Below are 449501 nucleotides of genomic sequence, written 5' to 3'. Positions count from 1 at the left end.
AGGGATTCCTCTCACCCCTCCGGAGCTTTGGAGAGTGTGGACAGTTCACCTTTCTAGACCCTGGAGAGCCTGGCCTGTGCTGGGAGATGCCTGGGTAGCAGACTGGCCCGGTAGTCAGTCTGGACAGGGAGGTAATAAGGGTGAGTTTTCCTCCAGCCTCCTGAAGTCCGTGGCCCAGGGGTGTGGTACACTTGGCAGGCCTCCCTTAGCCCCAGGCCAGATGCTGTCCCACCCTAGCGGGAGAGGAAAGCAACTGTGTGTGACCATCAGGTGGTGGCTCAGGTGTAGGGAAATGGACTGGCAGGAGGCTGGATTCCCAGTCCAACAGAAAGACCCTCAGAGCCTAGCATTGCCACCAGCCCTTGAAGCACCCAACGGGGTCCCCTGGCCCAGCCTGCACGGCCTCGAAAACAGAACTCACTGCTCCCCAGGGCAACCTGTTCTATACCCAGCCAAAGGGACCCTCCCACCAGCTGGTGCTTTACGGGTGAGTAAACCAAGGCTCAGAGCTCAAGAGGGCCTTGCCTAACCACACAAGAATAAGGTAGCAAAGCAGGGAGAGGCCCCTGATCTTCAACTTGAAAAGCCCAGAGGCATTGTGTCTGCCCCCACATTGCCGTCAGTGAGATCTGTCTCAGCTCTGCCCTCTGGAATCCCATCTCGCCTGCCAGCTCCCTCCACCCCAGGATGGGGATCAGAAAACTTCATTCACACACTGACCCCAGGACTCAGACTGTCCAGATGAAACTAGCCCAGTGCCTCCATTTTACAGATAAGGAAACTAAGGCCAAAAAGGGGACAAATGTCTAGTATGTCAAAAGACATACTAGAGAGACAGGAGGGTAGAACAGGAGTTCAACATACATGACTCCCAATCCTGTGCCCTGACCACGAAATTCCCAAGTCCCTGAGGCAGGCCTGAACCCAAGAAACAGAATTCAAGATGGTGGCCTTGATCACAGGACACGTGACTGCCTCCCCGCCACATCCCAGTCCCAGCAATGACAGAGAAGATATGTTTGTCTGTAAGGTGGGTTCCTGGGAGGGATCCTGGACCAGAAAAAGGGCATTAGGTAAAAACTTAGAGAATCTGAATAAAGTATGAGCTTCAGTCAATTACAATGTACCAATAGTGATTCACTAATTACAACAAATGCACCATACTATTACAAGATCTTAAAATGAAGGATGTTGGGTGTGGAAGCTATGTGAACTCTTAATGCTATCTTCCCAGTATTTCTACAGATCATAAAGTTTATTTTTAAAATGAAGTTCATTGTGGGCGCCTGGGTGGCTCAGTGGGTTAAGCCTCTGCCTTCAGCTCAGGTCATGATCCCAGGACTCTGGGATCCAGCCCAGCATCAGGCTCTCTACTCAGCGGGGAGCCTGCTTCCCCCTCTCTCTCTGCCTGCCTCTCTGCCTACTTGTGACCTCTCTCTGTGTGTCAAATAAATTAATTAATTTAAAAAAAAAAAAACTTTTAAAGGGACGCCTGGGTGGCTCAGTTGGTTGGAGGACTGCCTTCGGCTCAGGTCATGATCCTGGAGTCCCGGGATCGAGTCCCGCATCGGGCTCCCAGCTCCACGGGGAGTCTGCTTCTCTCTCTGCCCTTCTCCTCACTCATGCTCTCTCTCACTGCCTCTCTCTCAAATAAATAAAAATAAAATCTTTAAAAAAAAAAAAAACTTTAAAAAAACTGAAGTTCATTGTTCAAAAATCTTTATCATACACTGTATGTATAGCCACTCCTCTGATTCCCTCCAACACACAGAACCTTCCCTGCCCCCATTTCTCCTGGGAGGAGCAGCGGCGTGGTGAGAGGGAGGCAATGAGCACACCTTGGGGGGGTAGGTTCACTGACTCTCAGAAGGGACCCTGACTGTAAGCCTACGTGTCTTCCACTGCTTGGGAGGAGCATGGGGTACCTACACCCAGAAGTCTTAACTGTAGTATTTGCCATCCCAGCAGGAAGCCCTCTCCTGCCCCAGGTTTGCACATTCCCAGGAACGGGCCAGAATGCATTCGGTACAGCCTCCCCCCACTCCTGTTCTGAACCCAGGGAAGCTAACAGCCCGTGACTCACAGCTCACGGTCAGCCCACACAGGAGGGAGTCACATCCCCGGGGGGGGGGGGGCAGGGGACAACCACCCCAAGAAAGAGAAGAATGTCCCACCTGGGGAAACAGAGCTATGGGAAAAGCAGAACTGGGCTGAGAAATGAGAATGACATCTCCACTTCAGGAGATGCACAAAGCCGTCGAGTCAATAGATAAATAAACCAGAGAGGGGCAGGTGTAAGTGGCTTGTTTAAAAGCAAAAAACTTCCTTAGAAGAAAACACAGGCAGGAAGCTCTTGGCAGTATTGACAGTATGGGGGGGAGCAGTCTCCCCAGGCAAGGGCAGTAAAAGCTTAAAAAAACCAAATGGGATTGTATCAAACAAAAAAATCTTCTGCTCCAGTGAGAAAAACATAAGCAAAATGAGAAGGTAACCTAGTTAGTGGAAGCAGATATTTGCAAGTAACACGTCGGATAAGGGGTTTGTAGACAAAATATATAAAGAATTTATACGGGGGCGCCTGGGTGGCTCAGTTGGTTGGACGACTGCCTTCGGCTCAGGGCGTGATCCTGGAGTCCCGGGATCGAGTCCCACATCGGGCTCCCAGCTCCATGGGGAGTCTGCTTCTCTCTCTGACCTTCTCCTCGCTCATGTTCTCTCTCACTGTCTCTCTCTCTCAAATAAATAAATAAAATCTTTAAAAAAAAAAAAAAAAAAAAGAATTTATACAACTTAATATTTAAAAAGAGGCAGAGGACCTAAATAGACATTTTCCCAAAGAAGACAGGCTTGTGGCCAACAGGACACAAAAAGATGCATCATCAAGGAAATGCAAATCAAAACCACCATGAGAGATCACCTGGCACCTGTCACAGACGGCGGGACCCAAAGACTGAAAGTAAAAAGTCTTGGCGAGGGTGTGGACAGAAGGGAACCCTCCTGCATTGCTGGCGAGCAGGTGAACTGCTGCAGCCACCGTGGAAAACAGTATGGAGGTTCCTCAAAAAGTTAAAAATAGAGCTACCCTATGATCTAGTATTCCCACTTGTGGGATTTATCTAAAGAAAAGAAGATACTTTTCTTTTCTTTTTTTTTTTTGGAGAAAAAGAAAGACCACACAGGGGGTGATGGTTGGAGGAGGAGGGAGGGAGAGAATTTCAAGCAGACACCCCGCTCAGCACGAGCCATACACGGGGCTCGATCTCACAACCCTGGGGTCATGACCAGAGCCAAAACCAAGAGTCAGACACTTAACCAACTAACCACCCAGGCACCCAAGAAAACACCAATTTGAAGAGATACATGCATCCCACTCTGCAGCATTATTTGTAATAGCCAAGATCTGGAAATAGCCTAAGTGTCCACGGACGGATGATGGACAGAGACGTGGGACACACACACAGTGGATATCAGCCTTAAGAATGAGATCTTGCCGGGGCGCCTGCGTGGCTCAGTAGGTTAAAGCCTCTGCCTTCGGCTCAGGTCATGATCCCAGGGGCCTAGGATTAAGCCCTGCATCTCTGCTGTCTGCTCAGCAGGGAGCCTGCTTCCCTTCCCTCTCTGCCTACTTGTGATCTCTGTCTGTCAAATAAATAAATAAAATCTTAAAAAAAAATAAAAATAAAACGTTTAAAAAGAAAAAAAAAGAATGAGATCTTGCCATCTGCAACAACATGGACGGACCCAGGGGGTATTATGCTGAGTGAAGTTAAGTCAGAAAGAGAAAGAGACATATGGAAGATTTTGTTTCCAAGAGGAATCTAAGAAACAAAACAGAAACAGACTCACAGATACAAGAAAGAAACCGTCAGTTGTTGGAGGGAGGGAGACTGGAGGGCAGCAAAAGAGCGCGGGGGTTAACAGGTCCCCACCGGCTGGGCCGCACAGAAGCTGTGGGCACGTCCTAGAGCACGGGGATAGAGTCAGTAATACTGTCCTCACGGTGTGTGGTGACAGACGGTAACTGGACCTATCGTGGGGACTGTTATGTTTCAAAATATTGAATCACAGGGCACCTGGGTGGCTTAGGCAGTTAAGCCTCTGCCTTCGGCTCAGGTCATGATCGCAGGGTCCTGGGATCCAGCCCCACATCAGGCTCCCTGCTCAGTGGGGCGCCTGCTTCTCCCTCTTTGCTGCTGCCCCTCTCCTGTGCACTCTCTCTCTCTCAAATAAATAAAATCTTTAAAATTTTTTTAGGGCGCCTGGGTGGCTCAGTGGGTTAAGCCGCTGCCTTCGGCTCAGGTCATGATCTCAGGGTCCTGGGATCGAGTCCCACATGGGCTCTCTGCTCAGCAGGGAGCCTGCTTCCCTCTCTCTCTCTGCCTGCCTCTCCATCTACCTGTGATTTCTCTCTGTCAAATAAATAAATAAAATCTTTAAAAAAAAAAAAAAAATTTTTTTAAAGTTAAAAAAAAAAATCAGGGCGCCTGGGTGGCTCAGTGGGTTAAGCCGCTGCCTTCGGCTCAGGTCATGATCTCAGGGTCCTGGGATCGAGTCCCGCATCGGGCTCTCTGCTCAGCAGGGAGCCTGCTTCCTCCTCCTCTCTCTCTGCCTCTCTGCCTGCCTCTCTGCCTACTTGTGATCTCTCTCTGTCAAATAAATAAATAAAATCTTTAAAAAAAAAAAAAATCAAATCCCTACAATGTAAACCTCAAACTAGCAGGATGTTGTGTGTGGATCACGCTTCAGTTAAAAAAAAACAATGCTCTATTGACATGGAAAGCCATGAAAGTCGAGAGACTTAAGGACAGGTACAGGACCCCAGAATCTGTCTGGCGAGAGTTCTAGAAGGGTAGAGAAAGTGGAGGGGGGGGCGGCATCTGTGCTTCTATAGCCTTATCTTCTTTACAGAAGTCATCTCTCTCTGGGATTATAATTATATGGAAGCACGGTTATTCCCATCTGAAATAAATCTGTGTAGCGTGCACTTACGTTCTTGCTTCTGTCTGTTCCCTCCTACAGAGCTGCTTGTTCTCGAGGGTCTGCCCCTGGAGTTTCTAAGGCCCAGAACGGGGACGGCCTCTATAGCAATGTACTCAGTGAAAGAACAAATGAATCCTGTCGAACAAGGAATCGATGGGGACTCCCCAGATCGGAAGCCCTGAGCCTTCAGCCTGAAGACGCTTCAGGGTGTCCCCAAGACTGAAACTCGTTCAATCACTTTGGGTCACTTGCAGCGACACCCCCAAAGCATCACCTCCCCCTGCCTCACCGCACAGGACGCCCTGGCTGCGCACGGGCCCAGACGTCTACCAAAGACGTGCATAGGAATATTCATAACAGCATCCGTGGTAGAAGCCCCATCCTGGAGACAGCCCCAACCTCCCACCACAGCGGAGCGGACGGGCAGACTCCCCATGGTCAGTCCACGCGTGGACTGGTGGGCAGCAGTGAAACAGAAATGCTCTAGACGCACCAACACTGGGGACTATCCGCGCCTTCTGGCTCTCTCTAGCCTTTTTTTTCTTTTTTTTTAAGTAATCTCTCCACCCACCGCGGGGCTGTAACTCACGACTCCGACCCCGAGATCAGGAGTCACGCGCTCCACCAACAGGGTTGGCCACACTCCGGATTCTCTGTATTTCTTATGCTTTGACGTCCCAGAGCTAACCAGTTCCTCGCGCTGGTAAACGCCCGGCCTGGGGGCCTTCCCAGGGCAAACTCAGCAGCCCGGAGCCCCCGCACCACACCACCTTCTCCAAGGGCTCACACTCCGGGCCCGTGTTCCCGGCCCTCGTCGCCACAGAGCCAGGTTCCAGACAACTCGACAGACAACTGGAACAAAATTACTCAGACTGGCCAGTCCTAAACCTGTTTACCTTGCCTCTCCACTCCCGGGGAAACCGTGTGAAAGGTTCCTGCCCAGGCTTTCCCCTGGCCCCTCGGCTAATCCCCACCCCCCCTCTTCACCTTGGCTCTGGCCTCCAGGATGAGCCCCACCTGGGAACCTAACAGACTCCCTTGCCAGCCCCAGTGGTTTCCAAATCTGATGGCCTCAAGACACCTGAATAATAATAAAATCAACATTATAAAACAAGCAGGCAGGGGAGCAGGGAGGGCCGGCTCAGGCTGGGCAGGTATGTCCCTAGGCCATAGGTGGGGATGCTGAGGGGGGGCTGCACCTACTGCCTGCACCAGGCTTGAGCTGAAGCCTGGCCCGTGGCCACCCCTCAGGTGCCACCCCAGCTGGCACACGTGCCTGGTGTGGCCGTGGACTCCCACCCGGAACTCGGAAGCCGGGTCCTCCCTAGGTTCTGCTCAAGCTGTTACCTGCCTGGATCACAGGATGACCTTGCAGGGCACCCCCCTTTTCTTAGGGGTCTAGGTGAGTTTCTGAGAGGCCCCTCCGAAGGGACTGAGGTATGTCTTACGTCCCTCCCAGGGCCAAGGCTGGTTCTGAGCCGGGGCACTGACAAGTGGTGGACAAAGCAAACTGCCGTGCTCCCTCCTTTTCAGCCTCCCCAGGGAGGGGGAGCACTCCTCCAAGATAACCTGCGAAACTTCGGACCACATACTGAGTCCGTGCAAGGACACCCCGCTCAGGGGCCGGGGCACCCCACAGGTCCCTCCCTGTGCTGTTTGTCTGCTAAAGGCCCCACTCCTCCCCAACTTGGTGGGATAGGAGGGATCACAGCCATAGGGAATCTGGAGGGAGGGAGGAGAGAGAGGACGAAGGGGGAGGAGGAGGAGGAGGAGGGAGAAGAAGGAATCACCCCAGCTCATGGCTGCTGCCTAGAGGTAGGCCACTGAGTCCCCGTTCCCCATACCGGATACCGCTAAAACTCAGCAGAATCTTGCTCTTACAGATTTGGCTAATGTGCTCCACTCAGCGCCCGTTTCAGGCCCCTCAGCCCGGCCGCCTTCCCCCTGCAGGACACACATCTTGTCCAGGCTACCGTGGGCCTCAGCAGCTTTGCCTTCACACCATCCGGGCTGACAAGACCTGACGGCATCCACCATCCTCCAGGAGCGCAGCTGTGACCTCCCGGGGACCACCGCTTCCTTCAGCGAGCGTCCCTGGACCTGCTGCTTCGGGTCCGTCATCTGTCCGTTCTCTCCGGCTTCTGACAACAACGTGTCCCTCTTCTAGAATTTCTGTTTCAGTCAGACGCAGGCAGCTCCTCAGAGTCAGCTCCCGGGCAGTGGGCCCCGCTCACGAAAGGCTCGAAGATCCGGCCAGACTCGGCCAACGGGCCCTCCCTGCGGGCCTCAGAGACTCCTTCACCGCAGAGACCTGGGCGACCTCCCCTCCGGTTCCCGGGGGCTCTCTGGACCACCTTGGATGGCCCTTAGTTGTCCAAAGGCTTCTGATGGAAGGCTTCTGTGGAAACTGCCTCTCTCAGGGCGCCTGGGTGGCTCAGTGGGTTAAAGCCTCTGCCTTCAGCTCAGGTCATGATCTCAGGGTCCTGGGATCGAGCCCGGAATCAGGCTCTCTGCTCAGCAGGGAGCCTGCTTCCCTCTCTCTCTCTGCCTGCCTCTCTGCCTACTTGTGATCTCTCTCTGTCAAATAAATAAATAAAATATTAAAAAAAAAAAAAAAAAGAAACTGCCTCTCTCGGCCTCATGCTAAACACCATTAAAACCAGAATCTCTCCATATTGGGCTTTCCTGGAAATACGAGCACTGACAGCCTGGAGCCCGGGACCCTCCCAGTGCAGCTGCCCCCTTAGCTGGGGTCAGGGGCTCAGAAAGGCTGATGAGGCCTCTTACAACAGGAAGGAGCCAGACCTGAGCCCCCTGGCACATCCCACTGGGCCTCCCCTGTCCTCAGTCCCTGGCCAGATGCCATGTGCTCCACCCAGGGGGGAGGTCATCCCTCCCCCAGGTACCTTGGCTAACCAGCAGCGCCCCTCACAGAATGACCATCAGCCAGAGCCTGTGGACTGTGTGGCTTGACTGCCAACCGCACTCGTTGGAACCCTGCTGCTTTCCACCCCTCAGGACGTCCCAGACGAAGGTCAGCACCCAATGGTCAACACAACTGGCCAGACTTCAGGCAGCCATGTTGGCACTGGCGCCTCGGCCTGCAACCACCCCCCTCTGCACGTTGATAATACACACTGTTGGATCCTTGAGGGTAAAGGATGCAGAATCTCTTGCCCCACAGATACCCCAAATCACAACTGTCTCCTCATACCTGGAGGCCAAAAGCAAGGCCTGGCCAGCCCACTCCTATACCGTCTGGAGTTACAAATGGGACTGGCAACGATCAGGTACACATGTTACTTCTCAGAACCCACAGTGCTAGGCTCTTGGAAAAGGCACTCGGTAGAACTTTTCTGTCCCTGAGAGGGGCCAGAGAGGCTGAGCTCAGGGACATAATGGTTTCCTCAAACATCTTTTCAAATTCCGATCCGGCAAAGGGACCCCAAACAGGGCCTCCTTCTTGCCCCAGGGCTTAATCTCGCTTAATTCAAGGTCCTTGGCCAACTCAAAACTCAACGTCAAATTTCAAAATGTCCTACACTCCCTTTCCTACATTTAAAGGGGGATTTGTCTCCCCTCCATGGTCATAAAGACAATATATAACATATATGGGCCTCTAATACTGTCTCCCCCATCTTTATAAATTTCTAATCTTGCCCCCATCCCACAAGGGCTGGCGGCCAGAGCCAGGGCACCTAGTTTCCTAGACCCCATTAACCATAGGCTGTCCTGCGGGCCAGACGGCTGCTCATCTGACATAGGGCCCATCTGAGCTTAAACTTCACACACACACACACACACGGAATAAACACAAAACCTGTCAAGTGTAATCAAACACCATCCTGTTGGTTACTGGTCTCCATACTCTCAGCCTGGGATTTTTCCCTGGTTTGTAATCCAAGGCCCAAACCCTCTAGGTGAGCCATTGCCCCAACCAGGCATCAAGTTTGCTTAGTACAAGCCTTACAACCCAAAGACCACACCACTTTTCTATCCCCAAACAAACCAGCTGAAGCATGCAACACCACGTTGACTCACACAAACTTCACTAAACCAGGAGATCCTACTCCGACAGCATCACTGCTGGACCTGCCAGCTTGACTCCCCGCTAAAATCCACCACGATAAGATTAGTGAAATCAAAAAAAAAACAATAACAAAACAAACAACTATATATGTGCACACTTTTAACACTCTACAACCCCACTGAGATACTGTTAGACGTGGGAATTTCAGATTGATTGCCTTGGACAGTGCCACAGAAACCAAGAAACAGGTATGAGCCAGCCCAGAAGCCCTGATACTTCTGTGTCACTCCTTACTATTCTTCCGTTCTTTCTTTTTAAAGATTTTATTTATTTATTTGACAGAGAGAGACAGCAAGAGAGGGAACACAGCAGGGGGAGTGGGGGAGGGAGAAACAGGCTCCCCACGGAGCAGGGAGCCCCATGCAGGGCTCGATCCCAGGACCCTGGCATCATGACTTGAGCCCAAGGCAGACACTTAACAACTGAGCCACCCAGGCACCCCTATTCTTTCTAATGATACAATTTTTTTCTATGCTGTCCAGGAAAACTTGTGCCCTACGCTCTAGAAGTCCCCTTATCATCACCACAAAGATTCAACATAATGTCAATGCACCAGAAGGCCAACAGTATTCCTGCCTTTTTCTTTTCTGGTATTTTCCTGTTTGGCTATCTTGTTGACCCCAGGGAGACCACCCCTCCTGGGGCCAGTTCCTAGAGATAGTTATGACCAGCTTGGAAGGGTGTCTTCACATGCAGATTTAGCCACGTGGAGCTGAAGCACCACGCAGGCCGTAGTAACAAAGGACTAGATTTGTAGACTTTACTCTGGGACAGGGTCCTGGGATCTCTCCTGTAAGGGGCTCCCTTCTCAGCAGGGAGTCTGCTTCTCCCTGTCCCTCTGCTGCTCCTCCTGCTTGTGTGTGCGCCCTCACTCTCTTTCTCTCTCTCAAATGAAATCTGGAAGAAGGAAGGAAGGAAGGAAGAAAACGAACACACAAATCAATGTAAGAACAGAAAGCTAAGATACTGACCCACACACATGTACTCAACTGATGCTTGACGACAGTGCAAAGAGAGTTCAGTGGAGACAGGACAGTCTCCTCAGAAAATGGTGTTACCACCACTGGATGTCCATATGCAAAAGAATAAATTAACCTAGACCAGACCTTACATAAGAATATACTCAAAACTGGGGCACCTGGATGGCTCTGTCTGTGGAGCGCCGCACGCTTGATCTCAAAGCTGTAGGCCCGAGCCCTACGGTGGGTGTAGAGATTACTTACAAATAAAACCTTAGGAAAAAATTTTACTCAAAATGGATCACAGACCTAAATGTAAAATGCAAAATGACAAAACTTCTTGAGGAAAACATAGGAGAAAAACCTACCTGACCTTGGTTTGGTGATGAGCTTTTAAAGACAACACCAATGGTATAACCCATGAAAGAGAAAAAAATGTGTAATTTCAACTTCATTAAATGTATAACTTTGGTTCTGTGAAAGACAATGTTACAAGAACACGAAGAGAAGGGGCATCTGGGTGGCTCCGTTGATTAAGCGACCGCCTGCGGCTCGGGTCATGATCCTAGAGTCCCAGGATCCAGTCCCGCATTGGACTCCCTTCTCGATTGGGATTCTGCTTCTCCCTCTGACCTTTCTCCATTCATGCCCGCCCTCTCTCTCATTCTCTCTCTCTCTCAAATAAATAAATAAAATTAAAAAAAAAAAAAAGAACATGAAGAGAAGCCACAGATGGGGAGAACATAAGAAGATACTCGCAGGGCGCCTGGGTGGCTCAGTGGGTTAAGCCGCTGCCTTCGGCTCAGGTCATGATCTCGGAGTCCTGGGATTGAGTCCCGCATCGGGCTCTCTGCTCAGCAGGGAGCCTGCTTCCTCCTCTCTCTCTCTGCCTGCCTCTCTGCCTACTTGTGATTTCTCTCTGTCAAATAAATAAATAAAATCTTTAAAAAAAAAAAAAAAAAAAAGAAGATACTCGCAAAACACAAGTCTGATGAAGGACTTGAGTCCAAAATATATAAACAGATATTAGAAGTCAACAGTAGATAACAGGGACGCCTGGGTGGCTCAGTTGGTTGAGCAGCTGCCTTTGGCTCAGGTCGTGATCCCAGTGTCCTGGGATCGAGTCCCACATCGGGCTCCTTGCTCAGCAGGGAGCCTGCTTCTCCCTCTGCCTCTGCCTGCCATTGTCTGCCTGTGCTTGCTCTCCCCCCCCCGAATAAATAAATAAAATCTTAAAAAAAAAAAAAAAAGTCAACAGTAGATAACAAATAACTCAACTGACAAATGCGCAAATGACCTGGACAGCTCCCTGCAGGAGGCACAGATGATGACGGACACATCTGCAGGAGACACAGATGATGACAGATGGTGACGATGGGCACAGGAGAAGATGCTCAGCGTCATTTGTCACCAGGGAAATTCAAATGAGAGCAATAATGAGCCACTACTACAGACCTACAGGAATGGATAAAATCCACAACACCGACTCCAGATGCCACCAAGGATGTGGAGCCACGGGAACTCCCATTCATTGCTGGTAGGAATGCAGAATGGCATGGCCACTTTGGAATACAATGTGTCAGCCTTTTTTTTTTTTTTTTTAGCTTTTATTTATTTATTTGGGAGAAACAGAGGGAGCGTGAGGGAGGGGCAGAGGGAAAGGGAGAAGGAGTCCCAAGCAGACTCCCCACTGAGCATGGAGCCAGATGTGGGACTCCATCTCCTGACCCTCAGATCACAGCCGGAGCTGAAACCAGGAGGCGGACGCTTCCTTACTTGACTGTGCCACCCAGGGGCCCCTGAGGGTGGCAGCTTCTTACAAAATTAAACAAGGTCTTACCATATGATCCAGCTGTTGCACCCTTCGGTGTTGATCTAACTGATGTGAAAACTCACCCCCATACAAAACCTGCATGTATGTGAACGCTGACAGCAGCTTTATTTCTGGTTACCTAAATAGGTGAAGGGATAAACACACTGTGGTGTGTCCCCCCCCCCCAAGGGAATATCAATCAGAGATCAAAGGAAATGAGGGAGGCGCACCTGCGGGCTCAGTGGGAGGAGCCTGTGACTCTTGATCTCGGGCCCCATATTGAGTGTAGGGATTACTTAGAAAAAAATAAACATTAGGGGCGCCTGGGTGGCTCAGCGGTTTAGGGCCTCTGCCTTCCACTCAGGTCATGATCCCAGGGTCCTGGGATCGAGCCCCGCATCAGGCTCTCTGCTCAGTGCAGAGCCTGCTTCTCTCTCTCTCTGCCTGCCTCTCTGCCTACTTGTGATCTCTGTCTGTCAAATAAATAAATAAAATCTTAAAAAAAGAAAAAAGAAAAAAATAAACATTAAAAAAAAAGGAAATGAGGGGGCCTGGGTGGCTCAGTGGTTAAGCCGCTGCCTTCAGCTCGGGTCGTGATCTCAGGGTCCTGGGATCCAGCTCCGCATTGGGCTCTCTGCTCGGCAGGGAGCCTGCTTCCTCCTCTCTCTCTGCCTGCCTCTCTGCCTGCTTGTGATCTCTCTCTGTCAAATAAATAAATAAAATCTTTAAAAAAAAAAAAAAGGAAATGAGCTAACAAATTACTAAGGGGCGTGGAGGAATCATAAAAGCATACTGCTAGGTGAAAGCAGCCTGTGTGAAAATACTATGTACTGTATGATGCCAATTCAATAACATTCTGGAAAAGGTAAAACTATCGAGACTATAAACAGACCAGTAGTTGCCGGGGATGCTGGGGTGCTGAGGGTTGAACAGGGGCAGCACAGGGGAATTTTTCGGGAGGTGAAATCATGATATAGTAGACCATAACAGTGGATAAAAGACACGAGTGTTTGTCAAAATTCATACACCCTGATATTACAGAGCAGACCTCCATGTACACACAATTTTAAAAAACCATTTAGGAGGGCGCCTGGGTGGCTCAGTGGGTTAAGCCGCTGCCTTCGGCTCAGGTCATGATCCCGGGGTCCTGGGATCGAGTCCCACATGGGGCTCTCTGCTCGGCGGGGGCCCTGCTTCCCTCTCTCTCTCTCTGCCTGCCTCTCTATCTACTTGTGATCTCTGTCTGTCAAATAAACAAAATCTTTAAAAAAAAAAAAAACCATTTAGGAGTCAGGAATCCCAGGAAAGAACACAGAATACAATAGGAGAACCTAATCAATGGGAAAATACCTGAACCAGCTTCGCTGAAGGACTGGGGAGAATCAGACGCTGCCCTGAGTCACTCGGGAAATGAGGAGACACAGGACTGTACCCTACCGAGCTGATGAAGTGGCTTCCCATGTGAACACCAGCTAACAATTCTAGAACCACTAAACATGTACTAGAATTGAACAATTAAGTTCTAAAAAAGGGGGTGAGTGGATGGTGAGAGCCAGGTTTCTCCAGGTTGGAGCAGATTACAGATAAGCAAGGGGAAGAGGCTAGAATGTTCCACGTGGTAACTGATCAGAGATGGAGACACCAATATAAAATTAGGTTCGGCTTAACGTAGATACAGATGGTTACTTGTAGAAATAATTACAGATGCGTATACACAGGGGTTAGAATACATACATGTACTCCCTTGCTTTGTCAGCAAACAGCGCCCAGAGGCAAGGACATCCCAGTACCTTTGATCCCATGTGATTTTGATTTTATTTTTTTTAAGATTTTATTTATTTGACACAGGAGAGAGATCACAAATAGGCAGAGAGGCAGGCAGAAGGGGAGGGGGAAGCAGGCTCCCCGCTGAGCAGAGAACCTGATGCGGGGCTCGATCCCAGGACCCTGAGATCATGACCTGAGGCGAAGGCAGAGGCTTAACCCACTGAGACACCCAGGGGCCCATGATCTTGATTTTTAATACCCTTCTCCAGCAAGAGGAACCAGGGCTCCTTGGAGAAATGGCAGATTCTAGGACCAGAGCAAGGAACGTGTAAGATGAGCATCTTGCAACAGCAGAAAGTAAGGAAGTACTCAGTGCACACACACACACACACACACACGCTCACGTGCCATACACACTCTTCACACACATGCCACATACACACCCAATGATGGAGCACATCAAAGGGACACAGAAGTCAACTGAAAGAGCTCCCAGTGGCCAAAGCTAGAACCATTTGAGCAACAAAATAATAAGACAGCATTAGATTATAGCCCAAAGTATTAAACAAATCTCATGAGTCCATACTGGTATCCATAAATAATTGCATAGGGGTTGGGACGCCTGGGTGGCTCAGTTGGTTAAGCGGCTGCCTTCGGCTCAGGTCATGATCCCAGCGTCCTGGGATCGAGTCCCACATTGGGCTCCTTGCTCGGCGGGGAGCCTGCTTCTCCCTCTGCCTCTGCCTGCCATTCTGTCTGCCTGTGCTCGCTCGCTCTCCCTGTCTCTCTCTGACAAATAAATAAAAATCTTAAAAAAAAAATAATAATTGCATAGGGGCACCTGGGGAGCCTTCTTCAATAAATCTTTAAAAATAAATAAATAGGGGCGCCTGGGTGGCTCAGTGGGTTAAGCCGCTGCCTTCGGCTCAGGTCATGATCTCAGGGTCCTGGGATTGAGTCCCGCATCAGGCTCTCTGCTCAGCGGGGAGCCTGCTTCCTCCTCTCTCTCTGCCTGCCTCTCTGCCTACTTGTAATCTCTCTCTGTCAAATAAATAAATAAAATCTTTAAATAAATAAATAAATAAACGCGTAACCAAATGGAGAAGCAAGATCTTCCACGCAGAGGAATTCCAACTGATTCAGGCCAATACCCCACCTTCAAGGAGGCGGAGCCGACCTCCCCGCTCCTGAGGCATGGGCTGCACAGAGACTTCCTTCCAAAGTGTGGAAGCCGCTCAACATACCTCCACCAGGGGGCCAAGGTCAACAGGAACAGATAAGCAAGGGGAAGAGGCTAGAATGTTCCATGCTGTAACTGATCAGAGGTGGAGACACCAATATAAAATGTGTCAGGTTGACAGGACATACCCTTGCAGTGATGAAATCAATCGTCTGATGAGGAGGGCACCTCGCCTCTGTGGTCTTCCTCTGTCAAACCCACAACTCCAGTCCAACCCTGAGGAAGACATCAAGGCAAATTCCAGGTCAGGACCATGACACAAAATACCAGGCCCGCACTACTGAAAACTGTTAAGATCATCAGAAGGAAGGAGAGGCTGAGAACGTGTCACAGCCAAGAGGTGCCTAAGAACACATGACGACTGAAGGCAATGCGGCGTCCTGGCCGAGATCTTGGAACAGAAAAAGGACATTAAGAAAAACTGAGGATTTCTGAATGTCGTACGGGTTCTAGTTGGTAACAGCATATAAAGATTTGCTCATTAGTTGTGACAAATCTATTATACTAATGTGAGAGGTTAAGTAAAAAAGTCAGGCAAGGGCGCCTGGGTGGCTCAGTGGGTTAAGCCGCTGCCTTCGGCTCAGGTCGTGATCTCAGGGTCCTGGGATCGAGTCCCGCATCGGGCTCTCTGCTCAGCAGGGAGCTTGCTTCCTCCTCTCTCTCTCTGCCTGCCTCTCTGCCTACTTGTAATCTCTCTCTGTCAAATAAATAAATAAAATCTTTAAAAAAAAAAAAAAAAAAAAGGCAGGCAAGCTGCCTGCCTGACTCGGCGGGTAGAGCACAGGGCTCTTGATCTCTGGGCTGGGAGTTCAAGCCCTATGTTGGACATGGAAATTACTTTAAAGCTTTTTTTAAATGAATTAAAAACGGGGGGAGCGGCCGGGTGGTTCAGTTGTTAAGCCTCTGCCTTTGGCTTAGGTCATGATCCCAGGATCCTGGGATCGAGCCCCACATCCAGCTGTCTGCATGGCAGGAAGCCTGCTTCTCCCTTTCCTATTCCCCCTGCTTGTGTTCCCTCTTTCCCTGTGTCTCTCTCTGTGTCAAATAAATAAACAAAATCCTTACAAATTAATGAATTATTAATTAAAAGGAAAACAAATGGAGTATACAGAGTTTTCTGTACTGTCTTCCCATTAACTGTGTAAATCTGAAACTGTTCTAAAATTTAGAAGTTTACTTAAAAAAAACAACACCCAGGGATGCCTGGGTGGCTCAGTGGGTTAAAGCCTCTGCCTTCGGCTCAGGTCATGATCCCAGAGTCCTGGGATCAAGCCCTGAATCCAGCTGTCTGCTCAGCAGGGAGCCTGCTTCCTCCTCTCTCTCTGCCTGCCTCTCTGCCTGCTTGTGATTTCCATCTGTTAAATAAATAAAAATCTTTATTAAAAAACAAAAACAACAAACAGACATACGCATACCGCTCTATGTTTTCGTTTACGAGAAGAATAGTTAAATTAGTCCGTGGTATTAGAGGACTGAACAGTGGTTTCTTCCAGGGATGAAGGGGAGTAGGGGGGAGTGGAGTGAGGCTTGGAGTGAGGCTCAAAGTGAGTAGTCTGCATCTGGCCCCAAGTGGTGATTACCCCGGTGTAGACAAAGGTAAGACTTCACTGAGCTGTATTGTTAAGATGTATCCATTTTACATGTTGGACTTTAATTCAAAAGTGCACACAAAGGGTGCCTGGGTGGCTCAGTTGGTTAAGTGTCTGCCTTTGGCTCAGGTCGTGATTCCAGGGTCCTGGGACAGAGCCCCATGCCTGCCTCCCTGTTCAGCGGAGAGCCTGCCTCTCCCTCTCCCTCTGCCCCCCACCCCCGCTCATCCTCTCTTGCTCTCTCGTTGCTCGCTGTGTCTCAAGTAAATAAATAAAACTCTTTAAGAAAAAAGGGGAACAGGGGCACCTGGGTGGCTCAGTGGGTTAAAGCCTCTGCCTTTGGCTCAGGTCTTGATCTCAGGGTCCTGGGATCGAGCCCCGCATCCGGCTCTCTGCTCCTCGGAGAGCCTGCTTCCTCCTCTCTCTCTGCCTGCCTGTCTGCCTACTTGTAGTCTCTGTCTGTCAAATAAATAAATAAAATCTTTTTTTTTTTTTTTTAAAGATTTTATTTATTTATTTGACAGAGAGAAATCACAAGTAGGCAGAGAGGCAGGCAGAGAGAGAGAGGAGGAAGCAGGCTCCCTGCTGAGCAGAAAGCCCGATGCGGGACTCGATCTCAGGACCCTGAGATCATGACCTGAGCCGAAGGCAGCGGCTTAACCCACTGAGCCACCCAGGCGCCCCTAAATAAAATCTTTAAAAAGAAAAAAAAAAAGACTCTGCCTTCGGCTCAGGTCATGATCCCAGAGTCCTGGGATCGAGCCCCCCATCGGGCTCTCTGCTCAGCAGGGAGCCTGCTTCCTCCTCTCTCTCTGCCTGCCTCTCTGCCTACTTGTGATCTCTGTCTGTCAAATAAATAAATAAATAATCTTAAAAAAAAAAAAAAGGGAACACTTAAGCTGCTGCCTTTGGCTCAGGTCATGATCCCAGGGTCCTGGGATCAAGTCCTGCGCTGGGGCTCCTTGCTCCGCAGGGAGCCTGCTTCTCTCTTCACCTCTGCCTGCCACTCTGCCTACTTGTGCGTTGTCTCTCTCTGACAAATAAATAAATAAATAAAATCTTTTAAAAAATAATAATACTAGGTTTTGGGGTGCCTGGGTGGCTCAGTGGGTTAAAATCTCTGCCTTCGGCTCAAGTCATGATCCCAGTGTTGTGGGATCCAGCCTGGCTTGGGCTCTCTGCTCAGCAGGGAGCCTGCTTCCTCCGCCCCCCACCCCCCCTTCCCCCCCCCACCCCCCGCCTCTCTGCCTACTTGTGATCTCTGTCAAAAACAACAACAACAAAAACCCTTAAAAAAAAAAAAAATAGGGTGCCTGGATGGCTCAGTGGGTTAAAGCCTCTGCCTTCAGCTCAGGTCATGGTCTCAGGGTCCTGGGATCAGGTCCCACTTCAGGCTCTCTGCTCAGCGGGGAGCCTGCTTCCTCCTCTCTCTCTGCCTGTCTCTCTGCCTACCTGTGATTTCTGTCTGTCAAATAAATAAAAATCTTTTAAAAAAATAAAAATAAAAATAAAAAATAAAATAAAAATTTAAAAAAGGGAACACAGGGGCGCCTGGGTGGCTCAGTGGGTTAAAGCCTCTGCCTTCAGCTCAGGTCATGATCCCGGGGTCCTGGGATCGAGCCCCGCATCGGGCTCTCTGCTCAGCGGGGAGCCTGCTTTCCTCCTTTCTCTCTGCCTGCCTCTCTGCTGCTTGTGATCTCTGTCTGTCAAATAAATAAATAAAATCTTTTAAAAAAAATTTAAGAAAAAAGGGAACACAAAGTAAAATAATACCAACAACCAAAAAGCTGGACATCACCATCTAGAAACACTGTGCAGAAATTTCTGAAAGCCCAACAAAGACAAAAATCCCAAAAGCTTCCAAGAAGAAGCAGAAAAGGGGCACCTGGGTGGCTCAGGGGGTTAAAGCCTCTGCCTTCAGCTCAGGTCATGGTCTCAGGGTCCTGGAATCAGGTCCCACTTCAGGCTCTCTGCTCAGCGGGGAGCCTGCTTCCTCCTTTCTCTCTGCCTGCCTCTCTGCCTACCTGTGATCTCTGTCTGTCCAATAAATAAATAAAATCTTTAAAAAAAAAAAAAAAAAACAAACCCAAGTGTCAGCCTGTGCACAGACTTCACCAGCAACACCGTGGTCAGGAAGGTGGTGGAGCAGGGGGTCGCTGCTGCCCGCTGCCCCCACACCTCTCCCACCACGGACCCCCAGCCTGCCTCCTACGCATGCACACACACGTGCACGCACACACACATGACTTAGTGTACACCCACCCCCTCCCAGTGTGCCCAGATCTTTCATTCCACCCGCCTGCCTCGCTGTCTCCAATCTCTCATGCCCAGTCCAAGGGCCGCCTTCTCCCAGAAGCTTCTTTTTTTTTTTTTTTTTTTTTTAAGATTTTATTTATTTGACAGAAATCACAAGTAGGCAGAGAGGCAGGCAGAGAGAGAGAGGGGAGAAAGCAGGTTCCCTGCGGAGCAGAGAGCCCGACGCGGGGCTCGATCCCAGAACCCTGGGATCATGACCTGAGCTGAAGGCAGAGGCTTTAACCCACTGAGCCACCCAGGCGCCCCTCCCAGAAGCTTCTTGATCTGCGGGCCGGAGCTAAAGGCCCAACTTCCTCTCCCCTCCCCTAGGTACTGGGCACCAGGCCCCCAGTCATCGGCAGGGGTCCTCGGGGAGCACCAGGCTGCGGAGAACAGGAGCGTGTGGGGCTGTAGGAGGTCACCAGCTGCCCGTGAAGCTCACCAGATCACCTGAGGCCATCAGACCCTGGGAGCCAGGCCAGCACAGAGCCAGGGCTCCACTTTGATTAAATCATTTTCAGCCGTGTGGCTTAAGGACAAAATAAAAACCGGTTGGAGAAGTCGGCCCTGTTTTGGGGAGGGGAGTGGGATTTCAACTGCACACCACGTACAAACAAACTTAGTCGGGTATGGACATTTTTTTTTTTTTAATTCATTTATTTGACAGAGATCACAAGCAGGCGGAGAGGCAGGCAGAGAGAGAGGAGGAAGCAGGCTCCCTGCTGAGCAGAGAGCCCCATGCGGGGCTCGATCCCAGGACTCTGAGATCATAACCTGAGCCGAAGGTAGCGGCTTAACCCACTGAGCCACCCAGGCGCCCCGGGTATGGACATTTGGGGCCTATCCTGTGGTATCAGCCCCAGAAATCGGGCCCTTCTCCAGCTCCATGCCAGGGCCAGCCTGGATCAAGGACAGTTCCTGTCCTGCTATAGTCTGGGGACCCTCACTCTCCCCTGCCCCAGAGGAGGAACCGGGCTCAGCTAGAAGCAGAGGCATGAACTCTGGCCCCGGCCTGTCTGGCTGGTGGGCACTCCACCAGAGTATTGACGGCCACAGAGCTGAGGCTTCCAAATCAACGTTCTAGAATGTTCTTGGTCTCCAGGGCTGGATCCCCAGGCCCAGGTGTGACCATGTGGCAGGCACTGGAACAGCCTGGGGTTGGCGCACTGCACACTCATTCCCCTCTTGTCTCCTCCCTTCCACCTGTCCGTGGGTCTCATCAGGATTCACCCTCCAGGGGGCCAGCTCCTGGCTCTGACAGTCCCAGAGATCCAGTCGGAAGCTCAGATCGCATGCGGGTGCTGCTGGCACCGCCTGGTGCTGGAGCCTGGAGCTGGTCCCTGGACAGCGGAGGCTGATGACTCAAAGGCCAGCGGGGCGGCAGGAAGATGCTCAGCTCCCCTCACCCAACACCCCCCACCCAGCACCCACACTCACAGTGGAAGTCACTGTCAGCCACCAGGCCGGCCCCACTGATGGACTCTGCTGGGCTTATGGTCACCCTCCCCACTGGAGGACAGTGGATTTGAAGAGGAAAGCTCTCCAGAGCTTTACAGAGTGGGGGGTAATGGGGAATGCCAGGCGAGTGAGCACGGCCGCATGTTCACGTACGCCAAAGCCCTTGGACATGGACAGCACTCCCCTTAGGCATCTCGGGTCAGCAGGATTGCAGTTGCAGGGGGAAATTCCACCTTGGTGACTGTCACACATCTGGAGGGCCCCAAAGGCCTCAGACAGGTCCCTCGCGGAGGTCCAGGGTCAGCCCCCGCCCAGCTGCTGACCTCCGCAGTCTCCTCGGGTCGGCTCTGCCCTGACGTCCCTGGCATCTTCCTGAATCCCAAGGCGTGGGTGAGTCCCCAAGCCCGCATGCAGGGCACCGCGTCACCACCACCCAGACAGCCCTGGCAATGTGTCATCGGCCACCTTGCACCCTGCGCCTCCAGCCCCGCCTCGCCCGCGGCGGGATGCATGGGTTGGAGACGTGGATAGCCCCGCGGATGGAGGGCGGGGAGCGGAGCCGGAAAACCTGCAAGACTGTGTGTGTAGATTCGTCACCGGACACGTGTCTGCGTGGACACACCCACAGCCCGGAATATTCCGACCAACCTCTTCCTGCAATCCGAGTGTCCCCACGGGTGTGCGTCTGTCTGCGCGCGGGGTGGTGTCTGCCGAGGAGCGTGCGCGGCGACGGAGCAGCTGCTCTACCTGGAAGGGAGCTCCCAAGCCCGAGGCAGCGGTGAGTCCCCGGGGGTGAGGCTGTGGGACCAGGGTTGTTGTTTTGCCGCCCCTGCTCTGTTTCACAAGGGCGGATCTCTTAAAGAATAAAAGATACCTAATGAATGCTTTAGCACTAGCGACCCCTCACCTAATTAATGCTTTAACACTAGCGACCCCTCAGGGCCAGCATCCCTGAGCCTCACCCTCCTCCTGCTCCCCGCCCTGCACCCCTTGCAGGCCCGCGTCTGCGCCAGGGTCCCGACGGCCCCAGGGCCTTTGCGCCGCTGTTACCTAGCGGTTTCGCCCCTGGGAGCACCGCCCTTGAATTCGGAAGTAAGGTGCCTCACCTTTCTGCCACCCGGGCTTTTCTGCGGCCGAGATGTGCCTGCGGCGGGTAGGAACCCCCGGCGCCCATGCCCAGGGGCCCCGATCCCACCTGCCCGCAGGACCACAAAGGCAGAGGACATCTCAGTACTGGGCCAAAGGAGGAGCAAAGAACTTAGGTTTCGGAATTCTCATTTTAACCTCTTTTACACCGGTTCATTGGTCCCCTATCTGGGGCCGGTAGGTAACACCCCCTACCCCTGCCCTGTCTCCACCCTGGAACGTGGTCCGGGCTCTGTGGACCCGTTCAACGGAGGGGAGGATCTCCAGTGGCTAAAGCAGTGCCACGGCCTGGGGGTGGGGACGGGTGATTCCTGAAGGTGCAGGTGGGTCCGTGGGTTCCAGCATCCAAGCACAAGGAAGAGAGAGACTTCCTGACCCACAGAAAAGAGATTTACAGGAGAGGAAAGGCCTGGTGGTGGGAAGGAGCCAGCTTGCTGTGTTCCTGGGTGGGGAAGGGTCATCTGGAAAGGCTTGGGAGGGTCTCTAGCCCTGGGGTGGAGGGGGTGGTGAGAAGCGGTATGGAAGAGATACAGCCACAAGAGAGGACCATTAAAAGTCTTGTAAAACAAATCCATCCACCAGTGAATCCTCCTGGAACATTTCTTCTTGGGTCCCCTGGTCCTAGGGCCAACTTGGCAGAGTCTGGGTCAATGACACTTCCAGCTCTGCAGAGAGCAAAGGCACAGGGAAGACTGCAGCCGAGATCTTGAAAGAGACAGGCACATTTAGCCTGTTGATCACTGATTGAACCAGGGGCTGCCAAGGCTCTTGCCTGCCCCACCAGATATTGGCTCCCCTGGAGAGTGGAATGTAGGAATGGCCTGCTCCAGGAGGTAAGACTAGACAGCATGCCTGGGACTAATCCTCGTGCTGACCTAACTGCCGCATAGGCCAAGGGTCCTGGCTCGTTCAACTCTATCTGCCTACCTGGCCCTGCCTGCTTTTATTTTATTTTTTTTTAATTTATTTATTTGACACACAGAGAGAGAGAAAGATCACAAGTAGGCAGAGAGGCAGGCAGAGGGAGAAGGGAGCCCGATGCGGGGCTAGATCTCAGGACCCTGAGACCATGACCTGAGCCGAAGGCAGAGGCTTAACCCACGGAGCCACCCAGGTGCTCCACCCTGCCTCCTTCTAAACCTCACTCACTCAGCCCCCATTCGTCCGTCTGCCGCGGAGGATTTACTGTGGGCCAGCACAGGGTTCCACTGAGGGTGGAAGAGAGAGCCTAGAGGTGAGGTCCTGCATCTGCCCCAGAAAGAGTCTCCTCATTCATCAGCACACCCCAGAGCAGGGTCTTTGACCAGCCTCATCCAAACCCCTTCTGAGTGCTCTGCTGTCAGTGAAGCCCATGGCCTTCATGCTGGTACACGTTGGCTTGGGCAGTTCCTCTGCCGGGAATGTCCTTATTTGGGGCTGGCACTCACACTTCAAAGGCGGCTTACTTGGTGAGGATTTCCCGGACATCTCTCCTAAGCATGGCTGTCCTTGGCCCGGAAAGGTCATCTTAAATCTGAGTTGTCAGTGCTAATACAGGGCACACAGTAGGAACCTAATAGGTGCAGATCCAGGACAGGCCTCATCCAACACTGCATAAAGACTGTCTGCACTCTGAGCCTTGGTTTCCCAGCTGTGGAGTAGATGCTGGGAAGACCAGCTATGGCCCATCCCTAGGCCATAGGGATGGCCTATGGGAATCCACCCCCTAGGAGCCCCCTGGCCTGCCAGCAGCCCAGAGATTTCTATATGGGGGCTTTGGAGCAAGATGAGGGTATGTTTTCTCCCTTTGAGAACAAACCAGGGGCATCTTGCGTGTCTCATCTCCTGGGTGCTCAGTCTAGACCACAAAGGACAAGAGCAGGAGTCCTCTGGACAGGCAGAGACACCAAGCCTAGGCAAGGAGCTGTCCCTTCCCCCCCGCTGGGCCAGGGAGAAGAGTGGGAGCAGGGCCCAGCATGACCCTAAGGGAGGATCACAGCCACCACCCAAGGTGACCCCAGGATGCTCCAGGGGCATTGATAACCAGCCAAGCCAAACCACAGATACCAGTGACCTGTAAAATGAGCTCCTTAGTGAGCTCCGATGTTCCAATTTCCACCTCCCGTGCCTTTTTCAACAACGGGTTTGGTTCCGGTCACATTCGAGTGTACAAAAAAAGCTGACGGGTCAAATTCCCTCAACCAAGTGTCTTAACTAAGCACTTTCCGTGCTATTATTCTCATTACAACAACATACAGATAAATAACGTATAGTGTAAAAGGCGCTAGATGGGAGAGAGTACATGCGGCATGTGCCATTTAAATAAAGAACCAAAAACCGGAAGAATTAATCTGTAGTGGCAAAAGGCAAAATAGCAGTCGCCCCCAGTAGAGGTTCCTGGGGACCTGAAATGTGCCAGCACTTGACCTGCGCGGAGTCGCAGGGAGGCGTCCCGCAAGGAAACATTCATCTGGTTGCGCACGTTCTGATTTTGTACTTTATATTTTTTAAATTTTTTAACTTTTAAAAAAGTTTTTATTTATTTATTTGACAGAGAGAGAGACAGTGAGAGAGGGAACACAAGCAGGGGCAGTGGGAGAGGGAGAAGCAGCCTTTCCACGGAGCAGAGAGCCCAATGTGGGGCTCGATCCCAGGACCCTGGGATCATGACCTGAGCCAAAGGCAGATGCCTAACGCCTGAGCCCCCCAGGTGCCCCCAGATTCCGTACTTTAATGTAAATACACCGATAAAGCTACAGTAAGAACATACCACGAGGACTAATGTTAGTTCGAGCCTCTTCCATGCTGGCAGGCAGGGCTGCCTCCACTGCTGGGTCTCCAGGGCCGGACACAGCTCTCCCCACCCATCCGTACGTGGGGGACCACTGATCCATATCCCCCTTGTACAACCCTGGAGACTGGCATTCTGGGGAAGCCCGTCCTGTCGGACTCCAAAACCCTCCCCAGAGAGTTCTGTAGCCACCCGAGCTCGGGGAGGGAAGGCAGCGGTGTGAGTCAGAGGATGGAACCTGAGCGTCCAGGGAGCACAGGGCCAGCTCCCCTAGCCAGGATTGAGGAGCTGGAGAAGGAGGAACGGAAGCTTCTGGGAGGCGATGTACAGGCTGGGTCTCAGGGAACGGGTGAAGTTCGGACCAGCAAAACAGCCCGGGGGCGAGGGGCGGGGAGAAGCAGCCAAAACAAAGGCCTGGAGAGAGGCGAGTGCAAGGTGTGGTCGGGATGGCGGTGCTCTGGTCCGGCTGGCACACGGGAGCTAGAGGAGGCTCCGCAGGGAGGGTGTGATTGGCACAGCCACAGGCGGGAGCCGGAGCATGCTGGGTTCTTCTGGGAACTCTGGGGTCCTGAGAAATGTCCAGAATGCTTTAGTAAGATGACATCAAGCCTGACTTGCTTCTGAGCTAGTGTCAGCCGGCTATGCCCAGATTCAGAAAAGAGGAACGTCAGGCAGGATGGATTCGAGGTCAGCTGTCAAGGCGCAGAGCCTTGGGCCACCTGAAATCCAGGCTGACACAGCCCAGCCCCTCCACACCGGTGGCTCCTGCTGAGACACGCATGACTGTGGTCCTTGGCAAAGACACGGGATGCCTCCTCCAAGTGGTGTTAGGGAGGACAAGGATCTCAGGCAACCTAGGCAGGGACGTAGGGACAGAGGGAAGGAAATTGAGATGCCCTTGAATTCCATCTCAAGCATGGCCACTGTTAACCCTCCTCAGGGCATGTGGGATGGGTCAGAATTTTATTTTCCTTCGAGAAGCTGTGAACTACCTCAGTGACATCTTTTTTTTTTTTTTTTTTTAAAGATTTTATTATCTATTTGACAGAGAGAAATCACAAGTAGATGGAGAGGCAGGCAGAGAGAGAGAGAGGGAAGCAGGCTCCCGGCTGAGCAGAGAGCCAGATGCGGGACTCGATCCCAGGACCCTGAGATCATGACCTGAGCCGAAGGCAGCGGCTTAACCCACTGAGCCACCCAGGCGCTCCTACCTCAGTGGCATCTTAAAATCAATGACGTCCTAGACACAAGGATGTCTGTGTATAAATGACGTTTGTTTCCACTTCAATTTATATTGCGATAAGGACAGTGGAAGGAAGGAGAGAGATCTTAATAGTGTCATCATTACTCATAGTTGGGGGCCAACAGAGAATCTTTAGAGAAATAAAGGATGAAGTGTGTTATATATAAAATTATAAAGGTAATCACGACGACACAGCTACAAAATCTCCAAAAGTATCAAAAGAAACATTTGTACCCAAATTAAGCAAATATTTTATAGCCTACAAAAATAGAAAGCATAAAATAAGACGGCTTAATTGAGACTGAGACAGATCTGTCATGGGGATACGTGCAAATGGGTTAACTCACCTGTACAAGGAAATGCCTGGAAGGTGGTTCACGTTCAGCTATAAGCTGGGGGCAAGAGACACTCCCCAAACAAGACGACTCAGAGAATGAAAATAAAAGGGCGGTGCAAGGGGCAGTGCCAACAAACAGAAAGCAGCAGTCAAGTTCAAGGCAAAATATTGGTTGAGGTCAAGAGGAACATTTTGTAACGATGATGAATGCAAGTCACGATGTTGATGGAACGTATCTACTGATTGCCAAGGAGCAGACGTTAGTATGTGTGCTTGCAGGAACACGTACCTGCACTCACACAACGAAAGGGATACAAGGAGGAAGAGTAAAAAGTATTATCAGTAGCAGGAAGTTTTTTTTTTTTAAGATTATTTGAGAGAGAGCAGAAGAGTGATAGAGAGCATGGGCAGGGGTGAGGTGGGGAGGGAGAGAGAGAGAGGCAGCGTCCCCACTGAGCAGGGAACTTGACAGGGGCTCGATCCCAGGACCCCAAGATCATGACCTGAGCCAAAGCAGATGCTTAACCGAATGAGTCACCCAGGTGCCCCTACAGCAAGAAGTACTTTTTGAAGATTTTATTTAGGGGCACCTGGGTGGCTCAGTGCGTTAAGCCTCTGCCTTGGGCTCAGGTCAGGATCTCAGGGTCCTGGGATCGATTCCTGCATGGAGCTCTCTGCTCGGCGGGGAGCCTGCGACCCTCTCTCTCTGCCTGTTGCTCCGCTTACTTGTGATCTCTCTCCCTGCTAAATAAGTAAATAAAATATTTTTTAAAAATAAAGATTTTATTTGAGAGAAAGAGGATGTGTGCTGGTCAAAGGAGCGGGGGCGGTGGCGGGGGACAGAGGGAGAAGGAGAGAGAAAACCTCAAGCAGACTCTTCGCACTGAGCACGGAGGGCACAAGGCAGGGCTCAGTCTCACAACCCTGCAATCATGACCTGAGCGGAAACCAAGAGTTGGATGCCCAACCGACCGAGCCACCCAGGTGCCCCCGTAGTAGGAAATTTTAATACTTCTCTCACAGATAAGTGTTCCAAAAAATCAAGATTAGAGAAGACCTAAAACTTAATTATTGAGCTAGATTTAATTAATTTATATCAGAATCTCTACCCTTAAAACAGACTATTCCTTTGTTACTGGACATCTGAATATTCACAAAGATCGACTATACGTTAAATCTTTTTTTTTTAAGATTTTATTTGTTTATTTGTCAGAGAGAGAGAGAGAGCAAGAGCGCACAAGCAGGCAGAGGCAAAGAGAGAAGCTGACTCCCTGCCGAGCAAGGAGCCCGATGCAGGACTCCATCCCAGGACCTTGGGATCATGACCTGAGGCCAAGGCAGAGGCTTAACTGACTGAGCCACCAGGGCGCCCCTAGAATATATCGTGTTTTTTTTTGTTTGTTTGTTTGTTTGTTTTTTAAAGAAAATGATTTGACATACGGGACGCCATATCTACTGAGTGCCAAGGAGCAGACGTTAGGTAGTATGTGTGCTTGCAGGAACACGTACCTGCACTCACACAACGAAAGGGATACAAGGAGGAAGAGTAAAAAGTGTATCGGTAGCAGGAAGTTTTTTTTTTTCAAGATTATTTGAGAGAGAGCAGGAGAGTGATAGAGAGCACGGGCAGGGGTGAGGGGGGTAGGGAGAGAGAGAGAAGCAGAGTCCCCACTGAGCGGTTTTAAAGCGGTTAAGCCGCTGCCTCCGGCTCAGGTCAAGATCTCAGGGTCCTGGGATCGCCCCCCCCCCCGCCTACTTGTGATCTCTCTCTCTGTCGAATAAATAAATAAAATCTTTAAAAATAAATAAAATCTTTAAAAATAAATAAAATAAATAGTTATAAAAAACAGGAAAGGACTAAAACACGAACAGGAAGGAAAGGATCGCGGGGTGCACTTTCCACTGCGCCACCTCGGGTGCCCTGGAAGCCGCCGCACAGAGCACGACGAAGCAGTACGGTCGGACGGCACGGCCCCTGCTTCGGCAGCCCCCTGCTGCCACCGGGGTGAGTGGCCCCGCAGCGGCGGCCGCTGCCCTCCAGGAGAGTCGCTTTTCCGGGCCCGCTCGGTGCTGTGCGCGTCCCAGCGCGTCCGAACCCCGACGCCGAGCTGCGCGACGTGCCCGTGGCTCGAACCTGCGCGCTAAGGAGCATGTCCCCTCCCCCCACCCCCGACCGTCTTGAGGGCCCGGGCCCCCAGCCGTACCCCATCCGGACCAGCGCAGGCGAGAGTCCGGAGAGGGCCGCGGGTCTCCCGGCCGCCAGCCTCGCACGCCCCGAGGGGCCGCCCGCGTCTCCCTGCAGTCAGCGGAAGGTACGGGACGAGAACCGGCCCCGGCCAGCTTCCGCCCTTCACCTCGCCTTCACAGGCCCCCCGCGAGCCTGGGGTCCCGGCTGGGGAGGGGCCGTTGCCCCGGCCGTGCCCTCTGGGAGAAGCATCCCCAGATGACGATACTCCCAGGCCCGGAGATCTGACGAGCGGGGAGTCTGCCAGACATCGGACACGCGCGGCCTGCAAGGAAGGCTTCCCGGAGGCGGCGGCCTGCAGGTCGGGAGCTCACAGACGGGGAGGGGCGTCCCCGCTGGCCCCCGACCCTCAGAGGCCAGGAGCTGCGGCTCGGCAGGGCGCGGTGGGACGGCGACGAGGTGCCAGACCGCGGCCCGGGGACGCCGGACGCGGGCGGCCTCGGAGAACACACGTCACAGGAAGTTCGTGGGAACTGCTCATTCGGCCACGGGGACGTCCGGGGAACTGCTAACTGCGGACTTGCCTTGGGGCCGGAAATGGTGTGTCCCGGCCGCCTGGCCCGCCCTGTGCCGCCCCCTGCCGGTGCTCCCGTCCGCGCTCGCCGCACAGTCCGGGCCGGGGCCGGGGTGGGCGGGGCTCCGAGACCCGGCGCGGCGATTGGCCGCTCCGCATCAGGTGTCCCCGCCCCGACCAACCAGCGATGGAGGCGGAGCCTCGCCGCCGTGTTGTGGGCGTGGTGGCAGGGCCGAGGGCTCCGCCCAGGGCCGTGGGGTGTCGGGGAAGCGGTCGGTGACAGCTCCCCTCGCGGACCCCAGGGCCTAGTGCCTTGGAGCCGCCGCTGCCGCCTCCCTACCCCACCCAGTGAAGCAGAGCCGATCCGCTTTTTCTCTTAGCCGTAGCTAAGTTTTCAAACCTCGGAGTGGCTTTCTGGGGATAAAGACACAAGCCCTTGTGAGGACCCAGTCCCTTCCGATCTCAGCCCTGTGGCCTCCGGGTCCCTCCGGGTCCCTCCTGTGGCCTCGAATTTCTCGCCAGCTCCTTCGCTCTGGCTACCCTGGCCTTCTGCCCCCACCCCCACTCCCCCTGCTCCCTCCAGCCCCAGGCCTACCCCCGCCCTGAGTCCTCTGCCTAGCCTGTGTTTCCCCCACCGACTCCCCCTTCTCCTGGCTTGCTCTGACTGATCTTTCCAGACCCTGCAGCTGGGGGCTGCTGCAGACCCTGGACATCTTACTTTTTCCCTGCAGGGACCACCCCCGCCCCTTACCCTGGGCTGCTGGCCTGCTTGTTTACACCCCGTGATCTTTCATCTCTCTATCTCCGCGCCCCAAGCTGAAACCCTGGTATATGACAGGCACTTAGCCCTGCATGGATATGAACCAAGGAGAGAGATGATGACTAAGGAAGGAACACCCCTGGGCATCACCTGAGTACCAGGCCCGGTGCCAGGCACATCTCAGGGGTGACTACAGTTCTGTGATAGCCCTGGGAGTGAGGAACTGGGATCCCCTCTTTCTGGGGGGAATACAAAAGGCTGAATGGCTGGCCCAGGGTTCCTCGACAGCACTAGTTAGGGGAAAACTGATGGGTGTCCCCCACCCCCAGGGGAGGGACAGGGTCGGGAAGATTGGATAGGGAAGGGCACCTGGGGAGGTAAATGCTGTGTGCACTCAGCACAGCCACAAGCTTCCTCTACTGTCCAGTGACTGGATGGCCACCTTGAAAGTCCTTCAAAGCCCTGCTGCCCCCCTCAACCCCCTCTTGTCACCTGCTACCCTGACCCCTTCTCCAGCTACACTGACTCGTATTGGCTCCAGACCAAGGCCCCTGGACCTTTGCACATGCGATTTCCTCCTGGGTCCCCCTAGTCCTACCCCTTCACATTGTCACGACCCATGCCTATTTTCCAGACCAGATCTTGCTCAGCACTCCCCCACAACTGTCCTGAGGACAAGCAGATGCTGAGACCCGAATTCAAACCCAACCCTTCTGTCTGACACATGTGTGACTGCCCTCAGTGGGCTTGCAAAACAGGGCAGTCTACTTAGGGCACACTTGGCTAATTTGCTGGCCTTGATCCAGGGCTTTGGTGGACATTGAATCCCCAGGACACAGCCTGCAAGGTCAGACATGCCAAAAGGGCCTTTTGGTTTCCAAGAGACTTGTTGATACAAATCCCTCTCACTTCAGCCTCATCTGAGAGTGAAAATAACCTGCTTCCTCAAAGGCTGGTCCCTCTGTGCAGACAGCTTACCTCCCCCAACCGGCATCAGGCCAGTCCTTCAGGGTCCTGCCCCATCTTGAACCTGAACTCAGGGCAAGCTCAGCTCTGAATCCTGTGTGACACCCAGCAAGTTACTTCGCCCCTCTGAGCCTCCGTCTTCTTCCTCTAGCTTTCATTTCCAATAAAATTTGTAACGGGTGCACGCTTTTAAAGGACCCATAAAACTATAAGGCTTATCCTAGCGAGCGGCAGTCTCCTGCCCCTGCCCAGCACAGCCCGGTCCTCCCTCAGAAGTGGCTGTTTGTGCTCTTGTAGATGTTTTCTCTGGCTCTCATCTTGACACATGGCAGGTTTCTGCTGACCGTTGCCGATTCTCTGCCTTTAGATATGATCCGATGACTGCCTGTAGCTGAAAGACAAGGATTGTTAATCTGCTGTCTCCTTAGATTTGCTGGTTCTGGGAGTTTCATATAAATGGAATCACACATGTGGCTCTTTGTGGCAGGCTTCTTTCCCCGAGTATCATGTTTTCAAGGTTCATCCGTACGGTAGCCCAAGCCACTACTTTGTTCCTTTTTATGGCCAAATAATATTCCATTGTTGTTATCCATTGTTTGATCCGCTTTTTAATTTTTTTATTTATTTATATATATATTTTTTAAAGATTTTATTTATTTATGTGACAGACAGAAATTACAAGCAGGCAGATAGGCAGGCAGAGAGAGAGGAGGAAGCAGGCTCCCCGCTGAGCAGAGAACCCGATGCGGGGCTCGATCCCAGGACTGAGATCATGACCTGAGCCGAAGGCAGCGGCTTAACCCACTGAGCCACCCAGGCGCCCCTGATCTGCTTTTTTTTTTTTTTTTTTAAAGATTTTATTTATTTATTTGACAGACAGAGATCACAAGTAGGCAGAGAGGCAGGCAGAGAGAGAGGAGGAAGCAGGCTCCCCGCTGAGCAGAGAACCCGATGCGGGGCTCGATCCCAGAACCCTGGGATCATGACCTGAGCTGAAGGCAGCGGCTTAACCACTGAGCCACCCAGGCGCCCCCCTGATCCGCTTTTTTAAAAAAATAACTTTTAAGGCACATGGGCGGCTCAGAGGGTTGAGGATCTGAGTCATGGTTTCAGCTCGGATCAGGATCTTGGGGTCGTGGGATCGAGCCCTGTGTTGGGCTCAGTGCAGAGTCGGCTTGGGATTCTCCTTTTGCTTCTCACTCTGCCCCTCCCCCTGCCTGCCCTCCCTCAATCTCTCTCAAATCAACACATCTTTAAAGAAAAATAACTTTTTTTTTAAAGTGTATTCGGAAGGTAAGAGGTCAGTGTGAGGCCCACAGGGAGAGCCTCTTGCTTGCAAGGCGTGACTTTATCATTCATTCATTCACCCGCTCTGTCACTCATTCATAAGTTTATTCAGCAAGCACCAACCGAGCCCCAGGGTCGAGCTGGGCGCTGGACACCTAGAGATGGGGCAGCACACAGGCCCCTGAGCTCAGTGTAGATGCTCTGAGCAGACAGAAGCCTGACAAGGAAGCCCAGGGGTCCCACAAACTCCACCGGGCCCAGCAGCAGGGGATGGGGGCCCAGAGTGTCCTATTCCAAGTCTGGACTTGGAGATCGCTGGGCTCTCTGAAGCAGGAGAGAGCTTCAGGAAGACTCCCTAGGGAAGCCTGAGCAGGGACCCTGACAGGGACACACGGTCTGGGCAGAGTTGGTGTGGTCTGACAGGATGAGAAGGAGGGGATGCGATTTCTGCAAAAGAACAGCGGCCGCGAGCTGACCTTCCCACAGAGCAGACTCCAGGCCCAGGCGGCCCCATGCGGGGTTCTCATATGCATTTTTTAAAAAGATTTATTAGGGCACCTGGCTAGCTCAGATAGTTAAGCATCTGCTGCCTTCAGCTCAGGTCATGATCTCCAGTTCCTGGGAATGAGCCCCACATCCGGCTCCCTGCTCAGCGGGGAGTCTGCTTCTCTCTCTCCCTCTGCCCCTCCCCGTGCTTATGCTTTCTCTGTCTCTCTCTCAAATGAATAAAGTATATATATATATATATTTGAGGCAGGTGGGGCAGAGGGGGGGCGGGAAACAGGCTCCCTGCTAAGCAGAGAGCCCGATGTGGGGCTCGATCTCAGGACCCTGAGATCATGACCTGAGCTGAAGGCAGTGGCTTAACCCACTAAGCCACCCAGGTGTTCCAAGAAAATATTTTTTAAAAAATATTTATTTGAGAAAGACAGTGAGCGAGAGAGAGAATGCGGAGGGAGGAGCAGAGGGAGAGCAGAACTTCAAGCTGACGCCCCACCGAGCACGGAGCGCCCCGCAGGCTTGATCTCATGACCCTGAGATCCTGACCTGAGCCGAAACCGAGAGTCGGATGCTCAACCAACTGAGCCACCCAGGAGCCCCCTCGAATGCCTTTAGAAAGGAGCAAAGGAGCAAAGAGCTCGGGCCTTAGGTAAACTCAGAACACGGGGATAGAGGAAACTGCCCTGTATCCTTGACACCTAACTCCGATCACAAAGTGTGAAAAAGACAAGCGCAGGCCCATCGCATTGACGAACACAGACGCAAAAGTCCTCCACGAGTAACAGACTGGACTTGGCCACACATGAAAGGCTCATATGACACAGGCACGCTGGCCGTGCCCCAGGAGTGCAAGACTGCTTCGGTAACCGGAAAATTCAGCATCGGTGACTAGAGAAAAAAGAAGCCAAAGTCATGCCATCCTCTCCACGGCTGTAGATGAAGTTGGAGATCCAATCACGAGAAGAACCATCAGCAAACTAGGAACGGAAGGGACTTCCTCGCCCTGATAAGGGGCAGTTACAAACCCCCATCACATCACAGGCCATGCTGTGAGCAGGGACACACGACAAAGAGGCCCATTGTCACCACTTTCAGTGCGGGTCGAATGGTACTGGAGGTCCCGGTCAGGGCACTAAGGCATAGGGAAAAAAAGGTAAAAGATTCCAAGGAAGAAACAAAACTGGCATTATTTAGAGACTGTACAAAAGTCAAAGGATTAACAGATAAGTTACTAGAACACAAGAGCTTAGCAAGGTTGCTGGGAATAAAAATTACCATGTAAAAAGAGCCCCCTACGTCTAAAAAACTCTAGGTACAGTTAGAAAACGAAGAACAGCCATTTACAATGGCATCAAACAATAGGCATCATTTTAAAAAATTTTACTTATTTATTTAGAGTGCACACCCACACGAGTGGGGGTGGGGAGTTAGGAGCAGAGGGAGAGGGAGAATCCGAAGCAGACTCCGCACTGGATCTGGAGCCCACCTCGGGGCTCCATTGCAGGACCCTTGGATCATGGCCTGAGCAGAAGGCCACCACCCAGGTGCCCCTCTTCCCTGGGTTTGTAGTTTTCTCCTACATGAAATGGTGGGAATGAGGGGCACCTGGGTGGCTCAGTCGGTTAAGCCTCTGCCTTCTGCTCAGGTCATGATCCCAGGGTTCTGGGATCGAGCCCCACACTGGGCTCCCTGCTCGACAGGAAACCTGCTTCTCCCTCTCTCCGGCTGTCTTTCTCTCTCTCTCTCTCTCTCTCTCTCTGTGTGTGTGTGTGTGTCAAATGAATGAATGAATGAATGAATGAATATCTTTTAAAAAGAACTAAAGAAATGGTGGGAATGATACCCTGACCCTTGGGATGACTGAAAGGCACCTGGCACCCAGCCAACAGCCCCTGGAAGCCTCTAGAGGAAGAAGGAAGGTTGAATCCCCTTCCCTTGCCCCGTGCCTCTGGGGGACGACAGTCTTGAGACTGATGCAGCCGGCGGGGCTCTGACCGGCTGCAGGTGCACTGGGGATGACGTCCCACAGCTTGGAACCCGCACCGTTCTGCTCCCGGCGCTTCACCCCAGCTGCCTGCTTCCTGCACCCCGGTGCGGTTCTGCTAGCTGCGTCAGCTTGCCGAGCACCCCACCTGCCAGCCCCATCCCACATGGGCTCCATCGAGGTCCAGCTATCACTACCCAGCAGAGCCCCCTGGGCCAGCTGCCAGGGCTCGCCAGAACAGGTCCTGTCCACAGCACGGCACCTGCTCGCACACCTGTTAGGTCTGGGCTGGACCCTGCTTCAATGCAACTGTGTGCCCACCCACTGCGGCTCACATCTGTTTGGATCCACAACCATTTCTGGCACTTCCTGTGCCCTGGCTTGGCATGGGGCAATAGACAGTTGGCCCCTGTCCCCAGGCATTCATGAGCTCCTGGGTGGGTTAGTGACCCTGCTTCCAGGTGAAAGCTCTCTTCCTCGAGAACGGCCTCCATAGCCAGAGGACCCCACCCACAGACGCAGGTTAGATGGAGCCTGTGCCTAGTCCTGCTGAGGGGTGCTCCGTGGTCTGCAGTCTCCCCTGGTCCTGGGTCCTCTGATACTGAGCCCTGGACGCTATTGCAAGTTAGAGAGGAAAGCCCACGTGGAAACCAGCAGAAATGGGCCATGTTGTGATTTGGGGCTGGGGGTACTTTTCACAGATACTGTAACATAGTACTTCAACCCAGAGGGGACCGCCCCGAGGACACAGGGAGTTAGCAGCAGAGATAGCTAGAATTCAGGTCGACTGTGGGCCAGGGCCGCCCACCCCGCTGCTTTGCTCTGTGCTTCTGTGAAGCCCTGGGGGGAGCGCCCCCAGAGGCAGGGTGTGCGGCTGCTCCCACGGGGTCCCCTGCACCATCTCCCTCCACATCCAGAAGGTAGGACAGATCCAGCTCCAGAGGCCGGGACCCCAGCCACGTGAGCTCTCACACCAACAGCACAGGCCACTCGGCTCTCTCTCTCCTATGCTTTGTCCCACTTAACTTGCAGTCTTTTTTTTTAAGATTTTATTTATTTATTTGACAGAAAGAGAGAGATAAAGAGAGCACAAGCAGGGGGAGAAGGAGAGGTAGGAGGAGGCTCCCTGCCAAGCAGGATCCTGATGCAGGGCTCAATCCTGGGACCTGGGGATCATGACTGAGCTGAAGGCAGACGCTTAGCCGACTGAGCCACCCACGTCCTATAACTTGTACATCTTTCTTCCGTCCTTTCTTTCTTCTCAAAAGATTTAATTTATTTATTTGACAGACAGAGATCCCAAGTAGGCAGAGAGGCAGGCAGAGAGAGAGGAGGAAGCAGGCTCCCCGCTGAGCAGAGAGCCTGAGACCATGACCTGAGCCGAAGGCAGAGGATTAACCCACTGAGCCACCCAGGCGCCCCACTTGCACAGTCTTTACTACAAACAGTGAGGTCATCCTGAGGCCCGACACAGGACAGATGCCCACAGGGAGGCACTGCCTGGTAGTGGCCCCAGGAAGTCTCCACGCCATCTGCCCCACTTATCTCCCCTGCCGGCCCCGGGGGCTTCCGCGCCTCACCTGGATCCTGAGACGGCGGCTTCACTGCAGTCAGAGCATTACTTGCTTACAACGTTTGAGCTGATGTAGGTTCCAGCCTCGCGTAATGCCGAGTTCTGTCCCTAGGGTCAGTCTAGAAAGCTGCTCTTAGGACAAGAGTCACACACCAGGACCTGGTCTTCCTACCGAGTTGCTTGATTCCAGCACGGGTTTGGGTTGTTGGGGGCATCAGAACCTTGCAAAACCCAACCCACGACTTGGCCTGAGGCTGGGGCCTGGCCAGCTTCAAGCAACCCCCAGCATGTGCAAGGACTCTGGGCAGAATTTAGAGGGGGAAGTTCGCTCTGCCCACTCCCGGACACCGAGGGCCGACCGCGGTGGGAACTGGGAAGGCAGAGGCTCCTGGAGGGGCTGTGCCCTCAGTCCGGGTCCCGAGGGAGGACGGCTGCAGCCAGGGGTGCTGCAGGCGGGCAGGGGGGCCCAGGCAGACTCTGGCTTTTCCTCAGCAGGCCCGGAGCGAGCCCTTTGTGGGGACCCCCAATCAGCAATCCCCGCGCTCACGTGGCTCCCGATCAGATCGGGGGAACCGGCACCCACGCCTGAACACGGGAGGGGAGGGTGCTCCTTTCGGGGCGGCTGTATCAAAGTCCCAGAGGTGGGGAGGCTTCCCAGCGACAGACACCCCATCTTATCATCCTGGAGGCAGCCAGGTGCAGACGGCCTCGGGGCCTCTCCCTTGCAGGACTGAAGGAGCAGAGACGCTCTCTGGGGTCTCACTCCTCAGGACGCTGACCCCACTCGGGAGGGTCCCACCTGCGTGACCAAATCCCCTCCCAGAGGCCTCCTCACACCATCATGTTGGGGACCAGGCTGCAACAGGGGACTCTGGGGCGGGGGTGGGGTGGGCACAGACAATGAGTCCTTGGCGGGCTCTCTGCCGCGGTGGTATTTCCGACGGACAATGGCCAGCACTGGGAATTAGCTTACGGGACCATGGGCTGGGCTGGAAACCTGGGGGCCCGGGAACGGCCCACCTGCCGGAAAGGGCTCAGGTCAGAAGGTGGGGGAGCAGGAGGCCCCCCGCCAGGGCCGCGGAGCCACGCGTGTGCAGCAAGGTGGAGGCGGGCAGGGGTCGGAGAGCCGCCGCTGGGCAGCGCGGCTCGGGGCTCAGAAGGCAGAGGCCTTGACTCGAGGGCACCACGCAGAAGCTCGCCTGGCGAGGCCCAGAAGACACGTCCCGGGAAGCCTGGTGCAGAGAGGAGCATCCGCCTTCCCAGAAAGCAGGGGCCCTCAGTGACCGGAGGGCGGGGAGGGGGCAGAGCCGCTTCCCGCCTTCAGTTCAGCCCTTAACGCGTGTGCTGCGCAGGCCGGCACGCTCCAACGCTTACCCTTACCACCGGCCTCCCAAATCGGGCATCCGATGGAAGGAACCCGACTGTCACCCACAGCCCCAGTTACCAGGGATCCGGAGAGCGGGACTTGACCTTCCTGGACTCTGCCTTCCCAGAGGTGGCACGGGGAAGGGAAGTGGGCAGCGGGCGCGAGGCTGGGAGGAGAGCAGAGGAAAGTGGCCTGGAGACCTGACCCCGCCTGCCCTGGCTGGCGTGGGGTGGGGGGGCACGAGGGGCCGCTGCCCGCTCCCCGTGAGTGCTGTGGGCGGTGAGGGTGAGCGAGAGGCCTGGGGCTCAGCTTTGCACACACAGACCTCAGAGGCTCTGGGACTCCCTCTCAGGCCTGCATTTCTCAGGGTGGTGGTGAGCTTTTCTGCTCAAGATCATTGATCCATGCGGAGAAAAATCAATGAAAGCCCGTTGGCTGAGAGAAATAACCCAGTGGAATTTTTCTAGGGGAATAAAAAGCTCCAAACCATAAGTCATCTCCTGGCTCTATTAATAACCCAGGAAGCCATGGCTGGCACGCGACGGGTGTGGGACGCACACACACGGCCTCTGCATCAGGGAGGGAGGGTCTGTGGGAAGCTGTGCAGGGGAGGCAGACACACGGGGACAGGAAGGGCCAACAGCAGAGGGGGAGAGGGACACAGAGGAGAGCCGGGCGCAGGGAACGGGGACGAGCAGGCGAACAGCCACGCAGGCAGGGACGGGCGAGGGGGGGGTGGTGAGGCTGTTCCTCCTCCTGGAAGTAGGAACCCTGCTCAGCTCACTGTACCTGTGAAAGGTAACACCGTGCTTCTGGAAGCGGCTCCCAGCTCCCAGACTGGTAGGGACGGCCTTGATGCCCTTCTCCCAGCGACCCAGGGCTGGGCCGCCAGCTTTCCTCCAGCCCCGGGCCCTCGCTCCCCAGCTTGCTCGGGTCCCACAGGGCGGCCTGTCTTCAGTGCACAGAGGCAGAGCCTGGAGGAGGTCCTCGCAGACGGCAAGGAGGGCAGGCTGGGTGGGAGAAGGCACGTCGGGGCCGCAGAGGGCCGGCTGGCAGAGGAGCAGGGCCCACCAGAGGTTTCTGAGGGCGGGTCAGCGCACATGGCTGGCTCGGGCTGGTGGGGGTGGGGGCCGCCAGGTGGCCGGAGAGGAGGGCAGAAAAGGCGTTTTCAGAGCAGCCTCACGCCTGGGCACCCGGCTTGGGTATCTCAAGAGGCTGGACTCAATCAGTTCAAGGGCTGTTTTCTGTTTATTTTATTTTATTTTATTTACATATTCGAGAGCGAGAGTGAGAGCCAGCGAGTGCGCATGTTGGGGGGCCCGAAGGAGAGAATCGCAAGCCGACTTCCTGCTGAGCAGGGAGCCTAATGCGGGGCTCCGTCTCAGGACCCCGAGATCATGTCCTGAGCCGTGGTCGAGTCCGAAACTTAACCGACTGAGCCACCCAGACACCCCCGGGTTTTTATGCCCCGAGTGTCGTGCCCCCACCAAGCTAGCCACTCCAGTGGCACCTCTCCACCTGAAGAGTCTCCCCCGAACCCCAGGTACCCCCAGGGGTTGGGACCCCAGGGAGCCCCCGGTCACCGGTGAACTGGCCTGTGGCTGCTCTGTCTTCCATACCGTCTCCTGCGGAAACAGACGGCCAGCCCACCACGGCTCGGAAGTACGAAGAAGGAGTGTGCGGGGCTGGCGGCCAGCCTCTCTGGGAACGGCGTCGGGCTGGTCACCAGTGTGCCCAGCGAGGGACAGGAAGGACCCACGTAGGAAGCAGGGGGAGCGCCTGGACATGGCTAACCCTGTGCGGCCATCTGGCTTTCGAGTGGGGAGAGAGCACCCAGGTACCAAGTCTCCCTTCTGGCAGGGCAATGTTCCTGGGGGCTGAGTGTCCGAAAGATCCGATAGAAAACGAGAAACGATGGGGGGAAGGCGCAAAATCAATATATAGAGGACTTGGGCTTCCCCAAGATTTTCTTCATTTGCTACTTTTCTCTCTCTCTTTTCATTAGCCGCCAGGCCATATGTGGGGCTTGAACTCACGACCCTGAGATGAAGCGTTGCATGCCCTAGGACCGAGTCCAGGCTACTTTTCTGATTACAAAACACGTGCTGATTTGCACACCCGTGTGCATGGCTACACTCTTCACAACAGCCACAACATGGAAGCAGTCCTGGGTGTCCCCGAGACATGGGGGGGGACACACAACATGCGACTACCTCGCCTCAGGCAGGGATTCTGATACCTGCTCCCACAGGCGGAAACCTGGAGGACTAAAACAACTGATAAATCAGTTTATTAAAAAGGTTGATTGAAGGGACCCCTGGGTGGCTCAGTGGGTTAAGCCTCTGCTTTTGGCTCAGGTCATGGTCTCAGGGTCCTGGGATCAAGTCCTGCATCGGGCTCCCTGCTCGGCGGGAGGCCTGCTTCCTCCTCTCTCTCTCTGCCTGCTTCTATGCCTACTAGGGACCTCTGACAAATAAATACATAAAATCTTAAAAAAAAAAATTTATTTATTTATTTATTTGACAGTGAGAAAGATCACAAGTAGGCAGAGAGGAGGAAGCAGGGTCCCTGCTGAGCAGAGAGCCTGAAGCGGGGTTCGATCCCAGGACCCCGAGATCATGTCCTGAGCCGAAGGCAGAGGCTTTAACCCACTGAGCCACCCAAGCGCCCCTATATCAGCAATTCTTGACATTATCAAAACCATTTACAAAATTAAAACCCAACACACGTAAAAATCAATGGTTTTATAATATTCCACATGGACAGACCACCAGATTGCCAAAACACTTAAGCCATGCAGAAGAGAGACTCTCCTCTGATGCACCATCCCCTCTATTCCACTCCCCACCCTGTTCCCAGAGGGAACTACTGACAGTCTGACCTGCTCCAGTGCATCAAGAACAGGTCCGTGCAATAGCTCACATGAGCCTGGTGGTACTGGTGGGTTCCTAGGTCCATGGTCCTGGACTGACGACCCGAATTCCCTTAGTTTTTTCCTCACGGTCCTAAAATGGCTGCCACAGTCCCAGCCATCATGCTTGTTTTTTGGCAGGAAGGAGGAAGAGGGGCTGTCTTCTCCTGAGGCTTTATCTTTTCATTAGGGCAGCAAAGCCATTCCAATATTATACACTCTCCTTAGTGTTTCATTAGCCAGAACTGGGTCACAATCCCTCCAACTCCTTCTCAGAACAGTCAATGGCTGAAGGAAATAAGATGGTCTTGGATGTTCAGCCAAGCAAAATTTTTCTCTCAGCCCCTTCCTAGGGGGATCATATTTCTCCATGCTCCCTGACATGAAAAAATTGGGGCTGTGTAGGGAGGGAGCACTGGGTGAGAAGAGCCATCATCAGCCTGCAACAAAGTGACGCCACAGTTCCCCCCAACACACATGCGTGTGACACACAGTACTAGTCAGCCGTTCCTCCAGGTCATTTCTAGACCTTTCGGCTGTGGCACCCCAGTTTACATGAGGGCCCCAGAGAGCTGGCTCTGCAGCCCGGAACAGTGGCAGAGGGCAGGCCAGATGAACTCGGACACCGTGAGCTCACTCCTGGCCACGGCCACCTGCCTTGCCTGCAGTCTGGAGTGGACGGCTTCTGTTCTCTCAGTGAGTGGGCTTTGCATCTAGAATTCAGTGGTTTGGGGGGGCAAAAAGGAGTGAGCGGTGACCGAGGGAAAGCACTACTTACAGCTGGGAGAGGGTTGCGTGAGCAGTCTAGGAAATACTTCTAGCTGCCGGGGACGCCGACAGCGTGGTCAACCTGCTGACTGCTGGATTAATACATCAATCAATATGGCATTTACTCTCACCGCAAATGGTCTTTTTATGTGGACTCTCTCTTTGTTGTGGTGCTTGTGACAGGACCTGACTTGTAACACCATTCTCTTCAAAAGGGCTGGCCGAGGGGCACTTGTCTGGCTCGGCTGGTGGAGCGTACGACTCTTGATCTCGGGGTCATGAGTTTGAGCCCCACGTAGGGAGTAGAGTTTACTTAAATAAATAAAAACTTTTTAAAAAATAAAAGGCTGGATGAGAGATTGGGTCAGCTTCCGCTGAGCAGGTCAAAATAGATTATCTTCCCAAAGCACGGTCTACTTGAAGAATTTCCTTTTGGAATATGCTTTGAGAAATAATTAGAAATCACACATCACTTTCTTTTTTTCTTTTTCTTTTTCTTTTTTTTTTTAAGATTTTATTTATTTATTTGACAGAGAGAAATCACAAGTAGATGGAGAGGCTGGCAGAGAGAGATAGGGAAGCAGGCTCCCTGCTGAGCAGAGAGCCCGATGCGGGACTCGATCCCAGGACCCTGAGATCATGACCTGAGCCGAATGCAGCGGCTAAACCCACTGAGCCACCCAGGCGCCCCCACACATCACTTTCTTGTAGCTTGGGACAAACGAGAATCTTTCCTTTTTTCATATTATAAACTAATTTCAAGATTGGTGATTGTTCACTGTATTTGAGATGAATTTTCTAGAGTTCTGTGTAATTTCTAGGTACTTATTTGCTTGCCAATGTGGACATTCACATTACACAAAAAATCTTACGGGGGAGTAAGCCAGAATTCGGAGTTCTCAGAGGGTTTGATTCCTTCAAGGTGCAGACAACAGGTTAACCCAGCAAAGAAGCGTTCTTCCGACCTCCTAACACCCACCGCAGTGAATAGTTCTTCACTTAACACTTAGGATGTTCCAGGCCCTGAGCACTTGGAAGCACGGAGAGGTGCGAAGCTGAAGAAACACCCCCTGCCCTCCCGAAGCTTTCATCCCCGGAACCGTCTACAGGTAATGAAGACCTCTCGTCCTGTGGAGCAGCTGGAAATACCACCTGCTATGGGAGTTATTTCTAACTGAGGATCCGGGCATGTCTTGAGGCAGAATCTGAACTGGACAGGGACACTGGTGGACCAAGGAAAGCATTCCTTAATGGAGGGAGAATCAGTAAAGGGGGGAAACCAGCAAGGAGAACTTTGTGAGGCTCCGTGTTGGGGGAGGGCGCAGGAGGGGGCAGGGAAACCGGTACCCAGGAGGCGACTCTTTAGCACCTCAAAAGCAGGTGCTCCGGGCATGATTCCAGCTGAAGATCAATATTCTTATTTTACAGATAAAGAAACTGACCACAGGGACGCCTGGGTGGCGCAGTTGGTTGAACGACTGCCTCCGGCTCAGGGCGTGATCCTGGAGTCCCGGGATCGAGTCCCACATCAGGCTCCCAGCTCCATGGGGAGTCTGCTTCGCTCTCTGACCTTCTCCTCACTCATGCTCTCTCTCACTGTCTCTCTTTCTCAAATAAATAAAAAATAAAAAAAATAAAAAAAATCTTTAAAAAAAAAAAAAAAAAAAAAAGAAACTGACCACAGAGATTAAGAAACTCCTCTAAGATCACTCAGCTAATAAATGGGGAAACAAATATTCAAATCCAGGCCTGTCTTCTGTTATTTTTTTGCTATGCCATGCCACCTTCCAACCCAGCGACGGGTCTGGACTTCATCCCACCTGCAGGAGGAGGACAAGGTAGCAGCATCACCGAGTACTTCTGCTCGGACAGGCCCGCCCTGTGTCCTGCGCTGGGCTGGCCCTGATTCCCTCCAGGAACAAGATGCAAGCCACACACCGTCCCTGTCCTCCAAGAATGTCCAGTTTTGTGGGAAAGCAGAGCTGGTAACAGCCACTTTCATGATAATGTGGGAACAAGGGTAACTGGAAATACCCTTCCAAAGAAAGCTTTCCAGAGAGGTCACCTGAGCAGCTGTGGAAGACGAGTAGAAGTTGGAGGAGGTAGGGAAGGATGTTCTGGAACAGTCTGGAAAGGTACATGAGCTAGCGTGGTGCACATGCCTGCAGGTGGCGTGAAGGCTAGGAAAAGAGGCAGCAGGGTCAGGAATGTCTTGCTAGTCCCGAGGCTCCCGGAGCCCCTGAGAAGCTGAGCAGGGGAGCAATGTGGTCCCGTCTGCAGGTTAGAAGGGGGACTGGTTGGCAAAAATGTAGGTGACAGAGAACCAGAGCCTACTTGAGGACAGCAGGAGTGGGAACGAAGAAAAGTTGGTTTTGAAAAATGCCTAAGTCAACTTGTTAGGATCTGGTGGCTTCACATGGGGGGTGAGGGAAAATCACTGGGGTGCAGGGCTGGTGCAAACGGACAGACAGGGTAGGCAGGCTGGATGTCCGGGGGGCCGTGGGACACCGAGCAGGGCTGTCTGGAACAGTGAGTGCGGTGTGCAACGGCGCGCTGGGGTGCATCCAGGATAGACGCGGAAGCTGTGAACAGTCGGCACGCGGGGGTCGGCACGCGGAACGAGGAGGGGGGCAGGAGGAAGAGAAGTCATGAGCAGAAGCTGGAAACCGAGCAGAGTGGGGAGGACAGCTGCGGTGGGAAGTCCGGGGACACAGCAGCAGCTGGTGTCCGGTGCAAAGACAAGGTGAGGAGCCTTCATCAGTCTGGTCGGCGTTGGGACGGCCGGCAGACTGCCGGGAGACGGGGCCTGGGGCCACTCAGACCAGGTCAAGGCTGGAAAGACAGACGGGCCTGGGAACTGAAAGAGAGGCAATGGCGAGAGGGAGACTTTTCAAAGGGCAGGAGAGATGCAGTCCAACGAGACGAGTCGGGGAGTGCAGGTCAGCGATGGCAGAGGGGCCCAGAGGAGTGGGAGCAGGGAGCGGGGCACAGGTGGGGGACGCGGGCTCAGCCAGCAGCACGCGGGGTCGCAGAACGGAGGGACCTGGCTGGTCAGTCTGTAGGGGAGATGGCTACAAAGGGACAGCTGGCATCTGGACAAACAAATCATGATTCCCCCAATTTTCAAGTAGGAGGCTACGGGGGGGGGGGGGGGGGGGTGGACACAAGCACTTTTTTTTTTTTTTAAAGAAGATTTATTTATTTGACAGAGAACACAAGTAGGCAGAGAGGCAGGCAGAGAAAGAGGAGGAAGTAGGCTCCATGCTGCGCAGAGAGCCCGATTGGGGCACGATCCCAAGACCCTGAGATCATGACCTGAGCCAAAGGCAGAGGCTTTAACCCACTGAGCCACCCAGGCGCCCCACACAAGCATATTTCTTAAGGACTTTGAGGAAAGTAATTTAGAGAAATTGCTGAACAAAATGATGGAGGGAGGTGGGGTCAGGCTAAGCAAGAAGAATTGCCAAGTGACATTAAACAGAACTGGGCCCGGAGACCGTAAGCTACAGCAAGAGCTTCCCTACGTGCGTGGCGTATCCTCCAGCAGGTCCCAGAATTCCAGACATACAGGGACAAAAGTGGGCCGATGCAAGGGTGAAGTTTTATCAGACAGGAGTAGGATGGGATGCTGAGGATGCTGGGGATTAACCACGGATTTCCAGTCTGGGAAGGAGAGGACGGATCAGAAAACTGCAGGTCTAAGGCTGAAGCAGAGACAAGGGAGGGGGGAGTTGGAGAGGGCAGCACGTTGGGGTTTCAGATTCCAGGCGTGGGGCTGCTCTTCGGAGTGACAAGGACTGGGAGACGGCAGCTGAAGGGGGGAAATGAGGAAATGGAATCACAGAGGCCGAAATACAGACCCGAGAGCTGGTGACTTAAGTCAGCTAAGGGCTGACATGGCTCAGGTTCAGGTTCAGGTTCAAGAGGAAGAGTGTAGATTAGGCACCAGGGGGTCTGTAAATGCGGGAGCAGACGAGGAGATGGTAGAGATTGGCTTCTGGAGCGGCTCTGGCCTCACGGCACGTCAGGATAAGTGCTGCCTCTGGAAGGATTTGGTGAAGACGTCAACTAGGAAAAGAAGCAGGCCATCCACGCTTGCGTTCGTGCCGCGAGGTCAACGCCATTTGTGCCGAACAGTGCAAGGACACTCCCAACCCACTGCTCGGGGAGTAAGAGGATGGCAGGGTGTAGACAGGATAGTCCTTCCTGCCTACCCTCGTCCTTTAAATTCCAAGTTCAAAACTGCACGTGACCAAGGGAAGGAAAGAGCCACGCACCAAGGCGTGCCAAGAAGTCAGGCGGTAACTCTGCACGAGAATATGGCTCGCTGGCACACAGAGGAGAGACCACCAGCCTCCCTCTTCCCTGGCCCCACCTCATGCTGCTGCTTCCGTGGCAGCTGCTGAAGCCCCGTAACAACACCCCAGCCAAGTCTCCTTGGGTTTACCCCCTACACCGGGCAAAGCCCCTGTAACAGAAGAAAAGTGAGCAGTGAGACACTGGCGGCTGGACTGCAGTCCAGACCTTTCCAAAGGGAGCTCCGATGTGGAGAAACCGAGTTCTGATTCACTCGGGAAACACAAAAGCAAGCTGTTTATTCTACTTTTAATGGACAGTAACCCACCTAGCTCACAGAGATTAATTACTTACCGCCAATATGGCAAATCTCTTAAAAAAAAATAAAAAAGTCTGGCTAGTATGTGATTTTTTCCTCTACTTTCAGAAACCAAGGGAGCGCTGGGTCCTGTCTACAAACATCACTGGTGCAGCCAGCAGGGCCCGAAAGCAAAACGCAGGCCCCAAGCTCTGGTGAGTAGCAGGAGCTGGCGCGCCCAGGGAGGAGGAGAAAGCACGGCTGGTTCTGAGGAGTCCAGCATCTTCACACCGAGCGGGGCATGTCAGCACGGTTAACGCCCGGAGACGGGAACAGTTAGGCCTGTTTTATAGCTCAGGAGATGGAGGGTTTAGCCGTTACGAGCCTTTGCTGATGTTACACGGGTAAGAAACGGCACCACGGGGACCCAGAGCCAAGCTCTGGTGACTCGTCTGCCCGTCCCACCCACCGGCTTTGCTGTTGGTCTGTCTTGCGAGGCCTGGAATTCCAGAACGATTTCCGCTATGAATCCCCAAGTTCAAGTGTGAATTCTGAATGGGGGACTCATAAAAAACCCCCAGCAAAACAAAGGACATGATGTGAGGAACCACGTGTGAGGGAGAAAACCGCAGCCAACCCCAGCAGCACTTACAGTGGATGAATCTGTTAATTTGAATTTCCAGGGCTACACATGAGTGTTATGGGTTTGCCCCAATATTTACAAATTTATCACCTGATTTATTTCATCTGCTCCTTTTTCACACAGAAATTAACATAAACGACACAGACCGGTGGGCAGCCACGTGCTGGGTCAGGCGCTTTCTGATTCCTTCCATCTGCGAGTCCCTGTCAACCTGCCCCTAACTCAAGAAGGCCTTTATCGGACAGCATCCCCGACCTCTCCCCTTCTTTTTTTTTTTTTTAAATATTTTATTTATTTACTAGACAGAGATCACAGGTAGGCAGAGAGGCAGGCAGAGAGAGGAGGAAGCAGGCTCCTTGCTGAGCAGAAGACAGAGGCTTTAACCCACTGAGCCACCCAGGCGCCCCGCCCCCTTTCACCTAGGACTCACACAACCAGAATCACCGCAAGCATCTGCGAACCATCGTTCACCACCTGTCCCCTCCAGGCTACAGAAGACAAGTGTGTCATTCCACTCAGGCGGCTGTGTCCGCAGGGCACTGGCAAGGGGAACGACCAGCTGGACTCACTGAACTCCCCAGGTCATTCCTTTTTAGAGAGAAAACCCACCACGGAGGCTGGTATCCCCCGCCTCGCAGCACGGTCAAGGTAACCCCCTCGCCCTTGCGAGCTGTCCCACTCCACCACACTGACCCGTCTCAAGCACCCAGACGTGGTGCCTCGGCCGTGAAACAGCATGTGGCTGTGAAAGTTGCTTAGGACTGAAAGAGAAATGCCTCCTCACTCCGCTCAGGGGCCCACGTGGCACGTGCCTGGCTGCGCAGGTGGGAAGGGTAAGCAAGGCAAAGGAGTTGACTTAGCATCTCCCCCAGGGGCCATTGGACCAGCAAGGCGGAGGACAGCTAGTTAATTTTTTACTAAAGACTTCAGCTCTCCTTAGAGTTACAGGTAGTAACCGATCCATTCACTGGCCTCAGAAGGAGAATTTGATGAAGATCTTACAAAAGTAAAGGACACAGCGCCTGGGTGTTTCCATGGGTTGAGCGACTGCCTTCAGCTCAGGTCATGATCCTGGAGTTCTGGGATCGAGTCCCGCATCTGGCTCCCAGCTCCACAGGGAGTCTGCTTCTCCCTCTGACACTCTCCCCTTTCATGCTCTCTCTCTCTCAAATAAATAAGGAATCTTTACCAAAAAAGTAAAGGACATAAAAGGACACATAAATGTCAGCTTAAGAGACAGGTCCTTAGAGTATCTCGTGGGGAGTATCCTTTTTTTTTCTTTTAAAAAAGATTTTATTTATTTATTTGACACACAGAGAGAAATCACAAGTAGGCAGAGAGAGAAGGGGGAAGCAACCTCTCCGCTGAGCAAAGAACCCGATGTGGGACTCGATCCCAGGACCCTGAGACCACAATCTGAACTGAAGGCAGAGGCTTAACCCACTGAGCCACCCAGGGAAATCTGGCCACACAGCCCAGATTTCACAGACCCCACAATCAAGAACTCAGTTTAGATGACTGAGACAGGCACACACCTGTAGTGCTTCGTTTGACCTGTACTGACACAAACTAGGCATCACTAATTTAGATGCACAAACAGGAAATTTCAACCTGATTTTCCCAAATATTTTACTGGTAGCTCACTGTGGACCTAAATTGGAGTAACATTCAACCCCCCCCACCCCACCCCAAAATGCAGATCCTAGCTCTACTTGACCCAGCAATGTGACCTTGTGACCCAGCTGCTTTCCCTGGGGGCAAAATGCAAAAAAAAAAAAAAAAAAGCCCATAGCTCTAACATTCTTCATCCTGCGCCTCAGGCGGAAAGCACGAACTGCCTACTGAAGGGAACCTCGTAAGGACTACACATTAGAACAACCCAGAGCGATTTCACAAAGAAGCTACTCCTCCGTGGTACTTGGCGTTAAGAGCTCGTTACCTGAATCAGTCCCAACCAGGGAGGGATACACACAAAGTGGGATGAGACTGAACAGCCTCCTTATAATCCACAATAAGACACTGTCTGAAAAGGGGAGAAATACCAGCATCTTTTAATTCACATCCTTTATTCTTCTGCTCACTCCTGACCTTCGTCCTCTTCATGAGTGTGTGTCCCTAAACCACCACACACTCTTAAAACTGAATTTGAGCTTTTTTTTTAAAAAAGATTTATTTATTCCACAGCAAGAGAGGGAACATAAGCAGGAGGAATGGGAGAGGGAGAAGCAAGCCTCCCGCTGAGCCAGGAGTCCCAAATGCGACTCAATCCCGGAACCCCGGAATCATAACCTGAGCTGAAGGCAGATGCTTAATCACTGAGCCATCCAGGCGTCCCCTGACTTTGAGCATTTAATGGAGGTTTCGGGAAAGAAACGACTAGGAAATGAGAGAGGCAGAAGACTTCAAGGATTATGGCTAATAGTCTGCATTTTGTCCTGCTTGTCCTGATCAGGTGGCCAAAGGGCACATTCCAGGCAGGGTATCTGCCACCACACCTCCCAGCCATTACTGAGCTCGGACTTCCCCAGCTCCGAGAAAACAGCACAACTTTTAGGATTCTTCCGATATTCTAATTTTTCCCCCCCGCAGTTGCTGACATTCATCTCTGTAGTAGCCTGGAAGCCTTGTGCAAAGTCAGAACCTCTGAGACATTTGAAACGGTCAAGCATGGTGCTTTCAACTTCATTTTTTGATGAACCAAAAAAGGAAACCATCATTCCACGTACAAGGCACTCAGCTGTAGACAGACACAGCCATGGCCTTAGCCCTCATAGCTGGAAGGGTAAAAGCATTCAAATGCTGGTGTAAGAAATGCCAGCTTAATTAAATTATGTTGTTTGTCTAAACGCTTGTGGCCAAAACAAAAAGGGACTCTAGACATTCAGAGGGAACACTCATTGGCTCAATTCATCCCGCCCAAACCGGAGAGTAAAAGCAGGAAATTATCCCTACCAGTCCCATGGCTCTGAAGTGTCAACTTACTTTTTTTTTTTAAAGGTTTTACTTATTTATTTGACAGAGAAAGATCACGAGTAGGCAGGCAGAGAGAGAGGGAAGCAGGCTCCCCGCCGAGCGGAGAGCCTGATGTGGGGCTCGATCCCAGGACCCTGAGATCATGACCTGAGCTGAAGGCAGAGGCTTAACCCACTGAGCCACCGGGGGCCCCTTAACCTGTCTTTTTAATTGATTTTTCACCTTTAGGAGCAAGCGCAAGCAGGCTAGGGCAAACGTAGCACACCGTCTTTGCAAATCCAGTTATTCGATCCTTCACAGCTAAAGAGCTGAAGGCAAGAAAACCTTCCACCACAGAAAACTCTAGGCCTATGCTAACAGGTCACCTGCTCTGTGGCAAGTTTTGCTGCTACAGCTGTTGTTTTAGAGAGAGGGGGAGTGTGAGTAGGGGAGGTGGAGGTAGGGGATGGAGAGAAAGAATCTCAAGCAGGTGAGCCCAGCGAAGAGCCTGACTTGGGGCTCAATCTCAGGACCCGGAGATCACCACTTGAGCCTGAGATCAAGAGTGAGATACGTAACTGACTGAGCCCCCCAAGCACCCCTGCTCCAAAGCAAGTTTTTGTTCTTTTAAAAAAGATTTTATTTATTTATTTGACAGAGATCACAAGTAGGCAGAGAAGCAGGCGGTGGGGGGTGGGGTGGGGGAGCAGATTCTCCACTGAGCGGAGAGCCTGATTCGGGGCTTGATCCCAGGGTTCTGGGATCATAACCTGAGCCAAAGGCAGAGGCTTTAACCCACTGAGCCAGCCAGGAGCCCCTGGGGGAAGTTTTAAAAGCTATTTGTGGAGGGGTGCCTGACTCTCAGTTTTGGCTCAAGTTGTGATCTCTGGGTTGGGGGATGGAGGGTGGAGCCTGCTTGAGTCTCCCTCTCCCTCTGCCCCTCCCCACCCCACACTTGCTCCTTCTCTCTATAATAAATCTTTAAAAGCTATTCATGGAGGGCGCCTGGGTGGCTCAGTGGGTTAAGCCGCTGCCTTCGGCTCGGGTCATGATCTCAGGGTCCTGGGATCGAGTCCCACATCGGGCTCTCTGCTCTGCAGGGAGCCTGCTTCCTCCTCTCTCTCTCTCTGCCTGCCTCTCTGCCTACTTGTAATCTCTGTCAAATAAATAAATAAAATCTTAAAAAAAAAAAAAAAAGCTATTCATGGAGCAGGTGCCTGGACAGCACTTTGGGACATCTTAACACTGTGTCACAGCGGATACCCTTCCCAAGTTTTAAACCCTTTCCAGCTTTCTCCACTTGACGGTGAACATCTACAGGTCTACCGCTTAGAAGCAGGGCCTCCCCCACCATCTGTCTTGCATCCATGTGGATGTATCAAGTACTGACAAAGACATTTTCCCGTCAATTACGGGAGAGTGGGGAAAATGAAATTAAGCCACATAAAAAATTCTCCCACAATTGGTTTTCACTTGTGAAATATTTATGCACAATTTATGAGCTATAAAGCCAGAAATGACTTATTTCAACAGATCTGACTTTGCCAAACTGTGTGGGTGCAACACTCCAAGGGGAATTACTTAGGTTTTGAAACTCAGATTAAAAAAAAAAAAATCTCATTTTTCACTCCTTACACTAAAATTCTCAAGTCTTTAAACGGCATTGAGAAATAAGAACCAAATTGATCAAGTCATTCTTTAGCCAGAACACTTCGCCTTGTCTCTACCGTCATCGGGGACCCCTGCCTGTCGCAGCAAGTGCACCCTAAGATTAGCGACCACAGCGCAGAATCACGGTGGGCTTCACCGCAGGACCCTGGTCCGGGAGCTCCGGGAATTCGCACGGCGTTGATCTGGCCGCAGGAGTGCGACAGAGAGAACGCCTTCCCAGAATCTCAGCTTTCCGAGATTTTCTCAAAAGCCAGGGAGTCTTTACTTTTACTGCTTTAAACCAACTGTCGGGTGAACCAAAAGGCGGAGGGCGGGCAGAGCCACGTCGCGGCGACACCGCCGGCCAGTCGGACGGCGGAGGCTTCCCTCGTTCGCCCGCGCCCGCTAACGCCCAGGCTCTGCGGCGGCGCCGCGCGACGGGAACGCGGCGGGCGAACCGCGGGGCTGTCGAGGACGAGACCAAGGCAGAGCCTGGTGGGCACAAGGAGGAGTGTCCACGAAAGTGAGAAATAGGTGAAGACGGTGGTCAAGGCAGACACTGATTGGCTGGAGCGCGAAGAAAGGGAAGCTCCGAAGGAAATTCTAGAAAGCCACAGGAGCCGAGCCGCGCGGCGAGCGGCGGGGGCCCGCCGGCTCCGAGCGCCCCGGGCAGCGGGCACCCAACGGCCCGGTCTCGGGTTTCCGCGGGTCACAAAAGGATAACGGACATCCTCCCAACGGTGGACCCGGGGGCTCCGCGCGCCGCTTCCGCCCGGCCGCCCCGCCCCGGCCGCCCCGCGCGGCCCACCTGCGCTCGGCCCCCGGCCCGCCGCGGCGCGGGGACGGGCGCTCGCGGCGCGATGCGGGCCCGCGGCCATGCTCCTCGGCGGCCCGCCCGCCTTTGTTCGCCGGGCCCTCCGCACTCACCGCCGCCATCGCCCGCCCGGAGCCCGGCGCCACGAGCAAACGCCGCCCGACGCGAGAAAGGAGGCACAGGCGTTTCTCGTCAAAGCAGACTTTATTGGGCGCCGGGGCCGCCGCGAGCGCGCCGCCCGCTCCCCCGCGCCGCCCCCGGGCCGCTCGCCGACCGGGACCCCGCGCGCGGCCCGCCCGCCCTCCCCTGCAGACTCCCTCCCCGCGGCGCCGGGGGCCGCGCACCGCTCACCGGCTCCCGAGGCGGCGGCTGCAGCGGCGAAGCCCCGCTCCCGAGTGCGGCCCGGGCCCGGGGCGGCGGATTTCGCTGCTGTGGCACCGCGGAGGGAGGGAGGGAGCCGCGCGACTTGCGGCGGCGGCGCGCTGACGTCACACGCTGCGGCCAGCCGGCGCGCGCGGGGGCCGCCCCGTCGACCCCAATCCGGGAGGAGCCCGGGTGAGTGGGCGGGGCTGCGGTGGCGAACGGGCAGATCGATTGGCAGAGGGGGTGGAGCGAGAGGGCCAGCGGGCGAGTGGGAGCGAGGCGGGGCGGGCCGAGGCCAGCGCGGAAGTCTCGCGAGGCCGAGTCTGAGCGGAGTGTGGCGGCGGCGGCGGCGGCGAGATCTGGGCTCGGGGTGAGGAGTTGGTATTTGTGTGGAAGGAGGCGGAGGCGCAGGAGGAAGGGGGAAGCGGAGCGCCGGCCCGGAGGGCGGGAGGAGGCGCGGCCAGAGCGGGCGGCCGAGGCGCGGCGAGGCGGGGCGCCGGGGCAAGCAGCGGCCGAGCGAGCGCGGGGCGCACCGAGGCGAGGAGGCGGGGAAGCCCGCCGCCGCCGCCGCCGCGCCCGCCCCTTCCCCCCGCCGCCCGCCCCCTCTCCCCCCGCCCGCCCGCCCGCCGCCTTCCTCCCTCTGCCTTCCTTCCCCACGGCCGGCCGCCTCCTCGCCCGCCCGCCCGTAGCCCCGGAGCCGAGGCCGCCGCGGCCGTGGCGGCGGAGCCCTCAGCCATGGCCTCGGGCGACACCCTCTACATCGCCACGGACGGCTCGGAGATGCCGGCCGAGATCGTGGAGCTGCACGAGATCGAGGTGGAGACCATCCCGGTGGAGACCATCGAGACCACGGTGGTGGGCGAGGAGGAGGAGGACGACGACGACGACGAGGACGGCGGCGGCGGCGACCACGGCGGCGGGGGCGGCCACGGGCACGCGGGCCACCACCACCACCACCACCACCACCACCCGCCCATGATCGCGCTGCAGCCGCTCGTCACCGACGACCCGACCCAGGTGCACCACCACCAGGAGGTGATCCTGGTGCAGACGCGCGAGGAGGTGGTGGGCGGCGACGACTCGGACGGGCTGCGCGCCGAGGACGGCTTCGAGGACCAGATCCTCATCCCGGTGCCCGCGCCGGCCGGCGGCGACGACGACTACATCGAGCAGACGCTGGTCACCGTGGCGGCGGCCGGCAAGAGCGGCGGCGGCGGCTCGTCGTCGTCGGGCGGCGGCCGCGTCAAGAAGGGCGGCGGCAAGAAGAGCGGCAAGAAGGGCTACCTCGGCGGCGGGGCCGGGGCGGCGGGCGGCGCGGACGCGGGCAACAAGAAGTGGGAGCAGAAGCAGGTGCAGATCAAGACCCTGGAGGGCGAGTTCTCGGTCACCATGTGGTCCTCAGGTGAGCGCCGGCGCGCGCCGGCCCCCGGGATGTTTTTGTTTTGAAGGGAAGCCATGTTTTATGTGTGTGATGGGCGCCGCCATCTTCTTCGCAGGGCAAGTATGGCGGCCCCAAAAGATGGCGGGCCGCGGCGGGGGCGGCGGGCGGCGGGCCGGCGGGCCGAAGATGGCGGCGGGAGGCGCGGCGCCGCCCGCTAGGCCGCAATGGCGTAGTTTCCCCGGGCGGGGCGGCCGCGCGGCGCGGGGCGGGGCCGGGCGGCGCGGCGGGGCGGGGCGCGCTCGGGCCAACGGACGGCCGCCGGCCCGTTGTCCGCCGCCCCCGTCCGGCCGGCTCCACGCGAGGCCCAGGGGCGCGCGGGCAGCGGGGCTGCGCGGACCTCACGCCCGGCCGGGCAGCCCGCCGCCGCCTCCCCCCAGCCCCAGCTCCCCGCCCCCCGCCGTCCTCGGAGTCGAGGGGGGGGGTACCCGGGCCGCGCTCCGCCCCCTTCCCCGGACTCTCAGCTGCTCCCGAGAGGCGCCTTCCGCTCCCACGCCCGGCGCGCAGGCCGGACCCTGCCAGCGGCCGCGCTCCCCGCGCTCCCCGCGCTCGCCGGCTGGGGCGGGACTTGGGCGGCACGTAGGGCTCGCGTGTGCGGGCTCCGCGCCGCCAGGGCCTGTCACCGCGCTGCCGGCGAGGTCCTCGCCTCGGGCCCCCCTCCCCGCCCGCGGCACGGTGGGGAGCGGGTCCGCGAGGTTTTGTAGGTTGTTGCGAACCCTTTACGTTTGGGGGAGTGTCCTTAGGTGTGTGTCTGTGGAGACGGGTCGGTGAGCTGCCCAGCTGGGGACGTTTGTCCCCGAATTAATGCAGCGAGTACTTTAAGTGTCCGCTCGCTTCTCGGTGCGTGGTAGGCGGCCGCTTCCTTTCCCGGGGAAGAGAGATTCTGGAAGGGCGGAGAAAATTGGGCAGAAGGGACTGCCTGCGTGTTGAAGTCTGCTCTTCCTCGCTTCGTGGCCGTAGGACGCTGCGAGTCCGCGTCCTGTTAACTTGATGCACATGTCACCTGGTTCAGCCTCCGGGGCCGTGGAGGGACGTGCGAGCGATCCTGCCGGCGCTTGCGGGGCTTACACTAGTTCCAAGTTGTGGGACCCCCCCCCGCCCCCACCGTAGGGCTGTGGCGGTTGTCGGGATGGAGCCTCACACTGCGATGACCCTGGAGTACGAATGGGAGGCTGACTGCCAGGGGAAGGCTGGGCCGGCGCGGCTGCTGAAGTGAGCCCTCGGGGAGCTACCGTAGTTGCACGGCTCCGGGACTCGGGCCGGCAGGGCAGAGGCTGCTGCTCTGCGTTTCCGAGGGCTCATGGAAGTCGGGGCACTTTGCGTTCAGTGAAGGTGCGTGTTTAGACGAAACCTGCCCGCTTATTTCGTGGTTACCAGGATACCTCCCGGAGAGTTGGTAGCGTGCGCACCCGTGGTGTTGGAACCGAAAATCTTCTCTCTCCATTAATACGCAGAGTAAGAGTCGGGCCAATCCGTTGTTGCTGAGTTTTGTTGAATTCAGGGTCCCATCTGAAATTAGATTTTTTAAAAAAGATTTTATTGGCTTATTTGACAGATCACAAGTAGGCGGGGGGGAGGCGGGGAGCAGGCTCCCTGCCAAGCAGAGATCCTGTCGTGGGACTCGATCCCAGGACCCCGAGATCAAGACCGGAGCTGAAGGCAGAGGCTTAACCCACTGAGCCACCCAGGCGCCCCTGAAATGAGATATTGCTAGAAAGATACCTTAACTATAAAACTAAATTTGCTTTTTCTCATGGTGAGGACGTGTTGGTTTTATAGAAATTTAGAAAACTAGGGTGTTTTAAATTTCCTGTATTCGATCTTATCAAATTGCTTGCCTACTTCATACCCAGAAAACCTGGTAATGGAGAGTTCACTGGATGAGGTGTTGCGTATGGAGTCAGCCAGGCGAGGGGGAAGGTCTGAGGGGCCTGACTAATGGGAGTTAATTTACAATTAAGTCAGCATTTCAAAGTCATTATTTCCCCTGTGCAAGTGGCTTCTTACAGAGTTGCACAGTTTGGGTTTATTTTAATGCTCATTTCTTTGCAGTTAGTTGCCTGGCGCATTACAGAGTACTCGGTGTCTAAAGGTAGTTACAAATATTTGATGGCAATAACATAGTAAGGGCTGATACCTCAGACATGTTTTGTGGTGAACTAGTCCTCTTCCTTGTCCTTGTGGCTTGGGATTATTTACCAAAGAGAAGCCTAATCGTTGGTGATCAACTTTGCATGCCCCAAGATCAAGTTCTGAATATAGTGGAAACTTAGGAACTGAAATGAGGAGGTAATTGATAATAGGTGAAGAAATCAAAGCAGTTTAATTGTTAAGCTGAATTTCTCGGTGTGTGTGTGTGTTGGCTGCGGTAGCCAGTATGCTCAGTGCTCTCACGGACTCCGTTTCATCCGATCCCAGGCTAGAAGGTTTGAACGCCGTTGTGGTTTCACGGCACAGTCCTTTGGATGGGAAAGAGCTGTGAGGTGACCATTTTGCCCAAGTCTAAGCTTAGTTCCCTGAAGTCCTTATTTAAAAAATTGTACACAGGGTATTCTCAGGACTCTAGTTATTGTTAGTTTCTAGGCTAAAAAAACTTAGTGGGAGCCAGCACGTTCGTGGAAACCAAATCTTTGGATTTTATGGGTTTCTTTTGCTTGTGTGCTGTCTTGCTCTAATTGCCCACAGAGTCACAGCGGTCTGTGTGACTGGCATCTCTTTAATGGAATAACGGGAAAGGAATCTAGTGGATCTGCTTTTTTCTTTCCTTTTTTTAACTGATGTAATTCACGTGGGCGCAGTTCAGTGGCTTGTGCTGTATTCACCAGGTTGTGTGGCCGTCACCGCCAGCTAATTCCACAATATTTTCAACATCTCAGAAAGAAACCCCATATCCATGAGCAGGAACTCCCCATTTCCCCTCACCCTCCAGCCCCTGGCCGCCACTAATCTACTTTGTGTTTCTCTGGCTTTGCCCATTCTGGACATTTAAATGGAGTTATAACCATCTGTGGGCTTGTGTCTGTGGCTTAGCCAGTGTGCAAGGTTCAGCCACTTGGTCGAGTGTACTTCATTCCTTTTTAAGGCTGAGTAAGGTTCCGTAGTGTAGGTACTAGAGCAGGACCTGCTTGTTTCTGCGTAGAAGATGAGGGCTCAGTGAGGCTGAGCGTGTTTTGGTGTTTCATCACACCTCAGCTGTGTCTTAAACATGCTTAATACACTGTTTTAAGGCCCTTGTTTATTTTGGGGTCTTTTCCTGGCACATGATGAATGAACATTTCCATGTTGCCTGACGTAGGGCACAGTCTCTTGTATGTTTTTCCCTAGATTGTCATCATATAGGACTGATAACTGTTCTAAAGAGCTAACTATAAACTAAACCGCTTAATCATGGACAAATAGGGACGCTCATGATAAAAGCTGAGTATTTAAAACGTTTAGGGCTTTTTAAATTTTTATTTATTCTTTTTAGAGAGGGAGAGTACCCCCACCTGTGGGAGGGGGCAGGGAGAGAAAGAGAGACTCCCCGCTGAGCACGAAGGGCTTGATCTGGGGCTCCATCTCAAAACCCAGAGATATGACCTGAGCAGAAATCAAGAGTCAGATGCTTAACTGACTCAGCCTCCCAGGTGCCCGTGAAACATTTAGTTTGGAGAGAAACCTAAGAAGGCTGTAAAATCTGAGGCTTCACGTTTTTATTTATTTATAATTTTATTTATTTATTTGACAGAGATCACAAGTAGGCAGAGAGGCAGGCGGGGGTGGGGGTGGGGAGCAGGCTCCCTGCTGAGCAGAGAGCCAGATGCGGGGCTTGATCCCAGGACCTTGAAATCATGACCTGAGCCGAAGGCAGAGGCTTAACCCACTGAGCCGCTCTGGGGCCCCGAGGTTGCAGGTATTTGGAAATTGTGACCTTCACTCAAGGCTGTTGGTATTTTACTTATCTTTTGTTAGACCAGATACAGAAGTGCTTCGTGCTGGATTGAGCAAAACATCTAAGACCAGAAAAGACCATCGATATTAAAATCAGTAAAGCTAAAGAAAGTTGAAAAGTATTTAACCGTTTGTCAGTTCTTTATATTCAGAAAACGCAAATTTGCTAAAAGTTACTAGTCCTGATCATTGGCCACTCCTGTGCGGGTTTTCCACCTCTTCCTCCTTTACCTGTTTATCCTTAGGTAGAGATGCCATGCACATAAACTCCCACGGAGCCAAGCTGTAGAACAACCCCCCCTTCCGCCCCGCCAAGTGATCTTGTCAAGCCTGTGACCTACACAGGGCAGTCTAAGTCAGAGATCCTGATTCCTGACCCAGCAGCTCTGGAAGCCGGCTCGCGGACGTCGGCTCCGTGCTGCCGGACTCCAGGTGCTTCACTGTGTCTTCCCTCCCACCGGCAGCGGCTGACTCCCCCTCCTGGCAAAGGAAAATCCCTATCAGGAAAAGGTCAGGGCTCCTGACCCTTACCTACTGGCTAGCATTTTAGACTTTGGAAGAGAATAAGTAAAATGATAAACTTAAAAATGTGTGCTAGACTCCTGGGTGTTTATTCACCAGAAGAGTCCTGGTTTTTTGTTGTTGCAGTCCGTTTAGTAAGGTGCGCTTAAGGCTGAGACGTGTAGGGTCCCGTAACAGGTTATTAGCAAAAACAGTGACTAGCAGGAACATTTTGTAGGGTTTTCATTCCTTTGTGAACTCCTGTTCCGCCCTTCTCAGGGCACCGTTTTGTGAACGCTGCTCTTCTTCCCAGAGGAGGATATGAAAGCGAAAACTGGTTATAATTTTTCAATCTGAGTATTTACCAGTGGGTTGTATTCTCTAGTATTGTTGGGTAAACATTCAAACCTTGTATTTGTAAAATTTGGCATCTGAAACGCTGCTTAGAGGTTGACAGTAACATTCATTTCGTTACTGTTAGCAGAATATCGGGAAGGCGTGTGGAGGTTTTGGAAGTTAATTGACCATACCATATGCATTTGTACCTTCCTTCGTGGGGAGGACTTCATTACAGTCCATGAGAGGACCATTCCCATTCCCAAGTGCCGCGTTTTAGTGGGTCCCATTCTGTTTAATTTGTGATTAATTGTCAATAACAACAGGCCCAGTGGTTTCTGGTAATCACGTTAGTAACAGCATCAGATTTCCACTTGAGACAGCACTGACCAAAGTATCTTGCCTTGAAGTATCTTAACTTCTGACTTCGGTGTCCTTGTAAAATGACTTCCTTTAGAAAAAGAACTTCTGGGACGCCTGGGTGGCTCAGTGGGTTAAGCAGCTGCCTTCGGCTCAGGTCATGATCCCAGGGTCCTGGGATCGAGTCCTACATCGGGCTCCTTGCTCGGCAGGGAGCCTGCTTCTCCGTCTGCCTGTGCTCGCTCGCTCTCTCTCCCTCTCTCTCTGGCAAATAAATAAATAAAATCTTTAAAACAGCAAAAAAAGGAAAAAGAAAAAGAACTTCTTCCCAAACTCCTGCATGACCATAGGAACCAGTGTAATCACTTTCTTAAAGCAGAACTCTTAAATTTTAATGGGACCTGCTGAATGAGGTTTTAGGAGCTCTTTTTTTTTTTTTTCCCCCTTGAGTAAAATTCTTGGTAATCATTCGATGCCTTTGAGGTTACACAGTGCTCGTAAGATTAACATGAAGACAATGTAAGTGGTTGTGAAGGACTTTTCCTTCTTGTATTAATGGTCTCCCTTAGATACAAGAAGCGTGGAGAAGGGAAGGAGGCTGCCATTGCTCTTCCGTTGGAGCCCAGACCCTGTCTCTTCTAGGAGAGCCCCAGCCTTGAACAGAATCTCCAGTATTTCACAGGAGATCACGCCCGTGAAAACACCCTGAAATGTCTTTCTCTTTTTGCAGTTCTCCACTCAGTCCTCTTTCCTTCTTTTCCTTTTGTCTTCCAGCTCCTAAGCACCCAGAAACTTTGAGGGAGAAGCTGCTGCTGCTCCTTCAGTTGACAGTTGGCTTTTAATTTCTTACTTTGCCGGCAACTCACTTACAGTTTGTGCTAATACATATGATTCCTGTATTAAATAGATGTTACAGATTCTTTTTTTTTTTTTTTCTTTAAGATTTATTTATTTTAGAGAGCATGAGTGGGGGGGCAGAAGGCAGGGGGGGAGAGAATCTGAAGCCGACTCTGTGCTGAGTGTAGAGCCCCACGTGGGGCGAGATCTCATGACCCCAGATCATGACCCGAGCGGACACTAGGAGTCATACAGTTAACAGACTGAGCCACCAAGGTGCCCCAGTTTTTATAGATTCTTAACAAAGACTACATACAGACTTCTGGATTTCATGTCTGGGGAATCTAAGCGTACACTCTCTACCTTCCTGAATTTTCTAAGACTTCATCAGATGGCTTCACTCCTCTGCTTGAAAACCCCTCTAACAGTGTGGATATAGTTAATGTCACTGAACTGTAGATTTTTAAAAGGGTAAATACCGTGTTTTGTGTCTTCACCTCCGCACACAGCCGGCGCATGCCGCATCACGTTCAGTTGAAGTGCAGACACCGTATCACGGGCAGCACATGATCTGGCCCCTGCTTTCCTGCCCTCTTTCCTCCTTCCTCCCTCCACTCCCTTCATGCTCCAGCCTGACGAGCCCTCTTTCCATCCTTGGGCTTGTTTCTCGGCTCTCACCTCTGCCTTCAGTGCAGTGACCCCAGATGTCCCACTCTTGTGCTGCCGTGTTCACATCTCCGCTCTGGGAGGCCTTCCCCCGTCCTCTACTCTCACTCTCGCTCCTGATAAAACTCCTGTTTTATTCTCTTGCTAGCAGTGTCTGAAGCTATATTGCCTTTTTTTTTTTTTCTTTTAACCTGCTTCTTTCTGCTTCCTCTAGGGAGTAAGTTGTGGGCTTGTGACCCTCAGCCTTAGGATGGCACTAGGCATTTAGAAGATTCTCGGTCCGTAACTGGGTGAACGATCAGCACATGGAAATTATGCAGTAAGGCAGAATCGCAGCCTAGTGACCCGAGTACCACCCTCCTGCCGGACCGCATAGGTGGGAAAGAAGTATAAAGGGTGAGGAGAGGGTGTGCAGGAGGTTCCCTTCTTAGGAAAGGCATGGGCTACACAGTCGATCCTAGTTTCAAATCTTAGATCAGCCACTTAACTGCGTTTCTTCAGGTACATGACTTGGCACTTCTGAGGCTTGTTTCTTTTTTTTTTCTTTTCTTTTTTTTTTTTTAAAGATTTTTATTTATTTATTTGAGAGAGAGACAGTGAGAGAGAGCACGAGCGAGGAGAAGGTCAGAGAGCGAAGCAGACTCCCCATGGAGCTGGGAGCCTGATGTGGGACTCGATCCCGGGATTCCGGGATCATGACCTGAGCCGAAGGCAGTCGTCCAACCAACTGAGCCACCCAGGCGTCCCATGAGGCTTGTTTCTTAAGCCAGACACATGAAGTTAGTGTCTTTGAGGTTTTGTCTGCGTTCAGGGATAGGACAGTTACTAGCATGAAGCAGGTACTCAGTAAATGATAATATCTTGTCCTAAGGTCTCTGTTAGTGGGGAAGCATGGAAACAGCCTTTGACTGATTTCTGCCTGTTGCTTAGCAATGACTCTCAAATAGTTAGCGGCACCCCCCGCCCCCCGCCAAGGTTTCCCCAGTGAAGGTTTGGGTGAGGGCAGTGGTGAATTGGTGATGTTGTTTTTGCCGTAAGTCTCCCAGAAAGGTCAGACCGAACCTGATGGCCTAAGATGAAAGGTGTGGGGGAACAAATTCTAGTCAGCCCATATAAGTAAGTAGTTGGTAAATAAATACGGGAGTTTGTGAAAATAGAAGATCGGGATCACAGGAAAAAAGGAAGTGTGAAGGTCAACCCTCTTGAGTTTCCTGGCAGTTGAGATAAAAAAGGAAAGCATACTACTGATAACGGATTCTAGCTAAGATGAGAAAAACTTGTAGGGAAATCAAGCTTTTCTGAGGACTGAATTCTTGGGTAAACTGCTTTTATGTGAAGGGGACCACCGGGTCACAGTGCAGATTCCAGCCGGTGTGGTGTCCAGAATTTCACATGGTATCTTAGAAGAGCCAAAGACTGAAAATGTAACCTAATAAAAGGTGACTCAGAATTTTCCATGTCCTTTACATGCTTCCTCTTCTCCAGCAAAAGTTGAGCATTCTTTCACAACCGTTAAGTGTGGGACCTACTGTTCCCCTTAAGCCCAGGAGGGTGGGGAGAGTGGAACAGAGGGGTCTGGCTCTCTCCTCCCTGTGTTCCTAGACGCCGAGGCTGCCCTTTAAAGCATTCTCGGGCTTCAGCCTTACCGGTAGTCTTCTCTTTTTTAAGAAACGAAGAAACCAAGCAAGTTCACTGACAGAAGTGAAAGACCACTCGAAGGAAGGAGGTCTGGGCTTTGGAGAGCAGAGTGGATGCAGGGGTGGGGGGTGAGAGGTGGGCAGAGGGGAAGAGGTGTCGGTGTATTACCTGATACGGAAGGAACAGGGCAGAGGGCTGCTTTGGTAGGACTGGAGAGGGCAGGTCAGACCACTTTTTTAAACCTCTTCAGCGACTTGTTAGAGTGTCCAGCCTTTCCATTTAGTTTAATCCTCTCCCTCTCTCTCTCTCTTTTAAAATATATTTGAGTCTTTATTCAAAGATTATTTACTTATTTAAAGTACAGCCCTCCTTCCCCATGTGGAGCTCGAACTCATGGCCCCAAGATCCAGACTCGCATGTTTCGCCAGCTGAGCCAGCCAGGTGTCCCATTGCTATATATATATATTTTTAAAGATTTTATTTATTTATTTGTCAGAGAGAGAGAGCACAAGCAGGCAGAGTGTAGGCAGAGGCTGAGAAAGAGAAGCAGGCTCCTTGCTTACAGGGAGCCCCGTGGGGGATTCGATCCCAGGACCCTGGGATCATGATGTGAGCCAAAGGCAGCTGCTTAACTGACTGAGCCACATGCGGGTGCCCCCCCCCCCATCACTATCTTTTTGGTCGAAGTTATTCTGAGTCTCTGCTTTGCCTCTCAAACCAGGCTGAGAATGAGGATGGCTTGGGTAATGGAGACGTGAGCGGAATAGTTGAGAGATGGGGATAGGACGGGCTTGTTTATACAGGAGCCCCCTCCTTAATCTGTGGGAGTGCGTTCCAGGACCCCGGTAAAGGCCTGGCACCACACCCACTTAAAACTTAACTGCTGAGGGACGCCTGAGTGGCTCAGTCAGTTAGGCAGCCGTTATGATCCCAGTGCCCTGGGATCGAGTTCCACATGGGGCCCCCTGCACAGTGGGGATCCTGCTTCTCCGTCTGCCTTCGCCTGCCACTCTGCCTGCCTGTGTGCTCTCTGACAAATAAAGAAAAATTGGAAAAAACAAAACAAAACAAAACGTAACTGCTGAGGGGCACCTGGGTGGCTCAGTGGGTTAAAGCCTCTGTCTTCGGCTCAGGTCATGATCTCTCAGGGTCCTGGGATCAAGCCTGTGGCTGGCTTCTTGCTCATGGGGCGTCTGCTTCTCCCTCTCCCTCTGCTCCTAACCGCCCCCATAAATAAAACCTTAAAATAATTGCTGATTGGGCGCCTGGGTGGCTCAGTGGGTTAAGCCGCTGCCTTCGGCTCGGGTCATGATCTCGGGGTCCTGGGATCGAGTCCCGCATCGGGCTCTCTGCTCGGCAGGGAGCCTGCTTCCTCCTTCTCTCTCTACCTGCCTCTCTGCCTACTTGTAATCTCTCTCTGTCAAATAAATAAATAAAGTCTTTAAAAAAAATTGCTGATTAACTATAATAATAGAACAATTACAAACATTTGCTATAATAAAAGTTAAGTGAATGGTTTTCCTCTTAAACTACCTTAGAGTGCTGCACTCCCCCGGGTGATGGTGGGAAATGGTGAAATGCTTCCGTGAGGACGAGGGAAGGACTCAGGGAGCACGGACTCAGGGAGCACGGGAGGTAGCAGAGGGCGCCTGCGGTTGGCAGAAAGAGGATCCCCTGCCTCCAAACCATTTGAATACAAAATGTGTGCCCCATTTATAGGTGGCACTGGCTGGATTTTGTTTTTCCATATCTTCCAGCTAAGGCCATTTTACTTTGGTCCGGTTGTTGTAGGTGGTCTGCTTTTAGCCAGTGTTAGTGAGTACTGGAATCACCTGATCCAGGTGTGACGAGAAGTTCTTATTAAAATGTTTTCTTAGAACCTGGGGGGCTCAGTCTTTAAGCATCTGCCTTCTGCTCTGGTCATGATCCTGGAGTTCTGGGATGGAGCCCAGCATCGGGCTCCCTGCTGGGCGGGAAGCCTGTTTCTCCCTCTCCCACTCCCTCTGCTTGTGATCCTCTCTTGGTGTGTCTTTGTCAAATAAATAAATAAAATCTTAAAAAAAATAAAAAAAACTAGAAGACGGTGAACATTGTCTTTAATTTCTCTGACCATAAAACAAACATCTTCTGTCATTTCTCAAGCAGCTTTCCTCAAAATATGATTTCTATTTATATAAATAGTTTATTTCCTGACATTGTGTTGTTGAGTAGTTATTGACCCTTTTGATGATTTCTGGTGCTGGTCTTCAAAGAGTTCACTCTGAACTTTCGTGGCATATGCGGTTTATGAAGGAATAAGTAACAGAAGTGGTAATGTGAAGTTGAAATACATATTACGAAAGCACACGGCAATTATCTAGAAAGACCCAACAGAAGTTTTTTTAAGGCAAGAGTATTGGATCATGTTCAGAAGTGTAGGGGGGTGTGTGGTGGTCATCAGAAGCAGATTGTCTTTAATCAGTTTTATTTTGGTTTTACGTACAGACCATGTGGTTATTGTCTGTACTCAGGACTGACGGCCTCAACTGTGCATCACTTTCACTTGGTAAGTCACTGAGTTCAGTACTCATGAGACAAAGCATCTAGATTTTTCTTTGCGGTCTCCCTCAGGGTTGCCGTTACCCAGGTGTTCATTCTGAACCCTCTCCTCTCTCTGTCTATATATTTTTTTCAGTAGATACCATTTATCTCTCTGGCTTTAAATACAGGCCATGTGCCAGTGATGTCTGAATTTCTCTTCAGCCTCAATTTCTTTTGTCCCCACACTTGCATATCCAATTTTAGTATATGTGCTGCCGAAGCGAGCACCACACTTGCATATCCAAGTACCTCCTTGAGGTCTATTTGTCCACAAGGTGTCTCCAGGTCCTCTGCCACACGTGGTCTCTTTGCACCTTACTCTCCTTCTTGGCCCATGACCTCCCCCCAGAAGTGCAACCCAGAAACTTAGAAGGCATAGTTAACATCCTTTTCCTCCCACTTTACCCCCCCTTCTCTCGTTTATTACCCAGACTTGTGTAGTCCTCCTCCAAAATAGGACTCAAATCTGACCTGTTTTATTTTACTTTTTTTTTTTTTTTTAAAGATTTTATTTATTCATTTGACAGAGACAGGCAAAGAGAGAGGAGGAAGCGGGCTCTCCACTGAGCAGAGAGCCTGACTCGGGCCTCGATCCCAGGACCCTGAGATCAAGACCTGAGCTGAAGGCAGAAACCCAGGGGCCCCTCTAACCTGTTTTATTATTTATTTATTTAAGATTTTATTTGTTTATTTGACAGAGATCCCAAGTAGGCAGAGAGGCAGGCAGAGAGAGAGGGGGAAGCAGGTTCCCTGCTGAGCAGAGAGCCCGATGCGGGGCTCGATCCCAGGACCCTGAAATCATGACCCAAGCCGAAGGCAGAGGCTTAACCCACTGAGCCACCCAGGTGCCCCTCTCTAACCTGTTTTAAAGACAGGTTGATGTCTCTTTTGGAAGTAAATCCCATCATTGGGTAATCTCACTGTTCCTGTTTCACTAGAAAAATCTCCACTAGAGTTTTAAATCCTATTTTCTAAGTAAAATTCCATCATATAGGTGAGAGGTCAATAAGCTTTTTTTCTGTAAAGGCCTCAATAGTAATGTTACAGGTTTCATAGGCTATCCTAAAGCACCTAATCGATGCCAGTGTCATTGCAGCAGGAAAGTAGCCAAAGGTAACATGTGAACAAACAAGCATGGCTGTGTTTCAGTAAAGCTGTTTCTAAAAATAGGTGGTATATGTGCACACCATTGTCCATAATAGCATGATTCACAGCAGCCAGAAGGGGGAAGCAGCTCCTGTGTCTGTCAGTGGATGGATGAGTGGATAAACAAAATGTGGTATGTCCATACAAGAATATTATTCAGCGAGGCTCCTGGGTTTCTCAGTGGGTTAAGCCTCTCTGCCTTCAGCTCAGGTCATGATCTCAGGGTCCTGGGATCGAGCCCCACATTGGGCTCTCTGCTCAGCAGGGAGCCTGTTTCACCCTCTCCCTCTCTGCCTGCCTCTCTGCCTACTTGCGATCTCTGTCTGTCAAATAAATAAATAAAATCTTAAAAAAATATATTATTCAGCTGTGAAAAAGAATGAAGTTTTGTACATGCTAGTACATGGGTGGACCTTGAAGATGTGAGGTCAGCCAGACACAGAAGGACAAATACTGTTTGATTTCATTTATAAAAGGTACCTAGAGAGGCGCCTGGGTGGTTCAGTGGGTTAAAGCCTCTGCCTTTGGCTCAGGTCATGATACCAGGGTCCTGGGATTGAGCCCCACACCAGGCTCTCTGCACAGCGGGGAGCCTGCCCACCCCCCCCCCGCTCCTGCCTCTCTGCCTCCTTGTGATCTCTGTCAAATAAATAAATAAAATCCTTTAAAAAAAAAAAAAAAAGGTACCTAGAGTAGGCAAATTTGTAGAAAGAGGAAGTAGAATAGAGGCCACCGGGGGGCGGGGCAAGGTGTGCAGTGGGTACCTGGTATCTGTTGGGGACAAGGAGGCTCGGGTATAGATGGTGGTGATGGGTATACAGCATTGTGAGTGTACCTGATGCCACTGGGTTGGACATTTCACAGATGGTTGAAATGATAACTATTATGTTCATGTCTGCTTAACCAGAATTTGTTTAAACTGTAGAAAGGAGGGGGCACCTGGGCGGCTCGTTACGTTGTGTCTAGCTTTTGATTTCAGCTCAGGCCATGATCTCAGGGTTATGACATCTAGCCCCACATCAGCTCTGTGCTGGGTGTGGAGACTGCTTGAGATTTTCTGTGTGTGTGTGCGTGTGTGTAAATAAAAGATAAAATAATAGAAAGGAAACCATAAGTGGCGGTGGGAAGGCTGTCAGGCTGGGTCGGGCTCACTGTCAGACTTGGGGATCGTAGAACTTGTCAGTCTCTGCTTAGACTCACTCCATACACGTCTTCCAGTTCGTGGGGATGTTGGCGACTGTGCTGGCGTTGGCGTCTGGGTGCTTGGCGTTGTTGAACGTTGGGTCTAAGAACCGAGTCTCAAGCCTCAGGAAGCATTTCCTCTTTTGACTTGTTTGTGTCTCCCCAGAATTCATGAGTTAAAGTCCAGTCTCCAGCGTGAAGGTATTTGACAGTGGGGCCTTTGGAAAGTAATCTGGGTACGAGGGTGGAGCCCTCCTGGTGGGATTAGTGCCCTTTTAGGTAAAAAGAGGCAGAGATGACAACCCAGTCTCCCCGCCATGGAAGGGCGCAGCCAGAAAGCTCTGTTGACAAGCCAGGGTAGCACGCCTTTACCAGGAACTGAATTGGAGGGCAACTTAGTCTGCAAGACCATGAGGGGTAAATTCTTTTCGAAGCCCCTAGCCTGTGGTTTTTTGTTAGAGCAGCCTGAGCTAAGACGGCTTCGCCCACTAGAATAAAAGTTCTTTGAGGACAGAGGCTTGGTTTTGTTTCTGGGGCCTTGGAACAGTGCCAGACGAGGAGGCCCTCGGTTAATAGGCGTTGAACTGTGCAGGGAGTGTGAGCTAGCCTGTGATCCCTTTTTCTTTCTTTTTAAAGGTTTTATTCATTTATTTGACAGAGATGCAGTGAGAGAGGGAGCACAAGCAGGGGGAGTGGGAGAGGGAGAAGCAGTCTCCCCGCAGAGCAGGGAGCCCCATTCGGGGCTCGATCCAGCACCTTGGGATCATGACTAAGCCGAAGGCAGCCGGTGGCCCCCTAGTGTGTGAGTCGGCAATCCCGGAATGTGTCCCAGCTTACTGGAGACGTGGTTCTCATCACAGCTTCCTCGCAGCGCAGGGGCCCTCGGCCTTGCTTCCGTTCTTCTGTCGGAAGTACCCAAAGTCAGGGCGGAAAAACAGCTCCCCTGCCCGCCCGAGCGTTTCTGGAGCACCTGAAAGGCGACGTGGTGGTAGTTGCTCCTCAGGGGGAAGGCTGGAGGGTGAGGGGATGACCACAGCCCGAGAGAAAACCTGGTTACAGTGCAGAGTCCTGGCTTTGTCACTTAGGATCGCTAACCACGTTTCCTGCCCTTCGCGAATGATCTGGCTGTTCCCTTGGGCTGCGTCGTCCGTACGGAGGTTACGGGGATGTAGAGATGGTTCTAGCTTGGAACTGAAGGCCACTGGGCTTGACAGTGAAGGACCCAGGGCCGGCAGAGAGGCTTCCTGTGTTCGCGAGGCCGCTGGCGGACTAGTTATTAGCGCAGAGCGAGCGGCACCGCCTGTCTGGGCCTCCGCTTTCTCCTGTGTGGGGTGGACTTGCGAGTTTGCCCACCTCTCGGGGGCTGTGCGCGGTAGTGAAAACCGCCTGTCGAGTAACCATTCAGTGCGATGCTGCTGCCCTCTGATTCCTGGCAGAGACGTGTAACGTTTTCCAGAATGAGGGGGCAGCCCTGGATGGCTCAGCTGGTGGAGCGGGTAACGCTTGATCTCAGGGTCAGCCCTCCGTTGGGTGTAGGGGATGACTTAAAATTCTTGAAAAATAAGTGAGCGGTGGGAGGAGAGACATTTATAATGTAAAAGTAAAGTATGCCCGGGGGGCTCAGTGGGGTAAGCCCCTGCCTTCAGCTCAGGTCATGGTCTCAGGGTCCTGGGATCGAGCCCCACTCCAGGCTCTCTGCTCAGCAGGGAGCCTGCTTCCCCCTCTCTCTGGCTGCCTCTCTGCCTACTTGTGATCTCTGTCTGTCAAATAAATAAAATCTTTAAAAAAGAAAAAGTATCCTGTTCTTTGTTTTTCATCTGAGTGATTGAACATAGTGACCGCTTGAATCAAACGAACCTACTTGGTGGGGCTGCGTGCTGAGTGTGGAGCCCAACACGGGGCTCAGTCTCACAACCCCGAGACCTGAGCTGAAACTCGAAGTCAGAGGCTTAACTGACTGTGCCACCCAGACACCCCAACATTTTGTCTTTAACTTGCTGTCGTACCCTAATGTCAGAGAACCTGATGATAAGCAGCTAGACATCATATTTTGATAGTGATGTCCCTTGTAGGGTTTGGTTTGGTCTTGTGTTTTGTTTTTGTCTTAAGATTTATTTTAGGGAGAGAGAGCGTGTGCACATGGGGGCAGAGGCGGAGGGGGAGAGAGCTTGTCCAGCAAACTCCGCGCTCACACGGAGTCCCATGCGGAGTTTGATACCCTCAGATCATGGCCTGAGACGAAATCAAGAGTCAGATGCTTAACTGAGTGAGCCACCCGGATGCCCCTTTAGTTTTGTTTGTTGTTGTTGTGGGGTTTTATTGTTTTTTTTAACTCTGATGGAGGGGTGAGAATTGAACAAGCCAATTTTCACTTCACCGTTTGTGAAACATTTTCATGGAGAAGCAGGACATTTCAGTCAGCAGGGAACACTTTGGAGCGTCTTTATTTTCTGCTTTCAGCACAACATAGTTGCAGACCAACCGGTTGGGGCCTCTGGGCACTCATCCCCAGTGTAAGAGGCGAGGCCAGCAAAAATTCAGAACAGCATGATTTAGAGTTTGTCAGTGTCGTTATCAAGACCTAACGTAGGAGTTCAAGGTAAAGGTAAGAAGCTGAGGCCAGAGCAGTCGAGTCAACAAGCCCTGGGCGGAGCACGGCCTGGTTGTGTTGTGGAGGGCTCCTGCCTAGGAGAAATGGAAGGCCAGGCTAGCTGTGTAAACGGGACCCAGGCACAGGGGGCCCAGGAGGCCAAGTTTAATTTACACTTCTGAAGGGTTCGTACAAGGTGGAAATACATCAGTTGCATTTTCTGTATCATTTGATCCTTTATAGCATCATTATGGCAGAGAACAGAATGGGGAAGATAAGTTAAAAAATTACGTTAGGGGGCGCCTGGGTGGCTCAGTGGGTTAAGCCGCTGCCTTCGGCTCAGGTCATGATCTCAGGGTCCTGGGATTGAGTCCCGCATCGGGCTCTCTGCTCAGCAGGAAGCCTGCTTCCTCCTCCTCTCTCTCTCTGCCTGCCTCTCTGCCTATTTGTGATCTCTCTCTGTCAAATAAATAATAAAAAATCTTTTAAAAAAAAAAATTACGTTAGTCGTTGAGGTATGAGATACTAAGAGCTAACTCGATGGCAGTGGGACAAAGGGCGAAGACCTTCTAAAAACCAATAGGAGGGGCGCCTGGGTGGCTCAGAGGGTTAAAGCCTCTGCCTTCGGCTCAGGTCATGGTCTCAGGGTCCTGGGATCGAGCCCCGCATTGGGCTCTCTCCTTGGTGGAGAGCCTGCTTCCTCCTCTCTCTCTTTCTGCCTGCCTCTCTGCCTACTTGTGATCTCTCTCTGTCGAATAAATAAATAAAATCTTTCTAAAAAAATAAAAACCAATAGGATTTGGTGTTTGGGGTGTAGGAGATTAATTATGGGGATCCATATTCCTTTTTTTCAGCCTGTTGGATTTGTGACAATAGTCGTACAAGTAGAGGTGTCCTGCATTCCTTGAACACACGACTGTTGAGGGCCAGTTCTGTGCGGACTGCACAGGCTCTGGGGATACCTGGGGATCGAAACTGACAAGCACTCCTGTCCTCGTGGCACGTGCTGTCTAGTGGGAGGGGCCAACGAAAATCACATTGCTGTGATTGTAACTTGCCTGCGTCCGGGTCATGGGATCAGCATGAAGAGCTGAAAGGGCCGCAGAGCGGGATGGAAAAGGGACGGGAGAGCCGCGAGAGGGAAGGCTGCAGGGCCTGAGCTGGGGCATCAGACTCGAGTCCTCATGGCTGTGTTGCTGGCTAACAAAATGTGTGGGGTGGACAGAAAGCAGAACTCTTGAGGAGTGGTGGGAGGAGAAGAAAGGAAGCCTGACAAGGAGCCAGTTCAAGAAGTGGGAGCAGAACCAGGCAAGTGACCACCGCGTCAGAGCGGGGAACATTCCCGCCAGGCTGAGGAGCACGAGCGCAAAGGTCTGCTGGTTTGGCATCGCAGATATTGGTGACCTTGAAGCAGAACCAGGATTTCAGGAGACCGCGGAGAAAGACTGGGTGGTTAAGAAGTTGGGCTAGCAGCTCTAAATCATCCGCTCCCGAAGCTGCTAATGAAAGCACTTTTCATAGTTTTTAGAATGTATTTGCCCACATACACATTTTTCCTCCACTAAAATAATCGATCTTATGGTGTGTTTCAGATGAAAAAAAAGATATTGACCATGAGACAGTGGTTGAAGAGCAGATCATTGGAGAGAACTCCCCTCCTGATTATTCAGAGTATATGACAGGGAAGAAGCTTCCTCCTGGAGGGATACCTGGCATTGACCTCTCAGACCCCAAACAACTGGCAGAATTCGCTAGGTAAGCCCTCAGAACTTTCCTTTCTTTCTAATTATAGAAAGTACTTGAGAGTCGGCAGCCGTGTTCCTTGTGCGTAAGTTACAGTGGTGGCTAGTAGTCTTGGTCCAGGGAAACTTGGGAAAACAAAAGCAATTCGTTTTGCTTGTGGGGGTAACTCTGCTAGTGATGTGCATGGCCCCATTTTAGATCCTGGCAGACAGTGAGGTGAGGCAAATGCTTCTTAATTCCGTAGCTCCTAATTGCTTGTGAATACATAAAATTGCACAGAGGTTGATTGGAAATATGGGTCCTCACACCAGCTGGACGCCTTGTGAGCTAGAACAAGCTGCGGGGGCCTGGCTTGGAGCCGGGCGGGCAGAGCTGACAGGAAAGGAGTCATCAGATCCTTTTCCAGCGTGTCATCAGTTACGCTCCTGGGGTTTGGTTCACTGAAGCAGGCATGACAGGAAGAGATCAAATATTTATGGTGGGGGCCCCCTGTGACCGCCCAAGGTGGGCAGTCAGGAAGGTCTGGAGGCGTGTTTGCCTGAAGCGGCAGGGCTCCCGCAGAAGCCTCTCTCCCCTTTTGTAGTATTTATTCCCCAGCACCGTTGGGCAGTTTCTACAAGGACGTGAGAACACACTCAGAGACCATTTTAAATAAAAGGTGAAATGAAACTCATCAACCCTGGGGCAGACGGATGAGTTTGTGGCCCGCCCCGAGGTAGCACGGAGCCTGGAATAGCCGGGACATTTAGGCAAGGGCAGGATGAGGAAGAGAGACCTCTTTGTGATCCCACCCCACTAGAAACAGAGCAGGGGCGCCCTTGTCTGTCTTTCTCTTGTGAGCAGAGTGGAGTAGATAAGAGCTGGAGGCCCTGGAGTGTGCCCTGCCAGAGAAAAAACAAGGTGGGTGACCTCCTGCCATTTGGAGCCTCAGTTTCTCCAAGTGTCAGCTGGGTGTCAGAGCCAGGGGTGTTATAATAAAGGGGTTTGTGCCCTTTTCTCCTATCCTGTGAAACTGCGGCCAGAGGGAAACTACACCTGAATTTATTTCTGATTGACCACGGCTGAACAAAAAATGTTAAGGCTTCTGTCCTTTTGTTCGTGACATTGTGTCTCCCAGCTTTTGTTGGCTTTCATATTTTAAGTACGGGTATGCTGTGTAACTCCATCCCCCCCCCAAATAAAAATGGAATCTGTAGATAGAATCAGCGGTGAGGTTTGAGTTTTGGGGCAGATTGAGTCGAATTGCATGCCAGTGTTTAGTATTATCATGTGTTTCTAAAGTTAGTCATCTCTTGTTATCGAGGGTAGAGGCTGCAGTCCCCACGGATAGAGCTATGGAAGGCAGGAGTCAAGGAAAGCCTTGTAGAGGGGATGGCGTCTGACCTGAGCCCTGAAAAACACTGAGGTAGGGGGATTGGGGGGGTTTCCATGGTGGGCCTAATGCTAGTGTGGCGTGAGCGCAGTGGAAAGGGAGATGCTCCACACCCACTCGGCGTACGCTCGGAGAAGAGTAAGTAGGTTTGGCTGGGAATGTGGATGCCTGCCTTTAGGAAGATAGTTGAAGTGTAAGAGATCCCGGAGTTCTCTGAATCCTGGCCCCACATCTGTGGGTGTTTTTAGGGCGCGGTGGACAGCTGCCGGCGGGGGGTGAGCAGTAGAGAGGGCGCTGTGATCGGGGCTTGATGTGGAGGGCATGACATGTCTGCTCTCTCCAGGCTGGGTTGACGCGGGCACAGACCGCGAGTGGGAGAGGTCCTGAAGGCCTGAGCCAGGATTGCAGTGGCCAGACGGAAAGAAGAAATGAGATCAGGGTGTCAGGAGATGGTGGAAGAGATGGAGAACCGCCCCAGCTGTGTGTCTCCAGGAGGGGAATGAGAATGGAAGCTCAGCGCCTTGCGAAGCCTCAGCCGGCATGGGATTGGAAGAGGGGTGCTGGTTTGGGGCTCAGGGTGGGCATTGTTGGGGTTTAGGTGTTAGTCATCCCTCTTGGACTTGGAGGTTTCAGGAGGGAAGTCAGGGCTAACTCCTCTTCCGCACTGTGGCTGCGGCTGAGAGTGACGCGGCCGTCCACGGTGTGGAGAGGGCGGTTTTGGGGAGGAAAGTCTGGGTAAGACCCTGCGATCGGTGGCTGAGGGAACCAGCAGCAGGACCCGGGGCTCGTTTAGACAAGCCGTGGGGGCTTAGGGCCCTAAGTACGTACAGCATCAGAGAAGCCAAGGGCGTGCTCAGGAGGTCTAGGAGAGGGACGGGGCCCGTTTCTCTGAGTTACTGTTGCGGATTGATTCCAGCGTAGGAGCAGAGGGCTGGGGCGGGATTTCGCAGAGAGCAGGAATCTGGGGGTAGTGAGCAGCTGTGACTAGGTGTAGTGACCCTTGGCGTTGTTTACCCTCACTGCTGAGTTGAGGCAGCAGATCTGAAAGCTTGTCCCCAGTTTCCTGAACAGAAGATCTGGGGTTTCAGCCCTGCACTCGGAAGGTGCGTGTCACTGTTGTCAAATAGAAAGAAGCTTCTGCTTGTTTCCCAGGTGGCCTTGCGCCTGCCTCAGGGCTGCCTTCAACCCTACCTGATCTGAATGAGACCTTTCTTGACCCACAGTGGGTCATTAGAAGACGGCGGAGCCAGGTTCTGAGAGCTGTAAGGCAGAGTTTCTGTAAACAGCGTTCTTGATCGAGCAGAGCTGTCAGCAGAGCTGTCAGTCAAATACAGGGCAGGAAAGTGGCCATTGTAGACACCTAAGGATTCGTTTTATGTCGCACTTATCCCGTCTGAGGGGGTTACTGGAGGATATACTTCAGGGAGATGACGACACATCAAAAGGAAGCCTTCCTGAAGAATCTGGCGAACCAGAAAATAGGGGGCAGCTCTGCCGCAGGCTGGACACCCATTCAGTTGAGAACAGACAGTCGGTGAGTTGTGGGGCTTTGTTCAGGAGAAGTCGAGTTCATTCAGCAGCGCGCAGAATGAGTAAGAAGCCGGAAGGTCTTGGTGGTTTGGGAGAAGAGTTTTGTAAAAAGGAAAAGATAATCAGAAACCCCCTGAAGAGAGAGGCAGTGCTAATAAGCCGTGGCCTAAAAGTGAGCGTAAAGTTGATGGTCATTGAAGTTCAGAGAACTTGTTGGCCTGATTCTGCAAGTCTCTCCTTGGTCCTGAAGCTGCTCCGTTGGACTCACAGAGCAGGAAATGTGATCCCAGCACCCAGTTACGGTCCACAGTAGGCGATCTCTTTCCATAATCATCTGAATGTAGTGTGTTGTCTTTTCTGATCATTCTGCAAAGGTTTCCTTTCGTGCACCGAACGGAATGAGATCTCGCTCATCCCGACATACACAAAGGGAAGGGGGAGGGTTGCTCTCCTGCTCATCTCCATTATCCCCCGCCCTCGGGCCCCCAGTCCTAGAACAGATCACGGAAAACTGTCACATCTCTAACTGGACGGTGGCGGTGGTGAGAGAGACTGGAGCCTGGAATGGCCTCTCTTGTTAGGTCTTTGCATTTTGAGAATGTGTAGAACCAGCTGCTGAAGAGGGTTTTCTGGGGTCCCTGGCCGTGGTGACTGGGACTCTGAAAGCTGAAGACAAGAGAGGCACCAAGTTGCGAATTGTGGGGACCCAGACCCCGTCTTCTCTTGTAAAGACACACAGAACCTCCTACTTCCACCTGTACCCCGTGGCTCAGCTGTTGGCTTGGGGTAGCGTGTTGGCTGCTTTTCCCTCTCCTCCGTGTGCTGGGGTGAGGGGCTTCTGCACTGGGCTTGGAACTAACCAAAGAATGGCTCAGATTCGTGCCGCACCGAGCCTAGAGAATCAGTTAGGGGTGAGTAAATCCGTTACGGGGCGGGGCGCAAGTGTAAGAAGTCCTGGTGTTGGGGGTGACTGTCCTTTTGAAATACTTCAGAATGTGGCCAGTAGGTGGGACCTGGCAAGTTCTTGTTCCAGATTAAATGAACAGCCTTTCTGCCTTTTCTGTTACCTGTAGTTAGCCCTTTGGAAACTTCTGGTCTGGCCAGATGAGAATTAGAAGTGGTTAGGTCAGCCACAAGTCGGTTATTTTTGTTGTCATCCGCCACCTGCCCTGAGACTTCTCAGGAGTAGCTTGAGGATGAGCCGGGGTGGCGGGGTGGATGGAAGGAACGTGGCAGGGCTGCGTGCTGCCTCCCTGGGACGTACTTGGTCTAGCAGTAGTCTGGTTTGTCCAGGGGCGCTGCTCCCCTCGGCACCAGGAAGGAAGGGGAATTGGTTGCAGAGGGGAGAGCCGGAGCTGGGTTCCGCTGGGGCTTCTGGCCACCCCCGTCCCCCGGTGCAGGGCCCCTTGGGGCTTCCAGGCTGCTGGGGACAGGCTTATCCTCATTTGAGAATCTTTGCTTCAAAAATGGTCCATCTCGGTGTCTGGGACCTCAAGCTTTAACTTAGAACTCTGATTTCTCCTTGCTGGAAGCAGTGCCAGGAGACTCCTGCAGGCTTCTGGTCCCAGAGTCCAGCCTTTACAGTGCTACGCAACCCCCCCCGCCCCGCCCACAGCGTGCGGAGAGCCAGGGCGCCTCGGAGAGCGTGCGCTCGCTCCCCTTGTTGGCACCTTGCGCCTCCACGCCACTGGTAATCTGCCCGGGGTGCCTTTCTGCTCAGTTTAGACCGTTTTCCTCTAATCTCTCAGCCCTTTAGTTGGAAACAGTGGCTTGGAGCACTGGAACCTTCTGGGTTGTTAAATACGATTGGCCCTTTTTTTTAAAAGGCATGAACTAATTTTTAGCTAGACCCATTTAATCCACAGCTGGGGATAAGAATAGCTGTCATTCCCCGAGAGCTTCACGTACAGGCTGTCTTTGAGTCTTGGCAGCTACAAAGCTGGTAGCATTCCACCTTTTTACAGAGTGAGAAACTGAGGCTGAGAAGTGCAGTGATTTGCTCAAGGTCGTGCATCTGGTAGGAGTTGGCGTCAAGCCCGCCCCCGTGTCCCCGCTGCCATTGGTGGCCTCCTGTGTAAAGTATCCAGGAAAAACTCCGATCTTGGTTATTCAGAATAGTTTGGGTGGGTTTAAGGGATGTTCCAGGTAGCAGTATATTATTTTAGTCTTTTCAAAAATGACGTTTTTAGGATTTCAAATACTTCTTTTTATTTTGTAGGTTATATATCAGTTGGTGCCACGAAGATTTTAATTTTAGTCTTTACTCACCAAAAAAACCCCCGATTTTGAATCTAGTTTTTGGAAAATGACCTTTTCAGTGTTTGTCTTCGAATATCTAAAGGCCCCAACACACACTGCCTCGTTCTCCACTCCGGTGAGGAAGGCCGGTTTGCCAAGGAGCTTGAGAGTAGCTGCAGTTCGACCTTTCACTCCCTTCTGGTGTCCAGGGGTGTTTGCCCAAATGCATTCGAAACCTTCATTCTCCAATCAGTTACATTGCTACGTGCTGGCCCCACACTTTGCAAAGGACATTTTAAGAAAAATCCCACTCTTAATGATAACATTTAAGAAATCGAGTGTTTGGTTAATGGTACTTGGGGACCATGCCCTTTAATTTTGTGTATGTTTGAAAATCTCCGTGATAAAAAGTTTTTTTATTTTTTTTTTTAAGATTTTATTTATTTATTTGACAGAGAGAGATCACAAGTAGGCAGAGAGGCAGGCAGAGAGAGAGGAGGAAGCAGGCTCCCCGCTGAGCAGAGAGCCCGATGCGGGACTCGATCCCAGGACCCTGAGATCATGACCCGAGCCGAAGGCAGCGGCTTAACCCACTGAGCCACCCAGGCGCCCCTCCGTGATAAAAAGTTTTTAAAAATCAAGTTCCTGGGAATAAATTTAAGAAAGTGTGGGGGTGGGGAGTCGGCTGGTCACATCTGTCCCGCTGCAGCAGGTGCCGCACTGACAGGGACCCCGCATTGGAGCCCCAGATGGGTGGGGCAGGAAGTGGTTGTCTTTGCCACTTACCTGTCAACCCAGTGGGCATTTTAAAAAGTTGGTGTATTAATAGAATTTTCAAACAATAAAATTCACCCTCTTTTAGGTGAGTACCACTCTTGTGAATTTGGGCAGACACGATCACGTAGCCATGTCCGCAGCCAAGAGAGACAGAGCATTTCCGTGTAATCATCAAAAGAGGAAATGTTACTCATTGGGAAGACAGAAGCCTGGTTCTTAATAATACCCTTTTTTCTTACTAATACTTGATTGGAGTAGAACCCGTTCATGTGGGTCACTGTTGTTTTCCAAACTCTGCTCTGACCTCCAGGTGGCGCAGTGGCACCAGATTTTTGTCTTAAGTTCCGTGAGCTCAGAGCAGCTCCAGGGTTTACGGGTGTTTAAGATAACAGGCAAGTTCAAAGCCCTGTATGCAATAGGCATTTAGAAAACACTTGCTTACTGATGGCGAAATCCCCCAAGTAGAAGAAAGAGTGAGTGTTTGCCGGGTTGGAAAGGGGGCAGATAGCAAGCTAGAAATACGTATTCTCAGAATTTTGAACAGACTCCCCTTAGCAGTAAGTTCCAGCCACCACATAAACTGGTTCAACAACGCCCCTCCAGGGTTGGAGAGTTTAACTAGATGACTTTGTCAGTTCAGGTTTTATAAAACAAAATCTTCAGGTCATCCTTTTCCCAGCTCAAGAGTGAAGAAGGACTTTGCTGCGCTAGGGCCTTTGCTAACTTAAAGATGACTGCAGAAATCTTTTGTGAGGAGAGAGTGCTGGTAAGTTAGCTCTTACTGGTAAGGCACTGCTGACCTCACGACTCATTGGCGAACTGCAGCCTCACGTAGGACAGTGAGGGGGCAGGCAGTGGGACGGAAGGAACATCTGTCTCGGAGATGTGAATCTGTTTTTCTAGTTTCTCTAGAAACCCTCTACCACACACAGATCTATAGGGAGTATTTGGAGAGAAAGTTTTGACAAAAGACCAAAGGTTGGTTCAGTGGAAATAGCAGGTAGGTAAGCTACCAAGTCAGAAAGCTCCCTGGGCAGTGAGGCCACACAGGGCTTTGCTGCCCAAACGATCAGGACTCCTGTTACACCCCCGTCCCGAAGCAGGGCCAGAAATCTCTGTTGTTTTTAAAAAAAAAAAAAATCTTATTTGAAAAGCAGTACCCTCCCTCCTACCCCCACCATCAGAAGTAGTAGCATGATGAAATTCAGCAGTGGGGAAGGGCATGGGGTGTTCCCACCTGTCCACCCGTCCCTGGGGGCTCCTCCCCAAAACACCAACACCAAGTTCATTTACTATGTTTCTTTCCCGAGATAATGTATATAAATGATCTTCTGTTTACAAGGACTCTTCTGTACCCATTTAAAAAATTATCTCTCAAAGATAACGTCTGTCAGTATGAAACGAACCCTCCCTCTTTTTTTTTTTTTTTAAGCAGTTTTGTAGGATCTGTGTTTAAGACCCTCCCCCATCTGCTGCTTCCTTTTCACAAGGTGTCTTTGTTATCACAGCAGCTGCTTGTGGACACCTTGCTCTGCTCCCACTAAGAGACTCCTCTGTGGTCTGGGCTGGTGGTCTTGTGTTATTTAAAGGGCTTAGAGGAAAGAGCAGATGCGCGAGGCTCACAGACCTCACTTCCGGTCTGCGCTGCCCCAGCCGCTCACTGCGAGACCATGGCCGCGACTCGGGCTTTGTGAGCACCAGCACCCGCGTCTGCGAGCCGGGGCGGGCGCGCCCCTGTCACGGGCACCCAGTTGAGTGTGGTCGGTCGCATCCCTTCCCTCCTGGACACAAACTGTAACCGTAGATGTTTGTATCTGTAAGGAGAACATTTTAGGGACTATATGATTGATGCCAGATGAGTCTACCCACTCCTACAAATCTCTCTTTCTCTCTCTTTTCTTTTTTTTTTTTTTTTTCTTTTTGGTAAGAATGAAGCCAAGAAAAATTAAAGAAGATGATGCTCCAAGAACAATAGCTTGCCCTCATAAAGTAAGTAATGCTAGGGGAAAAGTGTTTGTTAGACGCCGATGAAGATCTAGAGAGCCCATAATCAATCTGCACTGTTATTTCCATCGAATAATTAAATGAGGAACTCTAATCTTTGTTTTTGAAATTCAAGAGGCTATATATGTGATGTAAGTTTTGTTCAGTAAAGGCCACTTAAATTTAAATACTGTAAAATGGGGCTGCTATAGGGCGCCAGTGTTTTTGCTCTTACTGTGTATCGAATACACAATGTATTTATTTCTTCTTTTTGGATGATGAACAAGTCAGTCTTAAGACACTGGGTTTTGTCTCACCCGTGGACCTTTGTGGGGCTCTAAACTCACTATGAAAATTTGGATAGTATTTGGATGCTGCTAAAGTAAGCCTCATAAAACTACATTCCCTTAACGATTTTCTTTATTTGCCCTGTTAACTCCGTGTTACTTACAGGGATGCCAGGGGTGCCTAATTGTTTTCAAATGCGGTGTCTTTCGAAGAAAATGATCACCTAAAAAGTACTTGGAAGTGTTGGTTGGGTCTGTTTCACACTTAATTGGATGGGTATAAAACTAACAGAAAAAGAAGTATCATGAAGGTGGGCAGAAAGTTTTCATGGGATAAAGAATTTTTTGAAAATCAGTAATTGAGGAAGAATGGGTTTCATTTGGCGACGTCCGTCGAGTGACCGACCACCCACAGCTTCTTTGTGTGGTTTTTCGACACGCTTAGTGTAGCGATTTCGAGATATAAAATGAGTTCCTCTGGGGGCCAGCACATAAAGAAGCATTTGAAAACAGTTAGGCCCTAAGTGCCTGTGCTCTTTCTAGCTTCTCCTTGTACTTCCAAATTACAATTTAAAAAAATTCCATTTGCTAAATGGAAACACAGCCTGGGGGTCAAGGTGCCAAAGCCGCAGCTTCCCTCTCCCTCGCGCCTGTGAAACTCTCCTCCTCTTGTGCTGTCCGCTCGTCCCCCACCCGCTCCTCCCTGGACAACAGCTGCAGAGGGAACCGGGAAGGCCGTGCTTGTCCCGAGAGCCCCACACCCGTCCCACCCCTCCCGCTCCAGTGTCCGTGTGCTGCTGCTTTTCCTAGTGTCTCACAAAATCAGTTTCTTCTGTAGTTGCCATTCCTTGGAGACCCTCTTCTTGCTCTGTGAAGGGGAAAGAGGCAAAGAGAGAAGAGGGGACAGTGTGCGACGGAGAGTGACAGCCCGCTCTTGCGGCGCAGAGTCTGGGGCCCACCAAAGGCGGTGGTGGACGGCTGTCATTTCAGCCCCGTGGTTTGCCGGGGCTTCTGGTACTTGGTCTGGGGACAGAGTTGGCTGAGGCAGCTGTGGTGTGGCTGGAAGCCAGGCTGCTGGGTTCTAGCCCCAGCTCGGCTCCTCTGAGCAGTGTGACCTTGGGCAAGTCTACTTAAAGACATCTCTGAGCCTCAGTTTCCTGGTCTGTAACACAAGGGCTTGCATTTAACGGGAAGATCTTTTCCAGCTGTCTGGGTTTTGTCTTAAGTCATTTAATATTTCTACTGTGCCGCTGAGGAATGGAAGTGGGGGCCGGGGTGGGTGGTTTCGTTCTTGGGTCGGTGAAGGCTGTTTTCCGTGGTTGGGGCCTTCGTAACAGTTCGCAGTGCGAACCGCTGAGCTGCTCTCTCTGTCCGAAGGGCTGCACGAAGATGTTCAGGGACAACTCTGCCATGCGGAAGCACCTGCACACCCACGGCCCCCGAGTCCACGTCTGTGCAGAGTGTGGCAAAGCTTTTGTTGAGAGCTCGAAACTAAAACGACACCAACTGGTTCATACTGGAGAGAAGCCCTTTCAGGTAGAGCTGGTCCCTTCCCCTCCCCACACAGCTGGCAGGTGGAGGCGGGGCTGCGGGCGCTGGGCGCTGGGGGGACAGACACCCGGAGACCAGGGTGGGCTCTCAGCGGGGCCTTCGGTGCTCCTTAAGGGAGGAACCGAAGCGGTGTCCCGTTGGAGGGCCCGGAAGGGCTGCCCCGGCGCTTGCCTTCCCGGTGCGCAGCCGCTCTGGTCCTGGAGGGGGGCACGGTGTATCAGGGTGTCAAGGGGGGGTGTACTTCGTATCAGCAGAAAACCTGGATTGCTCAAGAGCAAGCCTGAAACTGCATTTCCAGTGCATTCACTGTGGGATGGAAGCAGTTTGTCTTCCGTGCTTGACGGAAGGCAAGCGCATCACTCATTGATGGGGAGTTCCAAAACGGTACTGGGGGCAGTCAGCGCAGTGGCGTTCCTCTTGTTTTAGAAACCGTCACCGCGGACGGGCGGGCGGGGCGGCTCCCGTTTCGCAGGGCTCTTCCGGCTACTTGACACCAGAAGCCTTCCTGCTCTGCTGTGTTTTACTGTCTGGAGCACCCGCACAGTGCTGAGACCCTAACACGAGCCCGGGAGAGGTTCTTGGTGTTTGTTTTGGCAAGTGCTTCTCTTACCCCGCATTTACACAGTGAGGGCTGCGCCTGGGTGTCGGAGAGATCCCGCGTGCAGTTAGAGCCCCCCACCCGCTGGTCCTGGGATGGGACTGGCGCGCGTCCCGGAAGCCAGGGGCACGAGGTGCGCGGCCAGCCAGGCCGGCTGCTCTCCGGCGCCCGCTGCCCGCCCTCTCGGCCCCGTCCCGGTCGCTGAGTTGGGTTGTCTCTGGTCTCTCCTCGACAGTGCACATTCGAAGGCTGCGGGAAACGCTTTTCACTGGACTTCAATTTGCGCACGCACGTGCGAATCCATACCGGAGACAGGCCCTATGTGTGCCCCTTCGACGGCTGTAATAAGAAGTTTGCTCAGTCAACTAACCTGAAATCTCACATCTTAACACACGCTAAGGCCAAAAACAACCAGTGAGAAGAAGACGGAGAAGACCTTCTCGACCCCGGGGAGCATCTTCCAGGAGTGTGATTGGGAATAAATATGCCTCTCCTTTGTATATTGTTTCTAGGAAAGAATTTTAAAAAATGAATCCTACACACCTAAGGGACATGTTTTGATAAAGTAGTAAAAATTAAAAAAAAAAAACTTTAATAAGATGACATTGCTAAGATGCTCTATCTTGCTCTGTAATCTCGTTTCAAAAACACGGTGTTTTTGTAAAGTGTGGTCCCGACAGGAGGACAGTTCATGAACTTCGCATCAAAAGACAATTCTTTATACAACAGTGCTAAAAATGGGACTTCTTTTCACATTCTTATAAATATGAAGCTCACCTGTTGCTTACAATTTTTTTAATTTTGTATTTTCCAAGTGTGCATATTGTACACTTTTTGGGGATATGCTTAGTAATGCTATGTGTGATTTTTCTGGAGGTTGATAACTTTGCTTGCAGTAGATTTTCTTTAAAAGAATGGGCAGTTACATGCATACTTCAAAAGTATTTTCCTGTAAAAAAAAGTTATATAGGTTTTGTTTGCTATCTTAATTTTGGTTGTATTCTTTGATGTTAACACATTTTGTATAATTGTATCGTATAGCTGTATTGAATCATGTAGTATCAAATATTAGATGTGATTTAATAGTGTTAATCAATTTAAACCCATTTTAGTCACTTTTTTTTTTTCCGAAAAATACTGCCAGATGCTGATGTTCAGTGTAATTTCTTTGCCTGTTCAGTTACAGAAAGTGGTGCTCAGCTGTAGAATGTATTGTACCTTTTACCACCTGATGTGTACACCCCATGTAACAGAAAAGGGCAACAATAAAACAGCAATCCTACAGAAAGAATACGGCAGAAAAAGATCTGTAAGCACAGTCTTATTTCCTTTTGTTGTCCAGCATAATTATAATTCTCGAGCCTCCCAGAAATTGGAAGCTAAATAAAGCAACTCAAGTTTCCTTTATTTTGCACTCAGCGACAGTGACTTGTGATGGCAGCGGTGCATGGAGGTTGCAGGACTTCCTGTGCGTGCTGAATTCTGGGAGAGAGTAGGTGACAGGCACCCCGAGTTAAGGAACTACCTCAGAGTACCCCAAACCGGGCCCCGTTGGTGGTAGGATTTTGATTTTAGCCTCCCCACCCCCCTCCCACCCCCAGCAAGACGGTGACCGGACAGCTACGCCCCGGCCCGTGGGCGTGCGCTCAAGGTAAGCGGTCCCCGGGATGGGCACGAGCAGAGGGGAGACCCGAGGGCACCTGCCGGCGCGGGCTGCCTTCAGGGCGGCCCCAGCAGGTCCTTGGCTGGTCTGGCGGGAAGCGCTTCGGGTTCTCGGCTGTCCTTGGAGAGCCTTGGTTCCTCCGGCCCATGGAGTCTCTCAGGGCAGGCCCAGGTGGCAGTTGCGCGCCGGTGGCTTCCTTTCCGGGCTTCTCCCCGGCCACCGAGCGCAGGCGGGCAGGGTGATTGGATGGTGAATACTGTACTCAGTGAGTACTTTACCTCTCACGTTGTGACCTCCTAAGCGTACGATTATAATTTTTGCATTTTACTTCGAGTCGAGTATCAGACTCGCGAGACTATTTTATAAACTGCCATGATACAGCAAAAATCGCATTTATTCCAAACGCAAACATGCCGTGTGTGCCGCACGCCTGACTCCGCGAGGTCACTGGCGAGCTGGCTGCCGTCTGAGGTCTGTACCAGATGCCCAGGACACCCGTCAGGTCAGAATCGCAGCCCTGTCTCTTACAGCTTCTCCATCGGTCGGTGACCTAGTAACAGTGACTCTGGGGCTCTCCAGAATTTTGAAGTGCCTTCTGAATCCTAAATGACAAATTTAACTTGAGACACTTTTTCTTATTCGTTCAGAATCTGGTATCCCTTGGGTAGTTTGATGGAACTGAGTTAATCAGAAGACCCCCGCTGTTTTCGGGATAAGCCCGGCTTTGCTGTATCTGGCAGTCAGGAGAGAGGTAAGCCGGTGGCGGAGGTCCCCTTCGAAGCTGAGTGCCCCAGTGCCAACATGAGGCTCTCTGAGCAGGCTGGGGCGGAGGCCCGTGGTGTAAGTGCCCCCACGTCCCCTCTCCACCATCAGGGGAGCGGTCTCGGGGCGGTGACTGCATTAGGAGTCCGGCACCACGCCACCCTTGCCGAGCACTGCCACATGGGAGCCTGGGCCCGGCGCTGTTCCCAGGACTCCCGCCCTGGGGCCCACGGCCAGGCCGACTTGGCCGTGGGGAGGTGTCACCAGCAACCCTCACCCCGAGCCACGCTGAGACCTACAGAGAAGCCGGGCTCCCGTGTGAGCAAGGTCCCCTCTTCCTCTGTGCCTTGACCCCTTGGGGGATGCCCTGGTCATCTCTTCCACCCCTTCTGTCTCTGAGGGGAACAGCCGTCGCTCCCCCGGCCCCTTTGTCCGTGTGTCTTTCTCTCACGGTGTGCAGAGTTCATCTCTGACAGGAGTTGAAGTGGGGGTTGAAGGCGGTGGCGTGTCCCAGGTTCCTGGTTGGCGGGGCACTCTCGATTCCCGTTAGTGTAGGAAGCTCCTCGGGGAGCGGCAGTGGAAGAAGAGCCGTTGTCCTCGTTGGCTGTAACCGAAACCCGTCGTGCTTGTGGTTAGAATTTTTAATTTTGCTAAAGATGTAATTTACTGCAGTTTGAAGTGGTCTTCTAACAGTGAGTCCCTTGTCTGGAGAATTAACCTGATTTGTAAGTAATTACTGATAGACATATTTTCTTACATCCGAACTGAAATAAATGCATGTTTCTAGCATATGTAATATAAAAGCTCCAGAGGATAAGTTTACATTTAACAAGATGTTGTTTTCTATTTTTGGATTTCTTATGATTTTCCCCCCTTTTTTGGTAGCGGGGGTTTAGGGGGAAGCATAATATTTGTATAAAGAACTGTCACCCCAGAGTGACATTTATTTTCCAAGGTGACATTGAACTCACGCTGTTGGTTTCATATGGTGTTTGTGTGCTGTGCCTAGATTCGAGGCCTGAGGATTTGAGGAAAATCAAGACTTGCCTCCCCTGTTTGGTTTTCACATGCGGGTTCTTTTAAATGTCACTTTGCTGAATTTGAGTCAGGCGAGGCCCTTTGACAGAATAGTGTCTCGATGCCTGCTGGTGTTGCCAAGCAGAGTTCTGGATGGTTTCTTCACAGGTAGAGTCACTTCCGTTCAGCAAAAACCCAGAGACCCCTCGGGCAGCCCGAGTGGTCGCCGCAGTGCGGATGGGGGGCGGGGGGCTTGCTGCTGCCCCCGCCCCGCCCAGCCCAACCTATAGCTGTCCTCACGCACCTCACAGTGTGTGTCCGTGGCGCCGGAACACCTGGCCGCCCCGAGTTGCTGAGTGGGAGACGATGACCGCCCGCGCCGCAGGTAGAGAGAATTGATGGCTCCTTGTCTGACTCCTTTGTGGCCTGGGATTGGCAGGGCTCAGGAAAGCCGTGTTACGAATCTTGGATTCCTGAAGTTCCTTCTGTTTTCTGGACATCCTGACCACCAGCAAGAGCAAGGACCCCGAGAGGTCAGTATAGCGGGGGAGCGGAAGCTGCTGACAGGCGTCCCCTCCATGCCCCGGCCCACCCAGAGGCTTCCTCCTTGGCTGCGCCGCTGGCCTGCGGTAGCCAGCGGCCCGCCTGTCGTCGGATGGCCTCAGACCCGGGCGCTTGTCTGACGTAGCCTGCGTCGCAGCTCCCGCTGCCATTAGTGGAAGTCCAGCGGGCCGTGGCCGGTGCGTGCCACCCAGACTCCAAGCTCTGCTTCCTTGCAGCTCCAGTCATGCATGCCGTGGCCGGCACTTGGACTTGCCAGAAGGTCCTTCAGAATCCCTCTCCCGTGCGCAGACACAGTTGACTGTCTGGCTAGGTCTCCTGCGCCTGAACTTACTGGCCTTGGCCAGCTTGGTTACTGCTCATGTTGGGTTCAGGTTCCCTGGTTCCGTGAAGTCGGTGTGAGTACAGGCCCATTATAGCAGCGGCATCGGGCTTCTAGAAGGAGGCTGGCCCCTGCACAAGTCGGGTATCCCTGGCTGGAAGGCTACCGGTGTCCCCTCCAGGGCGGAGCCGTCAGCAGGGTGCTGGAGGAGATGTTTAAGCTGGGACCCTGTGGAGATGTGGGAGGGGTGGGTGGCCTCCTGTCGATGCACCTTCTCCATTCCCCTTGTCAACACGGGAAGGGAATGTTGACCGTGAACACGGCTGTTAGTTTAGGGCAGCAGGCAAATCTAGCTTACTGCAGGCCGGTCACCCTGCTTCCCGTTTCTGACCAGCATCCTGGGAGTCTGCCGTGGGCCAGTGTGTGGTGGTGCCACGTTCTTCTGAGTTCCAGTGATTTTCCATCAAGTGGCAAGTTGGATCCAATTGCTTTTCCTCCAAGACACTCAGACGCCATAAGAAACACCATCGGGATGTGGTGGGGAGGGGGCGGCTGCCATGCTGTGTTCTGTTCGCCGCTCTGTCTGTTGGCCACGGTGTCCGCACACAGAGCAGAGGGGAGGGGGCATCAGTACCAAACAGAATAACCTTTTTCTACAACATCCATAACTGTTGTGAGGCTCTATGATCTGAGATGGTGATTGGTCAAGCCATTTTCATAGAACAATTCTGTTTTTATTCACTTTCTGGTAACTTCTGTAGGCCCTGACTCAAGGACTTAGCATTGTGTCTCATGTACATCTTTTCTTAAATGTTCTTTGCCATTTCTGGAATTGTCGTCCTTGGTTTTTCCTTAGCTCATAGGTCATAGATGCAGAAATATTATAGTATTTAAGGCATCAAGCATCAGATGGCTTTGCATCCAGAGAAACACTTACCGATAACTCCGTTTGAAGCACCACGCATGTGTAACATGGCTCTATAAAGTACAATAAACGCATAATGTTGTGAAGCTTTCTAACGCGTGTGGTTCTTGTTTGTCCCTCTGTCCTCCAACCCTCCTGCGGAGCCTGATAACAGCCTGGCGGCAGGCTCCTGCCAGGCCCGATGGCTACCCGGCCCTCCTGGGACAGCCCCTCCCGGCTTCCCTTCTGGTGCAGGAACGGAAACTCACACGCCTCCACTCACACCAGCCGGAAATGCGGCTCCAAGATGGGCTAGCGGGCCAGAGTTTCAATGAGAACATCACCCACTTTTCGGAAGGCACAGCCCAAAGACATGCTCACGCACTGGGGCCCATGATCCCTAGTGTTAGTTCTGGGAGCTCCGGCACCAGAAAGGACTTACTGATGGGGGATAGGCTTAGAAACTGGACGAACTATACCGAGAGCTCGTGAGGATTTGGCCAAAAGGCAGATGAAGAGAGGGGCCTTGCTCTCCTCTTCCCTGGCTGGAGCCCTGGTGTTTGAGGTACCGCACCGGGAGCTTTAGTCTTCCTCTCCATAATTCGTGTGACTTCCCCTTCTTTCTGTTCATGGCAGAAGGGGCTGCTGACAGTGCCGGGGAGGTGGTGGGTTCCGGGCCCACAGAAGGCCTGGAACTGCTGAGTGATTTGAGCTGAGGGGTGGCGGCGGTGAAAAGTCGTGTGGGCAACTTCAGATTTTAGATTGGAAGGAACTGAGGTGGTCGAGGGCTGTGGAGCTGCTTTCTGCGGGCGCCCCCAGGTAACAATGAGGCCAGTGTCCCTCCTTTATGCTCCTGCTGGCTGTGGCCACGTGTAGAGGACCTATGGGGCCCAGGACCGTGTTGAGCATCGAGGACACGGTTGCGTGTACTCCAGACGGAACTGAGGAGGAGTTCTGCAGCACTGCCTGCAGAGGGGCGAGAGCCACGGGCCCCTCTGACCCCTTACAGAGAAGCCCCTGTCATTATTTGAAGAGGAACTATGCCGTCCTCCACCCCCAGCCCTGACCTTGGAAGCTGGCTCCCCGGTCTGCCCATGGCCAGCGCGCCTCAACCCCTTGTTCTGGCCCCAGCTGCTCCTCTCCGGCTTCCTGGGGTCACTGTACCGTGCCAGTCTCCTAGCGGGCTCTTTGACCAGCCCAACCCCAACCCCGCAGAACAAAATCCAGAGCTCTCACCTACTGTGGAAACCGGGCCACAGCCCCGACCCACGGCTCCAGCCTCTCCTACCTCTCCTCCCCTTCCCTTCGCAGTTTTCATTTCCAAGCCTTACCCTGTCCTTGAATTCCTAGGTTCGCTCATTCATTCAGCAATCTGGAGGCCAAATTCTGTGTCAGGTGCTAAGGAACCCGCTTTACACCTGGCGGGGCGGTGGCAGGGCCGGCTCCGAGGACGCTAGCGCCGGGCTGCCAGCGACCTGGCTCGAGCCCCCCCACGCCCATCGCCTGCTGCTACATGTTGCTTGTGTACTAGACCCCGTGACACCAGCCCCAGCGGGGGCTCCTGCCTGTCCTGCGCCTTGCGATTGCCTTCTGGCCTCGGCCCTCCCCTCCTCTCCCTCCCGGGTCACCCGGCCCCGGCCCGCCCCGCCGCGGCGGGTGCGCCTCCACCTCCGGCCGCCGGGGGGCGCTGCTCCCGGCCGCTCTCGCGCCGCGCGGCGTGGGGGTGGGGGGCCAGATGCGCGTGCGCGTGCGCGTGCGCGCGGCCGGGACGGCCGGGACCCCGGGGAAGCCGGTCCTTCTGGGGACGCTCGGAGACTTCCGGGGCCCGCTGGGGTGGGGACGCTTGGGGTCCCCTCCGGCGCGGCCGTCCCTGCCGCCGAGTGTGCCAGGGGCGCGAGCACCGCTGGTGGGAAGGTGCGGGGGAGCGCAGACCCGCGCGCGCATGACCTTGGGTCCCCGGGGCTTCATCTTCCTCCGCCCGGGGCGGGAGGCCGGCTCGCTAGTGAGGCGTGGGAGGGTAGCCGGGGCCGCGAGAGCCCGTCCTGGAGGGGGAGGCTCCTGCCGCCAGCCAGCGGCCGCCGCGAGAGCCATCCCAGGAGGGTCCTGGTGCACCCCCAGACCACCGAGGGGGTGACTCCCCCGGAGATGGGGGGAGATGAGGCAGGGCGAACAGAGGTCCCCCGTGGCCGAGCACGCCCGTCCTGGTGAAGTCAGGACCTGGAGTCGCGGAGGGTGGGAGCGGAGCGGCCGGGCCGGTGGGCTTCAGGGGGGACAGCGGCCGGAAGCCCCCGACCGCCGCACCGCATGGCGGCGTGGGCGGGTCCCCCTCCACGGAGCATTTCCGCTCGCGTCTTACCCTGCCCCTCCACACGCCGCTGTGCCCGTTCAAATGACTGGTCACTGGCCCCCACACTTCGTCCCTGGTGACCTCAACATCCTGCCCCAGGGATGGGCCACCTCCATCTGACCAGGCTTTTCTTGGCCTCATGGTGACCCCACCACAGCCTGCGTTGGCCATCGGGGCTCCCAAACCTTGTCTTCCCGGACACCTGCCCACTGTAGTCTCTGCCCTGGGGTCCTGCTCTCTGCTCCTCCTGCCTCCTCAGGGTCTCACTGCAGCCTCAACCTGGGCTCCCCAAGCCTAATATTGTCCTCCAAGCCCCTTGTTCTGGCTTTACTTCCTCCTACCTTGGCCCCTGCTCCTCTGACTTGCCTGGCAGAACCCCACCGGGCCCTGTACCCCACAGCCTCTGCCCTTATCCATCCACCTGCTCATGCATTCGCTAAACCCCTGTGCCCCAGCAGGTCCCTCCACGTGTGCTCCCTGTCCTGTGTCCCCATCGTAGTGAATGTTCCCACAACATTCCAACCAGAATTCCCGTGGGGCCTGTCCGATGGCCTCCTCCCTTCCCCCGCCAACCCCCTACCATACACTCAGGTATTAGTCCTGCCCACTTTGCTGCCCAAACCTGCTCAGATGTCCCCAGGGAGGCTTTCAGGGTCTGCCCACCAGGCCAAGGAGCCTCCCAACCCTCCCACATGGTGGTGACACAGCCAGGGGGCTCCAGGGACGAGATGCAGCTTGGCACTGCAGAGGTTTCCTGCCAGGCTTCCCATTTGGTGGCACTTTCATGGAAACTATGGAAGCACCGTGGCCTTGCGGGGCGGGGGTGGGGTTGGGGCCTTCCTTGAAGGAAGATTGATCGTCATAGCCTGAGTGATATCAGCTGGCCCCGGAGAGTGTGGCCAGGACAGGGTGGGAGCCAGTGTCCCCACAGGCTAGGCTCTCAGCCACTGCCCCTTTTCTGGTGTGCCTGGGACACGGTGGACACCAGCATCACCAGCCCCAGGGTGGGTGGGTGCCAGGAGGTCAGGGTAGGGGGCCATTGTTGAAAGGACGCGAAGACCAAGGAGCACCCAGGGTCCCAGTGCTGTCCACGTTTCCCGGGGCCGATCCTGGCTCTCGTGACACTCCTGCTGCAGAGGGAAGGACGGCCCAGCAGATGCACTGCCAAGTCTGCAGCAGGGGTGTGGTGAGGGCTGTGCAAACCCCTCCCCCCACCCTAGCTGGTGCTGCAAATGGAAGGCTGCAGTGTGGGGGGGGCGGGGGTGGAGGCTGCCTGAGCTGTCCTCACTCGTAGAACCTGCTAGCTACAGGTGGCTCAGAAGGCCCCACTCTGGGACTAGGGGATCCGGATTTCTGAGTGCCGCTGGATAGCTCCGTGAAAGTGGCCAGTGAGGAGAGGGGGCTGAGCGGGACAATGCCAAGTCCGTCCTTGCACCAGAGGCCCAGAGGGGAATAAAAGGGCAGGCAGTCCCCGTGTGCGCACTCGAGGAGGTGGCCGGCACTTCCTCCCATGGCTGGCCTCCAGCACTGGAGCAGCTGGGGGAAGAGAGTCTGTGTTGACTCAGTTTCCCTCAAACTGCCACGGGGCGGGGGATTTCATCCATCACCGTTTCTTTCTGTGTGCTCCGGCCTGCCTGCGGCTGGAGCCCTCCCTTCCCAGCCATGAGATGCCCTTTGGTTCAGGCACCATCCCCCCCGGCACTCAGGCCTCCTCTTCTCACCACTGTGGCCTCCCGTGGGGTCTCTAAGGCACAAACCAGAGCCTACTACCCCCCCCCCGGGGAACACCAGCAGACTCCTGGCTGTGGCCATGATGCATGGCAGAGACCCCGAGGAAGACCAGACTGGCCCAGGGCTGCCTCTGCCTTCACCGTCCCTGCGGGCATCTCAGCCCTGTTTCCTTGGGTCAGAAGTCACGGGATGTGCCGTGGGGCATTTGTCCCTCTTACAAACCTTTCTCAGAAGCCTCAGCCACTGCTTTCCCTGCCCAGACCTGGGACACGTGGCCTCCTCCAGCCGCAAGGGAGTCTGGAAGGGTATTCTCATCCAGACACGCTGAAGCCCAGAACATTCTGGGTCCCATCAGGAAAGGACACCTAGGAGGCTCCGCACTGCTGTGTGACCTGGCCTGGTGGCCCTCTCCAACCTCATTGCCCCGGCCACGACCCACACCGCCCTTCTCCTCCCCCACCCTCCGCCTGTGGAACTCCACTCCATCTGGTCGCGGGGCTCCAGCCCCACTGTCCCCGCTGTGGCCCCATGGGCTGCGGCCCCACTGAGAGTTCAGATACCTCCAGGAGGACTGTACCGAGCCTGGCGGGGTAAATAAAGTAAGAGCGCTTATCTGGCGAGACCCCATGCAACTATTAACAAAACCGTGGCCAACTAGAACCCACTCATCAGGGAGAAGGTCACTGTTGTGAGTTGAATTGTGTCCCCCAGAAAGGTTGAAGTCCTCAGCCCAGGTACAGGGTCTTTGCAGATGTGCTCAAACTGAGGTCATACTAGAGGAGGCCTGGGCCATGTGCCAGTGACAGTGTCCTGATAACAGCAGGAGACACAGGTGTCCAAGGGGGCAGCCTGGAGCACGATGTCTCCCAGCCAAGGTCCACCGGCCACTACTGGCCATGGGATCCCACACTCTTGGCCTCAGACCGTCAAGAAAATTAACGTCAGGTTGCACCACGGGCATACGGGATTTGGTCATGGCGGCTCTGGGAAACTCCTGAAAGTTCACGGTCAAGGGAAAAGCGCAGAACAGAGCTGTCAGCGCCCACCCCCACCCCGGCCCCGGAACCGACCGACCAGGGAGGTGGGAACCTGTCCCGCCTGCGTCCGTGTATATTTGTAGTTTGTTTTTTTTTAAAACACATTTATATGTTACTTATTCCAAATAAATATAAATTCCAATCGGCAGAAAATAAGATGTCCCAATTCATTAAAAAACCCACAGCTTTCCCGATCTTTCCTGCCTGATTCGCTGGGAATGTTCCGCCACCGGCACCTGGGGCGGGAATGGGGGCCCAGGTTTGGAGCGTTTGCCCCGGCTCTTTCAGAGGAAGAAGTGAGAGAGATGGGGGCGGGGCGATCCCGCAGGTGGAGGAGCTGTTGCCTGGGACTCCAGGGAGGGGACCCTGGGGTCACCAGCCGGCTTCTGCAGACAAGCTCAATGTCACAAGTGGATGCAGGGCATTAGGTTGGGTGGGGTGAGGCAAAGACACAGGAGAGCCGGCGCCCGTCTTGGAGAGCTGGGGGCTCCCCCTCTCCTGCCCTCCCTTAAAGTGGGAGTTGGGAAGGAAAGGAAAGACACCAGGCCCATACCTATGGAGACGCGGGGTACCCAGCACTGCCTCCAGGAAGGTGAGCAGCAGGGAGGGTGGGCACACAGTGAGAGACACCTCTTTGGCAAACGAGGTCTCCTCCAGGAAGCCCTCCAGGACCTCTTAGGCTGGATTAGGTCTAATCTCATACGGAAAAAGATCCACTCACCTCTGAGAGCTCCACTTAGACCTCCCCTCCTGGCCTCAGTGAGTGTCCCTCTGCACCCTGACCATACCTCCGTACCCCAAAAAGCTCACAGCACACACTGTCTGGCCTGCCCAGGTGTAGGATGAGCAGGGCCCAGGCCTCTCATTCCCGGGAAACCACAGACATCTGAGGAGCATGTGCCGAACGGCTGACACTTTGCGCAGCACTTTTGTGAGCTTACTCCCCTCATTCTCATGCCTATGTCAGCCCCATTTTGCAGATGAGGAAACTGAGGGTGTGGACAGACGCTGGCATGTGCCCAGGTCACACACTTCCAGCTGCCATTGGGCCGGAAAGCACAGACCCCCAAGCCGGCCCTTCTGACTCCAGGAAGGGGGTGGGGAATGGACATAAACAAGGCTTCACTCTTAAGAAAACAAAGAATATTTTATTCCTTCAGTGGGTTCTACACAACGACACCACGTGAACAGGGTAGGAGTCTTGTCTTCCTTGACCCTAGTCAGCCTCCTGGGAGACCGTATTCCACTGCCCAACAGGCTGAGCCCCGCTCAGGGCAAAGGAGGCCACAGTCACCTCCAACTTGTGCAAAAGCATCTTCCTCCCTGTGCAAATACACGGCCACGCTGTACCGTGTCCACTAACAGGCCCTTCCCTCGTGGCCTCATGGGAACACCAAGCATGAGGAGAATCGCTGGGAGAGACACCATTTGCTGGGGAGTGGGGGTCCTCCTGTGCCCATGTCCTTGAAGACTCTTCTGCACAGCTTAGGGAACCCCGGCCAGCAGCCAGAGCCCTACACAGTGGCTGACCCATGTCCCCATTTTACAGAAGGGCAGCCTGAGGACGGCAGGGCGCCCAGCCTTCCCCTCCCGCAGCTGGACTTCACCCTGGAGCTTCCCTCCCACTGGCCCCTGCCTGGTCCCCCAGCCCAGCCCCTAGACTACTATGGGGTCACCAGCAGGGGCACTTCCCCCTGTGCCACGTGGAGAAGCTGGAGTGCATCAGCAGAGTGCTGGGTTCTGGGACACCAGGAGATACCCGGAGCTGCCTCTTCGTCCCTAATACAGAGACCGGACAGGTTGCCGAGGAGTGCCCCCAGAGCTCTGCCAGGGGGACGTGAGGTTAGCCGCTGGATGGCCCATCGGTGCGGCATCGAAGACCCCGCGGTGGCAGTGGCCCGGATCCCAGGCAAGGGCTGGAGCGTCGGCGGCGACCCCGGGAGACCCCAAGTGACAGCGCCAGGCTCCGCGCTGACCCGCCGTCCTCTCGGAGCTCGGTGACCGTACAGTGCGGGCAGGAGGCTCCGGGTCTCCGGGCGGAGGCCGCCGCGGACGTCAAGGGCGCGGCCAAGGGCGCCCCCGCACCCCCCATCCCGCCCCCCGCCCAGGCCCGCTGGCGACCCGGGCTTCCGCCTCACAGGCTGGAGGGCTGGGCCAGGCCGGGCCCCGACGGGGCGGCGGGCGCGGCGTCGCCGTCCGGCTGGGCCTCGGGGCCGCGCGCGTACGTGAGCACCACGGTGACGGTGGCGAAGGTGGCGGCGTTGACGGGGAAGGCGCGCAGCAGCGTGGAGGCCAGGCCGCGCGTGAACACGCGCCAGCCCTCGGCGCGGTAGCTCTGGCGCACGCAGTCCACGAAGCCGCCGTAGCGCGGGGCGCCGCGCAGCCCGTCGGCCTGCAGCCGCGACTTGACCACGTCCACGGGGTAGGTGGACAGCCAGGACAGGATGCCCGACGTGCCGCCCGCCAGCAGCAGCTTGGGCACGAGCAGCGCGTCGCCGGGCTCGCAGCCGAGCGCGCGCGTCAGCACGTCGTACGCCAGGAAGTAGACGCCGAAGCTGGGGGTCTCGCGCAGCAGCGTGGAGCCCATGCCCCGGTTCACGCCGCGCAGGCCCTCGCGCCGGTAGATGTGCGCCAGGCAGTGCAGCGAGCCGCGGTAGGGGCGCGCGGGGCCCGCGTCCTGCAGCTGCAGCCGCGTCTTGGCCAGCTCCATGGGGCAGCAGATGACGCACTGGATGGCGCCCGCCGCCGCGCCCGCCAGGAACTGGTGCAGCGGCGTGTCCTGGCCCAGCGCCCGCAGCGTGTTGCCCTGCACGCCGAACACCAGCGCGTTGATGAAGGTGAGGCCCATGAGGGGCGAGCCCAGGCCCTTGTACAGGCCCAGCACCTGCGGGGCGAAGCGGGGGCACACGCGCGCGTCAGGCGCGCTCCTTCTCCGGTTCCGGCTGCCCGGCCCGCTTCCCCCACCCCCGCGACCCCCGCCCACCCCCTCGCGTTCCGGAGGACCGAGCCGAATTCTCCCAGAAGCCATGTCCTCAACAGCAGAGGCCTGGGCACTCGCACCTTCCCCTTTCCCAAGTCCCCATTGTGCCCAACCCCCCCCCTTCTTTTTTCAGATCTGCCCTCTGGGCTGAAAGCATCGAGAAGCTGCTTCCCCACCGCCCACCCCCTGGGCCCAGGCCACTCACACTCTCCTGCTTGATGATTGACTGGAAGCAGTGCAGGGTCCCTCGGTACTGAGGCTTCTCCGGGTTCTGGACCTGAAGCCGCACCTGCAGGGACAGGACGCCGTGAAAGGCAGCAGGCCGAGCCAGAGCTCCTGACCCCTTGCCCCAGCACTGAGGACAGCCCAAGGAGGCTCCCTCTGGGAGGCCCAAGGCTGCATGCTGGAGGCAGGGAGCCAAGGAGCTTTCTGTGGCTTTTGGAAGTCCAGGGTGGGGCTAGGGCCGGGTGTCTGTGCCTCCTGAGGGAGGGTATCAGTGCGCAAATGGCCACAGAGACAGCCAGCTGCAGAGCGGTAGAGGGTCCGTGAGCTCTCAGACAGGCAGAGAGAGCCTCTCGCTGCATCGTGCATCTGCACAATGTGTGGACACTGGGACACAAAGCATTTTCCCAGACCTCCCCACTGTCCTGGTGGCAAACCGTGGCCAATGCCGGGGGGGTTCCCCACCTAATTCCCATCACCCAACTTCCCCTGGGGTCCGACAGTGCCACAGTGGATTTTAAAAGCAGTGAGCCTTGGACTCCGAGGGACTCCTGCTTTCTGCCGGTAGACAGTGTGAGGACAGTGGTCCTGAGTTAAAGCAGCGACAGGAGAGTAGCTCATCGCCTCCCCTGTGACCACGTCACCACCTTCGGGACCTGGGGGTTCATGCCCAGCTGCCCTTGGAGCCCTGTAGTCCAGAACCTCCTACTGTGAAAGTACTCTTTGTTGACAGCTTATCTCTGCGATAGACAGCCCGGCCTCACAGTGGGCCTCAGAATCCAGGTCACGCGGACGGGGGGTGAGCTGGGTTAAGTCCGGTTCCCAGCGGCTGACTCGCGACCACAGCCAGGGCCCCAGCACAAACACCCCTTCGCGGCTGGCAGCACCGGAGGGCCTAACCCGGGAATCACCAGCCGAGGTGGGTGGAATTACCCGCCCTCCCACTTCAAAGATGGGAACACTGAGGCTCAGAGAGGTCTGCACCTCAGCCGGGGTTGCCTGTCATTTCGAGTAATGGGAGTGGGCTCGCTGTGTCGGTCGGGGTCAGAGCAGGGGAGGTGGCGGGCAGGAGCCTTCCCCTGCCAGATGCACTTACAGAAGAATGCTTTTGAAGCACACAAAAGCACCATCTGGGCACACGAGGACCTCTGCAGCTGGCAGCCGCTGCTCTGCGAAGCAGCTGACAAGCAAGCACACCCTGCAGCGGGTCACCCCAGCGCCCCGTCCCACCCTGGCTGCCCGCTCGGCCAGGACCTGGTGGGGGAGGGGTGCATGTTCAGTGGAGAAAAACAAAAGGACTTGAGCAAGGTGTTTGTAACATATTAACACCTTAAGACTTCATAACCTGTTACCCCCTTGAGCTCTGCTGGGGTTGTTTTCGCCATGTGAGGTTTTTCACTTCCCTCCCATGTTCTGGGGTTTCTGGTGGGCCATTTCTCCTGCTCACGCAGCCACTAAACGGGCCACGGGAGCAGAAACCACGACTGCGGGACACGCGGATGGTGGCTCGTGGTCTCCGCAGCTCCCAGCTCTCCACCGGCCGAGACCCCCGACATGAAGACCCTCTGGTCCGGAAGGAGCTGATTTTTCTTCACCAGCCCCACCTGGGTGCCCACCCCAGGACCCGTGCCGGACCCTAGCTCACCTCACGCCCTCCCTGTCCCCTGCCAGTCGAGAGGAGGAGAGGTGTGGCGGGGTGTGGTTCAGGCCCGGGGTCTGGGATCAGCAGGGACAGAGAAGGGTCAGGTTCCCCTGGTCTATACTGACTAGCTCTCCAGGGTGAGGCTTATGCTTGTCTACAGCAAAGTCACACTTTTGCTCCCCGAGCAGAGAGCCCCTAGGAACATAAAATGTCAACATCACACCCAGGTGCAGAGCCCCCAGGGCCCAGCCCCTCCCCTGCCCTGGGATGGCCACTCCCCGGTGAGAGTAGTTTTACACTCAGTGACCCTGCTTAATGTCCTGTCCCAGGCAGAAGGGGGAGGGGGGGACGGGAGGCGGGGGGGGCCTCCTGGGGACCCTGTTCTCTCCGCAGACATGTGCTTCGCGATGAGATGATTCACAGACTCATGCACCTGGCGTGCGTGCACTTTTCTATGTGTCAGATTTCGGTTAAAACAACAGTAGAGCTATTGAAGTAAATCCCACTTTTGCCAAGCACAAGGAATATATATGGGTCTGTGTACATTTCTGTTTTTCAGCAGAAATCACTAATGAGGGGCGCCTGGGTGGTTCACTGGGTTGAGCGTCTGCCTTTGGCTCAGGTCTTGATACCAGGGTCCTCAGATCGAGCCCCGCATCGGGCTCCCTGCTCAGCGGGGAGTCTGGTTCTCCCTCTCCCTCTGTTTACCCCTCCCCCCACTTGTGCTCTCTCTGTGTCAAATAAGTAAATAAATAATCTAAAAAAAAATTCACTAAGGATTGGGGAAGAGGATCTATGAAGGATTCTTTTAATTTTTTTCCTTTTTAGTTTTATGTTTCTGTAATGGTTAAAAATTTCTTCACAACGTATGTTACTTTTGTACTAGAAAGCCAACCAAAGAACTGTGTACAGGCCTGATGATGAAATTCATTTCAAAAAAAGATCACATGCCCATGGCAGGCACAATGGTGGAGGGGGATCCTGGAGGAAGTGTACAGAATGGGAAACAGGCCTTGTCAGTATGAGAAAAGGTGCTCTTCTGGGCGCCTGGGTGGCTCAGTGGGTTAAGCCGCTGCCTTCGGCTCGGGTCATGATCTCAGGGTCCTGGGATCGAGTCCCGCATCGGGCTCTCTGCTCGGCGGGGGCCTGCTTCCCTTCCCCTCTCTCTGCCTGCCTCTCTGCCTGCTGTGATCTCTCTCTGTCAAATAAATAAATAAAATCTTTAAAAAAAAAAAAAAAAAGGTGCTCTTCTACCTGGAAAAGAGCCAGTAAAAATTAAGGCCATTGCGGAGGGCGCCTGCGTGGCTCAGTCCGTTAAGCTTCTGCCTTTGGCTCAGGTTGTGAGCCCAACATCCTGGGATCGAGCCCTGCATCCGGCTCTCTGCTAGCAGGGAGCCTGCTCCCTCGCCTGCTCCCCCTGCTTGTCCTCTCTCTGTCAAATAAGTAAATAAAATCTGAAAAAATAAAAGTAAGGCCATTGGTGACATAGCATTAAGTTAAAGCAAAGGAGCACGTTCCCTGATCAGCCCCGTGAGAGGGGTCACGAGCTGGGTGACAGAGGGGATTCCTGGGGGCAGGTTTTGCCCTATTTGTAAGAACCCTGGTTTATAAAGACAGGTTCCCCAGATGTCATGCTGGTGGACTGCAGTGGCCAAAAGAAGTCACCAGTGGATTTCTTCAAAGACCACCCTCCGTGGGCGAGGTAAGGGTGGGGCAGGGGTGTCCAAGGGACAGGAGCCCTGTGGGGTGGAGAGCCCCCCCCCCCATCAGTGCTCGGGGTATGGCCATGGCCCAGGAGCTCAGAGTAGCCAGGGACTCCAGGACAGAGCCCTCCCCAGCCTGCGGGCTCTGAGGAGGGGGAGTGGGAGCGGGGCTAGCTGAGGGCCGAGTCGTGGCTCAGAGAGGCATGGCCCCTGTAATGTGGGGTTAACGAAGTGAATCCAGAGCCCCTGTCTGGCCGGACACAGAGGCATTTACGACGTGTGACCACGAGCTATAAACACAGCAGAGTGGGGGCCGGTGCCAGGCTGGGCTGCTTTGGCCTGGGGGCAGGCTTCAGGCCCGTAGTGCCCAGGCAGCTGTGCAGACGGGTTCTCGGCAGGCTCTGGAGGGACATGGGCTGCCATGTGGCAAGAAAGCCTGGTCCTTCGGCCTTCTCCCGAAACTGCGGATGATGGGATAGATTTGTGCTCTGCAGAACCAGCATTCCGCGTAAGCCCAGCCTGACCGTGGAGCGCCCGGCATCACAAGGGCTTCCGTGATCTTGCCCAGCGCCTTACTTGGTAGATGAGAAGCCTAGGCCCTGAGATGAAGCAGCTGGCCCAAGGTCACAGGGCAGATGGGCTAGCAGGGGGCCTGGGCCCGCATAAGGCCTCAGGCAGAACATGTGCAGGTCAGAGCCAAAACATCAAGCCAGGCCCTCATGCCCACGCTGAAGGCAACCCCAGCCCTGAGGGCCCGAGTCCTTTCCTTGCCCAAGGACCACCTGACTTCCACTGGAAAAAGAGGGGACAGGAAGTGGCCTGAAACTCCGCTCGGGCTGACATCCTTGCCTTCGCTGTCCCTGTAGGCACTGCCAAGTTCAGTGTTTACAGTGGGTCACGGGGTCTGGCCTGCTGCCCTAATGCTTACAGCTCGCCTTGATTCCCCGGGAGGAAGCCTGTAAGGAAAACTCCAGACCTGGCTTGTTTCAGGACTTAAAACCCCAACCACATGGAGAACATTCTATTTGGGAATTTGCAGCTGGACAACACAGACCTCCTCTGTTTCCACTGCGAGCCTCTGAGAACCCGGATCTGGACAGTTTATGGAGGAGGAGCCGTGGGAGGAGTGCCCACCCTGGGCCACACGCTGGAGCCGTGAACCCCACGCGCGCGCACACCAGCCCCTGGCAACCGATGGCTCAGTTTCGCGCCCGGGGGGATTACTGTTCAGAGAAGATCATGTTCATGGGAAATACTGACAAGTTCCGCTTCTTCTGTCCTTATTTTCTCTCTGAAATGCTCTTTCTTTCAAGATGTCTGGAGGGCTTCTGCAGGGAGGAGGCCCCGCTCTGGGCAAGGGGAAGCCTGTCTTTCGGCCTCTCAGGCTCAGGGCTCACCGTGGACCTCCAAGTTCAGCTCTGAGCTGGGAGGTATAAGGCCAGACCCAGAAGGAAAGCGGACACGCTGCCGTCCACCTGGGTGTCACAGAACCCTAAGTCCACCTTTATTCCAGAACCTATGGGAAGACCTCGCGGGGGTTCCCTGGTCACTGGAAAGGGGCCTCCAGCCGCCCTAGCCCTTCAGGCCTCTGTGTAACGTCTGCGCCTCCACAAAGACCTGAGTGTAAAACCGGGACAAGACACTCACCTTGACCGTGTCAAATGGGTGTCCCACGAGCACACCTGCCACACCTGGAGGGAAAAAGGAGGACCGTCACCCAGATGCCTCAGAGATCTGCAGTGGGGGGGGCTTCCGGCTTGGAGGACCGCATGGGAGCCGCCTGGTGGGAACACAGAACGTTTACAGGCGCCTACTGTACGCAGGCGCCTCTGAGCACCTTTGTCCTCAGGTCTGCGTGAGCAGTGGGGTTAAGACGGTGACATCCCTGAGGACAACCCAGGATCTGTCCAACTCACAGCTGGTGTCTCTCCCTCCCCTGCTGCTCCCTGCACTTGACTGACAACAGCTGTCTCCCCGTGCAAACACCTCCCAGCATGGCGGGGGACCCAGGGGTTTTGGACTTGGGGCCAGAGAATCACGCAGATTTGAATTTTCAGTCTGCCACTCAGCAGCTGGCCAAGCTCACAGGGAACTGGGGCTCTGTGGCTCACTGTCCACCCCCTCACCCTGCAGGGCTGACCCAGGGCCGGGGGAGAGGCATCAAGGTATTACAGACACTGGCTGACCACTCCCTTCCCTGCAGGGGAGTCACCTGCTGCCCAGGGAGTCAGCGCCAGACTTTGTGATCAGGTGATATGCATCAGTCCAAGCCAGGCCCCAAACCCAGCCCCACCTGGAAGGACAAAGGCGCCCTCTCCAAGTTGGCTCCTGCGCCTTTCAGAGTCCCGAGTGCTGTTCTCAGGCAACTGTCCCTGGGAGGCAGGCACCTTGCTTCCCCAGTCACGAGGCTCAGTGCGGTGGCCTGCCCCGTGCACCAACTCCCACACCTTCCTCCCTAGAATTCCCTGTGGGAATGTCTTAAGGTTCCCTTTTTACTGCTGGGGCATTTATAATGAAGGCAGGTGCTATGTGTTGAGCGACAAACGGTAACCTTTCTACCTGGGGTCACTGTTGTTCATTTTGCATGTGTAGTAACTCTCCCTCTCACATATAAAGAAAGGACTATTAGCCCATTTTACAGGTGCGGAACGGGAGGCTGAGAGACTATGTCTATGCTGCACAGCTAATAAGTTGGTGGGGTGAGGATCTGAACCTAGAACTTCTGGGCCCGGGGCCCTCCTCCTCAACCCCTCATCTCTCCTGCCCCCTGTTGGGGCTGGGTATCATGGTGGTGGGCGCCCCGAGGTTAGACGGGATTACTATGCAGCCGCTTTCTAACCTGTGATCACTGTAGGGGGTCCTCTCCATCCCGTTCAATGCTTTGGGCCTTAGAATCCACGGTGTTGGCTACTAACTTTGCCGCTCCTGCTTTCCTTTTGGTTCTGTGCGCCTGGTACAGCTTCACCACGGCTCGTTTCCAACCTGGTCCTACCACTTTGTGTCCATACTCCTGGAAACAAGCTACCGCTCGGCTTTGCTCTCTGCTCCCTTCTGAAGCTGTCTCTGATTTTGCCAAGATGGGACATCTGACCTGACTCATCTTACTTGATGTGAATGAATTCTTTTACTCGTTTTCCTTTTCCACATTTTTGCTCAGGCCAACTGCCATTCGTCCGCCTCCTGCTTGTTAACGTTTAAGTTCAGCTAAAGGTTACTTCTTATTTCTAACACTTAGAATTATTATGTAGACACAGGATAAGAACCGTCACGCCCCCAAGGCTCTCTCTGCCCCCACAGCTCCCCACCCCAGTAGCTTTCCCTTCTATCCCCAACTCTCCCACACCCAGAGACCCCACAGACTCAGAACTGTCCCCTGTCCTCACCTCTACCCCCTCCTGCGGGTCTCTAGTCTGATCAAGTGCCATTTGCTTGCTGCCTTTCTGGGTTATTTTTCTCGGAGGTAACAAATATAGCAATGATAGCCTCTGAATTCCTGCTTCTCTGCAAAATTTATTTTGTTAACACTGTTGGGGAGCCAGGGTCCTGTGCTCTGGTGACGCTCTCAGCCCGAGGCCAACACCCCAGAATCTTCTGGCTCCTGGTGCTGCCGCTGAGAAGCCTGTTGCATTTCTTCTCCTTGTCAGTAACATATGCGATCAACCAGGAAGCCTCTGAGGTTCTATCTGTAGATTTCAGGAACGTCACTGAGATGCCAAGGGTGTGTCGCCTTCTTCTTCTTCTTTTTTTTTTTTAAAGTAACCCTGCCTGGTACCACACCAGCACTTTCACTCTGACGACTCAGGCCTTTTTCTTATCACAGAAAATTTCCACTCTTACGTATTCATCCTTCTCCTTCTGGAATCCCTAACATTCACAGCAAGACGAAAAGGCATCCCCAAGACATCTTGTCCCTTGAGACTTCTATACCTGCGTCTCTGTCTTTTGAGACACACTGTTTCTATCTTTTGCAAGCCACCTTCTTTTTCCTGTCGTGTTGTGAATCTTCTAAATTTGAACAGCCTCGTTCTAGAATTTACTTTCTGGGGCTGTAACTGATGTCCTGGGGTTTTGGAAACCTCACACTTGGCTGGGGTGTGCTGTTTGGCTTTGATTCTCTCTCCAGCTGTGGGCCCCTCTGGTCCTTCATGCCCTGGTCACCCAGGCCTAGTTGTGGGGTCCCCAAGAACCACACACATGAAATGCTGGAGGTCCCCTTCCCGTGAATGGACCCTCCTGCCTCTGGCCCCAGACCCGCTCAGGTTCTAGACCAGCCTTCATCAGCTTCTGGGATGACCCCTCACCCCACCAGGTGGTTGGGAGGCCCCAGCAAGGCCTCCCCAATGGCAGCAACTTGCATTCCTACTTTCCCCAGAGGCTCAGTTCATGGCCCTCAAAGGAGGGGCTTTGGGCCTCACCTGGGACATTCCCATTCACAGGAACCCAGAGGGCCTTGGGGCCTGCCTCCATCCCAGCCTCCCAGTCCCCCAAAGCTTTGTCCTTTTAACCTCACAAGTACCTTGAGAGCCAGGAAGCTGTGCCACAGCAGCTCCCCAACAGGTCACTGGGGCATTACAAGGGGACCCTTTCTTCTGCCTCCAGAGCCAGTGCCCCACTGCCTTACATAAGCTGGACTCTTAGAGGCACCCATCATGGCCCCTCCAGGGTGGGAGAGGGGACCACCCTCCCCAGGCAGGGTTCCCCGCCCCACCATGGAGCTGCTCTCCCCACCTCCTCCTATCCACAGCTGGGGCATGGAGAACTCCACTCAGAGCACAGGGCAGGTGGGTGGGCTGAAGACCGGGGATCGACCCCCGGTGGGGAGTGCAGGCAAGCCTTCAGACTGTCCCACCACGTGAGCACCCAGATGCTGTCAATCAAGGTGCTTGCCCCACCTCCCCGAGGCGAAGCTTAAGTGACCCGACACTCAGCCAATCAGAGGTGATCTACTGTTCTCCCGCCCAGGAATCGGAATCTAGAGGGACCCCAGGCCACCAAAGGGAAGCACCATCATCACCCTGCCCTGGCCTGCAGGCCTGAAGGATCCCAAGGCGAAGGAACTGGGCAGGGGCCTTGAGGGCCCAGGGGTCCGAGGTGGGAGCGCTACCCGCGCATGGTCCCTGGCTAGCCATGCCAGGGACCCAGAAGGCAGGCAGGGGACACAATTAGGTCACTGTCCCACTAGTCCCTCCCCTTCTCAAGACCAGGATTACTTGACGCAGGAGTTCTCCTGGGTCAAATAAAAGCAGGAAAGGAGGGACACCTGGGTGGCTCAGTGGGTTAAGCCTCTGCCCTTGGCTCAGGTCATGATCTCAGGGTTCTGGGATCGAGCCCCACATGGAGCCCCGCATCGGCCTCCCTGCTCAGTGGAGAGCCTGCTTCTCCTTCTCGCTCTGCCTCCTTGTGCTATCTCTCTGTCAAATAAATAAAATATTTAAAAAAGAAAAGAAAGAAAGAAAAAAGCAGATGATCGGGGGTGGGGGGGGGCAATGACCCTCACAAAGAGCGTGGCAGCCACTTCCATCCTGGGGGACTCAGGCTTCCACAAGCACAGTAGGGAGGTGGGGCTTACCAGCAGCCCCTGGCCAGATCCCTGGAAGGCCTTGGGGGCGGGGGCTGCCGCCTGCAGCTGGGTGTGGTACTGGACTCTAATCTACCCCCAACCTTGGAGCTGGGACGAGATTTCCTAGGTGGGCCTGGTAAGGATGGACAGAAGGCATTCCAGGAGGGGCTCTTTAAGAGCAAGAGCCTTGAGTGACTGAACACGTGTGTCTGAGTCCCTGTGCAGGCCTGGCCTTATGATGAGTAGTGCTACCCCAAACCCTGCAGCGTGAGAAATCAGAAGGAATCCTGCCCCTCTGGGGAAAGAATTCACACTCCTGGGTGCCTGGGTGGCTCAGTTGGTAAAGCAACTGCCTTTGGCGCAGGTGATGATCCTGGAGTGCCAGGATCGAGTCCCACATCAGGCTCCCAGCTCCATGGGGAGTCTGCTTCTCCCTCTGACCGTCTCCCCTCTCAACGCTCTCCCTCACTCTCTCTCAAATAAATAAATAAAATCTTAAAAAAAAATAAAAATAAAAAAAGAATTCACACTCCTGAAGAAGTTGGGAAGCCATGGGGCAGCCCACCCTCACTGAGCCATCACTTGGTGGGGGAGCGGTAGAGGAGGGCCTGGGCCCAGCAGGAGCTGCAGGGGCAGGGGCAGGGGCAGCCACAGGAGGCTAACAGGAAAGGCAAAGTGGGGTCACAGTGGGGGGGATAGGGGTGCTGAGAGCTGCATCTGCAGAGGCTGCCCGCCCCCTCCTGTTTCCTGGCCTGGGCTTGGGAGAAATGCACCCATTTATGAAAAGCTCTGGGGTTTTCCCCCTTCAGCAGGCTCCAGCCCAGGGGTTTCCTGAAGCCTGATTGGGTAACAGTCTAGAAGTTCTTAAAATCTCTTCACACAGATCACTTCCCTGGCACGCTCTCTTCTCTGCCAGTCTCCTCCTGCCCAGAGCAGGAAGCTCAGGATCCAGAGGCCATTGCTAGTCCCTCCTTTGCCTCCAGGCAGCCCAGCGCCAAACCCCAGCAGACAGGTGCTGGAGGAGAGAAGCCCGTCAGCGCAGGACCCCGCCGGGGGTGTCGCCCCCGCAACTCTGCCACCTCGGAGCGGAGTACCTGCACTGAAACCTGGCTCGCAATTATCACCAATCGAGTGAATTAGCTCTCCCAGTAAAAGCAGAGAAACCCCAAGGCACAACAGGGAAGCGGCCGCCCCTGTGTCCCGGGTGGCCCACAGCAGAGCCAGGACTGCACAGTGGTTGCCGCTCTCTGGGGGACACAGGCTTGGGGAGGGCCCTAGGAGCCCGGCGCGCGTGAAGAGGCCCCACCCCGGTGACACGCACGCGTGAGCACAGGGGCTAGCCCACGCCGCGTGTCAGGCCCACGCCGCCACCTGGGTGGGGTCGCCCCCCAGCAGCTCAACGAGCGGCGTAGGAAGGCGCGGCGTGCCAAAGCGTGACTCGGCGCCTGGGGGTCCGAACGGCGCCCTTCAGGGCCCTCCAAGGCCAGCCCTCTAGGGGGTCGTCCTGCGGCCCTAGCCCCTCCCAGGCATCTGGGGGGGAAGAGGGTGCAGCCAACCCCAAACTTCTCCGGCCCTGGGAGGGGACCCTGATGCGGGTGGGCGCGGGCTGGGGATGCAGGCGCCGGTGAGGCAGATGCGCAGGAGGCCTCGGGCTAGAAGCGCACCCGGGGCGGTGGGGCATCCTGCTGGGAGTCCCCGCCTTGCAAGCCACCGTGCTGCCCCGGCGCCCCAGACCTCTCGTCTGGACGTGCCTCGAGGGTTTGAACGACGCGTGCCCCCGCGGACTGCGCGCTAGACGCCCTCTGGGCCTGCTGTCAGTTCACGCCCGCGAGAGCCCCGTGACACGAGAGCATTGTCACCCCCATTCTGCAGGCGATGAAACCCCGACCCGAGGGTGGGCCGCCGGGGCCCCGGGCCCGCAGGTGAGCCGGCCTCCCACCCCGCGCCGGAGCCGGCCGCCTCCTTACCCCCAGCGCATCCAGCAAGGAAGTCGAGCGCCATTGCCGGGTCCCCGGTGAGGCCGCCCTTCCTCCTCGTCCTTCTCCTTTGGCCCCTCGCCGGGCGGGTCACCGTCGGGGATCCCCCGGGTACGGGGGATTGGGGCTCGGCCTGGCCGCCGCCTCCTGGCGCGGAGCCCGGGGCCGGCCGGGGTCGGGGGGCGGCGGCGGCGGCTCAGTGCGCGGCTCCTCGGACAGCGCACGACCCTTGCCGACCCGCTAGCTTGCCCTCGCGGCTGTCCGCCCGCAGCCCGTGGTCCCTCACCTCGGGCCGCCCGCCCCGCCCCTCGCGCCTGCCGGCCGGGCCCCGCGGGGTGCAGAGCGCGGCCAATGGGCGGGCGAGGAGCGGACAACACCCCGGGCCCTGCGCGCCGTCGCCGCGCTTCATTGGCTGGGCGTGTCCGGGGCGGGCGGGGTGGGGGGACGTGGCGGGCGGGGAGGCGCACCCGGCGGGGGAGGCGCGCGGGCGGGGGAGGCGCACCGGGCGGGGGAGGCGCACGGGCGCCGCAGACAAAGAATGTGCTTCGTGCGCCCGCCCGCGCCGTTCCGGGCGGGAGAGGCGGCCCGGTGCGCGCGGCGGCGGGACGATAGGGCCGGGCCCGGGAGCGCTGGGCCTGAGCGCGGCCTGTGCGGGGCGGGAACCTCCCGGCGTGCGCGCGACGGGTCAGCTGAGCGGGAGGCGGGGTGTGCTCGCACTGGACTGGGCCCGGCGACCTGGGGCCTGGGGCCACATCCCGACTCTGCCGCCAAACCCCTGGTCCCTGCCCGTGTAATGGGGACGCGGGCGCCGAAGCCTGGATCCTCCCAGGCTCGGACACCACTAGCTGTGATGCCCCGCGGGCGGCGAGTCGCCCCTCCGCCTGCGCTCCCGCCCGGCCCGGTACGCGGGATGTCCGGGTCCGAGCGCGCCAGCCTTCCCGGGCGGCGGGGAGGGAGCTGGGACCGGGAAGGGGGCCGTGGGGCGTCCCTCGAGGGTCCGCACCTGCCCGCGCGCTGCGGGGCCGTGGGAGCCGCGAAGGGTGCAGAGTCGGGCAGGTTCCTGGACCACCCAGAGCCGCGCGGCGGAGAGGGGGCGCCGGAGGCCTCGGGACTGGGCGAGCCAGGCGGCGGGGGAGGCGGGAGTACACGGTGGGGTCAGAGAAGGAGCCGGTCCACGCAGTCCGCCTGGGGAGAGTCCCTGAGATTGGCAGTGGCAAGGACCCCCGCCTGGTCAGAGACCTGTCCTTCCCTCCTTCCCCAGCGCCTCAGGAGGCCTGGACTGTCCGGTTGGGACTGGACTTGACTGGACACTTTCTCCTCCACAATGAGGGTGAGATAACACCTTTTCGGCCTGGGGCCCAACTTCCTTCTTCATGGCCCTGTGGTTGGGACCACACTCCCGGCGGTGTTTCCAGGTCATCGCACCGTTCTTTTACTCTCCCTGTACCGTTTCTGAAATCGCGAGGGGGGTTACAATGGATCTGTACCCAAGGTTTTAAAGATTATGTATTTCTGGTGCTAGGGGGGTATCAGCTAAGCCGTGATCCATGGTGATCCAGAGGCCACCAGGAATCCCACATCACCAGTCACGTGTGGTTTCCTTTTATTCTTTAAACTCTAGATAAGAATATTCATTAAGCAGAGACCCAAACCCAGGTCTGCTGACTCCTAGTCCAGTGCTCGTGATGGCTGGTGGGCCCTGAACTAGGGGTCTGGAGGCCTGGGTTTGAATATCGCCAGCCTCTGACCTCAAGGAGCCAGGAAAGCAATAACATGGGCGCCAGGAGAAGCCCAGACCCAAGACAGGCAGGAGTTGATGGTGGGGATGCTTGGGTGGCTGGAGGCCTCCAAGGCCTGACAGTGAAGCTACACCCAGGTGACTCACCCCTAGGGATACTTGTCCCTTGGTTGCCAGTGCCCCGGGAGGTGGAGCATAAGGCCTGTAGCAGCTACCTCTAGTTTTGGAGGCTTGAGAAGAGAGTCCTGTACCTTAAGAGGCAGTAGGTCAGAACGCTATGATGGGACAGCTGAGAAGGAAGCTAGGACGATCCGACCTGCTTTATATGTGTGTGTGTGTGTGCGCGTGCACGCGCGCAGATTTATTTATTTATTTTAGAGAGAGTACACAGGCAGGGGGAGGGGCAGAAGGAGAGGGAGAGAATCTCAAGCAGGCTCCGACTTCCCCCTGAGTGTGGAGTCCCACGGGGGGGTTCCCTCTCATGACCGGAGCCAAAACCAAGAGCCGGATGCTTACCCAACTGTACCACCCAGGCACCCTGCTTTACATATATATTTTCATCTACATATATTTATATGTTAATATATTTGTATATATAAATATATGCGTATATATACATATATATTTTTTTAAGATTTTATTTGTTTGACAGAGAGAGCACAAGTAGGCAGAGCGGCAAGCAGAGGGAGAGGGAGAAGAAGGCTCTCCACTGAGCAGAGAGCCTGATGTCAGGCTGGATCCCAGGACCCTGGGATCATGACCTGAGCCGAAGGCAGCTGCTTAACCCACTGAGCCACCCAGTCATCCCCCCCCCTTTTTTTTTTTTTTTTAAGAGAATGCACGTGCCTTGCAGTTAATGTCGTGCTTGCGGCAGGTAGTATGAGCCTGGGCTCCCTGGGAGTCATCAGCCTGACCTCCAGGGACTGGTGGCTGTTCAGGAGAGACCAGAAAGGGAAAACAAGGAAGTCACGGCCAAGTAAATGAGTGCGCAATGCCTGTATTTTGAAATCTGTGTTATGACATCAGCAGTCGGGTTTTGTGTCTGTTTCGTTTCCTGAAGGTAAAACTAGAGCACAGAATGTGGTGGTTCAAACCCCTCACCATCCCTAGCTCCCCAGGCCCCACCTCTGTTCTTGGGGAGGCCACCGGGCAGGGCTCTTCTCAGGCCCCAGACTTTAGGGGGCAGGAGGGGCCCAAGGCCAGAGCAGTGGCAGGACAACAAAGGAGGGAGGGAGTGTGACAGGGGACTAGGGATTAAGCCAGGTCACTGAGAAGTGCGTGGTGCAAGTTTTTACTTTGTACGGCTTTTTTTTTTTAAGATTTTACTTATTTATTTGACAGATGGAGATCACAAGTAGGCAGAGAGGCAGGTAGAGAGAGAGGAGGAAGCAGGCTCCCTGCTGAGCAGAGAGCCTGATGTGGAACTTGATCCCAGGACCCCGGGATCATGACCTGAGCCAAAGGCAGAGGCTTTAACCCACTGAGCCACCCAGGTGCCCTACTTTGTACGGCTTTTATAATTTCTTACACAAGATGGGTCCCGTGCGGAAGAATTAGAAACACCAGCAGGAATAGAGGTGAAGAAAACTCACCTCTGTTTCTCGCCTCCCGGGAGTCACTTGGATTCAGTGACCGGAGGCTGTTTTGACCCTGGTGAGGTGGGGTGAGGAGGTCAGGGCTGTCAACTGACTCCCCATTCACTTGGGATAGAACCTAGGTTCAGTGCCTCCAAGCCCAAGGTGACCTGGCCATCATCACCCTGGTGCTGTTGCACAGGCCGCTTCCTCTGCCTAGGAAGCCCTTCCCTTGCCAGGATCGCTTCCAGAACTCAGGTCCCTGTTCACTCCTCACCTCCTCACAAGGGGCTTGGCTGGCCTCCCCTGTCTAGCGCAGACAGCCCTCCGCCCCTCCCCACACAGCTTTCAACTCCTAGGGCGACATTAATTTTCTCCTCTGTTCCACTAGAATGTGAGCTCTACCAGGGCAGGGGCCTTCTCTGTCTTCTTTATTAACCCTAAACAAGGCGGGCACACAGCAGGTACTTAATAAATGTGCAAGCTGACAGAATCCGAGCCGTGGAAGGTGATGGACCCTGGGTGGGGGGGTGAGGCCAGTGGGAGGCCCCGCCGGCAACAGCCTGAACCTTCTCCTGGGACCTGTGTCTGTGAAAAAGAGGTGAGGGGTGCTGGGGGTTTGGGGTAATCGTTTTTTCTAACATGCCTTTTTAGAATTAAAAACTTCAGAAACAAAGTTTCTTCCTGCTAGGCTATAGTCGGCCCTGATAAGGAGGCAGAGAGGCGCAGAGATGGGGACATGCCTCTCCTGGCCCGGGGCGGGGTCTGTGTGTGTGCACACGTGTCCCTGCAGAGCCAGACCTGTGCACCCCTGCCTGTGGGTTTTGACTCCAGAGCGGGAGTCACAGGGGCACCTGGGTGGCTCAGTTGGTAAAGCATCCGACTCCATCCCAGCTCAGGTCTTGATCTCGGGGTTGTGAGTTCAAGACCCACATTGGGTTCCATGCTGAGCTTGGTGCCTACGTTAAAAAAAAAAAAAAAAGGGCAAGGAGTCACATTGCCAGCTCTGTCAGGGCAAGCAGGCAGCTGAGGAGCCAGACCTGGGTGAGGGGAGTGGGACCCTGGCCCGTCCTGCTGTGGGGCCCCAGCCACAGGCTCCCCATTCCAGATCTCCGGGATTGGAGTTTCCCAGGATGCTGGCTAAGACACAGCTTCCCAGACCTAAGGAATCAGACTCCGGGAGCAGCGGGTCTGGGTCTCGGAGCCTGAAGGGCCGGGGACCAGATGGGGACACCCAGCCACTGTTCTCCAAGTCCGCGGGGCCCAGCGTTCTCTCGTTAGGTAGACGTGAAGCGATTGCTGGGATGGAGTCGAGCCCAGAGTCGCTGGCGTGCTGTGTGGGTGTCCAGCATCTTCATGCCATCGGGCGTGTTGCAGCCTTCTGCACGCTTGCCAGTCCGGGTGAGCCCTGGGCCTCTCTGTGCGTGGCACCTTTCCCAGCCCGCTGGGCCTTGGAGAGGTCGAGAGACCGGAGTGAGGGGGACTCCGGCCAGATGAGATGACCAGAAACTCAGGACGGGGACGATATAAAGAGTCTCATAGCACATGCTGCAAGGTTAAAAGCAGAGCATACAGGGGGCCTGCCTGCGGGTGCCCTGAACCCAGAGGGCCCCAGAGGTGATCCACAGTTTGGGCTGGGCCAGCCCGGCGGGACAGAGGAGCCAGGCCCGTGGCGCCCAGCCACGTGTGGCAGACACTGTGTGCCCGCCGCTCATTCAGAGGTCATGAGACTTGTGGGGCCCCTGGAGCCCACGCTCAGGGCTGGCACTGGGGCCCGACGCGAGCCGGCCCAGCTCTGCCCCTCCTGGGGTGCCACACTGTCTGGGGGGTGGAGGAGCAGACCATTGTCCCCAGCCGAAGGGCCGTGTAAACGGGCACCCCAGGGCAGTGTGCCCCCACCAGGGCCCTGGGCTGGGCGGCCAGGTGAGCTGGAGTTGGCACCCCAGGAGGCGGGAGGGGGCGTGACAGTGGGCAGAGCACGACGCGTCCTGAGCCCTGAGGCGTGTTTGGGACAGTCATGGACCCGGCGGGCAGGCCCACGGGGAGCACAGGTTTGGGGGGAAGCTCCAGAGACAGGCAGAGGATGGGCCACTACCCTCAGCTTCCTGGAATCCAGGAGCGCTGGCGTCTTGCAGGAGTCCTGAAGTCGGAGTCCCCCTATTCCAGAACCTTCCGCAGAAAGGCCTTGTGCTACCTCAGCATCCCTCCTCCTCCACGGCTCTCCTCCTGTCATGGTCGCTCAGCCGGGCAGCGTCTTCCTGGGGCAACTGCCCAGGGACAGTCCCTTCCCTTCCCCGGCCAGAATCTCCCCTCTGGCACCTGTTCTGCTGCTTCGGGCTCCGTCCTCTGGAGTTCCTGTCCTCAGCCCCCTTGAGAGCCGGGCCCTCGGCTTCTATGCCGCGTGGCAGGGAGCATGAGGGCTGGTGAGGGGCCAGGTGTGCCTCCAAGGTGTACCCCCCGGGGGGCTTGGGGGTCTCTCTCTCCTCTCGTTCACCCGGTCTGTGTTCTTGAAGATTTTCGTGTGCTCTCAGGGGCCTCCCCCGTGAGCCTGCCCTCAGGGTCCACGCTGGGAATCGCACGGTCCTGCACTCCTGTGGGTCCCTTCCTACTTCATGAGCAGCTCCGAAGTGCCCCTTCCTGGAAGCCTCGGTGAAGCCCCAGCGGAGACAGGCTTCTCTCGGCGGCGGGCTGGCCACGCTCACCTGTTCCCATTCCTGCCTCTCTGGGGCGGCCAGGAGACCCGTCCACTCGTCCTTCCACACACCCCTCCCTGCCCGAAGCTCCGAAGCAGGCTGGGGAGCTGCCGCCCCGAAGGGCGAGGTGGCGTGTTTTCCAGGTCGGCTGAGGAGAAGGGTTTAGTTTGGGCACATTTGTCCGGGAGACGAAGGGCGGGTGCTACTTGGCGGCAGTGACGGGGGAAAACACACTTGTCTCCTGTGTCACCGTCTTGGGCTACCCCGCCCCAGCCCACTCACTCCTGGTCTCCTCCCTCCTCTGCCTCTGTCCTTGGCACTCGCTGCTGTTTTCTGTCTCTGTGCGCTTGCCACCTCGTCTGTTGGTGTCTGTCTCCCCAGAATGTAAGAGCCACGAGGCAGCGACTCCTGTCTTGCTGGGGTCTCAGAGCTGGGCTTTGAATGCCAGCAGCCCGGGCGGGACGCCTGAGTGGCTCAGCTAGTGAGCCGTCGGCCTTCGGGTCCGGTCGTGATCCCAGGCTCCTGGGATCGCGTCTCGCCTCGGGCTCCCTGCTCAGCCCGGAGTCTGCTTGTCCCTCTGCCTGCTGTGTTTGTGCTCTCTCTCTCTCTCTCTCACTCTCTCAGTCTGATAGATAAATAAATAAAATCTTTGAATGCAAACAGCCTGGTTCCCAAGCGATGGTGAGGCTGGGCATCCGCACACAGCTTCTGTGGATTCCATCCTGCCCTTTGCCCTCTGACATGGCGGGCGCCACTGCCAGCCTGTCCCCCCTTCACCCTGCAGTGGCCAGGCAGGCAGGGATGGGGCTGTCCCTCCATCAGCACCCAGCCTGTTCAAGGCCGGCCTGCGTCCACCCGTCAGAACACAAGAAAACAGGCAGACACACAGTCCCTGACCTGCCACCCAGACGAGGCGGTCTGAACCCTGGATCCCTCCACTCTGGTTCTGCCAGCTTTCTGGCCAGCAGGACACTCACTCTGTGTGGCCCTGGGCACGTGCACAGCCTCCTTAAGCCCAAGGGCCCCCGCGGCCACCTCACAGCATTGCCGTATGGCTCATATAGGAGAATGTGCTGAGCCCCCGGGAGGGCCCACTGGGTGACGGCCATGGGGACCAAGCTCATGGGCATCAGGGCCTGGCCCTCGGCATCAGAGAGGGGCTGGGCATTCCAGAGTGTCTGGCGATCACATCTGGCCCCGTCACCTGCATGGCCTTGGACAAATCCCCTTTCTGGGCCTCAGTGGTTCCATCTGTAAAATGGGGACCATCAGCAACCCCACCCCCTTCGGGAGCGCCCTGGCTTTGTGAGAGGCCCAGTCAGCAACATGGCCGCTGGTCCCTAGCAGTGGGTCCTGCAGGGCTTGGGGCCCTCAGGGCTTGGTCAGTGCTGAGTGCTGGGGGCTGAGCAGAGGCAGAGACAGTGGGGCCAGGAGGGAGAACAGGAAACAGATGTGGGCGCACACGGACAGCGTGGGGTCAAGGCAGTGTGAAGGGCATGGAGCAGACACCGGCTGGGACCTGTGTTTGCTCGTGGTGGGGAAAGGGGGGGCTCTTGCGGACTTCCCGGGCTCGCCCCCACTCCCTCCTGCCTGCCGGAGCCTCCTGAGGACGGCTGGTCCTCCTCAGGGCAGCCCCAGCTCCGATGGTGTCTGCTGAGTGAGTAGGATGGAGCTCTGAGGGCTGCTGGGGAGGCCCGAGGACCCCGTGAAGGCCTGAACTTGGGCTTGGAGGGACAGGGGCACCACAGCCTCATCCTCGGACCTCCCTGGAGGTGTCTGCACCTGGCCCTGGGGCCCAGCCCTGCAGGCAGTGTGGACAGTGAGACTTGCCACCTCCTGCGGCCTCTCGAGTATTTCCCTGACCCCTGGATCCCCAGGGCACTGGGACAAGCGTCCTCTGGGGGAGTGTGTGGGAGGGAGTCCAGCTGCCCAGTGCCTGCGTTTGGGCATTGACCCGCAGGGCCTCTGCCTTCAAGGCCACTGGTCAGCAGGCTCCCGTCTCTTGTCCCTCCCCCAGCCCTGGCTATTTAAGGCCAGCCAGCAGCTGGCGAGTTGGTCGAGGCCACCCCGGTGGCGGCAGACCGCTGTCAGGCAGGCAGACGCAGGGCCTCTCCCAGCACAGCGCTGTCAATGGATTTTGTGGCTGGAGCCATCGGAGGTAATGGACATGGAGGGGTTTGGGGGGGCGGGGGACCAGGAGGCGTGGGGAAGTGCTGGGCCTTGGCAGTAGACCCTCCGGTGCCAGTGGCAGTGGGGTGTCAGGGGCTCTGGAAGTGGTTTCGCCCTGGTGTGGGCCGCACGTGCTGGGGGGCGGCACAGGGGGAGGTGAGTCTGCACAGCCCAGCCCTCTCAGCCTGCAGCCCTCAGGCGGGGATGGGGGTGCGCAGAGGGTGGTCTCAGAGGGAGGCAGGGAGGGGTCGGGGCGGGGAAGGCTCACAGCCATCAGTGTGGGGAGGAATGGCCCAGCTGTGGGAAGGAACAGTGGCGGGGGGTGGGGGGGGGTTGGGGGGGTGGGGGGGGTTGGGGGGAGGAAGGGTGGACAGTGAGGACAAACAGGCCTGGATCCGGAAATGCAGGCTGCAGGGGGTGGGCGGGGAGGGGGAGAGGCCCTGCGGGAGCCCTGGCCATACCTGCAGGCTGGTGTGCGCGCTCTCCCCGCCTATTGGCCTCCCAAACTATTTTCCCTTCTGGGGGAATGGCTGGTTACAAAAGACAGATCCAGAGAGATAACAGCCCGTTGGGAAACAGGTGGGGGGCGGTCTTCCCCCACCCCCGACCCTCCATCCTGCAGGCTGGAGCCTATTTTGGGCGAGGCACCCTTGGCCTTGCCCTGTCTTGTGAAACAGCAAGGGTACTGGTCGATACTTCTGGGAATGGTGTGGGATGTCCTCCTCCCTCAGGTGGGGAGGGCGGTGCTGACCCAGGACAGGCTGGAGCCCTGGGTCTCTGGTGACATTTCTGAGGTGTGACTATGTGCCGGGCCTAAGACCAGCTGCCTCCCTGCACGTTAGCCCCTAAGGAGGGGGCTCAGAGAAGGAAGGGGCTTGACTTGGCGAAGATCACAAAGCCAAGAAGGGCTCTCGAAGACCTGGGTCTTGTCCCTGTGGAGGACAGACATGGCACGCGTGGGACAGCAGCAAAACCACGTGATCGGGGCTGTGATCAATATGTTTAATGGCACAGAGGCAGCCCAGATTCAGGGGTCAGGGAGGGCTCCAGAGAGGAGGTGAAGCTGTGGTGGGGCTTTGATGAGTGAGTAGGAGTTCGGTGGGGTCTCTGTGAGAGTCAAGGAGGATAATTCTAGGGGACGCCTGGGTGGCGCAGTTGGTTGGACGACTGCCTTCGGCTCAGGGCGTGATCCTGGAGTCCCGGGATCGAGTCCCACATCAGGCTCCCAGCTCCATGGGGAGTCTGCTTCGCTCTCTGACCTTCTCCTCGCTCATGCTCTCTCTCACTGTCTCTCTCTCTCTCAAATAAATAAATAAAATCTTTAAAAAAAAAAAAAAAAAAGGAGGATAATTCTAATCCAGTCATTCAGTCAGTCCTTTGTTCATTTCCTCACACTCCTTCATTCATTCATGCACACATATTGAGTCTTGGAATGCCTACTAAATAGGGCAGAACCCCCAGTGCCTTGTTCTCAGGTGACCCTCACCACCCTTTACCCCCAGGGTATGTAACCTCAGGGCTCTGTGGGTCTCTGGCTTCCCCATGACAGTGCTGGGGGCTTGGACATTGAGGTTCTGGTGGAAAGAGAAAGGATGGTGGCACCTGGCCCTTTGCAGGGAGAGGACCCTGGTCTAGAAAGCCTCGTGTCCCACTTGAGTGCTCCACGCAGACTTGTGGTTTCAGGCATTCCTTCGCAGAGTCCTGGGTGACCTGGGATTTCCCACCTCCTGGCCTTTGTAGGGTCTGTGCCCTTCTTCTGCATACACAGCCCACAGGTGAAGCACAGACAGACCCTTCAAGGCTTGAGGACAAGAGCTGCCTGGCTTGGAGACAGGGCCCGGCAGGTGTCGAAATGCATCCCTGGCTGTTGGAATGAGGCATCGCCAGGCCAAGACAGGGAAGGAGAAATTGCTGGCGGTGTGGCTGAGCCTCAGTTGCCTTCTCTGCATCCGTGTGCTCAGGGCTGATGAGACACGGTGTGGACGGGGAGCGTGTGTCCAGGCTCGGTGGGAGCTGGTCGGGGCTCACCCTCACCTCCTTCCATGAGACAAGGTCGGGCTGTTCCTGCTCCTCACCCGGTCCCTCTGATTTCCCTCCAGGAGTCTGCGGTGTTGCTGTGGGCTACCCCCTGGACACGGTGAAGGTATGGCAATGGCCGGCCTCCACCGCCCACCCTAAGGCCCCTGGCTGGGGTCAGGCTGCCCTCCCAGTCTTCGGCACCCATCCGTGGCCAGGAGACCTTTCTGGCCGGCTGATCAGACCGGCCGTCCCCACGCTCCTCGGGACCCCGTCAGCCCCTCTTCTCACCTGCGCGTCAGGGTTCTTGTCTCACGCAGGCTCCCGGTCCTTGCTCTGCCCGAGGTGCGCCAACAGGCCTCTGACAATCAAGGCATTGGCTTGTCCCCTCCCCCAGGCCTACTGACCTTGCTGTCGGCCTAAAGCCACCCCTTCCTGAAGTCTGCTTCTCTCGCAGGTCAAGATCCAGACAGAGCCCAGGTACAGCGGCATCTGGCACTGCGTCTGGGACACGTATCGCCAAGAGCGGGTAGGCCGGGGCCCGAGGTAATGGGCAAGAGGACGTCGGGGCCTCGGCCCCATGCCTGCCACACCCAATGAGCCAGCCCTGTCCGAGCTCAGCTGTCACCTTCCAAATGGGAGGGATTGTACCAAGCTGCTGGGTTTCTTTGAGGTTGAGAGCCAAGTGTCCAGCACATAGGAGGTGTCCAGAACGAGGTCCTGCCTTCAAGAGAGGGTCCACGGGTGGCATCTGGGGCCTTGGGGGTCAGGGAGGGACCCCGAGTGTTTGTATTTCTGTCTCCTCCAGGCTGGGCACTCCTTGAACGCCATATGGGGTGGGTGACACTGTTAGTTGTGCCATGTCCAGCTCAGAGCCCAGTCCAGAGGAGGGACTCAGGGATACTTAGCAACATGAACTTGGGGCTCGATGCGGGCCAGGGGTGAACGGATGAGAAAACAGCAGCAGTAAAGCACGCTATTCAACGTCATCAGCATCAAATAGCAGCAGTAAGCACGCTATTCAACGTCATCAGCATCAAATAGCTGTCCTAGGTCCAGCCTGGCCATCTGTCTCTTCAGTCCCTCACATCACCTGGAGAGAGGGGGGTTACGATTGCCTTGGCTGTGAGAGACGGGCCTGAGGTCCCATGGTCAGGGAGGCCAGGGCAGGGCTGAGACACGGCCCACTCGGCCTGGGCCCCCGGCGGTGGCCCTCTTCCTGGCTGGGCCTCTGGCCTGACCAGGGCCCTCGGGTCTGGTCTGTCTGCCCACCAGGTGTGGGGCTTCTACCGAGGCCTCTCGCTGCCCGTGTGCACCGTGTCCCTGGTCTCGTCCGTGTCTTTTGGCACCTACCGCCACTGCCTGGCACGCATCTGCCGCTTTCGCTATGGCAGCCCCGACGCCAAGCCCGCCAAGACTGACGTCACGCTGTCCGGATTTGCCTCTGGCCTGGTCCGCGTGAGTGGGGTGGGGGGCGGGGCCCCTCAGGACTGCGGGGTCCGGCGAGGCTGAGAGAGCCGCCCGGGAGGCCACCCAGCCCCGCAGCGGGGGAAACCCAGGCTTGGGGCAGGGCAGAGACTGGGGGAGGGCTGGGGGTGGTGGGTGGGGGCCCAGCTGATTCTCATTAGCTCGGCGACCTTGGGCGACCTTGGGCGCGCCAGGGAGCCTCTCTGAGCTTTTGTCTCTTCGCCAGTAAGAGGCGTGGTGAAGCTCCAGTAAGGTTCTCCGTGGAGAGCCCCCGGGACGGAGTCAGGTATGAGAACCCACAGAGCGGCAGCCAGTATCGTTAGTAATATGTCGCTTACTCGTGTTATTAATATGTCACTCACTCATGTCATACGGTACCGAGTACTGTAGTCTTCTGACATGACTTCTGCTAATTACATGGTACACGGATGTGCTTCGCCTGTTAACTACGTGATAGATACTCCACGAACCCGAGTCACAGGCATCTGTCCAACACCTCGCGTGTGTCGGGACGCTCCAAGCCAGAAGCGGAGCTTTGAACCCCATGGCACCGTCCCGGTGGGCCAGCCCTGGAGAAGCCCCTGGGGGCGTTGCCGTGGGGGCACGAAGCCAGCGGGGTGCAGGTAGCGTGGCCTGCGCCTCCTTACCCGCCTCCTTCCCCGGCAGGTGTTCCTGACCTCGCCCACAGAGGTGGCCAAGGTCCTCCTGCAGACGCAGACGCAGACGCAGACGCAGACGCAGACGCAGCAGCGGCGCCCTTCGGCCTCGTGGCCCTCGGCTGCGCCCCCGCTGTGCCCCGCGCCCCCTGCCGGTTCCGGGCCCAAGTACCGAGGGCCACTGCACTGTCTGGCCACGGTGGCCCGCGAGGAGGGGCTGCGGGGTCTCTACAAGGGCAGCTCGGCCCTGCTCTTTCGCGACGGCCACTCCTTCGCCACTTACTTCCTATCTTACACCATCCTCTGTGAGCAGCTCACGCCCGCTGGCCACAGCCAGCCAGGTGAGGGGGCCCGGGGCCTGGCAGGTGGGGTGGGGCCCAGCACAGTGGGCCGTGGAGCTGGGGGAGGTGGTGTGGACGCGCTCGGGCCAAACACGGGTGCTGCGGAGCTCCCCCACCGGGGGTGGGAATGTCCGTGCCCTCCACCCCAGGAGTGGGACAGACCTGTCGTGTGGCTTCACGTGTCGGGGGCGTGAGCCCCGAGCTCCATTCCGGGGACTCCCCCCATGTCCCCGGCCAGCTGGTGGGGTGTTGAGGCGGTTGCGGCTCTCTCCCTGCAGATGTGTTGGGCGTGCTGGTGGCCGGGGGCTGTGCTGGGGTCCTGGCCTGGGCCGTGGCCACCCCCATGGACGTGATCAAGTCACGCCTGCAGGCGGACGGGCAGGGCCAGAGGCGCTACCGTGGCCTTCTGCACTGCGTGGTGACCAGTGTGCGCGAGGAGGGGCCTCGGGTCCTCTTCAAGGGGCTGACGCTCAACTGCTGTCGCGCCTTCCCCGTCAACATGGTGGTCTTTGTTGCCTACGAGGCCGTGCTGCGGCTCATCCGGGGCTTGTCAGTGTAGCCAGTCCCGATGCCCCTGGGGCCGACCCGCCGCAGCTTCCTGAGGTCCTGGGGGCTGGAGGAGGCGCGGGAGAGTCTTGGGGTCTGGGCCCACGGAGCTGCCACCCAGGACAGCCTGAGTCTCCCTGGATCCGAGTTGCTGTGCTTGGGGCTACAGGACCACAGGGAGTCTGAGGGGCCCATTTGCCAGCAGCCTGGGGTTGGCATGAGGGTCATATGGCCAGGGAGGAGTGGGCCTCTTGGATGAGGACATCCGTCCCATGGAGTCGCTGGAGCACGTCGTCGGAGTTGCAGCTTCCTGGTCACCCCTCCCAGCAGCCCGTGTCTTCGGAGCATCCCTGTGCCTCCATCCAGTCCTCTGCTGTCCCCTGGCCGCCCTCCCCGCGGGGCCCCCACGCAGCTCTCCTCGGCTGTTTGGTGAGCTCTAGGGCACCTGCCCGAGTGCTCCCCACACCGGGCTGCTCAGAGAGGGCACTGACCGGACGGCCACAGCCAGACCTGCTCCCGCACCCTTGCCCTCTGGGAGATCCCGGAGACTGAGCAGGGAGCTGTTGATAATAAAATGTCTTTGGGTGGGCACCTGGGTGGCTCAGTCGGTTAAGCGACTGCCTTTGGGTCAGGTCATGATGCCAGGGTCCTGGGATCAAACCCCACATCGGGCTCCCTGCTCAGTGGAGAGCCTGCTTCTCTCTCTCTCTCCCTTTGCCTACCTGGGCTCACTCGCTCTCTCTCTCTCTCTCTGTCAAATAAATAAAAACAAACAAAAAAAACGTCTTTGGGCCTGCTCGGTGCTGCTGCTCCGTGGTCTGTGGGGCGGGCGATCTGCTTGTCCTCAGAAGCCCAGCCCTCCGGACCTGTATGGCCAGTGTTCCCACTACACGGACGGGCACACTGAGGCCAGCACTGTGGCTGGCTCCACTCCCTTGGCCTTTGGGGCACTGAGCCCAGCCACGGGAGGCCACTCAGCCTTCAGCATGAGGTTTGCTTTCCTCACTACCCCCACCCCAAACCCACCCCCTTTTGACTGCTCTGCTGCCTGGATAATTGGCTGTGAGCCACCTTTCCACATGGGCCCGGAGGAGAGGTCAGGGAGGGGGTGGCAGGTCCTACATGGGTCATCACAACAATCGGACACCGCAGAGCAAACAGCTCGGAGAGGGAGCTGGGCCTGCCCACCGTGGCAGGGGTGGGGGCGGACTCGAGCCCGCATTTCTGGAATCCTCCTGTCCGCAATGTGGCTCCCGGTCATGGGGGGCTATCAGGGGTCAGGACTCTTGGAAAAGCCGGCCAACACCTGCCTCGATTATCCTCACTCACAGACCCTAGCCTTGACCAGGTCTTTGGACCGAAGGACCTCTTGTGTTCTGGAAACGCTTTCCCGGTTCCCCTTCCGTCCCGGTCCGCTTCTGTCATACTGCCCCAAGCATTTGCTTACACCCAGTGCTCTGGGCCACGAACACCCTTTCCCCAGGCATCACCTCCTTCAGGAAGCTACCACTGGGCTGCTTTTTAGGCTCCCACGGGGTCCTGGCTCCTTGGTCACTCATCTGCCCTCACCCCACACCCTGCTGGACCCATGTCTGACTCGGACTCTGTCCAGCACAGGGCCTGGAGCACTGTAGGTGCTCACCGGGTGTGGAATGAGGAAGTTCGGCCCTGGATTCCAGGAAGTTCCTCCGGCTTCGAGTGAAAGATCCTGGCGTTCTAGCCAGGTGCTGGGAAAAGGGTACCTACCAACTGACAAAAGGTCGATAATTCATCAAAACCCTGACCCCACGGCCGCTTCTGGCAAGAAGACCTCTAGTACCCGTTTGCTCTAGCCTGGGAAGAATTAGTGGCGGTACTCCAGTTCCGCCTGCGCCTGAAATTTCAAGTGGGAGACCAAGGGTGGTGTCCCCAGGGCTCCCACAGCGGACCGGAGAATTGTGGGCCTCTGAGAAGGGCCAAGGCGCACAGAACTCCCTGGGAGAGCTCATCTATCAGATGTCCGAGAGCCTCCTTCCTTGTTCTCGTCCTGGACTGTGAGCTCCCTGCTCCCCACTGTGCCCCATCCCCAGCCCCGGCTCAGCTGCGATCCCAGGCTGGCGGAACTCCTCTGGCAGGAGTCCCCACACCATGGGGGCTTCGACCTGACCTCCTGCCAGCAACTGCTGGCCTGTTGCACCTGTCTGTCCTAACCCAGGGGGTCCCTTTAGAACCTGCTTTTTTAGAAAACTGGCGGTGGGAGGAGCTGTGGCCCTTGCCAGCAATGACAAGATAGAGGTCCTGACCTCTAACCCAGGGCATGGTCTCAAGACCCCAGCATGAGGTATGGTGGGGGTGGGGGTCCCCAGAGGTAAGGTGGCCTGCCCAAGGTCATGTAGCCTGTGCAGGGAGAGGCAGCCCAATGGTAATGTGCTCTCCTACCCTCGTTTTATCCATTCAGTGCATTGTGACACAGGTGCAATCTAGCGACAAGATGTAACTTAGCCTGGAGGGCCGCACCCAGCCAGGTGAGGGAGCTGGGGGCTCTGGCCAGGGGTGGTGTTGAGGCCGGGGAAGGAACCTCGGCGCCCTCATTTGTGCAACAGGCCCTCTGTGCGTGTGGACACAGCAAATAAGAAGCAGGACAGGCCTGCCACAAACGCAGTGGGTGGCCTTGGACAAGCCACACTGCCTCTCTCAAGTGTCCGTTTCCCCACCTGGAAGTGAGTTTGGGCAGGCAGAGGGAGCCCGGGGCGCCATCCCTGTAAGGGCTGAGGCAGACAGGCGGCTCCCGCACCAGCCACACTGCCCAGCCCATGGCCGTGCCCCGGGACATCCCTGCTGGGTGGCTGGAGGCGTCCCATGAGCTGTGACAGCCAGCAGCCGGGCACTTGCCAAGGGCTAGAAGGCAGACAGGCTACCTCCCAGCGGATTCCTGGGAGCCTGCACCTCGGGGCCACGGGGGCTACCAGGCTGTGTCCCCACTTCATGTCCCCTCTGGGTAACCCCGCGGACGCGAGGGCCACCCTTGGAGCAGCTGCCGCACTTGGCGGCAGCCCCGCCCTGGGCCCAAAGCAGGCTTGGTCCCTCCTTGAAGCCCAGACAGACAAGCACAGCGACACAGGCAGGACCGAAGGAAGTTTATTCACGCCAATGAGCGGCATGAGGGAGTGGACCCCGCATCTCCAGAAAGCACAGACCCCTCAAGCCTGGGCCTTCCCTGAGACAGGTCTTCCGCTTTTCCAAACTACACAGGGTGCGCGGTTTACCAAGCCTCCCGGGGACAGGCCGCTCGGGGCCTGGAGGGCGCCGCGCACTTTCTAGCTACGTCCACCTGGCCCGGGGCACTGCTCTGTGCAGAGACTTCCACGCCAGTCAAGTGTCAAAACAAAAGCATCTGCAAAGACAACAGAGCCCTCAGCATCTGGCACGACCAGCACGAAGCGGCCCTTGGCTTTCAGGGCGGAGTGTCAGGGACTGCGTGGTGGACGGAGTGTTAGCACATCGGGCACGACGGAGTGTTAGCGCATCGGGCACGACGGAGTGTTAGCGCATCGGGCACGACGGAGTGTTAGCGCATCGGGCACGACGGAGTGTTAGCGCATCGGGCACGACGGAGTGTTAGCACATCGGGCACGACGGAGTGTTAGCACATCGGGGAAAAGCGCGATTCCTGGCGCGGGCGCATGCACGGGTGGGAGCGTGGTAGGAACTGGAGTCTCGCCCACGAAGACTCAATTTATAACGCCCGGCCGCCGCGGGCCAATATTCAACGTGGAAAGCAGCTTTCAAGCTGGGAGCTCATGTAGCCAAATGTCTCGCAAAGCTTTCAGTCGGCGAGTCTTCTTCTCAATTCCCTTGGGCGCGGCCGGAATTACGCCTGTGCCCACCACCCCGCCGCTCGCAGACTTTTCAAAGCACGCTTGAACGGACGCTAATGCGTTTTGATTCAGGGACGCAGACAGACACCACGCTCCTTCACAGAGCAGGTCTGAGAGTGTGGCGACCAGCAGCTGTCCTCTGGACCGGACAGGCTGGCCTGTGGACACAGAGCCAAAGGTCCCCCATGGGGGTCTGCTCTGTGGGAGAGACTCCAGCGGGACTGTCTGACCATGGAACGTTAGCCGGCACCCAGTGACCCCAAGGGTTTGGCCCACGAGAGACAGAAAGGAGGACGTCATGGGAAAAAAACGGCACGGACACACACACAGGGCTTCCAGATACCATCCAGTAATTACCGTGTGACAGAGCCTATGGGTAGTGCTGATTTGATTGGGCTGGAATTATTGGTAAATTACATGTCTTTATAAGCACATATAAAAGGAGTGTTACTGGAAGTCGTAGGACAGCTTCCGGGGAGTCATGAACTCTTTCACGATCTCGTCTGTGACCTCCTTGCGCCTGGCCTGGTGCTCGGCGATCAAGGGCTGCAGAACCTCTATGAGCGTCTTCTTGAGCTCGCCAGTGAGCATGTCGCCGCTGGTGTAGTCCTGCCCGGAAGGAGACAGACCACAGTGACAGGCGGCTCACGCGCCTGGCCCCCCCGCCTCCTCTGGGCGCCAGCCCAGCCCGCAGCACCCGCGCAGAGCCTGGCACAGGGGTGGGGCCCGGAGGTCCAAAGACGTGCACCTTCCCCGGTGCTTTTCTCCAAATGCTGGGCCCTGCCTGCCGCGCAGCCCCGAGTCGCCGCCCCTGCCCTCCTCTCGGCCAGTTGGAGCTCCACGCGCTCCAGCCGGCCGGCAGCTCCCTCTCGGCCTCCCGCTCCTGTGGCTCCGACACAGCGTCCCCCGTGCTGTGCCGTCTGCTCTGCACTGTTCGCTACAACCAGTTTTAACGTGTTTGCGCGCAGAGTCCTCAGTCAGGATCTCCTCCGTGGGAAGGTTCCGAGGACCGGAAAACCCGAGGAAAGGCTACACGTACTGTTGGGCCTCCTACTTCTCACCCAACTGCTGCCGAGAGGCCACACCAGGACCCTCGCCTCCCCCGGGCGAGCCTCGGGGCCCTGCCCGCACCACAGCCACGCATGGCCCCGCTGACTCGGTGCGGGCGGTGTCGGAACTGAGATTCTGTCCTGTTGGGAGTTCCCTGGTCCGTGGTGTCCCGCCAGGAAGACCGCTGTGGGTGGCAACCACAGCCTGTGCTTTGCTTTGTGAACTGTCACCGGGCTTCCTGGCGCGTGGCCACAAGGGCAGACAGACCTCCTCGCTTTTCACCTCGTCTCAGCTGAGAGTCTGTCGCCAAGGCCGAGCCCCGAGGCTCCGACCACCCTAAGCTCGGCTGCCAGACCCCCCCGTCCCCCACGAGAGAGGCTGGACCCTGCGGCCTGCAGCCTCACCTTCCTGATCTGCTCGAGCTTGTCATCGTCCTCGAGGAAGAAGGTCAGGTACATGAAGGACACGTCCACGTCACAGTTGCCTCCGAACTGCCTGTGCTCCTCGACGGTGTCTCTGCCTCCAGAAAACGCATGCTTGTTGACCTGCGGCGGCAAGAGCACAGCGATGCAGTGGGGCCGGGCCGCTGCGCGTGGAAGCCGGCTGGGAGCCGAGGGTGCAAGTCGGGCCAGGGGCTGCTTCTGCCCCGTCAGGTCTCTGGGCAGGAGGCTGGGGCTCACAGTCGGGAGGAGGAACCCCATGAACTGCTCCTGCCTGCCTGGTGAGCCCGGGTCCGTGCCAATGTGGCCAACTGAAGGGGGGCGGGGAGGTTAGCTCTGGACCCCCACCCCCACGACAGACAGAACAGAGCTGGAATGTGGGTGAAGCATCCTCCAGGGATGGACGGACATAAGGTCCTTCGGGTAAGAGAGACAACCTGGGAACGGGGGCTGCTGCCTTCGGCGGTGCCGGCGGGAGGGCAGGAGCCCCCAGAATGGGGCTCGAAAGGGAAAGCAGAGTCCAGGAGACGCGCAGAGGGCGCTGGGGCCCGCAGGCAGCCCCACCCGAAAGCATGCAGTCCCCAGAGCTGAGTAAAGACTCAGAAACTAGCACAGTGGTTTTGGAATCACTGAAGATCATCTTGGGAAAATCAGGGCCAAGAAGCCAGAGAAGGAAAGCCAAAAAGGGACAAAGTCTCCTCAACCTTCTTCCCATAAGCACATGAGAGACCCACCATGTACAAATGTCACCCTATTTTCTTTCCTGGGGCAAAGGGTGGGTAGAGCTGGCGGTGCCCACGTGGAGAAGCTTACTCCCCCTCCCAGGACCACCCAGCAATTACTGGTGGGCTGCGCCGGGACCCTGGGCAGGCAGCAGGCGGACGCCTGGGCAGAGGCCGTCAGGCGGCAGGGGGTGGCACCTGCTCTTGCCCTGGCACAGGGGAAGCGTGAATGGCTGCATGCTGGGCGCGGGCAGAGTAAGACAATGACCCATTCATTCTTCCCTCTCCTTCACAAAACAAGAGAGCAAGCTGCAGAACAAAATCAATGTAAGCAAACTGCACCATCCATGCAATAACCAAACAAACAAGAGAAAGCACCAGGACGGGGTTCTCCTGAGCTCTGGTACCCTGGGCAGGCCTGCACGAGCCTTTTCCTGTGCTCAGACTCGCAGGCCAAGCCAGGCTGCTGCTGGGCCTCAGGGAAGAGTCTTGCGAACAGAGCTTCCCAGGCTCCCAGGGCTGGTTTAAAGGCTATCCAAGGGGGGCGCCTGGGTGGCTCAGTGGGTTAAGCCTCTGCCTTCAGCTTAGGTCATGATCCCAGGGTCCTTGAGATCAGTACAGCCACTCCCGCTTCACAGATGTCTCACCTGGACACCAAGGTCACTCGCCAATGGCAGTGCAGCGGCAGGGCACAGACAACCTGGGGTTCCTGACTCTAGGCCACGGGAGGGCCCATGCAATGGGGGAGCTGGGGTCCGGTCCTAACCCCCACACTCCCCAGCTGTGTGGAGGTAGGAAACTGCCTGGTCCCTCTGAGTCTTGATGTCCTTGCTTACAAGACGAACATGGCCTCCTGGTGGTTGGTAGGATTCAGTGAGATGACACAGGCGAGCACGTGGCAGTGCCCAGCACGGCTGCTGCTGCTGTTTGCAGGAGGCCTGGGGCAGATGCCCCGCGCCGGCTGGTGTGAGGTGGATTCTGGACTGGAAGTTGGGCATGGGGACAGACCCTGTCCTGCCACACAGGCTGCTCACAACTCTTGTGGCCTCTGCAGCTGTGTGCTTCCTGACCTCACACTTACTGCCCGCCCACCCTCGGGGGCCTTTGCTCATCCCTAAATGAATGGAAAATGTTTTGGACCCAAAAATGACCTCCTTAAAACAACTAAAAAACCAAAGTGCCTTCCCTCCTGGACAGAAAAGGAGCACCCTCCCCCTGCCTCCCGCTCCCGCGTGTGGACTCCAGGATTTGGAAGGTCCAGCCAATAGTGAAAGGGCAAGAACAAGCCCCGAACATAGCAGCTTCTAAGAGAGGGCGGCGGAGTCGGCGGGGCTGTTTCCTGGAAGAGGCTCGGGACAGGATGGGTGTCCTCGCTGTCCGCTAGGACCCGCCTGGGACTCCGCAAGGGTCAGCACCAGTGGAGGGTTGCATCACACACCTCAGATACAGATTTAGTCACTCCTGCTGTAGAGTTCCCACCCACAAACACAAACTAGATTCCAAATAAAATGTCAGTAACTTCATGGGACAGGGAGGGGGTTGTACCTGTACTGGCAGTTTAGGCCCTGCGAGCAGCAGAAGCAGGGCCCCGGGAAACAAAAAAGCTTGAATAGATTCCTAACTCTCATTTCTTTGGTGACCTGACAAATATGTGCTGAGTGCCCGATGCATGCTGGGACGGCCACGACTGTCCTGATGAAGGACCCCCACCCATTCCCAGTCTCTGTGGGAAAAGGTGCCCCTAAGCCCCACCTTGGCCAGGCTGGTCATCCTCTCTGGCCCTCATCCCTCTAAAGGTGCTCCCCACTGTCTCCCCATGAGAAATCAAGCCAGAAAACATAAAGCACCCGGTCCATCTGCTGGACTACGGCTGCTGCTTGGAAATGTACTGGATGGAATACGTTCCATCATTAAAAAAACTGCCATGGGACGTCCGGGTGGCTTTGTCACTTAAGCGTCTGCCTTAGCTCAGGTCATGATCTCAGGGTCGGGATTGAGCCTGCTTCTCCCTCTCTCTCTGTCACTCCTCCCACTCATGCTCTCTCTCGCTCTCTTTCAAATAAATAAAATCCTAAAAAAAGAAAACTGCCAGGACTTTGCTTCCAGAGTAGAGCACTGGTGAGAAAAGCAGAGATGAAAAATCCAAAATTTTGCCTAAATGAAAGGACAGAGTTAAGTTCATCTGGTGTCAGGGCGCAGGGACAGGCCGCCTGGAGTTCGCAGGCAGTGGCTGTAACTGACCGTGGAGCCCAGCGCCGTGGCAGAGGACGCTGGAAGGACAGTCACGTGATGCGTGCGCGTCTTAGGCACGCCTACTCTGTGTACGCGGGCTGCCCCTCCGGCCCGGACGGTGCTCACCTTGGTCTTGATCTGCTTGGCGGTGTCCGTGAGGAAGATGGAGGAGTTGGGGTCGCTGGCGCTCATCTTGGTCTGGGCCCCCTGCAGAGCGGGGAAGAAGGTGGAGTGCAGCAGGGCTGGTTTAGGGTAGCCGATCCTGGGGGCGACGTCTCTTGTCATCCTGAAGTATGGATCCTGTGAGGGGAGAGGGGACTGAGGACAGCTGGCAGAAATGGGCTGGCTGTCAGCCTGTGAGTACGTCCGCGGCCTCCGTGGGAAGCTCCCAGCTCCCAGCCAGCTTACAGGATTGCCCCCCGCCCAGCACCTTTTAAAACCTCCTTTCCCATCAAGGAGTGCAGCACCCCGGACCGATGGACGCCTCGCCCCGCCTGCTGACCTGGTCGATGGCACAGGGGATGAGGCACTGGATGTCCGTCCTGTCTCGGAAGATCTGAGGGAAGGAGTTGCTGAAGGAGGGGGCAGCCTGGATGGCGGGAAAGCTGATCTTCCCTGAAAAGCATAAACAAAGTATTTTTACACACGACATCGACTCCTGTTCTGGTTAATTCACCCAACAAAAGGGATGAACACAAACAGGCGTTCTCCCCTTTAGAGAAGCGACCATCACTCCAGAGAATCTGAAACCACAGAACAGTAGGGAAGAGAGATGATCTCCAGTCCCAGTGTGGGTCGATCTGTTTTCTCGGCTTCCCTCTGCATTTCTGCTGTGACTGCACACTCCACTTTTCCCTCACTTGGGTGGTTGCTACGTGTTTCTGTCCCGTAAACGTGGCAGGGAGTGTTTCGCCCGTCTCTACCCATAGGCACATAGGTTGTTCCTCACCTATAATCGTATAAATTCTGATACCTGGAACCCAAAACTGTTTTCAGTACTTTGGATGTTGCTGTTAACATCACTACTGCTATTTACTCAGACCTGTACAAGGGTCCAGGGGCACCGACCTTCATGCGACCTCTGACGAGCGGTGCTGGCCCAGCCCGTGCCGTCCGTGCAACACGGGCACACTCACGCTGCCACCACCACCAGCGCCCTGCTCACACACAGAGCAGCGGTGGCCATTCCCTGCGTGTGGGTGCTCGGGGCCAACCCCGGCCCTGACTGCTGCTCCCAACTCTGCTAAAAAGTACCATATGGCTCGCACCTTACAGCCACGGACGTCAGGCTCAGACTGCTGACACAGCCGGCCGCAGCTAATACACAGCAGGCGCCTGGGCCAGGATTCGAACCTGGGTGCTTCGCAGCACAGTGTGCAACTAGGCATTCGTCTGTCTCTGGTTTGCCCAGTGCCGCCTTCCCTGAGACATCTTCCCAGGAAATGCTGGCCTTCCAAGGATAAAAACCCTTTCAAAAGCACAGGGTTTATGCCCCAATTGTCAGGAATGTATCTCACTGAAACACCCAAGGGTCTTGCTCATGTGAAAAGACTCCCAGTGAGGCCTCTCCATGGCATTTCTGCACTTGTCCCTGAAGGTCCCCTCACCGCCAGGGCTTCAGGCAGTGCCCCCTCCCAGCGGGGCAAACTCTCCCATGCGGCACCCACACGCACACTCGGGGATGCTGTCCCCGGCTCGCGGCTGCTCGGCCTGGAGCCGTGTCGCAGAAACAAAACACAGGTGTCAGGCCCCACAAAGGATCAGGAGACCCACAAGTCTCAGGGATCAATTCTTAGCTTTGGGAGCTAAGGGTCTAGAAGGAGAAGGCTGATGTGTCTGACAGGCACGTAAGTACATGGAAAGGGACACGAGTATGTGTGCAGGGGGCCGAGCCGTGGAAGGACAGTGAGGGCGGGCAGGGTGGGCACCACAGGGCTTCTGGCCAAGTCCCGCCTCTTACGGGGGAAATGGAGGCTCTGGCCTCTCCTAAAGGCGCCTGCATGGGCTGGGACCCCACCAGCAGGCAGAGGAACTCCAGTCATCCCCACACTTCTCCTCCTTTCTTCTAAGCCTCTTAGTAGGTGACTGAGGGGCCACAGATGGTCTCCGGAAGTGCAGCACCAAGGCCCGGAAATGGGGCTGCAGGCATTGCTCCAACTCCTCCGGTTCCCGGCAAAGACCAGCCCGTGGGGTCGCTGTGGGGAGGCGAGGGGCGAGGGATGCCACCTGACAGGCCCCTGGACCCCGGGGCAGACGCTGATGCTTCACCCTGGGATGCAGGCCACGGCGAGCTCCTTACCGATGGAGTCACTGTCGGTGAAACCAAAAATGCCTTTCACTTGGTTGAAGGTAACGTGCTTCTGAATCTTCACTACGTTCTTGTAGAAGCCCGGGCTCATCCTGCAAAGACAAATGGGATCAAACCGCAGGCTCAGAGGGTGGCTTCCTGCCAAGGCCGAAGCAGTGGATGGTGAAACCTGAGCGTGCATGTGTGGGCCGAGGACACGGACCGGGCAGGAAGGTGCCCAGAAGGCATCTTGAGGCAGAGAGAGCAACCGCAGGCTAAGCGGAGCTGCCAGGGAGGTGTGGAAACCAGTGTGAGACCGACGTCGGATGCCGGGTCGATGAGGCAAGAACGCGCTCGGACTCAGGGACGGACGGGGAGCATTTAAACTCTCCCTGAAAGAAAACCTAAAACCACCCAACAAAGTAAAAACTGTCAACGGTCAGGTATGCTGCAGAGCTTCCAGTCTGGGAGCCCCGAGGGAGTCTTCCCGTGAGACCGACTCTGCTCTGCGTTGTGCTGCTATAGAGGATCTGCAGAGAAACCAATACGTCCAGTTACCACGGCCCTGTCCACCATCGGCAGCCATGCTGTCTGGGCAGGCTGACCCCGTGCCCAGCCACAGGGCTGGGCCACAGTGGCTGGTTCAAGCAACCAGATGCTCTCTCCTGGATGGTGAGGGATGTGGGTATGAGGCCTGGAGCTGTGGCAGCCATTCTGTTGCCAGAAGGACCTAGGCTAAGGATGAAGCAAATACAGGGCAGGGCAGAACCCAGAGGAACTTCTTACACATGCTCAGCAGCTCTACTCTCCACCCAAGCAGGTGTCAGGCCCCACAAAGGAAGGGGAAAAGTGGCTTACTATGTGTTTATAACACTTACTATGTGTTTGCATCCCGTGGCAGGAGCCGTGCTAAGTGCTGGACCCAAGTTAACACCTCTCAACTCCCCCTTTGACGTAGCAGCCTCACCTCCACTTTCCAGGGAAAGGCTGAAGCTCTGAGAGGTTTAGGATCAGGGCACAGACCCAGCGAGTACACGAGCTGGGATCCAAACCCAGGCTTGTCCGGCCACAATGCCTATGCTTCTCTCACATCTCAGTTTTGAAAGGTGAAGACTTTTGCCCCTGGATGGAGACTCCTGAATGCCTTTGGACAGACAGCGGGGTGTGGGGCTGGGGTATCAGAAATCCAGAGGCACTGGCTGCCTGGGGCTGGGTCAGCCACCAGGCAGGGAGGACTGTAAAGGCAAAGGCTTCACACCACGGTCTGTGCGGAGTGGAGCGGAGTCCCACTTGGGAGGGAGAGAGGGACTTTCACTTAGCAGCCTGCTCAGTTTTGGCCCAGGGCACTGGTCGGGGGCGGGGGCGGGGCTGTGTTAGAGAGAGGGAGGACATACCGGGACCCTTGCTATATGCGAGGGTGCTCCCCGCAAGGATGCCTGCTTTGTGGTCCTGCTGACACAGGGGTCCTGGGAGACCGCAGGAGGCCCCCCACTGCTTACACCTGGTGAGGACAAGCAGCCGTCTGCCACCCAGAGGAGAGGGCCATGGCAAACGCTCCGTGCATCCTCAGGGAGAGGCAACGACAATTCTGGCAAATCAGCCAGTGGCCAACCTTCCTCCAGCCGCGGTCACACTGCGCAAGATGGTCCAGCCCCCACGGGAGGGAGAGTCTACAGCACCCCAAAGACAGGACTGCAGCCCTGTGGTGTCTGAGCAGCATTTCTGAGTAAGACAGCCTTGACCTTTCTTGGAAGGGGAGTTCCTTCTTTGCCAGCCAGTGCTCGTGCCGTGCAGGCTGTAGGCTGTGAGTGCATCTAGGAGGGGCATCGGTTCCCTGCGCGCCCGGTGACCTTACACAGGGAACCAGGGACAGGGTTTTAAAGCTGAATGTGATTTGAGATCGTATGTTTGCCAAGCACTCACCAGCTACTGCTCGAAGGCCACATTATGTGTAGTACCTCATCAAGTCCTCCTGACTCTGTTACAGGCACCAGGACCTCCTGACCGCAGGGTGAACCCCCCTTCCTTTGTCCTCACGGCACTCATTATCACCTGGTTGTCACCTGTTAACTGCCTGCTCCTGCGCCACAAGTAGCTAACCGGACACAGTTGCAGGATGATGGCCCTGCCAGCAGTGGTGTCCCTGGCACCAGTGTGGCCTACTGACTGTGTGAATGAGCAGGCTGAGCCGTCCCTCACGGCTCCCGGCAGGAAGGGCTCTCTGGGCCCACACTCAGGGCCAGAGATGTGTGTGGGGACAGGGTGTCTGGAGCCAGCTGGCCTGCTCTGGGCTTCTTGGCCTGCAGGGCCCTCACCACTCCGCTCCTGCCCAAAGACAGGGTGGAGGCTGGCCTGGTTGTAGTTCCAGCTCCTGAACACCAGGAAGGAGCTTTGTTAAATCAAAGCTCTGGATTTTGAGTTAAATTTCAAGATAAAAAAGAAGCTCAACTGTTAAAAACAAAAAACAAAAACCTCTTGAAGGGAGTAAGGTGTTTGAAACAGGATTTAACTTTTAAAACTTCCCTCTTGACCTTAGGTTCAACCTAAGAGCTCTTTCTGGGAAGAGGCAGCACAGACCCTTTGGTTCACGGTTGTCTGGGCTTTCGTCTCCACTCGGAGCTCAGCAAGGGAGAGAAGCTCCTGCCGAGCAAAGAGGATGCACAGGGCGGTCAGCGGAGAGGCAGGCCGGGCAAGTCGCCGCAGGCCCCGCGTTCTCTCAGGACCTGCCGGGCGCATGCTGGGTCGTGGGGCGGCCCCCGCAGGCACCATGCCGGCGGCGCCGCTCCGTCATCTCTGCGGACACAGGGGTTCGGTTCACCCCACCGGGCCCTCGGCTCAGCGAGGCAGGCGCTCCGCTTGGCTCACTGCTGGGTTCCCAGGGCCCCGGAGGACGCCGGCCGCAGAGAGCGCTCCGTCACTGTTGGTCTTACTGACCCGGCGGAACAGGGCCACCCCTGACCCCGAGGATGACAGAAGTGGGAGGGGGTGGGGAGTGACACAACCATCTGTGCTTTACGGGGAGCGCTCGCTGGTGGGGGACCGAGGCTGTGAGGGGCTGCCATGGGAGGCAAGAGGCGGCACCAGAGGACACGGTGACTGGGCAGTTGCCAGCTCGGCCGGGCCCTGAAAAGAGCAGCAGGACCCAGGGTGTGGCTATGCGCGCGAGCAGGCGAATCAAGAATTCTTAAGGAATGAGGGGCGAGAGAGAAAATAAAGCACCATGAAAATGATACCAGCGATCACATCTAGGGTCTCATGTAACCCTACTTCGTGGACCACGCTTGCTGCGACTCATGAGCTCTAAAGAGAGGTGCCAGGGCTCGACCTGGGTCTGTTTCCCTCCTTCAAAGATCATGTTTCCTCAAGGACACAAGGCCTCTATACCCAGAGAGAAGGGATTTTAAAAATCTCACAGGTAAAATGAGAAAGTTAGGAACTCAGGTACTAGTTGGCGGGAAGGCCAGACCTTACGAAGGCAGCTATTCCCGGGGCTATAAGCCACCCTCAGAGGCAGTCCCATAGCGGGACGTTTGGGGGAAATGCTAGCGAGCAAGTTCCTCCCGCTCCGTGCGAACCCCGCCCGACCGAGCTTCTACAGCACCCCAGCACTCCGTCCAGGCCTGGCAGTGAGCCTGCCCGGATACGGCCACACCCCTCCTCAAGGACAAGTGCCTGGGGGCGGAGTGTGGGGGGCACTGCCTCTCAGGTGCTCAGAAAGTACCTGCCGTGCAGAACAACGTATTCTTATTGGGACACTTGACAGAGTCTTGTTTTTCTAACACAGTTCTTGGCAATCATCTGGGATGAAGACCTCAGAAATTTCAATTCAGGGGCGCCTGGGTGGCTCAGTGGGTTAAGCATCTGCCTTTGGCTCAGGTCATGATCCCAGGGTCCTGGGATTGAGTCCCACATTGGGCTCCCTGCTTCTCCCTCTACCTGCGCTCCCCCTGCTCACGCTTGCTATTTCTCTGACAGATAAATAAATAAAATCTTAAAAGTTTCGAGAATTTTCTGGATGCGTATTTTAGCTATGGAGTGGCTGACTTAAAGAACTGGACTGTGAGGGGACCGTGTACCAGCGAATCTCTTCTGTGAGGAAAAAGGGACGCCAAGAAAGAGAAAGACGCTCACTGGCCAACTGACCGTCCTTGGGGAGAAACTACAGTTCTGTCTCAAGCTGGGGATGGAAACCTCAGCTGGTGAACGAGACCAAGAAACCACATGCTAACGTTTCATAAAGGAAGGAAAACATTCCCCAGATCTCAGGACCACTTCAGACGTGTCTGACTCTGCGGTGGCCGTGAGGAGCTGCTTCTGCATCCGCTTCTGTCTCTAGAAGGCAGCCGGGCACTCTCTCCTTACCCCATGTAGTCCAGGTCAGAGAAGATGAAAGTCTTGTTGATGTCAAAGCCACAGGCAATGATGTCCTTGGCGTTCTCCACGGCGTAGCCGTAGGCCTGGTCCAGGGTCAGGTCTTTCCACAGGTACTTCTCGTCATCCGTCATCTGGATGACCAACGGCACGTTGAACACATCCTGCAGCCACCTACGAGACACGTGGGAAGAAGGCTGCCACCTCGTTTCCCTGGTGTGCATCTAAAATCGCGGTTCCTACTGAGAGTGTACACAAAACTTTCCTGTCTACACAGTCACATAGTCTTACGTTGTGGAGCTGGACTACTACATTTACTTAACGCGGAAGGGCCTGCGCTCAGCTCTGTGCCAGCTGCTTTATGCTGGCCACAGTTTTAGGAGGTAGGTATTATCACTCCCCTCCTGCAGACGTGGAAACGAAGGCTCAGGGAAGTGACTGCTACGGTCTTAGGGACAGGGACAGGGACAGGTGGAGACGGGCTGGCTGACTCCAAAGCTGGGCTTGCTCCATGACGCCACACTTTCTAATGTGACAGCGGGACCAGAGTCACCAAGTCACAATAGCACCCGTCCCCTCGCACCTGAACGACACAGACGAGGACTGTCTTGTCATCTAACATGGTCTGTAAGTACCATTCCAGATTCACTAATAAAAGGGACAAAAGGCATACCGTTCAATACTTACTTTGTGAAGATAAACGGGATGAGATGACCTACATGCATTGCTTCAGAAGAGGGGCCCCTGCCCGTGTACAGATAAAATGGCTTCTTATTCTCGTAGGCATCAAGAATCTGGTTCATATCTCTAAAGGAAAGAGGAGAAAAGGAAATGGTGTGACTTTTCTGAGAAACACTAAGGCGCTAATGCTTGGAAAAGACGGAGAAACCACGACACCGTGATTAGTTGCCCTTGCTGCCTGTATTAGAAAAATGGCAGGAAACATGTACTGACATGATGTGTTTCTCCTGTGATTGTTTAAAAAGTGTAAGACACGCAGGTCTGGAATAAAAGCGGGATATGGCTGGGCAGCTAACGGAATCCCTCTGTAAACTTCAAATACCAACGTCCACACACCATCTACTTCACGCCCGTTCCTGGGAATGACACCAAGCCGACACTACACAATCCTTATCAGAACCCCCAAGCCGACACTACATAATCCTTATCAGAACCCCCTAGCCTGGAGACTCCGGAGACCCAGACTGGGAGACTGTGAGTTCCACACACTCCTGACTCAGGGACGGGAGTGAGGAAGACCTCCTGGGAGTGCGGAGAGGCAGGCCCTAGCAGCAAATCTCCTCTGGGCTTCCTCAGCCAGGCTGGGGCCAAGTGTCTGCAACTGGGAGTCGTTCTGGATTCATCTGCTCTTCCCCAGGACTGGGGTCCAGGCAATGCACATGAAGGGTTTCCTTGTTGGGCATCAGAATCACTGGTCACGTTACATCTACCCGGGTCCTACCTTCAGAGATTCTGATTCAGGGGGTCTGGGGTGATGCCTGGGGAATCTGTATTTTTTTTTTTTTTTTTTAAAGATTTTATTTATTTATTTGACAGACAGAGATCACAAGTAGGCAGAGAGGCAGGCAGAGAGAGAGAGGGGAAGCAGGCTCCCTGCTGGGCAGAGAGCCCAATGCGGGGCTCAATCCCAGGACCCTGAGATCATGACCTGAGCTGAAGGCAGAGGCTTTAACCCACTGAGCCACCCAGGCGCCCCAAGGATCTGTATTTTTAAAGAGCTCCCTCAGTGATCCAAGTTTGCCAGGGTGTGAAACCACCGCTCTAGGGTGTAAATGTTCTTTCTCAACAACGTGTCCCAAAATAAAAGAGGACCTTTCCGGGGTTTCTAAAAAGTGACTCCTCCTCACCCCCCTCACCAAGGGTTAATAGTGCTCCTGGGATGATGGTTTGTGTGTGTGTGTGTGTGTGTGTGTGTGTGTGCTTTTTTTTTTTTTAAAACTTCCAGGCACCAGTCATACACTGCTTTCAAATAAGGAAAGAATTTAAAAAACTTAATTTTGGAAGAAAAGAGTCCTTCTCAGGTTTTTACAATTAACCAAATCTAACTTTTATGGGTTTATAGGAGAAGAAACCCCAAATTGAAAATAGCTCACAAGTCCAGCAACCGGTGAATGGATATAAAGAAAAAAACGGGGTGTACCTATTCAGCAGGTCTTCAGCACCTCCTTCTTATACCTACTCGTCAGGTGTAAGAGGGAGGGAAGTACGAACACCTGACGCCACAAGGCAGAACCTTGGAAACATGATGGTTGCCAGTGGTTGTGGTGCAAGGAGGGGGGTTGGAGGAGCGACTGCTCCTGGGGACGGTGTTTCTTCCTGGGGTGGTGAGAATGTTCTGGAATTAACAAGTGGTGGTGACTATTGCATAACCTTATGAATATACTAAAGGCTACTTTAAACGTGAATTGTATACTTTAAAAACGTGGATTAAATCTTAATGAAGGTAAAAAGCTGTGACTGTATTTCGTCCAGAAGAGGGCTGAGCAGGGTCTGGAGTTTTCTGCACACGGAACCCGAAGTGTTCTGGCAGGCTGCCGCGTTCCGTCCTGTGTGTGCTCTCCCGTAACCAAACATGCAGAGCAAGGAGAACAGAACAACCCGGCCATGGACCATAAAATGGGCTAACTGGTGGGGTGGGTGAGGCAGGAACACTTCCAGAACCTGCCCACTTTCTGATAATTATCTGCACAGAATTTACAGTCTCGGGTAGGGATAGTCTCTTCCATGTACACTGTGCTAGTTTCTCTTTTGGTAACAGGGTTTAGGAGCAGGCCAGGACAATAGCAGGAAGGGGCACAGAACTTCAGGAAGCTACTGCTTATCTCGTGGGAAATGCTGAACTTGGATATACTAATCTCTTTTGTCTTTATGACATTTTATGATTTAGAGTGCATAATCTGGCATAATCTCATCTGTGGTGTATGTGACCTCCAACTGTGAAGGGAGCAGTTGATAAATGAATGAAGTAAGGGCCCAACGGTGAAGGGACAGGGCATAAACCCGGAGCCAGTTTTGGGCAGAAGGTGGACCCCAGTCTACAGATGGCGGCTACCATTGTCCCCACAAGAGCAGATGGCTTGAGGGAAAAGCCTCCTAATCACATCTGTAATTTGAAGGAGAGGAGGGCAGAAGCCCCGACCTGTGTGAGAAGAAGATGCCTCTGCGCAGGAAGCGGTGTGGTTTCTGGCCCGTGGCTCGCTCTATCCGGTTTACCAGCTCCTTGTCAATTTTACTGCTTCCGAACCGAACTGGAAAAAGAAAATTGGAACAAAGGAGATATAGCCATGTTAGGTGGTGTGAGGTCTGGCGATCCGGTATTACTGAAGGGGAAAAACTAGCATATTGTGTACAATCTTGATGAACCCAGGCTCTTTAGGCTTTCTGCTCCCAGTCCCTTCTCTCAACCCAAAGTCAAATGACTTTCACGGTAGTAAGGAGCGTTAAGATCACAACCAGACAAACAGGAAACAAATTACAGAATAAAACGCTGTTTTCTGGGTGGCTGGGTGGCTCAGCCGGTTAAAGCCTCTGCCTTCGGCTCAGGTCATGATCTCAGGGTCCTGGGATCGAGTCCCGAATCGGGCTCTCCTGCTCAGCAGGGAGCCTGCTTTCTCCTCTCTCTGCCTGCCTCTCTGCCTACTTGTGATCTGTTTGTCAAATAAACAAACAAACAAACAAATAAATAAATAAAATCTTTAAAACAACAACAAAAAACCCCGTTTTCTCTGGGATTGGATTTCGATGGGAAACATATCCAGTCTGGCTAGCAACTTTTCACACTTCTCCTCCCCCAGTTGCTTATTAAGGTATAATCTGTTGACACTGACACTGTATTTTAGTATCCTTTAATTGTTGCACTGAATTACATCTTCAAACGAATTTTCCCTCATTGACTGTCTATACTTAAATTATGGAAAATGGCTTTTGACTTTGATAAAAACATGTCGGCAATGTTCCCGCACTGGTGATTACCAGTGATCTCAGAGTTAGGACTTCCCTGAGCAGAAAGCCCCGTGAGGAGGTGCTTGCCAGTGGCCACCTGCCCTGTGAGGAGTCGCCCTTCTCAAGGTAACTTGCAGCTTTTCAGCTCTACAACTGGTATCACCGGAAGAGAGACTCTGACTTAGGTAATTCATTCCTGACTTTAATCATTAAGTGAGAGGTGATTTATTTATTTATTTATTTAAAAAATAAATTAAATAAAGAAAATTTGATTAATTAATTTAAAAAATTTTTATTTTTTATTTTCTTACTTATTTGAAAGACAGAGATCACAAGTAGGCAGAGAGGCAGAAAGAGAGAGGAGGAAGCAGGCTCTTTGCTGAGCAGAGAGAGCCCGATGCGGGGCCCGATCCCAGGACCCTGAGATCATCATGACCTGAGCTGAAGGCAGAGGCTTTAACCCACTGAGCCACCCAGGCGCCCTGTGAGAGGTGATTTAAATGACTGCAAAGATGCCATTCTAACAGACCTTTCCTTCAAGTGCTAAATCACTCAAAAAAAAAAAAAAAAAAAAAAAGGGAAAAACCTTCTACTAAGTTCTCTACTATGGATGGTTATTCTGAACTAAGTTTTACATTGTTATTTCAGTTGAAAAGAATCCTTTGGGAATGGACTGCATGACCAAAAAATTTTAGGATCTATTTTTTTCTTGGCACTGAAGCTTGACTGAGCTTCTAATTCAAAATTAAAAACAAAAACACACCAGTGGGATCAACTCGAGGGAATCACTTGTATAAGATGGGGCTTCTCCCAGGACCTACCAATGAGCTTGTCATAGTCAATGCCCTTGGCGCTGCTCGTCTGGACTGTCCACGGGTCCACAAAATCCTCCTCAGTTTCTGCGGATCCCAGGCCACTATTGCTCTCAGGTGCTGAGTTCTCTGGAGGGCAGTCAGCCTTGTAGTCCTCCCCCACTGCCGCTTTGTAGCTCATTTTCAATGATAACAACATCTTCACTGCAGAATCGATTTCATCCTGGACAAGGAAACGAGGATGAAGGCTAGTAATACACCAGAGCTAACGTTCTGCCGAAGGGGACTACTGTCACATGGCAGGCACCATGTAAATGCCCTCACACGTGTTCCCTCCTTAGCCTCACAGCACCCCTCGGAGGCAGGCACCATCGTCACTGTGCTGTTCCAGCTGGAGACGCTGAGACTCAGCGAGGTGAAGGAGCTTGCCAGTGGACACACAGCAAGTCGTGGTCCTAAATGTCTCTCATTTTTGTGCTGTTTTAGTGCTGCGGATCAGTACCGCAAATGCTATGGGACAAACAGACACCGCACTTACTGTTCTTTATGACACACTGAATATACTCAAGATTTCTCAAATGCCACCGATGCCAGAGAATGTGTGTGACAAGCTCCCTGGACTGAGTATAAGGAATTCTACATCGGATCTTGTTTTTATGTTTTACAGCTGAGATGAATATTTGTGGAGGCTTAAATAATGCCACTGAGGACGGTACCGCAACTCTAGACATCAGGGAAACAGAAAAAGGCAAGGAAAAACACAGGCTTTCAAGTCCTAAATTAAGGAGGGATGCAGTGAGAAACAGTTGTATTACTGTATTTTGGAGTCTTATCAAGCTGTCTAAAGTGTTTGCACACTGAGTGTTTAAAAATAAGCATAAGAAAAACAAATGTAAAATTATATCCTTGGGTACTCTGGAAATCTGGTAGAGACCTCCTGCTCCAGAAGCCCACACGAGCCACCCACGAAGGCCGGCCTCTGGAAGAGGAGGCCTAATTAGGCAGATTAGTCATGTTGTGCCCCAAAACTCTGCTCCTGTAACTGGCCTTGCTGGATTAGATCACAAACAAAGAATATACACGGGCCAATTTGCTTGGCAAAGGAAGTACAAACATTCCCATTCAGAGTGTACACATCCTGTTCTATGAAGCGGACGTTCTAAGTGGAGAGACATATCACTGAACTCCATTCAGAGGAAACTGCTGCGTGAGGTACGGCCCCGAGCCACAGAGAACTACTGCCGTGGGGCACTTCTGCAGACACAGATTTGTGTTTCAAACTCTGAAACAACCAGGAATTCGTTATTACAATGAATTAGAATTGTGGACTTCGTAAGTCCGTGGACATATCTCCTAGAAGAGATAGGATATCTGCCCAGGTGGGTTAGGTATGTTTTACTCACCTCATTTCTGCAGTGCCTAAGCTCAGTGCAACAAAATAAATGTTTAGCAAGCATGATTTACTGAATTATCCATGGGAAGAATTCCCCTGCTCTGAAGGACACTTTGGTCAATGCCCTTTTATCACTGGCTGTGTTGACACCGCATACTCTATGTGGTCTAACTCTGCTTGCAACTAGGAAGCTCTCTGAAAGTCAAACACCAGTGTCCCTGCTCAAGAACTGTTTTTAGTCTAGAATGTGACTTAAATGGACAGGCAAGTATGTGACAACGAGGATGGAATTAGAAGGTATTACGCTAAGTGAAATAAGTCAATCAGAGAAAGACAATTATCATATGATCTCCCTGATATGAGGAAGCTGAGAGGCAACATGGGGGTCTTGGGGGGGTAGGAAAGAAATAAATGAAATAAGATGGGATGGGGAGGGAGACAAACCATAAGAGACTCTTAATCTCACAAAAAAACCTCTGGGGGGGGGTGAGGGGTGGGGAGGTAGAGGTGGGTGGGTGGGGAGGGGAGAGGGTGGTTGGGTTATGGACACTGGGGAGGGTATGTGCTATGGTGAGTGCTGTGAAGTGTGTAAACCTGGCGATTCACAGACTGTCCCCCTGGGGCTAATAATACATTATATGTTAACTAAAAAATAAAAAATTACAACAAACAAATAAATAAATAAATGAATGGTCAGGCAAGCTTGCCTTTCTATTTTCTTGTTCTCAATTTAACATGGACCAGAACACGGAAACACAATTTAAAAGCTGATGTCCTGGGGGGAGAAAAAAACAAAAGAAGACTATGTACAACCTGATTTTATCTCAAGTTCCAACAAAGGGAGAACAATCTATGGAGGAGGCCTAGGGCAGAGGACAGGGGCAGTGACTGAAGGGGCGTGAGGACGGCTTCTGGGTGCTGCCATCTTGTTTCCTGATCTGGATGCTGGTTACAAGTATGGTTATTTTGTGAAACTTCAGTAAGCTGATTATGAGCTCTGTACGTTTCTGAATAAATGGTGCACTTCAATTTAAAAAGCTTACCTTGGGCGTCTGGGTGGCTCAGTGGTTTAATCCTCTGCCTTCGGCTCAGGTCATGATCTCAGGGTCCTGGGATCGAGCCCCACATCGGGCTCTCTGCTCAGCAGGGAGCCTGCTTCCCCCTCTCTCTCTGCCTACTTGTGATCTCTCTCTGTCTATCAAATAAATAAATAAAAAATCTTTAAAAAGCTTACCTTGGGCGTCTGGGTGGCTCAGTTGGTTAAGCATCTGCCTTCAGCTCAGGTCATGATCCCAGGGTCCTGGGACTAAGTCCTGCATCAGGCTCCCTGCTTAGCGGGGAGACTGTTTCTCCCTCTACCCCTCCTGCTCGTTATCTCTGCCCAGCCACTGGCCCTCTCTCAAATAAATAAAATCTTAAAAAAAAAAGTTTATGTAAACTAAAAGGACAAGAAAACAGACCTTGCTGTCTTGCCCTCTGTGACCAGCATCATTTCTTCAGTTGCCTAAAGTGCTCATGCCCTTGGCCACTGTCTCCCCCCAGAGCCCTAGACTCTGACCTATGCCCTCAGGAGACACCTCGGTATTTAGTGAGCTGTTACTGAAGCTGGGGATCTTTGCCCTTAGTATACGGAGCAGAAGAGAATGTTGAGGGCCACGGTCAAGACACATGGCAGAGACTGCTGGAGAAGAGCCCACGGTGCCCTCACTGCATTGGTGTTCCCAAAGTGCTCTAGTATTTTGCATAAAGTGAATTTCTAAAATAGCAGGTGCTTCTGTTGTAACACCTTCCAGGATCAAATCTGCTTCTGAATTTTCATCATTTAAGTCTGACTTCATCGTGCAACCTCTGATCTCTCTTGTTGAGATTCAGTGGACTGCGCATGTCAAAGAACATACTTGGAAGAGTAAACTGAACTGTGTTAAACCGAACTGTGTTAAGTATTGCTTGTTTTTTTTTAAATTTTTTCTTTTTCTTTTTTTTTTTTTAAAGATTTTATTTATTTATTTGACAGAGAGAGATCACAGGTAGGCAGAGAGGCAGGTAGAGAGAAGGAGGAGGAAGCAGGCTCCCTGCTGAGCAGAGAGCCCGATGCGGGACTCGATTCCAGGACCCCGAGATCATGACCTGAGCCGAAGGCAGCGGCTTAACCCACTGAGCCACCCAGGCGCCCCTAAGTACTGCTTGTTTAGCAATGATTATAACTGCGGGTCACTAAGAACTGCTAGCTAAGAACTTATTAAATGTTACTCAAACTTAATGTTACATCAACACATATACCACTGCCAAGTTTCCAAATATGGATTTAAAGAGCAAACGGTTAACATGTGGGTCCTTTATGTATTTCGGATTTTTTTTTAAAAAAGATTTTATTTATTCATTTGACAAACAGAGATCACAAGAAGGCAGAGAGGCAGGCAGAGAGATGGTGGGGGGAGCAGGCTCCCTGCTGAGCAGAGAGCCCGATGCAGGGCTTGATCCCAGGACCCTGAGATCATGACCTGAGCCAAAGGCAGAGGCTTTTAACACACTGAACTGCCCAGGCACCCCTATTTATTTCGGATTTTTAAAAAATAACTTAGTCTCACCCACTGAGTCCTCCTAACTGGTTTTCCTAACTGGAGGATTCTTCCTGTGATTAGCTAACCCCTTCCCTGGGACATCACTTTCAATGCTATTTATCTCTTTTAATGTGTGATGGCTTATTTGGGGTCCAAAGAATCAAAGTAAACTGCCAGGGTGGGTGGGAGATGGTTGGCCCCCGCCTGGGGAGGACCCGCAGGGCGGGGGCTTCTGAAAAGGACACACAGGGGTTGGAAGTGACGGACGAGGAAGTAGTGGAAGCAGCCGAGTGACCTGAGAGCCCAGGCAGAGCAGAAAGAAAGGCAGTGCTCATGTGCATTAAAGACGCAGATGGCACGGATCACACTTCTGAAATGTCCTGCAGCAACAGCAGAGAGCTTTCAGAAAAGCACAACCCCATGAGGACAAAGGCAACAAAAAGAGGACCCCAGCAACAAGATTTTGGAAGCCACAGAGTTGCTGGACAACTGGCCATGGACCGGGAACAACAAATGTGAGGATGTCGTGGAAACACTGGAATTACGCTGCTGGGGCATCTGGGGAAGTGAGGGTGAACACCGGCTATGAATTAGGAGCACAGGCGGAGAGTCCTTTTAAGCAGCAGCTGCTTGGCTCTCCACCTCCCACCCCCTCCTATCCCCTCCCACCCCAAGCCAGAGGTCCTGTGCTGGGGAGGTCAAGTTACAAGTGTCTAGACTGGGGGTGTTCTGTACAGCAGGGGCAGGGGCGATGCACCTTAAGCAGGGAGGGTGGAGGAGTGCCACAAAGCCAGCTCCTCTGGCCCGCAGAGAACATCAGGAAAACCATCATCAAGAGCTCAGAGATAAAAGGATACCTCTTGTACCTAAGAAATGCTAATGGGGTGCAACGAGGAAAGGAACATCCAGAGAGCAATGAGCTCACAGAAGTTAAAAATGACACGATAAATGAAAAAGAGTTTACTTTAAAAAAAAAAAAAAAAAAAGGCAACATAAGAGGTTGAGGAAATATATTTGAAAGAAGAAGAAAACAAAATGGAAAGCACAAGTCAAAACATAAAAGCAGAGGACCAGTTTCTGGGGGAAAAAAGTCCATAAATAAGGAAAGAGAAGAGAAGAATCAGAAACAGAATTTCTCAGAATAAGGGTCAGAAGTTTCTAGTTAGAAAGGATGTACTCATCCCAAGAAATTTCAGAATACTGGAACAATGAGACCTTCCTACGAATTTCCAGAGAAAAACCAAGGGAACGGAATCTGGTTTCTCACAGCGACCCTGGGAGCTTGGTGAAGACAGATCCCTGGATTCTGTGGATTCTGTGGGAAAATCCCCTTTGCCCTAGAATTCCATACCCACTCTTGCTTATCAATCAGATACTACATAAAGATACTTTCAGACATGCAAGATGCCCCCACATTATTTCTTTAGCAGGGTTTTTTTTCAGAGACCATTGGAGGACTTGCTCTATTGAGAGAGTACATACCCAAAGGAGTGGCACGCAGGATCGGAAACAGAGACCCAACAGGGAGGTGAGGGAAGGGCCTACAGGGGCAGTGTGGACGGTGAGAGGCAGCAGTCTATCTGAGGCGGAGGAGTCGTGAGAGAGACCTTCTGGAGGTAAGCTGCAGGCTGGCTGACGTGAGCGCCTCGGGAGGAGAGTCACCTAACTGAAGGGGGCCCGGGGAGCTACAACCACTGCACACAGAAACATGGAGCCAACAGGAATGGAGGTAAACAGCAACTCCGGGGCAGGAAAGGAAAAACACTCAAACTCAACTCAATGGGGTCAGCTGTCAGTAGCACCGATGTGATCAGAAGAGCGTCCATGTTGCCGCGGGACATGCACGGGACACCAGAGGGATGGGGAGTGCTGACAGAAGTGTTAACTCCTCCTTTTCTACAGTTAAAGCCCCAAACTTGAATATCAACAAGGAGCAACATAAAGTGTAATTCTGAGAATCAGCAGAAAGGACTGAAAAGTTCGTTTCTGGGAACAGGCAGGGTGGATGACGGCTGGATTTCAGGGTCTTTTCTTTAGACCACATGTATCAATAAAGGAGGAAATGAATTTAAAGTTAGAGCCAAAATACCTCAGTTACTGAGGGAACAGAGCCTTGGGAACAGTCTGTTCCGGGTAACATGACCCCAGACTTGGCCCAGATGCACAGGCAGAGAATTTAATAAAACCACATACCTTTGACGCCTTTCCCGCTTTGAGGGACCTCACGAGCTCCCCCTGGGCAGCTATGCTGTTGAACAGTTCCAGCGGGGAGGCACACCCCTGCTCACCGTTGGGCACGTCGGCCATCTCCGGGACCTAGGCTGGCAGCTGGCTAAGAGGCTGGAAGAGCTGCTCCGTGGTCCAGACAAAACTGTGGGGAAGGGGGGACAAGGGTGTGGGGAGGGAGGGAGAGACTGGTTAATGAGCTGCTGGAGGAGTTTTACCTTTCCTGCGTCTACCCAGTCCTTCGTCTTTCCAAAAATGCTGGAGTTATGATAAAGGACACGGATCAAATAACATTAGTAAAAGTATGAGCAGAAACGCCGGGCCATGAAAAAGGAGAAAAGAGGATGAACAGATGCCAGCGACGAGGACCGCAGGAGTTGCGGGACTCACCAGCTGCAGGACTCCTCTGACTAGGACCAAGTGTGCTTCACCCAATGCCAAGCACCCAGGAAAGACTCTCGAGCTCGGACACGCAGCAAGTACTAAAGTGCTTTGACAAACCCAAGTTCACCCGAGCCAGAAACTTTTGGCGGAACTGCAATTTACTCTTTATCTTAATTGTATTGGGGATGAGTTCCACGCCCTTGCATCCAGAGCCAACAGGTCACTGAGCGAACGGCTTCTTTTGCAGGCCAGATGCTCTGTTCTCAGATTAAGCACGGTCTGGGGTCAAGGACAGTCTTATCTAGGATGAGGGTAGGGCCTTATCTGTTCTGGGCTCCAAATGAGGAAAAGGATGTACAGCTTGTCCATTCTACACGCTGTCTAACTTCACAGCAACCCTCTGAAAAAGGCATACCTGCACCTTTTATTAGTCGTAACTTTTAACCTTGAAAAAGGTGGGACAGAGGGCAGGCCACCTGATGCTGCCTTGGTGCAAAAACTGGCCAAATCATTCCCTTTTGGGTCAGTCACTTCCCCTTTCTGAGGGTCAGCTTCCTCATCTAGAGAGTGGCACAGTCAGGAACCTTTTCAGCTACCTCAAGGGCTGCTGTGAGAAGAAAGGAGGAAAAACTAGAAGGTACCACGCTGTAAACTGTAAAGCAAGATATAGATCCATTATGAGTATTATCTGTTAGGGCTCCAGGGCTTGGCTGAACCCTAGCTCCATTTACAACTTGCTGCTTGGCTCCGAATGAGGAAAGGACAGTGACAATGGGCTGGGCCAGGGCAGCCAACTGCCAGCACCTCCGCAGCTGCTATCTTTCTGAACACCGTATACACATCCATTCACTGAAGGCTCATAGCCATCCTGTGAGAGAGATGTTCTTTCCATTCCACACATGAGCACACTGAGGCACAGAGAGGTTACGAACATCCCCGAGACCACGCAAGTGGAAGGGATGGGCAGCTACAACTCACTCTCCAGGTTATTTAACTGTGAAGAGTCTCAGCCTCTCAACTGTAAAGTGGGGCCAGCGGTAACACTACCTGCAGGATTGCTGTGTGGACGATGTGATGGTGCAGGTAAATAGCCAGCCCAGTATGGCCCTCGCCCCGCAGGAGAGGTGCAATATGTGACTGCTTTGAGTCCTTAATTATTTGAATTTTTTTCTATGAACTCTATGAACCAAAACCCCAAACCTGAGGGGTCTTCTTTCTTCCTTTTTTTAAAGTTAAACCTAGCCCCAATGTGGTGCTCGAACTTGTAACTCCGAGATCAAGAGTCACATGCGCCACCAACTGAGTCAGCCAGGCACCCTTAGGGTAATTTATTTTTATTATTTTGTTAAATGTTTAAGAAGGATGTAAATTTTAACTAGGCTAATCTTTATATAAATCAACTGATAGCCTAATACCGAAACCAGGATGAGACAGTAACCAGTTTCTTTTCCCTCCTGGCTGAGAATCACCTCGTTTCCAAGAAAAGGGAAGCTGGGTGCCCTAACTACCTCAGAGAGCACAGCCCGGTGTCAGGAGGCCTGCAAGAAGGAATGCAGAAGCTCTGACGAGCGCTGGAGAGGAGAAACACGCAGGCCCGTATCAAATTACAATCAAAGGGATGAGAATTCCTGCTTGCCACACCTGATCAAACATCATGTCCAGTTCCTTTTACACACGATCCCAGATTCGTCCCGCCTTCAAAGCTGGATGGCTTAGCATATGCTCTGCGCTAGCAGATGAGAGGTAACGGCTCAGGGAAGTCAGAAGAGCCCCCTGGGATCCCAGCGCCAGAGGAGCTAAGCCAGGATCTGACCCCCAAGCCCCGCTACACCATGTGTTCCCTCAGCATTTCAGTGGCTCCCCCTGCTCGGAACGGGACAGTTTCCTGTCTCTGCCTGTGCACTGCAGGTGATCTAATTCAGGCGTCAGCTCTTCTCTGCGGCCTTTCCTGGCCCCGGCAGCCAAGCTGATGGCTCCGCCGTCACTGATTCCCAACACTCTGGTAGGAACTCGATGCCAGCACTCGCATGGCATCGAGTTATTCATGTCTTCTCCACCAGACAGTGAGAGCAAGCTCTGGGTTTTTTACTCTTTTGTGTGCTTCTAATGCCTGGCGTACAGCACTTTATCAAAACACACTTACAGAATTAATCGATCTCACAAGTCACCCAGTTCAATATTCTCCCTAAAGCTCGGGTCCTCTCATGTTATCTTCACAAGTGCTTGTTCCAGTTTAAGGTAGATTTCCCCCGCATGGACTTGACCCAGACTCATTTTTAGCATCTTGCCACTGTGCTGACCCTGCTAGGATTTGGGAAGGGCCAGGCTGATGGCATGGCGCCTTCTCCAGGTCTCACACCCCAGGACTAGTTTCTTTAGCCTCTGCTAACGTCCACCTCCCATCCTCGTCGCTCTCTTTGGAATTCCCTTGGGTTTATCCCTCTCCTTCCTGAAGTGTGGTATCTGGCATGGAAGGCAACGGGTGACAGCAGTTAAGGTTCTGAAGTCTAAGTAGGACCAGAAGCATTAGCTTAAAATTCCTAAAGAAAGTACCAGGTAGAATCACTGGGTGCACTCTGGACAGATAATCTCCCCCTGCTACGGAGTAAGAGGATCAGTTACATGAATGGGACCTGCACCCAGGGTCCATGTTAATAGGGAAAAATACGTTTTCCCACAGCAGAATTCCATTTGAGAAGCACATATATGAGCTAAATCTGATGAGGGAACAGCAGATAAGGTCTGCTAGCTCTCATGATCATAAGGTAAACACTGCGTGGGAACCACCCACATGATAAATCTTTTGTGCGTGTACGTATGTGTGTCTGATGCAACCTCTTGAAAGACAGGAAAACCGGCGCCCCTGGGTGGCTCAGTCGTTAGGTGTCTGCCTTTGGCTCAGATCATGATTCTGGGGTCCTGGGATTGAGCCCCAGGTCCGCCTCCCTGCTCAGTGGGTGGCCTGCTTCTTCCTCCCCACTCCCCCTCCTTCTGTTACCTCTCTCGATCTATCTCTGTCAAACAAATAAATAAAATCTTAAAAAAAAGAGAAGACTTTATTTATTTATTTGACAGAGACACAGTGAGAAAGGGAACACAAGCAGCGGGAGTGGGAGAGAGAGAAGCAGGTCCCCCACTGAGCAGGGAACCTGATGCGGTGCTTGATCCCAGGACTCCAGGATCATGACCTGAGCCGAAGGCAAACACCTAACAACTATGCCACCCAGGTGTCCCAATAAATAAAATCTTTTTTTTTAAAAGAGAAGGAAAGAGAACAGTCTCTTAGTTCACACGCCCATCCATTTGCCCTCGTTTCGGGTGTCCACTCTCCTTTTTTCTCACCATCTAGTCAACACGCTCCTTTACTTCTTTGGTAACTTTTGGAATGAAAAAAAATCTTTTTAAAAAAGATTATTTATTTATTTGACAGAGAGATCACAAGTAGGCAGAGAGACAGGCAGAGAGAGAGAGGAGGAAGCAGGCTCCCCACTGAGTAGAGAGCCCGATGCGGGACTCGATCCCAGGACCCTGAGATCATGACCTGAGCCGAAGGCAGCGGCTTAACCCACTGAGCCACCCAGGCGCCCTGGAATGCAACTTAACTTGAGGTTTTTAACCCGGAGTTCAGCATGTCTGAAATGACATGGACAGTCTGCATACACACTGGTATGCGCCTGGCTCTAAGTAGAATATCCAGGCTACTTTTTCAGAGGGGTCCGAGGTGCCAAAATTCTATGCATGACTGTCTTAGTGTTTACTGCGTAAAGTGCAAATAGAGCTTTGAATCTGTTTGGACAGTTGTTTTACCTACTTAACAAATAGTAAAATCTAAAACGAAGAAACAAAGGTATAATCTGTGGAGTTATCTACCATCTGCTCTGAAAGAAGTATTGGTCATTAGAGTAAAACCTCACAGTCCCTGGCAGATCCTAGGGCACCTTTAAAGAGAAAGCTAAAAAGCTCTTTAAAGTTAACTCTTGGGCGCCTGGGTGGCTCAGTTGGTTAAGTGACTGCCTTTGGCTCAGGACATGATCCTGGAGTCCTGGGATCGAGTCCTGCATCAGGTTTCCTGCTCAGCAAGGAGTCTGCCTCTCTCTCTGACCCTTCCCCTTCTCATGCTCTCTCTGTCTCTCCCATTCTCTGAAATAAAAAATAAAAAATAAAAAATAATTTAAATAAAAAAATGATCAATTCCTCTTTTTAAAAATCTGGAGTCTTGTGCTCATTTTGAAAGGTTCCCTTGTTCTGGAGGAATGTTCTGGAGGAATGACAGGCACTTGGAAGATACTGGGTGGTTTCGGGACCGGGAACAGAAAGGAGAATCACAGAACTGTTTCACAGAACATGACTGTGACCTGGACCATCCCGAAATCATCTCACCATCAGAATACACTGATCTACGATTCGGGGAAAGGGGGCATCAACTTAGCCAATTCTAGAGTCGCCAGGAAGCGCATCGTTTCCAGATGCCGGGGATACCACCGGGAGGGGGATACCCTCCTTCACACCCAGGCCCCAGAGTGTGCATGTCCGCAGCTTCGGACCACGGCGTCCCCAGGGGACGAGAAAACGACTCTGTCCAGCAAGGCGTCCGCTGACACTCTGAACCTTGGGACAGGCTACGTTCACCTTTCCTTTGTCCAACACCGAGAAGAGAGATCGTCGCGCCCTTCCAATAATAAAAGGCGGCGAAGACGTGAGTTTCTGAAGCCGGGCACAAGACAGCCCTGTGCGTGGCGACGGCAGAGTCACCCGTGAGGGTGCTGGGCGCGTAAGGGGGCCTCGCCCGCGGACACCCTGCGCGGGAGCCGACCCCGAGACGCTGCCAGGGGAACGCCGACGCCCACAGGCCGCTGCTCACGGGGTACCTCCGCTCCCCGGTCAGCCGCGCATCACCCGAACCTCGGTCGGCCGGAGGACACAGCGTGCACGACACCCTGATCCTCGGGGACACGCGCCCTCGCCCCCACACCGAGGTCTTCAGCGCGCTGGGGAAAGCACCGAGGAGCCGCGAGCCCGGCGACGCCGGCGATACGTACCGAGGACCGGGGAGGCACGGCGGGCGGAGGCGGCCACGGGTCCCGCGAGGCGGAGGAGCGGCGGAGCCTGCCCCGAGCAGCCCGCGGTCTTCCTTTATAGTCTTCCCCGACTCTTTCAGTTTCCTTTTCAGAAAAGGATCTTTTTTTCCTGTTTACCCCACTCTTCAGCGACTCGCACGTAGGAATTTCTCACAAACCGCTCAGTTTCTCAGAAACACTTAAGATTCCGGACCAGCCTCCTCGGCGGGACGGTCCAATCAGGGGCGGCGGGGAGGGGGGGCCGGGAGGAGACCGAGGCCTGAGCAGGTCGTTGCATCAGCCGCCCCGAACCCCAGACTGGCCTCCGAGTGACCTCCCCACCCCGTGCCCGTCCCCACCCTCCGCCTTCGAGCGGCCGCGGGAAGGCGACCGGGAACTGGCCGCAGCCGCTCCCCGCCGCAGCCGCGCAGGGCAGAGCCCGAGCTCCGGGTGGCGCGGCCCCAGCGCTCGGTCCCAGCCTGGGCTTTCTCCCGGGGCGGCCCCGTGGCCGAGGGCCGTCACCTCTCGGCTTCCTCCTCCGCGGAACGGGCACGAGAAAGCCTCCTCCCTCGGCCGCGGAGGGGACCGAGGGCGACGCTGCAGGCAAAGCCCCCAGCACGGGGCACGCACTCGTTCAACGTGGGGAGCTCTCGCCTCGGGGCAGGGCAGGAGGGAGGAGGCGAGCGAGGGTCGGGGCCGGCGGGGGTGGGCGACACCGGGGGACAGACACTGGGCGACAGAGGGGACGCGGGCGCTCGGAGGAAGGGAGCGAGGGGCGCCGTGGCAGCCTCCGCGCCCCTCGTGGTGCCGGAACCCGTCGGGCAGCGAGCCGGGCTCTGAGGAGGATACTGCGGGCCCTCGCCTGCAGGCTGCGGCGGCAGAGCCAGGTCATCCGACGCCGCCCCGAACTCCCGCCCCCCCTCATCCCCTCACTTACCGGCCCAGCCGGGCCCTTCAGTGCAGCCGGCTCAGCCACGGGCGGCCGCCTGGGCGTCCGTGGAAACCCCGTCCGGCCGGAACAACTTCCGGCCAGACTGACCCATCATTGGCTGTTCGCGTGGGGGCGGGGCGGAGGCCGCGGAGGATTGGCTGGAGGCTCCGGAACTAGCGGAACGCACCTTGGCTGCGGAGTGCAGGCCGGACGGCCTCCCGCAGGACCGAGCGCTTCCGGTGCGTGTGGTGAGCGGCGGGCCCGTGGGCGGGAGTCGGCTGGGACCGGGCGGTGACCGCGGCCCGAGCGCTCCGCGCCCCTCAGGGAGGGCCTATCAGTGTCCCTCGCCGGTCCTTCTTCACCACTGCCCTTCCGGACGCTCAGAGCTCCGGGCCCTGCCTACCTCCACTCTTGACAGCTCGGCTAACTTCTATTCATCCTTCAAAACCCATCCCTGGTCGCCTCTTTGCTGCCTCCGCAGTCCGTGGCCTGCGGCGCAGGGTCCGTGCTGTGTGTTGACTCTCCGTGCAGGCCAGACCCCCACAAGGCTGGGCACGGCGTAGGCAGTCAGGCCGTGTTTGCCGAGCGAGAATATTCCGTTCTTTTCCTCTGTGCCTCCCGCCCCCCGGGCCGCGTTTCCCCAGCGCTTCCAGCCGCGGGGCACACCGTGGACGGGAAGTCCTGCCCTCCTGGGCCGACCTGCCGGCGACTCGCAGTGCCCCTCCCCCGCCCTGGGGCCCTTTCCCCGGCGCCCCTGCCCCTCCCTCGTGATCCCCGCCCCCACCACGAAAAATTCCCCTCTTTGTCCCGTTTGCCTTAGAAACCCGGAGGGCAGCAAGCACCCCCCCCCCCGGAGTTTCCGTCGTTCCCAGTGGTTCCCGCTCTTGTCCGTTTTGGTCTGTTTTCCTTGAGTCCCCTGCGGCCTCCTCGCTGGCCCCGTTGGGCTAGTTCTGTTGGTTCCTTCCCCGGGGCTTCTCGAAACCACCTCTGCCCCCTTCCCTCCTCCTGAGCTTTGCTCCGTCTCCCCTTTCGGCCCAGGTCCCCGGGAGCGGACACCCCCAAGCCCACCGCCCCCTCTGCTCTGCTGTTTTGCTTCTCTCCCTAGGACTTCTCGCCGCCGGACACCCAGTATTTCCCTGAGTGTGGCCTGTCTGTCCCAGTGGGCCTGGTGCGCCCAGGCCGCTGCTGACCTCGGGCTGGCTGCGGCGTTCCTGGTGCCTGCGGCAGGGCTGGGTGAGTAGCCGGTCAGTGCTGGACAACCAAGTGCACACGGAGCGGGTTGTGTCGGCCGCCTTCGCACCCACCTCCTGCTGTCCTTCAGTCCTTCAGTCCTACTGCTCTCTGTTTTGCCATAGACCCTCCCCCCCCTTTTTTAAAAAAAAGATTTATTTTATTTATTTAGAGAGAGAGAGAAAGAGAGTTTGCACGAGAGGAGGGAGGGTCTCAAGCAGACTCCGTCCTGAGCGCAGAGCCCGACACGACCCTCGATTTTGCAACCCTGAGATCAGGACCTGAGCCGAAATCGAGTCGGATGCTTAACTGACTGAGCCACCCAGGCGTGCCACCGTGGACCTCTTTTTAAGTTCTGGCCCCGGGTCCCTCTTGAGTCAGCCGCTGCAGACAGCTAGGTGGGGGGGAGCCTGGTGGGTTCCCTGTGACCCGGAGGAATGGCATGCTCTGGGCTCTGGGGCTATGTACAGGGGTTGAGGCAGGTGAGATGTCTGGGCAGCACCAGGCTGAGTAACAGAGAACAAAAATGCCAAGTTGTTTGCGGTGCACGGTCCGCGAGTTTATAATTAGTCCTTTACAGAAGTTTTGTTTAGACGATGGCATTGTGTGGGGAAGGTGTTACCTGCCTAGATTAAGCCGCAGGAGAGGGGTGGTGCTGGGATTTCTGGAGGAGGTTGGATGGTGACATAGTGTGTCGGCAGCGGAGGGTTCAGGCGGTGGGGGAAAGTGTGGATGGGGCGAAGTGGCGGGATTGCTGCGGTTGTGAGACCCACTACCTAGGGGAAGAGCTGGGTGATAGGCAGGCCGAGCGCCTTAACAAGGGACCCAGGGGGAGTTTCTGACGGTGCCCGGGACCCCACATGTGGGAGGAGGGGCTCTGTGGTACACTAAGGTCGGGCATGGAGAAGGTAATCAGGACGTGCTTGGGCACCTGAGAACTTGGCGTGGGGCTGTTTGTGCTGCTCCGTCGCGCCCTCTGCTGTCCGGGATGCGCTGGGCAGCCTTGTTTTCCTCCGGACGGTGCTTCCCCCTAAAAGCACAGAATTGAACTCGTCCAGACTGAAGCACTTCTTTCCAGAAACTAGTTGGCAGCAATTTATCGTGTGTGATGGTTCACAATTTCAGGAAGAATTTTTTAGGAAGGGGCAGTTCACTGCTGGGTGAGTGTGTGTTTGGAGTGAAACTGGCAGACTTGGACCTTACCTTTAGAATTGGGGGACCGGTGCCTCAAACACCAAGGTCTTGTGTTATGGGTGTGTCTCCTCTGCTGGCTTATGGTTGAGATGGGATATCTAGGCAGGGGGTAACGGAGGCACTGGAGCCCCAGGCGGGGCGGTGAAGGTGAGGGTGACATGCTTTTCCCATTTGGTGGGTTCTGGACATCTTTCCATTTGAGTATTTTGAGATCTACCCTCAAAGGCCCAAAGTCACCTTCCAAAAGGCATCTTTAAAATCCTGAATCTTTCTGCTAAATCCAGACTCCATTTAGTTAGGCCCTCTTTTTATGTCTTTCAATGACGTTTTAGTTTTCTTCCTGTAGCTCTTGCTCATTTTTGTTTAAATTATTTGCAGATATCCCATAGTCTTCACTAAAAAAATTAAATCTTCTAATTATGGTTGGTGTATAGAAAAACCCTCATTTTTGGGACGCCTGGGTGGCTCAGTTGGTTGGACAACTGCCTTCGGCTCAGGTCATGATCCCGGAGTTCCGGGATCGAGTCCCGCATCGGGTTCCCAGCTCCATGGGGAGTCTGCTTCTCTCTCTGACCTTCTCCTCGCTCATGTTCTCTCTCACTGTCTCGCTCTCAAATAAATAAATAAAATCTTTAAAAAAAAAAAAAGAAAAACCCTCATTTTAAATTTTTATTTATTTTATATATTTTCATTAAAAAATTTTTTAAAAAAGATTTTATGTATTTATTTGACAGAGAGAAATCACAAGTAGATGGAGAGGCAGGCAGAGAGAGAGAGGGAAGCAGGCTCCCTGCTGAGCAGAGAGCCCAATGCGGGACTCGATCCCAGGACCCTGAGATCATGACCTGAGCCGAAGGCAGCGGCTTAACCCACTGAGCCACCCAGGTGCCCCTCATATTTTTTTAAAAGATTTTGTTTATTTATTTCACAGCCAGAGACACAAGTAGGCAGAGAGGCAGGCAGATAGAGAGGGAAGCAGGCTCCCTGCTGAGCAGAGAGCCCAATGTGGGGCTCGATCCCAGGACCCTAAGACCATGGCCTGAGCCGAAGGCAGAGGCTTTAACCCAGTGAGCCACCCAGGTGCCCCCAAAGTCCTCATTTTTATGTTTAATTCTGTAAATTTACATAATTATGTTTAATTATGTAAATATGTTTATTCTTAAATCCAATTGAGGATTTGCTAGGGGGCATGTTTTCTTTTAATTACATGTGGTGGTAAATATTCTTTCATGCATGTATTCTGACACTTAACTTTGTTTGGCCTCAGGTAGTTTGTCCTCAAAGGACAGCAGAAAACTGTCTTCAATGGCTTCCTTGGTGGCTTATGATGACTCGGAGTCAGAGGCTGAGACTGAGCCCGTGGGAAGTTTTAATGCCTCTGGCCAGAAGAAAGACAGCTCTGATGGGCTCCAACCTCCTGGGCAGGATTTTGCATCCAAAGCCTCAGGTGTGACGGAAGGGACAGCACTGCCTGCAAAGCATGGTTCTTGTGAAGACCCAGCTGGCCATCGTCTCCCACTGGTTCGGCTCTGGAGAAGTGACCCAGGATCTTGTCCCAGCCAGCGGTTACAGTGGCCCAGGACGGAGCCTGATGTCACTGTCCCTGCAGATAAGCCTCCTCGACCTTCCCTGTGGACCAGCCACACTCCAGCTGGCCATGTGCCCCTGGCAGCTGCCCGCTTTAGGCCGGTGAAACTCTCCTGGGGGACTTACAGCTCCCCTGAACCATCCTTTTGTGCCCAAACCAAATCTGAAACCCCGGGTAAAAATGGTAGCTCTCTTCAGAGGACCAGGTGTGAGGACTGTATTGTGCCCTACACCCCGAAAAGACTACGGCAGTCACAGGCATTAAGCACAGAAATTGGTAAGAGTAAAGATGTGGCAGCCCAGGGTCCGTCTGCAGGGCGTGCCCCTGCCCCTCTCTCTGTGGCCCCCAGAGTGTCTGAGTTTATTCAGCCGTATTTGGACAGTCCGTATAAAGAAACCACAATTCCCAGGAAAGTGCTCTTCCACCTGAGAAGCCACAGGGGCCCCGTCAACAGCATTCAGTGGTGTCCAGTCTTTGCTAAGAGTCACATGCTTCTCTCGGCTTCCATGGATAAAACCTTCAAGGTAAGGCTTGAGTGATGCCGCCTTTTTTCAGGGACTCTTAGAAGTAAACTGCTGGGGTGTTTTGTTCTTCGCAACAGTGAGGTAGGGGTGCCGAACATCTCTGGGAATCCTGGAATTCTCCCTGTTGTATTCGGGAGTGGGTTCTCAGTGGCCCACCCTGGACTGTCGGTCCATTCTGTGCCTTCCACGCTGATGCTGCCTTGCTTAGGCCTTAGGCCACCACAGAATGCTAGTCCTTAGTCCTCGTGGGGACACTGAGGACATGCGACACACTGGCGCCCTGGGGGATGAGGTCGCTGCGTGAGGGCAGTCAGAGGGGGGAGGAAAGCAGGCTCAGGGCAAGTCCTGGGCCCCTTGTGAGCCGCATGGAGTGTTGAGCATGCCAGTTATGTGCTGGGCTCTGTGTTGGACGCCAGGGGAGCAGAGGTAGACAGATCGGTCCCTGGCTTCGGGGCATGTGGTGTTGTAGGGCCATGGACAAGTGGAGAGGCCTTCACAGCCGTGGGCTCAGGAGTGTGAGGACCAGACTCCCACTGGGACACAAGTGCTCCGTGAACCCACTGGGAGGGACAGCAGCCCAGTCTGGGAGGCTCAGGAGAATGAATGCCTCCAGGAGCAGGGGAAGATTCACTTGGTGGAGGGGGTGAGACGGGGCAGAAGGATGTTCTTGGCCATAAAAGTCTTGGGGGCCTGTTGGCTGGAGGGGTGGGGTGTGCAGGGAAGGGCCCAAGGCTGCGGAAGTAGGCCGGGGCCAGACCGGGAATGGCTACCGATGCCCTGCCGAGGACTTGCGGTTTATACAGAAACTCTTTTGTCGTTGTTGCTTATTTGTTTTGAGAGCTACTGAGGTCGTGCAGACTTGCAGTAGGCCGGCTGCACATACGCAGGGATGGAGCGGAGCGCGTGTGGAGCACCTCCTGTAACCTGTCCCCAGCCCCTCTGGGCTATACTCTGTCCTCCCCCTCACCCTCCTCAGCACCTAGCAGCTCACCTGTATGTGGTACGTGCCGAGTAAATGAGAGCTGAACCAGAGCTTCGTGGAACGAAAATGGCTTTGGAGTCGAAGGGACGTGGCTTCAGATCCAGCTCTGTTGTGCAGCAGCTGGTCAGCTAGCCCCCTGCGAGTCTGGTGTCTCATCTGTAAAGGCCATAATCTTTCCTGCATCATGGGGTCATGTGAGAAAAACACTTACAAAACCCTGGCACAGAGCTAGGGACCCCACGGGTGCTCGGTAAATGCCAGCTTCCTCTAACTCTGTTCCTCAGAGTTCTAGAACCGTCCTGTCCAGGACATCGTATTTGCAAGTTTTTATTTTATATATACATACATATATATATATATATATATATATACACACACACACACATTTTTTAAAAAAATATTTTATTTAATTTTATTTATTTATTTGATAGAGATCACGAACAGGCAGAGACAGCAGAGAGAGAGAGGGGGAAGCGGGCTCCCCGCTGAGCGGAGAGCCCGATGTGGGGCTCGATCCCGGGACCCTGGGATCATGACCCGAGCCGAAAGCAGAGGCTTTTACCCACTGAGCCACTCAGGTGCCCCAAAACTTCTATATTCTTTCCTCCCTTTCTTTTTCGCATGTTTCTTCCTCCCTGTCTCTGGATGCCTGCCTTTTTTAATCTTAAGAAATCAAGTCCCCACTTAACTTCTTTCCTGACATTAATGCTTGCCCTTTGACACTGAACCTTGATACAGTGTCCATGTCTCTTCTGCCCTCCACTCCCCTTGCATCCACAGGGATGAGGTGATAGAGTGACCTTCATTCCAGGGTGAATCAGTGTTCTTGAAAATTCTGGCTGCACATTAACATCATTAACGATGGGTTTGTTGGGGCGCCTGGGTGGCTCACTGGGATAAGCCTCTGCCTTGGGCTCGGGTCGTGATCTCAGGGTCCTGGGATCGAGCCCCGCATCGGGCTCTTTGCTCAGCGGGGAGCCTGCTTCCCCCTTTCTCTCTGCCTGCTTGTGATCTCTCTCTCTCTCTGTCAAATAAATAAAGTCTTAAAAAAAATATTTTATTTATTTATTTGACAGAGAGAGAGATCACAAGTAGGCAGAGTCAGGCAGAGCGAGAGGGGGAAGCAGGCTCCCCGCTGAGCAGAGAGCCCAATGGGGGGCTCGATCCCAGGACCCTAAGACCATGACCTGAGCCGAAGGCAGAGCTTTAATCCACTGAGCCACCCAGGCGCTCCGATGGGTGTTGTTTTTAAGCAGCCACTTTGAGTCCTGAATCCACTAGTCTGTGTTCTCTTCTGGCAAAGCGAATAGAGTTGTGCAGGGACAGTGCTATGTCCTGCCTTTAGTCTGGAGCCTGGGGATCTTACACCCCGGGCTTCGGTGCTGTTCCTGTGGGGGGCAGTGGGGGTGGGACCCACAGGAGGCTTCTGGTGTTCCTGGTGTGGTAACGTGCTTGGTTCAGTCCCGCGGTGCTGGGGCTTCTCAGCGCTCCTTCCCGAGTCTGCGCCGTGGAGGGCCGAGAGGAGACTTGGCCCTTTGGTCAGGAGCATGTCTGGAGGGTTTCCGGTGGGCCCGCGTAGGGTCTGTGTCGTGCCAGGCCGTGTCTGGCTGGCCCTGGAGGTGGGCTGCAGTTAGCGTGATCGAGGCCTTGTGGTCTGGCTCCATCCCCAACAGCTTTGTGACCCTGGCAAGACACTTAACCTCTCACGTTGTTTCCTCCCCAACAGAACAAACTCACAAGACCGGTGGTTGGCACTTCTGAGGTGGGACCAACGCCCAGGTGTGTGTGTCCGAAGCACCCAGTCTAAGGCCAGGCTCGGGTTTTTGTGGACATTGTGTGGTTACAGGTGGGCTGCCTGAGGGGCACAGGCAGCCTCTTTCTAGACCCTGCAGGGAGGGGGCTGTCGGGCAGATGCCGGCAGCATAGGCTGGAGGAGGAGGCAGCCTCGCCTGGGGGTGTCGAAGGACAGGCTGGGTGGCTGTGGGCAGAGATGGGTGGAGGGGCGTAGGGCAGCAGGTACGCCCTCGTGTGTGCCTGCCACCTGCCTGCTGTCTGTGGGGTCTTGTTCCTGCTGGCGAGGGGCAGGCTTGGAGCCCTGTGAGGACTGGCTTGCACCTGGCATCAGTGAGGTGCTCTCTGGGCCCTGCTTGCCTCACTTGCCCGCCAAGTTTAGGTTTCCCCTAGGCAGAGGCATCCCCGCTGTAGTATCGTTTTTAAACAGAGCGTGTCTGAGTGAAGCCGTGTTTGGGTGTTGTGTGTGTTCAGTCGTGTGGTGGGTGTTTGTGGAGTAGATGAGTGTGCTAGGTGCTATGCATTGGGGATGCGTGGATGTCCTCAGGGAGGGGACCCTGGATCAGCCAACCAGCTGTGACACCGTGTGACCAGAAGGGGGCGCAGTTGGCCCAGCTTTGGAAGCTGCTCAGGCACTCTGTGGAGCGACTGCCTAGGAAAGCTTTGCCTGCGGTGATGCACTCAGACTGGGTCCTGGGCCGTTGGCTGTGGAACTGACCTCAGTGGGGCCCGGTGCAGCTGCTGTGCCCGCCCTTCCCGAGGAGGTGGTGTGTGCGCTGCAGGTGATGTGGCCACCGGCCTCTTGCTCAGCCCGGCAGGCTCCAGGGAGCCCTGTCCACTGCCCTGTCTGGCAAGGGTGGCATTGGAGGTGGTCCAGGGACAGGGCGTGGCTGCCTTCATGCCTGCAGGGGTCAGTGCCTCCTGACCTCCTTCTTCCTTTGGGATCCTGAAAAAGCAGGGCTTTAATAAGCCACACATACAAATGGTGGACCAGGATCCTCACTGCTTTCAGATATTTGACAGCTGGGACGCTCGAGAGGCTCCGTCAGTTAAGCGTTTGCCTTTGGCTGAGGTCATGATCCCAGGGTCCTGGGATCAAGTTCCGCACTGAGCTCCCTGCTCAGCGAGGGGCCTGCTTTTCCCTCTGCCTGCCATTCCTCCTGCTTGTGCTCTCTCACTCTGACAAATAAATAAAATAAATCTTTAAGATATGTGACAGTTTCCAGTGACAGAATTGCTTGGCAAATTGATTTTGAGCACCTCTTCAGTGTGAAGAATGTGTGACAGGGGCCGGAGGAGCCGGGATGGGAAAACCGATTGGGGACTAGGTTGGAGCAGGGCTGGGAACCGGGGAGGGAGGTCCTGGCTGAGGCCTCGGTTTTGCTGGGGCCTCAGCTTCATGGATAGCCTGGTGTGCAGCCTGCAGCTCCAGGCAGGATGGTGTTTCTCCTCTGCCCTGGGGTCGTGGGGGAGGGCAGGCGCTGCAGATCTTGGGGGCCTGTGAGGTGGATGGGGGGAGTGGGAGTCATGTGGATGCTGAGTCTGGAGTGAGTATGGGGCTATGGGCGCCGGCAGGAGCCCTGGCTCCCTGTAGCCCAGTCCTGGATGGAGAGCAGACAGTGCAGTGGGGGAAGAGCTAGAAAAGGTGGATATGACAGGGTGCCCCCCCAACTCTGTGCTCCCTTCCTAAGGTGCCTTTCTTCTTGTCTTTTGGTTGAAGCCTGCCAGAGTGCCTTCTTGAGCCCCACTGCATCAGGAAGGAGGGAAAAGCTTGGGGGCTGGGGTCACAGCACTTAGTTTGAATCCTTCCTCTGTGGCTGACTGGCTGTGTGACCTCAGGCAAGTTACTTCTCCAAATCTCAGTGTGTGTGGTCGGTAGAGATGACTGTGCCTGCTTTGCTGGTTTTTTGTGGAGAAGAAACAGTGTTGGATGTGAACTCTGTTGTGGTCCTTGGCGCACAGTAGGCACCTGCTGTGTGTTTATGATTTTGCTCTCCCCAGGAATCTTCTCCCTTCCTTACCCCGAAGTGGCATCTCCTTCTGCCTGTGTAGCCATGAACCGTATCTGCGACACCTTGTAGATTTTGAGCCTCTTGAACATGGAAACTGTGCCAGACCCATTTTTATATTTTTCATAGCACCTGGCACAAAGTTTTGTACATGCTAAGTGATCAGTAAAGATTAAAGAAATTTTTTTGGATTTTATTTCCAGCCTCTGGATTCCAGCCTCTGGGTAAGGATTGTCTCTTAAGTGCATAGATTTTATTTGCCACTAGGGGGCACAGTAAGACTTAATATAAGCTCACTCAAGCTTCTAGAATGTGAAAGAATCCTTGATTCAAGGTGGTATTTACTGAAATATGATTTCTTTTCTGATCAAGAGAAAAACAGCACAATCCATCTGATTAATCTAAAGAGCGTGAAGTGCCAGTTCCTTCATCTCTTTAAAATGTAGCTTTGGAATTCATAAATTTCAATTGGGCACATTACAGTGGAAAGATACTTATTTTAATATGTTCTAAATGCTCTGTGAGCTGTAAAATATGCTTATATTAGTTTTGAAAAATTTACAGCTGGAGAAGTTAAGTAGAATCAAACAATGACTCCTGGCTGCACCGATGCTCCGTTTTCTTTCCTGATGGTCCCTTCCTGCCCCTGTCTGCGGCATGCATCTGTTTCTGACGGTTGTAATCCCAGCACGGATACCCTTTTATCTACTCTTTTCATTTCCCTGTGTCCTCATTTGGCTCAACACGTCTGAATACCCACTGCACATAAAGGTAGAATTCAGACTTTGAAGCCCTTGGAAAAAGTGCAAGTGTGGCCTGCTGCGTTCAGCCAGATGCAGGCCCCTCCCCGCCAGCCCCGTGTGCAGAGCCCTCTGCTAGGCACCACACACATTCTCACAGGCGTCTGACATCTTTTCTGCTTCCAGGGACCACCGTCCGTGCAGCAGAACTCAGAGTTCTGAAACACAGAGCGATTTTAAATAAAATGTTTGAATCAGGTGTTGTTCATTTGTTTTACAAAATTGTTTGCTTTAGGAATTTTTTCAATAATAGGCTTACCTATGATACCTAAAAAAATTTTTTTTTTTCATTTTTGATCATGAATGTAATGAAAGCTTATTGTGAAAATCCCTGAAGATGCACAGAATATAAAGAATGAAGGAGAAAACAGAAATCGTTGATAACCCTAACCCTGAGTCAGTGCCTCACTAACACTGCGGGCCTTTCCTGGTCTGCCCCCCCCCCCCCGTCCCCGTGTGTTCACGGAGCCGGGCTCACTGCAGAGCGGATGCAGTTTTGATTCTCCTCCCTCCACCCCATCTTTGTGCTGTTTGTAAGGAGCATTTTTATGCTTTATTAAAAACTTTCCCCAAATGTATGTTTATGACTGTCTCAAGTTCAAAACTTTGCTTTGTCATTTCTGTGTTGTTTCCTTTCATTACCTGCTTCTCTTTCTGAAATGGCCAGTACTTCAGTGAACAGGGCTATACGTAATCCTTTTCTGTTGCCTTAGTGGAGGTAAGATGGGCTTTGATTTACACCCGGGGCTTGAGCTAAAGCCTTTGTGTCTGGTAAGTGGAACCCAAATAGATTGGCAAAGGTTTGGTGCTATTGTTATGTGAGACCCTTGAGTTCCTATTCCGTATCTGCTGCCTGGTAGCTGTGTGACTTTGGGAAAACCACTTTGTCTCTCTGATTCCCCGGTTTTCTCATTGGTAAAATGGGTATAATGGCTGCCCGTGGGGGTTGTTGCTACATAGAAGAAATGAGAAGATGCTGCGCAGTGCCTAGCATGTGGGAGGGCCCGAAAGACCTGTTCTTGATTCCCCTTTTCTTTTATTGATTAAACAGTTAGAAGAAAGGTGAGTCACCCAGAATCCTCCAACTTAATGTTAACTCTTGTTTTTGTGAATCTTTTTTTAAAAGATTTTATTTATTTATCTGACAGAGAGAGGTCACAAGTAGGCAGAGAGGCAGGCAGAGAGAGAGGGGAAGCAGGTTCCTTGCTGAGCAGAGAGCCCGATGCGGGGCTCAATCCCAGGACCCTAAGATCATGACCTGAGCCGAAGGCAGAGGCTTTAACCCACTGAACCACCCAGGAGCCCCTTTGTGAATCTTTTAATAATCTGTCTACAGATACATGTTTTTCCAAGTGTTCCATGTCAGTACTCCTGAATAGATATTTTTAAAATTTGAAAAGTTTTTGGGTTTCTTTGTACCAAGCTGTTTACCTATTCCCTTTTCAAAAATGGCACATTTATTTGGAAGCATGTACTGGGGGGCTGGGTCTGTGTCTCCAAACTGATCCCGTTTAAAACGTGGTAGAAGAAAACGAATTGGAGAGAGGTTTGCCTGCTCTCAGCACGTTTTGTGTCTGTGCCTCTGGCATCCTGGGGAGGAGCGATTTCGTCCCTGAAGAGGCCCAGGAGAGGGAGTCTGGGGGCGGGGAAGAGGTGCCCACCTAGAGAGGCACCAGGATCCATTGGGTCTGGGGCCCCCTTCCCGCATGCGTTTGAAGGAAAGGATTTTGTTGTGGAGGCTGAAGACCCAGATTGGGGGTCTCATTGTGCTGTTTGCCAGCTCTGTGGCCTCTGACAGTGAGGAGGCTGGAGAGAACTCACCATCCCCGAGCGCTTACCACCTCCTAGGAATGGTTCCAAATGTTCCAGCTCCTCTTTGCGACTGGCCTGTGAGGCAAGGGCTGGTCTTCTTCCCACTTTACACACGAGGAGGCTGGGGCACAGAGGGGTTAAGGGATTTGCCCGTGATCACACAGCTGGTGTACTGGAGAAGCAAGACGGGAGGCTGTCAGGCCGCAGAGCAAGCCGAGCTGAAAGACTCATTCTGTTCTTCTGCCTCTGAGGATCAAGGATGGGAATGCGCATCCCCTCTCCCAAGTTGTGCCCGGGCTCTGTCCCAGCCTCAAAGTCCTGTGGTTCTGCTAAGGGACATAAGGAGAAGAGATGATTTCCGTAGTGGTTTGGATTTGCATTTTTATGTATTACAGGATCCCGTTGATTTATCATTGTTAGCATATCTGGTTATATTAGGGGATCTTAAATGTGCTTTGTAGGAAGTAATATATCTCAGATTCAAAGACAAGGAATTTATGGATTCAAGTGCCAGAGTGAAGGTTTATTTCAGTTTTGAAAGAATTATTCTTGATGGATTTTACAAAATGAGATTGAGAAATGATTTGATGTGTAGAGTGAGGAGTCGAGGAGCATTATGTAGATGATTGGCGATTTATTCCAGGCACGAGGCAAATCTATTGGAAACCAGAGCCACACAGCTGGGGAGGAGGGCGGGGTGGTGGTGGTGGGCGTTGGGTATTTGGGGAGTGAGTGATTAACAGTGCGCCGAGGGCGATTAGGTGGAGGCCAGGAGAGGCTGGCGCGGCGTGTGCCCGTGCGCAGAGATCACCTGGATCCGTCTTCGCTTTACAGAAACCCAGGGAGGGGAAGACACTGGCCTGAGGGCACCCAGTGAAGTCGGTGGTGATGTGGACCTGGAATCTTCTGTAGGAAGTGCTGGGGTGCTTCTCTGGACATGGCTCCTCTCCCTTCCCACCTTTTGTGTATTTTTGTTTCTGGGAAAGTTCATGGTCATCTCAGTTGTCCCAGGGGTGGGAGTAAGGGCGTGAAGCCCAGTGACAGCAGGGTTGCCGAGCTTCTGGGAACTGCTGTGAGATCCTGAGCTGGAACCTTCTCTTTGTGGGAAGTGATTTTTTTTTTTTTTTTTTCTTTGACACTCCTCTCCCGCATATGAAAGCTGCAACGTTTCTGAGGCCAACAAATGAGACATTTCCCACTTTCCCTTTGCTTGCCAGAAGGGCCTTGCAAGCTTTCGCCTTGCAGAAAAAAACCTTAAGTTGAAGGAGGAATAAGAAAAGGAAAATGTGGCAGAGCACAAGCTGTGTTTTCTGCTTTTTGAAAACTTCATTCCGTTGAACTTTAACAGCGTACGCAAGGCAGGCCGTGTGCTTGCTAGATGCTGACTGGGAGAAAACAGTGCTGTGCGAGGGTGCAGCCTCTGTCCTCAGGGAACCAGCCTCATCCAGTCTCATTCCGTGTCATTAAGGGAAGAATAGAGCAATTTGGGAAAATGCTTTTAATGTAATTGAAAAATGCAGATTGCAAAATTGGCACGGTTAAGAGTTGAGGCAGTCTAGTAAATTATTTCTTGCTGCTTTTAAAACTTGGACACAGAAGATTCTTAAAGGCACTCATTTACTGCCCAGTGATGGCTTTGTCCCTCTCCTTTAAAAGAATAAGTTGTTTTAGATTTACCTTAATTTTATCATAAAAGTGCTAAAATTTTGGGAAAAAGACAAAAAAAGGTAGAAGTTAAAAAAAAAAAATAAAACCCATAGGTCTCCACTCAGGCATAACAACTGTGGATGTTTTGTAAGCAGCTTTTCCTTTCCACATTTTTTCCCATAAGCATCAGCTGGTTTTAATTATACTGTAGGTACTTTGTTTTTATAATCAGCATTTACAAATTTTGTGATGGTTATCTTCTCCCCATACTTTTGCCCCTTAAAAGAAGGGCAGAGTCCAACCTTGTCACCTTTTCTCGAAGCTTCTGCTCTCTCTACTTAGGCTTCTTCCCCAGGTGCAGACCCCTGTGTGAGGGGAGTGGGGCAGGGTGCAGGGGTAAGGGCATAGAGGGATGGTCAGAAGTGCATGTGAGGGAGACCAGTTGTGTCAGCCCAGGATTCCTGGAACTCCCACCCCTCACCCCATTCACGAGCGAGCGCTGTGAACCCAGGCTGAAATGGTCGAAGGATCCTGGGGCTGCTTCCAGGATGGCCTTCCGGTCTTCCCTGGCTAGGGGCGAGGCGTTGGGCACCATGTCCCCTCCTGTGGAGCAGGGGCCTCGGGGAGATGGGCCATACCCCTGGGGAGGTTCCCTGTCAAGGGCTTTGCTCTGGGGACTCAGATTAGTTCCTTGCTCTGGGTGTCCCTGGATGGAGCTTCTAATTTCCTTTTCTTTCTAGTTCTCTCTTTGCCTTAATGTTTTGTTTTTCTGGGAAATCTCCTCCACCTTTTCTTTCAATATATATATTTTTTTGATTTTGTATTTCTGCTGCCATATACTTAAACTTTTTTTTTTTAAACTGAGTATAACTTATATTCAGAAAAGTGTTCTATTCTGATCTATCATATTTTTACATTCCAAGAGCTGTTTCTTGTTTTCTGAATGTTCCTTTTTTAAAGAATATGTCATTTTTAAAAAAAATTGCATATTTACAAGGTCTTTTCTTAGCTGTTGGAGTTCTTTGAAAGTTTTCCTATGTTTCGGAAAATGTTCCTGCCCCTTGTCACCTCCTTTTACCCTTGTTTTGGTGTCTGTGTTTCATGTGAGAGGACAGGGACCCTGCCCTGCTGATTTCCATTCAGGGAGGAGGCTGGTGAAAGCTGATCTAACACACAGAGGCTCTGTGTGTGTGTGTGTGAGAGAGAGAGAGAGAGAGAGAGAGGGAGAGAGAGAGAGAGAGAGAGAGAGAGGATGGAGCCTGTCCACAGGGAGGTTGCTGCAGGGTGATGAGGTGGCCGGCTGGCACCTAGGGCAGGACCGCCATCCATGTGAACCTCTCGACGTGTTTTGGGCACCCTGGTCAGTTTCCCAGACAGGACTCTTGATGCCGTGGCTGCTGGCATGCGGGCATCTGAGCCAGGGAGAAGGCAGGGGTCCCTGTGTGGGGCGTGCCGATGTCACTCCGCTGTGTCGTCCTAGCTGCTAGCTTCTCCTCCCAGCACACAGATCTACTCTGTTCTTTCAGCGCCTACAGTGGCCTTCCATTTATGACACACGCCATCCGTTATGTGTAAATGTGACTGTGTCTTCTTCCCCTAGACAGTGGAAGAATTATTAACTTTCCTAAACATTTGCTAATTGAGTGGTGTCTTATTTGAGAACCAAATGAATTCATTCACGTGCCGCTCCTTTAAAACCAGGTCGGCAGCTCACTGATGCTCAGTAAGTGTGGGTTTGTCCATCAGTCTCCTGCCATCTTAGCATTTCTCTTCTGCAGCAATTTACATACTCCCAATACTGACGCGTCATCATATCCCTCCCCCTGCCCACCATGTGTTGTTTGACTTTGCGTTTTGGTACTTTGTTATTATTTTTTACAGGGAAAACCTGACATTTTTTTGGGTCAAGTGTATAGACCTTTCCCTTTGTAATTGTCCTGTGGCCTTAGAGCATGGCGTGTCCTCCCCCATCTCAAGATCTGATAGATAGTCACCTATGTTTGACCTTCATCTAGCAGTGATTAGCTTGAGCCAGTTTCAATTCTCATCATCTCTTCCAGGCTTTCTGTGGGTCTGGGGCCGGCTGTGCCCGCCGTGATGAATGTGCGCTCGGTGCCAGGGATCGATTGGGATATTAAGGAGCGGCCCTGCTTCGTGACGCTCCCCCACACGGATGCTGGCTACTAATGATTTAAAATGACCTTCTTCCCATCCAGCTTATTCCGTAGGGCACGGGTGCGCCATGACCGCCTCAGCCTTTCCTCAAAAATGAAATGTTGTTTTTGACCATAAAAGAAATACATGTATGCTATGGAAAAAACAGGAAGGTATAAAGAAAAAAACTGCCCATTATCTCTGCGCCCAGAGGCAATGACTGTAGACTTTTGGTATATTTCCATCCAGTCTTTGGAAATAAAAGGCACCATAGTCGAGTTCCAACTATCCATGTGATTGTAAACCCCTCCCCCCCCCCCCACTGCGGCAGCCGTGACTCACTGCGGTGGTTTTCAGCGCGCTCTGTGAGCCCCGGGGGTCCTCGAGACCCTTTCACAGGGTCTGGGGGGTGAAAATTGTTTTCATAATAGTACCTAGAAGTTATTTGCCTTTTCCACTCTCCTTTTCTCATGAGCGTACATGGAGTTTTCCAGAGGCAACAGGACGTGTGCTGTTATAATAGATTAAGTACAGAAGCGGCTCTGCGAGCCCAGCTGTCTCTATTAAGCCGGCCGTTAAGGAGCTGGCAAAAATGTAAACAGTGCCTTCTTGCTGATTTTTTTTTTGTCTTGGAAAATAAAATTAGTTTTCATAAGAGATGTTGTTTATGTTGACATGTAATGGGTTTATTATTGGTACTTTTACATAAATTAATACTCTGAAGTGTTCTCAGTTTTAATTTCAAATATGCTAAACGTGGATTGGTAATAACCCACATTAAGCAGTAGCTTTCTGGAGTCCTCAGTAACTTCAGAGAGTGTGAAAGGGTCCCACCAAGAGGCCTGGGGAGCACGGTTTGATTCATATCTGTAATTTCTCTTTAGCAGGATGTACGTGTGGGTAATAGCGGTGTTGTCCTGCGGCTCTGACGGAGGGCACGAGTCAGCCGCTGCTGCGTCGTCACTGCCTCCTGCTGCGTGGTTAGATCTCCAAACGGCGTGACTAAAACATGATCGCGGAGGGTCCCAGCGCCCCTTGGCCTCCCTGCCCCTTCTCGCTGCCCTCCCTTCTGCCTCTTGTGAAGGTGATTGAACATTACAAAATGATGGGAAAAACCTCCCAGTGCCAGCGTATATACACCTCAATTACGGTGATCCTTTCAACAGCCTCCTGTCCGTTTCTGGTCCATATGGGCTTGTGTTTTGCACAGAGTGCGCGTACAGGTTTGCAGCCTGCTCCTCCCACTTAACATTCTCTCCCAGCCTCTCCTGCTGCCGCGCCGCCGGCCGCCTCTGCGTCTTTGCAGGGCTGTCAATTTGTGCCGGGTCCGTGGTGTTCTGTCGGGCTGATTAACTGTAATTTACTTAGCTGTCCTCGGACACTTAGGTGGTTTCTAATTTTTGCTATTGTAGATAATACTGAAGTGGTTGTCTTCATGCATGAAATCCTTTTCTGTCGGATTATTTCTTTCAGATTGATTCCCAGAAGTGGGACTGCTGGGTCAAAGGCTGGTACGTTTTCACGGGTCCGGATGCTTCTCTCCTCAGATTGCTTTCCAGAAGGATTATACCAATTTGCACTGCCACTGCAAAGCCTGCGTAATAACCAACTATTTTGCTTAACTATCATGCCTAGAATTTTTCCTTGTAGCCCCAAGGGGGCAAAGGCCCTTCTCTAAGTGAACGTGATCTATAATTATTTAGACTAACACCACAATTGCTTTCAGAACATTTTTAACCTGCTGAGTTTAGAATTCTAATTCGCATACAAGCCAGCACTAACAGTATCACAAGGAGCAATTCTCTCCCTGCTCACAGTGTGTTTACACAGCCCGACAACTGCAGGGAAAACTGAAGGGCTTTTATAAACACAAGTGGTATCTTTCTGAACTAGTTGAAGTATTATTTTGAAAGGTACAGAAACACAAATTAAAACACATTTTCATTGTAACCTTTGGTTAGAAAAGTTGTTTGTTTTCATCCTGGTCTGTTTCCATGTTCTTTGCTCTCATTCAAGCATGTTCTGAAATATCCTGGCTCCTTGGAGTCTTGCCATGATGCTTCGAGCCCGGTGACAGGGACACGCCAGGGAGCGTGGCGGCTGTCCTCGGGTGCTAGTGGGGCTGTGGTGGGAAGAGGAATGGGCTGTACTCTGGTTTACTCCGGGGCAAAAGCAGGACTACTGGTGGAAATGTGGGGGATGAGGTTGGCATCCTGTGGGGAAGAACTTTCCAGCACTCAGGACTTGTCACCTTGGGGAGTATCCACCTCTTGGAAAGGGGTGAGGATGGAAAGGTTCAGGGCAGGTTGGAGCCCATGTCGCCAGTGGGCTGGGAAGTAGATGCCGGTGGGGTCAGGGACTCTGAGGGCCCTTCGGGAATGCTCTGTGCCTGTGGTCGGGGCCCTGGTGGCTTTGTGCTGGCCTGGAGAGGGTCCTGAGCCCAGCGCTGGAGGCAGGGGCAGAGGCTGGCATGGTGCTGAACATAACTGGGAGCGTGCGTGAGGCACACCAGTCCCGACCCGGCTTCTCTGGGCGTCCACACGATGTGAAAGAAGGGCCTCGCAGGGCTGTCAGGGTCAGACAAGGTCAGATGTGGGAAGCCACTCTGTAAACTCTAAAGCCCTTACAAATGGAAGGGATTATCAAGAACTTCTGGCCAGGGTTTACTCTGTAATTGCCCGCGAAGCCAAGTGCTTAAACACGGGAGGCTTGCCATCCGGTGTACCTCCAGCTACCTTGATTCGTTGAACAAATAACATGGTGTATGCCCAGGGATGCCAGCAGGCCTCTGCAGGAACTTAGGCTCTTCCAGACACGGCTTCCTGTTTTTTGGCTTTGCAGCGTGGTGTTGGCTCCTGGTGGTTGGGATGTGCCACGAGACTTGTGTGGCCAGTGAGTCAGTCAGGCCTTGGTTGGGCTCTCTGTCTGCAGTATGAGCGGTGAAGGGCCTAGGGACCAGGTGCCACAGAGTGCGTGAGAGAGGTGGCCCTTGGGGTCAGTACAGAAGACTTGGTGTCTCCACTTCTTTCTTCATTTGGTCATCCATTGATCCAGCCGTGGATTCAGTGCTTGCTCTGTATACGCTCTGGGCTCCAAGGGACCAGACACACCCTTGCTGGCAAGAAAGCCCACAAGGGGCATGGGGTTCGTCTGTCAGGGTAGGGGCAGAAGATAGGACAGGCTTCTGGGGAAGGGGAAGGTTGAGCTGGGTCTTGCTGGGTCTTGGAAGATGAGGAGATGAGGAGCCAGGTCGGTCGGGAGGAGAGCCCTGGGCTACGACTCTCGTGCTGCGGCGGGGACCCGTGTTGGCATCCGCTGAAGGGAGCCAGGCAGGACCTGTTGCAGGCTTTAGGCCTGGACAGGGCACAGGGCCGGCTGCTGCCCCTGGGGCCTACACTGGGTCAGGCACCACACTAGGGCTTTGCACCTCGTTTACCCAGAGCTAGGGTGCAGGATAGTCACTCGGGCTTGGGAGTCCCACTGTGGGGCTCAGCCCCGGCCTTGTGCTTTCTGTGACTTGGACTAAGTTATATAACTTTTGGGACCTTTGTTTTTCCATCCATAGGCGGGGATAATAATAGCATCAATTGTAGTTTTCTGAGGTTTAAACAAGAAATACCATGGCGAGCTCTTAGGGGAGTACCAGGCATGTAGCAGGTGCTTCATCATGTAAGCTGGCATCGGCAGCTTCCTCAGGCCCATTTTACAGATGAGAGAATTAAGGATCAGAGAGGGACAATGAAGGACATGTGACTCCTAAAGACAGAGCTGGTGTTTGGACTTACCCTTGTCCGCCTCTGCATTCTGGGGTTGTTCTGTGTCGGCTTCCTGCTTGGGAGCTCCAGAAGGTAGTCACATGAGTGTGGACAAGGGCCTTAATCTTTATTTTTGTTTTGTTTTTAAGTTTTTATTTGTCAGAGAGAAAGAGCAAGTGAGCACAAGTACGGGGAGCAGCAGGCAGAGGGAGAGGCAGGCTCCCCACTGAACTGGGAGCCTAATGTGGGACTCGATCTTAGGACCCTGAGATCATGACCTGAGCCCAAGGCAGCCACTTAACTGACTGAGCCACCCAGGCGTCCCATTCTTTTTGAGGCTTAATTAGTTCATCTGCACACTGGGAAGAACTCTGATGTAAAGTTCCATGATGCAGGGAACTTGTTTTCTTGATTGTTGTATCTCCAGTTCCTGGAGGAGCGCTGAGCATGTAGTAGAGGCTTAAGCAGCCCGTGTAAATGAACGAATGGGCCCTGCTCAGTCTGTCATGCTCCTGTGGGCCTCCTGGAACTTCAGGGGGTTGGAGAGCCTCGGGAGTGAGCTTGCCCGCAGGCCTTGGCCCTTCCTCCCACCTCTGGCTCATGCAGGAAGTGTCCTTGGGGGTGATGGGGGTGGCAGTCTTTGGGGCTTTGAGGACGGTAGCTGGGAGGTGACTCAAAGCTGTGGATCCTCCCCATCTATTGAAATGCTTGCGTTTACACTCCAGGTAATGGCTTTGGGCCCGATCCTTGCAGCCTGTGCCTTTGTTTATTATTTATTTATAAATCATAAATCCAGAAAGGATTTTAGGAGGCTTATGGTAAAAGATACGAATATAGTAAAGCTGTTAAAACAGAACAGACCATGAAAAGCCACCCTGAAAAGAGGAGACACATAAATCAAGTTCAGAGCTGACCACTGTTACCCAGCTGGTGCCTTCCATCTTCCTTCAAGGTTCCTGCAGCCGCAGGGCAGGGTGTGGGCACGGGAGCCAGCAGGAGAGGTTTTGGGTGGGGACGTGGGCTCACAGGAGGGTGAAGCTGAGAGGAAGGCAGCTTCTTCTAGGGCCCTGTCTTGGCTGCCCTTTGATGAGATCCAGGGGCCAGAGGGGAGGCCAGGGGGCAGTGGGGTGCAGCAGGGCTCAGGGCGACAGCCAGCTCCAGGAAGCGCCGTGGGGATTAAACGCAGCCAGGTTTGACCCCGGACCTGGCACTTGGAAAGCGCATTCATGAATCTCCCTGTTTGGGCTGGGGGGCCTGTGGTGAATGTCCTCCTGGGCGGAGGGCTCAGTTCCTTCTCTCGGGCCCCCATGTTCAGAGGAGGTGCTGCTAGAGGGCAGGATGGGCGGCTCTGTCCGTACTGATACTGTCTGCACTGAGCGTGGCCGATCGTTATTACTTAAAAACACTTACAAAGTTCGACATGAACAGAACATACTTTTTAATTATTTCCCAGCTTGTCTCTGGCAGTGCTGTTGTCAAGGAAACCAAAACCTTGGGAAAGCTTTTCAGCTTCCCGGTCGGAAGAGGATACTTGTACAGCGCTTATGTCTGTGGAAATGTACCTGTCATTCTGTAATAAGTCTGTTTTTAAAAGGACTGGCTTCCTTCACTTCTTACAGATACAACCTTTTTGACCTTCTAACACAAGATGCAAGATTGTGGTTGGTGTTTTCTATTTTAAAAGAATTACTGGTGCTCTTGATTCGGTTCATTCATTCAGCATCTGACGCAAGAGTTGGGTGCCCGGGGCGGGAGCGGGTTACGGAGATGGATAGGGCGTCTCACCCTTCCTTGAAAGGCTCCGGGACTCTGGGAAAGAGAGACTGGTAGACAGATACTTACAGTGTAGCATCATTCCTGTTCTCAGGGAGTCGAGGATAAAACGCTGTGGGGCACAAAGGACAGCCCCAAGGGGGCAGTGCCAGGGAGAGTCACAAGGAGTCTCAGATGATGGGTAGAAGTAGTTCTGTGGCAACAAGATGGAAGAGCATTCTGGGCCGAGGGAACAGACTATGCCAAGGCTGGAGGGTGTGGAGGACTGTGCTGCCAGCCGCAGACTGCAGGGGTGTAGGGTGAAGGTGCTGGCCTTGGACATGTAAAACAAGGGAGCAGGACTGTCTGGACAAGACTTGGGGGGCGGGAAATCAGGAGGGCAATGGAAGAACAGAATCTGTTTTTAGAAGGACTGGCTCCCTTTGCTTCTCGCAGATAGAACCTTTCTGCCTGCTCATGGAGGGCCATGAGGTTGGGAAGGCAGGTTCCTCAAAGCTGTCCTCATTCTGTTGTACAGGGCCCTTGCTCCTTGATGCACGGGGGCACGTCACGTCTTACAGCTCTGCTCGGGAGGGAAGGGACACTGCTAACGCGTCTTGAATTTAATCATTGGCTTCTGCTGCAGGAGTACCGCATTTAGTGTAACATGTCAGCCAGCATTCCAGTCGAACTTGATGATAGTTAAACCCTATCAAGGGCATTGGTTTTATATGAAAAAGATAAATCATTGTTAGAAAAATAGGAGTCTTGTTTTTGAACAGCCCTTGTTAATTTTTTTTAAACTTTGGAAAATAGATTTATGGAAGCGTTGTGAAATCCAGAGTTTCTATGTACCTATCATGTGCCATCCCCTCCACTTGATGTAATCCTGGTGCATATGTCCAAGCTGAGAGAGGCGTATCAGTATAACTCTGTTAACTGCATGGTAGAGTTTTTCAGGTTTCCCCAGTTTTTCTGCTAATGTCCCTTTTCTGTTTCAGGATCCAACCCAGGACCTGACGTTGCTTTTAGAGCCCTGTTCTTTTTATTGTTACCGGTTTTGGGGAGGGGGTGGGGGCAGGGAGCAGACTGAATCTCACCATTGTTGAATCTCGAGCAAGACCCGTGGAAGGTTTTCACCTTAATGAGGCTGAACACGCTCACCTCTCATGGGCCTGTTGTCCCCGCTAACTGGCTGCTCAGGTACTAACCCGTCTCCGTTTCCTCTCGTTTTTTGCCGTTTTCCTTTTGGATTGAACCTAGCCAGACCTGTGGGCTCGTGTTAACCTTCATTAGGGCTTGGAGTTGGAGCTGTCTTCGGCTTCCCCGTGTTTACCAGACGAGCGCGTCTTGAAGTGGTGACTGGGAGTGAGTGTGACTGACCTTTAGTGAGGGGAGTGAGAACATTCTTTGCACATAGGTGGATGCGCGGCCTTAGACAGAAGTCCCTGCTTTCCTTTTGTCCCTTCCTTGGGTCACACTCCTCCGTGCCTTTCCCCCTCTCCCATCCTCTCTGTCACCATTTCCATCCTGCTTTCTTGGGCCTTCCCCCGTGCCTCCCCTGCTGGCCTTCTCTTCTGTGCTTTTCCCCCTTGCCCTCCCCCCTTCTGTTTCTCTCTCTCCCTCCCAGGCTCCCATGCCCTTCCTCCTTTCCTTTCCCGCAACAGGCCAGTGAAGCTGTTGCCACGGAAACAAGCCCAGCAGAAGCTCTGCTCTGCTTTCTGGATGCTTCTAACGATGATGATGACGCAGATACTGTTGAATTCTAGAATCAGCTAAGCCCTGGCCTGTGGCCTCTGGAGTCCTTTCATTTTCCAAAGGGCAGACCGGTGCCACAGCTTATAATTCTGTTCAGTAGATGGTCATTTTTGATTTGAAAACTTCAGAATTTGAGTAATCATTTCCCCCTTGCTTTGGAAGACTGGTTGCAAGCAGTGTGAAAACCACTCGGCTGGATGTCGTTACACGAGCGGAGGGAAACCGCCCCACGGCAGGCGGTGGCTCTGTAGGCTCCCCGAGTATCTTAAGTTCCACGTGGGAGGTGGGCCTATACATTTGCTGAATTCTTGAGATGGTGACTGCTTTTAAAGGGTGTTGGGGGACAGGGAAAACATAATCGGGGGCCTCAAAAATCTTCTGATACTCAGTTTCACTCAACAAATGTTCTGGGACGAGTTGTGGGTCCAAGCCCGGAGAGGGGAGGCTGTGCTTGAGCCAGAGATCTGGGTGTGCGTGCGGGAGTGTGCGTGCGTGCGTGGGGTGTGCCGGTGCTTTAGGGCGGAGTCCCTGGCACCCCCTGGCACTTCTCCGAGTAATCCAATGAGCTGCGGGACAACGCGGGTGCCCGCACGTTAACTGGGCTTCGGGGTCCCTCGGAGGGCTGTTGGCTTCTGGGCCTTCGTGGAGCTGGTTTGTAGCAGCGGCAGCCTTGTTCCTTCCTGTTTGTTCAGGGTTTGACTGAGGCTCGGCTTGTTGGCATTAGCTGGGATTTGGAGTCGGGCCACTGAGCCAACACCACCTAATAGCCCAGCAGGGAAGAGTCAGTTTGCGGATTATGTTTAAGTTAGTACTTATTCCCAAAGGTAGCTTTGCTTAATAAAAACCTTAAGCCTTTATTACTGTGCTTATGGGTATCCTGGCTCCAGGGTGTAAAAATAAGACTTATAAAATCCAAACGTTATTTGTGGAAACGCCAAAACATTTTCATTAATAGAGAGTGTGATAAAAAGCTACGGCTCTTCCCGTCTGTGCCTAAATGGTCTTGCTGCACTTGGGTCTTTTTATTTTCCTACTCATTCCAAAGCTTATTTAAATATCACCCGTTCAGTAGTGAATTTTAAAGGAAGGAAGCTTTGGTGTGTGAATAACTTTACAACTACCCGCCCGTATTTCTAGTCAGTTGCTGTGACTTAGGTTGATGATGGACCCCACACAGCAGTCACTAATAGATGATAATCTGGAGTGTTTTTGTTATTGTTGTTTTTATTTTAGAAGAAAGGTTTGAAATTAGCATAGTAAATCTCTGTGGGATCTTTGCAAATAAAAGAATATTCACGTTAAAAACAACTTTCAGGAAAGATGTATGGTAATGAATAAAACATCAGTGAGTGAAAATAAGCGTGTTTAATTATTCAAGTAGAAGTAGTAATTTAAACTAATTATTGCTTGCGGATTTCATAATTCAGTTTTTGTCTCGCAATAATATTTCCTCTGGGCCTCCGGGGCGCATCAGCGGCTGCGGGAGCAGGCGGGGCCTCTCCCCCTCCCCCGAGGCCGCAGCCTCTGCTGCACTGAGCTGCTTCTGCTGGGCCTCCTTGGTGGCCGCAGCCCTGCCTGCACCCCTCCTGCACCACCTAATTAAGCATTTCCTTGCTTATCACTTGCTTATCACTCCTGGTTGCTTCAGGAGTCTCAGGCCAGTCCTGTCCACGAGTTTTGAGTGCCCTGGGGGCTAGACCCTCTCTTCCCCACCGGTGTCTTAGGCTCCTTGCCCCTCCCATAGCCCTGGCGGGAGTGACCCTGAGCCCACATCCCCGTGTCCCCACTTCCCTGTGATGCAAGTCCTAGTCTGTCTAGGCTCCTCAGGTTCTGTCTTCTCTGGATGCCCCCTCCACCCCACTCCCTGGCCCCTGCTGGACGACTGCCTCCTTCTCCCCATAGCTTTGTACCAGCAGGTTCTTGTGCTCCTTTAAAATAAAAATGTTTTGTTTTAATTTTTTTTTCTTGATTTTGGCTTTTCATTTTGTTTCTGTTCTAAAAGAAAAACTTCATAGAGAGGAACTGAAAAGTACTGGAGAATTTAAGAAGCAGGGGCGTGATGAATCACCCCTAACTCTAACTTCTGGCAGCTCTCTGTCCTCTTCTCTGTGTGCTGGCGCTGGCCCTTTCCCCCTGGAGCTCTCGGGTGTCATCACAGACTCCTGGGAGGGGCCCCATGTCATCCTCCTAGGTGCCTCTTCCTGGGGTGTGTAGGTGCTGGATAAATGCTGGATAGTACTTTTGCTCAATTGTGCGAGGCTTTTTAAAAACCCAGTTTTGACTGCTCTTCTTATGACTGCCTGTGATGGCATGGTTGGGGGAGAGCTTTCTGTCCCTCTCTTTATTGCACAGATGCTGCCTGGAACAGATCTTGGCAATTCAGGCGAATTACTATTCTACCCCTCAGAAGGTAAAGGGAAAGGCTTCTATCTGTGACTTCTTCCAAGTGCCCTCTGTCAAAAGGTAGTGACATCTGCTCTCCTGACACGTGACAGCCATTATTACCTCCGTATAACCACGCAGCGTCCCGTCGCGTGCCCAGAAGCTTTCCATCCGTCATGTCAGAAAGACAACCTTTATTTAAGATACTTTTCTCCCCTTTCCTTTGTTATTACTTTTTCCTAAAAAAATCACCCTCTGACTTCACCGGCATGATCTGGGCAAGTGAGTGACTCATTCTTTGTGGGATTATTACTGTGGACAGGGACAAGACAGTTGGGCCGCGGGGGATCGAGAGAGCAATGAGCTGGCTGTCAGGGGCCAGGACTCCGTGTTGTGGATCTGCTATCCACCAGCTGAGGCCCTGAGCAAGTGAGGTCGGCTCTGGCTCTGGTGTCTCATTTGGAAAACACAGAGGTTTGACTGTGATCTCCAAGGGCCTTTTATGCAGAGCGGTTTTGTGATCTCCAGACTACCTTTAGCTAAATGAGGTGATGAGTGGGTTACAGGGGTCCCTTCCGTCTTCCTGCAGGGTCGCTCAATGAGTTTTTGGGATTCTGAATCCGTTTTCTCTCCATGTGACCTCCAGGGGACATCATTAAGCAGGTAGAGAAGTTGCTAACATCTGTGGCCACAGTGGAGCAAAGTCATGGGATGAAGTGAAATGCCAGGGGAGGAAACCTAGGCGGCCAGCCTCTGGGGAGACCCACTGGGAGGATACCCTTATGTCGTGAGGTCCTTTCCTCCCCAAGGAATTGACAGCTGAGTTTCACTACATGTGTGTATCTGTCTTGAGTAGCTCAGGGCTTGCATACCAAAAGTGCCCAATAAATGTTTGTTTAGGTGAGTTGAAATTTCCTTTGTAGACCCAATCTGATCCTTCCTGTTTGATTGTAAGTTTCCTCAAGGGGAAGAAACCATTTCTCCTTACTTCATTTGAAAGCTTATTTTTAAGAATAGGAGTATATAAATTTTGGTACAAGATTAAAAAGGGACAAATAGATGTATGGAGAAAAATGGGTCTTCTTCCCCTCCACCCCATGTGCCCCTAGGTCCCCTGCCCTGGCTCTGGAGGATCCGTTTCTTACTCATCTCTGCGTCTTAGGGAGTACCCAGCCCCCACGCAAGAAGTAAACCTGACTTGGGCTCATTTGGATTAGAACAACCTGGCCACCTTTCCAACAAAAGCACTTATGGCCAGGTATTGAGGGAGTGAATTGGATGCAAATCCTCAGGAATTATTGGGATCAGTGGGACTCCTGGAAGGAGCTGGGCAGGCTTGTGCTTGAACTGTGGTTCTCTGTAGGGTGCCTAGGGAATGTCTTCGGCCTTTCCCACCTATTTCTTGTGAAGTTGGGCTGTCGTGCTGAGTCAGCAAGATGGCAGCCCCGAGTGATGCCCGGAGCTCGGCATAGGCACGGGTAACTCTTGCTTCCTTTCCTATGCTTGAAACTGAAGATGGAGAATGAATGTGCATCATTTCAAAATGATAATGTAAAATCAATCTGGAGGTGTGATTCCATTAATAGATTAGTGATTAACTCAACTTTTTAGGAGCCCATTTGTTGCCCAGAGTGAAGCTGGCTGGAATGAAGCAGAATTAGAGTGGCAGGCCTCCTCTTCTAACTGAAGTGCGCATAAAGTGCCTAGCCCTCAGACTTGGACCGGGGTGATTGCTGCGATCAATATTCCAGTTTGCTTGGCCGGCAGCTTCCAGGGGATCAGGAGGGATGATGGACCTAGAGAGACACTGCCAAATGGAGCATTGAGTTAATTCCTGTTGGCTTGGCTTCTGGCCCGCCTGATGAAGGCCCTGAGTGAGAGGGTGCTGTGCCAGCGTGGACTTCATCTGGTATCACAAGAACTCAAGGTGGTCGGCTTCCCAAGACTGAATTTTGTTAACGATGACAGCTCCCATATGCTGAGATCCCACTCTGTGCTCAGCTCAGTGCCCAGCATTGTGTACTCAGTGAGTCCACCAGAGCCCCCTGAGATGTCAGTAGCGTGCCCGTGCTGCGGCCAAGGGGGATCGGGGGACCGAGGAGCACGCCACTAGCAGGAGACCAGGACCGTTTACTTCCAAAGCCTAAGTTCTTTCCACTCCCCCATCATGTCCCAAAAACATGATGGGACTCTCCCAGGGCTTGGAGGCTCCAGCTCAATCAAACCATGTGGGCCGAGGCTCGAAGCAGAGGACAGAGGAAGGAGGTTTGAGGTGCTCATTCTCATATTAGAGGTGTCCCAGCACAGAGACTGGGAGGGACTGGCTTTGGAGGCCACTTGGATTGTTCGGTATCGACGTGTGGGCTTGGGTGAGGAGTGTAAGGCAGGTGTAATTCCTGTTCTGGGGGCCAAGGTGGGATAATTCAGTGATACACTAAGAAAGCAGCCGCCATCTGCTTACCATTCACTATATGCTGGATAGCCCCACTTTCCACAGGTCACTTTTAGGCATTTTCTCTTCATTTTGCAGGTGAAGGGGAGACTGAAGCAGATGGAGTCTCTATTTAGTGTGAAGAGGTGGGAGTTGAGTGGGGAAGGCCATGTGGCAGCAGGGTGGCTGATACCACGTTGGCTTGCCCAGGGTCACACTGCCGTCAGGTGACAGAGCCGGAATCCACCCCCACCAGCTTCACTAATTCCTGTCCCTCTGCACCTCCAGAGCTAGTGCCTGCCATCTGTGTGCGGCCCCTACCCCCACCTTCTCTCTGTGCCCTGGGCTGAGCTCTTTAAGGTCAGGGTTGCAACTTCTGTGCTCTCTGCCTTACACTGAGTGGTGCCGGTAGACACTTGTGTCGTGAGTGCGTGAATGAACGCGTGAATGAATGACACACATGGCGATAGAGAAAGAGGGGCAGGCCCAGGGCAGTTGGACAGATGTGAAACGTGATTTAAAGATGGGGTGGTAGACCTGTGGCCGCTGCCGCCCCCCTTCTGGTGATTCAGAGCTGCTCCCCAGTAGAGGGTTGATGGGCAGGACTGAAGGTGCTGAGTGCGAGCAGCCGGACTCCTTAGCTCCTGGTGTGGCGTCAGCAGGGTGGCGGCGGCAGTTCCAGGGCGCAATGGGTTATGCCCAGAAGTCCTGATGCTGGGCTGAGCTGGCGGTTAACATTGTAACAGTAACAGGAGAGTTTCTGAGAGTTTAGGTAATGATATATACTCAGCACTGAGACATTTCATTTGCATCGTGTCCTATATTCCAGAAAAATTGCTTCTACTTTCTTACTGATGTGCTTACATTTTCGGGGTAATTATCCTCCTTTGACATGAATAACCCCTTGTTTACTCTCAGGTCCACGTGCCTCTCATAGTCCAGGAGGCAGGAAAAGCCTTTAAATCCAAAGCCCTATTCATGTCCCCAGCTCAGGTGCGATAGGGATTGGAAACTCAGTTTGGCTGAGATAAGCCTGACTGGCTTCCTGGGTGGGAGCTCTGGGCTTCTGGATGGGGCCGATGGCGGTGGTGGGCATGGGCGGAGGGATGCCTTTAAACTCCTCCGCTACCTTCTTCAGGTGTCCTTTTGGAAGCTGGTACATTCCCAGGGCAGCAGCTACTGGTGGCTGCGTATTACATGAAAGCTGGAGAAACTCTTCGGATCAGATGTGCCCTAGGAGCTCTGGCTGTGTTCTTTCTGCAGGTTTTGGTGGCAGCTTTCCCCTGAAGCATGAAATTATCAAGAGGCAGAACCACAGTTTCACACTTTAGGGCCTGAATAGGATCCAATGCCCAGTTTTGTTAGATCGAGTCTGGATGCTCCAGGTTGGGTGGGGACTCTTCCCTGAGAATCTAAGGTGCTTGCTGAGTGTCCAGGCAGATAAATTGAGACAGGCCTTGGGAAGGATGCTTGGCTGGTGTTGGGAAGCAAAGAGGAAGAGAGCCACACCGGTGGGGCGCGAGAAGACATTTGAGCTGGCCCTGGGGCAAGGGCCAGTGGGGCTGGGAGAGAGGCAGGGATGGCTGAGGAGGGCCCTGGGGCCTGAGCACAACTGTTTGTTCAGCAGGCACAGTTGGGAGTGCTAAGGTAGAGAGTAAGGGCAATATGGTAATGGCCGGGGTGTGGAGTGCTGTGGCCAGGGCTTTGTGAGCCATGGGGGTGAATCTAGAGCTTCTCCTGTAGGAACTGAGAGCCTTGGAAAGTTCGAGAACGGGTGGTTGTGGAATTGGAGGGAAAGCTCGTGGGGAGGCCTCCCGTGATGCTCTGTGCTATAATCTGGGCCGTTAGGATACAGCGAATAGGGGGAGGGTTTGTTAGCCCTGACTTTAGATAGTTCTGCCCCTATTCCCCCTTCTTTATTACAGACTCTCAAGGTGTAAGTATAAATGCAGTTATAGTTTTGGGGCTTGAAAATGCCTCCATTTATTGAAAACCCACTTTTACCTAGATTGAATTCCAATATTGCTCAGCCCCGTGTGGTAGTTAGGGCTGAAGAGACCTGAATGGGGAAAGAGCCACAGCCCAGGCGCACCCCTCATTCTCTCAGAGCCATTCCTTTTTCTTCCAGTCCCACCCCCACCCTCTGCCTCTCCCCTGCCCGCCCGTCCCCCCCCCCCGCGCCCCAGTCTCTGAAGCCCAAGGTTGGGGGCGGTGTATAAATATTAGGAATATTTACGTAGGCCTGCATGGGATTCAGTGACGCAGCTGAGAGCCACAGAGCGTTTGGTGACTCATCAGACCTTTCCAAACACTTGTGATATTTTGCTGCTCTGAAGGGAGGAAAGTAATTAGCAGTTAGCGCTGGTAGATGACGTGGGAAGGATACGCAAACCTTCCCTGCTGGTCTTTTCTGTGCCTCGGGTATTTGTGTTTTTTTAAAGCTATGTGAATTATTTTCTTTTTAATAATGTTTGTTTTCTTCTGATTATTAAAATAATGTGTGCTCATTGTAGAAAATACATAAATGCATTAAATAGGAAATAAAATGCATGAATTATTTTTCCATTACAGTCTTATTAAGAATGTTTTGCTTCTGCGCAGGAAATTTGGAGCACTAGACTTATTTTATTTGAGGGGCTTGTGAGATGAGTCACATCGATGGCTTGCAGCCTATGTTCTGGGGGCTTCAGGGGCTCCATGGAGATTTTGGGGGGGCTGCCTCTGGGGAGGGTGAGGTAGGGGCCTTGAGACATGGTTCCCCCCTCCCCACCCCCAGCAGTTCTGCATTGTCTGTGTCACGACCTGGCTTCTTCACTTGGCCGCCTTTGAGTGAATGGCTCTGTGGCTTGTCAGGTTGGGGACTCCGTGATCCAGACCCAGCCTGTAATTTTGTAAGTGAGGAGTCTGAGGACACTGGGGGATGTGCCTGGCCTAAGGTGACATGGTGGCTCGGGGCTAGTCTTTGTGCTTTCTGACTCTACGTTCATTGCCTTTTGGAATATGCATCAGTTAGAAATATTAGCAGTTAAATTTGAATGTCATTGTTACGAGCTCTGTCCCCATGCAGAGACCCCCAGGAAGCTGATCAGGGGTCTCTAGAGGGCTTGCTCTTGAAGGAAGTGGAGGCCTACAAGCAGCTGGTGCTCGAAAAGATGAAAAGTAAAAGCCCCATCATCGCTGTTAGGCACACAAAGGAGGAGAAATTGCTCTGGGTGATCCCTGGTTGTATGAATAATGAGAAGAAATTAAGTAAAGGCCGTGTTTCCTGACACTGATGTATTAGAACATGGAGTAACTTTCTACAGGAAATTGGAACAGGAATCCCTTTAAATTGAATTTGAAGCTGTGAATAGTAAGACTACATTGGCCCTGCGTGTCCTAATGCAAGTTAAGTAAGCAGTTTCCTGGATAAGAGTTAAGTACTTGAGGGATACAGGTTAATGCCGAGGCCAACATGGCACAAGTTAATAAATTGCCTCTCCCGTGTATTGTCTGTGAAGACGCAGAAGAGTAATTTGCTTCCCGCAGAGCTGTGCCAGAATTCTCATACTTCTTTTATTAGATTTTTGGCCCGATACATTTGTTCCCTCTCATTGGTTTTGTTGATAATAATTACCCACCCCCCTTCCATCTCCCCATGGATCTCTCTCGATTTTAATTGTTTGCAGTAGCCTCAAAAGTTCACCATTTTAGAAGATAGGTGTTTTAAAATAAGAATGCTCCGGGACAGAGCCCTTCTGAGTTTCCAGAGGGAGATCGTTAAAGCTCCATTTTTAAAGTGATCTTGGGGACTGTAGCCACTGAGATTAGGAAGAAGCAAGAGCTGCTTCCATCAAACATGTAAGTGCTAATCCCTGGCCTCCGGGAACTCTCTGGAAACCCTTCTGGAGTTTGGATATGCTCAAGGGCCTCCCATGGAGGGTGGAGGGTATAGAACACGGGCCTCCCATGCTGCTTCTGTTTGGCTCTTGACCCTGCGGCCCAGGGGAGGAAGGACATTTATGATAGCAGCCACTACTCAGTGAGGACCGTGGGGCGCCAGACACCGTGCCGGAGCTGGCTCTAGTAGCTCACAGACTAGTAGATTAATTCGTTAACAAGCTACTTATTAATTACAAACTGCTATTTATTGGGAAATGGAGACAAATGGCCAGTGGGTAGGGGAGAACCCCTGAAAGATGCCGTGCAGGCAGAGATTGGAGATGGGAGAGGACTCAGGAGTGTGAAGCAGAGGGAACGACCGAAGGACCTTCGTAGGCGGAGGCTGAGAGCACTGGCGTGGTGGGCGGCCGCGCGCCCTCAAATCGTCCTTAGAGAAGATGTTTTCTTTTCTTTCCTTTCCTTCCTTCTTTCTTTTTTTTAAAGATTACATTATTTATTTATTTAAAAGATTATTTATTCATTTGACAGAGATCACAAGTAAGCAGAGAGGCAGGCAGAGAGAGAGAGGAGGAAGCAGGCTCCCCGCTGAGCAGAGAGCCTGATGGTGGGGCTCGATCCCAGGACCCTGAGATCATGACCTGAGCTGAAGGAGAGGCTTAACCCACTGAGCCACCCAGACGCCCAAGATTATATTATTTATTTGCCAGAGGGAAAGGGGAGAGCACAAGCAGGGAGAGCAGCAGGCAGAGAGTGAGGGAGAAGCAGGCTGAGCAGGGAGCCTGAGGCAGGGCTCCATCCCATGACCCCGGGATCATGACCTGAGCCAAAGGCAGACGCTTAACCAACTGAGCCCCCCAGGCATCCTGTGAAGATGTTTTCTTCATAGTTGAATGTGTAAAGAGTTTCTCAGATGACAGCACACTGTCCTAATTCCGGACTACAAAGCGTAAGACCTGTAAGTAGGTCTTTGGATACTTTATCCACCACCTAATTCGTTTGAACGTTTGCCTGCCATGCACGTGGTCTGTGGTAGACCAGTTCATGGCGGCTGGGTTTGTGAGGGGCGTGCTGCTTTGTGCTGGGCTTGAGCCTTAGCTCTGTAACCTCTTGGTGCCTCAGTTTCCCCATCTATAAAGTAGAGAAAATCGTACAGACAGCCTTCGATTTTCTCAATTCACAGTGCCCTTTGTGTCACAGTGACCTCCCCTCCCCCATTTTCCAGGCCCAAAGACACAGCAGTCCTCTGGTCCCGTTGACGAAGGTGTTAGGGCCCGACGGTGCGTAGTATTTGGGTCCTAGCAACTTCACACCTTCTGGGTACACACAGGTTCTCAGATGCTGGAGGCTGGTTGGGCACTGTGACCCTCCTTGCAGGTGATACTTGTTCTTTATCACCGTAACTGCTGAAAGCCCAGCTTTGCAAAGATACGATGCTGTTAAAAGAAATGGAGAGCGATCTAATGTTGGAGTGGTTAAGAACCTCAGCTAGGGGGTGCCTGGGTGGCTCAGTGGGTTAAAGCCTCTGCCTTTGGCTCGGGTCATGATCTCAGAGTCCTGGGATCGTGCCCTGCATCGGGCTCTCTGCTCAGCGGGGAGCCTGCTTCCGTTCCTCTCCCTCTGCCTGTCTCTCTGCCTACTTGTGATCTTTGTCAAATAAATAAATAAAATCTTAAAAAAAAAAAAAAAAGAACCTCAACTAGTAGTCTGCATGGTGTTAACAGATACTGCTGTGTTTTCTTTAAAAAGTTAAAAGTGTCCCTTGGCACCACTGTGAGCTTTCTGGGGTTCCCTCGGGTGTCTTGTGCACAATTTGGGAACTGCAGTGGTATTTGCTTTGTGTGGTTTTGTGAAAGTTGGATGAAATGATCCACAGAAATGCTCAGGGCACTGCGCAGTGTAGGTGCTTAGTCACTGTTGCTGTTCCTCCACCTCCAAGGTTCACTGAGCTGGTGTAGGAATGTGTCCTGTAAGTGGGGAAGACATGAATCTTTTCCTTTTTTTTTTTTTTCCTTAAGATTTCTTTATTTATTTGAGAGAGAGAACAAGCAGGAGCAGGGGGAGGGGCAGAGGTGGAGGGAGAGGAAGAAGCAGATTTCACACGGAGCACTGAGCCCAGTGCAGGGCTTGATCCCGGGAACTGAGATCATGACCTGAGCCAAAGGCAGATGTTGAACTAACTGAGCTACCCGGGTGCCCTTCATTTTTTTTTTTTTCTTTTATAAGATTTTATTTTTTTAAGTAATCTCTGTACCCACTGTGGAGCTTGACCTCTCAACCCCAAGACCAAGAATCACCTACTGCTCCGCCTGAGCCAGCCAGGCACCCCAGGATGTCTTGAGGATCTTGAGGCTGTCTGGGGAGGGGTGTGGTATTGGAAAAGCACAGTATTTTAAAAATCTGTTACAATAGGTGATTTTAAATATGCATGTGAAGCTGTACGTTAATAAATACATAGATATTTGATAATTTTTTTTGTATCTCTACAAGTATACATACTTAAGATGGTCTCTAGCCTTTTTCTTTTGTTTTTAATCTTACCATTGGAAAAATAAGGGAGGTCCCTGTGGTTTGCCTTAGATTTGGAGTATTAGCAAAGGGGAGAGTGGTTTGTGCTGAGGTTGGTGATTTAGATAGAGGTCAGATTGTGAGAGGTCTCTATGAAATACTTGGCTTTAGGATGTTATTCAGAATGAAGAAGAAAAAGCCATTGACAGTTCAGATTTAAAAAAAATGAGTTTTTAAAAATATTTTAAAAGATTTATTTATTTATTTATTTATTTGACAAAGAGAGTGAGAAATGACAAGTAGGCAGAGAGGCAGGCAGAGAGAGAGGGGAAGTAGGTTCCCCGCCGAGCAGAGAGCCTGATGGCGGGGCTCGATCCCAGGACCCTGAGATCATGACCTGAGCTGAAGGCAGAGGCTTTAACCCACTGAGCCCCCCAGGTGCCCCATGAATTAACTTTATCGAGGTAATTTACATACAATAAAATGCACTCATTGTCAGGTACCTTTGGATGAGTTTTGAGAAACCCTGTAATGGTGCGCACACCCTCCCCTGACCCCATCAAGATGGAGGACGCTTTTACCCCCCAGAAAGTTCCTAGTATCCTTTATCAGTCTATCTCTTCCTTCCAACCCCAGCCCCAGGCAACCACTGATCTGCTTTCTGTCACTAGAGATTAATTTTGCCTGTTGTAGAATTTTATATAAAATAGAATTATACAACATGTAATTTTCTGGGTCTGGCTTCTCTCACTTGACATAATGGTTGTGAGATTATCCCTGTTGCCATGAGCCTCAGTCTTCTTCGTTGCTGAGTAGTATTCCGTTGGGTGAAAAGACCAACCACACTTTGTTTATCCATTCAGGGGCTAATGGGCATTTGGTTTGTTTCCAGTTTGGAGATATTAGAAATAGTACTTCAAAAAAATATTTATTTATTTATTTGAAAGAGAGAGAGAGAGAGAGAGAGAGCGCGGGAGCTCCAGCGGGGGAGGGCAGAGGGAGAGAATCTTCCGCAGACTCCCTGCTGAGCACCAGCCCGAGGCAAGGTCTTATCTCAACTCAAGAGGTGCTGACCAGAGCTGAAACCTAGAGTTGGATGCTTACCTGACTGAACCACCGGGCACCCATAGAGGTAGTACTTTTTTGACCACTTCTGTGGGCCTTTGTTTTCATTTCTCTTCGGTTAGTATCTGGGGGTAGAACTGCTGAGCTGTGTGGTAAGTATATGTTCAACTTGATAGGAAAGTTTTGAACGGGGGTGTGATGTTTCTTTATTTGCATCTTTAAAAAAATTTTTTTAAAATTTTAAATTAAAAATTTTTATCTTTAAAAGGTTCCTTTGTCCCTGGAGAAGGGGCTGGGCTGGAAGCAGGGAGAGCTAAGTGAATTGGCTATTAGTAGTGTCAGGCGAGTGAGGCCACTGGCTGGATGGGAATGACAGAGGAGGCATGTCTGGCTCTGAGGGATGGTTTGGGGTAGAGTGGCTGGGCCTTAGTGATGCAGTGCATGATGCTGGGAGTCACAGGTGACTCTAGGTGGTCGGGCAGAACTGGGAAGACCCGGTTACGTTATATCTTGGAGGCTCATTTCTCTTCTGCCCAATGGCACTGGAAAGTAAATGATAGTTTTGTTTTCTAAATAAGAAAAGGGGAGGAGATGCTCCTATGGGAGGCAGGCAGCTAGTGGTGTCCAAGCGGAGGTAGAAGTCATGGCAGCTGCCCGCATGTGATGCCTGCTGGGGGCCGGTACTGGGGTCACTCATATTTCTGCATAGCCTTCTGAGCAAAGCCATGAGCAGTTAATTTCCTCTGGCCTATCTTTTCAAAGATGTTTATATAGCCAGCAGTTTTGGAAGATTAGAGATAGTGTCTGCATTTGGAGTGAATTTACTTGTATTCCAGGAATAAGGACAATGTTTCCCTCCAGGAGAAAGGTTGGTCAGGTTTATTGTAGCCCCTTATCTAAGATGGGGGCTTCGATACCAGGATTCCCATTCTGTAATGCATCTCACTCTGTGCAGGTCACACTTGGCCTTCACCGAGTCACCCTGGGGGAATGGGGACTTGGAACCCCATTCCAACTACATTCTTACTCTGGCTACTACTTTTGGTATAAGTGATAAACTTTTTTTTTTTTTTTTAAAGATTTTATTTATTTATTTGACAGACAGATCACAAGTAGGCAGAGAGGCAGGCAGGAAGAGAGAGGAGGAAGCAGGCTCTCTGCGGAACAGAGAGCCTGATGCAGGGCTCGATCCCAGGACCCTGGGATCATGACCTGAGCCGAAGGCAGAGGCTTTAACCCACTGAGCCACCCAGGCGCCCTGATAAACTGTGTTTTGTCTCTGACTTGGAGTCTCATGTCTTCTGCTGGTATGTATAAAACCGTGACAGACTAACTTGCTAGTTGGCTAGCAGGGTAATCTCAGAGCCTATACAATTTTGTTTTGTTTTGTTTTTTTAGAAAGAGAGAGAGAGAGTATGTGCTCGAGTGAGGGATAGAGAGAGAATCTTAAATAGGCTCCATGCCCAGCAGGGAGCCTGATGCAGGGCTGATCTCATGACCCTGAGATCCTGACCTGAGCCAAAATCAAGAGTCTGACGCTCAAACTGGCTGAGCCACCCAGGTGCCCCGAGCCTCTACAGTGCAGCTGGCTGTGTCACCTCTTCCTCCCTGCCCTGCTGCTGTTCTTTCCTTCTGCATCTCTGTTGATGCTGCTGTCCATATCTTTGTTGAATACCTGTTAGTGGCAGGGAGAGAGTCAGGAGACAGTGGGAATCAGACACATAGGGTTTCAGTCCTCACGGAGCAAATGTTGTTCAGCCTTTGCTGTTCAGTCTGTTGCTAAGTTGTGACTTATCTATTCGCCTGATCTCATCCTCTCCGTCCGCACTGCCTGTTAATCTCTCTGTGGGCTATGTATCTTCATGGTGGCTGCAAGGGCAGGTATCTATCCTAGGGAAGGGCCTGGTCCGCTTCCTGGCAGCAGTAGGTGCCCAGTTGCTGTTGGTATCCATGTTATTGTTAAGTCTGATTGTCGCTCCTTGATGTAAGCCCTTGATTTTGCCCCAGCCCATAGTATGGAATGTGGCCCAGAAAATGTAGGATGTAAGCTAAGCCCTGTTTCACTTTCCCTGGTTGCTGGGTGGATCACCAGCCGCCTTCCGTGGGCCTGAGCTATTCCCGGTTGGTCTAGTTGCTGTTTCCTAAACATGACACATCCCTCCATGCCTTGTCTTTTCCTTCCTTCTTTTTCAGCCGAAGTCCTGTTTATCCCCCAGGACTCAGCTGTACGATCCCCTTCTTTCTGTACTTTCCTTAAGGTTGCTTTTCTCCCTTATTCTAGGCCGACATAAACTGCCGCCTGGCGCACCTGACCTGCCTTTGTGCTCACTGGGAAGTGACTGCTGGGCCATGTGACCCCAGGGAGCAGCACAGCGAGGTCACGGGCTGTGTGAGAGACTCTAATCTAGCAGGCATTTGGGGCTTACACGTATGATGCAGCCTTGGCAGCCATGAGCTGCCTGATGGAAACTGAAGAGAAAATGCCATGGTACCCATCCCAGGGAGAGTCACCCACACCAGCCGTGGTCTGGACCCATGCTGGCCCAGGGGTAAGATCTGGGCCAGTGACTTGAAAATCACATTATTCCCCAAAGCCTGTGACTTGGCAGCATCATTTAACCTTGGGGGAAAGAGGAGGAAAGAGTCTCTGCAGGGCAGTCCAGTGTCACCAGTCCAGGGGGTGAGCCTCAGTGAGCCAAGCCTGACTCCTCCCTGCGCCCCCCTTCTCTGTGGGCCTGGGGGAGCAGGCTGCTTCACACCTGGGCTATTCTATGGGTGTGTTCCATGGCCAGTTCTGCTCATAGCCTCACCCATCTGTCACCGTGGGTGTTTCCGGTGCCAGCCTGCGCTGACGCCGGCTAAGGGAGGAAGCAGCCACACCTCCAGGAGCTTTTGGGCAGAACACTTTGCGCACGCCGGCCCTTTCCATACTTCAGTCTCCCGATCACCCAGGGAGGTCAGGAGAGGGGACCTCAGGCCTGCAGAGCTAGAGGTGGAGCAAGGTTTGCAGCTAAGCCCTTTCCCACGGCTTGGTCCTCCCCTGGCAGGACCCGAGCAGTCAGGCTATTGCCCCATCCACCCCCTCCTTGCTGCGAGGCTGCTGTGAGCCATTTTTCCTCTGCAGGGAAGGAAGAGCTGCCTGAGTGTTACCTCCTCTTGCAGATAGGGGTGCTAGAGCCCAAGTCTTTTCCTGGTTGGCTGCCAGTGAGGCATGGAGAGTGAGTCAGGAGCATGTCTCCTGGACCCTGATGCTGTGTGATGTGTCTGCATGACAGATACAGAGCCATGATCCCAATTTCTCCCCGACTTCTTGCTCGCTGTGGTGACCCTGAACTGTTCCTGGCCACTGCTATCTACCTTCCATCACCTCCATCACGGATGGGCTTGTCATGGTGACTGATTTCCCCCCCCCACTGGGGGGATGCTTAAGCTCTGTTCTTTTAGATTGGCATGAAGGCACTTATTGAGGTCCTTATGTCGTACTTTCTCAGTGCCCCTGATTTTGTACATTGTACACACAGGGACCACCCCTGCTGGCTTTCTGACTTCCATGCATGTATGAAATGGAAGCGTTTGACCCCTGGTTGTGGTAGTCTCAGCCAGGAGGATAAAGGGCAGGTTTTATGGTTCACCCTTGGGCCACATTTAGTGAGTGAAAGTCCCTTCCCCCTCCGGTGGGCCCATGAAGGTGGTTGCCTCTCCTCTGTTTTCTCGGGACTCTGGCCTTCACATGCCATGCTCTAGGAAAGTTCTGTCTTCCTTCTCCTTGGGGGCCTTCTGTCTCTGGCTTCCCGGGCTCGTTTTATTCCCACCTGCCTCTCACTTCCTTCCCCTGCTGTCTGCCCTCTAACGTGATAGCCTTCTCAGGGAGTCTTCAAATGAACAGTTTTTAGAATTGTTGAAAGCTCTGTTGGAAAACAGAAAAGGCTATTTCATGGGAAGATGATGACCTTATTAACTATAATTAGGCAATTCACAGAGGTTTCCAATATAGTCCAGCATCTTGCCTTGTTGAAATGGGGGGGAAATTCTGTGGTAATGTCTTTGGGGATGTAATAGTCTTTAACACATTACCAGTTTAATTTCTTCTAGAAGGTTTGGCAGCCTGGCGTTTTCATTTAGAAAGCCAAGGTATAGTTTTACAGTCATCCACATTAATATAATAATTACAATTTTGAGCAAGTAATTTCAGACACTGACATCAAGAGTTGTGTTAATAGCTGGAGGAAGAGCTCGGGTAAGGAGGCGGCACCTCACATCTCATCTCCCACGAATGGCGCGACACTGCAAACACAGGCAGTTCACGTCCCCAGGCCAGGCATGGAAATGCGCAGAAATTCTTCCTGTGTTCGATCCTCCGAGAACAGACATAGTCGAAGTTAATGGGGAATTTTCTTCTCTGAAGATTTCTCCGGGCTCCTCGCGTCAGGTGCCCCACGTGCTGGGGCTGTGTGAGAAGGCAGCTGGGAGTGGACGGCACCTCGGCACCCAGCTGCGCCTCCCTCGCCCGGCTGTGTGGCCCAGACCTCCGAGGACACCCGGGGGCCTGCAAGCTGCCGCCTCCTGGGCAGGCAGGCCCTTCCAACCTCCACGGTCCCACCCTGCACGCGGCGTCAGGCCCCTTCCTCCCCCAGCTCTGTTGGTGGGCTCAGGCATCCCAGCCCACAGCAGGTAACTTGGGTTTGGTGTTTTACCCTTTCCTCGTGAACATATTTTCTACAGTTCTCTAAGCATTATTCATATATGATTTTGGATCCTGTTTTTGAAACTTAATCTCTATCCCTATTTTTACAGCCTTCAAAATAGTCATTTTCTTTCGTGTGGTTGTACCACAATTTACTAAATTGCATCCCTATTGCTGAACATGGAGCTTTGTTCCAGCAGGTTTTTTATTGTTGTTTTATAGGCAGGACTTCAGTGATCATCTTTATGTACATAATACTTAGCTTCTGTGTACTTATTTTCTTAGACTTGATTCCTAGGGCCACAATTACTAGCCAAGACTAAGAACAACTTTTTTCCTTTTTAAATAAAATTTTTCGTATTATGATATAGTATTTAGCAAATAGAAGAAGGTCAAGAAAGGAAAATCAAGATGGTCAGATTCCTTTTGCCATGTTCACCACCATGTCAGCTAGGAGTGTGTTAGGCTGCAAATACCAGGAGACCCACTGAGCGCTGCGGCTTAGCAAGGTAGGGGCTGACTGTCTCCAGGATTGGTTTCTGGGTGAAGCCATGTCCGTAGGCACCCGAGGTGTTTTCCTCCCCCTGCCCTTCCATTCTGGGCCATGTCATGTCTGTCCCCTTTGTCCTCCTCCTCTTTGTCCCCCGGCAGCTTTACCCTGCCTCTCCACTGCCTCTTCCACTTCTTACACTGGGTGAGCCTTTTTATTTCTGCTTGCTTTTGGTCCTCAGACAGCGTCTCATGCATTTGGGGCCATTATAGTGAGATATTTACTTCTCTTTTTTTGCCTATCTTGACTTTGCAACTGCCTATTTGTGACATACCATTTCAAGGCTGAAATTTTAGTAGTGCTAAGGCAGAGAAAAGAAGAGTGCACTCCAGGACTAGGAAGGAGCTCATCTTTCTTTCTAACGGGATTGTCGTCTTTTATCCTGTGTTTGTAGTCCTGCCAAGCCCCTAGGGTTGGAAAATATCCTTTGCTCTCTCCTTGGTTCTTTTACTCCACGGGAGGGAAAAGACTCTCCCTGGGGCCTCTCCATTCCTTTGAATAGTCTTGCAAGGGAAAGTCTGTCATGTGCCCACCAGGTGTAGGGGGACTGTGAGTGCCGGCATTGCCTTCGGGGAGCTCCCGGAAGAGTGGAGGAGACAAGCAGAAACACCATTACTGTTAGTCACATAAACCAAACCAAGCGGGCATGGAAACGAGTGATTTGTGACTTACTCTAATCCTACAGAAAATAAAAGGTAATAAAAGACTCCCATGGACCCAGCACCAGATTTAACAGTCACTAATGTTCCGCCATATTTGTGTTAGGTCTCTCTGTTTGGTACGGAGTAAAATATCGCAGCTGTAGCTACCGTCCTGCCTCCCTCGCAGCCGGGCAGTGGCTCCTCTGCTGAGGCCGGCGGTGTGCTCCTGAATGCTGGCCGCTGTGTCTGACATGAACAGTATGCAATACTAGCTTTATATTTTAAAGGCTTAGAGAAATGTTACCACATTCAGGATTCTTTTGTAGTTCGTAAACACAAAGCCTGCTTTTGCAGATTTTCCACACACACGCCCACATCTGTTTGGAACATTCATTTGTAGCGGCAGTGCAGTATTCCTCTGTGTGGATAAACTAGAGTTTATTCATTCCTCCATTGGCTGAAGGTTAAGTTGTTCTTCCTCTTTTGTCTCGTCAAACAGCATGGCAGTGAACATGTGTTCCAGGAACCTACTTCCATATGCTAAAGCCCCTCCGGACTTAGTGACTTCAAACGGTGATGTTTGTTTTGCTGATGAACCTGCAGTTTGCGCTGGGCCTAGTGAGAACTCATCGGCATTCTGCTTGGTGTCTTGTGGGCTGGCTCGAGGGCTGCCACAGCTGAAGGTGGTTCTGCCTGTCTGCCGGGTCTCTAGCTGTGTTGTTGGCCGCAGCACTGCCTGTGGCCTCTCCACGTCACCCGGGCTTCTTCTCGACACGGCTGCGAGAGAGGCAGGCCACAGCTGGGTCGTCTTTATGAGCTCAGCTCAGAAGGCAGGCAGCGTCTGTTTGCTGCACACAGTCGCTAGAAGCAGGTCTCTAAGGCTGGCTCCCGTAGGGGACGTAGGACCCATTATAATGGGTGGGTGTCCCAGAGGGTGCATGGCTGTTTTAAAACCAACACCCTTAGATGGGCGTCCTCGTATGCACCTGCGGGAGGTTCGCAGACCCCTCGGGGTGCATGCCCTGGTGTCCGGGTGGCATGTGACCAGGCGGCTGCCCTGGCTCAGGACGATGGCGCCACCGCAGTGCTTAAGAGCTCCATTCCTTCACATTCTCTCCTGCACTTGCCCTTAACAGAGTTTGATTTCGGCCCTTCTGAGGGGTGTGAAATAGGATCTTGTTGTTTTAATTTGCCTGCCCACACGTGAGGCCGAGCCTGCCACTGCCCTCCTGGGATGGTGTTGGATTCCCTTTCCCAGCTGGTCGCCCTTAAGAAGACAGAAACGTCAAAGTGCTGTGTTTTTGGCTTATGATGTCAATTTTTCAAGAGGGAAGTGGTGAGTATCCCACAGAGTTTATTGCAAACTATGATGAAGACCTTGGAGTTACTATTGGTATGACTCACTTATGAAAAAAATATGATTTCAGTGACTGCAGGCTGTCTCTGTAATGTGAGGGATTTTCATTTAATCTCTCACTTCTCTGTAATTTGCCCAATTTAAAAATGCCCCGAAGCTTGCTTTCTCCTTGTCTGGGAGTCCTGTTCTTGCTATGTGTTATCACAATAACAGTAATAAGAAATGGTGCCAATATGTGTCTCTTTTTGAGTTCTTGCTGTCTCCATGGTCATTTAATTACTTCTGGTACTGATTCCTCCCACTCTGGTCTCCTGCTAGAACAGTCTTTGTGGGAAGCTTCCGGGGAGAATGAACTGGCTTGCTGTCGGGGCTCAGTAGGCCCTGGGTTAGGAGGCTCACTGGACCCTTGAGCGGGATTGGGGTCCCCTCTGGGCCTTATGGCACCCCCATTGCTCAGTCACACCTTGTTTAGTGACACCACGAGATCACAGTGGGCAGTCCATCACTGTTAGGTCTGGCAACAGAGCCTCGTACCTGGGAGCATTCAGGAAATATGCACTGAGCCAAATAATTCAGAATGCTTAGTTATAATGATCAGTCTGACCTACTGCCTCTTAAAAACATCTGGAGAAAGGCCACTTCTGCCCAAGAGCTTTAAAATGAATTTCTAAGCTTTCCTTGAAAAGTGAACTTTTGGCTACTTTTTAAATTTAATCAGGTTCTGTCTGAACACTCTGTGCGTGGCTTGCTAGAGAACATTATCTTCTCTGCCGCTCTGCGAAGGGGTGTTCGGCTTCTTATCTGTGTTTAGAACCAGAGCCTCTGCTGCGGAAATGAAGCCTCGTCTGTGCGCCGAGTCCGCTCAGACCCTCTCCAGACGTTCAGAAGCAGCCTTTGCATCCAAAGCAGGGCCCTGGTGAACCAAGTGCGCTGGCCACATCTTCTGGATTGGGTGGGTGTGGTATGTCCTCCCAGTGTTGCTGGTGCCTTGCAGGGGGGCACAGGTCACTCCAGGAGGTGCAGGGGGATCATTCGCCCAGGCCAGGCTCGTGGCTGGTTCTGGGGAGGCTGGTGACCAGTGTTGCGTCACGGGATTGGGGGACAGCCAGTGCTGCTACTGCCCATCTCACCGGGCTCTGCCTGTACCAACCAGAGGGGGTGTACATGATGAATTCATTATCTCTTGTTCTTAGCGGAGGAAGGCTTTGGGGTGTGTTCATTTCCTCTTTTATGGAAAGCTGCTAGGTCGGCCCAGGCTGGTTGGGCAAGGCCTCCTGGCTGGTGGAGTGGGTGCCCCTGAGCCCAGGCACTGTCAAGGCCATACCGCTTACGGGGAGCCGAGTTTCAGAGCCTGTGGAGTTTTCACACCACATTCTAGGTGCCAGCAGAAGTCTAACGGGGGCAGGGTGTTAGCTCCATTGCTGTGACAAGTTTGTTCACGGCCTAACGGTTTGTACCGTGTAAACAGACACCAGCGCCTGCTGTCCTGATCCAACCTCAGGCCTCATTTGCATATTGTACCCTTGGCTCTGGGGGACCTACCCACTGACCCCTGGGCCTTCTTTCTGATGACCCCGATGTGACTCACCTGTGCTTAGCTGAGGGGCCCTAACCACCTCTGGAGTCCCGAAGGTGAGGACTCTTCCCTCGGCTTGGTGTCTGGGCTGGAGCAGCCTGGGCCTTGGGGGCCAGCCTGGCTTCTGGGATCAGCCTTTCCTGGTCAGGGTCTTGGTTTCCTACTCAGTGAGATTCAGGAGTTGGGCTGATCGCAGGGCTCCTTCCGGCAGCAGCCGCCACCCTCACCAGCTAGGGAGCACCTGCTAGGGACCAGACTCTACTGGGCATCTCACAGCCACGCAGAGCAAGAGTTTAATCATTCCGTTGTGCTGATGGAGAAACTGAGGCCTGACAAGCTGACACCTTCCCTGCACACGTGCTGCTTCTGCCTGCCTCTCATGATGAATGGTCCCTTGCCTGTCTGGTGACTTCTCTGTAGCCCACCCCTCCCTGCTGTTACCGCATCGGGTATTATAGCCTGTGGCTTCCCTCTGAAGGGTCTCTTGGGTCTATCTCCTTCAGTCTTCATTGATACCCCCTCAGTCCAGGCCACCACCCTTTCTTACTGCAGTCTGAGAAATGTTCTTCCTTGCCTCTTTGTCTCCCTAGGCAGCCCGGGTCAGCATGTCCCTCACTAGCCTCACAGCCTGCAGGGCCCCGGATCAGGCCTGCCCTCCTCGAGGTGATGTTTGCCTGCTCTTCAGCCCGCTGCCCTCAGTGTACACATCTAAGGGCTCCCGTGGGCCCGAGCTATGACAGGGCGGGGCTGTCACTTGTGCTGACCAGTGCCTAGCGCAGGGGAGGCATGTAGCAGATAGTAGGGAGTAGCCGTTGGGCGAATATACCAATGTTGCTGTAGGGGGTACAGCTAAAAATGACAGAGATGGGGTTTCTTTTTTTAAAGATTTTATTTATTTATTTGAGAGAGAGACAGTGAGAGAGAGCATGAGCAAGGAGAAGGTCAGAGGAAGAAGCAGACTCCCCATGGAGCTGGGAGCCCGATGCGGGACTCGATCCCGGAACTCCAGGATCATGATCCGAGCCAAAAGCAGTCGTCCAACCAACTGAGCCACCCAGGCACCCTGGAGATGGGGATTTGGACTCACAAGTATCAGATTCTAAAACCTCTACTCTTCTTCCCCCTCCCACTGATTACTGATTTTTTTTTTTTTAAGATTTTATTTTATTTTATTTGACAGACAGAGATCACAAGTAGGCAGAGAGGCAGGCAGAGAGAGAGGAAGGGGAAGCAGGCCCCCTGCTGAGCAGAGAGCCTGACACGGGTCTCGATCCCAGGACCCTGAGATCAGGACCTGAGCCGAAGGACCTGAGCGGCTTAACCCACTGAGCCACCCAGGCGCCCTGATTACTGAATTCTTGACAGGGACTCATACCCAGGCCAAAGCCTGACCTGTGTATTTCACAGTAAGTGTCCCTGGCAGCCTGGCTGGCTTGTGCGTGAAGCCCATTAGGCAGTGCTGTCGCGCGTCGCTGGTGGTGGGAAGGGCCCGTGTCCGCATGTGCTCAGCAGGCTGTTATGAAGGCCTTGTCAAGTGTTCGTTTCAAAGGACTTCTCAAACACGACAGGCTTCATTCAGGGGTCTTTGTTCATCTAACACTGTTTCCTGGCTGAAACATGTGGGCTGTTTACCACAGCTTTTGCATGTAGTGAGCTGGGGGCAGAATTAAAGTGATATCAGCTTCATTTTAGACTAGAGTATGTAGCCAGAGAAGTCGTATGAGGGGAGGAGCCCTCACCATGAACCAAGGGACATCCAAGCAGGGTCAGGGCTAGTCTCTTCCAGGGGCTCTGTGCTGACATTTCTGCCCGGAGCTGGATTTGCATAAGCACAAAACGAGGGTACGGTTTTTCTCGGGACAGTGTTGTTGTGTATGTGCCCATAGCTTCGCGTGGGGCAGTTTAAAGAACTAATAGATATGTCCCTTATTTCTCTCTCTATGAGCCGATGCTTGGAATTAATTTTTTCAGCCCACTAACTCTTGTGGTTAAAAGTACAAATTAAGCTTTCCGGGAGAATCCATCACAAAATTATTGAAAAGTCAGTGTGGAAAAGATAATGGGCTCTATATTGGGTTATGTCTATAGGGTTATTGTTTTCTGCAATTACACTTTTCTTTGTTTTTCTTTCGTGCTTTGGGAAATCAACCCGAGAATGGGCTTCCAACTCGGAAGAGTTATTGGCTATTTTTCCCAAATGGGATTGTCCTTCCAGAGAACACTGGGCATCTATTTGACAACAAGTTATAAATTTGTGCTCCAAGTTCTCTGAAGAAAGCATGAATCTTAGACAATGGCGCTGTGGCCCTATATTTCAGGCGGGCGTGTGGAGCTGTCAGAAGTCCATAAAGTCCTCAGGCGCCAGCTTGTACCCAACCAGCATTTGTCAAGTGTTCTGCATGTACTTTGTGCAGGATTAGAAGGTGGATTACAGTGAGCCCTCCCCTGCTTCCTACTCTGCAACTTCCCAGGGCCCCAGAGCCTGTTGGAGTGCCTGGTGTGGTCGAGCGCCAGCACCGTGGAATGAGCACCTGCCCCACCCTGTTTCCTAGCATCTCTCCCATCGAAGGGCAAGAGCCTCCACGGCCCATTTACCAGGACCTGCTAGGTGCCTGGTGTGGCGCCAGGCGGTAGAGCACCCAGAGCGAAAGGTGGACCCCTGCCACAGAGATGCTGCCTGGTGTCTCCCTACTGTCCACGTCCCAGACCCCAGGAGACCCCGCCGGCTCTGCCCGTGGCCTGCTGTGCTTGTTCCTCTGGCAGCAGTCACTGCACTTGTAGGTAGAAGGTCTTAAGCCCCAGTTTAAGAGTACCCAGTGTCTTGCCTGAAACCCTCCAAAGGCTCCCCTCTGTCTCCAGAATAGAGACCAGGTCCCTCACTGTGCCTCTCAGGCCTTCTGAGACCCTCCTCTTCACCACTCGTGCTTTGGCTGAGTAATTCTTTCTTCTCCTCTTCCCAACAACTCGCCGCTCGCACTCCCCAGGCAGGGTCAGGGGCCCCTCCCACTGGCCCTTCCTCTTCTCGCTCACGGCACCTGTCTGTCCTCTTGCAGACTGCGTCCCGTCTGTAAGCTGTGTCGCAGGATGCATGGCTCTGCTGATTGTCGTATGCCCAGCGTGGTCCCAGTGAGCGATGCGCAGTAGGGGCTTTGTAAACATTTGTGGATGACACACAGTGCCCTGGGGAAAGGAGCTGTCTCTGTGGGGCCGGCCTCCCACTGTGGCGCAGGTGACGGCCTTGGCAGCTGTCAGTGTGTTAATGGAGGTTGCCAGTGGCGTGTGGTGAGGGATGTGCGCTGGGGCCCCAGTCATCACTTTCTTTATTAAACTGGGCCTATCACTTGACATCCTTCACCACTGCGGGAAAAATAGCTGGTTTCAATGTACAAGTTCAGGGTGTCTGGGCTGCAGCCGCCTGTGTGAAAAAATGACTCCTGACCAGAGCACGGGGCCGGGTCACACTGGCCAGTAGGCCCACACCCTGCTGTAGGGACAGGGACCCCGAGGTTGGAGAGGAGGGGAGGGGCTGCGGCGCTGGCCTCCTGACCTCTGGTCCTGGCTCCGTCCTCATCTCTGCTGTTGCTCCGGGCGGGGAGCAGGAGGGCCAAGCTGGGGAGAGGCCCAGGGACTGGGACTGGGGCGGGGACGGGGGCGGGTTACCTTGCAGGAGGGCCAGCTGGCGCTTGTGGTGGCTTTGCTGTTCCCTCACTCTGGTGCTCCTTCACCTGCAGCTGGAGACTGCTCCCTTTCCTTTCCCAGCGACGTCTGGCTCCCTGGGGAGTGCTCACTGAGGCCACTTTTCCCTTCCAAGGGAATATCTGTCGTGTGCTCTGACCGAGGCCTGGCCCCGGTGCGGGAGAGCGTGGCGTCCAGAGGTCTGAGTGCGTGGGGCGCCCGGGAGGCGACTTGGGGCTGTGCGGTGGCCACCGGGGGTCCCCAGACACAGGCTAGGTGCAGGTGCCCTCTGCCTCCAGACAGCAGGGATGGCCTGGGAGGTGGGTGGCCCTGTGGGGCAGGGAGATCTGAGCTCAGGTTCCTTCCCCACTGTTCCGTGTGTGTGTGGCGCTGTGGGTCGGCGCAGTGTCCAGGGTCCGGCGGCCTGGGCGCCAGGCCTGGCTCTGCCGCTCACTAGCCGTGTGGGTGGGCCACCATCTCAGCCTCTCTGGGCCTCGGTTGCTCTGTCTACGGATGGGGTGGTACCTGGGCATTGAGTGCTAAGCCCTGAGCTCTCAGGGGCACTGACTGCGGGCCTGGACTGTTAAGCCTCACCAGGCGAGCAGACCCTTCCCTCTTGCGTTTCCTCTGAGGTGCCCTACCTGGAGCTGCCCCTGTGAGGAGCCATCTCACTTCTTGAGTCAAAAGGAAATGCATGTCTTTTTTTATCTGATGCCTCTTTCAAAAGTACAGTACCTTAGTTTTTATTCTACTTTGAATGTAACTTCAATTTAGTTGCACATTCATTTTTAAAATCTCATATGTATTAATTTCATGATATTGGTTTGTTTGTCTTCTTACCTTTCACGAAGCAATATTACTGAGCTTTCTCTGGCGTCTCTGGCGTTGGAGTCATCGTGGTCCCCCGGGCACTGTGAGTCATCTAATGTAGTTTTCCAGAGCGCGTCAGCTTCACTTCCGTCTCAGTCATTTCAGGCCCGCACTTCCTGAGTCAGTGTGTGGTGCGGCCACGGGAGACTTTGTACCTAGTGCGGGTGTTCATTTGTAAAACTTCGGAACATTTTGTTTTTCCGTTTGTGTTTTCTTCCCCCGGCTTTGATCTGGGGCTGCAGAACAGGACCTGTCCCCACCCTCTGCCTTCAGCTGTCTGCTCCATCAGAGGAGGTCCACCCCGCTCCTGGAGCTCACCACAGCTTTTCTTCATGGGGGCAGGGCAGCATGGCAGGGGCCAGCTTACCATGAGGAGAGGGGGCACTTCGGGTGCTCCCCACTCACGGTTGACTGGAGACTCACCTTTTAGCAGCTGAGTGGGACTTGGAGTGAAGGGAAAGAGACGGAGCCATCCCTTCCCGTCTCAGGGGCTCAGGTGGTCCGGGATATATGTCTCTGCCTCCTCTTACAGGAGAATTCACTGTTTATCTCTCAAGATGCCTTGTATAAACAGGATCCCAGTGGCATGGGGAAGGCCTGTGCTGTCGTACCCGTACCGTCTTTGAGCCTCAGAAAATCAGGGATTCGATCCAGTAATATATATGAAATGCTGTATCTCAGTCTGCCTGGGCGTCCATAACAAAACACCACAGACTGTGGCTTACATAACAGAAATTTATTTTCTCATGGTTCTGGGGGCTGGAAGTCCAAGATCAAGGTGCCAGCAGGGGGCAGGAGCAGATGGCGCCCTTCCCACTGTTCCTTCACATGGGTTTTTCTCCTGTGTGGGGACAGGGAGTGAGCGAGCTCTCTGGGGTCTTTTACTGAGGACGCTAATACCAGATCAGGACCCTACCCTGATGACGTCATGTAACTTGGCTTACTTTCTTAGAGGTGCCATCTGAATACAGCCCACACTGTGGGCGAAGCTTCCAGTTTGTGAGTTTTGGGGAGGATACAGTTCAGTCCATAACACATGTAGTACCTCACCGGACACATGCTGGGTACTGCTCAGTGAATGTTCACTGCATTTGAATTTGAAAGATTTTAGGGTCCCGGAATCAGCCCCAGAGGTTCAGGCCAGATCCTAAAGACCAGGAGTCCCCAGGGAGTGTTGTGTATTCTCAGGAAGGCAAGTCCTGAGGTCAGCCTGCTGACTCTGGCCCGTGGCGGGCGGCAGGCTGGAAATGAGGTCACCTTGGCCCTTCCAACCTGAGTCCCTCCATCTCCAGACCTCCCGACCCTTTCTGGGGAAACAGAAGAATCATATATTTACTTGATTTTTGAATAATTACCTCCAAGAAAGCAGGGAGCTTGACTGTTTTATCACCAGCATGGCACTAAATAGGTGTTCTCTCAATGTGTGTTGACTTCAAGCAATGGAGGGTCCCAGTAGTAGGCAGAGAGACTTCCTGCACTGCCAGCCTTGCAGCTTAGGACAGGCAGACTGCTGTTCCCATTGGCATTCGAAGACACTGAGGCACAGAGGGGACTTGTGGCTTGTTCCAGGTGACCCAGTGAGGGAGCTGCTGCCCTGCTGGGCTTGGGGAAGGATGTAGGTTGAGCCTCTGGAGGACCAGGCTGGGTGGGCCTTGTGGATGGGGCTTATTCCTCGTTCCCTGCACCTGGCGCTTATGTCTTTCTGGCTAGTGGGGAGGGGCCCTGGAGGCGCCCACTCCGGAGGTGCCCCCCCCTCCAGCCTCAGCTCGCTTGGACTAACTGTTGGGGAAGGCCTTCTTTCTGGCCTGTCTAGGGTCTCCAGGTGGCAAAGATTTCCTGAGTCAGGAGTCAGTGGAAGGAGATGTTAACCACACTAACAGGTGTAAATCAATGCTATTTTGGCCCAGCTAGTTAACCTGTCACTCTCTCTGGCCCCTGATATTCATTCTCAGGTGCATTCTTATTTTTTTAGTGTGGCTGATTAATGCATGACATTAAGATATTGACATGAATTGATTTGGTTATCTGTATCCTTGGAGCTTCAGTTAATAAAACAACTTTTGATAAGACCAGTGGTTTTAGAACATTTAGACTTAATTATATTTTCTAAAGGATTTTTCTAGAATTGCATAACTGCCTGGAAAACTACTTCAATTCCCTAGTTAACTGAAAGAAATTGGTTTTTCACTTGGTTTTGCTTAATACAAATTAAAAGGAATATACATTTGATAAAAGGAGTTAAAGGATTACTTATTAAAGTCTCCCTCCTTATATATTGGAAAAAAGAATCCCTAAGTGCTGAATTAATTCTGAGGGCGGTGTGCAGAGGATCTAACAGTCGGAGAGCTATTTGACCTGAAGAAACAGGCGTGCATTTCTGTTCAGAACTTCCGCCGGGACTCTCCCTCAGGTCTGAGCCCTGTTCCCGTGTGCGTGACTTCCGCTCCCCAGACGCGCTGCTCTTGCGAATCTCAATTCAGCAGCGTCTGGTGGTGAATTAGGACAGCGCTTGAAAGCGGAGAGCTGGGGAGAATTCTGGGGTTTATTCTCATCTCACTTAGGTTAGGAGCTAAGAAGCCTGCCAAAGATAGCTGTTGAAAATAAAGAAAGAGGTGAAAAGAAAAGGAAACTATTTTGTAGAAACACTAACTGTAAAGAAGATGTAATAAGTCAGGAGTTGTTACCCCACTTGTAAGACTCAATTCCTCTCAGTTACTAGTGGTTTTTAGAAAGCTTTACTGCCACAGTGCCAGTCCTCTCCTCAAACTAGAGCCTGCCACGGTAGACCTTACAAAGAATTCCATCAAATTTACCAGCCAACAAAAAACAGAAGCAGAAACAGAAACCTCACAAAACACTCACCTGAAAAAGACAACTTCTCTCTTTTCTTCTTTTTTAAAAAAGATTTGGGGTACCTGGGTGGCTTAATTGGATAAGCATCTGCTCTTGGCTCAGGTCATCCTCCCGGAGTTCCGGGATTGAGTTCTGCACTGGGCTCCCTGCTCAGTGGGGAGGCTGCTTCTCCCTCTGTCCCTCACCCTTCTCTCATGCTTTTTCTCATTCTCTCTCTCTCTCTCTCAAATAAATGAATAAAATCTTAAATAATAAAAAATAAATTGTTGGGGTGCCTGGGTGGCTCAGTGGGTTAAAGCCTCTGCCTTTGGCTCAGGTCATGATCCCAGGGTCCTGGGATCAAGCCCCGCATCAGGCTCTCTCCTCAGCAGGGGAGCCTGCTTAAAAACAAAACAAAACAAAACAAATAAATTGTTAAAAACATTTTTTGACATAATCTCAGACTTACAGACGAGTTGTGAGAATAGTAGAAAGAATTCCCAGAAAACCTTGTCTCAGATTCCCCAGATGTTAATATTATTTTGTTTTTTTCTCTCTGTATATAAAGATTTGTAGAGGTATGAATATGTAGGTGTGTAGATATTTGCACATTCACATACACACATACATTTTTTCCCTTGAACCATTTAAAAGTTAGTTGCAGACTGATGGCCCTTTACCCCAAATACTTCAGTGTGTATTTTCTAAAAAAAGGATTTATCTCGCATAACCATGGCATAGTGATCAAAATCAGGAAAATAACACTGAGACAACATTATTGTCTAATCTACTCTATGTACCTTATCAAGATTTTTTCCAACAGTGTCAGAATAATGACCTTTATAGCAAAAGAAAACTCAAGATCATGTGTTTCCATTATTATCCTGTCTTCTTTCATTTAGAATAGTAAAATATGACATTCATATATTTGAAGAGTGCAAGCCAGTTATTTTGTAAACTGTCTTTCATTTTGGGTTTGTGTGGTGCTTCCAGATTAGATTCAGATTAGGGACTTCCTGGCAAGGAGATCCCAGGGGTGATGTTGTGTCTTCTTGGTGCATTATATCAGGAGGCACATGCTGTCAATTGTTCCTATTGCTGGAGCTGTTAATTTTGATCTTTGGTCAGGATGACATCTGCCAGGGTTTCTCCAGTATAGTTACTGTTTTACTTTTTGTAATTAAGAAGTATCATGTTGGGAGACACTTGGACACTACCTAAATAACCTGCTTTTCCTCAAACTTTTATTCAGTAATTATAGCTTTCATTGATGATTCCTACCTGTATCAGTTCCTATGATAGAATTTATTTTAATAGAATTTATTTTAATAGAATAGAATTTACTTTAATAAAGAAACTTCTATTGGTCCAGTAGAGCTTGACCAATAGAAGTTTATTTATTAAAAATTTATTAAAATAAATTCTAGTTTGATTTTATAATTTGACCAATAGAAGTTCCTTCCTGAGTCCAGTAGAGCTTTCTCCATCATTCTTTGAACATGTTCTTACTTTTTACAGAGCAGGATGTTCCAGTTCCATCTTGTTCATTTCTGCCCCAGCTCCAAGAGCTCCAGGGAGCTCTGGTTTCTTTTAGTGGAGAAAGGTATTTAGAAACCAAGGTTTGGGTGTTGAGTGTGCTCATTGCTAGTGGGACATCAGTGCTTCTCAGAAGACAGATCTGGGCAGGAGATGTGTGCATACACATACCCATACACACCTCTGTCTGTTTCTTTCTATTAAATCTGCCAGTTCGTATGGATTTTTCATTTTTCCATCTAGTACTGTGGGATTCATTCTGCCTCTTTCCATTTATTTATACTCCCTACTCCGGGAGTGTGAAACTTGGCTCCAGCTTTTACAGTGGACTTACATACTTGCTCAATCCTAGATACCAAAAAGGTGTTTCAGAATTGCTGACCTCTGAATTGCTTTAGTTCTTTTGCCTTTAGCCTGAGAACATATAGACCAAGTGTGTTCATATGTTCCTTGGCCTGGTTTTGTTTTGTTTTATTTTTTTCTCCTTCCTCTTTCTGCGTGACTTTATTATTTGTTTGAAATACAGTTTGGTTCATTTGTTTTTCTTTGAATTCTATTTTAGGGTTTCCCAATCTTGTAGACTTCCTCCCCTTACCCTTTCCCCACTCCCTGCCTCCTTCCCTTCTTCCTTCCGTAGATCCATGCAAACCACTAACGCATCTCCAAAAGTCAAGTCTATACAAAAAGTTCTATTTAGAGAGGTATCCCCTCCACCCCCATCTCATTTCCTTTATCCCAGCTGCCCAGTTCACATCCTTGCTCTGTAGGTAGCTAGTAACATTAGTCTTTAGGTTTTCCTCCCATGTTTCTTTTTGCTCAAAAATGTCTTATTTGCTGTTCTTCATAAGAAGTAGCATATTTTCTAGATCCTCTTCTGCATTTTGCTTCCTCCTTGCTCCCTCAACTTACCAACATGTTCCGTCAGCATGTTTGTCATAGCTGCAGAGTACTCCATTGTATTTCTCTTCTTTATGGTTGTTATTTGGATGCATGACAGAGAAGTGTACTCTGTGTATCTAGATGCTGGTGATAGTATCCACCTTCCCGGACATCATCTCGTTTCCATCTGACGTTAGAAGAGTAGCAGTGTGCTTGGAGGAGGAAACTGAGGCGTGACCACATGTTACGCACATGAAACCTGGATCCTGGGGTTTGAGGTCAGTTTGTGTGGTGCTGGATCCAGTTCAGGATTTTGCATGTCTCTGGGTGCCTGTCCCTGGTCAGAAGACAAGGATCATTCAGAGGATGCTCCTAAAAGCAGGGCTCTCATCCTTGGTGCCGTGTAAACAGATCAAGGAGACAGCACTGGACGTTTCACTTAGATGTTTCTCATCTCATTTTTCTGAAATTTCTGTTTGTGTGTGTACATGTTTTATAATGGCTGTAATATGTTAGAATAGAATTTGGGTACTTAAAATTATATGCTCAAAAAAATCTTTTTTAAATAATAGTGATAATGTGATAAAAAAAACTTTGGAGGCCACTGAACGAATTGCTCTCCTAGCTGTCTTGGAGTGGAAAGAGCATGGTTGGGCCTCAGGTCCGGAGGTGGGGGGCAGGGTTGGCAGGAGGCACACATTGCTTGACTCATTCACTTAGTTCGGCCCTGGGCAGTGGGTTAATTATTGCTTAGACCTCGAGGAGCAGATTCCATTCCAGATGGGGATCCCCGGGGCTTGAAGGGCAGTTGGACTGCTTGGGGGAAGAATGCTGTTTGTGCATCTCCTGGGAGAACCACCCATGTGACACGATGGTCCTAACTGTGGGTGAGTGTCTTCATATGAAGAAGGGCCAGCAGGTCCTCTGGGGCCTGGAGGAGGTCAGAGAGCCGTGGCGGCTGACTGGGCACAAGTCATTAATCTCATTCTTTGTGGGGAGCTGTCACGCCACCAGCCCCTAGGGTGTGTCCTTCGAGTCTTCTCAGGCTAGTGGAGAGGCCCAGACTCAGGCCTTTTCAGGTTAGTCTGAGGCCCAGACTCAGCCATTGCATTCCTTGGCTCTTCTGCTAACCAGCTACGTGTCCTTGGGACGTGTTGGGTCTGAGCCTTGCTGTGTGACTGTCTCTCTCTCATCTCATTTCATTTAATCCTCCCATCAATTAATCAGTGCGGTGTTTCTCATACAGGACCTTGAGGCTCTGAGAGATTAAATGCTTGTGGAAGAGAATACCGCTAGCTGGAGGGTGAGGCAAGGTGGGAATGCAGGGCTGACTGCCGGGTCTGGGCTTGGCTTTTCACCATTGACTGCGTGCTTTTCTTTCTTTTTTTTTTTTTAAAAGATTTTATTTATTTATTTGACAGACAGAGATCACAAGCAGGCAGACAGGCAGGCAGAGAGAGGGAGAGGAGGAAGCAGGCTCCCTGCAGAGCAGAGAGCCTGATGCGGGACTCGATCCCAGAACCCCGAGATCATGACCTGAGCCGAAGGCAGCGGCTTAACCCACTGAGCCACCCAGGCGCCCCGACTGCTTGCTTTTCTTACTTAGAATTCTCGTGTACTTGAAAAAGGGGTTCAGGGACGCCTGGGTGGCTCAGTGGGTTAAAGCCTCTGCTTTCGGCTCAGGTCATGATCCCAGGGTCCTGGTATCGAGCCCGATGCTCTCTGCTGAGCAGGGAGCCTGCTTCCTCCTCTCTCTCTGCCTGCCTCTCTGCCTACTTATGATCTCTGTCTGTCAAATAAATAAATAAAAATCTTTATAAAAAAAAAAGAAAAAGGGGTTCAGTTTGCTTTATGTTACTTTAATGCTTTTTGGATTCCATTTCCTTTATTTATTTTAGAGCAGTATAATTTGCAATGAAATAGTTTTACATTGAGCTCACATGTTTTAATGGTGTTTTAATGGCATCTTAATGATGTCTCCGTGGATATGCAGTCAGATACTTTTGTCATCCTAACTTCCCGTGTAATGGCGCTGCGTGGTAGCATGCCCACTAACTGTGGCCTGAGCTGCCCTTCAGGCTGGTCGAGGAGCCTCTGAGTTCGGGTGTTCAGTGTCTCTTGGGGTGAGAAGGCCTCCATGCTCTGGGGAGAGAAGAGAGTACGTCTCTATGTAGCTCGACTTCACTTTGCCAGGTCATTGGGTTGTCCCTGAGGCTGTTTCCTCCCTAGTGACATCTGACCAGGCATCATCTCTGTGGAAGAGAAAGTCCGAGTGTCCGCCTCCAAGCCACTTGAGATGGGCTGGGCACGCACTCCCTGGAAGCTAGAACACGGGCTCCAGAGGGCCTCGGTTTGCTAGGGTGCCCTGCTTTCAGTGCTTGTCCCTGTGCCATGCCACATGCTGAACCATCTGTTCTGCCTTTTTGTTTTGGAAAACGTGGCACAACAGTTAAGAGTCTTGCCTAGTGGAGCACAGAAGGCCCTTTTAGGGCTGGGGCTGCTCCTTAGCCATTTGGGTCTCTCAGTGCTTGGCACATGGCTGGAGCTGGAGTAGGGACTCAGTGCTTGGCTGTTAAATGAATGAGCGAGTGCATGGTTGTTATGACTCAGGGCCGAAGGTGATGATGAGAAAGGGGGAGGTGAAACTGATCCCAGGCACTTCTGGTTAGAACTAGACTGCTCTGGGAAAGCATCTAGCCGCAAAGAGCTGGCCCCTACCATCACTGCCGCCGTCCGGCCTCAGTCTCTCCTTCCCCTTTAGAGACCCCACAGCTTGGCTATAGCAAGACCTACATTGAGGCACCAGCTAGTACGTTTTGGGGCCGCGCCTCACTGCAGCCGTGGTTTCAGTCCCCAGTACTTGGTGCTGCTGTGCTGGAAGCAAGCTGCGAGAGCTAGGCTCCTGCGCTGGTTTTGGTGCTCACTAGCTGTGTGGCCTTGCGCAAGCTCAACTTCCGGCAGCCTTGGTTTCCTTATCTGTAGATGGGGATCCTGCCTCTCAGCCAGCAGGGGGCGGTTGTGGGAATTTGGGGTAACTTGGGTACTCCCCAGCACCCAGACACGGGGACATTGGTTGCTGTAGTCGTTGTCATTGCTACTACTGTCCTACCCCCATTGTCCCTCACGAGCACTCGCCGTCCCTGTGTTCAGCTGCAGCCCTAGGGTGTTAGCGTGTCCTTCAGAGAGAGAAGAGAGGGGCACAGTCAGCACAAGTGGTGGCACAGCCGAGGCTCGAAGCTGTCCTCCCTTCCTCCTGGCTCTCCCATGCTCCTTTCTCCTGGAGCACCCCTGTTTGCTTAAGGGGGAAAAAAAAAAGGAAAAGAAGATAAGAAAAAAAAAGAAAAGGAAATGGTTTGACTCAGGGAGCACCATCCCCAGGGCCCAGTTGCACACGATTGTCCCATTTCTAAACTTGAGTTAATAAGAGTAAACAAAGCCGTAGGTGGATTTGCACAGAAGAGTGTTATTCTGACGATCATGTAAATATTTATATGTTCTGGTTTTCTCAGTTTGTTACTGGTGTCTAATTTCCTAGTCTCATAAGGAAGTGTAATTTGGAGGAGCTTTGCAGAGACAGGCGTAGTAGTGGAATAATTTGATTTGTTCAGTAAACTTGGATTTGGTTATTCCTTTTCATCAGTTCTTTCAGAACCTTCGAGTTCTTTGTGATTTGACAACAGCCTTCAGCCCAGTGAAGGTACGGCTCTTACATTGCCAGGAATTCAGAAGAGGTTTATGATATTGTCGCTTAATAAGAAAATGCATTCATCGGCAGGATATAAAATTTATGGGCTTCAAATGGATTTGAGTTTGTAGTTTTAGCCCTCTGTGCTCCTGCCATTCTCCAGGCTGTGAGTAAGGTTTTTTAATTAAGTCAAATTGAATTGAATGAGCTTTATTGAGCGCCCACTCCCTGCCAGGCATAGTCTCCTTAACCCTTGCACCGCCTGCGTGGTAGGTCTTGGTGGGGAGGTGAGCCAGTGGAGGCCCAGCCAGGTTATACTCCATGTCCCTGGTCATCCAGCTGGCAAATACGAGAGGTGGTAGTTGAGGTGAGGTCCGGTTCTTAAGCACTTTTCTCCCCAGCTGATTACACTCAGGGCTGTTTAGAGGATGAGACATGTTGGGTGACTTGGTGTATGTCATCTCACTGAATCTTGGTTAATTTTCTCAAACCGTTGTTCCTCCGTGAAGTTCAAGTTCAATTCATTTTCCCTATTTTACATCTAAGGAAATGAAGATTCGGAATGCTACAGTGATGTCCAGGGGTCACACAGCTGGTAGGAGACAGAACTGGGATTTGAACACAGAACCCTCTGGCTCTAAAGCCAGAGTTCCTTCTGGAAACCCTGTGGGGTTCTGCATGTCCTCCAGCACATGACTGACCACCTGCCTGTGAAAATGGCCTGGCCCTGGTAGCAGGGGCGCCTTCCTGTAAATAGAGGCATGGGATGGTGTGCAGGTGGTGTTGGGTTCTGTTTCCTGGGCACTTTCTAACTCTGGGGCTCCTGGGAAGGGGCCTCTCTCCCTTCTACCTTTTTCCCCCACTGGTGCCTGAATGGCTATCAGGGTTGTCCTCCTGGGTTTTTGGTAGGATGGCGAGTAATATGTGTGAGCCACCTGGCTGTGTCTGTGTCTGGCGCCTGGTGGGTCCTGCAGCAAAGAGCCCTGCCCTCTGGGGTTGTTGCTTGTTTACCGGTACCAGCCTTGGCCAGGAAGCGGCCATTGCTTCAGCCCCCGGACTCCTGGGCATCACAGAGCTGATTGCCAGTGGAGACCGGTGACTCATTTGATGGCATTTTGTGTCGCATTGTGCGGTTCATCCTGGCACAGCACACCACACCCACAGCAGGTACTCAAGAGCCATTAGTGTTTATGAAGGTGATAAAATTGCCAAAATGGAGGGAAGCCATCAAAATAAGAGCCTTTGCCTGTCTCGTGAAAGTTAACTTGCAAACCTAATGACTGTCAGGCTGTCGAAAAAGTGTCATCTGGATTTCTCACTGGAGACAGAACTCTCTGGAAGGGCAGTCGGGCAGCCCCTGATGGTTGTGTGGGGGCGGAGGCTTTTTATATGACAGTGAGTTGCAGAAATTCACAGTGGCCTCAGAGGACTGGTGTTCAGCTTAACCCTTCCAACTGCAAAAGCTTTCCAACAAATCCGGGAAGTACTTGTATATTCTTCATACTCCCTGTATTTTCTCTGAAAATAAAGCGATTTTGGATATTTGAGGTTCAGGTAACAAAAAGTCCTCCCACTTGTAAAGCATGTTGTGGTAGAGCAGCACCAGTGTATGCCATCCCCACGTGCTGGGGGGTGACCAGGAGGTCTGTCCCAGCCCGACTGGAGCGGGGGAGGGCAGGGACACTGACTTTTGGTCCATGGCCAGATCTACATATCACGGAAAGGATTCATTGTTTAAAAACAAATGTGGGAAACTGTCACTTGAGAGCCCCTGGGTAGTCATTTTCACATCATTCTCTGATAAAGATAGAATGCTTAATTTAGGCAAATGGAACGATTTCAGAGCATTTGAAGTGGTCCTGGGGTAGAAAGCAGTGTTTTTGCTTTTTCAATTTCAACCTGACTCCATTCCTATCTTTATGTGTTAAGTGTCAGTTGTACCAGGGGAGCATTTTCCTCTTGGATGCGTTCGCACCTGGCAATTTGAATGTGCAGGAATTCCTTGATTGCAAAATAGCTACTCTCAAAATGTAGACAGGCAGCGGCGATCAGAGTCCCCTCTGCCGCGGGCAGCGGGGTGGCGCCAGACACCTGGGTTTGAGTCCCCGTGGTGGCGCACTTAGCCTGTTCTCAGCTGCCGTTTGCTGGCTTCTAGAATGGGGATAGAATGGGACCCCCCAGAGGGTTACAGAGGTGGGGGTCTGACCAGTGTGATGCAGACTGTTAGCTCTGTGGGGTTGTGCTGGGCACTGAGGGACCTTGGGGTGGACAGACGGGTCCTCCTGGGCTGTACCACTCCGCACCCACACCCAGGCAGTCTGTGCCCTCAGGGTATTTACGGCCTCATTCCTTCCTTTGTTCTCCTTTCTTGTTTAGGGAGAGAGAGCAGCAATTCTTCGGTCAGATTATTTGGGAGATCCATATTACTTTTGATTATTTACGAAGGGACAGGCCAGGGGGAGGTAACCAACTCGATTAATTTGTCAGCGAGGCAGCTGGAGGGATGTGTGACAAACAGACCAGGCTGTCATTTGGCCAAAGATTGTCTGAGCTGGGATCATTCCCCCAGGATATCCATGATGACAAATGTAATTGACATTTTTTATTAACCCTGAAATGATTAAAGATGCCGCTGCTGAATTTGTGTCAAAGTGCTCGGTCCCTGGCATTTTGAGCAAGGGTTCTGTGTGCAGCCAATAAACAGCCTTGTGTTTACTTCCTGCTCATCGCTTTAATCAAACAAGGCACACAGAGCCCTGCCTGATTTGGTCTTGAAACCAGGCCAGGGAGCCAAGGCTTCGCTTCCTGGAAGAAGTTTTCAGAACTTTCTGGTACCAGCATCATGGTGGACAATGAGGAGACGCTCTGTTCATTTGCACACTTAGGCATCAGGCATTAGCTGAGCTCCTACTGTGTGCTGGGCCCCGATGTGCAGAGGTGTGGATTGAGGGTCCCCTCCTCAAGGGAGCCATCACTGTGCAATGGGGGATGCCATGGGAATAACCGTGTGACCCGAGTCCTTGGCGACAGGACTAGGGCTGTTTCTTTTTTTTTTTTTTTTTAAAGATTTTATTTATTTATTTGAGAGAGAAAGACAGTGAGAGAGAGCATGAGCGAGGAGAAGGTCAGAGAGCGAAGCAGACTCCCCATGGAGCTGGGAGCCCGATGTGGGACTCGATCCCCGGGAACTCCAGGATCACGCCCTGAGCCGAAGGCAGTCGTCCAACCAACTGCGCCACCCAGGCGTCCCTAGGGCTGTTTCCACTGCTGCAGGGAGGTGGCATCTGATTTGGATATCAGAGGGAGGGGATCTCTCTTGCCTCAGGGACTTTCCAGGCAAAGGCTGGAGTGTTGGCACGGAGGATAGGAGGGTGAAGGGCACCCTATGTGTCACTAGAGTGTCCTGGGGAGCTCAGCTTGGCTCTGTGGATAGGCTGGGGGCTTAATGGAAGACAGTTTTGCTGTTTCTTAGCCTGCCTCTGAAGTTATTGAAGCTCTCTGTTGTGTGTTTCCCCATCTGTGAAATGGGGGCAGACATGACCTCACATCTGTCAGGTCCGTTTTAGGATGGAAGGAAAGCTCTGAACCAGCCTGTGCTTGCCTGGGGGACCTAGTCCGTGCAGTCCTGCAGGGACGCCGCCTGCGGAGGAGGCAGGAGGGCAGATGCACAGCCGCCGCAGCAGCGGTCACCTGTCGAGCTTATCGCGTGCCCTGTGCTGCGCTACGTCAGGTGTTTTGATTCTCGTCTTCTAGCTGAGAGAGCGCTTAAGAGTTTTGCAGTTGCTCTGGGTCACACAGGGCTGGAGAGAGGCTCTGACACAGGGCTGCTGCTTGCCCTCGAGTGCTTCCTTGCAAAAGAGAGAGAGCCATGTAGGCAGTGCAGGGGCTGGGAGTATGGGGGGCTCCTGTAAGGGGAGTGGGTGTATGTGGCAGAGGGGGCTTCGGTGTGGCCTGCCCCGAATGGGGCAAGGAGTTTGACCTTTCCTGACTGCCTGTTCTGTGGCTAGCCCTCTGCTGGGGTACACACACTCATTCGGTCCCTAAGCCAGCATTTATTAAGTGCCCGTGGCAGGCCAGGCATGTGGCCAGACCCTGTGTACCCTGGTGGGTATCTAGAGGGGAAAGAAGGAAAGAAAAAAAAAAATTCTCATGTGTCTAGCAGTGTAGATAAATAAGTGACATTTTGGGGCACCTGGGTGGCTCAGTGGGTTAAAGCCTCTGCCTTTGGCTCAGGTCATGATCCCGGAGTCCTGGGTTGGAGCCCCACATGGGGTTCTCTGCTTAGCAGGGACCCTGCTTCTCTTTCTCTCTCTCTCTGCCTGCCTCTCTGCCTACTTGTGATCTGTCAAATAAATAAAGTCTTAAAAAAAAAAGTGACTGTCAAATAAATAAAGTCTTAAAAAAAAAAGTGACATTTCAATGTTGAAGTTGTGGTATGTGTTACTAAAATTTTATGTTAGGCCCCCCCAAAACTCCAGGCAAACCCCCTCCATTTCGCCACATGGTACAGACTTTGAAGGAGATTTATCACAAGTGACTTGGACCTGTTGCTTGGAAGCCTTTCCCATCAGTTTAATTTCTTCTCCCTTTTAATCCTGTGGCTGGCAGGATGTTGCGAGGGCAGTAATTTAATAAAAGTATGCAGTTTGTAAAGCAGCTGCTATTCTGTGTACTAATAAGCACATTTGCCAACCTTTTCAGGGAAACCTCCAAGCTGTTCTTGGAACTTGGCGATATTGCAGGAAAAAAAAGTTATATTTAATAACATTTCATCCTTTGGGTTCTGCAGCTAATAGAAGCGTAAAAGGAAGCCATGTCTGAAAGCCATTTCTTTCTGTGATTCAGAGAATCAGGACGCGGCAATTACAGTGTGTATGAGATTTATGAAAACATTAATGCCTAACGAGAAGAAAACATCTCAGTAAGTTATTTAATTTGAAGTTGCAGGCCTGGTTGCTGGTTCCTAATTCAGACCTCGTGTTCTGCTTGTCAGGCCCCAGGCGCTGATTCACCAGACGCTCACTCACTGCTCCCCTTTTGCCCAGAGGTGTGTGGGGGGGGCTGGATCTGTAGCGGGTGGGGTGGGGGGGCGGTCAGGGCACCGTGGAGCTGGGTTTGAATCCCATCCGTCCAGCCCCAAGCCTATTTCTCCCCTGTTTCTCACATGTGATATATTCACATGTGCTCCCTGCAAAGGACAACCTTGTTAGGTTTGTAACGTGTGGCAGCTGCATGATCTGCTTGGTAAGAGACACACATTTAAAAAAATTTACGTGCCACATGCTTTTCCTTTATTTCTCTTTCCCCTGAACTGACATAAAAAGGAGAGTCACACACAAGCAGATGTCAAAATGACTGCCGCGCTTTGCCTCATCAACTGGAAAAGCCACCGATTGAATTACTCCCGACACCGTTTCTGTTTCTGGCAGATGCGGAGCGGGAGTGCGGGGTGGGGGCCATATATTTTCCTGTTTTCCGTGATAGCTGAAGCCTTAATTCAAAAACAAATTAAGTCCTTCAGCTGTCACTTGATTGTTCCCTCTGATCTTTGGGGACAAATATCATGGCTCCTGCCTGGTATCTTCTTCTCTTCCCTTTTCCCCGAAGCTTCCCCCCTTACTTTTTCTCTCTGCCCAGAACTCAACATTTCTTTGACAAAAGCATGCATTATTTAGAGCCTGTCGCCTCTTGAAGTTCTTTAATTACAGAATTAAAGCAAAGTAATGACAGTTTAATTTGTTCTTTCATTAATTGGGAACGCTTGGGGCTGATGTGAAACGAGAGCATTTGGAAAGCACGAACAATGTTTGTTGAGTGATTGGAGCACGAGTAATAATAATCTGTTGCTAGCGCGTGGCGCTCTGCATGTTCTCGGTTAGCCTCCCAGCAGCCTTGGGTGGGGGGATTGTACCTTTCCTGTCCTACAGATTCGGGTCTTGAAGCTCAGAGAGGGGATGGAGCCAGGCCCCGACACTAGGTGTCTGGCCCCCAGGTCTCATTTGGTCCTCAGGCCACCGATGGTGGCCTCAGTCCCGCAAGTGGCTGCCCAGAGCATGACAGATAGGATGGCAGAGATGCGCCTGAGAAGCACGTAGTTCTGCCGGGCTGGGAGCTGAAGCTGGAAGACACGTAGGAGGGGCTGGGGCTGCACTGAAGCTAGTGGTCATTTTTCTACTTTGAAAGCAGTGGTTTATCCTTCTGAGAACTGTGGAGACACAGAGAGGCGTGCTTTCAAGCACATCCCATTCCATTTAGCGGTGGGTCAGGAAAGCGGCCACAGCGAACAGCAGGACTGACGTCTCTCTAAAGCCTGTGGTATAAGCCTGGTCTTCTGGGCACTTGGGCTTCCCTCTATCCAGGGCCCGGGCTGGCTCTGTCCTGGCTTAGGACAGGTCTCATCGCTCGCTGAGGCCAAGGCCAGGGCAGATGCCGAAGGCCAAGACAATAGCTGTCATGGCACTTGCCTTTCTTTCTTTTTTTTTTTTTTTTTTAAAGATTTTATTTATTTATTTGTCAGAGAGAGAGAGGGAGAGAGAGCGAGCACAGGCAGACAGAATGGCAGCAGAGGCAGAGGGAGAAGCAGGCTCCCTGCCAAGCAAGGAGCCCGATGTGGGACTCGATCCCAGGACGCTGGGATCATGACCTGAGCCAAAGGCAGCCGCTTAACCAACTGAGCCACCCAGGCGTCCCGGCACTTGCCTTTCTGATACATGTGGCCCAGGCGTCGTCCTCCTCACACTTGGACAGTGGATACATTCGCGCGTGCTCCTGACTCATCGGCTTGGCCAGGGTCCTAAAGGACGGCGCCCAAACCTCTCCTCTTCAGTCTTGCTCTTTAGGGTCTTTTTTTTTTTTTCTCTTCAGGGTCTTAAGCCCTGTGTGTACCATTGCTGGGTTAGTCTGGTGGCCAGCGGTGAAGGATAGGAAAGAGAACCAGTGGTTCATGGTGCCTTCAGTTGTGCTTTCTACTTTGTGAGCTGCCCAATGACTTTGGGAAGTGGTCGTGTTGGCCCCACTTTCTAGCTGTGTAAATGGCAGCTCAGAGACATGGTCCTCCGCTCTGGCCGTGTTGCTCTGAAGGGGCACAGGGGGGTTAGGATTCCGTGTGTCTGATGTGCCCTGTGGAACCCCGGCCCTGACGTCCTACTTGTTGTCACCCAGTGTGTGTCCCCCCCCCCCCCCCGCTTCCTCAGTGTTCCTGTGCCTGGAGTCTCAGAGTCCTACACTACGAGTTGTCACATGAACTCTGAATTTATTATTAATGTATCTCTCTGCAGCAAAGTCTAGATGAATTTAGGATTAGAGGGTTCAGTTACACTTTATTATTGTTTGCCATTAAAAATCATGCAGATAAGCCATGGAATAAAGCAGCTCGTATTGTTTGGGACATCGGATTTACATGTTTACTGGAAGAAAAATGACACTGAGCTCCTTCAAGGTGGTAATAAGATTTTTGCCTCAGAGCCTTGGCTTTGTTGGTCTTTATTTATAATTTATGCCACAACTTCCAAAAGAGATTTTTAACTAGTTTATCATAAAAACTTATACACAGCAAGAGGTCTTTAACACTTTTGTCAAGATGAGAAAGCTTAAAAGCCATAGAGCACCGGGGGTGGGAGTGGTGGAGGAGAGCCGAGCCCAGCCGTTAGACCCAGGGTCTGGGAGGTCAGCCAGAGGTGGCCTAGTTGCCAGAGCTGGAGGGGAGACCTGCTGGGCCTCAGGTTCCTCATTTATGGATTAACAGGAAGCTTCCGCACACGTTTGTTCTGAAGCCCCTTGGTTGCTTCGCTGAGCTTTTGACTTTCCTGTGGGAAGAAGGGCTGGGGTAGGAAGACCGCTCCATCCTGACATGAGTGTCAAGTGTCAAGTGTAGGCCGCCCCAGGAGCTTGTTTCCCCTGCTGTGGGGTTTAGGATCCTGCACTTGGACTCAGCACTGTGTGCCAGGTGAAAACACCGACCTTAAGAGGAAGGACTTTAGGTTAGCAGTCCTGGTAAAGGAAAAGGACACGCAATCCGCATAGATTCCAAGCCTTCAGCTTGTTAAGTTTGGCCTTCCACCCCCACCCCTGCTGACATTGGGACCCTCTGTGCTGCCCCCCACCCCCATACCATCTATTTCAGTCCTGTGGCCCATCCTCTTCCTGTGGAGGTGGGAAGGAGTGGCTTTGAGGTCCAGAGGGGAATTGGGCAGGGCTTTGTACACGCCTGCTCCTGGGGACTTGAGGCGTGTTCATGAGTGACACAGGGACCCAGCAGGTACATTGCCCGTGATCAGCATCAGTAAAAATATGTAAATTGCAAAGTGGGGCACAAGCCCAGTACTGATAATACCTAATCTAAAAATAATAGCTTAAAAGTTAAGCAGCAATTACATTGTTTTTCTGTTAAAAAAAAAAAAATTGGGAAGCCATGTGTCCTATCCAAAAGCTAGTGAACAAGAATGCAGGAGAGACAGACAGACAGATGAACTAATAGACAAATGGGCTTTCCGTGGTCAGTACCGATGTAGCGGATCACACCTGGCTCTTGGAGGAGCTGCTGCTCCCTGATACGGAGGTTCTTGTTGCTGTCAGCACAGCCGCAGATAAAGGGATTTCTGACTGCCCCGGACTCACAGCCAGGCAGCCTCTGTAAATTACAGGCTTTGTGACCACAGAAGTCATTGACTTACGTGCTATAGACTTATCACTGTTACCCCATTATGTAACTCTTTTTTAATCCTTTAGAATCACTTGTTAAACTTTTATAGGTAAAATAATTTTGTGCTCATTGAAAGACTAATTCAAGACCGTTAGAGATTTGTAGCGCCACTTAGTGCGTTCAAGCTATGCTTTGTTGGGGGGTGATAAGTATTCAGCCCCAGGGAACCCCAGGCCTGGCCCGAGCTTGGGTACCGAGGAATTTTGAGTGAACTGGTTGGATAGTTCTTAGCTGGCCCCTTTTAGAAGTAATTACACTTGGGGATTATATCTGAGCCTTGGACTTGAGACCCATAAATCTACTATGATTTTATTTTTGGATACCAACCTGGAGATCACAGAGATTATTTCCAGGGAGTTAACAGTGGTGCTGGGCCGCAGGCAGCAACTTCAGGCTGAGGTGTGGGTGTGTGAACCTCTAGGTGGAGACAGGAGTTAGTTGTTCCTTGTCAAGTTTTAGCCCCGCCCCCATCCCACTTACTGTCGCTTAATTGAGCAGATCAAGGTGGGCCAAGAGAACATTGTGCTTATCTTTCAGGAGGGATTTGGGGTCCTCTGGGTCCAGGGGCTCAGTCTGCTCCCACCCCAGACTTGAGTGCTGTGAGTTTGCTGAGGCCTGCTGGGGGGACAGGCAGGTGGGGCGACGGCAGAAGCCGGGCGGGCAGGATGACATTTCTGTGGCCTAATGATTTTTGAAAACCATTTGCGAGATTGAGGTAATGTATTTCCCAGAGTCAAGTAATTTGCTCCTTCCCACCGTGCTGAATCAGGCTGTTAAATCCTCTTGCTGTGTGCATGTAGCTCTTGGCACCAGGAGAAAATGGTCAAGTTCTGGGCCCCTGCTGTATCTGTGCTCGGCTTTTCTGGAATTGATGAGTAACTGTATTTCTAAAAATGAAGTTTTTAAGAACATTGGAAAATGTTAAGTGAAGAAAGCAGGATGCCTGGTTTGTAATTCGGAAGGATCTCAGGAAAAAACAAAGTATGCACAGAAAAATAGTGCAAAGACACTGCCGGCAGGTTCACAGCGGTGACTTTGAGTGCAAGGATTAGACTGGGTGTCACTCTCTGTTCCTCTCAGTGCCTTACTCCCTACCCTTGGCCCAGGGTGGTGACCCTGGCATGGGGAGAAGCACATGGACTCTGGCCAGGAGTCCCGGGCCTGTGACTTGCTCACTGTGTAACTTTGGGTGGCTTCCTTTGTACCTGGAGCCTCAGGCTCCTCCTCTGTCAAATGGCCTGGGTACACCCCCTGGAAAGGGGTGTGAACATTTCCTCACCTGTTGGTAATGAAGCACCTGGCAGTGTGGGACATGTGGGGATCGAAAGAAATGATAGCTCTTGTGGTACTGATGGGGGTTATAAAAACATTATTACAATGCATAGATTCCTTTCAGAATCAGAACAGTGTAAATAAGATAATGGGGGAAAGGAGTAATGACTAAAAACAGAAAAACCAAGCAGTCCCGCCAGATGCACGACCCCCCTGCCCACTCTTTCCCAGCCACGATGACCACTCTTGACTTACTTTCAGGAGAGAAGAGGTCAGATGGCAACCAGACCCTTCCCACATGGTGCATCCAGCTCACCAGAGCGAAAGCATGGAGCACTGTGGGAACGTCTGCTGGGACCTTACCTTGGCCTGGGGGTTCAGGAGGGCTTCCTGGAAGAAGGAACATCATAGCTGAGACTTGAAGGAAGAGTAGGGGCCCACCTGGCGGGGAGGGAAGAAACTGCTTTAAGTAGGGGGAAGGGCCTGTGTAAAAATGTGCCAAAAGTAGGACACATTTGGGAAAGGTGGCTGGAAGGTGACGCGTGAAGGAGGAAGAGGTGAGAGGTGGGCTGAGCAGGTGAGTGGGGCCTCCTGCATCAGCCGAAGCCTTCCTATTAGCCTGGTCCCATCTACAACCCCACTCTGAGCCCCTGAGTGTGCCTAGCAGAAGCCTGTAGCCAGAGAAGTCCTTAAGACCAGAAGACTCCTAGAGTCTCCTGAGTGCCTCCTTACTGGGTTTCTGGATAGAGTTTTGGAAGCGAGGCGCTGACATTTATTTTTATGCATACTGAGGAGTCTTGATGGAAGTGACCACCCCTATCCCAACCCCATCATGGAGGGCTGGTGGCAACCATGGCTTTGGTCAGCAGCGTGGGCCTGTCGGAGCTCAGTCTGGTGCTGAGTGGAGACAGCCTGGCGCTGGCCTGTGGCGGTTGCCATGGCAGCAGGACCTGAGTGACCTCCCTTTCTGAGAGTGGTCACCTCTCTCAGAAGGCCCTGCCCTGGCCGGCTGTTGGGTGCGGGTGGGAGAGACGGTCTCAACTGGGCCTGTGGCAGAGCTGTCTGGAGGCCGCCCCTGGGACAAGGCTGTGTATGACAGCCAGGACACCAGGGTTCCTCCCCAGCCCCCCCCTCCCCGACTGGGCCTGTGTGAAGAATTAAGCTCGAGGCCGTTAGAACTAAACAAGACTGTGCTCCTGGGAGCCCCCAGTAAGCAGCCGCCAAGAGGAGCCCCCGTCTCCGCGTGTGGAAGAAGCAGACGCGGTGACTTTGAGCCTCAGCTCTCACCTCAGCTCCTCGTCTGGCTCAGGTGGGGCGCACCCCCACGCCCTGCCGCTGCCATCACTTGTGAAGGTGGTGCTCCAGGGAGGAGGAGGAGTCCCAGGTTCTGTTCTCCCTGCGGCAGTCACAGTGGGATCGGGCACACACGCTCCCCCACGGCCCCAGCACCCCACCTCCCAGCACATCTCCTTCCACTTCACAGCCCACTCTGATCCTCCCCCAAGTCCCGGTGACCCTTCCCCAGAATGGATGTCCTGTGTGTCCTCTGTTCTCTGGCCGGCCTGTTGCCCCCTGGGACCCAGCCTGTTTTGTCCCTCTGGACACCCTCTTCACACGTCTCCCCATATTATTCTGGCCTCTTAAAGAGCAGCATGAGTTTTCTAAGAGGGAAAATCTGATTATTCCTTGCTCTCGTGCATTGAACCCTTTAGCCTCCTGCTGTTGTATACAGAGGGAGATAAGCCTGCCCTCTCCTGTCCCTGGAGGCTTCCTCCCGCTGGCCTCACTCCTTCCTCGGAAGCCTGCCCACCTCCCCACTTGAAGGTATATTTCACCTGCTGTTACTGCCTCCAGAGCCCCTTTCTTTCCTTCCATGGTGTTTCTCTCCAGGGGTATCTATTCATGCACTTGCTCAATGTCTGTCTTTTTCACTAGGCTCTCGTGAGCGGCTCTGTTCCCCCGGGTTCTAGCAGTGAGCAACGTTCCTGGCATATACTGGGCCCTGAGTAAGTCTGTTGAATAAACCCAGTGAATGAACGAGAGTGGTGCACCCTTTCTTTCTCTCTCTCTCTCTTTCTTTCTTTCATCTGTGTATGTATTTGGTGCGGGGTAGGGATGGAGGGAGAGGGGAAGAGAATCGTAAGCAGACTCCCCACTGAGCACGGGGCCTGAGGTGGGGCTCCATCTCATGACCTGAGCTGAAACCAAGAGTTGGATGCTCAACGGACTGAGCCCCCCGGGTGCTCCTAGTCCACCGTTTCTAAGCCCCCCCTTACGGGATTTCCGCACCTGTAAAATGGAGGTGACTTCCCTGCTGACTTGTGAGTCCGTGTGAGGATCACATGATTCTGCTAGTTGGGAAGTGCCCTGGGATGTTAAAGTACGATATCACTACTGCTTCTAACCACTTCAGGCCGGCCTCTTTTCCCTCCCGTTTGTGAAGGAGAGAGGACTTAGCATGGAAGAGTGGAGAGCAGGGAGTATTCTCTTAGGTCAGGACGGCAGAGAGGTGACTAAAGGATCATCTGACAGGCAGCCTCGAAAGTTCCCTCTGTGTTTTGCCCAGTCCCCGGCAAGCAAGGCTGGTGAGCAGGGGCATTTGGCTGTGCTGCCAGCTGCGGCCATGCTGAGACATGGGGAGTGGCAGAGCTGGGAGACTGGAGGTGGCAAGTGTGCAGCCTGTTTTCTGAGAGAGAAGAAAGATGGTATAAGAAGCCGTCAGTAACATTAGTGTTGACTCATGGCAAAATTCTGGAAGGATCAGAAGGATTAGTGTGAAAACTTTGGGTTGCAAGCAACAGAACACTCAGTTCCTAGTAGCTGAAGCAAAAAAGTGAATCTGTTGGCTCATAGGTGACAAGGTCAAGGACTGTGCAGCTTCAGGCATGGCTGCACTCGGGTCCAGGTGTCCTTGTGTCTTGGTCTCACCTTCTGTGTCCCTTGGCATGCCCTGGTCCCAGGAACATGTCATGCCTCTGGTGGCCCCCTTTTAGCTTCAGGGCAACTCTTTTGCTACCCCAGTGGAGAGGAAATGCTTCTTCCCTTTTATTGCCCGCTGACGCCCTGGGCTTGTACTTCCCTGCCTCCAGTTGGCCAGGCCTGGGTTACATGTCCTGTGTAGATGTTAGAGGCACTGTGTCATGTGCTCCAGTGATGGAATGGGGTTTGAATGGTTCTCCTCGGAAGGGTGGGTGCTCAGCCCGGAGAAAGGGCAAACAGACATTGGATAGGCAGTAGAATCCAGGGCATTGCGGGATTAAAGATATACATGCTTGTCAAGAGCCAGCAATCATTTACCAAAATCATTCATCCTTCTGTGAGTTCTTAGGCTCATAGGATCTGTGTGTATCGAGGCCGGAGATCAAGTTAATGAATCTTGATTTGGAAAGTTATGTGACACTTAAAGAACCTGGCCTTTAGGACCTTAGAGATTTCTTTTTTTTTTTTTTTTAAGATTTTATTTATTTATTTGACAGAGAGAGAGCGCAAGCATACGAGCAGAGAAGCAGGCAAAGGGAGAGGGAGAAGCAGGGGCTGCATCCCAGGACCCTGGAATTACGACCTGAACTGAAGGTAGCGGTTTAACCAACCGAGCCACCCAGATGCCCTGTGAACTTCAGAGATTTCATCTCATCTTTATTTTACAGAGGAGCAGAAACCAGCCCAAAGTCCCTGTGGTGCCGGAGTCCAGGCTGTGAACGTACAGAGAGAGGGGAGGCAGAGGGAGGTGTTTACCAGGTGAATGACCATGGCTTGTTGAAAAATAGCCCCTGACGGAACGAATTCAGGGTTTATGCTTAGAGTAGGGAAGGTCTCTCATGGCCAAAGGACATTATACTTAGCATTCCTCTGTTCCACAGCTTAATAATAAAGAGACAGTTGTGTTAACGGTGGGAGATGTGCTTGTCCAAGCTGGAGATGACCGTAGCGAGGACAGTCCTCCTCTTATCTATCTGTACGTCTCTCCATCCGTCCGTCATTCATCCGTTCCATCTGTCCTTCCATTTATCTAACAAGTATATATTGAGCTAGACTCTGTTGAAACCCTGAGAATATAGAAGTGAGCAAAAGAGAAAATAGCATCCTTACTCTCACAGAGCTTACATTTTATTGGGAGAAGCACACAAAAAACAACATGTTAGGAAGTAATGCCTGCTTTGAGGAAGCGTAGCGCCAGCTAAGAAGAAGGAGAGCAGGGGAGCGGTGTTGAGATTGCGCGATTTAGGGACTAGGTCTGAGTAGAGACGTGAGTGAGCCCTGTAACTGTCTGGAGAGAGCATTCTAGGTTCAAGGACAGGAGGAGTGCAGGCCCTGCAGCAGAGCGTCTGAAGTGTGCAAGGAGCAGCCAGGTGGCTGCTGTGGCTCCAGTGGAGATGGCGTCGGATTTATTCCGAGAGGGACGGGGACCCTCGGAGCTGGGGGGGTGGTTTTTCAGCGGGGGAGGGGTCTGACCTGACTTCTGACTCCAAGGGCCTCTCGGCCTGCCGTGTGGCAGCAGACTGTGGGGCTGAGTGGAGGCTGAGACCCTAGTTTTGAGGCTCTCGTGGGGGCGGGGGAGAGTATCGGTGTCTCAGATGAGCGTGGCAGCATGGGGCTGAGGAGAAGTGGGTGCATTGGGGATCTGTTGGGACGATGGAGCTGACGGGTGAGGGGGAAGCGCCCAAGGAGGACCATGGTACTCTGGAGCACCCATCGGGGGGCGGGGGTTCAGTGGGGGAGTGAGTGTGAAACAGCTAAGGGCTGTCCGTGGGCAGACGGGGTCAGTCTGGCTTGGCGCTGTGCTCTCCACAGTGCAGGGTTGGGAGCAGCCGGCGGACCGTGGCTTGTGCTGCACGTGGAAGGTGGGAGAGTGTCGGGGTTAAGCCCGCAGGCTGAGCCACGCTGCCTGGGCCCGAGTCCCTGCTCTCCCTCCCCCGGTGTGGCACTGGGGGAGACAACCTCTCTGTGCTTCTGCTCCTTCTTCACCAGATGGCATTTGTAATAATAACCACCCCATGGATTGTGGTAAGGTCTGGGTTAATTCTTGCAAAAGGCCTAAGAGCATGCCTAATGTGCAGTAAGTGCTGGATTCACGCTGACTGTTGCCCGGGGGTGGGAGGTGAGGTGATATTTTTTCTCAGAATGATGTCAGGATTGTGATGCTTTCAAAGGGGGCTCCGGCTCCTCTTGGGAGTCCTGCACTCATCACCGTTGGATGTGCTGCACCATGTGCCGGGGACCTTGCGGACTGCTGAGGGGTCACCCTGCTCTACAGGGAGGGTGGACATGACGACTTCCAGCTCCCCACGCAGTCTTTAGCAACCTCTGTGATGTGTCTTGCTCTCAATCCTTTCTACTCTTAAGAAAATTCTCCTGGCCCTTCTGCAGCTTCTGCTGACATTTAAAACTCCTTCCCTTTGTGCTGACCTTATCGAATGGAGAGAGTAATTTCTCGGAATTCTCTGTATAATGAATGCTCATGTACTTATAGATTCGGATGGAGTTTCTCCTCATTCTTTCCTTTAAGAGACCTTGTATCATTTGGTACAGAAAACATTTTAGGAAGCGCTTAGGAAGGTGGTAGAAAATGAAAAGACTCTTTTGGTTCTCACTATTTCTGCAGGTGTGAGCCCCTTGTAACACATCTCCCAGCCGAGGTACCTACCCTGCTCTTAGGGAATCAAGTGAAACTGGCCCAAACTTCTATGCCATGTATCCTAGGAACCCTCCAGGTTTCTCAGGCTCTCTATAAGCTTTCCTGAAGCTGGCAGGGCTGGGGGGGGTAGTATGGGTGGGGTCCTCTCCTGCAGTCTTTCCTGGCCCCTCGTTCCTGCCTGCAGGTAACAACATCAGTGTATAGATCACTCCTGGCTTTCTTGTCACCTCTGTGACACAGCAGCTCACACACATTGCAGATGCTTCTCCTCACTCTTCTAATATTCCGACCAGAAGGTAGGGTGCAGGGAGATTGTTACTGAAGTACTAGGATAACGGGGTATGTGTGTAGCAGGCATGGGGGTGGAAGTGAGGAGGTGGGGTGATGTGTTACTCTCCAGTATCGCAAAACAGATGCTTAAAACAGCGTATTAGATGTGGCTTCCAGTAATGAAATAGCAGTTCCTATCAGAATAACTGCACAGCTTACAACCATAAACTCTACACCAACAAGAAGCTACTCGGAGGTATTGGAGAGTGACAAAAAGTAGGCAGGCACTGGAAAGGAGCTCTTAGAAGAAGGAAGTGGCCCCTGGTGAGCCTCCTTGCTTTTGTGTTTTCCTGCCTGAAGGTGGGCTCCAGTCCATGCCAGGTAGAGCAGCTAAAAGGTGGATAGAAAACCTATAGTGTTACTGGCTTGAAGAAGCAGAGGACAGACTTTGGGGCAACCACAGAAGCTGAAGAGTAAGGAGGGAAATCTCAGAAAGGAAAGAGTCAAAGAAGAGGAGCCATAAATTTGGTGTATAGGCTCTCCCTTGATCTCTGGATGACTTCTGAACCCAGGCATGGAATAGTTGTCCCAAGGAGCTCATTTGAGACTAGGAAAACTGAATAGAAATTTCTGCTATGCAAACAACAGAGGAGATAGTTTAAATGTGATTAGAGCTAAGTAAGCTGATTGTTTAAAAAAGAAAAAAAAATGTTCTTCAGAGAAACGTAACAATCTAGAGTTTATACAACATAAATTTGGTATATCTAGTATTCCACCCCAAATTTACTCACTATAGGAAGAATCAGGAACTGGGGACACATTGTTAAGAGAAAGGCAATCAGTGGAACTTGTCTGCAAGATAGCCAGATGCTGAAATTAGCAAAGTATTTTAACACAGTTATTATAAAAGTTCTGAAGTACACAAAGAAAAATATATTCACAATGAATAAAAAGATAGGAAATCTCTGTAGAGAAATAGCAACTATAAAGAAAAACAAATGAAAATCCTAGAACTGGAAAATACAGTATCTGAAATAAAGAATCCATCTTTTGGACTCCACTGCAGAATAGAGATAGCAGAGGAAAGAGCCAGTGAACTTGGAGAGAGAACAAATAGATATTATTCAACCTGAAAACAGAGAAAAAGACTAGGGGGAAAAAAAAACCAGACACTCAGGGACCTCTGGACAATAGCCAAAGATAGTTCTATAACATATATATTGTAAACTTTTGTATAATTGAGTTCCAGAAGGAGATGAGAGAGAATGAGGAAGAAAAACTATTTGAAGAATTAATGCCAGAAAAATCCCTAAATTTGATGAAATATGTATATTTACAGATTCAAAAGAAAAAAAAAATTGCAAACCCCAATCAGGCCAAATATAGAGAGAATCACACCATGGCATATCATAGTCAACATCTTTTTAAAGTAGCCAGAGAAAAATCAGTTATCACGTGGAGGAGACTAATAATATGGAAATCACTTACTTCTCATCAGAATCCATGGAGTCCGGAAGCAGTGGAAAGGTGTCTTTAAAGTGCTGATAAAACAACAACAACAACAACAACAACAAAAACAAAAACTGAAAAAACAACAACACCTCAACTCATGATTCTTTATCCTCTTAAGAATGAAGGTGAATTAAAGACATTTTCAGATAAATGACAACTAAATGAGAATTCATTGACAGCAGACAGGCACTACAGAAATGTTAAAGGAAGGTTTTTAGGATAAAGGAATATGATACCAGATGGGAACTCAGATCTTCAGGAAGGAGTGAAGAGCCTGGAAATGGTAAATATGTAGGAAAATATAGAAGACTATTTTTTTCTTCTTAAATTAAAAAAATATATATGACTAAAGCAAAAATGATCTTATTACTTGTGGTGTTTATAACATGTAGATGTGATACATGTGACAATATAAATAATGGGCTTGGATAAAAGACATGGTTTCAAGCTTCTTATATTTTCTGTAAACTGGTACAATATTAACAGTAAAAAGACTTTGAAATATTAAGAATGCATACTATAAGACCTAAAGCAACCAGTAAAAGAAAGAAAAAAAACAACACTGAGGAACAGCCAACAAGCCAATAAGTAAAATGGAATTGTAAAAATAGTTATTTCAAAAGAAGGCAGTAAAGGAAAAAGAGAGGAATAAAACAGAGGTAAAAACAGAAAATAGATATCAAAATGATAGATGTACATCTAATCATATCAACAATCACATTAAATGTAAATGGATTAAATACTACAATTGAAAGAGATTGTCAGAAGGGATACAAAGTAAGACTAAATTATACACTGTCGAAAAGAGGTGTACTTAAAGTAAAAAAGAAATAGGCTAAAAGTAAGTAGATGGAATAAAGAGGTACAATCCAAATAGTAGGCTTAAGAAAACTGGAAGTATTGTTAATAGTAACTAGTAAAATAAACTTCAAGACAAAGGACATTACTAGAGATAAGAGAGAAGACATTTCATAGTGATTCAAGAATCAGGAACTCATCAGGAAGACATAACAACAATGTATGCACTGAATAATAGAGCCTCAAAATACATGAAAAGTTTTTCATAGAATTAAAGGGAGAATAAAAAGAGTCATACTTGTACATGGAGATTTTAACACTCCTCTCTAAGTAGTTGGTTGAGCAACTAGACAGATCAATAAATATGGAAGACAAACTACCTTGACTTAATTGACATTTATAGAACACTATACATAACAAGACAGGATACAGTTCCTTTTTCTTTTAAGATTTTATTTATTTTAATTTGACAGAGAGCACAAGCAGGGGGAGCAGCAGACAGAGGGAGAGGGAAAAGCAGGCTCCCCAAGGAGCAGGGACCCTGATGTGGGACTTGATCCCAGGATTCTGGGATCATGACATTTGCCAAAGGCAGATGCCTAACCCACTGAGGCACCCAGGCTCTGCTTTTCAAATTCAAATAGTACTTTACTAAGATAGGTCATAAACAAAAGATTGAAGGTCATTTAAAAAGATTGAAATGACAGAGAGCCTACTCTCTCTTTATAATGGAATTAAATTAGTAATAAGTAGAGAGCTACTAAACAATAAAAAAAAAACTATAAACATTTGCAGTTAAACCACACATTTCTAAATAACTAATGGGGACTTACACATTCAGCTAAGATGGAGTAATAGGGAGCAGGTTTATGCTCCATCTTAAACGATGTAAGAAATCAGACAAAATGTAAGAAGTGGTGGTTTTTCAGACATGAAACACTAGGCAGTGTAGACAGTGATGCCTGAGAGAGGGGGAAGCATAATGATATGGGCCCTGTGACTGCTCCAGCTGACAGCCTGGTGAGAGTTTCCAGATTGCAGCACAGGAAGGAGAAACCCAGATGGGTCCCAGTGGTCATTCTGACCCGAGGAGTCCAGGAAGTCATGGCCCCCTGAATTCTCAGGACAGAGAAACAGAGATTAGAGATCTGCACCAAGAGAAAGCTCCAGAGATCTGTAGGAGGCTCCTTCAGAGTCATCAGTGGAGTACTTGATCAGCATGTATGTGAAGATGTTCTTGAAGCAGGAGAAGAACCCCTCAAAAATAACAGGATGAACAATCTTCAGAGCTCACGAGGCCAAGAATAGTTCACAGTGCCACAAGCCAAAGTGGGAAATCCTCATAACTCATTAGAGTGTTCTCTCGGTAGTAGGGTAAAATAGCCCTAGACTAAATGGTGCTCTAGTCCCTCCTTTAAGAGCTTCGAAACGATCCTGGCAAGGAGTGAACTGTTTCCAAGTAATTTCACTGTGTCCCAGAGCAAACCGCAGGAATACATAAATATAGGAATACCTAAATGTCAAACATCCACTAAAGTAAAATTCACGGTGTCTGGCATCCAAACACGGATTACAAAGCATGCAAAGAAGTAGAAAAATCGAAACCATGATTAGAAGAAAAATCAATCAATAGAAGCGGACCCACAAATGACACAGATGGTGCAATTAGTCAATAAGAATATTAAGCCAACTATTATAAATATCCTCCATATATGGAAAAAGGTAGAGAAAAGCATGAGCATGTTAAGGAGAGACAAAGAAGATAGAACAAAGATCCAAATTGAACTCTAGAACTGAAAAAAAAAATCTCAGATGAAAAATGCTCTTGATAGGATTAGCAGTAAATCAGAGACAATAAAATATTAGCAAATTTGAAGACAGAATAATAATTACATTTAGAATAAATATATTTTAGAGTAAAAAGCTTGAGGAAAGAAGTGAACAGACTATCAGTAATTTCAAGCTCACCTGATAATCATGAAATTGAAGTCCTCAAAGGAAGAGCAGAAAAAATATTCAAAGCAATAACAGCTGAAAGATCCCCAAATTTGATGAAAATTAGAAACCAGGAACAGAACCAAGAACCTCAGTGAACCCTAAGCACAAGAAACATGAAGAAAAAAGTTCACCAAAGTACTTAATGGAATTTCTTATAACCAATGATAAAGAAAAGCATTTTGAAAACAGGCAGATAGGGAGAAAAAGGCAAATTACATATTGAGGTGTGAAGATAAGGATGACAGCAGACTTCTTCCTGGAAATAATGCCAGAAGATAGTGGAACACGCTACTTTAAAGTACTAAAAGGAAAAAGACCAAACCAAATCACTGTCAGCCTAACATTTAATACCCAGCAAAATATGTGTTTAAAAGAAAGGCAAAACGCTCTTTTAGATTTATAAGCTGAAGTAATTCATCAACAGCAGACTTGCACTATGGGAAATGTTAAATAAATTTCTCAAAGCAGAAGGAAAATGATGCCAGATAGAAATTTACATTTACACAGGGGAATGCTGAGCACCAGAAGTGGTGAATTTGTGGGTAAATGTAAGTAATTTTTGTTCTTATTTAAAAATCACTTTAAATGATGATCATTGAAAGTTAAAACAATAACCAGTAGGGCTTGTGTAAAATGTATGATAATGCGTACAGGCAGATGTAGGGAAATGGTATGTATTATTATTATGGTTCTTATAAAATGAGCACTAATATTACTTGAAGGTGGACTGTGATAAGTTACAGGCGTATGCTCTAAACCTTAAAGCATCTAGTAATAAAACAAAATAAAGATTCATGGTTAGTAATCTAACAATGGCAGATTAAGTGAAACAAAAAATGTTCAATTCAAAAGAAGGCAAAACAGGGAAAGAGGAAAAAGGATAGATGAGATGAATGGAAAACAAATAGCAGAGGGTGCCTGGGTGGCTCAGTTGGTTAAGTACCCCACTCTTGATTTTGGCTTAGGTCATGATCTCAGGTTCATGGGATCTAGCCCCCTATGAGGCTCTTTGCTCAGTGTGGAGTCTGCTTATCCTCCCTCTGCTCCTCCTTGACTCCTACTCTCTTTCTCTCTTTCAAATAAATAAATAAATAAATAACATCTTAAAAACAAGAATAGCAAATTTAAGCCCAAACTGTATTAGTAATAGAAGAAATTATTTAAATACTTATGTATGTATGTATGTATACAGAGAGTATGCATGAGTGGGGTCAAGGGGAGGGGCAGAGAGAGAGAGAGAGAATCCCAAGCAAGCTCCACTCCCAGCACGGAGCCTGACTTGGGGCCTGGCCTCATGACCCTGAGATCATGACCTGAGCCAAAATCGAGAGTTGGATACTTAACTGAGCCACCCAGGCACCCTAGTCTAAATACCCATTTAAAAAAAAGGTGAAGATCTGCGATGATGTGGATGGAACTGGAGGGTATTATGCTTAGTGAAATAAGTCAGTTAGAGAAAGACAATTATTATATGATCTCCCTGATTTGAGGAAGTTGAGAGGCAACGTGGGGGGTTTGGGGGTAGGAAAAGAATAAATGAGACGATGGGATCGGGAGGGAGACAAACCGTAAGAGACTCTAAATCTCACAAAACAAACTAAGGGATGTCGGAGGGAGGGGGATAGGGAGAGGGAGGTGGGGTTATGGACATTGGGGAAGGTATGTGCTATGGTGAATGCTGTGAAGTGTGTAAACCTGGCGATTCACAGACCTGTATCCCTGGGGCTAATAATACATCATATGTTAATAAAAAAATTAAAAATAATAAAAATATTGTTAGATTGTATAAAAAGGCAATTATGCAATGCCTACAAGAAATCCACTTTAAATATTAAGATGTAAGAAGTAAAATGTGAAAGGGTAGGATAAGATATACCACACTAATACTAATTTTAAAAAGTTAGAGTGGCCATATTAATATCCGGCAATAGATTTCAGAGCAAAGAATGTTAGCAGGAATAGAGTTATAATGATAAAGGGGTCAATTCATCAAAGGACATGCAATTAAGTGCATAAATATTTATACACCTAAGCAGAACTGATAGAACTGGATGAAGAAACAGTCAAATCCACAATTATAGTTGTAGGTTTCAACACCCTTTTCTCAATAATCAATAGATCAAGTAGACAGAAAATCAGTAAAGATATAAAATATTTGAATATCACTATCACCCAATTTGGCCTAATTGACATTTATAAAACACTCTATGTAACAACAGCAGGATGTGCATTCTTTTGATGTGTACATGGAATGTTTACCAGGATAGATCAAATTCTAGGTCTCTGTAAAGTAAACAAGTCTCAGTAAATATGAAAGGATTGAAATCATTCAGAATATATTCTCTAATGATCATGGGATTAAATAAAAAATCAATAACAGGTATCTGGAAAATTCCCAAATATTTGGAAACTAAAAACACTTCTAAATAATCCCTGGGTCAAGGAAGACACTGTTAGGGATATTAGAAAATATTTTGAACTAAGTGCAAATGACAGTATAACATACGAAAATTTGTGGAAGGTAGTTAGAATAGCTCTTAGCTGGCAATTTATATTAATAAAAATTGCCTATATTAATAAAAATGCCTATATTAATTAAAAAAAGAAAATTTCAAATCCATGATCTCAGCTTCCACTTTAAGACATGAGGGGAAAAAAAGAGCAAATTCAACCCAGTGTAAGCAAAAGAAAGGAGGTGAAGGTAAGAGCAGAAATAATTGAAATAGAAAAAGGATAAACATAGAAAAATCAGTAAAACCAAAAGTTGATTCTTTGAGATCATTGAAACTGATAAACCTTCAGGCACTCATCAGAAATAAAATAGAAAAGACACATACTAACATAATATGAGAAGTGGCTTAATTACAGATTCTGAAGATATTAAAAGGCTACTATGATAATGTTTTGATCAACTTTATGGCAGTGAATTCTACAACTTAGATGACATGGATAAATCCCTTGAAAGATCCAAACAGGAAAAGCTTACTCCTGAAGAAACTGATAACCCTCAAAGCCCCTTATCTATTAAAGAAATTGAATTCGTAGTTAAAAACCTTCCCACAAAGAAAACTCCAGGCCCAAATGACTTCAGTAGTGAATCTTACCAATCATTTAAGAGAAATAATACCAGTTTTTATGGGTTGAATTATGTTTCTCTTAAAGTTTATATTTTGGGGTCCTAATCCCCAGTGCCTCAGAATATGTCCTTATTTGGAGATAGGGTCTTTACAGAGATAATGAAGTTAAAATGTGGTCATTAGGATGGGCCCTAATCCAGTGTAACTGGTGTCCTAATAAAAAGGGGAGATTTGGAGACAGACAAGCATACAGAGAACACCATGTGAGTGAAGACAGCCATGTACAAATCAAAAGGAAGGGTCTGGAACAGATTCTTCCCTCACAGCCCTCAGAAAGGGCAACCCTGCTAACACCTTGATTTCCGACTTCTAGTTTCCTTAATCATGAGATATGATAAATTTCTGTTGTTTAAGCTGCTCAATTTATGGTACTTTGTTATGGCAGCCCTAGGAAACTACTACACAATTCTATTCAAACTGTTTCAGAAAATCAGAGGGAAGGAAACTCTTTACAGCTCATTCTGTGAGGCCATCATTACCTTATACCTAACAAGAAAAAGACATTGTAAGAGAAGAAAATGATAGATCAATATCTTTCATGAACATAGTTACAGAATTTTAAAATAAAATTTTAGCAGGTAAATCTACCTATAGGTGTGTGTGTGTTTGTGTGTGTACATCCATACTTATTTCTATGTGTTTATAATACCATGTTTATAATACCATGACCAAGATCTGTCTCAGGAATGCAAGGTTTACTTAATATTTGGAAATAATCAATGCATTTCAGTATATTGATGAACTATAAAAGAAGAACCAAATGATCATGTGAAGAGATACAGAAGGAGCATTTGATAATATACAGTATTCATATCTGATAAAAACTTTGTGCAAACTAGAAATAGAAGAAAAATTTCTCAAACTGATAAAAGGCATTTATGAAAACATTAGCTTTCACATTATACTTAACTGTGTAAAAGACTGATGCTTTCCCCATCACATCAAAAACAAAGCCACGGGTGTCCACTCTTTCCATGTCTATTCAGCATTGTACTGGAGATTCTAGCTAGTGCAGTAAGGCAAGAAAAAGAAACAAAGATATTCATATTACAAAGGAGGAAGTGAAACTGTTTTTTATTTGCAGACAACCTAATTGTCTATGTAGAAAATTCTACTGAATCTGCAAAAATAAAAAAAAATTCTAGAACTGAAAAGTTGGTTTAGCAAGATTGCAGAATTCAAGATCAGTATGCAAAAATTAATTGTACTTCTGTGTATTGTAAATGAAGAACCTAAAATAAAAAATAAAAAAATACCATTTACAATATCATCAAAAACATGAAGTAATTAGGGATAAGTTTGACAAAAGATGTGCAGGATTTTTTCATTCAAAAACTACAAACCATTGCTTAGAGAAATTAAGGAAGACCGGAATAAAAGGAAAGACATATCCTATTCATGCACTGGAAGACTCAGTATTGTTAAGACACCTTTCCAAATTGGCCTGTAGATTCAGTGTAATTCTAGCCCTTGACACACCCACTGTAAAGGAATCCGAAAGCTTTTGCAGGCAGATGACTTGGTGAAGGCTTGGGCACTGGTTGCACAGGCTTGCTGAGCTCGTGAGTCTGATCATGGTCTCTAGAACGATATCCTGGGGCAGCAGGGCGTGTCAAGGGGTGGGGAAGAGGCCAGGAGGTGCGGCTGAACTAGAAGGTCTGCAAGGAGCTGTCAGAAAGGGGCCAAATGGGAGGCAAATCTCACCCAGAAGTTTGATAGTCATAATGTCTGGGTGGTAGATGTATGGATGATTCTTACTTTCTTCTTTGTGTTTCTGTGTCCCCACCCCCCTCTAGAGCAGACTTCTAATATAATCAGAGAAACCACAATCTTGTAGTCGATTCCTATGGGATATTGTTTTTTTGTTTTGTTTTGTTTTGTTTTGTTATTTTTGGACATCATATAATTTGAACATTTTACAAGGAGATTGTATTTGTTTTGTAGTAAAAAACAAAAGACAGACAGGTAGGCAGGAAGAACATTGCTGAAGAAACAGGTCTTAAGAGACCGTGGGGAACTCCTGGTGGGGCCAGGTATCGGTACCCGGGACATGGGAACCACAGTAAATACGGGATAGCCAGGCAAATGCACATTTTGCTTGACATGTTCTTCCCGAATCTGACTTCTGTTGGACACAAAATGTCTCTTTCCAGTTAATGCATCAAGTCATCTTAGAACATTTGACAGAAGATTTAACTCCTTAATTCCATGGAGGCAGATTGGGATCTCTAATTACTTAATTGAAAAAAGGTACACACTCCAGGCTGCCCCAGTGTTTGGGAATTAATCTTTAAAACCTGACAGTGAACATTAAATTCAATTAGGGAGAGCGATTAGCAGAGATTCTTCTCTTCCTCCACCCTGGGTAGCTTTGAGAAGTGGCTGACTGGTCTGCATTGATTCTGATGCTATCCTTGTGTATACATCAACCAGGAGAGCCAAGTACGCATTTTCACTTCAGAGGGGAGTTATCGGACCATTTACAGCTTGATGGATTTCCTTAACCACGTCTCCACGGCTGATTCGGAAGGCCCCCTGACCAAGAATTCAGCCTGACCAGTTTGCGGCTTTGGGCCTTGGTGCTTTCTCCTCCTCTTCTCTTCTTCCTTCTCCTCCTCCTTTCTTAACTTTCTCCTCCTCCTTATTTTGCTGGTTCTACCTTCCAAGCGAGGCTGCTTTTGCACTGCCTCCAGCTGGTCCAACCGTGCTCGTCTCTCCCCTGGATTCTTGCAGAAGCTCCACACTGGCTGCCTGTGTCTTCCTTGCTCGGCACGCTCCTTCTGGTAGAGCAGCCGAAGGGGCCCTGTTTCTGCCTGCGGCGTTCTTCCACAGTTTCTGTATAGCTCCTTTCCTCACCCCTTCAGCTCTTTCTTCGAAGCCACCTTCTCTGAGAGGCCCTTCCTGGCCACCATTGCAGCTCCTCCTTCTGACGTGAGAGCTCCTTTCCTGCTCGCTTACGCCCTCGGTCTTTACCACTGCCTGTTTGCTGCATAGATTCTGCTTGTTTAACTTGTCTAGCGTTGTCTCATTGAAGGCAGGGATTTTGTCTTACTTGTTTCCTGCTGAACCATGCCTGGCTGTTGCAGGTACTCGGGAAATGTTTGTTGAATGAATGAAAAAATGAGTTTATTTTTTTATATGTATGTATGCATGTATGTATTTAGAGTTGGGGAGGGGCAGAGGGAGAGAGAGAATCTTAAGTGGGCTCAATGCCCAGCACAGAGCCCACCACGGGGCTCGATCTCACAACCCTGAGATCATGAACTGTGCCGAAATCAAGAGTTAGATGCTTAACTGACTGAGCTACCCAGGGGCCCCTAAAATGGATAGTTTAATAGATGGAAACCTTTGGGAATTTATGCTTCAGAGCATAGTCCTTCTCTGTCTCTGTCTCTGTCTCTCTCAGAAAGACAGCGCAGTGTTCGCAGTGCCCTTCTCTGAGCCCCATCCCTCCGCCACCACTTCCGGGAGTGACTGTCATCTTCACATACGCTGGTACAGTCTCACTGCAGATGTACAAATAAACATCAAAGAATTTTGCATCATATGTGTTTTTAAGGTTGTGGTAAAATGCATATAGCACAGGATTCTCTGTTCTAACCATGTTCAAGTGCACAGTTCAGTGGCATTGAACACATGGACTTTGCTGTGCAACCATTATCACCATCCATCTCTACAACCCCTTTTTGTCTCACAAAACTAAAACTCTGTCCCCCATTACACACTGACTCCCCAATCTCTCCTCCCCCAGCCCCTGTCCCCCTCCCCCTTTCTCCTTTCTATAGCTATGATTTTGACTATTCTAGGAACCTTGTGTAAGTGGAATGATAGTGGTATTTGCCCTTCTGTGTCTGGCTTATGTCACTCAGCACAGTGTCTTTGAGGTTCATCCATGTTGGGGAAGGTGTCAGAACCTCCCTCCTTTTTAAGGCTGAATAGTATATGAACGGTATATGAATAGTGTATGAACAATATATGAATAGTGTATGAATGGACCATGTGTGGCTGATCCATTCATCTGTCGATGGACACTGAGGTTGCTTCCAACTTTTGGGTCCCGTGCATAATTCTGCTGTGGACTTAGGTGTGCAGGTACTCTTTGAGACCCGCTTTCAGTTTGTTGGGAATATACACACACAAGTGGAATTGCTGGATCCTGTCGTGACTCTGTGCATAATTTTTTAAAAGATTTTATTTATTTGAGAGTGCGAGAGAGAGCACAGTGGTGGGGAGAGGCAGAGGGAGAGGGAGAAGCAGGTTTCTGGCTGAGCAGGGAGCCCGAGGATGACGAGGATGATGCGGGGCTCGATCCCAGGACCCCAGGATCCTGACCTGAGCTGAAGGCAGAGGCTTTAACCCACTGAGCCACCCAGGCGCCCCGCCCCCCACCCCCGTGTATAATTTTTTAAGAAACTGTCACACTGTTGTTCACATAGGCTGTACCATTTCATATTCCTTCAACAGTGTGCAGGGCTTCTCGTTTCTCCACATTCTTCCCAACATTTGCTTCTTTCTTTCTTTCTTTCTTTCTCTCTTTTCTCCTTCTCCTCCTTCTTCTTCTTCTTCATGAAGCAGTGTTTCCTGTGTTTTTATAACTCAGATGGTATCTTGCATACATGCAGCTTGTCTTACTGTAATCAGTTTTGTTTTTTATTGTTTAGCCGTGTTAACCCTGTAGGTGTAACTCATTACTTTTACTCTATTTTTTCTGTTAAAGAGTCATACTTGTACATAGTTTTGAAAAAACTACACTCTGCTCTTCTACCACAAACTCCCACTCTACTTTGAAGGCTTCTGGCTGTTTCTTCCATTATTTCTAACTTTTTTTTTTTTAAAGTAGTCTCCATGCCCAATGTGGGGCTGGAACTCACGCTGAGGTAAGAGTTGCTGGTCTACCTACTGAGCTAGCCAGGCACCCCTCTGTCCGTATTTCAGATGTAAATGCTGCTATTTCTTGATTTTTCTGTTTGAGACCCTAGCTCTTAGTTCTCAGAAGACAAAAAGATCTGAGCTCCGTTGCATTCTTCCATGGCTGCTGTTGACTTCTTGTTTTCTTAAGCTCAGACACTTACATACGCCCAGGAAACATGCTTTCTGACTGTGGTCCTTTGCATTTTGAGGACTTTTAAGATACAGCAGGATGAATTTTCCAATCTTGAAAGGGAAGTCTGTCTCTGGGTTGGGTCTGTGGATGTTACATTTTGGGTTATTAAGAAAATGAAGGACATGGAGCTTGGGTGCCCTGATGTAACTGAGAGAGGGTCCGAGAGCACTGCTGTTAAGAACTGCGGGTATGATTCACCGACCTGTACCCCTGGGGCAAATAATACATTATATGGTAATAAAAGTAATTCATAATAATTAAAAAAAAGAACTGTGTGTATGGCAAGCCCCAAAGAGCATGCCCACAAGCCCCACTCATTCCTCACCACAGTCCTTGGGATGAGGCTCTTCTTATCCCCACTTCGTGGAGGAGGAGACAGGCAGACCAAGGTGCTTGACCCGGTCACTGAACCTGCAAGCAGAAGCATCACATGGCAGGCGCTTGGCTCGGATGCTTGTGTTCAGGCTGCATAGCTCCTCCTGCCTCTCCCGTTCGATCCCCCGAGCCAGCTCAGATGGTGGGTGGGAGCATACCCTGCTTCCTGTAGTGGCAGCGCGGGGGGGAGACTAGCCCTGCTGAGTGTGCATGCCAGGCCCAGAGCCCGCCGGGTCAGGCTCTGTGCTAACGGGGTTCCCGGGAGAGCTGGTGAAGGGCTCTCTCATGCGTGCAGTGGCCCTGGCTCTTGGAATGTGTGGTTCTGTGCTTAAGGACTTCAAAAATGTATCTCAGAAATCATTGATTCTACATGGGGCTTTTTGCCATGGGCTTCATCACCATGGAAAGCCAGGGTGAGAATGAGGGACCACACCTTCTCCCCAGAAAAAAGAAGAGTTGGTCCTTTGGGCAGATGCTGGCTCTTTGCCCCCACGTAAGCACAGGTGTGGCAAGGCTGTGTTTTGGATCTTACTCTTAAAGTGGGACCCGTGAAGCTAGGTTGACCTGGTGCAGTGTCCCCTCCAGGATTCACAAAGCCCCGTCTCAGAGGACAGATGTCAGAGATGCGGGTGAGACTGGGCTACAAGAAGGTGAGCAGAGCGTGAAGTTTGGAGCAGCTGCAAAGTGGATGGGAAGGGCTGGGTGGCTGAGTGACAGAGCTCTGACATGCTGTTTTCTTGTGGGCTCCCTTAACTCCAGGAGAGGTTTTGGGAAAAGCTCCCCTTTACCTCGCCAGCCCCAAGCCTTTAGCAAGGAAAAGTCTTAACATCTAGGTATTGTTTTGATGGTAAAATAATAAGAATCTAGTTCCACTATGAGACCCTCTCCTCCTGTGGAGGGGCCACCCTTAGCCCCGGAGATCAGGGCCTGTTCTGACATCGGTTACTGTGTTTACCTTGTAGGTGTGGAACGCTGTGGACTCAGGCCGCTGCTTGCAGACCTACTCCTTGCACAGCGAGGCGGTGCGGGCTGCCCGCTGGTCTCCCTGTGGCCAGCGCATCCTCAGCGGTGGCTTCGACTTCGCCCTGCATCTAACAGACCTTGAAACAGGTGTGTTTCATTGCACTATTACCCTGAGGCCCCCCTTCCTCTTCGGGAAGCTTCTCGGGGTGGTGGGGAGGTCAGCAGGCACAAGCTGCATATGGCTTCAGGGCGGTAGGAGACAGCCCTCAGGAGAGGCCCACAGTTGGCCTGTTTCCAGGGCATTTGCCTGGAACCAAGACTCTCCACGGAGGATTTGAGGTGGGCCTCTGCCAGCCTGCCGAGAGGACAGAGCCCCAAGGTTGTCTCAGCCCCAGGCTGTGGGGCTGGATAAAGAGGTGGCTTTTTAATCAACTTCTGACATGTAATTTGTACCAAAATAGATTTAGCTTTATCACAATGTCCTTTGGTTGAAATCAGTTTAGAATTCCTGTCAATTCATTATCGTTGAAAGGCTGTAAGGAATGATTCCAGCTCATAAGGAAAGTCTGCAAACGAGTTCTGCTTTAATGCCTACACTGAAAAGGCATTTGGGCAAGATGGATTTGTGCTGGGTAAATCCTTAGGGGGTTCTTGACAAGCAGGGCGAGGAGAGAGAAGTCAGCAGAAGGGACTCGACGTTCCTGAGTGCTCCTGTGCAGCAGGCCCTCTCTCTGCACATGCTCCAGCCGCAGCCCCTGAGTGGGGTTCTGTCTGTGCTCTTCTGGTGAGGACAGAGCCAGAAGGTGCCCAGCTGGCTTGAAACCTGCCCCTGACTCACGCTGGCTGGTCTCAGCATCCACGTTGCCTTTGCCTCCCTGGGCTTCTTCTGGTCACTTCACTGCCAGACACTACTGCCAGGGTCGGGAGGGGAGGCCAGCATTCCCACCCATCCCTGGGGTGTCCCCTTCAGTCTCCGGAGAGGCCTCCCACGCCCGGCAGTCTCCCAGGGCCCGGCGAGCAGGAGATGACAGTTCTGGGCTCGTGCACACAGCCCCTCCCCAGCAGCTTGGAGGGGGCAGGGAAGGAGCGCAGTGGATGAACTGGAGTAACTGTGGGCTTTGTTTCCTGCCCCGAGCACCCTCAGCTCCTCTGACCGAGCCCCGTGCACCCCCAGTGGGGTGATGACAAGGCCAATTTCTGTGTCAGCGGCCGGTACCGTGCTACCGGCTTTCTACGTGTCAGTCCTCGCGGCCTGCGGCCCATGGTTCTTTCCCCCATTTCACAAGGGGGAAGCATGAGGCCCACAGCGGCGGGGAGCTGGCTCAGAGCCTCCCCGTGGTGCGTGGCAAGTGGTGTGGAGCCCAGTCTGCAGTTGCGGATCCCGGGCCCTTTCTCCCGGGCCGAGCGTCTGGTGGTTTCTTCTCGACAGAGTGTTTCCCCAGAGGTTTGTGGTCTTACCATGAGCCACAGGGCCGGTGAGGGGGCCATGGCTCGGGGTTTGGGGCTACTTAGTTGGTGACGACTCCAGCAGGTGAGGCTCCCCTCCAGCCATCCATCCGCGGTCTCGTTTAGGCCCCACTCACCCTTAGGGCTGGCACCACCAGACTTCTCTTCTCGAGCACGGGTCTGCCAGGCTCGCCGGGGTGCCTGTGTGCCCAGTAAGCCATGCTCAGCGTTGGAGACGCCACCCAAGAAGCTCTTGTTTGCTGTGGAACACAGAAGTGCAGAGAGAATCCCAGGTTCCCTGCTTCTCAGCGATGGAAGGAGGTATAAGAAGTGCAAAAACATTGGGCCTAGAAGATCAAGAAAAACTTCCCGGTGGAAGTGGAACCTGCCCTGGGGCAGGAGCTGGGGGGACAGAGAATCTAGGTGAAGGGGGTATGGTTGAGGGAGAACGAAGCGGGTTCTCCGTAGACAGGACAATGAGGACAGAATTGTTCCAGGAACACGAACTGCATGGTGTGCATGGAATCGTGGGGTGCAGGGAATCTGGGGCAGCGAGTCTGGAGGAGCAGGAACAGGGGCTTGAGCTGCATGCCGTTCCTGGCCTGTGAAGAACGCATTCTACAGGCACTTTTCCCCACTCCAGGGTCACTGCCCACCCATAGGGACCTGCGCCGCCCACCCACAGAGTAAAGGAGTGATGCTTTTCACATACTGGCGGTGATGCTGGATTAATCAAATACAAGTTCATTTGATAACATCAGTGATTCCTAGTGGTTCTGTGTCCTAATGGATCTTCTCAACCAACAGATGTTAGATAGTGCCATTGTGTGTGTGGGTGTGTGAGTGTGTGTGCATGTGGGGGCTGGTTCTGAAAGTTTAGATGTTGAGAGTTTCCCTGCCTCACAAGTTAGGGACTGCCACAGCAGATGGCGGCAGGGGGCCACTGCTGAGTTGGAGCAGAAGAGAATCATGGCCCTCTGGGCAGTCCTCCCTGATGTCTGGGGCTGGTTGGGTGTGACCCGAGGGTGAAGAGCAGGAGGAGGGAGGAGGCATGCCTCGCCCAGTTGGTGGCAGATCTTCACTGGAGAGAAGCTTGTGTGGCCTCAGGCCCAGCATGCTCCTCCAGCTGCGCTGTGTTGGGTGGTATTAGGGAAGGCACGGCCTCTGTCCTCAGGGCTTTGCCAGAGAAGGAGGACTTTTCCACTCCGCCCGTCTCCCAGGAACGGCACTCCTCCTCCCCGGTTCATCTTTTGAGAGCTCAGTTCTGTTCATTCATAGATACTTACTGAGTACCTGCTGTGGACAGGACCTGGTGGGGGCTGTAGTGGTGAGCTTATTGGACATTTTCTGTCCCTTGGGGGCAAGAGTCTCGGGGTTTGGACCTTACCCTTGGGGAAGCGCTCCAGTCCCTAGATGGGGGACTCCAGTCCCTCTCCTGCCAAGAGGGTTGCTGGTTTCTGTGTCTGTCTCCCTGACGAGTGAGGGTACTCCTTGAAATGGGGCCTGTCCTGGTGGTCTCTGTGTCTCCCATCATCTGGCCAGGGCTGGCTCGGAGCAGCTGCTCAGTGTGTGAGTGGAGGCTGGTGTGTGCCAGGCGGGGAGAGCTGTCAGTGGCTGCCAGGGTGGGCGAGTAGGCTCCCCCCGGCTCTGCATCCCACCTCAGCTCTGCATCCCGACCCAGGTTGTTCTAAGGGTTTTCTTCAGAAGAGGTCGGTGGGCTTGGGCAGCCCCTGTAGCTCTTGGCCTGGTTTGACTCATCTCGTCCTTTCTCATCACCGAGTCTGGTTTTCCTTTTTACTTGATCTGCCTCTTTCCGCCCTTGGTGATTTGGCTTTTTCATTTCAATCTAATTAGAACTCCCTGCCAGGAGAAGGCAATGCAGGGCGTTCTCACCGCAGTGCTTTGGGAATTAGTCACTCGGTGCCCATTGTCGTTAATGGGAATTTGGCGCCAAGGCCATTTATCCTGGTGTCCTCAATCAATACAGTTAAAAATCTGTGGATTCTAAAATGTCAATACCCGGCCTGAAATATGGAGGGCCAGCAACATTTTATCTCGTTAATTTATAGTTCTGACGGGCTGTTGGCTTATAAGACAACCATGAATCAACACCTAAATAAAATCCGCTCACAGATTCATTATTTTTGGTGCTCCCGCTTCAGTCTGTAATCTTCCTAACAAAAAGTCTCCAGTGCATTAGGCGGAGGTGGCCTCAGGGAACCCTGGCCGACTCCATCAGGGCCTGAATGTCGCCTGCCTTATGAGTCAGCTGTCCTGCACATCAAATGAGCCAGTTGCCTCAGAATCCCCCGAAGACCTTGCTCGGTTCAGCTCTGCTGGTGCTGGTGTCTTGCAGGTTCCAGCCCCTTGGGCAATTGCCCCCAGCCTGGCTATTCAGGCCTCAGAGGTACACAGGGCCTCTTACTTTGCATTTGTTGGCTGCAGAGGAGCCAACAAATTCTCCCTGGAGCCCCCAGGGCCCTGGCTGGAGGGGGCACCCTGTCCTTCTTCCTTTGGTCTGGTCAGCTTTCTTGATGTGTGTCCAGCCTGTCCTGGACGTCCGTGCAATGCCGCCTGGTCCCAGGTTCCTGATGCTGGAGGCAGTGCAGTGGGGTAGAAGGAGCATGCGCGGCGGAGCAGATGCGGCCTTCCTCTTAGTTTCCGCCTCTGTGGGAGGGGGCGCTGCCCTTGGCTGGTGGTGGGCTGGTTGAGGGGAATAGCTGAGATGGGGTTTGTGGTTGCTTTACAGAGTGCCTGGCCCAAGGTAACAAAAGATGTCCCTCCAAAAGATGTTGTTTGTCACGCAAGAAAAGATGTCCCTCCCCGCCCTCCATCACTGCCCCCGAACCCCTTCAGATGGTGGGACAGAATGACCTTGTTGCTGCTGAGTGTCCAGAGACTCCGGTCGCTGGGCTTTGGTGGCTCGCCTTCAAAAGCTCCCAGTCCGATGATCCCCCAGCCAGCTAACTGGTGTGGCCCCTGGTCCCCTGTGTGGGTCTAGGGGGCAGGTTGGGAAGAAAACAGGCCTTCCAGGGCTCTCCCAGCTTCTCCTCCATGTTTTGCTTCTCCATGACAACATACTACTCGTGGTAGCTAGCAGCTTCCTCCTGGTGATGCATGGCAGCTGCCCTTCATTTAGGGTGCGCATGCAGACCTCCCACAGCCCAGCCTCCAGAAACCCGGTGCTGGAGAAGGTCTGTGGCCTTCTTTACTCAGATACCCACTGCTAGCAGCCTGGGCTCCCCCAGCCCCTGGTTAGCTCCTCTTGCTCTGGGGGTCCCTGTGTCTTTCAGTGGGAGGCTGTGAGGCATGCAGACGAGCAGCCAGCTGGGACTGGACCCACACATGGCCATTGCTCTTGTTTTCCAAGGAGTGTGTTCTGGTCATCGTGTTTGGGGCCCCCATCACAGAAGCACTCCAGGAAAGGGGAATGTCCCATAGGCAGCGCGCACCGTGGGCCCCGCCGGGGGTGATGCGGCTCCGGTTCCTAGCACTCTGCTCTGCCTGTATCAAGCTGAGATTAATAAAGAGATGTTAGTTAGTCCCTTTGCTTATTATGTATTTATTCTCTACTCCAACCTTGGAAGACAGTGTTTTTATCCCCATTTCACTGACCCGCTAGACACTGAGGCTGGGAATGTTCGGGGACTTGCACAAGGCCTCACAGCCAGCAGGGACAGAGCTGGATCCACCTCTGGCCTGTGGGACTGGCAGAGGCTGCCATGTCTGCTTCCCTGCCGTGGACAGACCGTTTGTTAGGGGAGCCTGCTTGCTCCCCCACCCCCGCCGGCAGCTGGCTTGCCTCCTGTGGAGATAACGTAGGGCCTCCAGGAGAAAGGCGCACTGAGCTGGAGCTCGACTGGGCCGCCTTTCGGAGGCTTCTCTGGCTGCTGACGGCCGCCGCTCCAGTGGGGGAACTGGTAGCTGCGACCATCTGAGGACGCTTGGCATAGGAAGGGCGAGAAGTATCCAAATTCGAACGCTGATGAAGGGGATCAGGAGTTCATGGGGCTTTGAAGAAGATGCCGCAGATGGGACTCCTGTTGTGCTGAGGAGTGCCACCCGCCAGGTCTTGGAGGAGGTGCCTGGGCTTCTCCATTCTTTGGCTTTTGAGCACCATGTGTGTCCCCCCAGTACAGCTCAGAGAGACTCAGTTAGGCATCCTTCAGGTGTCTGTGGAGGCGGGAAGGCACACCCCCAGTGGCGTTGTGAGCCCCTGGCCGGTGGGCACACGTGCAGCTCCTCGTGGTCCTGGCATGTCTCGTGTCGTCTGTCCTTGGGGCCCAGGGCTTTGCCTGGATGGAGACACGGAGTCTCCGAGGGGCTGAGCCCAGTGAGGGCTGAGCTGACCTTGGCCCGGGTGCTGCCCCTCCAGTGCCTTCTCGCCCAGAGCAGCTGCCCACGCTCCCTCCCACTGATGCAGGCGGGCCCCCTGCGGACTCCCTTGCTCTTCCCTCGTCCTCAACCACCTGTTTTTTTCCTAAACTCATTCCTTCACCGACGCCCCGCTCCTGGCTCCTGGCCCGCTTTCAAATGAGCTTGTTCTCAGGCCTGCACCCTCTTCAGCCCCAGACGGCCGCCCCATTCCCATGCACACCCTTTCTCTCTCGCTCTGAAGACTTGTTCTCTCCGGTCTCAGGTTTCTTTTCTCCCCTCCTTCTGTACAGCTTCGGGGTGAAACTGACCCTAGTTCTGGATGTTAAATCCGATGTTCTTGGACTTCGGTGAGACACCCTGCCAGCCCCTATCTCACACTTTGGAAGGTGCCTGCAGGTCCTGCCGCATGTCCGCACACAGCCAAGCCGTCACCCTCTGCGGGGAGAAAAGGCGGGTTTTCCTCAACGGTGCGAGTTCCCTGGCTTCCACCCAGCCCGGGCGGCGCATCGGATTGTCTCTGCGCGCGCTCAGTGGCCGCCCTTCGGGGTCAGGCAGCCTCCGCGGACCGGCCAGGAGCCTGAGCTCCGGTGCTTGTGGGGCCCCAGAAAGCCCGCTTGTGGCAAAACTTTTGTACACACCTTGTTTGCAAGTTGAGAACTTTTTTCTTTCTTTCTTTTTTTTTTATTTTAGAAAACTCAGTCTTGTCCAGGTCCAGATCACGAAGAGCTGTGGCCAGACTCGGTGTAAACGCGGTCTCCCTGCTGCGGCCGCCTGCTCTCGTTGGGCAGCCGTGGCCCGTCAGCGGGCAGGGGCCCGCCGGCTTCCACGCCACTCTCTTGGTTCAGGACCGGCTTCAGCACTTTCTTACCCCAGTTTTGCGGATCAAAGAGCCCCACTGGGCTGAGCGAAGGCCCCCACTGCTCCGCGGGGGACCTGCAGACGCAAGCCTGTCTGCCTCTCACCTGGACCCTTCCCAGGACTCTGCCGAGGCGGCCGCTGCTTCTGATTCACAGAGTTTGATTTGGAAGTTAGTAAGCCCCTTTTCTTGTTAACTTGGAGTCAGGATGGTTAGATTTACAGCTGCCCGAGTACTTCCCAGAGGATGAGTGTAACGATATTGATTTTAGCGAAATGAGTCATATGCCGCCTGCCTGGAACACACGCTCAATCACCACAAGCCGACGGCATCAGCTTTCCCCGTCAGCGTCTCCCCTCCGTGTGCGGGAGTCTGTGGACGTGAACAAAGAGCTGAGGAGAAGGAAAGGTCACAGATCGCTTGCAGTCAGGCGGGGCAGGGTGCAGAGAGCAGGGCTCTGGGTCCAGCGTCCCTCCCAGCAGGGCTGACTTGTGTGGCCTTGTGAGGGCCTACCTCCCTGAGCTTTCATTTCTCCTGCTGTGAAGTGGACGAGTCACACCTACCACAGTGGGTTGCGGCATGGCATGTGCGAGCTGCACGCAAGCCTGGAGGTCGCAGGTGCCATCTCCCTGGAGAGGAGGGCGTGAACTTCCCCTCTCTTTCTTGGGAACCCATATTTGGGTTTCATCTGACCTGGATCAGATGTCTCTTGTGTGCTGGGAGCTAGGCTGGGGGCCAGAGATGCTGAGTGGAAAAGGAGGACCCTTGGGGACCCAGAGCCCTGCATGATGATAGGGTTCCCCAAGGTAGGCATTAGGGTGGACAGGCAGTGTTGCCCCAGGCACGTGGGTGGTCTTCTGGGTCTCAGTCTGAGAAAGGAAGAGGGGAAACTCGGATGAATTCCCCGGCTAGTATTACCAACTGCCTCGTCTTAGCAACACTGGTGGTGGAAGCTTGGGCAGTCATAGTAGGGTCAAGAGAACAAATTGAGTTTCTGCATTGTTTTAAACATATTTTTGCTCTAATGACGATTTATAGTTTATTTGTATCATTATTGATTAAAGGAGGGAAAGACGTGATTTTTCCTAACTCCAAGAGGATCTGAACAGTTCTTCTACTGGTTGAGTTCATTATAACCAGATCAATAAAGCCAGTGTTAGTGGATTAAATATTTTAAAACTCAATTTCCTGTAAGCAGCATACAGTGAACAAATAGAACTTTCTGTAACAAACATGTAAACAAGAGAGATAGTCTCAAGGTTAAAGGTTACGTAGCAACTAGTCATTGTGCTTAAAGTAGCCTCGCTAGAGAGAAGATGACAAACAAGGTACTCGATGTGTGAAAAGGTAGAGTGGGAACAAATCTGATGAGAAAGGACCTTCACCTCCACTGTGGCTGGTGTTCAGGTTGGAGATCGTCTCTGATAAATACCTCCAGCCTTTGTCCATGTCTCTACAACAAAATGTAAAGGCTAGCCCAGGGAATCGTGTTCTCATTGTCTCAAAACAGAAACTCCAGATCATTCCTCTCAAGGTTCCTGCTGTTAAAAACTTATAGCCTTTGGTTTTAGCTTTTAATTTAACCAAGGATGAATTCAGTAATGGGTTTAATTTCTTTCAATCAAAGGCTCCCTTTTGCTGTTTGCTCTCCTCCATGTCCTCTGGAACACTTTGTGTAATATGTAGTGTGTATGTTGCATGTCGCCCTCCAGATAGCCTTATGTATATGAGGCTCTGCAAGGTTCCTCCCCTGGAAGTGACAGGGCTAGGATGGCACCTGGGTCTGTGTGGCTCTCAGCCCCTCCGCTGTACGCCCTCCTGCTCTGAGCACAGTGCTGGACCATGGCGGCTGGGGTCCTGATTTCTGAGCCACAGGCTTGTGCTCAACCTCCTTCCCTTTATCTTTCCCATTACAGATATGGAAGCTTATTAAAGATTTTATTTTTTTATTTGTTTGAGAGAGAGAGCGAGGGAGGGAACATCAACAGGGGGAGTGGGAGAGGGAGAAGCAGGCTTCCCGCTGAGCAGGGATTTCCCCATGCAGGGCTTGATCCCAGGACGCTGGGATCATGACTTAAGCTGAAGGTGGATGCTTAACCAACTGAGCCACTCAGGTGCCCCCAGAATTTTAAAATCTTTTAGTTTGGACCCTTTTAACAAATACAGCAAAGACCCAGTTCTTCCAAACAAAACTAGGAGAAAAGGCATAACCCATAGCTTGTCTTCTAACCAGGAACATTTTAGTACTTAATAGACATAGATTCTCTTCTCAGTCTCTTCAGGAGGTTGAAGAATAACATGCAGAAATACATGTTTTTGTTTTTTTTTAGCAGAAAAGGTCCTCATCTTTTAGCAACTCAGCTTTCGCTTTCCTCCCATCTTTCCCCCATTGTTGGCAAGACTATATCACTGCACTTTTTGAAAAAATTGGCTAATTCACCGCCATTTCTGAAATAAGCATGTATACCATGGTCCAAGATACGAGGAACACTTCCCTCTAGGCAGCTGGTTTGTTTTTCCTTTTGGGCTTAAGGACTGGCAGTGAATCTGAACCAGCAAGAGCCAGCGGCGGACTCGGTTGCCTCTGTCAAGAAGACAGGTATCTGGCCTGCTGGGGCCTTCTTGGTGTGGGGGCCACAGTGGCATTTACGTGTTCCTTTTCCATCTAGGGGACACGATGGTTGTCCCTTCCCTCATCCCACACGTGGATCCCCTAGGTCCTTGTCCGGAGCAAGTGTCCTGAGGCCTGAGCTGCAGGTCTGAGGCCCATCCTGAGAGCCCTGCGCCTGCGTCCCTGAGTCCTGGTCTGGGCGCGTGGAGACTCGGGTGGCAGCTCTTGGCTCCATCCTCCCTGGGGGGGGGGTGGCTGCTAACTGAGCACATGAGGGGTGGTTTCTGACCTCCAACTGTAGCTGGAACGAGTTTCAGGATAGAAGAGGAAGCTCAAGGAGTACCAGGTTTCTAGTTCGATTAATTCCCGGGGAGGGCAGTTCTTGTTTATTTGAGAGAGTTGCTTGTCTGTGGACCTGATGAGAGAGACACATGGGACCCAGACTACTGTGAGTCTGCTTATCTCTCCGATGCCTTTTTGGAAGAATTCTTTGTTAAAAAAACAAAAACAAAAAAAACCAACTCCAACATTATGACAACAATATTAGTGTAATTTAAAAAGTTATCTCATTACCCCTAGAATAGTTCAGTTCACGTTGGTGAAACTCTTCCCAGTCTCTGTCCATACCAATCCCTACTTAATACTTACGTAATTCAAGAATAGATATCAGGCATTGTCCATCTTGCCAAAGAGCACTGTTTGTGATTCCAATTTTAAACAGCTTTTCAACATTCTACCAGGCAGACACCCGCATTTGCCTTAACTGCTCCCCTTGGGTTGGACAGCGATGCTGTTGCTTGTAGTCCTGTCACCATCACAGATGATAACGCAGTGGCCGGCTCTTGACAGCATCGCAGTGACATAGGATGACCATGGAAATCTTTGTGCACTGCGTGTTTCAGCAACAGGGGCTTGTTGAGCTTAAAGAAGTGTAGAATCCTCATTTACAAAACCCCAGTGTTCTCTAATGGCAAGTAACTGCAAACTGTGGGCCCCTGGAAGCTGTTGGAAAAAAATCACAATCATCCATCATGGAAAAGGTGACACTTCAATAAAGAACAAGAGTGACTGCTTTTCAAGAAGTTTGTACTATGGGAAGGATGTTTTGAAAACTGATGTTTCTGTTTCCATCATTTTCTAAGTTTTATTGCTGAAAACTATGTGAACGTGCCCCCTATTAAAAATGCTAAAATCTGCACTCTTAACTTGGGAGCAGTTTTTCTAGTCTGCTTTAATATCCTTTAAGTGAAAATTCTGGTGGATTTTGAATTTGGTTGTTAAAAATATGCAACTGCAGTGATACCTCTCTGATTAGTCGCAGGAACCGTTCTTTGACCCGAGGGGAGCCGGAGCTTCCCTAGTAAAATGTTCACACAGTCCTTTGGATCAGGAGTGGGTAGAAGTAGACATCATCTCCCTTGATGCCAGTGGTGAATGTCTTCCGTCCAGGTCTGTGCATCGCTGGGGGAAGTCTTTGCTGGCTCTGACAGTCCTCAGTGAGTAAACTCAAGCTGTAACTGGGCTACTTTCAAATCACTGAGTCACTGAAAATTCCCTACGTCCAACTGGAAGTGGAGCCAGTTCGGTAGCTCTCACTAAAAATGTTGTAACTCATTTGATTTAATGATTTCAAAGGGCTTTGTTGGTGCACTTAATAAATGGCATGTTAAAATATATTTGAAAATGCTGGTTATTTTGTCCTTGTCTCATCCTTTAAAGTAGTTTATTTTTGGTATTTTATTTATCTATTTATTTATAAAATTCACATATAGTGTATTATTTGCCCCAGGGGTACAGGTTTGTGATTCATCCGGCTTACACATTTCACAGCACTCACCATAGCACATGCCCTCCCCAGTGTCCATCACCCAATCATCCCATCCCTCCCACCCCCCAGCAACCCTTAGTTTGTTTCATGAGTTTAAGAGTCTCTTATGGTTTGTCTCTCTCCTGATCCCACCTTGTTTCATTTTTTAAATTTTTGGTATTTTAATGCTCATAATTTATTGGCATGGTAGCACATTGTGTAACTTACAAACAAACACACTTCTTGAAGCTACGTGCTTAAGGGCTTTTTCTTGATGGGGCATGCTGTCAGAAGAGTGCAGAGACCACGGATCTAGGCAAATTGGATTTATAAAGGCTCCTGCTGTAACTCGAGAGTACCAATCGATGACTTTCATTTCCTTACCTGGTGAGCTGGTAGAGCACTGTGTGGGGGTCCTGAACACAAAGCAGGGCAGCTGGAAGTGCTTTCTGAAATGAATGAGCAAACACGGTTTCTGGGTTCCTAGAAGAGAAAATGATGCTTGAGATCTTGGTGTCACAATGGTCTTCTTCTTGGGCACCAGCTTCTTGTGTCTCTAACTGCCCACTGCCTCTCTAGCGGAGGAGTTTCTGTGAGCTGAGGGCAATCAAGGTTGTCCCTCTTGGGCTGGGGGAGCCCTCACTGACATCCCTGAGGGATGTTACCTTTAAGTTCCTGGTGGGTGTGGTACATAGCAGGTTCCATGCCTGGGATGTGTGGAATGGCCTGGCCTTTGGGGATATGTTCAGAGGCAGAACCGAGACCCTGGTGGTGAGAATGGCTTCCAAGGCCAGTCTGGTTTCTGAATACATTTTCAGCGGTATTGAATTGAACACATAAGAACTATAGCCAGTGCCCTGGGCTCGCTTTGGAGCCCAGCAGACCTGAGCTCAGGGTCAGAGATCCATTCCCCACTTTCCCTGAGCCCAACCTGTTTATATAACTGACCTCTAAAAGATGCTGATGACAAAACAGACATTTTTCACACTGTACATGTGTATGTACGCACATTTGCACATGCACACGAGTGCGTGACAGCAGTTTCACGACAGACAGGTAAAGGGCAAGGACTGTCTTGAATCATGCTGAACCAGGGAGACCGCAGTTGGCCACACCATCTGTCTGTGCTGGCACTCAGGACCCTGTGGTGTCATGTTCTCATTTGTTGCCCAGAGTATCACGACATCCCCTACTTGACACACGCTGTAGCAAACCATTCATGGATTGTTGTAAGGTCGTGATTGTAAGACAGCTGATCCTAAAAAGACCACTTTGGAGCATCCTGCTTATTCGTTTTTAGACTCCTAGGTAAATAATCTCTCTACTAATTGTACAGCTTTGGTAATGTTATGTAATCTCCCCGAGTCTTGGCTTCCTCCAGTTGTGGAGCAGGGGTAGGGCATTGTGTGATTTAGATGAGTTGATGCTCAGTATTTACGGAACACAGGAAAGGTGGCGGCGTTCATGCGTCCGGCCATTAGCTTAGCCCTTGGGGAGTTCAGCTAATCAAGGGTGGGGATGCTGGCTCGATCTTGAGGCCGAAGTTGCTGCTGCCCCTGTTGTACTTCCAGAAAGTCTTGTGGCCCCCTCGGGCCCAGATAGGTGGCATCTGCCCGTAGCTCTGCGTCTGATGGCATCTGAGTTTTAAGATATTCGTTTTGTGATCGAGTCTTTTTTAACTCACTCTTCTCCATTTTGTGTTGTAGGAACCCAGGTCTTCAGTGGTCAGAGTGACTTTAGGATCACTACCTTGAAATTTCATCCGAAAGACCACAGCCTTTTTGTGTGTGGAGGCTTCCACCCTGAAGTCAAAGCTTGGGATATAAGGACCGGCAAGGTGATGCCCATCTCCCTTCCGTGGCCTCTCCAGGGAGAGCTTGCTGCGGCTGTGTGATTGCTTGGGGCGGGCCGGCATCTAGGTGCAGGACCCCGGAGAGGGGCTAATTGCCATTCCTGTTTCATCACTGCTCAGCGTAATAGAAACGTTCTTGAGTTGTTAGAATATTGAAACTTCAGAGGTGCGATTCTATATAACCTGTTACTGAACACATTTACTGAGCATCTATTGTGTGCAAATGTTTCTAGATGGCATAAAATGAATCAGCTTTTGGGTTACTAAAGGGAATAATGTTGGATGCAGGTAACTGGTGTGGAGTTGCAATGTGTGTGTGTGTGTGTGTGTGTGCGCACATGCATGTGTGCGTGTGCGTGAGGGAGAGACAGAGTTTGGGGGGCAGTGAGGGAAGGCAGCCACAGTTCAGAGGAGGAGTACTTTCAGCTTGGTGTGAGGAAGGCTCAGAGACCACGTTCCTTCTGGCGGTAAAAAGCTGGTCATGATCAGTCTGACAGAAGTGATTTCCACTGCACTACACCCACCCTTTGCCAAGCCGCTGCTCTTGTTGCCTTCACCCACTTAAACAATGGCAGCTCTGCCTATCTAGGTGTTCAGGCCAGACCCATCAGAATCGTCCCTGTCTCTGCTCTTCCTCTCACCCCCACATCCAAACCGTCAGCAAATCCTGTGGTGACTCTGGTTTAAGCTGCTGGGATAATTGTAGTAGTTTCCAATGCGGTATCTCTCTTTTCCCCATTCCTTACAGTTTGTTCTCAACAAAGCAGCCAGAGTCAGCTGTCACTGTATATGTCAGATGTGCTCCTGGTCAGAACCTCCAGGCTCTGATTTTGCTCACAGTAAAGGCCTTTGTCCCTGCAATGGCCGATAAGGCCCACATGATCTTCCCTCACATCCTTCTCACCATCTCCAGCCCCACCATCATCCTTGCCTTTCCTAAAACACATCAGTACATTCCTACCTCAGAGCCTTTGTGCCTGCTGTACTTAGAATGCTCTTTTCCTGTTTTTTTTTTTTTCTGTAGAGGCTCTCTCCCTCTGTCCTACACAGTTCGGTTGACCTCTCCAGTAAGGCCTTCTCTGATTTCTTTGACTTCTCTGATCACCCTGATGGTCACCCCCTGGCATTCACTAGTCCCCTTTGCTACCTCACTATTCTCCCTACCCTTTATCACCATCTGTGGATTTTATATCTTTATATATTTGCCTGTCTGCCTTCACTTGAACATAAGCTCTGCCAGAGGAGGGATTTTTGTCTGTTTTGTTTGCTGTTGACTTCTAGCTCCCAGAATGGTGCCTGGCAAATAGTAGGCACTTGACAAGCCTTGGTTGACTGAGTGGAGGGATGAAGGAAGAAGGCACCCATGCAGAGTATATATGTGTAGAAGGTAGGAGTATGAAATGTGTACGGGGACCAGTGACCGACTTGACCTGGCAGGGCCTGGGCTCTGGGCAAGGGGACTGGCCCTGAGGAGAGAGGCTCTCAGTCATGTGAGTCTTGGTTTGGGTTAGCAGTGAGAAGCCAGGGCTGAGGATGAGTTCATGGAGGGGTAATGAGGAAGAGGCATGGCCAGGCTGCCTCTGGGGTTGCCCCATGACTTTAGGATGACTTATTTTCAAGATCTAGGAAGCACTGCCCTGGTCTAAGAGGCACCCAACAGCTTGAGTCATATAGAATAATTTATAAGACCCATGTTAAGCTGAACTTTGGAAGAAGAAGGTACAGACTATAAGAGTATCCGCTGCATTTGGGATTCAGGGGATTCAGGGAGCTTTGGGGTCCCACTCCAAAGAGCTCCGGCCTGCTACAGTACCAAAAGGTTCTGCCTTGAAGGCTTCCCCTCTAGGACTGCCTCCTGCCCCACCTTGGACTTCCCGGATTCGAAGGTTCAGTTGGCTGCTGCAGGAAGATATTTTCCCAACAGGCTGGTAGTAGGGACTGCTGGTGCTTTGAGAACCCAAGAGCAGAAACAGTTTCTCTAAAGAAAATGTAGTTTTGCCTATAGGTATCTTGTGGGAAAATTAAAGCATGGAGAGATGTACTCTTTAAAAAAGTCTCATATTTTTCTTTCATAAAGAAACTTCTTTTTACAAAAATATTTGGAAAAGAGAGAAAAATTACCCATAAAGGAGTGGACACAATGGATTAAAAAAAAAACCACACAATTACTGGAACATTTATATTTGGGCTGCGTGTGTTGGAAACTCTTAGTCATGCTGTTTGAAGAGGGACCTTCAATTACTGAGCCTCTGCTGATGACCACGTCCCTTAAAGGTGTGCTTACTGTTTTTAGCCTCAAAGACCGAACACGTAAGAGATTACTCACCAAAGACGCCATCTGATTTAAGAGTTTGTTAAAAATATTGGATTTTCTCCTAGGGCAGACGCCATCTGACAAGCTCTGAAAAAGCTGGGGGAGAAGCAATTAGAAGCAGATGTTGCTGTGACTGGTATTGGCATGTTTGCGAGTCTCTCCCAAGCTAATAATGTGGGTAAAGGGATCTGTGCAATGTTTGTTTTTATTTCCTCTTTACCAACAATCTGAATGCCTCTCCTCACCGTCTGGGTCACAGGGCTAGTTCCATTTGCATCAGCAGGCTCCGAGACAGCTCTTTCTCCTGCTTCAGTTATGTTTCCTCTGACAGGTGTTGCCCGAGTGTCTCAAGTGGGCACAGCCAGAGGAACAGAGAGGAAAGGCCAAGGGTTTTTGGAGTCCTGGATCCCTAGGGATGGGTTGGGAGTGCCAGGGTACGTGGCGCTGTCCCAGGTGCTGAATTCTGCAGCCCTCTCTAAGGATGAACATCTGGGGCTGAGCAGCTTGACTTTTTGGGACCACCCTCAGAGACAGTGGAGAAAACTGCAGGTGGAGGCAAGAGGGACACAGACCTTAGAGTAAAATAAAAAATCAAAACCAGCTTCCCCTTTTAAATATGACGTGAGGGACTGTTTTATTCTAAGAGTAACCTGTGATCACATAAAAAATGAGAGAAGTAAAGAGAATAGTGGGGCCAGCCAAAGGTAGGCATTAGTAACATTGTAATACCTTTTTTTCTTTGTTCTTTTTCCGTGTGGTGTGTGTGTCTTTTTTAAAACGTTATTTGGTCTTATATTTATATATTTATTTATTTTTAAGATTCTGTTTATTCATTTGAGAGAGAGAGAGAGACAGAACACAGGCAGAGGGAGAGGGAAAAGCCCACTCCCTGCTGAACTGGGAGCCCGATGTGGGGCTCGATCCCAGGACCCTGAGATCATGACCTGAGTGAAAGGCAGATGGCAGCTAACTGACAGACTCACCCGGGCGTCCCTGGTCTTATTTTTATACATGGTTTTATATTTTGCTTTTCACATAACACTGTAATATAAGGGTTTTCCTTGTTATCACAAACTCTTGAAGAATTTTCAGTCCACCCTTTGATGCAGAGCGCTTAGCTGACTCCCTTCTTGCCTTATCCCTGGTGCTCAGAGCCAAGTCTGGCATAAACCAGCACTTGATAAAAGTGGATTGAATGGGTCATGTTCAAACAGTTTAACTTATTAAACCATTTCTCTAAGTTGGACATTGAGGATAATTCTTTTCTTTTCATTGCCACTTAAAATGAATAGATGTGAAGGTGGAGATCAGGGTCAGCAAACTAAAGCCCAGGGCTGAATCTGGCTTGCTGTCTGCTTTTGTAAAGTTTCATTGGAACATAGCCATAAACACTCATTTGTGTATTGTTTGGAGCTGCTTTCACACTACAGTGGCAGAGCTGAGTAGTTACAATAGAGACCACATGGGCTGCAGAACCTGGCTGGGCCCTGCTGTTGGATAGGTCTGGCTGTGACATCTGTCACTCTACTGATTGTTAAGACTCAGCCTCCCGATCTGGCTGACAAGGCGGGAGCCCCTGTGCCTCCCTGTAGTAGAGGCATTCTTTTTCTTTTTTAAGTAGCATATAGTATATTATTGTTTCAGGGGTAGAGGCCTGTGATGCATCAGTCTTACACAATGCGCAGCACTCACCATAGTGCACGCCCTCCCCAGTGTCCATCACCAGCCACCGTATCCCTCCCACCCCCTCCACTCCAGCAACCCTCAGTTTGTTTCCTGAGATTAAGAGTCTCTTATGGTTTCTTTCCCTCTCTGGTTTCATCTTGTTTCACTTTCTCCTTCCTGCCCCATGTACTAGAGACATCCTTACAAAGACCTTGTGCTCAGAGAAGGTCTTTTTCAGAGAACTGTTCTTCAGTCACATTTCTCTCCATCATTATAATCTCCAAACAGACCACCCAGGTCTGTAAGATACACATCTGTGCATCTAGTGCTGTCATATTGATGTTTATTTGCTTCAGCTTAAGTCCTAGAACTCAAATCACTGGGTCAAAGTGAATCAGCATTTTGAAGGCAAGGGGTAGGTTTCCAAGGGCAGAGGTGAAATGTGCTGTGGTGGGCTAGAACCCATCACCAGTGCATGACTGCGGGGCCAGGCTGCCTCTCCGCCGCCGTCTGAGAGAATGGAGCCTGAGTAGTTGGAACAGATAACTTTTAAGCTACTTTCCAATCATATGATTTTATGATCTTAAGCTGAGCCAAATGATGAATGCTGGGATTCTGGACTTCTCAGGGCCAGCCCAATTCATTAGAGCAAATGGGCTGTTTGGCTTCCCTCTCTTCTTTTCTTGGATGTTCTCTCTTTGCCTCGGGTTTGACGATTGGAGCACATCTCTCATCGCGGCAGAGTGCCTTGACTTCATTTCCAGCAGGCCAGCAGGATGTGTTCTGTGTGAGTCGGCTGAGCACGCATGCTTGAGCTGGTGTAATACCACCAGCAGGATCTCTGACTTCTTCCTCCAGCAGTGTGCTTGAACGTGGGTGTGGCCCGGAGTCCAGGAGGCCCGTGGACTGGACTTCGTGTCACTGTAAGGTCCCTCTCTCCAGAAGCCCCTCCAGCTTCCAGTGCTGCTGGCCTGAGCTACAGGAGACCTGGGCTCACGGCCTCCTTGTACCACGCATGCAGCTGGGTGATTGTAGGCAAACCCTGTAGACTACAGTCCCTCTCAGCCATGGTTTCCCTGTTGGTATAGTTGAGGGGCAGGACAAGGCCATCTATAAAGCATGGCTTTGCATACTGCCCGTTTGCCGGCGAGCACCTGGGGCTCTTGTTAGGCTGCAGATTCCGTGTCAGCAGGCTGGCGGTGAGGAGGACTTCTTAGTCTGTTAGGGCTGCTAGAACATAATAACCATGGACTGAGAGGCTTAAAAAACAGACATTTATTTCGGCAGGTTCTGGAGGCTGGGAGCCTGAGATCAGGGTGCCAGCATGGTCAGGTTCTGGTGAGGACTCTCCTCCTGGCTGGCAGAGGGATTCTTTCTTGCTGTGTCCTCACGTAGTGGAGGGGGAGAGCCCCAATCTTTTCATCCCCTTAGAAGGATGCCAGTCGCATCATGGGCGCCACACCTTCAGGACCTCATCTAAAGCTTATCACCTTCCAAAGGCCTCTCCTCCAGATACCATCCCACTGAGGATTAGGACTTCAACATACAGATTTGGAGGGACACATCCAGTTCATTGCACATGAGATCTTATATTTTTAACAAGTTCCCAGCAGATGCAGAGGCAAATGGCCCATGGACTGCACTTTGAGAAGCCAGAGCCCAGAGGGCCTCTGAACACAGAGGTTACTTGCTTCTGTCATGTGAGCTGCCTTGGCTTTCATCCTTGATTGGTCTGCACTGTCTACGACCTGTTTCAGTGTTGGCTCCTTGCCTTCTTACTTGACTGTGGGTTCCTTCAGCTGATAGGTATTTACAGCTGCCCATGGGGGGCCAGGTTGGGTCATGTCAGTGCCCCAGCATCTCTCACAGGGCCTGGACCAGACAGGTGCTCAGGTAGTATCCTGGGTCAGTTGTCCCTCTGGTCATGGTGGACCCCTGAAGCAGTACTCCCCTACCCCTCCAGCTTGAAGGCAGTGGCTACGCCGGGATCTGTACAAATGAAATGGCCCTCCAACAAGTTGGAAGTAGAGGCTAGCAGCAGTCAGCTGCAACTGGTTACTCTGGAAGCAAGGACAGAGGCAGGGACCTTGGGTGACCCTGCATCAGGTGAGGTGTGTCATTGTGGTCCTGACGGGCAGGGGCTGGCCGGCTCTGAGCCCTGGTGCTCCCTGGTGTTTGGTAGATGACAGTAACTGGCCTCCCTTATCTCCAGCCTCACGGGTCCCTGGCTCTGCATGCAGCAGGGACTGAGGGTTGTGGACCCACAGAGATGTCAGACAGGGTCGCAGCTCTCCAGTGCCTGCGGGAAATGCTCAGGATGGTTACTTTGCAGTTACTTCAAAATTCACTTTAAGATGACTGTGTAGTTTGAGCCGAGTTAACATAGGTATTAAATTCATCCTTGTATCATGAATCAAATTTATGAGGAAACTACAGACGCTTCAGAACCATACTGCACAGTTAGTGAATTACCCTTTTTGTAAAATTAAATTACGGAATCCCAACCTCAGCAAATTACCTGTCACTTGAGCAGGATCGAGCCCTGGAAATTAGAAAAGCTCTGGCAAACCTAGGTCATGTGGCTCCTGACCTGGGATCTTGGCTTGTGCCCTGGTTCCTCTTCCCTTCTGTGGGCAGAGCCGGGGTTCTGCGTGGCTCGTGGGAGAGTTGCAGATGCATTCGTAGCCCTGTTTGGGTCTCCAGAACACTGACCCCCACCAGTTCTGGGATAAATTCTCATGACTACGTGGCTCTGACAGGCTCACTTTTGCTGTAGTACTGATTTGACATGAATCATCAATATTTAATGCTTGTTCTACATTTTCTTCTTTCTCTTTCATAAAGCTTGTAAAGGGCCATCTTGACTTCCAGATCTTGTGTTAGTTTCTTGACCTTCTCCTGGAGCTTTGTTCCAGCCCCTCTGCCGGTGTGTGTCTGACATGCAGGTGACAGTGGGGGACGCTGCGGACTCTCCTCCTGACTTCTTGGACACTCACCTTGGTGTCTTACCACAGCCTCGCCCTCGTGTGTGTAGTTTCCCAGCAGAATGGGGAGCTCCCTGAGGACAGCGATCGCGCTTCATTTGCTGCTCTATTCCCCACACCTAGCAAAGTGTCGGCCTGATGGTAGACCCTGGGTGGATGGGGGGTGCTCGTGCATGAATAGCAGCCCTGATCAACACCAAGTCTTATACATCCCATCTAGTGAGCCCATCCAGGAGGCAGAAGCTGAGCCACCATTCAGTAATCTGGTTATTTGGCACTTCTCCCATGGGCATCCTTCCCCCGAGCGGGGATGCTGTGAGCAGGCAGAGCCGCCACCAGCTGCCGACCTGGGCTGATGCAGTGGCCGGAGGCACCGTGGGGGCATCAGTGAACACTGTTGGCTCAGCACCCTCCCTGTCCAGAGGCAGCCAAGGCGTGAGGTTCAGAAGCTCTCCTGGTGATTCTGATGTTGAGGCAGAGCTGTGAACCACAGCCCTGGGAGCCATGGTCTAGGGGCCTGGGTGAGCGTCCCGAGGGGTGTCGTGTAGGGTCTCTGCCCTGCAGCGCGCACTCGGCAGCGGTGCAACAGGCTCGGTACCATCAGTTTTCGTGGCATTGCAGGCAGGTTGCTTATTTGCCCTAATGAGGTTTTGATTACTTTCCATTTATCTCTTTCATCAGCTTTATATTAAAAAGACTTCTTATTTGGACTCATTGTGTTTTCTGCAGTTCTAAGTTTTGCCTCAAACCAAACTTTGTGTGCAGAGCTGAAGAGTTGGGGAAGGGCCTGGAGAACCTGGTGCAGAGAGGAGCATGGCCACTGCACTCCTTGTGACTTTGGTGGCTGCCCATCCTTTCTGGACTGCTGGTGCCCCATCTGTTGAGTCGGGGTGAGGCTGGGGTGCTCTCCGGCCTCTGCCAGCTGTGGGTAGTGATCCCTGCCACCTGCTGGCCCCTGTACGGAGGACCTCTGTGTCCCAGCTCCTCCAGTGCCCAGCAGTCCAGGGCAGCTGTCTCCCCAGTCCACTGACAGGGCACCCAGGTTCAGAAAGGTTCAGTCTAGCATTCAGCTGGCATATGGCCCGCTAATAGTGGGGCAAGACCTTGAGCCAGGTGGCTGGACTTCCACAGTCTGGCAGGGCTTCCTGTTCACAGCGTGAGTGAAACTTGAGTCTTGTGTGTAAGGACAGCACCTGGTCAGCGAGTGCCGTGTGCTTTGTTCACTCGGCCTGGCTGCGTGCAGCTCTGTGCCCATGTCAGGGCTGTGGTGGGTCCTGCCGCCTTGGGCCTGAAAACATAGCCCAGCATGTCGGTGAGTGCAGCCTGCCCCCAGGGTGTAGGTGAGGAAGCTGTTCTGAAGGGGGTAGCACTCGGCGCAGGGGCTGGCAGCCGCTGTGGGGCATGGATCTGAACCCAGGGCTTATTCTCAATTTTCCCTCGCCCTAATTGCACATTTTGTTTATTGATGTCATAAAAATGTTACAGGCCCCCAGCAGACCCCAGGCATGTGGTGTGACAAAACCCAGTTAGTCCTAGCTCCCTAGGAGCAACCGGTGTGGAAGGCGGCACTATGGACACCCCTCTGAAGGCATACGTTTCTTCGATGTGTGATGGATCTTTCCACCTCACCGGCTGCCATCACAGGTGGCTGGGGGGGGGTCTCTGTATGTCTCCTGGGTCCTCCAAAGTTTTGGGTCGAGCTGGGGGATGCTTCCTAGAATCCAGAACTTAGAGACCTGCCACCCAGCCTGCCCTTTCTCTTCAGCTCCACTCTGCTGCCCTTTCTTGGGGCTGCCACACTCCTCCCTAAAACCTGACATGTGAGTGGAGCTTGGTGGGTGGCAACAGGAGACCCATGGGACTCAGGAGGGATGGCCTGAGACTGTTAACACCCCTTTGATGACTTCTGCCCTTAAAAATGCAATAAGATATATCAGAAAATAGAAAGTGTTGATTCTGGACCTGTAATGCCTATATAAATATAATATTTATATAATTCTAACTTATGAGACCGTTATAATGCATTTTGTCACTAAAATAATCTGTTATACTGAGCACCACTTTTTGAGATCTTTGAAATCTTTATATTTTTATTGAAATTGACTCATGATTTGTTTTACTTGAAAACGTTTTTTAGCTTGCTGTAACTATGGCATCCAAAGAAATCATGGGTTTGATGCCCTATCTATTTTTATCTTACTATGCTTTAAATACTTACTACATTTTTGGGTAACAGCTTCATTGAGATGTAGTTCGCGTACCGTACAACCCACTTATTTACAGTATACAGTTCATTAGTTTTTAGTACATTCATGGAGTTCCGCAGCTCTCACCGCAGTCAGTTTCCAATGCTTTCTTCACCTCAGAAAGATGCCCTGTGCCCTTCAGAGGTCACTTCTCATCCCCTGTCCCCTCCGCCTCCTGCTCCCTGCAGCCCTGGCCAGCCACTGCTTTTGCTGTCTCTGTGCATTTGCCCATTCTGGACAGTTTGTGCAAACATAATCCTGCAATGTGTCGTCTTCTGTTTAACATCATGTTTTCAAGATTCCTCCAGGTCATTGCCGAAGCCAGGAGTCCTTTCCTTTTTCCTGGCTGAGTACTATTCCACCACATGCCTCACCACTTTGTGTTCACCCATTCACAGGACGGTGGGCGTTTGTGGTGTTGCCATAGTTGGGCTGTTGTGCGTTGTTGTCCTGGACGTTCATGTTCAAGTTTTTGTGTGTACATATGTTTTCATTTCTCTTGGTCCTACCTAGGACTGAGATCACCAGGTCATAGTGTAGCTTTACTGGTGACCTTCTAAGACTCTGCCAGGCTCTTTCCACAGTAGTTGCACCTTTATTATCCTTCAGGTTCTGTCATTTATTATTAGATTCTGTCTCCTCTTTCATTCCTCACGTTGGCATTTGGGTTTTCTTCTTTTTCCTTTTTTCTTAATCAGTACAAATAGAGATTTATTGATCGTTTTATTGAAGCATTGATTTTCTGTGCTGTTTTTCTCCTTTCAGCTTCATTAATTTCTGCTCTTATTTTTATTTTCTTCTCCTTGCTTTGGGTTTAATATTCTCTGTCCCTAATTTCTTAAGGTGGGAAATTAGATGACTGATAGGAAGTTTTTTTTAATATAATAAGCATTTTAATGCTGCCCATTTCCCTCTAAGCATGCATCCCACAAATCTCGATATGCTATATTTAATTTCTCTTTGATTCAAAATATTTTGTAAGTTCATTTTTACTTCTCTTTGACGTGTGGGGTATTTAGAAGTATAATATTTAGTTTCCAAATGTGTAGAGATTTTCTAGATATTTTTCTGGTATTAATTTCTAGTGTAAGTGTGTTATGATCAGAAAATGTACTTGGCATGAATTCGGCCCTTTAACACTTGTTAAGATTCATTGATGGCCCAGGATACTATCAGTCTGTTTGGTTGAGTGTTCCATGTGCTCCTGGGAAGAATGTGTGTTTTTCTGTTGTTAGGTATGAGGTAGAGAATTCTGTAGATGACAGTGTGTTCATATTAGTTAATGGTCTTGTTCAGTTAGTTCTTCTGTCTTTGCTGATTTGTTGTCTCTGTTGTTTTAGTTATTGAGAGAGGAGAGCTGAGCTCCCCACCAATATTGTGGATTTGTGTCTTTCTGTTTTTCGGTTCTTTTTTTTTTTTTTTTTTTTTTTTTCATTTTGCTCTTTGTATTTTGAAGCTGCCACCGGGGCTCCACTGGGAACATGCTCTCAGGTCAAAGCTGTTAGAGAAAGAGACGGAAAATAGCAGCTTAAGTCTGAGCCGGCCACTTCACGTCCTTACCCCTCTTCTCGTCTCCGTGAGAGTCTTCAGGGAGTTGCTTTTTGTGTTTTACCCAGAGTTTTAGTTGTGATCAGTGGGTGGGCAGGCTGCAGTGGGCTTACTCTCCACCTTGACCCCACGTGGATTTTGAGAGTATTTTTCTCTTGGCCTTGGCTTTCCGCTCTTTTACTGGCTGGATGCCGCCTGTCCTGCAGTCTTCACCATGCATCCTTTCCAGGGGCTGATCCCGAACCCCACTGGTATGGATGCCACCTCCCTCTCTCAGTCTGAGTTCTAGCTGCCTGTCAGTGCCATCTCCCGACCGGCCTGTGAGCCACGTGAAGGCTGGGGGACACGGCTGTCTTGTCCAGCTTGGCACCTCCAGACCTCCTGTGTGTTGGCACAGGGTCAGTGGCTTAGGAAGTATTTCTGGAACAAATTACTGTGAATCTGCAACTTAACTTCACAAAGATTATGACTTTAAGAAGGTTCCTGTAACCCAAACCCATGCCCCAGCAAATAGATCCCTGGGTGCAGGATGGTGTGGAGGGCTGTAGGGTTTTAATAAGCACATGGGTCTTCTTTGTGCCCCATCAGTGGACAGACTGTCCCGGCAGCCACAGCCTTGCCGAACTGCCCTCAAGGAAGACTGCCTGGTGCTTGTTAGCAGGCCTGGCTTGAAGGCTGAGAAAGGAGGTAGCATGTGCAGAGAGGAGGCCGCCGTGTATCCCGTGATTAGGCTGCACCCAGTGGTCCACTCATTATTTCGTGCTCAGAGAGGGAAGACAGGGCACATATCTCTTCTCACCTTCTGAGTGCCCTTTCTACAGCAAGCGCATTTCTCAGTTTTTAATTATAGTCTTTGACTTAAACGTTTTCTTTAAAAAGGTCTGATTATCTATCTCGCCTCATTCATTTATTCATTGAACATTTGCTGAACACCTGCCATGTGTAGGACTTCTTCTTAATTTACAGGATTCAAAGAAGCTACCGGAAATACCTCACACCCAGCTGTTGGCATCTTGATCCACCCAGTTGCTAGACCAAACCAGAAACCTCAGTAGCAGGTTTAGGATTGCTCTCCTCCCACCACCTTGATTCCTATGCTTTCCTCTCCTGGGGCGAACATGTAAGGTTGTGCAGGTTGTTCACTGCACACAGGCTTCTAGCTGAGGAGTGGCTGGGGCTGGAATCCAGCCCATGCTCTGCTGGCCAAGTCATGCCCTGGGTGTGGGGTGGTCTCCACTTAACGGGTGCCTTTTTCTTTTTTTATTTATTTTTATTTATTTTTATTTTTATTATTATTTTTATTTTTTAAAAGATTTTATTTATTTATTTGACAGACAGAGATCACAAGGAGGCAGAGAGACAGGCAGAGAGAGAGGCAGAGAGAGAGGAGGAAGCAGGCTTCCTTGCTGAGCAGAGAGCCTGACGTGGGGCTCGATCCCAGGACCCTGGGATCATGACCGGAGCCAAAGGCAGAGGCTTTAACCCACTGAGCCACCCAGGCGCCCCATGGGTGCCTTTTTCTAATCTGCACCAGGGTGCCACATGAGCCAGGGGTGGTCCTGTCCCTTCCCCTCTGTCTGCTGCCCAACCTGATGAAATCCACTCCCTCTCTGTCCCCCAGCCTCACCCCAGGACTGTTCCTCACTCTGTCTTCTGGGGCCATCAGTGCCACTCCCTGCCCACCCTCTTCTGTCTTCCACTCTGCGGCAGTGTCATCTTCTGGCAGTGCAAATCAGAGTGTATTCCCCTTTTACTTGGAGCTCCTTCTGACCCTGAGTGCCCACAGGGCAGGTCCAAGTCTCCTTTCCAGGCGTGGGCAGCTCTGCACAGCCTGGCCTGTCTCCACTGGTGGCCTTGGTCCCAGCACGGGGCCTGCCTCACGCCCTCCCTGCAGCCACCAGCTCATAGCACTGGTGTGGGCATGGTGCCAGCAGAGGACTTCACACCTTCCCAGACTGTATGACTTGTTTGCTAGGAGTTGGTCTGACACTTAGTAAAAAGAGGAGGTCAGTTATTTTCCAAAGCAGGTGGAGGAGAGGAGTCAGTCTGCAAAGGAGCAGCTGGAGATCTCGGGCCAGATCCCGGGCCGTAAGGTGGGGGAAGGGCCGTCTCAGCTGAGCAAGGGTCCCTGTGCCCCTGCCTGGAGAGCAGAAGGGGGCTCATCCCCTAGACACTTGTTCTGACTGCAAAAGCGACGTGCTCTTTGTAGGCTCCTTGGGAAGCGGAAAACTGACAGGAAGAACCACTCCCTCACTCCCAACCTGGCCGCAACTGCCACCGACAGCTGGCCTCCCTCTTTCTGGGGTTTTTATGTGCATATTTACATTTTCATGTAATTTTCTCCCAGCTTAATATGATAGCATTAGCGTTTTCCATATTGTTAAAAAGTTTTTGGATGATAAAGTTTTTAATAATTGCCCAGTATACTATAATGTATTTAACCGGTCTTCCATAATTGGGTATTTATCATACCAGTGTTTCCTTTATTATAACACAAAGGCAGACTCTCTGTGAAAATCCCTAGGTGCAGAATTGATTAAGGGGTATGCATGGTTTTAGGTCCTGGGTACCACTGCCCCCTCCCTTATAGGAGCAATGATCTGTTTGTCGTGAAGGACGGGCTTGGCGCATGAGTTGGTTTTAGCCTTGGTGTGGCTTATCTGTGCCCACCCCGCCATCCTCAGCAGAGTTGGGGTAGAGGGGTGGATGGGCGAGGGGGTGGGAGAAAGTGGGGTGGCTGAGGGGGCAGGGGGTGCTGGAAGAGGGACGGCCACCTACTTGAGGCAGAAGGAGGTAGGCCTGAGGGCCAGCGCAGCGGGGACTGCTTCTTTCTGGGGCCCCTGTCTTGGCTGCGGACCTGGGCCCAGGGTACAGTGTCCTCTGTGCTCTGGTTCACCTTCCTCAGCTGTTGGCATCAGCCAGTCACCTTGGCCTCAGGCCTTACACGGGCAGCCAGCATGGATCGCAGCCTGATGGCTGTAGCATTCAGGATGTAGAGTCAGGGGGGATAGAAGTATTGGAAATCAGCAGAGGTGTCCTTGAGATGCCAGAGTGGGGGCCTGAGCTCTCCTGGACTACCAGCACTGGGAAGTGGGGCCCCCACCGGGGGCTATGTGTGTGGTTCTGAGGGCAGACCAGGAGGCGCTTCTCAGAGAAGGTGTCTTTCCATATAGGGAGAGATTGCTGGGCCCCAAGTCTCCGATAGCTGTCAGTGTCGCACTCTCCCATGGACCCTCCCTAAGTGGCCCACAGGGACTTTGAACAATAGTAGTGATGCAGAGTGTGTAGCCCTGTAATGACACAGACAGCAGGATGCTTGTCCCTAGATGAGAGTTGCAGACAAGGAGTGGCCTGCCCAGAGTTTCCCTGCCTCTGGGCCCAGTGCTTTCAGCATCCCCCAGGGCTGCCATGCCCTAGCCCCACCCGGGGGATCCCTAGGATCCCACTGCTGTCCTCCGGGAGGACGCCACAGCCCCGTGCTCACAGCTCACCTCTTCTGTGTTCACTGCGGATCCTGATCAGATGGATCAGCTCCTGCTGGTCTCCAAATGTGCTCATGGGTGTGGGGACACAGGAGGTGCCCCGGGAGACGGGGGCGCTCAGTCACCCTCCTCTCCACCTTACTGTGGTTCTGTGCGCTTGCACCCGGGAGACGGTTCTGCCCTTCCCCTCTTCTTCATCCTTTCCTGCCCAGGGACTGGCTGCCTGGGAGGTAGAGCTGGCCTCTTCTGCTCCTTCTTCCAGAGCCTAGTGGTATGAGATCCACTCTGGCTTTGGATGGTGAGAAGCAGGGGCAGGGGTGATGGTCAGAGAGAGGTGTGCTGGGCATGGTGCATTCTCTGTAGCCCAGCCCAGAGCCAGTGCACTGCACAGTGGCCTTTGTTGGTTCCTGTGACTTATTGGAGAGATAGATTACTCACTCCCCTCAACCAGTGCCCTGGTTGGAGTCATCAGGACTGGGCAGGACCTGTTGTTTGGTGTTAGGCGGGGCATTTCTGCAGCCTCCATCTCTCTCTCTTTTTTTTTTTTTTAAGATTTTATTTATTTGTTTGACAGAGAGAAATCACAAGTAGTTGGAGAGGCAGGCAAAGAGAGAGAGAAGGAAGCAGGCTCCCTGCTGAGCAGAGAGCCCGATGTGGGGCTCGATCCCAGGACCCTGAGATCATGACCTGAGCCGAAGGCAGCGGCTTAACCCACTGAGCCACCCAGGCGCCCCTACAGCCTCCATCTCTTGTCCAGAGTAGGCCTGAGCCTGGGTGTACTGCCTCTCCTTGCTGCTTGAGCACAGCGATGCTGAGAAGAGGTGCTCATAGGCCGTGCATAGCACAGGGGCCCAGACTCTGCAGGGCTGGGCTGCCCTTGGCTGGGCTGCCCTGTATTGTTAGAACCCATTTAATTCGTGGCTCCATTGTAAAGTGAGGAAAACCAATTTTTCACTTGAGAGGATCAGTAAGGTGGATACATATGTAATTGTCTTTTTTCTGCTTTTCTTCCCTTCCCTAGTGTTCTGTATCCGTAATTTAAAATTTCACAGTCTCCGATGTGACGGCTTCTCTGTGGGTATGTTCAGATTCATTTCAGATTCGGCAGGCCCTAATTGAGCAGCTACTCTGTGCCCCTGGCTGGGCAACCTGTGATGCGTAGTAGGGAGGGGCCGGGCTGTGGTGTGGATTGGCCTCCTGTTGGTCCCGCCTCTACCAGCTGTGTGAGCCTGGGCAGGCCACTTTGTTTCTCTGCGTCTGGGCATCCTCGGCAGCACGGTGGGACCAGTGACCCCAAAGCTCTGGTTCTGAGGATGGAGTGGAGTCACATGTAAAGCACTTAGTAACGTGCATGGCACACAGGTGTTCACGTAGTGCCGCCTCCGTCCTGGTGTTCTTAGATGATGGTCGTCACGGGGTTGCGCGCCCATGAGATCGTGGAAGTCGTCCTTCTGAGCTGCCTCTCAGGTTGCTGGAAGCTGAGCGGGGATTGTGCCTGTGGCCTTGCCAGGCTGTTTGCCTGACCGTGATGTGGGGCGTCTGCCCTTGTGACTGAGGACGGTCTAAAGCCAGTGTGAGAGCACGGCCCTGGCTGATCAGAGACTCTGAGGTACACTCCCTCGTGTCTTCGATTAACTTTTAAAAGAGAAGTGAGTTAATTATTGCCTAGGAAGTACGGATGCTCCCAGTGTGGGGGAAGACCTGAAAGTGGGGCCTCTGGAGATGTCGCAGTGGGAATCCCAGCCCCAGGGCCCCCGGCAGCTGTCCAAGCATCTGTGAGGCCCAGAAACCTGGCCGGTAGATACCCCTAGAGACAGAGGAAGGTGGCAGCTCAGGACTTGTCCAGGGGTGGTTGGTGGCTTTCCTGGAGAGTGAGACACAGGTGGCTGCTTCTCTCTAGGGATCCCCTTCATGTCCCCCTCTCCCCAGGCCTGAGGCCCCTGGCCTGCCATCCTACACCCTGGTCAGCAATTCAGGCTGAATTGAGGGGTCACACTTAGGAAGGCTGCCCTTGGGGGTATATTATGCTTCTGATTGGACCCAGAAAAGGTGCCTCGGGCAGGACCCCCAGACAGTTCCAGGAGTTTCAGGGAGAGGTCTACTCCTCGACGTGCTGGGCCTCATCCTCGCCCTCCCACACAGCCCCAGACGGATGGTGCCATCCTCCTCTCTGAGTTGTCTGAGGGGCGGTTTCACAGACCTTCCCTCCACTCCCCCCATCCCATCCCTTTGTGGAGAAGGCCCAAGTGGCCCTTGTGAGGCCCCCGTATTTGGTGCTCTTGTTATCTGGGCCTCAGTTTTCCCATCTGTCTGGAAGGGGCTGAGCTTTGTGATGTGGTCTGTGTGGAGCAGGCTCCCCACCCCCAAGCACTAGGGTTTCACTGGAAACGGCTCAACTGAGGCCACATGCGGTGAGTGTCCGCTCCTTTCCTGGGGTCAGGCGCCTGCAGAGCCCAACGTAAGTCACTATTCGTCACTTGCTCACTCCCACCAATGTCCTCTGAGCTGCTCGGTTTAGACTGATTTATCGGGATCCTTCAAACACTTACTGAATACCTGCTGGGTGACCAGTGGCCACGGGATGGAGAATGAGGCTCATCCCTGCCCTGAGCCCTGAAGTCACAGTGGCGGGGAGGACACAGATGCTACTGGGCAGTTAGGATATAGCATGATGAGAGCTGCCCTGGAGGGGTAATGAAAGGCCCACAGAAGGAGCTCATGAGTCTGCTTGGCACTTTGGGGAGGCTTAGTTGGCAGAGGGTTTTAAAGGATGCATAGGAGTTTTCTAGACAGCAAAGTCAGTGTAGGGCATTTTAGAGATAAAGAATACACAAAGGCATGAAGGTACAGAGGCATAAAAGAGCTCAACAGGTCAGGGAATGGTAGGGAGTCAGTGTGGTTGGAATGCACACTGTGTGTGTGTGGTGTGTGTAGGGGGGTTAGGAAACAAGGTTAGCCTGTCAGTGCAGGCAGGGCCTTCAGCCTGGCCATTTTAAGTTGTGGCCCAGACCTGAACACCTGAAGGGAGGTGTTAGAAACAGGGAGCCCTTCCCAGCCGTGTAGACACTTAGTGGTCTTGCTACTCCCACTGAGGAAGCCTTGGAGCCCAGGCAGATCCTCTGAGAGCTTGAGCCAGCTCCTCAGTTACACTAAATGTAGAAGGGAAGGTGTCCTCCCTTAGCGTATGGTTATTAAAGCACGCCATCTTTAAGCCTCATTAAGGCATGTTAAATGCTAATGAATTTAGAGAGGGGCATCTTGGGGCCTCTGTTTCCTTGGAAACGTTTGAGAGCAGGTGCTTTATAATGAGCTGTACCTATTTTAAAAGTGAGCCATGAGGCCTGCTTTGATAGGCTGGATCTCAGATGCTGATGGGTAAGTGTGAACAAAGCCGGTGGAGGCCAGTAGAGACGCTTTGTGCTCTCTGAAATATCATTCTCTGGTGGTTTCTATAGAAACCACTGGCACCTAGGTAGGAGATTTGCCAGGCTCTGTAGTCTCATTACACAACACGTTGCTTCCAGCCTGGGCAACTCAGCCCCAGCCTCTGAAGGCCACTGGGGTCCTGTTGGCAACGTGGAACAGGGTTCTGGACAAAACAGGACAGGTGTGTATTGCTGTTGCTGTAATTCCACTTTAATTGTGTCTGTTCCATACCTACTGCTTGATTTCAGCAGGTCCCCACTTTGCTTACTTCAGGCCTCGCCGACACTAAGAAAAGCTAGTGTTAGCTTAGCTCACTGCTCCCCACAGAGCACTGTAAAGGGAACTTGTATTACTGAAGAATTTAAATATATATCAAAGTGGAGAGGCTCTTGACAAATCTCCGTGCAACCAGCATGCTGTCTCAACAATTACAAATTTACAGCCAAGCTTTTCTCTATAGTCATACCCATTTTCCCAGCAGTCTCCTCCCTCTAGCCCCCAATGCTGGATTATTTTGAAGCATATCCCAGGAACACCCTGTTATTTCATTTGTATATACTTCAGTTTCTTTAGGAGGTAAGGTCTTAAAACAGTGTTACGATAGCATCGTCACATGAATGGTTTAGCAGTAATTCCGTAATATGGTCAGACATCCGACCCGAATTCCGATTTCCCTGATTACTTCATCATTTCAAACACTCAAACAGTTGCTTCTTTTAAATCAGAATCCAGACATTTGGTTGATAAAACTCTGAAGTTTTGTTTAGTATGTTTTCCTTTTCTTTTTCCTGGTAATTTATTCATTGGGGAATCAGTTGGTTGGGTGTTCCTCTTCCTTCCTGCATCCCCTCTAGTGTCATTTACCACATTCCTCGGTTCCCTGTATGTCTTACAAACTGGCGGCTGTTCCCCACACTGTGGTGGACACATAGAACCCCGGTGCCCGCTGCTCTGCTTCTGGGTCTGACTCCGTGGGTCTGGAGTAGGACAGAGAAGGTACATTTCTTTTCTTTTCTTGTTTTATAATTTACCTGTTTATTGGAGAGCACACACATGTGAGCAGGGGGAGGGGTAGAGGGCGAGGGAAAGAGAAAAAATCCTCAAGCAGACTGCCTGATGTCTGACTTGGGGGTAGATGTGAGGCCCTGAGATCATGATCTGAGTCAAAATCAAAAGTCAGCTGTTGAAATGACTGAGCCACCCAGGCGCCCCTGTTTTGCTTTTTCTAAGTATCATTATAAACTCATGGTTCATTATAAACTCAGGGATTTATAACATTTGATACATTTCAGTCAGTAGTGGCTGTTATTCCAATACTCAGATTGCCCTTTATTTGGTGAGTGAACCTCTTTAAAAGTAGGACCCCCTGTCTTTTTGTTTTTAATTTTTCCCCCACCCTTGCCCCCTAAGTCTTGTGTCTTTTTTTGTTTGTTTGTTTTGTTTTAAAACATTTTTTTTTAACATGTAATATATTATTTGCCCAGGGGTACAGGTCTGAATCGTCAGGCTTACACAATTCATAGCACTCACCATAGCCCCTACCCTCCCCAGTGTTCATAATCCAGCCCCCCTCTCCATATGCTCCTCCCCCTGGCAACCCTCTGTTTGTTTCCTGAGATTAAGAGTCTCTTATGGTTTGTCTCCCTCCCGATCCCATCTTGTTTCATTTTTCCCTTCCCTACACCCGAAGCCCCCTACTCTACCTCTCAAATTCCTCGTATCAGGGAGATCATATGAAGATTGTCTTTCTCCGATTGACTTATTTCACTCAGCATAATGCCCTCTAGTTCCATCCACGTGGTTGCAAATGACAAGATCTCATTTCTTTTGATGGCTGCGTAGTATTCCATTGTATATATACACCACATCTTTATCCATTCATCTGTTGATGGACACCTAGGCTCTTTCCATAGTTTGGCTGTTGTGGACATTGCTGCTATAAACATTCAGGTGCACGTGTCCCTTTGGATCACTACGTTTGTATCTTTAGGGTAAGTACCCAGTAGTGTGATTGCTGGGTCGTAGGGTAGTTCTATTTTCAACTTTTTGAGGAACCTCCATGCTGTTTTCCAGAGTGGCTGCACCACTGCCAGAACTTGTACAGGAATTTGGTAAAATGTCAGGATATAGAATCAACAACAAGACAGAAGAAAGAGAAATTAAGGAGTCCATCTCATTTACAGTTGCACCCAAAACCGTAAGATACCTAGGTGTCTTTTTTTTTTTAATGAGCTCGACAGCAGTATCACTTACATGCCGTACCTGCCATGCGTCTACGTGCACGGTGTGACGGCCGCGTCCGTCCGTGGAGCCACCACCCCAGGCAGGATCCAGAATATTTCTATCACCACAAGTTCTCTCCTGCCCTCCCTGTCCTTCATCTCTGAGGCAACCACTGATCCACTTTCTGTCACTAAACAGCAGTCTGCATTTTTCTAGACTTTTATATAATTGGAACCCTATAGCAGGTGTCCTTTGATATCTGGCTTCTCTCAGGTCACGTGTGTTCCGTGCCTGTCCGTATTGTATGTATCAGGATTCCTTGTGATTGCCAAGTCGTGTTCCGTGGGTGGTTATGTGTTTGTGCCTACATTACCTGTTTGTGGACAGTTTGGGTTGTTTCCAGTGTTTGGTTGTCGTAAGTGAAGCTGCTATGAGTATCCATGAGCAAGTCTTTGCGTGGATGTTTCTGTCCATTTCTCTTGGTCAGTAACTGAGAGTGTAATTGCTAAGTGGTATGCCATGTGTATGTGTCACCCTATGATAAACCGGCGCGCTGTTTCTTATTAGCAGTGTGGGGAAGTTTCACTTGCTCCACACTCTCATCAGCCCTTGGCCTTGTCAGTCTTTTCCACTGTAGTCACAGTACCGGGTGCGCAGTGATGTCTGCTTGTGGTTTTAATTTCACATTCTTGATTCGTGGGTTTGAATATTGACTCTCTTCTATGAAGGGTCTATTCAAATCTCTGACCCACGTATGATGATGACGATGGTGGTGGTGGTGAAGGACAGGTAGTCGTTCTAGGAGTTCTTTGTATATTCTTTGGTTGTTTCCATCCCTTCCATGGTTTCCTGTGTTGTATCTAAGAGATTTTTGCCTGCTCTGAGGTTGCGAACATTTTCTCCTATGTTTTCTTCTAAAGGTTTCACACTGTCGGGGCACCTGGCCAGCTCCGTCAGGGGAGCGACTCTTGATCTCAGGGTGGTGAGTTCGAGCTCCATGTTGAACGCAGAGATTACTTAAAAAAAAAATAAAGTATTCCACACTTTTGCTTGTATTTTCAGGTCTGTGATCCTTTTGAGTTAATTGTTGTGTATGGTAAGTTTTCTTCTATATATATATAATTTTTTTAAAGATTTTATTTATTTATTTGACACAGAGAGAGAGATCACAGGTAGGCAGGGAGGCAGGCGGGGTGTGGACGGGGAAGCGGGCTCCCTGCTGAGCAGAGACCCTGAGATCATGACCTGAGCCGAAGGCAGAGACTTAACCCACTGAGCCACCCAGGCGCCCCTCTTCCTATATTTTTGTTGTGTGAAATACTCTGTTGTTTTAGCACCATTTGTTGAAAAGACATTCCTTTTCATTTAGATTGTTTTTGGATCTTTGGTTGATAATCAGCTGACCATGTAAGCATGAGTGTCTTTCTGGGTACTCATTTCTGTTCCGTTGATTGCTTGACCACATTTTCTTGGTTACCATGGCATTGTAGCAGTGTTTGCATTTTGGCAGTGCAAGTCCTCCAACTTTTTCTTTTTCAAAATTGTTCTGGCTATTCTAGGTTCTTTATATTCCCATTTCAATTCTGTAGTCACCTTGTCAGTTGCTTGCAAAAGATGGGGGAAAGCCTGCTGGTATTTTGATTAGGATTGTGTCTAATTTACAGACCAGTTTTGAGAGAATTGACATCTTACCAGTATTGAGTTCTCTCATCCATGAGCGTACCATCTCTCTCTATTCATTTAGCTCTTCTTTAGTTTCCCTGAACCATGTTTTGTAGTTTCCAGTGTTTAGATGTTGGACATACGGTATTACAATTATGCCTTTGTATTTTGTTGTTTGGGATACTATTGTGAATAGAATTTTATTTTAAATTTCATTTTCCAATTGTTTATTGCTAATATATAGAAATACTATTAACTTTCGTAACATTGTGTCCTGTGACTTTACTAAATTTATGTCTTAGTCCTAATAGCTTTTTCATGGATTATTTAGGAATTTTCACATACACAATCACATTGTGAATAATACAGTTTTAGCTTCCTTTCCAGTGGTTATGCATTTATTTCTTTTTCTTACTGTATTTCAATAACTAGCATCTCCAGTACAATATTGAATAAAAGTGGTGAGAGTGAACATCCTTGTCTTGTTCCTACCTTATGGGGAAAGCATTCAGCCTTTCATCATTAAGAATGATATTAGATATGGGTTTGGGGTAAATATCCTGAGTCAGTTGAAGGGCGTTACTTTCAATTCTTAGTTTTCTGAAGGTTTTTTTTTTTTTAAACCATATATTGGTGTTAAACTTTGTCAAATGATTTTACCACATCTGTATTTTTTCCTATATTCAGTTAATATGGTGAATTACATTGATTTTTTTAAAGAAATGTTACATAAACCATGCATTTCTGGAATAAACCTTGCTTGGTCATGATGTATTATTTTTTTAATATATGGATAATTCTAGTTGCTAATAATTTGTTAAGGATTTTATATTTTTGTTCATGAGGATTATTGGCTTATACTTTTTTCTTGTGTTGTGTTCATCTTGTTTTGATGTGAGATTAATATTGGCCTCAAAAAAATGAGTGGAGAAATCTCTCATCACCTACTCCCTGAATGTTTGCGTAGGAGTGGTGTTATTTCCTCCTTAATGTTTGATGGAATTCACCAGTGAGGGCATCGGGACCTAGGGTTTTCTTTGTTGGAAGATTTTTAATTACAAAAAAAATTTAAAGGTATATATAGGGCTGTTCAGGTATTCTGTTTCTTCTTTGGTCACTTTGTAACTTTTTTCTTTCAAGAAATTATTCCATTTCATCTAAGTTGTTAAATGTGTTGGCCTCAAATTGGTCTTAACATTATTTCATTACTATTTTTTAAGATTTTATTTTATCTTATTTTTTTTTTTTTAAAGACAGACAGAGATCACAAGGAGGCAGAGAGGCAGGCAGAGAGAGAGGGGGAAGCAGGCTCCCAAGCAGGGAGCCCGATGCGGGGCTCCATCCCAGGACCCTGAGACCATGACCTGAGCCAAAGGCAGAGGTTTAACCCACTGAGCCACCCAGGTGCCCCTATCTTATCTTATTTTTTAAAAAGATTATATTTATTTATTTGACAGAGAGAACAAGGGAGAGAGAGAGAGCACAAGCAGGGGTAGCAGCAGGCAGAGGGAGAAGCAGGCTGTCCGTTGAGCAGAGAGCCCGATGTATGGGTTGAACCCAAGACCCTGGGATCATGACCTGAGCTGAACAAAGGCCGACGCTTAACTGACTGAACCACCCAGGCGCCCCTTTTTAATATTTTATTTATTTGGGAGGGCCTGGGTAGCTCAATTAGTTAAACATCTGCCTTTGGCTCAGGTCATGGTCCCAGGTCCTGGAATTGAGCCCCATATCAGGCTTCCTGCTCAATGGGGAGCCTGCTTCTCCCTCTCCCTCTGTTTTCACTCTCATGCTCTCTCTCAAATAAATAAAATCTTTAAAAATAAAAGTAATCTTTAGGAATAAAAGATTCTGTTTATTTACTTGAGAGAGAGAGAAAGAGCAAGTGAGAGCTACAAGGCTTCATCCCAGGACCCTGGGATCACGACCTGAGCTGAAGGCACTTAACTGACGGAGCCACCCAGCTACCCTTGTTTCATTACTTTATATTATTATTCTTGTTCATTCATTCATTTACTATTATATTTCATCTGTCTGTTGCTACTATTAATTTATTATTTTTCATTCCCCCAGTTTGAAGAACTTACTTTAGCATTTCTTTTAGTACAGACTTCCTGGTGGCGAATTATCTCAGTTTTTGTTTATCAAAAAAAAAAAAAAAAAAAAATCTTTATCTTGCCTTCATTTTTTCCATGTCAGCCCTTCGTGAAAATACCTTTATGGAAGTATAATTGACTTACTTTAAACTGCATATTTGAAGTCTACAGTTTGGTAAGTTTTGACATATGTATACATCCATGGAACCGTCCGCACAGTCAAATTAAGTGATATATCCATCCTCTGTAAACATTTTTGGGCTCCTTTGTAATTTCTTCTCCTGCCCCTCCATGGATTACACTTGTCTTCAGGTACCACGGATCTATCTGTTTTGTCATTATAAATTAGTTTCCATTTTTTAGGATTTTTTGTGTAAATATAGTCATAGGGTATGTACTCTTTTTTAAAGGTGGCTTTCCCCCCAATTCAGCATAGTTATTTTATTTTGAGGTTGATCCAAGTTATTGTATGTACAAATAATAGTTTATCCCATCATATTGATAGGTGGGTTCCACAGTAAGGATATACCATAGTGTACTTATTTACTGCTGATGGACATTGAGTTGTTTCCAGCTTTTGGTTATTACAAATAAAGTAACTATAAACATTCACGTACAAGCCTTTTTGTGAATACATGTTTTCATTTCTTTGGGTGTTACAGATTACATTGTGCCCCTCTCCCATTCATATGTTAAAGCCCTAACCTCTAGTGTGGCTGTATAGGGCCTTTAAAGAGGTAATTCAAGTTAAATAAGGTCATAAAGGTGAGGCCCTAATCCAAAATAGGACCCATGTATTTAAAAGAAGAGGAAGGGACAACAGAGCTTTCTCTGTGCTGCAGAGAAAAGGCCACATGGGGACACGGCAAGAAGTCAGTCTTTAAGCCAAGGAGAGAGGCCTCAGCAGAAACCAGCCCTGCCGGCACCTTGATCTTAGACTCCCAGCCTTCAGGGTTGTGAGATAATAAATGTCTGTTATTTAAGCCCCAGACTGTGGTACCTCTTTATGGCAGCCCGAGCAGACCAAGATATTGGATAAATATCTAGGATTAGAATGTCTAGGTCATATCCTAGTATATATTTAACTTTTAAAGAAAATTTCAGTTTTCCAGATGGTTGCACTGTTTTACAGTCCCACAAACATTGTGTGAGGGTCCCACAGCTCTGTGTCATAGCCAACACTTGCTATGATAGGCCCTTTAAATTTTGGCCATTCTGAAATAAGTGTAGTGGCATCTCCCTATGGTTTTCATTTGCATTTCCCAAATGACTAATGATGTTGTACATCTTTTCATGAGCTTCTTTGCCATCTGTGTATTTTTTTGATGAATGTCTTAAGTGTCTTGTCCATTTTAAAAAAAAAAAGACTGTTTTTGTGTTACTGAGTTTTGAGAGTTCTATATATATGTTTATCACATGTATGATTTGCAAATACTTCCTCCCAGTACGTGGGTTATATTTTCGTTTTAAATGTATTTTTGGAAGAGAATTTAAAATTTTTGATGAAGTTTAATTTCTCATTGTTTTTCTTTTCTGATCATGCTGTTAGTGTCATGTCTAAGCAAACTTTGCCTCACCTAAGGCCACCAAGATTTGCTTCTGTGTTTAGTAGCAGAGGTTGTATAGTTTTGGGCTTTATATTAATTTGTGGTCCATCTCATATTAATTTCTGTACATCGTACGAGGTAATGGATAGAAATTCCTGGTTTTGCACGTGGATATTCAGTATTCCTGCAACATTTGTTGCAAACAATACCCATACCTTTGTAACTATGGGAAAATTCTTGACTGAATATGTCTAGGTCTATTTTTTGTTTTAGACTATATTTATTTGTTGGAAAGCACAAGCATGCAGAATGGCAGGCAGAGGCAGAGAGAGAAGCAGGCTCCCTGCTGAGCAAAGAGCCTGATACGGGACTTGATCGATCCCAGGACTTTGGGATCATGACCTGAGCCGAAGGCAGCTGCTTAACCAACTGAGCCACTCAGGTGTCCCTGGGTAGGTCTGTTTTTATATCTTCTCTCCCGTTACTTACTTTGTCTTTACACCAATACCCCATCGTTTTCTTTTAATCTTTCTCATTATTTACATCTAATGAGTCTTGAAATCAGGTAGTAGAAGTCTTCCAATTTTTTTCTTGTTCAAAATTGTTTTGACTATTCTAGGTTCTTTGCACTTATATTTCAGTTTTATAACCACGTTGTCAATTTTCTACCCCAAAAGGCCTGCTTGAACTTTGAACGATATTGTATGTAATCTACCAACCAGTTCTGGAGAATTGAATTCTTAACAGTTTCGAGTCTTTCAATCCAGAAGCATAGTATACTTCTCCATTTATTTAAATCTAGTTTGGAGTGCCTGGGTGGCTCAGTCTGTTAAATGTCCAACTGGATTTTGGCTTAGGCCATGATCTCAGGGTCCTGGGATTGAGCCCTACCTAGGGCTCTGCGCTCAGTGGGGAGTCTGTTTCTCTGCTTCTCTCTCCCTCTGCTCCTACCCACCCCCCACATGTCTATGAACACTCTCTCTCTCTCTAAAATGAATAAATCTTTAAAAGAATATATCTAGTTTAATTTCTTTCACCAGTGTCTTGTAGTTTTCACTGTATAGCTCTTCCACATTGTTGTTAGTCTTATCCTTACGTATTTATATTTTTACACTATTTTAAGTTTCTAATTGTATATTGGTGGTATATGGAAATACACCTATTTTTGTGTATTCATCTTGAATTCCATAACTCTAAGTCATTTATTATTTCTAGTTGCTTTTTTGTAGATATTGTATTTTCTGCAAAGATGATCATGTCATCTGTGAATAAAGGCAACTTTAATTCTTTTTTTCCAATCTGGATGCCTTTTCCTCCTCCCTCCGATGCTGCATTCTGTCCCTTCCTTCCAGCTTAGTGCACTGGCTTAAGCCTCCAGACCTGTGTTGAAATGAAGAGGCGAGGTGGACATCCTTACCTTGTTCTTGGTATTAGAGGGGAAGTATTCATTCTTTTTCACGGTTACATACGTTAGCTATGTGTTTTTGTAGCTGCCCCTGTGAATTTCAGGACTTTCCCTTTTATCCCTAGTTTGTTGAGAGTTGTTATTGTGAATGAATGTTGGATTTTGTCAGTTGCTTTTCTGACATCTTTTGAGGGATAGTATGTTTTCCCTACTTACTCAGTTAATGTGGTAGGTTTTGTCAATAGATTTTTCAGTTATTAAAATGACCTTGCATTCTTGGGATAAATGCCACTTGATCATGACTTATTATCCCCTTTGTATCATTTGGGATTCTGTTGGCTAAAATGTGTGAAGAATCTTCACATCCGTGTTCAAAGGGATCTTTGCTCTTTCCTTCTCTGGTAATATCTTTGTCTCCTTTTGGTATCAGGGCAATGCTGGCCTCATAGAATGACTTTGGCATTGTTCCTTTCTCCCCAGTTTGCTGGAAGAGTTTATTTAGAATTGCTATTATTTCTTCTCTATTTTCTGGAAGTGACTAGTGAAGTTGTCTTAGCCTGAAATTTTCTTTTGGAGAAGATTTGAAACCTCAGACAAAATTTATTTAATAAATACAGGATTATTCCAGTGTTCTCTTTCTCTCTGAGCGACTTTGGTAGTTTGTATCCTTCAAGAAGTTTTTTTCTTTCATCAAAGTTATCTAATTTTTTGGCATAAATTGTCTAGAGCCTTGTTAATTTCGTTGACCTTTCCAAAGTACCAGATTTTTGTTTCATTGATTTTTCTTTGTTTCTTTTCCTTTTAAAAACTTAATGATTTCTTTTCTTAATTATTTCCTTCTGCTTAAACCTTGGGTTTAACTTTGTATTCTTCTTTTAGTTTCTTAAATTAGAAGTTGAGACTTTTGTTCTTTTCTAACATAGATCTTCAGTGCCACAGGAGCTCTCCCCCTTGTCCATGACGGGTGTGTTCCAAGACCTCCAGTGGATGCCTGAAACCACAATGGGACTGAACCGTGTATATACGATATACTGTGTTTTTCCCTATACATACATGCTTATGATAAAGTTTAATTTATAAATTAGGCACAGTAATAGATTAGCAATAATAACTAATAATATAGCAATATAATAGTTATGTCAATGTGGTCTCTTTCTCAAAATATCTTACTATATTGTACTTCCCCTTCTTTTTCTTGTGATGATGTGGGATGATAAAATGATAAGGTGAAATGAGTGACTTGGGCATGTGACGGTAGCGTTAGGCTACCACTGACCTCCTGACAGTAGGCCAGAAGGGGGATCATCTCCACCTGGACCACAGCTGACCTCGGTGACTGAAGCTCTGGGAAGCAAAACCGTGGGAAAGGGGGATTGTTACGTTAATTTCCCTCTGGAAGTCACAACTACGTTAATGTTAACGCAACTGTTGATATATTGTGGTTTCAGTTTTATTCAGTTAAAAATACTTTCTAATAGATTTTTATTTTTTTTAAAGATTTTATTTATTTATTTGACAGAGAGAGATTAAAAGTAGGCAGAGAGGCAGACAGAGAGAGAGAGGGGGAAGCAGGCTCCCTGCTGAGCAGAGAGCCCGATATGGGACTCGATCCCAGGACCCTGAGATCATGACCTGAGCTGAAGGCAGATGCTTAACCCACTGAGCCACCCAGGTGCCCCTCTAATAGCTTTTTAAATTTCTTCTTGCTCCCTGGATTATTACAGGAGTGTGCTGTTTAGAATCTGAATACTTGGGAATTTTCTAGATATCTTTTATTGATTTTTAATTCCATTGTGGTACAGAACATACATTGTGTGTTTGAATCCTTTTAAGTTTATTGAGACTTGTTTGACGTTCTAGAATGTGTTCTACGTTGGTAAATGTTCCGTGTGTAATTGAAAATAATGTTTATTCTCCTGTTGAGAGTAGTATGGTAGACGTCTCAATCAGGTTGAGTTGGCAAATTGTGTTACTCAAGTCCTCTGTATCCTTTCTGATATTTCTGACCGTTTGTTCTCTTAGTTAAGAGCAGCTGGTTGAAATATGTGACTAGAAGAGTGAATTTGTCTTATTCCCTTTTTAAGTTCTATTAGTTTTCCTTCATTTATTTTGAGGCTCTGTTAGGTTCATAACCATTGAGGATTGTTATGTTTCCCTGATGAATTGACTCTATAATCATTATGAAAGACTTTCTTTATCCCTGGTGATATTCTTTATTCTGAAATCTCCTCTGTCTGTTATTAACCTAGGGGTTCCTGATTTACTTTGATTACTGTTAGCATGACATATCTTTTCCATGTTTTTACTTTTAATCTATTTCTTTTTAAGATTTTTTTATTTTTATTTTTGTTTATTTGACAGAGGGAGATCACAAGTAGGCAGAGAAGCAGGCAGAGAGAGAGGAGGAAGCAGGCTCCCTGCTGAGCAGAAGCCTGATGCGGGGCTCGATTCCAGGACCCTGAGATCACGACCTGAGCCGAAGGCAGAGGCTTTAGCCCACTGCGCCACCCAGGTGCCCCACTTTTAACCTATTTCTATCTTTGTATTTAAAATGTGTTTCCGGGGGCACCTGGGTGGCTCATTGGGTTAAGCCTCTGCCTTCGGCTCAGGTCATGATCCCAGGCTCCTGGGATCAGGCCCCGCATCAGGCTCTCTCTCGGTGGGGGGGCTGCTTCCCCCCTCTCTCTGCCTGCCTCTCTGCCTACTTGTGATTTCTCTGTCAAATAAAAAATAAATAAATAATCTTTTAAAAAATGTGTTTCAGGGCACCCGGCTGGCATTTGTTGTAGAGAGAGCAGGTCTGCTGATGATACATCTACTTAGCTTTTCTTCATCTGTGAGAGTCTTTATCTCCCCTTCGTTCCCAGAGACGTGCTTTCGTCTGTAGCATCTTGCGCTGGCGCCCACCCTGTCACCACTTCCCTGTGTCCGCAGTCTCCTGGCCGCCCCAGTTTCTGATACCCCTAGTCCTTCAGATTGCTCCCTGTGATGCTTCGTTTCTCTCCCGGTGCTTTCAAGGTTTCTCATTTAGCTTTCCAGCTGTGTTATTGTGATGTGTCGGGGCTTGATTTTCCTTGCTATCCTCTTCGTGGCTTGCGGGCCTCTTGACTCTAAGTTTATGCCTTTTGCCAAATTTGGGTACTCTCAGTCAACAAGCATATATATTCTTCTGCACTGCTGTCTTTCCCCTTTCCTTTAGGAACTCCAGTGACAAAAATACTTAAGTTTTTGGTATTATCCCACAGGTTCCTAAGGGCCTATTAATAATTTTTTTTTCAGATTGTATCATTCCTGTCGATCTGTCTTCAGGTTCACAGAGTCTTTCTTTTGTCACTTCCATTTTGTTATTGAACTTATTCTATGATTTTTTTTTTCCAGTTCTAAATTTTTCTATTTAAAAAAAAATACGTATTTCCTGGGGCACCTGGGTGGCTCTGTCGGTTAAGCATCTGCCTTTGGCTCAGGTCATGATCCCAGGGTTCTGAGATTGAGGCCTGCATCAGGTTCCCTTTTCAGTGGGGAGCCTGTTTCTCCCTCACCTGTTCCTCCTGCTTGTACACTCTCTCTCTTTCTGTCAAATAAATAATAAAATATTGTTTTGGAAAAAGAATGTTTATCTTATGTCATTGGGGATCATTATAGTCACTATTTAAATGTGTCTTGTAATTCCAGTGTCTGGGTCACTTCAGGGCTGACATCTGTCATTTCTCTTTTGTGCTGGTTACTATTTACATTTTCCTGGTTCTTTATATGTCTAGTTACTTCAGAATATATCCTGCATATTTTGAATATTATATGGTAAGATCCTGGGTCCTATTAAAGTCCTATGGAGAATAGTGATTTGTTTGTCTTAGCAGCAACTAACCACATTAGATTCAGACTCCAAGTTCTTTCTTTCATTAGGCCGTGGCTCCATTTTCATTGCAGTGTTCCGACCCTTTGTGGTGCTGGGCCATGAAGGGGTTAGTTTCAGACTTGGGCAGTGGTTATATGATATTTTGCTTCTCCTGTTTTCAGTTGTGCTTCTGTGATTGTGTCTGTGACTGTATTGCTTAGGGATTGTCCTGCGGTGCATGTCGGCTCAGACACAGAGCTAGAGGATTCTCAGCTCTCTCCTCTTTGGAATTTCTCCCACACCGTCTGGCCCCAGGGTGTCCTTCCCTGGTTCTTCTGGCAGAGAGATGGCATTGTCTCAGACTGTTAGCCTTCTGCCTCGCCATGGTATATACTAACTGGGATTCCTTTCAAGGCGAAGCAGCCAGAGAGAGTAGAGGAGAAAAGCAATGCGGTTCTCCCCTTATGGTTGTTATAATAAAGGCCCTTTCCCCCAGATCCTCTATTCAGATGTTTTGTGTCTGAGTTTTGGGTACTGTGCTGCACCCTCAGAGCACTGTGGTCCTGCGGTTGGGGCTGGTGTTGGGTCCGGGTAGCAGAGCAAGTGGATATATTTTTAAATTTTCCCCGTACCCTCTGACTTACAAGGGCCCATTTTCTTGTTCCTTTGACCAGAATGACAGATTTATTTCAGAATTTTTGCTGTCCATGGTCACTATGTAGTTCCTTAATACAGTAAGTCCATTTGTCAAAGTCAGGAGTTAAAAGCCCTTCCCCAAACCCCACAAATCTAGGCCCTTAGCTTTCAAATTTTTATTTCCCTCCCCAGCCTACTTGCTATTATTTACTCTTTAAAGCCTTTAAGTAGTTGCTTCTTGAATTTTGTCCAGAGCTTTTAGTTATAATTGGTAGGAGAGAATAAGAAGCCATAACAGGCTTATTCCATTTGGGGTTAAAAGTAGATTTCATATTTAAATCCAGTCTTTTTTTCCCCTCTTTGCTATGTTTTGAATAATTTCAATTGTTCTGTCTTCTAGTTCACTATTTTTTTTGGCAGCATCTCATCTGCTGTTAATCCCATCTAATGTGTTTTTTCACCTCAAACATTGTGTATTTCATCCCTAGAAGTTTAGTGGGGGATTCCTACATCCTCCACGTGTCTACCGACCATGGTCACTTTTGCCTCTACCCTTGTCTTTTTCTTTTTTTCTGTTTTTAAATTATCATTTATTAATTTTAAAAATTAACATATAATGTATTATTTGTTTCAGGGGTGCAGGTCTGTGATTCATCCGTCTTACACAATTCACAGCACTCACCATAGCACAGACCCTCCCCAGTGTCCCTCACTCCCTCCCCCTCCTTTTTTTAAGAGGGAGAGCGTTCCTTCCACACGTTGGGATGGGGAAGGGCAGAGGGAGAGAATTTTAAGCAGCGCGGAACATGACAGTGGGGCTCAGTCCCACAGCTCTGAGATCATGATCTGAGCAGAAATCAAGAGTCAGTGCTCCACCGACTGAGCCACCCAGGTGCGCCGCTTTCCTTTACGTTCTTAAACATATGCTAGACAGATACAGCCACTATTGTGGTGCTGAGGTCTGTCATCTGTCACTTCTGGGTTTGGCAGGGTTTAGAGGCCATAGTATGAGTGGTGTGGTTGCTCCTTGTTTCTAGGCCCCTTCTGTGGACAGAGCTAGGATAGGTTTTTGCTGTTAAGAAAAAATACATCATGGGCACTGGGCTGGCTCGGTCGACGGAGCATGTGACTCTTGATCTCGGGGTTGTAAGTTTAAGCCCTGTGTGGGGTATGGAGATTACTTAAAAATAAAATCTTAAAAAAGAAAAAATACTGATTTTTCCCCCCTCAGTTCAAATTTAAGATTATAGAATTTTTCTTTAACTTCTTTGGTTTTATGTATTTTTTCTTTTTTATACTGGAAATTTTTATTTCTATCTGCCTTTGCACAATTCGGGGGATATATATCAACATGAGCTGTGCGATGACTGAAGACAGGTTTTTTTAAGGTTTCGTGTGGGTTTTTTGATCTGCGGAGCATGTCCAGTTGGGATCTACCATCAAATTACTGATTTTCTGTTCAGAATGTGTATTCAACCAAGGATGTGCCATTATATTAGTGAGCTTTAGTGTCTCAAAATAAATCCCGTTTGTGTGGTTAAGCTACCAGCTCAACACACGGTTAGTTTTCTTCGCTTAATTTTACTTTCACATCTAGAGCCTGCTTTATGTTAATTTGGTTGCATTGTTGTTTTATAAAATATGTACATGAGTCTAGAGGAGAAACTGGAAAACCTATAGCTTGTAGGCCCTCTCTGGCCTGCCACCGGCTTGGTACGGTCCTTGAGCTAAGAATGGTTTCTAGGGGTGCCTGGTGGCACAGTCGGTTAAGTGTCCCAGCTCTTGATTTCCGATCAGGTCATGCATGGTCTCAGGGCTGGGACATTGAGCCCCGCTGTCGGGCTTCACACTCAGCAGGGCATCTGCTGGGGATCCTCTCTCTCTCCTGCCCCTCCCCCTTGTGCTTGCATGTACTCTCTCTCTAAAATAAATACAATCCTAAAAGAAGAATGGCTTCAGCATACACATGCCTGCACATGTGTGCACACACCTGCACCCATGTACACGCACACAGAGGAGTAAGCAGCAGTAACATGGTATGTGTCCCCAGAACCCTAACTATTTACTGTTTGGCCCCTTGCAGACATCCTTTAATTTCTGTCTCTAATCCTGTCTCCTCCATTCTCTTTCTCCCTTTATTTACTTCTTTAGTTTCTGGTTTATCTTGCTGGTTTTTTTTTTTTTTTTTTAATTTATTTTCAGTGTAACAGTGTTCATTGTTTTTGCACCACACCCAGTGCTCCATGCAATCAGTGCCCTCTCTAATACCCACCACCTGTTTCTCCCAACCCCCCACCCTCCGCCCCTTCAAAACCCTCAGATTGTTTTTCAGAGTCCATAGTCTCTCGTGGTTCACCTCCCCTTCCAATTTCCCTCAACTCCCTTCTCCTCTCCATCTCCCCTTGTCCTCCGTGTTATTTCTTACGCTCCACAAATAAGTGAAACCATGTGATAATGGACTCTCTCTGCTTGACTTATTTCACTCAGCATAATCTCTTCCAGTTCCGTCCATGTTGCTACAAAAATTGGGTATTCGTCCTTTCTGATGGAGGCATCATACTCCATAGTGTATATAGACCACATGTTCCTCATCCATTCGTCTGTTGAAGGGCATCTTGGTTCTTTCCACAGTTTGGCGACTGTGGCCTGGGTTTTTTTTTTTTTTTTTTTTAAGATTTTATTTTTATTTGTTTGACAGACAGAGAGCACAAGTAGGCAGAGAGGCAGGCAGAGAAAAGGGGAAGCAGGTTGGCCGCTGAGCACGGAGCCTGATGTGGGGCTCAATCCCAGGACCCTGGGATCATGACCTGAGCTGAAGGCAGAGGCTTTACTCCACTGAGCCCCCCAGGAGCCCCTTTGCTGTTGTTTTGAATGGAAGCAAGCCACACACACAGGTTCCTGTCCCCACTTCCGTTCACCTGTACACTGCTTCTCTGCCACCTGGGGCTTTTCTTACGGGACTGTGTGCCTTGGAGGCCTCCCCGCAGTAGGGGGGCAGGGCAGGCACCGCTGTTGGCGGCTGCATCATCTTCCGGAGTGTGGGTGTTCGAAGGTTTATTCCACTGGTCCCTTCTAGATATACATTTGGGTTATTTCCAGTTTTTTATTTTTATAAGTATTGCTGCTTTCATTGGTGGGGTACTTACATCGTTTTGGGGTTTTGCCAGTAGACCTTTGGGATCGTTCCTACAGGTTGCTTTGCTGGGTCTTGCAGATTGCTGAGAAACAAGGCATGTGTTCTTCCTCGATGTTGCCCCAGTTCTCTCCACGGGGATTGTATCATTTTGTGTTTCTGTCAACAGCGTGTCCAGTTAGCTAATGCCCCACAGGCGCCTAATGGAGTGTGTTGTCAAACTGGGATTTTGCTAATTTGATAGGTAAGAAATGCTACCTCTGTGTAATTTAAATTTGCATTTCTCTTGTTATGAGCAAATCAAAGGACCAGTTACATTTCCTTTTATGTGAACTCTCTCTTCCCTTCTCTAGCACTTTTTTGTAGAGCTACTGGGTCTTTATCATCATTTTTGAGAAACTGTGTAGTAGGGATGGTAACCTTTACCTCTAACGTAAGTTGCAAATATTTCTCCCATTTGTCATTTTTATTTACTTTTTTTTGGTGCTATGCAATAGTTTTTAAAATTATTAGTATTATTTTCATGTAGCCAGGTTAACCCATTTTTCTTCTCATTGCTTCTGGCCTCAGAGTCATGGCTAAGAATGGTTCCCCCAGCTCCAGGTTGTAGAAAAACTCATTTAGGTCCTCTTTTCTATGTTTTTTTTTAACATAAATTTCTGATCCTTTTAAAATTTATTAACAGAGCCCTTTTTGGTGTCCACTGTGCTCTGTGTTTGGCTGCTTCTGTGAACTCCACCTACAGAAAGGGGCCCTTTGCTCACTTCTCCTGCCTTATTTTATGCGTAGTTCCTGACATCTTAGCATTTGAAGAGACCTCAGTGTTTATTTTCAGGGAGAAGAGATTGAACTCTGGGGAGAAGAAACTTGCCCAAGGACCCATAGCTCCAAGCTGGCACACTGGTTCTGGCTGGCTCCTGAAGAGAGGATTTCTGGACATCTGCGGGTCAGCACTGAGCCAGGCACATTGGTTTTGTTTGCTGCCGGCCCCATTACTCTCCTCGCCTTACAGGTGCGGAGGCTGAGGCAGACAGGCGTGGTTTGCCCAGGATGGTGAAGTTCAGCAGCAGGGCTCCGGGGTGTCTGCCTGAGAGCTTGGGCCCTCTCCCAGGGAGGGAGGCCTCCACCAGCCTCCACAGGGCAAGCGGTGATGTGACAGTGAGCGAGACGGAATCCTTCTGCCTCCCACGCCTGCCGTGGTCTCAGAGTTCCTTGAGAGTCAGGTTTCCTTTGTCTCCGTGTCCAGGACCACAGGAGGACCCTGAGAATGAATGTCCTCTCCAAGGATGTCTGATGGAGCCAGTGGTGGCAGCTCCCCAAGTGTTGGCTCAGCCCCAAGTTCCAGGATGTCGCTGGGAGCCAGTGACCTTAAAGTCCCTGCTTTTCACGCTTTCTGTTTGTTCGCTCGTCCATTTGTGCAGCCACTCATTCCCTTATCCTCCAGCCATCAGTTCAACTCAGCTTCGTAACGCCTGTGCTGTGCAGACCCAGTGCTGCCCTAGGGGCGACCCGGAAATGGGACAGGTGCCGGTCCCCAGGAACTCATGGTCCTCTCATGGGATGCTGAGGGAGCACAGCATCCCACGGGAGCCAGAGCACTGTGTCCCCTTGCCTTTCCTCAGGCTTGGGTGCAGTGAAGTGGTGAGTTGGGGTCAGGGAGCTAGGGCACCCCAGCCCTCCTCCTTTCTCCTCCTTTCCCAGAGGCTGAGGTTTGCTTTGCCAGTCCAGGCCCTTTGTGGTGATGACCAGAAAGCCAGGTCTGCGGAGGGAGGGGACTCTCCCAGGCATCCAGAAAGTCAGCAGCTGGGCCAGGACTGGAGCCCAGCCTGCGCCTCAAACCCACGCACTTTGGAACGGGCAGGGACACAAGGAAGGGCAGCCTGTGCTTTGGATGAATCAAGAGTCCGCCCAGAGTTTCCCAGGTTTGTCTGCTGGGCCAAGCAGGTGTCAGATTTCAGGGATGTTGCGTGATTTTCATACCTGAGTATGTCGTGGTGTGGATTACGTCTCCCACTTTCCCCAAAGCCAGAGCCTTCAGCCAAGTATCTGCTTACCTGACAGAGGCCGCCAGCTGCCAGAAGAGTCCGAGGAGGGCTCCCTTCTGGATCCAGCTGGTTAGGCCGCGTCGCGCGGTCCCATGCCCCTGGGATGGGACACACCAGCTGTCGGTGTAATTAAGGTTACCATAAAACCCACCAGCTAGACACACAAATGGCTCCTCTGCTCTTTCCCGGGGCAGGAGCAGTTGTGAAGGCGAGTAAATCACGTTCAGCGGCGATCACTTCAAAGGTCAGCTTTCCACTTAGAGCAGCGTTATTGGCGGGGATCACCCAGAACATGGCTTGTTTCTCGGCCATTCAGTTTTATGGTGCCCTAATGAATTGGGCCGTTCCCATCCGCTCTCAGGAACATACAGAACAATGGTTTTCATTCTCCTGGAAAGTTTGTCTTTGGAGGCAGGTGTGTTGGTGGGCTTGCGGGTAGTCCCGTCAAGGACAGGCCGAGGACCCCTGGCACCTTGCTTTTCTCTGGACCCTCTTGCCGCCCTCTGGGAAAAGCTACCTCGGGGCTGTCATGAGCTAATTTATGTGGCACGCCTGCCTAGCGGCTGCCACTTACTAGACACTCGGAAGTGGCAAGGAGAGCCCTCTTCTTCCTCTATCCTTTCCAGGGTCAGGAAAGGTGTTTCCCTAGCCCCTATGGGGATCAGGGTGCTGCGGCCAGAGAGAGGGCTGCAGCGTGTGGGCCGGAACCTGCCCACGGAGCTCACGGTCCCTGCGGGGAGATAGGCACTGCCTGGCATGTGTGCGTACCCACTAGGGGCCATTATCTGTGAGATGCTGTAGCTCTGGGGGCTCCTCTGTGCCTCCCCCACCACTGGGGAGGACAAGCTGCCCAGTGTGCAGGCCACAGCCAGGGACGCCAGTCGGGCCAGACGTATTCTTCTCTTGGTATTTGCTACCCCAGCCATCTCTGGGTTTCCTGCTCCTCACCTGAGCTGCGGTGATGCAGAGGGCTTTGGGGAAAGGGGAAGAAAGACAAAGAGGCCCAGGCAAGTGGAGGCCTGCAGTGGCTGAAGTGAGGGGTGACTGGAATGATGCTGGGATGGGAGGAGCTGACAAAGAGATCGCTCCAGGGCCATGATTATGGGGCATGCTCCCTCTTCTTCTCTCCCCTCCCACCGAAGCAGATTCCAAACACTGCCTTGGAAGGCACTTTTGTGATGGACTGTTGCGCAAACTCACGGGAGCTGGTATTGGAGACTGTGAAGGCGTGTGGCACTCCCGCCCCAGGCCCCGGCCTCAGACTGGGCAGGCGGAGCATTCGGCTAGCCGCACCCCCGCTGGGCCCCTCCTGCTGGGGCTAGGGAGACATCGCCCCCCTGGCCGCCGCCTCCCGTCCCGGTCCACACTCTGTGAGGCTCAGGGCAGGGGAGCAGCCACAGGTTGGCTTTCTGCCCGGTGTTCAGAGGCCTGGAGGGCTGCCCTCTCTTTTCTGCCTCGGGACTGCTCTTCAGGCTCCAAAATCTCCAAAATCTCCTGAAATCAGCTTAGCTAGGGGCTACTTCTGAAGAGGCTCAGAAAAGAGCAGCATTTGTCCTTACACTCCCCAGGGAAATTGTCCCATATTTACCGAGGTAGGGAGTGGCCAGTAGGAGACTGGGTTGTGGGCCCCAGGGAAGCAGCAGGGATGGGGAAAAGCCCACCACCCTGGTGGTGGGACTTGAGCATATCCCTACATCTCTAAGCCTCAGTGTTCCTCATCTGGATAATGGGTCTCAAAACTCCTAAACTGACTTTATAGAGTGCTGCATGTAATGTGAATTTGACTTAGACACATTTAAAAGAGGATGATAGGAAATAATATCTGCAAAATTTTAAAGGTTGTGAACTCCAGTTTAAAAAAAAATTTGTCAAGACTTTCCGAGCCCCAGGCGAGGGACCAGAGAACTGTGTTTATGCTGTGGCCACATGGTGGCGCCCTGGGAGCTGGTAAACAGGCCAGCCAGGACCTGCAGGAAGGCCAGAGGCCACCTTGTCCTGGCCTCTTGCTGAATGTTGCAGTCTGGAGTGTGCTGTCTGTGCGTTTGTAAAGTGGAGCTACTTGTCTGTACTGGGACCGCTCCCAACCTAAACCAGTTGCTTTAGAATGGAGGGTGACTGTGGTAAAATGCTCTGGAGAAAACAGAGGTGCTTGACAGTTAATCACATTGGTTTACAAGACAGGAAGCTGTGAAATACTGGCCGTGATGCTAAGAAGTAAGAGTGTCTTTAAAGCTACTCTGTGTACTGTGGTTCTGGCTTTATGGTCTCCAAGGACTCTGGCTTTCTGTAGTACAGTTACTGTTCCAGAGAGAAGAGGCTGGAATTTTGTGAGGTGTGAATTATGTGACATCTTTAGAAGCAAGAGCCTCTCACTAAATACGGCCTGGTGTCAAAGGGCATCATTGATGCCCTTTTGGTGCCCTTGGGCAATGGGTCCTTCCCAGAGCTCACTTCCTCAGTCTCCAGCTGCTCTCTCCAGGTGACTGGCGTGATTGGCAAGATCATCACGCCTCCCTAGGTGGCCCGTGGATGGTGGCCATGTGTCAGTAGGTGGGTGGGCACGTGACAGGGAGGACTGTCTGTGGGGAAGGGCCGTAGGCAAGGCTGTATCTCCTAGCAGCCCCGCACTACCCTCACTGGACCCCCCTGCTCTCTGGGCCCTTGGTGGCCCTCCCCGCGCGTACCTGCCCTGTACTCCTGGGGCCCAGCAGCATGATAGGTGCCCACTCTTGCAGGTTGTGAGAAGCTACAAGGCGACCATCCAGCAGACCTTGGACATCCTCTTCCTCCAGGAAGGCTCTGAGTTCCTGAGCAGCACAGATGCTTCGAGCCGGGACTCTGCTGACCGCACCATTATTGCCTGGGATTTCCGGAGCTCTGCCAAAATCTCCAACCAGATTTTCCACGTGAGAAACCCTGCTTGGCATTGCTTTTCTCTTTGCTTCAGCTGCAGGATGTAGCCCTAAGCTGCTGGGATCCCAGGTTACTTCCTGTGAGGATGGTTTAGCGGCAGAATCTTTAGAGACCGTTCAGGTGCTTGAAATCTCTTGGGTCAGGGAGACAAGCCCAGGTCCAGGCCTGCCTGGAAAGCTTTCCAGAGGCTCCAGATCACAGCACCTCCTGACTGTCCTAGTCCTCCTCTGTCTGGCCTTGCCACCCAGCAGGGGAGGGTGTGCGGGGCCATTCATCCAGATAAGTAGAAGAGAGCCACACAACCCAGGACACTCCTGCTTTCCCTCTGCCGCCCCAGCCAGCCCACAGGTTTCTGTCCCGCCCTTGCTAAGTGTGTTTGGCAGGAGCTGTGACTTGGAAGTTCAAGCAGGGACCCAAGGTTAGACCCCCTCTCTTAGAGTCCCGGATTCACCACTTACAAGCCCGTCCTGTAGCCTCTTTGATTCTCATTTTCCTCTTAGGAAATTGAGGACAAGAAGGCTATTTACCTCATAGAGGGTTTCTGAGAATTGAAGGAGATGATGCTTATAAAGGATCTAGCACATTCCAGGCACAGGGGGCTCTCCATCAGCGCATGAGCTGTTACCACTGTCACCACCATCAAATCCAACATCATCACCACCGCCGCCACTGCCACCACCACCATCCCCCCAAACACCACCATCATCACAACCACCATCATCACCATCATCACCACCGCCACCATCACCGCCACCACGACCACCGCCACCACCGCCACCACTGTCACCACCACTGTCATCCCCATCACCGCCACCGCCACCATCATCATCACCGCCATCATCATCACCACCACCCCTGCCACCCTGTCTGTCATCATCATCTTACAAGATTTTGATTAAGCCATGGCTAATCTCTTTGGTCCTCCCTCTGCCGAATTTAAAAATACATACTAGGTGTACATATATACCTGCTCCCCTTCCCTGCTTTTCCTTTTCTCTGGAGCTTCTACATGACCCTGAGCAAACCAGCCTCTACACCTTTACTGCAGGGAGCTCGTGTAACCCGCCGGCAAGGACAGGCTGTGGGGGGGCTGCATGGGCCCGCCTGGCCACCTGGCATTCTGCGTCCGACAGCCTGTGCAGAAAACCGGGGCAGGTCGTGGAGGGGGAAGTGCTGAATGCCCCAGCCGTTGGCCCTCTTAGAAATCACACATCCGCCTTTCCTGGGCGGCTGAGCAGGCGCTCTGCTCGGTGGCAGCATGCGGGGGAGCTTGTTAGCAGGTGGCCATGGCCACTGCGCCCCCGATGGACACAGGAGTCCACGGCTGTATTTCACCTGCTCTCCACGTGGCTCCCCAAGTTTGAGCTCTTTTAGACCGTGTGGCTTCAGGGCGACACTTAGAATAAAGGAAGAACAGGTGCCTTGAGAAGGCAGCTTGTGGGGGTGTTTCCATGTGACCCAGCCTGTCAGTGCTGGTTCCTTGCCTTGTGCTTTGAACACTTGCTTTGTGCCTTCGTCTTCTCGCCTGGCCGTTCACCTCCTAGTTACCGTGTGTGGGGGTCACGGCTACCCTGAGGGCTCCCCGTGGAGGCGGGAGGAGGTGTGTGGACTTGTTTCTTGTCACTCTGTAGCAAAGTACCTCAGAGCTGGTGGCTTAAACTAACAGATTCACTCTCAGTTTTGGAGGCTGGATGGCCACTAAGTCTCACTGGGTTCAAGTCAAGATTTGGTCTGGAGCCTCTGGGGGACTGTCTGTCCCCGCTTCTTCAGACCCTCTGCTCTGTCTCTGTGTCACCTTCTCTGGACGTCTGATCTCCTGGCTTCCTTCTCTAAGGACACGTGTGATTGCATTTAGGGCAATATTAGGGGATAATATCCCCACCTCAAGAAGCTTAACTTAATTACATCTGCAAAGACAGCTCTTCCACTTTTTTTGCCATATAAGGTGACATTTACAGGGCCCAGGAATCAGGGGATAGAGGTAGTTTAGGGGGCCATTTTTCAGTCCCTCACTAGGGCCATGAACCAAGGGATATTAGGAAGGGCAAGAAAACAGATTACCCTCCGAATCTCCAGAAGGAACGTGGCTCTGCTGACACTTTTGCTTTTAGCCCGGTGAGACCTCTGACTTCTAAGACTAAGAGTAAATGTTAGTAGTTTTCAGCCAGCAAGTTTGTGGCATTTTGTCACAACAGACCTAGGAAATGCACACAGACCCTGAAGCCCAGGTGTGGGGGCTGGACCTGAGGACCCAGTAGAGAGCTGGTGGCATGTTTGTTGGAGCTGGGGGCAGCGGGAGCCTTTCTGACCCTCTCTGTGGCCTCACTGTTTCTCAGGAGAGGTACACCTGTCCCAGCCTCGCCTTGCACCCCCGGGAGCCTGTGTTCCTGGCGCAGACCAATGGCAACTATCTGGCTCTCTTTTCTGCTGTGTGGCCCTACCGGATGAGCAGGAGGCGGCGCTACGAAGGGCACAAGGTACTGAGTTCCTGGCCCCCTGCTCAAGAGCAGAGCCCTGACCCCATAATCCCCTGGCTCGAGAACAGGGCCCTGACCCCATAATCCCCCGGCTCGAGAGCAGGGCCCTGACCCCATAATCCCCCGGCTCGAGAGCAGGGCCCTGACCCCATAATCCCCCTGCTCGAGAGCAGGGCCCTGACCCCATAATCCCCCGGCTCGAGAGCAGGGCCCTGACCCCATAATCCCCCGGCTCGAGAGCAGGGCCCTGACCCCATAATCCCCCGGCTCGAGAGCAGGGCCCTGACCCCATAATCCCCCGGCTCGAGAGCAGGGCCCTGACCCCATAATCCCCCGGCTCGAGAGCAGGGCCCTGACCCCATAATCCCCCGGCTCGAGAACAGGGCCCTGACCCCATAGCCTCCCGCGGTCGACCTGGGTCCCCAGAGGGCACAGACCCTCTTTCTGGGTAGTTTCGGTTTTCTGTTTCCCAGGGGACGCATGCCGTGTGTCCTGGTCTTCACTGAACGCCCTGGGCCACCCCCGGCTCTACGTCCAGGCCCCAGCTGCCCGGCAGGAAAGGTTTTCCCTGACTTAATGGCTCACAGGACAGGCCATGGGGGTGGGGGCGGGAGGACAGGACAGGGGTGGGGGCTCTTTCTGCATCTGTCCCCTTATCCCACTGAGGCCTGCCTCACTGGGGTAGAAGGGGTCGGGGGACCCCGTGGCTGCCGGTAAGAGACCAGACACGCAGCTTTGCTGAAGCCATTCCAGCTGCATTCCCCTAAACCGGCTCCGCGCAGCAGGCTCCTTGCTGGGCCCCGGGCTTATGGAGGGAGCCCGGGCTGCCTGCCGAGGCCGCTGCTGTGCGGCCCGCTCACCCTCTGCGTTACCCTCTGCAGGTAGAAGGCTACGCGGTGGGCTGCGAGTGCTCCCCGGACGGTGACCTGCTGGTGACGGGCAGCGCCGACGGCCGAGTCCTGCTGTACAGCTTTCGCACCGCCAGCCGGGCGCGCACGCTGCCAGGGCATACCGAGGCTTGTGTGGGTGCCGCCTTCCACCCTGTGCTGCCCTCTGTCCTCGCCACCTGCTCCTGGGAGGGCGACGTTAAGATCTGGCACTGAGCCTCCTAGTACAGAGCCTTCTGGATGCCCGCCAGGCCCCGGGCTTCCATTCTTCCTCGGGGTGGGTGGGGGTGAGGAAGTGCTGACGTTGCCTCCGGTCAAACCTTCTGAGCCTCGGTTTCCACATCTGTAAAATGGGAACAGAGACGTGTTTGCCTCAGGGTTGTGAGGCCTGCATTAGCGGAAGTGGCTGGCAGGTGGCTGTTCAATAAATGTGGGTGTCCGCTCTTTCTTAGGTTATCTCAGCGACAGATGCGTGCTGGCTGCCCCCTTGCGCCTGCGCCCTCTCAGGCCCTCTGGGGCTCCAGGATAGACCAGTGGGAGCTTGAGATGGGGCACCCCCTCTGCTGATGAAGGACCTGATGAGGGACCTGACTCTTGGGGCCATGGGGGCCCAGTGGGGGCTCTGGGTCTTAGAGCTGCCCTCAGGAGCTCCGTATGGGAGCACGGCAGTCCCCACCAATGTTGCGGGGCCCAGGCTGCCTCTCTCTCCCCACCAGGCGTGGCTCGGGGAGTCCCACTCCCTGTAGGGTGTGCGCACCATCCCAGTGAAGAAGCATGTGCAGAAGGCTGCTGGGGAGCCCTGAGGAGTTAAGCTGGGAGGAAGACCTGGCCCCCCGGGGCCTGAATAGGCAGGTGAGCCTTAGCACTAAGTCTCACCAGGGCCACAATCGGGGCCTCCCGAGAGCCCGAGGATCCACTGTAGGTGAGGAACTGCCGGGGAGCAGGGGTGTCCCCGTGGCTTTGGAAGGCTTCCTGCTGGAGGGAGACTGTGAGCGGGTGAGGAGGCATCCCCGGCAGGGCAGTCAGTGAGGGAGCGCAGAGGACCCGACCAGGAGGCCCGTGGGCAGGGGAGCCATGGGACTGGGAGCCACGGGGTACCCAGCTTTGCCTCTGCAGAACCTGGGTTCCAGGCCAGCTCTGCGGTCAGCGCAGCTGAGACCTTGTGAGTCGTCTCCTCTCTGAGCCTCATTCTCCCCATCTGTAAGGCTGTGGCAGGACCCTCTGCCTGCAGGCTTGCTGTACGGCTCCAAGGAGGTCAAGTCTGTGGTAGGTGTCACTGCACCAGGGGTTCCAGTCCTAGGAAGGGAACCGGACAGGTGGGAAAAGGCATCTGGAGCTTGCAGAGGGTTGGTGCATAAATATGTTTATTTCAGTATGTCTAGCTTGCTCAGGGGTCCATGAGTCAGGCATTCTGGGGAGAGGGAAGGGTAGCTGAGGTCAGGCTTGTCCTAAGGGCCGACTCCTTTTCTAGCCTTCATCCCTGCCCCACAGTCAGTGGAACCTGGCAGGCAGTGGGTGTTGAGTGGATGTAGCACCTGCTGTGCCTGAACTTGGGGGGGCACTTGCTTTTCAGGCTGCTGAGAGAAGTGAACCCCCAGGCTTGTGCGGGATGCAGGGGCCCAGTGACTCTGTATGCTGCCAGGCTGGAAGTTGGTGGAGCTCAGGTTGGGAGCACTTTCTTTTTTTAGGCTCAAGAATGGCCTATTTGGTGAAAAGAAAGAGAATCATGTCCCATGCTCTGAGGCCCTGGTCCCTGCAGAAGTGGAGCTGCCCAAGAGGCCCTGGGCCTGGCAGGGGGCAAGGGGAGCGGAGGCCAAGCGAACGTCCATTCAGAACGCGGTGCAAGTGGTGGACACTCGCTCCCTCACCCTCCCGTGGCCGCCCTGCTCCGCCTCCCGCCCACACGTTTTGTTTTCTCACCCCCCGCCCCGATGAGTTCCCTGCTCTGTGTGGAAAGTTCAGTGATCTTAGGTGCCCGGACTCAGGTCACTTTATCTGTGAAATGGAACCTTCCCATATCACCGGTATCCCTTATAGGCTAATGGCTCCCTTCATGATGCTCCCATGGTGTGATGCCTCAGGGCCTTTGCTCCTGCTGTCCCTTCCGCTGGGTCATGATTTCTCCCAGTGCCCCCTGGCTCCCTGCCTGTCTCATGGGATGTGTAGACAGTGGGCCTTCAGGGACTCTCCCCTCACCTCTGTGTCTAACACGCTCTTGTCATTCTCAGTCTTTTTATCCAGAGTGCTTTGCTCTGCCTGAGGTTTTCCCTGTCCCTGACACACAGGTGTGTGCAGTGGAGTGTAAACTTCCCAGGACTCGGGTGCCTGTTCCCTGCTGTACACCTGGCCCCGGGCACACAGTAGGTGTAAATGAATAACTGCACATGTGGCCCATTGGCAGGACACAGGCTTTGGGGTCAGATATGCAGACTTAAATCCTGCCGTCACCTTTCATTGTGTGGCTGCATGGAAGTGCTGAGCCGCCCAGTGCCTCAGTTTCCCTGTCTGTGAAATGAGAATTGGTGGTACCGAGCTTGTGAGGGTTAATGAAGTTGAGGTCTGTACAGCTCTTGGCAGGATGTGTATCCAGTAGGCACTCAGGAAACAACAGCAGGGAGTATTGGTAATAATAGTATCAGACCACCATTGGTCGTGGGGCCGAGCCACTTTGGACCAGAGGGTGCATGCTGGCCCCATTCTCAGGCCTCCTCGTGGCAGGCCAAGGATGGACAAGTCCCTCTCTCACCCTTTGGGCCTTGGCTTGAGCCTGTTTCACTCTTATGGCAGAAGCCACCAGCAAGGGGCTGCCTCCTTCCTCTGCTCCCACTTGACAAGTCTCAGGGAAGGAAGGAGCTGATCACCTAGCTTCTGGTCACGCCCACTCCGGACCAGGGGTCTTTGGCCCGGCGCAGCTCTCACCATGGAGCCAGAGGGAAGTGTGGTGGGACCCCCACAGGTGTTTTCATGAGGGTGTGTCTCCTCAGATCCAGCCTGAACAGGTCCTCGGCCGCGCTTGTCAAGTGAATGAGTGATTTGTGAATGAATCTGGACAAGGCCAGGAGGAAGGGCTGCCCTTGTCTGCCCTTGTCTACCGGGGGTGGGGGTGGGGGGTGGTCACTGCTTTCCCAGAGCACTTCTCGTCCGCCTGTCCCACCTCTGCCTTCCGCCGTCCAACTCTAGATCCTGGAGTCCGGATGTCCTGCCGTCTAGCGTAGCCTGAACTGGGTGGTTCTCGGCCTTTCTTGTGTGGAGTATCTTCTGAGTCTGGATTCCAGCTCATGGTTTTCTGATTGCTTTCCCTGCGGTGACATATTATTATTACTACTTAAAAAAAAAAAGAGAGATTTGTTTGTTTATCTTGGAGAGAGAGCAGGAGCAGGAGGGCCAAAGGGAGAAGGAGAGAGTCTGAAGCAGACTCTGTGCTGAGCGTGGAGCCTGACACGGGGCTCAGTCCCACGACCCTGAGAGCCCCACCTGAGCTGAAACCAAGAGTCAGACACTTAACTGACTGGGCCACCCAGGCGCCCTGTTACCGCTTGTTTACAGACTGTATTAGATCAGGCTTTGCTGTGAGTTTGGGTGTGGCCCCGGCTGCCCACCCCATCTCCTGCACTGAGCACACACCCTGGCTGCCTGCAGCCCTGTGGGGTTTGGAGTCGGGAGGCCGGCTCAGGCCCCAAGCCCAGCACTCACTTGCTTGGGATGTTGGCGGGTGCTTCACTTCTCTGAGCCCGATTCCTCATCTATAGACAGGCCCGTGGGAACAAGTAGGGCAGGAGACACGGAGGAAAAGCCCTGGCGGATCGCTGCCCTCTCTCTCCGCTTCACTCGGGGCCAACAGCATCCAAGTCTCTGTCGGCCAAGTCTGCCGCTTTTCCACGCATGTCCCCTTGAACCAACCAGAGCTCTGATCTTCCTGGGGCAGGGTACATGCAGGGCTCCCCACTCTGGCTGCTTCTTGGCGCTCTCCTCTGTGGACTTGGTGCAGAGAGCCTTCTTAGAGGCTCGCTCGGATCCTCTGCAAGGTGTTGGGGAGTTCATCATTTGCAATTTTAAAATAAGGGGGCTAAATTTAGACCGTGTGGAGCTGGAATGAAAAGAAGCGTGGGCCGTGCCTTCCACCCTCCTTCCCGGGGCTGAGTGCTTCCTTGTACCCTCACCTGTACTCCGGGACACAGACCTGAAGCGTTCGTGGGAGAAGAGCAGTTTCCTCCAGAGGCGCCGGCGTGTGTCTGTGTGCGTTGCCGGCCGGAGGCGATGCTCGAAGCCGTACCTCTCCGCCCAGGGGGCCCCGCTCTGCTGTCCAGTGGAGGATACTGCTGCTGCTTGAGACACCGTCGGACTCTGAAGCGTGTACTCTTTCCCTCTCTCCAGCCTCTCCTGTGGCTCCCTGTGCACCGGGACAGCTAGCGATCAGAGACCCCTGGGGATCTCCTAATGTCCCTAGGCTGCAGAAGGGGAGACTGGCCCAAGGTCACCTGGCGAGCAAGTGGCAGAGCCAGCCCAGCGCTGCCCTAGCTGGGGGTGGAGAAGTACACACAGCTTGGCAGGAGTGTGGTAGATGCACGGGGGGTGGTTGGCTTGGCTGGCCGCCTGGGTAGATGGGGCTAAGAAAGTAGAGGGCAGGGCCTCACCATAGCCCAAAAGTTCCCATCCAGCAGAACATCCCAGGACAGATCCAGAGGGAAACTGGTGGCCCCCAGGCTGAACCCTCAAGCAGGCACATGGAAGCATAGAGACATTTCTGGAACTGCCCAGCGATCACATATCACATATCACAGGCTCTTCCCTTTGAAGTGCCCACTGATGACTTCTTCGTCCTTCAGTACCCGGCATGAGCATCCTCCTGGAGGGTTGCTTTCTACCCGCTGGAGCAGGAAGGACCTTCGTCTCTCTGCATGGCTCTGTATTCTTGAAGCCTTGGGCCTAGAGTCACACCATCTGCCTCCTCCCGACCTTTGAGCTCGTTGTGGGCAGAGCAGGGACCCCGTGGCCAGCACAGGGCGGGTGCCCGCCAGGCCCATTATCAGGAAGAGGAGGGACGAACCAAGTCCTCACCGAGGGGGCTTCTGAGAGTCCCTGACCAGAGCCACCTGCGCTCCTGAGACCCAAGGTCCTGCGGAGCTGGTTTGGAGCCCGGGGGCTTTGAGCGAAAACCAAGTTTTTCCAGCTCAGCCCCTCAAGAAGTGGTTTGGGACCATAGCATCCCATGCCAGCGCCCACTCAAGGTGGTGTTAACTTGACCCTGCTCAAAATCACGTGATGGAACTCCAGACACCCCACCCCCTTGCTCTGTGTGGCCAGGTCAGCCCATCTTTGTAGGCTGCCTGGCTCTTGGCCAAAGAAGTCACTGTTCCCGCCCAGCCCTGAGCAGGCCTTCTGGAAACAAGACCCCCTCCGGGCTCCGACTGTGGCTGGTTTTGGAGGCCATGACAGGGCAGCTCTGTGAGGTCTGTAGGATGCCTAGGTGGCCATGTGGGGGCTAAAGCCCCCAGTCCGAGAGGGCCCTCGGCCCAGTCTGCAAAGCTGCAGGGTTCCCAGCCCTGCTACCAGGGCCTGACACTTCTGAGTCCATCAGCCCTGAGGAGCGAGAGAACCAGGTAGGACTGTGATCACCTGGAGGAGGGAAAGCGGAGGCCGGAAGAGGCAGCCCCACCCCCACTCACACAGCCAACGTGTGGGCCTGACTAGATGCGGGTTCCCCTCTGGGAACACCTCGGAAGGTCTGCTGGGTGCCAGGGGCCATGTGCTTCTCCCTGCACGCTTCCATTTGCTCCCCAGCTCATTCAGGGTCGCTTCCCGTCTGCCCGGGAGGAAACTGGGCCCCCAGAGGGGAGCTGACTCCCAAGTCTCTCCCCATTCCCTCTGGCTGGAGGAGACGGCTTCCTGGGGCACAGCTCCTGGGCAAGGTGGTTGGGCCGGCGCTGGGCTCTCCTGCAGAGGCAGGTCAAGTGCAGGGATGCTGGGAGCCCCTGTTGATGCCCACCCTCCTTGGAGTCCCCTGGCAAGAGGCAGACCCGCCCTGGGTCTGCACTGCAGGGTGAGCCAGGCCACTGCAAGGCCAGCACCCGGAGCAGGCTGGTGTCCAGCAGGAAGGGTCCAGGCCCTTGGAACAGACCCTGTGAGGACTGGCCTCCACCGTAGGCTTTGCAGAACCCCCAAGTAGATTTTCGAGGACAGGGATGAGCGTGCGTCTGAGATAACCAGGCTCATGAAGAAAGGAGACAGCAAGAGCAGGAACCAAGAGAAACCCCATGAGGGAAGTGCCAGACCCGGCAGTGCCCACGTGTTTAAGGAAACAAAAGGCAAGCGAGAAATGATCTCCAGGGAACAGGACACGGCGGGGCGGGGGTGGGGAGTGTAGGTTTGCGAGATAACTGAACAACATGAACATGTAGGACAAATTCACGGAAAACTACAAACTCAGTGGCTGTGTTGGGCGCGGACAAAGCAGAATGCGTGTGAAGGAAGGCAAACCATGTGGGCTGAGCTTGGGGAACATCCAGTGCAGGACACGCAGCGGGGAGGGCAGCGTACCCCGAGGGTGCCATGAGAGGGACGGCCAGGGGTCTAAGGCAGTCCCAGGAAGAGAGAGGAAACAAAAAATTAAAGTTGAGCATTTTCCAGAACTGGTGAAATGCACCAATCCGCAGGTACAGAACTCCTGTGACCCCCCCCGCCCAGGACAAATGCACAACGACGCGTCTCAGGACCCGCAGACAACTGGAGGAACGTTCCAAAGGGGCCAGAGAGCAGAGGGCAGGCAGTCGTCCCGAGGACAGCTCCCCACGAATGGACGGACGGACATCCCCACACCAACAGGAGGCCAGGGACCACGCAGATGGCATCTGTGTGTGTGTGGGGGGGGAGAAGAGCCCCCCGCTACCCCCCTCCGCAGTGAGAACACCCTTCACAGTGGGGCCAAAGAAGACGTTTCCGAGAAGCGAGAGGTGCTCTGAAGGAGATCCTCGAGGACCTCCCTGCAGAAGCCAGATCTGAGACGTGAGAGAGGGCAGGGGGCAGGGGGCAGCAGGACGAGGGGAAGAGAGAAGGCCCCTCCTAGAAAGGGCGAGAAGGCCCAGCAGGGTCAGACAGTGGAGGCGCTCGGATGCTGCCCAAGATGCTGGGTCTCTGTGGTCAGAAGGCGGTGGGGAGAAGAAACAACCCGGAGCCCGGTTCTTTCCACCGATGTCTTTTATTAATGAACGGAAGTACAGCACTAACAGACCGGGCATGCATCGCGGACGACAGGAAAGCGAGCCACAGACGCCGGGAGTCAAGGGCCTCATTACGTCTGAGGTAGAGCGAGGTGGTGCCGGGGAGCGGGACACTGGGGGACGAGCACCGGCCCCACTCGGGACTACGGACCACGGGAGAGCTGGGGTGGTGTGTTGGTCACACGGCGAAAACAGTTTAAAAACATTTCACATCCCTCCACCCGTTCCAGTTCCCCTCTTCGTGGACAGAGTTTCGGGTTCCCTTGTCACCGGCTCACTGGGGGTGTCTCCACAAGACCCCGTCCTTCCCCTCCCAGGGGCAGGCCCTACTTGTCCTCCCCCGAAAAATAAATGAGCTTTGTGTTGAAAACGCCAAGGCTGCCATCCAGGGAGCTGGAGGCCAAGTGCGTTAAGAAAGACCCTTTTTCTCTATAAAAATAGTTTCACTTTATAAAAGGGGGGAATGCTCATCTCAGGTGGGGAAGGATGTTGGGGCATGAAAAACATTCCACCGTGGTGGGGCTGGGCGGACGAGATGGTGTGGGACGGGTCCTCCTCTCGGGCTCGGCCGAGTTGGGTGGAAGAGAGGGTGCTGGTTGGCGGGGGCTGGGGAGGACAGGTGTCTGGGGAGAGGCGAGCTGTGCCCTCGGGGGCCCGAGGTGGGTGGGAGGGGGCGGCCCCGTGGCCGCGGCCTGCAGGCAGGCGCTCAGTTGAGCAAGGTTCCGTAGAGCTGAGCTTTCGTGAGGCTGTCCTTGCGGCTGAGCCCCGAGCCACCAGTCCGCGGGAAGGCCGGCTGCGGGCTGAGGCGGGCGGCGGGGTGCATCTCCGGGGAGGCCTCCATGGAGCTGGGCTCCAGGGACTCCCTGGAACTGTGGGGGCTGCGCTCGGGCTCGGGGCTGCCGCCCGCCCCGCACAGCTGCACCCCGAGCCTCTCCGCGTCCCCCTGGCTGGGCGCGTAGCCGGGCAGCGGGTCAGCCGCGCGGCCGGGGCTCAGGCTCAGGTCGCCGCTGGCCCGGAGGAAGCGGGGCTCTGCCAGGTGGCCCTGGGAGAGGTCGTCACCCTCCGAGAAGCTGTCGGCCTTGTAGGTGGCATAGAGGGGGCTGGCGCGGCCCTCGGCCTTCTTGCCCGGGCTGCCCCCGCTGCCATAGTAGCGTTCCGAGAAGCTGCAGGGCGAGGCGCGGCCGGCGGTGGTGGCCGGGAAGGAGTAGGCGCCAACGTCCTCCACGCTCAGGGGTCGCCACTGGCCCCGCACGTCCTCCCCAGCGAGCCTGGCCGTCCCCGGCTTGGCCCGCAGGCTCCACAGGTTTGGGGGCATCAGGGCCTGCTGGGGGCCCGGGGAAGCCGGGAAGCGGAAGGGCTCGGCTGGGTACGGAGACATGGTCCGCGCAAACCCCGGGGCCACCTCGGCCTCGAGCGGCGCTGCCACGCTGGCCGTGGCCTTGGCGAAGCGCGGGCTGCCCTCGTAGGCAGTGGCGGGCGGCTTGCGGTCGAAGAGCTCGTCGCGGCTGTTCAGGTAGATGGCCTGCTGCGAGGCCGTGAGCGTGCTGGCCTGGGCGTGCTCCTTCTCCTCCGACGTGGCGCTGAAGCTCGAGTAAGAGCTGGACGTGGGCAGCGAGCCCGCGTAGCCTGGGAAGGCCTCGTGCCGGAAGCCTGCGGGGAAGGCGGCCGCCTCGACCTCCTCCTCCTCCTCGGCCGCGCTGTCGGTGGAGTTCTGGGCCCTCAGGAAGCCCACGTCGGTCACCGGCGCGTCCACGCTGGGCCGCCGGGCGCGCCGCCGCTCCTCGGGGCAGTAGAGGGCCGTGTCGCTGCAGTAGATGTCCCCCTTGTAGGGGGGCCGTGGGCCCTGCTTCTCTGCCCCATCCCGGAAGGCCAGGTCGCGGGCCGAGGCGTCGGACAGGCGGGAGGACAGGCTGGTGGGGTCCGGCTTCTCCAGCACCTTGGCAATGACGCAGGTGGGGACGCTGTCGGCATAGGCCGGGTGGCAGAGCGGGGAGGGCAGGCTGCAGCCGTGCTTCTCCATGTGCAGGCTCACGCGCTCCTGGAAGTCGGAGGGCAGCTGGAACAGGTCAGGTGTGGGGGAGGAGGGCGGGAACAGGGGAGCAGTCAGCCCGCCACTTGCAGCTGTGGCCGTGACCGACACATGCACAGACAGAAGAGGGCCCCAGCCACGGCTTCTCAAACTACACCGCTAGGGCCAGCACCCAGGATTCTGGACGCCACCGGCTCCTGGGGAAGTTTCCTGAAACTCGCCCAAGGACCCTCTGGTCACCTCTGTCTCTCCAGCCTACAATAGCTGGGCTCCGAAAAGCCCAGAAGGTGGAACCAGGGTCTGACTTGGGCCCTTCTTGGGGCTGCAGCCCCCTTCATCTCTTCCTACTGAGGGGCCCGCTTGCTGTCCCGGCCCCAAGGTCTGTCGGGGGTACCCCTACCAGGTCATGAGGCCTGGGTGCTCCTGAACAAGACAGACTCAGATGCAACACACACTCAGGGCCAGGTGCCCCACGGCTTCTGCACGAGCACCTGGTCCGTCGTGGGGCCGTCCCGCTACTGTTTGATCCATTTTGTGAGTGTCTTAGGTGAGGCCCAGGCCCGGGGGAGAGGGGACACGGGCCGAGGCCAGGGTGAGGGCAGTGCGTGAACCTGGGGCAGCCTGGCGGGGGCGGGGGGTCCTGGGGCCTTGGCTGAGTCACTCCATGTGACGCCAGTTTTCTTGTCTCTGAAATGGCCACTGTCAGTAATGGTGCCTAAACCAAAGCCTAGAGTTTCTATGAGGCTCAAACGGGGGTCGCTCTGCCCCATCAGTGCTCCGTGGACAGGGAGCTTGGAGCAGGGTCAAGGAGCAGCCCCCAGAGGCAAGCACGGGGAATGGGCAGGCCGTCCAAGCTGGGTGAGGAGGCGTCGGGGTTGGAGGGGCCCTGCACCACGTTCAGAAAGGCCAGGATCCTTGCGGGACAAAGGAGGACAGGGGGTCAGGCTTACGTGACGTCTTCCCCTCAAAGGGGAGAAGTGGCCTTGGGGTGGGGCCTGTAGGACTGGAGCCCCAAGGCGTCCTGGGGGGCGAGGGCAGCCTCGCGGGGGCAGGGCTGGCGTTACCTCGGACACCTTATGGACCCTGCCGTAGCTCTGGCCGCACTGCAGCAGCTGGGCCGCTAGGTTGCAGTCCTTCCTGTAGAGCTCCTAGAAGACAAGGGAGGCCATCTGGTGCAGGCTTGCCCCTGGTCCGGGGCCCTGCCGCCCGGGGCCAGCACGGAGACCAGGTGCGGGGGCAGCTGGCTGGGCAGCAGGCCGGGCAAGGACCCTCACTGGGCCTCACGTGCTCACCTGCAGACTGGACTGGCGGGGGGTGTTGGGGGGAGCCTCAGTTCGGACCTGGAGCTGCTGGTGCACAGGGAGGGCCCTGCCAGGCCCTTCTGCCGCCACCCCAGACGGGAACCTCCCACAAGGAGGAGGCTGTGTGGAAGAAGGGCCTCCAGTGGCCCCTGAATTCCCAGAGTCCCTGGGTGTGGAGAGCATGGCTGTCCTGTCCCCGCCGTCACCCTCAGCGGAGAGGGCCGGCACCAGCTGGTGGTAAGGAATGTGCGTGCGGCCCCTGCCTCCCCGCGTCTCGTCTCGGACTGGCTCCACAACCCCCTTCCTAAGTGCGGCCTGCTTATGGGGGTGGCTGCTGGGCTGGGTGAGGGGCAGGGCGAGGGGGGGCAGAGGGCCTGTGTGACCCGGGGTCAGGCCGGGACCGGCTCAGCCTCCGGAGCTGAAAACAGATGCAAACAGTAGGATTGGCGAGGCTCTGCTTTCATCTTTGTTGCATGTGCCTGTGGTCGGGCCTTTCAGTCCTGTCCCCCGCCCTGGAGGCCCTCCACCATGAGGAGGGTTCCCTCACGGGAAGCCGGGGTCCACCAGCGGGCCCTGAGATCCGCCGGCTCCCCCGGTCTCCGCTCAGCCAGGACCAGGTACCCTGCAGCTCGAACGGGTTGTGGAAGGCGCGGGCCCCGCTGCCCCCCATGCTGTCCCCCATTCCTGGAGGCTCCCCCACCTCCACCGCCTGTGCTGAGCTCGTGCCCCCAGCTTGGCCTGCAAAGTGGAGAGACACTGGGTTCCCGGTCTCCTCAATGCCTCCTCGAGCCCCCTGGGAAGGACGCAGTGGGCCGAGAGCAGAGACCGGACGCCCCCCTCCCTCGAGAGGCCTCCGGCTGGCGCTGGCCTCATAGGGCTGTGCACACGGGCTGGCCAGCCTGGGTCGGCCGCCACACCCACTGCAGACTTGCAGCATGGCCCCAGGCCCCAGGCCCCAGGCAGGGCCTCCCCCTCCTCTGCCCACACTCCTCGGCCATCTCACCGCATCTCTACCCTCATCTCTGCCATCGGAGCGTGCCCCGTCCAGCCCCACTCCTGCTCCTCCCCAGGCGGCCCCCCAGGAGACGGCAGGTCGCTTCTTTCCTTCGGGCTCTGAACCCTGTAGTTGGGCTAGGCCCTTCTGTTCCCCCACACCCCACGTCCAAATCTCTGTTAATGCAGTGGGTTCCATCTCTGAACCAGAACCAGAACCTGAGCCCTTCTCCCCACTCACGGGTGGCATCCTGGCTGAGCCGCTGTCAGCCCGGATGGTTGCCACAGCCACCTCCTTGAGCCTTCTGCTGCGGACCTTGTCCCCACTGTCTTTTCTCAGTGAGCCCGGAAAAGCATAGGTCTTAGTCATGTTACTCCTCTGTTCAAGAAACTTCCATGGCTCCCTACTCATTCAGAATAAAACCAAGAGGGGCACCTGGGGGGCTCCGTGGGTTAAGCCTCTGCCTTCGGCTCAGGTCAGGATCCCTGGGCCCTGGGATCTAGCCCCACAGGGGGCTCTCTGCTCAGTGGGAAGCCTGCTTCCCCCTCTCTCTCTCTGCCTGCCTTTCTGCCTACTTGTGATCTCTGTCTGTCAAATAAATAAATAAAATCTTAAAAAAAAAATAACCCGAGATTCCTAGAGAAGCCTGCATGGTGTGGCCTCCTGTTCTGTTTCTGACCTCAGAGCCTGGGACCCCCACCCGCCCCGGAGCTCCCTCCGCTGTTCTTGCAGGGGCGTCCTCTGCCACACTGGTTCTTTCCACCCGAAGGAAGGCTCTTCCCCAGAGCGCCCGTGGCCAGCTCTCTGACCGCTCTCAGGTCGTGATCTAGCAGCATCTTCTAGAAGCACCCGACGGATTCCCCAGCACCGCTTGCTGCGTTGCTCTCCCGGTGGCTCTGAGCACTCACAACACGCTACACGGCTTGCGTGTCATCTTGTTTGCTGCCTCCCCTGCTCAGGCGCGAACTGCACATGGGCAGGGAGAGTTTTTGTCTGTGTCCTTCACACCATAATCTCACCGCCTCGGAGGTCCAGGCAGGAAGCAGACACTCCTTAGTGAATGTGTGGTCAGCTGTCAGGTGTCCTCCGAGTGGGCCTGGGCCCATCTCACGGGGCCCTTGAAATCAGGGCAGCCACATGGCTCTGAGGTCCCCGAAGGCTGGCTGGGGCGGGAATGAGCACGCCCCAAACCTAGGGTCAGGACGCCCCTCCCTGAATGGAATAATATGGCCCAGTGGTTGCTCCCTCAAGCCCCATTTCCTTCCAGCAGAGGGTCTCTTCCCGAATACCCCTGGCAGTATATCTCTGCTGGGAGGTAGCCTTGTCCTTCCCCAACTGCCCTGTTCTCCCACCTCACGTGCTAGCCCCTGAAGCCTGGAGGCCACAGGGCCCGGGCCCCCGGGGGTCGCGGCGGTCCAACACTCACATTGTCCTCCGAAAGCTTGTCGATGGTCACCTTGGCCTCCAGCAGGTGGCTGTTGAGGGCAACGATCTCATGGCTCAGTGCTCGCTTCTCTTCCTCATAGTGCTGGCCCTGGGACGAGGGGTGGGGGGTATGGGAAGGAGCTGGTCAACGGTCAGCCAAGGCCCGGGCCTCGCGCCCAGTTGCTCCATAGGCTTCCTGGGTGCCTCCTGCAGTCGATAACGATGAGAGGTTTGCAAGGCCAAGGAAGGTGGGAGTAGGAGCACAGACCGCCAGGTTCGAATCCACCTGTGCTCCCACCCCTGCCGAGCCAGATGGCCTTGGGCAAGTCACTGCCTCCCGGAGCCTCCTGCTCACCCACACCATGGGGACAGTAATCCTTCCTCCTGGGTCTGAGGGGAGTCTGCCCTCAGCACAAAGCCTGGCCCTGGCCCTGCACCTCACCCGCTCCTGCCTTGAACCTGTCCTCTTTCAGCCTCCACCTGAGCTCAGAAAGGCAAGGGCCCCTGTCCAGGGTCCCAGGACGATCTGTCTCGGCTCCGACAGCACTCTAAGATAACAGGTCGAACACCCATTTCTGATTTTCAGAAACAAAACAAGCCCATAACCTACTAGAAAGAGCGGGAAGTCCTCTCGGTGAGGGAAGGTGCAAGAGCCTGCTGGCCCCTCCCCCCCCACCAGCCATACATATCTGGGACGCCTCTGCCACTGTCCCCTTCTCTTCCAAACTGAGGTCCCGACAGCCCGATCAACACAAAAAAGATGCCGCACTTGCAGATAGTGGGAGTGTCTCCCAGAGGGTCTCTGCCTGCGCAGGAGCCAGGAGCGGCACTTTCCCCTTTATTCGTTACCGTAAGATGGGGTGTCCCTGCAGGTGGCACAGTTGGGCTCAAACATCATTCTGGCTCACCCAGGGCCCGAACTCAGGCCTCTGTCCCGCCAGGTCTGGGTCTCCAGGCCAACCGCTGAAGTGGGGTCACCATCCCCAGCTCACATCCTTCCCACAACCCTGCTCACACAGGAGACTCATGGGGCGGCTTGGACCCTACGACTTCCTAGTCCCAAGAGCACCCACCCATGCGTGCATTGCAAAAAGGGTTGGGACTGGTCCTGGGGACGGGGCTTGGGGGGTGGAGGCCAGGAAACAAGCCCTGTGAGCAGCTCCTGCACGGGGGAGGGGACGACAGCTTGGCTGGTGGCTTGCCACCAAGGTCCCGAGAGGGGCACGCTGGGGCGGCCGGCGAAGGGCCCTCACCATGCGGTACAGCTTGTCCTCCAGCTCCTGGTTGATCCTCTGCAGCGCCATGTAGTTGCTCTGAATCCTGGAACAACGCGGTCGCTGCGGTGCCAGGCCGGGCCACCCATGACCCCTGCGGCCCCCCAGCCCGCTGGGCAGAGCAGGGCTGAGCACAGGCTGCCTACGCCCGCCCCCCACTCCCATCCGGGTGTGCCTGCACCTCTGCGCACAGCAGAAAGCTACAGTGCGGAGGGCTCTCCGGGGCCAGGGATGAGGACGCCTGGGATGGGAAGGGAAGGCCTGTACCCACAAGTGGCTCTGTCTGGTCCTTGCTCACCCAGTTCACTCACATTTACTTACTCGGCCTCGAGGTGCTGGGTGGGGATCAGGGGCTGTGTTCCCACCACAGCATGTAGTGTGAAGGTGGAAGAGAATTTGGGAGAGTGTCAAATTGGAGGGTCACTGTGGGCCCCCCACCCAGTCTTACCAATGGGGAAACTGAGGCCGGAGGGGCTTCGAGCAGTAAGTGGCCGAGGAGAGACCTTAACGGAGGTCTGACTGAACGGCCTAAACTTTGTTCCCTCTCGACTAGATGGAGCAGGGGGATGTTCAGGGACGGACAAACAGCCCTCCTGGCAAACCCTTCCCGGGGCAGCCCCAGCCTATAGGCCCCATCAATGTTGAGAATAAACCGAGCCAAGGGCAAACTCCGCATTCTCTTTGTTATCTTCCTAAAGGCTGGAGAGTGTGTAATACTTTTTAGGAAAATGTCTTCAACATGAAGAACCAAGTTTTTAGAAAAGTTTGGTTTTGGCACACCTGGTCCAACCCCTGCGGCCACGCTGCTCAAGGGAACGGTCCCGGACCACTGGTCCATCTCCGGGGCTAGACATCCTTTTTCCTCTCAGAGACCCAGGGGCCAGTGGGTGGGGACCGGGGGGGGGGGGGGGAGGGGCCTGCAGGTGGCTGCGCGGACGGGGGTGGGGGGGGGGGGGGAGGCTGCAGGTGGCTGCGCGTGTGTCGTGCTGCTGTCCCCCATCCCCAAGATTAACTGAGAGGAATGAACAGACAGACGAGGGAGAGGTGCCTGGGAGGAGCCTGTCTGGCGGTAGCTAGACCCGGAGTCCAGTCCCGACCCAGCTGCTCTTGGCACAAAGTGCGACTTCGGAAAAGGAGCCTGCCCTCGCCGAGCCCCGGGCTTGGCAGCGGTGAACGGGGCCCCTCGCGCGGGACCCAGCAGGGTTCCCCCATCGGCGGCGAACTCCCGGCCGTGCCGAACTCCCGGACCGGCCCCGCCCCCCGCCGTCGGGCCCCGCCCCCGCCCAGGCCCCGCCCCCCTACCTGCGCAGCTTCTCGGTGACCTTCTCCAGCTCCTCCTGCGCGCGCCGCAGTTCGATCTCCAGGTAGTGGCGCGTGGAGTCGAACTCGGTCTCGAGCTTCTCGAGCTTGTGCGTGGTGTAGGACAGCCGCTTGCGCAGCTCGCCCTTCTGCTCCTGCAGCGCGCTGCAACGACACGCGGCGGCGGGCCGGGCCGCGGCGCTGAGCGCGGGAAACCGGGCCCCAGCGGGCCAGCCGCGAGTGCGCCCCGCGTGTGCCCCGCCGCACGAACACACGCGAGTGCGCACCACGCGCGCACACACGCACGTCACAGCCCCCTCCCGCGGCGGCGCCCAGCCCCTCGGGGGTCAGAGAGGCCGTCAGGCCCAGCGGCGCCCTGCCCTAAGTAAATGCCCGCGTGGCCCCCCTGGAGGAGCGACTGACCCAGGGCCCTCCCAGCTCCCCGTCCCCCAACCTGGCAAGCCTTTGGGGTGGTTTAAAGGACCCTGGTCTGAAGAGCGCTCATCAGCCCCCACCCCACCCCCCGGGCTCTCCGACTCAGAGCCGGCTCTGGTGGGCACAGCTTGCAGGGGCCCCATCCTTGGGCTCCTCCACGGCGCCAGGTGGGGAAGCTCAGGACCAGCGGTCTTGTCCTCCCCAGACTGGCTGTGTGACCTCCGGGCCTGGGAGAGGGGCTGTGTGCCCCATGCCCAGGCAGCCTCCGCCACAGTGGTCAGCTAGCTGCACACCGCTTTGGAAATTCTGCACAGCCCTGGTCAGCTCGCGTCCCCCTTCCTCCAGGAAGCCTTCCAGAGCCCCAGCCCCAGCTCTTGAGGCTCCGTTTTCTCCACAGAGGATGGGCTCCTCTAGCACGCCAGGACGCTGGGCTCCAGCCCAGAAAACAGAGACACAGGCTAATGGCCCACTGACAGCATGCGCTCGATTCCAGAGTCAGGCAAAAGGCAAGAGGGGCAAGGCTGGTGGCCACACGCCGTATGGTGGCCCCGGGGCAGTGGGGCGCTACGCCGCACAGGAGCGAAGCCCGGAAAGACTCTGAAACACACATGGACTCATGCACGTCCCCCCTTCAGGCTGAGCACTTGGCCAGGCTGGCCGGCGGGTGCCTGGCACCAAGTGTGTCTGCGGCGTGTCGGGCATGACTGGAGCTGCGATTCCAGCTCTGTTCAGGCCCCCCCAGCCCAGCCCCAGGGCTCTGGGGCCAACGAAGCCCCCAGGGCCGTGCGACCCACAACTGAACTCCAGCCTGGCATCACGGGTGCGCGGGGCCGCTGCTGTACACTGACTTGCTGCTGGCCCCCACTGCCATGGGACCCCAGGCTGCCCGCTATCGTTTCAGGCCTCAGCTTCCCCCTGGGAAGAGTGGACTGCCCCCATCTTGCCCTCCGGACACAAAGCCCTGGTTCTGAGAACAGTTCTGCCCAGAGAGGTGCCCAGGTCAGAGGGGCAGGAAGGCAAGCAGCCCACTGTTTGCCGGAACAAGTGTGCACCCCCAGGGGACAATCTGGAGCCAATACCATCTTGAATAGTCATTTCTGGCGCGTTTGCTGTGGGCCCAGCAAAAAGGGGGTGGAGGGGAGACCGTAGGTGTCCCGCTGCAAACCGGCGGGAACAGGGCTTGGGAACTCTGACTCTGCTCAGAGGTGTTGTGGGAGCTTGAGCAAGAAAAGCCGGTGTTCTCAGGACTTCCGATACCCAAACCCGAGGGAGGGGACCAGGGAGCAGGCAGTCTCCTTCAGCCTCCGGCCCAGCGTCTAAGCCACTCATGTTACCCCGGGCACACACCCAGCTGATCTCCATCACATACTCCTGGATTCCCGCCCACGTCTGTATTCTTTTAAATAAATAAAAAGTTGCCTGTGTTTCGAGAACCTCAGAGAAGGGTGGGGCAGGTCCCCACAGGGGTCAGACTGCAAGGGAGATGCACAGCATTAATCCAGGAGAGCCCTGCACCACAGTGCCCATGGCTGCCCACGCGGGTCTGGCTGCCTCCTCCAGGCAGCATGCTGGACTGCCCCACCCTTCAGCTACAGATCCCAGATGGTCCTCGGCCCCCAGCTTTTCTGCCCAGTGGAAAGCTTCTTAGCTTCCGAGGGACTCTCCCATGTTAGCCAGCCCTACCCCCTGCAGGCACAGTGTTGGGGGAGGGGGTGGGGCAGAAGCCTCTGAAGTCAGTTGCCCTGGGGGGGTGGCTGTGGGCCCACCCTCAGCCCTCTGTCACAAGGTACAGGTGGGGTCTGCCCCTTGGGAAGAGAGGACAGCATCGTCCATCCACTCGTGCGGCCACCTGAGTGGCCACGCCCTGCCACCCACAGCCGGTGACCTTCCCCCCCAACCACGGCAACCCACCTGCAGCCCCAGCACGGACCCGCCATCATGCGGACAGCACAGCCCTGCTGTGACCCGGCCACAGGTCCCACCCATCCCGGACCGCCTTTGCTTCCTCTCCGGCCCCGCCCCACCCCGGCCCCCGCCCCCAGCAGCCGTGGGAAGGGCCAGCGCCGCCCCCACCTGGTGGAACCCACCCTCTGGAGGGAAGTTTCCGCGGTGAGACAAGCGCACGACAGGGTTGGAAGGCGGGCACCCGGTCAAGGCCTCCCCCTCACCAGATGACCGCTCCCCCGAGCTGGCGCGTCCGAGCCTCATGGCACCCAGTGGCCTTCCAGACGTCCTGGGGTGGCTCTGTCCCGCCGACCCTCACACAGTACACCCACCCGTCCCCAAGCCTCACCCTGGCCAGGCCTGAGACCACAGAGTCCTGGGCCCCTGACTCCCGCCCTTCGTCGCCCCCAGACACACCTCCGAGCCCTCAGTCACAGCAGATACCCAGGCCCGCTGCTGGAGCCCACCCCGTCTCTCCCCATCTCTGCGTCGGGCTCCGTCCAGTCCGCAGACCCCTCGGCTTTGCCTGGGTGATGTCAAGGCCCTGTTCGCACCCAGCTCCTCCCTGAACATCTCAGGCTCAATTTCCTCCCTGCCCGCCACACAGGGACCTCCCCGCCCCATGCCTCCATCTCCAGCGCAGGACTCTCTCTGGTACCCCCAGTCCAGACATCCACGGCCTACAGGCACCTGACACTCCCTGCCTCCGTGCTGCCCCCTCCCTGCTCTCGGTGGTCCCCACCCCTGAGAAGGGCACAGCCACCCTCAGTCCCCAGTCAGCCTCCGCGAAGCTGTGGTGACCCCTCCTCGCCCTTTGCCCATCACAGCTGGTCACCGAGTCTCATTGACCAGCTATGCAGAAGCTCTGGACACATCCCCTCCTTGGCCTGGTCCAGGAAGGTCCGAGGCTGGTCCTGGGTTGGGTCCACAGTCGCCTGGGTGGTGCCCCTGCTGCCACCAGCGCTCCCCCACCTCCCTGAGCATCGACCTGAGCCCTGCCTGACCTCGGCCTCTGTCTCCAGATCTGTAAAGCAGGGGTGCAGGCACCCACCCACGTGCTGCTAGGGTACTTGTGTGGTCTGTGCCCTGCCCCAGCTCATGATGCCAGAGGCAAGTGCCGCGTGGACCTGGGGCTTCCAGGCTCCTGGGAATCTGGGGGGATCGCTTGGGGACTGCGGCGTCTGCTTCCCGCTGAGCGAGGAGTTGACTTAGGAGGCTATGACATCTGGAAACAGCCCCTTAATGGAAACACAGGGAGGGCGCGGGAGTCCTTTGCGACCAGACCAGCCGGAGCCAGGCGGTCAGGTAAGAGCCACGCCCCCAGCCAGGCTCTTGGCCTGCAGCCTGGTGAAGTCACCTCGCTTTGCCCTGTGTTTTGGTGAATTCATCAGGACGTGCACCTAACCTGATGGGGTGCGTGTGGGGGAGCGGGTGTTTTCCAGTCCCTCCCTGGCCCATGAGAATTCTGCCCCCGGAAGCGTGTGCCCACCTCCCGGGGAAGAACGATGCGCTCAGGAGTGCAAGCCTCAAATCAGGGCACCTCTCACCCCACTTTCCCCCGGGAGCCCTCCCTGGACACTCGGGGGAGGCTTGAGCCCCAGGACAGAGTGCTCGGCTGGGGCCAGGGGTGCGGGCTGTGGGGGCCTTGTGGGCCTCGCGTCTGAGACGGGCGGCACAGGAAGGTGCGGTGGGGATGAGCTCGCTCGTGGCCCTTCCCCATCTGTCTCGGGCGAGCGGACGCAGACATGGGAGGGATGTCTGGGGGCAGACGCAGAGACACCAAGGAACCGGGGAGACAGCAGGCATGTTACCTGTCCCAGAGCGAGGGCGAGGACCTGGCCAGTCGGCCCTGCAGGACACGGGGCTGCCCGACGCACGAGGGCACCCAGGGGCTTCGCAGCCTGTGGGCGAAGAGGACAGAGCTGCTCAGAGAGGGGGTGGGGGCCGCCCGGGCCCACCATGGGCACGGAGAGAGGGAGGCGTGGAACCCGCCCCCCACCGGGCAGCAGAACTCCTCAGCGAGGTGTCAGAGCGCAGGGGCCGGAACCCGAGTGGGGGGCCCCCGCCGTGGCACCGTCCTGCCGTGGCTGCCTGGGCCCAGCGGGGGCACTGCGTCCCACCACCGGCAGGCCTACCTCGTGGTCTCAGCTTCGGAGAAGAGTCAAGGGGGCAGGGTCCCACCTGGCAGGACCCTTCGGGTGGAGAGCCCAGGAGACAAGGAGCGTGGAGGGACAGCCTGACACCAGGCCCCACCTGTGCTGGGAGGCTGTGATGGGCTCACGCAGGGGAGGGGTGTCCTGGGGGGCCGAGGACCTGGCAGAAGTTAGGGGTCCAGGGCAGAGCCCACTACACCCTCCCTGAGACCCCTTCTCACCCAACTCTGTGGCCTGTGTGGGCTGGGCAGCGGGCGGGCTGCAGGGGAGCCGGATCGGTCAGATGGATGTAGGAGGGGGCCCAGGTCTGCCCTGCCCTGCTTTGGTGCCACCATGCAGGGTCACCAGGACACTGATCGGCACCCCAGCCAAGCCCACTGCGGAGTGCTCCCCCCCACCCCCGTCCCCCGCAGTCTCTCCAGGGATGCTCTGGTGGCCTCGCCGGCCCAGAGCCGGAGCAGAGATCTGATGAGAGGCCGCAGCCCCGGAAATCAGGCTTCCGAAAACCGCGGAGAGACACAGGTGTGGAGAGAGCACTATTATCCCATCTCAAAAGACCCGTATATCGACACCCACCAAGAGTAAAGCAGGGGACAAGTGTGAGCGTTGTCGTGGGTGCTGGGGGGAGGGGTTCTAAGTAATTTGAAAACCCTCTTTCATACTTCCCTAGACTTGTCACATCTCCTATAGTGATGAGAAATCAGGAACAAAATTTACTAAGGATCAAATTTTGCACTCCCCGTCTGAAAAAAAAGACTTGACAGGTCAAGGGGGAAGTGGGGAAGCTCTCAGCCCTGGGCTGTGTCCTGCTCACTGGTCGCCACTTCTGGAAGCCCCCCGTGTCCCCACCTGTAAGATGGGCTGCCTTTGACCCTGGTCTCTTGAGCTGGGGCCCCAGCACTCTGTGGAGGAGGGGCCGTGGGCAGGGCCCTGGCTGGGTCTCCGGGTGGACAGGACTTTGAAATTCTAGCCCCAGTGTCCACCCTTGGCCAATGACCCCAGTGCTGCTGAGTGAACAGAGCAGGGGCAGGACAGGCCTGTGCCTGTGGGAACATCTGGAAGCTGCCAGTCTGCCCTGGGGGCTTCAACCACAGCCCAGTCTGTGGGAGTCCCCCTCCCGGCCCTTAGCCAAACCTGCCTCCAAAGGGCTTCCTCATGGGGGGCTCCTGGCCTATGAGTTTTCAGAAGAGTAGTGGGAGGCTGGGGTCTGTGGGGAAACTGAGGCCCAGGGAAGAGGCAGGGCTTGCCTGGAGGCCCAGCGAGTAGGGGGCATGGCTGTGACTTCACCCAGACACTGCTTCTGGTCACACACGGCATTTTTTCTTTCTTTCTTTCTTTCTTTTTTTTTTTTTTTGCTGACAACCCACTCTTATTCTGACACAAAGGCTCATTCCCAGCCTGAGGCTGGGAGTGCCTCCCCCCCACCATCCTAGAGATGAGAAAACGGGAGCCCAGAGAGGCTAAGCAACTCTTCCATGATCACACAGCCAGCCTGGGGTGAGGAGGAGATGAGACCCAGGTCTGCTGACCTCTCCTGAGGCTGCCACTCACTCCCAGGGCATCTGTGCCAGAGGACAGGAGCAGGGAGGGAGATCCTCCCCTGCCCACAGGCCTGCCTAAGTGTTTCAGCGGAGAGACAGCAGACGAGGGAATTAACAGCCTCCCCGTGGGCTCTCCTGGCCATGCCTGCTGCCATCCGGGCCAGTGGCTGCCCCAGTGGGGCAGAGCCATGGCCCCGGGGAGGACCAGCCTGGGCACGCAAGGCTCCTTCCCACCCATGCTGGCTTGAAGGGCCTGGTGACCACTGGGTGGACAGATGGACAGAGGCTGGCCCAGGCTGCAGAAGCCAGCCTGCCTTGCATTCCTGGGGCCTCAGTGACCCCGGGCTCCCCTCACGGAACACGGGTGTCCTCAGGTGGGGCATAGTGGCTACCTGACCATATGGGCCTCCAGATGTTCCTGGGAAGCACCTTGGACCCTAGCGGGGCAGCTGGGAGGGGCAGGAGGTCTGCCTGCTCAGGGAGCTTGTAGGGAGATCAGCCTGGCCAGCTCAGAGGGCTGTGGGTCCGAGGGGATAGAGACAGAGAAAGGGACACAGGGAGTGCTGGGTGCTTCTCCTACCGCATCTCCCCATCATACAGGTGGCTGCGGTCAGTGTGGCTGCCCCTGACTAGTCCAGGGTGGAGGGAGAGGGGGAAGGGGCTTACAGCCACACCTAGCCACACTTGAGCCCCCTGCCCCCACACTCCAGGCCCCCTTCCTCCTCTCCCTGCAGGAAAGGACCCTGGCCCTCTCCATTCCTGCTGATCCCACAAATGTGGCCACACTCACACCCACCATCAAGGCAGTGGTCCTTGCTTCTCTCAGGCCCCAGAGCCTCTTTTTTCTTGGGGGGCTCTGTTCAAATGTTACCTCTTCTGGGAAGCCTTCCTTGGTTCCTGCTCTCTGAAAGTTCCCTCTCTTTCCTCCTCTGTCCCCATCAGACTGCGACTACCTCCCGATGCCCTTCCTCTGTCACTCGGGCCTCCTGGGGCCCGGGCCTGGGCCGTTTGCCCTCTCTGTTCCCCTTGATGTCTATGGCACCAGGTGCCATGCTGGGCATGGGGAGGGAGGGCGTGTGACTTCCGGGAGCCCTTGGGTATGGGCAGAGTGACTTCAGGGAGCCCTGGGGTGCGGGGAGAAAATCCTCCCCTGCTCCGTGTGGTTGATAAGGTTTACTGGGTCAGGTGCACCTGAAGGGCCGAAGTCTTTCTGGGGATGAGGCGCGGCAGTGGGCAGAGGCCAGCGGAAGACGCAAGGCGCGTTGGCTGAAGGAGCCTCAGGGCCCCAGTGTCCCGGTGGCGCCCCCCCAACCCCCCCTCCCAGGACAGCCTGTCTTCCGGCTTGCGGAGCTCGGGCCCCACCCAGCAGTCACGCTCCAGCAGCCCTAAACTGCTTGTCACTGCTCATGTGCTGCAGGCGGCTTCTCATCTTGGTGACTTTGTCCCCATGTCCCCTCTGCCCGGATTGCACGCACCCCCTCCTGCTCCGGGTTAACTCCTCCACACCCGGGGTCCCCCAACACCCGGGCTGGGGCAGCCGCCCCCAGGGCAGGGATCGGCCGCTGCTCACAGGTCTCGAGCACAGGGACCCCCGCAGCCCCCCACGCCCCCTGCATCCCGATCTGCCCCCCAGCAGTCAGATGGCACGCCAGGAAATGCAGCCACACACCAGGGGCCACCTCTGGTCAAAATCCCCCCACCTGTGCCCAACCCAAGCAAAAACCCGGGGGCTCAGCAAGGCTCTCCCCTCCCGGTGCCGCCCCCTCGCTCAGCCTGGCGGGAGCCCCTTCCTTCCCACCACAGGGTCAGCCAGGGACATGCGCCCCCAGCTTTTTTCCGGGCCTGTCCCTCCCCTCCCTCAAGCCCCAGGCCCCTGGCACAGCCTGCCCTCCCCACTCTGTCTCAGTCCAGAGGGGGCAGCACCTGCTCACTGGCACCCGGGGGACTCGCCCTCCTTATTCGCCGGCTGTCCCTAGCGCCCAGTGCGGCCCAAAGGATGTCCCACTGGACCCGGGATTCCCAGGAGGAGCCAGAGATAATCCCTTCAGGACCTTGGGGTCCCCTCTCCCGCCTCCGAGCTCTGTAGCGTGTCCCAGCCTCTGCCCGTGTTCAGCGATCCCCACTTTCCTGCCGGCCCCCAAAGAGTCTTTTCTCTGTTCCTCTGGGGAGGCCACCCTGGCTGGATCTCTCCTGAGGGGCAGGTGGGCGTGAACGGCCAACCAACATCTCCAGAACCTTCCGAGGGCCCACCTGCCCCAGGCACGTGTGTAAAGCTGCTTATCTAGTCTCAGACTGCCCCAACAGGGACGTGTGCACTGCACCCATTTTATAGATGGGGAAACTGAGGTTCATGGTAATCAAGGAGTGAGGTCCCTCTGAGGTCACATGGATTCAATGCCAGGTCAACTGCTCTTCCCCTGACATTGAGATGACAGGTTTTAATGCAAACTGCTGTGCTCCATGGTGTTCCTCCAACCACCTCCCAGGCACACGTGCTCACGGGGCGCCACCGTCCCTCCTGTGAGGGCCTGCGAGGGCTGCCTGTGGTCAGCCTGATGGAGGTGGGGCCTGGAGCCCAAGACGGGAGGTGACCCAAGCACAATCCAGGGCAGACGTGTGGGCGTGGAGCCCCACAGGGCATGCCGTCCAGCTTCCTGTTGGGTCGGGGAGCTTCTCCCCAGAGGGAAGGAGTTTGGGGCCCCAGCAGTACTGCTCTGGGCCTCAGCTATGCCCACCCAGAGCCTCCCAACAGCCCTCAGCTGCCCTCAGCAGCGCCAGGGGCATGGAGATGGGGATCCCACACCAGGCTGTCACCGCCATCACTGAGCTGTTGGCAAAGGTCCTGGGGAAGGTCACGTGCATGTGCATGGCGCGTGTGTGTGCCCATGTATGTGCCCCAGGACAGGGGACTGTCCCGGGGCTGACCTAGGGGCCCACAGCCAGGAAGGGTCACCAGCTCAAGCTAGAGGATGTAGGAGCTCCTTGAACTCCACACCTGCCCGGGTCCTACTCTCTCCTGGCCCGCTAAGGTCACCCAGCAGGAGCATCATCCCTGCCCTCCCCACGGCCCCCCATGACATGGCTGTTCCAGTGCCCCCTCTCGCTTCAGCCCGCCTCACCTTATCAGGTGGCCGCAGCCCAGCACCTGCATCCCCCTCTCTCTGCCAAGGCAGAACCACGTGCCAGGAGCTGGGGTCCCTGTTGCCTAATGAGCCCTTGGAGGCTGGACAGACCCAGGGGGTGCCCTGGGCTGGGACATGGCAGGGTGACCTGGGCACGTGGACAGAGTGGCTGCAAGTTACCCCGAGCCTTTGCACATGCTGCCCTTCCTGCTCAGCACACCACTTCCCAGCTTGTTGGTTCTTGGGTTCACCTCGTCCAGGAAGCCCTCCCAGACCTCCAGCTAGGTCACATGCCCTCTTCGCTATCCTGGTCCCGGTCTTACAATGCAGGGGGTGCTGTCTGGGTACAGGGGCCGTGTCTGTGCCTCCTCCTCAGGGTCCCAGAGCCTGGTGCCGGACCAGGCACATGGCAGAGGCTGGCGGCCAGGCACTGGAGGAGCCCACGGCCTCTGGGCAGCCCTGATTTCAGCTGAGCTCCCAGCAGCCCTTTCAGGAAAGGCCCATCAGGAGAAGGCTGAGGACTCTGGGCCCTAAAGAGGTGGCCATCAGTGGCAGACAACGTGGGTCCCCAGCATGTGGCTGGCACGCGGCAACGCAAAACTCTTGCTGCAATGATGACCAGGGGTGGGGGTGACGCGGCAGAGGGCTGGCGCTCCACGGGCCGGGGGGCACCCACGCCAGCTCTCACGCCCGCGGGGATGCCCCTCTGGCCTTCCCCAGTGCTGGCTGCCTTCAGCGATCCCACTTCCGACACCCTGCTCTCTTCCCAGCTCACGCTGGGGACGCCCCTCCCTCCATCACCCACCGGGTACCCATGCACCAGGCTCCTCATCCCCTCCCTGCCTCTCCCTTCATCGCAGGAGCACTGGGACCAAACCCCAGCCTGGTGAAGGCCGCCTCTCCACGGACAGCAGGAAACCACACAGCTGCCTGCTGGGACTCGCTTTGTGCTCATCTGACGGAATGACCTGGAATCGTCGCACATTCCCAGCTCGTCCCCTCTCCCACCCGCCTGGAAAGCGACTTCACACCTTCTGCTCCCTGCTCGGCCTCCCCATCCCTCCGCCCCACTGAGGAAACGAAGCCGCCCCGAGGGAACTCACACAGATGTCCCTGGCCAGGTGTAGCCACCTACCCACATCTGCCCGACACCCGGCACCGCCCGCTGGCGTGGCTGGCAGCCCTCGACCCCCTCTGGGTGCGGCTCAGTGACTCCCCCCTTGCTCCCTGGCCACCAGCGTCTCTCTCTCTCTCTTCCAGAACATTCTCCCACATCAAAAACCACCTTCTCTTGACCCTCTAAGACTGCCCCTTTCCCTCGCTGCTCTGTGGGGATGCTGCCTGTCCTCATTCTCAGCCTGCTGGGACCAACGGAGCCCACGGTGGCAGGGCTGAGCCTTCCCCCTCCTGAGAGCACTGCCTTCTCCTTCTCCTTCTTGAAGGTCCGAGAACATCCTGGCGGGGGGCCAGGGTGCATCCCAGATCCCTGGCCTGGGGGGAAGGGCCGACTCAGTGCTGGCAGGGGAGACACAGGCCAAAGGCGCTGAGTGCAGGCCAAGTGTCTGGTCCTTTCCCTTGGGGCACCAGGCTGTGGCTTGGGGCTCTCCCTCCTGTGGCTGAGCCAGGAAGGGGGGCCCAAGGAGGCTGCCTCTGGGGGGGCAAGCCACAGAGCCCTCAGGAAGCCCCCCCAGAACCCCTGGCTTTGTAAGGGCTCCTTGGGCACCCCTTGCCCAACCCCCTCTTTCCTCACACCCAGCCGGGCACTGCGCGTCTGCTCTTTCTTGAGTGTCCTCCTCTAGACTGGGGGGCCTGGAAGGCGCAACCATGCACACTTGGCCCCAGACCCCTCCCCTGCCCCGAGGCCAGACCTGCTCTCCACCCAGAGTCGGGGTGCCCACGGGGAGATGGATGGATGGAATGACCATGGGGTTGGCCCCACAGGCATGAGGGGCTCCCAAATTAGCCTCCCAGCACCTGAAATTCCGCCCTCGAGCGCCCCGGCTGAGAAGGCACCACCATTCAATACTTTGGTGATGGGGTTCATGGCCGCCCACCAAGGATCCCACAACGGCTTCACTCATTTGCACCTCCACCAGCCGGCGTGCCACTGCAGACAGACATGGGCACATGGTAACTGGAGCGGTGGGGGGGCCTGTTTTTTGGAATCCGGGGATCACGAAGGTCATCAGAGCTGTGGGAGGCTTCGTGGTGACCCCAACACCGCAGGGCCCCAACCCTGCGCTCCTTCCATGCCCTGCCACTCTGGGCTCCTGGCTGGCCCCGCCCTCCTCTCCTCTCCTCAGCTACCCCTGACCCTCCCCCTCCCCACACACCTCTCCAGGGCAAGAGACACTCCCCAGGAGGCCAAACCTCATCTGGAGGAAAAGGGGAGCTATGATGGTGGGTTTTCACCACCGGGACGGAAAGAGCCGCCTTTCTGGGCCTCAGATTCAAAACCCACTTGTGGGCACTTGTGACCACCATGACCTCCTGAAGGAAACGGCTCCCTGAGATTACCCTCATTCAGTTACTCAGTCCCCTAGTGAGACCTACTGTGTGCCACTGGTGTGTCCTCACTGAATCCTCACCTCCCTGGGTTGGGGGTGCTGCCCATCGGCAGACAGAGGAGTCATGGCCAGGGGCAAGGGCGTCTTTCAAGGGCACTGGGCTAGTACAGGCTACTCTCCCAGGATGGCCTCCCCACCCCAGGGCGGCCCCTGCAGACGTCACCACAGTCTCCCAGCCCTGGTCCGCACCCTCTCCTGCCAGGACACTGGACCCCAGGAGAGCACCCTCACGCTGCTGGCCATGAGGGATGTGGGACGAGGGGCTGAGGACCCCAGGAGACCCGGCCCCACGTCCTGCCACCTTCATCCAAGAGCCTTCTTGTCTTCCCCACCTCAGATCAGCGACTCCGTCAAGACGGTCTCTTCACTGTTGCCCTGGGGTGGACTCCGTGACTGGCTCACCAGCCCCAGCACCAGCGGGTGGGGGCGGGCAGTTAACAGGCAGACCATTAACCCCGTGCCAAGATCCATGGTAACAATGAAATCTTGGAAACAACCTTCTAATGTAGGTGCTCTTATGATGCCCACTCTGTGGAGGCAGAAACTGAGACTCAGAGAGATGCATAAATTTGCCCAAGGCCCCATAGCCAGTAAGTGACAGAGCCGGGATTCAAAGCCAGGTGAGTCTACCTTCTTAATCACATGCTTTATCAGGGAGGCTTTCCAGAGTGGGGACTCAGATGTGCTGTGAGGGTAGATGACTTGGAAGGGCAGGGCAGAAGAAGAAAGAATAGTCAGTGTGGAGGGTCTCTTTGTAGTGCCTGGAAACCCAAAGGGGGAAGTCAAAGCAAGGTAGTCATTCACACCATAGTAAAAAATTAGCACATCAATCTTCCTCCGCTAGGGTCAGGTTTAGAAGTGAGGCAGAGAGCCTTGGGGACCCCACTTAGGGAGGGACTGGGCCTGCCCAGTGGGCAGAGAAGACAAGAGGCAGAGAGTAGGCAGTCTGAAGGGAAGGAACAAGAAAACCCAAAGGCAATCCTGGAGGCATCAGATGGGTCTCAGCAGGTGGCTGGTCCCCAGAAAAGCTCTTCTTGACTTGGCAGCCAGTCCTTCAACCCTCAGTGAGCACCTACTGCGTGCTCACCCTGCCCAGAGAATGTGGATGGCCTCCAGGATAGGGGGCCTACCCAGAGCAAGTATGCAGCAGGGGTACCCCAAACCCATGGGTAAGACAGCAGCCCACGTGTCCCCAGACTTGCTCTCCCCCTGTAGCTCTCCCCATCGCAGGTGACAATGGCTCTGTCCTTTGCTCTGGCCCAACACCCAGGAGTTGTCCTGGATGCCCCGCCTTCCCTCACACCCATCAGGAGACCCTGTCCGCTCTCCTCCTGAATACACCAGAACTCTCGCCCACCTCCATGGTCACTGCCCGGCGGAGGGCAGGGGGGCGGCGGTGTCCAAGCTGCCATCACGACTCTCCTGGTCCCTGCCCTTCCCCCATGACCTCCCAGCTGTGCCCCCTCGCGCCACACAGAGCCGATCCCACTATGGCTCTGCTCGCCAGCCCTCAGCCATCCCCACTCAGCCGGAGCCTCCACCGGTCCCCCTCACCTCCCTGGCCTCCTTATCACTCTGCTCAGCTACTCGGGGCTGTCCCCATTTCTCGCAGGACATCCCCTTTCTCTGTACCTTGCCCCTGCTGTTTCCTCTGCCTGGAGCTCTCCCCCGCCCCTCGACTGTGGTGACCCGTCACCTGCTCAGGCCTGCACCCAGCTATGGCCTCCCTGTGTGTGGCGGGCCTCCCAGGCTGGGCTGCCTCAACCCCAACACACTCACGGCCCTTCTGTTCTGGGGACATTTTTGGTCTCCACAGCACTGGTCACTGTGATATTTATTTAAAAAGTTTTCTGTCTCCCCTAATGAGAGGAAGTTTTTGGTCACTGCCATCTCCTCCATGCCTATGACAGCCTGTAGCAAACAGTAGGTGCTCAATAAATACTTGTCAAGCCTGCGATCGATGAGCAAATTACATCAACAGTGACAACGCAGAGGGCCAAGGCACTGGAGACTCGCAGATGGGAAAAGGGGTCCCTGTGGAGGGAGGCGGGACGGGCCACCTCTGAGCGACCAGTGAGGGGAGCAGCCGTGCACTGAAAGTGGCCCGGGCGCCACACAAGAGTTTGGGTCTTCTGGGGGGGGCCAGCAGGGATCTGGAGCTGTCAGAGGTGTGTCCTCAATTCTGGGCTTCAGGGAGGGTGCTGCTGTGGCCTGGAGGAGGGGGACATTGGAAGGGAGGGTGGGAAGCCTGCTTGTCTGAGGGGACCGGGTGTCACAGGCATCCCCAGGGGGCTGGGCTGCACCATGTGGTCCAGACACAGACAGGCCTCTTCCAACCAGGCACCGTCCTGATGTTTGGGGACGCTGTGGCCTTCCTGGCCCCAGAGATCCAGATGAGTCCCTTTCTGGCCTCAGTTTCCCCCCGAGCCCTCCAGCTCTGTGATCCTTCACAGCTGGGAGGGCAGGAGGCGGAGAATCCGGGGAAGGTCAGAGCTCAGCCGCCATGGGAGGAAGCTGCCCCACCTTTAAGACCTGCTTCCAGGTGCCCCTCTCCCACCTGCCCCAGGCTCCTGCCCCCGTCCAGAAGGCCCCCCGTCCCTGCTCTTTGTCTCAGTAGGGCCCCCACCTCCTGTTGAGGCCAAATCCCTCCCCCAGAGGCTCTCGCAGCTCTGAGGGCCTCCCAGGGGATGATATAAAAACATAATAATAAACAACACTACTCTCTGAGGGCCCAAGGAGTCGGGTAGGGGGCACAAGCGAGGGAGAGGCTCCCTCTTGAGCGCTGTGAAGAGTGAGGAGCAGCTGTCCGGCTCCTCCTTCTGCACTGTTTTGCCACAGTGTGGCCTCATCCAGAAGCATTTACTGAATACCTACTATGTGCCAGTTCTAAACACTGGAGGTCAGCAGTGGACTGGTGTTCTGGACAGGGGAGTGGGGAGACAGGTAATAAGATAAAAAAATAAAGCAAATCACTAGTCAGCTGGAGATCGGGGTGGCAGGGAAAATCGAGGCAGAGAGGGGGCAGGGAGGGGGGGTTGATATTATGAATGGAATGAGCAGTCAGGAAACCAGATGTCCCCCTGACATCTGAAAATCATGTGGAAGGAGGGAAGGCGGGACTCATATGGATATTTGGAGAAGAACATTCCAGGTCGAAAGGAAGAGCTTGGGCAAAGGCCCTGGGGCAGGAACCTGTCCAATGTGCTTGAGGAATGGCAAGGAGGCCAGGCGGCTAGAGGGGAGAGTCATGGCAGAGGAGGTCAGTGGGACTGGACGTTTCCGTCATGACGTGTCGTCTGTGTCTATGTCCAGGACACCAGGTTGGTGTTTCCCCACAGCGTCCCCAGCACGGAGAGTGGCCGTTGGCAGGGGCACAACCACAGCAAACATCAGTCATCACAGTACGTCAAAGAGCAGCGACGCGAACATTGGGGTGTCTCTGGGCAAAAAGCTTTACTCCGAAAGGACAAGCCGAAAACGTTCAACCGAATTAAAAAGTTAAGAACTTTGTTCATCACAGGACCGTTTCAAGGGAGGGAAGCTAGTGGCTGCGGAGGTGACTGGCACAAGGACCTGGTCTAAGAAGACCCACAAGCTGGTCAGAGAGCCTGGTGGGAAAACACGCACAGAACTTACAGAAGGGGAACCCCCAGTGAGCACCAATCCAGGGGAGTGCAGGTGGCATCCCCCCACCCTGAGAAACAGCACCATGTTCCCCCCACCCCACCCCCAAAGATGATGCCAAGATGCCAAGTGCTGGGAGGTCATGGACCTCCCAACGGCCCTGGGCTGCACTAGGAGCGTGGCCCACCCCTTCTTCCTGACCCTACAGCTCTGCCCTGGGGTGGGGCGGACCCCGAACCATGCAGCACATGGGTCCCCAGAGCACTGGGGCAGGACCATCCCATCCTACAGCTCGGTCCCCAGGGGTCCAAGCAGGAAGCCAACCCCACTGCTCCAGCAGAGAAGAAAGGGACAGCACTCACACCAGCTGCGGGCCACCCCGCCTCGCCGCCAACACGCAAACACACTGTTCTGGCGAGAAAAGGCCAGCCTTTGGAGCGCAGGCTGCAAGGCTCTGTGGACGGGAGGTTCTAGACCAGGCAAGAAAAGGGGCTCTGTCTGTGAGAAAGTCAGAGACCTCTCAGGTGGCAGAAGGATGCAGAAAACGAAGAATGGATTGTCACAAATGCCAGCCACCTGCCCCCTCCCCCAGGCCTCTGGGGAGCCGGAGGGAGCCGGGACAGGGGAGGGGTGTTGGGGTGCCCCTAGAGGGCCAGCGGTATTCATCTTCTTGACCCGGGCGCCTGCCGTTCTAAACTTGATCTCTAGACGGCACAGATATTTATTCCCTTTTCTGAATGCTGGTCACAGTTCACAACTTTGAAAAATCCTGGTTGGGGGAGAGGGAGGGGGGGCCGCATAGCAGGAAGAGTTCTGGTTTCCGGGGCACCTGCTCTGTCCCTGCAGCGGCTGACCCACTTTCCTCCATCACAGAGGGGACGGGGCCGGCCCAAAGGCCTGCGGCAGACAAAGTGGCCACGGCAGGAGCACAGGAGCGAAGGCAGAGGGGACCCTGTGCAGGGGAGAGTGGAGGAGGGGACTGATTTGAGGATTGACCTCCCCGCCCTGCAAACAGACAGCGGCCTGGCCTCGCCAACAGCCACAAATACAAGTGTCACAGGCAGAGGCAGGAGGGCTGAGGGAGCAAGGGCAAGGGGACACGGGACCCCAGGTCAGAGGTGGCCAGAGGTGGCCAGACCTGGGGGAGCATGACTGTGGGTGAGCCCCCGCTGGGTGCTGGGGATGGAAGACTTGAGGGGGCAGACCCAGGCTCTGCTAGAAGGGGCTCCCCTTCAGGGCACACGCCAGAGGGGGCTCCCCACCCCCTCCCCTGTTTCCCCTGGAATGCATCCCTGTTTCCTAGGGCCTCCTATGGACTTTGTGCCTCCTGGGAGTTCTCTCTGGTCTATCCTCCTTGCTAACTCCTATTTATTCTTCAAGCCATGGCTCAAATACCCCTGCTTCCAGGAAGCCCTCCCTGATATCCCAAGCCAGTGTCCCTGGCCTGGGATCCTTGGGAAGATCTGTTGTTGATGGGCCTGTGTCCCCACCTGCTCTGGAGGATTGGCCTGGGTCTTATGTGGTCTCAGTGCCCAATGCAGGACTCAGTACGCAGAAAGGGAATGATTCCACTCAAGGGTGAGGGACAAGAGAGTCCCAAAAGCAACAGAGAATAGGTGACAGGGAGAAAAAAGTTTACCCTGTAGACAAGAAGGCAGGTGGAAAGGCATTCTGGGCAGGGGAACAGCACAGGCCGAGGCAGAAAGGCTTGGCAGCTTATTGGGGACTGGGAAGGGGGGCTTCAGTATGGGGTGGGGGGTGAGCAGAGGGAGTCTGCAGAGGGGCTGGGGCAGGGAAAACCCACGAAGGGAGCCCTGGGTTCCTTTTGTGCACTCATCACCTTTCCTGGACCCTTCCTCGAGCTAGACTTGGCTCCAGGCTCCACAGTGGGGGGGGGGGGGTGTTGTAGGGTGGGGGGAGGGGAGGACCTGCCGGAAGCTCAGTTCAGATCCCCAGGCCCAGCCTGCAAAGTGCAGAATTGCGCTCTGGGAGTAGGAGGTGAGGTCCAGGACACCCCAAGACCCCTTCATTTTGACCAAAAACGCACCTTCTCCAGCTTGGGGAACCCACCGAAGTATGGTTCAGACGCCCCCCAGTGATCCCCCACCTGGGCCCCTGCTATGGGCCGGGTCTCAGGTGAGGCACCTCATTCTCCCAAGAGCCCTGCCGAGGCATGGGATGATTAGGACATGCACTTCACAGATGAGAAAACTGAGGCCGGAGACTGGCTCTGGGGGTGCCCAAGCCCCATGACCTTCCCGTTTTTACTAACTTCCCCTACCTCGTTTGAGGCCTCTTGGTCCTGGACCCCTGCCCCACCCCCCACCAACGGCACTAAGTGCAGAATGGAACCCTACAGGGGCAGTCCCTGCACTGGCTGGTAAGGAAGGGTCTGGAAAGGCCCTTAAGGCAGCTCTGAGAACACTAATGGGGGTGAGAAGAAGAGGAGGGCAGGACCCTGTGCTGTGTCCGGACCCCCACCCCCAGGTGGGGTCCCCACCCCCACCAGCTCCAAAATCCTGCCTCAGGTGAAAGCCCAAGTGGCCCAGAACAGCCCAGAAGCCCAGGCTACTGCCACTCACCTTTGGGACTCAGCCCAGGGAAGCCCTCAGCCCCTGATGCCCTTAGCATCTCAGGGAGTGTGTCTACCCAGATGGCTCCCTTGTCCCCCTCACTCACCTGCCTACCTGCATCCTCTCTGTCCCACTGCCCAGAACACAGGGGTGGGTGGACATGGAGAGCAAGAGAAAGACAAAGAGAACCACAGAAGGGATACCCCTCCCCCAAGCTGGTCTTGGGGTGCCCCATAAATGCTACCTTTCAAGTCCCAGCTGAGTTAAGCAGCTAGGAGTTAAGTAGCTGTGTCCCCTCTTCCTAGGGACCCATCCCAGGTCGGGAGATGGGTGAGATGACAGCCTGGGTACCAGGGAGGACTCTGGCCTGAGGTCAGAGGCCTAAGCTCATCATCTCTTTGGGCCTCACCCACCCCACCTGGACCTTGGCCATGCTCAGGTGGGCCAGATTGAGCAGCAGAGTTTGGGTCTGAGCTCCAATGACCTAAGAGACTGGGCTCCCTCCTCCTAGCCAGGGACAAGTATGTCCTTGCCCAGTGGGACCAAAAGAGGGCTGCACTCCAGCTCAGTGGCCAGGAGATGGCCCTGCTCTGAACAGCCCGACTTTGGCTTCTGTGAGCCCACCTGTCCCAGGTTCCCACCTGGACATTCCCAACTCACCCACAGCACTTAGGGTCAGCTGGGTCTCTTTCCCTGAGACCCTGGGGCATGTTCTGGAACAAGCCTGGGCTCTGCTAGGTCCCAGACCCGCAGGGGATATGCGTCCTGGCTACCAAGCAGCTTTCCCCTTGGATGCTGATTCTGGCCTTGGGAGGAGGGGCAGCTGGAGGGGGGGCGTCAAGAGACCCTCCAGACCTTGGGGGATGGTGCCGAAACCTAGCAGTCAGAGCTGGGCCTGCTGCCCACACAACGCCTCGGCTCAGACTCCGGAAGGAAAACACAGGAGGGGTGTTCCCAAAGTGGGGGTCAGGGTGGCCAAGGGAAGTCGAAGAGGAAGTCGTGAATATTCACATCGGCTGATCCCGGGCCGGCCGAGAAGGGAGCCCGGGGCAGCCCACGATGGCTCAAAGTTTAGCACCCCGAGGGAGGCCTCAGGGGACACTCCCGAACTCGCGGGATTCCCCCAAAATGGCTCCAAGACGCGCCCGCCACGGCTGGCCAGCCGCGAGGACTCCATCCCCCACCCCTGCCCCCACGAGGCGGAAACTTAAAAGCTCAGAACCAGGCAACTGTCATCTGGGAGTGGGGGGGAGGGGGCCCCAAGCCGGCGCGGGGACACGGTGCGAAGAGCGGGCGCAGAAGCCCGGAGGGTCCCGGGGAGGGGACAGCCGAGAGTCCGGGGCGGCGCACTGGGGCGGGGGTGGGGGGGGCAGTGCAGGCCCTCGCGGTGCACCCCTCCCACCGCCGCTGCTGCCCCGGGCCCGGGCCAAGAAGCCCCCGCGCGCGCGGGGCTCCCCATTGTCTCGCGTCGCGCACACACGCACCCCACGGCTGTACACCGGCCCGCGCCAGCCCCGCCGAAGCGGCCCGGGCCCCGTGGCTGCGCCCGGGCGGCGCCCTCCGCGCCCCCCACCCCGCCCTCCCGAGCGCCCCCACTCCGACCCGACCTCGCGAGCCGCGCGGCCCGGGAGACGCTGCACTCACCTGAGTTTCTCCATGTCTGCGGCAGAGGCCTGCGAGAAACCAAACGAGAGGGTCAGCAGGCAGGAGGCGTGCGCTCCGCGGCCGCGCCGGGCGGAGCCGGGCACAGCGGGCACGGGCGGGTGCGGCGGCAGGGCGCCCCGCGCGGCTGGGTCAGCGGCAAGCCCGGCCCGCGCGCCCCCAACCCCTGCCCTCTCCGCCCCCGACCCGGGCCGCGGTCCCCGGGACTCAGGGGTGCGCCGGGCCGCGGCCGAGTAACAGGTGAGCCCGCCGGGGCCGCCGCGCTCCCCGGCACCGAGTTACGCCCCCCGGGGGGAAGAGGGGGCCGGCCCGGGGACTCGGGATGGCACGGCCCGGGGCGATCCCGGTCTCGCCCGAAGAAGGGGGACCCGGGCCGGCCCCGTTAACTCTCCCGCGGCTGCGGCCCCCGCCGCTCCCCGCACACCGCCCTCCCCGCCCCCCCCCCCGGCCCGCCCGTTAACCCTTCCAACCCCGCGCTCCCTCCCGGAGGAAGCCGAGCCCGGAATCGCAGAATCTCCTAGTCGGAGAATGTTCGAATCCGGGAATTGGGAACCATACGGGATTGCAGAACCCGACACTCAACACGATCCGAGGGTGATGGCATTTGGGACCTCGGACTGCTCAGTCAGAGACCCCGCTGCCCTCAGATTCTGGGGTTCTGGGCCTGGCTCGCCCCTCCCGGGCCCGAGGGATTAACCCTTGCGCGCCCGGTTCGCCGGCGGGGCTCCCTGCCGGGCTTGCGCAGACCCGCCCGCGCGCGGCTAGGAGACCCTCCCTGCCCAGCCCCGCACAGCCGGGCAGCCCCTCCGCGCGCCGGGCGGGGAGACCCACCCGCTGCCGTTAACCCTGCGGGCGCCGGCGACCGATGGGGACCGCGAGCGGCCCGGGCGGGATCGCACTTCCTGCGCGGAGCGGGGGGCGCGGGGCGGGCTCTCCATCGCCCGGGAGAGGCCGCTCCCGGGAGCTTTCCCCCCGTCTTTCCGTGCCACGACTGGCATTAAGGGGGGACGGGGGTCTGAGCCCAGGGACCACGCGACACACCTGGGAAGACTGATGACTGCCCATCCCGGCCCCTCGCTCCGGGCGCCGCCGCCGCGTCCGCCGGGAGCGCGCTCCGCTCCGGTCCGGGCCCCACGCCGCCTCCCCCACCGCCCCGCCGGGCGAGGGCGCAGCCCGGCCAACAGGGCCGAGCTAGGAGGCCCGGCCCGGGGGCCTTCGCCGGGCTCGGCCGCCAACTCCCCGGGTGCTCGGGCAGGCCCTCCCGGGACTCCGCTGGCCTGTACCCTCACCTGCGAGCCGGGGTTGGGGGCAGGGGGAGGCGGACGAAGCGCTCTGCTGCCCTTCAGCACCAGCGGGCAGTGGAGGGGCTGGGTGGGGGGGGGGAGGAATTTAGAAGAAAGGATCCGCCGGGGGCCCGGATTGGTCGCCAGACACGACACTCACTCTAAAAGTTGTCGGAGACCCCGAGCCCAGACCCCCTCTAAAAACCCTTCTCCCCTAAAGACGGAGAATTGGCCGCCGAGCCAATGCCTCCCCCGAAAGCCCCCGCATCCATCCCAGCCCACCTTTCCCAGGTCCCCATCTCCGGGCTCCGCACATTAGATCCCAGCATACAGCAGGCGCTCAATAAACACGGACAGGGCATGCCTAGATCCTACACCACTGTGGCGTGTCTTTTCCTGCCTGTCCTCTCTGGCTGTGAGTTCCAGTCAGGAGCTCTGTCCCTTCACTGGGGCACCCCCAGCACCCAGCAGACCTGGCCTCCACAGGGCCCGCGCTGGGTGGGAGGAGCCGTGCTTCCTCGGGGTCAGCCCCAGCCAGGTTCATACCCAACCCCAAAAGCCCAAGTGTTCCTCCATCCCCCGGCGCGCTTTCGTGCACAGGCATTAGCTCTGGGCTAAGTGCTAGCGGTGGGAGCGGACAGCCAATGAGGTGAGCGGTGCCCTCTGGGGGCTAATGGTTGAGAAAGGAAACCCCCACTCTGTCCTGGGAGTTCCCCCTCCGCGGAGGGGCAAGGATAAATACTGCACTACCGCCCCGACACCCCCCCTCCAAAATGGTGGCTCCTCTGGACAGCTCAGCAGAGAAGCCATCATTCCCATTTCACGGATAAGGAAAGCAAAGGCCAAAGCCCAGCCCAGCCCAGCCCAGCAGGGCCTGGAACCCAGCCCTCAGAGAGAGAGGCCTTCCCCACCCCCCCCAGCCGCAAAGGCTAGGGGCACCCCTCCTATGTCTTTGGTTGTCTCAATCACTCACAGTGAATGACCTGCCAGGGAGTTTGTCTAAAATTAATAAGAATGTATTAAAATTTAATTTAAAAAATCTAGCATTAATTATTTATAGTGAATGTTTCAGCTTCTCTAAAAGGTCTGTCTGGGAGTTTCATCCCCAAGAAGAAATCTCTGGGGAGGCTGCTGAGTTGTCCTGGTGGTGGGGGAGGGAGCAGGCCAGGAAGGCTTGTGGGGAAGGAGAGGGGGTCTAGCCCTGGCACCCTGGAGCCCCTCCCTTCATGCTGCTGCTCCAGACCCTGAAGCCTGGCTCTGACCCCTCCACAAAGACTGAGATTCTCCCCAGGCCCAGTGCCTGTGCCCTCATCCTTAAAAGATCGCCTCCTCCAGGCAGCCCTCTATGGAGACCCAGTGGAGTTGTTTGCTTTAGGTCTCCATACCAGACGCATACCCCGCTGGGGCAGGGCCTTTCCGGGCCCTGGCCCAGGGCTAGCCTAGCGCCTCACCCAGGGTTTGGGAGCCTGGACACAGCTCTGGATGCCCATGTGATAAGCAGTCACAGCTGTACGTGGCTGGGGAGCAGTGAGGCCAGCCCTGTGTGGAGGTGTTATGCCTTTGGCAATGGTCTTAGTGTTGGGGCCAGACCTCCAGGTTCAAGTTGACTCTGCAATTCAGAAGCACAAGATTTGGGAATATTCCTGAAATGCCCCTTTTACGGATGACAAAAGCAAGACCAGAGCCTGATATGGGCTTATTCCAAGTCACCTAAAGTAAGCCTGGGCCTGCCTGGTGGGCTGGGTAGAGGGGAATGGGGGCACTGCCCGGGTCTTGGGCCAGAGGGGGGCCTCCAATATTGGAGGATGGCTATGAACGTGAAGGGCCTGTGGGATGTCCAGGGTCCTCAGTGTGAAATGATGGGGCAGGACATACCCTCTGGCCCTCTAGGGACCTACAGGCAGGTGGGATCCCAGCACTCTTCTCCAGGGACTCCCATACCCATGGCCCCACGCCTCCTCCTGTGGCACACTGTGACCTTGTTCCTTCCTGGTGGTCCAGCTCAGGAGCCACCTTATTTCCCCAAAACATCCCATGAGCCCTCCTTGCCTCAGCCCACCTGCTCTCTGTCCTTGCCCCGGAAGGCCATCCTCCTAGTGCACCCAGGCACGTGAGTGGCTCACAGGAAGCGCTCCCAAGAGGCAATGGAGGGAGGCCAATCTACCTAACCCTCTGACCTCACCTCCAACATGCCCCTTACTTGGCACACAACAGCCACACTGGACTCCTTGCTGGTCCCAAGCTCACCCAGCTGGCTCCTGCCTCAGGGCTTTTGCACGTCTTCCCCGCACCTGGAATGCTCTGCCCCAGATCTCGAGTGGCTAGTGCCTTCTGTCTCTGACGACTCATCTGGAGTAGCTCCTTGCCCACCAAGAGACTTCTCATCTCGCCAGTGTCCTCCTTGGTCATTAGCCTCCCACTCCGTCCCTGCCCTTCAAACGATACTTCTATCCCCAGCACCTGGCACAGAGGGCCTCCAGTGGCAAGCGGTGACACGAGAACCGCAGCAGTTGCCCCTTCCCCCTCCCCCCTCCCCCAGATGCACCTGCTCTGCGCCCTGAGTGCCTTCCCGGCCTCCTGGCTCCTATCATTCACTCACCACCCTGTGACCCTCCCCAAGCTAGGTGGTGCCTGAGCCCAAGGGTGCATCTGCACAGAGTCCTGCCTGGGGAGCCCCTCTGAGGCTGTGGGTCCTCCCGCTCCACACTCCCCGCACCCCCGCCAGCCGGTGTGTCCCTCTTCCACTGGACCATCTGGCTGGGTTGCGTTGCTGCCCATTCCACTGCAAATCCTTCTGTTTCCAAACTACAGAGAGGGAATGGGAGTCTCTGTCTGGGGACGGGCCTGCTTGGTGCTGAGAGCCAGGCCTGGGACACAGGGAGCCTGGGTTCTGGTCCCAGCTTGGCCTCTGTCTCACCATGTGACCCTGGGCCAGTCCCTGTCCTCCCTTGGGGCCGGGGGCTGGCCTCTCAGACTCTGACCCTAGTGCTCCACTGCCGAGGTCTCCATAAATCCACACAGGTCTCTGGCTTCCTCAGTTTCCCCCTTATCGTGCTCCCCGACTTCCAACTCCAGGGGAGGAAACAAGCTGAACAATGTGGAGGGGGCGTGGGGGATTCGAATCCCAGGTGTGGCTACCACAGAGGTCACCCACCTCCCACTGATGAAGACTCCTATGCAGCTGTGTGACCTCTGGCAAGTCTCTCAACCTCTCTGAGCTCAATCCCACATCTAGGGAGCATGGAAAAGTTTCAAAGGACATTGCAAGTGACAAGGTAGCCATGCGTAAGGGACTATCTTGGGGATAGGGCTCCTCTGGAGAGGCAGCCTTTTCAATTTCACGATCTAGGGTGGACAGCCTTCTACGAAGCCTTCTTGCCCTCATTCAACAAACATGGACCATGTGCCCCGTTCTAGGGGACTCAGCAGAGAACGGGCCAGAGGAAGCTCCGTGCCCCGACGGTTTGGATATTCATGGGAGGTCAGCACAGCGCCCCCGCAGCCCCAGTGTCTGCTGGGGAGGAGGGAAGCCTGGGGCTGGCTGGAACTGTCCAAAGGGAGGTCAAGAGGAAGGGAGAGCCATGAGAGGGGGCTCAGGGGAGCGGCAGGCTCTGGGCGGGGGGGGGGGGTGGTGCTGGTGAGTCTGGGAGCATCTGGTCACCCGTGGGGAGCAAAGGTGTGTGTCACGGGCTACAATCAGGACTTGGGCTTTTGTCCTGGGTGGGTCGGGAGCCCCACGGGGCCAAACAGAGGACTGTCCCTGGCGTCGCTGTGTGGGGGACGCACTGAAGGGTAAGTGTGGGGCCCCAGAGGTCCAGTCAGCGCCAAGCCAGGCCTGCGGGGCGAGGGTGCAGGTGGGACAGGTGCTCCCGGCTGGAAGAGGGAGAAGACCGGGGCTCAGGTCCGGAGGGGACAGACGTCCCAGTGGGGACATGGCCAGGGCGCAGGGGCACACACAGGTCCAGGAAATGTGAATCTGGGAGCGGCTGGGGTAGACGCAGCACTACAAGTCACAGGACTGGAGGAGATACCACGGGAGTGAGTGTGGGGTGTAGAGATGCTGCTTCCAGGTCAGGGTGAGGGAGGGGCGGAGCCTGAGGACACCGAGACGCAGCAGAGGAACGGAGGAGGAGAGCGGGGTTTTCCAGGAGAGGAGGGGAGACCAGCGTTCACAGACCGTGTCCTGGCTAAGAAGCTGGCTTCGTGTCCCTCAGCGTCCCCCACCGGGCTGGCCTGTGCTGGCCACATAGCAGGTCGCCTGCCCATACCCTCATCCCAGGACAAGGTGAGCTGTGTGTGTTCCCGTCCCTACTCGATGGAAGGGAGAGGTGAGTGCTTGTCCCAGGTACCCCCAGTAAGTTGGGGAGCTGAACCGGGGTCCTGGCTTGGCACGGGTGCCTCCAGATGGGGCTGGGAGTGTCCTTCTTCCTGGGATCCCAGAGGCCCTGGCCGCCGCCTGAGCTGAGCTGAGCTGCACCCTGTCTCACTCCCCACCCCGCCTGCCTCTCCCTGGGCTCCATGGTAGCCTCAGGCAGGGCCTCGGGTTCCCATCCCAGCCGAGCGGCTGCAAGCTGGCCTCCGGAGCTAAATCTGGCTTGCCAGCATGTTGTATTTGGCCTGCAAGAGGTTTTAAAAATTTTTTAAAAAACATTTGAGCCAACATTTAAAAATTGGGAGAGTTTACATTTTAAATTCCATATTTTTGGCTTCTACTGAAAATTTGCAAGATCTGGCAACTCCGGCCCACATTCCCACGTGGCAACAGTTGGGGAGCTGGGAAGCAGCTGCCCCCCCCCCGAGGCACCTCGGGGGGCTCCCACTAGAGAGAGGCACCGTCCACACCTAACTTACCCGCCAGCTTAGCTAGACGGGGCGGGATGGGGGGAACTGAGCCCTGGAGGGCGGAGGGACTTGTTGGGGTCACTCAGTGGGAAAGCCCGTGAGACGGGGCCTGGGAACCTCCAGGCCTGGCATCAGAGGTCTTGTCACCCACTCTATCTGGGTAGAGCCCCCAGCCTGCCTCTCCTTCCAGGACCCTGGCTCTGGCCCTCCCGCTCTCTTCTTCTGACCTCAGGAACTGGCTGGCTTCGGTCCTTCATGCTGTCACTCAGACCTCGGACCATGAGAGCTGGAGGTCTCAGAGGCCTGCCTTTTTTGGGGCTTCGTGTTTGCTAGACAATGAAGGGGAGAACCAGGGTCACCCATGCCACTCAGCCAGATGGGACAGAGTCCGGCCTAAAATTCAGGTCCATCCCCTGGTGTGTAGCTGCCCACCTCCCTCCACTTCAGGTGGGAATGGTGAAACTCCAGGCATTATCCTCAAAAAAGGGCTTTCAGGTTAAGGACTGGAGGCCAGGGGTCTGCCCCGCCCCCCGGCCTGGGAATAGTTCTGGGGACACAGGCCTGTCCAGGCCGGGAGGGCAGGAGACACACAGCAAAGGGACCACCAGCATGGCCTTCTATCACCGTGCCAGAGACTGAACTCCTACTGTGTGCCGGGCACCTTCACCCACGACCTCTAACCCTCCTGCCCCACACACCTGGAGGACGGAGGGCTCTGCTGTTCTCTGAGCTGCTCCTGGTCTGTGAAACATGCCTGCTCCTGGTAGCTCTCTGACCCTCCTATCTGAGCACCTGATGGGCGGCTGGGACAGAGGGGACTCGGAGCAGGGGTTCCCCATGCTGTACGGAATCTTCCAGAGGCCTGGGTGTCATGCCCCTCCCCCCGCCGGGCCCAGTATCCCCAGAGCGAGGGCTGCCCTATGTGCAGGGCTGAGTGGCAGGGAGGCGGGGGTTCCCCACTGCCAGGCCACCCGTTGGGTGCGTTTCCTGTGATAAGGCAAAAGAAGGTTCATGACCACTCCTGCCTGTTCTTCCTGGCCAGGGAAACCGAAGCCCAGAGGGGGTGGTGACCTGTCGTGATGACCAGCAGGCAGGGGTCCCGGAGCCGAGTCTGGCTCAAGCTGAGAGCGCGCGGGCTGGGCTCAGGGCAGCGGGCCCGGCAGCCATCAGGGAAGGCTGCCTACTGGCCATGCTGCTCCGCACTCGCCCTGGAGAACGAGGCAGGGGCTTGGGGGCCAGGGAGGGGGCAGCGGCAGGGGACTCTGAGGAGCACAGGGACAGAGGGAGGGGTTGAGACTGCCTGGGTCCGGCCCTGGCTGCTTTGCCGTGACCTGAGTCTCAGTTTCATCCTCTGGACATTGGGAGCATAATGATGGCACCAGCCTCCTGGGGGTGCACTGTGCCTGGGATCAAGCGTTAGAAAAACACCCAGAATTTTGTTTTTAAAAGAAGCTGTCCTAGTAAGGAAGCCATCCTGAAGGGTCCTGGTCGTAAGTTCCACCAACCTGGTCCTCTGGCCCCACCTAGGTCCTGCGCCCAGAGAAGTCTGGAAGGGGCTCTGTCCTCGCCTGGCCCCAGGGGACGCAGATCGTTGGGGAGACTGAGGTCAGCACCAGGGTGGTGTGCATGCACGTGGGGCTCTGCTCGGCACAATGAGATCTCCGGGACAGCTAAGTGGGGTCGACATCTTTCTGCCCATCGGGGAGGCCAAGGCGTCTGGGTGCGCAGGGTGGGTGGGGCACAGGTGCTGAGAAAGACACCTGCTTTGAGATTTGAAGATCGGTCTCAGCCCAGACCCCCGCCATGTGGCCTGGGGCACGCAGCAGCCCCTTAGAGCCTCAGTTTCCAATTTTATAAAATGGGGGAATCAGTGAAGGACATGGATCTATCTGTCTGCCCGACAGGACATGGACATGCGACCTCACATGGAGGGTCTCAAATTCAAAAATTCAAAGCAACAATCATATGAAATCCTGTGATAAAATACGGAGGCAAAACTTCATGTGCGCTGGGGTCACAACGATCCGCCTGCCCCAAGCCAGAAATGTCACTGTAGAGATTCATTCTTTTGGTTCTTAAGGTCTTGCCCATCACAGATAGGATAAAGGGAGTGTGATGAGGGACCTCGGAGGTGGTCAGCCACGACTGATGGAGAAAGGACACAGGGAAGAAGGAAGGAGGGGACCCCAGCAGTCTCTGCTGAGCTGCCCGAAGGGGGATGGGCTGAGGCCAAGACTCACCCGGTTTGGAGATTTTCGGGGGGAGGCCGCTGGGCCCCCATATTTGCCGCCGGCTATTCGAGAACCACTAGTCTCCACGGCCCGGCCTGGCCCGGCTCTGCCAGAAACCTCAGCTGGGGTCAGCGGAGGGTTCAAGGCCAGGGTCTTCTCTGGAGCTGCAGCTCCTGTGAGGGGTTCCTGGGCAGGGCCTGGGTCTTGCTTCCCCCCAGAGGGCTCCGGGCTACGGCCTCTGGGCCCCCGGAAGGCCTCCAGGGTCCCAGGATCCAGCACTCGCTCAGTGACCTCATCTAGGAACCTGGAGAAGGGCAGCCTGGCCTCTCTTCGGCGGCACAGCCGGGCAAGGGGGCCTCTGGCAGTCCTGCTGCCCGCGCTCAGGGGCTCTGGGGTGGACCGCAGGCCGGCTGACGCCTGTGTCTCCTCCTGGCCTGGTCCCACCGCCCAACTGGGGCAATGTGTCTGGCCCTCGGAGTTCCGGCCTAGAGCGGGACTTGGTGCGCGGCTTTGAAGGTCCTCTCTGCATGCTTCTTTCCTCAGGGCTGTGGCCCGGGGCTCCAAGAAGGAGCTGTGGCCCTCTTTCCTGGGGCTGCCAGGGTCAGGGCCCCCGGCCTGAGAGTCTGCCCCGGAGAGCATCCTCCTTAGTCCAAGGTCAAGCCACTCCAAGTACCTCAGTGACCCCCACTTCTCTCCTCCCACAGGACTGGGATCCCCTGGCCTCTTGCGAGGGTGTGGTCAGGGCCACCTGCCCTCATTGGCCAGAGCGGCCTGCTGAATCCCTGCCTGCCATTGATCCAGAGAGCACGTGGCAGGGGGGCTCCCACCCCCTCCATTGATTCTCACTAAGTGAGAGCTGGGCTTCAGGGCTTAGAAAGTGCTACAGAGAAGGTCATGTCCTGAGCTCTATGTCTGCTGGAGCGGCGGGGTGGGGGTGGGGGTGGGGGAGACAGCCTGCACTGAATGAGCACCTGCTGCGTACAGGGAAGGGGCTGGCCTGGGCCTCACATACGCCACTCACAGCTCCTCTGCCAGGTGTGGTGTTGGATGCATGGAGATGGAGAGGTGGGCAGCACAGAGACGGCTGTGACAACTGCCAGGACAGGGTGAGCACAGGGCCTGAATAAGGGGAAATTAGGACATCATTGATCTGGCCAAATGGGAGGGTATGGTGGAGACTGCCAGTTGCCCACTGTTTTCCTATCTGTCCTTAGTAAAGAACCCATTTTATTCGGGAAGGAAAGATACTCAGCTAAAAGACTGCATTTCTCAGGCTCCTTTGCAACCAAGGGTTGCCAGGGATATATAAACAGAAGTTATTGGGTGTGACTTCAGGCAGAGCTCCTTAAAAGGGATCAGACAGCTTGCATGTGCTTCTTTTGCTCCCACGCCCCACCCTCCTGCTTCTTAACTGGAACATGGAAGTGATGGTTGGAGCTATTGCAGCTACATTGCACCACGAGGCAAACTTGTGGCAGAAGCTATTTACAAAGGTGGGAAGAGCAGAAAGACAAAAGGAACCTGGACTCCTAATGGCTACCGAATCATCACACCAGCCCTGGACCACCTGCCTTTGGTGCTTTAACTTGAGAGAAATAACCTCTTGTCTATTGTGAGCTGTAGTTACTTACTTCCAGGTTCCATTACTAGCAGGTGTGTGCCATTCCACAACAATACACAGGGGATAAGGCAAAGAATAGTGTTTGGTAATGCAATGAGGGAAGAGCCTTTGGCACATAGGTCCCAGAGTGTAATTAAATGGGGAGTAGAATGGAGAAGATTAACCTAGAGAAAAGGCCCGGGAAGATACGAGGCAGGACTCCTTCCTGGGATGTACCTGCATGAGTCAAAGGAAGTCTCACTGCAGGGTGGCAGCCCCAGGTTGGCTGGCCAGCTGCTGGCCATCACTACCACCTGGGCTTCTGGCGCTGCTCAGAGCTTGGCCTTGACTCTCCTTGGCAGTGCCTACTCATGGCTGTGACCCTGGGGCCCCTGCCCACTTGGTGGTGCCTAGATGCCTCTTATCAAGTGCTAGGGACCCCTTCTTTTCTGGACTCAATTGGACACCTCTCTGAATGTCCCCAGAGCATCTGTGGCTGAATGTCTGAAAAGCTCCATAAGCTCAGCTCTACAGGAGCAGCCTGGACTCCTCCTTCTCTCTTCCTCCTCCCCCTTCCAACCAGCAGGCCCTGGCAATTCAGCTCCTCTCAGACCTGACCACTTCCCTCCATCCCCAACATCACCTTGCTCGTCCCAGTTGCCACCATGTCTCACTGTACACCTGCAATCACCTCTCCCCCAGGCCTCTGACCCTCTGCTGGTCCAGCTTGGTCCATCCCACAAACATACCAGTGTGAATTTTAAAATTCACAGACCAAATAACTAGATAATGTCACATGATCATAATGCCCTGCGAATCCCTGCCAGCCAATGTCTTCTTTAGAAGCACCTAAGGGCCCCCTGGAACCTTCATCAAGTTCCTGACTGTGCTAAGCTCTATCTGATCTCAGGGCTTTTGCATGTGCTGTTCCCTCCACCAAAATCACTCTCCCTCCCTGTCTCTTTCCCTCTGTCTCCTCACCTAATTCACATTTAACTTCAGGGCCCAAGTCATCAGCCTGTCACCTTGCAGCCCCCAGATCAGATTAAGTCCCCTTGCAAGAGCCTCTTGTCACCCCTGCACTTCTCATAGCACAGCCCCCAACTGCAAAGGGTACATTTGCAATCATTTGTTCATTCTCTCTGTCCCCAGGAATTGAAGCTCTGTTCCATCCTTACTCTCTACATAGGCCTAGGCACCTAGTAAGTGCTCAATAAGTAGTTCTGGAGTGGCCCCTTTCTGGGCTGAGAACTGGGGAGGAGAACATTGAAGAGCATGGATCACAGGCTCTTAGAAAACCAAGCATCCCCCTAGCCTTTGCAGTCCCCTGATAGTCACTCCTTGACACCTGGATAGCCCCCTTGGCAGTGGCTGTCCAGCCCCTGCCCCATCACCATCTCCATTACCACCATGGTCTCTTTCACCACCCCATCACCATCTCCATCATCATCACCATCACCATCTCCATTATCATCACCATCACATCTCCATCACTATCACCATCACCAACTCCATCTCAATCATTATCTCCATCCCTATCACCATTGCCATCTTGAACTCCATCACCACCACCACCGTCATCTCCATCATGATCTCTCTCACCAACTCTATTGCCATCAGCATCTCCATCTCCATCACTATAACCATCCCATCTCCATCACTACCTTCATCACCATCACATCTCCATCACCATCCATCACTATCCCCATCCCCATCACCACCACCAACTCCATCTCCATCAACATCTCCATCCCCATCTCCATCACGATCTCCTTCTCCATCCCCATCTCCATCACGATCTTGATCACCATCAATATCCATCTTCAAAAAAAAATCTATCTTCATCGCCAACTCTGTCTCCATCACCAAGTCCAACTCTATCACCATCTCCATCACCATCACCATATCCATCATCACCACCATCTCCATCACCATCCATTACCATCTCCATCACCATCACCATCACCACCACCACCTCCATCCCCATCCCCAACACTATCCCCATCTCCATCACTATCACCAACTCTATCCTCATTTTCATCACCATCCCCATCACCAACTCCATATCCATCAGCCATTTCCATCACCTTCTCCATCATGATTTCCATGTCCATCATCATCCCCATTTCCATCCCCATCTCCATCACCACCTTCATCACCATCACATCTCCATCACCATCACCATCACCAACTCCATCCCCATCTCTATCACCATCCTTATCTCCACCAGCATCTCTATCACCATCTCCATCTCCATCACCAACTCTGTCTCCATCACTAAGTCCATCTCCATCACCATCAACATCACCATCACCACCACCACCACCATCTCCATTGCCATCACCATCTCCATCACCAACTCTGTCTCATCTCCAAGTCCATCTCCACCATCATCTCTGTCAGCAGGCCCATCTCCATCTCCATCATTGTCTCCATCACTGTCAACATCTCCATCCCCATCCCCATCCCCATCCCCATCTCTATCACCATCACCAACTCCATATCCATCAACCATCACCATCTCCATCACTACCACCATCTCCACCAACTCCATCCCTACACCTGTTACCATCCCCATGTCCATCAACATCACCATCACCATCCATCTCCATCACCAACTTTGTCTCCATCACCACCACCTTCATCACCACCATCTCCATTGCCATCACCACCACCATCTCCATCATGATCTCCATCATTTAAACCATCACCAACTCCGTCACCATCACCACCTCTGTCAACATCACTGTTTCCATCTCCATCACCATCACAATTCCATCTCTACCACCATCTCCATCTCCATCACCACATCATCACCACCTCCATCATCACCATCACCATGACCATCACCAACTCCATCTCCATCACTATCTCCATCGCCATCTCCATGTCCTTAACCCCATCATCTCCATCACCATTTCCAACTCCATTGCCATCTCCACCATTACCATCATCTCTATCACCATCACTATCACCATCATCATGTTCATCACCATCATCATCCTCATCACCATGGCCATCACCATAGCCAACTCCATCACCATTTCCATCACCACCTCCATAACCATCTCCATCACCATCCCCATCTTCATCATGACCACCATTGTCATCATCTCCATCAATATCTCCATCTCCATCAATATCATCTCCCTCACCACCACCATCACCATCACCACTACCATCTCCATCACCATCTTCTCAACATTAACATCAACATCAACATCTCCATTACCACCACCATCAACACCATCTTCATTACTATCTCCATCTCCATCACCACCACCATCTCCTCAACATCAACATCAACATCTCCAACTCTATTGCCATCATCATCACCATCACCAAGTCCATCACTACCACTGCAGCAGGAGGCTGCAGACTCAAGGTCAAATCCCTCTCCAACACTCCCAGCAGGACCGTGGACAACTCATGTCCCTTCTTTGCCACATGCCCCATTCAGGGACAGTGGTGGGAAGTGGTGTGAGAACACAGGTGCTGGGCGCCTTTATCACAGAGCCTGGCATCTCATAGGACCTCAGGATGCATAAAACACAGGGCTCTAATGTGTCCCATTCCCTGTGTATGTGTGGTCACAAGAGTGTTCTAGGGACTCTGGCCAGCTGGTCCTCCGAGCTTCTCCTAGAGTTGCTGGCTGCATCAGACAAGTTCCGTTGTCATAACAACCCACTGGCTCTATGCCGCCTGGGCCCGAAGCCTGGGAGGATGCTGCCGGCTGCCGAAGCTTGCATCCTGGGCCCGCTCACCTCTCAGCAGCCTGGACTGTCTCTCCTGAAAGGGCCCCACAGCTCCTAGCACAGCAGCCCCTGCCTCTTGACTCATCTGTTGCCGTCCCACTTCCTGACTCTCTACTGTGTGTCAAGCTCCGTGTTTAGCTTGCACATGCATCATGGCCCAAATCTGCACCCAGCTTGCAAGTTGGGACGACTATGAACTCAGTTTCGTGCTAAAAGAAGCAGAGTCTCAGGGAGGCAAAGTGACTCGTCCAAGGTCCCATGGCTCTGACATTGCAGACCCAGGAGGGGAACCCATAGGTCAAGTCCTCACCCTGTCTCCTCTCTAGCACTCCTGCATCCCCTCCACCACTGCCTGGCCCCTCCTTGAGCTCATGGGTGTGAAGCTGGCCTCTGTGAACTTGGAGAGAGGAGGGACACAGCTTCCTGTTGCCTCTTGGGCTGGAGCAGGAAGACCTGGTTAGAGGGTATGGGGGGCACTCTGAAGGATGGGCCGGGCGGCTGGGTTCCAGACACCACCTCACTTATTCTCACAGTAACCCTCTGAGCTAGGATTTGTTACCCCATTTCACAGAGAAGGACTTGGGCTCTGAAGGGTCACTGGTCAACAGCCATGGCTTGCCAGAGGCCAAGGCCTGCAATAAGCACTGGCAGGGGCGCAGTCCCCTTCCTGGGGCCTCCCTCCTGCCCCAGAAGTTTCTATTACCATCACCCCCATGGATGAGGGCGTGGGGGGCCTGCGAATTTTCACACTTGCACTTTTAACCACTCTGTCTTGTTGCTTCTTGATCTTTCTCCACTGGCCCGAGAATCCTAGAGGGCAGGGGCGCCTGGGTGGTTCCGTTGGTTAAGTGCCCAACTCTTGGTTTCGGCTCAGGTCCTGATCTCATGAGTCGTGGGATGGAACCCCTTGTGGGGTCCTGCACTCTCAGAAGGAGTCTGTTTGGGTCGTTTCCCTTTTCCCTTCCCCCCACTTATTCTTTCTCTCTTTCGAATAAATAAATAAATCTTTAAAAAACAAAACGAAACGAAAAAAACGAATCCTAGAGGGCAGCCGAGGCCTTAGGTCTCTTGAGTCCCCAGCGTCCATGGGCATGCTCTGTGGCAACAGTATACATGTTCTAGATTCTTCCCCAGTCTTTCTTCCTCAGAAGCGGTGAGCACTTGAGCTGTCCAAACCTTCCAGGATGCAGGACTCCCTGCTGGTCACCTGTCTTTACAAGAACAGCCCCTTCCGTCTCTCCAGCCCGCAGCCTCCCCATTAGGCTATCACGGAACCAGAGCCCTGGGGGTCATGTGAATAAGACAGCAGCATCCAGGGAATCAAGATGCTTCACCCATCGAACCAACCAGCCTTCAAGCCATCCATCCCTATTGTCACTCATCTGTTAACATGTGCCCATTCGAGCATCCTTCCGTGCCCGTACCTGCTAGCTGCTGACCTGTACTCGCCCAGCTGCTAATTCTCTAATTCCTGTATCCATCCACCCACCCATCCATCCACGCATCCATCCGCCCGCCCGTGGATGCATCCATCCATGGACATGTGTCCATTTGTGCATTGAGCCATCCCTCTATGCCCATATCCACGCACTCATCAACATCCCGCTCAGGTACCTACCCACCCCTCCACCTGCACCCGTCCACACATGTCTACAGCCACCATCTTACCGATTCCCGAGCACCCCTCCATCTGTGCTGGCCTCCAAGCGTTGACTAATTCATTTAGCATCCATCCATCGTGGCATGGACGCCTGTGTCTATCCATCTCTTTATCCATCTATCCTCTGTGGACATCTGTCCATCCACTTCAGATCCTTCCATCCATTCACCCATCTGTCTTGTCATATGCATCAGAAATTCACCCTCCTGTCAGTCCACCGATGCGTCCGTCCACCGATGCCTAGTTCTAGTCATCCAGTCGTGCATCCTTATCCGTTCTTCCGTCCGCTCACCCTCCCATCCCTATCTACCCTGCCACTTATATTCATCAGTCTCCGCTCCCACCCATCTACCCTTCTACTTTCTGTTCATGCATCCACCAGTCTGTCCTGCTGTACGCTTCCCACCACTGTCCATCTGCACACTCTCCCCTTTGGTCCACTGCACATTCCCGAGCGGAGTCAGGTGCGTGGGGAGAGTATGCTAGGTGAATACAGAATTCATTCCTTTGCTCACTCATTCATTCATTCCTATAATATGGAACCAAGAGAGACAGCTCTGGTCGGCTCCTCCCATCAACTACCATCCGGAGCCTGCTCTGGGACAGAGGTCACACCGACTGACCATGATGCGTGTTGCATCAGCCGCTGAGGCCCAGAGAGGGCCAGATCCTCGGTGAAGGTCACACAGTGAATCAGTGGCAGAGAAGGAAACGGCACTCAAGACTCCAGATTCCTATCCAGGCCTTTCTACCAAGCTGGTCACCAGCCTCGAGGAGGAGGGGAGTACCAGGAAGGGATGTTAGGGACAGTTCTAGATCCAACACAGTGAACCTTGAGGTCACCCACCCCTGAATTTGTCCCTGGGAATCTTTATGTGCTTTGAAGGGAGAGGTCACCTCTCTCCGCCACATGGCCATACCCTTGACATTCAACTCCAACAAGACTGAGCCTCTTCTGATCCCGTACTCTCCCCTCTTACCCCCAGGTCTTGACCCATGTTGCCCCCCAGACATTCCCTTACCTTCACCTGCTCGGTTCTGACTCAGTCCTAGGACCTCCCCTCCTGGGATTTGAGAAACTATTTGTGGGTTGTCTCCAAAACAGGACATGGATTCCTGGGCTACTCTCATTTCATTCATTCATTCATTCATTCATTCATTCTTCAACGTCAAGTGCCCACAGGAGCAGGGGTGCTCCTTCAGAGTGCTGTTGTGGGGATGAGGCATGAAGCTCATACTGGGCTTGGCACACAGTAGGTGTTCAATAAATGGCGACGCTCGAGGGCCAGACTCTGTGCCTGAGTCCCTGCGATTGAAAGGGAGATGATCTAGCAGACGGCTTGTGACTCACTTCCCACCCAGACCTGGAAATGTCTCCCATCCCACCTCAGCCCATGGAAAGTCCATCCCCTAAGACAGGCTCCTGGCAGCCCTCAGCCTCCTTGCTCAGCCTCCCAGGTGTGAACGGCTCCAGGTTCTGAGGCTCTGCAGAACACAGAGCTATAAATATGAGACAGTAGCCCAGGAGGTCCCTCCACGGAGCCACAGCCGCCCCTCGTCCAGCACCGATGTGCCGAGCAGCCGGGAAGAAGCCGCGTCTGCCACTGTGCTTGCTTTTCTCTGTCGCCCTGATTACAGTTAGAGTCGGGAAAATTAAGGGTTTTTGGGGACGCTGCCAGGGCCCTTGCTGCTGCCTCCCCGCCCAGCACGTCACAGATGCCAGGCAGAGCCGCCTCCATCGGCCACTTGCCCCAGCCAGCCGTGCCACTCTGGGCCTGGCTGGGGAGCCCCCCACAGTTCACCAGGGGCTTTCTCCCACTGTCCCCAAGGACCCTGGGAACAGAGGGGGTCTTTGCTGGGATTGGCGGGTAGTGTAACTGGGGCCAGTGAAGGGAAGCCATCTGTCCGTGGCCCCTAGAGATGGAGGGCATGGGACCTCAGAAGGAGCCAGGACCCGGGAGCCCCAAGGCCTTGACCCTTGCTGTGCACAGCAGGCGACCCCTGGCCCTGCAGGACCCATTTACAGGCGCTCCTCCTTCGGTCACCCCCACTCACTCCTGGGTGCCTCCTCGCTCCCATTCCGCTCCTCAGGAGACTCCAGGAGGTCGCCCACGCTGTTCCTGCCCCAGAGGAACCCACTGGGGATGGGGTGGGGCACAGGCGAGAAAGGAAACACCTCTAAATCAGGCAGGAAGCGGAAGCGCTAGGGCAGAAATTCCCATCCAGCGCGCCGCTGGGGTTCAGGGCGGGTGCGAGCGCCAGCTGAGCGGCCCTGGGCCTCAGTTTCCTCGCTTGTCACCGAGGGGAATGCCAGCCCCTGCCTTGCAGGTCCCGAACCAGACGGAGGGGTCTCTGGGCCGGGGGCGCGCCCACGCGCTGCAAACGCAAGGCGAACCCGCCCGGGGTCCGGCCTCCTTCCGGCCACTCGGCCTTTGGGGCGGCCTCCGCGAGCCGGGTCTGGCCCTGCCCCCTGACGCAGGGCAGGACGAGGCCTGCCGGCACCCGGCCACCTGTCCCCTGTCCTCGCCCTGGGCCCCCGCCCCACCCTCTCGCCCGCCGCAGGGACGCGCGGGTCGGGGGGCGATCGCCAGCAAACCGGACCCCTGCGCTCGGGCCGGCGGGGGACGGGGAAGGGCCGAGCCGCGCTAGGAGGCCGAGCCCCCGCCCCGCCCTGAGACTGCCTGGTGCCCGGGAGCGGCCGGCCGGCCCCCCAACCCCCCAACCCCGCCTCCTTCCCGGGCCAGCGAAACCTCCGCGGCGGGGCCCTGACGCCCCGGCACGGGAGGGGGCGCCGCGGGCAGCGGAGAGGAGGCTGGACAGCCGCCTCCCCCAACCCGGGCGGGAGCGGGGGTGCGGTGCAGAGCCCGCCCCGGGCGTGGGAGGCGCCCGCCCCGCCCCCCGCCGGTGCCCGCGCCGCGCCCTCCCCGCTCGCAGGTACTCACCGCCCGGCGGAGCCGGCCCGGCCGGCGGCCGCCCGTCCACATGGCCCCGGGGCAACCGCGCCGCTCGCCGCCGCCGCCGCCGCCGCTGCCGCCGCCGCCGCCGCGCTCGGGTCCCGCCGCCCTCCCCACCGAGGCCGAGCGCGCCGGGAGCCGGCGCGGCCGGGGCTCCCCCACCCCCCGGCTTCCCGCAGGGAGCGCCCGCCCCCCGCCCCCAGCCCGGCTCCCCGCCAGCCCGGGCCCCGCGCAGCCGCGGCTGATTCAGCGGCTCCCCCCCGCCGCGCGGAGCCGGGGCGCACTCGAGGGGCGCGGGGCCGGACCGCGGGCGCGGGGGTGCGCGGGGGGCGCAGGAGCCGGGGAAGGAATGGCGGCGGGGCAGAGAATGAATGAACGCGTGCGAGCATGAATGGTGGGGCGCATGAATGAGTGAGTGCCCGGCGTGCGCGCGCGAGGAACGAATGAATGAGGAACGAATGCACGAGGGGAGCGCAGAGGGAAAGCGTGAATGGGCCGGTAAAGCCGGGAAGCCCTAGGTACTGCCCTGTCCAACCCATTCATCCATTCATTCACTCAGTTCCCAACACTTATTGGACACCTACTGTATACCAGCCCTGCTCTAGGCCTGGGAACGCCGCGGGGAACGAAGCCAAATTGCTGAGCTCGTGGAGTTCATAGTTTACAAATGTAGAACCCGCGGGAGTGGGAGCCCAGGTGGGGGGCGGGGGCGCGAAAGGCCGGCCCTTAGTCGGCCAACCCAGCCCAAACTCAGTGGCTCCCTTGGGTCACCGCAGGTACCTCTTCGGCCTTCCTTTTCAGCCGAATCCAGGCACCTGGGCCAGGAGAGCCCGGTGATGGGGGAGGAGCTTCCTTACTTCCCCAGCTCTCAGAAGGGAGAGGGAGCTCTGGAGAAGGTCAGTGTTGCTCCGGGAACGTCCTGGTGGAGCATCTCCCTCCCTGCCTCCATCCGAGCCCCAGGGAAATCCGGGTAGGAGAATGAACCGCTCCCTCTCCCCGCTGAGACATCCGACCGGTTATTCTTCCTCTAGAAACAGCCTCAGTGCTGAGGACAGAGTTCCCTGGGGCCAGTCTGCCAGCCCAGCCAGCCCAGCAGCAGCTAGCCTTTGAACCCAGGAAACCATTCCGGCTTGGGGCGGGGGAGCAGTGGGGGGCGGGGAGAAGAAAGGGTCCTGCCCCTTGGAAAGAGAGGTCCCAAAGCACATGCACTTTACTCCTGTCCTCCCTCAGGACCTATGGGCGTATACTTTACACATTTATATCATTCCCAAGCACATGGCAGATTAAAAATGCTGCCAGTGAATACTTCATATATTTTTTCATCATGGTAAAAGACACGTAATATTTCCCATTGTAACTGCTTTAACGTGGACAGTTCAGGAGCAGGAAGCGCATTCACACTGCTGTGTAGCCATCACTGATGTCCGTCTTGAATTTCATATGTCGCATACTTTGCAGTTTCTACTCCACTCCCTTAATTAGGGGAGTAGGTGCTACACTCAGGCACAGGACAGCGCTGAGAAAAGGAGCTGGCAGCAAGGGAAGCAAGAGAAACAACAGAAGACAGGAAAGCACCAACAGCCACTGAAAACTTCGGTTTCTAGGCAGAGCCCTCTCTCCTCTGCCTCCGGCCCCGGGGGGCCATTTTGGGGGAACAAATAGGAAAAGTGAGCTTCAGGGAGCTTTCCAAACCTCCAGGACATCAGGGTGACCTTTTGCCTCTGGGCTCACAGGGTCAGGACAAAAGGAGAGGTGGCAGCTTGGTGTGGGCTCTCTGAGTCCCTGCTGTAGGTTCTCTGTGGGACTGGTGTCCTCGTTTGGGGTCTTGGTCTCCCCATCATGAGTAGGGGTGGGTTCCGTGATCTCTGCTCCCTAGGATCCTGACACTGGTCAGACCACACGGAGGAGTGGAGCCCAGCCTGCCAGCCCTAATGTCCCCTGCCCTCCCTGGGCCCCAAGGGGACAACAGTCGTGGTGGAATGTGGATGGAGCGTACAGGCAGGGCTGTACCCACATTTCCTCCCCAGACACTGGTCCTGTTCAGATGGAGCCAGAACGTTCGCCACCCGCCCTGGCTCGGCTGCTGCCAGCGCTGCAGATGGCTGGGGAGGCGGAGGAGGGGCAGGGTGGGGTGGGGGAGGCCCATGCCTCAGCTCAGACAGCTTGCTCGCTGGAGCTTGGGCCTGCCTGGGAGGGCCCCAGGAGAGCCCCTCCCCCACACCGCTCCTCTTCTCGCCTGCACCCTGCAAGCCCTCTCTTCCCTCCTGTCCCCCAGTTCACAAGGATGGGAAGGAGAGAAGAAAGCTGGCACAGTTGGGGGGCTCAGTTAACCCCCATGGAGCTCTTGGTGGAGAGGTGGCCTAAGCCTCTTTTGGCAGATGGGAAAACTGAGGCTCAGAGAGGCACAGTCCCCTGCCTAAGGCCACGCTAGCAAATAGGGACTGAGCTGGGATTTGAATACCCTAGTCATCGGGTCGGGGGTCACCCCTATTCAGGTTTTGTCTCCCACCCGCCCCACCTCCAGGTGTCTCTGAGAACACCCAGGGGGGCAATCTGGAGACCCTCACCAGATGGGCTGATCCACAGAGGCCTCTGCAGCCTGTGCAGCTGGCCAGAGCCTAGAGCATCAGCAGCATCTGGGCAGGCTTCCTGGAGGAGGTGGGGTTTTCGCCGTGGGTGGGAGGAAGGGATAAAAGTGGCAGGCCCGTAAAAACCATGCCCTGGGACTTGTAGGTTTCTTGTCCACGTGCCTTCCTGCCCTCACTTGGGCCTCTGCCGACCACCGACCACCCCGGTCACAATCCCCACCCCACCTCTCAGTCGCATTCCATAGTTTTGTTTCCGACACCGCTCTAACTACTCTCCCGCGTTATTGGCCGTATTTATATGTGTACACCGATCTCCCAGCTGGAGAGCGCGCTCCTGCGTGGGGGCCGTGCGGGGAGAGTGAACAAATGATTGCGAATGGTTGCAGGGAGGAGGACCCGAGGAGGCTGGCCAGAAGCCAGGCTCCAGGTAGCGGTAGCGGCGGTGGCCCAGTGGAGGAGGGAAGGCGACGCGATGGGGTCATGGAAAGCAAGGCTCCGGCAGACACCCTGCCCCAGGTGTAGGCAACCAGCCCCTCCCAGCCCCTTGGGCTCCAGACCCCACCTGTCCTGCTGCCGAGGCCTCAGCCTTCCTTTCCCTGCTGCCTCCCTCGAGCTGGACTGGAGAAGGTTCTAAGCACAGGAGCTCAGCAGACCCTCCAGGCAGCTGAGAAGCCAGTTCACTCTGTGCCCCCGGAAGCTGCTGTAACTCGCTCCAGGCTTCCCTGCAGGACCAGGGCCAAACTTCTCCCAAGTGACCCCGCCTCATCCTGCTCCCCTCTCCCCAGCCATCCTTCACCTGCTTCTCCTGCGAGCACACCCAGAAAAATCGAGGACTCAGGTCTGCTTCTGGATGACAACCTAAGGCAGAAATGAAAGGACAAAAGGGTCCTCATTTCACTAATAGAGAGAGAGGGGAGTCAAAGCCCTGTAGTACGGGCTCCACACAGAACCATGCCCAGCACCTTCCTTCTCTGCCACATAGCAGGCCGGCCCTGCCTCCAGGGGCCTCCCCCAAAGCGTCACCCAGAGCTGAGACGCCTGAAGTCGGGACAGATGTTAGTTGAATGACTGAAGGACCGGATGAGCGGCCTGGGCACACCTGAGGACAGACCCTCAGTGTGACAGAGACCCCTGTTCCCTACTCCCTGGTCCCTCCCATCTGGCATTCGAGGCCTCCCGTGGGGTCCCCTGAGTCTCTGACATGGCTTCTACTCTTGACCCATGCTGAGGTCCTTTGCCCCCTCGTGTGTCCTCCAGACTGCCTTCTACCCCGCTGACCCCAGGCATGCCCACTCAGCCTCTCTTCCTCTCACCCCTGCTCAGAACAGGAGGCAACCCTCCAGCAAAATAGAGGTGCATGGGATTGGGCTCAGGCCCCTGGAATGGAGGGGTGCACCCAGGGAAAGGGGTCAGCATGAGCCACCTCTGCCCTGACTGCCATTTCCTGCCCCTCAGGACTCCCTGGATTTCATCAGTGTGATTTTCAGGGGCCCCAAATCGTCCGGACGGTGCTTGGTTGTGGAGGCCTCCCGTGGCCATCTCCCAGGACAGGCCAGTGAGCACACAGGCGGCCGGTCATTCCCTGAGATGCCCAGATGGCCAAGGGTCAGGCCTCTGGTTCCAGCCCTGCCCGCCGCCAGCGGCCCTCTCTGAGCTCTGTGTGGGAACGCACCACCCTCCTGTTTTCTCATGTGACGGTTTAGAACCGCTTCACTGTGAGCCGAGGGACAGAGCGGGGAAAAGCCCGGCCCCAACCCAGAGTTTGCAGTCTCGGTGCCTGGGGCCAAATAATGGGGGGGGGACCCCCAGGGCTGGGGCGCCCCTCTCCGTGCCAGGCACAGAGCTCCTCACACGGGGAGCGAGGCAGCAGCAGGGCCGAGGCTGCTGGGCTGAGAGCGGGCTGCCCTCATTGAAAACTGGGCGGCAGAGGTGGCCACCAATTTTCTCCACTCCACTGGGCAGGAAAATTATTTCTGCTGATTCCTCTGCGTTCCAGCTGGTTCTCATGCCTGCAAGAGGTCCAGCGACTGGTCAGAGCAGTGGCCGCAGCGGGCTTCAGAGTCATGCAGCGGCAGGGACTGCACTGTGGCCAAGGTGGAGGGCGGGAGGCAGGAGCCGCTGAGGTGGGGGGACCCTTGGGCATCTCAAGCCCCTCTTCCCTGGGCTCTGCCCTCATGACTCCTGAAACCAGGGCGGTGGACCCACTCTGGCTTTCACACATAAAAAGCAAAGGACCAGAAAGAAAAGGGCACCGAGCCCACTGCCACTTGTGTCCTCTATTACTGATCCTGACAGCAGACCTGTGAGGAAGGGAGTCGCAGCCCCCCCTGCAAGGGGGAAACTGAGGCACGGGGATTAGGCGATTGTGCTCAGGAAGTAGAGGCTGGATTTGAGCCCAGATCTGTCTGAGCTCTTTGCCCACAGCCAGCGGCCTCACTGGACCACAAACAGGACCAGCCGAGAGGAGGGGCCCGGAGATGACTGACAGAGACAGACAGTCCGTGTGGAGGAGGGGCCAGAACTTGATGTATACCTCCAGGAGGTCAGACTCATGGAGGACACAGCCAAACCCCCCACTTGGGAGTGCCGTGGAGTGGTGCCAGAGCTGAGGTCCCTGAGCCACTGGCCTGTGACTGCAACGTGGCTAGTAGGGTGACTGACCCAGTTTGCCCGTGATCGACAGGGGTCCCAGGATGGAGGTTTTCAGCTTTAGAATGGGACAATCCAGGTCAAGTCAGGATAAGCTGGTCACCCTAGGCAGGATAAAGAACGTTTGATGGTTCGGGGCGTCTGGGTGGCTCAGTGGGTTAAGACTTTGCATTCGGCTCAGGTCATGGTCTCAGGGTCCTGGAATCAAGACCCGCATCAGGCTCTCTGCTCAATGGGGAGCCTGCTTCCTCCTCTCTCTCTGCCTACTTGTGATCTCTCTTTCTGTCAAATAAATAAATAAATAAATAAATAAAATCTTTTAAAAAAATGTTTGATGGTTCAAGGCAAAAAGTTAAATTGAGACGTAGTGAGGGGTTCCAGCCCTTGAGGGACCAAATCAGGGAGAGGGCTTCATCTGTGGAAGCATTTGGTTAGGAGGGAGGTCAGGGTGGTGTTTTTTAGGATGACCAGTTCCAGGGTTCAGCTAGGACCTAAGTACACTCCTGACGGGCTTGGGTGGGGGAGGCTTTTACTCGTGGAACTGCCCCTCTGGGAGCCCTCCTGGACCTTACTTATCCTCCAGGTGGCTCCGTCCAGACTTGAGGGACGTCTGGATGTTGACCCCCGTACTCTGTCATTGCCTGCCCGCCTCTGGCCAAACAAGCAGCCCTGGGCAGGGAGCGGTTTGTGCAGAGAGAGCGCTGGTTCTGGAAGCAGTCAGGTCTTTGTCCCATCTCAGCTTGGGTACCCCCTCACCCCAGCAGAGGAGGTCGCAGCAGAGCCCCTGGCAATGCGAGGAGGCCCCAGGGTCTGGGAGCCGGGAGCTCAAAGCTCAGAGACAAAGGGAGCAATTCTGAATTCAGTCCTTGCTAGGCTGAGGTCAGGGGCCACACAGGCTCCCAGACTCTGGTCTGTGCCCTAACCCTGTGCTCAGTCCCCAGGGGGTGCTCTTTTGGTGGAAGGCGGGGTCTCCCGTGGGTGCTGCCCCTTGCCCAACAGGTGCTGGCTGGCAGTGAAACGATGATGCCCTTCCCCAGGGTCCCCACGGCCAGGGATGCCAGGTGCCTGAGTCCTGGGAACCGTGTGGAAGGAGACTTCCAGACAGATCCCACTGCTGTTTTGCACAGCTTTCTTCAGGCATAAGAACTTACAGTAAACGGCTCAATTTATGCAATGTGCACAATTTGATAAGTTTTGACATATGCGTACACTTGTGGAACCATCACCACAATCAAGATGGAGAATGTTTCCTTCAACCTCAGTCGCTTCCTTATGCCTCTTTGAAAACCACCTGTCACTTCACCCTGTCCTCAGGCAACCTCTCATCTGCTTTCTACCCATGTAGGTTAAGTTGCATTTTCTAGAGTTTTCTGACAGTGGAGTCATACAGTATGTTTCTCTCTCTTCTGGGCGTGCGGTGGCTTCTTCCATTCAGCATGATAGCTGACTCCCCTCGGTGATAGAGTCATGTTCTAGGATACACCCTGATTTGTTTCTCCAGTCACCTATCCATGGATGGTTGGGTTTTCCCACTCTGGCTACGATGAGCAAAGCTGCTATGAACATTTGTGTCCGAGTCTTCGTGCAGACATATTGCTTCACTTCTGGGAGTGGAATGGCTTCATCAGAGGGTAGGTATATCTCTAACTTGTTAGCAGCCACCACGCTGTTTTCAAAGCAATCGTACCACTTTACGTTCCTGATAGCAAAGCATGAGACACGCATTTGCTCCACATCCTTGCCAACACTTGGTATGGTCTGTCTTTTAATTTTAGCCACTCCTAATAGGTGTGCACTTATATCTCATTGTGGTTTTCATTCTCATTTTCCTAATGACTGATGATGTAAAGAACCTACCTTAGTAAAGTCTTTCACCTGTTTCAAATCTTCCACCTGTTTCTCAGCCGGATTTTTGTGTGTGTGTGTGCGTGTGTTATGACTCAGTTGTAAGTGTTCTCTTTATATCCCGGACACGAGTTCTTTGTCAGATACCTGCTTTATAAAAGTTTTCTTTCCCAGTCTTCTGCTTGCCTTGTAATTCTCTTAAAGGTGTCTTTCAACAAGAAAAGATACAAATTTTAGGTTTAAAATCCACTTTATCAATTTTTTTCTTTGATCATTGTGTTCATTGTGGCAAGGAATCTTTCCTAACCAACAGTCTGTTGCTAGTGTGTAGAAATAGAATGACCTTGTGTCTAGCAATGTTGCTAATCTCACACATTCATTCTATTTTAAAAAAACATTTTTTAAAAATTTTATTTGTTTATTTGACAGAGAGAGAGAGCACAAGTAAGGGGAGTGGCAGGCAGAGAGAGAGGGGGAAGCAGGGTCCCTGCTGAGCAGAGAGCCCGATGCGGGGCTCCATCCCAGGACCTTGAGATCATGACCTGAGCTGAAGGCAGAGGCTTAACCCACTGAGCCCCCCAGATGCCCCCACACATTCTTTCTATTAGACTTTTTCTAAGTTCCTTAGAAATTTTTATAGAGATGACCCCGCCTTCTGCATGAAGGAGCTATTTTCCTTTTTCCTTTACTGTCTATGTAACTTTCATTTTCTTTTGCTTTCTTGCCTTGTTGCGCCGTCTGGGACCTCCATTGCAACGTTGAATAGGAGTGGAGAGACCTTACCTTACCTTGTTTTCTGCCATGGGGGCCAAGCATTTGGCTTTCACCTTTAAGTGTAACTTCCTATTAAGTTTTTCTTAGAGGCCTTTTGTCAGATTGAGACAGTTCTTTTCAGTTCCTTTCTTCATTTGCTGTGCCTTTATTAGGCATGGAAACTGAATTTTGAAAAAAAAAATCTGCGTCTATTGAGATGATCATATGTTTTTCTCTCTCTTTTTTTTTTTTTCCTTTGGCTGTTACTATGTTGAGTCACACACTGATATTCAAATGTGAAACCGATCTTGTATTGCTGGGCTAAACCTCACTTTGACATGATGGCATTCCTTTTATATTTTGTCAGAGATAATTTGCAGATATTTTGTTAAGAAAATTTTTGTGTATGTTCAGGAGGAGAGTATTGGTCTGTAGGTCTCTTTGATAATGTTGCTGTCCAGTTTCAGTAACAGGGTAATTAGCTGGGCTCAAATGATGAGCTGGAAGATTCCCTTTTCTTCCATTTTTTGGAGGAGTTTCTTTTCTTTTTCTTATTTTTTTTAAATTTATTTATTTGACACACAGAGAGAGAGAGAGATCACAAGTGGGCAGAGAGGCAGGCAGGGAGAGAGGGGGGAAGCAGGCTCCCTGCTGAGCAGAAAGCCTGCCGAGGGGCTGGATCCCAGGGCCCTGAGCTGAGCTGAAGGCAGAGGCTTAACCCACTGAGCCACGCAGGTGCCCCAAGAGTTGCTTTAGAAAGAGTATTATCTCTTCCTTCAGGGTTTGTTAGAATTTGGTAGAAGCAAGATGAGTCTAGAATATTCCTACTGAAAAAACAATTTTTTTTAAAGTCTTATTTATTTATTTAGAGGGGGAAAGGGGCAGAGGGTGAAGAGAATCTAACGCAGACTCCACACTGAGTGAAGCCCAGTGTGGGGTGAGGCTCGATCCCAGGACTCCGAGATCATGACCTAAGCTAAACCAAGAGTCAGACACCCAACCAGCTGTATCACTGAGGTGTCTTCATTAATGGAGGGTTTTTAACTACACGTGAACTTATTAAATGGACATGGGGCTCTGCAGATATCTATTTATTTTTGAAAGACCTTCAGTAGATTATATCCTCCAGAAAATTTGTCCAGTTCACCTAAGTTGTTGAATTTCTTGGCATAAAGTTGCTCAAAATATTCACTTGCTAGCTTCTCAGTGTTTGTAGGATCCATAGTGATGTCCCCTCTGTTGTTCCTGATACTGGTGATGTATGTTCTCTCTCTCTCTCTCTTTTTTCCCCGAGCAGTCTGGCTAGAGGTTTATCAATTTTATAAACTACTTGAAGAATCATCTTTTTGTTTCATTGATTTTTCTATTGTTTTAGTGTTTTCTATTTCATTGATTTCTGTTCTTTATACTTTCCTTTCTCCTGCTCATTTTGGGTTTTCCCCTTCTTTTCTCTAGTTCCTTAAGATGAAAACAGAGGTCATTAATTGAGACCTTTCCTCTTTTGTAGTAGAAGCATTTAGTGCTATAACATTTCCTCCAACCATTGATAACTTCATCCCACACATTTTTATAGGCTGTGTTTTCACTGTATTCGGCTTAAAATAGTTTCTAATTTCCACCGTGATTTCTTCTTTGACCTATGGTTTACTTAGGAGTGTGTTGTTCAGTGTCCAAATGGTTGGTGATTTTCTAGGCATCTGTTTGCCATGCATTTCTAATTTAATTCCTAAGTGATAAAAGAATACACTTTATGGGATTTCAGTCCTTTAAAACTTACTGAGACTTATTGATTGCCCAAAATATGTTTTATTTTGGTAAATGTTTTATGTGTCTTAAAGGGAATGTGTGTTCTGCCATTGTTGAGTATTCTACAGATGTCAAATTCATTGGTAGCATTCTTCAGATCTCCTATATCCTTACTGATTTTTGTCTGCTTCTACCAGTTATTGAGAGAATAGTGTTGAAATCTCCATTAATAAATGTGGATTTTTTTTTTACTCCCCTTAGCTGTGCTACAGTTTTTACATAACTCATTTTGAAGTCCTTTTATTAGGTGCATCAACATTTAAGGTTGTTATGAATACTTAAGGAGGACTTAACTGTTTATCATTATGAGATGACCCATTTATTCCTGGTAACATTCTTTCTCTTAAATTTCCTTTGTATGATAATATAGCCACTCCAGCTTTCTTTTGAATAGTGCTCATGGAGTATATCTCTTTCTGTATTTTTACTGTTACTCCAACTGTACCCTTTATATTTAGAGTGACTTTCTTGTAGTCCCTGTACAATTGGGTCTTGGTTCTTCATATCTGGAAATCTCTGCTTTTTGATTGGTGAGTTTAACCAATTTATATTTAGTATGATTATTTTTACAGTGGATTTAAATCTATTACCTTAATACTTATTTTCTATTTGTTCTATATGCTCTCAGTTCCTTTTTCCTATTTTCCTGACTATATTTTTGATCAGTTGAAGAATATTTATTATTCCCTTTTATCCTGTTATTGGCTTATCCACTATACTGCCTTGGGTGTCATGCATGTGAGTTTTGCTGTTTGATGGTTTCGAGTTTACAGTATACATCTTTTATCAGACTCTCCCTTTAAATAACACTGTATTATTTCATGAATTATATAAGAACACTACCACAGTATACTTCTATTTCTTCCCATTTATGACTTTGGGTTATTTTGTTGTGCATTTTACTTCTACATATGTTGCAAGTTCCACAATACATTGTTATTATTTCTCCTTTAAACAGTAAAGTATCCTGTAAAGAGATCTTAAAAAGCAAAGGGGAAAATGTTTTATATTTACCCACATAATCACCATTTCTGGTACTCTTCATTCCTTGGTGAGCTCCAGAGTCCCTCTGTTGTCATTTTCTTCTGCTGGAAGGACTCCCTTTAGCATTATGAGCTGGTCTGCTGGTGACAGATTTCCTCTAAATTTCTAGGGTCTAGAAAAGTCTTATTTTACCTCCATGTTTAAAAGATAAATTTCACTGGGTATTAGGTTGTACATTGACAGCCTTTTTTCCTTCAAAAAAAAAAAAAGATGTCACTTCATACATCTTTTGGCTCAGAATGTTTCCAAAAAGAAGTCTGTTGTCCTTCTTATCTTTGTTATCTCTGTACATAGTGAGACTTTTTATTTTCTCCTGTGGGTTTTCAGCAACTTGATTATAATAATGGCCTGGCATCGTTTTCTTCCCTTTTCCCCACTGTGAAGGGTTCCCTGAAATTCTCGAATCTGTAGTTTTGTAATTTTCATCGCGTTTAGGAAAAGTTGTGGTCATTATTTCTTCAAACAGTTTTTCTGTCCTCTTTCCTTTCTCCTCCTTGGAGCTCCAGTGACATATATATTAGGCCAATTGATGTTGTCCGACAGCTCAATGACCCTTGGTCCACTTTTCCTCCCACTCATTTTCCTCCCTATGTTTCTTCTATTGCCATGCCTCCACATTCACTAATATTTCCCTTTAAGTGTTTAATCTGCTGTTAAATTCCATTTGTGTATTTTTAAAAATCTCACACATTGTATTTTTCAACTCCAAAAGTTCAATTTTGGGTCTTCAAAAATATATTCTGTTTTTTCCCATCTTTACGCTCATGATTTTCTCTGCTTTCTTGGACATGTACCTGTTTTACCATCTATTTGCCTCATTCTCTCATCTGGTCATTTCTGGATCTGTTTCTATTGCTTGACTTTTCTTCTTCTTAGGGGTCACATTTTTCTCCTTTTTGGCATTCCTGGTAATTTTAAAAAAGATTTTATTTATTTATTTGAGAGAAAGAGACCGAGATAACAAGAGAGCATGAGCAGGGAGGAGAAGGACCCTGGGATCATGACCTGAGCTGAAGGCAGATGCTTAACCGACTGAGTCACCCAGGTGACCCAAATTCCTGGTGATTTTTTTATTGGACACAAGGCATTGCAATTTTTCTTTGTTAGGTGCTGAAGTTTTTCATGCGCCTTTAAATATTTTTGGTTTTGTTCTGAGACGCAGTTAAGTTACTTGGTTACAATTGGATCCTTTCAAGGCTTGCTTTTCGACTTTGTAAGCAGATTTAGGTCAGCCTCTAGTCTAGGGCAACCTTGACCTCATTACAGAAGCAGTTCCTTCTGAGGACTCTACTCATCGCCCTATTGTTATGAGCTCTTGCCACTTTGGCTAGTGGGAAGATGACTAATTCTCATTCCTGCATGACCTGCCTCTTTCTTTCTGTGGCTCCTCCCCCAGCCTTATGGTTTTCTCACCCTCATACACCATCAGTATTTACTAATCAGTGCTGATTAGTAAGGACTGGAGGAGATCTTCCTGTAGATCTGCAGTTCTTTCTCTCTGTCTGGCTCTCCCTTCTCTGGTGTTATACACCATGAATTATAGATGTCTTGGAGTCTCTGAACTCTGGGTTCCAACTTAGAGTTCTGAACCTCATTTGGGTTTCCTTCTCTGGAATGGAGGCTGGAAAATCTCTCCAGGGACAATTGCAGGGTTCACCTCACATCTTTACCTCTTCTCTCGGCTCACTGTCCTGGGCTGCCTTTTATCTAGTCTCTGAAAACCATAGTTTCATTAGTATGCGTGTGTGTATGTGTGTCTGATTTAAGATCAGAGGGTAAGTCTGACATTGCTTACTCCATTTTGGCTGGAAATGGAAGTGCTTGTTAGGACTTCTCAGAAGGGATGCAGACAGCTGGGCAAAGCCTCCTTTCGTATTCCCCTTTCCTCTTTTCTGTTGCCTGGGATTCAGACACGATGGCTGGAGCTTCAGGAGCTTTCTTAGACCAGGAGGTGACTTATAAGATGGAAGTTACATGCTAATGGTATAGGAAAGGAGAGATGGATGAAAGGAGCCCAGACCCTCAATGACATTGCGGAATAGTCCCGCCACCTCTGCAGAGCCAACTTCTCAATTTCTTTTACTTGAGACAATAAGTCCTTGTGTGTCTAATTCTATGTTATTTGGTACTTTCTGCTTTGCCACTAAACCTAATTCTAATGGGTGCACCTCCCGTCCCAGCACATTGGGGAATGATGAAGCTGGCTTTGTCCTCATCCACTGATCATTCTACCTTCAATCTTGACTTCTCTTCCATTCTCGGAAGCTGGGCCCATGGAGGCCTTGGCTCCAGGCTCTGATTGACTTGGCCCATGCACATCAGAGCCGACCCACGGACAAGGTTCTACACTCCCCGTTCCCCTCTTCTTGCAAGGTACAAGGGGTGCAGATTGAGCATCCCTGTAGCCCTGTGCAGAACATGGTGGCGAAGGTGGTCCTGAGGGCTGAGGGGTGCAGTGGGGGAGTCATCCGGGGGAAGGAGGGTGGTTTGGTGGTTGAGGGGCACAGCAGGTGGTAGAGGCAGTGCAGGCCATGCGTGCAGCGTGATGCAAGGGCAAAGCTTGGGGCATGTGTGGATGATCTGACTTCATCCCATTTCTGCCTCCCGCTGACTGTCGTTCCTTGGCAAGGGTGACCAGCACGGCTGGATGTTGCCCACCCCACATCCCTCCTCTCACCCCCTTACCTGCTCTTCTTCTTAGCCAACAGAGTTCCCATCTGTTCTGATCACCCAGTTCCTTACATGCAGCCACCAAGCCAATCACAGCAGCCTCTCTTCTCTCGCCAGAGGTGGTTCAGGAAGGGGTGCTCCCTGAGGCCACGGGGGCAGGTGGAGGAAGAAGAGGTGGGGCAAGCTGTGCTGGAAAGCTCAACAAAGGGACTCAGAGCAGAAACACCTCCTCATCTCTCTAAAGATACATAGTGCACGCGGGTGATGCTGGGCCCCAAGGGCCCCCCCGAAGCACGTGGCGGCCTGGCAGACATGTCAAGTCTGGGGGAGCAGATGGATGAAAGTTTCTGAGTCCTGGTGAAGTTACTGCCAAGGTGCCAAGAGAACCACCCTATACGCCCCCACCTTGGGTAACACACCTCCCTCCCTCCAGCTTGCAGCCACATCCCAGGTCATGGCAGGTAGCTTGCCCTCGACAGGAAGCAGGGACAAGAGTCACCACTTGCCGCGTTGTCATGTGCCTCGGCACAGGGCAAAGGTGTCATGGCGGCCGACGGACCCCCTGGACCGGCTCCCGCACCCGATGCACCCGGAAGCGCTTCGTCTCCTTCCTTGAAGGGGAGGGTCTTGATGACAAGAAACCCCCCATCCCGGAGGGTCCGCACCCCACCCTGAGGGCGTGCAGAGGACTCCGTTATCATCTAGGAAGTTTCTATATTTTACATTAGAAAAGGGAAAGAGTTAAGACAATTGGAACAAAATGCTAGTGATTGTCATTTCTGCGCGGCGGGCACACAGCTGTGCGCTCTTTGTTCGTGTACTTTTCTGAAATGAAATAAAAGGCGGTGATGAGCTGCCCTTCTTCCCTCCCCTGTACCGGGTCCGCCGGCCCGTTGGCTCGGCACAGGGTGGCCCCTGCTCTGGCTCCAGGATGTGTCCCTGGCTGTGCCCGTATGGGGGGGGTGGTGCTACCAGCCCAGCAGCTCCCCCTCCCCGCCGCCCCCCTCCCCGCCGCCCCTGCGCCAGCTCCAGCTTCTCTCCGCAGCCCACCAGGCTGGAGCAGAGAGCAGATGGCAGCCCCGCGGGCCACCAGACGTCCTCCAACACTTCCCTCCCTGCCACCATGGCCAGGGCCCTGTCGCCTTCCAGCAGGTCCAGGGCTGAGAGCTGGTAAGCTCCACGGGGTGGGGGGGGGGTTGCTGGGGAATGATAGGGGGAGACGGGGTCTAGGGGGGATTCCCTCTCTCTGCTTCTCTCCCAGTGAGGGGCTTTTGGACCACAGCTGAGTGTGGATGTTGGGGGCAGGGGAGGAGAACACGAGGGACATAATCGGGAATCCCAGTTTGACTCGGGGTCCCACATGACTGCTTGGGTGTCAGAAGATGGCCCTGGCTGGGTCCCAAAGGGCTTCTCGGTTCCCATGCCTGATGGCAGGAAGCCTTGACCCCCACTTCTGCCCAGTGGGTCCCCTAGCTCCAGAGTGTCCTGGCCTCTTCCATCCCTTTTGCAGGTCTCACTGTCCCCACCAGACGTCCGTGGACCCCTACCGCTCCTGGGCGCTGGGTCCATGACGGAATTCAGCCAATGACTGATGAGGGGCAGGGTAGGTGGGGGTGGAGGCAGGGGGAGCAGGAGCAGGTTTGGGGAGGACAAGTGGACCTCTGAGGGAGAAAGAGGGCTGTGTTTGTCCAGCTCTGGGTGCTTAGAGCAGGAGTCAAATCCCACTCTGGTTCAGAGGGTCTGAGGGACCTTGGGCAAGTCACCCTGACTCTCAGGCTTCAGTGTATCCCTTTGTAAAATGGGGCTACTATTGGTGACTCCGGGGTTGTTCAAAAAACATCCTGCATTCACCCTGGTGCCACCTGCCTCGTGTGATAATCTGCTACCCTCGTCCTGCCTCCATGGGCTGGCGGGTCATCTGCTCCAAGAGCAAGCATTGAGCTCCAAGAACATGCCCTCCGGTTCTGGGTATTTACTCCATCTCTACTTGACCCTTTCCAGGGCCTCAGGGCCACCAAGTCACCTCCACACTAAACAGATGACACCTTGAAAACTGGGCTCTGGCGGGCCATTTCGCTATTATTGTTACAAAACGAAAATGCGCCATTCCCACACTCAAGCTCCTTGCCGGCATCTCCGGAGGCACACCTGTGTTAACGGGGTTAAGCCAAGTTGGGATTTCTAAGCTCCAGTGAACCCCACGCCTCTCTCACCCCACCCTGCCTGCTCCCCACTTCCCAGCTGGGACTGCTCCCTGGTCTCCAAGGACTTGCAACGTGATACTCGTGGACCATGTCACTGGAGGTTTTCTCCAGCTCTGAAATGATGGAGAAGGAGGGATCGAGCTCCTGGGGGTCTTCATGGGTTGTGTTTGCTTAGGGGCATGCGAGCAGCCTAAAGCAGCATGTGTGGGTGGCAGCCCCCTCCCCCCTCCTCCTCATCCCCCTCCTCACTGCTCTCACCTTGCCTCTGGGGACTGTGGTGACACCCGGAGGCTCCTGGCCAGCCACCAAGCCAGTCATTCAGGTGCCTCGGGGCTCCAGAGTCTCTGAGTGATTCTGCTGCTGTGATGAGCGAGAGAGGACAGCCGAGCTTTCCAACCTCCTCGTCCGCCCACTAGCATAGTCTGGAAGGGGCTTGCTCTCCACGCTCGTTCAGTGAATCCCATATATTAGAGTCTTGCCCTTGGGGTCCAGGCCACCAAAAGTGATGCTCTATTTGTTATAGGACTCTTGACAGAGGTAAAAAACCCAACTCCCGGTGGTTTCAACATCAAGGGAATTTATTGGCTTATGTTGCTGAAAAGTTAGAAGCTTCAGTTAAGGTTCGATCCAGCAGCTCAAAATGCTATCGCCCCAGATCCAGTGGGACTCAGGCTCTCTACTGTTTCATCCCTGGGCTCTAAATCGTGCCTTCCCAGCAACCCCAGACATTCTCCTCTTGGGGGTGACATGTCCACCCCTGCTGTAAACTCACACACTTAAATCTCAACGGCAGCTCAGAGAGACAGAGTGTCATTCCTGGCTTCATTCAGCACATCCCGAAATGTCCTCTTATTGACTAGAATTAGGTCACATGCCCACCCCTGACCACTCAGGATAGCCACAGGGTGGGGCACGCTTACTGGCTGAAGCCAACCATGGCCACTCTCAGAGCAGAAGTGGGGTCAAGTGTGAAAAACTGAGGCTCCGTGAGCCCGAGACACAGACCACCAGGGAAGCACAGTGGCAGTGACTGTTCACTGAGCACCTCTCATGTCCAGGCCCTGCCTGCTGCAGTCCTGCGTGTCATCTGATGAAATCCTCCCAACAGCACTGACAGGGGATGGCAGCGGGGAAGTTCAAGCTTGGGCGGGGGTGGGGGGTGCGGGGAGTCAAGCCCTGGCCACTCAGTTTAAAGGCATGGGGCTGTGGGGGGCGGCACCTAGGTCTGGCTTTCTGTTTACGGCCTCTGCAGATCTGGAGCAAGACCCATTGTGAGCTAGACCCCTGACCGTGCCCCCGGCTTACCCCGGGGCCACTGGAGTGTGTGGCCATGTCCGGAGGTGCTGTCTGCTTCCTGCTCGCCCTGTGAGGCTTCCTCTGAGCCCAGACCACTGGGCAGTCGTGGCCCGTCAGAGCTAACCGCCCAGGAGCAAAGGGCGAGGGGTGGGAGTGGCGGATAGTTACCCCAGCTTCCCTCCCCTCACCCCCAGTCCCTGCTGTGGGACGAGTGAGGTGTGCTCCCCACCTTCTCTCCGAAGGTTCCCCGCAGACTGAGCCCACCGTGGTCACGGTGGCACCTGTTCCTTGACACACCCTTTATCAGCCTATGGCCTCCCTCCTGCCCCCACCACGTCTTCACATGCTTCCTAGAATGACTTCCCAAATAAGCCCCTTGCATCCAGGGAATCCAAATTGAGAAGGGTCTGGGTGTCTCCCGGAGTCCTGGCACTACATGCCACCAGGAACGTGGGTATTGATTTTTTATTCAACTCCGGATGACCGTTCTCTGGGCTGGGCTTGGGGCCTGGGGCCCGGCCAAGGGAGGAAGCAGATGGGACCCAAACCCCTAGGTCTAGCTGAAGACATAAGCCTGCACATTGTTTATTTCTGGCCCAGAGTGTGCTCCCTACCCAATGTCTAAATCTTCTGTACAGCTTCCCTGCTATGGTCGTTCCACTGTTTGCACACCCGTAGGGATGGGGAGCTCACTACCATTTAAGTAGTCTGATTCATCTATAGAGGGTCCTGAAATTTATTAGTTACTTAACAAATATTGGGTGTTGAATAAACGACTACACAAAATAATTATCTTAGTATCAAATTTCCAAGCACCTCTTTTGGGAAGCAACCAGCCAGAAACTTACAAGAACGCTGGGAACGAAGGCGTGAGGAGTGCTTCTGGAATCTAGTTCAGGGACAGCCAGCGATGACCAGTGAGTGGCCCAGTCTAGCCCGCTCTGCTTTTGCACATCCTACAAACTAAGGACAGCTTTTATGTTTTTAAACGGTTGGGGGAAAAAATAGAAAGAAGCCTATTTCATGACATGGAAAATTATAGGAAATTCAAAACCCAGTGTCCATAAATAGCATTCCAGCGGAGCAAAGCCATGCTGTCACTCCCGTCTCGCCTGCGGCTGCTTCCCTGCCCCGGGGCACATAAGGGTCTGTGACGGAGGCCGTTTGGCCCATGAAGCCTAAATATTTATATCTGGAACTTTCTAGAAAGAGTGTGCCGCCCGCCCCTCGTCTGGTTCATGCATACAACGTCACTCCAGTTTACAGGTGAGGAAATCAAGACCGCACGGGATCAGGGAGCTCAGAGTCGAACTGTGACAGGACGAGAAGGGCTTTGTTCCCAGAATAGCAGCCTGACCCCAAAGCCCCAGGACAGCATCAGCCTGGCTCCCTAGGCCCCCGCATCTCCCCCGAAGAGCCCCCGCATCTCCTCCCTCCTGTCCTGGGGGCCCAGCGGCTGGGACGGCCTGTCCTGCTGGGTGGCTCCTGGCCTGGCGGGAGCTCTCGGGACGCCAGGGCTGGGCCCCGGGCGCAATCAGAGGCTCATTGATGCGGCAGCCCCGCGTGTCAGAGGAATCGATGCTGCTTCCCAGAGCAGCTGGTGGAGCCTCGAAAGTGGGTCAGGCCCCGGGAGGGACGGTCCATTTTTAGCCTTTCATTAGGGCCTCATTCATTAATTCCTTCACTTAATATTTCCTGAGCAGCTACTCTGGGCCAGCCCCTGCCATGGGGACAGAGAGCACCGGTCAGTCACTGGGGAGGAGTGGGGTGTCCCAGCCCTGCTGGTGCCCGTGGTGTGGAGGCAGGACGGTCACAGACACCAGCGTGAGGCCGAGGTGTGGCCCAGAGTAGCCCCCAGCGCTGCCTTTCAGGCGAAGGCAGAAGCACCCAGGTTGGACAGAAAGGGGTCTGCCAGGTGGAGGGGGGAGGGGGAGCCTGCTGGGCGGAAGGAACAGCGTGTGACTGTGACAGAGTGTGGCTGGGAAGGCTTCAGCAGGCCAAAATCTGTGTAAGCTTGGGGCTCTGGCCATGTGGGGGATGGAGGGGGGCAGTGAGGCTGCAGGGATGGCTGGACTGGGGGGGTCTTGGGAAACATGAAGCTTGCCCTGGGTGCCATGGGTGGGGTCCCTGTCCCAGCTTTGGAATGGGGTTGGGAGCTCCGACAGGCCAGCAGGTGGAAAGCTCATCTTGGAACCACGATGGGGAGGGAGCAGTGGAGCCAAGTGTGACGGAGTCCTGCGTCAGGCAGCAGGGACAAGGGGAGGAAGAGGAAAGGAAAGCCAGACTCAGAAGGGGTGGGTCCTGGGGGCCAGCTGTAAGTGGGAGGGGCCAGGGGAACAGGGGGAGAAGCTTGATGCAGGCTTTGGAGGGCTTCCAGACCCTCCGGGTACCCTCTCCTCTGCTCCAGTCATTGGGCTGGGGGGACGGCAAGGGTGGGGCTGGGGGCTGGGTCCTCCAGAACGTCCTCAGCCTCCATCCCAGGCCCCCTGGGGGTGCGCCTTCCTCCTTCCTGCCAGCCTTGGGGAGGCCCCCTCCTGCACACGTGCATTTCCAACCTCACCGCTGGGACCTTGCAGGTGCATGGCTGTCCAATGTGACTCTAGACAAGGCACAGGCATATCCCCATCAAGAGAGATGGCTGGGGTGTCCCCATCCATGCCTTCTGCTCTGAAAGGTTGATGAAGGAACCAGCACAGGGGCAGAATGTCTTTGAGCTACTGGGAAAACGGCTGTCACCCCTCTGCCTGGGAGGCCACCCTCAGAGTGTCCTTGGATCTTGCTGAGAAAATCAAACATAGAATTATTGTAGGCAGGAAGCCCCACCAGCCCACCTCTGGGTGTGGATGCAGAAGAATTGAAAGCAGGGACTCAAACATCTCTTGCTGAGATGCCAGGTGCCTGGCCTGGCTCGAATGGCTTGGGGCATGACACCGTTGACCCTTACTCCCCCCGCTCATAATTCTTAGTTCACTTGTGTGACCCGCAGGAGGCTGGAGCATGGTTTCCACCCTCAGCCCCGTCACCCAGCCCTCCTGTGCCCAGACAGCCAAGGTCACATGGATGGAGAGATGGGCATCTCAGGGGAAGCAATGGGGTAGAAGACGGGCCCCTGGAGCCTGGCCAGAGATGGCATGCGTCCCATCGCTTTCCAGCCCCGGGCAGGGCCCAGGGGATGGGTGTGTGGGGTAGGGCAGGGGTGGGAGAGTCAGAGGTGGGGGGCGTGATCAGTGGCTGGGGAGAGTTTGCCGAGCCCCCAAGGGCCCCTGCTCAGTCTCCTTGGTCCCATGTGAACCTGCCGACCCCTTTGGCAGCACCTGGCCCCTCCGCATCTGCGAACCCTGGCCCCGGCACTGGGTGAGAGGGTCCCATCATGGCAGGAGTTGGGCGCTTGCCCCCTCCCATCTCCACCTGGAATGGAGCGCACTGGGTGTGGCCCACGGTCGTTCACTGGTGGGAGACTGTCACAGTTCCAGCCGCAGAAAATAAGGTTGTGCTTGTACCGCTGAGGGCTTCAGCGGGGTGTGAAGAGGAAGATGGGGACCCCAGGCTTTCTGAGCTCTGCCACGACCGGGCTGGGGAAGGACCTTCTTGTGCAGCCTTTAGCTCCTGCCGTTGGCCCACGTGCTGCCTGTGGCCGTCCACCCCCGTATGGGAAGGGCTCTTGGGGAGCTGAGGACCCTTCCCCCAGGCCCGTGCCCACCCCCTGCTCACGCTGTGTCTGTCAGTGCATCTGACTTGGGGGCTTCCCTGCCGTGGGGCAAGTGGGGGCAGGGGCTGACTCCAGGGGGGTCCCCGAGAAGGAGCTTGGCACTTGGGACTACACACCTCTGGATGCCTCGGCCCTGACTTCCTGCACATGTCAGGGCTGGAGGTCATCCCAAAGAGAAGGATCTAGAAGGGTCTCTTAGGAAAAGGCCCCAGTGAGCTCCTTCATCTCCCCTGGGGTCTCTGCGCTCGGACTGAGCCCCCTCTTGGGCCCCGTCCTTCCCCTGCACACCCGTGACAGGTAGCCCCGTGGTTTCCTGTCCAAACCGAAACACTTGATACCATCAGTGCTGGGTGGACAGGGGAAACTGAGGCAGACTGTGCTCCTCCCCGACGTGTCATCCTGTCTGGAGGCTCCGCGCGGCCGCCCTCACCCCCAGAAGCCTCCCGAAGCTTCCCCGTCCTCATCTGCCGATCCCGTGCACCACCGCTGGCTTCTGCTTTCATTCATTTGCTCGGCAATGATTTCCGCAGACGGACTCTGTGCCGGGCTTTGCTGCGGGCGCTGGGGGGCTGCCGTCATGGCGCTCACATGTTAGGAGGGAAGGCAGACATAAACCAGCAAATCAATCGTGTTGGGGGGTGACTCCTGCCACCATATTTGGACACAAGACCGCAGTCAGGAGGGGTCTCCGCGGCATGGCAGCCTAGGAGCAGAGGCTTAGATGAAGACAGGGCCCGGTTGGGAGAGCGGGGGGAGGCCGGGGGGCTGCGTGGCTCTCGGTGGCAGGCGTGGAGCTGGGACAGGATCCAAGGCTGCCTGAGCCGCCCCAGCCCCCGCAGGCCCTGGTTCCCAGACATGCAGAAGCCGGGCCGTGGTGGGGGGCAGGTTTGGGGCAAGACAGGGCCTCTGGCTAGTGTCACTTGAGCAGGGGTGGGGGAGTCGTGGGGGAGTCGTGGGAATGAGCAGGTCCGCCAGCATCCACGTGGGTGACCATCAGGACAGGCCGCAAGAGCGCTATAGCAACAGGATGTGCCTCTTTGTTCTAGGACATTCTTGCCCTGGAAGATAAGATCGAGTCCAGGAGAACGTTCCCTGTGTGCTCTCTGCACTCCCCTTGCTGGGGTCTGTTGCCTGTAAGCAGGTCATGGGCCATGAGCACCCACTCTTCTGCACCGCGGGTCCCTCGGTCCATCCCTTTCACAGGACAGCGGGAGTCCATAAACACCAGCATTCCCTTCTCAGGACTCTTGATCCCTCGAGGGAGGCAGCTTGCTTTTGGGATAGCTGTTTGCTCATCAGAAGCCCTTCTAGACCCTCCTGCTGCTGTGTCCACCCCTCCCAAGTCATTCTATTCCAACCTTCATTGAGTTTCCCCCCAAAAATCAAACATAGAATTACCATAGGCAGGAAGCCCCACCAGCCCACCTCTGGGTGTGGATGCAGAAGAATTGAAAGCAGGGACTCAAAGAGACTTGCCCGCCCCCCGCCATTCAGAGTAGTGTTGTTCACAGGTGCCCAAAGGCGGAAGGAGCCCCAGCGTCCACCCATGGGTGAGGGTTTATCCATGAATAGCATGTGACATATGCAGACAACAGGGCATCATTCAGCTTTAAGAAGGAGGAGGGATAGATGCTGGCAAGGATGCGGAGAAAGGGAAACCCTCCTACACTATTGGTGGGAATGCAAGCTGGTGCAACCACTCTGGAAAACAGCATGGAGGTTCCTCAAAATGTTGAAAATAGAACTGCCCTATGACCCAGCAATTGCACTACTGGGTATTTACCCTAAAGATACAAACGTAGTGATCCAAAGGGGCACGTGCACCCGAATGTTTATAGCAGCAATGTCCACAATAGCCAAACTATGGAAAGAACCTAGATGTCCATCAACAGATGAATGGATAAAGAAGATGTGGTATATATACACAATGGAATACTATGCATCCATCAAAAGAAATGAAATCTTGCCACTTGCGACAACATGGATGGAACTAGAGCGTATCATGCTTAGCGAAATAAGTCAAGCGGAGAAAGACAACTATCATATGATCTCCCTGATATGAGGAAGTGGTGATGCAACATGGGGGCTTAAGTGGGTAGGAGAAGCATAAATGAAACAAGATGGGATTGGGAGGGAGACAAACCATAAGTGACTCTTAATCTCACAAAACAAACTGAGGGTTGCTGGGGGGAGGGGGGTTGGGAGAAGGGGGGTGGGGTTATGGACATTGGGGAGGGTATGTGCTATGGTGAGTGCTGTGAAGTGTGTAAACCTGGCGATTCACAGATCTGTACCCCTGGGGATAAAAATCTATGTTTATAAAAAATAAAAAAATTATTTAAAAAAAAAAAGAAGGAAGAGGGAAGTTCGGACACCTGCTCCGACCTGGTGAACCTGGAGGCCTTCTGCTGAGCGACATAAGCCAGACTTAGAAGGACAGATGCTGTCGGCTTCTCCTTGGCCGACATCCCTAGAGGAGCCAAATCCATGGAGATGGCAAGTGAGTGGGGGGCACCAGGGGCAGGGGGCGGGCCTTGGGAGTAGGAGCATGGACTGGATGCGCTTGGGTCACCTGGCTGTACCCTTGGAAATGGTCAAGATGGTAAATTTCATGTAACGTATGGCTTACCAAAGTCTGAAAACAATAGGAAAATGAAAAAAGCGACAATCTGTGCCAATCCCTGAATCAAAAGGCCTGCCTTAAATGGCTGGAGCCCAGACCCCCACACCCTAAAGAGATGAATCAGCGACGCCTTCCTGGGTTTGCCTGAGACTTTGAGCCACACGGGAGAGTCTAACCAGTGTGACTTGGGGTGGGGACTCTGAGTCACCTGGTCTCAGCTCACTCTCCAGAGGGACCAGGGACTGGGACTGGGGGAGCTTCCCGGGCCAACAGTCTTCCACGGTGTCAGGGACCTAGCCCCGTCCCCGAAGATGCTGCAGGAGAAGTGCGAGTTCTGGGTCCGGAACTGTCCTGACGTGCCTGTGCACCTGCGTCCAGGGTGAGTCTGAGTCCTTTTCCTGTTGTCAACTGAAACTGAGTCAGCAGCCCTCTGTGACTCTGTGAGTCCTTCTAGCACATGGTCAGAGCCAAGGCTGGGCTTGAGAGCCCTCGTACTCGCAGCCGGTGTCAGAAGTGGGAGCGGCCTTGGGACCGTCCCCTAATCTCAAAGAGATTCCTCTTGCTGGCGGGAGGCCCAGGCAGGACAGACTGCTAAATCCGGGGGCAGGATTTTGAGGAGGAGCAGGTGATGGTGAGTGGGGGTGGGCATCCGTCCCCACTTATCTGTTATCCTTGTGCGCTCAGGGAAAGAAGAGTGAAGAGACCTGCTCACCTTAGCCCAGGACCGCTAGTTGCCCAGACGATTGCCCCCAAGCTGACTTGTGTCGAGGTGCCATCCCAGAGCACAGACGAGGGAGAGGGGACATAGGTGGGGCGTGTTGCTGTGGGTTCTGTCTCCTGGGGTGACCTCAGAGAGGCCACCTGAAAACCCTTATCTCAAACACATCTGCCCCCAGCCGCTGGAAAGATGTGCAACTCTAGGAAAAGGAGAGATGGGGAGACTTCGTGCCCCAGGGGTGTGTGGGAGGGAGCCAGGAGCCCAGGGCGGGAAGCTGGAGTTTTGCAGGCGGACCTGGCAGGGAAGGGGCAGGTCCCCTGGTGAGAGGGCCGAAGCTCCTAGGAGAGCCTGGTCGTCTTGGCCGTTGGACTTCTAAATGAACACCACTTTATAAATCAGAGGGGAGCCTGGAAGACTTTGGTCCTTGTGGTAGAACCAGAATTAGTAACATCTGAGCCGAAAACAAAGGCCCCTTAGGGATGGTGGGCTTTTAGTGGAGTCGAATGTGTATGGGAACCGTTCCTAAAATAACACTCTTGAGAAGAAAAACAAGAGCTCGGTTGAGCGGCCGGAGGAGTTTCACATGTGCCCACTTGTGCCCCAGCTCTGCACGCGCCCTGACCCGGAGGCCAGGCTCCAAAGGGGGTGGCAGCCACGAGGGCTACTTTCAGAAACGGGAGCCCCTCCCGTCCCCCCACCGCCTCTCGGAATGATCCGCAGACAAGGAAACAGGCTGCGGGCCATGAACTGGGCGCCCGTGGGGATCCCGCGCATAATCCCTTTTAATGGACTGTTGCTTTTTAGTGACTTTCTGGTTTCAGTTAGCGTGTCTGCTCTTCCGAATCGGGATTTAGCCCCCAAGACCCCAACCCGGTACCTTGGGGTCTGGCAGGGGGAGGGAGCTACTGCCCTGGGCTCGCTTCCTCCCGAGCCTGGCTGCCTGCCCTGAGCTTTCCCCTGAGGTGGGTGGAGGCCGCTCTCTCTGCCCAGGGACCTTGGGGAAGCCCCCGCTCCACCTCTCTCCTGCAAGGGGACTGCTGATGACCTTTGTGCAAAGAACTCAGTGTCCAGAAAGGACAGGGTGACTTCCGAGGGGAACTGGAGTCTGGGTGTCAACGAAGCCCCCCAACCTTCAGCCACCCTGTGGCCCCCCTGGATCCCTTTAAGCACCCCCCTCCCCCGCAACCAAGGCAGAGCCGGCTTGGGGGTACCTAGTACTCACCTGCGGCTGCAAATGCAACCTGGTTCGTCACTGTCGATGGAAGCGCGTGGTGGTGGTGGCCGCTGCTGGGGCCCCTGGGGCCAGGATCACTGCCAAGCCGGCCACGGCTTCCGAGGCTTCCAGTGGCCCAGCCTGGAAACTGAAACCGGCCCCTGAGTTTTGGCAGCAGCGCCTGGCCCGGAGGGAGGAGATGCTGTTGTGGTCTTTTGGGGTCCCGTGGGGGGAACTGGCACACAGTTCACTGTGGGGATGTTGGTGCTCCATTACGAGGTGTGACCCCCGGCCCCGCTGTGGTGGGTTCCTCATGACCTCTCTGAAATCTAAGGAATTCTAAATTCGGGAAGACACTTGGCCCTGAGGGTCTGTCTGGCTAAGACAAGAGATTTGGGATCTGTAATCACCTTGTTCCCAGGGGGAGTAGGGGGTGCAGTGGGGGGTGGGTGGGTTGAGAGGTCGGAGTCAGCAAGGAAAGTTGGGATTGATCCCAGCCTTGTCAGACGTGAAGCCTGGGCACTTCGCCAGCTCGCCATGGACGTGTAGTCCCGTCTGTGTTCAATTTGCTTCAAGGAAAGGGTCTCTCCAGCTCTCTTGGAGTCTGGTGGCCTTCGGGAAGTCATAGGGCTGTGTTCACCTCATTCGGTTTTCCAAAACCGGTAAGTGGCATTGACACCATGATCGTGGTCACGGATGATCTCATCCAAACCTCACGGCCCGCCCCGGGAGGAGGGCGGCGTCATTCTTATCTTACAGCCAGACGCAGGACTCCTGTCACAGTGCTCACAGGGAGCCCAGCTGGGAGGAGAAGTTGGGCTATGGGTTTCTGCAAGGTCTGTGGCAGTTCCCTGCCCCTAGACAGCCCTCAATCTAGATCAGGGTGGACAGAGGGGGAAATCCAGCATCAGGCGGGGCATCTCCAGGGTCCAGTGGAAGGCCCCAAGTGCACGGGTGTGCAGGTCCTGGTTGGATGCAGGGGTGTCTGTGGCCTCACCCCGCACCTCCCCTGTGACTCTGAGCCTGCAGGGGGCCTGCCTGGGAGTGGGTGGAGAGGAAGCAGCCCTTGCCTTGCACCATCCCTTGTAATTTAGGGGAAAGGGGGACTGGCTTCTTGCACGCACTCGTTTTCAGCTCTTGTGTTCATGTGGAACCTGGAAATTAATTAGCTCAGACACGAGTTCCACAGCCCAGGTGCATGAGAAGACTCCTTGTTAGTAAAACTTTGCCCTTTGGCTGGTGGGCGTTCGATGGCTGGGTGTCGGACAGTGGGTCTGGGTGGGCCCGGCAGCCAGGGCAGAAAGGCCTGATGACAGCAGGTCACGCCCACTTCCCAGCAACATGGGGTGTTTCCAAAGCCAGTCCCCACAACCGGAATGTCCCTGGGGATGGATCTGATGGGGACTTGGGAGCCTCACAACCGGCTTCCAGGGGTCTTGGGCTGTGCAGTTAGAAACCCTACAATGAGGACCTCATTTGGGCTGGAGTCAGGGAAGGCTCAGAACTAAGTCACTTAGGTGGGGACACTTAAACCGAAATTGGGAATCAGAATTAGCCAGGTAAGGGGCAGATGGAACAGCATTCCAGGCAGGGGAACAGCACTTGCAAACTCCCTGAGTCAGAAAGGTGGGTGGCCAGAGCCATTAGAACACAGGAAATGTGCGGGAAGGGTGCAGACCAGGAGGCTGCAGGCACGGGTCCCGGGGTGGGGGCCCTCCAAGGCCTGCTGGGGCACTGGGTCTTCACTGGAAGAAACCTGCATTCTGAAAGCATGCGGTGAGGGAATGAAGGCCCGGGCACCTTCCAGAAAGACCCCCTCCTCCACCACCTTCCGAACAAGGGAAGAATTAGCTGATCCCTCCCTCCCAGCCTCCTCTCCCACAGCTCGCATCTGGTTCCTTCACCATCGTCATTGTGGGTAATTGTTAGGTGGGCTGGGCGCGCTTTCCCTTCTGCTGAGGCTGCGAGCCAGCGGGGATAATCAGGGCTTTTCACCATCCGCGCCCCCCCCCACTCTGCCCCACTTCCTCTCTATCATTTATCCAGGAGGGCCCAGAGGAGACGTTACACGCAGCTCGGGGGGCCTAAGGTCTGGAAGGGTTCTGGGAGGCCGCAGGGCGTGGGTGCGAGGTCAGGCCCGGGCCCTGAATACCAGCGATGTCGGGGATGGCGTCCTGATGGGGATGAACGACCACTCGCCACCGAGCCTTGACCGCGCTCAGGCGCAATCACGCCAGCTTCCTCGTTCACCCTGAACTTCATCCTTACGAGATGGAGATCCTCACGACCTCGCTGTACAGAGAAGGCAACAGGCACAGAGAGGTGGAGCAGGTTGCCCAAGGCCCCAGCGCCCGTCAGCGCTGCTCAGGCCCCCAGCCCCTGCCCATCCTGCCTCCCTGGTTAGTGCTGACGCCTCTGCCCTCACCGCCAAGGGGCTCCGAGGCACCCACCCTGCGGGTTTGGGCTGAGCTCCCTTTTGAGGGTCCCTCTGCCCAGGAGGGCCACGTGCCCCACCCACGGCTCCAGCTGATTTGTCCAGGCAGACACTAGCCTGGAGGGCATCCCATGGGGGTGGCAGGGCGGGTGATTGGGGACCAATCAGAGTCCCTCTCTCTGGCCGGCCTGGGAGAAGCGGAGAGAGGGAGTCCGGCTGGGCGAGGGCCAGAGGGCCAATGCACAGCGAGATAAAGCAAGCCCAGGGCCCAGAGTGGCAGAGGCCAGACCCCACAGCCGGAGGGAGGAAGAGGCTGGCCCACAAAATCTGGGGCCCAGTGGGAACCCAGAACAGCTCTCTCCTGCTCCAACCCAGACCGGCTGCCCAGCTGTCCTGGGTCCTATGTGGGGCAGAGACCCCTCTCGCTTTATCCACCTGCCCTTACAGAAGGCGGGTCCCTCAAGGTGTGAGAGGAAGTCCCGGGAGAGCTGCTAAGAGGCACCTGTCCAACCGCCCACTTGCCGGACGCAGGAGGGGGCCTGAGGGACTGATGTCATATCCTGACATCAAGCATGGAGCCTGGGCACCCCAGATACCCCGCAATCATACCTCCAGGCTAGCGGGCTGCTCCCTGTGCCCAGGGCACCATTAGCCCCGAGGGGACAGCTGAGGTCATCTCCTCTCGGAAGCTGTGCCCGCTGTCCTCACCATGCTTTCGCACCCACCCCTACGCACAGCGGCCACAGGGGTGAGGAAGGGGTTGTTGTCCTTATGGCAAGGCCCGCGTGTGTTCCTGGGAATGGGGATGATGGCCCCAGCAGGGAGGGGTGAGGAATGTAGGTGAAGTCCCCGGCCCAAAGCAGCACCCCCCTCCCCGCCATAGGGGGCTGGAGAACAACGCATCCCTGCGAATGCCGGCCCTCTTTCCTCTGAGACCTCCCGGGTCCACTGACCTCTCTGCCTCTTCCCCACATAAGCTGCCCCTGCGGGGCCTCGTGAGGGCCGGGTGCGGGGGTTCGTGCGCGGAGGATCCTTGAACGTTCCTGACTGCCTGCGCGTGATCAGGGAAAGGCCGGTGAGTGTCGGACGGAGTAAACGGTCCTCTGCCCTCCGGAGCTGGCGAGGAGGGACAGGCGGAGTGATGATCCACTGCTGGGGGCCTTCGAGCTGCGGAGACATGTCTGTATGGACACACGCTGGCGAGAGGGCTGTGCCGTGGTGACGCTGGCTTCCCGAGCGGGAAATGTTCCCTGCAGGCCCGGTTTGTGTCGCTTTTGGCCAAAGGAAGTGGCCCAGCCCAGGTCTCCGTCCATCTCGCACAGCCCCTCGGAGGCCCCTTGTGACCGGCCCTAGGTGTGTGACGCTCCACACCCAGAGGTCCCAAAGGCACGGTCACGATGAACTGTAGGAGGTCCAGCGCGGGGACGGAGGTGGCGGGGACAGTCATGCCGCTGGCCGTTTATGACAGCTGACAGCAGGCAAGGTGCCTGCCAGGGCCCTGGCATGTGGCCCTGGAGGGCTGGCATCATTATTATTTTCGTTTTTCTCACACGGTCCCTGAGGCACAGAGGGGTCGATAACCTGCCTCAGGTCACACAGCAGTGAGTGTTGGCGAACAGAGTTGAGTCCAGGAAGTCTGGCTGCTGGACCCGCACTTCTGAGGGACACATGGGTTTATCATCTCTATCCACCTTGGCTGATGCTGAATTTCTTTTTCTTGGACCCTGAACGCTTGGCCCTTGTTTTAGTCGCTCGGGCTGCTGTGACCATCAGTGGAGAGTGGGGAGCTCAAAGAGCTCTGTCCGGAGGCTTGGATCCCATGACTCCAGGCAGCCCTGCACCATGGCCGAGAGAGCGTAGGGAGGAGCCAAGGCAGAGAGAGAAGCAGGCTCCACGCCGAGCGGGGCTCCATCTCACAACCCTGAGACCACGTGAGCCATCACGACCACGTCGTGGGTTGTGTCCCTCGTACTCATGAATCTCATAACCTTTGGGTCCCTCCCCCTAACTCCCCGCTCCTCTTGTCCTGAAGAAGAGCGCATGTTTGCAGTCCAGTAACTGTCCTGTCCTGTCCCATGGGGTCGGAGCATTCCACTGTCCCGTCCTGTCCCACGGGGCCAGAACAGTCCAGGGCGCTTCTGCCTTTCATCCCACCTCCTTCCCTCCTGCCAGGGCACTGGCCAGTGCACGGGGCCACCCTCGCGCTCTCCTCCTGCCCGAGGCCGGCCACGGCCCCTGTGTCCTTTCCCATACACACTTTCTCATCTTGTGCACCATGGGATAGCCGAGACTTTCCCCAGTCTTCAGGCTCTGGTCCCTCTCTACTGAATGATTCCGTCTTCCGCCCATCACTCTCGTCTTGAATGTTGCTATCAACAACTGAGAATCAGCAGCCACTTCCTCCACACTGCGTAGAGACCTCCTCTGCCAGATGCCCGGTTTCACCTCCCACGAGTTCTCCCTTCCACCAAAACCCTGGGACTCAAACACAGTTCTAGTTCGCAGTGGGATCCCCTTTCCTCCGTGGACTGCTCACTCGCTTTTCGTTTCCACGAGAGCCCTCATCAGACTCTCCCTTACCGTCCGCGTCTCCCCAACACTCGGTTCACGCCCACTTGAAGTGGAGGGGGTTGCTCTGGCTTCTCCTCTGTCCTTTCTGAGCTGCCACCAGAAGCATCGACCAGTTTTTTCTAGCATGTGTCTCAAACCTCCTCCAGCCTCTGCTCATTATCTGGCTTCAAAGCCACTTCCACGTTTTGGATATTAATCATAGCAGCGCCCATGCCTCAGTACCCATTTCTGTCTTCGCCGGCTTGGGTCGCTGTAACAAACACCGTGGTCTGGGTGACTCTCACAATAAACGTCTATTTCTGACAGTCATGGAGGCTGGGAGTCCAAGACCCAGGCGCCGGCTGATTGGGTTCCTGCTGATGGCTCCCTTGCACACGGCTGCCTTCTCTCTGTGCCTCCTGTGGTTGGAAGTGGGAGAGAAGACTCTGGTCTCTTCTTATAAAGGCACTGATCCTGCCACGGGACCTCCACCCCCATGACCTCATCCAGACCTAATTACCTCCCACAGAACCCCACCTCCAAATACCATCAGGATTAGGGCCTCGGCATAGGAATTTTGAGGGGACACAAACATGAAGTGCACAGCGGTCCTAAAGCCAATGGTTGGCCCCGTCTTACTTGGAATTTAGCTGGGGCTGTGCTCTGGGTCACAGCTATCTACCACAGCTATCTATCTGGGCCACGACTGACTCTTCGGCAGTTACTCATCACGTTGTACAGATAAGCCGAGGAGGCTCAGAGAGGCTGGACAGCCGGCCCAGGGTCACACAGCAGGCATGCAGACAGGCAAGAAGCAGAACCCAAGATGGTGTTCTCCACGGTGGCTCCCTCCCGGGGCTCCTGACTTGGGGAGGAGTTGTGGAGAAGAGGTGGCTTGGTCGGCCGCCCGTATCGGCTGGCCCACAGCCCCCTGCGTGGGAGAAGGAGAAGAGTAAAACAGCAAACAGCTAACGGAGTGACCGTCAGCCGGAGGAGGCGAGGAGGGCGTGGTCTGCGGACAGAGGCTGGGCTCCCGCCACTCCGCTGAGAAAAGCTCCTGGACCGTTATCCCTATTCTGTCTCCCATCGGTCCTGTGGACAGAAGGGCCCCCTTCAGTTTGGATGCCAGGCATCCCTGCTGCCCGCTACCCCCTGGCACCCTCACTCCATTCCTGGGTTGCAGGAGCTCCTCCCCACGGACTTCAAACTCAGAATCCGGTGGTGAGTCCATGGGTCTATTTCATTTTTCACCATGCAGTCATTAGTATATATGTTTCTGATGCCTTTTCTGAGTGTCCTTTTGATGCCAGGGTCCTTTCTTGCATGACAGAACTGATTCCCCCAGCCTTGCCGGCCCGCACGATCCCCATCTCAAGGACGAGGCCATGGAGCCCAGAGAAGGTGACTGGCTTACGCAGGGCCTCCCAGCTGGGAAGCAGCAGAGTCTAGATTCAAAGCCAGAACTTGCTTACTCCAGGGGCTGGGTCCTCGCCCCGCCTTAGTCTGCCTGCCATCCTGTGGGCAGAGCAGGCTGCAGATCCTGCATTTCTAAGACAGCGAGAACCTGAGCTGCTGGCGCTTAGACTACAAAGCTAAGTGGGGTGAGCGATATTGTCGAGCCCGGGGAACCTGGGGACAGCGCTCTGATCCTGCCCACCTGCTCACGACAGCTCCTCATTAACCAGTGCCCGCAGCTGGACGAGGCCGAGTCAAAGCGTTGTTGCGAGAGTCCCCGGGCAGGCCCGCTCTTGCCCAGGGCTGGTGTCCCAGCAGCCGGGTGTCTGCTCTGAACCCGGCAAAGGCGGCGGGGAGGCCAGCGCCGGGAGGAGAAGATCACAACACCGGAGCAGGCTGCGTGAGCCCTCTGCGGGGCTGCGGCGGATGCCCTAGGAGCCGGCCGTGAACTGTCGGTATGTCTCATTCCCGCTCCCTCCCGCAGACAGACATCTCCATCCATCAGAGCGGCAAGGAGCAAAGCAGTCGTCGCCTCTGAAGGCAGCTGCAGGCTGGGCTGGCCTTTGTTTCCCTGAAGTGGCCTGGAGCAGCAGGTGCCTGAGGCCAAAGAACATTGTGGGGGGGGGGCGGCGGCGGACTCACATGGAGAAAACGCAAATGTATCCGTTTTCTTGCGAACTGAGAAATAAATCCCCATTCTACTGTTTCTGCAGCCCAGCCCTCCCAGTGCACTGAGCCCCAACATCGGGCAGGATAATGGTTTCTAAACTTGGGGTGCATCCTGGCCTCTTTCATGACGGAGGGTCAACAAGAGGCAGAGACACCTCCCCGTGGTGGCACTCATCAGTTTATAAAATGCCGCACTGACATCCTGATGCGTCCGACAGGGCCGCTCTCCTGGTTTCCGTCTGTCTCTTCGGACTCCTGTTTTGAACTTTTGGGTTGCGGGCTTTATCAAGGGCAAGGTTTGGGTCAACAGAGGTCCTTGGGAAGAAGCAGAAGTGGGCGAAGCTGGCTGGTGTTCCCGACCTCTCAGCACCTGTCATTGCAGAGAGAGATCTTGGATCCCTGCAGGGGTTCGAGGGGACAGGGGACTGTCCCCTCCCTGGCACCAAACCATCTTGCTACAAGGCAGTCAGGGTGGGCAGGGTGCCCAGTTAGAGACACGCTTTCGTGTCATGGTGGGGAAATCTCCAGGTGTGGCCAGGTGCGGCCCGCACGGCCTCCGACCCGGCCACAGGGCTTCCCCTCATCGGGGCTGCAGCCGGCTGCCCGCCTGTGGAGCAGGAGCCCCCGAGCCACTGGCCTCCCCATCACACCGAAGCCTTGGCCCGGGCTGCCGCGCAGAGCCCGGCTCCGCCGCCTGCTTTTGCTGGGAGGGCTCGGGGGCCGTTGGCAGGTGATGGAGGGGAGGAGTCAGGAGGCCCAAGAGAGTCCCGGGTTTGAGGGCCGGCTCTGTTGTTCCGCTGATGTCTGAACCGCGGAGGCTATACTTTTCGGGTCTCGGTTATGAAAAGGCCGCGATTGGCCTCTTGGCTCCTGAAAGTGCAGATGACTCACCTGGGGCTGGGTGGTGTGCTCTGGTTAAATTGTCCCCTTGTCACCTCTGTCCCCACCTCCTTGCACCTGAGGCCCCCCACCCCCACTGCATTCCCCCGAGCGGGGGCTTCACTTTGGCCCTGCGCCCTGGCAGGCGACTGAGAAGAGCCCCACATTCCACGGAGGCTGGGAGTGGGGCGGGGACTTGCCGAAAGCTAGACCCGAGTGGCTGGGCGCCAGCTCTGGGACTGTCACGTGTTCACCAGGCTCAGGAGACCGGGGTCTTGACCATGGCATGCTGCCTTTAGAAGGGGCTGTGGGTGAGGGTGAGGGGCTGGGGGTCTCACCTCTGCGGTGTTCGCTGGAGGGCCTCTACCACCCACTGGGGCCTCTAGCACCCGCTGGGGCTCTCCTGAGGGCACCTGTGCCCCCCTTACTCAAGGTTGAGTGAGCTGGGGTGCCGGGGGAAGGGGTGGAGGCAGAGGGAGAGAGAGAATATCAAGCAGACGCCCTGTTCCGGGCAGAGCCCCATGCAGGGCTTGAACTCACGACCCTGAGATCACAACCTGAGCTGAAATCCAGACTTGGACATTTAACTGACTGAGCCATCCGGGTGACCCCAACTTAAATCAAATAGGCGCCTCAGGCAAGTGGCCAGATGCTGGGCAGCACGGTTCTAGGCTATATCCAGAGTCTGACTGCGTCTCCCCACCTCTGAGATGCTCACCCTGCCCAGCCACCCTCCCCTCCCCCTTGGACCACTGCAGTAGATGCCTTCAAGTCTCCTGGCTCCTGCCTTGTCCCTGAAACCTGGTCTCCAGTACGTCTTCTCGAAACCCTGCAGTGGGCCACCTGCTGGGGACCTGTCACCCTGCCCTGCTGTTCCCTGGACCAGACCAGCAAGCTTTGCTCTTTCCCCGGCTTTGCTCCACTGCACTCACTTCCTTGCTCTTCCTATACATACAGTTGTGCTCCTGCCTCAGGACCTTTGCACCGGCCATTTCCTTTGCCTGAAGGCTTTTTCCATAGGTGACAACCGGGTTTGCTGTCCCTCTTCCTTCAGGCCTGTCTTCCAACTCCGCTTTCCCAGGGAGGCTGTTCCTAATGACATGTAAGGAATATAGATTAGCAACCCCTCAGCCCCTAACCCGTCTCTTTTTAGCAGATGTATTTCTCTGCAAAGTACTTACTACCACATGGCATTGTAATGGTTTTGATTTATTGTTTATTTTCTACATCCCTTGACTAGAATGTAAATTCTGCGAGAGCGGTTTTTTTTTTTTTTTTTCCTTTCCTGTTTCATTTACTGATACTATCTCACGCTTCTGGGACAGCCCCTGCCACATAGTAGGTGCCCAGTAAACGCCAGCTGCCTGGAGGAAACATGATCTCAGTCACTTCTCACTGTTTCCAAGGGGAAGGTGTCCTCTACCCTCAGGTTACAGGTGAGAAAGCAGAGCCTGGGGGTTAGCCGTCAGTCCAGACGCATCCAGCTGGGAAACCCACACACACATCCACGAGAGGGAGGACCATTCCACCATGGAGCCGGGGTGTCCTTGTCTGGGGCTCAGTGTTTGACATAGTGACTCCATGGGCTCTGGGCCCCAAAGGGACCCACCACAGCCCCATATTAGGGGGACGTCTTGCCAGGCAGGCATGTCCCTGCCTGGAAAACTCCCACTGGGCAGACAAGAGGAGGTGGTGGGTGATGTCACTTAGGACCTGTTGGGAGCTGGGACCTCGGGAGTGGCTGGACAGGGGAAGCCAGGAGGAGCAGTGGGCTGAGGCCAGGAGGAGCAGGCCTTGAAGGCCACCCTAAGAGTCCTGAAATATATGTGAGATGTACAAGGAGAATGGAAGAGGGGGAGGTAGACATCAGTTATATACCTGCTGTGTGCGATGCTGGATATCTGGGACCTTCCATGAGCTCCCTCACTTAGTACTCACGACTTCCCTGCAAGTCAGTATTATCATTGCCGTTCATTCGTTCATTCATTCATTCACTCATTCACTGTTGCCCCAGGAGCTCACCACCTGGCTCTAGAGAATTCCCAGGACCTCTGGGCAGAGGGAGGCCTGTGGGTCAAGGAGAAGTGTAGGCCCAGCAGGTGTGCAGTCCACTGTGTTTGGGGCCCCCTGCCTGATGTTGAGCTCTGCTGTGCTTATGGGATCTGCCCTCCCCAGGCTGGGCCCCACCCACCACCATCCAGGCCACCTCCTTGGGCAGGAGACACCTGTTCTCATCTGCTTCTTTGCACCTGACTCAAGTCCTGGGTACGTGACCTCTCTGCCTGCAGGGCCTCGGCCTTGGTCATTGTCTGTATCCTTGATGCTGGTCTTGCCCCGCTCTGTCTAGCCTGGCAGAGGCCCCCTCCCGACATTTATCCCCCATAACAGACTTCTGAGAATCAGCACAGCCTAGCGTGTGCGGTCAGGAAGATCTAAATGACTCGAGTCTACTGGTTCAAGTGTGAATCTCTGTCTGAAACACCATCACAGACACACCCAGAAACAGTGTTTTACCTCCTATCTGGGCATCCGTTCGCCCAGCCAAGTGGACACGTGAAATTAACCACCATGGCCTCGTTTTCTTCCAAAGTCCGTAGTTGACATGGTGTCGCAGTCTGTAGGTTTGGGCAAACGTGTAAAGACATGGGCCCATCATTAGGGAATCACACAGAGAAGTTTCACTGCCCTACAAGTCCACCATGCTCTGCCAATTCGTCCCTCCTCCCCCCACCCCCTGGCAACCACTGATCTTTTCCTGCCTCAATAGTTTTGCCTTTTTTAGAAGATCGTATGGCTGGAATCACAGAGTTCCCCTCTATTCCTCATTTACCGGGAGTTCATCATGAATGGGTTTGGGATTTTGCCAAATGCCTTTTCTGCATGTATTAGCACGATCACATGATTTTCCTCCTTCATCCTGTCAATGGGTTGGATGCCACTAGTTGATTTTTGACTGTTGAGCCAGCCTTGCATATCTGTGATAAATCCCACTTATCCAGGTTCTGTGATTTTTTAAATGCATTGTTGGATTTGAATTACTAGTATTTCGTGGAGGATATTGGCATCTATGATCTTGAGAAGTATTGGTCTGTAGTCTCGGGTTCTTGTAGCCTCTTTGTCTGGCTTTGGTATTCAGGTAATGCTGGCCTCATAGATGAGTTAGGAAGTATTCCCTCTGCTTCAGTGCTCTAAAAGGGATTGTATAGGATTGGTATAATTTCTGCCTTAAATGTTTCGTAGGCTTCACCAGTGAACACATTTTGGCCTGGTGCTTTCCACTTCGTAAAGTTATTAATGATCGATTTAATTTATTTAATAGATATAGGCCTTTTAATATTGTCTTTGTCTTCTTGTGAAGATTTTGTCAGATTGTGTCTTTCAAGGAGTTGATCCGTTTCATCCAGGTTATCAAATGTGTGGGGATAGAGTCGTTCATAGTATTCCTTGATTATCCTTTTAATGTCCATGGGATCTGTAGTGATGTCCCCACTTTAATTTCTGATGCAGGTAATTGGAATTCTCTCTCTTTTTTCTTAGTTAGCCTGGCTATAGGTTTATTGATTTTATTAATATTTCAAATCAGCTTCTGGTTTCATTGCTTTTCTCCATTGATTTTCTGTTTTCAATTTCATTGATTTCTGTTCTAATTCTTGTCATTTCTTTTCCTCTGCTCACTTTGGATTTAATTTGATCTTCTTTTTGTAGTTTCCCAAGATGGAAGTTGAGGTGATTGATTTCAGGTCTCCCTTCTTTTTCAGTATACTTACCCGATGCTATAAATTTTCCTGCATCTCACAAATTTTAACAAATTATGTTTTCATTCTCATTCAGTTCAAAATGATTTTACATTTCTCTTTGGACAAGTGTGTTATTTAGAAGTATGTTGTTTAATCTCTAAGTGTTTTGGAATTCTCCAGTATTCTTTTTGTTTTGTGCCCATGCGCATAGTGAATGTTCCATGTGAACTTAAGAAGAATATGTAATCTACTATCATTGGATGAAGTAGTCTATAGATGTCAATTTTATCCAGGTGTTGATGGTGCTGCTGAGTTCAGCTATGTCCTTCTGGACTTTCTGACTACTGGGTCTGTCCATTTCTGAGAGAGGGGTGGTGAAAATTCTGACTGTGAGAGTGAATTTATCTATTACTCTTTGAAATTCTGTTTGGTTTTGCCTCACGGATTTTGATGCTGTTGTTAAGGTGCATGCATATTAAGGACTGTGATGTCTTCTTGGGGAATTGATTCCTTTATCATTATGTAATGTCCCTTTTTATGCATGGTGACATTCTTTGCTTTGAAGTCTGCTTTCCCTGAAATTAATATAGCAATTTCTGCTTTCTTTTGATTGGTGTTGCATGATATATTTTTCTCCATCCATTTACTTTTTATCAATTTGCACCTTTGGACTTAAAGTGGGGTTCTTGTGGAGCACCTGGGTGGCTCATTCATGTAGGTGTCTGACTCTTGATTTCAGCTCAGATCATGATCTCAGGGTCATGAGATCGAGCCCTGCAACAGGCTCCATGCTGGATGTGTAGCCTGCTTCAGATTCTCTCTTCCTTTCCCTCTGCCCCCTCCCCTCTCTCCATTTCTAAAGTAAATAATAATCATAAATAAATAAATACAAATAAATACATAAAGTGGTTTTCTTGTAGGCAACATAGTATTGGCTCTTCTTTTTTTTTAAAGATTTATTTATTTGTTTCAGAGAGGGAGGAGGGGGAGAAGGATAGAATCTGCAAGCAGACTCCCCACTAGTGCAGGGAGCCCAATGTGGTACTTGATCTCCCAATCCATGAGACCATGACTTGAGCAGAAATCAAGAGTCGAATACTCAACTGATAGCCACCCAGGCACCTCTTGGCTCCTTTTTTAATCTGCTCTGACAATCTTTGTCTCTTAATTGATACACTTAGACCATTGACATTCAAATCAAAGAGTTTGTTGATATAGTTGGATTGATATCTACCGTATTTGTTACTGTTTTAAATTTATTGCCCTTGGTCTTTGTTCCTATTTTTGTTTTCCACTCTTTTTCTACCTTTTGTGGGTTTTCTTTTTTGAGTAAGGAAATTTATTGTGTTAAGTACCTGGTGTTGGGGGGTTTATGTGTTAAAATAACTATTCTTTCATCCCTCCAGCTTTATTGAGGTATAATTGACAATTAAAAATGTATAAACTTATGGTATGCAACACGGTGATTTGATATACATACATATTGTGAAATGATTACCACAATAAAGTTAGTTAACCTGTCCATCACCTCACATAGTTGCCTTTGTGTGTGGTGAGAACATTTAAGGTCTACAATCTTAGCAACTGTCAAGTATACAATACAGTATTGCTGACTATAATCACCAGGCTAGCTGAGCACATTAGATCCCATGAACTCTTTCATTTTACACCAGAAAGCTTGAGCCCTTTGACCAACAGCGCCCCATTTCATCTACTGCAACCACTGTTTTACTCTGTTCCTATGATTTCAACTTTCTTAGCTTCCATGTATCAGTGAGATCATACTGTGTTTGTCTTTCTCTGGCTGATTTCACTTAACATGATGTCCTCGAGGTTCACCCATGTTGTAAATCCGCCTTTTGTGGTTTTAATTAAACATTATGTATCATTTTATTTTCTCCCCTTTCTTACCATATCCGTTTTCTTTCTTCCTTCCTTCCCTTCTTTCTTTCTCTCTTTCTTCCTTCCTTCTTCCCTCCGTCCCTCTCTCTCTTTCCCGTCTTCCTTCTTATTTCGTGGTTGCTTTAGAGACCGCAATATACACTTATAGCTAATCCAAATCCACTTTCAAAAACACTGTTCTGCTTTATGGGAATTAGGAACACCTTATAATAACAAAGTAATTCTAATTCCTACTTCTTCTCTCTTGTACCATTTTTGTCATTCATTTCACTTATATATAAGGGTATAAAAGAACACATACACACACGTATATATATGATGTATACATAAGCATACATAATCAAATACATCATTAGTATTCCTTTGAACAAACTGTTATTGGTTGAGTCAATTAAGAATTTTAAAAAGGCTTTATTTTACCTTCACCTATTCCCTTCCCCCGTGCTCTTTCTTACCTCATTTGATCCATGCTTCTGACCTATTTTTTTCTTCTCCCTAAAAAACTTCTTTCAACATTTATTGAAGAACAGGTCTTGTGGCGCCTGGGTGGCTCAGTGGGTTAAGCCTCTGCCTTCAGCTCAGGTCATGATCTTGGGGTCCTGGGATCGAGTCCCACATCGGGCACTCTGCTCAGCAGGGAGCCTGCTTCTCCCTTTCTCTCTCTACCTGCCTCTGCCTACTTGTGATTCTCTCTCTGTCGAATAAATAAATAAATAAATCTTTAAAAGAAAAAAAAAACAGGTCTTCAGGCAACATATCCCCTCAGTTTTGTTTGTCTGAGAAAGTCTTTATTTCTCCTTCACTTCTGAAGGGTGATTTTACAGGATACAGAATTCAAGGTTTGTGGCTTTTAAATATTCTACTCCACTCTCTTCTCGCTTGTGTGATTTCTGAGCAGAAGTCAGGCATAAGTCTTACCTTTGCTCTTCTACAGCTAAGGTGCTGCTTTCCTCTGGCTTCTTCCAGGATTTTTTAAAATTTGTCTTTGATTTTTCTATAGTCTGCAAATGAAATGCCTGGGTGTGGTTTTTTAGGCATTTATCCTTGGTGGGTGTTCTCTGGGCTTCCCGGATCTGTGATTTGGTGTCTGACATTAATTTGGAGGGAAATTCGTAGTCATTATTGCTTTAAATGTTTCCTGTGTTCCTTTCTTCTTTCTTCTGCTTCTAGCCCTCCCATTATGTCATGCCACACCTTTGTAGTTGTCCCACGGTCCTTGCATATCCTGTTCTATGGTTTTTGGTCCCTGTTCTCTTTGCTCTTTAGTTTTGCAGGTCTCTACTGGGCTATCCTCAAGCTCAGAGATTCTCCTCAGTCGTGTCCAGTCTACTAATAAGCCCATCAAAGGCACGCTCCATGTCTCCGACGGGGTGTTTGATCTCTCACAGTTCTTTCGGGTTCTGTCTTAGGATTTCCGGTCCGCCGCGCACCCGTGCTCGCATGTTGTCTGCTCCGTCCCCGAGAGCCCTCAGTGCCCTCATCATTGTTTCAAATTCCCCGTCTGAGCGTCCCGCCACCCCTGCCATGCCCGAGTCTGGTTCTGAGATTTGCTCGAGCTCTTCAAACGGGTTTTTGTTGTGGTGGTTTTGGTTTTTTGGCCTGTTAGCATGTCTTGCGAGGCTGTCCTGCTAGCAGGACATAAAGGACTGGGCAAAGGGAACCGCTGTACAGAGGCTCTAGATGGGGGGCAGGAGAGAAGACTTCTGTGGTTCCCGGGGTGGGTCCTGGTTTTTTAGTGAGCCTGTGCCTCCCCACGGTGAGCTTCTCAACGGGCTGGCTAGAGCCGGCTGGAGCTGGGTGTTTCGCTGCGCCCAGGTCAGTTCCCTGACAAAACCGCAGCAGGTTAGGCTCTGGATGATGGGTCCCTCCGAGGGCAGCTCTCTCTGGCTAAGAAGAACAGAGTACTCTGGGGGTAATTCCCGATGGTTCCTTTTCCCCTCGTCCTGCCAGAAACACGAAGGGATTTTTCTCCGATATTCCCTGCAAGAACATGAAGGTGAAAACTCTCCAAAGTGGGAAGGCCCTCTGCGGCGGGCCCTTCTGGAGTCTTGACTCAGACCGTCCACACCGAGCCTGCAGCGTTTCCAAAGCTCAGATGACCATGAAGGTTTCTGCTCCCATAAGTTGTGGCGCCGGGCTCACCTGTCGGTGTTTCTAATTTGGGGGACAGCAGTTTGCACTGTGACCCTCCTCCTTTTATGGGTCTAAGAAGAGTGCTTTTCTTGGGGGCTTGTTTGTTTTTTTATCTGTCAGGACTGAGGAGCCACTGCCCAGTTTTTTTACTTGCCTGAGGGAAGATCAGAAGTCTGGGGCTTGGTTTTTAGCTGCTCACCTGGCCTTGGGGTAGGGAGAGAGCGGGTTGGCGGGGGTCTCTGTGCGCCGAGTGGTGAGGAGCCGGTGCACGGTCTGGGTGAGGGGTGGGCGCAGGGTTTTCCCTGAGACCCTTCCCTCTGCCTTTTCCAGACCACCCTTTCCCTGCCCCGCCGAGGGGCTCCATGGAGGCTTCCCAGGGCTCTGGCCACATTTCTGGAATTCTCTGGGGGCTTCGGGAACCCTCATCACCACCACCTCTTCCCACTCCTCCAGCTTCTTCTTCCCATCAGGTGGGAAGTTGTCTAGGTTAGAGGCCCCAGCCCCAGCCCCAGCCCCAGTGAGGCCCTTGTTCTCAGCAGTCACCACTGCCTCCCAAAGCGAGAATCCTCAAGGCCTAGCCACCTGGCAGAAGGGCAAGGGAGAGATTCAGAAATGTCCTTCTTCCTATGATGGCATCAGGGCTCTGAAGATGGGACTCGGGTGTTACCTGCAGGTGCCCAGGGCCTGGGGCCGAGCCTAGCACAGAGTCACCCAGTGACTATCTGCTGAGCGTGAGGGCAAACCCACCAGCTGGGGCACCCGCAGGATGCCGGCTAACACCAGAGCGAAACAGACAGGACCCTTCCCACCTCGTGCTGTACCCCTGTCCCACCATCCCCTCCTCGCCTCAGGCACCCTCCTTCTAGAAGTTTCTGCCCCCCACCCCCGCCCTGAGAAGCCTTCTGGGGCCTGGGCTGGTGAGAAGCGTGTTGTGGGCTTCCCTCCCTGGCTCTCACTGCAGGGACACTTGGAGCAAATCGTGTGATGACTTGTCCATTTTCGTCCGCATCTGTGGTCTCAGGATCTGGGGGGTGCTTGCCCCACACAGGGACACAACAGACTTCTGGTGGATAACGGGATGAATGCCAACCGCATAGGGAAGGGCAGATCCCGGTTCATGCCAGCCCATGCCTGAAGTCACCGGGCAGAAACCCCAAGGTAGGGACCTGCACCCTGCCCTGTGGGGCTCCCCGTTCCCCAGGCTGGTAAAGCGGGTGCTGGTCTGCAGGGAGCAGGGCTCTGCTCTCACCCCCTACCTGGCTCCAGGCAGGTGACTCTGAAGGTGGTCCCCCTCCAGCCTACTGCTAGGGTCCTGGCCATTCCTTGGGGACGTGAGAATCATGGAAATGCAACCCCCTCAGTCAGGCTATCCCGATGATTGCATTCCTCCAGTGTGGGCCTCAGAGAATGCCCTGTTCTTGCAACATGGTGTCTCCAGAACATGAGTCATGAGTAAAAGAGAAAACAAGCAGCAGAGTCTGCCATGGAAGGTTCTAGAATGAGGATGTGGTGGGGGCTGCATCCAGCCCTGCTGGGCCAGGCTCTGGAGTCGGCTGACCCTGCCTGGGGGGGTGTCTATGCTGCCCTGGAACTCACATTCTAGTCTGTTCCACGGGGATGGGAATCTTTGCCCCTCATTGGAAGCCCCTGCAGGGAGGACAGGGCCCACACCTGGCAGGTAGGTGATGCTCACCGCACCCTGGGACCCCGGGGCAGTTCCCCTCCCTCTGCTGGTTGCTTTCTTTATCCATAAAATGGGAACGTGCTTCTCCTCCCAGGTTGCTGGGTGGACCCCAGGAGGTAACCCGCAGCAGCGGAAATCATTAATAAGAGCCGCTGGTCAGACTTGGCAAGGACCTACCGAGTGCCAGCATCCAGTCCAAGTGCTTGGTTCGATATCCCTGTTTTTTGGGTGGGGAAACGGAGGCGCTAGGCGTTAGGTGATCTGCTCAGGCACCCAGGGCTGGAGGGGAGGGCGGCTGCACTTCACTTCCCGCCCGTTTGGCCCAGAGCTGACCTTCTGGCTGCGTCTCCCCACAGCAGGAGACCCAGCCCTGCAAACCCAGCTCCTGGCCCCCAGCCTCAGGTCGGGCTTAGCCCCGGCCCAAGTCACTGCCACTTACAGGGAGAGCCTCAGGTCTCCTTCCCTCGTCTCCGGGCCTCTCGCACCCCTCCGTTGTGGCCCGGGGCTGGGGGCGGGGGCTATCATCTCCATGAAGCAGTGCTGGAACAGGGCCTGGGGTCCCTGATGTTTTAGGGAACTGTAAAAGTGTCTTCGTTTTAATTTCCTTTAACGTCAAAAGAAAAAAATGAATATAGTAATAATGAATCCAGCCTGGGTCCTATTGTCTTCATGCCAACACAGTTGCAAAATTCAATTAATTTTTTTTTTTTTAATGGAAAGGTGCCTTGGGTCCCTGAAATTCACCATGTGGCCCCGACTACGGTGTCACCCACTGCCCACAGGCACAGGTAGACCGCTTGGCCACCCTGTGCCCTCCCTGTGCCACCAAGTGACAGGACACTGGCGTGAGTGTGGGGCTGTTCAGGGACGGTGGGAGTGGCACCTTTGGAAATAGCCGGCCTGGCGAGCTCCAAGGCACTGAGAGCTGGGGTCCTGGGGGCCAGGGGATGGAGGCCAATGTGGGGCAGTCAGGGACCATCTCCCAGGGCCGGACAGATCCAGGGATGAGAGGTGCGTCCAGGGGAGTGGGGAGCCATGGCTGGAACAGGTATGTCTGGAGCACCGAGGGCCAAGGAGAGAGGGAGACTGGGGAGGGCATGGGGAGCTTTTCCAAGGAGGTCCCTCGGGAAGTGGTGTCTGGAGCTTACTCCCTCAGGGTTCTCTGGGGGGACAGCGTGGACCATGCAGCAGAGCTGACCACTCAGGTGGAGGGCATGTGGGAGGGCTATCATCTGCTTGGGCTGCACCCCGACTTTATCTCTGAGGACCTCCTTGCCCAGCAGAGCCCAGGGGCCTCCTGAGACCCTGGTCCCTCCAAGCAATGAGGGTGAGGTAATGTGTATTCAGGATGATTGGGGTCCTGGACCACCCCTCTTAGCATCCTGAGATGCCCAGAATGTGTTGCAGAAATAGTGGGAGGGGCATGGACGTGGGCGGGACAGGAAGGAGAAGCCAGGAGAAACAGGTCCCACCCCGTGTGACTCCCTGGACCTCAAAAATCAGGAACCAGGTAGCTTGTGGCCAATTCTGGGAGCTCCAGCATGGCTCCCATGATGGGCTGATGAGTGCCCCCTGCCCCCCACAATGTACATCCATCTGGAACCTCAGAACATCCCCTCATTTGGAAGTCGGGTGGTTATGGATGACATTACGTTGAGATGAGGTCATACCGGAGTAGAATGGGGTCTAAATCCATGTCTGACCTGCTTATGGGGGGACACGAGCACGGACCCTGATGACCCAGGATGGCCCCGGACAGAGACACACCTGCGGGACCCCAAGCCCTCTGGGAACAGGGTGCAAAGTCAACATTACCTCCACGGGGGGAAAGCAAGTGTTGCTTCCGGGCCCCCCCTGAGATTAGGGATGAGGCTGAGGCTGCAGCTCCGTGGGACTCCTGGCTCGGCCCCTGGAGAAGGCAGGCCCACCTGCACTGCCCCCAGTCTCCCGCCACCTGGCTGAGTCTCCTGTCCCCGGGTTGGCATCATCCCTGACCCCTGGGGCGCGCCGAGGGACAGGGTGTGAGCAGCCTCTGTGGCCACCGCGGCCCCACATTAATATTTGATGGTGTTGAATCGCTTTCTTCTGAGACCGAGAAAAGAGGCCATTACATGTGGGTAATAAGACGCTCTGGGCTGTTCAGTGAGCTCCTGGCTGGCCGGGTCCTGAGGAGGTTGATGATGCCGTGAATAATTCATCCACCTGTAATGATTTTCCTAGCTCTGTGTCCCTCTTGGCCAGGGAGAGCTTGGCTCCCTACTCCCTGGCAATCCAGCCCAGCGCTGGGTCACTCTTGGTCACACCGACTTGAGTGTGGGAGGTCCACGTTCCCCCTTGTTGTGGGATCTAAGCCTCAGGCCTCTGTTTCCCCAGCTGCACCAGCAGGGGATCTGTGTGACCTGCCCCTGTCCCTCTACCCTCCTGCCCCCCCCCCCCACAGGAGGTGCAGAGGAGCCAGGCATGATGGCACGGAACCTGGAATCTGAACCGCTCTATGTGCTGTGTGACCCTAAGCAAGTTGCTTCACCTCTCTGGCTTTGGTCTTGTTCCATTGAATGGGATTGGGGTTTATTTCTGCTGCTTCTATGAAACATCTCTGAGTGTCTTCCTGGGCCACAGCACAGCCCCAGTGGCACTCAGTTCATCTTTCCAGCCTCCCCTGGGCTGGATGTTGCTGTCCTTCCTGGGAGGGAGGTATCCCAGGGTAGCGGTGTTTGTGGCAGAGACAGAGGTCTGCACTGTGTGTGGAGTGGGAGCGTCTAGGGAGCCGTACCAGAGGCCTGGGAGGGGAGAGCAGAGGAGGGGTAACTATCACCGGCTCTGCCCCAGCGGGTCTGGGAAGGCTTTCGGAGAGACAATTCCAGAATCCTGACCGTGGGAACAAAAGCAGCACGTGGGACCACTGTCGACGGCGACGCTGGGGACAACGATGACGGCGATGACAACAGTAAAAGGAGCATCAGGATATTAAGTGGAGAGCGAACTTGCCGTACCCCTCCAGCTCTCCTAGAGATCACCTTCACATTTTAAAAATGCTTTTAATGCAATTTTTGATTAAAACCCTCCAGGGGCTTCCCATTGACTTCAAATCACATCGGAGCTGCCTGCAAGGTCACCCACGGTCTGTCCCCACCCGTTTCAGACCCTCTTTTCCACCCTTTCCTTCTCTTTTTCTGCAGTCCTGGGTCCTCTTTCAGCAGCACAAAAATGTCAAATCAATTCTCACCCCAGGGCCTTTGCAGTTGCCATGTCTGTGCCCTTAATGGTCCTCCCCCTCCCGATCTTTCCCTCTGCTCTCAGATATCAGAACCAGCACCACCTCTTCACAGAAGGGCTCCCTAACCCACCACCCATGGTGACCATGTGCCAAATCACCTTGCAAATTTTGCATCAAAGCACCTACTGATGTCAGCAGTTCTCCAGAGAGTTCACTTCTCTGCTGTTGAGTGTCTGTCTGTCCCCCTAGGTTGTAAACTCACCAGGGCAGAGACCACGGCTTACATGTGCCTGCATCAGGGGTACAGAGCTGTCACACAGTAACCCCTCCACGAGCTCCTGCTGCAGATGGGACAGTTCTAGGTGACATCCTCTCTTCTTAGTGTTCTGTTCAGTGTGTCAGAAGAGAGAGCTCACGTAGTAATTGAAGAAGGAAGATTTATATAAATATTACCCTAAGAGCATCCAAGGAAGATGTCACCCTGCTCCTCTCAACCCAGGGCTGAGATCCAGAGGTTGCGGGTGTCATGGCTATGTCCGGTGGCGGTGGCGGTGGTGGTGGGACTGTACCAGCAATACGTGCTAGAAATCTGCCCTTTTGAGAGAGGGAGATTATTCATGGGGAGATGTCTTGCTGGAGCAGCCCGCTACAAAACCACCTGGAAAGAGCCAGGGGAAGTTGCCGACCACAGAGCTACGGGCACTGGATGCTGGAGAACCTGCCGCCAGGGCAGGAGCCTGGAGCGGGAGAGCCCCGCATGCTGCAGGAGGCTGCCCAGCCAAGCACACCAGAGCCAGGAGAGGAAATCCCTCCCACCTGCTACATTTACCCAGGGCTCCTGCCAGCAGAGCCTAATGTGCTGCCAGGGGACAAAGGGCAAGTGTTTCAAGAGTCCTGCTCAGTTGTCAGAGAGCAGGCAAAAAAGGGCAGATTTGGAGCTGAGGAACGATGCACTGGTAACCGACACAGTCCACCCCTTGGTCTACTCGACCTCCTTCTCTGCACTTCGCATGGTGGAATTCCCACGTAGCAATAACACAACTTTGCACTCCGCTCTCCCCAACTCCGCCCCAGATGAGACCCAGCTGCACCTCTTACACACACAGTGAAGCCCTTACCCTCTCCCCAAGAGGAGGAGACATACAGTCCCAACAGTCTTTGTTTGACTTTATCAATCCTCCAATGCAGTCGCGGGCTTACTGGGTATGTTCCCACCTACAGACTAAACGGTAACATTAACTTCCCACAACTTGTATGTGAGCTAAAATTGGGGAGAAGGAGTGAGAAGAAGGAAATAGCAGGTGTAAATAAGCACACACACAGGTCACACCAACAGGAGACAGGCTGAGCGACTATACGACTCATTTCAGTAGTTAAACCCCGCAGCCCTAATTCATAGGGATGGCTTCCTTCCTCCACTGCCCAGTTCATGCTCCCCACATCCTCAGCCAGAGCCTAGCTGGTTCTTAACCAGTGTGATGACCCACAGCTTCCTTCCCAAAGGCTCTGGATCCTCCGCTATCCTGCATTGTTTTGGGTGGTAGGACCTTCCATCAGCCATTACTACTGGCCATGGGAGCACCAGGTGGTGCCCTACAGAATCTTCCCCATTCCAGAGCTAGGACTCCTTGTCCCCATGATGCAGCAGCAGCCCACGGTCCCCTTGGCAAGCAGGATTGGTCGTTCTGGTCAATATAGTCAATTATTTCTTCCTTCCTCCCTTTTTTTCTTTCTTTCTTCCTTTCTTTTCCATGTTGGTTCAGTGTTGGTTCTTCAAAATGGCCAGGTGGTAGCCTTCATCTTCCAAGCAGTGAAACCACTGTGTATCTCCTGTGGAAGGTTTCCTCTGACTTCTAGGTTTCAATACCCCTGCTCCTCTAAGTGACTTCCTCTCTGCAGTGTCCACAGGAATGAGGTATCGCTTCTACTTCACTGTCTTGGATGGGAGTGGAAGCTCCAGGGGCTTTCACTAAGTTCTTCCGACCATAATCACCCTCACCTCATGAGTTGGAGAGCCTGTGTGGGCCCCTGACATTTGCTCACTGTGCCTATTCCAACTAGACATTTAAGAACTGGAGGAACCACCAGAGGTTGGGTCCATGGACCAATGGGGAAAATCTGACCCGAGTGAAGACTCCAGCTATCCTATCCACCTGCTGAAATCAGGGTGCCATCCCTGTGGCAATGTCTTCGATGCTCTTGCCTGGCCTAAAAAGCAGAGGGAACACAGGATTTCCTAGGATGGAGGCACTCTGTTTGTGAATGTGTTATTCTATTCCTTCACGGAGCAAGGGTCTTCTGAGCATCCTTGTACAACACACTGGAGAGTCTGGTGGGTAGGTTCCACACTCTTGCGTCTGTCCACAGTCCTACCCAGTCAGCCCTGGCCTCCGACCTCATTAACTGCAGGTCACCATTGAGCCCCAGCTCCAGTCTGCCAACTGAATAAGCTATCAGGGACACTTCCAACTGGTGGTGGGCAGACTCTAAGACAGATCCTGGGGAACCCTACCTCTTGGTGTTCATACCTTTGCATAACCAAGCATGGACAGGGGACCTGTGACATACTTTTTTTTTTTTTTTTTGAGATTTCACTCATTCATTTGACAGACAGAGATCACAAGTAGGCAGAGAGGCAGGCAGAGAGAAAGGAGGAAGCAGGCTTCCTGCAGAGCAGAGAGCCCGATGCGGGGCTCGATCCTAGGACCCCGGAACCATGACCTGAGCCGAAGGCAGAGGCCTTAACCCACTGAGCCACCCAGGTGCCCCCCTGTGCCATACTTCTAACTGATTCAACATGACCGAGGCAATAGGGTATCACTTCTGTGGTTAGGTTACATAAGACAGTGACCTCTGTCTTGCTAGCAGACTTTCTCTATTGCCTCCTTAGCTTGTAGACTTTGGTGAAGGAGGGCGGCCCCCAGTCGACAGCCAACTAGGCACTAAGTCCCCTGTTTCAACAGCCTGTGGGGACCTGAATTCTGCCAACAATCCCTTGAGCATGAAAGTGGATCCTTCCCTGGTTGAGCCTTTGGATGAGACCCCAGTCTAGCCGACACCTTGAGTGGTAACCCAGTGAGAAGCCCTGAAGTAGACATCCCATTTACCAATCCATTGAAACTATGTAATAATAAAAGTGTGTTGTTTCAAGTCTCTCCATCTGCAGAGATTAGTTACACAGCTCGCATATTAATCCAGTATCTCCAATAGGTACAGCTACGTCCACCATATATGACCTGACCTGATACTGTGTTCCTCTTCCTTGGTCTAATGCCCTCAGAATCCATGCCCACATATGTTCTCCAGATTTCTGCCAATATATAGTAGAAGGTCTTGCAATTCCTTTGGCTAAACTTTTGATGGTTGAAGTGTGTCCCTGTCCTCCTGGGATATATTGAGATTGGGGCCTTGCTGGGGGTCTGTCCGCGACAGGGAGTGGGTATAATGGCTCTCAAGAAGAACGAGATCTCCTTCCAGATGCCTGGGGAGTTTTCACAAGGTTTTAGGCAAGAACTTTCATGCTCTTTAGACATGAGAAGGAAGGCTACTTCCGCTGGTCAGGGAGGCTCAGCGTGATGGGGGTCCAAGACTGACAGTCTCGTTTGGATCTGGTGAGATGTCCCCATGGCAAGGTTCAGGATCCTGTTCTGTACTAATCAGTGCCCCTGACTTTCTCCCCAGAAACTTGTTGAGACTGAAAATCCCATTGTTATTTCAGCAGCCTGCACAATTAAATTCTGTATTTGATTTTCAGCAGTATCGGCCTTGCAACTCAAGGAAATTAGAGCTTCTTTCAGAGCTGTCATGGAAGCTCGCTGGCTTGCAGACCATGACTGGAGCAGAGAGCTAACGGATCTGAGCTTGTCACCATCTCTTTGGAAGTGCTCAAGTGCACTCAAAAGAATCCAGAGCTCACCAAAATCCCTATAGTCATCATTACGGGCATAATGGTTGGGTTCAGCATGGGCTGGGGCCCCTGAGGCAAGGGCCACTGCGTTCTAATCAACCACAGGTGATAGTTTGGTTCACTGTAATGCTTTTGCACACATGGATCATTAAGGTCCCCTTCCCCACTGACACCTAAGCACTGGGTTCAAGTCCTCAGGTAGGACCCAACCAATCCCAAACCCCATCTGTCACCTGGGACCACTCCTTGTGCCAATAGTGGATGAGTCAGGGTCCAATCAGGAGACAGAAATGACACAGGGAAATTTGAACGGGGAAAATGTAACATAAAGAATTATTATCTGGAGCACCTGGGTGGCTCAGTGGGTTAGGTGTCTGCCTTCGGCTCAGGTCATGATCCTGGAGTCCTGTGCTTGCTTCGGCAGCACATATACTAAAAATGATCCTGGAGTCCTGGAATTGAGCCCACGGCAGGCTCCCTGATCAGCGGGGAGCCTGCTTCTCTGTCTGCCACTCCCCCTGCTCGTGTTCTCTCTCTCTCTCTCTCTTTATCAAATCAATAAATAAAATCTTAAAAAAAAAAAAAAGAAGAATTGGGGCACCTGGGTGACTCAGTGGATTAAAGCCTCTGCCTTCAGCTCAGGTCATGATCTCATGGTCCTGGGATCGAGCCCCACATCAGGCTCTCTGATCAGCAGGGGGCTTCCACCTCTCTCTGCCTGCCTCTCTGCCTACTTGTGATTTCTCTCTCTGTCATAAATAAATAAAATCTTTAAAAAAGACTTTAATAAAAAAATAATTATTACCCATAACAAGGTTTGGAGTAACGAGGAGTTGCTGGTAAGAAGTGAAGAGAACCCAAAAAACATCTCCAAGGACCAGCAGCTATGAGGACCAGCCGCTGTCTCTAGGTCTGAGCGAGAAAGCACCCAGGATGCCCCAGCCCTGGACTGAGATCCCGATATTGGGAAGGGCGTGTGGTTGTAGATCACTGAATGTCAAAGAGGTCACTGTGATTGGTGCCAAGCTGGCAGAATGTGCTGGAAATCCTCCATAAGAACTTTCTGGAAACCTGCCCTCTGGGGTACTGGACAAAGCTGTCCATGGAGAAGTATCTTGTCAGAGGCCGTTACTATAAAATCACCGGAGGGGAGTGCAGGGAGAAACTTCTAGATGCCCAGGAGGTGCCGTGCTCCCCAATGGATTAGGCGCTGCGGCAGGCACACCCCTGCAGGAACTGGGTGCTGGAGAAGCTCCATGGGCTCTGGGACCTCCTGGTGGAGCTGCTCGTGCCATGGGGACTGATGCTGGAGAAGCCAAGCCCCTTCCAGGAGCCTCCAGGTCACCCCCAGAACCAGGATGGACAATCCCCTCCTCTCACACTGTCTTTGCGATGCCTGCCAAAGACAGCCGAGCACCGTGCCTCCAGCAGCAGGCGGTAAAGTGTAGACGCGGACCTGAGAGGCAGTACCCAGGCAGTGGGCACAGACGCAGCCAAATGGGGCCCCAGAGATATTTGCTCGCTTACACCTTCGGGGTTTTGTTCACTCTGTTACGATTGTTCATTTCTCCTGTTGGGTGTCTTTGGCTCCCTGAAGTGACGGTCTCAGAGCTGGTGCATCAAATAACAGAACTCGCTGGGATATGGTGAAAGCGGTCCTGTCCCCCTCAGCTCGTGCAGGCTCGGCGGAAGCACGTGGAGAGCCATGTGGGAGCTCTGGGGGGCTACTTCTAGGGACTTCTTTAGAAAGTGGGTCTCTCAGATCAACTATTGCAACTTCAGGGGGTAGGGTCCCTTCTGAGAGAAGCGAAAAGTCCCCTTCAGCTTCCTCTCTCCCTTCCACCCCGGCATCGGGTATCACAGTCTCTGAACTCTGGTTTGGGTTGAATTGTGTCCTGCCACACTGTGGCGTCCTAACCCCCAGTGCTGTGCCCTGATTTGGAGACATAGTCTTTACAGAGGGAGTAAGTTAAAGTAAGGCCACTCGGGTGGGCTCTCACCCGACAGGATGGCTGTGGAAGTCTGGACACGGAGCCACACAGAGAAGGGGAAGGCCACTTGAACATGAAGACGGCCATCTACCAGCCGAGGAGCAAGGCCCAGAACAGATGCTCCCTCGGCCTCGGAAGGAACCCACCCTCCCAGCACCTTGATCTCAGACTTCCAGCCTCCGGAACTGTGAGAGACAACAGTCTTGTTGTGTGAGAACCCCTGGTCTGCGGTATTTTGTTATGTCACCCACGCACCAGCTGTGTGACCTTAGCAAGTTGCTCAACCTCTCTGGGCCACACAACGGGAGAATAACAGTCAGTACCCACACAATGGGCTGACTTACTTAAGTGAGCAGCATACTTGGACCGCACAGAACAGTGAGGCCATCGGGCCCCTGCACAGCCCTGTGGGGCGGGCAGAGAGCTGGTAGGACTCCCCAGGGATGGGGAAACTGAGACGTGGGGAGGAGAAACGATCACCCGGTGATCGTCAGAACTCGAACTTGTCACCTCTGTCAGAACTCAAACCCAGGTCTCTGGACTCCGAATTCCGTGCTCTTGCTCTGTGAGGCACTGCCTCCTAGTGGCCGCCTCAGCCAGGAGCAGCTGGGTGACGTGACCGGAGCTTTGAGGCAGGGGTGCGGACTCCCTGCCTAACACCATCTCTGTGAGCCTGTCCTCACCCCCGCTCCCCCTTCTCTAGAAGCCACTGCTCTGGAAGCTCTAAGCAGTTCCCACGGATTGAGGCCCCACTGTGTGCTAAGGGACTGAAGATAGTTTGTGCTCATCAAACACTGCAAGGTGGGTGCTCATATCCCCATTCTAAGAGGGGTGCCAGGTGACAAGGGAGGGACCTCCCTAGGCTCAGGGAGGAAAGAGAACTGCCCAGGGCCACGCCGTCGGGAGGCTCTGGCACTGGGGTTCAATCAACACTGCAGGAAAGCTAGGCCTGACACCCCGTCCCTTGTCTCTGGGAACCCCGACCACTCCCCTCCCTGGAGGCAGGGCTGGGTCCGGAGGGATGAAAGGGATGTGGGTCTGGGCTGGGCGAACAACAGGTGCTTGAAGGAGGTGAGTGTGGGAACGGACAAGGAATGGGCTGCCCACACTCCTGGCTATGTTTTGGGTGGGCTTTATACAGGAGTCTGGCTGGGCAGCGGGGGTCCCTTCTAAAGGGCCCGGGGGCCCTCCAGTGTGAACTTTGCCACCCACCACTCGCTAAAGATCAGAGCAGGAGCCCATGGGGCCTGGCCTCTGAGTAATTGGCTGGGGGCGCTGAGCCTCAGCTCAGCCTAGGGGGCAAAGGCCCGCGTAGTCACACAGCCAACGCACTAGGAGGGTCAGAGGCCACCTGTCCTCGCCTGGCCCAGGATTAAACTTTCAGTGGCTGCTTTTCAAGGTTCCCCACGAAAGAAGGGGGGCAGAAAGGGAAGGCGTTGTTTTCATGCCTCTTGCTTCATTTGCATAAGGTGAAAAATGTTTCCATAGAAACAACCAGAGTCTGTAATTTTTGAATAGCGATTTCTGCACAAAGCACAACCTGTCTTTTTGCGAAAGGGGATTAAGAAATTCTCGGCAGCATTTCTACCACAACAAAAGGCAAAGTCATCCAGTTTTGGGAGAGCTGCTCCAGAGGGGAGGGTCTGGCTCCGGCCTCTGCCCTCTGCAGGCCTCAGCTTCCCGACCTGTGAAATGGGGCCAGGGAGGGCCATGCTTGCAGGAGCCACCCCCATCCGAAGGGGGGCAGGGCTGCTAAGAAATCCCCGCCCCCCGGGCCCTCAGCGGGGCTTCGGATGCCGGCCTCTGGCAGAGTTTGAGCAGGCTTTCCAGAAGAGACTGGAGGAGAGGCCTGAGGGCCAGCCAGCTCCAGGGAGAGGCCCCCCTCTGCAGCTGTGTCCCTGTGGGCCCCCCGCCGGCTAGTGGAGCGGAAGGCGGGTGCTGTGCCTGGGCACCTCTGCCCCCTTGTGGCCTGAGGGCCCTGCAGCACCCACTTGCCCCGGCACCCCAGGCCCGCCAGCAACCCCCACCCCAGGGCTCTGCCAGGGGCTGGCCTCCCCAGGGTGGGGGCTGCGGGTTGGGTCAGGCAGGGAGAGAAATCCCCCAGATCGTCCTGAAACTGGTCTCCCCTGCAGGTCTCTGGGCAGGTAGCGCCCCACAAGTGCTCACTGGGGCACCCTGGGGAAGGCAGGGTACTGGCCAGCCTCTGCAGGTCTGACTGGGGATCAGGATGTGGAGGCTGAGTCCAGAGGTCCTTGTCTGCTTCCCCATGTTACAGATGGGAAAGCTGAGGCCCTGGGAGGCCTGCCATTGCCATGGCCTCTGTCCATCCTGTGGACCTGGCTATAGTGACCCCACGGGCTGCGGGACAGCGTCCTGGGAGGACCCCAGGCATCTTCCTTCCTCCTCCTCCTCTAGCTCTGGGCTGCAGAGGGAGCTGAGAGGGAGCCCTCCTCACCCCGAGTGTCCTCATAGCCAGCGCAGGCGGCACAGATGAGCCCTGAGCTGCCCGTGGCGCCGGTGTGGGAACAAGCCTTTCGATGGTCTTCCCCTTCCCGTTTTCCGAACGAGTATTCCTTAATGAACAATATTGACCACATGGGATGGTGGCCTTTGGGAGGGGGTAGGAGTGTCTGTCTTAAGTCCCGCACTTTGGGAATCCCTCCTCCTCCAGGAGGTTTCTGGAATGTTCCTCCACTTACCTGGGCACCAGGGCAAGAGAGAACTGACCGTGAACCCAGCCCCCCGTGTCCTGCGGTGAGACAGCCTTTAGACAGATGCCACTCGGGCATGATGGTGTGCAGGGAGCCCACGCAGACGGGGGTCTGGGCCACTCACTGGGTAGGAGCTTGCCGGGAGACACACAACACCTTCTCTGCTGGGTGACCTGGGCAGACGTCCCTCCCCCTCCGAGCCTCAGTTTCCCCATCTGTGACATGAGGCTGGCTGTGAGTGAGTTTCTTTTCTGATGGACTGAACCAAAAACTCGGGTAAGGATCTCAAACCGGTGTTGTCCCACCTGCTCCCGCCGCGCCTCATCCCAGGACAGCGAGGGGAGGGTGAGCAGAGCCATCAGGGAGCTCCCTCCCCTCCCTGGTTGCAGAAGGCCCGGCTCCCCCAGGTAGATAAAAGCTTAATGCAGTTTGGCGACCTGAAAGTCTGCCAGAGGTGACAGGCCTCCAACAGGCTGCATCAAGGAGCCAGGCAGATGGGACGCGGCAAAGATGAAAGCACCCTCAAGTGTTTCGGGACATAGGCAGTGCTCACAGTGGCTGTGAAGGCAACGAGAGAGGACCCCGAAAAGAGGGGAGAGGCAGGCAGTGTTCTGGAGTGTGGGGGAAGGTGTGTGGTGAGGCAGGGGGAGCTGGCGGAGGGGAACACGGGGGCTCCTGGGCAGGAGGTGAGGAAAAGCCTGGGCTCAACTTCGAGGGTCCAGGAGGCAAGGGCCGGGGGGAGGGGGCTCACAGGAACCCAGGGAAGTCCCCCCTCAGGTGAGCCGTGTGTGAGCAGTGGCCGGGGGAGCTGGGCTGCTTGGCCCTGGTGAGGGGACAGAAGCCACGGGTCTGCTGAGTCCCTCGTTGGCTTCAGGGTCCCCTTGGCTTGGGGTGAGGCTTACCTCCCAGGCGGACTCTCGGTGGGAGAGTGGGAAGGGAAGGGTGTGCGGGAGGATGGCGTCGTGGTGTTTCAGGCGAAATGGCCCCTGAAGGGGAAGATGGTTTTACTCTGGGTGTGGAAGGATGAGCCTTTCCCCTGTCTAGGTCATTTAGTCATTGAACAAACATGTGCTGAGCTGTGTCCTAGGCTGGGCCGTCACTGCCCCAAGAAGCCCCAACCTGGGGCCAAGGCTGACATGTGGCAAACCGCAGTCCAGGTAAGCTGGGGCCCGGACTAGGCAGAGGGGGTGCTGCGAAGGACACGGGGGGCCGGGGAGGAGCTCAGATGCGCAGTAGGTGGGAGGAAACAGCCCAGCAAATGCTTGGAGGTGAGTGGGGGGCCCCCCCGCACCCCAGGCTGTGCCAGCCAGGGCACCCAGGGTGGCTGGGAGGAGCCCTGGCAAGGGGCATGAGGGGACTCCGCCGGCCCTGCCCTGGGTGGGAGGTCTTGGGACCCATCGATGGACCACGGGGGGCTCCTGCAGGGTCTTGCTGGGGGTGATGTGGCTCAGGTGAAGGGCGAGCCAGGAGCCCAAGGTGCCCCAGCGAGGAGGATGGAGGAGCTGCTGCTTCTGGCCTGCGGTCTCTTGACAGGGCTGCGGCTTCTGGGGGTTTCTTCCCTCCTCCCCTCCCTCCTCCCCTCCCACCTCCCTCCTCCCCTCCCTCCTCCCCTCCTCACTTTCCTCCCCTCCCTCCTCCCCTCCCTCCTCCCCCCCCTCCTTCCCTCCTCACTTTCCTCCCCTCCCTCCTCTCCCCCTCCGTTTTTGTCTCTTCCCCTCCCTTCTTCCTACTTCCCTCCTCTTTCTCTCCCCCCCTCCCCCCCCTTCTCCAGCCCTCCCTTGTCCCTCCCCCTTTCTCACTTCCTCTCCCTCCTCTCATTTCCGCCTCCCCCTCCTCCTCCCCATTCTTCTCTCTCCCTTTTCCTCCTCACTTCCTTCTCCCCAACCCTCCCTCCTACTCCTCACTTCTTCCCTACTTTGCTCCCTTCCCTCCTCCTCCCTGTCCCTTCTCCTTCTGCCCTCCCCTTCCCCCCCTTCCTTTTTCCCTCCATCTTCCTCCTCTTTCCCTCCCACAGCCGGCAGCAGACAGTCTTTGTCCCTGGAGAGCAGCGGGGGCGGGGGCGGGGGCGGGGGCGGGGGTGGGGGTGGGGGGTGTGTGTGCAACCTTCCCTCCATCCCAGTCCAGGTGACTTTCTTTGCAGCCACTACACCCACGACAGCCCGTGTGTCCCTTCCCAAGCCTGGGCTCTGGGCAGCTCCTGCAAGGATGAAAGGGCACAGGGCAGGGCCCCCTAAGTCGGGTCCAGACATCACGGTTTCCACTCTGGGTCTTCTGCCTCAGCGGCAGGCCAGCAGCCGTGCGGGCCCGTGAACACTTGGGGCCTGGTGGAACCCACCCCACCTTAGCCCAAGCTTAGAGGGCAGCAGGCCAGGTGGGGTGGCACCCTGGGTAGTGGGGGTGGCAGGACGGCTCCTCGCCCAGGCGGGCCCCTGACCTTCACCCTGATCATGGCTCGGAGCCGTCCAAAGGAAGCTCCAGGGCTTCCCTGCTGGAAGCAAACTCCAAACCCACGGGTACTGAGCCCCATGGACGCTGCTGGTCTTACTCGGCAAAAAAGGGCGCTGTTTTTCCCAAGGGGGTTGGACTCCTCAGGAGCACAGTTGTATTTGTCGGCTACGGCCCTCAGAAGTCTCCTCCAGCTCTCCTGCCTGACCGGGTGCGGTGGGGGGCTGAAATCCGCTCTGTCCTCCAGGGCTGCTTCTCAGGCGGATGCACTGAGGCCAAGGGAGGGGAAGCGTTCGGAGCCATTAGGGGCCCCCAGGAGGCCCAGGGCTGCCGTGGCGTGGGCACGGAGATGGGTCCACATGGTTTGAGGAAAGCAGGAGCCGCCTCCATGGAGACGCTGGTCCCTCGGTCTGCGTCCAGTGTGGGGTAGTGGTGGTGGTGGAGAAGGGCTGACCCACCTTCAGGGAGTGTAGCCAAGACGAAGCTTCCAGAAACTTCCAGGCCTTGGGGCCCCAGCCCCAGGCAGGAGGCTCCATACAAGGGGACAGCTGCTTCTCTGCTCCCCTCCCAGCTGGGGGCGGATGTGAGCTCATCTTGGGGCCCGGGGATTTGTGCAAAGCAAGGAAAATCACCTCCAATCCCCTTCCGCCCACCCAACCCCTGGACGTGAACTGGGGCCAGCGGGCGGCCACTGCTGGGCAGGCCTGGGCTGCAGCTGGGGGCTGCCACTGTCCTGACCGCTTCACTGCGGGCCCTGTCAAGCCTCCTGCTGCCCGGGCCTCCCTCCGCCCGGCTCTACTGTCCTGGAAAGGAGGCTCCGGAGGCCAAGAGGCACCCGGTCAGCCCGCACGGACGCCGGCCAAACGGCAGGGTAGACTTTCCATGCGGGGAGCCAAACCAAAGCTCTGGGCTCCATTTTCCTGCAAAAGTAAAACAGAAAATCTGGAACCCATCAGCTGTCAGTGCAGATGGAGGGGCAAGGCCGCCTCTTCGGAGGGACCCAAGATGGGTACCGTGGCTGAGGTGTGGGGCTGGGAATGAGGCCAGGTTCGTGTCCTGCCTCGGCCATCCCCTCCCTGGAATCCAGGCTGGAGGAACTGGGGAGCCCGAGGGCTGTGGGGGTGCCGGGGCCAACAAGATGCCAGGGGAGAGCCTCAGCGCTCGGGGGCACACCACAGACGCTCGGGACGTGCGAGCCCCAGGGGCTGCCCGCTCAGGGACTCGGTTTCCCCACCTAGTCGAAGGACAGAGCTGCCCAGAGCAGAAGTTTTCAGGGGCTCTGTGCATGCCAGGGCCTGCTCTAGGGGTCTCTACGTCCTTCACTCCTCGACTGGGGCAACCTCTTTGAAATCTACTCCACACTGTGGGCTTCCCAGTGAGGATTTGCTGGGATCCTGCTGCCAGCCGGGATTCCGGGGACTGTCCGATACCAGAGTCGAATGTTCCTCTCTGTCCTGAGAGGTGATAAAGGACAGGACAGGACAGCCAGTGACTCCATCCACCAAGGCCCCGCCTCCTCATCTGTACAGTGGGTGTAGCGAGATTACCTCCTTACAAGAGTCGCAAGGATTAAATGAGATGATGCCTCTAAGGTTCTTAGTGGGGGCAGCCAGGCACGGAGTACGTGCTCCGTTCATGGTGATGTTTCTGATGCTCCCTATCATTAATGTCCCCAGGGCCCCTTGGGATCGCCTTGGGCTTCCGTAAGATCACACACGGAGCCGGCCTCGCTGGCGTTACTCACCTGTTCATCGTTGGAAGGGCGCTGAGAGCAGGAGGCTCACCCAGGGGAGGTTCCCAGCCCAGGACGTCAGAACTGGTTTTCTGGCTTTGAGTTACCCCCTGCAGAGCGTCTCCCTTTCCTGGGGCCACGTCTGCAAACCGTATCCCCCACCCGCTGTGTGCGCGGGGGAGGGAACCAAAGGCAGCTTTGATACGTCTTCTTGGGGAATGAGCCCGTCACAGAGGACCACGGGCGCTGCTTTCTGCCCCAGCAAATGGCTAAGTGATGCTCTCTGGGCTCTCCTTCTAATGCACTGGGTGTTTATGGTTTTTTTAAGGGCCTCATCAAAGAAAACGCAATAATGATGCTTCTTGCTGAACAGCAGTTCTTTGGAAGGGATGAATGTTTCACATCAGAGACTCTGCGAGCTGGGCCAGCCGAAGCCGGTTCTCCTTGGGACTGTTTTTTATCTCCTTTTGTAGTCTTTTATCTGGGGAGACTCACGGCTTGGGAAGTGCAGGGGAGCCCTTTGCACGAAGCCCCAGTAGGCAGGATGTGAAGACTGACGTACTAGGTGTCTCAGAGCGTCTGCCTTGATCCAACACAGAACTGAGGAAGTTGAGCAAAGTAGGGAAAACGGGGCGGGGGCAGCGCTGGTGGGGATGACTACAGTGTTCTGGGACCTCCTTGTCTCTCAGTCCTCGAGGGCCCCTTGAATCCTGGGCCCTCCTCACCGGCCCAGGGTATGAGGAAGCCGTTTCCCCCTTTCTTCTGTTGGCACCTGCTTATTCCTGGCTTTTGTTCTGTCTGGGATGGGGCGTGGAGCTCTGGGGGGAGGACCTGTGGGTTCCATGTGGGGTCCTGGAGCAGCTGGTCTTGGGGGAGAAAGGGCTTTTGTCCTTGCAAGGCAGCTCAGGGTCAAGTGTGGACCAGGAGGTTCCCAAGTTGCAGGTCACGTCGGCCCGATGTGGTCAAGCCATTCGTGCCCACTTGCTTTAAAAAGCACCCCACACCCATGCTGTCGAGTCTGGGAGCCACAAAACTTACGGGGTGGAGGCTGCCTAGCCCTTGAAGTGTGGTTGGTCCAAACGGAGGGGCCCTGTGAGTGTGAACAGCACACCGACGTCCAAGACCCAGAGCGTGACCTGTCTCCTCAATCACTTTTTACATCGCTCACATGTTGAGATGATAATATTTCGGAGACCGTCAGTAAAATACAATTTATTGTGTTTTTTTAAAAAAAGAGTTTATTTATTTTTTTGTCAGAGAGAGACAGACAGACAGACACTGAGCAGGGAGCCCCATGTGGGACTTGATCCCAGGACCCCGCCATCCTGACCTGAGCCACCAGGTGTCCAAAATACAATTTTTATTGTTAAAATGCATTTCACCTGGTTGTTTTCGCTTTTGAACGTGGCCACCAGAAGATTCTTAGTTACCCATGTGGCTGCATTTGTGGCTTTATTTAGATTTCTACTGGAGAGGCTTGCCCTACAAGAGAGCCGGGGAGGCGTTCGGCCATCGTGGCTCGGTGGTGGAGTTACGGCAGACTCTTTTCTCCCCCCCTTTTAGACTATTTGTATGTTTTCTAAGTTTTACTGAAACTCGAAAACTGGCCCCAAAAAAGCACGGTTCCTGTGGCTCTTAAGGCATCGGGGGCTCTCCGGGAAAGTGGAACTGACCTGTGCAGGCAACAGTGTTACCAACTGTGAGCCGGGGGTAGGGGGGAGCAGCAAGAGAATGGGGGCTGCCAGAGCTCAAGGGCTGAGAGCGAAGGGTCGCAGGCAGGGTTGTTGGGGTGACCCAGGAAGCGGCTTCAGAGGCAGCTTTGCCTTGATGGGAGAGCGTCTTGGGGGTGCAGGGCAGGAAGCTGCTCTTCCTGCTGGAGGCAGCCTGGGCCCCCTCTGTCGGTCACATCACTCCTGAAACTGGGGTGGCCCTGGAGGAAAGCATGCCCCCCCACCCCGGGCTCTACCTCCTAGACAACAAGATGTCACAGGTGTAGCCAAGCCTGACTTAGTTCCCTGAATCCCGGGATGGACCTGGGCCTCTGTGTGCTCCTCCATCACCGTCCTATGAGGTAAGAGCCGTCACTGCTTCCATTTCACGGAGCAGGACCCAGAGCCACAAAGTAGCCCATGGGTGGAGAGGGAGGGGTGGGGCTCATCGAGGAAAACCTCAAGCCCTTGGCAGTGACTTTGTGCTGCCCGCTGCGGGGCCACCCCCTTCCAAATAGCCCGAACCCCGGACCACTGCGGTCCCGCGGAAAGAGACCGTGAGCCCCATTTGCAAAATTAGGGTCAAATCTTACTGGCCTGTGGCCCCTAACTCAGTCCGCCCAAAGTCGTGCCGTCCTACGTGTCATCAACATGAAATTGCTGATAAGATATTTCACGTCCTTTTTATGTTGTGTGACTTGCTAGAAATCTGGCCTCCTGTCCCGACTTAGAATGCATCTATCTCGTCTCTCCGTCTCGGGCCCCCGAGAGACCCAGGCAGCTTTGGCTATGGTACGAGACATGGAGGCCCCAGAATCTGGAAACTTACAGGACTGGCCTGGGATAGCAAATCCGTCCATCCCGCAGGCCAGCCGGTGGGGGGGCCCCCCGGGGGCCCGGGGTTGAGGGGGATTCAGAGGCAGCATCTGGCTTCAGTGAGGACGAGCGCCGTGCTTGATTAGCAATGCCCGCTGTGAACACGGAAGACCCTGGGCCTCTCCTCCGTGGACTGACGGTGGGTGGGCACGGGGAGCCTACGCTGAGGGCCATCTGGGGAGCCCCCCCTTCTATGCATTCCTGCAGCCTTTACCATTTGAATCTGGCCTGAGGCCAGGCATCCAGCCTGGGTTTCGGGCCCAGATCCCTGCCCCTTCACTTCCTGTCTGTGTGACGCCAGAGAAGCCACTTGACTTCTCTGAGCCTTGGGCTCCACCTCTGGAGAATGGGCACAACGAGCCCTACTTGGCAGGACTGCGGTTGAGGGAGAACGCAGGGGTAGTGCGTAAAGGGCAGGTGCGCAGTAGGTGTGGAGTAAGGGGTGAGCTCCCCGTTGTCCCTTCTTTCAATTCAGGGTCCCTCTGGGCTTCCGTTCGACTCAGGACACATAGGCAAAGTCCGTTCCCGCCCGAAACCCTCTCGGAGGGCACGCAGCTCCTTACCGTGCTTGCCCTGCGATTTCTCTGCCCCGTCCAAGGCCGAGCGGGGCCTCCTGCTCACTGTCCCTCTGAGAGTCCCCTCCTTCAAGGCCAAGGATGGCCTCGGCGCTCGGCAGGCTAGCACGGTGGCCCTACCATCTTGCGCTCCTTTGACAGACACGCCGCTGCCGGCCCCAGGGGGACCTCACACCCATCACACAGCTGACGGAGTCGAGACACTCTGCCAGCCCCGAGTTTTTTTAATTACTCCCTCCCGGCCACTGTAGACAAGGACGTCCTCTTCCCGGCCTCCCCGTAGGACGCTGGCTCCTCTCCAGCCGAGCGCGCCATGGTCTCCCGTGGCCTGCGTGAGTTAACACCTCTCTCAAGACACTCTGGGTTCTCTTCTGGGGAGGAATTTACATCCAGCAACATCTGGCCGAGAACAAACGGGACACGGCGAACGCGCCGGCGAGCCAGAGGCTTCAATTAGGGAACAGCCAGCTTTCTCGGAGTATGACGGGGAAAGTAATTCTCTGGCCAACGGAGTTTAATCAGAATGTTTTATGCAAGACGTATCCCTAACCCCGACAAATCTTCCCCCTCTTGCTGGAAATTAAACAAATGTATTGTCAGTGCGGATTCCGATGAGTGCATAGACAGACGGGGGTGCTGGAGGGGTCGGGAAGCTGTGGGTTTCCGCGACCCGGGATGAGAAGGGACCCAGCGCGCGGGGTTTGTGGGGTCCCTTGGGCTCATTAGCAACTCCTGCGAGCCTTCCTGTTGCTTCTGTGGCTTCTGCCTCCCCCCAGTCCCGGAGCAGAGCCCCGTCTTCTGAATCACATCCTGAATTTCCTCTTTCCACTCCTGCCACCCTGCCCTTCGAACATGTGCCGGGGCATCTGTCTGCCCAGGAAGACTGTGTCCGATTGTCTTCATGCCCCTGGCACCGAGGACAATGCCTGGCACGCAGAGGGCCTTGAACAACTGTTTGTGGGAGGAAGAGGGGGAGGAGGGGGCCGGGCGGTGGGGCACAGGGGCCTTCCTTCAAGGGGTGGTGTGGTCTACACTGCCTGCTGTCAGTCTGGGGAGCATAGCTGTAATTTGGCAGGTTTTGACCTGGAGAAATTCAGTTGTACCAACCAGGACAGTGGGCACAAGGCTGGATGGCCTCAGCTCTGGGTGCAGGGGGAGTAAACGAGGTGGTTGACACATCAGGGGGCAGACAGATCTCGGGTTGGTGGTAATGGGAACAGAGGGAGGGCAGAAGAAAGGGGGAACGGCTTCATCCCACAGAGGGTGCTTCTTGGCTGTGTCTCGAAAGCAGAGGGACCGAGGCCCAGAGCAGTGACTTGCCCAAGGTCTCCCAGCAAGGCCGTTAGTGCCCAGGCTTGTGCAGGAGCTCTGAGCTGAGCACCTGTGGGTTCCCTGTTACACTTCCCCAGGTGTTTCTGGTAGAGTGTAGATGCCTGGATCCTCAAGTGGGTCTTTCCAGGGGCTGTAGAAGGATCAGCCAGGGAACGTCAACAATTCCAGCCCTCCAGCCCCAGCCAGGCCCTGGGGAGCTGTGGTTTCGGGGAGGCAGGAGGGCCCTGCTTCCGGGGCTGGGACAAACTTCCCAGGCAAGACGGATGCCTGGATGGACCGGGGGCAGTGGTGTGGACCAGCCATGTATAAATGACTGTAAATATCAGTATTTCGGTGACGTGAGTGCTCACTTGTGTCAAGATGGGAAAGCCAGCAGGGACGGGGGTGGCCAGCCCTTGCCACCCCTCTTCCTGGGGGCCAGGGATGTCCACTGCTCCCAGAGCATCTGAGGCCTGGGGGGAATGTGTGGTGCCTGAGGAGCCTGTGGACCCCCTCCAGCAACCAGAATCCTGCCTTCCACATCCTGCCCCAGAGATGCCTGTGTGTCCTTCTCTCTTTAAGTTGGTCTTGTTATCTCAACAGCTCTGACTTCCAGGGTGAAAGGCAGCAGCCACCCAGGCGGGCATTGCAGAGTGATGGATTCTGGGGTCAGACAGGCTGGCGTCCTCCTTATGTTATTGGTGCAGAAAAAGAGCTTGAGGTCAGAATGGCCCTCATCCGTGTTCTCGCTTAAGGTACGAAACCAAACTGCTTGGGCTGAGCCTTTCCTCATGAGAGACAAGAGAATGGGGGAGCATAGGTAAAGACGGTGCTGGTGGCTGACAGACAGCTGTGGCCTGGTTCTGGGGGGGTTTGAGGGGATGGTGGCAGGAGTGGGGGTGGTGGAAAATGCTGAGGTTTCTTCACACTCCCCAAGCCCGTTTCCTTCCCCTCTGCCTCTCTCCGGCTCACGGCTCCCTGTCTTCAGCGGTCTGCAGGGACAGTGACCTCCATCAGATCGTGGTGGGAGGGTGGTGGGTAGGGGCGAGGCTCTCCCTTCTCCTGACGGGAGCTCATGGAGCCAAGGACATGATAGAGCCCGCGACACACCGGAGAAGGGACGCATGTGCGGCCTCTACCAGGAGGAAGAGGTCACACCCGTTTCTCAGATCAGGAGACTGAGGCTCAGAGAGACGTAGCAGGTCCCCTGGGGCTGGTGGGAGGAGCTCCCGCTCCCCTGTGGCCCAGCCCACTTGAGCCACTTTGATCTGTTCTGTGCATTTGGGACACGTACGTGAGAGCATGTGTAAAGAATCAGGCTTTAAAGCAAAAGGGTGTGACGGGACCAGACTCAGCCTTTCCCTGCCGGAGGGAGACCGAGGGTGAGTGTGGCCCACATTGGGGCAGGGAGCCCCCCCACCCTTGGGCCGTGGACAGGGTGCGATTGACCCTCTCCTCCTGGCGGGACACGGACACCCGCACGGTTGTTTAGAAGGGGTGGCTGGGCGCCCTGCCTGAGATGTCCCCAGTCACCCCTACATGCTCCAGGAGGCCGCTGGCCCCAGGGACTGGATTCTCCAGGCCTTCCCCGAGGCGCATCCATTCGCCACGGGCACAGATGGAGAGCCGCGGTGCGCTAGGAGGCAGGAAGCTTACCCACGCTCCTCGCCAGCAGATCAAATATGCCCCGGCTGGGCGGACATGGGGATTAGTGCTCTCTTGTCCCCCGAAACCTTGATGCTTGGTCTCATCTCGCAAACACTCTCTCCGTGGCAGTGCCAGGCAGCTGGGCTCTCACGGAGGGGGCCACTTGGCCCGTGGGGCCCAGAACGCAATGGCCGGATCTTCCCATGGCCCGTCCGGCTTGACCGCTTGGCCAGTCATGTCCATACCTGGGCCTCATCCACAGGAGGCCTGGGCCCGGGGGCTCACCCAGGGGGCTAATGAGCAGCTGGCCTGGCTCCGGGGGGTGGCTGGGGGCGGTGGTGTGCAGAGAGCACTGCTCAGGGCAAGGGGGCTGACCAGGAGTGGGGGTGACCGGAGGGCATGAAGGAGACCGTTAGAATCAGGCTCAGGAGGGGAGAGGTCAAACAAGAGACTCCCAGCTCCTTAGGAGACCGCGCTGTGGTGGCGGCACTGGGGGACATCCCGAAAGCCACGGATCTGTGACATCCCCGCCCCCACACACCCCACATCCCCCTTCTTGCTCCGTCTCTCCCTCAGGCACACAGGCTGGGCTATGCCCTGAGAAGCGCCTGCGTCCGAGGCCCTTGTTGGAGGCTGTGGCGGGGATGGCGTGGTCCGTACAGGCGCCTGGAGGTGGGCGGTCCCCAGGTGCACAGCCCATTACGGGGCCAGATCCCCCGGGAGCCCCTTCTCCAGGCTCAGGGTGGTGGGGGCCTTCCCACTGCAGCGGCAGGACAGCAGACCCAGAGAGGAGCTGGAACGCTGTTGCGGGTTCCCGGCGTCTCCTCGGTTAGTCTGCATGGGGTCTCCTGGCCCCAGAGTCCGGCCCTGTGGCCCGGGACACCCGGGATTTGGGTTCTCTGCCCCTTGGAGTGGCCATTGGCCTGAGGAATGGTCTCTGCCACAAGGAGCAGCTCTTCCCTCTTGCTCCCTCAGCCACCCCGGTGGAGGGCTGGGTGGGGGGCTGGGTGGGGGGCTGGGAGGCCCAGATTCCTCCTACCCTGGGTCCTTCTCCCTGGGCCTCTGTGCCCTGGGCCTCCGTGCCTTTCCTCAGACTCTCCAAGACCCAGCTCCTGAGGGAGGTGGGAGGGGGCCTGAGGTCTGTCTGCGTGAAAGCCTTCGTTTGGTCCCATTTCTGGGCCGCAGCTTCGCAGATAAAACCCAGGTCACTGTGGGTAGAACCTGGGCAGGGGGCTGAGGGAGCCTCGGTGTTCCACAAGCCCTTCCCCTGGGGTTCTCCGTGGGGGAAGCGAGGGCGGGTGGCCTGCACAGACATGGGTTCTGTCCCCTGACCCCTGACTCTCTGTGCCGGGGAGGCACCCTTGGGGCTGACCTTGCACAGTGGGGGGTGCTGGACGGGCACAGCAGCTGGTCATCGGGGCTCCCGGCATCGGGGCTCCCAAGAGCTGGTGCCCTCAACTCCCTGCATGACTTAGGGGACGCGGCGGCCCGCTGAGGAAGGGGCTTCGGTGGGGATGGGGCGGGGGTGTCTACTCAGTCCTGAGGTGAGGAGGGAGTGATGGGCGTGAGACTTCCCCCCTCAGCCTGCCCCCGGTTCCTGGAACTTCAGGCCTGCCTCGTGGTGGGCCAAGCCAGCCCGCCGGCGTCTGTCTTCCGGACTCTCTTCAAGGCGATCCACCCGCAGCAAAGCCCCCGTGGGAGAGCATCGTATCGGCAGAAGGTCCCTGAGACAAGCATGGATGTGTCTTCCTGGGGTCTTTGTTCACGTGTGTGCCCAACCCTAGGGACAGCAAGTACTGAGGACCTACCAGGTGTTAGAGCAATTGTATAGACGAGTAAGACTGGGTCCCTCTGACAGACGCCCCCTTACTGGGCATGAGCTGTATCCTCCCTGTGTCCCCTCTGTTCTACCTGACACACAGGTTCGTCCTACCGTCCTGGGGCGGGGCTTGGGGGAGAAGCCCTATAAACATCTTACCCAGCTGGAGCAGAGGGAGAAGGGGCAAGCACTTGGGCTGGATTGTTGAAGGAGGGCTTCTCGGAGGAGGTGGTGTTGGAGTGGGGTCCTGAGGGGTGAAGAGGAGTTTGATGGCCAGACACGATGAAAAAGAGCAGTCTGGACAGTGGAGTCTGCAGGTTAGGGGGAGACGGAAGCCAGACCCGCAACTCTGGAGCTTTGTGAATGAGACGGTTTCTGGGAGGCCCACTGAGGATGTTTCTGCCTGATAAAAGCGAAGACTCAGGAAGGCTGGCTGGAAGCACTTTTCAGGTGTTCCCTGCGATCCCGCCTCCCTAGCCCAGTGCCTGCACACAGTGGAGTTCTCTGAATTCCAGTGGAGTACATAAATGGGCAGACTCATTCTCTTTCTCTCTCCGACACACATGCACACACATCCCTCCCCCTCCATACTTTTGCAAAAACAGAATATTGAATGGTGGCTGATATGTAGCAAGAGACAATTAGGGGGAAGCTACTCCTCCCTGCTCCGGGATACTCACATATGCTGTTCCAGCGGCCTATGATGCGGTTCCACACTCTGCGTCCACCGCCATTTTTCACGGTGTACTATGTCCATTGCTCCCACTGTGTTCCCCTGGCCAAGCATAGGGCTGTCTGTCAGTAAATAATTGTTTCCCGAGTTCACGTGTCCAACTCCCGGAAATAGACGTTCAGTACCATTCAGTAAATGAAGTTCTGGAAACGTTGAGGTGTGTGAATTCCCACACAGTGATCCCGGCTGATGTCAAAAGACTGAAGGGCGTCCAGCAAGCAAAGGGGGAAACCGGGGAGCAAAATGGGCCAGGTTTCTGGTGAGCAAACGTTTCCAGGACGAACTGAAAAACTGGTAGGGAAGGGGTTCGCGGTCACTCATGGAAGGGGCTGCCTCTGTGCGAGGAGCCCAGGGAGGCGCAGTCGTCCAGCCTGGTCCCCCATCCACAACATGGGGGCCAGTGACGACCCCGGACAGCCACTGTGAGGATTTCTGATGATAACTGGAGCAAAAGCCTCGCTTAAGCCAGTGTCCGGTGTGGAGCGGGGGCCCTAGCGGTGGCGTGGTTACCGTGGTGGGGGGACCAGGGGGGACACCTGTCTGGACTTAGGAATGCCGTTCTTTGCTTAGAGATAGTGTCAGACCTCCAGCAGGACATCCTGGCAGTGGGACAACACTGGCCTTGGGTCCTGAGCCCAAATATGCCCTCTTGGGGACACCCCCCCCCCCCCGCCGCACCAGTGCCTGGCATCCCGATCTCGCTCCCTGGCCGCCTGGAACCAGTCCCACCCCCTCTTACGGGCCCCAGACTCAGTTTCCTCATGCAGCAAATGGGGGCCGATGGCATGGGCTGACATTTCCCAGCAAACAGCGCGCCGTTCTCCTGCCATCTGTTACGAGCGCATCTTTCAGTTTCTGCGAAGAAGGAATCAATCTCCACAGCTGGCTGGCATTCTCGGGCTTGCTCATCGAGGGCAGAGGCGGCCAGGACCCAGGGCTGAGCCTCTCCTCCTGGGCGCCGGCCCACGTCCTCCCCTGGGGCCCACCTCTGCGGGGGCGACTGGAAAGGGAGAAGCAGGCTGACTCTCCCTCGCCCACTGAGCCCACTTCCAGCCCAGAAGCAATTTGCTTTCATTATGAAGGTCGCGCAGAGTGTGTTTGCAGAAGGACGGGCTTCCCGGCCGCCTGTACTGCGGGGAAAATTTTCCTTAATTATTTTTTTATAGCCTAACTTTTGTGTGAGAGGGTTTGTTATTATCCCCGCGTCGCTGGAGAGGGATGAGCCCGCGAGAGGAACCATAAATAAAACTTTACTTAATATTCAAAGTCTGCGAGATGGGAAGATGGATTTGGGGAGGGGAGACACTCCCCCCTCCGTGGTGGAACGTCCCCGGCTTTCCCCGGAAAGGCAATTACTTGCAGCTCTGTAATCAGAACCACTTCCTACCTCTGCATTTTGTTTTTCTAACTTTCTCATTTAAAACCTGGATGGGCAACATTGTATCCCATTTGTACGATGTCGAGAGCGAGAGGACTCTGGGCGCCAATGCGCACCAGGCCCCTGGGATGGCAATATTTTACCTGGGAATCCGCCTTTGAAACATGGAAGCGTGTCAGTGGCAAAGACAGGGCCATGATTTGATCCCCAGATTCCAAAGCTTTGGGGACAAATTCCTGGCAGTGGAATTAATTTTTCTTGAGGAATAGGAGAGCTGTAACATTTCCCTCTATTATTTTGAAGCCGCCAGCCTGACTCTCCCTGGGCCTGAACTACAAGCCAGCAAAGTAGAAACAAAGAAGAGGCCGCAGCCATGGGGACCTGGGTCCTCTTGGCCAGGGGCTGCTGCTGTGTGACCTTCTGCTCGTTCCTACCCTTCTCTGGGCTGCAGTCACCTTACCCAGAAAATGGAGGGGGCTGGGCAAGAAAAAGATATTAATAGCACTCTTTTCTGAGTCGACATTTTATTGAGTACCTACTGTGTGCCAGGCATCACACTAAGCCCTCAGTGAGCATTATCTCAAGAAAGTCACAACTACCTGAGAGACGGGTCCAGGGAGAATTCATTCCACAAATATTACTGAGGCCCTCCAGGGGCTCACATAGCTAGCTGTAGGCACTGGGTACACACGATAAACCCGACAGGCAAGGATCTGGCTTACCGAGAGGTTCTCCTAGAGGTTCTGCTCTAGAAGGGGAGATGGAGAATAAACTTGTAAACAACCAAGATCATTCCAGAGAATGAGGGGGGTGGGGTGCTGTGGAGAAAATAAAACAGGATGATATAGTAGATGGTGACTGGAGAGAGGTAAAATGAGAGATTATTATGACAGTCTGCCTCAGGAAGTGATATCCAATCAGGGGTGAAAAGACAAGGGACTACCCAGACACATGAAGATTGGGGCAGGTAGTGGGCATAACCCATGCAAAGGCCCTGAGGTGAGTGCAGGGAACACCACAGATCTGCTCACTCAACACCACTCCAACCCCCACCCCCTTGCCCTCCTGTCCTATAGAGCCTGAAAAGCTAGAGCAATGTTTTTCAGAGGTCCTGTGGTTAAGATCCTACATGAGGGACCCCTCAGGGGACACCTTAGCACTAGGCTGACGACTAGGCTGATGAGGGAAAGGCAGACAGCATCAGAGAACAACTTGCTGGTGAGCCTGGAGGCAGGCAGTTCTTTCCCTGGCATCACAGATGCTGAGCAGAGAGAGACGGTAGCAGAGGTATTCTGCTAGAACAGTAGGAGTCAGGGCTGCCCGTATCCCCTGGCTTGAGCCTTGCCCTGCCCTTGGCCCTGACTTCCCACTGGCATCGCCTGCTGTGCTTTCCCCCGAGTGCTCCCGTGCACGGGGCAGGTGCCAGAGACTTCTGCCCTCTCCTTGAGTTGCAGCCTTTGGCTAGCGACGGACCCCGCGTTTCCCTTTGGTGGAACGCAAGTTCCCTGCTGGACCCAGAGCCGTTGCCCATAGTGATGCCAGTGTTGGAGGGTCCTGTGTCATCTCCCTACTTCCCCACGCCCTGGAGGGGGCTTCCAGCAGTCAACTCCCCCAAGAAGCCACTCTTCCTTGAATTCTGACTTCTGGGTCTGCTTCTGGGAATCCCCAAGAGCTGTGCGCGAATGTCTCTCTTGGTTGTGTTTCAACACGGGTGGGATCAGCTTTCATTTCCCTGAGATTCCACGAGGCTTCTCATCTCCCCTAACAACCCCTCCTGATGAAATTAGCAAGCGTGGATGCTGACTCCGGTGACTGAGAACCCTAAGGGGTGCTCTGGCTGTCGTCATTCTCAACAGCCCACTCGCAGGTGGGGGCACAGAGGCTGGGGGCAGGGGTGGGGGGGCTGTGGCCCAGGTGGGGCTCCGGGCTCCGGGCGCCATAATCGCCCTGTCGGTGGCCGTTCTGCCTCTAACAGAGATGGATTCTCGGGCCTTGGTCCTGGGCTGGCCCATCTGGAGCAGAGATCCGTCATCCTTTGGTAAACGCACACTTTGAAAGAACTGAAAAGGTTAATGGGGCTTCTGCAGGCTCCCAGCCAGCTGCCAGGTAGCAGCTTGGGCAGCCAACGATGGAGCTCATTAGGGGACAGATAGATGAGGACGACGCATTATCTCGCGCCGCAGGCTGCGAAGCAGCCACGGGCCTCCCCTGCCAGCCCTCTCTCTGCGGGCTCTGCTGATAGCCGTGCTGTTTGCTGGGCTTGGAAAACCCGCAGAGCACCTGCTCTGTGCCGGGCGGGGCTGGAGGGCTCAGAAACAGCTCAGCCTCTTCCCAGGAGCCCAGGAGACAGAGAAGGCGCTGGCTGGGACCCATAATGACAGGGGAGAGGCGGGCTGGCCTGCCACTGCCTCCCGCAGGCTCCGCATTGGAGCCCCCACCGATGTCTTGGGCTGAGTGACGGGAGGGGACAGAAAGAGCCTGGGCCCAGCTGAAAGCGAGACCGGCCCTGCTCACCTCTGGGCATCTTGCTAAGTGAGAATCGTGCCTCGTTCCTTAAAGCTCCTGCTAGCTGGTTTCTGTAACTTGCCTCCTAGGTCTTTCCTAATTTGTAAGCCTGGGTCCTGGCCCACGGACGAAATCTGAACACGTTTAAGAAGTTTAAAGGGTTTGAGTTACATTCAAATCATCGCAGACCTCCTCCCAGCTGTAGCAGAGGCGACTGCTCCCCACTCCGCACCCCCACCCCTGAACTGGGCCAGCTCCTGGTCGGAGCACTAACCGTGCTTCCCCATCGGGCCCAGGGCAGAGCCTGCCTTGGGGAAAGGGTCAGAGCACTGTTTGTTGAATGACTGAGTGAGGTGCCTGGGGACATAGGATGGGGCGCTGAGGCCGTGGGAACACCCACACCCACCCAGGGCTGTGAGTCTGCCATTCTGGGTTGCCAGTGGGGGTCGCGTGGGCACTGTTAGGAGCTCGGTGGGTGGTGGGCGGGTAGATGGGCTCTCTGGGGCACAAGGTGCTCCGACTTAGAGGCCGTGCCAATTTCCCTGGTGTAAACACTCCCACCAAGGCGTGGGTCCCAAGCGAACTGTTCAACAACCAGCTCACAAAATCTCTTGAAAATGTAACCGTTAGTTGGTCCTGGTGAGTTAGCACAAACCGTGTCCAGCGCGCCACTCATTTCCCCTCCTCCCTCCCCCCTTCCCTCATCTCCCCTCCCTTTTCTTTCTTCCTTCCCTCCCTCCCTCCCCCTCCCCCTTTTTCTCCCCTCCTTCCTTCTCTCACTTCCCCCTCCCCTCCTTCCCTCAACCTCCTCCCCCTCCCTCCTCCCTCCCCCTTTTCCTCCTCTTCCTCCATCCCTCTCTTCCCCCTCCCCCTCCCTCTCTCCCTCCCTCTCCATTTTCTCCTCCAACATTGCCAGAAGACCCACCGGGGTCTGCTGGGTCCTGCCTGGGTGCTGGGACCCTGGGGAGGAAACTATTAGGAAGCTGACACTCTAATGACACTGCAATAAAAAAAAAAATTGATTAGAAGGAGGAGGAGGAGAGGCCACAGCGGCAGCAGCTGTGGCCCTGGTGGTCCCGTTGAGAGCTACAAAACAGTGAGGGATTGTACTTTGGTGAGGGAGGCCCAGCGTCCAGTGGAGGGGCCCCTAAGCTGGCTTGGCGGGGAACGCTGTGGGGACCCGGCTCCCTAAGGAAGGAAGGGGTGCCTCATCCCAGACTCTGAGAGACTGACGGGAGGACAGAGGGGAAAGGCCAGACCCTGGGCGGTGACCCTGTGCTGAGGGGCTTGAGCTTTGTCCCAAGGGCAATGTTAAGCTATTTATTTTTTAGTTGGGCAGGATCAGATTGGCAGTTTAATATGCTTCCCCTGAGTGCAAAGAGGGGAGCAGGCAGGCACAGAGGCAGGGCTGGGGGGGAGGGGCTCCTGGCTGCAACCTCAGGACCACAACAGGCAATGGGGCTGCTGTGGGAGGCCCACTCACTCCGCCGGCCAAGGGATGGGTGCCGAGTCATCTTTCAGAAGAGAGAGATCTGGGGGAAAGAAGAGAAACTCTTGCCTGCCGGCCCTCCTGCCCTCCTGACTTTGCCTCTGGGGCAGGGGCGCGGGGGGGCGCGGGGTAGGGGGCTCTGTTCCAGGCCAGGGGGCTCTCGCCTAAGGCACAGCCTGCCCCCTGCTTGAGGGAAGTGTTGGGGATATGAGGAGAGGCCGATCTGTCGGGTCCTCACGTGAGGGGTGGAGGGATAACACCCTGCTTTCCAGCTCTGGAAAACAGGAGACCTGGCTTGAGCTTGGGGACAGATGGAGGCTGAGAAGCTCTCCAATGCCAGGATGCTAAAGGGGCCCCGAACACGAGCAACCTGGACACCCCCCATGGGTCCCACATGCCCCCTACTGGGTTGGGGGACCCGCAGGGGCGACAGGGGCCCCGCTCCGGCTGTTCTCCTGGGCACAGGGATGTAGCCGTCTCCCCGGCCAGATAGGTACACAGGATTAATAAGGCCGACACGCTCTCCCGGGGGTGTGCGGTGAGCCCGCCGTGCTCGGAGGGAACCATCCATCACGGCTCCCTAATAGCTCGCCGGGCTGCCGCTCCCCCAGCCGCATTGAAAGCAAGAAGCAGGCCGCCGGCAGGAAGATGCCGCAGCCCTTAACCACCGTAATTATGAAGTCTTGGTGGAAAGAGATGCTTATCGTTAATGTTAAGTGAACAGAGCAGGAGACCAGATGCCCTGCCCGTGTGCGTGCGGCCGAGTACGGCAGCGTCTGCCTGGAAACAGCAGGGCTGCGAACCAGCCACGTCCATGGTGGGCGCAGGGTCGGGGGCCGCTTTCCCAAATTCAAAAGCGCAGCCAGCAGTAGAGACGTAGTGTCTTGTTATGAACATTTTTATCTCCTTTTCTGAGCCATAAAAAGTCTTAGTTCACCGTGGATGAGGTGGGGAAAATGGGAATAAAAAAGAAGATGACGGTTCTTGAAAGTGTCCCCCCCCTCCCCAGGCAGGTCCGGGGGGGTGGGTATGTGGCTGTGGGTTTTCTAGCCTATGCGTTTGCTTTGCGTTGTTGTTTTTACATAATAGAGATGATTCACCGTGTTTTTAATACGTATTCTTAAGTGAACAGCTAGTCTCAGTTGTGGGGCTGAACCGAGGATGTAAATCTTGTCAGTTTGACTGGTAAATCCAATTTACAAGGGGAGAAAGGAGAATATTTCACTCACGCGAAAGCATTAAAGACCCCACCTCCCTCACCCCCCACACCCCACCGCCTAGCAAGATTGACCACGGGCTCCTCCCACGCTTCCGGAAGACCCTGGGAGTTCAAGGTCAATGCTGGGAGCACCAAGTCACCAGTTGATGGGGGAGAGCCCACACCGTCTTGCCCTGGGTCCCGTGGTCCCGTCCTAGGATGAAGAGCCACCAGCAGCCGCTGCAGGAAACACGGAGGGTGTCTGGGGCCTTTGCAGGCACTGGTGGAGCCCCAGAAAGAGGAAGGAAGCTCCCTTCCAGCCCTCGGTCACTGTGGCTTAGAAGGGCCAAAACCTAAGGGTGGGGAAGTCTGTCCTGGAAAGGCATTCTGGGAGGCAGAGGAGGAAGAGGCGAGCAGCCCTTGGTTCAGAGGCGGCAGTGCAGTTTGCTTTTCTCTGTTCCAAGGATAAAGATTTATTCCTCTCCACGGTTACTGCCCACTCTCCCTCCAAGTCCCAGAATGCCTCCTTCAGGAAGCCCTTCTTGGTTTCTGTGACTCCTTCTCCAGGCCCAAGCTGCTATGGAAATGCCACATCCACGGGTTTGACTGCTTCATGTGCATCACCCCCTCCCACTCCCCTGACTCCCCGGGTGTCAGCTCCATGGGGCTGGGGCTGCTTTGCTCACTGTCCCCTGGGCCAAGTCCAGTGCCTGCCCACCAGGGCCCTTGGTGGCTGAAGGAAGGCTTTCAGAGTCTCCAGACCTGGCAGCCCACTTTACAAACGGAGAGGAGGGGGCCTGGCCCCTGTGACCCCTGCCCGGCCAGACCCGGCCCTCTGCCGTCCCCTTTGCTCTCTGTTACTTTGTTGCCAAGTTCTGGGCACGGAGTGGAGGTTTCTAGACGTTCTCGGTTTTTGTTTCCTTTTTTTTTTCCTGGTGACCTTTCTGTGTAATTAAAAGGCCGCTATTCCAGGAGACGAGGCAGCCGGAAGTGGAGATGCTGATCTCTGTGTACGTGTGTGGAAATGTATTGTCTGGAGCACAGAATGCTGCTCAGGGCTCCTGGGCCAAACACATCCGCTGCTTCCCTCGGGGGTAAAGCCCCCCACCCAGAAACCTTTCCCTCTGTGGACCTACTGTGTGTGCAACACCTGCGGCCCCGCAAGGCCAGGGATGGCCGCTTCTTGTTCGGGGGGTTAACTCCCCAGAGTCACCCAGAGGCCCACTGGATGGGCACAGCAGGGGCCTGCTCTCGCCGAGCTCGGATCCCCATCCAGGCCTCTTTTGGCCTGCCCGTCTGTGGGGGGCCTGGAGGGGCCTCCCTCACCCCAGAACTGCTCCCAAGGGGCCTCATCAAGGAGGGGCATATCTAGCTGGGAGCAGTCCAGCCCAGAGCACCGGGGTGGGGGTGGGAGGTACAGCTCTTGCCTAGGAGAGCTGAGTTCAAATCCCGACGCCCCCTCCTTCATCACCTGACTCTGGATGAGAAGAGCCCCTCCTCGGGGCTGAGCCTGCGCCCCATGAGGGACTGGCACGGGGCTCTCTCACCCCACCCTGGCCTCCAGAATCCTGGGAAAGTTTATTTTCTGGATGGAAAGACTTCTTTGGCTGTATCTTCCCAGGGCTGCTCTGTGGGCCCCTCCCTCCCCTGTACTCTGGAAAACAGCATCCCCCCCGCAGTCCCTGGGCCTCAGGGTGGAGGGTCCAGAGTCCAGTGGCCTGTGAGCCCCCTGTCCAGCTCGGCCTCCGCCCCTTGGCTCTCAGCAGCCTGCAGCTGCCGAGGATAATGCACGGACTGGCGCAGGGCCAGCTCCCCTAAGCCACGGAGAATTGCAATTTAGCAAGTTCCTCAAATCCAAGGAGGCAGAGCCCAGAGCCGCGTCTGCAGCATGAAGGCATCCCAGCAGCTTGAGGGGCCTTCCTTGTCCCCGGCCACCTCTGCGCCCCATCCGCTTCCCACAAGCCTGGATTAGGCCCCAGCAGCTGGGCGGGGGCGGGGGCCCAGGGACTTAGGGGGCTGGGGAGATGGAAGGGGAGCTCTGGGCCTCTCTGCCTCTGCCTTGCCACGTGGCCCCTGGTAGGCTGCAGCATCCCTACAAGCCTCGGGCATCCCATCTATAAAGGGGGAGGGGGTCCTTCTGCTTTTCCACGTGGGCCCGGAGGGGGCAGCCCCAGCCAGGCAAGTCCCCACCCTCATGTCGGGAAAGAGGAACGGGGAGGCCTCTTGCTTACAGACCTGGGGTGACTCTGAGGGCGGTGGAAGGGCTTGGGAAGGGAGCGAGTGGAGAAGCCTTACAAACGGGGGCCTCGTGTGAGCCAAGACGCAGGGACCGGAGCGGGAATGTTGTGGGTAAAATCTGATAGTCAAGGTCTTAAGGGCTGCCCAGGGGGTGGGCAGTGACCTGGTGAAGAGGGGGCAGGGTGGGGGTTCTGGGGCCCGGATAGATTGTGCACAGGCCCTTCCCCAGCATTCGCAGCCTGGAGACTAGGGATGTGACACTTGGAGTCACCCATATACCCATCAAGATATCTGGGGGTACATCAGGCACATCCATGTCCAGGAACACGAATGGTCCCTTCTCCAAGAGGAACAGCAGAGGCATTGGGAAGCATAGGGCTGAAGGGCCAGATTACTTCTGCGAGCCTCTCTGGGCACAGCCCAGGCTGCAGGGGCATGCCCAGAATTCCAGAATCCCACGCAGAGATTTGCTTGCCTCTAGGGCTGGAGAGGTCACTATCTCACCTGGGGCCCATTCCACTGTGGAGGAGTGATCACTGCTAGGAAAGAGGTTTCTAGAACTGGGCCCAGCATCTCTAGAGGCAGTAACCTGAACTTCTCAACCTCTTTCCTCCAGACTAAGCCTCAGGGCTTCTTTCTTCGTTCCTTGCAAGATGTACCTCAGTGCCCTCTTCTGAATAGGAGTCAGTCGTCAGCTTCCCCCTGAATTTTGCATTAGTACCCCAGCTGCTGTCTATAGCAGACTCTCACCTCCCAAGCTATGAATGCTATGCTCCTGTTAATTGAACCCTAGGCCACTGGTGTCTTTTTCTGGTGGACCCATCACACTGTTGAGCCCCGTACAGAGTGGAGTTAGGTTCTGGTGGTGATAGTGGATGAAGCAGGAGGACAACACGTCCATCTTAGGGAAACTGAGGCCCAGAGGGCAAAAGCTCAGCTCAAAGTTACACAACGCATCAACGGCAGAGCTGGGAAGAGCGCTGGGCCTCCTAGCTTCTGCCTGCCGTCTTAGTACACAGTTCCTCCATCCAGATAGAAAGGCAGGCCTCCATCTACCCTTCCCTCCCTCCCCGCCACCGCCCTCCCTCACTTCCTGAGAACCTCTCAGCTAAGCCAGAGAAGGTGAAGCCCAAGGCCTTCAGTGGTCATGATTATTAGTGGAGGGGTGGGAGCAGAGGGGAGGGGACCCTGGCCCCATGTTCTGCTCGCTGTTCCAGGGAATCAGCTGCGCCCAGGGGCCTGGGGGGCCAAGGTCCTGCACAGTTGACCTCGTCCAGCTCCTTCTGCAAACTCTGGGTGTTTCCAGAGCTTGCTGGGACTGTACATTCCTTTCTGCTGAGGGAGCTCCCCGGCAAGCGTGGCGAGGACCCGGCCAGCTCCAGGAGGCTTTGTGGTGGGAAAGGAAAGGCAGCTCACGTTCATGGGGCAGCTAATGTATCCCAGGTGCCGGGTAGGGCTCTCTCCTGTGCCACATTCTCATTCTTGGTCAAGGAGGGAAGCGATAGGATGCAGAAGGTGACGGGGTGCCTCCCTCCTGGGGCCGTTGACCGATGACTTAGCTTGTGGAAGGGCCCAGCTCAGAGTCCAGGGCCAGACAGTTTCACAAGGGCTCCCCGTTACTGTCCCATGCCCTGTGGCCAGGTGCCGGCAGACCTGGGACTTGAACTGTGCCCACAAGCCAGCCCCCCCTACCCACGGTAAGGACCATGTTGCTGCCTTTTGGAGTGGGGGCGTTTCCCGCATGGCTTCCTGCCTGGTCCCCAGCCCGGAAGCACGCCGTGGTCCTGGGGTCTCAGTGGGTGGGGGGCCACAGCCCCTGCCCACATCCCAGTGGGGAAGCTGGAGCTAAATGCCCCTGAACAGAGGCCATGCGGGTGTCCTGTGGGCAGGCCGCCGCCGCCGCCGCCATGAGGGCTGGCCAGCAGCCCTCGAGTTTCCACCAACTAATAATTTTTACAAACCTCCAGCCTCATAAAAAAGTGCACAGTGGCCTGAACAACCTTGGCCAGGAGCCTTGTAGGAAAGCGGAAGGTACTGAGGCCAGGCAGAGGCAATCTCGGCCAAAGGCCACTTCCTGCCTCTCCTGGAGATCTTGCCTCAGGTTTCAGACCTGACCACGTCCCCAGTGGCCCTCAGGAGAAGGGCTGTCCTGCTAACAAGACCCACACAGGCCCTCAGCCCTGGCCACCCTGCCCCCAACCAGCCCTGACGTCCTCCTTCCTAGAGATCTCGCCTCCAACTACCCTGCGCTCTCCTGCTGAGGCCAGGCCTTTGCATGTGCTGTTCCTTCCACCTAGAATGCCCTTCCTGTCCCTCCACCAGGGATGCAGGAGTAATGACACCTCCCATCCCAGAGGGCCTCTGAATGCCTGGAGGTCACAGGCTGTGCCTGGGGACCTCAGAGAAGTGACATTTGATCCAAGTCTGCCTCGATGCCCTTTAAAGAAGGGATGGGGTATGGAGGTAGGAAGGAAGGCAGGGGAGCTCCTGCTACGTTGGACTTTACCCAGACAGCCATGGGGGAGCTCCTCGGGGAACGGGCTGGGGACAGGTGGGGCTAATACCCAGAGCACCCAGACCAGAGCTGAGGGTAGGAGACGGAGGGCTGGAGGATGGCTGGGTGGGAGGGGGATTGTCAAGACTAGAGATTACTGGGGAGCGTGGGTGGCTCAGTGCGTTAAAGCCTCTGCCTTGAGCTCAGGTCATGATCTCAGGGTCCTGGGATGGAGCCCTGCCTGGGGTTCTTTGCTCAGCGGGCTCCCCGCTCTCTCTCTCTGCCTGCCTCTCTGCCTACTTGTGATCTCTGTCAAATAAATAAATAAAATCTTGGAAAAAAAAAAAAAAGACTAGACTAGAGACTAGAGATTACCTGGACAGGGAGAAGAGGGAGGCTTGGTCTCTGGGCCCAGGAGAGGGGTGCTGGGTCGCGGGTGCTGGGTGTGTGCTTGCAGGGGTGTCGGGGGGGTGGAGAGCCACTGGCACACAGCGGGGCTGAAAGGCCAGGACAACGGTGGTGGACGAGCGTGGCCGACAGAGGGGGCCAGGCACTGGGCCAACCCTGCCCTGGGAGGCAAGGCCGTGGGCAAGAGCCAGGCCGGCAAACAGTCTGGGAGACGTCCCAAAGAGGCACAAAGAGAAGCAGGTGGATCCCAAAGCTGGAGGAAGAGAGTTCTAGTGGGAGGGTGATCTGCTGTCTGGAGGTGGGCGCAGGCATCGGGCTCGGAGGGGCGCGGGTTGGAGCAGTTCCGTGAGGAGGGAGCGGAGAGCCGCCAACATCCGTGCCCCACGACCTTGACGCTCGGGTGAGCACTTGAGGGCAGAGGGTTCGCTCCAGACCCTCCTCAGCCCTCCATCCCCTGTCACGGTGGGTCCGTGAGTCTGCGGGACAGCCAGGGCTCCAAGGAAGCAGGGGAGGGGGCGCAGCCTGGGCGGGATGCCGTTTTCCCCACCCCCTGCAGAATGGCAGCCTGACTGTGTGCTCCCTGGGGCCTTGGTCAAACTTTCCCATACCTACAGGAGGGGCTCAAGTCCCCGCGGCACCCACCTCGGAGCTGGAGGTGGACAGCTGCCCTCTCTGGAAGCCTGATTTACGGGCCCGCCCCTTGGCACACACGGATCTGGCCCTTCTCTAAGTGCGTGTTCAATCAAATTAAAAGTGCCTGAGGTCCGAGGAATCATCAATTACCTGAGTCTGGTGGCAACTGGCCCTGGGCTCAGTGCGCTGGAGAAGGCTGGGAGCAGCACTTTCTTCTCTCCCGCCATAGCCTGGCCCCCGCGAGGGCCCAGAGCCCTGTCCGTGGGGACTCGGCCTAGATGAAAGCAGGACTGGAGGCCCCTGCCCCCCGAATCTCATGGGATTTGCCATGAGTCTTGTCCCCAGCAAGGGTCTTCCCTGCACTGGCCTCAGTGACGGGCCCTGGGCCTGGGCCCAGCAGGCCCGCAGGGGGAGACTGGGAGGGCGGGAGCCCACCTCCTCCCCTCCCTGCATGGTGCTGCCCACTGGGTCTCAGAGTCCCTTCTGGAAACTTCTCTCCGGGGTCAAAGAGAAGGGTCCGTGTGTCAGTGAGGCTGCGCTCTGCCCCCAGCCCCGCACACGCTGTTACAGTGAGCTCCGTGGGTGCCCTGCCGTGCTACCGCGGAGCTCCCCGGAGCAGCCGAGAGGGGCCAGCCGCCTCGCATCCGCCGGCGGAGCAATGGGTACTCGCGCCACGGCGCACCTGTGCACCTTGAAACAGGAAGGGAATTCTGACACCTGCCCCAACGCGGACGAACCGTGAGGACCTTGTGCTGAGGGACAGAAGCCACACGTGAAAACACGAGGCTGTCTGATTCCGTTTCTGGGAGGTCCCTGGAGGACTCACGTTTCTAGAGACAGAAGGAAGATGGGGTGGGGGGCACCAGGGCCAGAAAAGGGGCTGGGGGCCGCTCTTGAGTGGAGACAAGAGCCTCAGTTCGGGAAGATGGAAGAAGGTTCTGGAGCCAGGTGGTGGGGAGGGCTGCCTCCCAGCGGGCATGAGCTCCGTGCCCCTGAGGGACTGCTGGGCCGTGGTTAAGATGTTCAGTGTGATAATATGTGCATACGTGTGTTTTACCGCAATATCGGAAACATGCTCAGGTGTGTCTCATTACGAGCTCACGAAATCGGTGTGGGTCAAAAGGAAAACACGCTTCGCAGTCCAGAGCGTCGGTGGTGCCCGCCAGCGGCCTGCACGTCTGTTTTCTTTGCTTCTTTCTCCCTGGGCCTCTGTGCTCGTCCTTAAAGGCCACCTCCCTAGGGAATGGCCTGAGACTGAAGCCCCAGCGGCTGGACTGGCCCAGCCCAGGAAGACCCTGCGGAAGGCAGGGGTCTTGGCGACACCCTTCCAGCCGGGAAGCCCCAGTGACGCTCTCCGTCTGCTGCCCACCCGGCCGGGCCCGAGACAGACAGACAATTATAAGATGCACCAGAGCTGGGCGCGCCTGGGCCCCTGTGACACCAGACGCTTCGGAGACCTCCAGCTGTCTCGCTGTGTGGCTGACACCAGCCTTTAGAGAACATGCAGGTCGGGGAACGGAATTAATTTCCTAAAATTGAATGTCATGTCGGGGAGTCACCTCTGGATCTCTTGCCGGGGACGGAAGGAGAGATGGCTGTTCGGTCTTGGCTCTCCCGACAGCTTGCTACCGCCCGCCGCTGAAATCCCCAGTTCCGGGCGAAGCCAAGGAAAGTGCTTCTCTGTAGGGCATCTAATGTACTTGCTGAACTGGCAAAAGACCTCGTTTTCACGACAGCCCCAGCACCGGAGAAGATGGCCTGGGATTTGTCACAAGGGCTTTGGAGGACCTGAAAATGACACGCAGCCTCTGGAAACCGATAACAACACACAGAGTCACAGAAATGCGGGAACCCTTGGGTCAAACTGTCGTCCTTCCAGAAGCGTGTTCCCGAGAAAACCACCCAAGAGGAGCAAAAAGGCATGTGGGGGGCTAGAGTCTGACAGACCAGGATCCGCCCGCCCGTCTAATGATGGGGGTGGGGGCGACAAAGCGAAGGAGCCGGAGGGAGGCCACGTTCAAGGCTGTCCCCTGTGGTCCCTGCAAGAAGGGAAAATCAGACGGGCAGGACCCCAGACCCCGGGGGACCATGCACCCACGTGATATTTCCCTCCGGAGAACGTTCCTGGGTTAGTCACACTGTAGTTAAAATGTGTCAGGTGCTCTGCTCCAGAGCGAAAACCTGAGGGATTAGGCCTGCGTGTGCGTGAGTTCGTGCTTTCTTTTTTTTTTAATCTGGAGAGCAGAGATCGTTAATGGAACAGCACAAGACAAAACGGCAGCGAGCAGCCTGGTGTGCTCTGAACACACACACAGAGCAGACAGCCCTGGCTGAGCCTGGGAAGGTGGAGGTGGCTGGGTGGGAAGGGGGGTCACGAAGCGCTGCTCCTATGCTCTTATAACTTTTTTTTTTTTTTTTTTAAGGTGAAAAAACAAGAAAGCGGCACCCAGGGTGAATTTAGACTTGTGGGCTTGGCTCACACTTTCCATCCTTGCCAGGTAGCCTCCGATCGCTCCTGGGGCCTCCCCCGCGCGGCCCCCCCACTCCAGACTGGAGGGGACCAATCCTTCCTGCCCACACACCCCCTCCTCCACCTCAGGCCACTCTGTTGTCACCCTGGCCCCATCAGGCATCTGGGGAGGACAGGGAGTTGGCGGGGGCAGGAACATCGGTGTAGGGGTTGCTGGCTAGCTGGAGGAGTCTGGGGGCTGCTTTGGGGCACAGGGCCCACCCCTGACTGACTCACCATCTATGTACCCCCTCATGCTAATGACCTCTGCCTCCCCCACAGCTGCACTCCCCAGTCCTGTAAGCTCCTTGCGGGGGTGGGGGTGGTGTTGGGCCTCCTTCTGGGCCTGAGCCCACCCCAACCAACCCCCCTACCCCTGCATCAGCTGGGAGCTACCTCCTCCCGGTCCTCCTTTTTCCCTGAATGCCTTGGACTGGTCACCACTCCGGGGACCTAGAGCACAGCGGGGCTCAGGAGCTCCCTCCTGGATCTGACATTCGAGACCTTTTTAATTTGGAAAGAGATGGATTAGCCCCCAGGAGAAATGACCTCTGTGTGGGCCACTCCGGAAGGGTTGCCAGGTAAGGGGCAGTGGGGCAGTGAGAAGCAGAGGCTGTCCTGTGTCCTTGGGGTGCCGAGGAGGAAACAGGGCTGAGTTCCTGGTGGGGGCCCCCCGACCTGCTGCGAGTGTGGTCACAGGGGATCTGTGTCACCATCCCCTCCCCCAGGAGACTCAGGCAGAGCCGGCTGAGGCCCCAGAAGGTGGCAGACGGACGCAGCTGTGTGCCTGAGGATTGCAGAGCAGGGAGGTGAGGTTAGGACACGGCCCCGTTCAGGACCTGTCACGTCAGTCGCAGACGTGCCCGAGCATATTGTACAAGGTGAGGAATTAAGGGTCCCTCTCAGACAGGCGCCAGGCAGGTGCAGAGATTTTGCAGCGGCCCTCCTGTGACCTCGGTGTGGCCGGCTCCCATGGCTACCAACGTGACTAGCTCCGGGAGCCCCCTGGGAACCAGGTCCTTGGCTCTGTTGGTCCCTCTGGAGCCCTGAGGACACCTGGACATGTCCTCCCACCCCCCTCCCCCAGTCACACAACACTGGGCTCCAACAGGGCCCGCCACCTCTCTCTGTCCTGGCTCTAGGTGAAGCCACATCCTCTCCCAGTGGGCTGAACTACCTCCCAGGTGCTCCTCCTCTCCGGTCTGCTTGGAGCTGGGAAAGGCTGTCTAGATCCTCACTCTGACAGAGCTGTTGCCTTAGCAGCCTCTGGGGACAGCCTGTGGCCGTGGCCCCCAGCCTCTCCCCCTGGACTTGCCTCCCTCTGACCCTCCACCAGACCCTCCTGCTTATACCATCAGCTCTTCAGCCTGTCCTTATGCTCAGGCCTTCACATCCCCGACCTCATCCTCCACTACCTGGCCACCTCTACCCATCCGAAGGCTCAGCCCACCTGACCTCTCCTCCAGGAAGCCCTCCTTGACCACCTCCCTCATAGGACTTCGCATCCACGTCGGGGCAAACTCTCTTCTTGTGACTCTACCCCCACTGCATCCTGAATAGGTTCAGTTCAGAGCGGTGGTCATTGAAGGACTGAAAAGTCAGCGGCTGTGAATACGTGAAGATAGGAGTGAGCACACACACGTGGGGATAAGAGGGGCCTCTGCAGGCCCGGGAGCTGGGAAAGGGTGAAACCCATAAGCCTGTCCTCCCCACCCCCGTCATGAGCACGGGGCCTCTCGTCGGATTCATTCCCCAGTGCCCGGCTTCCCAGCAAAATGCAGGACTGTGGTCTCCAGGGTGGGCGGCGAGGCTGGGCTCTCCCGTGTCATCTGGGCCTGACTTATGAGTCGCCTCAGCCCCTGGGGGTGGGGGGAGGGCGGAAGCCAGGGGCTGGTGGGCACCAGCAGGGAGGGCGACTCGGCATTGCTTCCCCGAGGCCCTGAGGGCACTCGGGATGGGGACCACGTCCCGGGCGTGCTGGTGCCGCCCCCCTGCCCTGCGTCTGTGGAACCCGCGGGGGCCTGAGCGGGCTTCACATTAGTATTCCCTGTACAGATGCTTGCAACGAAATGACTCACACACCGGTTGACTAATTTGAAAGTAAGCTGTTTTTGCTGCAAGTGGAAAGGTTCAGTGAATCTTAAAAACCAAGCGATGGAGATTTTATTCCTCGTTCTAGACCTTTCCTTCTGCGGGGGGGTGGCTCGGCCACTGAATGCTTTGGTTGGCTTCCCTGCAGCTGCCACGGCTGGGGGCAGCAGGGACAGAGGCTAACGGGACAGACCCTGCGGGGTGCGCCTGCCGCACAGTAGGCCCGTTTGTGGGCTGGGATCGGGGTCCGGGCAGTAAGTCTGCAGAGCAAGCGGGGGCTCTGGCAAGCCCACCGGCCCAACGCCACTCCTCTCGTGGGCTGGGGGACTGTCGAGAGGGGATGCGTCTCCCCCATGAGCTGGGGGCTTACGGTTAGGAGGGGCTATTATCCCCCCACTTTACGGACAGGCAATGAAGAGGCACAGAGAGGGAGGTAATGCATCTGAGGTCACACAGCCGCTATGGACAGAAGGTGGGATTACACATCTGGCCGTGGGCTGCAGCTAGTTTTCCTAATTTAGGTCACACACACACACACACACACACACACACAGCCCCTGCCCTGAGGTTAGAGAGGAGAAGGAGGGCCAGACATTTTACCCTGAGGGGATGGCGTTTGCATTTGTCCTGGGGGAAGGAGGCCATGAGGGGACACACTGCAGGAAGCAAGGAGGTCCCAGGGTGTGTGTTGGGCTGGGGGAGGCGGAGAGCAGCAGGCAGCCCAGGCTGGGTGGTGGCAGAGAAGGGAGCAATGAGGTCAAGTTCAGGGTATGCCTCCAAGGAGATCCAACGGGACTCTGATGTTGGAAGGGAGGAAGTAAGGGGACGAGCCATACAGCAGAGCCCCAGAGCTTGTGCTGAACACCACACCCCTGCCCTTCCTGGCTTCCCTCCTCTGCTACGCACTCCAGGCACATCATCCGTGGCAGAGGGACAAGGGGGGCCCCAGGAGCTGGTCACATGCCACCTGCCTACATGGGGCCAAGCACCAAAGCCCCCCTTAGGCAGCTGCTCGGGCCGAGGGGTACGCTGGAGCCCCTGGGAGATGGCCTCGGGGAGAGAAGTCACGGAGCTGGTCGAGGCCAGAGTGGGGATTGCCTACCCCACCGGGCCCTTCGGTCACTGCCCGTGACACCCTGTGTTTGCCAAGTGACGCTGGGAAAGCAGGTCTGCTCTGCAGCCGCCTCACCTTCCTAGGAAGCTCTTCCTCTCCGGCAGCAGAATGATGGGCAGAAAATTGAAAAACGTAGCCAAACCAGTGTATTACTTTCCCAGAGACCCCTCCTCCCCTCCGCCGAGACACAAGCCAGAGATAACACTCTCCAAGTAGGTTTCCCGAAGTCAACCCGTTACAAGTGCGAAAGAGCCTGGAGATAACAGAAGCCTGTGAGTTCTTAATATCCTGCCCAGCACGCGGGAGGAATAAATGAGGGACAGGGCAAGACAGCCCCGACTGCAAATACTCCGCCACGGCCCGCGGCCATCCATCAGCCCCGCGCGGCAGCCGCTGTCGCCGGCGCTGGGTTCGGGAAGTAGGGTCGCCATAGGGATGGAGTCAAAGCATCCTTTCAAAAATAGATCTGCTTAAAATTCATTAACTTAGACAACTTCACCAGAAGAAGCAATCAATTCCTTGAACTCTATAATCATGCTTCTCCTAGGGACCTCTTCCTCAGCGTCGGTTAAGCTAATAAAGACTGTTTGGGTCCCATGGAAGGAGAGAGGCAAGAAGTCTAGCCTAGACATTCTGCAGCCGGCTTGAACCCAATTACTGCTCACGTTTTGTCTCTGGAGTGAGTCACTTGTCACACCCGCTGGGGTCGGGGGCCCGCTCGGCCCATGCCGGGCGCCAGGCTGGGCCAAGGGTGCAGAGTGACCAAGAAATGGTTTCGTGCACCAGAAACTCTGCTGGGCAGGGAGATGCGGGGACAAACGTCTGGGCTCACTCTTGGTGATCTCATCCTGCAAGGGGCCATAAATCCCACTCACTAGCGGACGGGTCTGGGATTTACAGCTGCAGCCAGGACCTCCCCACTGAACCCCAGACCCCACTATCCAGATGCCCATTCTCCATGTCCCCTGGGGTATCTAATGGGTGTCCCAAACTCACCCTGTCCGAGCACGGCCAGACCTGTCTCAGGTCCTTCTAGCAGCTCAGGCCAGAGACAGGAGCCATCTGGAATTTCTCCCTTCACCTCAACCCCACACCCAGCCCCATCTGGGGGCCTGTGGGACCTGCTGTCCAAGAGCAGTCAGACTCCACTTGTGTTTCTGGGCCTGCATGCTGGGCAGGGCTGGCCCGAGCTGTGCCCATAGAATCTGGAAACACTCCCTGTTCCACCCACGCCCCTCTCTCTAATCTTAATCTGACAGCTGGAGAAATCCTACTCACATGTAAGTCACATCAGCCTCCCCTCTGTCCAAACCTTGCTCAAGGCTCCTAGGTCACCTTAGACTGTATGAAGCTCTCCAAAGTACCCCCACCTCCCTGGCCTGGCCTCTTATTACTCTCTACTTCCCTCATTCCACTGCAGCCCCATTCCTGCCCCAGGGCCTTTGCACTTGCTAGCCTCCCCTGTAAATCTTGTCCCCCAGGTGGTCCATGGGTCTGTACTCAGAAGTAAGACTCTCTCGTCACCTTGTCCAAAAGTGTCCCTTTCCCTTGGCACTTTCCACTATCTGTTTGACTCATGCCTCGTGTTTGTCGTCCATTGATCTGACCACCAGAACGCACGAGCCACAGAGCTGGATGGGTGCACTCTGTGGTCACTGCAAGTGCCGTGGACCTCCCCTGGAACACGATGGGTGCTCAGGAAGTATGCAGTCCATGCACAGATGAGTGAAACTTGCCTCTTCCTCCAGATGGCTGCCCCCACCCCTCCTTCAGGTTCTCATCACAGAGTCAAGTGCTCAGCTTCCTTTGGAAACTTCTTGTTGTGGCTTTTCTACTGGGGGGCAAATCCCATCTGACAAGGCAGACACTGGCCCCTGTCGGACCTGTCCCTACCTGCTTCGTCTGCCCTTCACAATGGATGGTGCGGACACTGGCTCGGTCAGCCTCCCACTCTCTATACCCTGGCCATGTCAGCCCCTGCCCCAAGCTTCCCTTCTGGAAACTTTCCTTCAACTATTCCCTTCCAAGCACCTATGCTGCTGGAACCCCCGCCCCCCCCACTGCTGGCTGTCCCTGGGAAACCTCATCTCACCACTGAAACCTCTTTCTCTCCCCCACACACTCCCAACCTGCTTCTTCAGGCCCACCCTATGGCCCTGACGGAAAACTGGGGACCCTCGGTGCTTCCCCACACACTGCCCTGCTCCTGCTTCCCCCTGGCTCTTCCCTTAGACATTCAGGCCACTGCTGCTTCTTTGTCCCCGTCCGTCCAGCCCGCAAACCCCACCGCGGGGCTGGGCACTGAGCTTGCGGGGTCCGTGAGGGTAGGAGCTGCTGGAGAAATGAGGTGACGTTTATGCTTTCCATGTATCCACGGAGATGAGCAGAAGCGCTGTGCAGACCCAGGGCAGGTGCCGCAAACCTGCGAAGAAGTGCGGCTTCCAGGCTGCGTGCCCCGTGCTCTCTGCTGATACGGTTCTGCCCACTCAACAAGCACTCACCCTGCGCATGCCGCCCACTGAGCATGGGGCCAGGCCCCCCGGGAGGCGCCCCTCTGCAGCCCCCTGCCTCACCCTCCTCCCTGTCTCTCTAGCCCGCTCCTCCACACAGAGAGCCCCGCCACCCTTGGTCTCTCGGGTTTTACACCTGCTGCGCCCACTCCAGACAGCGGTGATGGAGGGCAGCACCAGGGGAGAAGTCTTCCTTGGTTACCGACCCCACTGGTGGCCGCTGCCATGTCCCATGAAGGGAGCATTGCCTGGAGAGCATACTTGCTCAGAGCATGGGGCTGGGCCGTGTGGGGCTGGGAGCGTCCCCAGTGACCAGAACACGCAGGCCCCAGAGGGCAGCAGCAATCCCGGTAATCCCGCTGCCGTGACTGCCTCCCACCCCGCACTGGGCTGGTGCTTTGACCGAGACGAGGCTGGGAATGAGCCTGTGGTTGGAAGTGGAAGGCAGAGAAGTCAGGGCAAGGTCTAGGGCATCGTTTTGGACTGGCTCCAGGAGCTCCTGGAGGGAGCCCCCCCATTCCTCTTTTTTTTTTTTTTAAGATTTTATTTATTTATTTAACAGACAGACATTACAAGTAGGCAGAGAGAAAGGAGGAAGAAGGTTCCCCGCTGAGCAGGGAGCCCGATGTGGGGCTCGATCCCAGGACCTTGGGATCATGACCTGAGCCGAAGGCAGAGGCTTTAACCCACTGAGCCACCCAGGCGCCCCATAAATAAAATCTTTAAATAATAATAATAATAATAATAATGGAATCAACCCCGAGCTCATGCTCCCCTGCAGGCCGGCCCCCTCCCAGGCCTGTTTGCGAGGATGTCCCCAGAGCCTTCGTATCCCCATTTTACAGATGGGCGAATGGAGACTTAGAATGGTTTAGTGTCCTGGGACAGTCACAGTGCAAGTGCGTACAGAGCCGGGGTTCAAACTCCGGGAGAAAGGGGTCCGCCGAGGTGTGTGGTGTAGACAAGAGAACCGACGTGCTGACATGGTCCCCACGGGCCTCTGACGAGGGGGTGGGTGACCAGAGCCGAGCCCTGGGCCTGCCGTGCCGGGGAGGGGGTGGGGAGCGGCTGGCTCTCTTCTTCCTAGCCTGACCCTTGGCCCGCCGATGAGAAGTGGATTTGCTCAGCTGCCCGGGTTCCCGCATTTATCAAACACGAGCCTAAGCACGGGGGATCCAGGGACAGTTGAGGCCCAGCCCTGTCCTCCCCAGAGTGGATGCCGCCCGCCCCCCGCCGGAAGGAAGGTGCCTAGAAGCCGCAGCGCAAGAAGCAGGTGGTAGGTTTTGCACATAAAATGTGCAAAAATCGCGTGTGGCGGGGGAAAGCGGATCCCTCTTAAATTGCAGAGCGGGTTCGCAGCCTTGAAAGGTTGGCCTCCCCGCCAGCCGGCTGTGTGCGCCACTCTTGATGGCTCAGGTGACAAGGGAATTTGTCTGCCTTATCTGCATTTTTGTCCTTTGTCCTGTGGCATGTCCCTCACATTCTCTCTGAATAAGAATAAAAACTTGACCCTGAGTTAGAGAGCAAGGGGCTCCCCGTGAAGCCTCCCCACGCCCTGCTCCTCCCGGGTTACAGCTGGAGAGCGGAGCAACTCCGTTTCTTTCCAGAGGAGAATTGTAAACTCTGACTGTGGACAAAAACCGGTCACCTGCCTGCCCTTCCCGACAGAGGCGGCAGGGTGGCTGTCGATGGATTCGGGGCATCGGGGCCAACATGAGGCTCCCATCTGTGGACATTCCAATACCATCTACACTCCCTTGAAAAGCTCAAATGGCTGAAAATCCCAGCCCTGTTACTTTACCGCTGTCTCTCTCACTGACATGTCTGCACAGAGCCATAGACCCAACACCCAAAGACCAAGAAGACGGGCCCAGATCGCCAGCACCCCGCCATGAAGAGCCCGAGTCACGCCTCGCCTGGGCTGCGGGGTTGAGTTAGTGGAATCAACAGAGGAACCGCGTTTCATCTCAGCCACCTGTTAGTGACACGTTCCTCAGCAAGTTCCTGTTAGTGACACGTTCCTCAGCAAGTTCCCATCAGCTTCCGGGGAGATGGAACCGCCTGGAGGGCAGCGGTCTTGAACCCGCCCTGTGACTGCTCTCCCGCCGCGGCAGGAGCCCCGCGCTCTCTCTGTTCCCAGCAAAACCCTCCAGTGCTGTTCCTTGACGACCGACGTGCATGACCGGCTTGCAAATGTCACTGCTGAGGGCTGCTTTCTTGCAGTTTCTCGGTGGAGAAACCACTCAGGTTTTATCAAGTACTGGGTTCACGTGGCAAGGATCTACCTTTTTTTTTTTTTTTAATTTTATTTTTTTTTAAAGATTTTATTTGTTTATTTGACAGACAGAGATTACAAGTAGGCAGAGAGGCAGGCAGAGAGAGGAGGAAGCAGGCTCCCTGCTGAGCAGAGAGCCCGACGCGGGACTCGATCCCAGGACCCTGAGATCATGACCTGAGCCGAAGGCAGCGGCTTAACCCACTGAGCCACCCAGGCGCCCCAAGGATCTACCTTTTAAATGGTATTTCGAAGAACGTCCTCCACCGTCAGGGGGCCGCGGCTCACTACGGGCTTGGTTGTGTTTGCGCCAGGGAGAACAGCCCCCCATAAGAGCTGGCACCAAGGGGCGCCTGGGTGGCTCCATGGGTTAAAGCCTCTGCCTTCGGCTCAGGTCATGATCCCAGGGTCCTGGCTTTCTGCTCGGCAGGGAGCCTGCTTACTCCCTCGCACCCCCCCCGCCTCTCTGCCTACTTGTGATCTCTTTCTGTCAAATAAATAAATAAAATCTTAAAAAAGGAAAAAAAAAGAAAAGAAAAAAGAGCCGGCACCAAGCCAGAGCCTTTCAGGCGCTGTGGGGACCGGCTTACCAAGTTCCTCGGGCATCCCGCCTGAGAGAAACCATTTTTTTAAAATGTAAGTGAAATTCCCATAATGTAGAAGGAACCCTTTCTCTCTCTCTCTCTCTCTTTTTTTTAAAGATTTTATTTATTTATTTGACAGACAGAGATCACAAGTAGGCAGAGAGACGGGCAGAGAGAGAGGGAGAAGCAGGCTCCCCACCGAGCAGAGAGCCCAATACGGGGCTCGATCCCAGGACCCCGAGATCATGACCTGAGCCAAAGGCAGAGGCTCTAACCCACTGAGCCACCCAGGAGCCCCAGGAACCCTTTTTCAATGGCACTCAGCATAATCGCAATGTTGCACAACATTGTGACGTCAAACCTTGTTCCAAAATATTTTTATCACCACGAGAGGAGACCCCCCCCACGCAGGAAGCAGAGGTTCCCCGTTACCGTCCCCCAGCCCTGACAACCACCAGGCTGCTTGCTGTCTCTACGGCTTTGCCTAGTCCAGACGCTTCATACAATTGAAATCATACAGTGTGAGGTCTTTGGTGCGAGGTTTCTTTGACTCAGTGTGTTTTAAAGTTCCATCCATGGCGCGGCTCAGGCTGAAGCAGGATGGAAGGCGTGGCCATCTCCTGCACCCTGGGGCTGGGGGGCCGTGCCAAGCCCCAGTGTCTAGCCCAGCTGGAAGCCAGGGAGTCTGCCTTTCTGGGGCAGGGACACCTGCCAGGAGGTTGCAGGGTGTGGGAGGGGTTTCCTCTAAGCAAGTGAGGCAGGTGCTGCCCATTGGTAGAAAGTCCTGGAAAGGTAGCAGGGCCCAGGTGTGACAAGTGAAAAGGGCTCCTTGTGCTGTGGGCAGGTGGGCTTTTACTGATTCTCCCCCATTATTAACATTTCCTCCTGGAAATGGGAAAATGAGGCACGGAGTGCGCAGCTTGCCCAAGGCCGCGTAGCTCCGGCTCAGGGGCAGAGATGGGATGGGGCAGCTGGCAAGAAGGGGAAGGGGTTCTAGGGCGCCCAAGACCAAAAGACGCTGGATCTCAAGACGACGAACCTATTTTCCAGAAGCAAAGTGAGCTGCGCAGGCCCAGGCGTGTGACCAGAGGCCTAGCTCAGTGCTCAGGCCGCCCGGCTGCCCAGAGCTGTGGCGCCCGCCGTCCTCTGACCTGAAGGTTGGGTGCCCCATCCCACGTGGGGGCCCAACCATCCAACCGCTCCGACCTTCACGGAGGCCCAGGGCGGGGGAACATGGGGAAAGCGAGACGGCACCACTTTCTCCGTGTTGGTGACTCAGTCCCTCAGAAGGGCGGATCGGCACAGCCTTCCTCCCCATGGGTCTCGGCAAGAGCGAGGTTCCAGAAGGGACAGGCTGGGTCCTGGTCACCCTCCTGCCAGCAGCCACGGGGCCTCTCTTTCCCTGGCCGCAGAAGTTTGGAGAAACTAGGACCACGCAGAGGGCCTTTTCTGTTCCCGATCTGCTTTGTTCCTTTAACAGCTGTATTGAGGCAGAAGGTGTGTGTAACGATCACCATTTTAAGTGTGTAATTCAATAGCGCTTTAGTAAATTGGCAGGTTTGTACAACCATCACCACGATCTACTTTTAGAGCATTTCTACCACTGAAAAGAAGCCTCCTGCCCTCCTAATCTGCCTTTTGTACCTTCACGGCAGGTGGCCCTTCTCTCCCCTCTCTGCAAATGATGCCGGACCCTCACCCAGCACTTGCTCCCCAACCGGGTCTGAAGTCTTTCCAAGGACACTGTCCACGAGAGGCCACAGCTGCCCCGTGGGGTCAGGTCTTTTGCTATGACGGTTCACTCACAGCCACGGAAGCAGAGACAGAGCACAACTGAAGTCCGTACTGTCGTGGGGTGAATGGTGGGGCCCCCCAAAAGGTTTATCTGCATCCTAACCCCCAAAATCTGTGACCCTTTCCCTTACGGGGGAAAAGGGTCTTCCCAGATGTCCTTAAGGTAAGGATCCCGAGCTGAGACCAACCTGGATTCTTCCATGGGGCCCGGAATCCAGTGGCACATGTGGGAATAAAGGAAGACCAACCCAATGAGCAAAGCAGAGGCTGTTTGTTCGGAACTTGCTGGAACGGGGTGACAGCCGGCCCTGCTTTCTTGGGTGGTGCCTCATGGGTGCGCCCCGACGGGGCCATGGCCAGGGAAGCTGGAGGGGGCTCACTGGGAATGGGGTGTTCTGTGTGATTATTAGGGGGCACGGGTGGCTTTTGCTAGTTGGCGCTAAATCAGAGGGGGACACACTTTAGGGCGGCTGTGAGTTCCCAATCCTGTCAGCTTGGAGCTAACTGCCATAGAAGTCATCATTCAGCTTCCCAGATGGTCCCTGGGGGTGGCCTTGGGGGCTCCTGCAAGTCCAACTCTCGGCAGCCTGGCTTTTTGGGCTGGTCACCGGAGAGAAGCGGCTGGTCTCCTAGGCAGGGTGCTGTAGGCTCAGGGTTCTGTTTCTCTATGGGGTCTGGCCACTGCCCCTCTGCACGGTCGGTCTGTCCCGGGTGTCCTCAGGAGAGGTCAAGTGTGGAGGGAGGCAGAGAGGGAGGGATGTAGCCCCAGGCCGAGGACGCTGGAAACCACCAGAAGAAATTGGAAGAGGTAGGAAGGGCCTCCCCCTTAGCCTTCGGACAGGGCACGCCCCCGCGGACACTTTGATTTTTGAACTTCTGGCCTCCAGAAACAGTGAAGCACGCAGTTCTGTTGCTTCCAGCCCCCCGAGTTTGCGGCCATTGGTTAAGGCAGCTGTGGGAAATGAATGTGCTCCTTCCTGGGGGTTCGAGTCTTTCCTGAAGTCCCCAGCGGGGAGCTCTTGGCCGTCCTGCCAAGGTGGAGGTGGGCAGAGGTGGGGCGGGAGGAGCAGGAGGGACTCAGAGAGTGACAGGGCACAAGGTTCTGGGCTGGTTTGAAGTCTTACCCATCTGTTCGTTCCTTCCTTCAATATTTGCTCAGATCCCAAGATGGCTTTGATGGCTCGTGGGTCAAAGGTCTGAGTGTTGCACCAGACCAGGCTTGTCCCAGCCTGGGCCCTGTCAGAACCCTGCACCCCTTGAGGGGATTGCCTTCAGCCCAGACACCCACCAAAGCCCCTTCCAGGCTGTCTGCCCTGAAACTCCTGGACCATAGGCTTTCCTCGGATCTAATACCCTATGAATTGAGGTGCCATCTGGCTAGCCCGCCAGTGACACTGTTGACAGCTTTGTTTTATTCTCCCCCATCTCCGCCCCAGAATGGCCTTAAAGCAGCTTATAGAGTGACCCTCAAACATCGAGTTAATTTGAAGGAGGTGGGACTCGGGGAGACAAGACATAGGGACGGGAGCCAGCACCCAGAGGCCAGCATGACGGCCAGTGTAGACCCCCACAGGTGGGCCACGGGGCAGGGGCTAAGCTTCCTAGCAGCCAGAGGGAAGACGGGTCATAGGCCGAGTGAGGAACCAGCAGAGCAAGGGCTTGGCTGTGTCTTGGAGCAGGTCCCACCCCAGACAATGGCGTAGAGTCACGACACTGTTTGGAGCCAAAGCCCTCAGGCTAACTCCTGTCTCCGCTGGGCTGGCCAGGTCTGGCCTGTGGGTTGGGGGAGATGGTCTGATTTGTTTTGTCAGTGTCTTTTCCTGTGGGGAGCTCTCTCTGCCCATCGAGGTGGCCGACTTCGCTTGAAGGGGTAAGGATGTGACCCAAGAGAGCCATCAGAGTCCAGCTGGGAATTATGCCACACTGGAGGAGAAAGGGGGGGACTTTCATGCTCCAGACAATCACAGGCTATGGTGATAACATTGTTGGGAGGGGGCTGCTCCACCTTCCAGGACACCCAGAGGCGGCCATGTGCTTCAAGAAGGAACAAGGCACATTTCTGCAAAGCAGACGTCCAGATGGCCAACAGACACATGAAAAAGTGCTCCACATCACTCGGCATCAGGGAAATACAAACCAAAACCACAACGAGATATCACCTCACACCAGTCGGAATGGCTAAAATTAACAAGTCAGGAAATGACAGATGCTGGCGAGGATGCGGAGAAAGGGAAACCCTCCTACACTATTGGTGGGAATGCAAGCTGGTGCAACCACTCTGGAAAACATGGAGGTTCCTCAAAATGTTGAAAATAGAACTACCCTATGACCTAGCAATTGCACTACTGGGTATTTACCCTAAAGATACAAAGGTAGTGATCCGAAGGGGCATGTATACCTGAATGTTCATAGCAGCAATGTCCACAATAGCCAAACGATGGAAAGAACCTAGATGTCCATCAACAGATGAATGGATAAAGAAGATGTGGTATGTATATACAATGGAATACTATGCAGCCATCAAAAGAAATGAAACCAGTGTGCCTGGGTGGCTCAGTGGGTTAAAGGCTCTGCCTTCGGTTCAAGTCATGATCCCAGGGTCCTGGGATGGAGCCACGCATCGGGCTCTCTGCTCAGCAGGGAGCCTGCTTCCCCCCACCCTCTGTCTGCCTCTCTGCCTACTTGTGGTCTCTGTCTGTCAAATAAATAAATAAAATCTTGGAAAAAAAAAAAGAAATGAAATCTTGCCATTTGCAATGACGTGAATGGAACTAGAGGGTATTATGCTTAGCGAAATAAGTCAATCAGAGAAAGACAATTTCCATAAGATCTCCCTGATATGAGGAAGTGGAGATGCAACATGGGCGTTATGGGGGGTAGGAAAAGAATAAATGAAACAAGATGGGATTGGGAGGGAGACAAACCATAAGAGACTCTTACTGTCACAAAACAAACTAAGGGTGACCGGGGAGGGGAGGGGGTAAGGAGGGGGGTGGTTATGGACATTGGGGAGGGTATGTAATATCGTGAGTGCTGTGAAGTGTGTAAACCTGGTGATTCACAGACCTGTACCCCTGGGGCTAATAATATATTATATGTTTATTTAAAAATTAAATTAAATAAATAAATAAAATTAAATAAGAAGAAGTAACAAGGCCAGGGCCCCAGGGTGGACAGTGTTGAGCAGAAAGGAAAGGGGGTTAGGTAAAGAGAGAGACCCATTGACATCCCTTCTGCTCCTGGATCCCGTCATGCCTGACATCCTGACATCTTCTCCCAGACCTCTTGGTGTTGTGGGTCAACAAAGTCCTTTGCACGAACTATGAGGACCAGCTGGGGCTCACAGCAGCGTCTACCACGGGAAGAATGGAGGAGGGGTGGTGTTCTATGGTGACTGCTAGTTCCCATTTCTCTCATCTGGGGCTTTCATGGCTTTTGGGGCCCAGCTGTGCTCCCTGAACTTGGGATCCAGTGTCCCTCACTGACCTCGCCCATGAACAATGGGCTGACACTGACAGGCAGGGAGGTGGTGGGCCAGGCCCTGTGCAGGTGGGTTTGGAGGAGATGTCTGTAGTAACGATCAGGACAGACAAGTACCAATCCATGGAGATCACAGCATATTGGGTGAGGGTCCCCAGAAGCTCCCATGAGAACACAGCATACTCCCACCCCCATGAGAGGTCATTGACTTTCACTAGTACAAGAATAAGACTAGGGTTTGTTACTTATTCCTTGGAAAATATTTTGTGTCTTTAGCTGGACACAGAAGGGGAGATAATCAAGATATTTTTAAGGCCTTAATGTTTTCTTTTTAGCTCTCTCTTGTCCTTCCCCCCCAGAATAGGTTTTCTCCATCCTGGTTCTGTTGAACTTTGAGACTAGATCATTCCTGGTCATGGGGGCTGGGCTGGGCCTCACAGTGGCCTTTGTTTACTGGATGCCAGTCGCCTACTTCCCCACTTCCCTTTGGGACAACCAAAAATGTCTCCAGGCATTGCCGAACGTCCCCTCGAGGGACAAAATCACTTGGTTTGAACACCATCTCTCAGGGCCTTCTGCATCCACGGTTCCCACACAGGAAGATACAATGCAGCCTGAAAGGGGGAGGAAAGAGGTGAATTTTTTTTGGGTGACTTTTTTTTTTTTTTAATCGTAGTCAACTATACATAACATAAAATGTACCATTTCAACACTTAAAAAGAGCTCTCTTCTGTGGCATGAAATGCTTTCACGGTGTGGGTGGCCATCTCCAGCATCCATTTCCAGAACTCTGTCACTGTCCCAAACAGAAGCTTTGGACCCATACAAGAGTGCCCAGCCTCGGCCACCTCCTCCTTTCCCCCCTGACCTCCATTCTACTTCTATCTCTGTAGATCTGACCACTCCAGGGACCCATCCAAGGGGAATCAGGTGGTGTTTGTCCTGGGACCGGCTTACTTCCCTCGGTGAAACGCCCTCGAGGTCTGTCCCTGTCCTAGCAGGGGTCAGCACCTCCTTCCTTCGTAAGGCTGCACAGACCACGTGCTGTCCCATTCATCCACAGATGGCCCTTCAGGCCGCCTCTGCCTCCGGCTACTGTGAATAACAGGGGTGTGCCGGCGTCTATTTTTGGCCCCTCCTTCCAACTCCTTGGGGTGCACCCCAGAAGCGGAATCGCTGGGACATATGGCATTTCTATGTTTAACTCTCGGAGGAGCTGCCGTACTGTTTAGAAGTAAATTCTTGACTTTTGCATTTCACAAGAGGCTTCTGAGGTTCGGAGGCAGAGGCGGAAAGAGAGTTGGGGGGGCAGGTGGGCGACGCACGGGGAGTCTCGAAGTTATCACCAAGTCCCCAACCTCGGGGATCGGGTGTGGCCGGGAGAACACAAAACTGAGGGTTGCCTTTTGCCACCAGCGGGATGGGTCCTTAGCTGAATTGTAGGAAAACAAAGTCCTCCCTTGGCTGAGTGTGGGGCGTGTACCGTTACCCTGGGCCCCAGGGTTCTCTGCTACGGAGTGTGACCACGGTATTTTTAGCCTGGAAATATTTGCAGGAGGGGTGTTGCCCAACACCTACATGGACCATAAAATAATTTCCATCAGGCAGCCGTGGAGCACCTCGCTTGGGGCCCTGTGAGGGCCTGCGAGTCCTCCAAGATCAACACGGCCCCCAAGGCCCGCCAAGGCCCGGAACAAGGAGGGTTGCTGTCTGGGGCCAGACGGGCGGCCGGACGAGCCACGCACCGTCGCTCTGGAACAAGGCCCGCAGTCAGGCCCGTCCCGTCTGGAGGCCCCTTTCTTCGTGGTGGTCAGTGGCGGGACGGGCTGTGTGGGAGGGATTGATAAAGGCCGTCTGTCTGTCTGATCGGGCCCCTGCGGACCATGGCTGGAGTTCAGTGGCCCCATGGAAGGGAGCTGGTCCCTGACAATCAGGAGTGACCCCCTAAGGTGGAGTGGGATCGTCTACACAGCTTTCCCAGAACCCTCGGGGTAGGAAGGCCGTTGCAGCTTCCCCTCGCAGCAGAGGAACCCGGGCTCAGAGGGATCCAGGCCCCATCGGCAGGGACCTCTGGGCTGGCAGCGGCAGCCTGGTCCCCGGCCCACCCCTGACCTCACCAGCTCTGCGCCGGGGCCTGGCGTCCATTTGGTTCATTTCAGGCTCCGTTTCTATAGGTGTCACCGCAGCACAAAGAGGCCACGGTGTGGGGACAGGCTGTGAGGGTGGGGAAGGGAGGGTGGCAGCTTCAGAAGACCCCGGGTGACATGACTTTCTCGGGCAGGGGCCATGAGGCTCGGCTGTCTCCCTTCTACCACCCAACCCCAGGGCGACTTCGCAGGGAGAGGCTAAGAGCCCCATAGTCATGGATTTCCGTCCCGGTCCCCCCAGCTGATGGGCCCCTGTGCCCTAGAGCAAGGCTCTTACCCCCTCTCAGCCCGTTTGTCCCAGGACACTTGGGGCCTTCAGTCAGGCAATGTGGCCCACGGTGCAGGTAAGGGCCCCACAGGATGCCTGGCATGCGGTCCAGGTGTGCAGTAAGTGTCCCCTTGACGTGACGCTGGGGCCCCCATCACCAAGGCCATGGGGGAGGGCCTGGGTGGGGCTGACATGGAGGGAGGCGTCGGCGTGAGTCTTCCAGGGGAGAAAGATTCTAGCGAGTTTCTAGAGCCCAACCTCATTAGGGAGGGGGGCTGCGGGTTGTGGGTGGACACGACATTCCCCTGGAGAGCAGAGGCCAGCTCCGTGGCTCCTGTCCCACAGGATGCCCCCTCTGGTGACCCTCTCCTGATGTCACCCCTGCCCCCCGCAGTTCCAAGGTGCAAAGGGAGCACAGGTGCCGGGCAGACGGCTTACCTGGAGCCCAGGTATGTGAGAGCCTGGGGGCAGGTGGAGGCAGCTGACTCAGCCCGTGTGGGCACTGACCCCGGCCCCAGCACTGACGACGTGGATGCAGACACAGGAAGCCAAGAGCCGGCAGGGGGCTGTGACAACGTGGTTGTTCTGGAAGGATTTCAGGGGTCTGGGCCTGTGCCTACGGCAGGGCTTTCCTCACCACAGTGAACGCACACTGTGGGTCACGTCTGTTTATAGAGGCCCGGCGGCACCCCAGGGTGCAGGACTGTCAGGGACTGGCACGTGGTGCTCATGCTGTCTCTGACCCTGGGAGGCAGGGAGGAGGCTTGGAGATATTATTTGCAGGGGTGGGTCTCCCCCAGGCTTTCCAGAATTCCCCGGGGTCCTGGGAGAAGACGGCGGAGGAAGGGATGGGAATCTCTTTCCTCTTACACAACTGGGGACCCAGGGAGCCACGGATGTGGCACCTGCTGGGTGCTGAATTCCTTCCTAGGAGGTGGGGACCAACAGCTGTCCCGCTGCCTGCCGGGGTGGCCGTGGGCGTCTGAGCAGCTGCAAGGTTTTGCTGGCAGGAAGGGGCTAAACAAAGCGTGGAAGGTGGTTGGTCACTGAGAAGGTGCCTTTGAGAGGCACCTGGAGTAGGTGAAGGAGAGAGCTGGGTGGGGACCTGGCTGGCAGAGGACACTCGGGGGCGGGGGAGGCTGTGCAAAGGCCCAGGGGTAGGAGCCTTCCCGCTGTCTGAGCTTACACTAAGGAGCCAGTGTGGGCAGAGATGGCTGTCCGGGGACAGCAGAGAAGCAGGGAGGCTGGCAAGACAGCATCGCTTTGATGCAGGCGAGAGGCGAAGGCTCACGCCGGTGGCAGCGTGGAGAGGGGATTCTGGGCACATTTTGAAAATCGAACCCACGTGACTTGCTGATAGTTTGAACGTGGGGTGTGAGAAAAGGAGAGAGGTCAGCATGCCTCCGAGGGTTCTGGCCGGAGCAGGGGGAGCACAGAGGTGACTGCCCGCCTTGTGGGCCCGTGAAGGTGACGAGGGGGCAATAGAGACACACGGTGGCCGGGCGGCCGAGCTGACCTCCAGCTTCCCAGGCGATGGCAGCTCTCATGGCTGGCGTTTGCACAACCCGCCCCAGCCCCAAACTGAGAGGAACTGAGGCTCGGAAGTGGGGGGCAAAGGCCTCAGAGTCCAAAGCGAGGGAGGACGGGGTCCACCTGTGGGCAGCCCCCAGGCAGCCGGCAGCCCGGGTGCCCTGACGGCCTCACCTTCTGGAACCGGTGAAGCCTTGGGACGTATCATCACCTATGAAACGCCGGCCAATGAACATCCGAAGGTCTCCGCTCCACGAACATGGCTGTGCACACTCACACGCACACTCACACTCACACGGGGGGCAGCTATATATTGCTATGCACTAGGTCACTGGTGACTTGCATTTTGCTCTTTATATTTGTCTCTAAATTTTCTAAAATAAATACATAGGACTTGTAGCAGCCCCCCTCCCCAAAGCAGCCCTCCTTGGTTTCCCCTTTAAAGATTTCTATCATCTGAAACACAGAGGTTCTACTTGGAAAAGCAACTGGAGGGATGCCTAGGGGCTCAGTTGGTGACGCTGCGAAGCATCTGTCCTCCGCTCAGGTCACGATCGAGGTCCTGGAACTGAGCCCTGCATCAGGCTCCTGCTCCACGGGAAGCCTGCGTCTCCCTCTCCCCCTCCCCCGCTCGTGCTCTCTCTCTTTCTCAAGTAAATAAATAAATAAAACCTTAAAAAAGAAAAGGAAAAAATGATGGAAAGGAATCCTTCTGAAACAGGAGAACGCTTCATCAGGACGGGGACAGGACGGTGCCCTCCCACTAATCAGCAGCACCGCTCTCCCCCCGGGGGCGCCCTGAGCGAGAATTATCCCTGACCCGCGGCGACCACGGTGCCCACGCAGCCCCTGCTGTTTGGGAGCTGTGGATACTGGGTCTCTGTTCCATTTATATAAACAGAGGGAAACATTTCTGCCCGAGAACTGTCGAGAAACAAGATCACCGATGACGTCACATTCCTGGCATGCAAAGCAAAACCCAAGGAAAATGAACAGAAAAAAAAGACTGGAAGGAAATGCCTTGTGGCTGTTGTCTGTAGAGGAATTACAGTTGACTTGCTTTTCCTCTTGATTTTCAGACTCCTCCTGAATTGTCTTGAAGCCATGTGCATTCCCCTTGAGAAAGAAAGAGTCACTCCTATTTCTACGCATCCCGCCCAGTCCTCAAAGCCCGTCCAACATGAGCCTCCTTGCCCCTTCCCCCCGTCCTCCTGCTCGAGGTGCCCTGTCTTGTCCATGTTGGTGTCCAACGAGGGGAATGGAAGAGTCTGGATTTGTCCTTCTGGTCCTCCCGGGACCCTCAGTCCAGAGAGGCAACAGAAGAACCCGAGGTGACGCCCGCTGTCCAGGCTGCCCCCGGGGGCGCTGAGCGCACACAGGGCAGGCCACGGGACGCAACGGAGGGTGCCAGAGCCAGGAATGCTGCTGACTGGTCCCAGGCTTGCCCCTTTCTCTGCCCTCACCTGGTCACCTGGTCCAGAGCCTCCTGGAGGTGCAAGCGGGAGTCAGTTACTGGCCAAGGCCTCTGGGTGGCTCCACCTGCCCTAGGCTAGGCGACTGTCCCTGTCCTGCCTCTTACCCCTCCCAGCCGGCTCCTTCCCAGAATGGAATGTCCGTTGTCCCTGCCAGCGGCCGCTGAGGACCTGACAGCCATGGGGCTGGGGCTGGGGAGGCCTGCAAAAGTTTCTGTCCTCATTCTTGTCAGGGTGGCCTAGGAGGGGCGTAAGATGACCTTTGTGAACCCCAAATCCCAGCATGTTGGGAACAGAACTAGATGAGAAATACGCTCACTTTGGTGTAGAGAACTTCAAAGATCTGGGACCTGCGTCCCCGGGGCGGGGGTGGTGGTGGTGGTGGATGGATGAAGGTGGGGAGGCCCTGAACACTTTGGGGGTGGGCAGGGTGGACCCCAGGCCAGAGTGCGGGGACCAGGCAGAGGTCTCTTCTCTCCCTCCTTCCCCCTCCCTCCCTGTCCCATAGGACCTGGTGGCCTCTGACTTCTCCCGCTGTCCGCCTTCCCACACATCCTGGTGCGCCCCTCCTGTGCACCCCTCCAGCCAGGGTGGCCGGATCTGGGGCCGTCCCGACACCAGGGGAGCCGCTGGGCCGGGCTTTGCCGCGCGCAATGGGAAGTTTTATGGACCAGGCCCCGAAGTCTGGATTTTGTCTAACGCAGCTGTCCGAGCTTGCTCCCAAGGGGGGTGAGAACATCCAGCCACCTGGCTGAGCTGTGCTGGGAACGGACGTCAGGAGCAGGGACTGGAAGGCTGTGGGCCGCCATGGGGGCCTGGCAGGGGGAGATCAGCTTCCCGGGCCCAGGGCTGCCTTCCCGTGGCATACGGTTGCGGACCCCATGACTGGAGAGACAAAGACCTTTGCTGTCACTGTCCCCCCACCCCCTGGAGCCACGGGGTCACCCCTGGCTGGGCCTGCCAAGCCCTGAGCCCAGCCCCGCCCTGGAGGTCTGCAGGGCCGAAGGAGCTGCCCCTTGCCGGGAGGGGCCGGTGGCCACGGAGGGGAGGAAAGAATCCAACTATTGTCATCTTAATGCCCGCGCAATGAGGTGTGAAATTCTGTTT

The 449501-nt window shown here is 53.9% G+C and overlaps 6 protein-coding genes across 8 annotated transcripts; 3 read left to right on the top strand and 3 right to left on the bottom strand.

Annotated features, from left to right (window-relative positions):
* The first annotated feature begins 52223 nt into the window (after nt 1-52223).
* On the top strand, nt 52224-82268 carry YY1 (YY1 transcription factor). Its single transcript, XM_044231352.1, has 5 exons — nt 52224-52980; nt 70375-70537; nt 78371-78431; nt 80090-80248; nt 81097-82268. The coding sequence occupies exons 1-5, from the start codon at nt 52314-52316 to the stop codon at nt 81277-81279; spliced, it is 1233 nt and encodes a 410-aa protein (XP_044087287.1). The 5' UTR covers nt 52224-52313; the 3' UTR covers nt 81280-82268.
* An 11031-nt stretch (nt 82269-93299) lies between these two features.
* SLC25A29 (solute carrier family 25 member 29) lies at nt 93300-105470 on the bottom strand. The gene is made up of 4 exons (XM_044230787.1): nt 105280-105470; nt 99400-99443; nt 94391-94474; nt 93300-94089 (listed from the first exon to the last, which is right to left on the bottom strand). The coding sequence occupies exons 1-4, from the start codon at nt 105311-105313 to the stop codon at nt 93340-93342; spliced, it is 912 nt and encodes a 303-aa protein (XP_044086722.1). The 5' UTR covers nt 105314-105470; the 3' UTR covers nt 93300-93339.
* A 7953-nt stretch (nt 105471-113423) lies between these two features.
* Nucleotides 113424-118669, top strand: SLC25A47 (solute carrier family 25 member 47). The gene is made up of 6 exons (XM_044230464.1): nt 113424-113451; nt 115562-115605; nt 115936-116007; nt 116754-116936; nt 117612-117942; nt 118221-118669. The coding sequence occupies exons 1-6, from the start codon at nt 113424-113426 to the stop codon at nt 118499-118501; spliced, it is 939 nt and encodes a 312-aa protein (XP_044086399.1). The 3' UTR covers nt 118502-118669.
* Nucleotides 118670-121591: 2922 nt separating this feature from the next.
* On the bottom strand, nt 121592-150860 carry WARS1 (tryptophanyl-tRNA synthetase 1). Of its 2 annotated transcripts, none has more exons than XM_044231357.1 (11): nt 150781-150860; nt 144370-144547; nt 138232-138445; nt 136608-136716; nt 134135-134254; nt 133439-133621; nt 129089-129189; nt 127292-127404; nt 126916-127089; nt 123800-123940; nt 121592-122954 (listed from the first exon to the last, which is right to left on the bottom strand). In XM_044231357.1, exons 2-11 carry the CDS (start codon nt 144481-144483, stop codon nt 122793-122795), a joined length of 1431 nt encoding a protein of 476 aa, XP_044087292.1. In that variant the 5' UTR covers nt 144484-144547; nt 150781-150860; the 3' UTR covers nt 121592-122792. The 2 variants fall into 2 exon arrangements, with proteins under 2 accessions (XP_044087292.1, XP_044087293.1); XM_044231358.1 differs by lacking the exon at nt 150781-150860 and adding an exon at nt 149826-149961.
* Nucleotides 150861-151201: 341 nt separating this feature from the next.
* WDR25 (WD repeat domain 25) lies at nt 151202-294014 on the top strand. Of its 2 annotated transcripts, XM_044231355.1 has the most exons (8): nt 151202-151275; nt 151880-152007; nt 154466-155310; nt 238085-238232; nt 250889-251019; nt 290017-290187; nt 292531-292671; nt 293553-294014. In XM_044231355.1, exons 3-8 carry the CDS (start codon nt 154504-154506, stop codon nt 293772-293774), a joined length of 1620 nt encoding a protein of 539 aa, XP_044087290.1. In that variant the 5' UTR covers nt 151202-151275; nt 151880-152007; nt 154466-154503; the 3' UTR covers nt 293775-294014. The 2 variants fall into 2 exon arrangements, with proteins under 2 accessions (XP_044087290.1, XP_044087289.1); XM_044231354.1 differs by lacking the exon at nt 151202-151275 and having other exon boundaries at nt 151926-152007; nt 154470-155310.
* Nucleotides 294015-301481: 7467 nt separating this feature from the next.
* Nucleotides 301482-347056, bottom strand: BEGAIN (brain enriched guanylate kinase associated). Its single transcript, XM_044231140.1, has 7 exons — nt 347032-347056; nt 328701-328729; nt 309101-309262; nt 307778-307844; nt 306526-306633; nt 303869-303952; nt 301482-302831 (listed from the first exon to the last, which is right to left on the bottom strand). Exons 2-7 carry the CDS (start codon nt 328712-328714, stop codon nt 301482-301484), a joined length of 1785 nt encoding a protein of 594 aa, XP_044087075.1. The 5' UTR covers nt 328715-328729; nt 347032-347056.
* Nucleotides 347057-449501: the final 102445 nt, after the last annotated feature.

This window comes from Neovison vison, chromosome 13, assembly GCF_020171115.1.
Source record: "Neovison vison isolate M4711 chromosome 13, ASM_NN_V1, whole genome shotgun sequence".
Lineage (NCBI taxonomy): Eukaryota > Metazoa > Chordata > Mammalia > Carnivora > Mustelidae > Neogale > Neogale vison.
This window is presented reverse-complemented; position numbering and strand designations above follow the sequence as displayed.

Excerpts from the sequence above, each read along its gene's own strand:
- YY1 (XM_044231352.1), top strand. The coding sequence starts at position 52,314 with ATGGCCTCGGGCGACACCCTCTACATCGCCACGGACGGCTCGGAGATG. Across the intron at positions 70,538-78,370 it reads CAACTGGCAGAATTCGCTAG|AATGAAGCCAAGAAAAATTA; the intron begins GTAAGCCCTCAG and ends CTTTTTGGTAAG. Across the intron at positions 78,432-80,089 it reads CAATAGCTTGCCCTCATAAA|GGCTGCACGAAGATGTTCAG; the intron begins GTAAGTAATGCT and ends CTCTGTCCGAAG.
- SLC25A29 (XM_044230787.1), bottom strand. The coding sequence starts at position 105,313 with ATGGCGCTCGACTTCCTTGCTGGATGCGCTGGGG. Across the intron at positions 99,444-105,279 it reads CCTTGCTGGATGCGCTGGGG|GTGTGGCAGGTGTGCTCGTG; the intron begins GTAAGGAGGCGG and ends TTTTCCCTCCAG. Across the intron at positions 94,090-94,390 it reads CAATCATCAAGCAGGAGAGT|GTGCTGGGCCTGTACAAGGG; the intron begins GTGAGTGGCCTG and ends TTCGCCCCGCAG.
- SLC25A47 (XM_044230464.1), top strand. The coding sequence starts at position 113,424 with ATGGATTTTGTGGCTGGAGCCATCGGAG. Across the intron at positions 116,937-117,611 it reads TTGCCTCTGGCCTGGTCCGC|GTGTTCCTGACCTCGCCCAC; the intron begins GTGAGTGGGGTG and ends CTTCCCCGGCAG. Across the intron at positions 117,943-118,220 it reads CGCTGGCCACAGCCAGCCAG|ATGTGTTGGGCGTGCTGGTG; the intron begins GTGAGGGGGCCC and ends CTCTCCCTGCAG.
- WARS1 (XM_044231357.1), bottom strand. The coding sequence starts at position 144,483 with ATGGCCGACGTGCCCAACGGTGAGCAGGGGTGTGCCTCCCCGCTGGAA. Across the intron at positions 129,190-133,438 it reads TCTGACCTGGACTACATGGG|GATGAGCCCGGGCTTCTACA; the intron begins GTAAGGAGAGAG and ends TTGTCTTTGCAG. Across the intron at positions 127,405-129,088 it reads CACCGACAGTGACTCCATCG|GGAAGATCAGCTTTCCCGCC; the intron begins GTAAGGAGCTCG and ends TATGCTTTTCAG.
- WDR25 (XM_044231355.1), top strand. The coding sequence starts at position 154,504 with ATGGCTTCCTTGGTGGCTTATGATGACTCGGAGTCAGAGGCTGAGACT. Across the intron at positions 155,311-238,084 it reads CCATGGATAAAACCTTCAAG|GTGTGGAACGCTGTGGACTC; the intron begins GTAAGGCTTGAG and ends TTTACCTTGTAG. Across the intron at positions 290,188-292,530 it reads TCTCCAACCAGATTTTCCAC|GAGAGGTACACCTGTCCCAG; the intron begins GTGAGAAACCCT and ends ACTGTTTCTCAG.
- BEGAIN (XM_044231140.1), bottom strand. Across the intron at positions 306,634-307,777 it reads AGGACAAGCTGTACCGCATG|GGCCAGCACTATGAGGAAGA; the intron begins GTGAGGGCCCTT and ends CCCTCGTCCCAG. Across the intron at positions 302,832-303,868 it reads GGGTCCATAAGGTGTCCGAG|CTGCCCTCCGACTTCCAGGA; the intron begins GTAACGCCAGCC and ends GACCTGTTCCAG.